We start from the raw sequence: 572115 nt of genomic DNA on the forward strand, positions 1-572115 counted from the left end.
CGCTCTCTCAAATCAATAAATAAAATATTTAAGTGCAATAGATAGATACCAACACCAAGATGACAGAAATGTTAGAATTATATGACAAAGATCATAAAGTAGGCTTCATTAAAAATGCATCAATGAGTAATTAAGAACACATTTAAAATAAATGAAAAAATAGAAGTTTAAGCAAAGAAATAGAAAGTCTCACCCTGGCTTGTGTGACTTGGTTAGGTGTTGTCCTGCAAAGTGAAAGTTCACTGGTTCAAGTCCTGGTCAGGGCGCATGCCTAGGTTGTGGGTTCAGGTCCTTGTTGGGCACATGTGAGAGTCAATTGACCAATATTTCTCTCCCTTTCTTCCTTTCTCCCTCCTTTCCCCTCTCTCTCTCTCTCAAAAAAAAAATCAAATAAATAAATAAAAATGGTTAAAAAAATAGAAAGTCTCAGAAAAGAAATAGAAAATATAAAGAAGAACTAAATAGAACTTTATAACCAAAAAAATACAATAACCAAAATAAACTCAGTGAGTGGGCTAGACAGCAGACTGGAGGGGACAGAGGAAAGAACCAGTGAACTTAAATAAGAATAATAAAGATCACCCAAGCTGAAAAACAGAGAGAAAATAGACTGGAAAAAAAAAGAAGAAGAAGAAGAACAAAGCCTGAGAGACCTGTGGGACTAGGAGAAAAGATCTAACGTTCACACCACTTACTTCCTGGGAGAACGCAGACAGACTGGCGGTGGCAGGGCTCGAAAAGCTCAAAGCATGAGATGGGCTGAGTAGCGGCTTCCGAAGATACTAGATCCTAATCCCTGGACCCATAAATATTTGGCAAAAAGGGTCTTTGCAGATGTGATTACGTGAGGATTTTGGGATGAGGAGACCATCCTGGCAGGCCCTAAGGATAATCACGAGTGACTTTTTATATCCTAAGCGAGAGGCAGAGGGAGATCAGATGCACACAGAGGGGGAGGACGCAGATGACAATGGAAGGGGAGGCTGAAGTGACAGGGCCGCGAGCCAAGGGATACAGGTGGCTGCCAGGAAGTGGCAAAATCCAGCCCCCATTTAATAACTAAGAAAAAACCTTTCAGAAAAATAGAAATAGAAGGGAATGTCCTCAACTTGATAGTGAGTGTCTATAAAAACCAAGCTAGCATTCGACTTCATGGAAAAATACTGAGTGCTTGCCCCCTAAGATTCGAAACAAGCTACCATGGTGAGGGGCCTCGTGGGGGCATGTGTGGACATCTCTGACCCCCGACCTCTGTCCATACCTGCGGCATCGGGCTGCCCTTTCATCGTGTCTTGGACTTAAGAGTGAATGTGCCAGTGGTTTTCTCTTCGACCCAGAAGGGAGAGGCCAGCACAGTCCCAGTCTCGGGAAGAAGGCCTGTGCAGGCTTTGGGCCACTTGGGCAGCAAGTTCCAGCGGACATGAGACGTGGTCTAGAAGAGAGGGCGTGCCCAGGCTCCAGGTGAGACTACCCTTTGTCTCACAGTTCCTCACGTAGTGGGGAAGGGCCTGAAGGAGTGGCGTCCCCTTGCCTGGGTCTGAGGTCAATACTGTGGGTAACCTTTGAAATTCAGAGTTGTTCCATTTCAGAAAGATGATATGCTACATACACTGGAGATTGTCAATCCCCCCAGTGTACTATAGTGACACTTCTGCAACAAAACTCATTCATATTCATTCTAGGTGGGTTAGAAAAGACTATAACTAATCTCTGTAGATGCCTCTATAAATTCCTTATGTCATCACAAGTCAGATGTTTCCACTGTATGAATTTGGGCCAAACTTCAGGAGAGGCGTTTGATTTCCATGGCTGCTCACCTGAGGACACATTCCCAGACTGCCTTTCCACAAGGTGTGGCGATGCGTGACTTAGTTCTCCCCAGGGGGCAGAAGTGAGAAGGGCTACTTTGGGTCTGAATTTGAAGGCATTGGCTGTGCCTTTCCAGTCTCTTGTCCTTTCCTGCAGGTAGGGATGGGCTGCTATCTGCTTCTATCAAGATGAGGGAAAAGTTCTTACATTGGAGAAGCAACAGTATGGAAGGCACCAGAGTTCTCAGACGGCGGTGTGGGGCAGCATCCTCACTAACCTGGACTGCTCAACTCAGGACCGCCATGCCGGAGAGAAATAAACTTCTATTCTCCTTTAAGTCCCTGTATTTTTGAGTCTCCAGCCCACTCAGCTTTGAACTAATTTATGTAAGAGATAAGAACTAATTTATGTAAAAGATAAGTGTTAAGCATATTAAAGAGGAAAGATACAGCCCCCACCTTCCTGTAGTCTAAGGAAGGGACACTGTTTCTATACAGATAATTCCTAGAGAATGTGCTATGCTAATGTAGCTGCTATGGAAGGACACAGGCCCAGCTAGAGGCTTCAGGGAAAACTCCCTTGCAAATACGATGCCTCAGCTGAAGTATGAAGGTTGAAGAGAGTCAGTCACGTAAGAAAATGGAAAAGGGTATGTTATGGGTTGAATTCTGTCACCCTAAAAAAAGATACGTCGAAATCCTAGTCTCCAGTGCCTCCAAGGGTCATTGTAGACGTGATTAGTTGGAAACAGGGTCACTGCAGATGTGAGTAGTTAAGATGAGGCCATACCGGAGTAAGGTGGGGACTTTCAGCCAATACAGCCAACTGGTAACCTTACAAGAGGGAAATCTTGGACATCGTGACAGATACACAGGGAGAACACCATGTGAAGACACAGGGACAAGACACACAAGGGGAAGACGGCCATGTGAAGACAGAGACACCGGTTAGCACTATGCTGCACAAGCCGAAGAGTGCCTGGGGCCCCTAGAAGCTCTACAAGGCAGGGAAGGACCCTCTCTTAGAGGTTTTGGAAGGATCACGGTCCTTCCAACACCTTGATGTCCTACTTCTAGCTTCCAGGACTGCACGAGAATAAATTCCGGTTGTGTGGCAGTAGTAGGAAACACACACAGGGTGTTTCGAGCGTAGGCAAAGGCAGAGAGATGAGAAACACATCACGCGGTACCTGCAAGGGAACGATAAGCAACTCCTCATCATAGAGCCTGGTGTTCGAGGCAGGACATGGCCTGTGACATATGCATCTCACAAATGATATACACATGTCTCATAAATCAAAGAGATGTAATGTGTTTACATGGGAATGAAGAAGTGCACGAAAGAATGCTTACTAAAGTGATAGCATAGTTATTTCATGGTAGCAAAATGTCAGGCAGTGCTTATGTTCTTCCGTGTTCTTTTTCTGTACTGACCGATACTTCAAATGATCGTTTTTTAAAAAAAATCCTCACCCAAGGACATGTTCATTGATTCTTAAAGAGAGAGGAATGGAGATGGGGAGAAACAATGATGTGAGAGAGAAATATCAATTGGTTGCCTCTTGAATATGCCCAGGTAAGGGCTGAACCCACGACCTTTTGGTGTACGGGACCATGCTCCAACCAAATGAGCCCCCAACTAGGGCAAATGATCATGTATTTTTAATATGACCAGAAAATAATCTGTATCATTCAGGAACACAAAGGCCATCAGTGAGGAGAGTGGCTTAGGGGGAGCAAGACAAGGCACGGAGAGACCAGCTAAGAACCTATTGTCATGTTCCAGGTCATCTATGAGGACGGCCTGAACTCAGAAAGCGACAGTAGAAATGGAGATGGTAAGTATTTACCAGGAGGAAAAACTCCCTGGTAAGGAAAACCAGGAACCAAGAACACTTCCCCCACTTAGAGTTTAAAAAAGGAGCCAAGCGGTTAAGGCGAGAAGTTGGCTGGTTCAGGACTCAAATCCAGGTCTTTGTTCTTTCCACTGCACACCACACACAGAGAGTCCCAAGTATTTTGATTTTTCTGTGTTTTTAAAAAAGATTTTTTTTTTTATTTTTAGAGAGAGGGGAAGGGAGGGAGAGAGAGAGGGAGAGAAACACCGAAGCGAGAGAAAAACATCAGTCAGTTGCTTCTTAAACGTGCCCTGACTGGGACCAAACTCACAACCCAGGCATGCGCCCTGACCGGGAATCAAACCGGCGACTTTCACTTTGCAGGACCGTGCCAACCAGCCCAGCCACACGAGTCAGGGCTGTGTTGTTGTTTTTTTAAAAGACGGACCTTTTGAGGGAGAGTGAGTATAGACAATCTGTTTTATCTTCCAATTTCCCTGTCGAGCCTGTGCCTGTATTTGAACTGAAAGCTGCCTTTCCTCAGCTCTCCTATTGTTGCCATCCTATCGGTCAATATTCACATGTCTGTCTAGGATTTGGCATTTTAGGTGTAGGGCCTGGTTAGCCCCGCAAGAATCAAGGTCCTCAAAACGCCCTGGACAAGGACAAGTGGACTATTGAAGCAGGGTGAGGATAAAGAGGAGGCCAAGGCCTGCAGAACCCTGGGGCCCCCGTGGGAGAGCATTCTGGGAGATTTGGGGCCACTTGTCCACAGCATTTTCTCAGGGACTTCAGTTCCATCACATTTGTCATTTCCCCACTCCTCATTCTCATGTCATTGGTTATAGAAATGAGTCATTAAGCTGGTTTACTTAATTTATCTTGTGAATATGCTAATAAAAATACTGTTATCAAATTCCTGACTTAGGAAATGGAAGGGTGGCAGGAGTTTCAGGAGATCCAATAACCCCTTTAATTAAATTAGACAATGGCCATTAGAGCTAGTAATTAGTGTCACTTGCCTGGTAATTGAATGGTTGATATGAAAAATGGCTCCGTGTTAGTGTCTGCCTTGGAATGAATCGAAGAGGTGTATAAATTTATATACTCTTCTGTATTTATTGTGCATCTATTATGCACCAGGAACTAGGGTGAGCAACAGGCTCAGAGCAGAGAGCAAGACAGATGAGGTCCTTATCCTTCTGGAGCTTGCATTTCAGTGGGCTGGTTTCACAAGCCCACTGACAGGGGACATTTCTAACAATTGAAAAATGCCTTCCGTTAAGTTTCTTCTTAGTAGCAAACAGCACCCACCAGGATCAAGGCCAAAGTGTCAGACAAGAATAATAATAAAATGTTCACATTTTAATTTTCACTACAGCCCTGCAGGGCAGGGTAACAGGTGGAAAGAGCCAGTCCTGGGTTCAGATTCCAGCTGTGCTTCTTCCTGCCGCTAATTCTCTCTCTGAGCCACAGTTTCCTCATCTTAATCTCTGAGATGATAATATGCAAAGCACATGGTTTATAAATCTGGCACGTGGCATAACAGCAATTCTTATTGCCATTAGCTCATTTTTGAGGATGAGAAACTTGACAGAGAGAGGCAAACTGACTTGCCAAAGTCACGTACCTGGTAATTGACAGAACAGGAACCTGGACCCAAACCTGACTCCAAGCTACAGCTTCTCTCTAATTTGGCACCTCAGTGTGGCAGGAAGCCAAGAAGTAATTGTCCATAGGTGGAGTGATGTATGTTTATGGAGGGGCGCAGGCATCCTTACTTGGGAGGCAGCCTGGGGGAACCAGGGAAGATGTGGGGGCATGGATAGGTGAAAACACAGATAATGGCGTGTAAACAAGTCCAGCCGGATTGGTAGGGACAGAACCCAACTGTGGGGAACAGATTAAGCAGCTGGTGGCTGCCTGCTCACCTGCGGACAAACACTGACCCCTGCCGGCCGCCGGAGCCACGAAGGCACCCGCCCAGCTCCCGCAGCCTGCGGGGTCCCCCTGGCTGGGAACTCCGTGGCGGGTGCTCACCGCACAAGCAGAAGCCCTGGGGCCGCGCCCCCTTTCCTGGAACAAGGCAGAGAAGGCCAAAGAAGCTGTGGCACCTGGAGACCTCTGTGCTGACCTGGGCCACTTAGGGTGACGTCACATCGCCCCTCTCACCCAGCTTTTGATAAGAAGGGGTCAGAGCTCAGAATTTTGCCTGCCGTGTGCCCCCATCCTGGATATCTCCTGGGCCTCCCCTTGTTGCGCAGCCTCTCACCCTGTTTGGGGACCTGAGGACTTCCAGCCACCTGGATGCTGGCCCGAGAGCAGCTGCTCTTAGAGCTGAACCTGAGCATCGCGTGGGGCATCTTAACCAATTCTGGACCAAACGCCATGTGATCTCCAGCCAGCCTAGGGGGCACTCTGTGGCAGGCACCAAATGCAGCTGCTTCTCTTCCTCCTCCAGGCATCCACAGGTCTAGAGGGGTTAATCCTGCCAGGCGCTCACTGCTCTTCAGGCCCCTAGGCGCCAGGTGTGGGGGTTGGGCTTCTACCTGCTTCATCTCCTCCCCTTCCTCCCTGCTGTTCAATTTCCTTGGCCAGAACTGCTAAAGAAATGAGTTAAAAGTCAGTATTTCAGCTGCTAGTTCCCATGTGGCCCTGCACCTCCATTTGCTCTCTGCAAAATGAAGTGAGTCGAGTGCTCTGAGAACTGAAGTAAACATTATCTTAAAAAACCACGTTTTTCCTTTTTAAAAAATATTTTATTTATTTATTTTTAGAGAGAGGAGAAGGGAGGGAGAAAGAGAGGAAGAGAAACATCAGTGTGTGGCTGCCTCTCACGTGTTCTCTACTGGGGTCCTGGCCCACAACCCAGGCATGTGCCCTGACTGGGAATTGAACTGGCAACCCTTTGGTTCCCAGGCAGACACTCAATCCACTGAGCCAGGGCAAATGTGCATTTCCTCATATAAGAGAACCCCTCAAGGGAGCAATCTGCAGGAGGCCTTTTTTGCAATTCAGCCAAACGTTGCAAAAAACATTGCCAGGGAGCAAGCTGGAGATAGGACGCATGGCCCACACACTGATTCGAAGTTGGTGAGACAACAGGGGCAATCTGGAGGCAGGTGTGCCGTGAGTCGGGGTGGGGAAGGGTCTCTAGTTTCCTGGGCAGGGCTTGGCATTTTGTTCTATGACTTGGATAAAAACAAAGGACAGGCTGTTAGCAATTCAAATATATTGATTTAGGAGGCAAGAGTTTAAAAAAATTCAGTGAGCTAGGATTACCTCTAGAAAGTAATGAGATGTTTTCACAAATAAGGATTGATGTCAGGTCCTTTTTCTTATTCTCAAATCACGAGTGCTCAGTTGGAAGGGAAGAGCTCTGACCCAGCTAAGTTTCCTGGGAGAAATGAGGGAGGGTTACGGGGGAACTTGGCTGAGCTGACCTTGCACTGCGGGTTAAGAGCCTGCGGCCCGTTGTCTGCCGGGGAAGGTGGCTGAGCCTGACTGTGCGGGCAACACTCACGTTTACAACGTACGAAGAAGTTTTGAGTGCCCCCTTAGGTCATCTGAACTCCTGAACTCCACTCTGACTGAGGTGGGCCAGGCAGCTCTTGCCACCCTCATTTTCGATGAGGAAATTGGAACTCGAAGCTCAGAGAAGTAAAGAGATTAGCGTGATAGAAAGAGGGATGTTTTTGATTCTTTCCAAAGCAGGGCATGGATGCCTTCTTAATCAAGGGTGACCTGCAGCCCCGGAGGGATGGGCACCACACCCCCTCCCACACTCAGGAGCACTGCACATCAGCGAGGACACGAGGACACCGTCAGACTATCTCCTTTCCATTATCAATCAGATCTCCACTCAAATGTCACCGCACAGAGGTCTTCCCTGCCCTCTCTAGAAGTGTCTCCACCCCAGTGATATTCTCTCACTTTTGTGGCACCATCATCTGAAAATGTCTTGTTTGTTTGTGTGTACATGTTTATTGTCTGTCTGCTCTCGAGAATGCAAGGCATTGTCTTGGTTCCCTCCGTGTCCTGAGGGCCTAGAGTAAGACCTAGCATGCCCAGGTGCTCTGTTAAAATGTTGGACTGAATGAATGAACCAGAACAGTGGTTCTCAAAGTCTGGTCCACAGACTCCTTGGGGGCCTGTGGAATCAAACACTCAGTCATAATTTGTCTTTTTCGCTGCATTGACCTTGACACCGTTCACCAGGATGGAGCAAGGGCAATGGGGGTAGAGCTGCTGTGGCACCACATGGAGACAGTAGTCATTGCGTTCTTCGCCACCAGGCGCTGACAGTAGACACAGGACAAGACAAAAGGCCTTTTCCCTTACGAATGTCCTTGATAATGCAATACAGATTGTTAGTTTTATTCAATCTCAACTCAACGTGAAATAAGAAGCAGACATAAAGTATTTCTACTGCACACCAAAAGACAATGGTCATCTTTAGGAAAAACACTTGCTCGAGTTGTGAGCTGAGCGAGCCGCCTTTTTCACGGAATGCCATACAAAAGGAGGACAGCTGGATGTGTGTGACCAGTAAGTGACTTAAATGAGTTAACAAACGTAAATCACTTAGAAGAGTATCTGATACCCTCTATACTGCCCGTTGTTATTTTTTTTTAAGTGAAATTTTATAGAAGCACCTTTTGAAGCTAAATTATTAGAATTCAAACACTGGGCCTGCCACTCCCTAAAGGTGTGACCTCGGGCCACTCATGAAACTTTACCATGTCCGAATCTGTAGAATGTGAACAATAACCTTAGCCTCACAGGATTTTTTGAGAATTAAATGAGGTAAAGACCTAATTACATGCCTCGGCCCGGTGGTTCAGTTGGTTGGAGCATCATCCCATACCCCTCAAAGTTTGCAGGTACGATCCCCGGTCAGGGCACACACCTAGGTTGTAGGCTCAGTCCATGGTCAGGGTGGGTACTGGAGGCAACTAATTGACAAATCTCTCTCTCTCCTTCCTCTCTTTCTAAAAAGCAATGAAAAAATGTCCTCCTGTATGGATAAAAACAACAACAAAAGACATATCCTCAGATGAGGATTTCTTGAAAACGTCACCAACATTAAAAAAAAAGACATAATTAAAGGATGTGTTAGAGATGATAAGAGATGCGTGCGCCCAGCAGGTGCCTCCCCACCGTTCTGCAGGGAGTGGACAACTTGGTGGAACACCCGAAAATCGTTCCGCATGAAGGACGTGACGAAAATGGAGCAGGAAGCTGTTTTTAAATATCCAAAAGCCTGATGTGAAAGAAGAGATCTTTTCTTTGTATCCTAGGGAGGACCATGAGCCCTGAATTCAAGAAAACCATTCTCACCAACCCATCCCCTCCCCACCAAACCTCTGGGAGCTCCCCTAATGCCCCCAGACATAAGAGCACCTACTAAATTGTAGTTACAATTATTTAGGTCTCAGGTGCTCCCATTGGACTGTCCCTTTCCATAAACACTTACAAAGTGCTAGCCCTGGCTGGTGTGGCTCAGTGGATTGAGTGCAGGCCTGCAGACCACAGGGTCATGGGTTCGATTCTGGGTCAGGACACATGCCTGGGTTGCAGGCCTGGTCCCTGGTTGGGGGTGTGTGAGAGCAACCACACACTGATGTTTCTCTGCCTCTCTTTCTCCCTCCCTTCCCCTCTCTCTAAAAATAAATAAATAAAGTGCTTACAGTGTACCAGACAGTATGTGATACTGTGTGTGAGAACCCCAGCTCATGGGTGAGTAAGACACTGCCTCAGTCCTCCAGAAGTTTCACAGCCAGTTGAAAGTCAATTGGTGAAAGTTTGAGGGAGCCAGATTTCTGCTCAATACAGACACTTGCTGTCCCCTCCTTTCTCCCAAAGTCCTTAGTTTCAGAACCAGCGCAGCGGCTACTTCGCTTTAAATCACCAGACTCAAGGGTGTCGGGAGGAGCAGTCCAGGCGCTCCCCGACACAGTTCTCTGGGCCTGGAAGCAAGAGGCTTTCTGAGCGTGCAGCACCCTCTAGTGTCTGTCCTCGGTCAGGCAGGTCCGAACTGTGATTCGAGGATACCTATTTTCTGCCAAGAGTTTCTTCCCTTAGTTTCGCGCTGCTTATGTAGTTGCCAATATTTTGGAGTACGTACTGTGCCCCAGGCCCTGTGTTAATTGCCTTACCTTGCTTACCAAGAGGCAAGTATTATTATTATTGTTTCTGGAATACAGATGAAGGAACTCAGGCAGGTCAGAAAGCCAACTAAAGGCAGAGCCAGAATTCAATCCAAGTGGTCAGACTCCATAATCAAGCCATTGTTATTGTTATTATTATTATTATTAATCATTATTATTATTACTTACTGTCAGGGAGAAGCAAATAGCCACAGGAAATACCAAGACAATTCTAGTCAAATTTCTCCTGGTCACTTGGGGGAATCACAATTTATGTAACTGGAAGATATACGTTGCAATATTAAGAGTGGGATGAGAAGGAGCCTTTCTTGGGCTCACACTGAGAGGGACAGAAAGAAATAATCTAGACTGGGTTTTCAAACTGAGCTGTGTAAACCAAAGTTTAGTGAATTGCGACCAGCACTTTAAAACTTGATATACCACAGTTCAGAAAACGCTAGAATGTAGTATGACCCGGTGCAAATTCCCCCCGTATGTGACTTTGAATACCTGTGGGACTGATCGAGAGCATCTGAAAGCCACTGCCCCGGGTATCTTCCTGACTTCCCAGAACAACAGTCGAGCCGTTTGGTTCAGAGGAAGCTGCCTTGTGTGTTTTGAGGCCCCAGAGGTTATGGCTTCACAACCTCTTCCCCCTCCTCTTAGTCATTCGTTTTCTTTGAGGGACCCACAAGGCCAAAGGTGGCATCTTGGGTCTAAGTTAAATTCTCCATGCTGTAGCCCTCCCTTCCTTTTTGGAGATGAAGAATTAAGATCTCTTTTTCTTTTTGTGATGGGACCTGTGGTTAAAAATAGTACGTTTATTTTTAAAATCTAATTTGGCTATTCAATAACTATTTTTCCTCTAAGCTTCAAGGGTTGGAGTTAGCCTTCCTTGTGAAGATACACTGAAGAATGATAGGCATTAATTAGTCCCAGTTCGTGCATTTTAGAGAGGATAAGTAATTTGTCCCAGTTCACATAGCTAATAAGAGGAAGACCTGGGATTAGAACATAGGACAGTCTGACTCCAGGACAGGGAGTTTTCAACCATCATTTTATGCGAAAGAGGCAGAGCGGAGAGAACACAGACGCTCGCTCGCTGTGTCTGGGATGCCAATGAGCTGGGGAGACCAAGGGTGCGTGTTGAGTTGCATTGCAGGAGCTGCTACATCTTAGGGATGTGTGAATTCCGGAGTGTTGGAGGCCCTCTCACAACGCGCCAGGTGGTCCTTGGTGTTGTGCCCTGATCTGTTACCCTGAAGTGTGTTGCTGTGTAAAACACTGGGATAAGCTTCAACACAACTCTGAGATGCTTATTATCATTGTTCTCACATAACAGATGAAGAAACTGAGGTTCAGCTTGGTCCACAGAGAATAAAATAGTTGAGATGCAAATCAGGTAATAAAAAGTATAACAGTTATTGAAGGCTTACTACGTGACAAGCACTATGTTAAGTTAGTTTCATATATTATCTTATGTAATTGTCTCAGGGAATAATTATCTGAGTTTGAAAGACACGGAAACTGGGGCTCAGAGCAGTTGATTAAGATGCCTGAGGTTACGTGGTGAGTGCAGAGCCACGAGTCCAACTATGGTCTGCCTAAGACCTTGCTCTTCACCACTGTAAGACATAACTGGAGAATGTCTGACTTTTGCCTGGGTCACAGAAACAAAGTAAATTTAAAAATAGAAAAGAACTCATAGCCATAAAGAGTCAAAATGATATGGTGGTTAGTACTCAGTAAATATCGGCTATTATTTATTCCAGTTTTGTGTTGCTGCATAACAACTCACCCACAAGCTGGGCATGGCCACAGATGCCTCCTTGCTAAGGTGGAAGGGATTTCCACAGGGCAGAGCAAGACCTGGTCCCACAGCACATCCCTCCCAAAGGAGGGGGTCACCCCCTGCCCCCGTCCTCAGTTCCTGGGCACATACCACAGTACTGGAGGAGGTCACTTCTCTCCCAGACCCCGTGGCTACTTGGAAAGACCCTTGGAATCAACTGAGTGAACAGCAAAGGGAATCTATGAACTTTAAGGATGACAGTGCAACCGTCACACCTGACGAGCCTTGCTTTCTGTTTGTGCTTTTCAACCTTTAACAGATATCTCTGATAAAGGGCAGGTTTCAGGGCTCCACACAGTCTATGAAATGTCAGCAGTCATCTCAGCAATAAAGGATGCCTTGGCCAACAGCTAGCATCATCTGCACATTTTTCCCCCCCAGACCTCCAGGCCATTGCCAATGATCTTGCCGTCTGATCCAACCAATGGCAACACAACACCATTCAAAGTCGTCCCCTTCGGAGAAAAGAACTCTTGTAATGTTCTTGTTTCACAGATACCCAAAAATATAAATCAAGGTCAGACATATCGCTGCACATACTAAAGCCACCAATCCAGGCCTCACTAAGACACTCTTTATCCTCTTCAGAGTTCCAGACATTATTGAGAGTGACCAAGGCATTCATTTCTCAAAATACATAACACTGGGCTTTTGAACAAGACATGTAATAAAACTTGCGCCTCCATTACTGGCTTCAGGCTGGAGGCCTTCTAAAGCATCACAATGGCTTACTTAAATAAGGTCAAATTTAATTAAACAAAATGACATATTTTAGTTGCCAGTCAAACATCAGGGGTGAATTGTAGTAGAGTCCAGGTTTGTTAATGGGCTTGATCATCTTTTCATATAATTATTGGCTCATCATTTAGGCAATAAAATAATTCTCAAAAAAAATTTACAGGATTGATATTATACAAAGTATGTTTTCTGACCCAAGCAGAGTTGAAGCAAGTATCAGTAACAACAGATCAGACAAATCATCAAAACTTGTGGAAATTAAAAAACACACTTCTAAATAACCCACAGATGATATGAGAATCACAAAGGGAATTAGAAGATATTTTGAGCTGAATGAAATTGGCTAATACAATATATCACAGTGTGTTATAGATATAACACAATGTAGCTAAGATAGTGTGTTACGGGGGAATTGTAGCATTAAATACTCATATAAGAAAAGAAGGCCCTGACCAATGTGGCTCAGTTGGTTGGGCATCGTCTTGCGAAGCAAAAAGTTGCCAGTTCAATTCCCATTCCCTGTCAGGGCACATGCGGGGGCTGAGGGTCGGTCCCCAGGCAGGGCACATATGAGAGGCACCCCACTGTCATATGTGAGATGTTTCTCGCCCTCACCTTCTCTCTCCCTTCTCCTCTCTCTAAAAATAAAGAAATAAAATCTTTAAAAATACAAATAAGAAAAGATCAATAAAACCTTACTAGGCAAAAGGGCTTTGCAGATATAATTAAGGACATTGAGATGGGGAGAGTATCTCGAATTATTCAGGTGGGACCAATCTAATCACGTGGGTCTTTTAAAATTAGAGAAACATTCCTGGCTGAATCAGAGGGAAGAGACCAAAGAAGAAGGGAAGGAAATCTGAAGAGGGACTTAAATGGCCATTGATGGCTTTGAAGATTAAGGAAGTGAGGCAAGATAATAAGAATCCAGGAAAATTCCTTGGCAGATGGAATGGGGAAACTGAGACAGATAGACAATTCAAACTGGCCTCAGCCAGCACCCTGACTCACCTGCTTCCTTCTCCCTTGCACGGCCCCTCCCTCAAGCATTTAAGCCCTCAGGCCAATGCTGTACTGATCAGCATCAAATACCCTTAGGAACAAAGCCTTGGGCCTGCTGACCACAGAGACAGAGTTTTGATCAAACTAGAGATAACACCTAGGCCTCCGTTGTGTTTCAGCTTCGGGCCCAGAAAAGCAGCAAAACCAGCTGAAGTAACGCCATGGCTGACATCAGGCACAGGTTCAATGACCAGTGAGCCCCTGCCCTAGTGCTGACCAATCAGTAGAGGCCATGACCCTGAACCAATATGCTCGTTTTGATAAATCAGCATATTAAGGACACACCTGGAAAGCTGAAGCGTATCTATCAAGACCCCTCCCCTGCGACCTCCCCTACAATTCCTGCCTTTAGAAAACAGATAAAACCCTTAAGTCAAAGGACCCAGTGAGTGTTTTCTAGACCATGGCCACACCTTCTTTTTTCAGGCATGTATATTTGCTTTCTTTCTCTTAGGCTTGAAGTCAAACATCAAGACTTGCAACTAGGGGAGCAGCGGCCAGCAGCAGCTAACCCCCTGAACTTCTCTCCAAGGGCCCTTCTTTTGCTTCTGTAACTTGTTTCCTAAGTTCATGCAACCCAGCTGGCTCACTGCTTCTGCCTCTGGGACTTTCTTTCTAAAAGGCCCAGGACGCTCTCTGAGCAGCCCACTCAAACCCCTTCAAGTGTACTCTTGATTGCACGCTAAATAAACTCCCTCTTGCACTAGAGTTCTTGGTTCTGAATTCTTTCTTTGCTGAACTCCAGAACCGAGAGCCAACAACGCTAGTAACAGAAGAAATGAGGTAGGGAATGTGGGTGACCTCTAAAAGTTTCTGTCCCCCACTAAGGCAAACACTCCCCTAGAATCCCTAGACCTATTCCCTGACACTTTCCAAAGTGGCTTCTGGCTTCCTCTCTGTCTTTCCTTCCAGAAGGTGAACTCTCTGGGTGGCAGAAACTGCCTAAGTCTTCCTCACCACTATACTTCCTAATGCCTGGTAGTTAATGGTTTCTGAATGAATGAATTCTTTTTATTTTATTTATTTATTTTTAGAGAGAGGGGGAGGGAGAGAGACAGACAGGGAAAGAAACATCAATGTGCGAGAGATATATCAGTTGCCCTTAGTTGCCTCTCACATACCCCCAACTGGGGACCCGGACCACAACCCAGGCATGTGCCTTGGCTGGGAATCAAACTGGTGACCTTTCAGTTCACAGGCCAGAACTCAGTCCACTGAGCTTCACCAGCCAGGGCTGAATGAATTATTTAATGAAAGAAAGACTTGCATAGAGGAGGATATCCATAAGGCCAATGAACATATGAAAAGGTACTCGACTTCACTAATCTTCAAAGAAATGCATATTAAAGCCACAATGAGAGGGAGCCAATTATATGGTGAAGGAAGATGATCTGACTTTGGTGGTAGGCACACAATACAATATACAGATCACGTATCATAACAATGTACACCTAAAACCCATATGACCCTATGAACCAATGTCACACCAACAAATTTAATAAAATAACCCCCCCCACAATGATATGTCATCTTACACCATACAATCTAGCGATCCCTTTTCTGGGTGTATATGCAAAAGAACTGAAAGTAGGATCTCAAAGAAATATTTGCACACCCACATTCATTGCAGCATTATTCGTAATTCTCAGAGGCAGAAGCAACCCAAATGTCCATCAATAAATGAATAAAGAAAATATAGTATATACATACAATGGAATATGATCAGTCTGAAAAAAATAAGGAAATTCAGGAGCTCTCCCTGGAGCATGCCCACGCCTTTCTTCCCTCTCCGGTGTGCATCTTTACTTATCTCTCTTAAACTCTAAGGGTTCCCCTGAGACTTGCAACCAGGAGAGCAACAGGCAGCGGTGGCCTGCCCCAGGCAGCGGTGGCCTGCCCCCGGCTCACCCCCTGAACCTGTCTCCAAGGCCCGTTTTTCTCTGACTTTTCAGTGAGCCAGAGCAGCCCTGCCCGGGCTTCTTTCCTATAACTTTCTAGGGAGCCAAAGCAGAGCACCGCCTCGGCGCTCCTGTTGCTCCTTCTACCCTAGGCACTTCTTTTGTTTTACTGTCCCCAGCTTTAATAAACATACTCTCAAAAAAAAAAAAAAATCCCGTCACATGCTTCGATACAGATCAGATTTGAGGACACTACACTAAGTAAAATAAGGCAGTCACAAAAAGACAAATACTGTATGATTCCACTCATATGAGACACCTAAAGCAGTCAGATTCATTGAAACAGAAAGTAAAGTGCTGACTGTCAAGGGCCGGGGGAAAGAAGGGATGCGGGGTTGTTATTCAATGGCTGTTATTCAATGGCCTTTGCAGGCTGAATAACCTCCAGAAATCTGTCGCATAAATGTGTAGCAGTTACTGAACGATACACTTACAATGGTTAAGATGGTAAGTTTTATAGTCTGTGTTTTCACCACTTTAAAAAATACACACACACATTGCAGTAGCATTATAAACCCATCAGAATGACTAAGAGGAACAAGATAGACACCACCAGGTATTGGAAGAGACATGGAGCAGCTGGATCTCACACGTTGCTGGTAGGAGTGTAAACTGGGCGACCGCCTTGGCAACCTGTCGGTGTCCGGCAGAAGAGATGCATGCCTGCCGTATAATAACCCCGCGTTTTCACCCCAGAGTCTCTCTGTGCAGGTGTCCATCAAAAGGCATGAACAGAAATGCTCATCGGAGCTTTTTCATAGTAGCCACAAACTGGAAACCACCCAACTCTCCACCCACAGCAGAAAGGATAAAAATATTGGGGGAGACTCCCCCAGCGGAATATGACACTCAATGGAAATGGCTATAAAACTGAACTACTTACTGTTATCGACAGCAACATGGATGAGTCCCACACACATAATACTGAGCAGACGAAGCCAAACACAAAAGCATACAGACCGGGACTTCATTTATATGAAGTTGAAGGACAGACAAAACTAGTCTATGGTCATAGGGTTACTTTTGGGGGTGTATTGACTAGTTGGGGTTATTGATTAGAAGGGGTTATAAGGGAGTCTTCTGGTAGGCTGGAAAGATCCTGTTCTAGGCAGTGATTACATACATGTGTACCTATGCAAAAATACATTGAGACATACAATTAATATCAGTGCCCTTTGCCGTGTTTATATCATACATCAATAAAATGTACAGAAAAGGAAAATAGAGAAATAGACTTATTAATGGAAGCAAAGTTTAATTTTACCCTATTTCTATATTCAGTGGCTATAAAATAGAATCATCATTTGGAAGTCTTTTTTTTTCCCCCTGTCAGGAAAAGCTCATCAGAACCCGAGAACCAGAGCAGGATGCAAAGACAAACATAGATAACCTAGCCTGCTGCTCCATTGTACAGAGGAAATAAATTGAGACCCAAAGAGGTGGAAGCGGTGCAGGCTGAAGTTCCACAGTGAGTTAGTGGCGGAGACTGGCCTAGAGCTCAGATCTCAGACACACCCCATCGCACTCCTGGACAACTATTTGCAGGAAACGGCTGGACAGTGAGTGGGCCGCCTGTCCCATACTGGAGGAAGAAGGTGTCAGGTCTCTGCCTCCCCCCCCTACAACCCCGCCATCCCCGGCCCCAGGAAGGCAGGGTCACTCCAGGAGACCAGCTTGGAGTCAGGAAGGCTGCGACGCCAACTGTCTGCGGCAGTTTCATTGCTTTTAAGTAAGTTGGAACCTCTCTTTGGGTCTCAGAAATAAAGAGAAGAGCCCGAGGTTTCAAGGTGACCCTCAAGGAACCCCAAGGGCCAAAAAACACAAAGGGGACCTCAGGGCTGGGATGGAAAGTGAAACTTCTGAGCTCTTCTTTGACCTTGGCCAAGGTCGTTCCCTCCGGACTGACTCCTCTGTTTATTCAGTGGGGGGTAGTCCCACTTACGGCCCAGAAGAAAGGAACTGGCTGAAGGGCAGTCCTCAGCCTCGTGCTGTCCCCCAGGCAAGACTGAGCCCCAGACAGGAGGCGCAGCGAGCAGCAGCAGGAAGGGGGGAAGCCTCCCGGCTGCCGCATCAAACAGGAGGTGGGCTGCAACAGGGCGAGGAACTTGGCGGGGAGGGTGGGCACGAAGACGGCTGAGGGTCCCGTGCTCTCCTCGTCCCGGTGCTGAGGGATCGGTCGCCTCCAGCGGAGGGTCTGTGCGCCCCCTCCCTTCTCAGATGCTCTGGCCTCGCCCCTCCCTCTCACATTTCCAACTCCCAAGGACAACTTGTCGCTGGCTTCAGAAGCTAGGGCTTCTTTCTGTCTCCCAGACGCCGCGTTCTCTCCTACTTTTGTCTGTTTATGCATTAGACGGTTGTCTGGGAAGCTTTTCTGAGATCAGCTTCTGTCTTGTTCTCTCTCTCTCTCCCTCTCTCTCTCTCTCTCTCTCTAACACACACGCGCGCGCGCACACACACTCTGCCGGCCATCTCGGCGCCTTTCCTCCATGGCCTTTCAGAAGCGCCGAAGGCTTGCACCGTGATCCGACGACACCCTGAGGAGGGGCAGGTGAGATTCGCGGAAGCCCCGCCCGAGACGTGGAGGAAGGTGGCGCTGGCGCCAATCCGCCGCTGGGGCCCTGCCCTCGACCCCCGCCCCCCCACACCTCCCCTTCACTGGCGCCAGGGGGACCGAGGACACAGGCGCCCTTTCGCGCCCCCAGTGCCGTCTGCGCTGCGGCCCCAGACTCACATACGGCGCCCAGAGGCCTCACAGGGCTTGGGGCTGGGAGCGGCGTCCTGGAGCCACCTAGCCCCTAGACCCCAGCGCCATCTCCTCGGTCCCTAGGCCCTGTCGCCCCTAAAGCCCCGAGTTCCCGCAGCCTTTGAAGACGCAGAGGACCGCGCGGTTTGGAGAGGTAGGTGAGACACTCCCCTCCCTTTCTCTCGCCGCTGGGGACCGCGATCTCGTAGATCAGAACGCCGCGTGAAAGACCCCTCTGGGACTGGGCAACCCCTGGCCGCCCATCGAGGACTTACGGCGGCGGCGGGCGTGAGATATCCGGGGCCACCAGTTAACCTTGAGCTCCAGACAGGCCCATCCAGCCTCCGCGGTGCGGCCTGCGGCGCCCCCACAACGCCACCGCCTCTCTTCTCCGCTCGCTCCTACCGGACTCTTTCTCCCCAAGAAAGGGTATGTGAGGGGGCAGAGGGTCGCCTCCCATTTCTCCCCCACACCTAGGGCTCCCCAGAGCCGGGTGCTGAATGCTGGTGCAGCCTCAGGCCCGCTCGGCCCAGTCTCCGCTCACTACCCCGAATTCCAAGCAAATGTAGCCGGAGAGACAGAGGTCGGCTGCCCCCGAGCAGCCTCGTGGGTGGGGGGGTCGCTTAGAAAGGGTAAACAGTTACTCTTTCTCCATGGAAATTAGAAATTGGTCTGGAACTCTGGATCCAGATGGGGAGCCCCCAGACCCCCAAATTGCAGAATCAGCCCTCTCTCTAGCAACGCCCCTGGAAGGGATGGGGGAGAATGCTTGGGGGAGTCTCTTGCTTTCAACCACCTTTCACCGAGGCGAGGTGAAAAGCTCGTTTCCTTGCCTTCTGGGCTGTGCTGGGGTTCCGGCAGCCTTGTGCCTGGGAAAGCCGCATCTGAATCTGAAGGATGCCGGCACCGCCATCTTGCTTGAAACTTCCACTCACAAAAATTGTGGGTGTGCTTTTTTTTGGTAGGGGGTCCTGTTGTTCCTGGGAGGGGCAAAAGTAGGGAAAGGATCTCAATCTGTGTGGGCTGGGTCAATATAAAAATGAATCACCTCTGAAAAGGCCTATGTAGAGAAACAGGCATAATGGGACTGCGTGGTGGGTATTGTGGGGTCTCTTAGAAACTAGTAACCCCCCAAGAGTCAGTGAGGAATCCTGTACCAGGGCAGCTGCACCTCTCAGAATATTAAGCACTGTGTAAATATTGAGGGTTTGCACAAACATGGAAAGGATTCATGAAATTGTGTGCTCCCAATTGTGCTCAGGTGGGAATCGCGTGTTTTCACCTCTACACCCCTCCTTCCAAAGTAGAACAGTGCACAATGTATTTCCCGTATTCCACACACGTTAAATATGGAAACATACAGGCTTGGAGGGCAGGGCAAAGCTGAGAGGTCATTAGATTCCACAATCCTCCCTCACCCCAAGATCCAGTGGTATCATCTTCTCCAAAAGGAACTAAGAATGGGGGGCCTTGGCACTTTTCAAAATAGGAGGAAGAAAAAATTCCTGTGCTTACTCAGGCAGCCAGATGTGAAGGGAGTGTGTGGTCTGGCCAGCAGGCCTGGACTCATAAACAAATAAATCCCCACGCTGAAGGCTTTGGGGCAAGTCCTGCCTACTGAGCCTTGGGTGAGGGCAAGCTTGGCCCTGACCCCAGCTCCACAGGGGATCAGGCAACTGGAGGTCTAGGTCCCTCTGCTGTCTGGATGCCCTATGGGCCCCAGAGACTATCTGTTCTGGGCCAAAAAGCAGGAAGAGCTGGAAGAAAAGTCAATCCTGAAAACATCCAGATTTGCAATGTGCTTAGACACCAAAACCACGCAGAAAGCAGTCTCCTTGACTGCGACTTTCCACTCTCCTATTTGGCCATCTGTGGACGGGGTCGGTTTGAGGTTCAGATCTGGCGTCCAGAGCTCAGAGTCTGGGGAGCTAGACTGTAGGGTTTGGGGGTCTCTCTCCTCCTTTCCCCATGGCTCCCCTTGCTTCCTTCCCCTTCCAGAGCTTCTCAGAAAGGTGACCAGGGCTTTTTATAGAACCATGAAATCCCACACGTTCAGAGGATCCCAGGCCCCTTGAACATCATTAAGACCTTCTCTTTGGATTGGTCGGAGGAGTTTGTGTCTGGAAAAGGCTGAGACCAAGTAGGAGTGTTCATGTAGATCTCCCCTTTTTGCCCTGTAGCTGATGCCGAGGTGCTTACCAGGTCCAGCTCCGTCTGCGAAAACCCCCAGTGGAAATGTTCCTACCCACCCTCCAACTGTCTGGAAAGCAAAGGGCAAAGCCACTGGGGCCTGAAAGTTGGTCACAACTCTCAAGCCTTTTCCTCAGGAAGATTCCCGAGTGTGCACCTCTCTCACCCACTTTCCACCCGCACCCTCTCCCCTTCCTCTCTCTCCTCAGCTCCAGTTACAGGAATAACAAACAGCCTTTGCCTCGCAGGGATCATTAAGACCAAAGCACACCCCCATCCCATCCCATCCCCCATCATGGGGTGGCTGTGTCGCTTCTGTCTGAACCCTCCCTTTTGAAGTACTCCAGGGCTAGTTTTCAAGGCTGAATCTCGGCTGGTGTGGAGGTGAGAGCTTGGTCCGGAATAAACTGCATACTAATTAATAACAATGAGAAAAATAACCATGAACTCCTGAGCCTCCACCATCCAGAGAAGTTCCTCCTTAAACCACGGTAGAGGCCAGTGCCATGGCCCAGACTACGCGTACCGATCGGAATGCCCCAACTCTTTCATAGAGAGAGAAGTCAGTCTCTGTAGACCGCATCCTTTAACACAATAAAAGAGAGAGGATCCAAATTTTCGTAGGCTTCTTACCTCTTCCTCAGTCCGTTCCTCCTTGGCCCCGGGGACCCGTCTCCCGAACTGGGTGGGCCACAGGGAATGAGGCTACTTCTGGGGACTGAGATGTCTCTGCTTTGCGGCTCCCATCACGGCTCCAGGGAAAGACCGCGTCACTGCCGTGGGTCCAGGTCGCGTGGGGGTTGGGGTGGCGAGGGATTTGAGACCTCTGCGTCCTTCGGTCAGGTCCCCAACTCTGGCCGTGCTTTACAGAGTGCAGACCATCCCCGAGTCCCGTCTAAGGGTTCCCTTGCGCTGGGCCAGAGCGGCAGTCCCCGACGGCACGCACCTCGAAATGCTCCGCTGGAGATCAGCACCTCTGCCTCCCGGCTGTTTGCAGAGTGGAGATCTTTGTGGTTGCCGCCGGCCTGCCCCGAAACTGCCTCCTCCCTGCGCCAGGAGGGCAAGAAGGTCGCTTAGCAGGGAGGCGGTTGAGCCGCGGGAGCCTCAGAGTTGGCTTCCCCAGGAGGGTCTGGGCAACTCGGGACTCTGCATGCCTCCAGTCCCATCCGCCCCCAGCCCAGCCGCAGGCTGGACCCTGGAAGCCTGGGAGTGCCTAGCTGCAAGCCCGCGCCCTTCGGGCGCAGGAGCCTGGCAGAGGGATTAGAAAGGAGGTTTCCAAATTCTGCGGGAGCGTCGGGAAGCGGCAATTAAGAGGCGAAGGGAGATCGCAGTTAATACGGGTGTTCCCTCCCACCCCACAATGCCAAGGGCCTGCACCCGAAAGCTCTGTTGTGTAATGAAGGAGATGGGATGGGATGGGGGGCTCTGTCCAGCCTCCAGCGGAGGGAGCCGCTGACCCAGCGCCTGGCCCCGAGCGCGCCCTCCGCGGCGCGCAGGGACCGAACAGGCTGGGCGGGGCGCCCTTGCCGAGGACGCAGCCTCTTCCCGACGTCTGGCTCGGAGGGGGAGTGGGTCCTAGTCTCCCGGCCTCAGCCGCCGCCGGCGCCAGCAGCTACTGCTCCCATTTCCCGGCTCTGGATTCTCCTCCCGAAGCGCCCTTCCTTACCACAATTAACGACCTCGCGAAATCCAGACAGGCCCCGGAGGAAGGGCACATCTATCCGCTCATCCCGGCTAATTAATCAGAGAGCCTCAAGGAGACCGAGGAGCTGTAAATGGGAGGTTTAGTAGGACGAGGGGGGCGCTGACGAGGCCATTAACCTCCCCGTAAAGATGAGAAGCGGAGACGCGCCTGGCCGCGTCGGCGGCCCCGGTGGGCCCTTCCTTCTCAGCACGCGGGTTTTGGCCGCTCCAACTCCCGCCTCCCGTCGGGCTGTTTTACTTCGCTCTTTGTCATTCTCCTTCTCCTCTCTGGCCGCATTCACGGAGCTCTTTCTTTGTGTCTGCTTCTGTCTACCTGCTCTCTGTCTCTTGCGCCCTTTTCCGTGCCCAACCCAGACCAAGAGAACTTTAACTAAGGTCACGGCGAGAAGTCTCGGTTGGCCGTCCGGCTCCGGGTCTCAGAAGCGGCGCTACAGGGTTGGCTGAAGCTGAGGGAGCTAGAGACCCGGGGAAATGCACCCCTGCTCCAAACCCCAAGAGCAGGGAAGAATGGACCCTAAAACTTGGGGTTCTAAACTTTCGGTGTGGACCTGCTCAGTACAAACTGGCCAGCGGCAGGGGTGAGCCAGGTCCCCCGTGGAGAAGACTCCCCATCATGTTGATTAGAGACCCAGAGACCCTGTTCTCTCTCCTTCTCTGTGTGGACCAGGGCGCACAAGGTAGGGCGTTTTGGGCCGCATGTCTCAGTCCTGGAGTCCTCAGCGCCGGTGAGCAGGTGGCCGTTGTTCTGGGAAGGCTGGGTGACAGTTTCCATGCGACTATGTGACATACACAATTGTTGGTTCTCTTTGAATTTCTCTCGCGGGATACCCGAGTCTATTTCATTGCCTCCCTCTGCGTCACATTTGTGGTATCTGTGTGTGAAAGGTGGGTGAAAGCTTCTCAACATTTTTTGGGTCACTCATAGATACTTTAAATCTGAAGAAAGATATTGATTTCTGCCTCCCCAAGGGAAAAATGCACTTATGTAGCACTCACCAAATCCCACAATTTCGGAGGGTTTCCAACCCCCTGAACCCCAGGTTAAGGATTCCTGTTTGATCAAAAAAGCTCACATCTGGAAAATGCAGAGACCAGATATGGTCCGTGAACATGGGTCTTCACTCCTCCCCTGTCCCGTGGCTGATATCTCAGTGTTCGCCAGGTCAACCTTGACCTTTAAAAACAGCTATGCTGCAGTACTCCTCCCCACACCACTACTAGTGAGATCTGACTTCCCAGTGAGGGTCAGTCTTTCCTCCCTCCCCAGGACCAGGGGGCTCAAGCAAGTGGGAAGAACTCTGTTGGGGAAAGCTGATTTTGGACTGGCCAGGGACGGGGCCAGCTGCTGGAGGGAAGCTGGGCTTGGGCAGCCTCCCAGGGAGTAAAAACCGCCTGGAATGCCTGGGAAGGAAAGGCTCTCCAGCGACATCCCCGTAGTTAATTCTGTCTGTGAGCCAGACAAGTGGAGATCAGGCAGCAGAATGGTTTTTTTGTGTGTGTTCCTTGCTAATCTACCTATTCAACTTCCTCAGAGACTTCAAATCTTCGTGCACTAACGGCTTAGCCAAGGTTAGAGGCTGGGGAGCTATCAAACTCTGGGCTGAAAAGGGAAGGATTTGTTCCTAAACATTTTGGTAACTTGTTCCTAGGAGCCAAATGACAGGTAGCCCCTAACAAGCTAGGGTGAAGGGGTGGAGTGAGGGTGGGGGGGGGTTAGCTCCTACTTTCACCCAGCCTCCTGTCTTGCAGCTTGTTTAGATGTAGCTCTTCCTTCCCAGCCAGTAAAAGCTTCCTGGCCTTCTCCCCACGGCCCTGTGAACTGACCAAGCTAGATCTTCCAGAAGAAAATTGGGGTTTCTTTGGGGTCTGTGACATGAGCAGACTTCCTCCTTTTAGAACTATATTCAGACAAATTAAGGGAACTGGAAATTATCTGGCTTATTGTACCCTCCCCCTACACATAGACACCACACACACTCCAAACCGAACCCCTCTCGGCTGGTCCTCGACTGCCTGCACATTTCAAGCAAATGTGGCTTGGGGTAGGAAAGACCCCAACCCAATTCTAGCTGCCCTCTCTGAGCTGGCAGGACCACCACCTACCAGCCCGGCAGTTCTAGGTTGTAACAAGAAGCCAGCAGTTGGCTAATAGTATTCAGAACCCTGACTGAAAAATAAAAAGAAAAAAATAAACAATTTTCTGCTTGGGACAACTTAAACTGAATAATTCTGGCTGTGAACACCTGACCTAAATGCTTTTAATCAGAGCAGAAGAAATATATGCCCATTTGTTCCTTACTTTACTAATTAAAGAAAGCTAATTGGTATTCTCAGGAACTTCCTACTGAGGGTCAGAAGCCTCTAGTCAGTTGCTTGCCCCTCCCCCCACGAGGCCATCCCCACCGTGGAGTTGGCCTCTTTCTGACAGGCAATGGAAGGGAGGGGTGCTCTCAGACCCTCTGCACCAGGACTTTGGCCCTGAAAAGGCCATGCTGCCATTGGCTAGAAGTTCTTGCCCAGCAGGGTCCTCCCCCTCCCAGGGTCCCTGGACTCCTTTCTGGGAGCAGGGACCTCTAACTGGCTGCAAGTCAGTACTCTAACTGGTGGGGTACAGCTCCCCCTGGAGCCCTGGGGCTTAGCCCAGTGCTGGGCACACAGTAGGCACTCAGGAAAAGTGTGTTGACTGTGGAATGAAAGTTTCCCCTAGGCAAAGGTCGGAAACTTGTTTGTGGAGTCTCTGAGACTGATGCACAGAGAGCTCCAAGGCCTCCTGGCTACCCAGGAAATGAGCGAGACCTCAGATGTTGTTTTAATTCCAGCTTCCTGGGCCCCCTGTTTCTTTCCTATTCATTCTCTAAGGCAGAATCTTGCTACTCTGGCAAAGGGAAAGGCTCATTGAGAATTGTGAAGAGAATATGTCACTACTCCCCAGACCTTTTCCCTACAAGATCCACATATTTCAGGCTAAAGGGAGTTTGAGAAATGAGCCAGATAATTGCTCCAATTCTGTGTTCCTCATGGAAGAGGGAGTTACAGGCCAAGGGGTTCAAGTGGCCTTACTTTTATGGACACTGCTCTGTAAGTCAAAAGAATTCATTATATATATACAGGCTCAGAGGCACACCCTCCAACATAGTCTGAGTCTCTGAGAACAAAGCAAGCTTCTTCCTCCTCCTCCTCTGCCTCCTCCTCCACCTCTTTCCCCCTCCTTTTCCTTGTTATTAATAGTTACTATTTACTAAATGCTCCCAGTTCACCTGGCATTGTGTTAAACCCTAGACACATTGTACATTAATTAATCTTTACAAGGATCCTAAGAGTTGCGATATCCAGATTTTGCAGATGCAGAAGCCTGTGTGTGTGTGTGTGTGTGTGTGTGTAAGAATGTTGATATGATACTGGCAGATCTGAATGCTCGAGAGGTAAAACAGGGATGGAAACAAAATTGACAATGAAAAGCTCAAAGTTTTTGAAATATGGAATGTTTTAATAGAACACAGATCATTTCTCCTGCCCTAAAGTAAAAAAAGAAGTGATGCAATTAACTGGCTAATTCCAAGCCCCAAATGCTTTCCCTTGAAATGGGCAGATAATGAGGCTGACAGTATGTTTGCAGTTGAATTCGCCTGATGTTGCTCCGTTCCAGCCCCCCCCCCTGCAACTTTTGTGAATCTATTGGGTAATCACACATACTCAGGCACACATTCTCATACACAGGAATGCTGACACTCACAGACCTGATTTCTTCCTGCCTCCAGAGTCTTTTATGACTCGGCCCGGGAGTAACGTGCCCGAGGCTGTGTAGGGTGCAGGTGCTTCGGATGTGCACTCTCCGTAACTAGGCACCTGGCAGAGCCCCTGCCTGGCTAGGAAAGGCATGCCTCCTGAGCCCCAGGCCTGGGCAGGCCCTGCATCCTAGTCTACCATGGTGGGCAAGTGCCTTTGTTGCCCCAGGCCCCAGTGGTCTTCTAGTCCTTTTCTTCCCTTGCTTCCCTGTGGGGTGTTGTCGGGGACCACTGTCCTGAGAATAACTTTGGAGAAACTTCTTGAAGAGGGCTGTGAAGTATAGAAGGACTCTCTGCCACAGGGGAAGGGAAAGAGGGAACCCAGTTTCTCCTACACCATGCTTCTCAGATCCTGGATGTCTCTGAGCTCACTCAGGGAGGCCTTGGTACAGAATAAGGTTTCTTTCTCCTTACCCTACTCTGTAACTCATAGGCTCCATTGGAGCCAAGGGAGTTGCCTGCACTAAATTACCTTCTCTGCCTGTTCTTTGTGACCTTCCCTTTCTGGTTTACGGGACAGGCACATAGTCAACTCCTTCTCTTAGTCATCAGAGCCTCTTTTATAAAGTACTCAAACCTCACAACATCCAATCTTACAGGTCTTTTCTCATTGGGCCTTTGAGGGCCTAAGGCACTTGCCCACAGTCGCACACAGCTAGGAAGTTTATCAACGTTGAGCCGGCCTTGTCCTGGAAGGGAGTGGGCCAGACTTGTCTTGGCTCCCAATCCTAGCTGAGCTGCTCCTATATGGGCCTTCAATTCCCTTATGTGCTCTCCAAATTTTAGGCCCAGAGACCCCTAAACTTCCAACATAGACAATCCACAAAGGTTGCCTTTCTGGAAGTGAATTTTAATGACAAGAAAGACATTGTTGCTAAGATCGTCATAATTTGGGGGTAAGAACGTTCCGTTCCAGTAGAGAGGATACACCCTCCAGTCCCGCTTCACCGTTTTTTAATAGCTGCTCTAATTCTGGCTAATCACTTCACTTCTTCGGGCCTCAGTGTCTTCTTTTGCATTTGAGGAGTGGGGGTTGAGCATTCTGGCGCTGCCCTTGAGCTGGCTACCGTGGAGATCAAAGGAGATTTGGGCTGTGGAAGGCTCCCTGGAGTCGGAATGGGGGGCAGGGGATGCGGAGCGGATGGAGCATGAGTAGCTGTCGATTCCTTTCCCTGCCCTCACTCATTTAATCGTGTTTCTTTCGCTTGGCAGAGGGAGCCAAAGGCGACGCGCCGGCGCCCAGACCCAGGCCAAGCCCAATGCGTCTGCTGGAACTGGCCCCTTCACCCCTGCGTGGGACACGGAGCTGCGCGAAGATCTTTCTTGTTCAGCGCAGACTCAACGCCAGGGCGCCGCCTAGAGGTCAGCCGCGGCCACAGCCTCACTCGCCAGCGACCACAGAGCTGGAGCCCCAAGCTGTGGCCAGAAATTGGGGGGGCGGGGAATCCAGCCCGGGTCTCAGTGACGTGGCTGCCGTCACCCCTGACTTCTCTGAGACCACCCCCCTCCACCCGCCACCGCTCCCGCCAACGAACCCTAAGAGGGGACCAGGAAGGCCTAGAAATATTTATTCTTGTGACTCTTCCTAAATGGAGAGGAGTGATAATTTCCGTTTCTCTGAGGATCCCGTGTTCTGCAGCCTATGTCTATACTGCCTTCTCTCGCTATCCAAATTGTCCAGCCCCCTCCAATTATGCTAAAACTCTGCTTTATCTCCACCGAGGAAAGGGAGTAGGGAAAAGTTGCCCCTGAATCTGACATCATAGTTATCCACATTTTCAATTCTCTGAATAATGTGGAGATCGATATGCTTTTGGAAAAGTATTCAGAAAACCTTCGAGGGTGAAAAGAAACATTGCCTAAGTGGTCTTTTCTCACCGAGTGGCCATCAGCTGCCCCGGTGTGTGAGTGACATGCGGGACGGTGCTGGTTGGCACTAGCGCCCCTGTTGGTGGGTGTCTGTGCTGACCATTTGAAAGTTGACTCCTTTGGGGCCGCGCGACCTGGGAGTGAGGAAGCTGACCGAGGTCTGTGGGGATGGGTTAGAGGTGTTGTTCGGTCCAGTGCAGAAAGTTTTCTTTTTAAAACTGGGATCCATGGCCTGGGTTCTGGGAATAGGGGCTAGGAGAAAGCAGCAAAGTGCCTGAAAGGTGTATGCAAAACTTGTGTGTGCACAGGTACGTTATTCTAAGGCTGTGGCCTATTCAGATTTTCTAGAGTCTAAGACTAAAATAGTTCAATCCCCTTTCCCGGGCGCAGGGAGCCAGAATCCTAGTTCAAGGAGCCCGTTGCTGACCTGCCCCCACTGCAGCCCTGGGGGTGGGGCAGGGGCTGGGTAATAACAGTCTTGAATGGTGTGGAGACTGCTGGCCCCTCAGTTCTGTCCCCCACACATCACTCACAGCTCACAGAGGCAAATCATGATCGGAGGGTGACTGCCAGTGGCTGCCATCACAGTATCTTTAGTAAAAATATAGCACGATACAGTGCGAAATGAGGGCGTTGGGGCAAGTAATGAGGAGGGGAGCTGGAGGGGCCTCACCATGCATATCCTGGCATATGAATGTCAGGATGGAAACAAGCTGCTTCTTGTTCTCCAGCTGTTAAAGAGTCCCCCCTCTTCCTCCTCCTTCGTGGAAGGAAGGGGGCCAGGGGGCACCCCCACCACCTGCAGCAGAGTGAGACTGCCTGCATCAGAGTCAGCCTTTCAGAAAATTCAGGAACTGTAGACCACAGCCTAGTGTTTTCCCTGCCTATTCCACTTTTTACCCATTTAAAAAGAAATCCCCAGCCGTGCTTTGGCACCATTTCTTGGAAGGAGGGGGCGTGGAGGGCTGCACCTGTGTGTCTGTGGAAGGAAGGTGCCCTCTGGGCACCAAACTTCCCCCACCCCAGTCTGCAGCTGGGCCCCAGTGTTATACCCAAGCCCGGCCTAAGCCTGAGTTCATCTTGGCCTCCAGTGCCTGTAAGACCTGACCCTGTGGTATTTTGTTGGTGAGTAACTGTGAAGTGTGATCCAATTCCTCTGCTCTCCCACCCAGAAGCGCACCTAACCAGGCCCCTCCAGCAGACAAAGTGAGCAGAAAATCAGTAGCTTCGCTCCCAGTTAGCTGGAACGCAAGGCGCAAAGGGGTTTTTCCTAGTTTTGGTTCACGATGGCCTAATAGCGATTCCAAATGCAGAGTCCACCAAGTTTTATAAAAACTCAACGGTCCAGAGCGGGAAGGAAGTACGTACGGAGAGGGTCATGAAGGTCCAGGTAGTGGTTGTTTTTGTTTGATCTTGAGGCTTTTTAGGAGCCAGAGGGGAGCCGGCGGCGGAGCTCGGAGCTCGGAGCTCGGCAGAGGCTAATTTGGATACTACTCAGAGCCAGCCGTCACTTCCACTTCCCGAAGTCAGTCCCTCGGTGTCTCCTCTGGAAGCCCCAGCCCGCCCAGGCCTTCTGACCCCTCTCCCCTTCTCTCGAGTACCTGGCAGTAAACGGGCGGGGCCGGGCAAAGGTCTGGTTGCCGAAGATGAATAGAGAAAAAGCAGAAAAAACAAAACCCGCTTTCTGCGGATAGATGCAAAGAATGGAGGTCCAGGGCGTGGCTGGCAGAGCCAGGGTTGTAGCCTAGCAAGGCCGGGGGGCCTAACTGCTTTGGCGAAGATGGGGAGTCTCGTCTGCGCTGGTGAGCCGAGCCAGCGGTGCGCGCGGGGCTCGGGGACTGTTGTTCAGGCGGTGGCGTCCAGTCCGGGCCGCATGGCCGCCCGGGTCACCGTGCCGGCCGGGGCTGCGCGGCGGCTCCTCGGAGAGCAGGGCCCGCCTGGCAGCCAGGATGCCCGGAGCAAAGCCCGGGGGCCCGGGGCCAGGGCTGCTGCTCTCCACGCAGACGAAGTGTGCTTCGGCAAAAAAAAAAAAAAAAAAAAAGGAAAAAGGAAAAAAAGGGGGGGGCCGAGGCGGGGGCTTTTGCGGCTCGTAAATTTGTTTCCCCTGCCTTTTAACCCGCCCCCCGGCCGTCTTTCTTTTCAGGACTTGAGGGGATGTAAACCGTTTGAAGTTCATCAACACGGTGAAGTTTTATTGTATTTCCGGTCCCCAAGATTTATACCCGGGAGGGGGAGCAGGCGGCCAGGCAGACTTCTTCGCTCCCTAGGACTTCCCCGCTGGACACGTGGCCGCTCGGACACTCGCCTCCGGGGCGAGGGCGGGAGGGAGCTGGGCCCGACAGGACGCGAAAGCTAGCGCCGTCTGCGCCTTCCGACGGCCGCCTGCAGCCAACGCCACGGCGGCCTCCAGGTAAGTGCGCCGCCCCGGCCCGCGCGGCCGCTGACCGCGTGCGGGGGTGTCTGTGCGTGCGCACCTGTGTGGCTGCGGGCGCCTGGGGGCGTAAAGGTGGCAGCAGAGGGCTTCGGTGCGGCCTGGAAGAGAAGGGCCCAGGCGGAAGGTCAGCAAGACGGAAGCAAATTTGTTCTCTGCGTTTTCATGGGAGTCCTCAGACTCCCGGTTTCTTTTGTGAATTCGGAATAGATTGTCTTACCTGGGACAGCTCTGCCTGTGTGGAGCCAGGTCCCTCCGACATTGCCGGCTGGGTGACTTCCCAGCGGCTGCTCATTGCATCCCGCTTTCTCTTCTAGGCATGGCCTTCTGTTTGCTCCCTAGTCTTCCTGGTACTTTCTCACACTCTGTTCTTCCCTCTGCCTCTCCCACCGTCATTTTTTCAGGACTCCTCTTCACTCTCCTGTCTACATCCCCCCTTAAAGCTGGGGTTTGAGGTAGGGCTTGAAGATGTGGCCTCTCGGAGCTACCCTGGGGGACCCTGGAACATAAGCACTAGCCAGATGGTGGACACAGTCCTACCTTGATAAATTTGAAGTTGAGAAATCTTTTTAGCTGAGAAGACCTCCAGCTGCATAAACAGAGGCTGAGAGGCAATAATGACCAAGCAGGTGTGTCCACCCATGAGGCCCTGTCCAGCTCTGGGGCTGGGCCTACGGCCCCTCTGGCCAGGCCTCCTGAAAGGGAGCTGAAGTTCCTGGAATCTGAGCTGCCAGGATCAGCTCCAAAACAGTTTTGCCTAAAGTCCTGCGTCCAGTTCTTTGGATGTGTTTACTGACAACTGGGTTCTGTTAGGGAAGAGGTAGAGGGAAATGAACAAAGTTAGCCATCCAGCCGTTTTGGCCCAGAATATGGCTGCAGGGGCCTGCCCCCAGTGAGCCTGTGACCCAGAGCATGAACCGGAACTGCTGAGTGAATTAGGTAGTTTCATGTTGTTGGGCCTGGATTTCTGAACACAACGACATTAAACCACCCGACTCACGGCAGTTACTGCTCCTCGCTTAGCTGGAGGAGTGGGGTGTGGGGAGCGAAGCAGAGTCCGGACTAGTGCAAAGCGGTGGGGAGGGCTGAGGCTCCCCGACCAGGAGCTGCCAGTATGTTCGCCAGAGAAGAGCCCTGGGAAGTTCTAGGGTGTCTCCCCACCTGTGTATTTTTTTCCCCGTGCGTTGGGGGAGCGGGGCACACGGAAAGGTGCCTTGCTGGGCTGCTCTGCAGAGCCCAAGGATGACAGTTGGGGCTTCAAGCGCCCTTCCTTGGGGTCTGGGGCCCCTTTCTGCATTCAGACTTTCCAAAGAGTCCCCCCAACTTGGCAAATGCTTGATTTCAAGAGACACGGGGAGTCCTTGAGGTCTTTGTAACCCTTTGGGGCAGAGGGCTCCACCTTAACAGGAAGCTTTAGGTCCTTGAAGAGGGCTCAGTATGGCCCATTCCGAAAGGGAAACATCAGGATCTCTTGCAGTTTCAGCCTCTAGGCCTCCAGGGTCCTTCGTAGGGCCCCCTAGTGGGACAGAGGTAAGGTTTTTTTTAAGTACTTTTCCCAATTCCACAGTTGGCTCCTTCCCCACCTAGAGGCCAAGGCATCCTCACAGACCCGAGGTCTGGGCTGCAGGTTTATGTAGGTGTTGAGAGCCAACCCCTGGGAGAGAGGCCTGACTTGTAGGCCACTGGGGAGCCTAGGCTGTTGGGCAGTTCATTCAGACTGATAGAGTGACAGGAGATGGAGAAGGGGGTGGGGTAGGGGCAAAGCTGTGATACCCTCTTTGACCCCAGCCCTCTCCAGGCTCCTGGCACTCTGCCCAGGAGAGGAATAACTACAAGTGCTGGCGGAAGGCGTGGGATGGTCCAAAGCATAAGCTAACTTTTGTTCCCAACCTCCCCCCCCAACCCTCCACCCCTGCTTGAGGCAGAGGAAACGTGGAAAGGGGCCCAACCGGATGGGGCTCCGGCGCCAGGCTGACTTGGAGGGTAAAGGAGGGGGTCTTTGAACAAGGGGCCTCTGCTAGGGTGGAGGGAGACCCTTGGGAGACCCACTCCCAACCCAGGGGAAACACATTTAACCCACTGTCCTGGTGAGCCAAGGCCCACAGCACTGTCTCTTGATATTTTCTCGCCCTCCCGTCTGGGTGAAGAGAGTCTGGAGTGCCCTACTGCCTTACCTTGCTTCTCCCCGGGCCTCTCGCAAACCTGCCCAGCCGCTCGGAGCCTCACTGTCTTCCATCCCTTGCGTGCCTTGGCCACCCCCTCCCAGGAACAGTGCTGTAAAAAGAAAAAAAGGGAGATGTTAGAGAGAAAGGAGGAAATAAAGTCTTTGGAAAGCAGAGAGTTTTACAACAGCCACAGGTTTTATGGAAGCAATTCCGTAATAACCTTCTACCTGCTCAACTCCTTTCCGTCCGGCCTGCCGCCCACCCCGTTTGGCCTCCTGGATGCTCCCTCCCAAGGAGTCCGCCACCCCCACCACCTTCCGAATCCCTGATGGCTGAGAGTTGGTAAGAAGAGATTCCAGAGATCTGCTTGGGCCGCTGACCTCGCAGTCCTTCCTTTCATCTCGGACATTTTGGAAGGGATGTTGAGCAGCAGATTTCGTTACTTTACAATTAAAATCCCCATGTGCAGGGTGTGGAAACACTGAGGTTTGAATTCATGTGTGCAGATTCGATGTGATTCGTTTTAGAGGTGGTTTTGTATAAGGGGTGAAGGTTCTGGGGACCTCAGTTTCTTCCCCCATGGAGCAACTGTCCCATCTCCTTTCCCAGAGTGGGTCTGGGCTCTGATCCTGGGTCAGAAGACCTATCTTGGGGTGCTCGGGGACATAGACTGGGGGGCTTTTCTAATTTCGTTGTCCACAGCAGTGCTTTTGTGTGACCTCCACAGTTACCTGAGGGCTTCCACATCACACTCACCTTTGCTTACCGGTCAGTTCCACACTATGTGGAACACACTCACGCACAAGTAACGGCGCCTCCGTCTGGTGCCCATCACTACCCTGAAGTGAGGATCACACCACGCACGCTGCCCCTGCAGCTGTAGGTAAGATACGCAGCAAAGGGTTTTTGGTGGGACAAAACATGTCACCAAATTTCAGACCTCCCTTGAAACAACTCGAGGTATTTCCTTCACCTTCCACGTAAATATTTTAGAAGGAAGTTGTGAAGGAATTCAAATTTAAGTCACATGCATTTGTTTGAGAATGCGGTATGCATTCTACTTCAATATTAAGTCAACAGGCGGGTTTTCAAGTGACGCTTCCGAATCAGCTAATGTTTTATAGCCACAATTCAAGTACACAAACACTCAAGGTGTTGCCCTTTTCACAGGGAGTGTGATGGTTATAAAAATACACACACAAGCTTTTGGATCATAGATCTTACGTGAGTAAAATTGTAAACCTACATAACTCACAGGGGTTATTCACGCATCCACTTATAAACCACTAGATTCTATATGTGAAAGTTTAAGCACGTCCAGTGTTATGGTTGGGCAGATTTACTTACTACATATTCTATACATAGCATAGAGCACAGCACATTTGCACACTGGGTTCAGTATTGATTTGAAATGTATGTACAGGATATCAGGATATACACATCTAGTCAAACACAGCATGCATGAATTTCAGCTTAGTTTATCCATGCAAAACAAACTCTCCTTTTTCCCATTTATTGTTTTTGGTTTTTTCTTTTTCTTTTTTCCATTTTTCCCTCTGTCTAAATTTTCTCTCTCTTCTTACTGACAAGAACCCTTCTAAAATCCACCCCTAAATCTAGGCACTCACCGGCTGGTCCTGGCCAAGGTTGGCCTCTGTGTTCCCCACCTCGGCCTCACTCATCAGTGCTGTGGGCCCCAGTGTGGCCAGGGGCTGCAGCTCTACCCTCCCCGCTCTTCCCGGAGCTACTAGAGACTGGCCCCAGCTGTGTTCAGGCACGGCTTCTGTGCGGGGAATGGCAAGAGGCTTGGAGAGAAGGCAGGCTTTTCCTTGTTTCTCTTTAGGATTGGGGGTGGGGTGGGGAGCAGTTTGCTCCCTCAGGACAAAGTGACCCCCACTCAAGCAACCCCTATTAAGCATCTGTAGAAACTGGGCTCCAGGGGTTGCAATCCTGTTTGCCTCTCTCGGGCATGGTAGGTACCATTGTCTGGGAGGAAAAAAACCAAGGTTTTTTGGGGTAGGGGGCTGGTCATGGGCCCTCACCATCCAAACAAGAGACTCCTTCTCAGCCGACCATTTAATCATTTGCCTGAACTGGAGTTGAGCTCCGATTTGGAGCAACAGTGCTTCCTAGAAAAGCCTATCTGCGTGGAACTCATTGCGTGGTGCGAGTCCCCACCTGGAGGGAGGTGAGCTGTGCTGCAGGACGCCAGGGCCTGGGGCTGGTTCGTGCTTTTCCTTTCAGTCACCTCTCCTGAGGAGACTGAGGCCCTCGGAGCCTGTCACTTTGAAATTGTTCCCATCCTCCAGCTTCTTTGTGAGCTAAGGCTAAGCTCTGGTCTCAGAAAAGAGGTCTGGGTCCCCTCCTTATTCAACATCCAGGAGCCACCAGGGGTTAGGGGCAACGCTCCAGACAGACAGGAACCCCCAACCTGCACCCTGCCTGCTGGGACACTCCACCCTGGTAGGGCAGGGGCCATGGCCCAAATGCTCTTCTTGCTCTGACTTCCTCACTGAGCTAAATGGCCCTCTTGACTGCTCTCCTGGGTGCCAAATCCAGGGTGGGGAGTGGCAACCAGAGGGCTGCCCTCAGAGTGCAGTGCCTGCGCAGCCTGCGTCTTTAGAGCAACCTAGCGCCGTGACTTTTCCATAAATTAAAAAAAGTCCCTGCCCCCAGCCCGCATGTCCTCTTGGATCCTAATTTATATATTGCACAAAGCCATATACTCAGCCCGCCATGCTTCATAACACCATTATTTATGGCAGGAGAGATCTTTTTCTTGAAGAATATATTTATTACAGGTAAAGCCAACAGCAGACTCCATACAGCTGGCAAATTGAGAACAGGTGCTTTGCCTTAAAACTGTGATTCATTCACACTGTGCCCAGCTTTCTCACTGGCGAGTCCGGTAGCTCCCTCCACTTTCCCAAGCGTCCTGCCGCTACTTAGAAGAATTTGCATGGTTTTTTTTGTTTTTTTTTTTTTGTCTCCACACTTGGGTCCCATGGAAAAAGCAGATCTTCCAGCTGCTCAGTTCTGGATATGCTGGGCTGTCGCCCTCGGAGAGCTGGGGTGGGAAAGGAGGGGGGCGCTGGGCGCCTGCATTGATCTTTAAAAAATCATTTTGAAATCGCCATAATGTGAAGAAATATGGCGCTTCGCCCTCGTATTTCACACGTAATGACACGAGATGGCTTCATTTGGAAAGAAAAGCGGGTGGGAGGGTGCGCGTGTGCAGAGGTGATCCGCAGCCTTCTGCACGGGCAGAGGGGTAAATGGCCAAAAAGATAAAACATCAAATTAGAATGGCCCTGCTTTTGTTAAAATAATGGGGCTGGGGACAGCCTATTTTTTAAGGCCCCAGGGTTGGAGAATGCTGAGAAAACCTGCCCCTGCCTGCCCCTAAATACAACCCGAGGAGAATCAGGTCTGTCCAAGGGCCACCCTCCCTGGGCGCCCACACCACAAGAAGTGACTGCACCCAGGGCAGAAGCTGGAAGAGCAAAGATGAGCCAGGGAGCCAGCCAGTGGGGTTTGGGGTGGGGGGTGGGGGTCCCAGCTCAGGGCCGGAAGAATTGATAACAACAAAACAGGAGATTTGGAAGCTCCAGTGAGAGATCCGGGAGAGTCACAGGAGGGAAGGCGGCCATGGGTGGAGCAGGAGACTAACCCCATAGGCTCGCTGTCTATGCTGGCACCCAACACCGGTACCTGGAAATCTTCCGGAGCGACAATGTCAGGTGAAAGGAGCCAGACAACAGAGGTGAAACGCTCCATCCTCACTGGGTGGAAGGGGAGATGACTCTGGACCCCTTCCGACACCTCTGCTCCACTGACACCTTAGGGGAAGTTCCCTTAATCCTTTGTCAGTTCAGCTCCCCCATCTGGGCAATTCTAAGGGCCTGGCCTGTTATTCAGTGGAGGAAAGGAGAAACGGCTGTCCCCCTCACCCCCATACTTCCCTTTGGCCAGGGCCAGAGAGAAGCCCAAGAAATTTAAAGGAGCTTTGGCTAGTTGTGTTAAACTCAGAGGCTCAACTTTCCAGGGCCTGATGGATCCCTTTAAACTCATGCAGGTTCTAATTTTAGGACAGGATTGTTGGACATTCACCCCCTTACATCCCCCTCTCCTCTCTCAGCTACGGAGGGATCAGGAGAAGATCCCAGACCCTTCACACTCCTCAAACAGTCACAGGGAGCCCCCTCCAAAGGAGGATAACGTCTCAAAAATTCCCAACTTCTCTCCCCCATCATTTCCAGTGGATCGCTGCTGAGCAGTTGTTTAATAAACATTTTGTGTCAAGGGGACAGAAAAGAGGAAACGAGGGCCTGCGGGGTGGAGTGGAGGTGTGCGTGCGGGGGTGGGGGGACAGGACCACTTCCTCTTTAATTATGCTGTGGGCCTCTCTGGCTGCTCCCAGGCTGGGGCTCTCTCCCTCTCAAGCCCGCCTGGGGAGAGGGCTCCACAGCCCGCGTCCCTCCAGAGGCAGCCCGCTGCTTTCCCTCCGCCTCTCCTCCGCCCCCGCCGCCCCACGTCGAGAACTAGCCCCCCTTCCTGCAAAAGGCGGGGGGACCGGGAGGCCGGCTGCTCGGGCTGAGGTTACGTGGCCGCCCGAGCCCTGACGTGATAGCACATTGCATCAGCATAAAACAATCCATCCTCGATATGGAATGCGGTGCGGACGGATGACAGAGAGAGCGCAGCCCCCTAGCCGGATTGATTTATGTCGGAGCTGACGCTTTATCAGGCAGTCGGAAAAACTTTGACCAATCATTTTGCAAGGAGCGCTGAGCCGGGCTGCTCCACTGTACTTTGTTGGCTGAGAAGTTGAGCAGGGGGTGGGGGTGGGAGGGTGGGGGGCTGGGGGGGTCGCGTCCGAAAGCCCTCACACCGGTCTGGGTGCCACCTCTCCCTGCTTGGGCGCCGCCGCGCGAGCGCTTCCCTTCCCCCTGCGAGCGCCCGGATAATGTCTGAGAATGTCCATTTCTGGGACGCTTAGCAGCTATTATGTCGACTCGATCATAAGTCACGAGAGTGAGGACGCGCCTCCAGCCAAGTTTCCTTCCGGCCAGTACGCGAGCCCCCGGCAGCCGGGCCACGCGGAGCACCTGGAGTTCCCCTCGTGCAGCTTCCAGCCCAAAGCGCCGGTGTTCGGCGCGTCCTGGGCGCCGCTGAGCCCGCACGCGTCCGGGAGCCTGCCGTCCGTCTACCACCCCTACATCCAGCCCCAGGGCGTCCCGCCGGCTGAGAGCAGGTACCTCCGCACCTGGCTGGAGCCGGCGCCGCGCGGCGAAGCGGCTCCGGGGCAGGGCCCGGCGGCGGTGAAGGCGGAGCCGCTGCTGGGCGCGCCGGGGGAGCTGCTCAAACAGGGCACGCCCGAGTACAGTTTGGAAACTTCGGCGGGCAGGGAGGCCGTCCTGTCTAATCAAAGACCCAGCTACGGGGACAATAAAATTTGCGAAGGAAGCGAGGACAAAGAGAGGCCGGATCAAAGTAAGTTATAAAAAGTGAGGAATACCCAGGCCGAAGGCCAGGCGAGGGGGAGGGGAAGGGAGAGGCAATAAACTGCGGACAATGTGAAGGGAAACCGCGGTGGTGGCCGGAGAGCCAGCCGGGAGGAGGGAAGAGGGCGGAAGGAAGGAAGCAAGCTGGGTGCCCCGAAGGGAGCCCGAGGCCGCGGGAGGAGCGACGCCCCCACTACGCCAAGCCCGGGAGGGACCTGGGGCGCTGGGACCGTCTCGCTGCTCTCTCGGCCTCCCTTCCCCCACACTCCCGGAGACCTGGCTGGAAGCTCGGGAAGAGGCTGGGCGGAGAGGAGCTGGCGGGGCCCGGGGAGGCAGCCAGCGAGGCGGAGTGCCCGCGCGGGCAAGGGCGGGAGCGCACGGGGCTGCCCGGACCCGCGCGGCTGGCAGAGCTCCCCGCGCCACGCTCAGACCGTAAAAGCCGGCCAAGGGGAAGTGGGAGGGGGCTCATTAGGATTTTATTTGCGATGCAACAGCTTGGCGGAGGATTGAGCCTAGCGGATCTCGCGCAGTAGCGGCTGAGGGTCGGCAGCCGGCGCCCGGAGGGGCGGGGAAGCCCAGGAACCGGTGACTGAGCCCCCTCCCCGGATGCGCCGGCCCCTCCCCGGAGCCTTCCCCCGGCCGCCTCCTCCCCTCCTTGGCATCCACTCCAGGGTTGCGGCTTCCTTTTCTGCAGCGCCCCGCTGCTCTCCACAGGGCTCCCCAGCCCCAGCCGGTGCTGCCCGCCTCGCAGGGAGTCGGGAATCGCTTCCGAACTTTGGGGCCGACAGCCAGAGGGGAGAAGGAGAGATCCCAAAGGGACCTTGGGCAGTGGAAGGATGGGGGAAAGAGGCTTGCGGAGAGGTGCAGAACTGTACCCTCCGACAGCAGTTCCTCATCATCTCCCAACTCCTCCATAAGTACCTCCGCCAGGAACCCAGGTCTGGATGATTTCCTGGAGGTGCTGCTGGCTGAGGGTGGTGGTGGTGAGTCTCATGTACTTTGTTTTCAAGGTTGAAAAGAGAGCATTGGTTGGGGGCTCTTAACCGCAACCATAACCCTCCTACTCTTTTCGGAGAGTGGGAATCAGATTTTTTTACTCTCTCCTTGCCTGGCCAGATTCCCCACCAACAGAGTGGTGCACAGGCCCTTTGGGGCGCCCCTACTGCCCCACTCCCCTGAGGTCCCTGTGGGGTCACACTAGCCAGGTTGAAAAATAAGAGCTGGCATTTGAGTAACACTGATTCTTCCCAAACCCTCCCTGCTCACAGCCAAACAGACCCCCACCCCACCCCCCAAACCCCAAACTGCCTGGAAAACCCATTATTGCAAGGCAGCAGTTTGGTTAGAATCAATTATTAACAGTTTTTTTCCTCTTTCATATTTAATGCGAATGTGGGTCCCATCACAGGCGATCACATTAAGGAAATAGCGCTGCAAATTGGTAAGACATGGTACTTAGTGTAGGATGAACCAGACTATTTTAAAAATAATATATTCAGTGCTTTTTTATTTGGAGAGAAGGAATAGAGCAGAGGGTGGCTATTATTTTTAATAGCTCTGCTTTATTTGGCAACTTTTCTTGAGTTCCAGGGTAGGAAGAGAGACAGTGAGGAGAAGAGAAGCCTGTACATATTTTTATTTTCTCTCCCCCCCCCCAACCTTCCACTCAATTACCCTTTTCTCGGTTCCCCTTCCCCACATGGAGCCGGTTGGAGTTAGGTGTGCCGTGAACGACTTTCTGTTACCCCCATATTATCCATGGTTCCCCACAATGGGACTGGAACATTCTTGCTTCCCCATTTCCCTGAACTTGCTTTAACCAAAACGTGAGCTGAGCAGGAGCAGAAAGGAGAGACTATTGCAACCATAAGTTATCTGTGAGTCCCTGGCGCTCCCTTGTCCGCAGACTGGAGTTGATGAATGGTTGCAATTGGGGTTGCTCGTGAATTGGAGTGTGCTGGGTGTTTGCATCTCTAAGTGCAGACCCATGTTTGTGGTGTGTGGTGGTAGTGGGGGGGGTGAGATGTCTACACAGACACACATGCCTGCTGCCATGTGGCCAAGGGACTCGAGCTTGTGACCAGGGCACAGTGTCCTGGGACTGAACTGAAGAGCCGAGCCGTCTCGTGCCTGTGGCTGAACAGAAGCTGCTCTCCCCCAGCCCAGTCCTTCTCTCACCTCACAGACCTAGAGCCAGGACCCTTTGGGTCAGCCACCCCTAGTTAGACCGACCCATGATGCTGGAAGGGGTTGACCACGCTGAGCTCGGACCTGAGTCCTAACCATTTTGGACACGGGTGTAGGAAGAGACTGAAAGAGGACCTGAGGCAGGCAAAGCTTTGGAAGTGCTGAGCAGCCTGGCACATGGTTGGCTCCCTCCTGTCCAACTAACCTCTCACCTGGAGCTGTCCATAGCAACTCGTGGCCCATTCCTGGGACCCCTCCTGGGAACTTGGACACCCAGGTGCCCCTTTCTCCAATATAAGATGGGAAGTGGAAACCAGGGGTGTGCCCTCTTGGAAGGAGAACTGGAGGGCCCTTCACCCCCACCCCCTTCCTTTCTTTGATTCTATCGCTGCTTCTCTTTCAGCCAACCCTTCTGCCAACTGGCTGCACGCTCGCTCTTCCCGGAAAAAGCGCTGTCCCTACACCAAATACCAGACGCTGGAGCTAGAGAAGGAGTTTCTGTTCAATATGTACCTCACCAGGGACCGTAGGCACGAAGTGGCCAGACTCCTCAATCTGAGTGAGAGACAAGTCAAAATCTGGTTTCAGAACCGTCGGATGAAAATGAAGAAAATGAATAAGGAACAGGGCAAAGAGTAAACATTCCCCCCCCCACTTCCCACCCCTTTCCCACCTCACGCTTATTTATGAGTGATGGCTGCAAGGCCAGTGCTGTCTGGGGTATGTTCACGTGAGTGGGGAAGGGAGTCTTTCCCTTCAAAGTCCTTTCCTGCAATCTAGAGCCTCTCTCCTTTGCTCTTACCAGCCCTCTTCTCCCTGGACCTCAGGAGAAAGTTTGTTAATTTAGAAGATAGATGTAGTTGGTTGCTGAGAAGGGGATGGGCCCACAAGGAAAGAAGGGCCCTACTCCAGCCCCTAGCAATCCCCTCTAATTTTTCTGGGAAGCCCCAGCCCCTGGCTTCCAGCCTGCCTGTTTCCCCCTACACCTATCTCAAAGTCACCAAGGGACACTCCAACTGCAAACAGCCCAACAGATGCCCGCACGCATACAGCCTGGAGCCCACAGCATTCACAGAGGAAAGCTCACAGCCAACACTCCAATGAGGTGACCTCCCAAGCGCACCTCCAATCTGTTAGAACAGCCAGCAGACCATCAGGCGAGATTCTATCCCTGATGCAAATACACAGCAAGATGTCTAGAGACACACCTCTGAATGAGGCAGTGCAGCCCAAAGGGCTGAATGTCACAACACCAACCCCACAGAACCCTCAACTCTACCCCGCCCTACCCAAGGGCAAAGGGTATGATAAACGCGGCCCCCAAGCGGGTAGGCTAGAAAGGGCAAGGAAAGGCAGCGGCGGGCTTAGGAAGGTATCTTGGGTTTTATGACGGTACTCCACACACCCATGTCATTGCAGGATACGTCTAGTTCTGCATGTTGTTTTCCTCTCCTCCCAACAAAAGGAGGTCAGATCGTGGGTCGTAAGCCTTGACAATGTTGTCCATCTGTTCATCTGTGCCCCGTTTGACTGAGACTGTAGCTTCTCTCGCTCTCCACCGGCCCCTGCATTCTTCCGCATCCTCCCAGCTCTGAAATCATCTCTGTTTGGTCAAATCCACCTTGCACCAGCGAGTCAAGCCGCCCCTTGTAGAAAACCCCTCCACCCTCCATCCCCGGCTAGGTCAACCCCGCCATAGGCAACAAAGCCAGGGCAGCAGAGTCCCATGGAGAATTTATTGAGAATCGATTCCCGAGCGCCCTTCCTGGGTAAGTTGTAGGGGAGAGGGAGAGCGAAGCCTCCAGCGAGTGGCGTTAGGCGTGTTCCTCCCCAGCCTGCCCACGTCCGGAGGAACCCCTGGCTTGGCGGCTGCCCGCCCCAGCGCAGAACGAGAAGGGCCCCAGCGCCCATCTTCGCTTCCGGCGACACGGGCCTGGATGGCGATCTGCGTGGCTGCTGAGCGCACGCTTCTGGGGAACAGTCCCGCGTGCAAAGGAAAGAGGCGGAATGGCACCTAATCATCAGGCCGAAGCTCACCCTCTGCTTCCCTTCCGCCCCCTGCTCCCCCACATCCCCCGTCCCTTTCAATTCCATGGACTCTTGCTTCTGCGTCTCCCGCCCCTGCAAGGGGACATTCCAGTAGAACTTTTTGGCTTTGTCGGTGGCTGTTGTGAAATTGTGCTGTGTTTTGTGATTTCTTTGGGGATGATTGTCTCGCCTGTCTTCAGTTGTCGCTTATGTAGGAGGGTGGTGGGTGGGAGTGGGGAGGGTAAGGGGCCTAGAGCTCTGATCGTTTTTGGAAGAAAAAAAACAAGAAAAACAACAAAAATATATATCACTCTAGAAAACAAATCTCTCCTGTGTCTTATTCCGTGTTGGCTCTCCTCCCCTAGCCAGTGGTAGAGATCCTAGTTCCAAGAGGGTAGTGCGGAAAGAAAGAGACCCCTGTGCCCAAGAAGTTTCTCCTTAGACCTTGCAGAGCAGGCTTCCTGGTGGAGCTGGCGGAGCAAGAGCTTTCCAGCAGGAGAGCTGGGAGACTGGAGGGAGAGGAGTCTGTTTTTGCTTCCTCCAAAGTTGCACTGGGGATCTCCCCACCACTCCAGAGGCAGAGGGAAGGCAAGACTGGCCATGCAGCTCCGGAAAGCAGCTACTCTCTTGGGGGGTACAGAGGGGAGGCCGAGAATGTCACCTTGGTTTGGCCACTTTAAAATATCACACAAGTAACGAAGGCAGTAACTTCTTTCTGCTATTCCCCGCAGCAGGGCAACTGGGTAGGCAGCGGCCTCCAGAAGGCTGCGCCCTCCTTTCTTCCACTCAAAAGGAGCCCCACCTGGAATCTGAGGCGCCAAGTATTTGAGCCTAAGGAAGCTGCCTTGGTTTAAAGCGGGTGGAGGTTGGTAGGGGTGGAGGCTTGGGAAGGCCGCTCCCAAAGGCAGGAAGAGGATTGAATGTGGAACAGAACTGTTCCAGGAGAAAATTTCCTTTCCAGCTGGACCCCAGGGCTAAACTCTGTTGGGAGAGGCACCTTTCTGTCCCTCTCAGACTGTGGTGTCCCCACCAGAGTTCCTTTGAAGACCGCTGTTCTCAGGCAGCTCTGCCCTTTTCATCCAGGCTTTGGGATTTGGCTTCTGCTGGGCTGGTGCTTGGGAACCTGCTCCCCCCCCCCCCCCGGAGCCTCCCAGCCTGCAAGGATCCTGGGGTCCGGGTGGAGATAGGGACAAAGCATACTCTATAACCTGAATGAAAGGATCCTGGAAGTGAAAGGCCAGGTCTACCCCTCTCCAGCGAACTAAAGGATGTGCTAATCAGGAGGCAGGAGGAAGTGCAGCTCCAGGATATGGTGGGGCCTGGCACCCGCATCCTCCAAGGGTTCCATTCAGGATAGAAAATGAATCTGGCTTTAGAGCTTGTGTAGACTAGGCTTCCTCCACGGCCTGGGCTCCCTGGAGCCAGCTGGGGCTGCGAGTGGCGGAGAAGGCCGGGTTCAGCCCAGAGGAAAGGCAAAGAACGAGGCTGGGACCAGACGGAGTGCTGCAGGGTAGGGGGTGAGGGCGCCGGGGGAAGCCTCCAGCGGCGTTTGGGTCCTTAGCCGTGGTGGCTTCTTTAAAGACAGACAAAGGCGAAGATGCGGAGGCTGGGAAGCCGGAGATGGGGAAATCTGTTGTCATAAAAGAGAGCGAGATATTCAGGGAGGAAGACCGAGAGAGTACGAGACAGAGAAGCCGCGAGAGGAATTCAATGCCGTGTGCGCAGCAATAAAAGAATATGACCGCTATAAAAGTTTATAGCGTATAAATTTCTGAAGGTTAAGAAACTAAACAGCAGCAAAGCAAACAGTGAGGGGAAACTTTCCGGAGCTGAGAGAGCCGCAGCTGGGTCTGGGCTCGGGCCTGGGGGTGGGGGCTGTGGACAGCCCCCACCTTCAGCGTCCAGTAGCTGGGCTTGGGGTTTCCGGGGCCCCAGGGCGCAAAGAGGGGAGAAGAGGGAAGGGGGACAGAAAAACACTTTGTTGTCGCAAATGCTTTGGAGAACGCAATTGGGACTCTTTGTTCTTCACACCCCCTCCAGAATCGGACGTCATAAAGAAGCCCCCTGCACACACACGCGCGCACACACACACACACACACACACACACACACACACACACGCACACAGCTCCGGCGGGGCCAGACGTCTGGGCGCGGGCAACGCCTGGTCCTTTTACACTCCCACTGCATCCTCTCAGGCCTCCTCTCCACCCCCCCACCCCCACCAGAAAGCCCAATTGTTTCTCCTTAGAATTTCAAACAATCGTATTCGTTTTGAAAAGTGCTAGGCTCCCCCTTTTACTGGCCTTATACGGCGCACTGCTTGGCGGCCTCCGCCAGAACTTCGGGTCTTGAAATGGGGAGCAGGAGAGCAAAAAGCTTTGGCTTTTTTTTTTTTTTTCTCTCCCCACGCCCTCAACCTTTTTTTTTTTTTTTAGCTTATCTTCACAATTGCATGAACCATCTCCTGACTTCCGATGCATTTTCTCTGGCCTGCTCTTGTTTCCCTCCCCCTTTTCTGCCAGTAGAGAAAGTTTCTCCCTGCTTGTCGCCTGGGTGGCTGGCTCTCCGCGAAACTGGCAGAGTCGGGGGCGGCGGCGCCTTTTCTCAGGACGGCCGCTAGATGGCAGCCTTGCTCCACGCGAAAATCCCCGGTGCGGCGGCTGCGGGCGCTGGCGGCTGCACAGCGCACCTTGGTCGGCCCCGAATCTACGAACTGAGCGCTACCAGAAGTCATGAATAATTTGCGCGTAATAAAAATAGAAGGTTCATTATGGCTGTTTCCCCCGTTTTATAGATTTCAGATGTGCTCGTATTGCCCCCCTCTCCTCAAATGGTCAATTTTCTGAATTTCCCCCAGGAGGAGGGCTCAGCGCTTCTCACCCACCCAGTTTCTGTGTTCGGTGGGGCAACGAATGCATAAGAACGGGGAATAATAGTAGTAGTAGTAGTACTAGCAGTAGTAGTAGTGGTAGTAGTAATAACAACAATAATAATAGGAACAATGGGTCTAAATAAAAGAGGAGAATTGGTTCGGGGGAAGTGAGAGTTTTCCGGGGAGGGGAGCAACAGGAATGTCTGCGGACGCGGGCGAGCCAGTCAGGTGAGCGGGGAGAACCGGCAGGAAAGGGTCAGATGGAAAGGAAGCTGCGGGGAACCTACTGCCCGAATCGGCGGCAGGAGAGGGAGCCGGGTGAGCCAGCCTGGGGGTGGGGTGGGGGTGGGGACAGTTTTAGGGGAAATGGATCCGTGGCTCTGGTGGGGGTTGGAGGTGCCCAGAGTCGGCGGCGAGGCGCGCTTCGCAGGAGCCCTTGTAAGTGTCGGGGTCGGGGCTGGGCGCGCGTCGGGGGGACCCGGGCGCGGGGCAGGGACTCCCCTGAACGGCGAGGTGCAGGAAAGCTCCGGTGTTTCTTCGGATGGTCCTGCGCGCCCCGAATTGGGCCGCAAAAACTTGCGCGGTTTGCGGCATCATGGAGGGGCAGGAACGGCGGCGGCAGGGAGCCGGAGCTCGGTTTTCCCCGCGGTCCGTGATTTCCAGGTGTGCGCTCGGGCTCCGTGCACAACCATAGGCCGCACGGTTCCTTTCACAATTTAGCAGCTGGAGGCCTGGACTGCGGGAGTTTTTCGTTCTGAGACCCGTGCGCTGTCTGCCCAGAGCTCCTCTGACTCCTGTCTCCTATTTCCTCCTGGCCCAGTCCCCTCCGTGCCCCTCATCGGGACAAACCTGAGCGAAAATAGATTCCCCCCCACACCCTTAAAACTAGCCCGGCCGCAGCCTCTCCTCTTTTCCCCTAGGAGCAGGTGCGAAGAGGCCCGTGGAGTTTCTCAAGTTGAGTTTCTCTAATAAATCTGCGCTCCGTTGGGTGTTTATAAATTATCTCCTCGCTCTTTCTTGTTTTTCCTTATAATAGAAACATTTTCCTCCATCAGGAATTTCTGGCACGGTGTAGGGATGATTTAGAACAAGCCATTGAATTTCTACCTCACCGGTGAGTCCTCAAATCATGGCCATAAAATCCGCCGCACTTGATAAAAATGTTCGCTTCGCCAACAACTTAACTCACCCTTCCACTGCCTCACCGCCCTCTGTAAGTCCCGGGTTGAAGATTCAAGACCTCTCCCTTCCTTTTCTCCTTCCCCTCTCCCTGTCTGCCCTCTCCCATCCTTCACGTTCACTTTCGAAGGACCAAGTGGCCACAATGATAACTTCCCCTTAGAAGGGCGATGGTTTCATTTTTACAAAGGTTGGGGTGAATCCGATCCCTGAAAGGCACTCCTCTGCATACAGAGCAAACCTCTCTCCTAACTGAACAATTAATTGAATGTATTTGTAAAGCCTCCACTTTTGTTGCTAGAAATTTTCTCTTCTTTTTCTCCCTTCCTTCTTTCTTTTCTTTCCACCCTTTGGACAGTGAGCTCCTTCCGGAGACTATTGATTCAGACCCTCAGACCGGGGCCTTCTAATGCCTAGTCCCCATTGTCACTAGGCCTGGTAGGCCAGGAAAGGCCACGGGCGTGAGAGCATGGCACCAAGTCAGCTCGAAACTGCAGTCTGTTCCAGCCCCAGGTACTCAGGTCTGGAGGGAGAGCTCAACTACAGACTGTCTCAGAGGCAGGAGAGAGAAATGGGGCACTCAGTGGCCTTGCTGCACCTCTACCCCTCTACCCCAAGCTCAATTTAGGCAGTGACAGTGGCTCAAAGGACTCTGTAAGCTAAAAGGTGTCCCCTTCTTGCACACTATGCAGCCACTGCCTAGGGCAGAGGAGGGAACAGGACAGTGGACAGCAAGGCCAGGTGCCAGGGACCTTGGTGCCCAGCAGTGGCCCCTATTTCCCTTTGATGTGCTGATGGTTTTAGCGGTGCCCTCTCACCCTAGGGTGCTGAAGACTGGCCTGGGAGGGTTGGGAGCCAATTGGGCTTGGTTACTGGGTCCTGAGGCCTGGGTGCGGAGGGTGGGCAGCCCAACTGGCTGCCATCCTGCTGGTGGCATCAGACCCCTCTCCCATCACACAAAGTTGGTCCCCCAAAGCTCTGACTGGGCCCAAGTACCTTCTAGAGACCTCCTCCCCATTCCTGCACTCCCCAAAACTAGGCTGTGCAAAATTGCAAAATCCTCAGTTGCAGGGGGAACTTGGCTCAGGGCTTCACCACTGCCCATTAACCAGAAAGTTTCTTCTCCCTGTCCTGGTCCCTCCTCAAGCCCTCCCAGACCCCTTCTCCAAAGAAACCCCGTGCTTGTTTGTTTAATAGGGGAAAGCTGGTGAGTGGTCTGGGTGGGGCAGAGAGGGGTGGTTTGGGGGCTCCAGAGAGGGGGTGGGACAGGTGCTGTCACAGCTGAGGAGGCAAAAAATCTCGGAAAAGTCACCGTTTGCGCCGAAAAAACCCATAATCGTTTTCATTTTGGCTTCGTCACCCCCACCGTGCTGCAGCCGGGCGGCGGGGGCGATCGAAGCTGCAGTTTTATAGCTGTAGAGGAAAGAACTCGTAAAATGCTAACAGCTTTTATGCGCTGCGGCATAAACAACAACAGACTCCGGCTTTATTGCGTTTTATAGTTTGTTAAAGAGTTTACAGCCGTTTTTTGGGGGGGGTCGGTTACCCAGCCAATTCCCTCTACAAGATAGTTAAACCTTTATCAATAATAAGGAAATTGATCATTAAAGCTTTAAATATGACTACCTCGTTTGTTTGAAAATATGTTTAGGACAGGAAGCTGTATGATTTGATAACTTGTATTAAAATACCAATTACATTTATAGGACCTTTTAAAACTCGGCGCAATTAAACCCTGTTCTTTTACATTTTTCCGAAGCGACCCTGACATTTAAAAAGACTCCAACTGCCTCGTTAAAATCACGAAATTAACAGCGTGCCTACGCCTGGCGCGTTGTGTCTGTGTGTGTGCGTGGTTTTTTCCGTGACTCCCCCACATCAGTCTTTGGGGGTGGTCTGCGAAGGTATTTGATTTGTTGTGAGGCGAGAGATATCTCATTAATGTAGGTAGTTAAACAGATTTAATCCGTATTCATTCTCTCTCACCCCCTCTCCTCTCCCCCTCTCTCTCCCCCTCTCTCTCCCTGGGTGTTTTTTTTTTTCTTCCCCTCCTTTTTTTCCCCCCTCGCTCTCTCCTCACTCCCTGGCGCTCTCTCGCTCTAGCTCTCTCGCTCGCTCGCTCTCTCTCGCTCTCACCCTCGCTCTGCGTTCTGTCCGGGAGGAGTACGGAGAAGCCAATAGGATGCGGGGTCTCTAATGGATGCAAATGATCATGAAAAGACAGTGCAAAATATGAAACAACTCATTTGCAGGGAAGTAAATCACCGAAAACTGTTTATGAACTGGCATCCTTTCTTCGAAATGTAAAGCGAGGACCTCTTTAAGTGGCGGTATATTTTTGTTTGGGGGGTGGGGGGTGGGGGGAGGGCGAGCGAGCCGCGGCTGCCATGCAAGCGTAGACTTTTGGAGGCTTCGCTGTCCTTTTTCTATTCCTGGAAATCACAAAAAGTGTGGTGGCTTGGAGATCTTCTTCGCCTTTTCTTTCTTTTCTTTTTTTTCCTCCTCCCTTTCCCTCTCCTTTCCTGGCGAGGGTGACTAGGAGCCGGCGAATCCGCGTTTTTTTTCTCTCTCTCCCTCCCTTTCCCCCTCCCCACCCCCTCCCCAACAGCCCCCAACTACAGCCGCCGCCGCCGCCGCCGCCGCTTCAAAATTCAATAAAATGAGCTCTTATTTCGTCAACTCACTGTTCTCCAAATACAAAACCGGGGAGTCCCTGCGCCCCAATTATTATGACTGCGGCTTCGCCCAGGACCTGGGCGGCCGACCCACCGTGGTGTACGGTCCCAGCAGCGGCGGCAGCTTCCAGCACCCGTCGCAAATCCAGGAGTTCTACCACGGGCCGTCGTCGCTGTCCACGGCTCCCTACCAGCAAAACCCGTGCGCCGTGGCGTGCCACGGGGACCCAGGCAACTTCTACGGCTACGACCCGCTGCAGCGGCAGAGCCTGTTTGGCGCACAGGATCCAGACCTGGTGCAGTACGCCGACTGCAAGCTCGCCGCCGCCAGCGGCCTGGGCGAGGAGGCCGAGGGTTCAGAGCAGAGCCCGTCGCCCACCCAGCTCTTCCCCTGGATGCGCCCGCAAGGTGAGCTCGCCGCGGGGCGGGAGGGAGACCCGAGGGCCCAAGGCCGGGCATGGGGCCGGACAGGCCGGGGCGCATTTCCTCCAGCTCCTGCTGGACCTGCCTGCTCTGTTCAGATGGCCTCCCTCTTCTTTGCTTCCTTCCTTCCTTCCTTCCTTTTTTTCTTCCTTTCTTTCTCTCTCTCTCTTTTTTTGTTTGTTTCCCTTGAAGGAGGGTCTCTAAGAGACATTTCCTGAATCCATAAACCCCTCACCCCGCCTTACTTTTCTTCTTCTCCCCCTCCTTTTCCCCCCTTTTACTGTTTTATGGGGGGTAGTGGAGAAAGGGTGGTGGGAGTGGGGGCGCTCAACTTTTGCACTTCTCAATTGCTTTATAGTTTAATTACCCTGAAGAAACTTTTCTTCTGGGGCAGAGGCTCTGGGGGCTTTTCAAGGTGGGTCCATTCGTTCCCATCCCGGCTTTTTTTATTCTTATTTTCCCCCTCCTTCACATCCTTCCTTCTAAAGTTTATGGCACTTTTAATAGATTTGAACCACCCCTACCCCACTCCCTGGTGCTTGTTACCGGGGGAGAGGGCTTCCCCTTCTGGTTCCCTTAAATTCAGTGGTGTATGATCCCCCTCCCCCCTCCCCCCGCCCCTGCTGACCGCGGCCTCCTAGCGCCCCCTCCCCCGCGCGGGGTAGAAGGTCTCCTCTGCCCTTATTATACTGGTCTCCAAGGCTGGTTCACGAATCTTCCAACCTTCTCCGTCTCTGTCCCCTCCCCCACCCTCCCCTCCCTCTGTCGCGCCCTTTCCCCCATTCCCAGCAGCCGCCGGACGCAGGCGAGGCCGCCAGACCTACAGCCGCTACCAGACCCTGGAGCTGGAGAAGGAGTTCCTATTTAATCCCTATCTGACTCGCAAGCGGCGGATCGAGGTATCACATGCGCTGGGACTGACTGAGAGACAGGTCAAAATCTGGTTCCAGAACCGGAGGATGAAGTGGAAAAAGGAGAACAACAAAGACAAGTTCCCCAGCAGCAAATGTGAGCAGGAAGAGCTGGAGAAACAGAAGCTGGAGAGGGCCCCGGAGGCGGCGGAGGAGGGCGACGCGCAGAAGGGCGACAAGAAGTAGGCTCCAACCGGGACTGCCAGGGCCGCGGCGGTCCTCCGTCCGCTGGCCTCCCGACCGCTCGCCGCCGCCGCCCGCCCCCGCCCGAGAGAGCTCTGGTCCCGCGAGCGGGGCCCGGAGCCTGGCCTCCCACCGCAGCGTCCCCACCGCGCCAGTCCCCGCTAGTGGTAGTATCTCGTAATAGCTTCTGTGTGTGAGCTACCGTGGATCTCCTTCCCTTCTCTTGGGGGTCGTGGGGAAAGACAAGGATTGTGAGCAAGGACTCCCTCGCCCAGCGAGGGTGAGCGGCTGCGGCTTGGCTGAGCCCCCGCCCCCGCCCCCGCCCCCTGTAAAAAGCCTCCTTGTGCGATGGTCTCTTTTCCTTTGAACGTGCTTCTTTGTAATGACCGAGGTACCGATTTCTGCTAAGTTCTCCCAACAACATGAAACTGCCTATTCACGCCGTAATTCTTTCTGTCTCCCTCTCTCTCTTTCTCTCTCTCTTCCCCCCTCCTCATTTTCTCCTCCCTCCCCTCTCTCCCTGTTGCCCTGCCTAGCTCGCTGGCTTTCTCTCTTGCTTCTCTCTTTGCCTCCCCACCTTTTTGGTTTGACAATTTTGTCTTAAGTGTTTCTCAAAAGAGGTTACTTTAGTTAGCATGCGCGCTGTGGGCAATTGTTAAAAGTGTTCTTAGGTTTACTGTGAAGAGAATGTATCCTGTATCCGTGAATTGCTTTATTGGGGGGAGGGAGGGCTAATTATATATTTTGTTGTTCCTCTATACTTTGTTCTGTTGTCTGCGCCTGAAAAGGGCGGAAGAGTTACAATAAAGTTTACAAGCGAGAACCCGAGACTGGCCAGGCCCGCTCTCCTCATTTGCTCCCAGCGCCTTGCAGAGCTGGGGGAAGCCGGTCACCGGCCCCCTGCGCCCGCCAGGCCAGGCCAGGCCGTGCAGAGAAGGGGGCGGGGGCTGGAGGCAGGTGGTGCGAGTCCCTTGGCTCAGGGGCGCAAGGGGTGAGGGAGGCGGCTGCGTGTGATTGGAGGAGAGAGGAACCAGGGAGGGGAGCCAAGAGAAACCCCCACCCTTCGCGTTCCGAGGCTGCGTGGCCCCGGAGACCCCCGAGACCTGGCCAAGCTGGAGAGACGCTTGGACTGGTGGCTGTATCCTCACCACCTTCCTCTTTTGTTTCTGTGTGGCCTCTCCTGTGTGTGTGTGTGTGGGGGGGAGTGCAGGGCTGCTGAGCCAAGCATATATATTTTTTTATATTTCCTAGACTCTGGTGGGGGGAGCAGGAGGAGAGGTGAGTTGCTCTTCCCTGCCTCCTCCTCTTTGGGACTGGCCGCCTAGGCCCCGCTCCCCGGTCGTGTGGCCCGCAGCCTTCCTTCCTTCGCTCCCTTTGCCTCTCCACCGAGGCATCCGCCTCCCGGAACCAGAAGAGCAGCCTACTGAGTCGCCCTCCTCCCTTCCTTTCTCTTCCCACCCACCCCACCCCCTTCGTTTTTGTTTTGTTTTGTTTAATTTTTAAGCCTTCTTTTAAGCTACCAGAAACCGCAGCATCCAACGCCCGTGGGCTGGATCCCGCGCTTCTAGGACGCCCACGAAGCCCGGCTCCTTCCCTGCCCGTGTGTCTGGGGCACCGAGAGAGAGCCTGACGCCAGGCTCACCTCGTTCCTCACCTGAGAGCCCCGGGCTGAGTTCTCCCAAAGGCCCAGCCAAGCCGAACTGGTCCCGATTAATAAAGATCTGACCTGCACGCACCCACCCGCCCCGTTGCGTGCAACCCCTGAGTTTGTTTCTCGCTGGGTAAGGGGCTGAGAAGGCGAGGTGGGGGCGACAACATGGGTCGCTCAGAGGCTATTTATTTTCTTTTCCATTCAAACCCTTCCTCTCCAAATCTCGCCTGCAAGCTGCCTCCAGCCCACGGGGGTGGACAGCGGCCCTTGAGCCCCCGGTCCCAATCCACAGGGCTTGGCTTCCCCATTCATTATTGATCATATTTTATAAATCCAACGCCACACAATTTTTTCCACATTACCGGGAGCCGTGGGGAGGCTGCCCAACTATTGGTGGAGGGGAAGTCACGTGGGAGGGGGTCACGTGGTCCAAAGAGGAAAAAGGGGGTCCTTTTTGGTGTAAATCTGGACTCTAATTCTGTAATATATCAAGGAATCTCGTAAAACCGACACTAAAACGTCCCTGCCTACAAATCATCCGGCCAAATTATGAGTTCATTGTATTATGCGAATGCTTTATTTTCTAAATATCCAGCCGCAAGTTCGGTTTTCGCCACCGGAGCCTTCCCCGAACAAACTTCTTGTGCGTTTGCTTCCAACCCCCCGCGCCCGGGCTATGGAGCGGGGTCGGGCGCTTCCTTCGCAGCCTCCATGCAGGGCTTGTACCCCGGCGGGGGGGGCATGGCGGGCCAGAGCGCCGCCGGCGTCTACGCGGCCGGCTACGGGCTCGAGCCGAGTTCCTTCAACATGCACTGCGCACCCTTTGAGCAGAACCTCTCCGGGGTGTGTCCCGGCGACCCCGCCAAGGCGGCGGGCGCCAAGGAGCAGAGGGACTCGGACTTGGCGGCCGAGAGTAACTTCCGGATCTACCCCTGGATGCGAAGCTCAGGTAACGCCGCGCACCGAGCCGTCCCGAGCCGCAGTGGCCCGGGCACACTCCCCGGAAGGCGCCCCCTTTGCGGTCAACTGCCCCGTCCCACGTCCACAGTGCTCCCGGCAGGAGGTGGGCCCTGGGGACGCGGCACCCCCTTGACCGCGACCCGGCGCTCGGCCTCCACCCCCCCTTTTGCTTGGTGCTCTTAGGCTCGCCCTGCTTCCCGGTGGATCCCTCTCTGCCGACGCCGCGGCGCTCCGAGCCCCCAGCTCACCCCCCACTCTTCCTCCCGGCCTTTTAGCTTTAAATATTTATCAGCCAGGCCGGCACGGGCTGGAGACGAGGCCGTTTGTCTTGCGGAGGAAGGCTGGGGTTTGCAGAGAATAGCCATTAAGGTCCTCCCCCTCCCCTCTCCCTTACCCCGCTGGGGATCTCGGCTCTGGGTGTGTCCCCCAGTCCCAGCTTTGATAAGGTCTAGGGGAGGGGGCTGCAGCACTGAGCAATTCTTCCCTCCCCCTTCCTTCCCAGCCAACCCTGCTCCCCCATTATTCCCTTCTGGACAATTAGAGGTGGGCTCTAGAGGCCTGGCAGGAGGAGGGGGCATGAGAGATTAAGATCCAGCCTGGGACACAGAGGCAGCGAGGCAGGTGGCAAGATGGGGGCGCTGAAGCCAAGAGAGATGAGGCTCCTGACCCCCCAGTGAACTTGGGAAGAGGGTGGCAGGAGAACTAGAGAAAAGGTCAGAGGCCGCATGGAGATACAACTGGCTTCCTCCGGTGCCCTTCCCGGGGCTCCTAAGTACCCTGGAGAACTGGCCAGCAAGTTTGCAGGTATTACTCCAGAAGAGTGAATGTCCTCTTGGGGGAGGCACTAGACTTTATGCAGCCAAATCAAGAGTTCGAAAGTATAGACCACTGAGCCAGTTGCTGCAGGAACCCCAAGAGATCAGGTGCCCCACGGGGTTTCCTGACAAACCTTTCCCAGACAGCCTTCTTAATGCTGCCCTGGACTCAGGAGCCAGCCCCCAGGTTCAGAAGGTCCAAGACTTGTGGTCAGAGGCTCCCAACACAGCCAGGGTTGAGGGCCAGGAGAAGCCCAGCTCTTACACCATCAGAATTGGTGGTCACGGTCTCCATTACCTGCTCCGTAATTCAGCTGCCTTTCCAGTTGATTTATCAAAGCCCAAATTTTTCTGCTCATAAACATTTCAACTTGGCTTTTATCTGACTTGAAATTAGGGCCCCCAGTCCCACCTCCCACAGGCTACTTCCCTGGAGGGCTGGCACCAGCACCTCCTCCACTAAACCATCCCTCCCCCGCCAAGCCTCCTCAGGGTTTGGGGCCTAACCTGGGAAGCTTTCATCCTCCCCTCAGCCCCCGCCACCTGGATACTTTATGTTCCACCCCACCCCACCCCACCCCAGGCTGCTGTCTGTACTCCTGCGCCTTCCTGGAGGCCCAAAGGTTGCTTTGCAGAGCTGGGTCGTCTGGGCAGGTGGGCAGGTGGGCAGGTGGGCAGGCGGGAGACCCTGGTCCTGTCAAAGCCTCAGACACTCACTGGAAAATAGGCATCAGAGGGCAGCTGCTCTTACACACACTCCATGCTCCAAGGAAATCTGCAAATTCTCACCAACTCCTCACTCCACGACAGGCTTGGGGGAGGGAAGGAAGGGAAGGATTGGACCTGTGAGGGTCCTTTGTCTCCTTTCTTGGTGGTGGTGGTGGGGGGGGGGAGGATAAACAACTCAGGCCAGACCTAGAGCCTACTTCAGGGTCACTTGCATGGTTCCTATTGTCCCCACCTCAAAGACCATCAAAGCCAGCATCCGAGAGGGGAGGCTTGGGGTCCCTGGTCCTGAGGGTGACCGAAGGATTAAGGTTCCTGCATTCCACATACACCCCTTGGGTGCTGGCCCTTTAACAGCCAGCAGTGTAGATGTTGGGTTCAGAAGCTCTAGGCTGGAAGACTTCTTGGCTGGAAAATGGCAATATTTGCCTCTGGAAGCCTGTAAAAGTGCGCACTGAGGAAGAGGGCAAGCATAGGCTGGGGGATGGAAAGTGAAAATTTGGTTTAGTAGGAACATGGACCCTTCCAACCTCTGACTTCCAATCACACACAGGGCCTAAGAGGGAGATGGGGACTCTCGTGGCTTTGCACCTTCCTCACGCACTGATTTTCTTCTCTCAACGCTGGGCGCAGGGACCGACCGCAAGCGAGGCCGCCAGACCTACACGCGCTACCAGACGCTGGAGCTGGAGAAGGAGTTCCACTACAACCGCTACCTGACGCGGCGGCGGCGCATCGAGATCGCGCACGCGCTCTGCCTGTCCGAGCGCCAGATCAAGATCTGGTTCCAGAACCGCCGCATGAAGTGGAAAAAGGAGAACAAGAGCGCAGGCCCCGGCGCGGCGGAGCAGGACAAGGCAGAGGCGGAGGAGGACGAGGAAGAGTGAGGGACGGAGAAAGGGTAGAAGAAGAGAGGGATGAGAAAGGGAGAGAGGAAGAAGCCCAGCTCTGGGAACGGAACCAGGAAACTCAAATCAAACAGGGGGAAAACCCTATTTAAGTGAAAAGCAGTTAAATTTTTTTGTAAGGAGAGAAAGTGAAATTTTGTTTTCTTAACACTGAAAAAAATAACTACCTATAGAAAAGTCTTGCCGGGGGTTTTGTTTTGTACAATATGGGAAGGACATCGTCTACCTGTTCTATAGCTTTCCGGAATTCGCCTCCCCTTTTCTATGTTGCTATTGTAAGGTCTTTGTAAAATGTTGCTGTTTTGTAAGCCCCCTTCTTTGACGCTGTCTCTTGTGGTCTGCACTGACGTGTGTTGTTCTCTTGCCCTCCTGAGTCCCCCCCCCCCTTCCCAGTAGCGGCACTGAAGGGGCCTTAGGGAGCCCGGAGTACCCACTAACTCCATTGTCCTCTCTACGCACCTGCCCTGCCTGATGCTCCTTGCTCCTCCTACCCCTGTTATCCTCTTTACGTTCTATGTGTATCTGAAGAATGCGGAAATAAAACACAATTAAAAACCAAACAGACAGATGCTCTATTTTCTGGGGAAGGGTGAGGGTCAGCCATGCATCCCAGTAACCCCCGTGGTAGCCTCTGCTGCTGGTCCCCTTCTCTCCTGGGGTCTGCTCTTATTCATGGCGCCCCTGCTCTGGGGGGTGCCAACTAGTGAACCCTGACACCACGCACACATTCCCTTTCCTTTTTCTACACATCGTGACATACATAAATGCACACACTCACACGTATTTACCGGCTGATGTCACACGTAAACACGCACATTGTCCCCTGCATTTACAAAGAAACACTCATATTCATATATTCACACAAATCCACACACAGGCATTCACGCATCCCAACTCCACGCCCAGACACATGCAGTCACGTTCGCACGCACTCACACGTTAACACACATTCACACTCACTCGCAGACACGTTTATACACAGCCATGTGCATTCGCACATTGGTTTATAAACACACAGATCCACATTGGCCGTCCCCAAGTAAACACACCGATGGGCCCACATGTTCAACCACACGCATTCGCAGAACCAAACCAAACCAAACCCTTACAGTTCCCCAAACTTCCTCCCCGAGGCCTTCAAGCCAGACAGACTGGGGCTGAGGCCGTGCCACCAGGGCGCAAGCAGCTGGAACGCAAAGCGCTGGGCCTCGGGCACAGGAGGAGCAGAAGGACAGGGAAGATGACCACCCAAATCCACTTTGATTCTTGGGCGCGTCGGGCCGAGGCCAGGCGGGCCGCAGAGACCCGGAGAGGCCTCCAACGCCTGGGCGCTCCCGGCGCCCCGCTCACTCGGCAAACATTTCCCGCAAGAGCTATTCGGTTATTTTATTTCCATTTATTTGCAGTTTCATTTATTTTAATATATATTCTAATTTAACACAGTGACCCAAACAAAACTTTAAAATGGTGGGAGGGGACAACCGAGTCGCGGGAACGCGAACCTGAGCGCTGCGAGTTTACCGAGTTTACCGGCTGATGTGGCCGCATCCCGGCGCTGGGCGCCTGCCGCGCCGCCCGCCCGGCTCCGCCGGCTTCCTCCGCGCCTTTCGCCCGGTTCTCGGCGCTGCCAGCCGCCTGGAACCTTCTCCGCAGCACAGAGAAAGAGAGAGAAAAAAGGAAAACATTTTGGGAGAAGTTATTTCGTTTCTAAATTTGGGCGCTAGTAGCTCAATTCAAAATACCGGAATATTTCAGGGGGGCTGGGAAACACGAGGTGAATTTTGTTGTTCTTGTGGTTGCTTTTGCCCCCAAAACATCCCCTAAGTGAGGGACAAAACCCCGGAGGTTGGCGCCTATGCAGCTAGATCTGCGGAACTGATTTTTAGTATTTATTCAATTATAAGCCCTAAATGACTTAAATTTAAAGAACAGTATTCGGACAGACTGGAGAAAGAGCATCGGAAGGGAAGCCCGTTTTCGAATCGGTTTGACTTGAATTTGTAAGTAAAAGGCCCCTAAACCCGCGGTTTTCCCCTATTAATGACCGCAGGACCCCCTGAGGGCACAGGGAGCTGTCTCGGGGAACCGAGCAGGCGGGCATCTGGGCGGCGGAGGCTGGGATCCCGCCTTAGCCTCCTCCAATTTCTGGGGTGCAGAGGCGAGAATCCCATTGCTACACTGTCTGTCTTGGCCTCCGTCAGGGCCTCCTTACCTCCCTGGGGGGAACTAAGCCCTAGGGAACCTAGAGCCCCCACACCCGCAAAGCCCTACACTTCACAGGTGGGGGTCCGGCCGTCAACAGGGCTAAGAATGAGAGGGGCATTCAGAGGAGGTGAGGGGGCACGGAAGCTTTCCTTTTGCCTTGATGCAAGTGGCAACTCTGAACACCAGCTGCTGCCCCGGACTCACCCCAAAATTGCCTTGGAACAGACCCTGTATGGGGCATTGGGGGTACTTTTTACTAGAAGAGAGAGCAGAGCTCCTGTGAGAATAGGGAGGTTCCCAAAAGAACCCCCTTTCCAATCTGGACCCTGGTGGCTCCTCAACCTGATGGCCTGCACCCCAAATCTCACTCCTTCTCAGACAGGGGTTTTCCCAAAAAAAGCGAGAAGGAGAAGAAAAGAAGATGGCGACTGAGAAAAGGGTTGCTGGTGGAGCAGCCATGAAGAAATGCAATAAATTCCTTGTTGTTTTATGAAAATTTACAACTTTGTGATAGAAGTTTATGAGTGGTTGAATCCAGCGATTGGCCGGCGCCGGTCATGTGGCCGGGCGATCGTGAACATGAACTTTTTATCATTTCCCTGGTGGTTATAATGCAGCATTCTTTTGGACACCACACCTAGGTCGGAGCACTGTCGTCCTTCAGGGCTCCAGCCTCTTGATATTTTTCTACTTCAGTATCAGTTTGATAAAGCAAAAGAGAGAGAGAGGGAGAGGAAGAGAGAGGGGGAGAAGAAAGAAGAGAGAGAGAGAGGGGGCAGGAGGGGTGGGAATTACACAAAAGAGAGAACCAAAAATAATCTAAATTCCTAAATTAATTTCTTTGCTGATCTGGGATTTTAGTCATCATGGAGGGCAAATGGACAACCTGCCCAGGACTGAAGCCTGATATCATTTTTCAAAGCCAGAACTTGCTTCATTTTCTATGCAAATATCAGAAAAGCGAAACACCCTCTCTCCCAAGTCAGAGAAGGGGAAGCGACGGCTCTCAGGTTGGGACAATATTATCTGGAAGATGAAGCAGAAACCGAACGCTCTCCCCCCCCCTCCTTCCTCCCCACCCCTTTCAATCGGAGGAAAGAAACCTCAAGGTCTGCAAAGGTAAGGGAGATTCTACAATTCTCTTATTATTATTTTGTCTCGATTTTTGTAGGTGGGGCTTCGGTTTGTCTCCCCCCTCCCCTGTCCAAGACAGGGCTGAACCCCACCTCTGGGTGCTACAGGGAGAGGCTTCCCAGGAAATTCGGTGGCAGAGAGAGGGGTGGCTGCTTCCTGGAGGGGGAGCCAAGGCAGGGAAGATGGGAGGAGGAACCGAAAGAGGCCACGGACAGAAAGAGGCCACAGTCGCCTGTAAGCTGGGAGGAGAGGCTCAAGCGAGGGGGTCGCCAAAGAGAGGATGGAGGTGTCTGAGCTTCAGGGCACCCGCAGAAGCCACGGCCTCTGTGGATTTGTGCCCCACCCCCTCCCACCATCCCTCCCTTCCTCGTTTCAGCCTCCCCCAATTTCCCCCCGTGTTGTCCCCTTGCCCGGTTCAGGTATCGGCAGTTTCCCGGCAGCATTGGCACGAGGGGCGGTGGCCTGAGGGACGTCCTGGTCTCTGGAGGGCCTGGAATCTCCAAAGAGGCCGGCGAGGGCTAGGAGGCGGCTAGAGAGAGACAGAAAGAACAATTTACAGAGAAATGCTCATTACCTCCCTTCGGAGACATTCCTGAAATTAAAGGGCTGTATAAGTGGAGGCACCCAAATCGAGGGACACCCCCAGGAAGCCTGCCCGACAGTGCCCAGGGCTCTCGCCACTCCCACAGGAGGGAGCCTCGCTCTGCAGGGAGACAATGTTGTGGTTTTTAATGCGGTAGGTCACAGGGTGTTGGTTTCTGTGCAATATTGATTCTATTACAGTACTTGTGTTTTATTGGTATGGGGGTGTGTGGATTTCGGTGGAGGAGAAAATGGCCATGTGTGTGTCTGATGTTGAAACATTTCGAACTTTCCTGGATCCAAACCTGGTGATTGTGAAGAAGCTGTTTAGTCTGTTGTTGTTTTAGGCTTGTAAACAAATACGAAAAAGAGAAGAAAATCAAAAGAAAACCCAATTAGGGGACCTAATGGTGTCCGGACTAGAAAGCTGCCTGGCGCTAAGCTGAGAAAACTAGTCCTGTGCCTCCGGCGCCTGATTTCACCCCCAGGCAGGCCTCCTAGGGGGGCGGGGGGTGGGGGTGGGGAACCTTTGGGCTAAAGAGCCAGATTCCTAAAGTAGCTGGTTGGGTGGAAGAAGGCGCAGCCTCTAGGTGAGGACTTCAAAATAAAGCGAGAGGGCTTCTGCGGAAGCTGCAAACGAAGAGATAAGCGACTTTGTGCGCGGAGTGTAGCAGAGACTGATTTTGTTTGGCTTGCACGATTAGGTGATTGCTTTTCTCTTCTTAAAGACCAGACGCAGAGCGTTTAACCTCAGGCCTCTGGTTGCCAAGGGATTGCAGGGTCTGGGGGCTGTGTAAGGGGACATTGGCCCTCTCAATTCTGAGCTGGGAAGAGGACTCAGCCACTTGTGGCGCGGGAGGGGGCCCGTAGAGGCCCAGGTAGATGCCCTCCCAGCAGGCCGGGACTGGGTGCCTGGAGGGACCCCTTGCTGCGCGTAGCCAGAGAAGTTCTTGGTCAGCACCCAGGGCACTTGGAGCCCAATCTCAAAGGGAAAATTCCCCAAACCCACCCAGACTAAAGGTCTTTTTCTCCTGTAGCCTCGGCAGGGTATAAATCATCCCTTAGACAGTTTGCTGTGACCCAAATTATGCGGTTTGCTGCCATCTACCGTCCGTTTGGAGACATGCGGTTTCGTCGCCGCAAGCCGGGCGACGCTGCCTCGATCGTGCCCGACGCCTGGAGCCTGGACGCTCAGGTTTGGCGGGATTCGTGGGACTTCGGGCCCAGATTGTCGCTTTCCGCCGAATCTCGGTCCCCGCGCGCCTGGGTGCGGATTAGAGAACCAGTGTCCCCTCCTGCGCGCCCGCTCCATCCCGGCTCCAAACCTGGTGGCTGGCCGGGAAAGCGGCCTTTTCTAGCGCATATTTAAAGAGGACTAACACTGCATCCCGCGGGCAGAGGGCCCTGAACGCGCGAGTCTCCGCCCCCCACCGCGAGCGCGAGAGGGGCTCCTCCGGGCCGCTCGGGAGACCCGCGGCCAAGGCTGTTCGAGGTTTATTTGGTTTTCTTTTCGGCCAAGGGAGGGGCTCGTAGAGGAGGCGCCGGCCGGCCCGGCAGTTCCACTCGGTTGTCAAAAGACAACCGGGTCAGTGTTCTCCGCGTTTGCTGGTGGGTCCTGCCAGTTCCTGGGCTGCAGAGTCCGTGGTGAAGGAATTGGGCCTGGTTTTCTGGAAACTGTTGGTGGCTGAAAGTGAGTGTGGGCTCCCCCTTCCTCTCGATCGTTTCCAGCGAAATGGACAGATATGCTTTGGGGGGAAACCGGAGTGGGAGTAAAGAGCGCTCATTAAGGAATCAAACCGTTGCAATTCCGTGCCTGCCGTACTCCTCACACCCGCTTAACCGAACCGCCTTCCCAGAAGGGGTGGCGAGGGCGGGCGTCCGCGCCTCTGCTGCCGCGTTTGAATATTGGCCCCGGTCTCACGGGTTACTGATTAGCTCGGGCTTTCAAGCCGCTGGAGGAAGCTCTGGCCATTCCTTTCAAGGTGCTGTGGCCCTGGTTCCTGGGCGGGGGCTCCAGGAAATTGCCTATGGTGCCAGGCAGGCCGAGGTGTTACTAGGGTCTGGCCTGGAGCTGGAAGAGCCGCGGAGGTCGTGCGGCCCCGCGGTGCTGAGGGCAAACACCAGGGCTACCGCCCCCCCAACCCCCCGCCCTGCGCGCCTTTGGCGCCTCAGGAGTCTGAGCCTGGGCCGCAGGGGCAGCCCTTTGAGCTATTCCGCAGCGAGAGTGACTTTCCTGCGGTTAGAAGGCCCGGCCCCATGCGGAAGGCCCCGAGGGAGCGGCGCCCCGAAAGTATAAGGCCCCTCGGGGATTTTTCTGGTGGGCAATCCAAAGGACAGGTAAGGAGGAGAAGGCGTTTAGTACAGAGGGTTAAAACACTTCAGGGCTCTTAGGGTGTCGGTGGACCTGGGGGGAGGGAACTGGGACAGCCAGCTGAGTGTCTAAGCCTTCCCCACCTCCAGACCCCAGACAAGGTCGTTCATTTGCATGATGGAAATGAGGTCCTTGTACAGAGCTCTGGACCGGCCCATTTTAAGACCCTGTCCCATATAAAACAACTCCCAAAGATTGGGGGGCACCACATTACTCCCTCTGGGAACATTTATGGTTCCCAAACCCAGAGAATCGGAATTGGGTAGAGACATCTTCATTTGCCACACCCCAGCCAGAGTTGGAAGTGGGGTGGGGGAAGGTGCCCACAATCCAAAGAGCTGGGGGTGGGGGGAGCTGAGCTTTGTAGCTGAGAGGAAAGAGGAAGCCTGGACAATGTCTCAACCTCTCCTCCCCTCTACACACATACAAGCAAATAGCCCTCCCTGAGGTGGGTGGTAGAGGAAAATTTTCCTCCTGAGCTGAGCACAACTGAGACATCTCCCTGGGAGCCAGCATGTGGGTCCGTCCACAGGGCTGCAGATTCACAGCACAGAGAACTACAATTACAAAGCCCGCCTGTGGGGTTTCTGCACAATCCTTGTGTGGTGCACTCAAGAATTGGTGCATATTTATATCCACCTCTCCACACACGTGCTTCCTCGTTGAAGCAGGGAGAGGCACCCCAGAGAGGCGACGGCTGTGCCTGCTGTGTATTTACATATTCTCCCTTGGAGACAGACAGACAGATGCGGCAGTGGACGGAACCACAGACAGATTCGTAGAGATCTGGCTCCAGAAACCAGGCGGCCTCTGGCCCAGCTCTGCCTGCCTGCTCTTTCTCCCAAACAAACGGATCAGAGGAATAAACGCTCATAAATACCTCTGGGCTTAGATAAGAGCGATGAGGCGCTATTTCCTTTCATGCTGGACTACAGGCGCCCAGGCCCTGCCTTTGCGGCTCCATCTAGAGACCACAGGCAACCTGCAGAGGTGAGGTTAATTTGGGGCTGTGACTCTAAGGATAAGGTGATTATTTTCCTGCTTCTATCACAGGGGAATCTTACTTTGTGCAGACACCACAGGCAAGCCCACACAGTCCCCGGATGGAGACATGTGGCCGGGGAGGGGCAGGGAGGTCTGAAGCCCAAGGCCCAGCCTCAGTGGCAGGGAGGGGGGAGGTGCACCCAGGCACTGCCCCACCCTGCTCACCTTGCCCAAACGCTCCTCATGCTCCTGTGGGAATGGGCCCAGTCACAGCTAGATTGGAGCATTTATGATTCCCCATCATTAGGAGGCTTGAGTTTACTTTTCTTAAATCTTGATTAAACGACTGTAGAGTCTGGCTAGGAAGGGATTGCCACTTGGCCACGAAGGTGCAGCCCAGAAGTTACCCTGAGTTCAGGAAGCCTTGTAGGCCACTGTGCAACCAACCAAGTTCCCACCCTTAGTCACCAGCTCCAGCTCCCTACCACTTTCCTGTGTGTCTTTTACCGTCATTAGTGGGCAGAGCTGGCCCACAAAAAGAAGCCCAAAGGGCAAGGTAGAGAGGAGGCTCAGCCTGTCCCCTTTGTCAGATTTTGTCCCACACCCAGGCCCACTCCCAGCTCAGGCCCCAGGATTGTCACTCTTTGCTACCTGGCCTCCACATGCACATCAGTGTTGAACACGCACTGTGACTGTCTTCCAACCTGGCCTCAATGTTCACTTTCTGTAGATGGGAGAGCCGGAGACATACACTCTCTCTCACACTCAAGCTTGAGAGGCAGCAAAGCTGGTGATACAAAAAAAGGGACAGGGGTGGGAGGGGACTGTACAGATGCTGAGAGAGACAGAGAGTAGTGAGCATCTGGAGAGGGGATTCGGGCTGATAGTTGTGACTGCCTGCTGAGTCCCCAGGAGAACCCCAACACCCCTCTCTCATAAAACTAAACCAAAATCGAGTCTCAGCAAATCATTAATTAAAAAAAAAAAAACCCACCAGCTTCTGGAGAGACTTAGAAAAGGTGCGAGGTCCCCTTTCTTCCTTCCTGGTGTTTCTGATCACCTCGAGTGTCAGCAGGGTTTGAGGCCCCCAAGTTGGAGGAGGACCAATTTCTTTCCTAAACCCGCTTTCTGAGACAACCTTAATTCCTAAGAATCTGTAGCCCAGGATATTCTTCTGTCTTTGTGGGTAGGAGGTGGGGTGGGGGGTGAAGGTTGCAGGCAGGCTAGGGATCAGACAAACCTAGGCTGGGAGAATGCCCCTCACACCTCCTCTCCTTCTCCCCAGGTGAGGAGAGGGCTGGTCCCTTTCCCCAGTGCCCTCCCCATGCTGAGGGCAAGCAGTGCATGCAGAACCAGGTGAGATGTGCTGGGCAGCAGCAGTCGTGGTCACCTGAGAAGCTCCTAGCCTAGCTGCAGAGCCAGAGGGAGACGCGTGGGCTCAGACACTCCTCCCATTTCCCAGCCTTCCATGTCGTTTGGGCAGCAGGCTGTGACCTTACTCTCAGACCACAGGAGTTGTGGAGAAGCAGAGTAATAACCCAGGATTTGGAGGAGACAGGGTAGACCTAAGAAATGGGGGGAAATGGTTTTCCAAACCTGGGAAGGAGGCAGTTTCTTGTCTGCCTCTCTCTTCCCCAAAACGATGCTAGTTAGCAGAGAACTCTTCTCCGCTTGGACTAACACAAAACCCTAGAAATAATCCTTCTCCTTTGGTTTTCCCCTAGCCTGATTAAGATCCGAGAGATTCAGGGATGGTTACCCACCCTTCCTTCCAGGGAATGGGGTGCAAGCAACGCAGGGGTTAACTTTTCTGAAAACACAATTAACTTTTTCCTATCCTGCGTGGAAAAAAGAGGGATATATTTATTTAATCACTGGGGGGTGGGGTGGTCTCAATTCAAAGCTCCCTCCTCCCTCAAAGGCACAGACGCCTTTTTCGCAGATCCTACGTAGGTGGAACAGGACGGGTGGTGGTGTTGGTTGGGGGGTGGGGGGGGGAGAACGGAGAAGGAGAAGAAGGAGGGGAAAAAAAAGGTTGATAGGTTTGTGCGCGGGTCCCTCGTGCGGGCTGCGCTCCTCCTGGGTGCTATTTGACAATTCCTGCCTCTGCCATTGGTCAGTGTTGGATCAGATGGTTGTATTTCCTTCTGGCCCTCACTGGCACCTCGCCATCCCCCCTCAGCTAAAACCCAATCTCAGATATACTACTAATAGGCGCGGCGCTCGGACTATAAAACACAACAAATCATAAACCCGGCGGAGCAGCAGCGGCCGTGCGCGCCTCCCTCCCAATGAGTTCCTATTTCGTGAACTCCACCTTCCCCGTCACTCTGGCCAGCGGGCAGGAGTCCTTCCTGGGCCAGCTACCGCTCTACTCCTCCGGCTATGCGGACCCGCTGAGACACTACCCCGCGCCCTATGGGCCCGGGCCCGGCCAGGACAAGGGTTTTGCCGCCTCCTCCTATTACCCGCCAGCGGGCGGCGGCTACGGCCGAGCGGCGCCCTGCGACTACGGCCCGGCACCGGCCTTCTACCGCGAGAAGGAGTCGGCCTGCGCGCTCTCAGGCGCCGACGAGCCGCCCCCCTTCCACCCGGAGCCGCGGAAGTCCGACTGTGCGCAGGACAAGAGCGTGTTTGGCGAGCCAGAGGAGCAGAAGTGCTCCACGCCCGTCTACCCGTGGATGCAGCGGATGAATTCATGCAACAGTGAGTGAGACTCCGCCGTTGCCGTGAACCTCGCGCGCACCCACCCCGGGAGACAGAACTAGTGAGCCCCCAATTCTCTCACTGGGTACGGGCTGGGCATCTTAGTTAGGACCCAAGGGAAGATGGGGCGCCTGTGCAGGGTCTGCTGCTCTGTCCTTTTGCCCTCAGGAGTTACAAAGTTTGCAAAGTCCCAGCCACACTCTGAGCCAGGGAAGCGAGTGGGCTCTCTGGAGCGCCAGGCCAGACCCGGGATTTCGGGTCAGGGGTCGCAGCCCAGGGCTTGGCTTTCCCTTGAGCCCCTATCCTGGTCGGGTCCCCTACCCCAAGACTGTTCCACTAAAAACCGAGTGCGTCACGGGAAGGGGGGCGGCGTGACGCTGGCCAGGGAGAGTGGAGTCTGTCCCCGGACTGGGTTTCCCTGGGGGTCGGGGGCTGGGGAAAGATGTGGCACCAGGAAAGGGGCCGTAGTCACAAGAGGGAGGGAGAATAAGAAGGAAGGCGGGGGGGGGGGGGCGGGGGGACGGGCGGAGGGGAGACCCAGGGAACCAGGCGCCTGGGTCTGAGGTTGGATTATTTGTCGGCCTTAAGTCCCAAACTGATGTCCATTAGCGGGACACGAGAGTGAGAGCTGTTAATGCCGACTATGGATCGATCCACGTCATTACGGATTAAGGGCTGGAATCTATCACACGGTGGAGGGGGGAGCCACACGTTTGGGGGGAAAAATTGCAGCTAGGATGAGACTCACCTGGTCGGTACTTCCCCAGCCCCTCCCCCTAGGCTCAGGTGGGATTTTAAAGTGCTCCTCCCATCCCCCCACCGAGAGTCTAGACTGGAGGCGCTAGCCGAGGAGGCCCGGAGGGAATCTGGAGGGGGCGCTGCAGGGAACGAGAAAGTAGAGGCTGGAGTCCATGTTTGAGGGTCGAGTGAGGAAGGGGGCTCTGACCCTGGTGACCCCAGGCCTCAGCATCTCCTCTCTGCGTAACAGGTTCCTCCTTTGGGCCCAGCGGCCGCCGCGGCCGCCAGACCTACACGCGCTACCAGACGCTGGAGCTGGAGAAGGAGTTCCACTACAACCGCTACCTGACGCGGCGGCGGCGCATCGAGATCGCGCACGCCCTGTGCCTGACCGAGCGCCAGATCAAGATCTGGTTCCAGAACCGGCGCATGAAGTGGAAAAAGGAGAGCAAACTGCTCAGCGCATCTCAGCTCAGTGCGGAGGAGGAGGAAGAAAAACCAGCGGAGTGAAGGCGCTGGAAAGGGAGGGGGGACGCGAAGGGAGAGGCCCGTGGGGAGCTGAGGGCATCGAGGAGCTGGAGAAGGCTCTGCGGGCGGGCGGGGGAGCCCGGGGACCTGCTCTTCAGCACAAGACAGGCGGGGCCCAGCGCTCTCCTGAACGCCCCCATCCGCAGAGCTCTCGCTGGGCGTTGGAAGGCCGCGCCGCCTGAGGCCACCCAGCACCCCTCGCGTCCCCTCCATCCCTGTGGAACCCGCCTCAGCCACATCAGGCTCCCCCGCGTGAGAACTAAGGACTGGACTCACTCGATGTTTCCTGGAAGCAGAGCAAAACACTCTTGTCCGTGTCGCGTCTCATTTCGTCCATGTCCCCCGTGCACGGTTCAATGGTAGCTTCGTAGTCCCCTCAGCGGGGTCCTCGAAGACTCCCTGACCCCAGACCTCTCTCCCACCCCCTCCTGAAAGCCACTGGAAGGAGCACATACTACCTAGAAGTAAGAAGAGGAGCCTGAGAAGAAAACAAAGTTCTATTTTATTAATTTTCTATGTGTTGTGTTTGTAGTCTTCTTGTCTTAGCTCTGGACGTGAAATACTTCGGTATTAATATTAATATTATTATTAATGATGATGATGATGATAATAAAGATGTAAAACCTCGCCGCTCAGTCACCTCTGCTCCTCCCTGCCACTCCCCACCCCCCATCACCACCCCGTGGTCTCTGTGCCGGAAACTCCGCAGCAAGGCCTGGAGCCTGGTGGGTCCCAGCCGGCACGACTTGACCTCGGAAGTTACAGTCGAGATAAAGGCTGGCGCGGTCCCTCTCAGTCTCAGGAGCTGCGCCTCGGCTGCGCCCAGGCTCTGAATGGCCTCTCTAGGCTCAGACTTGGGAGACAGAGAAGGGCCGTTCCCCTCCTTTTCTCTATGTTTTGCTCGTTTGTCTATGGCACGAGGGACACCACCGAGGCCCCCTAGCCCGAGCCCTTGCAGAGACTGAGCCAAGAGGGTCTGGCACCTGAGCAGCGCTTTTCGGTCCTCCTGCTGGCTGAGGCCGTGGCTTTGGCCTGCCCACACGGCCTGATCTCTGCTGGCCTTGGCCCTCTGCTCCTGGCCTGTGGCTCCGGAGACCAAATCAGGGTCGCGGGATATCTCTCCGCCCTCAGCTGAAAGCTCCAGGCGCCTTTTCCTGCCTCAAGTAGCAGTTCAGCGACAAGTAGGGGAATGCGAAGCCATCAGCAGTCGCCGGCTGAAGGGCACGACTTTCTCCTCCTTGGAGACCTGAGGGCAGGAGGCCAGGTTATAGGAGTGTGGTCTCATCCCCTCTTCCAAAAACGACCCATTCTCTCCTACCCCCACCCTCACCCAGGCGACAAGTTGCACGCTGCTTCCCTTTCTTCCTCCTTCTCTCTCTCCCTTTTTTATTTTTAAAGAAAATAGCTGTTCAGCAGAAGGGGCCCAGCTGCGGCGGTTTCTGGCCGCCCAGCGCGCTCAGCATGGCACCGCCGGTGCTCGGAATCCCTTCCCAGGGAAGGTGTGGGCCGCCGGGCACATTCAGAAACTACCCAGACGCCAGCGAGGGGCTTTGAGCGGGGCCTCCCGATGCAACAGCGGGCATCTGGTGAGATGGTTAAAGACTCCTGCCTTGATCCCGTATTCTCAAAATCACGTTTTCACCCAGACCCCAGACGCGATGCAGTCGCCGCCACCGTTTTTCTTACAACTAGGCCGCTTAGCACCAGCCAAGCTCCTCCTCTGGGGTCCCTGCCCTTCTCTGCTATTCCCCAGGCTGGGCTAAGGATGAGAAGGAGGTCGAGAAACAGATTCCAAACTTCTAAAAGACACAGGAGAAGCGAAAGTTTTTCCTTTCAGGCCAGCCCTGTCTGCTGGGCCTGAGCGCTGTGGAAGGGCCACTGCAGCCCCTTTAGGAATCAGGAGAGGCTGGGGGGGGGCGGGGGGGGGGGTTGGAAACCTCCGTGTCAATCATTGTTTTTCATACATATCTTCCAACCCTCTCCCCTATTTCCGCCCCCAACTCGGACGTTTGCAAAACGCGAGTAAGGGAAAAGCAACTCAATGATCCTCTCATCTAGAGTTCAAAATGATAAGGACAGGGAGAAGAACCCAAGTAGAGAGAAGTAACTGCACTCCCAAGAAAGTGAGTAAAGGCTCAACCGGGTCCCTCGTCTGAACACGCAACCTTGCGGGTGACTCTAGGCCAGGTTTCTTTCTCCACCGGCGTTTGCGGGGAGCCAGCAGGGAGGCCGCCTTCGCCGCCATGGCGGCCTGCGGCCCGCGCTCCCCACGATTGCCGGGAGGTGGCGCGCTCTGCTCAGAGGCCGCCGCCAACCTTCTCCCCGTTTCTCCCCCTTCTTTCCCCCCTCTCTCGGAGGCTCGCATTGAATCGGCCCTAACGATTCTCGGATCGTCATTATTTGTAACCATAGAGCATGAATTACCTCTTGAGGTCATCAGCGAGAATTTACGACTGGTCAACAAAAGCACGTGATTCCCTAACGCCCCCCCATCCCCCTTTCAACCCCCCCCCCCATATTTGGCCGCATACATAGCAAAACGAAGTACAGTGCATCGCTATAATTCATTAATACATCATAAATCGTGAAGCACAGGGTTATAACGACCACGATCCACAAATCAAGCCCTCCAAAATCACCCAAATGAGCTCGTACTTTGTAAACTCCTTCTCGGGGCGTTATCCAAATGGCCCGGACTATCAGTTGCTAAATTATGGCAGTGGCAGCTCTCTGAGCGGCTCTTACAGGGATCCCGCTGCCATGCACACCGGCTCTTACGGCTACAATTACAATGGGATGGACCTCAGCGTCAACCGCTCCTCGGCCTCCTCCAGCCACTTTGGGGCGGTGGGCGAGAGCTCGCGCGCCTTCCCCGCGCCCGCCCAGGAGCCCCGCTTCAGGCCAGCGGCGTCGAGCTGCTCCCTGTCCTCGCCTGAGTCCCTGCCCTGCACCAACGGCGACAGCCACGGCGCCAAGCCCTCTGCCTCGTCCCCCTCCGACCAGGCGACCCCGGCCAGCTCCAGCGCCAATTTCACCGAAATAGACGAGGCCAGCGCGTCCTCGGAGCCCGAGGAAGCGGCGAGCCAGCTAAACAGCCCGAGCCTAGCTCGGGCGCAGCCAGAGCCCATGGCCACCTCCACAGCCGCGCCCGAGGGGCAGACTCCGCAGATATTCCCCTGGATGAGGAAGCTTCACATCAGCCATGGTAATTCTCGCTCTCTCCCTTTTTTGTCTTCTCGGTGTTCCTTCTCTGCGTTTGGGGGGGGGGGCGAGGACAGCTTGGCTTTTCCTCGAATATAGATTTTTTTTTTTTCTAGAGGGACTCTAAGAGAGTCCTTACAGCTCAGAGGACAGAGCCAAAGAAGGTCTTTCGCTGCGGGGGAGGGGGGTGTTGGGGAGTAGTATTTTAAATAATTTGTTCCCAGACTCGGCTTAGGTTTTATTCGCCCAGCTGTACTGGCTTTGGGATGAAGGATAAGGTTTATGTAAGGTGGGGAAGGGTCCTGCTTACCCCCGAAATTTTGAGACTGCCGCTAGCAAAGGAGGGCAAGCCAAGGAAATTTCCAGGGCAAAAGTGCAGCCGCTCTCCTCCCTCCCGGGGGCCAGCGGCCGCCTGAGCCCAGCCAAGGGTGAGGCACAGGAGGGAGCCAGAGACAAAGCCGGGAGCTTCGCTGCCGGCAGAAGTGGGGGCTGCAGGAGAAGGGGGTGCAGAAAGGGAGCTTGGATGCGGGGCGTCTGGAGTGGGGAGGATTGGAGCTGCCGTGAGCTGGGGGCCGGGGACGCCTGGGTCCTGCTCCACGCCCCCCTCCCACCCAGTGCCCCCTCCCTTAACCGGAATAACGTTGCTTCGCGGCTCTACTCTGCTCCAGATATGACCGGGCCGGACGGAAAAAGGGCCCGGACCGCCTATACCCGCTACCAGACCCTGGAGCTGGAGAAGGAGTTCCACTTCAACCGCTACCTGACGCGGCGGCGGCGCATCGAGATCGCCCACGCGCTCTGCCTGTCCGAGCGCCAGATCAAGATCTGGTTCCAGAACCGGCGCATGAAGTGGAAGAAAGATAACAAACTGAAAAGTATGAGCCTGGCTACAGCCGGCAGCGCCTTCCAGCCCTGAGCCCTCCGGGAGGAGCCCTGGGCGGCCCAACAGCCCTTGCCGCCCCCAGCCCCAGCCCCTCAGAGCCTCCCCGTGCTGCCGCCGCCCGCTGGGGACTGGTTCCCGCGAGCCTGCCTCGCCCCGGCCTTGTGTTACGATTTTTCGTTTGGTCTTAGATCTTCCTGTGGCACTCTCTCTCCTGGACTGGTTAATCTTGTTATTATTGTTAATAATAATGATAATTATTATTTTCCCTCCACGCTCCTTGCTCCCCTCCGCTCACCCCAAATCCACCAGTGTTTCTGAATGTTTGTGTCTGTGGTTGCACTCCTTCCTCCAGGAAGAAAAGAAACTCGCATGTTTAATGTGAACTTTCCCTTCCCCATCTTGTTCTCCTAACTTATTTATAAAAGGTTGATTGCTGTATTTTGAGTTTCAGCTGGAAACTTCTCTAAGGGGCAGCAGTTAAGGTGGGGCGGTGCCGCAGTGCCGGGGCCCAGCTGAGCTGGCCTCGAGATGGAGTCCATGACTGTGTCTCTTTTTGCCCTCCTCTGCCTCCTCCCTCTCCACTCGCCAGGCCCAAGTCTCTCAGTGGCTTGGGCCTGGGGTCGGAAGGGGCCAGGGAGGACCAAGGGGGTGGTGTTGAGAAGAGGGAAGGTATATAGTGATATTTGAGTTCCTGCCGCCTGGGTAGGCCCCACAAGGCCTATCTGGGAGTGTACGGAAACAAAAATAATCTTCAATGTAAAATGTTTTGTGTATTTCTCTGTGAATCCATGGGCCCAAAGCCTGTAAATATGGGGATGGTCTGGGTCAGACCCATCTCCTTCCCCCTACCCACTTTTCGCTTCCGAAACCATTTGTAGTGAGCGAGTGGATACTGTGCTAAGTGTGAAATCTGTCTCTGCCGGACCTGTCTCAGTGATTCGCTTTTGATATTTGTTTGTAGCTTTCCTGGAAGTCCAATAAATGTTTCCCCTACTCCATTGCCCTTCCATTTGTCTTTTCTCTGGGGGGTGCCTGTCCCACCACTGGGCACACCCTAGACCATTCTTGGTAGATCTGGGGTGTAGGGAAGGGAAAACAGGATGCCCACCAGCAGTCCCTCTCAGACACCTAAGTCCCTGGCTTGGTCAGTGGTGCTTGGGCCAGAGGACAGGCCTGTGTGCCTGGGGGGACTGAGAGGCCCAGAAACCCCAACATGGAGCTGGGGCAAGGAAAGGCCAAGCTGGACTTCACTCTGGCCCTCCACCAGCTGGTCAGCAAAGCCTTTGGAAACCTCTTCAAGGAAAGTAATTTGGGCCTAAGTCTTGAGCAGGAGGCTCCTGGCCAGCTGGGAGTGGTGCAGGCCTACCCAGCCCCCCTGTCCCCTGCTCCAAATCCCAATTCAGCTCTGCCACCCACTAAGGGAAAAAAAAAGAAAAGAAAAAGATAAAAAAGGAAAAAGAAATTAGCTGGATTTCAAAGGTTTCCTCTCACCCTTAGTCTTCTCTGCACTTATCAAGAGCTCTCTCTCTCCAGAGGCCTAACTAACCTTCCCTCTTGATTAGGAATTGAGCTCCCTCCTGGAAGACCCCTGGTTCCCCCTCCAGTCAGAGAGGCCCAGGGCCAGGGCCCAGTGCTACTCCATCCAAGTCAGCCTCCACCCTAAGCACAAGAGTCAAGTCTGGACACTTACCCGGTCATCCCTTCCAGCTTGGCCCAACTTCTTGGGGAGGGGGAGGGGGAGGCTGGTGAGGAGGCAGCCCAGGGTCGTGGAGGCTCTACTGGGCCCTCCTTCCCCCTCACCCCTTGACTTTGTCCCCCTTTGTCCATAGCAAACTATCCCAAAAGTCGCTATGACATTTAGATGTCAAATGGATAGGGGTTTTATCTCGAAGTTAGATCGTAAAAATCACCGAGAAGTCAGACAGATACCCCTCACTGGCTCGAGAAAGTCACGTGAGGTCCATAAAGTTAGTTTTATGGTTTTGGGGAGTTGACACCGCGCGGTATATTTCACATTCTCCAGAATGTTAAGTGACACTTTAACTGCTCGCTGTGGTGGGGAAGGGGGCAGAGGTAGGTGAGGGCTCTCCCAGCCCAGAAGGCGGTGGCAGCAGCGGAGGCCCAGCATTCCCGCAGTAAGTGGCTTCCAGCTTTCGCTTTTCCCCCTTGTAATTTGGGGCTTGGAACTGGGGAAGGAAATCATGCCTCCGGCAGGGCTGTAGGATTAGTGGGTGAAATTCAGTCTGCTTTTTGCACCAAAATCTGACAAGCTGGGTGTCTGCAGTGGGGGGCGGTTACTCAGTCCGATAAGGCCTCAGTGGTTGGGGCGCCTGGTTTTTATTTGCAATAGGGTCTGACTCTTTGTGGAGAAAAGGGCTTGTGTGTGGGTTCCTTCAGTGCCCTTGGATATTTAGGGGGTAAGAAGGAGGGGTGTTGTACTGCTATAAGAAGGCCCCCCCCTTATGGGGGCCACTTCACTGCTGGATATCTTCAGAAAGACATCTCCCACCCCCGGGAAAGAAACTTTATGACATTCAGCTGTCAGGGGTGTGTGGGGGCGCGCCGCTGGGCACTTTTATCTGGATACATCTGGACTGAGCAAAAGCATGGGGAAGGGTAACGTAGATGCTGTGGGCTGCCTTGCACTGAAACACTCTCCGGCTTTGAGATCTTTGAACCCCATGAAAGGAGTACTTCTGATCCTCCGTAGCCACATCAGGGTTGCCCAGGATAGGGAGCAGGGATTTTTGCACCCCACTTCAGCCTGTTGGTCCCAAGCCAACCCTTCTGCTTGGTTCTAAGTAGGGTACTGAGATCAGAGTGGGGAGTGGATGGGGGGTAGTCCCCTCAAATCCAAAACCTAACTCCCGGCCAGCAGTGGGCAGAAGAAGGGAGCTTCTCCCCTTGACTAGAGGAGTAAAATGCTTAAGTAGGTCCCTGGAAATCCTTCCATGGACAAAACTTGCTCAAGAAAATAGACCCCAACTGTCGGGAGGGGAAAAAAAGGGGGACTCAGGAGCTGGTAGAGAAAATTGGGAAGGTGCTCTCTTTCCTGTCCTCTGCTTTCTTCTCCTCCCTCCACCAGACCCTTAAAAGCCCCTTTGTTTTGGGACACCACAGATCAGAGGGGTTTCATTATCTGACCTTCAGGGGCTTATTTTTTCCCTAAGGATTAGTCACCCTTCTAAAAACCTGAGGCCTCTCCTCCACCAAATTGACCCCCAATTTTGAAACCTATGGGGTCAACCACCCTGTCACTCCTGCTTTTGACAGCCCACCACCTCTTGCTTCAGCTTACTAACTCCTGTGGACAGTGCCTGAATTGGACATGGGACACCTTAAGGGGCTTCTGATCTTTGGACAAGGAGAGGGTCACACGATTCCCACCATTTCTCATTAACGGACATTCCCACTCTGTCCCTCTGTCTTCTCTCTTCTGCAGCTGCTCTCTGTTCCCTGAGCTCTTCAATCCCTGCCCAGGCCTGACTTAAGGAGAGACCATTCACAGGCTTTGAGAGCAAAAAAGGACAGAGAGCTTGGGGTCCTCACCCTGATTTGAAGACACATCTCCCCAAGAATGACGGGGCATTTGAATACCTTGGGAAGGATGCTCTTCTCCCAAAAGATTCACAGCACTATATAAAATACTAATAAATATTACAAATATAGCTTCCACCGGCTTCCACGCTGGATAAGCCAAATGAGTTGAGAGAGGTGCAGAGGAAGCTGGCGCAGGGGCAGAATCCGACCTGGGGCCTCCTGGGAAGCCCCATCCTATTGTGTCCCTGGCTTCCCTCTCTCAGGAACCCCAGACCATCATGTGCATCCCTGAAGGGTTGTTGTTGTGTGTGGTTTTTTTTCTTGCCCTTCCCATGTCAGTTTTGCACATTCTAATAAAGAGTGTGCGGGGCAGGCAGCCCAGGGATATCTGTTAGGCATATCTAGACAGACCTTCCGGAATGGCAAAGAGCAGCCCCGGACTGGCAGGCGGAGTGTCCATTTCTGCTGCGGAGGCCAAAACCCTTGGAGGGTCTTCTGCTTTAAGCGGGTCCTGGAGAAGGCACCCTAGCTTGGCTTTCCTCTTCCCCACTTCAGGCTCTCTGGCCAACAGTCTCCCTTGAACCCCAACAAGGACCTGTTGGGGGAGGGGATGAGAGGTGAGAAGGGGTTTCTGGTGCAAAGGAGCTCTCTCCTCTGCCCCAGACCCACACCCTTTTCTCCTGCCTTCTTCAAGACATTCTCAGGGAAAGGGAAAGCTTCTCTCTCTCTCTCTCTCTCTCTCTCTCTCTCTCTCTCTCTCACCTTTCTCTCCTTCCTCTCCCACCCGCTTCCCCTTGGTTCAGGCCTCTACCTTCTGAGCTTCAGGCTGGTACCATCTGCTCAGATCTTCGCCCCCAGCCTCCTCACCAAGGCGCACCCTCAACCTGGGGCAGGGCTGAGGAGGCAGCAACTGGACTTTGAGCGTGCAGTTTCCCTTTCCCCTCAGAAGCCAGCCCAACGACCACTCAGTAGACAATTTGATTGTTTTGTTATATTTGGTTATTTTGTTTTGTTTTGTTTTATGTTGTTTCTTCACGGCCACTGGGTGGGAGGAAGTATAAAGAAGTGTAAACAGGAAAGCCAGGCGGGCCTGGAGTTCTGAGGGCCCATATTTCATCGGCTTCCTCTCCATAAGTGCAGCAGGGACACTTAACCCTTCCCTGTCTGTGAGAGTGTGTTCACTGAGGTCTGGCAGGGCCAGGGTGTACGGACAAGATCCAAGATGGAAGCTCCTTTCTTGGCCTGGTTCCTTTATCCCTGAGGTCTGGATGCTGGTGAGACGACCAAGGATTCTGAGCAAGGGAGAAGACAGCCGGCTCCGCACAGTCCCCCAAGCTCAATCCCTTCAGGGACAGAGAGGAGAAGGCTCAAGCCATGTGCTTCCCTGCCTGGGGACCACCCAGGGCCAACCTAGGAGGACCGAGCGGGAAAGAACCACTCCCTTCTGTTAGCGGAGTGCGCACTGGTCAATCTCTCCATTTTGGGAGAGTCTAGGAGTAATCAGATTTCAGGCTGGGATCTGCCTACAGCCGGGATTTATCGATTGCTGCGGTGCTGTTACACATCCATATTAATTAACCCAGACACCGCCTGGAAACCGAGGAGGGGGAGGGGAGAAATAGGGGCCCCTTAAGGAGTAGGGACAAACCTCTCTAAGCGTCCTTAGGTCCCAGATTGGAGAGCCATTCCCCACAGGAATCATCGGCCTTCCCCAAGCTCAGTCCCTGCTCTTCTCAGCAGGGGTGAGACTCTACACTCAGAGCCCATACCAAGTCTCTTGGGGGAGGGTATGGAATTAAACACCTCGAGGCCTGACGGACTTTTCCTAGTTAGAGCTAGGATGCCCCAGTCCTCAATGGATGTATGTCCTGGGAAATGGTCCCAGCTCAACCTCTTTAGAGGGGTTAACACCCATCGCCACCTTCCTTTCAACTTCTCCAAGGTAGAAGCTTTTTCTAGTTTGGGAGATTGTTTTGTTTAGTGTTTGGTAGTGGTGGTAGTGATGGCCTACCCCCTCCACCTACCCCTCCCTCCAAAAAGTGATTAAAATCTGTTAAAGGATTTAATTAAGATAGTTAAATGAAAAGGAAGGAGGCGCAAATGAGTTGGGGGAAAAAAACCCACACCAAAGCTATTCTCAACGATTAAATCGCCATTTTAACAATATAATGGAGTTTGCATCCTGAAAGGGGAAATCAACGCTCATATCTCATCAATAATTCATAGAGTCCGGGATCACGCAGAGGTCAGCAGACGGGGCCGGAGCGCCGGCCTACTTGGGGCTGCCAGCCGCTGCCGCATACATTACTCGCCGCGGGTCGCACCTCCACAGCCACCTCCGCCGCTCTGCTGGGGCAGGGGCATGCCGACAGGTTTAAGCGGATTTTGCGTTCTTTTATTTTGGCAAATTTATTAAGTCCCAGATTTCGGGCTTCAAGAAGAAATGGGGGATTCAGGAGACTGGAGAGGATTGGACTTCAGGCAATTGGGCCTGGCCGACCTCGAATATCACCACCTACCCAAGTTTTCATCTCTCTTCCTCTTATTTCTCCTCCTTTTTCTCTGTTTTAGGTGTCTTCTGTCCTGTCTCTTCTCTCCCTAACTTTCCTCTAGGAGAGGGAAGTGCACTTTCTGCAGCATCCTGTAGCTTCTCCGCCCTGGAACTGCTCCCAGGCTGCCCAGCTGTGCCGTGGGCGGCTGTGCTCTGGCCTTGCTCTCCGCGTGGATTCGGGCTGAACTCCCGAGGCTGTGGCTTTGGCTGCCGCTTCAAGGCGTCAAGCACGGGGCCCCTCAGTTCGGGTGGCAGGGGTCCTTGAATCTCAGAGTCCTGTGGGCTAGAGATGAATGTATCTAAGGAGGGGAAGGTGAGGTGCCCAGTTTGGCTTGCCTAGCCCAGAGATGACCCAGGTCAAGTGGAAAGGAGGGGATGGATTCAGCCTGGAAAGCAGCATTTAGGGGAGAAGCGGAAGGAGAGTCCCAGCAAGTGGGAACATCTCATCTCGGGGACTTGGAGTCAGGAGGAAGGATAATCTCTATCTCCCAGAGTTTCTGCAGGCTTGTTCCATTTTTCTCTTTTTCTCTGGGTATGTCTCTCGAACTTGCTCTTCCTTTTCTGCTTCCTGACTCCCGAGGGCCCCTAGGGAAAGAGGAATGAAACCCTCCCTTGTGAGAGGTGGGGAGCCTGGAATGAGATATTTGGGCACAAGGGAAACCAGAAAAGCGCAGGTCATCCACGCGGCCGCTGCGCTGGCCGAGAGGCAGAGGCTGTAACGTCCCGGAGCTGCCAGTAGAGTCCGCCTTAGACCAAGTTCACAGCCAGGCTGGGGCCTCCGAGAAGCCAGCGAGCGGCCGCGCAAGGTGGTCCCGAGCCCACTGGGCCTCGCACGGCCTGGATACTGAGCTGTCTCTCTAGGCCTATGGGGACAGTCGCCCCCTCGCTCCCAAGGAACCCTTGCTCCAAGCTCTCCCCACTCTTCACCTGAGAAATCCTTTCCTCCAGGTCAGACCATTCTACCGCTCTCTATACATCTTGCCAGCGTCCGGCCCTTTCTGGGAGGCAGGAATGGAGAGAAGTGGGTCATCAATAGCTCTTTTGGGCATCCTAACAGAAGAGACCCGTGAAAAAGCGGGAAGTGGGGTCAATGCGGGAAGTGGGATTGGAGCCTTTTCCCAAAGGGTCATTTAATAATCAAAAGACTCCTTTTCCCCAGGTCTAAGGCCCCTAGTGTGTGTGAATGGGGGTGGGGGACAGGGAAGGCGTTTGGCGCTGGGGTTTCTGCAGCCAGCGCAGCAGAATGATACCCTGGGCGGTGAGGCCACTGTTATTGCCGGAGGGGTCGCGAAGTTGGAGGGTCAAAAGTTTACCGCGTGCGTGAGCGGGCGGCGGCGGCGTCTAGTGGCGGGGGCGGGGTGGGAGAGGGGAGGAGGCTGTGTGTGAAGAGAGAAGAGAGCGAGCAAGGGATGCTGGAGGTAAGGAAGGCTTGCGGGCTGGGGGGTGGGGGGCGTGGAGGAGTGGAGCTGGGGAGGGAGGCGAGGCAAATGTCCCGGAAAGGAGAAACTGAGGGGGGAAGAAATGCTTCTGCAAAAAACACGCTAGTGGAGTGGGGAGCTGTACCAAAGAGAGCGCTGAGGATGTGGTGAATTCTCTGCGCAATTTTCTCTCCTAAAGATAACCTTTGAGTCTCGGTATAAAATTTAATTAAAACCCACCCAGAAGCACACATTTTAAAAATCCAATTACCCACAGGTCCTTGCAGGAGGTTTGGGGGCGGGGGGAGGCAAGGAAGGCTTCCAAGGTGAAAGCTTGAGTCCCAGCAAAGTCAGCCCCGCCCCGCTTAACCTAAAGGGGCCAAACAGCTGGCATCCCAAACCGCACCCCCCTCTGGGCAGGCCTGTTTTTCAGGCAGGGTTTGCCCCCCAGGTTGGGTCCAAGCAGCCGGAATCCATGACCATGGGCCAAGACTGGAGGATTTCTAAACTTTCATGCCTCTTTTCAAGTTGCTTGGGCATAAGAACTTGGAAACTGAAAGAGGTTTAGTTTATTAATTCTCTCACTCTCCCAAACCTCCTCTTGTACGTTTATCCAGGATCCCTCTCTTCCTATTTGGAGGAGGGAGGGGAAATGAGAAGGAAAAATACTGAATGGTCTCACAGAGAGCTTTTTAACTGCAGTTGAAATAGGCGACCTGAAATGAACCTTGAATCCATGCATTAAGCTTAGCTCATAAGTAAAATGTTTAGAGACTGTAATTATAACACCAGGGCACATGCCTATTTTTGGTCTTTAAATGGCTATTTGTTGCTTTATGAGATGTCATCATATTCTCTTCTGAACATTTAATCCAGGAGGTGTACTGTGGGTGTTTGTTCTGCCAGGATAGAGATAACCTGAGAGTTTTCAAAAAGACATCTTTTGAAATATGGTCAAAAGAGACAATGGTTTCATGTCAAATTTCAAATCGATTTGACCCCAGTTTTTTTGACTAAACCAACTGGATGTGGGTCCCCATTTCTACTCAGCTTTCAGGCAAGTTTCTCTGGGGAGTCAGGCCAGGAAGGAATTCCTGGGGTCCAGAGGAGGTGGAGATAAAAGCCTGAACTGGAAAATTTGTGTCCTCTGTCCATCCCAGGACATAATGTCAGCACATTTATGGTCTTGTGGGATAGACTGGAGCCGCTCCAGATCCTGGGCTGGTCCTGTGGGGACTCAGGCTAGGGAAGGAAAGTCCTCTGCCACCCCAGGCCAAGCTGGGGACCTGGGGACTCTCTCCCCTAGCCTCCTTGTACTAGGGGGGGTACCACACTGCAAAACTCCCTCTGAACTTGAACTGGATAGAAGGGGAATCACCTGGCTTGCCTCTGTGGGTCCCTTGGAGGTTGCAGAAAGGGGAAGTGTGTTGTTGGCAGTCAACGGGAAAGATTCTAATCCTGGAGGGACAAACCAAAGAAAAATCTCTGAATATTTTTGATACCTGTTTAATTTGCCCCTGAACCGCATTGTGGTGGTGATGGGGATGGGCAAGGGAGTCACTGTATAGGTGAGAAGTGGTTTTAAACAAAATTTGCGGGCGGGGAGGACATCGTTTTTGTTTTTAAGGGAGAATTAGAGCATCTGAAAGCCAAGCCCCCCGCTTGGACCAGTGCATTTCTTTCTGTTTTTCCCAAACTTACTGGCCTATGAACCAAATCTCACGCGCCCATCCCCCAGGTGGAGGGGTCATTCCTGGGGCTCTGGAGCCTCCAAAGTTTTGGCAGAAATGGGGGGTATTTCTGACATTGGAGGATAGAATAAAGCAGATGGAGTATGCTGTGGGGTTGGGATGTGGGCCCTGCCAAATGCAGCCATTTATAGGGGAGGCAGGAGGGAAGGGGGCTCTGTTTACGATCACGGAATCCTACCCTCTTCCTCTTTGCCAGAGTTGAAGAGCCAGAGCTGAAAAAAAATATAGGAATAGTGTGCTATTAAAGCAAAGGTCCCCCACTCCCCGCCTCGCAGGCTGAGCCCTAACCGAATGGAACTTTTTTGAGGGTGGAAGTTGGGTGGAAGGGAAATGAAGGTTCTGGCAAAAAGTGAGCTGGAGAGGATAAGCTGAACCCAAATCCTGCTCTGTCATTTTTTGCCCAACTAATGACCTGCACAAAATTCCTTATGACCCAGCGCACTGAGCGACCGTATTATAGTAACTGCCTGCTCGTGGGGAGGCCTGGAGAGGGGTGAACCTCAGGTCACGGCGTCTAAAAATTATTAAAATGTTTGAGAGTCTCGTGACGCGCCAAGCTGTTTAACAAAGACTGCCAAAGTATGAGATTAATACGAAAACTTGCGCTTCGAAAACAAAAACACACCAAAAAAAAAAAGTCTTGTTTCGGCCTCCAAGGGGGCCCAGAGCTCCTCTGCCCGGTAGCCGCGGTTCGGTTTTCCGGACACACAATAGTGGACAAGAGCGAGCTCAGCTGTGCCGAGCGGGTCTCGGGCCGGGGGGCGGCGGGAGGCGCGGGGAGTCGCTCTGTGAGTACTCTGCGGGCTCCCGCTCCGGGCCTTCCACTCTTCCGCACCGCTGCCGGTGCGGTGCGCAGGCCGGCGGGGGGCTCGCCTCCGTGGCCCTTCCGTCTCCCTCTCTCTCTCTCTCGATGTCTCTTCTACCCCGCCAACAAAAGGTAGATGATTGCGCGCTGGCTGGGTGGCTGCGGGGCGCTGAGCGGCGAGAGGTCACTCTAGCAACCTGTGGCTGCCGGGAGAAGGCGAGCGGCGAGCCACCCGGGAGTGCAGGGGAGGTGGCTCGACCGCGCGCGGAGCGCTGGCCCTTTCTTATTTTTATTATTATGCATATTGATTCTGGGGATGGAGCAGAGAGGCAGCCTCCTGCTTTGGTGAAACCCATTTTAGAAATCCCTGATAAACCTTGTCCTCTAGCCAACGCGGCTGGATTCGGCTGGCGTGGGGAGTGCGGCGCTTCGGTGGGATAGGTGGCATGGGCAGGTGGCGGCTTCCAGCGCGCAGAGGAGAGAATCTCCGCACTCTGTCCCTAAGAGCAGCCATGCCCAGCCCCTCAGTGGCTCTGCTCTTTCCTGGGGTGTTCTGGACACTCGGGCCACATCCCTTGTGAAGTGTAGAGCAGCAGAGAGGCCGGGTGGTCAGCTCAGCGGCCCTCCCAAAATTTCGAAAAGCCTCCTTTCGGGTTGGACGGGTTTCAGAAAGCCAGAGTGTTGAGAAGGAGGTATGGGGTGGGGGAGGGGCCCGAACAGTTGGAATGGGTCGTAGAGCTCCTAAGTGGCCTTTGACAAGACTTAGAAAGGTCCTTGCTTAGTGTTGAGGGTCTGGTGGGGGTCCAACTTAAGCATTTTGTAAGTGAGCTCAAGGCCAGACCTCAGTCTCCCTGGGTGCCCAGATGGGGGTCTGAGATTAAGGTAACTACAGTATAATTGTGTGTGTGTGTGTGTGTGTGTGTGTGTGTGTGTGTGTGTGTGTGACTTTTCAAATATATAGGAGTCCAGCCTGGCTGGAAAAGTGTTGGTGTTTGCAGTTAGGCCTGGAGGCCAACATGGGCCATCTAGATTTGGGATAGAAAAGAGGGTCTCTGGACCTAGTTGCTGGCAGGTGAGAGCTCTCCTCCTGCCCACCTGCAAGGCTCCCGGGATTGAGGATGAGCAGAGACCTCTAGAATGTCGTGGTTAGAAGGTTGTTTTTGTTATTGCCCTATTTGTTAATGAAACTGATATTTTTATGACTTGTTCACTAGGGATACAGGTATTTTTCAGACCTAGGGAGATGGGTAAGGAGTCTGAGTGGGGAAGAGGTCGCTTCTATTAGACTTTCTCTTACCCTGGGAAGGCCATCAGCTTTCACAGTCTGGGGCTCAGTTCCCTCCACCTCACCCCCCCTCTCCCAGTTTAGTAAATTTAGTGGTTATTGGAAGCCTCAGGAAATTCATCTGGAAACCCCAGATCCCCCAGGTTTCCCAGATCCCCATTTGGGTCCCACTGCCAGCAGCCCTAGCAGGTGGCCCAATAAGCAAGTTGAGAGAGAAATAGAGAGGGAGAGAGAGCCTGCCTGGGGCTAGGGAGGTGGGGAGCCTGAGTTCCTCCTCACACTTCAGGGATTAACCTCCGTTTCTGGCCCCAGGAGGTTTGGGAGGTTGGGAAGGACCGGAATATCATCTGGCTGCATCTTTTATGGTTCCTCATTGCCCTTCATTCGGAAATGAAACGCCTTTGATCTTTTTCTCAGGTTGTAAACAGAATTGCCCGTCATTAAATGTCCGGGGCCCCATCTGCTTGGTCTCCCAGCATTTTTCTTTACAGCTGTTTCTCCCTCATTTTACCATTGAATTTTTCCAAAAGGACTTTTATGACACCCCCTTCACACCCAGCCGCCTTTTCCCCCCTCCCTTTGCTAAGAGGCGCCTTGAAAAATATCTAGATATTCGTTTGATCGAAAACTAAAGGCTGCAAGGGTCACTGGAGGAGCCCATTGGGGTTTTGTTTTTCTTTAAAAAAAAAAAAAAAGTCCTGGGGGATGGGAGGGGCGCGAGGGCACCCAGAAGGGCCTGATTCTGACTCGCCGCAGCCTCGGGATGACCCTTCCTCCTTTTGTGTTTAGCTAATGTTTACATCTCATAATTCATGCACCACCGCCGAGAGAGTTGCGCAGCGGCTGCGAGGTTCGCGTCTCTTTGCCTGACGGCTGCTTCTAGTTCTAATAGAAAAGAAAGAGAACTGAAAAGCTTGTAATCCCAAGGATGGACCCGTAGTGCCTTTTCCTGTTTCCAGAACTCAAAATCAGAACAAACGAAATAAAATCAAAGTACTCAAACCACATCCCAAACGAAGAACACGCGGAAAGTAGGAGGACTGGAAAATTTCTGGGCCAAGAAGATCTGTCTGTCTTCTGTATATACCCTGTAGATCCGAATTTGTGTAAGAAATTTTGTGGTCACAAATTCGTATCTAGGGGAATATGTAGTTGACATAAACACTCCGCTCATTTTCCCCCCACCCGAAGAAATTTTTTTTTTCCTAAATGAGGACCATGCGGTGACTGACCACACGAAGATGCCTTCCTTCTTTCTTCCTCTTTCTTTTCCTTCCGCAACTGGTTAGAAACGGAGGAATCGTCTACCTGAAATGTCCCCATGTTTGCCCCCCGGGAGCCTGGGTTTCTTTTCACTTCTCTTAATAGGTTAATGTTGGTGGCGTTTTTCACTTTACCCTCTTCCTCAAGCCCACCTATTCGCCACTCTGGGTTCAGGGAGGCTTTACTGAAAATCCGGGGAAAAAAATTACTGTTGTCTTCAGTATGTGAAGGCAAAGGAAACTCACTTCACAAACGGATGCTGAGGTCGCCTTTTCGTTTGGGTTCGGAACAAGACGCCCTGGAAATGCACGATTATCAAGGGGTGTTATTGGGGGGGTGTCACCCCAGCGCTCCCATCCCCAGCATCACAAGGATGTGAGATTTCGGTTCACTGAGGAGGCGGTGGCATTCGTGGCAATTAGAACGTCTCCACCCCGTGGTTAGTGTTGCTCCGATGATTCTGAAATTAGCAAATTGCTATTCAGTGTGCTCTCAAAAGTTGCTGGTTTTTTAACTCCTGTGCTCACGTTCATTGTGGGAAACCACGTCCTTTCTCCTGGTTGGGACGTGTGGGGTAAGGGGAGGAGTGGATAGGAGAGGGGAACAGACGGAGGGACTGACAAAGCCAAACTAATAGCGCAGCTAAATGCGATTTGGAAGGCGAGGTCTCCCCGAATTAGTGCATGAATTTCCTATCGATCCGCCCGCGGTTCCATTCATCTCTGACAAGTCCCTCCGCGCACCCGCCTGCTTGCTCCTGACGCCTCTCTCTCTCTAGCCCTCCCCAAGCCGCTGCAGAGAAAAGCCCCACGCTCAGTGCCTCTCGCCCCCAAGTGGGTTCCCCTCTCTAGGCGAAGACCCCAGGCTGCCTGTCACTCCCCTCCCCACGCAGATGCAGGGTGCATGGGCTCCCTCCCTGGGGAGGAAGGTGTGGGGGCCCGTGGAAGGCAGAGAATGTGGGGTGGAGGTGAGGCAGGACAGGAGGGGCTACACTGGGGCCCCCCAGCTTCCGAGGGGATCCAGGGATTGCGTTCTGCCTAGGGCCCCAACAAGCCCTCTGTTGGCAACCTGCTCTCTCCCCCTCTGATCTTGGAGAGAGCAAGGCGAGGAGGCGGTCGCCCCGCGGGAGCCCTATGCAAATCCTGTTGTTGGGTGGGTGGGTGGGTGGGTGGGTTGGGAGGGGGGAGAGAAGAAGGGGAAATAAACCTCTTTGGCTGGAGTAGGGTCCGGGTGAGCAGATTTCCTTATCCGGGAATCGCAGGCGGGGCCGCCATTGGCTCCCAGGATCACGTGGGGTCCTAACTTTGTTCACTTGACAGTAAGTAGGAGGGCTTTCGGAAACAGGAAAACGAGTCAGGGGTCGGAATAAATTTTAGTATATTTTGTGGGCAATTCCCAGAAATTAATGGCTATGAGTTCTTTTTTGATCAACTCAAACTATGTCGACCCCAAGTTCCCTCCGTGCGAGGAATATTCACAGAGCGATTACCTACCCAGCGACCACTCGCCAGGGTACTACGCCGGCGGCCAGAGGCGAGAGAGCAGCTTCCAGCCGGAGGCGGGCTTCGGGCGGCGCGCGGCGTGCACCGTGCAGCGCTACGCGGCCTGCCGGGACCCGGGGCCCCCGCCGCCTCCGCCACCACCCCCGCCGCCCCCGCCACCGCCCGGGCTGTCCCCTCGGGCTCCCGCGCCGCCACCCTCCGGGGCCCTCCTCCCGGAGCCCGGCCAGCGCTGCGAGGTGGTCAGCAGCAGCCCCCCGCCGCCTCCCTGCGCCCAGAACCCCCTGCACCCCAGTCCGTCCCACTCCGCGTGCAAAGAGCCCGTCGTCTACCCCTGGATGCGCAAAGTTCACGTGAGCACGGGTGAGTGCGTGGGCACCCCTTCCCCCTCCCACCCCCAGCGCTTTGCACCAAAGGGACCTCGGAGGCATGAGGGGGGGGACGGGGGGAAGCTGGAGGAAGCCAATTGTCCCGGCTATAAACTCGCCATTGCCGAGATTTACGGTCGCCTGTTTTCAGAGCCACATAATTACATCCCCCATAAATTTTTATGGCCTGGTGGGCCCCGCGCCTTTGAAGTCGGTTCCCCATCCTCTCTGCCATTCTCACCAGCGACTTTTTCGCCAGGGACACGTAGTCTCAGTGATGTTGGAAGTTGGGGAGGGGGTGGGAGGTTGGGGAGAAGGAGGAGGCGGCAATCTGTATTTAAGCAGAGAGTTGAGTCAACTCCTACTATTTATTTTCCCCCCTTTCTTTCCTCTAGTCTGCTCCTTGGCTCAAGAAGTGGGCAAAAGTTTTTACTGGGGGCAGGCACTGCTTGGAATCTGAGCGGAGAGGGTGGGAACTAACAGAAGAAAGGTTTAGGGAAGCCCCCTCCCCTTTCACCCCTTATTCTCCCACCCCGGGCCTCAGGCCAAGGCAGGAGAGGACCGATTAAAACCTTGTGAAGATCTCTCACTCCGCCCCCCCTCCCCGCCTCCCCCCGCCAGACACCCAAACATCATCAAGATAACCGTCTAAAATTTTGAGGTCTCTCTTTCTTCCTGGGGTCCCGCTTTCTTCCCTTTTCGTCCCCCCCACCCCACAGGAAGAAGAGGTGGCGGGAGAGGGAGGGAGGAAGGGAGGGAAATACTGTGTTAGCTGGAAGAAAGGGCTCTCCCTCCTCCTCCCTTTCTGGGCAATAAAACTTTCTCTTTCTCCTTCTCTCTGTGTGTGTCCAGTAAACCCCAATTACGCCGGCGGGGAGCCCAAGCGCTCTCGGACCGCCTACACTCGCCAGCAGGTCTTGGAGCTGGAGAAGGAGTTCCACTACAACCGCTACCTGACCAGGCGCAGGAGGGTGGAGATCGCGCACGCTCTCTGCCTGTCCGAGCGCCAGATCAAGATCTGGTTCCAGAACCGGCGTATGAAGTGGAAAAAAGACCATAAGTTGCCCAACACCAAGATTCGCTCTGGTGGCACCGCGGGCGCAGCCGGCGGGCCCCCGGGCCGGCCCAGCGGAGGTCCTCCCGCGCTCTAGTGGACCCCGCGCGAGAGCCGTGAACCTGGGGCGGGGGAGGGTGGCGAGCGCCGGGGAGAACAGGGGGAGAGAGGCGGGAGGGGACTGGGCCCGGAAAAGCCTTCCTGTCCCCCCCCCCATTTTATCTATTTACACGAATAAACACAGAGAAGGGGGAGGGGAAGCTTTATTTATAAAAAACGACAATAGGGAGTCCAGCGAGGCCCCCCAGAAGCAAAGCTCAAGTCTCTTGCTTTCTTCCTTAAAAAAAAAAAGAAAAGAAAAGAAAAGAAAAAGAAGAAGGAAGAAAGAAAAAGACAGAAAGAGAAATAGGAGGAGGCTGCGCTCCTCCTCTTCAGCTTTGGCGAAGATGGATCCACGTTTCATCTTTAATCACGCCAGGCCCAGGCCCATCTGTCTTGTTTACTCTGCCGAGGAGAGGACGGAGAGGACGGGCCTCCGTGGCGACCATTACCTCGACACCCAGCTAACAAATGAGGCCCGGCCCGGCTGCCGCCGCCTCTGCTGCTGCCGCTGCTGGAAGACAACCTGCATTTTCTTTCTTTGTCCCCCATTCCTGACACCCAGCGAAAGCACCCTCTGAGTGCCAGATAGCGCAGTGTTTTAACCACGGTAACACACACATACAACCTCCTCCCCCTCCGTGACCCTTCTCGGGGACACTGACTGCTCACTCCCTTCCACTGCGGGGCTGGGATGGGGGCAGCAGGAAGGGGACCAGTGGAGGCGCAGGGAAGTTGAGTCCAAGAAAGAAAAGAGAGACCTGGAGACCCGGGAGTGCCTTCCTCTGGAAGGTCAAGCCATTCCTGGCAGGGTGAGGGGCCAGTTGAGTTCTGAGAGCTGGGCACAACCCTCTCGCCAAGCTAGAGCTGTACAGAGACCTCCTCTCCTAGACTGAAATTGAATGTGAAACTAGGAAATAAATTGTTGTGCCCCTCCGGGTCTGGGAGATGATGTTGCAGAGACCTCTCCCATAGTTTATCATTGTTGCATTGATTATTATTAATTATTATTATTATTATTTTATGTCATGTGTGTCCTCTCTCCTATTCTTGTCCTGACATTCCAAACCAGGCCTCCTTCCTAGTTCTGGGGGTGCCTGAGTCTAGAACTCTTCGTTGGAGTGAAATTTTGTGTCCTGTACAGAGTGACAATAGAAATAAATGTTTGGTTTCTTGTGACCAGCACGGCGTGTTTTTGTTGAAGCCTTGATATAAAGACACAGACAAATGCCACCTAGTCTGTATTTTAAGCGCCCCAGTTCATTCGGACTCACATTGTATGTGGTTGATGACTTTTTTGGTCAGAGTCCGGGGAATTTATCTCCGAGGACTCCAAACTGTAGGAGCTGGTTGGTTTTCCTTTTGGGGTGGGTGTGTTCTATTTGGGGATTTAAATTTTTCCCCTCCAGTCCAAAAAATGTATGGAAAGGACTGGGAGGGCTGATTCCAATCCCTAATGGGGGGGAAATGTTTCATTGTAGGACACAAGAGGCTTAAGTACAGCAAAGCCTTTCATATCATGATTTATTTGTCATAAGCAAATAAAATGCGGTTAAGCTGTCTCCTTCTAGACAGACGGCTCTTTGCTTATTAAAGTTCCGAGAGAGGATTCCGTGAGGCCGGCCTCTTTCCTCCCGCGTAAGAAGGTATCGTTTTCCTCTGAGGTGTTTAAGGCTTTAATGAGTCTAATTTTTTGCACAGATGTTTCTGGGTGTTTGCAGGTTTTCAGAGTATTTTTATATTACAAAGGAGCTAGCCAGTGCCATAGCTCAAACTCTGACAAGCAAATAGATAATCAAGAAGACAAATGGCCTCTTTTGTGAAGCCCTGCTCCTGTATTAATTTTCATTTTCTTTCTCATAGAAAGTATCGAAAGTATGACTGGGGACCAAATAGCTTTCTGTCTCGGAGGTCCCAGTCACCCCTAGAATGGAGTGGGGGAAGGGGTTGGGGGTACCGGAGACCCTCAGAAACTCTGTTAAGCTTGGGCTGCTTTTGTGCATCACCCAGGAGAAGTTCTAAGGTCTGGGGGCTCCAGCCCAGGGTCTCTGGTCCTCTGGTGGCCCAGAGTACAGCCACCTGCCTCCAGAAAGCTCAGGGCTCGGGAGAGCATATGCAGTTAAAAGTCTTTTTTTTTTTTTTTTTTTCTTTTGGTCCTTTCTCCCGTCAGAAAATAAAAAGAGCCAAATCCCCCCGCACATTTTATTGTTATTTCTTTATTGCATTTCCCCGGTTTGCAGCACCCAGGAGTTTGAGGCTGGGTAGGGCCAAGGGACAGACGGGGCCGGTGTCCCCAGCGCCTGAGAAAGGGTTGAACTGCTTGTTTAAACGCTGCTGGGAGACTCATAAAAAATCACCCAGACCTGGAGGATGAGAGCGGCCAGCTTTGTTTCGGTCAATCTCGGTGTGATGTTTAGCTGCCGGGGGATGCGACCGCCCTTAACAGAGGGGGAAAATAGTTCTTAAAAAGGATATGCCCCCTCCCAATGCCTCTATAGAACCAAATCAAAGCTGCTCCTTGGAAGGTATGAATAGAATAAAAAAAGATTTCTATGGAGCTTAAAGTTCACAGCCATTCTGTGTAGACAAGAGCTAAGAAAAATGTGAGAATTATACAGAAAACCATTAATCACTTCTTTTCTTTAAATACGTATCCTCTCTCCTTTGTTATTATTCAACAGCAAATCTCCGCAGACCGGCTGTTGGGGGAAAAAAGTGTTAGCCGTCTCTCCCAGATCTGCGAGGGGGAAAAATTTTGGAAGCGTAAAGTTGAAAACTTTTTTCTCTTCAGTTTGGAAGAAGCCCTTCACCATGAGTGGGATTCGAGGAGTTCAGGCGAAAGGAGGCGAGAGGCGCAAAGGTAACAGAGCCCCCCGCCTGGGCTGGCATTTAAAAAAATCGTTTTATGAGCTTTTTGTTTTTTACAAGGGAAAGAGGAAACCCCTATGTTGGTGGAGTTTTTATGGTGGATGCTTGGTCAGGTTTGGGGCCTTTCGTGATGACTGATGCTGGGGTCAGAGGGAGAGAGAGGCCTGACACCTGGAGAGTGTTTGAACTGCTGAGAACTGAGGTGTCAGGGCCCCTGAAGGACCCCAGAGAAGGTTGTTTGTGAGTGCTTTCCTGGTTCTGGAAAATGCAGGTGGGCCTGTGGAGCCCTAGCTGTGTGCCTGTGCGTAGCAAGGTGCCCATGTGGCCGGTATGTTACGTGACTCTGCTTGTCTACACTGGGGGCTTGTGTCCCATATGTCTGTTTACTGGTGAGCATAGTCCCTGCCACCTCCGGGAAAAACGGAATGCACTTCTTGGATGAAATGCCCCAGCCTTGGAGCATAAGTGGATGTCTTCCTTTTTATTTATTTGTTTGTGTGTGTAGCTGGGGATTCTAGACAAATATTCTTAACTCTCTGGAGCAAGAGACTGCTCCATTCACATGCAAAGTTCCTTGACACTGGAATCTTCCTCTTGGATTAGATTCTCCTTTCTTTCTGGAGGCTCAGTGTTCAGTTTGGTTTCCTTTTGCTCTCTTGATTTGGGGGCTCTGTCCCCCCACCGTCCACCCCAACCTAGGGCCCTGCTTCTGAGGGTGAGCCAGCCAGCGGTCTCTGCCTCAGACCTGAATGTGCTGATCCTTTTTCCCTGGGGCTCACTGAGTGTTTGGAGGCAAGAGGCTGGCAGGAGAGAGAGTTCATGGAAAGGCCACGTTTTCTAGGCGATTAGCTCAGTATTAGAACCGCAAAATGACCTCGGAAGCCCCTTGACCTCTCTGAGACTGGACACTGTGCTGGCCCTGCGTTGTGCCCAGGAGGGAAATTCACACCTCCACTGGGAGTGGTCCTCGGGCTGTTGTGTGCCCATCTCCAACCCCCTCTAGCCCTCAACCCCTTCTTTGCTGTTTTGGAATTTCTGGACTGTTTTTCTATTACTGTTCACTGGGGGCGGGGGGGTGGAATAAAATTGTTAGCTTGGGTATAGCTGCGGGAGGGAAGAGGGTGCTGGCTTGTCTCTCTGTGCAGAGAACCTCTCCTCAGCCATTCTCCCCCCACCCCCTGTCCAGTTTATCCCTCTTTTTTTCCTGTTTCCTTTGGAGGAAGCTGAGGGAAGACAGACAAAGGGAATCGGTAGGAGAGGTCCACAAGGCTTCAGAGGGCTAGAGGAACATGCCCCTGGGTCCTAAGGAGAGAGAGCCCCCCCCCCGCCCTTGTTGGGAGTGGTTGTGTCTCAAAGTCTGATATCCAAATCCACAACCTCCCAACCCAGTTTTCTGAAGTTCCTTTGTTTGGGAGGCTATTCCTATCACCACTTTCACTCCCTTCCCCTGATCCCCAATTCCACCCCAGCCAACTCACAGAGCCCCTGGAGTACCTCCCCACCAAAGGAGCAAGAGCGACAGGGAGAAGGGTCAGTGCAGACTCCTCCGACCATTTCCAGGGACAGCTCTGCCATGTTCATCAAAGTTTCCAGAAACTTTTAATTTTCAGAGATGGGTGCAGGTTTTCTGAGGTGTGAACTCTGAACATGTTTTCCAAATCTGTACTCTACTTGCTGTATCATTTTTTCCTCTCTAATTTTATCGTTGTTCAAGTACAGTTCTCTGCCTTTTCCTCCCACCCCAGCCTAACCCCCATACTTGCTGTATCTTAACAAGCCACACTGGCAGCCATCCTCTCAGGAGGAGAGAGACAGAGAGAAACAGAGACTCCAGCTGGGAATAGGAAGTGCTCCCTTCGGGTTAAGGCTAGGAGAGACAGAACCTTGCTGGGATATGTTTGCTGTCGGTCTGCATTTTGTAAATTGTCTATTGTAACTCAGGGACTCAGTCTCAGGCAAGAAATAACTGGAATTGGTTGGTATCTTTTTCTTTGTCCCTGGGTGGCATAATAAATGCAGGCGGTTGAGGCCTTTCGGGAAAGAAAGGGAGGGAACAGAAAGGTGAGCTGGGCTGCTCTTGGACTGGAAACATTTGGGGCTCGAGGGAGATGTGCACCCATTACTCATCAGGGCAGAATAACCGATTGTGGGAGTTCCATAGGCCCAGGTAATAAAGAGGTAGTCACCTGGGACTTTACAAGCTTCTCTCTGGCAATGTGAGGTTTAGGGGTTCACTAATGGGAAGGAGAAGGAAAACAATAGAAAGGGAAGGTTGGGGTTCATGCAAGGATTTCAGTCCCACAGGTGGGAACTTGGAGGTCTCCCTTTCCCTCACCCCCAGATCCCAACTTTTGCAGAGCTGAGCGCTGCCTAGGGCTCCCCAGCCCACTGGGTTCACCTTCTCCAATTCTAGTGGCTGCCCCTAGTCTTCCTAATCTTTGACCTCTCTTCCCTCCCTGGTCCTCCCTGGCTTTCTCCTACTTTCACCCACCTGGGTAGACTGGGGCAGCCCCAGCACCCTGTGGTGGGTCTCCCTGGGCAGCGACCAGGGAGGGGGTCTGGTTGGAAAACCTAGTGGGGAAGTTTCCCAGCGTGAGTTGAGCGCTGACGGATTTGTGATCAGCCATAAAACCGGCGCGTTCGGATTCGTAAATCAATCTCGCCTTTCTCACAGTATAAACGTTCGCTTTATCGGCAGCAAGAAAGCGCTCAGCTCGCGCTTGGTGCTTGTTTATTTGAACACGGACATTCCCAGGATCAGAAGAGTGTGGGCATTTTAACAGAACCTGCCCGGAATGCCTTCGTGTCAGTTTGCTGTTCTTTTTCTTGTCCTTAAAAAGAATTTCTCCATTTCAGGGATTGCCGCCTTCCCATGCTTCAGCATATTATATCTTCTCTCTTGTTGGCTCATAGTTTTCTTTTAGACTTCAGTGAACAGTTTTCTTTAGAGAACCATTTTTAATGGATTTGTGGTCAGGACCTTGCAGGGCGTTGCAGGGAGTTGCTGGAGCCGGGCTTGGGGCCCACTACGGGAGGCAGCAGGCTGAATTCAATACCAGTCTGCGTTTTGTATCTGAACAATCAAAGCCGACCACCCCCCTACAGAGTCGGAGCCCTGCCGGCACTCCACCCCTGCATCAGGATCTGGATTCCAAGAAGGCCAGGCCGACCGACCAGGTGTCTTCTGCCAGGGCCTGGATGCCGCCACAGCTGGACCCTATGGAGACCCACACAGGGGCAGCTATCTCTTTGAGGGTTGCTAAACCATCTGGGTCCTCAGCCTTCTCCCCATTGAATTGCTCTCGGTTCAGACCCCTCCAAATAAGTCAAAAGGGGAATCCCCAAGCTTCTCTACCGTAAACCTCGTTCGTCCTTTCCCTGTCCCGCCTGCCCAGGGCTGCTGTGGCCAGGCTGCCCCAGAGCTGCAGAAGATAAGGCTGGGAGCATGCAGCAAGGCGCTTCTTCAGGAATGTATTTTCTGCTCCCCTTTCCATCCCTACCCCACATTATAGCCAGGAACCCGATTCTGGTTGTAACTGCTCTGCTCGTTCTGGGTTGAGCTGTATGTGAAGGCCTGGGGTTGCTTTGTTTATTCTGAGATAAAGCTATCTGTGCACTGTTCCTCTCTCTAGGCCTAGGGAATGGATTTCTTCTATCATCCCGGCTGTTCCATCCTTTAATATGCAACACCCCTCATCTTTTCCCATTGATCTGTCTCCATTGTCTGCGGATTGGAAGCTCAGGGTACTAACACCTGGGAAATACGGACCTGGGGCTGCCAGGCTGACTTCAAAGCCTCTTTCTTCCTTTTCTCTACCCGCCTCCAGTTCAAATCTCCAGCTGTCTTCACTGGAGTTGGGGGTGAGGGGACTGAGACAGGGTGTGACATAGGTAGAGAGAGGCTGAGAGTCCACGTCTTTTGTGTGGAAACCTTAGGCCGGGTCTTTGTCTCTAGATGCAGTCTCAGCCAGTCAGTAGAACTTGCTTCCCTGTAACAGTAACACCACAAATGAAAAAAGTCCCCGTTGCGGTTATTCTCGACTCCGTGAGTCCCAGAGTCGCCTGCTCACCCTGCCCCTTTTCTGCCCCTTTATAAAGGTACCACAAAAGATCAAAAAGAGAATGAAAGCCAGAAGTCCCATTCTTTATACATATATAATGTGGACTTATGAAGTGTTTCTTTTGAAGCTGGTCCCTTTAGACATTCTGTGGATTATTTAGGAAGAGGGGGAGTGGGTCCCACTAAAATCAGTATCCTAGGAGTGAGGGAGAGAATGGAGTTGGGGGGAATCTTAATCTTAAAGGATGCAGAGAGAAGAATTGGAAGCTGAGAAATCCAGGGGCTTGGAGAAGGGCTCGCGCCCACCCCACCCCCACCCCAGACGCCCCAGCAGACTATTTCTGCACCTCCACGAACTAAGCAGAAGCAGGAGAAGAGGGAGAGGCGAGGTGGGCTGTAGGTAAGTGTGTGTCGGGTGGGGGTGGTTAGGGAGCTGTGGATATAGTAGGTATAGATGTGAATCTGGCGTAGAGAAGGAGAACTCGCTACTGTTCCATTGGTGGGGTTGGGGGGAATCTATTTTGCAGGAAAATTTCTCCTCCTGAAGGGGAAGGTCAGAGTGGTCCTTTGAGCCTGAAATCGAAAGACCCCCTTCCCCCTCCTGGTCACGTGATTCATTAAATAATTAATGCCGAGGTTGCAGAATAGATATGTATTCGTCAGGAAAATCGCAGGCTCGGTCTCCCTGTTTCTGACGTGCAATTCAACTGTCCTTTGAAAAACAAGCCTGTACCCTGAGAAAAAAAAGAGAGAGGGGGAGAGAGAGGGAGAGAGAGAGAAAAAGAGAGGGAGGCAGCAATAAAACAGCCCCGCAGCCGGAGCCACACCGCGGGCTGGGGTATTGTAAGTAGAAGGGATTTCTCACTACCTACCGCGTCTTATATGTCCATGTAAATTTATTGTTTGTTATTAATGTTATTGTCGTAAACTGTGACAAATAGCCATCTTCATTTCCTGCCATTTCTCTTCACACGGTGCTCTGTGTGTTTATACCCATTGAGGCATTGCATAGAGATTTTAGGAATATTCCTCTCCCCTCTCTCTCTCCCTCTCCCTCTCCTCCAACCTTTTTCTTGATTTATAGCAATAAGGGTGTCAGCTTCTCAGCCGGCATGCCAGCCATTGTGTGTGCGTGTGCGTGTGTGAGCGTCTGCGTGTGTTTGTGAGCGAGTTGTGTTGTTTATGGCCATGTCTTCGATAAATCATTTCTCACGGAAAATGATGTGGAAGCTGGGCTATTTCTGCGGCCGGGAGAGAGTCGCTCTCAGAGGCACTTCCTCCCTCTCTGCTCTGCTCTCGGGAGTTGGTTATTTCAGACGATTTACAGTAATATATCAGCAGTTAATATGAAAGCTCTGTAGCTGGAGGTCTTAAATTACAGCATCTGTGATTATCAATTAAGGCGAGATTTGTATAAATTTGGTAAAGCAGAAATGCCTCATTGGAATATAAACCCAGTCAAAGACCATGACCTAATATAAAAATTATATTTGTGAGCCTGATATAGCCAACATTCCTGCAGCAGCAGATAGAGCTTCATTTTTCAGTGGTTCCCCTCCAGAGTTTGGCTGCTCCGAGTCCAGCCGGCGGAAAGAACCCAACTCTGAAGGCAGGAGCAGCGTGGGGGCAAGAGAGGTGGAGGTGGAGGAAGAAATTACTAGAGTTGAAGGCAAAGATTTTTGTAATTGCTAGGGACCAAATCCAAGTCCCTTTGCAATTCAGCTCTATTATTGAAGCTTAACCTATAGGACTGATATGTATGGCAGGGTATTTAGGGTGGAGAAGGAGCTGCCCAAATTGAGGGAGACAATGGAGGCAGAGGGTGAAGGGCAGGGAGACAAGCTGGAAGCCTGGGCTCCCCACCCTCCTGGCTAACAAAACAAGGAAATGAATTCACACCCCAGTAGCCTTCCTTCGACCTCCTGAAACAAAGAAAGTTTCCTCAGCAGTGAGGGACTGCGTGTGTTTGGGGCTAAAGCAGGGAGAAGTTCTCCAAGTTTTTCTAGAAAAGAAATGTTCCAGGATCAGGTGGTACCAGAAAGTTGAAGTGTGTTCTGGGACCCCTCCCTAAGCCCCCATTCAGAGAGGAAGCAAATGGGCTACAGATTGGGAGGGGGAGAGCTCTAGGGTTTCATATGGGGGTCTCAGTCCCTCCCCATGAGGGAAGAGTCTGCTGGTCAAGAGAAAAGCTAGAGGTGGCTTCTGGGACATGCTAGCTATGCTGTGCCTCAAAGTTGTGATAGATGAGGGGCAGAGGGCCAGAGCCTTTGCCAAGTCGGTCTGGGCTGCTGGCTTTTTCTTCCCTGACTGGAGCTGGGCCAACTGACTTTATAGCTACTATTATCTGTGATATTTAACTCTGCCTGCTAGGGTAAACCTTTGAGTAGGAAAATTAGAGCGACTCTGTGTCCAGGTGTTAATTATTTATGGCATCAGCCTCCTGGAGTCGTGGCTTAGGCCCCAGGTGGAGCATCCAGGAGCTTGCCTCCACACTCTGCTCCAAGTGGGCGTGAAGCCCTGTCCTTGTTAACAGGCAGATTTGTGGGTGGGTGAAGCGTCCCAATTTGGGAGTCTGGGTTGAAAAGGGTTTAGAAGAAAGACAAGGAGAGGAACAAGACCCTGGGCTGGGATGGATGGGGCCATTACTTGGCCTGGATCAGAGGAAGGTGGAGTCCAGATTCATCCAGGGCGGCTTTGACAGGGCTGGAGATCATGGGGGTGGGGTGAAAGGCCAGGGGCAGCAGCAAAGACACCTGAGAAATAGGAGGCTCCAAGACCTTCGGGCCCTCCATCCTTAAATGTTGGAGGATTCCCCCCCACCCCCCACACACATACTGTGTGGGAGGTGAGTTTTTCCTTCTCTCTCACCTGACAAGGAGGGTGTAAATGTGGAGGCAGTGAGCTTACCCCCAAAATAGTGCTCCGGAATTTAGGCCAAAGTCTTGGAACCCTTGAGAGAGCGGGGAGGAGGGGAGGGTTACCTCTTCCTTGGAGAGGAAGAGGGACACAGAGGAGGAGGAAGAAGGTAGAATTGTGTTTATTAGCTTCTGAATTCAGCCTGTCTTGGAGGATGGGGAACAAAAGGGTAGAGGCTGAAGGCTTTACTCTTTGGGAAAGGGCATAGCTAGTGGGGAGAGGTGGGAGCCAGTCCCATAGGCTCCTACCCTTGTGTTGCCAACTCCTCCCCCCTAGCTAGCCTCCCCCTGCTGCCTTTGCTTGTGCCTGTGACAGCAGCGTCTGATCCCCCCTCTTTTTCTCTCCATTCTCTCAGCCCCCTTCAGGTCTTTGTCTCTTTTGGCCCTGGGGATACCCCCTCCCTTTCCCTTTTCCCAACTTATACACACTCTTCCCCAGGAGACAAAAGCAGGGAGACCATCCCTTTCCACCATTATCTTTTAGTAGCTGGCTCTTGGTTAAATCTCCCTATGGGAGGCCTCATGCTCTCCATCCCGGCACATAGTCCTACCGCCCAAATCCTCAAGTTTGAAAAGACTTTGTTGGTTTTCTTTTTTTTTTAAATAGATACATTTGGTTCATTTAACCTCTGCCTCTTACCAGTTCTGTGTGCCCGCACACACACTCCATTTCCTTTGGTGCTTGCTGTTCAGGGGATGGGGTAGAACACTTTCGATGAAAGGGGTTTGAGGAAAGCTGCTGACTCTGTTTTCTCCCCCGACTCTGCTGGTGCCCACTGTGTCTGTGGGATTATCATGCTTTCCCTGTGCCTTTGAGAAGCTGGGCTGCTGCTGCTTTCATGGCCAGAGGAGTTGGGTAAAAAGATGAAAAGAGAGGGAATGAAGGGAAAAGAGAGGGCCCGAGAGAGAGCACAAGCGGCAGAACCCCTTTTCTGAGGTGGAAGTCAAGGAAGAATGCACAGAGAGGATGACAGGAGAAGCGGAGACAAAGGCCAGTCAGGGAGGCAGGAGGCTGTCCTGGAAGAAGCAGCCCCGCCACTCGGAAGAAGCCACAGACACTGTCCTTGGAGCTAAGCGAGAAGAAGGGAAGTGGGAAGGAGACCCCTCTGGCTGCCCCCTTCTCTGAAGAAGAGGATGTCTCCATGACAATAGGGTGGGTTTGCCCTATTGGAGCAAGCGCCTGCCTGGAGGCCAAGGGCTCCACACTGCCCCAAGTAGAGGGGCAGCCTAATAAGAAGCCCAGAAGTGATTTCTGGAGACACTCCTACGTCCTTCACAAGGTTCAATTCAAATTCACTTAAGACAGGGAGAGAGGCAGGGTGTGAGAAGACAAAGGGGCTCTGAGAAAGGGACAGAGACAACAGAGATGGTAAGAAATGGAGGTGAGGGGGGAGAGAGAGAGAGAGAAGGAGAAAGAGCCCAAATCCTTTAGGGGGCAGACACAGAGGCGAGAGGGCTGCAGGGTCTGGAAGCTCCTCTGCACTTGGTGCTTTCTTTACAGGCAGTTGCCCGCAGCTGAGACTGTCCCAGAAACAACTGCCTCTAGAGTAGGCCTTGTGTGTGTGTGGGGGGGTGCTAAGTCAGGTGTGAGGCAGATGGGGTGGGAACTGAAGTGTCAGGCAGTGGCCAAGAGGTCTCCATGAGTAACTCCGTGGTTGGACTGACCCCAAACAGAAGTACACCATAGATGGGGGTGTTGGGGCCAGTTTCTCCCACCTGGACCCTGGGATCTTTCTGTGGCGTCTCTTTCCCCTGTGGGTTTGGTCTCTTCCTTTCCTCTTTAGGGACCAGGAGAAGTTGATCTTCCTGCCACCTAAGAACTTTCCCTTTCACTTCCAATCCACATCCCTTCTCAGGAATCTCCAGCCTGAACAAACGAACGCTCCCTTTGCTGATCTCCTCCCTTCCCCGTCTTTCAGGAAAGAGAAGGAAAAAGGGGGAAGAAAGTTCCTACCACCCTAAGTAGCTTTTAAAAACCGGGAAAATTGGAAAATGTAAACCTTTTTCGCCTCTCCAGTCATTCTCTTAACCCCTCGCCACGGCTCTGCTCCCTCCGTTGAGCACCCCCCCACCCCCATCCTCCCGTCCTGTCCTGCCTAGAACTCTCTCCCTTCCCCTCCCTTCTCTGCTGGGCCGGACATATGGAACCCATTTCGCTGGTGACATTGAAGAGCCGCCCGTGCGCCCGCCTTCCCTTCCGCCATGGCGCCCCCGGCGCTCCCGCGCCTCGCCGTGCCCCCCATCAGTCGCGGCTCCCCTCCCTGGCAACTTGGCCGGCTCTCAGAGCCCAGACCCCAGCACGGTGCCCGGCCGGCCGCGCCGAGGGGGAGCCCCGGCCTCTCCGGAGTGGTGCGCCCTGAGTGCAGACCCCGTGTGCCCCGCGCCGCCCCGCGTCCTCGAAGGCCAAACAAAGCCCGGGGCGGAGGCGGGGGCCGGGTGCGGGCAGCGCTTCCCGGCCTTTCCCCGCGGCTGGCCTGCCGCCCCGGGGCTGCCAGGGTCTGAATGACCGGGATTCAGCCGGCAGAGCCCCAGCCGGGGCCGAGGGACACGGGCCTGGCTGTTGGCTCCCGGGCGCGCGCCCTGTTCTCAGCTGCCTGCCGCGGCCTGCGCCCTAGCGGGAGACCGAGGCACAGGTAAGTGTGGATGCTGAGCCAGGGCTCCTGGGGTGGGCTTGGGGTGGAGAGCAGGGTGACTGAGATCTCTCTCCCCTCTCTCCTGGGCCAGCCAAGAGGCTGGATCCGAATCGTGGAAAACAAAGGTGAAGGTAACTTAAGAGGAGGGTGGGGGCTAAAGGGGTAGACGGATCGCATGGGCAGGGCGGTGTGGAGGAATGTGGGTGTGCATGTGGTGTGTGGACAGGAACGGAGTTCGGAGTGTGGGGGAGCTCTCCCTCTCAGGAAGGGTGTCGGAGGCTGCGGGGGGCTTTCCAGGGTTGTGAGGGGCATCTGCTGGGGAGGAGGCAAGTGTAGCTGGGCCCCCTGCTCCCACAGTCCAGCTGCCACCATGGCCAAGCCTGTTAGCACCTTGCGGGTTATTTGAAGCTGAAACTACAAGGGGTTGCACTGAGGCTGGGTGTTAAACTGAGAAGGTAGGAGAGGGGGTGATTTATGGCTTCAGAGAAGCTGTGTTTACTCCCTGCCTGCTTTGGAAACTAAAAACCAAACAGAATAGAGGCGGGAGAAGCCCCTCTCTTTGGAGTAGGAGGCAATGCCAGGTTGATTTTCTGGGATTTATTTTCTCAGATGTGGGGAGGTGGTGGGAACTGTCCCTCTGCAGGCACAGAATGTGGTGGGTCTGTGTGAGGTGTAAGGAGAGTGTGCAAGCATGCACACATGTAGGTGTGTTTGTGTACATGTCAGTACTTGGGTTGGGATTTGTCAGGCTCAGCGTGGCTTTGTGAGTGGGCACACAGGGAGCTGGGGAGCAGACTGGGTGTTCTCTGGCCCTGGTGCTCTGTGATGGGGTAGCTCTGGACACACTCTGCTGCTCTGTGCCCTCACCCTAGGGTGCTGCTTGGTTCCGCCTGTGTTTTCTTTCCTCCCACGGCCACAAGCAGCAGAGTCTACTTGGCCGGGCCCCTGGCCCTTCCATGCCATCTGCCCACGCGCCACCTGATGTTCACTTTGAACCTTTAGCTTTGCCAGGGGAGACTAAGGAATTAGTGAGAATAGCTGTGTGAAAAGGGGAGGGAGAGAGGAGGAAAGGGCCAGGGATAGCAGGAGAGACCATGGTTGGAGGCTGGGCCTTGGGTTCCACCATTACTGCTCAAATTCCCCCAAGTCCCTGCTTGGGAGAGGGGGGAAAGGGAGCACAAGGGGGAACAGAGCAGGATGGTGGGGGTGGGGAGAAAAAGATTTTGACCCCCAGATAGTTATTTCTGCAGGCCAACTGGTGGCTCTTACATTTCTGTCCAGACGCCTGGCTTTGCCTGGAAATTGTTTTGCATTAAATTTTCTCAGCCGCAGAATTATCTTTCCTCGCCTCCAGCTAAACTTGCATTTTTCCACCAGACACTTGGGCCCCGCACCAATGAAATCTGAGAGGAAGCGGCTGGGCCCTAAGTGGCCGTAATTTAATTGATTTTATCATAAATCATCAACTTGATGAAGAACCCGAGGTTTCAGTGAAGTAAATTGATATTAATGGGAGTTTCTTGAAATGCAAACTCGCTGTATTGTTGGGCCATCTTGAGCTGGGGAGGTGGATTACGTGTGTCCCAAGAGCAGGGAGCCTGAACCTGGAGCCCTGCACAGCTTCAGTGGGAGGGAGAGTAAGCTAGCAGGGGCAGCTGCATGCAGGCTGATTTGGGGTGGGGGGTGAGCAGGCAGGGAATAGAACTTTGTGGGGAGGGAGCAGAGTCTGACTCTGTGAACCCTGCTGGCCATCTTGGGAATGCCGGTCTCCAACTGGGGGTAGGCAGGCTGGTAGGTATGTGGGCAGAGCTGGGGGTTGGGTGAGAAGGCCAGGCTGGTACAATGGGTGCATTGACTCCTGGTTAAAAATTGCCAGGTTGAAGCCTTCCTCCTCTAATTATACAAATTAATTATTTACTGCTCAGGTTTCTGTGTCCATAAACAGCACTTTTGACTTGATGATGAAGGTAGAGAACACTCCCCCCCCACCACCTCACACACACACTGAAGACCAGTAAAAGCGGGTACACAAGCCTCTGTGTGGGCAAGAAGGACCAGGATGGGTTGATGTTCAGTAGTGAAGGTGTAAGCATTTAAATCCCAAAAGGAAATGTCCTGCCTTTGGCTTTGTTGGTGCCCGTTACTATTTGAACTCTGTCTATCATTACTGCTTACTGTTGTTCCCTTTTTTACATCAGCACACAGTCAACCACAAGCACTCAGTCCAACAAGGGACCTCGGAAGATCATTTAGCCCAACCCCTCCCCTTCACACATGCTCTGGCTTCCCAGAAGGGTACCCTGCAGCCCAAGGAGTTTCTGCTTCATCTCACACAGCCAACCTATAAACACCTAGAATTTAAGGCTCCTGACTGCCAAGCCTATCTCAAGGATGACTTAAGACAAGTCACTTCCCTGCTCTGGACCTCAGTTTCTCTATCTGTAACAATGGCTGGCTTGGACAGGATAATCCCTGAGTTCTGCCAGTTCTGACCTTGAGTAACTCTCTAGGGCTTGGGAGCAGCTGCTTTGCATACCAAAGTCACTGCATGCTGATTTGCATTATACAGGGTGTTTGTACCTGCCCAGAGTCTCTGCCCAGAGCAGTGCATGGTGACTCAGACTGGCTCTAGGAAATCCACTGGAGTCCGCACCATTCCTCCTCCTGAAGGTTGGAGGAGAAGCCCAGGCCCTTGAGAGCAATGGAAATAGAAGACAGTGGAGTGGGGTTTGCTAGGTGGGTTGGGCTGGAATTGGCATTTGGATGGAGGGTGGTTACAGAAGGAAGGCTCGATCTCACAGAACGAGGCGCTCTTCCCGCCAGGCTCTGGCTGAGGCTGGAGGTGTTCAGAATGCGGTTCTTGATCTTCTACCCCAGCCAGGGACTGAACTGTGGTTTCAGAATTTAGCTTCCATGATGGCAGGCCACCCACCCCCAACTTCACCCTGATCCCTGGGTCTTTGGACCCTCTCTTCCTGAGAGAGGGCAAATACGGGGTGCCACAGCACTATACCAGATCTCCTCTAAGGGCAGCCAGGATAGGAGACCTGCAAAGTGGGTGACCCCCCCATCCAGTCTTGCTCTTATTGTCCATTTTTTCTCCCCAACTAGGAGAAAATAAAATTCAAAAGGGGTGCAAGTTTCTCAGAAGTTGAATGGTTATGAGAAGGGAGATTTCTTATAGGATCAGGGATATGAGGAGTCCAGGCAGAGGAGGAGGTTACCAGACTGCCTTGGGAAGTATGGTCAGGGTAGGAATTGTGCTGGAGGACTGGAGGACATGGGAAGAGATGGGAAACAACTTCATTTTGGTTCTGGAAATCAGAGTCTCTGGCCAGATAATCTTCTTCATAAAGCCTCACCCCAAACCTTATTTTGAGAGACAGAAAGAGGGGGGATATAGGGAACTAGCAGGTTCAGACTCTGGCCCTATCCCATTTGACTTTGGAGTTTTATATTTGGAGGCAGTTTGGAAGGCCTTCCGCTGATTGGTCATTAATCCGGTGAGTTATTGTCTGCTAAACAGAGGTCACTGGGAGAGAGACATCCAATCTGTCAGGAGAGACCTGCGCAGTCACTCGCAGTGGCTGGGCCCCTGTTCCTCTCTTCCCTACTTCTCCCTCCCTTCCCCAGCACCCTCCACCCAGCTAGGTTCCCCCCTCTCCCTCTTGCTTTCCCCACTCCTCCCACCTTTGTCTCAACCTCAGGACAACAGCCCCAGGGGTGGGGTTTGCTAGGCCGGGACTGAGCTTCTAGATGAGGTGGGACCCCTGATTCCAAAGGGCTTCTTAGGCCAGCAAGGAGCCCGCCTGCCGGTAACTCCCAACTTGGCCGGAGGCAACCCCATCAGCGTGTTCAGGCGGCCTCCGTGGTCGCTGAGGAACCTTTGCAAATCCCCATGGCCGCCCCGTTTTTGTTTTTCCTGCCTCCCTTTCATCCTGCCACTTGGGATGGGGGGAGACTACAGCTTAGATTGGGGAAGAACACAGTTTGGATTATTCTTCTTCAACCCTAGTGGCCTTTTTGTTCTTTCGATCCCGGCTTCTGCTGAGCCGGGTCTACACTGGCCTCTGCCGAGGCGCCAAATCTCCGCGCCGCTGCCCCTTTGTTCCCTTTTGCTCCCTCATCCTGAAGGTGGGGGAAAGGCAGGTTTGGGGATCCGTATACCAAGAGCGGTCTTCAGTAGCAATTCCCATTTTACAACCCCCAGCTTTAAAATCTTTATTAATATTTAGGAAGAGATGGAAATTCACTCGTGTGCATGTGTGAACTTTACACGACTCTGCCGCTGCCAAAAGATTGGGCAACGAAGCTAGGAGAGTGTGGGCCTGGGAACCCAGACCAGACCAGAAAGATACGTGGTTAAGAGGCTGACTTCGTCTCCAGGTCCCAGCTTCTCCAGGACCCGCGGGTGGGCTGGATTTGGGACAGGCTGAGCTGGGGTCAGCATCCTTGGACACCCCGAGGCTGATAATCAGAAATCAATTTTAAAGGAGCCAGCCAATTTATGCTTCTTGAGAGGAGAATTTTCATTTGTTCTTAGATAGATTTTGAGGGGGGGGGAGGGAAAACAACCCCCAAAGGCCTGGAAGCCTGGGTAGCCAGTGATCTCTAAGAGAGTTTAAAGCACTTCTTGTCCCCTGGTACTGGGTACAGAGTAGGAATGGAGGAGGGGAGTGCCAGTGCCAAAGAGAGCACTCTGGCTTTTTGCAAACTGAATCACAGAGAAAAGAATGCCTTGGAAGGGGGACATTTTCTCTAATTTTTACCTTTATTATTATCTTTCGCCTTTAATTATTAGATTACACTGAGGTCTCTGTGTCTTAATGTTTCTCCCCATTTTTTCAATATCTCTCTCTCTCTCTCTCTCTCTCTCTCTCTCTCTCTCACACACACACACACACACACACACACACACACACACACACACACAGAAAATTGCTAAGTTTCCCACCTTAAATGCAGGATGAAATTTTTCCTTCTCCTCTCTCTAGCCTGCCCCTGAATCACAACTTCATTGGCAGGGGTGACACCCTCTCCTCTCCTCTTTCTGCAGGCTCCAAAGTCTTCCTTCTGATGTCTCCCACCCCAAGCTCCCTGCCCAAGCTCCTCGCTGCCCTGCCTTTGTCCCCTAAGTTTGAAAGGTCCCTATCCTGCATCAACACCTCCAACGAAAGGGGAGCCCTCAGGGCTGCTGGTTCTACCATCCACAACCCCCACCCTCCCAGCCCCAATCAGGGCCAACCAGCCAGCCAGAAATCTCTGAGAAGGGAAGAAAAAAGACAAGAAAGAAACCAAAAAGGGTTCTAATCATCTCCCAAACATTTCAAATGGGCTCTGCACTCCAGAATTGATTAAGAAGTCCCACTCCATTTCCTACCGCATTTGGGGGTGCATATCCTCTGAAATGTTTCGCCAGGTTAGTTTTCTTGCTCCCCATTTCTTCTTTGTGCTTCCACCCCACTGGGCCCCACTTCCTTGTACAGCCAGAAGGGACCACAGTGAGTTGAGGAGGCTGCAGGAGAGGAGGGGCCCACTGCTGTCCCAGGAAAGCCCCTCCACCCTCAGCTCAGCTCCAGGCCAGACCCGCCTGCAGCCCGGGCGTGCAGGCCTGCAGCTGGCTGCGTGCCCTCCAGGCTGTCTTTCTATTCCTTGATGCAGCTGGGTTCTTCTCTTCTGTCCATTTCCTGACGACCTTCTCTAGCAGCAGCGAGGAGAGCTGGAGGGTCGGAGGTACATTCTTGACTGTTTAAGTTTGGAGAGTGAGAGAAAAGACCCAAGATGCTGGTTCCCTTAAGCCTCTAGAAGCCCTCCCGCTCCCTGGAGCAAGTCCCTGACCCACCAACCCCAAAGCTACATAGAGTCCAACTCTGTCGGTCTCTCACCAGGGACTAGAGGTCTCAGGACGGACTCCTTGCAGCCACATACTTAGGCAGCCCTAATCACTCTCTTTGGGGGTCCTGGCTTGAGCTCCAACACTGGGTCTGATTTGGGTTTCTTTTCTTAATACTACTAATAAACACAGAAAAAAATGGCTCACACCTTCCACCTTCATATACTCCCACCCCATTCTCTAAGCCACCAACTCTCTAGGCAGGCAGTAGGATCCTTGGGGACATCACAGTGGGAAGCTCTCCTTGTGGTTCCTATTGCTGGAGGGTGCGGAGGTCATGGGCACCCTCTCCCCTAATTCAGCAGGACCCTAGAAGAAATGGGAGCCAGAAGAGTCCAGGGACCACTTCCTATGAGAATAGAACCTTTTCTCAGCCCAAAGCAGAGCCTGTGAGTGAGGAACATAGGGTATAAGGGAAGTTTTGCCAGACACAACCACCCTCTCCTGGAAGGGAGACAATAGCTGGAAACCATCTCTCACCTTTGTTCACCCAGTCCAATCTCTCCTCGTGCATCCAGATGGGAGAAGGCAAAAGCCAAATATTCTAACCAGGAGGTCACAGAGTAGTGGCTGGTTCTATCTACAAAAAGTTAAGAGAGCAAGTTTTCCAAGCTGGCTCTGTAGGAAAAAAAAAAAAAGAGACTGTTTGCTTTTTATTTTGTCTCCTAAACCCCGAGTCAGCAGTTAGGCAGAGTTCAAACACTCCTGCTCTTGGAAATGTCCTGGTGCTCTTTTTGTCTTTTTCTCCCGCCGGGAGTGACTTTTCCCCACCCCCAGACCCAAATCTGCAGACACCTACATTCTTGGCCCCTGCCCTCCTCCCACGGGCCTCCCCCACTTTTCCTGCCCTTCTCAAACACACCCTAAGAAAAGTTTGGCTTCTGCCGTCTTCCGCACTTCTGCCAAGAATCATAATCTTGCGGAGCTAAGAAAACAGCCAGGTTTGTTGGGAGTCGTGGTGATGATGATGATGATGATGGTGACCATCACAACAACAACACGTACCCACCCCCTGCTCTTCTGCCCAGCACGTTTAAAATTAAGCCATTTTGCTAGTTCTTGTCATCTTCTTAGAAGTACAAATATCCTTATCACCTCTCAGCCCCTTCTGCCCATCCAGAGGTGAGAATTGTAACAGAAACTTCTCCGGGAAGTTCTTACAGACTCTATCGCTAGCTGGTCTTGAGCTCAAGCTAAATGCAGGGCCCTCCTTTTGTCACCCACTCCTCAGCCCCCCTCCCCCTGCAAGGCGGTCTGGGTTTTTAAAATCATCACTCACCGCTTGTTGTCTGTTCTCAAAAAGGAGGGGCTGTTTAAAAAAAAAAAATCTGGCCTTTCCCCCTACCAGTTGGAAACTGGGCCTGGAAATTTGTGGGGAGAGGGGGAGAATAGAGTGGGTGTGGGGGGAGAAGAAACAGATTGGGAGACTCAGATGGAGGGAGTCGGAGTGAGAGGACAGGAGACCCAGCCACCAGTTCCCGGAGGAGTGAAACTACTTAAAAAAAAAAAAAAAAAGAAGTCCTAGCGTCCCACTGTAAGTGAACGCACAGGGGCACCCAGCACCCCGACCCCGGGGAAGACAGCGCCTTTGACTAGGCCTCCCAACAGCTACTTCTCCATTAGCATAATGGTTTACTGCTGGGGTGGGGGGAGCTGTGACTCCAACTGGCTTTGCCTTGCCTTTGCTCCCCCTGCCTCCCCTGCTAAAATTTCCATTTAACAATTTACCTGTTCTTAAAAAAAGAAAAAGAAAAAAAAAAAAACCCCAAACCTCTCAACCTTCTTTCCTTATACACTCTTTTTTGGGGAGGGGTTAAAAATCCCCCCTCCCCCAATACCACGATCACCTTCCCTCCTTATCAGGCATCTAAGCTTGCTAAAGGGGGAGAGGTGGGGGGGGTGTGTGAGCTTGTGTGTGTGTGTGTGTGTGTGTGTCTGTGTGGTTTTTTTTTTTTCTCCCTGTGCAAAAGCAGAGGCCATTGTTACGGAGAGTAGGGCGTACCAGTCTTATAGGGCAACCACACTGTGGCGACTTGGCCGTGGCGGAGCCCGGAGCTGGATTCTCGGCGAGCCCAGCAGCCCGAGCACCTTTCGGTCTTCTGTTTTTCCCCCGCTCCCCGCCCCCTCCCTCCTGCGCACCCCCGCTCCTAAGCCGAGTGAATTGAAGCGGACGCCGCGCGGCACCTCCGGCCGGTCTGCCCCTCGGGCTCCCCAGCCGGGGTGGCTATTGGGGAGGGGGGGCGACGCAGCTTTAAACAGTGGTCTTTTTTTCCTTTGCCTTCAAGGAGGGGAGATTTCTCGCCTGCCGCTCGCGCTGGGGCTCGATGTGAATATATATTATGTCTGCCTGTTCTCCCCTCGTCGGTGGCTAAGGTAAGCTGGACTAAAATAGGCTATCAGTTTGTGAATGGCGGAGAGTATGTCTCAATGATTTATGGCCCATATGACTCCAATCTCGGTTCAAGAAGAGTTCACAAGCTTTAAGCTTCCTTCCACGCAGCGACTGACTCTCTCTCTCTCTCCCTCCCCTCCCTCCCTCTCTCTCTCTCTCTCTCTCTCCCTCTCTCCCTCCCTCTCTCTTCCTGCCTCTCTCTTTTCTCTTCTTTTCTTTCAGCAGCCAGATCCAGGGCTGAATTTTTCTCCGGCTGCTAAGAAGAGCCTAACCTTTCTCTTCCTTTCTTGTTTTATTTTTCTTCCTTCCATTAAAAAGAATTTTTTTTTTTAAGTCCTGGAAGGTGGCCTATCCCCTCTCCCGGGACTTCCTTGGCTCTTCCGAGAGTGTGCCTGGCAAGGTGGGGTTCTTGGGTGGCTCACTCCAGCGAGACCCTGGGGGAAGCCAGGAGCCACCGTCCAGCTCCGGAGAAGCCATATGGAGCCTGGATTTTTCCAACATGGAGGCAAGGGAAATAGTCATGTTTGGCTTGGTAGAGCTGCTCCCCACCCCCACTTCTCCTGGATCCCAAGATACTGGATCCCCTCGGGCACCTTTCCCTCTTCTCCCTGTCCCGCCAGACAGGCCTCGGCGCCCTCCAGCTCGGCCTGGCAAAGTCCCGGAGCGGAGTTGCTAAAGCGCCTTTTAATTCGGTTACCTCCAGCGCCCAAACTTGCTGCCGCCCGTAGGGCTGGGCCCTCAACGCGGTGCGCTTGGAACCTGCCATCGCTAACCGTTTCGGCATCCTGAACGCTTTCTCTTCGCCACCTTGGGGCAGCATAGCTGGTCGCCAGCTACCGCGGCAGCAGCGGCCGAGACAGCCCGGCGGCAGCGGCGGCAGCAGCCAGGGGCTAAGCGCGTCCGCAAACCTTCGGGGCCCTTTCTCCCCGGCGGCGGCGGCTGAGTCTCCATTCTTTCCTATCTCGCCTCTGGCTCCTTCGCTTCCCACACTCTCCTGGCCTTGGTCCTGCGATGGTTTGCGGGTTTATTGCAGGGGGAGCGACAGAAATTTCAGCCTCGGGCATCTATTCAAATTATTATTTTACCATCATCATCATCATCATCATCATCATCATCATCACTGTATCACTGCTGTAACAATCATTTAGACTGAATAAAGCCAGGGCCCAGCCAGCCAACCCCCGCCAACGTTTTTATTTTATTCTTCTGTCTATTAATAACAAACTCAACTGATGCCTATTAATTAATCCCCCCTTCAGCCAGGCTGCTCCAAAGCTAATTTTGGTTAAGTCATCAGAGGCTAATGGTAATAATAATAATAAAGGGATTGGGTCAGCCTGGTCAATTGAACTCCAGTTCTCCCTGAAAGGACCTGCTGCTTTGAAGACCCATGTGTATTTTCCAGAAACAAATTCTTCCCGGAAACCAATTGGAACTGAGGGCCACCTAAGCTCTCTTTTGAGTATAAATCTGTGCCCTTAAGAAAGGGATTTAAGTATGGGAGGGATTTCCTTCACCTCCACTCCTTTTCTTTTATTTTCCTATTTTTAGTTTTCTTTGGAGTTTGCCAGCTGGGCTGAATGAGATTTAAATATTCCAAACTCACATGTCAGAAGAGTCAGTCTGGAGGTTTTACGAAAAAGTGATGCTGTGACATTGGTGAAGACAGAGGGGGGAGAGGTAAATGAAGTCAGAAGTTTCAGAAGAAATATACAAAATCCTATGACAGCTTCAACCTTTATTCCTGCCCCCCACCCTGCACACTTTTGAAAAGCCTGCACAAAAAGAATGATTGTATTTATTTATTTATTTATTTATTTATTTGCCTTAGAGAACTTCAGTAAACAGAGGTACCCTGTTTCCAACCCCCAAAATAATATTGTTCAGATTGCTTTGTTGACATTCTTTTTTTCCTAGGGAATTTTTTTTTCTCTTTCAGAAAGCCTTTTCCCATCTTTTGGTAGAAAAGTCCAGCAGTTATCTAGTTTCTTTCTTCTTCTTTTGAAGAAATCAAAGGAAACAAACTGTCAAGAAAAGGGTAGAAAAAAAATGGAGGAGGGGGAAAGCTGGGCCAAATGGCCACAGCACCAATAAGCCCAGGCAGGGAAATCGAAACAATCCTGCTCCACTTGGGGGCTCCATGGGGGCCGCTGGCTGACTGGTCCCAGACTTGGCTGAGCAAAGACTCAGACTGGAGGTGGTGGTACCTGCAGCAGGGACTCGGGAAAGGCTCAGTTCCTCTGGCTCTGGAGGTTAAAAGTCTTCAGGAAGTTTCTAGGGCAGGCCGTTGTTGTCTTCGTGAGGTGGGAGGGGAAGGAGACGATCCCTTATACAAGAAGGTTCTCTGCTCAACTTGCGCTTCTTTCTGTCTCTTTCGGAGATGTGTTTTTTCCTTCAGGCAAGACTCTGCTCCGATGAGAGAGACCTAGATGGACACGGAGGGAGACAGAGACAGGAGGCCTCTCAGCTCAGAGAAGAGTGTTGATGCTTTTAGTAGAGTCTCCCAGTTTCCCCCCTCTTGAGCTGCCCTATCTCAAGAGTTGGGGTAGGGGAGATAGGGAGAGGGAGGAGGAGAGGTCAGGGGCTAGTGTGCCCGCAGGAGAGAAAGCAAGGACTCTCGAAGGAAGAAATCATACCTAGCCAGTCCCCAAAGGAGTACAGTCCTTATTTTTTAAGTGGAAATGAAAACTGGTGGGTTTTTTACTTTAAAATTAAAGCACTGAAATAAGAAAAATCCATTTCAGGTCAGGAAGTGGCCTCAGCATCTGCTGTGAAGATGTTGGGGTGGGGGAGAAGAAAAATCCCTATTGATGTCAGTTCCCTTTTCAGTTCTTAAGATGGATTCGAGCCCCAGTCCTCTTCTCCCCCTTGTGTCTCTTCTCTCGCCCCGCAGGTCAGCGGCTCGGAACAGACCCCGGGAGGAGGGGGGCAGAAAGGGTAGGGGGGGTCCGGTGCCTCACGTGACCCCCAGGGGTGCCAATGTCTGGTCCTGAGGGTATCAGGCCCTTGCAAGTTGCCACCCACTGCCCGGGTTTCGCCCAGCGATGCAGAAAGCCACCTACTACGACAACACTGCGGCTGCACTCTTCGGAGGCTACTCCTCATACCCTGGCAGTAATGGCTTCGGCTACGACGGTGCCCCCCAACCCCCCTTCCAGGCCGCCACGCACCTGGAGGGCGACTACCAGCGCTCAGCGTGCTCGCTTCAGTCCCTGGGCAACGCCGCCCCGCATGCTAAGGGCAAGGAGCTCAACGGCAGCTGCATGAGGCCTGGCCTGGCCCCTGAGCCCCTGTCTGCCCCGCCCGGCTCACCCCCGCCCAGCGCCGCACCTACCAGTACCACTAGCAACAGCAGCAATGGGGGCGGGTCCGGCAAAAGCGGCCCCCCCAAATGTGGTCCTGGCTCCAACTCCACCCTCACCAAACAGATATTCCCCTGGATGAAAGAGTCGAGGCAGACGTCCAAGCTGAAAAACAGCTCCCCCGGCACAGGTACCAGCTTTCTGCCTTCCTCACCGTCCGCTTTTGTCCGGGCGAGGAATGTCACTGTTATTGTAGCACCCAGCTCCTAGGCGCCCAGGCGGCGGCCTGGGAACAATATCAGGTGCCGGGCAGCAGCGGCGCAGTTCCCTTACCTCCCAGCACCTGATGACCCCTGACCCCGCCAACACCCTCTCCCTCCAGCCACCCTCCACTGGACCTCCTGAGAGCTCCCGAAGGCCCGGCGCTGGGCCTCAGGTCTTCCAAGGCTGCTGGGCCACGAGCCGCTGCGGGTAGAGGCAGAGTCGTCAACAATTGATTATTATTAAGTATGATTACTGTGGGTATTAATCACAATCGCTCGGGCTGCCCGGGGTCCCGGCCTCCAGGCACGGCAGCCTCTTCGCGCCATACTCCCGTGTTCTGCCCACGGATGTCCAGATTCCCTCAAGGGTCTTCCTTGGCCACCCACCGTGGTCCACAGGACGGGGCAGGAAGTGGGGGAGTGTCTTCCCAGACCTGGACTTGGGGATGGGGAGAGAGAGTGCTCGAGAACATCCAGCCCTAAATAAATGGCCATGTGGCTCTGTCTGCGTGACATGATCAAATTTTCATAAGCTGGGGCAGCGAGAGGAGAACAGGTCTCTTAATAAATGCCACTATTATAGAGTGTCCGCTAATGCGACGGGTGTGTGTGGGGGGAGGTGGTTAGCTAGGAGGAGGCGGGGATGGGAAGGGGAGGCGGCGGGGGCTCCGAGTCCAGGCCTGGATTTATTAAGAAACGATGCATTCAATTTCGGCGTGTTCAGTAATTATCTTTTATTTCATTTTCTCCTCTTCCCACCCCTCCCCCTCGGATCCAGCGGAGGGCTGCGGTGGCGGCGGAGGAGGAGGCAGTGGTGGCGGGGGCGGTAGCAGCGGGGGAGGGGACAAGAGCCCCCCGGGGTCCGCGGCGTCCAAGCGGGCGCGGACGGCATACACGAGCGCGCAGCTGGTGGAGCTGGAAAAGGAGTTTCACTTCAACCGCTACCTGTGCCGGCCGCGCCGCGTGGAGATGGCCAACCTGCTGAACCTCAGCGAGCGGCAGATCAAGATATGGTTCCAGAACCGGCGCATGAAGTACAAGAAGGACCAGAAAGCCAAGGGCCTGGCCTCGTCGTCGGGGGGCCCCTCCCCCGCCGGCAGCCCCCCGCAGCCCATGCAGTCCACGGCCGGCTTCATGAACGCCTTACACTCCATGACCCCGAGCTATGAGAGCCCGTCCCCTCCCACCTTCGGCAAAGCCCACCAGAATGCCTACGCGTTGTCCTCCAACTACCAGCCCCCTCTCAAAGGCTGCGGCGCCCCACAGAAGTATCCCCAGACGCCGGCGCCCGATTACGAGCCCCACGTCCTCCAAGCCAACGGGGGCGCCTACGGGACGCCCACGATGCAGGGCAGCCCGGTGTACGTGGGCGGGGGCGGATACGCGGATCCGCTGCCGCCCCCTGCCGGCCCCTCCCTCTATGGCCTCAACCATCTTTCCCACCACCCCTCGGGGAACCTGGACTACAACGGGGCGCCCCCTATGGCCCCCAGCCAGCACCACGGACCCTGCGACCCCCACCCCACCTACACAGACCTCTCCTCTCACCATGCGCCTCCTCCTCAGGGTAGAATCCAAGAAGCGCCCAAGTTAACACACCTGTAATGGGAGAGGGAGGGCGGAGGGGTGAGATCAAGGGGACAGCCTAGAGGGGCAGCCTGGAGGTCTGAAGGAGGAGGCAGGGAAGTGATAGCCAGGCTTCCTGGGAAGAACAGGCCTGGAGCTCCTTCCTCTCCTGGCCTGACAGGTTGCTTTTTAAAATCCTCCAGTCCTTGTTGCATTGGCCTGTTAACCCACTGGAAAGCAGTCCCCAGCAGATTGGAGATGCCCCCATCAACCTTAGGCCTCCAGCAATACCCAGTTGGAATTCCACACTTGGGAGTGGGGTAGAGGAAGGAGGAGATAGGAAAACAAGGCAGAGAAGCACATTTTTAAAAAACAAGATGGCTAGGCCATCACCAACCAACCAACTTACCTTCTGTCTCTGTGGGTAATTCCCCCAAATCTTGTTTGTTTGTTTTTTTCTCCTTGCAATTCTCCTTTAAAAAAGAATTAGGAAACATTTCAAAACCAGGGGCACTAAGCGTGCTCCCCTCCCACTTCCCTGAAGCCTCAAATTTCCTCCCATCTATTGGAGATTAATTGGGCACTCCTTTCTAGCCCCATATTTTTCTGCTCTAGGACATTAGTATCTATACCCCGCCCCCATCAATTACAGTTTTCAGAGGGCTCAGGGATGGTGAGAGATCTTGAAAGTCAGAGCTGTCTATATTATAAATATATATATTTTTTTCTTTTATGGAAAAGCTGGGAGGTGAGGGCAAGCAAATTGTCAGGACTGAAGGTTTGCCCATTCTGCTGCCTCCCACTCAGCTCCAGGTCCATCCCGCTCTTTCCACAGAAAGCAATCGGAGACACGAGGTTCTTCTACACTTTTCTTTTCTTCTGTTGCTTTCTTGACTTAACGTGAAAACAGGGTATATTTTAACAAACTGTCTGTCCCAGGCAGGGGCTGCAGCTGGGCCTGTATGCCTTGCTCAGCCCTCTGACAGGACACTTTTGTTGCACTTAGAGTTTACATTTTAATGGATATAAAAACAACTGTGAGAGATGCCTGGGCCTGCAGGAGTCCAGCATCGCTCAAAAAGTGTGTGTTCTAGTGAACATTTTCATATATATTTATTGGTCATAGCCTGTTAAAATATTTTTCTTTTTTTTTGTATTATTTATCCCCTTACATTATGTATTTATATGAGGGAAAAAAGAAAAAAACTGTACTTTTTTTTTTCAGTATTTACTTGTTATAAAGGACGTGTTTCCTGCCATGTAAAGCCAGCTATTTTAGTTATTATTGTACTCTAGAAAAGAGCTGTAGATTTATGTTACACTCGTACTTATGAGCAATTGTAATTAGTTCTAAAAGGCATGAACTCAGCTCCTAATTGTCACTGTATAGTCCTGAATTTGTAGAATTAGAGTTAATTCCCTCTCGGAACTTTCTTTGTTCTTCCGTAGTTACTTTTTTCCTTACTTAAAAGGGTTGTCTGTCGAACAATTCTTAAATAAACTTTCTGTTATCAATTTTATCTTGTCCTGGTGGTCCAATTTAGATAGCAGAGCCCGGCTGCTGACTGCCAAATTTCCCCCAAGGGACTAAGGACACTGAAGACCCTGGCCTGGCCTTTTTGTCCACTGCTCAGGCGCCCACCTCCCCTTGCCCTGTCTCTTGTTTACATAGCTTTTCTCACAGGGGCCTGGAACATACTGCCAAGTTCTTTAGCTAAAATTTAAGTGAGAAGTTAGGGGGAAGGAGGACTCTTGGGTGTTCTGTCTAGGACTTTCTGTTTGGCTTCTTTGACTCTCCGTTTTTCTCATTTATTGACCTTTTGCCTTCTCGCTCCTTTGGCCACAACTTCCTGCAACCCCCCCCCCCCCGCCCCCACAAACAACAACAACAACAACAACCAAAAATGGGCCCGATTACTGCTCCTTCCAGGCAACCTAAACTTCACGGTTCTCTTCCGGAGCTACAAAACACTCGTCACGTGACCTGAAACCCAACCACCATTGGGTCTAAAATGAAAACAAAGAAAAATGATTAATCTAAGGGAAAAAAAAAATCCGAGGCCTGGACTTCTCAGGTCAAACCTTAAAACCAAAGTGAAATTAAATCACTAAATAAAACTGGGGGTGGAGACGCCTTTGATTTCCCCGCCAGGGAAAGGGGAGAGGAGGGTGAGGGAAGCTGTTGGATTCAAGCGTCAATAAAATGGTCCCCAGGCTAATGTGTGGCTCTGTTTCCACGATCCTTGGGAAAACTTCATTTCTTAGTCGTGGTCCTATAAAAGTTTTATCACATTGGAGCGAGGATAGAGAGGGTCTGTCAAAGATGAAATGTCACCGCTGCGTCGCTGGAGTCGATAAGAGCGAGGAGACAGGGCAGCTGAAATATGGAGCTAATTCGTTGAAAGGGAAGCGATGGCTGCTTGCTGAAGAGTTGCATAATTCTAATTGTAAGCGATGCGCCCGCATTGCTTAATTAGGAGCATATATTTGGTGGAAGTTATGGGGGGGGGTGTCGTTGAGAATTGTTGCAGGCCCTCAGCCTTAAAGCGAGGGCTGATTTTCATTTTTATGTTGCATCCTGGCAGTCCAAGGTTAGTAATTACAGTCTTTATGCAACAATAAATAACAATAAAAAAAGCAACCTGAGTTCTACACCCCACCCTGTAGGATTTTAACTGGACTCGGCTCATCCAAGCAGCACGCAATTTAGCATTGGGTCAGACTATAATTTAAAGGCATAAGAGCGTGCAAAGTTTGATTGGGATCAAATAACGCTCAAGGGTTATTTTTTTTTTCTCTCTCTCTCTCTCCCTCTTCCCTGAATAACATTTTCTGAATGGTGTGACTGGATGAAGCGCCATGTTTGGTTCTAGGGGTGCAGTGGATTATTTAGCAGGAGAGAGGTAGGCCAAGAGAGAGAATTCAGCTCGAGTTTGAAACACAGAGCTTTGGCTTAAAGCTGGAGTGGCAAACAAGAAAAATAAGGGCCGACTTGGCTGGGTGTCCCCCACCCTTTTTTCTGCGAGATTCCAGCGCTAGCTCAGCAGCCAAAGTCATGGGGAAAATATCTGTGCTGTAAGATTCACAGCCCGACAGGGGGGCGGGGAAGCGGCGTCTCTGGGAAGGAGGACTCTGTTGGCCCCTTTTAACACCCAAGTTTTCTGCTGTTCTCTAATCTGGCAGTAAAATCTGTCAGCAGGGTTAGGGAGAGCCGTATTTCCTGAAGGGACAGCTTCAGCCGGCTGTTGCGGAGAGAAGCCCTGGACCCTGCAGTCGGCTCGAGAGCTCGTGAAAAGAACTTCCAGGGCTTCTCAAGCGGGTGGCAGAGGGAGAACCCGCTCTCAGGGCTCACTGAACAACTTCCAGAAAACCACCACTCGGATTCTTCTGCCCCTCCCCCACCCCCACCTGCAAATGGTAAAATTTGATTTCTGTGGAGGTGAGTTGGAGAGAACCGATCCTGGCCACTCTGCTCAGTTCATAGCAGTTCTCTCTGAGCCCTCCAGAGTCTGCCACTGCCCTGTCCCTACAGCCCTCACCCTTCCATTCAGACATCTCTGTCCTTTTTAAATACTCACCACCACCCACGCGGATGCATACTCACCGCCACCCACGCGGCTGTTACATTGATAAGAAAGTTTCTAGTTCCAGCTCCCGGCTGAGTTGCCATTTCTCTGCTAACCAGCCTTCTCCTTCTTTCTGGGCAGCTGAGAGCCCGAGGGGGAGGGGAGGCCAGAGCCGTGGGAGTTCTGCAGACAAACTTTCCACCCAACTCAGCGCCCTTCCCTCAGTCCCCATTTCCCATCTGTTTCCCCGATCTCCCAGAATCACCTTTCTCTTGTGCTAACACCCCCCACCCCCAGGCCTTTTAAAGGGATGTGGAATTTCGGCTGTTCCTTCTGCTTTCCCAAAGAGCCAAATTCTTTGATGCCATCGAAGGGAGCTGTCAGGGGGCTAAGATTGATAGCCTCATCTCTTCCCTGTCCCTCTGACCCACTTATTTAAAAATCTTCCCCCAGATCGACTTTTCATTTTCTGCATTGAGACCTGGTTTCCCACCAATTGCTTGGGGCTCTAAGTCTTGTGCCCCTCCCCCCCCCCCCCCAGTAAATTACAGCACTCCCTAAAGTTCACACTATCTCAATTCTTTTAAAATAAAAAACAAACAAAAAGCTCCCTCAGGGGCCAGGAAAGGAATATCATCTCAACAGTCATTATTTCCACCCCCTCCATGTTCAGGGAAATCTTTTATGAGAGTGATTTATTTATTTATTTACTTATTTATTTACTTTACTAGCACAACGACAAAAATGGGAGGGGGCATCTCTTTGTTCTAGGGGAGGACTTCCCCCCACCCCCACATGTGGACCTGAGCTTTGAGAGTGAACTAAGTTAAATAAATCCTTGGCTACCTTGGCTCGTGTTCGGGCTCCTGGATATAGACACAGATACAAGCTTGAGGCTTGAGTGAGTGCAATGCATTTTCGACCCTGACTGTTGGAGGGTGCGTGTCATAGAGGAATGCAGATGCCGTCAGGTGAGGAAGGCAGGTGGACACAGGGGCAGACACGGTGCTGCAAACACTGGGCAGAGAAGGGAACTGAGACCACACAGCTATGGAGGCCAGAGGCCCAAAAGGGCCCCTCACCATCACCATCGATCTCACTCCTCTGTGTCAGCCTGGGAGTGTCTGTCGATTTTCCAAGATTTATCTGTTGCTTTTGGAGGGTGGGATGGGGATAGTGGTGCTGATGATTGTAAATCTCTTCTCTTCCTTATTGCACCTTAATGCTGACTTTTCCGAAAGGGGGGGAAGCCTCTTTCTACTACCTTTTCCTGCTACATTAAGAACCTTCTTTTTTTTGGGGGGGGGGGGTGCTGCTTGCCAGGTACAGAAAGCATTAAGTTACTCTATTAAAATGTTTAGAAAAGAGGAAGATCTCTCCCTATACTCCCTTGTTTTCCAGGCTCCCAGAACCTCTCATCCTCTGAAGGACATGAGGGAAAGTTTCTCTAGTTTTTCTGGAGAAAGGGAGGCATTGGGAGAGGGAGTGAAGGACTGGGGGGCTCCTGGTATCCAGGTTGGGGTCCTCTAGAGTTTTTGAATCAATTAAAGCAAATAATGCTCTCTGTTTTCCACCAGGCCCAGACAAGCGATTGGCCAAGGCCGGTCGCGTGACCACGAATTCCCTGCAATTTCGCCGGAGTCTTGGGTTTAACAGAGAGAGTCCCCATACGCTTGTATTTATCAGCAATATACAATTATAAAGGCCCAAAATTTAAAAAAGAGATAGAAAGCGAAATCTCCCCCTCCCAAAATCGCTCCATCACATAAACCTGGGGGGGGCAGGAGGGGGGGTCCCTTCCGATCCTCCCTCCTGACGCCCCCCCCAACAGGCCCCCTCCCCCACCATTGAAAGCCATGAATTTTGAATTTGAGAGGGAGATTGGGTTTATAAACAGCCAGCCATCGCTCGCCGAGTGTCTGACTTCCTTCCCCGCTGTCTTGGAGACATTTCAAACTTCATCAATCAAGGAGTCGACATTAATTCCTCCTCCTCCTCCTTTCGAGCAAACCTTCCCCAGCCTCCAGCCCGGCGCCTCCACCCTTCAGAGACCCAGGAGCCAAAGGCGAGCCGAAGATGGCCCCGCTCCGCCGCCGCTGCCGCCGCCGCTCCCCGCCGCCCCCCTGGCCCCCGAGTTTCCCTGGATGAAAGAGAAGAAATCCGCCAAGAAACCCAGCCAATCTGCTACATCTCCTCCGGCCGCCTCCTCCATCCCGGCCTCCGGGGTCAGCTCGCCCACAGGTCGGTAAACGGGTTACGGGTTGGGTGGGTGAGGGGCAGCTAGAAGAGAGGGGGAGAAAGAGCGATGGGGGAGGAAGGAAAGGTAGCGAGCTTATTGGGGTTCCTTGGCCCGTTGATTCCAGGGACGAGGAAGCAGAATAGACCGCTGGGGTGCAGGCCTTGGCCGCTGCCAGATTTTTTTTTTTTTAAATTCTACAGCAGATTTTGTAAGCCTCTTGGGAAAGAGCTTTTTCTCTGCTAGGAGAAAAGAATTCGATTGACCTTTATCTGTGTGGAGGAATGAACGTGTGTTGTTGTTAGGGTTGAATCTGGGCGCAGGAAAAGATTTGGTCCCATTTCCCCCAGCTCTTAACACAAGAGGGGGGAATCTGAGAGCTAGGGAGGAAAGGAGGTGAGGAACAATCTTTATACACCTTCCCGGGTGGAGTCCTAATTAAGGGGACCACTCGGAAGACTTGGGGCGGGGGACTCAGGTTCTGGGAGCAAAGGGGAGCCGCTTCCTAACCCCTGCGTCGCCCGTGGGCGGCTCTCTGAATGCTTTGCCCTGACCCGGGCCGGCAGTGAGAGGGAGAGGGACGGGGAGAAAAGGGAAAAGCAGTGAGAGCGCGCCGATTTGGTGGGCGGAAAGGAAGGGGTGCTGCTGATACTGTTTTGGGTGGATGGAGTAGTCTTTATTTCAGCTGAACTGAGGTTGGGAGGAGAGGGCGGCCCGCTCTGACGCCCAGTCCGCTTTCCCAGCAGATGGCCAGGGGCTGGCGGAGGCGGCCGGCGGCGGGGCGCGCAGGCTGCGCACGGCTTACACCAACACGCAGCTGCTGGAGCTGGAGAAGGAATTCCACTTTAACAAGTACCTGTGCCGGCCGCGCCGCGTCGAGATCGCGGCCTTGCTGGACCTCACCGAGAGACAGGTCAAAGTCTGGTTCCAGAACCGGCGCATGAAGCACAAGCGGCAGACGCAGCACCGAGAACCGCCCGATGGGGAGCCAGCCTGCCCGGGTGCCCTAGAGGACACCGGCGAGGCTGCCCCGGAACCCGAGGCCAGTCCCTCCGCCTCGCTGTCGGCGCGGGGAGCCTGCTCTCACCCGCCCGAGGTCGCGCCATGCCCCCAGGGCGCCCCGGCTTTGGCCTCTCGCGGGGAGGGCGCAGGAGCGCCGAGCCCCAGCTGCGCCCTGCGCAGGGCCGGCGGGCTGGGGCCAGAGCAGTCGCCCGAAGACGCCTTCCCAGAGCGACAGGATTCGCCTTTTCTGCCCGACCTCAACTTCTTCGCGGCCGACTCCTGCCTCCAGCTCTCGGGAGGCCTCTCCCCCAGCCTGCAGGGCTCGCTCGACAGCCCTGTTCCCTTTTCCGAGGAAGAGCTGGACTTGTTCGCCAGCACCCTCTGCGCCATCGACCTGCAGTTCCCCTAACCTTCCCCTCCTCCCGGCCTTCCTGTCCCCCAGAACCCTCCCCCCAGGGCCCCTCACCCCCCAAGTGGTTTAGAGTTCTTTATGAGTTTTTGCTAAAATTCAGGTGTTATTGAATTAGCGTTTAATCCACTTCCTCTCTTCTCTAAAATTTTGGGCACTCGTGCGTCTTTTTGAAATCACACAGAAAAATTCCGTTTGGTAGACTCTTTCCAACGAAATCTCAGGAATAATTAAACTCTAGGGGGGCTTTCTTTAAAAAGAACTAGAGGAACCTGTTTTCCTCTTTTTTAAGTTTTAGACCGTAGATTATTTATTAAAACTCTTTAATAATAGGAAAAGGGGAAAGTATTTATTGTACATTATTTTCATAGATTAAATAAATGTCTTTATCATACTAATATGACTGTTTCTATTGGGACGCAGCCCCTTTCCCCGACGCCGCTAGGCCGGCCTGACTCCCTCTCTTCCCGCCCAGGGTTTGTCTGGCCCTGGGCCGGGTAAGTCCGGGTGGTACAAAAATGGCCCCACTTGGCCGCCGCTCCTCTCCCCGCAGCTCCGAAAAGACTGGAGGTTTGCTGGACGCTGGGTCACATCGCCACGGCCTGAGAGGTGGCCTTCGGCCCTGCGTGGGTGTTCCGGGCCTCCGTGCGGGGAGAGTGTGTGCTCTCCGCAGAACGGGGTGCAAGGAGCGGAGGCATCCGAGGCAGGCGGCGGCGTCGCGGCGGGGCTGGGCGGCGCAGAGGTTCGGCCGAATTGGGAGGGATTCTGGGCTTTCCCTGGCTTCCTGCTCCAGCGCCCCAAACGGGGCTGCGGGGACCTTTGCCAGAGCGCAGGAAGCCTGGGGACTCCAGGCCTGGCGGCACGGCTGGCAAAGCAGTGCAGTGGGGTCGGGACTTTCTCGGGAAGCAGGGCGCGGCGCCCGGGAGGGCGACGGGCTGCCGAGCGGGCGGCGGTGGGGGCCGGTGGGACGCGCGGCGGGGCCGCGCACCCGCGCTCTCGCGTCCCCGCAGGCAGCCCAGGGGCTCTGGGTCGGGAGCGTGTCCGAGGGGCTGCAGGTCGACCGGCCCGGGGAGCACAGGCAGCACGGGCAGGCGCGGGGTTTGCAGGGAAGGAAGGGGAGTGAAGAGTGCGGGAGGGAGACGGGGAAGCAGGGAGGATGCTCAAAATGGCGCTGGGGCCGGGCGGCGGGGCGGGCGCGGGGAGCGCTGGCGGCCGCCATGACAGCCGCTTCGGGCGCGCGGGGCGCCTCGCGGGGGGCGCGTCCGTGCACCCTCTTTCTCCTTTCTGGGTCGTCCAGACGACAGTGAAGGGAGGGAGCCAGGGAGCCTCCTTTTCCTTTTTGTTTTATTTTAAGCAATGAGCCCAACGGGTGCAGAGGGCGAGTGATGGACGGAGAGTCCGCGAGGGAGTGGGAAGGGGAGGGGACGCGGCGGCTCTGCAGGCCCCGGTCCGCCCCGGCGGCCCAGACTTTTGATCCTTCGCTCTGGGTTTGAAGCCTGGCCAGAGCGTTCTCCAAATGCAGACCTACCTGTCTTTGCCAACAACTTCATTTGCCATCTCAACACTATCTCCTATCCCCCAACGCATCGGCCGGCGACTTGCAAAAACCCTGTAAGCGAGAAGCAAGAATCGATCTTTCCCATCTGCCTTCTGGTTCCTTCCGGGGAACGTGGAGATTTAAGAGGCCCTGGAAAGCAATCCATCCTCCTTAGGTTTATTTAATATTTCTCGGGCTCAGAAATAGACACCGCAGGGCAACCTCCCTAGCAGATGCTGCCGGTCTGTGAAATCGGTTTCTTTCCCGGGCCTCCCAGGCTTTCCCCTGGACCAGCAGGACCGGGACTTGGAGTACCAGGTACCGACCGGCAACAACTGAAAGGAAAAGCCAGGAGACAACATAGGTCGTGCCAGACAGGACCAGACAGGCCCTCGCATATATTTTTTAAAAATCAGTCCCTCAGTGTAGGAAGTACTCAGCTGAAACTTAATCCCTTAAACTGTCTTAATATAAAATTCATCTCCTGCATTAAATAATCTTATGTCATGTTAAATTGCACTTATTTCTTTTATAAATAAATTAATATAGAACAATTAGATGTGTTATTATAATAATATCGTGTATCTTATTAGTTTATTTTTCCTCAGAAAATATATAGGTATGAAATAAATTCAATATATTAAAGTAATAATACACAGCATATTGGCTTGTGTGTTTATTTTCCTCATAAATAAGTGAATATACAATATATTAAAACCACAGTATACATATCACTGGGCTGTGTTTATTTCTCCATAAAATAGGCCCATAGGCAGTGTTAAACATTTTAAAAGTCACAGCACATAGCCATTTCCACACTAACAAAATGAAACAGACATTTCAGCTGGGGCTTTGAGTTCTATGGACAGCCAAACTGGATAATTTGGTCTAATTAAAAATGCTTTTTCAGCTATAACAGGTTGTTACAAAGATCAAGAATACCAGAAGGATCTTGCTAATTGCCCACTTTCCAGTTTTCTTTGGTTAAAAGGAGAGCACCCTTCATCAACGCCAAAAGTGCAGGATCTGCTCTGCTGGAGAGAATTCACATCTTGGGATCACAGCTTGGTCTGCAATACTCAGGGGCCTCTGAGGCTCTGGTTCTTTAAGAGCCTTACTGCTCTATGGCCCAGCAGTATCAGCACTACCTGTGCGCTAGGTAGAAATGCAGCATCTTAGGCCCTACTCCAAACTGTCTTGATTTAGCAGATCCCCAAGTAATTTCTTTGCATATTTAGGTTTGAGAAGTACTGCTAGATCATAGTGCCACTTTGCTCCCTGCCTTCCTCCCATGCTAAAGAATTTTTTACCCCCTTTACCTGGCTATTGCCTTCTAAGCCTTCCCAACCCAAATCAGTGTCCCAAAGGGCAGGGAATCTCAGCTCCTGTCTGAGGCAGCATCAGTCCTGATTCCTACCTCCCAGAGTGAATGGGGAGCCAGGAGGGTCCAGCCAAATGCTTGATCTACCTGTCTAGTTATAGGTAGGTTGTGAATCCTGGGGGTGAGAAACAACCAATCCAAGGCAATCGGGAGTTTCAGCATTTCCCTTGGTTGATTACTAGAGAGGCGCTGGAACTCTTTTTACAGACAACACACAAGCCTTTCTCTCACCTTTCTTATACTCACAAAACTCACTGTTTCTGACGCCACCACAGTGGAACAAAGAGGCAATGCACTTCCAGAAGGAAATGACTCCAGCTTTCAATCTTCCTACCCAATTTCAAATTCAAAGGAATCCTTTATGAATTTCAGATTCATAAAGGATTGGGATTCAGGATGCCTGTGTTCCCAATTAGCTCTTTTTGTTTCTCATCTCTGGAGTCAGCCTCTTTAGCCTGCGTTTTTCTGGCTGGTTTGGAGATGGAAGGAGGAGAGGAGGGGTCCCCAGATATGGCAGCAGACCCCCTGCAGCCATGGCAGGTTAGAGGGCGGTGCCAAGTGGCTGCATTAACTTACCTCATCCTGATTAGGTCAGGACCAAATGTGAGTGGTCTGTAGCACAGACTGGATATAAATGGACTGTGGTTGGAGTGAGAAGGTTTCAGTGCCATCCTGAAAGCTGCTGGTCAGTCTGCCCTGCTTTTGCTGAGTCACTCTTTTAAAAAGAATGGCTCATTAATATTATAGTGAAAGCAAAGGACCATTAGATTGAGGAATTATTTGCAATCATGATAACCCTGAGTCATTGAAATAATGCAACTTATGCCTGGGCAAGTCCCTTTTCCTTTTCAGACCTCAGTTTCTCCATCTGTAAAATAAATGAAAGAACTAAATGCCTCTAATGTCCTGCACAGCGATATGTGCCAACAGTATATTCATTAGTCTTCACAAACAATGTATTAAATATTTATTGTGGCTGGTGCTGTGTGCTTTTAAATGGAGGTGGTGACAATTGCCTCCCTCCCAAGTACCTGGTAGAGCCATTTTAACAAATTATAATTTGTATCTTTACACCAACATTGTACCCATAGTCATTATTTAAATGAGAAGGGGGAGAGATCTTTTCAACAAGCATGTAATTGGATGTGGTATTGTATGCCAGATGCCAGGTATTCAATAAATATGAATATTAAGAAGTGTCTTAGCCATGTTTTCCTCTGGCTTTCACCCTCTGCCATCTTCCCCGACCTTTGGTTATGTTTACCTTTGTTTGAAAAAGAGTTGGATATATACAAAAAGAGGCAGACACCAAGCATCTTCTTTGACATGCTGTACCAGAGTTTAAAAGTCCCCTTTAGTCAGGTTTTATCGGGTTGCTGGACCATCAGAGCAAATTCTGGGTCTCCCTAAATAACCCTGCTGAATTGTCCTGTCTACCTTTTCCCCGAGCCTCTAATAAGCACTCAATGCCCCCTAAGTACATCTTCCTGAAGTGTGCTCTAGTCAAATACTTCTCCTCAGTTTGCAGAAAATGGGGCCCCACGTCTTCCCCTTTACCTGCTGTGGTTGGTATGACCCCAATCTTCCACTGACCTCTCTAGCCCAGCCCTGCTCTTTGAACCGGTCTCACCTCCCACCCCCCATGCTCTCTCCACACTCAATGGTGAGACAGATATTTAGTGCCCGAAGGGCATCTAACAAACTGCTTCCTCTTCTAAAGAAAGAATCAACACCGAAAGCACCCTCCTAAAAACCTTCTCTAACCACCGCAGAAAAATCACAGTCCGGACAGTCATTCAGATACAAATTCAGCTTGATCAATACTTGATAAGGTTTTCAAAGTGGATATTTCGGCCACAACTATCACACTTGGATAAACCCACTTCAGTAGGAAATTATTTCAATTCTTCATGTCACTCTAATCTTTCCTTTTAGAAAGATCCCAGTTCTCTGACTTACTCTTCTCTCTTCGGATGGAGGTTTACATCCTGCTGGTCTAGATTATAGAAGTGAGGTCCAACCCCCAGGAAAGATAGTTTCTAAGCTAAATGCCTTAAGGGAGGAGAGAGGATGTCCTCCCTAGAAAACTTTTCCCAAATATTTGGAAAATCAAGACGTTCTTGCTAATATTCACCCTCAAACCTCTCTGCTGCAATTTTAATCATTTGGATTCTTTACAGATTAGGTTTCAGTTTTCAAAAAACTCTTCAGCTTAGAAGAAAATCCCTTCCTAAATGGAGCCATCCTTCTCAATTCTCAGTGAAATTTGCATATGACAAAGTACATATTGTATAATATATAATGATATGTTACATGAAAATATAGCACACATGCTATTTTCCTATTACATGTTTCCATATTTTAATATGCTGGTTATATTAAAAACAGAAGACTGACTCATACTATTTCAGAATGTGCGTATAATGTTAATGTCATAGTTTTACAGAGTTCTCTGTGGTTTATATTTTCTTGTTTACTTTAATCTTACTAACAATATGGTGAAATAAGGAGAATTAAACCCATTCCTCTTCTCTGAGGCTAAGACTCAGAAGCCAGGAAACTTGTCCAGGGTCATAATGCTAAGAACTGGTCAAGTAAGGATTTGAACCCAAGTATTCTGGCTTCCAAACTAATAGTATTCTCATTACAATATGCACCACTCACAGTCTGTGGTTCTCAACCAGATTTGTGACAATTTAATTAGCTTGCATTAAAAAAAAAAAAACACCACTGAATTCAAATTCCATCCTGCCCACAAACAGCAACAAGAAACCTCTCTTATAGAGAAAAATTATAACCCTGAATGTCCTTTTAATTCTTAAGTTCCAACTTTTGATTTTGGGCTTAGCCTCCAAGACCAGGGCTGGGGAGAACAGGCAGAGAGACCCCTAAAGACCTAAGGAAAGAACTGTTCAGATTACTCCTGCCAACCCCCAGCTAAAGCAGCTTCCTCCACAGAAAAGGCCAGAATCAGGTGTAAATGTCTAACACACCCCTGTTCTGATTAGAACGGGTCCCCTGCCGGCACTCTCAGTGTGATAAGGACTAGCACCTCTCAAACATAATTCCAGTTCTAAACATTCTTATGTTCTTCTTGCTCTTCCATATGTCATGTCTAAGTGGATTACATAAATGAGGAAATCAACTTTATGTCACTTTGGTGTGGGGACCATCCATCCAGTCCTTCTCTGGTGAAGTTCATTTGGCCAACCAGAAAATCCTGTAGCCCATAGGTTACTCCAGATGTAGATTACTTGTCTTTGTTTGTTTTGTTTTGCATTCAGCTGTGGGCTTAGCAAGGCATCCAGGCTCCATAGACTTTCTCTTCAGGCCAGAGGCTGCTGAAGCTTCTTTCAAGGAGGTAGAGGCTTGGGAACCTAAGGGAGTCAAGTTACTTTTTTTTCCCAGTCCTTTCTGCTGGGGCTGGGAGAGCCAGCAGGAATTTTGGGAAAAGTTTTAATCTTGCCACTACACGAGGGAAGGAAGCAAGACTCAGGAATGAACAGGAGATTATGGTGACTTTGGAAAGCTGAGGCTAAGACAATCACTGACTGGATAACTTGAGGCACTTTGCCCCACCCCCTTTTATTCTTGTCATTAATAATGGACTACTGGTGACTTCTGCTGTTACTCAGGAAGCTGCATTTCCCTAACTCCCACAGAGATTTCTGCTGTTTTATTAAACGGATTGGGAATGTACTTCCTCCTTGAGACCTCAAATTGTTCCCATAATTAAGAGGGCAAGGAAAAAGGTGAGTAGGTTCTCTCTGGGTTGAGGGAAAGTGAAAAAGCCTCAGTCTCTCGGAAGCAGGGCAGCCAGGCCTAGCTCGGCTACAGGCCCAGCTCAGATTTGAGGTTAGAAGGGAAACCCTAGTTCCCTATACCCTTCTTCTCCAGAGGCTGCTGTGGAGAACATCTTAAAGTGAGAGGAAAAAGCTGGGAGCATCTACAAACCCCAAAAGGGGAAATAGAAATGTGTTTGTTCTTACCTCAACACCTTTTTTTCATCAATCCCTCTGCAGTCCACCCCTGCCTCCCATCTCAGTTCTCCTCTCCTTTGTCTGCCCTCATCCCTTTGGCAGTGAACATTCTCTTGTCCCCCCTATTGTATCTCTCTTAAAGAAGTTACCAGCTGGTCCCCCTTCCCCCATCTTGTCTTGGTCCTAAGCAGGGTCTGAAGTAACATGTGAGGAGGGAAAGGGGCAGGGGTCCTGTGAAATGCTTTGAGCTCTTTCTTGGTTGGAGGCTAGCGAGGCTCACAGTTGTTAAGAGAAGAGAAAGGCAGCATGATTCTGGGGATAAAGATAGAAAGCAGGGGAGGCAACTGTAGAGGGCAGGCAAAAGGAGGGGATATGGGAATCAGAAAGATGAAGAGACACAGAGACTTAGAGACACAACTTTGGGGTTCCTTGCAGAAGGATGAGTACTCACCCTGCCCTTTTTGAGGGTGGGAAAGCCTGAAAAATGTTGAGGTTTTTCTCTGGACCTGTCCCACCTGCTTCTCTTCCTCTCCTGAGCTCAATTGTTTACAAAGATCCTTCCCTGAACTCTTGCCCTCCTGGACTTGCCCTAGCCCCGGCCCCAGGCCTCCAGGCCAGGCAGACACCCTGACAGGTTACAAATGAGCGTGGGTGTTGGATTGCACCAAGCTCTTGTCCTCCGAGTCTGGAGGAGGAGAATCAATGGGCTCTACCTAAGAGTTTCTCTGCCAGTCCCAGCCCAGTGCGAAGAGAGTGTAGGAGGCACTTCCTGTTCTCCTCTCCTCCCCCATCCTTGACTCAACAGACACACAAGAGCAGAAAGGAGTGAGTCCACTCCTGGGCCTCAGGACATCCACACTGAATCTCCCATTCCCTGGCCAAACTCCCTTGATCTATTCTAGAAAAGGCGTTGAAAATTTGAGTGATCTTTAAGGCGTAATTGGTATTGAGCTTATGGATTGGAGGCTTGGTATTCTTTTGGAGGACTAGGGGAAGACATGGAGAGTGGTGAAGGAGACAGAGGTAGGAGGGAACTAAAAAAATGCAGGATCCACTCTAGTTTTAAACACTTCAAAAAAAAAAAAGAATAAAAATGCCCTCCTCTTCACCTGTAAATATCACCTACCTCGGTGCTCATTATGACTCTCTGGAGAGATACGGGGAGTTATTTGAGTCTGAGTGAGCGAGCCAGCTACAGCTATGGATGGCTAGAGAGAGGATAAATACATCTAGAGAGATGAGTTGATGGATAGGTAGGGAATGAATATAAATATGGAGAGAGATGGACGAACGGAGAGATGGATTGAGACAGAGGGGATATAAAGAGAGGCTGAGGGAGAGAAATGGATGTGTGAATGAGGAGAGAGCATTTATGCAGAGAGATGGAGAGAGAAATGGGGCATTTCTCATCCTCCCTCTATATTTCTGTCCTGTCTTTCTCCCTGAAATGCCAGTTTCCCACTCCTTAATGAATTCATCCTCTAGATTCTAGACTCCACCTCACACCCTTAGGTGTTTTTGCACCCTCTTCCTTCACAGTCATCCATTTGGCCCAAGATAACATACCTCAGCCGGCTGTCCTAGCCCATCACCCCAAGACAAATTGGGAGAAAGAGTTCTGGGCAAAGTAAGGAGGCTGGATTCCCTACCTCCCCATCTACAGCCTTAGGGGGAAGGCTCCTTTGGGGGGTGGGGAGAGTGAGGGGCAGCTGGGTTGAATTTATCCAAATCTAATAACCCAGGAGCCCATTGAAGGTCTTGGGGGTTGGGAGGGGAGGAAAGTCTTGAATATTTCTCTAACCTCCCCCCCTTCCCTTCTTTCCAAAAGTCTTTGAAGAAAGATGTTTTTGACGCTTCCACGTCTCTCTCAGATGGATGGGCTGCGGGTGATTGAAGTGTCTTTGTCATGCTAATGATTGGGGGGTGATGGATGGGCGCTGGGGCTGCCAAACTCTGGCCCACTGCGCCCATTGGCCTGGGTGAGATCACATGCGCCCCTCCACCCCCACTCCCTACCCCCTTCTTGGGGGAGCGCTAGCCCAGGCGAGCTGGCCCAGGCCATGGATGCAAGCTCCAGCGCTGTGACATACTGCCTAAAGGTTGTAGGGCAAGAGGGTGTCTCCCCCAAACGGGCCGACCCTCCTGCGGCCTCTACGCATGGACTATAATAGGATGAACTCCTTCTTAGAATATCCACTCTGTAACCGGGGACCCAGCGCCTACAGCGCCCACAGCACCCCTACCTCCTTCCCCCCCAGCTCGGCTCCTGCTGTTGACAGCTACGCAAGCGAGACCCGCTATGGTGAGGGGCTGCCCAGCCCTGCGGTTCAGCAGAACTCAGGCTATCCCGTCCATCAGCCACCTTCGGCACTGGGGGTGTCCTTCCCCAGCTCCGCGACCTCGGGGTATGCCCCAGCAACTTGCAGCCCCAGCTATGGGCCTTCTCAGTACTACCCTCTGGGCCAACCAGAAGGAGATGGAGGATATTTTCATCCTTCGAGCTATGGGGCCCAGCTAGCAGGCTTATCCGACGGCTATGGAACCGGTGGAGCGGGCTCCGGGCCGTACCCTCCGCCGCAGCCCCCGTATGGGACAGAGCAGACGGCGAGCTTTGCCCCGGCCTATGCTGATCTCCTCTCTGAGGACAAGGAATCGCCCTGCTCCTCAGAACCCAGCACCCCCACAACGCGAACCTTTGACTGGATGAAGGTTAAGAGGAATCCACCCAAGACAGGTAGGGCTCAGGCGTGGCCACCCTCTCTCTGGGGTCCCAAAGCGGCTCTGCTGCTCCTGCATGGAGGTGTCCAGGGTCCAGGCTGGTTTCCTTTCTCTGAGACGCTCTGGTAGAGGCAGGTAAGAGCACTCCGCCCTGTCTCAGGCCAGGTGGGGTCTCCCCACCCAGTGAGTGCCGGTTTATCCCGAAGAGTAAGTCTCTACCCCACCCTCCACTTCCCGGATCTGTGTGCCCAGCACTGGCCCAGGACTTGGTGTGCCTAATGGGGGTGGGGGATGTGGGGATGTGGGGAATGGAAACGTGGAAGCGGTTGCTCTAGATTTGGAGAACACCTTGAGGGTGGGGTGTGTCTGGTGATCCAAGAGATCTTTTTTGAGAACAGAAGTTGGACAGAATGGCAAATGGGGTGCAGGGCTGGCCGCGGAGGAGGGAGGGGAGGGAGAAAGGCGAGAGAACTGACGTGCCCTTCTCCGCCCCGCCCCTAGCAAAGGTGTCGGAGGTGGGCTTGGGCGCACCCGGAGGCCTCCGCACCAACTTCACCACGCGGCAGCTGACGGAGCTGGAGAAGGAGTTCCATTTCAACAAGTACCTGAGCCGGGCCCGGCGCGTGGAGATCGCCGCCACCCTGGAGCTCAACGAGACACAGGTCAAGATTTGGTTCCAGAACCGGCGCATGAAGCAGAAGAAGCGCGAGCGGGAGGGAGGCCGGGTGCCCCCAGCCCCTCCAGGCTGTCCCAAGGAAGCGGCTGGAGACGCCTCCGACCAGTCGACGTGCACCTCCCCAGAGGCCTCTCCCAGCTCCGTCACCTCCTGAACTTCTGCCTCCTTAACCGAAGGGGCCCCCCAGCGCCGCGGTCCAGCTCTCTCCACCGCTCTCCCTAACCCTGGCCCGGGCTTAACTGATGGGAGATCATCACCATGGCCGGGAGCCCGAGTTTGGAGCTGCTTTGGGGGCAATGGGGAAACACTTTTCTCCGGTCTGGGTGGGGTGCTGATGGCTGGGGACCCAATCGGACCAGAGGCTTGGGAGACACATAACCTGTCAGATGTGAAGGGAAGGGCTTCCTTTTGCCTTTGACCTGGGAATCAGCACCGGGGTGGGGTGGGGGCAAATGGCATCTTGCTGAATTCTGCTTGCCCTTACAACTTCGGTCTGTGCTGTTCAGTGCCTTTGAGTTGCAAGGACCGTCCTCACGCACTCACTCCTACCTTAACTCCCCTTTCTAGGCCTGGGACAGAGAGAGAAGGCCTTGAAGTTTCTTGTGTGGGAGGTGTTTGGGTGCAGGCATATCACAAATGCTTCAACTCACCAGTCACCGTAGACCTTACAATAGCACCCGTTGCCTTGTGATAGACCAAAAAGCTCCCCCATCTAACTTTATTAACCCCCTCCAGCACATTTGTATTGCACTAACGCAGCCTCCAGAGGTTGTTTTCTGAGACCTGACTCCTTCCACCAGCAACCTCATTTCTAAGCCACCCATGTGTTTTGGAACTTGGTACTGAGGAAACTTCTGGAATGATGTGCGAGGCCTGCCCCCAGTGAGCCTCTACCAGGAAGGCGCAGGCATGCCCCCACTAGTTCCTCCCCTATTTATTGCCTCCTGGAAACCCCAAAAACCTCCTCCCCATCTCCACTTCTGCCCCCCCCCTCCAGCCCCCCAGAACAGGGAGGCTCAGGTGCAGTGAGAGCTCCTGGCAGCAGCAAGCATTTCTCTGAACCTTAGAGACAGTGGAGGCACCACCTGAATTTCTGGAAACCTGAGCCCTGAGCAAGCTGGATTCTCTCTGTACCTTCAACTACCTCATTTCAATAAAGTCTGTGTGTTCCCTTCTTTCCGCCTGCTTCTGCTCCTCCACCTCAGGGTGGAGGAGGCTTTATGCTCCAAGAACCCTGGGGAGAGGTGAGGACGGAGTTGGCTAAGGCTGGCTGGGCTGGAAAGAACTGGGTGGATCTGAAGCCGAACCTGGCCTGAGGCCTCCAGGTCTGACAGATGTCATTTCCGCAGTCACTGGAGGAAGCAAGACAGAGATGGAGGAAAAATGTGGTGGGAGGAAATGGGAGAAGTCCTGAGAGGAAGGCAGTAGAGAAACAGATCTGTTTGGAGAAAGCAGAAAAAGGTGTAAAAAGAGTAGGAAGTGTGGGGTAAGGCAAGGGGCAACTCCCTCCTCCCCACACCTACACAGTGCAAGGCCAGCAGGGAGTATTTGCTGGAGTGAAGGAGGGTGGGGAGGCTGTGTAATGTCCTCCTTCCCACCGATTCTTGCAGAGAAAAAGTCAGAGGATGGGTCGCCCCCAACCCAGTTCCGCCCCAGGGTCCCACCTCCAAAGTGCCGTCCACCCAGCTCGGTACCATCTTCCTAGGGTGAATGTCCCAGGTCTCTGGTGGTGGACCACAGGAGGGAGGTGGCTGCAAAAGGGGCATGTGGGGGGTGGAGGTGGGTGTGGGAGAAGGGGAAGGTGGTCGCAAGAAGGGCAAGTTAGAGGTCGGGGACTGGGGGTGGGTTGAAGAGGCTTAGGTAGATCCGGATCTTGAGCTGACCTTTTTACCTCGAGGAGCCTCTGGGTTTTCCAAACAAGCCAACAGAGCACATGTGGAGGTAGCTATTGTCCCCTGGCGGGTCCCACTGACAAACCTTTGGTTGTCGGAGGCGGGGTGGGTTGGGGGCGGGGCTCAGGAAGCTCCCCGACAGCCAACAAACCTCCATCACTCACTGGCCCCTCACTGCCACCGAGATGACACAGGCCTCAGGGCTCCAGGCTCCAGGCTAGGAGCCCCGCTTTATTGATTTCGGTTACCTGGGGAGCCCAAATGCCCCAGAGCCAGGATAGCTGGTTGGGGGGCTGTGAGGCCAAGGGGGATGCTTATTCACTTCATCTATTTAATTTTTGACCTTTAAAAGGAAGAGACGTGGTGAAGAGGACTAAGAATGTGTGTAAGAAATACTGAGTGATTCCTAATGAATTTGATGCCATTATAGGAGAGGCAATGTTATCAATAATTGCACAGCCCAGCTGGAGAGGAAAAGAAGTGTGTTGCAAGAAGAAGTCTAGCTTTCCCAGAGGCTGCTGTCTTACCTTTTGTCTTAAAAAAAAAAAAAATCTATTAACTGCTTTTCTGTATTTAATTGAAATTGCCATTGAGGTTGGCTTCCCCAAAGGGGTCATCTTAACAGAGGGGACAGAGCAATTAAGTGTCTGTGGAAACAAGACTCCCCTTGCTTGGAGCCATTCAATGTAAGCCAGTAGGGCCTACTGGTTGAGGTAATTGTGGATACTATAACTTTGGATCAGTGGGCAGGAAAGCAGTGATGATCTTTGATCAGAGGACCACAGGGAGGCGGGAGCTGGGCCTCGGACTGGGGTTGACAGGTCCTGGGGGAGGGTAGTATGATGGAAGGGACAGGAGGAAAGGGGAAAGCTGCCCATTTGATTTTTGGTCATAGCAGAAAGAACCATCAGATTCCCCCAGGGAAGGATGAGGGGCAAATCAATTCTCTGGTAACAGAGGGGCAGGCTCAAAATAATCCACAATAAATATGAACCTCCTTAGAAGCAAAGCTCTTGACCCCTTTCCCTTTGCTTTCTCCTAAGATCCCACTTTGCATCTGAGGCCCCAGATTACTCTACACAGATTAGCCTACATTTGTTTGGAGAAAGAAAAGATCACCATGTATTTTCCTATCATAAACGATAAAAGAGGAGATGGTCAAACAAATAAAACAAAAAAGCCAAAACACATTTTGTTGCAATTGAATTCAGTTGATGGTCTTTGTTAAACTTTCCAGTCATAGATTTCTGGATGCCTTTCAGGTTGGTGGATTTTTCACGGCCCTTGAGGGAGTGAAGAGAATTATATTTACCAGGGGATCTGAAAGTGCACTTTAGGCAAAATCCGAAAGCCCTCCTTCCACTCTTACACCTTCATTTACCAGATTTCAAAAAAATTTCCTGTTTTGAAAGTAAAAGTTTTAAGAGATATTTTTTTTTCTTGATTCTTTAAGAAAGCCCTGGGAGACTCCCTAGGGCTGGTTGAAAGTTGGTCATGATTTCTGAGGAGGATCTTCTTGCCCCTCCCCCACAGTTTTGGGGGGGGGCAGTCAAGCCTCCACTCCACCCAACCCTCTGCACCATCTGTTTCTCAGCCCCAAGTGTGAACTTTTCCTCTTTCATTTGCCTTTTTCTTCAGCATTTGTTCTCCCAATGTGAGGCCCTTTGATCTTCTGGACATAAGGGACAAGAAAAAGAGAATTAAAAACCCCTGAAGTTCTCCTTACTTAAAAAAAAATACATTTTATTGATTACGCTATTACAGTTCCCATTTCCCCCCCTTTATTCCCCTCCACCCTGCACACCCCCTCCCACCCGAATTCACCCCCCTTTAGTTCATGTCCATGGGTTGTACATTTAAGTTCTTTGGTTTCTACTTTTCCTATACTATTCTTAACCTTCCCCTGTCTATTTTCTACCTACTATTTATGATACTTATTCTCTGTACCTTTCCCCTTCTCCCCTCCTCCCACTTCCCCGCTGATAACCCTCCATGTGATCTCCATTTCTGTGATTCTGTTCCTGTTTTAGTTGTTTGCTTTTTTTTTTAAATTTTTTAGATTTAGTTGTTAATAGCTGTGAGTTTGTTGTCATTTTACCATTCATATTTTTGATCTTTTTTTTAGGTAAGTTCCTTTAACATTTCATATAATAACGGCTGGGTGATGATGAACTCCTTTAACTTGACCTTATCTGGGAAGCACTTTATCTTCCCTTCCATTCTAAATGATATCTTTGCTAGATAGAGTAATCTTGGATGCAGGTCCTTGCCTTTCATGACTTGGAATACTTCTTTCCAGTCCCTATTTGCCTGCAAGGTTTCTTTTGAGAAATCAGCTGACAGTCTAATGGGAACTCCTTTGTGAGTAACTCTCTCCTTTTCTCTTGCTGCTTTTAAGATTTTCTCCTTCTCTTTAATCTTGGGTAATGTAAGTATGATGTGCCTTGGTGTGTGCTTCCTTGGATCCAACTTCTTTGCGATTCTCTGAGCTTCCTGGACTTCCTGGAAGTCTATTTCCTTTGCTAGATTGGGGAAGTTCTCCTTCATTATTTTTTCAAATAAGTTTTCAATTTCTTGCTCTTCCTCTTTTCCTTCTGGCACCCCTATGATTCAGATGTGGGAATGTTTAACGATGTCCCGGAAGTTCCTAAGCCTCTCCTCATTTTTTTGAATTCTTGTTTCTTCATTCTATTCTGGTTGAATGTTTCCTTCTTCCTTCTGCTCCAAACTGTTGATATGAGTACCAGTTTCCTTTCTGTCACTGTTGGTTCCCTGTACATTTTCCTTTATTTCACTTTTCATAGCCTTCATTTTTTCCTTTAATTTGCAATTACATTCAACCAATTCTGTGAGCATCCTGATTACCAGTGTTTCGAACTGTGCATCTGGTAGGTTGGCTATCTCTTTGTCACTTAGTTGTATTTGTTCTGGAGCTTGATCTGTTCTTTCATTTAGGCCTTTTTTTTTTTTTTGTCTCCATGGGCCTGTTACATAGTAAGGGGCGGAGCCTTAGGTGTTCACCGGGGTGGGGCAACACACCTGGCTGCGTTGGGATGCTATGTGTGGGGGAGGGTCTGAGCAGGAACAGTGCGGCTCGCTCTGCTCTCTGCTGGCTTTCAATCACTTCCCCCACTACCCACAAGCAAATTGGGCTCTCCTGGTGCTGTTTCCCAGCTTGTGTATGTTCTAGGCCCCTGTGGGTCTCTCCAGTGAACTCTCCTGTGAGGCTGGGAGTTTCTCTTGCTGCTGCCTCAACCCCCACAGGTGTTTTCAGTCACAGGTTTGGAGGCTTTATTTCCCCCCCCCGCTGGAGCCCTGGGTTGCTCGGTCTATCACACTCCCCAGTTGTTCCTCCCGGTTTATCTGCACAAGAATGTGGGACCGTCAGGTCTGCAACCCGCCAGCCACCTCCTCGACTGCCCCGGTCCTCCAGCCCCCGCTGCCTTGCCGTGAGTACTCTCTGCCCCTCCTACAAGTCTGGGTGAATGTTTCTTCTTTAACTCCTTAGTTGTAGGACTTCTATACAGTTCCATTTTCTGTCAGTTCTGGTTGTTTTTTATTTTTAAATTTGTTGTTGTCCCTCTTTTGGTTGTGCGAGGAGGCACAGTGTGTCTACCTACACCTCCATCTTGGCCGGAAGTCAAGTTCTCCTTTTAATATGTATTTCTTTATGAGCATTCTTCGCACCAATACCACCGGGCTGCTGGGAGTTGGTGAGATGGGGAGTAGAAGAGGGTGCAGATGGGAAGGCTGGGGGTACCTCCGAATGATTGAGATGAGGGACATCCAGATGAGCCTGAGAGGAAGGCAGAGGAGTTTGAGGGATGTCTAGGATACCTGGGTTCAAATCCTTCCACCCTGGCCTCTCACAGCCTTGTGCCCTTGGCTAGGTTGCCTAATTTCCTGTGCCCAGTTTCACTTTCTACAAAATGGAGATCTTCATAACAGTAACTATTTCATAAGGTTGATGTTAGGACTAAATAATTTAATATGTGTAAAATGCTTGGAGCAGTCCCTAATAAATAATGTGAGCTATAATAGTAATAATTATCATCACTGAAAGGGATATGTCCTCCCCCTTTTCTATGGTCCCTAATCTATTCCAGAGCACATCTTGACCTTGGGATGTGCACACATACTCACTTCTTACACTTATATGTTGTTTGGCCCCAACAGGTGTATGGGACTAGAGACAGGCTATGGGGCTAACTAAGTTCAGGTAGAAAGGGATTCCTTCTTAACAGCTGAAAATACCTTGAGGGGCTTGGATGAGAACCTTCCTTTCTTTCAGGTCTCAGCCTACTCACTTGTAGAAGAGGAGAGTTATCCTGAGCCTCCCACACTCTTTCCCTCCCCTCTCCATTGGGAAGATGGATAGGAAGTCTTGAAGGCAGACACTTCGAGGTCCTGATTTAGAGTGGTGGAGGGCAAGGGTTCTGAAGTATGACTTAGTTATCTATGTGGTCCCCTCATTGGCTGGGTGAGCTTATGCCAGTTATTCAATTTCCCTGTGCTTTTGTTTCTTCAGATATAAAATGGGGGATGGTGGACAATAAATGAAATATATGAGCAATATTTAGAATACTCTGTTAGTGTTCAGTAGAGATCCACACAAGACATTTTTTTTCCTACTACTTTTTCACACTGAGTTGTTCTCAGCACGATGGAAGCAGACACCCTTTAGCCTTGGTCGTCCTGCACTGCACCCACAGACCCACCTGGTACCATAATCATGCAACTTGCTGCTAGGGAATAAAATAATTATGAACGAAAGGGTTCATTCAGGGTAGTCCCACAGAATACTTGTTTATTGTGAGTAGAATATCATAATGAGACATGCTTTTGGCAGGACAGCCTCATTACATAACTCTGGGAGCACATTCTCATGTAGTCCATGACACTGGCAACCCCTGCCGTTGTGCCAGGTTTTTCCCTGAAGGTTTAGCCTTGGTTCTAAGGACTTTTTCGCATGACCTCCTCTTCATGACTCAACCACATGCTTCGGCTTTTGCTTTATATAATCAGAGTGAGTCTTGGGTAGGACAGGAATTGGTGATAAACATATTTAATATCCATTTCTGGGAGAACAGAGACGCTCAAGCAGCTGTAGACTTCAGCTCAAAGATGGACCTCCTCACTCTTCTTCACTCTCATTCTCTTCATCAAAAAATCAATGGATCAGATACTTCAGCGTAGAAAACTTTATCGGAGGTTGGGGTACCAGAGTTTCCTCTCCCAAGGGCTTCTTGCCTGTTCTCTCTGGGCCTGCTTTCCCAGTTCTTAATGCAAGTTGAATTGTACCACTGCAGCTTGACTCATCCTTTCCTCTGAGAATAGAAGAAGACGTGGGTAAGAAGGAATGTTAAACTTGTTCTGGGATAGGATAGTGTTGTGTGTGGAGGGGAAGCATCTTGTTGGATATAGTCTTCTGGCCTAGCTAGAGCTAATTAAAATCACTCTCACCCTTATTCCACACCCCCCACACCCCCCACTCCCTGTCAGTTTCCTTCAAGCTCTCAAGATCACTGGCTTGGGTCCAGACAGTTCTGAGCCCTGCAGTTCTTTCTGCCCAGAGGGCAACCTAAGAAGGAAGGTGTCCCACAAAGCATGTGCCCTCTGCTCCTGTGAGGCCTGAAGCTCCCTTCAGTTTACTCTGGCCTGACAGCTCCATTTCAAACCCCCACCTTGGAGATGAGGGGCCTCAATATTTGCTCAGCCAGAGAGGTTTGCCCAGAAGCCTTGCCTCCTCCCTAGCTTGTTCCTGCTGGCGCTGCTCTGTTACCCCAACCCCCTACCCTTCCTGGTTCATGGAGAGTTCAACCCTGCAATGGTTTGCAAATCCCCCACCCCCCAGCCCTGGCTAGCAGCCTGTCCAGAGGATTGCTAAGGCAAGAGGGGCGGGGGAAAGGGTCCTGGTCATGGGGTCATGCCCTGGTCTCTTCACTCTTGCCATGCCAGACCAGCAACCTAGGCCTCCCAGAGGAGAGAAGCCTCAGAAAATAATTGTCTTTTTAGGGAAGGGGTGCATGGAGATTGGCTAAAATGATACTGTTGGGTTGGGGAGATGATCCAGGGCTTCAAAGGGCTGTTTATGTATCTGCATGTTATTAGTTTAATGGTAGACAGTTGGTAAACTTGTAATAGTTTAGACTCTTTCCAAAGACATCAAAAAAAGTTCATACAATAAAGAAGTGACACGCATGTTTCCAGCAACCGGCAACCATGTATGAAAATAATCTCTCACCTCCTAACATTCTAGAATGTAAGTGTTCATCAAGACTGAGATTATTGTCTGTTTTGTTTATCGCTCCGTTTCTAATGCCTTGAACAATGCTTGGCACATAGTAAATGCTTAGTAACTGTTTCCTGGATGAGATATATGTTCCTGTCTAGAAGGCAGGGCACCCAAAAACTAGTGTTCTGAAATGACGATTGTCTCAGATGTTTGATTAGTCCAAGAGTATTATCATAGTCAATGTATTAAGAGGACCATATTAGAAGTAGGGTTAGAGATGGGAGGGGGGTTGGGAGGCATTTTCTTTTTCTCCTACCTTCCCTTTGTTAAAGGCAGAGAGTTCACTTTATAGTTTCAGGGTGAGTGTTCTCCCAAGGTTGCCTATAATTTTTGTTTCTTTGTTTTGTCTGGACTTCCTTTAGCAAGTGTAAACTCAAGAAAAGACTCAACTTTGGAAATGTAAAGGATCTGAAGGCCCAGCTGGATGTTTAGCTGGGTAGAATGTTGCTTGCAAAGGGACAGAGAAGCCATCCTTCTGCCCAGAGATGCAGGCCAGGTGCTCCAGTCACAGACAAGCCTTCCCTTCTCTTCTCCATTCCCCAGCTCACCCTGCACGCCCCCACCCCCCGCAGAGTCAAGTGCCCTTTATACACAAATGGACCAAGGTTTCTTTTGATCTTTAAAAAAAAACGTTTGGGACGGCTTCCCCTTCTGGGGCCAATAAAGTGAATTCACACAGGGCAGTGCATGGGTTCATTTGGTTCTAAAAGTGAACAGTGAGAAGCATTACTTTCAATGTTAATGGAACTCAAGGGCAAGAAAAGCCACCTGTTAGAAGTTTCAGATCCCTGAGGAAGATCACCCAGTCTGGCCTGGCCAGTTACCAGCAGTGGAAATTGTTGGGAATTGATGACATCCTATTGCTTACTCCCACTACCATAGATCTACACACATGAATCTTGATCACAGAAACAGGAACCTACCAAGGCAGGAAAAGGAAAAGGAAACTGTCAAGGAAAAGGGAAAGTCACCTGTCCGGTGTCCCCTACACTTTATCTTGAGTTTAGAGCTCTAGATTAGGGCCCTCAACCCAGCAGAACAAAGTTGGGGGAGGGAATTCCTCGGTAGCAACCTGAAGGAAAGCAAAGGTTCAAGGGTCCCAGACAGGGCTCTAACAATTTTGGCCAGAGTTCTTTGGTTCCCCATTTCCATCCAGCTTGCCGCCTCTGCTAGGCGATGTTGTTTTTTTGAGATGGGAAGTCTGAAGAGGTGAAATCTGGACACCCAGCTATTCAGGGGAGAAGCCTTTGAGCTGCATGTAAGGAAACACAGGCAGCTTGTGGGAAGAGTTATTCCACATTCTCCTCCAGCCCTGAAATTCCTTTCCTTTCATCTCCCGCCTCCGGTTCCTCCAATGTCTGGCCAATTGAGACTTAGTCATTTTCCAGAACTCAATGTTTAATTGCCACCTTCGGGGCTCAGCAGGAGAGACGTTCCTTAGGGAGCTAGAGCTAGAAAGAGTCGGGGTAAGGCAGGAAGCAAACGTCTTCCCTGGAGCATGGGTGGAGTAGGGTGGGACAAGTCCCGAATCCAGCATGGGGTCTCTATTCAGCAATTCAAATTCAGTAATTTGGGTGCATTGGAAGTGGGGAATTGCAAAGATGCCTTTGAAAGGGTCTGCTGTGTCTGCAGGCTCCCCCCACAGTGCAAACATTTCAAAACCCCTTGAAATCCACACCTTGACACATTCCCTCCAACATGCTGGCCTCCCTCACACAATTACAGACTTATCTAAAAACAAGCATTGTTACTTGTGCCCCCCACCAGAAATACAGCTTTGCAGATGTATCTGCAACAGCCAGAGAAAACAAGCTGGGGATGTATTGGTAATTGCGTGGAAAGTTTCTCTTTCTCTTCAACTCTTTGGAGTTTATATTTTGGCTGTAAGTGGTGCAAAATGAAACTTCTGAGAAGTGTGAGTGGAAAACAGAAGAATTCTCTGCATAGACATAAACAGTAAGAGGGTCTTTTGCTAAAAATCTCTCAGTCTATCTCTACAGAATTCTCAGAACAGAAATAAAAATGAAAGGAATTGGGAAATTAGCCAGCTTTTCCACGTTCAGTGGTATGTGGCTAAGCACTCACACAGAAAGCAAAAATTAAGACAAAGCAAAACAAACACACAAAAAACTCCGAACATAACTAATCTATATTTTTGTTACAGAATACCAAAGGCCTGGCAAGCCAATTTTCCTGGTTTTCATTTGGGTGTTTGGATTCAGAGTTTAATAGGCTTTACCCGAATCTTCCTGCCTTGAGTATGAAAAAGAAAAAGAACTTGTAGTTATCCTTACAATTTAATAATGAAGAACAATGGGACAGATACAAAAATTAAAGAAAAATAGCATTCAGTTTATGTCTAAAACCAGTCCTACCTTTGGGTTCTTCATCATCCTAATGTATTTTGAAAAAAAATTAAACTTTCAAATATGCATTAACTAAATCTACCAAAAATAATCTGAGTGTCTTCTCAAGTCATCTCTTTCTGAAAAACTCTCTATTTCACTAGAGAAATATTTGTTTTTTTAAACATTTCTCTTTTTGAATAAGAAGAGTGTTTATCCTCAATAGACAGAAGTCTTTCTTTTGCCTCTTTCTTCTTTCTAGGTGAAAAGGATATAGAAGATGGGGGAAAAAATCAAAGCAAATTTTGCTTTGCTCTCTCTCTTCTTCCAGCTCTCTCGTACACAAATCTCTGGCGGGGGGAAAAGCAGGATCCTAGGACTGAATTTAATTTAATCAGTACATAAACCTCTTGCTCTTATGTTTTCTACACTGACCAGGTGCTGAGATACTCCCAATGTCAGATTCCTCCCTTGGAAAACATGAAAAGACCTGATTTCCTCTCTTTTCCCCTTCCCAGATATTTTAAGTTTAGTTTTCAATTTTATTTTTGCTGACAAGAGTAAATGTTTGCTCACTTGCTGAGACATAGCTCAGATTCTTCTCTCCGGTCAAGCAAAGCCTGGAGGAGCACTCTTCCATCCTCTCCTTTCAACTGAATTAGGGATCAAGATGCAGACACTTTTCCTGCACCACAGAGGGTCTCACTCAGCACCCGTACAGCCCCATCCTGCTTTAGCCTGGAACTGAGAGCCATTTCCTGGGTCACGGTGTCCACTCTGCCGTAGGGTCTGAAGACCTTGATTGGGAGAGGAGAGAGAGGAGCGCACATATCTTTGACAGGTCTGAATAGTAGGTCTCTCTATACTAGGTGTGCCCGGAGAGAAAGGACTCTGACCTCCTCCCAACAGTACACACACACACACACACACACACACCCCTCTCACAACCCTGTAAGCTTAAAGGAATTTTGTTAAGGGAATGGAAACAGGAGGAGTTACCTGTATTTTGTCATGTATAATGCACACCCACATTTTTGTGCTTATTATACACAGGATTATTATATTCATTATTATATCCATGGTATGTAATCATTATACCCATGTATAATGTGCATCCTTATTTCCCCCCCCAAATTTGGGCAAAAAAGTGTGCATTATACACAGCAAAATATAGTAAGTTACTTTGCTTCCAGCAACAGGCCTTTGGCAGATGTGGAGAGAAATTGCTGCGCAATAATGAGATACTAATCTGGCTTTCAGATCAATATTGCCTTTGAATATTTTGTTGACCATCTAGCTGCTTCCTTAGGACATAATGCTGAGGAGTCTGCATTGCTGAACTCTCTTCTGTCCCTTCTTTCCTTTTCCCATGCACCCCCTGAACATACCCCCACAGCCTTTCATTTCTCCTTCAAGTAAGTAAATTTCCCAAGACATATCAGTGCTGAAGCTGACTATTGCTGGGAATTTCTTGCTTTTCTCAACCTCATTAAGTGCCAACCTGGGATGGACTTAGAGGAAGAGGGTGGGACAAACCAAACCAAACCAAAACAAAAAAGATTAAAAGCTTGGAGGTGGAAAGAAAGTAAAGACCTTGTCCTTCATACCCTCACCCAATCTTTACTACAACATTCTGGGCTTAGACACCTCTAGCAACAGGAGATTACTATTAGGAAGATTTCTTCAATCTTGGACTTCTCTAAATGATAGAAAATATCCCTCCAAATATTTGGAGCGAGTTGTCCTATATGTCCCTATGTTCTCCCTTCTCTAGATTCTGTTACACATTCCAATTCCCTAATTTGTTTCTCTTAAGACTTGGTTTCCAGATTTTTCTGCATTCTGTCTTCCTTCCTTGGTTAATGTGTTCCATAATATGTAGTGTCTAGAATGAAACAGGAAATACAAAGTATGACTAGATCAGTTCAAAGTAAAGTGGGAGTGACCTTGATCTGGGCACTGTATTTCTGTTGATATAGGCAGGATAGCTTGGGCATGGAAGCACAGGTGGCTGGCTGGCGTCTGGTGAGAAAGGGGAGGAATCCTTTCTCTCTTGCAGATTGTGTCCATCTACTTGAGCCCTGGGGTTGCATCAGTTACTGATACCATAATCCATACATATCTCTAAGCTCAGGGAGAGAACTACCAGATTGGCAGCTGTTTGTGGGCAGCAAACATTTGCTGAGCAGTTTGTGTAAATTGTGAGAAGGGAAAGGAACATTAGAGTAGAGAAACAAGGTGGACAGGTGAGAAAGAGAAGCCTGTTATCTCAAGGGGAGGAAGTACAGATGACCTTGGCTGAGGCAGCTACTCCAGTTCTACTTCTCCTTATCATTACTGTCCAGGTAACTATTTCTTTCACAATACTTTACCCTGACCTCCCTTCTTAGTGGCAGCTGTTATTATTTTTGTTACCACTGGTGTTGTTATTGACATTTCTATAGCACTTTGCTATTAGCCCTTACTTTTCATCACATCTCTGGAAGGTTAGTATGATCATTATTCATTATATGAGGAGCCTGAGGCTCAGAGAAAATAAGTAATGCATCCAAGATCACATATCTGAAAAGCAACATATCATTTTCTTTTTCTGCCTCTGGCCCTCAAGAATTTATATATAGGTCCACATATCTGAAATATGCAATGCATTTTGGATGATGGCCTCTCTTTCACCTCATCCTACTGCGTACCCCACCCTAGCCATCAGACCACCAGGCATTACTCAGGGTCTTAGGTCACTGTCTTTTTCCTTTTGGAGGAGAAGAACCAAGCAGACTACTTAAATATTTAAGATCACCAGGTTCAATAGGGACTATCTCTCTCTGTGTAACCCTTAAAGATTGAGATTTCCTGCAAATAGAGTCCAAGTCAAGTATTGGTTGACATGCAGAATCTGTGAAAAACTGTATAGGTTCATAGTTTGGCCAAGATGGGAGGTTTTGCTTTGGGGTTCTCCCACTTTCAGTGGCCTTCTCCAAGTTTGGAAAGATGTAGACACTTTGAACATGACCGATCTTGACGTTGAAAGGTTCAGGCTTGGAATATTACAGCAAGCCTGGGGAAATGGGAAGGGGGCTATTAAAATGAATTTGGGAAGGGTTCTCTTTGAGGACACATATTTCCAAATTCTTCTGATGGATGCTATGACTTCCCAGGTACTGGAAGTCATGAAACAGGGATGGACTTTCTGCATGGTCTTGGTTTCTGCTCTGTTATGAATTGGCCCCCATCATATTCTCCCCACCACCTTGTTGGAGATCCTGGTAGATATATAGGTCAGAACTTTAAAGACTTTGAGGAATAAGCTGGTCAAAAGTCCAAATCTCCAATCTCTTCTACCTGTGACCATCCCAGCATTGGTCTGCACAGCCAAGCACAAGCAGATGTAAGGCAGAAACCTGGAGGCCACGAACAGCTTCCCAACCTATAACCCAGCTGGTTCCTGGAGACCTATGGAGTGGTCCTGACTATAATTAACAAGATGGGAGACAAGAAAAGGAAAGGAGAGGGACGCAGAGCCAGATTAGGGGCAGTAGATCACTTGGGTCTGGCATCTACTCTCATGCTTTATGAAAATGTTGCTTTAGCCACAAAAAAAAAAAGCCACATTCTGGGATTGGCTTGTTGTTTATTTAAAAAATACGCAGACTTTGCAACCCATCGGGAGAGCTCTGAAGGGGCTCCTGATAAGGCATCTCATCATATTCCAGCAACAAGGCAGTAAATTGAGAACATGCAGAAACATCAAAAAAAGCCCTTCCTTGGTCAGATGTTGTGAAGAATTTGCCAAGTCTGCAGATAAGGAGATCACTAGAGAGAGTGCATGTGTGAGTCCCTCAGAGAAAGCCCATTTATTTTCTCCTTTCCTCTACCTTCTGCTTTCTAGATGAACAAAGCATGGCATGCACAGTGAGGGGGGGGGAGGGGGAGAACTGGTTGTGAGGCCATGCAGCCCAAGTCACCAGGTGCTCTCAGTAAGCAATGTGGGGAGAATCTAGCCTTTCCTTATCTGTTGTGGAATACAAGGCCCAGAGACTCAGTGGCTTCCAAGGTAAAAGGCTATCACAGAGCAAATACCTGAATGAGAGAAACATATTTGAGAAAGAACAGATAACATTTTTAACATATTTAGAGATCCTAGCCCTCATCTGACTTCGGTATCACTTTACCTGAGCTTTTACTAGTAAGAAGCATCAAAGAAATTAAGTAGTTTATGGGAAGGCAGGAGGCAGGCATCTTACCAGTCCTTTTTTCATGTGTTAGAGCTGGCATGCTGAAATAATGGGTCTTGGTAATTTTATAAGCTAAGGGTCTGCAAGCATGCCATATTTCACTTATTCTGCAGATAGTCACTCAATTCCCTTGACCAAAGGGAATATAATTTTTTTCTGAGAATCAGTAAAAATCATTAGATAGTAATGACAGCAAGTGTGTGTGAAGGGGCGGGTATTAAAGTTTCTTTGTATAAGGTCAGGTTAGGCTTTGTGAATCTCTTCACTCTCATTTTCCTCCTCCCATCATCAGCCTTGCTTGTTAGCTAAAGAAATGGGTGGAGAACAAAGGATTTTCAATTAATTGGAAGCAATATTGCAGACACCAAGAGTGCTCCACACATGATACACTTGCAGAGTGTCCCGATGGGAGATCCAAGACAAGCCCATCAAAAGATAGAATTAGCGGGGGTGGTGGTGGTGGTGGTGTATTTTTAGGAAACAAATATCTGAAATATACAACCAGAAAGAGACAAATTCCAGGTTGCTATATCTGCAAATCCTCTTAAAATGTAAGCATAGGGATCCAGTATGGCAGAGGAGTAAGTGGAAGCTACATTAACTTCCTCCCAGGACCAATCTGGAATTACAACTAAATTATAGAGAAGTCTAACTGAATGATAGCTGGAGAGAAGACTTATAACCAAGGACAGACATAAGAAACCACTTCACCACAATGAGACTGGTAGGGAGTGTGAAGGAGGCGTTAGAGGGCTGGCTGGGCTCCCACAGGTGGCAGATGAAGTTCTGGAGGGATATTTCAGTGGCTGGGGAGGTTCCCCCTGAGAAGTGTGGGGCCTAAACCCCAAGCTGGGCTTCTCAGCCTATAACACTAGAGCTGGAAAGGAACTCAAATAACATCCAGCTGTGAAAAGCAGCAAAGGAGAGATGCCAGAGATGCAGAGAGCCTCTTAAAGAGCCAATGCACAAAATTTCATTTGCAGCTACTTACTCTGGGGGCTGGCAGAAGGAGGGCAGAGTGCACTAGAGATGCTTGAGGAGAGTCTGGGGTTGGTGGCTTTGGGGAGAGAACTGAAGGAACAGTCACCAGGATTCCTGTGCTGAGTCATTTCCCATACCACAGAAGCCGTATTTCTCAGGCAGAGCTCCCCTTTCCAAGATGCATCAGTCTGAGGGGAAGCAACAGCCCTGTCTGCAGGAATTACTCTGCCTCACTTTGTGAGGCTTAAGCTGCTGATCACAGCTTGAGGCTATATCACTGATCAGTTTAACAACTAAGGCAGAAAATACAAGGAAGCAACCAAAGTGAGAAGAACTAGATGAAATGGAGGCAAGCAATTTATCCGGTAGAGAGTTTAGAATAATGGTTGTAAGGATACTCAACAGCATGAAAAAAAGACATAGAAACCATAAAAAAGGACCAGTCAGAAATAAAGAGTGCAATATCTGAAATAAATAATACACTGGAAGGAATAAACAGTCGATTAGGTGAAGCAGAGGACTGAATCTGTGATTTGGAAGACAAGTAAAAAAAACATGTAGGCAGAGCAGCAAAAAGAAAAAAGAATTAAAAAAAAATGAGGATAGCTTAAGAAAGATTTTGGACAATATGAAGAGTAACAATCTGCATTACAGGAATACCAGAAGGAGAAGAGAGCAAGCAAGGGATTAAGAACCTATTTGAAGAAATAATAATCAAAAACTTCCCTAATCTGGTGAAAGAAAAAGAAGTGGAAATAAGTGGAAGCACATACCATATTCATGGATAGGAAGAATGAACATTATTAAGATGTCCATCCTATCGAAAGCAATCTATAGATCAGTGCAATTCCTACCAAGACTCCAATGATGTATTTCATAGAACTAGAACAAATATTTCAAAAATTTATATGGAACCACAAGAGGCCCCACATAGCAACAGTGATCCTGAAAAAGAAGAACGTGGTTGGAGGAATCACACTACCTAATATGAAACTGTAAGTCAATAGTACTCAAAACAGCATTGTACTGGCATAAAAACAAACACATAGATCAATGGAACAGAATGGAGAGCCCAGAAATAAACCCACACTTTTATAGTCAATTAATATTTGACAGAGGAAGCAAGCACATATGAAGGGCTAAAGATAGTCTATTGGTGATAGGAAAATTGGGCAGATACATGCAGAAAAATGAAACTAGACCACCTTCTTACACCACATCTAAGAATAAATTGAAAATGGATCAAAGACTTAAATGTTAGACCCCAAACCATAAAAATTGTAGAAGAAAACATAGCAAAATCTCAGACATTGCTCATAACAATATTTTATCAGATATATCTCCCCAGGCAAGGGAAACAAGAAAAAAATAAACAAATGTGACTACATCAAACTAAAAGTCTTTGATACAGCAAAGGAAATAATCAACAAAATAAACATCTCTTGCACATTGATGTTTCTCTCCCTCTCTTTTGCCCTCCCTTCCCCTCTCTCTGAAAATAAATAAATAAAATCTTAAAAAAAATGCGAAAGGTTAAAGACAAAGAGGAATCTTAAAAGCAGCAAGAGAAAAGCAGTTAGTTACCCTCAAGGGAGCTCCCATGAGACTGTCAGCTGATTTCTCAACTGAAACTTTGCAAGCCAGAAGGGATTGGCAAGAAACTTTCAAAGTGACAAAAAGCAATCAAGATTACTCTACTCAGCAAAGCTATCATTTAGAATCAAAGGACATTTAAAGACCTTCCCACACACAAAAAAAGCTAAAAGAGTTTATCACCACCAAACCAATATTACATGAAATGTTAAAGGGTCTTCTGCCTTGGTTGGTGTGGCTCAGAGGATTGAGCACCAGCCTGCAAACCGAAAGGTATCTGGTTCAATTCCTGGTCAGGGCACATGTCTGGGTTGTGGGCCAGGTCCCCATTTGGGGGCATGTGAGAGGCAACCAATCAATCTTTCTCTCACACATCCGTGTTCTGCTCCTCTTTCTCCCTCCCTTCTCTCTCTGAATATAAATAAATAAAATCTTAAAAAAAATAAAGGGTCTCCTTTAAGAAGAAATAAATATAAAAATATGACATAAATGGCAATAAATACATGTATATTAACAATGGAATCTAAAAAACAAAATAAACAAACAAGCAGAACAGAAACAGCCTCATAGATACAGAAAACATTTTGATGACTGCCAGATGGGAGAGGTGTTGAGGGTGCTGGGGGGATGGGTAAAAAGTTGAAGGGATTAAGAAGTATAAGCTGGTTGTCACAGAATAGTCATCAGGATGTAAAATACAGCATAGGGAATATAGTCAATAATACCCTAATAACTATGTATGGTGTCAGATGGGTATGAGATTAATTGGGATGGTCACTTAGTAAGTTAAATAAGTCTGATCACTGGGGTGTATACCTGAAACTAATATAATATTGTATGTCAACTGTAATTGAAAAATAAAAAAATGATTTAAGTAAAGAAAAAATAAAGAAAGATGCATTTTCATTGAAGATAAAAAAAAGATGCATATCATCATCACCCTCTTCTTACTGAAGATTAAGAAGGTATTTCCCAGTTCTGTCTTTTATAATAAAGCTACTAAATGTAAGCCAAAAAGAAACAAAATCCAGTCTCCAGGGTGTCCAACACTTTGCCTATTTAACTCATGAATATTCAACAGTTCCTGAGTCTGTTCTGTGACACTAATTTGTGCTATGAACTCTATATAAAAATGTCTTGGAACTCTCTCTCCTACTGATAGTTGCAAATCATTATCAATAGGTAAAAATCCTTAGGTTTGGTTACAGAGATAGAAAGCATCACACAGTTAGTTTCTGGATATTTGCAGAACACCCAGTTGTGGGGAACTGGGGAATATCTCCCTCCAAGTCACCAAATATCCACTATAAGAACATGCTAAGATTATTGGGGCAGCATGCTCAAGCAACTGGCCACTTTGGAAGTATGCTCCACAGTGTATATATTTTTATTTTAATTCTAGCTACATATTACTGAAAGCATAGATTTTATATCCATTGAGTATATCCATTTTAATCATGAAATGATGTTTAATTTTGTCAGATGTTTTTTCTGCATCTATTGAGATCATCATATGATTCCTAACCTTTATATTATTAATTTAGCATATATTACATTTATCAATTTGCATATATTAGATTATCTTTGCATCCCAGGGATAAATTCTACTTGATCATGGTGTATGATCCTTTTACTGTGCTGTTGAATTTGGTTTGCTACTATTTTGTTGAGGATTTTTACGTTCATGTTCTTCAGGGATATTGGCCTGTAATTTTTTTCCTTGTAGTGTCCTTGTGTGACTTTGATATTAGGGTAATGCTGGCCTTGTGAAATGAATTTGAAAGTGTTCCTTCCTCTTTAAGTTATTGGAAGAGTTTGAGAAGCATTGGCATTAGTTCTTTAAATATTCACCAGTGATGCCCTGGCTGTGTAGCTCAGCTGGTTGGAGCATCATCCCATTATGCCAGGGTTGGGCATTCGGTCCTTGGTCAGGACACAGGCAGGAGTAGACCAATGAATGTATGTGTGGGTGGAATAGTGAATCAATGTTTCACTCATTCTCTCACAAAATCAACCAATAAATAATTTTTTTAAATGTTCGTCAGTGAAGCCATTTGGCCCTGGGTTTTTCTTTTTGGGGAGATTTTTAATTACAGATTCAGTCCCTTTACTTGTTATTGGTCTGTTTAGGTTTTCTATTTCTTCATGATTAGTCTTGGTAGGTTGTATGTTTCTAGGAATTTGTGCATTTCTTCTAGGTTACTCAATTTATTGGCATATAATTGTTAATAATAGTTTCATGATTCTTTATATTTCTGTGGTAGTATGTTATCTTAGTCTCCTCAACAGTAGGTAAGATATATATATATATATATATTTAATCTCCATTTTACAGACAAAAAAGTGAATCTCAGAGAGGTTAAATGACTTTCTTAAGGTTACACAGCTGGTAGCTGGTGGAGCCAGAACTCGAACCCAAGTCTTTCCACTCCCAGTTCATTGTTCTTTCCCTGTATAGGGCAATGAGAAAGTAACTGGAAATGCTGAGCTTGGAGAAGAAAAGACATAGGGTGGAATTATAGATATTTTCAAAGATCTCAAGGAATATCACATGAGGTTCTTGAAAGGGCTTCCATTCGTTCTATTTTCCTTCTATTAGGAAATTAGTGAAAGGAACAGGAAGAGTTTGATAACAATAAAGGCTGTCCAGAACTGAACTGGCCTTCCTAAGCAGCTCCCTCTCACTCAAGGTGTTAAAGCATCAAAGTAGGACCATCTGTCAATACACTGCATGGCTGGCTGAACCACAACCACCACCAAAAATGGGCACCTCCACTTTGCAGAGAAGTGGATCATGTCTTGCTCCTAGAAGTAAGTATAGAAAATAACTCTGAAGTAAAAAAATAAACAAACAAACAAATAAATAAATACTGGTTCCCATTAGCAAATATGTTCCTTCCAGTGATACTTAGGGTTACAATGCTAAAAAGGTCCTCATTTGCATTGGAGCCAGGAAATCAAAATCTCCAAAACTCAAAGGTGTGACCAAAGGAGAATAAGGGGAATATTTGCATTAGGGACAAGGAAGAGGGAACTATTGAGCAAGATTTTCCATCAGTAGGCCACATCCTTCTCCTGAAGCACTTTGAAAACTTGGCCTTGTATTGTTTATGGGAAAAAAGAGAAGCCAGAAACCTCAAGAGTCAGGGTGGGAAATTGGGGTATAACCCAATTGCCAAATGTCCTTCATACTCCTCTGTCAAAGGCTTCCAGGAGATCAGGAGTCCTCACCGCTCCTAGGAGGAATGGGTATTGGAAGAACATTGATGGTCTGCACATTCAGGATTTAATAATCCAGAAGCATATTGTGCTCACCCTTCTATGAACCTTGACCTTCCTTTCAAGTCCCTGGCCTCCATGTTCATTAAAAAAATCTGATCACCAGTGACCTGGGCCCCAGTGTAGCTGACACTGCCTCTATCCTTTCATTTCTGCTCTGGCCCTGACATGCTCCAGGGATGCAAAACAGCCAGGGCTCAGATTAGTGGAGAAATCTATCTATAACAAGGATTTCAGTGTGGAGCTAGGAGATAGGAAAAGAACAGCTGGAAATGAGAGGTTTTGCCCTGCTGAGCAGAAAAAATATTGTTTTCATGGGCCACAGGGAAGCAGAGGTTGGGGCAAGGACGAAACTCTGACATTCTCTTTTAAGGAGAGTAAAACAAGAGAAATAGCCTCTCCAGCTACAGCCAAAGTAGCTTTAGGGCCAGCCTTTGAGTTAGGCATGGCCTCTGGTTTCCCCTCACAGCTTTAAATTCTGGATCTAAGACCTATCTCCAAATACTTTTTGAAAGGGTGACTTGGGTTTTATTCTTGACAGCTTCTTTTTTGAAGTGTAATTTTGAGGTCTTGCCCACTGTCTCTGTAATTTTCACTCTGAACCCTACGAGAGATATAGCACTGGAGACTTTTGACATGATCTGACATTTTCTAGGCTTTGACAATGAACAAGGACGTGAGTTATGGTGAGTGAGTCTCTTGGTCCAACAGGATGTGCGCACTGAGGGGCTTCTCTGAAAGTGGGGCTGAGACGTACTGAGTTATCCATTCTCTCTGGCTTAGGTGCCTTAGTGACAGTATTTGCAATGTGACCGGCTAGGCTCAGGGGTGCAACCTAAGGCTGAAGAGCAGGTTTTTCTCAAGCATGACCTAGCAGTTAACAATAACCCGAATAAATGTTTGTTGAGCGTATACTTGGTGCCACACACAGTGAGAGGCAGGGCAATGACAACTGACGTTCGCATAGCACTTCCTTTTATAAGGCCGTTCCACAGATATCTCCTTTCCCCTAAACAAGAGCTCTGTGAAATAAGCGTGGCAAGTTATTATTATTTTCAAGTTCATTTTACAGAGAAGAAACTGAGAATCAAATGATTTAAGTAACCTGCCTAAGGTCATACAACTAATCAAGGGTGGAACACGTTTTTAACTCCCATGTTCCCTCTCCTATAAGAAAATAACCTACAATTGTGGCCAAAATACATAGCTTAAAACAGACTATCCCTTGTAGGTGGGGACGGACAATGTAAGATAGGCCTTTATTGATATTTGCTGCAGCTGGGTGTATGGGAGTCCATTATATTCTTCTATTTATGTATATATTTGACATTTTCTGTGATAAAAGGTTTTCTAAAAAAGAATAAACCTGTGTTCTGTGCTCAAATTTTGCCCCTTTGAAACTCTTCTTAGGTAAATCTCATTTTCCTGTCTCCTCTCAAAGTCTAAGATCTCATTACTGATAACAGCTGCCATTTATGGAGTGTTTATTGTATGGGGTGGGTACTCTGGTAAGTGCTTTCTTTACACACTCACTATTTAATTCTCACATCCACCCTACGGGGAGGTACTACTTTGTTTTTCAGATGAGAAAACTGAAGCTTAGAGAGGTCACGTAACTTGCCTAAGATCAGATCTTTGGTAAATATCAGAGCTGAGACTTGAACTCAGGTCTGTTCAGCCTGAGAGCCCTGGCTTTAATTCTATTTCCTACCTTACAACTGGTGGTAGGGAGGGGGGCATCCTTCTCTTGGAGGAAATACTATTTGAAATATGCTTTCATTCTCACCAGCTTGTAAGAAACTCTGAACATGGAATTGGAGACATTCTCATCCCCACTGCTGGAAAAATCAGACTTGTAAACAGAAAAGCTCTTTCATTTGGCCAGGCCTGTCTGTCCTCACCTCCCTGAGGGGATTCGAGCACTTAACTTTGTTTTGTAATCCCAGGTGCATGAAGGGGCATCCATTACCATCTAAGCACAGGGGTCATGGGCTTTTGTGGGGGTTTTTCAGTTCCTTCTAGTGAATCTTCTATCAAAGAAGTAAGGAAGCAGGGAGAGTGGAGTGGGGAGGTACAGTTGCCTTCAAAAGAGATTTGGGTTCCATGTCTCTTTATGGATTCACAGAGGACCAACCTTTGGTAGGCAAGGTCTTTCCCCTAATTGGAGTGGCCAAGGTTAAAAGACACCAAAACCAGCTTATCGGGGATAGCTCCACCTCAAGCCCTGCCTGATGTCAGCCAAATCTAGCTCCTGCTGGTCCTCTCTCCTCTCTAGTGGCAGCCTTCTCACATTAGTGAGAAGAGCCTTAGGCCGTTATCTAAGTGTGGTATCAAATATTTAGCTGGAGAACTTTCAGAGTGCTTCAGGGATGTAGGGAACTGTTTAGATATCAGATTCTCTCCTGCCAGGTCAAGCGAACCCTGTGTTGACGAATGGCTGTGCTTCCTCAAGCATCTTTCCCAGCAGCGAGTTATCTTGTGTGCCCTTTACCTCGCCGTCCAGCTGAGAGGCCCCAGGCCTGCAGAAGCTGTTCTTCTAATCCCCATCTCAGGCTCAAGCCGCTGCAGTGGGCGATGGAAGATTGTTTACAAAAGATGAAGGCTCACTGCCTTGCACCTGGTTTCTGTCTGGCCCACGCTGACGGGGATGAAGGATCCTTCATTTATCTCAGCTTCTCTTCTCAGGCAGCTCCTGCTGTCATGGCAAGCTTGGGCTGGTGTTTCATTCCCTGATAAGCAGCTTTCTGAGGAGCTGGGGAGAGCCACTTACAGGCCTACATACCTCTCTGAAGTCCCCCACCCTGGTTGGGTGGGGTTGGGGGGGGCGGGGAAGCAGGGCCGAACAGGGTAGGGGCTGCTGAGGATGTACACAGAAGGTCAAGTGGGCCTTGATTGCAGCAATCTGGCGGGCAGGTCATTTTGCTCTTTCTCTATTTACAGATTTTTGAAATACGTGGCCAAATAACCCATTTGACCTTTTTGCCTCCTGGAGAGTAAGAGAGAAAGGACACCTGCTGGGCAAACAGCATCAGGAACAACCTTGTTTTATGAAGAATGAAAACTGTAGAGAAAGGCCCCCTGAGACAGACATAGCATTCTAGAAGGATGGAGTGTGTGTGGAGCGTGTGGAAACCCCCTCCCTAAAAGCCCCTAAAGATAAAGAGACATTCACGATAATAATTAACATTTATGGGGTACTTACTATGTGCCCAAGCCCCGTGCTAAGCACTTGATCTCATTTAATCCCAAGATGTAAATACTCTTATTACATCTATTTAATATATGAGGAAATAGAAGCTTAAAGAGATTAGGTATATGGCCAGTACAAAGAAGAGCTGAGATTTAAACACAGGACAGCTCTGCTCAGGGCCCCAAGCCCAGAGACACACAGTGGGCGGCCGAGTCTGAAGGAACAGAGTCACATGGCCACCCATGTGTGTTTAGGAACATTTGTCTGGTTTTACTTGGTGACAAGCCTGGTACTTGAACCTGGAATGAGGAAGCAAGTGTAGGTGGTGAGTTAGGGAAAACAGATAGCAAAGGGTAAGTGTGAATTGGCCTCTCCGCAAAGCTGAATTTGGGAAAGGGCAGGAGACCACAGGCCCCTGGCAAATTTTGCGTTTTGAAGAGGCAGGTTTCCATGAAAATGAATGCTTGTCTTTGACTTGGATAATCCACTTGCTGCCTTCCACCTTCCTGGGAAAAGTCAGTAACACTTCGGAAATAGTTTGTAATAGTACATATGGCAGTGGTATTTTGGGGTAAAGCAGGAAGTAAATAATCTCATTTTGAGGGGGGCGGGGAATCTACTCCAAATAGTTGAATAATGCACTGACCCTCTAGGAAGTTGTCTCCGCACTCCTGGGACAGGTGTTTTGAGTGGTTTGGACAAGTCACCACCCTCCTCTGTATTGGAGGAACACTGGACTTGTTCACAGACAGGAAGCCCCGGCACCTGTTATGCTGATGGTCCTGGAGAACCAGGCCAGACAGCATGGATGGTGCAATTATGATGAGTCCCTGGCTCTCAGACAGTCCTGTTGAGGGGTCTGGAGCATTTTTACTTTCAGAGCTGGTTGTAATATTGGCAACTGAGTAGAGAAGAAGGACTGAGGCTCTTAACTCAGGCTTCAGTCCCAGGAGGGCTGGTCCAGGACCCAGGAGCTCTGCATTCTGATTTTTTAAAAAGACTTTTAATTTACTTTAGAGAGAGGGGAAGGGAGGGATAAAGAGGGAGGGAAACATTGATGTGCAAAGAGATACATCGATTGGTTGCCTCTCATACCTGGCCCGAAACCCAGGCATGTTCCCTGGCTGGGAATCAAACCAGAGATCTTTTGGTTCACAGGCCAGCATTCAATCCACTGAGCCACACCAGCCAAGGCTGTGTTCTGATTTTGATTCCACCACTGAGTTGCTATGAACATTAAGAAAGAGGCTTAACGATCCCTGGACCTCCTTTTCTGGAACAAGAGAGTTTATCCCATTCCCCAACATTAGAATATGACAAGGACAAAGACAAATAGGACTGCTTAAAATAAGTGTCACCAACATTCAAGGCAAGGTGCCTTTAATAAAGTTAAGTCCATGTTTCTGTTCTCCTTCTACCTCCTGCTCCTAAGGTCTGGGATGCTTCTTTAATGTAACAGCCAAATCAACCCCCAGGACCCGACTGTCTTGGGGCAGAAAGCATTGACAGAAGACCTTCAAGCTTCATTCCTACAACTGCAGCTCCTATCTGACCCCTTGAGGACAGACAGTTGGAGACAAGGGGAGATCAGGGTGGAGGAGGGAGGGGATGCTCTGTTTCACACTCTTCCAACCTGACGCCGCCAGGACTGGAATGGTGACAGGTCCTGGACTCAGTGTTCAGAGCAGCTGAGTCTTGTGGACAAGAAGCAGATAAACTGCACCAGGCCTCTTAATGAACCCAGCGCCAGCTTCAGATAAACTGTCGCCACTTACTCCTCCTGACCCTCCCTTCTCCAGGAACGACTCTCTGCTTTGCAGCAGCTTGGAGCAGGCACTGGGCCACAGTGACTGTTGATCTCCAGGGAAGTTCTGGAGGGAGCAGAGACTCTCAGGAACTCTGATTAGAACCTTGTTTGATTCCTCTTCACTCCAGCAGAACCCATCTCTCCAGGCCTAAATGGAAGCGGGAAACTAGCAACTATCAGGGAAATACAGATAAAAAACATTGCGTTCTCTGGTACCTCAGAGTGTGACTTTTTTTTTTTTTGATTAGTTTCCTTAGAGTCCATTAAGGTAAAATGAGGCCATTAGGGTGGGCCCCAATCCAACATGACCAGTGTTCTTATGTGAAGAGGAGATCAGACACAAACATGCACCTAGGGAAGACCATGTGAAGTCACAAGGAAACAATAGCCATCTATAAGTTAGGAGAAAGGCCTTGGTAGGAACCAATCCTGCCAATACCTTGATCTTGGACTTCTAGTCTCCAGAATTGTTAGGGGGAAAAAAAAATCCTGATGTTTAAGCAAACAAGAAAAAAAAAACCTCACAATGTGTTTGCTTTATTGCTTTTTACCACCCTGCTTCCCACAGAAGAAGTATGCACATTACAAGCGGTGAATTCTGTTTAGAGATGTTGAAAGCCCCGTCCCAGATCAGCAGGGCAAAGATAAGACTAAAATCTTGGAATAACGCTCCCACCAGGAATACTTCATTATAATATTTTCCCTCCTATTTATCTCAATAATTGCCTCAATTTTACACTTTGTTTTGGCCCTTGGAGACTGACCGTGTGGGTTCTAAGAAATGGATCATCTCTTTATGGGTAATTGGGAGCAGCAGATTCGAGCTCATTTCTTCTAGTTGCACACTGCTAGGATAACCCTATGAGCTTGTAACAGTTATACAAATGTTAACTAAATATTAATAATTCTGAGGGTGTGAGCAAGTATTCATTCTAATTAGGAAAATGAAGAAGGCTTTTCTGAAGGCATTTGAAAGAGAGGTACACGTTTCTGACTGGGGCAATGTCAGTGCCCAGAAGCAGGTTGAGATGATGTCAGATGGGTCTTCGACCACTAGGATAAGGGCCAAGCCCAGGACAGGGGAGGATATGAGGTCCCTAACCTCAAGCATGTGTATTCCAACCATTTTCAGAATCCATGGGAATTTGGCAGAAGATAGTTATAATGTGCAGGATATGAGCTAGCTAAATCAAGGACCTTCTGATTTTTATATCAATGTTTTACATCCAGGGTCAATGTTTTTGAGTGAAGGAGATAGGAAAATTCCAATTTTTTCTTTCTAACCTGACTGCTGAGTTTGGATGGATTGGTATTATTCTCTAATGGTTTCATTTAAGTAAGCAAAGACATGCCATAAATGTCTTCTGTTGCCCACACAGTGGCTGCCTAACACAGCTCTGGTCACTTAGTAGGGCTCTGTTGAATTCTGAATGAGTTTTGGGTGTTTACTTAGCTGGCGATGCTCATCAGCATCATCGTCCTTTCCATTTGACTAGTAAATAGTCCATAGCCTTCGACTCAAAGTGTGATCCATGGACCAGCCTTAGCAACATCACTTGGGAGCTTGTTCGAAGTGCAGAATCTCAGGCCCACCCACATCTGTTAACTCAGAGTCTGCAACTTAACAAGATCTCCAGGTGATTTATATGCACATTAAAGTGTGAGAAACACCGGTCCATACTGCATCATCTCATGTCATTTTTCTCTTCTACATGAGGTAGGCAGAGCAAGTATTTTTACTTCCTTTTCATATCAATGGAAACTGAGACTTAGAGGTCAAGTAACTTGCTCATGCTCACACAGCTAAATGGAGGAGCTGAAATTTGAATCCAGGTCTTTTGACTCCAGATCCCAAGCTCTGTCTCCTATGCCACGATTCAGAAGGAGAGGCAAACAATGAGTTATTCAGATACTTGATCCCTTTGTGCTTCTGAATGTTTTTCTTATGTGTAAGATGCTCTCTGAAAGAGGGAGTGTGATGATGATGACTTCGGTTCTCCCTTCAGTCTTTTTCTCCCTAACCACCTACCAGCATCACTAACCCTGGCCAACTGCTTCACCAGCACAGGCTGTTAGCAATAACTGCCAGCACCTGTCACAGTGCATGGCATTTAGTAGGTACTCAACAAATGTTTGCTGAGCCAAATAGGATTACCTAGCGTCAGTGTGAGCTCTCAGCTGTTGATTACCAAGGTGCTCTGGTGAAGGAGTGTTCTGGGTCATTGTGACTCCTCTCTCAAGGCATAGAGAAACATTCAAATTACAGGTCCCCCGGACAAGAATTAGAGGCACCACCTTCTTAACCTGAAGGGCAGATTTTAAAAACAAATTCCATTGTCTGTGTCTGTCTCCAGAGTAGGGCCTGAGCCAGTAGCTGCCTGGAGTTGATGAGTGTGGAATTTACATGCTTACACTGGAAAACAGGCTCTGCTGCATTTTCTGTGACTGGACGCACAGAGTGTGGGAAAAGTCAAGCGCAATGACTAAGCCAAGTTTGAAGCCGGGGGTCAGCAGAAGGAGATTACTGGGTGACAGTACTGGGATCTGCCTGCAAAAGTTGGCTAAAACTTGAGGCTTTCTCTGAGACTGTTTACATTGGGAAAAACTTAAACTTGATCAGGCAGGGAGTTTCAGTGCGTCTGAACAGATGCAGAGCTGAGCAGGAAATGTCTAAGTTTCTTTGCTGGCTTCCGCAAGAGAGCAGGAGTGGAGCAGTGCTCTGAGAAGGGCTGAATTATTGTTCTATGAGAAGTTTTCTGAAGGTCTGGGCCATGAAGATGAATCCCAGTAGTAGATTTGACATTTTAGCATCTCGTACCAAAATATAAACAAAAGGAATACACTGTCTTTTACAAGGACGTCGTCAAGACTCACCATCCCTGAGTAAGGCCCACATTTGGGGTTCTTCTACCCGAGTAGGGCTGTTTGCTCTGCTTCACTCATATGTCCTCATCCAGCCTTCTTGGGATCTGATGAAATCTTTGAGCCATAAAATAGACATACCTATAACTCTGTCTTCCTTTTTGTGCATCAGAGCTAGATCCTAAGCTAGAGTGAGTGAGCCCCAGAAGCAAAAGATGTAGTGTGGCCTTTGAACATCTGAAGATTAGCGAGGCTTGGTTCATCCCCATCCAACTCCTTTCGTAGCCAGCACCATTATTATTTTGCTTCCACATAACAATCTGGGGAGGTAGGGGTTGGAAGAAGCCCTCCCTTTGCCCTCTTTACCCTGCTCAATTTGTGTTGGCCAAGAAATCTGTAATCTTGTGATTTTCTAAGAGCTAGATCGGAAAGAATGACTACCAGCTTCAGGGTAGATCTATTCCTATTCTTACTTCCTTTAATTTAATTGGTTTGCTTGACTCATAGCATTGTTGGGGTAAGTAGATTTCTTTCCTTTCCTATCACTCCCCTCACTGAAATCTACTATTCCAGCCTATTTGCTGGTTGATTCCTTCATCCAGCAAACATGGATGTGTACAGCACCGTGTAGGCATAGAATACCAACTGCTTCCTTTTTGTCACACACCTCCACTGTCCCCTACTCAGACTTCTGTCATAGCGCTTATAGCATTTTACTGCATTTACTTGTTATGTTTTCATCTAGCTCTGCTTAACAGACAATGAACATCTTGAGGGAAGGAGCATTTGTTTTTATCCTAAGTATTTAGCCAGAGTGTCTAGCACCTGGGAAATATTCAGTATAGTTGATTAAACTCAATGAATAAGATGAATCAACCAGAGGGATCCAGGTCTCAGAAAGAAAAACAGCAGATCTCAGTTCTTCAGCATAGCCTGGGCCTGTGGAGACCTTCCAAAATGATTCTGGACTTGGAGATTTGACCTCTTCAACCTTGACATTGCTACAGCCTCAGTGTGGTTGCTGTGCTGTTGATAGTGTCACAAAGATATTTGTCAGGACAGTGGACAGCTGCCAATATATCATCATTTTTAATGCCACGAAGAACTCTGATCAGTAATAGAGCATTGCTTGGAAACTGTTGCAACAATACATTTTGTTAACTGATTTGTAAAATTATTGATATACATATTAGTGTTCATTTTTTGTGTGCATTTTAAAAAAGATTTTATTTATATATTTTTAGAGAGAGGGGAAGGGAGGGAGAAAGAGAGAAATACTGCTGTGAGAGAGAAACATTGACTGGCTGCCTCTTATACACCCCTAACTGGGGGACCTGGCCCACAACCCAAGCATGTGCCCTGACCAGAATTGAACCAGGGATCTTTCAGTTTGCGGGACAATGCCCCACCCACTGAGCCACTCAAGTCAGGGCTTGTATATATTTTTAACAGAACCATAAAATGTCGAAGGTAAAAAGGTTGTAGGAGGAAGTTCACCCCCTTCTTTTTACAATGGAGGAAAAGAAGCTCAGAGACTAAGCAAGAACATATCACCAGCTAACAGAAGATGTGGGATTAGAACCTAAGCCTTCCAACCCACAATAAAACGCTTGGAAACTATAGAGAAAAGGGCAGTGGCTGTGCAAGAGTTGCTTCTCTCTTACTCAAGAAACCTGAGCATTTTCTTCTATTTCCTTCCTGCTGAAACATACACAACAGCCTGCTTCCCCCCCACCCCCCTCAACCTTTCTTTGCCTCTCCCTTCCTCCTTTCCTATTGCCAATATTTATTGAGCATTTACTATGTTCCGGGTACTTTGGTATGCATTCTGTCACTTAATTTTCCCTATAGCCCTACAAGATAAGCCTAACAACAATAATAATTATTCTTCCCATTTTATAGAAGAGGCACAGGGAAGTTAAACAACCTGCCTAGTTGGAATTCAAACTCAATATGTCTGACTGTAGAATCTATGTTCTCAATCATTGTTCTGTAGTTTTTTCATAACTTTACTCGGATTTAAGCAATACCACACTATGGAGAACTGAGTGATTTTGCTGAAAAAAAATCATTCTTTGTCAACTGAGTACCAGGCTCCACCCTATTTTGTACACATCTCCACTACAGCTGCTTGCAATGATTTGTTTTTATGCCCATCTCTTCCACTAGAGTAGAAATCCAAGGGGTTGTGTCTTTCACGTAAAAAAAAAAAAATTTCAACACCTAGCACTGTGCCTGGCACCAACAAGGTGCCTAATAAATGAGTAGATGAATGCAACTCTAACAGAGCTCACAGGATTATATAACACTGGCATAATACTCAGAGCCCCCGAGATGGGGACTTGATCCACTACATCTGTTCTTTCTGCTTGGTTTCCTTCTGGGAGAAAGAACGTGCCCTTCTAACAGAAATGTCAGTAGATAATCTTCCAATCTCTGAAGCCTAGCATCTGGCCCATTTACTCCTTCACTGGGCACATTCCGGCGGTCCACGTAGGACACCGGCAGGGGAGATGGTATCTACAGAACCCCGGGGGCTGTAGCGCCTGACATATCAGCAGGCAGTGTTCCTCATGGGAAGATGGCTTTGGTCTCCGGTGTGGTACAGACCCCTTGGGGAGGGCTATGCAAGGGGAACAGGGCAGTTGGTGGTGGGTTCCTATCCTCACTTCAGCAGAATCCTTTCCTCTCCTTGCTGGCTTGGCTGGACCTCCCCAAGCCACGAATGACTTAGGTTTGCCAACCCGGGCTTCATGAGATTATTGAGGCTTATTGCCGGAAGGACAACCTGCTATTTTTACACAAGGCCAATTTTCCCAAATTCATGTTTCCAAACAGGGAGAAGGGTCCATGTTGGCTGGTCCTGACGGCTGACCTGAGACCCTGCAGAGCCTGCTTTGACTTGAAGTCTCTGCAGAGGTGCCTGGTCCAGACCACGTTCACTTCACTGTTGAGTTTGTCAACTCTGTGTGCTGTTTGCATGCTTCTGGTCAAAGCTGGATAGGCTCAGTGTTTGATTCCCCACATCCTGCTCTGCCTTCCCACTCAGGGAGCTAGTCTGACCCAGGCTAGGCACCATCCGGTCTTTGCACTTCCTAATGTCCAGGGAGTTCCAAGCTCCCACTGAGGGATGACCTGTGTCCACAACCCCTCTCCAAAAATGTTCTCTCCAATAGGAAAAGATTATGGAACCTTCCAACAGGAGCCCTCAGGAGAGGCGCAGTCATAGGAGGAAGAAAGAAAAGCCCCCTGTACTATAAATCGTTCTCAAACGTCTTCTGTAAATCTCCAGATGTGTCATTAAGGCACCAAGAAGAGATCTTGACTTAGAGCCTATTGGAGACCATAGTCTCCCAGAGGAGAACAAGCCTGCGGGTCACCGGAGCCCCGCCACGGCCGGCCGCTGGGACCATCTCAGGCGGAAGCATAGCTCCCGACAGTTTCCCAGCAGCTGCCCCGTGCCCGATTCTGGGGCCCTGGAGCTTTGGGAAGGACAGATAGCACCGGGTCCCCTTTGCTCTTCTGCCCTTTGTGAGGAGAGCGCCCGGATCGTCCCGAGTGTGCCCCTGTCCCTGGGAGTGGGGATGGGGGAGGGCGCAGGAAGAACCGAGATGTGGCGGCAGCAAACTGCCCGGTCAGTGGGTGATTTATGAAGTGCTGAAAAGCATCTTCGAAGCTGTCATTTATCTTACAGCTTTCAGCCTAAATAAACACAGAATCCGCCTAATTATAGTTACAGTGGAAACACAACACCCAAACCTCCTCGCCATCGCTGCCAGCCAGCCCTTCTCCTGCTTGGCTCTGCCCCGGGCTCCCGCGCCGCGTCGGCCCACAGCTGCACCCTAGCGGCTGCCTCTGCACCCCAGCTCATGACTGCAGCGCGGCCGGCCCGCTTCTCTCCCGAAGCCCCTCATCTCCCCGCCCCTCTGTCGTGGACTCACGACTTCACATCCTTGAAACTAATTTGCCAGGAGCAAAGGCACCGTCCCCATCCTACCAGGAAACTGCCCCTGCTGCACCTGTCCCGCTGCTGCAAGGGGCTGGGGGGATCCCTGGCCTGGACGTTCCCACTCTTTCCGGGTCCTGGGAACTTCCTTAGGTTGTGGTCACTTGGTTCAGACTGGCGCAGAGAACTCCTGCAAGGCCAAAGGAACTCTTTTTGGTAGACCAGATCAAGAAAGACATCTGGGCGTGGGAAGGTCTTGGGTAGAGAAAGGAGGAGATTCTTTTTGTTCTTTGGTGATTTTGTGTCCTCCCAAGGAGGAGGGAGAGCCGCCTCCTGCTTGATGATCTTTTGTCTCTCAGTCCATATTCCCAGACTTGAACTTGGAACTCTCTTCCTCTTGGGCATGTGGGAGACCTCCTACCTTTGGAGACTCTTCCGTCCAGGATGTCACAGCAGAGAGACAAATGCTTCAACAGCAACCAGGACAGTAATATTACAGGGTGGTTCTGGATGAACCACCCTCATCAACTTAATCTTTGCCCTGGGGAGGTGGGGCTTAAGGTCAGGGGTGCGTTGGACATAGCATAAGAATAACAACCAAGGGAAACAGCCCCGTGACTGATGGAATCATAGTCCCTTCAACCCTGTTGAAACCCGTTTCCTAAAAATGGGAATTTCAGAGCCCAAGGGGCAGTTCTGGATGTCCTCCACGTGGTGTTAACTTACACACTAGCATTACGCTAGAAATATAACTCACCCCTAATTTATGGCTGTCTTTCTGTGTATGAAGGGTCTTGTTCTTATACACAAATCTGGGGATCTGATAACAGAGTAAAGGAAGGAATCCTCGAGGACACGTGTAATCTGAGAAGCCCCCCTCGCCCCCTAGAGGACCATGAGCTCCCTGGAGGATGTGGGCTTTGGAAAAGGGTATAAATAAAGGGCTGCCTCTTACCAATTGCCTGGGAATGGAGAGGAGACCTTGAGGAAAGAGGAACTGGGAGTGAGCACATCAGACAGAACAAGAAGAGGAACTTTCTTGCTCAAAGACCATAGACCTAGGAATTTTTAACCTTGAATTTGCTTCCTATCTCAATCCTGGCTTGTTCTGTCAGATGGTTATGGAATGTAGTCTCTCCTGCTTTTTAGTTCCAGCGTTGAAACCAAGCCACAGCAGCCAATACCATGGACCCACATAACTTTCAGGGGATTCGGCAGCTGGATTCAGGAGAGAGGCGCTTGATTCGAGCTTTCTGATGACACCAGAAGCCTCTCTGCCAATTTATGGGTCCCTCCCCTTCTCAAAGAGCAGGAGACCCTCCTTCCCCCCACCCCCAATTTAATCTGTTCAGCCAGTCTCAGAATACTGCTCAAAGGAAAAAGCCAGAGCCTTTTCCATAGTGCACAGAGGAGTGTAACAAAAGAGAGATCCATTTCCATTTTTTTTTTTTTTTTTACTAGTTATACCACTGCTTATCCATTAAAGTAAGACAAAAATACCTGTTCCCTGCCTGGCTCCCAGAGCACCAATTCAAATGAATGAGGATGTAAAAGCTCATGGTAAGAAAATCTCTCCCTAGGTAGTTCCAGATGAAAGAACAGCTCTTTAGCACTTCCAGTGAGTTAGACAATGAGACCTCTCCTTATAGCTTGATGGAGCAATCTCTGCTTTTTTAAAAATAAAATAAAAAGGGGGCACAAAGTCTCAGAACAGTTGAATGATATTTCTGAAGTCACACAGTAAATCACTCCTGAAGGCTTGATTCTTTATGGGGTTACAATAGGTTTGAAGAATATTTAGTAAGCGTTAACTCTCCGAAAGCCAAGACAGAAGAAAAGTACATTTTAAAACGGCATACCTACAGGATGAAAAACTACATTTTTACTAGGAAGAGGAGGAGAAAAACTCTCCTGATGTTTCCTTTTGCTGAGCCCTTTGTTTTGGGGGGGTCTCTTGCCTTTCTCCGTGTTTCCCTCTCCCATTTTCTCCCCTTGCCTCAATTCTTCCTTTTCTCTCCCCTCCTTAACAGTCTAGTCAGCAGTTTTGTCTCCAGGATGCTTTGCCTTTTTTTTTTTTTTTTTTTTTTTGCTGCCAGCCCTTTCCTGCCAGCCGCCAAGGCCTCCCCTCCCTCCCCACTTCCTTGGTTGATCCTGTGCAGAAGCCGATAGCTTATCTCCACGCAGCAAGGAGAAAGTGAGATAGTGGGCTCAGATGCCAGCAACCCAGAGCATCTTGGGAAGCGGCCTGCTGTTGTGAACAGTCCTTTCCCCCGACTTCACCCCTACACCCAAGCAGAGATCAGCCACAGATACTGCTCTCTTCTCCGTCTGATCTAGTCTGTGCTTCTATAGTCAGATTAGGGCAAACAGGGAAAAAAAGGCCCTGGGCAGCTGAGGGTGCATCATATTCCCATGCTTTTCGTATGTTTAACTTCAAAGAGAGTTCAAGTCCTGGTTTGGTTTGTTTGTTTTTGTTTTGGTCTGTTGTGCTGTGCAACATCAGAAAAGTCACTCAGTCTCTCTCGTGTCCAGTTTCTGCAGGCAGGTAGGATGGAACTAGAGTGGGCCTCTATGTATTTGATCTCAGGTTGAGAGCCCTGGCAGGTCCTTTTGGAGGAATGTAGAGTAAACGCCATTTCCAATCACTTCTGACGGGGCGCGCCCTCACAATTTTCCACTTCTTTCTTCTGTCACTTATTCCGTACCCCGGTGACCTGCCAGGGAAATTTTGTCCCAGGCAGGGATTATCTCACCTGGAGTGCTCTGTTTTAATTCTGAGAAACCCCTGGGATTACAAGTACATTACTCATCAGTTCTTAATCTAATAAATATGCAACTTTCCCTGTACTAGAAAAATATTTTCCATTCCTGGAAGGCAATAAAAAAAAATAGAGAAATTGCTTCTCCTTTTGCCTTAGTCTAAGTCAGTAGTTCTGAAATGGAAGTGATTTCTTCCATCCTCCACCCACCCCTGCTCAACACAGGAGAACTTTGGAATCGTTTAGAGACATTTTCAGTTGTCACAACTGGGAGGATGGTTGCTACTGGCATCTAGAGGCCAGGGATGCTGCTAAATATCCTACAATGCACTAGACAGGCCACACATCAAATAACTATCTGTCTCAGGATGTAAACATTTGGAAACCCTGGTCTGGTCTAAGCCATCATTAAGCAAGGCCTTTGGTGACGTTTAGAGCTCATGGAATGTGGAGGTGGCAAGGATTTGCCCTTAGAAGGCTCCTGTATCATTGGGGAATAGTGCCTCTGGCTTAGGAGTCATCCTGTCTGAGAGGAGAAACAGGTTTTTAACTCCACGCTTGGGGAGTTTAAAGAAAAATCATATAGAGATGTGATATATTAAACCAATGTTTGTCCATTCAGCATGTGTTCATTGAGCTCCTACGGTATGCTAGGTCCTATGTAAGGTGCTAAGGAGGATCTAAATGAGTTCCCAATCCATGTACCTGGGAGGGAGTTTCCCTTTCTTTTGGTCCCGTTTGCAGGCGTCACACTGGGCAAGTTTTGGCTAATATCCTTGTGAATGGGAAGGAAATTTCAGACAAAGAAAAAGCAGTTAAAGAGGTTCTAGGGAGCTGAGTGGTTATGTTGGGTATATTGTGAGTAGTGCTTAGAAAAGGAGAAGCCAAACTTGTGGGAAGAAAAGAAGGGCTGGGTTCCACTGTAAGAGCAGGTAAGCCGCGCTGGTCACTAAGGCAGCCACAGAATGGACATGCTGCTGAGAGGTGAGACCTGGCCACTGCTGTCACACTTAGGCCAGGTGACTAAAATTCTCTGAGTTGTGGGGACTAACAGGATTCAACATGGACAGCTCCGCTTTGCAATGTGCCTTGGAGCTCAATGTAAAGTGTCCTGTGAGCACCGTAGGAAGAAAGAAGCCCTAGCAGGCCCAGTGCAGCCTGGAAGTCGGCTGGTTACTTTCACCTGGAGCTCTTCCTCCTTTACACCCCTTGCCCAAGGAAAGTCACTTGCCGTGGGTGAAGGAAAGGGAGGGGCCCAGAAAGTGGGAGGTTTTGTCAGCATGGGCATGGGTGGCAGGACCAAACACCTGATTCTGAATCGTCTTGCCAGGAACTTTAGAGCCGTGGGCAGATTTCTTTTCTCATGTAGTGGGATGAGGAAGAGATCAGCCGTATAGACGAAATATTACATGCCTTCATTCAACTAGCATTTATCGGGTACTTACAAGATGCAGGAAGTATTCTAAGTACTCCGGGAGCTATAAGGATACATTTAGTCATTATTCATATTTTCACTAACAGTCATATCGAATCCCTACTATCTGCCTGACAGCAGGCTGAATGCTTGGGATATAGAAATGAAACACAGGCCCTCTCTTCAAGGGTCCATGGGAACAACCATTTTTAAAAATTCCTACCATGTATCAAGCTGAAGCCAAGAGCTTTATGTACACGATCTTTAAAATACTCATAACAGCGCTGAGCCTAATATATAGATGAGGAAAGTAAAAGCCCCCAAATGTTGAAGCCAATCATATGGCACTTTCTCAAACAATTAAAAATAGAATTACCATATGACCCAGTAAATTCTCTTCTGAGTATGTACCCAAAAGAATTGGAAGCAGGGTCTCAAGGAGATATTTGTACACCTCGTTCAGAACAGCATTGTTCACAGTAGCCAGAGGGGAAAGCTACCTGACTGTCCAGTGATGGATAAATGAACAAACCCAATGTGATATACACACACAGCGGAGCATTATTCGGCCTTAAAGAGGAAAGAAACTCTACCTTACCCATACCGCAACAAGGATGAACCTAGCGAACATTGTGCTAAGTGAAATAAACCAGTCACAAAAAGGCAAATACTGCATGATTCCCCAGCCAAATTCACAGACGGGAAGTAGGATGGTTGGTTGCCAAAGGCTGGGGGGAGGAGGGGCTGGGGGCTGGTTGTTTAATGGGTATAGAGTTTCAGTTTTTCAAGACGGAAAAGAGTTCTGAGGATCGGGTGCACAACAATGTGAATATACTTAAACACTAGTAAATTGTATACACTTAAAAATGGTTAAGATTGTAAATTTTGTTATGTATATTTTCCCACAATTAAAAAATTTTTGTTTGAAGTTTAAGCTGCATAGCCCAGGTCTGATTCTAAGGTCCTTGTTTTTTCAATCCACTACAAAAATGGTTGTAGGGTAAGGCAGAAGAGAATGTGTCATTAGATGAGTTCAGACGAGGAATAATCGACTAGCGCATCAACCTTTGCATCTAAGCACGAAGCATTACTATTTTTCTTTGGGCAGCTGAGGCCAGAAAAGGGAGGTGATAACCAGTAGCTTCACTCCAAGTCAAACTTTAACATAGTTTACAGAGTCAGATGCAATGGAAAACTCTCTGCAAATCTTGGTTCAGGATGATCCTCACCCCATTCCCCCACCTCACCCACCACCCCCTTTCTGCCCACTAATTCTGCTTTGCAGCTCCTCAAGCCAAGAACAGAGATCAGTCCAGGTGGAGTCAAGTATTACAAAGGCACAGATGTGGAAAGGGCCAGGCTCCGGCAAACCCGTGAAGCAGGCAAAGTTTACTTTATAGGTCTGAGTTTTCTTTTTCTGCAGCTGGCATAGGGCTGAGTCAGGAGACCTGAGTCCTGGCTTCTGCTACCACCTTGCTGTGTGATACTGGGAAAGATGCCTTCCTTGGCTGGGCCTTGGTTTCCTCATCTGAAACTTGAGGGTTCTGTTCTAAATGATATCTAAGGCTCCCTCTCCCGTAGGAGCTTGGAAACTTTTGCCCCTTCACTCCACTGCCTCACCAGGGTCCTCCTGCTTTCTCATGCCTTGTTTCAACAAAACTGCTCCGGACAGGTTCTGATAAATTCACTCCCACAGGAGCGCACCTTTTCTCCCAAGGATATTCGCATTTATATTGGAATCCAGATGAGAGGGAATGAGGCTTCAATTTAGGGTTTCCTTTGGATGAGTATGAGGCTTTTTGAAGGTGGAAGATGGAGGTGGGGTCGGCAGAGTGGGACTTCGCCCACGCTGCCGACTGGTAAGGGACTCAGCCCTCGAGTGGAGATCTTAGCACGCCTGTCCGACTATGGCGCAGCCATGAACTCACCATGTGGCCTTTTATTTTCCCAGGGACTCTGCAGGGATGCTGGCAGCCCCTCTGTTTCTAGAGGAGTGCGTTCCAGCTCAGATACTGATGAGGTCATCAAGACCCCTGTCTGAGCTGGAATTTGGCAACAGAGCTCACAGGGCAGCTGTCTGTGGTTTCTCTTTTCCTCTGAAGGAAAGTCGGAGCAGATGATATCCTAGGTGCTGCCTGTTTCCATGTGAGGGAGAAGCAGGATGTGGCTTCAGATCAGTGGAATGGGAGGGGGCTGGCAGGCAGAGTCTGGGGGGACACATAAGTGACATATTTTGTGAGATGAAAGATCCCAACTTTTTTCAATAACTTCCTCAAGTCTGCTTTTGTTCTTGAGAACATTTCTTCCCTAATATTTATTCATGAGGAGTTTTGTTTTTGGAGACTTTGAGGAGCAGCTGCTTTGGGTCTGAGGGAATTCACTCCACTGCGAAGGCAGCTTTTTATCTACTCAGTGCAGCCAGGCGCTTCATCAAGAAACATCAGCTCCTTGGGGCGGAGGCGCCTCCAGTTCCGGCAGGATTAATGTGCAGTTGTGGAGGGCTTGCAGCATGTTCTGCTCCTGGCCAGGCAGCCCGGGGACCTGGGGACAGGGCAGGGGCAGCTTCGGGAACACAGGGGAAGCCACATGGCAGGAAACAGGCATCCCCGCCTGGGGACCTGATGGAGCCTCTTTGGCCAGCAAAGCACTATACTGGAGGCTCTGAGAGCTAGGAGTTCCAGGCAACTTTCATCTCTTACGGGCTCATGCCTGATAGAAGAAACCAGGGACTTCTACCCACCTGAAAACAAAGCCAATATAACCTAAGAATTAATGCCCAGTGGGGAAGACCAGGATGGTACAGCAGTGCAGGGGAAAGAGAATTAGAAAAAGATGTGCACAGAGTGGTTTTGATTGTGGAAGTCAGGAATTCTAGAATATCAAAGTTGGGAGAGACTTTCAGTTCTGGTCCAACCCTCCTATTTTCCAGATGGAGAAATTGTGAGAAGTGACTTGTCTAAAGTCTGCATTAAAGATGAGATTCAAATATAGGTCTTCTGGCCCCAGCCCAGTGTTTTTTCCTCTCTATTTGATCCCTATATGTTCGGTTTGCCCCGCATTCTAGGACTCTATGACTCATTAACTCTATGACTTCCCACCAGTTTCTCCTCACACACATTTTTTTTTCTGCTGGGTTCCTCCTGCTCATCCCACGCTTGTTCACTGCTTTCTTTTTTAACAACCATCTGAGCAAGCTCTGCTCTGTCATAAGCCTCCACGATGCTTGTGGAGTTGTGGATGTAAGACTCCAGGTACTACATGAATAAAGAGAGGACAGGGAATGTTTTTGCCTAAAAAGTGGGTATTCACCTTCTACAAGGAAAGATGTAGGGAAATCAGAGCTCTGTTTCGTTCTTCCTGAGGCTCTGGACCAGTTCTTCTCGTCGTCCACTGTCAGCTCTTCAACCTGACACCAGGTCCCATCCTCCTGGGCTTTCTACTTCGACTACCTAGTTACCTTCCCTCCGGGACCCACACCATCCCATTCAAGGACTAGAGCTTTCAAAAGTGTTTGTCACTGACCACTTGGGCACTTGGATTAATTCTCCTCATTCCACATGTGTAACTGGCTCTGCTTCCCCTGCTTAAACCCTGACCACACTCCTGATGTCATTCCAAATTCTAAAATAATGTTGGGGATTCTTGGATATCTGCACTAAATCAGGGGAAATGGGAGATACTAGTAATTGAGAGCACAGGCAGGGTGAAGGAATAGAAAATAGATTATGAACTGAGCCATTTGGCTCGGCTTTTCTGCTGCCTTGCTGTGGGGTTTTGGGTCAAGCCTTTAACAACATCTATGTACTTTACTGCCTTATTTATCAAGTGAAAAAAAATACTGTCTGACTTATTGACTTTTATGATATGTTAAAAATCAAGTGGGAGAACAGATTTAAACTTTTACTTAATTTAAAGAAATATTGAAAAAGAATATTGCAATGAAATAGTATGACTTTTAGAATCCCCCAATCTCATTATACATACATATATAAAATATACATTTTATAAATCATCCTCCTTCACCAGTTTCCTCTTCAGATTACATTGGTAAACTGCAAACTGAGAAACGGAGTCTGAATTTCATCTCCTTTAATACCTGCTGTTCCTGGGAGAGGGGGCTGCTGAGTGGTGCCAGAACAGAGGTCAGGAGCTGAAATGGATGACCTGCGTAATCCGGGAGGGTCTGAACAATCTTACATTGACTGTAAGAAGAAACCAGAGAAATAACAGTAGGACAAGATTCTGGATTCAGTCCTGACTGGTGTAACTCAGCGGATTGAGTGCGGGTTGCTAACCAAAGGGTCACCAGTTTGATTCCCAGTCGGGGCACAGGAACCTGGGTTGAGGGCCAGGTCCTCAGGATGGGGCACGTGAGAGGCAACCACACAGTGATGTTTCTCTCCCTCTCTTCCTCCTTCTCTTTCCCTCTGTCTAAAAATAAATAAATAAAATCTCTTAAAAAATACTTAAAAAAAAGATTCTGGGTTCACTCGGCTCATTTTAACCACCTCACCCATCTGGATGTTGCTAGGGATGGGTTCAGAATGGGTTCGATTTATAATTAGGGTCTAGGTTAGGATCAGAGTTAAGGTTGGAGTTTCAATTAGGTTTACATTTTGAGTTTAGGTTCAGGTTTAAGTTACAGTTAATTTAGAATTAGGGTAGGGAATTTAGGTTTAAGTTTATATTTAAAGTTAGGGATAGTATTAATTTAATTTAGAATTAGGGTTAGGTTATGGTGAGGGCAGTGTTTCTGAGTCCTGGCACTAAAGACATTTGAGTCTGGGTAATTCTGTTGTGGGGCTATCCTGTGCTTTTTAGGGTATTTAGCAGCAACCCTGGCCTCTACTCACTAGGTTCCAATACTATCCGCTCTCATCCCTGTTGTAGGAACCAAAAATTTCTCCAGATACTGTTAAATGATCCCTGGAATGAAAGTGGGGGGGGGTGGATCTCTCCTGGTTGATAACCACTGAGTTAAAATAAAGATTAGGGTTAGTGTTAGGAGTGTGTTAGTGTTAGGATTTGGGCCTGGGATCAGGTTATGTTTAGATTTTGAGTTGGGACTGAGTTTAGATTAGGGTTAGAGTTAGGGTTGGGAAGTTATTTAGATTTAGGGTTAGGAGAAAGGTTAAGGCTCAGGTTCAGCTTCAGGTTAGGTTTAAGGTTGTATGTTAGTTATGTTTAGGTTAGCAACTTGCGAGACCAAGGTATTACAGAAATATTATGTAATGAGTTTTGTGTCTCTCCATTAGCACTATTGGGAAGTGGTTGTAGTACTTAGGGCACAGAATGCAAGGAAATAGCTTCATGTTGGGGGAGCTTCTCTTAGAACCCTGCTGAGTCTGTGGAGAGTGTATTATTGCTTTCAGGTCTAATGAGGTGATTATTTGGGGTTGCTCCTTATCTCTCTGTGACATAGGGACTGCAGGAAACTGGCCTGTGTGTACACATGCACTGGCATACGTACTGTTTGTGCCAAGTGCCTATTTATATCGTGTTGCATATCTTATTTGCATACCACAGTCACAAAGATCCTCATGCCTGAGGTTAGGAAACCAATGCATACTGAGGGCTTCCCTTCTGCCAAATCGTTGCAGGTACAAGGCCAATCTAGAGGCAGGAGTTCCTAGGGACAGTATAGGAAGATTACTCAAGGGCCCCAGATCTTGAGATTGGGAAGATCTTGGAGCTGGAAGTCAGGACACCAATCCATTTCTCACGTTTGTTGTTTTCCTGTGTGAGGAACTGCAGGCAAGTTTACCCCTTGCCTTAGTTTTCTCATCTATAAAATAACCAGAATAAAACTTACCTGAAACCTCCATCCAACCCCTAGTGAATTGGGGATGTAGTTTATTTCAACAAGCTCTTGGTGTGTTTGGAAAGGAAGATGCCGCATCAACCCAAAAGATTTTTATTATTCTGTTTCTAGAATAAGAGGGTGTACAGAGCTTCTAGCTCAGCACCAGAGTGGCGGCTGGAGCCTGCCAGGGCCTCCATCTGCCCATGTCGGAGAATACAGGGGAATGGTGGTGCCAGAGGCAGATGCAACGAAGAGGGAACTATGCTTCACCAGCTTGTCAACATGTCATTAGGGTGTTCCTGTGGGAGCCAAGAGCAGAGTCAGGAGGCAGGAGATGTGGGAGGGAGGAGGAGGGAGGAGAGAGGAAGAGAGAGAAATGGAAGAGACGAAGGGGTCCATGCCAGTACTGCATTCATCCCTGTCATGAGGAGAGCTCTATCAAACCAAGGCCAGGCCTATAAATCAGGCCATAATTAGTTGCAAAGAGAAAGCTTTAACATCCTCATCAAATTGATTAATACATCTTGCAGCTCAGGACAGGCTGGCCCTGCTTTGGAAGACCTGCAAGCTCGCCCAGCTGGGTAGGAATGGAGTGAGGAGAAGGGACAGCTCTAGCTGCGGCAGCACGGAGTCGGGTGAGTTCTTCCCCTCTTGAAAAAGGCTTGACAGGTGGTGAGCTAGGCCAGTTCTTAGTCCAGGAGAGCATCATGGGCTGGGAGCCTGGATATTCAAATAAGTGTGCTGGTTTTGCCAGGAATTAGCCCTCACACCCCTAGCAAGTTATTTTTTTCTTCTAGGTCTCAGTTTTGCTATCTGTAAAAGGAACGTGTTGGACCAGAGGAAGTTTGATTACTTCCAGTTCAGACAGCAAAAATATCTTATGAGCCCAATGGACAAGGACATTGGGAGATCATGGCCAGTGAAGATCCAGCTACAGTTTCAATTTCTAGGATATCCAAAGAGAGGTCAGGACATGGGGACAAGCTGAAATAATTTGGTCTGCCTTGGGCTTGAGACTACCAGGCATTGCCTGTGTATCCTCTCCTGAGGTCTAAGAAGCAAGCAAATACCCTTCTTTCAAGGCAGCATAGAGAGAAAAGATATAGATTAACTTGAGTTCCCTTAGTGTCTCAACCAGTTATTAGCCATATATTTGGGCAAAGTTACCTGACCTCTTCAGCTTCCTCCTCTGTAAGAGAAGGATAATAATGTCCACCTTGCTGGCGCATTTATGAGGACTGGATAAGGGAAGATATATGTATATATAACAACCTCAACTCGGCATATGACACAAAGTAGGTGGTCATCAGGCAATAATTAGTATTATTATTATTCAGATGACTTTAAAAAATTTTAATTGATTTTTTAGAGAGAGAGGTAGGGAGAAAGAAAGAGAGAGAGAGAACATTGATTTGTTGTTTCCCTTATTTATACATTCATTGGTTGGTTTTTGTATGTGCCCTGACTAGAGACTGAATCTTCAACCTTGGCGTATCAGGACAATGCTGTAACCAACTGAGCTACCTGGCCAGGGCGTGTTCAAATGATTCTTGATGTCTCGATAGTGGCATCTAAATCACACAGAGACTGCAAAAGTAAAGTCCAATAGAAAAGCAAAGCTCTGATTCCCCACAGGATGTAAAATGAAGAGACAGCATTGCATGTGTATCTGTGTAAAAAGCATTGGACTTGAATCTGGGTTCTGATCCCACTGTTGCAACTTACGAATTATGTGACTTTGCGCAAGATCCTTTATCTTTCTGAGCCTTACTTTCCTGAATCAGGAGTGTTTTCAGCATCCAATCAGATAATCTTATATAAATGATCCTTATTAAACATAAATCATGACTCAAAGGTAAAGCATTTTACAAGCAATGTTCTCAGTGTCTGTCATTCTTGCCTGCCGCTGACCACTCTGGAGTTCTCTGGAAGACCAAATGAAAGAGAGTCCTTTCAAGCCCGTGGGACATGCTCCATTGTTTGAAGGGATGCTTTGTCCTTATGTTTTCTATGAATCACACTTTTTTGTTGTTGTTGTTTCCAGCTTTAATAAAAACCCAATTGCTTATAAAATTAAGGTCCTCTATTTGGTGGTATTGTTATAGTAACACTATCCCAAAAATCCATTCTTTCTTTCTTTTATAATAATTGAACTGTTGGGCATATGGCCGCTCACATACATATTTCCCAGCCTCCCCGCCTCCCCTTTGCAGTTAGGACGGCCATATGACTACACTCTTGGTAATGGAATGTAAGCAGAAGTGATATGAGCCACCTATGGGGTGGGACCTTAAGAAATGGGTGTGACTCTGCTACCCTTTTTCTTCTTCCTGGGATCCAGAACCTGAGTGCACTCTGAATCCAGCCTGGATTGGGCAGACAAAGGCCACCATAGGGAATGGCGGAAAAGCAAGACAGAAGGAACCTGGGTCCCTGCATGGCAGCATGGAGGAGAGCCTCCTGCCAACCTGGAACTCAGGCTGCTCTGTCAGAGAAAAATAAACTTCTATCTTGTTAGACCATTGCATTTGGGGATAGTTGTATAAGACTTTTATCTTTTATCACAACTAATTATGTATGTGCCCTGCATGTCCCCCAGGAGTCCAGAAGTTTTCTTACCCAACCCACTATCTCTAGGCATCTCAACAGCAAATGTGTAAACAATTCTCCATTTTTAAAGACACATTAGGAGATTCCACTGCTCCTGTTGTATTTGACGTCTGGATCTGCTTTTAATTCAGAGTCATCTCCTGGTAATAATTTTATTAAGAAGTTCTCTATCTATATATACACAAAAGCCCCCTCCTAAAAATAATGTTACATCCTTATGATAATAATGTTTTCTTGTACTATCCTTTCATAAAAAAAAAAAAACCCTGCTCTATTCCTGGAAAGCAGCTGCAACTAGAAGGTCAAAGGGAGGGAAGATGGAGCAGAAAATAGGACAACTGTAGGTGGAGGATGCCTGGAGGTATCCACAGGAATCCGAACTCAGACCATGAGCCAGGTGAAGGAGCAGGGGGGCTCAGTGACCACAGACCTGAAGAAACAGACCAGAGGTGCCCAAATGACTCATCATGAACCTCTGGTCGAGGAATTGGAGTTCTCAAAGTCTGCACACTGCTCTCTTATGCTTTTAATTCCCAAGAAGACTTGACCTTCAACAGTCAATCCACTGGCTTCTTCATCAGTTTGTCATCACTAGTCAAGATTTTTACAAAGCCTGTGACATTTAGAAAGCCTCCCTCCTGGCACCCGCACCTCCCCTTTTGGAATGTGGTCCTGGGCAGACTCAGAATTGCTCTTTAAAATGTTTAACTAAATTGATGGTTTGGAATGTGAGGACTGAATACCCCCTTTCAATGGCCAAGAGTATGCAAGTCTAAAGGACATGGTATCACAGGGAAGAGGAGAAAATGAAGGAAGAACATCATGCCAAATAGCCACAGGTGGGAGCCACCGTGGGGAGGAGGGCTGGCCTCACTTTGTCACACCACTGGCCTGAATCACAGAGCAGGGCCAGGAGGGAAGTACGAGTTCCAAATGCTCCCACCTCATCTCACAGCTCACCAAATATTACGGCCTTGCACATAAAAACCAGAGTGCTAAGCTTCCAGGAGTGTTAAACTCAAGGAGCTGTGACCAGAAGCAGGTGGGCACTGGGGACAGGAGTAGGGAGGCAGTTGAGGCAGGCCAGCAGCTCCCTTTAGGCCTTGTGGCTCTCGGGTGGCCACTGAAACCCAGCAGGAAACTTAATTCTTGCCTTGAAACCCGCCTCTGCCTCCTGTCTCTCCTCAGTGAGAGCATTTAGAGGAGTCCCGAGCCTCCTTAGCAGGAGCAGGGCCACCTCTAAGCAGAAAATAAATGCTTTCAAGCCACATAAATCAATGGAAATTAGCAGGAGTCAAGGTAAAAATCCATCCTGCACCACTTGGATGTTTGAGCCAAGGTTCTTCTCAGTGATTTAGAGCTGTGTAATTAGAGCGATCCAATCGCTCTTTTTCTCCCTAACCTCCCTTCCCTTTTCAGATAAAGCCCTCTGCTGTGAGGCAAATTCCCACTAGCTGCTAGCTCCTCTGGCTAGAAGCAGGTGTGTGCACCTGTCAGCGCAGCACCTTGATGGATCTCTATGCTATCTTGGTTCACCTCCTCCCTGCCTGCCCTTTAATGAACAGTCCGCCCCAGGCTAGGTACGAGTTGTGGGTGGGGAGCCCACATTCTGAAGAATGTTGCAGAAGTAGGAAGGTGTGACTGTTGGCCCCAAAGGACATGTGGCATCATCCTAGAGGCAGTGGGGGGGGGGAATGGGGGGGCAGTGTGGTGCTGGAGTAATCAGAACCTCTTTCCTCTGACCTCTGAACTGGGGAGAAGATTGATAATGGCATGAAGTTTTCCTGGCCTGAAGGCCCCTTCAGATGAAGAACATAATACAGACGTTGATGGAAGTGTGATCTGGGATCCAGAGAGGTTAGGTGTCTGGATTCACCTCCAAAAACTGGGACTCAGAGGAACAGCAAGGTGTGGGAAATGAAGGTGGAATTTAGAGTCGAGACTCTAAATCCCATCTCCATCAGTTTGCACCTAGATGAACTTGAACAAGTTTCTTAAGCTCTTTGAGCCTGTTTCCACACCTTTAAAATTAATATAATGATAGTATCTCACAGAGCTGTTGTGAAGACCACATGAAATAACCAACGTAAAATTTCTTAGTGCCTGGAATGGAGCACTTTGGGATCAGTGGATGTTTTATAAACAGTGATGCTGCCCTGGTTTCAAGTTCAGTTGGGGCGCGTACAGGAGGCAATTGATCAATGTTTCTCTCTCACATCCATGTTTCTCTCTCTCTCTCTCTCTCTCTCATCAATAAATGTATCCTTGAGTAAGAATTAAAACCAAAGCAAAACAATGATGTTTATTGTGCTCATTAGGGTTGTTTGTGTTGCGTAATATAAGCTCTTCCTCCTGCACCCCTACAAAATCTTTGGGTTTATCTATTAAACTCACTATTTTTGGAGCACCACACACATACACCTAGGGACTTACACATATTCTTTCATTTATTTTTCTATAACCTTCCACAGATGAAGAAACCAGACCTCAGAAAACTTGCTCAAGATCACACAAGTGGTCGCTGGTAGAGAAGGGATTTGTATCAGTGTCCAGCTCTGGGTACTGTACCATGTTGCCCCTCTGGACCTCACTTTTCTGAGGTAAAACGGTCACGTAGTCTCAGCTTTTCCATCTTTGGGAAGGAGAATCTCTATTGTTTCTTTCTTTGGTCACACAAATACTTGATAGATGAAAGAGGAAATAGAGGTACTTACAATACAGTATTTACAAACTTATTGTAAAAGCAAGCTATTTTTAATCCCACACCTCACATACTGAAAGGCCTGCTTAATTCATCCTTCCCTTCTCACTTCTTATCTTCCCTTTCTTTCTTTGTCCCAAAATGCCCTTCCGGTACAACCCAACTATCCAGCAACATCCCAGAACTTTGTTCTCTCTCCTCCCCTTCTCCCAAGACCATGCAGAAAGAGGTAGGTTTGCAGACCCCCAGCACTTGAAGGCAGACCTCTCTCCCCTGGAAGGGGAACCATTAGGAAATATTCCTAATTCTCCACAACCTCCCCTGTCTACTTCTTTCTCTCCTGGACCTCACCCCTACAGCAGGAAGAAGCAGCTGCAGCCTTAGCCCCTGGACACTTGGTCCAATTTCCTGTATAAGAAAGGTTGGCTCTAGGAATATCTCCATTAATTCTAGGCATAATGCAGATGTGTGTGTTAGTTAGGGTATAAATATATGATGTGAGTATATCGGGGTGAGCAAGGAATGTAAAGCTAGAGAGTGGATTATGATGGCTTAACAATTCCTTCTCCTCAGAACTTGGATGATCTTCTGAAAGAGGGACAATGCAACAATAAAGGTAATTGGACCTACTGCCATTCAAGATGTTCTTCATTCCCTGTATTCCCTCACTACAATTCTCACATAGGATGATTTCCATGCACGGGTCTAGGCAAAAAAGCATAGTCAAGTGAGGATTTCTCAGGGATGGTCTGTTAGTAAGCGCAGCAACAGATATCCAGACCCAACTAGTAAAAGACTCTCCAAGGAACATGTGCCCAGCAGCCTGGGGATGATCCTGCTTGCTCTTTTTTCCAAGAGAAAGCAGAAGAGGAGGCATCCCCAGATCCCTGGCCAGGAAGCGTGCTGTCCCATAACACTGACCGTTCCATTTATTTGGTATTGTCAGGAAAACATCGGACACCATGGAGCAATTTACAATGTATAAAAAATCCTTCAAAAACATTACCTCATTTACTTTTTACAACAAACCTATGAGATAATGTGAGGCAGGTTTATTATCATTTTACAAACATGAGCTGAGTTTTGAAGAAGTTAAATAATTTACCTAGGGCCTCACGACTTTTAAGTAGTGGAGCTGACTGGAATTCACGTTTCCCAACTCCTAACACGGCATCCTTTCCTTAGGATGCCTTTCTTTCCACAGACTTCTTTGTTTAGTAGCTAATTTTTTAGTGTTTTCTGATTTTGTTCCATTACTGATATATGTAAGTACTCTGACACGTGGAGTTTGTCTCTCTTCCTTAGTAATATTTCTTCAATACCTACAACAATAAAATTGTGTTGAATATGTGAATAAATAAAACAGATTACAAGCTTGTGGAGCCCCAGAGGTGGAGGCGGGGGGTGGGGTGGGGGCTCTACCTTTGATTTCTTGGAATGCCTCATGATAGTTACACAGTGGAAGAATAAATATTATTGATAAGAAAAATGACCTAATATCCAGTGGGTGTGACTGACTCCCCAGGAAGTCATCTGCCCTGCAAGGTAAGATATTTTGAGGAAAATGTTCCTTGCCATGGCTTCTGAAATTCTAAGCACTGACTCTTTATTCTTAGCATTTCTCATTCCCTGCAAATGCCCCTGTCTCACCCTCCCTATTAAGACATTTGCCCTTTAAACACACTGCCCAGAAGTCCACGCCTGCGCCTCTTTGATTTAGGAAAGAGGCGCTATGGAGTCTCGTAACAACGCTTTGCATCTCCCTGTGTTCCCACTGCCACCAGAAGTAATAAAATGGTTTGTTTCTCTTGGCAGCTTCTACCCAAGAGTTCCCCATGTGTGTGTTGCTTTCTTCAATTTTCCCCTCTACAAAATCTGGTCATGTTTAATAACAATAAATCAGGGGAGAGATTGCAGCCCGGAAGAGAAGTCTGGGGCAGCTGGGGTTTCCACATCTGGGGCCCATTCGGGTTGAAGCGATGACAATTCCTAATAAATGTTAATGGAGAACCTCCTCAGATTCATACACTCCAGCCATAATTTAGCCTGTCTTCATGCCAGATGACCTTTTGAACATCAGAATACACCCATCATAGCACCAGCTACAGCGCTGGATTGCTTCCTGCATATGAAGTGGAAAAAAACAAGGCTTGTTGTTATTGATTACATTTCTCCATTTTCCCTTCCCGGGATTTTTCTTCAAAGGCTCACAAAGCCTTGGGGCCCCAGCCACCCAGGTGGTTAGAGACAAGGGCGTCAGGTTAAAGGACATTCCCTTCTGCTCCTAAAGGAGGCTTCCCAAAGCCTGACAGCCGACGCTGTTCTGACAGGAGACAGAGCTGGACATCAAAATCCTCCCCCCCAGTCCTCTCTCCCCCTTTTTTTTGACTTCTGAGAACTTTTGCTGATTCTGCCGGCTCTGTCCCTTTCACCAGTCACTCTTTCCCCTTCAGCCCCTTCTAACCCAGCCGGGTGCAAGGCTGGCTTCAGTCTTTGGCTTTTCTCTTCCCATACCCACCACCATCATGCGTCTAATATCCACGTGTGGTTTTCCAGCTTTGACCTCTCTCTCAAGATGCAGTCCTGAATTTCTAACTGGAGCCTCGGTGTTTTCACTCGATGGCCAGTCGTTGTCTAAAATTCTATCGGTCTAAGTGAACATATCATCTCACTCAAACACAGTTGACCGCACCTCCGAGTTTCTACGTCTCTGCTCAGAACGCTAGTATTCCTTCAGCTATCCAGGTATAAAATCAGGGCACTATCTTAGACTCTCCTCCTGTGCTGCCCCTTTTTCCCATCAGGTGATAGGTTTATTGAATCTTCCATCCCAATCTCATTCCTTTTAACTTCTGCTGCCACCCCACACTTCAGGCTCTTATCACCTCCCTTTGACATTGCCTTCTAACTGGTTTCTCCTGCTAAACCACCCCTGAACGTGGCAATTAGATATATCATTCCAACATGCTGTTGTTTTTTTTCCTTCAATGGAGGATATATTCACTGATTTTAGAGAGAAAGAGAGAGAAACATCGATGTGAGAGAGAAACATGGATCGGCTACTTCCTGTACATGCCCTGACTGGGGATTGAATCTGGAACCCAGGTGTGTACCCTGACCGGGACTCGAACCAGCAATCTTCTGGTATTCAAGACAATGCTCCAACCAACTGAGCCACCTAGACAGGGCAAGATGCTGTCTTGATCATGTCTTTCCCCAGACCAAAGATTCTTTAGTGGCTCCCCACTGATGTATTATGGTTGTTGTTATTCGAAGTTTTCCCTAATTAGGTATCCATTGAACTGTCTAAGAGGACATAACGTGGAGCCAGATTTTCAGATTGTAAATCCCATGAGTTTTTTCACTGTTTCCCCCTTATGTGATCTAGTGACATGCCTTATTAGAATGTATTTATTCAACAAATATTTTTTAAGCTACTGCTACATGCCAGAGTCTGCTAAGTATTAAAGGACAGCATTGAACATGGTAAACACGGACTTTGACCATATGGAGACACTTTCTAGTGGGGGAGACAAACAATTTAAAAAAGAAGACAGGAAAATGTCTTTTACCGCCCGGCTTACTTCACTTAGCATAATGTTCTCCAGTTCCATCCACGCTGTTGGGAAGGGTAGGAGCTCCTTCTTTCTTTCTGCTACGTACTATTCCATTGTGTAAATGTACCATAGTTTTTTGATCCACTCATGTAACCAACAAAACGAACAAGCAAGCAAAATGTAACCAGAGACATTGAAATAAAGAACAAATTGATGGTAACCAGAGGGGAGGGGAGACGGGGATAATAGAGGAAAGAAGGGGAAGTGTCATCAAGGAACAAGGACAAAGCCAAGGCAGGTAGGATTGAGGGTGGGAGGTGGGGGTGGGTGGGGAGGGGGAAAGTGGTGGCGGGAAAATGGAGACAGCTGAACAACAATAAAAAATGAATACATAAATAAAAGGGGAAAAACAAAACAAGAAAATGAACAGAATAATTGCAAACTGCAATAAATGCTAAGAAGCAGCTGAGAGAGAATAAGTGAATTCAAGAATATTTTAATCAAGTCTCCAAACTCTCATTTCTCCTCTCTGGTTCCTGAAAGGAATGGCTACTGTTTGAGGACCACCCTTTAATAGCTCCAATAAGGACAAGCATACATAATACTTTGTAAAACAAATAATTCCCTGTGTACATCTCTATTTCATCAGCCAATCTGATATTAAACAAATTGAGTTACATTTTTTGGACAGTTAGAATCAAGAATGTAATCTAGTGGACTTGGTCCACTAGATTGCTTGGACTCCAGAGGGAATGGATCTTTACCTTCACGTACGAGGGATTCAGATTAGACACAGTGAGGAACTTCCTGCCAAAACTAGAGTGGAACAGGCACCTGAGGGAGTGTATCAGTCAACTTTACTACAGTAGTGCTGAGTAACAAATAACCTACAGTGTCAAGGTCACAACATTTATTTCTTGCTCACAGATTTGCAGGTTGGCTGCAGTGCCTCTGTTCTAGGTTGTAGATCTTGTTCAGGTTTACTCCATCTACCTTCTCACTCCGGGACCCAGGCCAAAGTATGGTGGCATGCTCTTCCCAGGGCCAAGTATAGAAATGAAAGAAGCCAAGCCAAACAAAGCAAGTAGAATTAAAACCCTGCTTACCTTCCAAAGCAAGTCACATGGCTAAACTCATTATCAGAGGAATGCAGAAGTTTTCTCCCTCCATGGAGGGGCATAGAGGAGACTGGATATTTGCTGAACAATACACTCCACCATGGGGAGGCTATGGGGTTTCCTTCACAGTGGCCTTTACAAATAGAGGAGATTGCTATCTGTCTGGATTCCTCTGCATACCATATTACCTGAACTAAAGCAAAAGAGGACCAGGAGACATGATTTCTTAAAGATGCCTATTTTGGTACAAGGGCAATGTAATTCGTGTTTGATATCTGGTTGCCACTGAAGTCCCTTTTCCTTTTCTACCAAAGCTGCACCATGGGGGTGATTTGCAGCCCAAGTCTTAATATCAGAATTTCTATGTGATTGTATACAAGTGACAGTCACACAGCAAACACATACAGAAGAGCTTCTGATACCATCAGGGGACAGTATTCCTGCCGTTGGGCCAGCTTTGTCTGCCACCACAGTGCACTTAACTCCGGAATGAAATTGGAGAGCTAACTGATGGTCAGAGGGGACGGGGAAGATTTGTAACCGAGACAGGCAGGGCTCAGCAAAATATGAGGCAAGAATGGATTTTACCACAGCTAAATAAATTCAGCTTACAAACATTTGTACTTTGTATTACATCATTAATGGTTTTAATATTTGAACTTATTCAAACATAAAGACACAAGCACAATTATGAACTCACACCCTCAGCAGTTCTGACTCCAGGATTCTATATTCTGTACCCCTTTCACCCTTGATAATAACTATTATTTCTCTTTTTTTATCCCAGGGTGATTCTTCTCTTTCTTTTCCCCATTTCAATATCTGCTGTCAGGAACTTTGTAGGTGCTACTCAAAGTATAATCACCATAGCATCAGAAACGGCATCACCTGAGAACTTGTTAGAAATGCAACTTATTGTGTCCCTTGCCTAGACTTGCTGAATCAGAATCTCCGGTGATGGGGTGGGAAGAGACTGTCCCATGAAATTGTATCTGACAAGCTCTTCAGGTGACAGCTTGAGTACACATACTGAAGTTGGAGAACCAAGGTAGTTCTGACTCAGTAGGTCTGGGGAACCCGCAACTTGCAATTCTAACAATATGCAAATGACACTGACACTGCTGTCTGTGGACCCCACTTTGAGTAGCATTGCTATAGAACTCAATCACATACACATGAAATGATGGTCGACAGTAAAAGCCTTACCAGTCATGAGTGGATAAGCTCAAAGTCTTAGTGAAAGGAAAGAGTCACTAATGGTGGAATTTCAGATAAGAGCTATCAGGTTAAAACAAACAAAACTAGGTTTTGGTTAGAGTGTGGACCTGGAGCCTCTAAAGTCATATAGTATGTAAAGTCATATAGTACGTATAGTGTGTATCTAAAGTCATACAGAGGCGTGTAAGGCCTCTAAAGTCATTAACTTTCTTCTATGTATAGAGTTGGTCTTGGCTATGGCTGATTAAAGAGGGAGTATTGTAGGGGGGGAAAGCACAGGGCTGGGAGTCAAAAAACCTGGGTTCTAGTTCATGTCCTGCCGATGAATGAAACCATGGTTGGGATGCTTATCTCTCTGATTCTCATCTAAAAATTGAAGAAGATAAGAGCTACACAATCTCTACTATCCCTACCCCTTCCCACTTTTTGTTGAACAAGATTATGATTACCTTAGCAACAATTTCCTCTCTAAATCAGTAAGGGAGTCTAAAAACAGGGGGACTCCAAGATGCAGAATTGATGGCTCATTGAGTTAAATACCTGGCCCTGTGAATCATGGGTGGAGATGGGACTAACTCTAACTGTTCCACCACACCCTTCTAAGTGTAATGCTGTTGAGCGACCAGGCTCTGAACCAGACTCTCAGGGTTGGTTGGATTCCTGGCCTCCCACTCCTTATCTGTGTGACTTTGGGCAAGTTACTCCCCTGGAGCTGTAGTTTTGTGTTCTATAGAATGGGGGTGACAGAAACACCTAACTCATGGGTGTTTTAAAGTTTAAAAGAGTTAATACATGTCAGGCACTTAGGACAGTGTCTAGCACAAGAAAAGCATTTGAGAAAAGTCGGGGACCGTGAAGACAAGGAAGAGCAGTGACTAGTCAGTCCCTGCCACCGAGCCTTTGAATTGAGACCAGGTTGCAGGTCTTCCTCTCTCCTGTAGGTGGCGCCTCCCGTGGTTGAGCACGCCCTCTGCGTTCTCGAGAGCTTGCGGAAATTTAAGTTTCTTTACATCTCTTCCCGTTTAGGATCGCTAGACCAGGCTCTCCTACAACAGTCTCCTGAAATCTGTGCCCAGGACAGCCTGGTTTGGAGATCCTGACTGCTTTCCTGGAATGGTCCCGCCCCATCCCCATCAGAAGCCACACACCATCGCTGCTAGCCGCGCCTCCCTGGAGGATGCTCGCAATTCACAGGCCTTGTCGTGGGAGGATTTAACTCCCGGCACCTGAACTAGGGAGTTCAATGGGAGTTTCTTTCCTGCTCGGTTAAAATGACAAATTGGTACATGAGAGCTTAATGAAAAATGCTGGAAACGTCCGTGGAGATCAGAAAAATAGCCTCTGCGAGCTGACAGCCAGGCCATCTGCATTCCCACATTCCTATTAATTCCTTAACAATAAACGACAGGAGCGCCTAGAGGGTTAACAGCTTAATTTAATCTCTGAGATTCCTTCCTGGAGCATTGAGAATTAGATAGGCACTTACAAAATGTCATCTGCACACCTGATTTTTCTCCTACTTGATGTGTCTTCTACAGGGTCACACCCATTTCTGACACATCTTGTGTGGAAGTTCTGCCCCTCTGACCGTGATGGAACGCTCTTGGGTCCGATTGGGTTCTAAGTGTCCTAAGATTTGGCTTCTTAGCAGTTGCCCCAAATGCTGGTTTACATTATTTCCCCAGGACCTTTTAGGGACAGGAAAATCCCCCAATAGAACTAGAAAGGTGGTGCCCCTGTTGGGAGTGAATTTCCTTCCCCCATGGGAAGCAATGCAAAAACGGGAAGAGGTAGGTGGTAGCAACAACAGCTTGGAGAGTTTTCCAGTCAGGCTTTGAGTCTCTGGCTGATCATGAACTATTCATTAGAGATGTCCAATTCTAATGTCTAGTCTCTTATTTTATGGGTAAGAAAACTGAGACCCAGAAATGTTTAATTTTTTGTTTTGGGCCAAATATCTAGATAATGTCAAACCTCCGAAGTAGGAGCCAAGTATCCTTACTCCTGGACAAATATTTGTTCCGTGAGAAGCTTGGCAAATAGACTTCATCTTAGATGGTTGGTAACTCCCATCACTGGTTGGTAGGGGTTGCCCAGAGGCCTGGGGACTTTTTAGGCTGTGTCCAAGATTAACAGGGAAAGCCTTGGTAACAATTTGGAGATGTCTTCCAGGGACAGAGAGAAGGCAAATGTGCCAGGTATTTGCTGTCCCTGCACTTTTTAGGCTGTTTCCTTTGGATTAAGGCATTTAAAGGCTTCTATTAAAATGGAAATGCTATCTGGAAGGAGTTTGCATTAAGCCATTATCTGTCATTAATACCTTGGCTAGAATTCATTTAAGATTAGTTTGCTAGTTGGCCTTGGATGATGTGGCTCAGTGGATTGAGTGCCAGCCTGCAAAAGGAAAGGTGGCTAGTTCGATTCCCGGTCTGGGCACATGACTGGGTTGTGGGCCAGGGCCAGGTCCCTGGCTGGGGGAATGAGAGAGGCAACTGATAGATGTATCTCTCATGCACTGATATTTCTCTCCCTTTCTCCCTCCCTTCCCCTCTCTCTAAAAGTAAACAATAAAATCTTTAAAAAGAAAAAAAGATTAGTTTGCTAGTTGTCCAGCAATTCCCTGAGGGTGAAATATTTGGGGGCTCAGTGTAGACAGGGGTTAGAAAGAGGACACTGGATATCTAGTGGGAGGAACACTGAGAGGCCAAGATAAGGAAAAGAAGTGACCCTAAAGAGAGTTTTGCATAACATGATCTCCACCAGTCACACTGCTTAATCCTCAGTTTCCCCAACTCTGAAGAGTTGGACTAGATCAGAGATTCTCAAACTTGTTCATATTAGAGCTACCTGGGGGAGGAGGGCTTTTTTTTTTTTTAATACCAATGTTTGGGTTGTACGCAGGTTAATTAAACCAGAATGTCTATAGTATATCCTGGTATCAGTTATTATACCACGTGTCCTTATCCACACACTAACATATTTTATATACTTATGGTTCCGGTATTATTTTATATTTTGAAAGATCAAAAATGCTTTCAGAGGCAGGTAACAAGAATACCTAACAAAAAGTTCCAACGGCAGTTTTTACTGTCTCACAAAATAAGAAGGGTAGAGGTCCTATTCTGATTCATCAGCTGAAAAATACAACTAACCAGGCTTTTTTCATCCTTTTGTTTCTTCACTGTGTTGGCTCTTGGCCTTTCAGGTTGTTGTTGCATGGTTGCCATAGTTGAAGAAATCATGTCCTCACACAACTATGTTCACAGACATGGAGGAAAGAGCAGGAGTCTCACGCATACTCATCCTTTTAACTAGGAGGAAAATGTCCCCAGACATCCTTCACAATAATCTTCCTCTTGCTTCTCGGTGGCCAGAAGTGGGTCACGTGGCCATCTTTCACTGCAAGGGAACCTGTGAAACCAAGAATCTGGTATTTTCAGTCTCTATCATGAGAGACAGCTCTGCCAAAAAGAATGAAGTGTCAGTGTTGGGTAAGCTATTTATGGAATCTGCCAAATTACAAGTATATTTGTTAAGACATAGAACACAATAAAACATTCACAACAACAGTTAAGGACTTACATGCAGCTATCACTCTACGTACTACTCTCTTAACCAGCTAAAGCCATTTTATTCATCTCTGTGGCGCTAGCTCCTGAAACCACATCCTCCTACCTAGGCAGGAAGTATAAAGGAAGATCAAGGCCATTTAGAGGTGTTTAAACTTGTGATGTGACATTGTCTTCCTGAACTGCAGTGTCTTATCATCCAGGATCTGATTCCTCTATGCTATCTTGCTAACTGACCTCACAGCATTTAGGCCTTCTTCATACTCTGGAACAAGGGAGACCACCCACTTTCTGGCTTCAGTGTCTTTGTCTCCAAACCCCACACCATTGGTGTTTGTCTGTCTTGACATTTGCAGAGCTCTGCGTGGTCCTATTTCCCTGATAAACAAACTCGATTCTGCTGCTGAGAGTGTGGGGGGTGGGAGGAAGGTGTGTGCACACACTGAATAAAGCTGATATCTACAGGACAAACTCAATATGTAAGTATTGAGAGGATGGCCAACCAAGGGACGATCAGCTGGGTTAGTCAGATCAGGGCCAGCTCCTAGCCTTCCGTTAATGGTTTAATATTCTTAGTATATAAAGAGTTGTCACAAATCTCAAAGGAAAAACAAAAAGGACAAATACTTCCGAAGAAAAACAGGTAAGGACAACTAGTAATTTACAAAAGAAGTAAAACAAAAGGCCAGTAGATACATTTTAAAAGTTCATCTTTACTGATAATTAAATAAATATAAATTAAAACAAGATACCAGTTCTGTCAACTTGATAAAGGTTTAAGAAGGTTTTAAAAAATATAATACCTAATGTATTGGATAAAATAAACTAGTGCTTGGTAACTGTTCTCACAGGTTTTGATGACTTGTTTGTTTGTTTTGTACTGCAGAGGCTAGAAAGCTAAATATTTTTCAGTTAGGATTCTGTATATGAATTAGATTCCACTAATTAAGTGCATTTTTCTGAGATTTGGATGCTGATGTCCAGAAGCTTAGCCATGATTCCTTTGGGTTAGATTCTTTAGTCTACTGAAAAGCCTGAGTCAAATAGGATTAACAATAACTAACATGTGCCCTGGTCAGATGGTTTACTTGGTTGGAGCATTGTCCAGTGAGCCACAAGATTGCAGGTTCGATTCCTGGTTGGGGCACATAACTGGGTTGTAGGTTTGTTTCTCTCTCATGTCAATCTCTCTCTCTGTCTCTCTGTCTCTCTCTCCCCCTCCCCCTTCCTCTCTCTTTAAAATCAATAAACATATCCTTGGGTGAGGATTTAAAAACATTTTTTGGAAAAAGAATAATGTGTATGGTGCTTTAAATAAATTAAAAAGCAAAGAAATATATATTAACACAAGGAAGTAAAGTATTTAGTTCCATTCCTGGCTCTGGCTTCATGGTCTTAAACAGGGACCTGTCTCTCGGTTTCCTGGTCTGCACACCGAAAGGGACTTATCCGATGACTCCTGCGGTCGCTGACAGCCTCCAGTCAAACACGGCGCTGGCTCCTTTCTCCTTGGGAGGGTCTGTCCTGCAGGTGACCCTAATCTGGCTGGAAGGCCAATGGGAAAACCTCAAACTTTTGAAGCAGATCTAAGTTTATTTCTTCGGTCAACTCATTTGGCCAGGGTACAGACCACACACACTCTCAGTATTAGTATGTATGTGCTCTGCTCTCTTCGTTCTGATTCTTCTACACAAGGAGGGTGGGTGATGTGGTTGTAGGAGTTCTTAAATATGCATTCTTAAAACCCTCCTGCCAATTATTTCCCAATTCTCCAGCTTCCCTGAATGCAGGCATAGTGCAATCACCATTAGAAACGGTTCCTAATCTTAGGCCAAGGAATTGTTCCTAAAGTGAAAATACATTATTAAAAGGAGTCATACATTAATATTTTAACCCCAGCTAACCTCATTAGCACTTACTACACATGAGGCTAACTAACTGGTTATCGGTTTGGAAGGCAGAGAGCGCGTCTGGAACGGAATACTTTTCTTCCCGGTGTGAAGAAGCAGCTGCTGATAGAGAAGGAGGGAGGTGAACAAACAGCAGCTACCTCGATTTTTATCTAGGGCCAGCCTTGATAAGGGAAGTGAAAAACCTTCTCTGTGATTGCATAATGAGACAAAATAAGTTTATAGAAGAATTGGAGCCAGAGTTCCATTTGATTTCTTTGGTGGTCGGAGGGCAAGCGGCCTGCCCAGCATCTGCGAGTCGTTAATGGCAACATGGAAGAGAGCTTGTGGCGGCCGAGAACACGGGCTTTGCCGTCACACTCCCTGGGTTGAACCCTGGCTCTGTGACCTTCATCAAAATACTTACCATCCCTGGTTCCAGCTTTCTTGTTTGTAAAATATGGGGATAAAATAATACCCATCTCACAGAATTGGGAGGATTGAATGAAATAGTACGCGGAAAGCAGTTAGCAATTGCGGCAATTTCTATGTATTGTTTGAGAAGTGTTCTGTGAAACAGCAAACCCAGCTCTAGTTCAGTGTCTTTTGTCTCACTGATGAAACCAACAGCTTTCCCACGTGTCTCAGAGATCTTGCAAATCTTTTTTTATAACCCTTTGCTTGCCTCATGTTCCCATCCAATTCTTTTGTAATTATGTGCCTCACATTCAGAAAATTCAGGACAGAAAAATCTGAGTCTGTTAAATAGACACATCCAGAGTTCATTATTCATATTACAAAATAATTATTTGTTTCACAGAAGCATTAACCTCGATGAAGTTAATTTCCCATGAACGTGCAAAACTGAATGCAGAACATAAAAACTTATTTTCCATACATCTTAGATCACAGAATTGTGAAACCTTAAAGATGGAATGGGCATTAGAAATCTTCTAAGCCAGTAGATTTTACAACGTTATTGTTGCAGCCCTATTTCTTTAGAAGTCTTAGATTTTTTAGATGCATGATACAGCAGAGTACAGCTACGCTGATGAAGCCAGGAATGGAGAGGCGGCAGCAATCGCTCCCTCAGCCTCTTGCCCTGTCCCTGAAGCAGCTTCGGAACCCCTCCAAAGAAACGTAGGGCTTCTAGGAACAGAAATTTAAGTCCCACTGATCTATCTAGACAAACTCACTTTGTTCTTTTTGCAAAACTTGGTACTCCTGTATTTCTATTAATTCAACTGTCTTATTTTCTTTTTAAAATTACAGGTTCCTTGAGGGCAAGAAACTTTTTATTTAAATAAAAAAAAAAATTCTCAGTGTGCTCCTCTGCATTGTAAGTTGAGTATTTGAGTCCTGTTTAAAGTCTTCCTATTAGTGCCAGAAATGATCAGACTGTGAGGTTACATATAAACATTCTTTATTGAATCTTTGAAAAGTGACTTCATAGAACCATCAAATTTTCAGCTCGAAGGGGCCTCAGAGAACATGTACTTGAACGCTTTCATTTTCTGGATGTGGAAGCTGGGGCCCGGATAAGTAATTTGGTTGATGTCATGCTGTAAGTTAATAGCAGAGCTGGGACAGAGTACTGGATGTGTTATTTTTTAGTTAAGGCTGTTTCATCTCATAACAAGAGGCTGCTCTTACTCTACTAGAATGCTATAGATTTGTATTCTTGAAAACATACCTAAACTACCTATAAATCTTTCTTTTCATACTAGTTAACCCGGGGAATTATCTATCCAATCCATCGCCTGTTTCATCATGCACATTTTTTAAATGATCGAAGTAAAAAAGTACTGACCTAAAGAGATGTCCAAGATACAGTAAATGAAAATACAGCTTTTATATATGGGATGATCCCATTTTGTTTAAAGCTTAGGTTATTTCCCCAAGGTTTAGCTGGATGTGTTTTTCTATGATCCCTCTTGACTGGAGTATCCAATAAACACTAAAGTATCTAATGAGAGCCACAATTGTTAATTTATGTAAGTGACACTGATACATAACTATAACAACCATAAAAGTTCTCACTTGCTTTGTCTTATTATTTTTACCACTGTGCAGTGTTGAATATTATATATGCACGATAATATACTTACCCAATCCTCTATTGACAACATGTAATTTATATTCAATTTTTCAACACGCTTCAGTGAAATTCCTCACACATACACCCTTTTGGACATATGTGAGCATTTCTGTGGGATAGATTCCTAGAAGTGGAGTTGCTGGATCAAGTTTGAGATGCTGTATGGCATTCATTCTCATATAAGTTTATTGTCATATACATATTCTCAAATATATATATTTGTTGCTAAGACTAACATGAATAAATCCCAACATTCATATATAACTTTGTAGTTTAATAAGGGTTTCACATACATGAAGTTATTGGAAATTTTTAACAACTGAGTAGGTTTGTAGATGGGGAAATGAGGTTTAGAGAAGTTGAGTAAATCGCTCAAGTCCTATAGCTAGGGAATATAAAGCTAGATTTGAAAAAATGTCTTTTTGCTTCAGGTGTAGTGCCAAAAGTTCCCAGTGAAAACACATAAATAAACCATTAGGACAAAAATGTCAACTCATTTTCTTCAGGCAGCAGAGACCGCTAACTTGGCCAGCTGGTGGATAGTGGCTGGCATGCAGACACCATTTGGCCTTCACCCCGATGCCTTGCCAAAGAGCACTAGCTTTTCTGCACGAAGTCTTCAGTCTTTTCTTCCCTGCATAGTCTCCTAAGGGAGCCCTGTCCCTCTAAGATGGGATGCCTTTGGTGAGAAGTAGATGCTTCCAGGTAGAGGTAGAGAGTATCTGGGAGGGCAGACCTTGGAAACCATCCTGAGAATGTTCAGTTGTAGCTCCAGAAACAAAGTGTCTTGTGGGGAGAACAGGTTCAAAAAAGTGTTGAGGGAACCACCTGTGCCCCAGATGCGGAAGAGGAGGGAAGCCCTACCATTTGCTAATTAGACTTGATGGGTAAGCCTTCGTAAGCAGAAAAGCTGTGTACCTCTGTGTTGGGGGGGAAGGGGTGGGGGTGGGGACAAAAGGCATTTTTTCTTCTAGAGACAGAAGACTCTGCTCTGCTCCAAAGAGCTTCAGTTCAACTTGCCCCAGCATTTCTAGCATGGACCGGGGCCCAATGAATGGCTGTGACATTAAAAATATCCCTGTACAAACATCTGTTTTTCATAACCTTCCACCAAGGCCATGTTCACGCTTCCTTGTTCAAACTTTTCAAACTAATCATTGATGCTCAAGCAAATATCAAGTCTTACTTGGTTTAATAGACATTCATTGGGCATCTTCCGTGCATAAGGCCCGGATGTTGTCTTAACAGAATGCTATAGACTGGGTGCCTTAAACAAACAGTTATTATCTCACAGTTCTGGAGCCTGGAAGTTCAAGATCAGGGTGCCAGCAAGGTCTGTTTCTTGGTAAGAACCCCCTTCCTGGTTTACAGAGGGCTGCCTGCTCCTTCTTGCTGTATCCACCTCACATGGCCAAGAAAGAAAGGCTCATGTCTTTTCCTCTTTTATAAGGGCATTAATCTCGTGGTGAAGGGGCCCCCCCCCATGACTTAATCTGACGCTAATTACCTCCCAAATATCCTGCTCCAAATATAATCACTTTGGGGATTAAAGTTTCAACATAAGCATTTGAAGGCGGTGGGCAGAAAACATTCAGTGAAGCTAAACAAGGCACAGAGGTCTCTGATGAAAGACTAGGGGGTCTTCTGTAGCACCTCCAACCTCAGCTACCCAATCCTACTCAACCGTAGTTTTTCTTGGGAGAGAAGCTGATGTGGGCAGGCGCAGAGCTAGCAAAGGTCTGGCTTATCCCACTGCAGCCACGGGCCACTTGGCTGTGAGGCGGCCTGCGTAAACTTTCAGTCCTGGGCCACGTTTGCTCAGTCCCCTCTTCTGAGACCCCGACTCCAAGCTGCGAGTGTTGCTAGCAGGACCCAAAGAGATTTATTTGGTGACCTTTCTGGATGCAGAATCCAAGCAGGGGGAGGGGACAAATCAGCTCCGAAGCGGTTAATTTTACTGGCGCCTAAATTGATAAGCGGTGGGACGTCAGCCTGAAATGAACTCGCCTTGTTCGAAGGGGTTCTAAGACAGCGGAACTCAATCAGCAGCGGGCCGCACGGTTCAAGGCTGCAATTCATCCCGCCGCGCCTCTGAAAAATGGGAGGTGACAGTTCATTTTGCCAGTGACAGTCTGTCGGTCTCGCTCGCTGCTTCTCCTGTCGATTGCCTGGCTGAGGTGAAGTGCAGCTCGGAGACGCTCTTGTTTGGTATTCCACTCAGCCGAGCAGGATGGTCCTAGGACCCAAGGTGTGCGAATCGCACCCTCCCCCCACAGCTTGTCTTCTTCCCTTCTCTGAAATGCCCATGTATGATTACCAGTTCTGAGTGCCATCTTCCCACTTCCGGTGCCTTATCTTCCCCTCCAACCCCACTTCTGGTGCACTGGGCGTCGTCCTCCTCTTTCTGGGACCATGTGGAGCCAAGCCGTCCAGCTCAGGAGGCTCCCAGCCTCGTGTTACAGGATTACCAGTGACCGAGCTATGGACATGGGTGCAGAGAAGTAACTGAAGCCAATGAGGGACACAACGAGAACAACAGACAGAACCAACAAGGCATTGCCTTCCAGACCCCAGTTTCAGCCTTTGGAGAATCCCTTGTACGAGGGGAGAGAGAGAGAGAGAGAAGGAGAAAGGGAGGTGACTCTGTGAATGCAGGCACTTAATCCTGACCTGCCGCCCTTCCCCAGTGCTTTCTACTTCTCTTAAAAAAATGGAACTCATGTACTTTGTTAACTTTCTTCACTTTGATAACTGTACTGGACGTTATGTAAGGGAATGTCCTCGTTCTTAAGAAACACTACTGAAATATTTAGGGAAAAAGGATCATGATGTCTGCAACTTACTCTCAAATGATTCAGAAAAAAAAGTAAATTTACATAAATAGAAAATAACCAAGCAAATGTGGCAAAAATTAACAATAGATGAATCTAGGTAAATGGTATACAAGAGTGTTAGGTATTCTGCTAACTTTTCTGTAAGTGTGCAACGATTTCAAAATAAAAAATATTAAAAAAATACCCAATAGTCTTACCTTGTAGCACTTCCTCGATAGGCATCGTTGAGGACCTACTATGCACCAGGCATAGTAGGTGCTGGGCGTACAGTGGTGAACAAGATAGGAAATCTCCGAACCCTCAGGGAGCTTGCACCTGGGAAGGAGGACAGGTGGTAGATAAGTAATTACAGATGGGACGTGAGCTTTGAATGGCAGGTCATAAATGCTGCAGGACTGTATGAGAGGAAAACAACCTGACCTAGGGAACCCACAATGGTTACCAAAGGAAATGATGTTTAAACTGAGGCTTGAAGCATGATTGGGGGTTGGCTGAAGGGTAGAGGGAAGAGTGCTGCAGACAGAGGGAACAGCACAAGTGAAAAAATGAAAGTGGAAGAGTGTGTGGCTCATTGAGAAACTAAAAGAAGTCCGAGACTGAAGATGACAGAGAATATAGCAGCCCCCCTCATCTGTGGGAGATATGTTTCAAGACCCCCCAGTGGATGCCTTAAACAGTGGCTAGTACCAAGCCCTATATATACTATGTTTTTTCCTATACAAACCTATGAAGAAGTTTAAATTGTACATCCAGCAAAGTAAAAAATTAACAACTGTTAAAATAGAAAATTATAACTATACTGTAATAAAAGTTTTGTAAATGTGGTCTCTCTCTCTCTCTCTCAGCAAACTCGCATGAATTACTTTTTCCTTCTTCACAATTTCACGGACAGAAGATTTCATTCTTACTGTGAATCTTAACGACCTCACCATATAATTTCTTTTCCTCATTAAGTAGAGAACTTTCACCTTTTCACTTAAGGGAGGCACTTTTCAGCTTCTCTTTGGTATATCCAAATTGCCAGTGTCATTACTCTTGCATTTTGGGGTCATTATTAAGTAAAAGTAGGGCTCCTTGAACACGAGCGCTGTGATGGCTACTAAGTGACCAAGGACCAGTAGCATGTGCAGCGTGGACGCACCTGACAGAGGGCCGGTCCACGTGCCGTGGGGATGGGGGGGTGCGAGATTTCATTCATCACGCTACTCAGACTGATGCGCAATTTAAAACTTATAAATTGTTTATTTCTGGAGTTTTCCCTTAATATTTTTGGACGATGCTTGGCAGCAGGGAACTGAAACCATTGAAATCGAGACCTCAGGTAAGGGGAGACACTCTAAGGGGACAATGTGAAAGTTGGGGCAGAGGAGATAAGCAGGAGGTCAAGCACGGTGGTGATGGTAGGGCTTAGGGTTCGAAACATAATATTAGGAACCTACTAAGGTTTTAACTAGGGGAGGGACGTGAACAGATTTTTTTTTTTTTTTAAAAGAGATCACTGGCTCTAAGATGGAAAAATGGGTTGGTGGGGTATATGACGAAAGGGCTGCAGGTGGGAGGTGATGGCGGCTTGGACGAGGATGGTGGCAAGAGGGCTGGAGAGAAGTGGATAGTTTTAAAGACATTTAACAGGCAGAATTAGTAGAGGGAGAAAGAAATGAAGGATAACCTCCGGGTTTCCAGACTGAGCAATAGGCTTATCCACAGTGCCATTTACTGATGAAAAGACTGAAGGAAGGAGAATTGGCCAAGAAGGGGGCAAGCTGTTATTTCTGAAATCTGGGTCCACCCGGCACATGGAGCAACCAAAAACATAACACCAAGCATAGAAGAATCCCAGTCAGGCCAGAAGTAAATCTCCAGTGAGTGGTAAGGATCAAAACTCCCTATCTGACCACATCCCTGATTTTCAAGGGCCTAGAAGTCCTGTGAGAATTTGAACCTCTTCTATAGTGATTCGGGCATATACAGGCAGATCTGAAGAATAAGAGGTGAATGGATAGATTTCTTTTTCTGTTCAGCAACCCTCTCTACTTCTAGAAATAGCAATTTGTAGTGTCTAGGGATGTCTTCTCTCCCCCCATTTCCAGCCACTTGGTTTCTGTCGGACCTGCTGTGTTCCTATGTGACGCTGCCCCCATGGCCACAACTGACTTATGGCCTCAGAAGCAATGGAATCCAGGACTCAAAGATCAATTGTACTTAAGGCTTAGTTATATTCCTGCCCTCCTATCTTCAGTGATCCAATCCTCCCTTGGAATCTTGGTGGCAGTTTCTGTTTTTGCCTAAGGCTACTTGATTTGGCTTTCTGTATTTTATAGTCAAAAGAATCTTGATTAATACAAGGGGCCCTTAAAAAACCCAGTCTGTTGAAAAGGTGAAACTGTAGATGGAAAGAAATGTACAAAAGTAAGGATGAAGTCTGTCCATGGGCCAGACACAGGGTCGCAGTCTGAGTGGAAGGCAGATGTGGCTGTTCTGAGGCCCTCCCAGCCCAGCCCACGGGGGCATTGATGCCACACCTTATATGCAGCATGGCAAATGCAGGCGCTTTCAAAATGAGCGGAGAGAACAAACAAACAAACAAGAATCAAATGGGTTGGCAGAGGGAGAAGTGATGCAAATCTGTAAAATAACCCTGGAAATATCAGAAAAACACAAGAAAAGAGAAAGAAGACTGAGATAATTGCATTTGAGAGATGGAAGCTGTTGATTCAATGAACTTTGAGACAAATTGCTAAATTAATCTCACCTAGTAGTACCTGGGAGACCACACTAAAATTTTTATTAGCACAAAGAGAAGCCACTGAGGAAGCCCAAATCTGAGACAGGAATTTAGTAAGGTTGACCAAAGATGGGAAGATTCCAGAGGGAAGATCAGAGATCCTAGGGAAGTTATTGTGAAATAAAAGTTTCTTGTCTTCAGATCTCGTTTGTTCTCCGTATTTCTTTGGTACCCAGTCATTCAAGTTGGTGTTATTATTCGCCCAGGCCTGAATTCTCCTGTGTAATGCTCTATGTCTTAGACATTTCCTGCTTTCACATCCTATCAAATTTTACCTACCCCTGTCCTACATCAGCCTCTCAGGACAGCTATTAATCTGATAAAATGATGCGTATTAATGGGATAAAGAATGCGAATGTAGCAACAGGTTAGCCCTGCTAGGTAATTTGTGTCCTGTGTATTTATGCATTTTTACTACCTGACACAGTTCCTGCCACATACCAGGTATTCAGTTCATGTCTGCCGAGATGAAATTGATTGAGAATGCTCCTTTTCACTCACACTCGCTGGAGGCAATACCTTAATCAAAGTTAAGACTGTTAGGGCAAAAAATTTTAAGCATTGTAGCACATCAGAATGAGAAAGATATTTGGAAGCGGATGGCCTTATAACATCCCTTCAACCACGTCATGAGGTCAATTGCCCATCCTGTCTCCGTATAGGATGGACCTTAGCCTGCATCTCACGGTCTACATGAAACATTAATGGAGCATTTATTTGGAAGCCCCTGTTTTGGCACAAAACATCTTTGGGCACTCAGTTAATACTGAAGCATTAAACAGGCAACTATTTTGGTCACTAAAGAGCATCACATTGTCATTTGGCATGAAGATGATATTAACATAGCATTGTTGGTCACATGTTGGGGTCCAGTTATGAGGATGGGAATAGTCAACAAATATCAGGCCATTTGTGTTTTGAGGGCAGAGCTATTGTCTCTACATGTTTGTGTCTTAGTGCCTTGAACATAGTAGGGGCTTAATTGGTGTTGAATGAATAAATGAAAGAAGGAGCCCACAATGGCATTCCTGGTTCCCTCTGTAACTAAAGGAATACCCAAGAGCACTTTGCAGTTACGGTTAACAGGAGTTCCAAGGAACAGAATGGTTTGTTGTGTTTTGTTTCCTTTCTCTTTGTCTTGTGAAGCTGATGGGTCCACTGAGGACTGAACCTGTAACCTTGACTCCAAACAACATGCCTGCCTTGCCTCGAGTTATACTTTTAGCTGGAATATTAACAACTTAGACAAACGTGAGTAAAACATAACAGGTTTCCTCCTCTTCCGTTTTGAAACACTAGAAGGAGTTTTGTAGCACGTGCCAATTCTGATCTGAAATCCACAGTAACCTCTGGGAGATGAACATACCCTTGGTTTTTGCCACACTGATGATCAAGCTTGGTGCAAGGGAACATGAGGTGCTTACAAGATGTGTATTACCACTTGTGTAATCAAACACTGTAAAAAGATATTGGGAAAAGGCTGGGAAGTCTTCACTTTTAGAGATCGTGGAATTCTGGATGCTAGAGCTGGAACAAGCTCTATTTTCTCATTTCCTTTAATAAGAAGGAAAGATGATCAAATTATCGATACCTGTCCTAGATGGCTTAGTTACCAAAAGACATGATACCAAACTAGATATCCTCTTGGAGTTCCTAAAAATTCCATTATTCTTTCATTTCGTGATTCTGCGTTGGGCACCAACCAATAAACCCCCTGAACAATCATATTTGTGCTCCCCTCAGTGACCTGAGAGAAACAACATGGATTGGGTGGGAACAATTGTGTGGAAGTCCACAGTCTTGTCACTTAACTATCATATTGTCTTCTGCAGAATCTGCCACCATCTTCCCTCCTTTAGCATCAGCTAACACAGGAAGTGGTAACTCTATTATCTGTAGATACAGCCAAATCACCATTTCCTGAATCTAATGTTCAACAGCCACTTTTGAATCCTCCCCCACTTCCTTTCTGATTCAGCTTGAGGTTCAAAAGCATTCAGGATGCTGAGCAGAGTGGGGCCCTGGTATCTTTGTTGTTCTGCTGTTCACTTTCTGAAACTCAGGCACATTACTTCTCCCATTTAGGCCTCAGTTTTTTTCCTCTGTAAGTTATGGGGTTTCTAAAGTCCCTTCCAGTTCTGAAAATTTGAAATTCTTTGTTAGGATTCTGAAAGGCGGATCTCACGGGCCAGCTCCATTTGGGAAGAAAAATGGGTCATACAGCCTTATGAATCTCTTCTTAGCCTAAACCTTGTTATTTCTTTCAGAGCACTATATTGGAGCAATGAAAGAAATCAGAGAAGCAGAGTGTCTGGTAACTGAAGTCTGTGAGCATCACATGTGAATTAGCAGGTGGAATCAGAGGATGCCAGCTTTGAAATGGCCAGAGCTGCTTTTGGCTGAGGCTGAGTGGAGTTCAAGGAAAAAGGCTGTGGGCTCCCCCTTTGACATTACTACATTTCTTTTTCTTTTTAAATAAACTTTAAATGTTTTAATTACAGTTATATAATACACACAATATTATGTTAGTTTTAGGTGTATGACATAGTGATTAGATATTTATATAACTTACACAGTGATCACCCAGATAAGCCTAGTACCCATTTGACATCATACATAGTTATTACAATATTATTGACTATACAGATATAGTACATTTAAACAATGGAATATTACTCAGCCATAAAAAAGGAAAGCGTGGCATTTATGAAAACATGGGCGGACCTGGCGGGTATTATGCTAAGTAAAACAAATCAGAGAAAGACAAATACTTTATGATTTCGTTTATATGTGGAGACTAAAAAACAAAGTAAGTGAACAAACAAAAACAGAAACAAACTTATAGATACAAAGAACAAACTAATGGTTGACAGATGGGAGGGGTTTTGCGGGATCAATGGAAAAGGTAAAGGGATTAGGAAGTATAATACAAATTGGCAGTTATAAAAATAGTCACAGGGACATTGCTACATTTCTCTCTGAACCTTTGTGTCCCATCAGTTTAATGCAAAACTCTGGCCTCCTACTCTGCACCAGCTCAGGGAAAAAACTCGCATCCTGGTTTTGTTTCTACATCAGGAGCGAGGAGAGGAAGTCCTGCTGAGGCCCTCAGTGGCAATCCCTACACACTCTGTTGACGACCACGGAAGTAGGGTTAGATGCCCTAGCAACTAGAACTGGTGAGGTTGAAAACTCACTTCCTGGGACAGGATTCCACTGGGCATTGCAGAATCTACCCTCATTAAGTATAATTTTGTAACATCTTCTCCTGGGGATGTTGGAAATCCTCAACCTTCTCTTCCCCAGTCATTTTTTCCCCTTTGGTGGAGATGTTGAAACTTGGAGGTTGAATGACTTGCTCAAGGTCACACTGTTGGTGGCAGGGCAGCGATGAAAACCTCAGTCCATCTTCTGAGTGCCTAGTCTGGCTTTTATTGGACCATTCTACAGCTGTTCCTCATATGAGGGCCAATTGTACCTCCTGAGGACTCTGGGCAGGAATGCCAGGTATTGATATGACTGCTGTTCCAGTCCCCAGTGACCTTTTACGTCCCGCAGCTTGCTCAGATGTTGGGGGAAGCAGCTCTGAGGCAGAGCTGCCCTGCTGAAGATAACAGGTTGTCTGTCAACATATGAAGCCTATGTATGGCCTGGACCACAGAGCTTCCACTGAAGGAGAAATTAAACCTGTCTCACATACCAATCCCAGTGCTCTGATTACATTTACAGAGGTCATGGCCTGCATTCTGTCACCATGGAAACCTCTCATGCTGCCAGGGTGTTGTCTGTGTGTGTGGTTGAATTTAAAGGCAAAGTCGCAGGCCCTGTTGCCTCGCACTATCAGCTGCCAGGGGCAATCTCTCTCCTTCACTGGCCTGCATCCTGGTGCTTCATCCCACAGATAAGAGGAAGGCAAGAGATGAAGAAAGGGGCTACCTGTCTCTAACAGGCAGGCCTTTTTAGTGGTGCCAGGTTTGCAGGGAGATGCGCTCTGGGATGGAGGTGCTGGAACAGTAGATGAAGGGAACCAAAAAGCGCCCCCATTTTGTCAGAATACAAACATCTTCTTACAAGAACATAAGCCTGGCGTTGATGGAGCCCTTCTTTCTCTAATGCCTTCTCCAACTTGTGAGCACATTTCAGAGCGGCCAGATAAGGCTGGAGAGGCCCCCTCTGCTTGAGTGCCTTTGGTGGTTTCGATTTTGCACATCTGGTAGCTGTGTGAATTGTACTGATAACAATAGGGTATATGAAGGACCCCCGCTTCTCCCAAAGACCCCACAGCACTGTCCTGGAAAAAGCTACCAGGGGAGTGACTTATCAGGAGTCCCAGGTGTTGGAAGAGGTAAATAACACCTGATTCAACAGAGTAAGAAAAGAACACAAGTGCTGACTCGGCTTGTGACCATCAATTTTTTCTTTAGTCTCAAGACAATTATTTCCACACCATTGAATGGAGTGTAGATAACACAGACACCTTAATAGGCTGGGAGCAGAGGCTGTTTAGAGGAGATTTTAAGCACTGCGAGCATAAAATGAACATGAATATTCTGCAATATGCATCTCACAACTTGTCATTAAGTGGATGGCCTCAGTGATGTGAAGCAACAGGCTTGGATTGGGATATTGAGCTCTGAAAAGGAAAATTCTGCGTCAATAGGCCTACGATGCGGAATATCACATATTACTCAATAAGACGTGTCATTGTGTTGATTGCGCATATGCTAAAAAGTACAGCAGCAGATAGTAATGGCTTGAATCTCTACCAGACACTTTTCCTTAAGGATTTACAGCCACTCCCTGAAGCTTCTCAATGTCCTTGGGGGTGGAACATGGCATATCCTGAAATTACAATTGGGAAATGGAGTGGATCTATTTGATTTAGTTTCTAATCCTCAAAACTATGAAAACCTCTTTAATTTCTCCTTATGTTTTATTTCTATTTCTTCATTTTTTCACTTTTTCATCCTCAATTCATTTTCTGCTTTTCCTTTTTTCTTTCTTGCTTGCCTTATTCCTAGGCCGTCACTCCTTCCCATCACCCCCCTCCCCCCACCACTGCTTTCTGTGGAGTTTAGCCCTGCTGGCAGCCTTCCAGATGAAAGAGGCTACTGACTCCTGGGATATAATCTGCCTTCTGATTGGTTCTTTCTGGAGTCTGTGTTTATAGTGGGAACTTGGTTTCTGCCACAAGCAGTGAAAAGAGGAGTTAATATCTCATGCTTTCCAAATGAGTGTTTTCCCCATGTGGTTTGGAGAACACTACAAATATTCCAGAATAGATAGGGAAGGGAGGAAGTCTTTGGAGGTACACAGGGAGAACCGTCAGGCTGATTCTCCCAATTTGCTGGAGTCTCATACTGAGGAAGGCTAGGCTACTCTTTCTATCTCTTTGAAGGCAAGTTACCTTCGTAAAGAGGAAAAATTCTCATCCTTGGAGACCAATGTCACCCATATCTTGGCCAGCCCCTTCTCAGATATATCTTCAGTGAGCAAGGAGGATGAAGGGAGAGATAAGGGATGATTCAGAACATGCAGTTATGGAGCACCTCCTAGCTGCTAGTCGTCTCAGGGAATGAGGAGATAATAATAATAGCTAACAGTTATGAAGCGCCTACCGTGCTGCATGCAGTTATAAACATGATATATATTCACTTTTTGAATTTTCACAACAACCTTGAAAACTGTGTTAGTATTGCTGTTTTATAGATGAGGAAATTGAGGCATGGAAACAATAAGTAGCTCACTCAAGGTCATGGCAGACACGCAACAGATGTGAGCACAAGACTGTCTAATTTTAGGGCCACTATACTCTATCACCTCTTTGCGTGGTCAGGACCATGATTTAGGATGTGAATTCGGGAACCTGGGTGAGGAGTGGCATGGATGCCAGAGACTGGGTTGGAAGCCATTTCAATACCGCTTCTCTACAGAGCTCATGAGAACCCAACCCAAAGTGGTGATGCTCGGGTACAAAGGAGGGTAGGAATTCAACAGCCATTGTGAAGGGGTGAGATTGGCAGGCCTGGCGGATATTTGCAATGAGGATGAGGAAGGATCCAAGATGAGTTCCACATTTTGAGTTTGGATTTCTGAAGAATGGCAATTCCTTCGTAACTCTTACAATTTTATTGAGCACATTCCCTATATTATGTTTATAGTATAGGATGTGTGCTCAATACATTTACCCTATAAGGTAGGAATTATGATCTTCCATTTACAGATGAGGAAACAGGCTTGTTGAGGTCTTTTCAGAATCTTAGAGCTGGTAGGTGGCTGAGGCAGAATTGAGATCTACATTTTTTTTTAATGCATAAACTTATGCCCTTTTCACTGAGCTTTGTTGCCATTACAAGGATTAGGGGGAGAGGAAACAACAAGCTGGTGAAATTGTTCAGATATCCAGGTGGAAACGGGAGACAGAGGTGTAAATTAGAAAAGTAAACTGCATCAGGGAGAAAGTTGGAATGGTGAGAGAATGAAACCACTGAGGACCCAGAGAGCAAAGAGAGAAATGAGAGGGGGAAGGAGAAAAGCAAATGTAAAACTCTTGTGAGTACCTGAGCTAGAAGATCAAATGAGGAAAACCAAAGAAGGAGGCAGAAAAATCATAGTTCAAAGGACAGAAAGAACACCAGGGCAGGGTAGTGCCAAGGAAGATGGGTACTTACAGCAAGAGCAAGTGGTCAAGGGCACTTAATGCTGCAGAGAGAGGTTGGGAAATACTGAAGAGTTGAGAAGGAAGGAGGGTGTTGAGTGACTTGGGAGAGAGTCGTTTCAATGGTGCAAAGAGAGGCAGGCAAGGAGAAGGAGCTGAGAAAAAGACATGAGACCTGATGGGGGAAAGGAAGGAGAAGAAAACATGAAATGTGGAGAAGGTAGCGGGGTTGAAGGAAGCTTTTTGTTTCTATGTTTTGTTTTGTTTATAGGATAGAAGAGACCAAGAATGTTAGCGAACAGAGGGAAAGACTGAAGATGAAAGAGAACGTGAAATCGAAGATCTAAAGGATTGAGGGGAGAAGCTGGGATCATGAATTCTGGTGGGAGAATGAGAGGAGGGACAATGCACCCTTTAGAAATGAAGGAAAAGTGAAACCTGAAGCAACACACAAGGACTAAGTGCTGTCTTGTATACAAAACAGAGAGCGGTTTACATTGATAGAAAATGCTGCTGGAAGCGAAGCGCGAGGATATTTGGGAACAGACATTTAGAAAGGGAAAAACCCAAATGGACACTAACACAATTCTGAAGACAAGGAAAGAGCTTATTTTGGAGAGCTAAAGCTCATTCCACGTAGATGTACATGTGGGGAAAGGTACTTTTACAAACTTGCATACATTGCTGGTGTTATCTCTGAATCCAGGTAGTGCTTCTGTTGGTATTTGTGAACATTGATTGGTGACTCTGGTCAGATTACATCAGCTCCTCTTAATGTGAGTATTCCTCCAAAGCATGTGTGTGCGTGTGCCATGTAGGCCAGAGCTTTCTATCAGATTCTGAATAACTTCCCCTTCTCTCCCCTTGAATTCTCTTGCCCTAACCCTGAATTCTAAGACCTGTAGTAAAGTGAGGGGAAAGAAAGGGCAGAAATAAAGGAAGGGGTTTAGAGAACTTACATTTTTATCTTTTGAAATAATAGGTGAAAAGAAACCAATGAAAGCCAGTTCAGCCTTAGAAATGGATTCACTATTATTTACTTTAATTTCCTTAATCACCCCAAAAGAAAGGGTTACTTCTTCTCTACAGTTTTCCAAAGTTGTCATGTCTGCAGATAATCTAGCCTATGAAATTTACCTTGGCCCCACCTGCCTCCAATGCAGATTAACCCCCTAGACTGCCCACACATCTCACTCAGAGTGGCTCCATCTGCTAGGCTGACACATTCTGCCTGCCACTCTCCCCCCTCCACTTCAGATTACCCAAGAGAACCAATCAAAGATAGAGAATGTCAGAGTCAGCAACCTCTATGGTCTTTAGGGCTTCTGCTGGGCCCATGAGGGATGACTAATGTGGTCTAAGGAATAGGCAAAGAAGATACCAAAAAAATGTGATTGGAGAATATACGGAAAATAATAAAGGTATTGATAGAACAATAAGATAAAGAACAAAGAAAGAAATGTTACTATTTAGATGGAGGGGGCCCAGCAACGATTGCTTCACAGAGTTGCTCGGTGACCCCCAGGCTGTACTTGTCCATCTCCAATGTTTAGTTCTGTAAGAGCTCTGGACCAGTGGTAGAAAACCAAGATTCTAGTGCTAGTGCAGCCCCTGATGAGCTGAGTGGCCCTGGACAGAGCACTGGGTCTATTCCTTAACTTGAATTTGACCATCTTGTCGACTCCTCTGAGATTTAATAGTTCCTAGTTGTTTTGAGCCTGTGTCTCATTGACAACCTGCTTTGGGAATGTTCCCTGATATGGTAGGAGAACCTGCTTGTTTTGTTGAATTAGTGCAGAGGATCTAGGAGTGTGAGCTGGAAGGGGAGACCAAAGAAGTGCATTTGTGTGAGTGTATGTCTAATAGGAACTTCCTAAGTTGGAAGGTTAGTTAATTAGTAAGAGCAAAGCTTCTGGCAAGCTGTGGAAAACCTGCATTTTAAGGCCCCCCAAGCGACACACCTGTGAGCATCCGGTGTCTGTCTCCTCTGCCTAGAGGTGGCATGTGGATTGGGTTCTGAGGGCTCAGCAAAGCATGCAGTGAGCCTGATTCTTGGCACTGGTAGGGTGCATCATCTCTCCTTCCATAGCCCTTAATGAAGTGTGCAGCTCTTGTCCTCATTAGGCCCCAGCATCGTCAATAAAAGAGTCAATAAACCCGGTTGATGGGGTTGGGACCGAGGGGCTGAGATTCAGTGGCCGCACATCCACAGGGCAGACGTCAGTTCTGCTGCATGTCACGACCCAGCATCCAGGGATCAATAGCCAGCTCAGAATGAAGCCCAAGAGCCTGCCCTCCGAGTCTTTTCTCCAGACACATTTCGCCCAGGGCGGAGCCATGCCAGCCGGCCCCTGCTTTGCTTGCAGTTGTTTCCACCCCATGCCATTCTGGGTGCCAGATGCTCTTGTTTCTTCCTGATTAAGCCCTCCGGACACCCCATGGATGCATACTTAGTGAGTGCCCACCTGGCATGAGAAAATGTAGATGGCATCTCCAAGCAGCCCAGAGGCTGGCGTGGGCCATGTTTCTTGTGTCTTCTGTCTGCTGACAGTGTGTAACGGGCTCTGATGGACCAGGCAGTATATTTTCTGCAAGTGTGCTGCCGGACTCCATTCTTGCCTGCTCTGCATCTCTTTAGATACCCTTATCTTATCTAATTACAAGGAATTTCAGATTAATTTTGTGACCTCTGCTCCAAAGGACCTCTTATCTGTGAGGGCCTTGTATTTTAACCTTGTCATTCTTTTGTTGTTTGTCTTTAAAGGCCAGGCAGCTAAGGGGGTGGGGGGAAGCTAAGATCTCACTGGAACTGGGGCTAGGGGGAGGGGAGGGAAAGAAAGGCAGACAGACCTGGGATTTGTGTATTCTGCTCCATCCCCCTGCCTGTGTGCGCGGAGACAGCTGGCTGCTTACTTTCATGACAGCCACATGGTACCTAGCCACACAGAACAGGACCCGGGCAGGGACTCGTCTGCTGCCAACCTCTCCAGATCCCTTTGATATTTCCGACAGAGTAGTAAAGGACTCTTGACTATCACATTTTGCCCTGCCTCTCTCCACCTCTTCTAAGACTCCTTGGTGTGGTTTCCATGGCTACCCCCAATCAGATTTGGCTTCCTGCGAAATTGGATTTCAAAGAAGGACAAGGCTTCAAAGGAATTTGTCCATTTAACAGAATGTCATTAGGAGTGAGGCTGACTGCCGAACCAGGTTCCTCAGATGATTAAGGAGGGGCTGCGCTCCTGTGTGGAGGCAGGTTTCTGTCTGCAATGAGAAACCTTGATGCAGCATGACAATGCCGTATTGGAATCTGCCAGTCACCCCACTGCACACTACCCAGCTCTGCACCTCCGTCTACCCCCGTCTCTCTAACACCTAGAGTGAATGTGGAATACCTGCTCCCTGAGTCTCTGCTGCATCCCTCAGTATAAGTAAGCTATGACAGGTAATGAGGCCCGAGAAGATGTGCAGTTACCTGGGTTTATTGCTCCTTATTCGACAACTCATTAGCGTGTAGCCTATGTTAGCCTCTGACAAATATCCTTAAAGAAGAGGGGGCGACTGTCAGATTTCCTTCAATTGTTGAGAGGGGAAGCAAGGCCAAGGGCTGGGGTTGCATATAGGAGGGACTTTCTTTCCTTTGCAATTTTTTTAGAACAGTTCTAGATTTAGAGAAGAATTGCAACCATAGTAAAGTTACAGTACTCGTATATCCTCCTTGTGGGTGGGTTGTGTGACCCCGAAGAGCATAGACCTGAAAAGATGCTCGAAGCTACTGCATCCCTTAAAGGATCAAGCCCCCAAACTTGGAGACTGTATCTCTGAAGGGGAAACTAGGCCAGGGGGCAGGCATGCCACCGTGCGGCCTTCTAGACAAATTCTCCTTGCTGCTCCTGTTCTCGTGTCCATTGTTACATCCATCAGTCCTTCCCCGGAGGCTGCTGTAAAAACTGATTCACTCGTCTTTTCCCTGTGTCCTCTCTTACCACCCTCAATCATTCCCACATATTCTGGAGGCGGAGTCTGATAACAGAAACTCCATTTTTCTCAAAATCGGAAAAGGGTAGAGGTGGAGGGAGGTGTGCAAGATCGCATCCTCTACAGGGGCTGAGGTTAGGTCACTCCCCACTTCGCAATTTGTCACGGGCTCCCCTGTGCCCATTCAAGCGAGTTCGAAACCTCCTCTGACTTTCACGTTCCTGTGCCATCGTGCTTCCATTTCCTTGACGACCACAATTTCCCTACACCACCCAGTAAAAGAGGGTTATTACGTGTTCCCCAAGCAGGAGGCTTTTCGGTCTTTGCCTACTCTGGGTTCTCCACCTGGAAAGCCCTCCTGCCTCTTCAGCGTCTGGGGTGTTCAAAGCCCATCTCAAATGCCACACGAAGCATTAAACACGTACACTCAGCACTTCCCCGCTTCTCCCTTCTAACACCCATGGCACTTTATACTTTCCTCGTGGCACTTGGTCTACTGTACTTCATCTCGCCATGTCACGGCGCGCGCCACACCAGGACGTTGACACCTGCTGCGCGTGAATGAGGGAGAAAACACGCATCTGTGATCTTGTCCTTCACGTTCCTCCCGTTGTCACCTCTGGCAGGGAAAAGCCTGGGTTCCTCTCTCCCGCAGTTTTCTCCCTGGGTTATCCCTTCCCTTCCTCCCATCCTTTCAGCCTTAAGGAGGAAAGGACACTTTAGCTCCCTGTGTCCATCGCTTTGACTGTCCCACATGTTGGTGGCTTTGTGTTATCGATGGGGACTTTCATTCATTCCCTTTAAACGTCCTGGTTTGCCTGCAAGAGCGAGCGTTCTTCGCCGGTTCCTGGGTGTGGCCGTGGGGGCCGGACTGGGGGCTGAGAGCCGCTAGACTCGCGGGGACCAGTTCTTCCCCAGATTCCGCTCTCCCATCCCGCTGCCCTGCCCCGCACCGGCGCCCCATCCCGGGCAGCAGTGTGGCTTTACACCTGCCCCTTGAGGTCCACTGTCCGGCGCTCAGGCTGCGAGGTCTCCCGGAGGCGAGGCTCCTTGAAGTCGCGGTTGGTCCTTTTGTTTCAGCGGAGGGTCTGGAGGGGCACAGCTCGGGCGCGGCCCGGCAGAGCGCCCCCCAGGCTTCCTCCCCCGGGGCGCAGGCCGGGGCGGCGCCAGCGTGGCGCACAGGTGTCCCCTCTCGCCCCGGGGCGCCCCCCGCCCGCTGCGCGCGCCGCTTCCTGCCGCCGCCCCGCCCAGCTGCCCGGCCCCGCGGCGCCCGCAGCGGGGGTACAGGTGCCTCCGCCGCCCGCCGTCGCCTTCCTGCGCGCGGGCCTCTGCACCAGGCCTTCACGGCCCCTCCCGCCTCACCCGCGGCCTCCGCAGCGCCCGGCCAAATGCAGGCCGCCGCCGTCCTCCCCGAGGAGATACGTTGGCTCCTGGCAGGTAACGCCGCGGCCCCCCCGGGCAGCCCCCCGGGGCCGAGCGCGGGGCAGCAAACCGGGTGCCGGCGCCTCGCGAGCCCGGACCTTCTTTTCAGCTCCGCCACCCACCACCTTCTGGAACCTCGAGGCTTCCAGAATCCTGGATGCCGCGAAGCCAGATTTTCACGCTGCCACCCCAGCGGTCCCTTCAGTCCCCTCAGTTCCACGTTCCGTCTTCTCAGGGCGTCGCTACCCCTCCACTTAGCCTGCCAGGCTGCGGAACAACTTCAGGCCAGGTCCTGCCCGCCCCCCTTCCCGTGCCACCTGGTGTGGTCGCCAGCCTGTCGCTTTCCCCTGGGGCTTCGCGCCCGCCCCCCACCCCGCGCAGGTGACCGGCGTCTCTCCCGCCCACAGCTGCTCCCCGAGGCTCTCTGAGGGGCTCCCCGGGGCCTGTGGTCAAGGCCTGGGGGCTCCTGTGAGTTTTCGTCAGCGCGGACAGCCCGGCCTCCCTTCACCAGCCCCCAGACTTGTGGGGTCTCGTCACTCTCCGGGCGGGCAGGCCGGCCCTCGGCGTCCCACCACTTCCTGTTCTAGAAGGGCCCGCGGGGGCGTGTTCGCCCGCAAGTTCTAGTGCCTCAGCTGCCCTGGAAGAGCTCGGGCGGCGCTCGCGAACACTCCGCGCAGCCTCCTGACACCCCGAAGGGCTTTTTGCGGACGGGCGGCGGCGTGCGCCGCGTGCGCGCTTCCGGCGGTGAAAGTTACAGGCCGTCCTGTAACTGACCTGGCGGGGAGCGCAGGCCCGGGCTCTGCTGGCGCAGGGTCCCGGGAGGCAGCCGCTCAGAGTTAAGCATGTTGGCATCTCAGTGACGTTTTTGACACATATTTAACAGATGGCCTGCCTTGGGCAGGTCATACTTTTGGCAAGTTGGGTTTTGGTTTTTGTGTGTTTTTTTTGGCAGTTTCTCTTGATTTAATTGGTTTTATATCTCCATTACCTTGTTATCTTGGTACAAATGCCTCCTAATCAAATATTTGGCAAGTCCTCTTGGTCTCTGTTTGTAGCCCTGTTTCCATTCTGGATTGTTTCTATGTAAAAGCTGTCAACTAGGTATTTCTTTTGAGGTGAAGTTTCCAGAAATCTGTGACCGGAATAAACGTGAAATTTCGGAGTGGGAAAGTGTTTGCAGGGTAGAAGAGCATCGTGTGGGTGTCCAAGAAGAGGCCATCCAGCTCTGCCTTTGGTTTACTATTTGGTGTGCAGAGAAAGGCTGTAAAGGTTTGATTTCCAGGAGGGAAGGAGCTATGGCGAAAGTTTAATTGTGCCGTTGCATTTAAACTTAAAGATGCAAAGTGATTCTTTTTACTGGTATCTGTCATTTTATGAGAGGAAACCTATTTTACAAGCTTGTTAAGCTATATTTCCATTTTGTGTGCAGCCCTGGTAGAAAATTCCTTTTTTATTTTCAGAGACTTTCAATGAAATCCACTCCTCCAACATTTTTGATGTGCAGTTCTTCGTTGTTCAGAACTGACACTTCGGTAAACAACTCATTTCTGCACCTGCCACCTTCCTTTTAGCTTAGATTATTTTCTTGTTAGCTGACTGCTTTTAATTGAAGTCTTCAGATCTCCTTCTAGAGCAGAACCTTTGTTTGCTGACAAGTAGAGCAGGGGACGAATGGAGATTAATTGCAATTAGAGTCTGAATCTGCAGTGGAGGAAAAAATGTAAAGGTGGGATTCCACCGATAATTCTGTTGAAAAATGCGGGAAGAATATGTTTTTGAAAGGTTCATGTAATCACAGCAACATATTGGTTATAGGTTTTGCTTTTTATGGAACACTGTCTCTGGTGTAGACCAGCAGAATTATTCATGGTACTACAAGCAATTTGTGGATATTAGAAGCACATAATGGCTATCAGTTTAGCATATGTTGCTGTTTACTTGTCCCCCCCACCCCCCCACACCCCCACACCTCTTAAGGTTGACTGTGGACAATTAGGTCCTGATCTCTACATCGTCACTCAGTGGAGGGAGTCCCAGGGTGAGAAGGCTGCCACTTGAGTGCTGCCACATGCTGTGGGGGTGGAGCTTCCACAATGAATTACTACTTTCATAAACCAAGGCACGAGCATTTGCACAGTGATTTAATGCTAGCCATCACAGCCATAACTTAAGCATTTATTTATTTATAACCATACAAGCATAAACGACAAGGGTGTTTTTGACATAATGTGTATGCTTTAAAAACTAAAATATGCAAAGCATTGGGAAAGGTTAATGCCAAAATTTTGCATAATGAAGAAGGGAGCAGAAATTCTGAAGGTCTAATATTAATTTCTTTAAGGATAACATTTTAAACTTTTGAAAATGTTTCGTTCAACCCAGAAACTTCACTTCTAGGAATCTGTGTTACTGAAGTTAAAGGTCATCCTGATGTCCATGAGTTGAAAGAGGTGGGGCAATGTATGAATGAATTATGCATGTTATGGAACATTTTGCATCCATTAAAAAGAATGTGGTGAATATGTAGATAGATAGATAGATATGCTTGAAATGTATCCATAACAGATTTTTAAGACTAAAAAAGCAAGGTGCACCATAATATATGTACTATCCCATTTTGTCTGAAAACAAAGAAACTACCTGCATCCCCCCTCACCCCCCAAAAAACTCTTTATGTTACGTATGTTTGTGGAAGCCTAGGAAGAAATAAGAAAGAATATATGCCAAGCTGTTAACATTGGTTTCCTGGGCAGGGGAGTGAAAGGGTGGGAGAGAGAGAGTATTAGTTCTATTTCATATATTTTCGAGTTGTGAACTGTGACAGTGACCATGCATTACATTTGTAAGCAGGAGAAAACAACTACTAAGGTTATTGAAAAGAAAAAGGAACAAACAAATAGAAGCTTGGAGAGATCAGAGTGCTAAGGGGCCATTAACTAGGATTGTGATTATATTTTTCTCCCTGTGGGCATGTGGATTTTTTTTTTAATTTAATGCTTTCTTGGATTTTTTGCAAATGTTAAAGCAGGGGGAAGCTTCCAGAGTAACTCAGGAAACAGCTTCCTCAGCTTGACTCTGTCAAGCTCTCATATAGAAATAGTAACTAGTCACTATCAGCAAGTAAGTACCTTATAGATAAGTGAAAAGAAGGCTGCTTACTGCATTTTTGAGAGAGGAGGAAATACTCAGGTCTGTTTTCAAATAATCAGGCTGCAGACATGGAGGTTATCTTTTTGTTTTTGTTTTGTGATAACCATGCTGAAAACAAAAACAATGGCGTGCTGGCAGTTTGCATAATCTTTGTTCCACAGATATAAACATAATCAGTTTCTCTCTTGCCTTTCCAGCCTGGCTTTTGAAATCAGAAGTATGAGAGAAGGAGAAAAAACAGTGTATCTTGCGTGATGATGGAACGGGGCCTACTTACTTTACCCTAATAGCTAACAGAGCCCAACTACCTACAAAGTACCTAAATCTTGCTTGGAATATGGATGAAAGCCAAAATAACATCTACAACCTGGCTGCATTTAGTAGCAATTGCTGTGCTAATACTGATTCTGATATGCCTATGGTTACTTATTTTTAAACTTCCTTGGAAAGGAGCAGTCATTAATCATTTCCTTCCAGATTGTTCTCCAGATTTGTATTGGTTGATGCAGCCAACCATAAAATCCTATTAACATAGTAGAACTCCAGTTCTGAGGAAGTCACAGGCATGACTTGCTCTGGATAACTGAGGATATTTTCTTTAGACTCTCTAACACTTTTATTGCAAACATTTGTGATCATTTTCTTCCTAAAATACATTAGGAACTTTTCTCACTTCCTTGATCGACCAGTTGTTATAGTGAATAACTGTTATCATTCTTTCGGAAATACATTGAGTTTTTGTAAATACATTGAGTTACATTGAGTACTTACGTTTCCGCCATAATTACACCTGGATTGCTTTGTGAATGTCTGTCTGTTTTATCTGTTTATTTTTGTCACTTTTTTCCTACTCTAAGGCCAGGTTTGTCACTTTATACTGCTCTCAGTATATCTGTATGCCCAGGGCTACTGGAACATCAGATAATCAAGTTTGTTGGAATTAAGATATGTGTAAAAGAAGGCATGAAAGATGTGGCCTTCGTGACTTGTATTTTGGCTGCTTTTAGAGTATTTTTGCTTAATTTTTGATACCGGGTTGTCTTCTAGATAGGTGAGGTTACTGGTGAGTTGATTTCTGAAAGGCAAGCTGTGACCATACTTCTTGTTTTAAAAACAATCATTTTTTATTATTACTCTATTACAGTTGTCCCAGTTTCCCCCCCTTTGCCCTCCTCTGCCCATCCCACCCCGTTTTCTTTTTTATGTTAGATTTTTCCGATTATAAAAATAGTCATGTTCATTGTGGAATATTTAGAAAACACATAACGATGTACAGTCATCCATAGTTAACAACTGTTAAATTCTCCTGTATTTCTTGCAGGTTTCACTATAGCTTCATACTTTAAAAGTTGGGACATATTGTGTATATAATTTTGTATAGTGAATTTTCCACTTACAGTTTTTCACTTGCTATGATCTCCTGAGCGTTTTCTTAGATCATGAATTTTTTTCTTTTGAATGGTTTAGAAATTACACGTTCTGGCCTTATTCCACTGGTAGTTTTACCTTGATGGCTTAAAAAACAAAACAAACAAAAAACTCCATGTCTTTCTGACTAGCAACATTAAGAATGAAATAGTACCTTTGACTCTTTTCTCCAGTATGAAATTGCTAATATAATCTGAGATTTTAGACTCAGAGCTATTAATGTCTTTATTATGTATCTTATATTACAAGAATTATTTTTTGACATTTTTGTAATCTTTTTAAACCATTGTTATCCTACGATTTTTGTCCTGTTTAACTTGTTTATCGCTTGTTTTTTTGTACCAGGCCTTTTCACACTTGAACCCTTGTTTGAATTTCTTAGATATTCAGACTATGCAAATACAGTAGCCACCAGCACATGTTCGTATTTCCATTTAAATTCGTTAAAATTAAATAAAACAAAAAATTCAGTTCCTCAGTTGCACTAGCTACATACATTTCAGCTGTTCAGTAGCCACCGAGGCTGTTGTTTTGACTTTTCTTCTTTCTTTTTATTAAATTTATCAGGGTGACGTTAGTTAATAATATTATATAGGTTTCACGTATACATTTCTTTTCTTTTTTTAAAAAGATTTTATTTATTTATTTTAGATAGAGGGGAAGGGAGGGAGAAAGAGAGGGAGAGAAACATCAGTGTGTCCTTGCCTCTTGAATGCCCCCCACTGGGGACCTGGCCTGCAACCTAGGCATGTGCCCTGAGTGGGAATAGAACCTGCGGCTCTTTGGTTCACAGGCTGGCGCTCAATCCACTGAGCCACACCAGCCAGGGCTACATTTCTATGATATATGATCTTCATATTGCATTGTGTACCCACCACCCAAAGTCAAATTGTTTCTACCACCATATATTTGAGTCACTTTACCCTTTTCTATTCCCCTACCCCCCTTCCCTTTGGTAACCACCATACTGTTGTCTGTGTCTATGAGTTCTTGTTTTTTTGTTTGTTCATTTGTTGCTTTCAGTTTTATATCCCACATATGAGCAAAATTATATGGTTCTTAACTTTTTCTGTCTGACTTATTTCACTTAGCATGATATTCTCAAAGTCCATCCATGTTGTTGCAAATGGCAATATCTCATCTTTTGTATCAATATATATGCACTACTGTTTTGGAAGGTGCATAAAATCCTAGTAGATGACGATCTAGAATATAATACTGAGAGAATTTCTCAGGAAGAGTTCTTTGATACTACACTTACTGAGACCCTGAAGGTTTGATATCTGTCTATCTAGTTTCATATAAACTTTGCTGTGGGCATGAAGTTCTAGGGTCATACTCTCCCACTTCCTCCCCCTTCCTTGCAACTCAGCCCCCAGAATTTCTCCCATTATCTTCTGTCTTCAATTTTGTGGAGGAAAAGTCTGATGCCAGCCTGATATGTTTCTTGTATAACACTTCCTCCCACTTCCTGCCTGGATGTTTATATGATATTTTTCTTTGACCTCAAAAATGTCACTAGATAGTTTCAAGGTCTTAGACTTTTTAACGATTTTGCCTGGTAGGTAGTGAACACTTTTAATCTGTAGACTCAGGTCTTTTTTTGTTTGTTTTTAACCTTCACCCAAGGATATATTGAGAGAGAGTGGGTGGGGGGAAAGCGGAGAGAAAGAGAAAGATCAATTGGTTGCCTCCTGCATGCGCCCTGACCAGGGACTGAACCCGCATCCCAGGCATGTGCCCTGACCGGGAATGGAACCCGCGGCCTTTGGGTGCACTGGATGACGCTCCAGCCAACTGAGCCGCACCAGCCAGGGCTCAGGTCTTTCTTTAACTTGGGAAAGTTTTCTTCTGTTATCATTGCTTTTACCCCACCTGCTTTATTCTGTCATACTGGGGTTTATATAATACATAAATTGGACCCTTAATCTACTCTTTCATATCCTATATTGTTTCATCTATCCCGGACTTCATTATTTTTTAACATGTCCTTGTAGTGTTCCCTCATCAGTCATTGTTTCATTTTCATTTTCATGTTAGAAATTTTCTAAACATTTCTGTTCTTTAATGATAAATTTATTTCAGAGGGAGGCATTTTGTCTAGTTCTTCAAGGTGGTCTTTTCTTTTTGAACTTCAGTGTTTCCTCATAGGTCCTGCCTATTTTCTGTGTGGTCAGTTTGTATAAATTCCAACCTTCATTCTGTCACTTTCTTACTAGCTGTCTGACTTTGAATCTCAGTTTCCTCATCTGCAAAGTGGAGATAATAATAGCAACCTATCTCATAAAATTTATATGAAGAATAAAGGAATAAATATTTGAAATGAACTTAGAATAGTATCTGGAATATATTAAACACCATGAAGTGTTTGGTAAATAAAATGAGAAAAACTTTTTTTTTCTTTGAGGAAAACTTCCAGACATGGCCTTTTGTGTTATTGGTACTTCTCTAAATTAAGGGAAGTTTGTAAAGTTCTTTCAGGGTCTCCTCTATTTCCTTTCTTCCTGGGGATTTTGGATCAGAGTCCAATTCTTTCCAGGAGAAACTTCATGGAGGAAGGAGAGAAGTTAGTTCATGGCTGACTTATAAAGATACGTGTTTCCTACCTTGTTACAGAATGCTTTTATGCATGTGTGTGTGTAAAAATAGTATTTTTGTAAAACTGTCAATTAAAAAAACTACAAGGTTTACTCTCCCCCTCTCCCCTTTTCATTTGCTAATTTTAAAAAAGGGTAAAGTTGCTCTGGCCGGTGTGGCTCAGTTGGTCGAACATTGTCCCTTAAAGCAAAACATTACCAGTTTGATTCCCAGTCAGGGCACATGCCTGGGTTGCGGGCCTTGTCCTGGCTTGGGGCTCATGTGAGAGGCAACCATCTGATGTTTCTCTTGCATCAATGTTTCTCTCCTTCTCTTTCTCCCTATCTTCCCTTCTCTCTAAATAAATAAACAAAATCATTTAAAAAATGGTAGAAGTATTTGAGCTTCATTGTGGGTATAGCCTACATGTTAGGTGGACCACCCAGCTTTTTGATCTCTAGGTAAGATCGACTCTCTGTGGAAGCCCCAACATCTCCTCAAGATCTGGGTAATTCTCAAGGAGCGTTCTCAAGGTCACCTTTCCTTCTAGGCTCCCTTGCTTCCATACATGCTCTGTGTCCTGGGTGGGCTGTGTAGTCCTAACTTAGTGCTTGCCAACTGGGATGGTTTTGTTTCTCCAGGGACTTTGGGCAGCACACGGAGACATTTTTCATTGTCACAACTGTGGAAGGTACTACTGGCATCTAGTGGATGGAGGCCAGGGATGCTGATGCACTTCCTACAATGCACAGGACAGTCCCCACAGCAAAGCATTATCCAGCCCCAAATGTCAATTGTGCCACAGTCGAAAAACTGTGGCCTAGACATATGGTTGTCCTCGAAATCCACAAAAGTCTACCCACATGAAGCCCCTGTGAGTGTAGAAGACATCTGTAGAGATTCAGGGGGTGCAGGGTGAGGCAGGAGGGGTTTCACATTGCAGTAATGCAAACGATTTCAATTTGAACATCGGACCTTCTATTCCTAAATGCCCTTTTGCCACCGCAGTCATCAGAGAGCACCCTCTGGCCCTTCTTCACCTGGTGTGGTTCCCATCCTGATGCCTTCTCACTGGCATTTTCTCTCTTTATCCTACCTGGAGCAAAGTTTTTAAAAAGATATGTTTTCTCTGGCCATAGGAAAAGACAGTTTATTTATCTGTCTAGTCGTTTAGGTTCCCAGCAACACCCACACACAGAGAAGCAAGTTACCTTTCCAAACAATGACAGTTCTTGCTCTGCGAGGAATTTTAGCGCCAGCTATTAAGATAATAACATTTTTACCTCATGACATACGTGTAATACTTAACCATTTTTAATCATTTTAAATATGGGAAAAATAGGTAAGTTTCAAGTTTTACCATCATCCGAGAATCTTAACATATTGACATAACTATCATGGATCTAATTTTTTCATGTTATAAACCATTACACCCTACAGAAATCCTATAATTTCTGCTACATTGATTCATATTTATTTCCCCTGTGTTTCCAAGTTCATTGCTTGCTTTTCTGGTTTGTCAGTGCTGCATTATAGGTTAGGCGATTATAACAGATGGCTGTGCAGGTTTGGAGTCTTTGAGTTCCACTGTTTAATTTTACTGTTCAGCTTTTCATGGGAAACAGGACAGCTGTGGGCTCAGGAACAGAGGTCTTAGCATCGGAGAGCGAGTTTTCCTGAAGGCTGAGGACCTCGATAAAACCATTTATGAATTACTTAAATTCTTACCTAGGGTCTCCTCCTAACGTTGTTGACATTCTAATGCTAGTTTGTTATAAGGAAATAAAATTTTCATTCACATAATAGGAGCTTTACTAAAATGTGTTCAGTGCCACATATTTATAATTACTTGAATCAATACTGTAGTTGAATTAGAATTATTCTAATAATTGAATTAAGGTATTACTTATAATCCCGTATGAGAAGTATGCTGGGGTATTTAGCTACAGAAAGTATCTGTTAACTACATTGTAATAAACCTCCTTAAAATTACACTTCCTTTAAAATAGTTTTCCTTTCTGATAACATTGTTTGCGAGCCTCTTTATTCCTTCCTTCCTTCCTTCCTTCCTTCCTTCCTTCCTACCTTCCTACCTTCCTTCCTTCCTTCCTTCCTTCCTTCCTTCCTCCCTTCCTTCCCTCCTTCCTAGCGTTTTTATTAAAATATGATTTATGTACATAAAATGCACGAATCTTAAATGTTACAACAGGGTGATTTTAATATATGTATATACCTTTGTGATTACCACTGGGATGGAGACATAAATGTTACCAGTGTCCTAGGAACTGTCCTTTCCAGTTCTGGAACTTCACACAATCAGTATGATCTCTTTTTTGTCTGTTCTCAATGTAATGTTTTCTAGATTTATCTATGTTGTTTCCTGTATCGGTTTTATCTTATCCTTTTTGCATAGTAGTATCCCATTGTGTGAATATCCCACAGTTCGTTTATCCACTCGTCTGCTGATGGACACTGAGTTTTTCAGTTTGGGGTTATCATGAATACAGCTGCTATGAGCATTCTCGAGTAACATGTTTTGTGAGCATGAACACTCATTTCTCTTGGATAAATATCTAGGAAGAGAATTACTGGGTCATAGGATAGGCATGTATTTAATTTTATTAGAAACTCCAAACAGTTTTCCAGAGCGATTGCGCCTATTTCACACTCCCACCAGCAGGTGTGAGAGCTCCCTTTGCTCCACGCCCTCACCAGCACTTGGTACTGCAGTCTTTTTATTGTTCGGTGTTCTGGTGGACATTATGGTCCATGTATTTTACTTTTGATTACAGAAATAATTCATGAACATATTTTTGTTGTAGAATAATTGCATAACAGAAATATATGGACAACTTGGTTATTAAACACAGCAGTGTTGAATATTTTTCCATGTGAATTTGTCTATTTGTCTATATTTAGACTGCTGCACAGTATTTAAAATTTTATTTAACTGTTCTCCTATTGGTGGATGTTCTATTGTTTCCAAATTTTTTATATTTATGCAGTGCTGTAGAGAACATAGCTGTATGTGCATTTTTGTGTACCTATGCAAATATTTCCATAGGATAGATTCTTTTTTTCCATTTTAAAAATTTTATTGTTGTTCAAGTACAGTTGTCTGCTTCCCCCGCTACCTATTCCCCCCACCCCAGCCATCCCCACCTCCCTCCCTTGATTCCACCTGCCTTGGTTTTGTCCATGCGTCCTTTATAGTTGTAGGATAGACTCTTAGACTACCAAATGTAGACTGCAGAAGTATTAATCCTAGATTTTTAGTCTGGCCACTAGTGACAACTTAATCTAAAGTACTTTCTGTGTTTTAGTTTCTGTTTGTTTCTCTGTGCTGTGAGTATGTAGGTATTGTAATTTGTTTTCTCTTCAGGAGGTAGGAGAATTAAAAACATAAATACCATGTATCTCTTGGTCATGGGGAAGAAACAATCAGCAGATTGAAGCAAACCATATCCAGAATATGCAAGGTTTAAAGCAACTTCTAAACAAATGGGAAGTTATTTCCCTCCATTGTGATACTTTTATTTAATTGGTATGAAAAAAGACAAGGGTTCCAGGAAGCCTTCCGTTACTAGGGTAGGAAAATGAAACACTGAAGTTTTAGATGTTCGATTTTAGTGAGATATTTTTGAGTGACTGCAGAAGTCCTAATGGTGTGATACCTTCAGTGTTAGAGTGACAAGGAGTCAGAAACGGTTGTTTGTGTCTACTGGAAGCCATCAATGAGACTTCGTAGAAGTTGGATTGGCCACCATGCTGGCTTCTTCTGCAAAACAGCAAACTAACTTAAAGAGATAGTTGTGATGTTTAATTTAATGTCCAGAATACCCAGATGTCTAGAATGAAATGTGGTTTTCTGTTAGTTTTTCCAGGGTGGAGATTGTGTGGTTTGGCAAGTGTGGTTTGCTGGGCATGGCAAGGTGAGTAGGCACAGTCTATTACTAGAAAGGATGTCTTACTCTTACTCTTTTTTTTTTTTTAAAGATTTTATTTACTTATTTTTAGACAGAGTGGAAGGGAGGGGGAAAGAGAGGGAGAGAAACGTCAATGTGTGGTTGCCTGTAGTATGCCCCCAACTGGGGACCTGGCCCGCAACCGAGGCATGTGCCCTGACTAGGAATCGAACCTGTGACACTTTGGTTCACAGGCTGGTGCTCAATCCACTGAGCCACACCAGCCAGGGCTCTTACTCTTACATCTTTACTCCCTACAGTCATCAGTCCAAACAGAGGGCTCCTGGGAGTCTCTCCCCACCTTTGTCTCCCCTCTTATCTTCCCTGTAATCCCAACAAACCTTTTCACCCCCCACCCGCAGGCCCCACACAGGGTTCCATCTCCATCCTGGAGGGGAGAGGTCTAGTCTTTAAGGCTTTAACTCCTTCGAAGTGTTCAGAATGAAGCATCTACAAGATAAACATTTCATTTTATCAGAAAAAAACATTAGGTGTCATTGAAAATGTAAGCAAAGATGAGGATGAAGTAGCATCCTGCTCCTAGAATTTTTTTTTAATATCCATGAATAGTTTTCCAATGTTTACATAGGTTTTTTTCTTATAGAACAATGTTTTTATGGGGGAAAGACCCAAGTTTTTAAAGGTGTATTCCAGGCCAGTCCATTAAAAAAAATGAAACAAAACAAAACAAAAGCCACCTTGTGAGTATTATACCTGAAGAAGAGGACTATAAACATGATATTTGGATGGGGGACAATCATCTATCTTGGGACTCCAGAGAAAGCCTCTCCGTCCTGAAGCCTGGGTCACTCTGTGGGAACCCACCGTTTCTCTACCTGTTCCCTAATGCCAAGCTCTGCTAGTATTTGAGACTGGGGAGTGCCTCCAATGGGCAGGGCTGGGAAAGGAGTGAGTTGCTGGGTGAGAGCCAGGTTTGGGTTTAAGGATTTGGGAAGAGACCATTTAAAGCGCCAGAATGAGAGCAAGAATGGGGCCTCACCTAGATGGGAGGAGAGGACCAGTGGAAGGACCCTCAGGGAAAGAAGAGAATCACTTCTCATCTCTTTCTCTTCTCGTGCCTCCTCATCTCCAACTCCATCTCCCATTGAAAGTAGGGCTGCCAGCAGGCTTGCAGGTGCTGTCATAAGAGGAGGAGGGTTGGGAGATGGGGTGCGGAATGATGGCAGAAGCCAGCAGAAGGTTTTGAAGTAAAATGACAACAAAAGCAGCAGCGGCAGCAGTGAGAGAATGGATATTTCTCTGCTCATGCTCAGCCAGGACAACCATTTGCATTTAGAGAATATTTGCAAATACTCAGAGACTTCTTTTCACTAAAGAGAGGACCTGAAATATTGCCCAGATTTGAACTTCATAGAATTAATTTGATGAGTCATTTAGCCTGTGCCAACAGCCCTTTCTCATATAAACAAAAATATCAAATGTGTAATGCCAGGATAGGCAGAAACTTATGCTCTCCTTTTAGAAACGTGAGTTCTGCTTTAGTAGTTCAAATACTTTCACAGAGTATCCGCTCTAGGAATACTTTGATTGGTGTTTGGTTAATGGAATTGTTTTCAGCAGCTTTGGCCATTCATCCTGCCTCCATATAGAAGGTTGACTGAAGCAAACTTTTGAGTTGTAGAAACATATATCAACAAAAGAGCATTTGCAGCTGTTAGGGAACACGGACTTAAAATTTTTTTATTTTGGTGTATTAGGAGCATTACTTAGAAAACAGATGGAGGCAACCGTTATCTTTTAGTGGTTTGAAAAATGTGATCCAGAAGAGATCATTCTCCTCCAAATAAAAGAGTAGCCTAATAAATGGACGGGGTTAGGGATTTGGGAGAATGTCAGAAACTTTCACTGGTTTACAGAACCTGGTGATCTTGGGTGCATGCGGCTGAGTCAGAATCTTTTCAGATAGCCTCATGTGCTGCAGTGGTATTTCCCTGGGATGTGATGATCATGTCATGCCTCCAGTGTTCCCCACGCCCTCTGTTCTGCTGTTCTTCTGTCTTTTCCGTGTTCTTACTCTACTGTTCCTAGAATGAATAACCTACTTAGAAGCTGAGAAATCTGTGTTCTAGGGCAGCTGAGAATTATAATAGGAAGATGCATGTTTGCCAGAGCTGTGCCTACCTTTTAAACATGGAACTTAAAATAATTGTATATTACTTTTATTTTTTAAATTGTTTATTGTTGTTCAATTACAGTTGTCCCCATTTCCCTCCATTATTCTCCCCACCCTACCCACTCCCATCTTCCACCTTCAATCCTCCCCCATCCCATTGTCTTTGTCCGTGGGTCCTTTATACATGTGCCCTTCCCCTTCAAATATTGTATATTGCCACAAGCCTGCGTTACAAAATAATCTTTCACCCCTGTCCCTCTTGCCCCTAACCTTTATGTTCTGCTCTCCAAGGTGAAATTCTTTCAGTCTCTTTCACTGAGATCTGTCACTTCAGGACCTTTGCACATGATGTTTCCATGCTTGTGCCATTGTTTTCCTCATTCCACCAACTCCCCATCTCCTTTCCACCTGCAAGAGGCATACTTGGCCTACTAATTTGGGCCTTTCAAATGAAAGATCAGTTCCGAGAGAGGTCTTCCCTGACTTACCTTCTTCTATAGACGAGGTGCTTCTACTCTGGGCCTGTGCCCCTGTCACTTTTCTTGTTATAACATATCACAATTTATTCTAATTGCCTACTTAAGTCTGTATTCTTTGCTAGACTCTAAACTCTTATGATAAAGTTAAGATGTATTTTGTTCACTTTTTTAGTAACTAGAATGCAGTAAGTACTCAATATATATTTGTTGAAGAATAAAGACATTTAGAAAAAAATGTGGCATATTTATGGTGTGCTTCTGATTTTGCCCTTTCTCATTGGTGGAGGACATTTACATCACAGGTTTTGCTCACTCACCCGTTGAAGGCCATCGAGTGTTACAGACAGTGAGTGCTGTGATGTTAGAGGTGCCTCAAGAGTGTTCTTACGCAGTTAGTGATGGTTTTCACAGTGGGTTTTGCAGTTGCAGGAGCCTAAGACATCTTGATGCAACAGGACATGTTTATAGAACCCTTAGAAGAGATCTTCTAAGAACTCTTAAAGAAATCTTATAAAACTCTTCAAAGGTTGATCATTTATTGGAAAGCCCACCAGACAGAATGGTGAGCTTGGTTAAATACAGGAAGTGATATACTGAGGAACCTTTGAAAATCTCTCATGTGGTCAGTGGTGAGGAGTGTGTTTCTGAGCAGGGCACTTATTCAGGCACCTTCAGTTCACAGTCACCCTAAGTGCCATCGTCTCCTAAATTGAAAGGCCAATGTGTTATATATGGGTCTGCAATTTTCTTTCCTTAATGTATTTATGAAGTTTTGATATCAAGTTTATGCTGGCTTTATAAAATGAGTTGGAGAGTATGTATAATACTAGATATATAATTCCTTACGTAGCCGTTTCTTTTGATTATCGATGTCTTCTTGGTTCATCTAGTAAGTTGTGGGTGTATTTTTAGATCAGATTAAAAAAGAAAACCAATGAGACAGATGGAAGAGGTTGACTTTGTGTCATTTTATTCCCCTGAGTAGCTGACACTTGCAGCGGAAGGAACAAGTGCTTAAATTAACATTAGATTAGTCCTAAAGTGTTCTGCAAGGAAGCCTTTCAAAAGAGTAATTTGAAGTGAAACTTAAAAAGTAAAGTCATAATAAAAATATCAAATTGTCCTTAGTGACATCTCTGGGGGATAATTATATCCTATTGATTCCCTTTTAACAACTTTAGTATACAAATACAATTACATAGGATACTTTACCTATAAAAATTTGTTAAGGGGAGTAGAACTTCACAATAATACATACACTCATCATCCAGAGGAATAAAGTGTACTGTTGATCCCCCACGGAGTTCCCTTCATTCCCCACTTCCTCTCTGCCTGGGTGGTCTCCTTTCCTGTTCATGACCAAGAGCCAGCTCAGCCCACTACCTCCGAGTGGAGTCGGGATGAGGAATAAAAATTAAAGTCTATCTATCAAAATTATGAGTAATTCTACCTTATGGTTGCATAGTATTTGTATTTTACATATTTTTTCTTACTCTAAAATATTTATTTAGAAAAATATGGAAAAGTATGAAGATCTTAAAAATGTTTGTAATGCCACTACCTAGAGACAACCGTGGTTAATATTTTGGTTTTTATTGCAGTACCTGAGTGGCCTGTAGGGAGAATGCAATAAAGGTTGGGTTAATGTGTGAATTTAACCCAGTCCCTCCTTTTTTTCCTCCCTCAAAATGTTAAGATTATACCATATACCAATTTTTAAAAATTAATAGACTTTATTTTTTTTTAAGTTTTAGATTTACAAAAAATTGAACAGATAATAAAGAATTCCTCTATTTCCCCTTCCTCTCAGTTTCCCCTATTATTACATTTTATATTAATATGATATATTCATTATGATTAATGAACCAATACATTATTAACTAGAATCCATAGTTTATTCAGTTTTCCTTAGTTTTTACCTAATGTCCTTTTTCTGTCCTAGAATCCTATCCTGCATACCTCATTTAATTTAGTTTCCTTAGACTCCTCTTGGCTATGACTGTTTCTCAAACTTTCCTTGTTTTTGATGACCTTCACAGTTTTGAGGAGTGCTGGTCACATACATTGTAGAATACCCCTGTATTAGCATGTGTTTGATGTTTTTCTTATGATTAGACTAGGGCTATGAGTTTTGGGGGAGGAGGATCACAAGAGGCAAAGTGCCATTCTCGACACATGTCAAGGGTATATACTATCAACATAATTTATAACTGTTGGTGTTGACCTTGACCCCCTGGCTGATTATTGTTTGTCAGGTTTCTGCCCTGCAAAGTTACTCTCTGTCCCCCCTTTCAGTACTGTAGTCTTTGGAAGGAAGTCTCTATGTGCAGCCCACATTTATGGGGTGGGAGGTATGTTCTCCCTTCTTCAAGGTGAAGTATTTGCATAAGTTATTGGGACTACTTCTGCACTGGAGATTTGTCTCTACTCCCTTGTTTATTAATTTATTTAGTTACTTATTTATAGCAGTATGGATTCATGAATACTTATTTTATACTTTGAGTTATAGCCCAATATTGCCTTATTTTTTACCTTACTCCAGCTTTGACTGTGGGGAGCTCCTTTATTTGGCTCCTGTGTCCCATCAGTCAGTCAGTCTGTGTGTGTGTGTGTGTGTGTGTGTGTGTGTGTGTGTGTGTGTGTGAGAGAGAGAGAGAGAGAGAGAGAGAGAGAGAGAGAGAGAGAGAGAAAGAGAGAGGCTTCCTCACTTTCTGGCACACTACAAGATGCTCCAGGCTCATCCTGTATGTCTCTTGCCCCAGGCCTAAAATCAGCCATCTGGCCCAGGAGCCTTGGTTCCTTTTATTAAAGATTGGCATTAGAAACCAAAATTTGGACACTAGGTGTGCTCATTTTACTGGGATTCTATTTAGGCTCTGTCAGCTGACAAAGCAAAGAAATATATGTGTGTAATAACCCCACAGGTACATATAACTACTAAAATTGTATATATAAGCATCTGTAGCTATATAAAGTTAAATGAGTTCTTACTGATGTCTCCAACTCTAACTCATTCTATACTCCTCTCCTTTTTTTGTTCTTGCTGCTTGCTCCTCTTCGTTTTACTCTAACAGTGAGCAACCTGGCTCCAACCAATCACCATCCATTTGTTGTTTGATTAAAGTATATGCATATACAATTTAAGAATTGTTTACCCATACACCTATGAGAAACAACTTTATTGACTAGAGTCCAGTATTTATGTAACAGTTCCTTTTGCCTTTACTCTTACAGATGCTACTCATTTCCAAAGTCACTTAGGGCAGCACCCTTTCCACATCCTCTTTAGTGAGTTTATTTCACATTCTTTCTTGAGTTCCTCCAACCTCCTAAATGAGTTTTTGAAATTCGAAGACATTAAGGTTCAATCTGGGTTGTAGATTTCTAGGTTTTGACAGATACATAATGTTATGTACCCACTATTGAAGTGTCATTCAGTATTGTTTCACTGCCCTAGAAATCCCCTGTGCTTCACTATTTTATCCCTCCCCTATTCCTCTCAAACCCTTTGCCAACCACTGATCTTTTCATTGTCTCTATAGTGTTGCCTTTTCCAGAATGTCATATAATTGGAATTATACAATGTGTAGCCTTTTCAGATTGGCTTTTTTTTTACTTAGTAATACGAATTTAAGATTCCCTCATGTCTTTTCACATGAGCTTGAGCTTTCAAGTGAGCTTGATAGATCATTTCTTGTTAGTGCAGAAAAGCATTCCCCTCTCTGGATGTACCACAGTCTGTCTATCCATTCACCTACTGACGGATGTCTTGGTTGCTTCTAAGTTTTGGCAATTATGAATAAAGCTACTATAAACATTTATGTGCAGGTTTTCGTGTGGACATAAAATTTCAATTCAACTGGGTAAATTCTTAGGAGTGTAATTACTGGATCATATGGCAAGATTCTTTAGCTTTGTAAGAAACTGCCAAACTGTCTTCCAAAGTGGTTATACCATTGGTATCTTGAAAGGAATTGTGTTGAATCTGTAGATTGCTTTGGGTAGTATGGACATTTTAATGATGCTAATTCTTCCTATTAATGAATGTGGTATATGCTTCTACTTATTTGTATCTTCTTCAGTTTCTTTCTTTCATGTCTTAAATTTTCTGAGTATGTTTTTTACATCCTTAGGTAAATTTATTCCTAGGTAGTTTATTTTTCTTTGGTGTAATTGTAAATGGGATTGTTTTCTTAGTTTTCCTTTCTGATAGTTCATTTTTGGTGTATAAAAATGCAACTGATTTCTAGGTATTTATTTTGTATTCTCCTACTTTACTGAATTCATTTATCAGTTCTAGTAGTTGTTTGGTGAAATCTTTAGGGTTCTCTGTGTATAATATCATGTCATCTGCAAACAATAACAGTTTTACTTCTTTCATTCCAATTTAGATGCTTTTTATTTCTTCTTCTTGTCTGACTGCTGTGGCTAGGATTTCTAGTGCTATGTTGAGTAAGAGTGGTGGAAGTGGACATTCCTGTCTTGTTCCTGATCTTAAGGAAAATGCTTTTAGTTTTTGCCCATTGAGTATGATGTTGGCTGTGGGTTTATCTATATGGCTTTATTATGTTTAGGTATGTTCCCTCTATTCCCACTTTGCTGAGAGTTTTTATCATAAATGGTGCTGGATTTTATCAAATGCTTTTTCTGCATCTATTAATATAATCATGTGATTTTTATTCTTCATTTTTTTGGTGGTGTATCCCATTTATTAGTTGATGAATGTTGTGCCAACCTTGTTCTGGAATAGATCCTGCTTGTTTACGGTGTATGATCTTTTTAATGTATTGCTTGATCTGATTTGCTAATATTTTGTTGAGGATTTTAGCATCTATGTTCATCAGGGATATTTACCTATAATTTTCTTTCTTTGTAGGGTTTTTTTCTGGTTTTGGAATTAGGATAATGCTGGCTTCATAAAGTGAGCTTGGGAGTCTTCCCTCCTCCTGAATTTTTTTTGGAATAGTTTGAGAAGGAGAGGTGTTAGTTCTTCTTTGAATGTTTGGTAAAATTCATCTGTGAAGCCATCTGGTCCAGGACTTTTTTGTTGAGAGTTTTTTGATTACTGCTTCAATTTCATTAGTTATCATCAGTCTGTTCAGATTTTCTGATTCTTCCTAATTCAGTTTTGGAAGATTGCTCATTTCTAGGAATTTATATATTTCATCCAGGTTGTCCAATTTGTTGGCATGTAGATGTTCATAATATCTTCTTACAATCCTTTGTGTTTCTTTGGTGTTAATTGTTACTTCTCTTCCATTTCCGATTTTATTTATTTGGGTCCTCTCTCCTTTTTTCTTGAAGAGTCTGGTTAAATATTTGTCAATATTGTTTATCTTTTCAAAGAACCAGCTCTTGTTTCATTTATCTTTTGTATTGTATTTTTAGACTCCATTTTGTTTATTTCTATTCTGATCTTTATTATTTCCTTCCTTCTACTCACTTGGACTTTCTTTGTTGTTCTCTTTCTAGTTCCTTTAGGTGTAAAGTTAGCTTGTTTATGTGAGATTTTGTTTCTTGAGATATGCCTGCAATGCTATGAATTTCCCTCTTAGGACTGCTTTTGCTGTGTCCCTTAGATTTTGGGTTGTTCTCACTTTCATTTGTTACAAGGTATCTTTTAACTTCTTCCTTGATCTCATTGTTAACTCATTAATTGTTTGGAAACATGTTATTTAGCCTCCATGTTTCTGTGTGTTTTTCAGTTTTTTTTGGTGATTGATATCTAGTTTCATATCGTTGTGGTCAGAGAAGATGCTTGGTATGATTTTAATCTTCTTAAATTTATTGAGATTTTCTGGCCTAACATGTGGTCTATTCTAGAAAATGTTTCATGTGCACTTGAAAAGAATGTATATCCTGCTGCTTTGGGGTGAAATGCTCTGAAGACATCAATAAATCCATCTGATCCAGGGTGTCATTTTAAGGCTGTTTCCTTGTTGATTTTCTCTCTGGAAGATCTATCCATTGATATCAATAGGTTGTTAAAATCCCCAACTGTAACTGTATTACTGTTGATCTCTCCCTTTATGTCCATCAGGAATTGCTTTGTATTTTTAGGTGCTCCTATGTTGGGTGCATAAAAATTTACAAAGGTTATATCCTCTACTTGGATTGCTTTTTTTTTTTTTATCATTATTTAGTGTTTTTCTTTGTCTCTTACTGTAGCCTTTGTTTTAAAGTCTATTGTGTCAGATATAAGCATTACAATCCCAGGTTATTTTATTTTAATTTGCATGAAATACCTTTTTCTATCCCTTTAGTTTTAATTATTTTTAGTCTAAAAATAATTTTAGACTAAAATTATTTAGTCTAAAACAATTTATTTGCATGACATTTTATTTTGTTTACATAATACTTTATTTTTGAAAATAACCTTTTAAAGGGGAAAAATGATACCCACTGTTGTAAAACTCAAAGTGCACATAGAAGCATAGATAAGAAAATTTAAATAACTTGCGATCTCACCACTATGAAATATTTCATATCTTTTATATTTTTGTGTATTTGTCATTACTCCCCTTTATTCTGCCTTATTTCTGTGCTTTCTCTTTTTCCTTGATTGTATTTGCTAAGGGTTTATTAGTTTATTGGAATTCCCCCTCACCTCTGAAAAATCCCAGCTCTTACATTTACTTAACATTTATACTGTTTTTTCACTATTTTTAAGTTCAGTGGTTTTTTAACCACTAAGTTTTGCAATGGGACCCTTTTCAAAATTAAATTCTTATGTGAAATTCCAGTCTATAAATAGACAAAAGTGCTTTTGATTAAAACAAATGGGAGTGAGGGGAAAGGAGGGAGTTTCTTAGAGTCCCACTCACTTGACCTACCCCCCCCACTCCTTTTCTTCCTTATCAGAAGCTTATGACTCCAGAGAGCACTGTTAGACAGCCGCTGTTGTGATTTATTAATTCTGCTTTTATCTTTATTGTTTCCTTCCTCCTATATTCCATAGGCTTGTTTTATTGCTCTTTTCTGATTTTTTGAGTTCGGTGCTTATTAATTTATTTTCACTTTTTCTTATTTAATACTGGGAAAATTTAAGTCTATGAATTTGTCACTCTGTACAATGTTGGTCATAGGATATTTTATAAAGGCTATTTTCTCAATAGGTGGTTATTATAGTTTTGAGTTTCCTCTTTGACCCACAGTGTAGGTGAGAGTGTGTTTTCAACATCTGCACGTAGGGGGATTTGTTCACTCTTTTTAATAGTAAGTTCTGGTTTTATTTCATCGTGATCGTAAAATAAGATCTTTTCTAATTTTGAGTTTTTAAGAAATTATTGATGTCTCTTTGTAATCCAGTGCTTAATAAATTTTTATAAATTTTCCATGCTGGTTGTAAAAGGTATATTCTATTTTTAGGTTACAGAGTTTAGTTCACTTCTATTATCTTTTTATTTATATTATTTAAATTCTCTATATCTGCCCTATTCAATGTAGTGGCCACTCTCCACATGTGGCTCTTAAGCATTTGGAATGTGACTGATATGAACTGATGTGTGAAGTTACATATAAAATGTATGCTGAGTTTTGAAGATTTAATGCAAAAAAGGTAAAATATCTCAGTAATAATTTTATATTGATTACATATTGAAATGAAACTGTTTTGAATCTATCGGGTTAAATAAATGTCACTAAAATTAATGTCATCTCTTTCTGGGGTGCTTTTTGAAATGAGGCTACTAAAAAGTTTAAAATTACATGTGTAATTATTTTATTTCTATGGGACATACCTGATCTATATAATTATAGATTTTTCTCCATTTGACCTGTCAAATACTAGTAGTAACATTACATTTTTTTCAGTGATTTCTACTTATATTTCTCACAGTTTTCACTTATACAGGGTCCAGCACAAATAACACCCCTTTTTTATTACAAAATCTTTTGTTACAAAATCATAAACATGTAATTCTGTAACATAACAATGTCACACTCAAGCACACCATATGACATTTTAGGTGAAATGTTCAAGTTAAAACTTATAAATTATTACACTCATATTATTACCCTGCCAACCACACTCAGGCATTACTTCTGCCGGACCCTGTATTTTCGTACTGTGCTATTTAGCACATAATAGTTGGTCATTTCTGCTGTGGATTGTACCTAATGAAATGACCGTGTTGGCCTGTTTGAGTTCTATTTTGATATTAATTATTGTTATTCTTGCTTTTAAAGCAAATTGGCCTAGGAATGTTTTGTACACCTCTCTTGTTTTAACTTCAGTTTCATTTTGTTTCAGGTATCTTTAAAGAGTAATTAAATTAATTTGATGTTTGGACATAATCTGAAATTTTTTGCTTTTAATAGAGGAGTCAATTTTTTACATTGTCATCAGTGATGTGTTATTTTATAAGTTCTATTTTTATGCTATTTATTTCTTTTTTCTGTTTTATTGTATTGACTATTTAAAAAACCTTTTTACTTTACTTTTATTACATTGTTATTTTGAAAAATCATAGTTTAACTAATTTTCTTTAATTATCACTATCAAAGATGAAATAGTTCTCATTGGCCCTATGTAAATGAGTAATTTAACATGTTTTTCTTCCTTTCTATTCCTTTTATTTCATAAAATAAGATTTTTCTAATTTTTAGTTTTTAAGAAATTATTGATGTAATCTAGTGCTTAATAATTTTTATAAATTTCCCATGCTGGTTGTAAAAGGTGTGTTCTATTTTTAGGTTACAGAGTTACTTTTGATATTTTTATAAATTTTAAACCATACCTACCACAATTACCTAGATTATTTTTGTGGTTTTGATATTTGTCACCACTTCTTTCTGTTGATCAGGGTATATTCTTTAGAGGCTTTCCTTCAGTAAAGAATGAAGGTGGTAGACATTGAGAGCCAGAACTGTTGGAAAAAAAATTTTTTTTGGTCTCCTTGTATATAACCAATATCTTGGCTTTTTAAATTCTTGAGCACAGTAATTTTCCTTTAAAACCCTGTGAATATTCCATCTTCTGGTGCTTATTTTGTAGAGAGGCCATTTTTATTCTGTTACTTTGTAGGCAACTTATTTTTTCTGTCTGGGTGTTTGAGGGATGTTTTTATTTTCTTTAAATTTTGGAAGTGCAGAAAGGTATGTTGTTATTTATATTTTGTTATATAAAGGTATTTTTTTATATTTCTGTCAACTTTATTGAGCTGTAGTTCACATACCATAAAACCCACCCATTTGCAGTGTATAATTCGATAGCTTTTAGTATATTCACAGAGTAGTGCAATCATCAGCACATTAAATTTTGGAACCTTTTCATCATTCCAAAAGAAAACCTAATTCCCTCAACCTCTCTCTTTCCTCCCCTCCCACAGTTCTAGGCATCCATTAACCTAGTTTCTTTCTCTATAGATTTGCCTATTCTGTATATTGCATCTGAATGTGGTCCTTATGACTGGCTTATTATGCTTAGCATATGATTTCAGAGATTCATTCATGTTGTAGCATATATCAATATTTCATTTCTTTTTATTGCTGAATAATATCCCCTTATATAGATATACCACATTGTATTTATTCATTCATCAGTTGATGCACGTTTGGGTTCTTTCCACATATTGGCTATTAAGAATAATGTTGCTACCCTGGCTGGTGTGGCTCAGTTGGTTGGGCATCTTCCAGCAAAGTTGAAAGGTCGCTGGTTCATTCCTGGTTGGGACACATGCCTGGGTTGTGGGTTTGGCCCCTGGTTGGGGCAAGTGAGGGAGATGTTTCTGTCTCACATTGATGTTGCTCTCCCTCTCTTTCTCTCATCCTTCCCCTCTCTCTAAATATAAATACATATTTTTTTAAAAGAATAATGATACCATGAACATTTGTATATAAGTTTTTGTTTAAACACCCATTTTCATTTCTCTTGGATATATCTAGTAGTAGAATTGCTGGGTCATATTGAAACTTTCTCTTTAGCCTTTTGAAGAACTGCCAGACTATTTTGCCAAGTGCCAGCACCGTTTTACATTCCCATCAGTAGTGTATGAGGGTCTCAATTTTTCTGTATGTTCAACAACAATCATTATTGTCTGCTTTTTGACAGTAGCCATCCTAGTGAGTGTGAAGTGGTATCTCACTGTGCTTTTTAAATTTTAATAAATTTATTGGAGTAGCATTTGTTAATAAGCTTATATAAGTTTCAAACAAAACAAACAAAAACTCATAAGCACAGACCACAGTATGGTGTTTACCAGAGGAGAAGGCGGGTGGAGAGAGGTAGAAGAAAGTAAAGGGGTCAAATACATGGTGACAGAAGGAGATTGGCTCTGGGTGGTGAGAATCCAGTATACAAGTGATGTCTCGTTGTGGTTTTGATTTGCATTTCCCTGATGGCTATTGGTGCTGAGCATCTTTTCATGTTTTTATTGGCCATTTACATCATTTCTTTTGATAAATATCTATTCAGATCCTTTGTTCACTTTTAAATTGGGTCATTTGTATTTTTATTGTTGAGTTCTAAGACATTCTACATATAAGTCTTCTATCAGCTATGTGATTTGCAAAAGTTTTCTCCCATTCTGTGGGTTGTCTTTCCACTTTTGTGTTAGCATCCTTTGAAGCACAAGTTTTTACTTTTGATGATGTGCGATGTTGCTTGTTCTTTTGGTGGCATATCTATGAAACTATTGCCTAATCCAAAGTCATGAGGATTTATGTCTGTTTTATTTTGAGAGTTTTACAGTTTCAGCTTTTACATTTAGGTATTTGGTGCACTTTGAGCTAATTTTTGTATATTGCATGAGGTAGGAGCCACACTTTATTCTTTTGCATGTGGATGGATATTTAGTTGGTTCAGCACCATTTGTTTTTAAAAAACCCAACCCTGTTTGTTCCCATTGGATTGTCTTGGTATACTTGTCAAAAGTTAATAAATGACTTTAAATGTGAGTGTTTATTTCTGAATTCTCAATTCTGTTCTTTTTATCTATATGTCTATCTCTATGCCAGGACCATATTGTCTTGATTACTTAGCTCTTAAGTAAGTTTTGAAAGCAGAAAATATGAGTCCTCCTAATTTGTTCTTCTTTTTCAAAATTGTTTTTGTTATTCTGGGTTCCTTGACTTTCCAAATGAATTTTAGGATCAACTTGTCAATTTCTGCAAAAAAAAAGAGATATTTTGGTAGGGATTGCATTAAATTATTAGATAAAATTTGGTGAATATTGTCATCTTAATAATAGTAAGTCTTCTCATCTATAAATATGGGATGTCCTTCCATTTAGGTGTTTAATGTCTTTCAGTAATATTTTGTAGTTTTCAGAGTTTTAAGTTTTGTGCTTCTTTTGTTAAATTCCTATATATTTAATTATTTTTATGCTGTCTTAAATGGAACTTTTCCAATTTCATTTTTAGTTTGCTCATTGTTACTATGAGCAATACTATGAGAAATTCAGTTGATTTTTGTATTTTAATCTTGTATCCTTCAAACTTACTAAACTCATTTATTAGTTCTGATAGTTTTTTAGTGGATTCTATAGGGTTTCGACATACAAGACCAATCAATATGCAAGTAGAGATAGTTTTACTTATTCATTTATAATCTAGACTCCTTTAATTTTATTTTTCTTGCATAATTGCTTTGGCTAGCACTAGTACAATGTTGAGTATAAATGGTGAAAGCAGGCATTCTCATCTTCTTCTTGACCTTAGGAACAGGGAGAAAGCATTCAGTCTTCTACTGTTAAGTATGATATTAGCTATTGGGTTTTTGTAGATGCTTTTATCAGGCTGAGAAAATATTCTTCAATTCCTAGTTTATTGAATGATTTTTATCATGAAGAGCTATTTATTGAATTTTGTCAAATGTTTTTTTCTGTATCTTTTGAGATGATCATCATGTGGTCTTTGTTTTTTTAACTTTTTTTTTGTTGTTCAAGTGTAGTTGTCTCCATTTCCCCCCCAATACTCCCCTCTACCCCAGCCATCCCCACTTCCCACCCTTGATCCTATCCCCCTTTGGTTTTGTTCACTGTCCTTTATAGATATTCCTGAAAACTCCATTATCCCCTCCCACCTCCCCTCTGGTTACTGTCAGTTCTTAATTTCAATGTCTCTGGTTATATTTTGCTTGCTTGTCTGTTTTGTTGATTAGGTTCTACTTATAGGTGAGGTCATATGGTATTTATTCTATTAATATGGTGGATTACAAAATTGAATTTGGGATACCTTTTTTAATTTTAATTTTTTTATTGTTGTTCAAGTACAGTTGTCTCCATTTTCCCCCTACCAATCCCCCCTGCCCCACCCCTCCCCATGGATATCATTTATTTTTATCTTTTAATTTAACTTCCCATTTCCTCACTCTTTAGCCTTGTAGGACCTTAGAGGAACCTACTAAATGACATATACGATAGATGTGATGCAGGGCTCAGACATTTATGGTGGTCCTCTGTGAAAATTTTAATTTTCTGAATCTTATACCTCATCAAAAATGTTGGTGATGGCTACCTAGGATTTTTTTGTTTGGTGATGTTGAATGGTATGAATGTAAAACAGATTTTTAAGTGTGCTTGTGTAACTCAACTGTATACATCCTAACATTATTTTGATAGTTTTTATCATATAGTTTCGTATTTCAGGCACTGTTTTTGGAAGTGGAAAATTTTAACTATTATTATATGCTTTTTCAGGGGTGATAACCCATTTATGCCTAATAAAGTGGGTATCTAGTATGTCTGACCATTGTAATCATTATCAATGTATTTTGTCTTTGAAAATTTAACAGGTGCCACCCCTAATTCCTTTCAATATAACATGATTTGTTTCATATTATATGTTTCTACCATGCCCCTATTTTATAATGCATACTCACATTAATGGAAGTTTCCTTCTCTTGGATGTGTTTTTCTTTTCCATGTGGGTTCCTTCATTTGGTTACATTGTCATTTTCATCGATGATGCATCTGCTAATTAATTTTTCTTCTTCAAATTCCTGCCCTTTTTCTTCTTGATTTGCAGTGAAGCTCTGCTTTTCATTGCAGCTCTATTTATTGGTATTTTTCTAGCTTCTATTGGCCTGTGACTTTTCATGAATCGTTTGTAGTATTTATGTTTATGAAAATGGTAGCCCATCCTCTGCCATCAATGATACTACTAAAATATTCCTTTAAAATCATTTAGAAAATAGTTTTTATCTTGTTAGTATATGCATTAACTTTCTAAATTCATAGCAATGTATTAGATTATCAAAAGGTGTCACTTACAGGCACATATAAAGTTTTATTTATTTTTTATTTTGATAAAATTTACCACTTTAACCATTATTAAGTGTTCAGGTCTATGGAATTAAGTACATTCACATTGTTCTGCAACTTTAGTTTTTAAAGAGAAAATAATATCCGTTTCTTAATTCTTCAGATTTTCCTCTTTCTCCCTTAGCACTTCTTTTCTGTTGATCAACTTCCTTTTTCTTTTAGATGCTGAGGAGTTTCTAGCAGAAGATTTGAGGAATGAGAACCTCAGTGCTGTTGCAAGGGACCACAGAGACCATATTCTTAGGGGCTTTCAGCAAATCAAAACTAGGTTTGTATAGACGGTTTTGTTCTTCTTCTTCATAAGCTTTAAAACAGTTTATAATCAGTAGAATCTACTTTAGTAGTATATAAATTAACAAGGTAAGACATACCTATCATAGTTCTTTATACTTGATAGAGGCTTAATGAATATTTTTATGTGTTTATTTATTTATTTAAATGCAAGGTAAGTTAGCCATTCCCATGAGGCTTAATAAATATTTACTGAATTGAATTGGAAGTAGGCAGGTATAGGTAGTGTAGTTGAACGAAATACAAATATTTTGATAATTGTGTATCTTAAGATAATTATTCTGCTTTTAGCTTTGGATTATGTTAGTCTTCATTGAACACTTTTGCAAAATGTGTGAAAAACTAAACATTTGTGCTTGTCCAAGTTACAAAGGGAAGATATTAGGCCAGTGTGAGATTACCCATTTTCTTTGTGATTTTTGGTCCTGATTTTACGTCCATATCTCCTTTCCTAATAAAAAACGTAAACCAGACTTAGGCAGTTAATTCTTTGACAATATTGGAATGTTTTAGTCTCAGACTGGGTTGGGATATCGTGTTAAGTTTTTTTAAATAAGAGGCCCTAACCTAATTTGCGCCTTGTATAACATTAGCATCTTATAGATGCATACGCCTGAATGGGCGAGGAAGAAATAAAAACTACCCTTTACAATATACTTCTCAACGACCTCTTACTTGAAATGTGGTGCCTGCGAGAGAGTTGAGGATAAGTGAGCATTACTTTAAGCCTTTTCCAACCTGGTGGCAATGGGATTCAGACTGTTTGATCTCAGTACTCTTGGAAAAAGGAGAGCATCTGCAGGGTTATAACTGGGAGTTAATTTGTGTGGCTGACCGATCTTAGCATCTACTTTAGAAACCTCATTGAAACACCTTGGAAGCAGGGAGTTTTATCCTTTCAAAGGGCACAGCCAGAATCTATTCCCTCCAGGAATGTGAGAGAACCTCACAAGATGCCCTGCTGGATCTTAATCGATCTTTCCTGCTGGCTAATTAAGCATCACTTTTACTCAGCAACTGGGGACTGTGTAATTATCAGCCTGGGTTGCTCTGAATAATTGAAACAAACAGAATGCAGAAGATAGGAGTTTTTTGCAAAAGTTAAAATACCTATAATATTTGGTAGTCTGGAAGAGTGTTTAAAACAAACTTCTTTGTAATGTGCTTTATTAGTAGATAAGTTCAGGCTTAGTTGTGAACCTGAAAGCTTAGTTAATAACCCATAGAATTTTTTATTTTTTAATAATACTAAGTCAAGCTTTGTATAATAAAGATCATAGGAGGAATAAAGATGGAATTATTTTTCTCTTTTTTTAAATTTTCTGTTTCTATTGGGGTGGAATTTTTTAAATTATAGAGAGAGGAAATGCACAAAATATAATTTTGTATATAAGGGTGCTATTGTATAAATCTGTGTTAAGGAATGCAAAAACAATTTTATTGCATTTGTAGGGACAAGTAGGAATTTTTGTGTTTCATATTTGTACCACATAGCATTTGGAAATTGGGAACAAAAGGTGATTTTGTGGTGGCTTGTTATCAGTTCCATATTACTTCTTAGTCCTCTTTTTAAATACATACACATACACGTACACACATAGAAGCTGTACTTGTTATAGGGTAGAGAGGGTTCCTTGTTCTCCAAGGACTTGCTATGTGGTTTGTAGGATAGACATTCAGGAAATAATCAGCAGGAGCTTTAGGAAACATCTGCATTGTGATGGGAGCTTTCTGTTCATTGATTTGTTGTAAGAAAGATGACACTTTATTTAGAATTTCATAATTATCAGATCACAGAGGAAATGAGGAGCCAGAAATTAGATACTGCACAAGAAAATGGAAAAAGGAGACTCTTTCCTTTGGCAAGCTGTTTAAAGTTGCCTTATATCCACCCATTCAATCATTATCCTGTTAGTATAACCCTTGTTTTACTGAATCCTCTTCTTCAGCCACGTTGCCTCCATAGTCCCATTTATAGCTGGTCAGTGTTTTGCATTTGTATGTACAGATACCAGTTGGTTTGCAAGCACTGAAAGCTTGTACAATGCCAGGCACATTTACTCTTCTGTGGCTGTTGTATCTCCCCTAAAAGCTGGGTGTGAAAAGAAATTTGGAAGTCATCAAACTTGAGAGTTAGATGCTGAGTAACAGGAAAAGAATTATTGAAAGTCATTTAAAAAGTTTTATCTTTAGTCATGTTAAAGCAATAATTTTTTAGGGGTTTGGGTATCCTCCAAGTGCTCATCTGCTCTTAAGTACAAGTAGCTTAGCTATTCTCTCCCTTCCCAGATTTAAAAACAAAAGATAAAATTGTATCTGCATCTCTACCTACATAGGAGTTTTTTGGCTTAAAGGTGTTACCAATGAAAGATAATGTTTTCCATGTAAGACAAAATAAAAAACGGGTGGCAATCTGTGGTTCCAAGGAAATGAGGCCCTGTTGTGGTATTTGATGTCCTGAGCTGTGGTGTTTATGGCTCTCCTTCAAACTGCCTTCTCATTTAAACCTTCTCCCTAAAAACTAACGGTTTTCACATTCCTAGTCCAAGTTTTCATTGAGCTCTTTAGAGAATGATTAGGATGAAAGCCAGGCAGAGGCTCCTCTTGTTTTATTACAGTGGTCACTGCAGGATCAGCACCAGATGTGAGACACCTGGAATGAGGCAGACATGATCTACACGCAGATGCTTGATGGCGTTCTTATGTATTTGGAGAAACAGTCAAGCATTTCTTAAGTCTGATTCAGGGGAAGCCATCTGACAGCAAGAATACATTCCGAGTGGGGGAAGGGATGAAGAAAATAGAGTGTTTTTACTGCTGAGGTAGGGATAAATTCTGTCTCGATGGCCCATTTTGGAACAACTAGTCCTTTATGTTCACTGTTGGAAGTGAAGGCCAGAGCCAACAGAAACAAACTTGGAGTATTGTTTCCTCTTGTGAAACTTAGAGGAGTTCCAAAGAGAGACAGGTAGATTGATGGTAGCATATTGGAATGGAAAGAAATAAAAAAATAATTTTATGTAACAAGGTTATAGCACAAAACCCACAAAGCCCAAGACATTTAAAGTACAGGCTGAATGAGTATCTTGAACATGTCTCATTGTGGGTGGTTGGTATATAGCTCTGTATGAAACATGATACGTTAGTACAAATATTATAAAAGTAATTCCAGTTTTCTTTGGGAACTCCAGGCTTTTTTTTTTTCAGCTTAACATGGATTTAGCTTTAAAACAGGATTTCGCTTGAGAATACATCATTCAGATGTCTTTGTACTATAGGAAGAAAGACAAGTTAGTCTGATACAACTCTTGGGAACAAGAGTTTCTGAGTATTATAAGTTCTGTAAAATATCATTATCATTAATTACATAGAAAGTTTTACTTTTCCTAAGTGCTGGTTATTGAGCTAAAAAATCCAACACAAAATACATTAAAATGGAGTGTGCTTATCAAGAGAACTAATGCATAATGTGCTGTTCATACATACGTGTTACTCGCAAGTTTAGATATTTGGTCATAACATCTCTGTCTGTTGTTCATTTTGCTCCTTATACTGTAGTTTCAGTGCCAGCACAGAGGAAAAAAAAAAAAAGAGCAGGAGGTACTTGTACAAATCCATCTAAGTTTAAAGAGCTCTGAAAAGGCTCAAAAGTCATTATAATAATTTGACCACATCTTAAAGGTTAAAAATTTGTTTCTTCCTTTTTTAGTCCTATCTCTTCCTCCCATCCTTAAAGCAAGAAAGAAAACAAAAACCCTCAACCCCTTCAGCTCTCTCAACTGATGAACTTTGTGTCAAATTCCTGTACTAGTTTTCTGTTGTTCAGTGAAGGTCTGAGTATGTTGAGATTCCCAATTGATTGTGTTAAAGACTTGGAGATACACGTGTCTGGGAGTAGGGGGTTATATTTATTTCTTTTTTAGTCTGAAATGCTCTACAGGTAGGACTATAATAATATTAGCTGCTGTTGGTCCCTTGGATTACCCAGGAAAGGTAGGCCACTTACTGTGTTCTTTCATAGCAAGTCTTCTGTCCTTTCAAAGCAGCTTTGAAATGTACAGTCCTCCTTTTAATCTTATGATGATAATTATTTTGTTTATTCTTTCACTTGTATGGGTGTCTTGGATTTGACACCAGCTCCAAGATCAAATTGATCCATTTATTTTACACTGTGCTATTTTATGGTGGTATTAGTGGGCAGAAGCTTCTCCCTTCAGCTAGCCCATAAAATAAATAAATATTTTATGGGATATAAGTAACTGACTCTAATAGTATTTCAGTATTTTTTATGCTAAGTGATAGGTGGGTTTAAAAAATTTTTTGGATGAATATATTTGTTCCTTTCAAAAGTTTCTGTTAAAAATTTCCAGCATTGAGCCCTTTCAACACAATATGTTCTATCAAGAGTGAAAGGAAATTTTGAAAAGTGACATAGGAGACAGGTCATTGAGCTTGCACCCTTCAGGTTGGCCTACCTGGTTAGAATAATACGCTGAGCACTACTCTTCAGCCATGTATTTAGGTTGCTGAAATTTGCTTTACTCCTGAAAGAATTATAGCTGTTATCATTTGGGTGCATTCCTGTTATCTACTCAGCGTGAATTTGTCTTGGGAGGTCTCAGAAAATCCTCAATTTTTCCTACATGAAGCTTTTCTATTTGTCTATTAATGGAGGCTTTTAATTCCTACATTGTGTGAAAATACCATTTATATGAAGTGACTGGCTTCATTTTACCACTGTTGGCTTTGGCCTTGATTTTCAGTCTCATTTAATCTGGAGCTAGTCTTTTGTCCCAGTGCTGTACTATTTTCTCTGCTTACAGAAAGCCAGTGAAAAAATGCCTCACTGTATTCATCTATTTGGGGGTCTCCAGCAACCTTGTCACGTGGGACCTTCTGATGGTGGTTTTCTCTAATTTTCTTGTTTTCTCTTATTTCCGATACAGACCCACCCTGTCTCCACTCCTGTTACAGTGAAACTGGAGCAAAGGAGAGAGAAATGCAAGAGCTGGGTCAGCTGTCAGGAGCCCAACTCATTGTTCTGACGCTATTTCTGTAACACTGGCCAATTCAGTTGAAGATTTCCCCGATGATGATCTTACATTTTCTTTTTAAGTTGTCTCCCCCAAAATGTTGTTTGCAATTATTTTTTGCCCAAATGTTACAAAAATGCAAATATGACCAACCAAACCTTGAAATCTCTATTTGATTTCTTATACTGTAAACTATGATTTTTTTTTAATTTGGAAAATGATGCAGGAAATTTCATTTCCTTAGGATTCTATTTTATTTCATGATTCTATTGAAAATGAGTTGGGTGTAAAATGGGTTTTTATAATCACACCATGTGAATCATTTCTTCTTTGGAAGCCGGATCTTCTCTCCCACTGTGTAGCCTCATCTAGTCTCCCTGAAGTGCAGTGCTAGCAGGGTTGATAATGAAATGCAGTCCTACTCATCACACTCAGCAAAGAGCTCAGAGAAGACGGGCTGGGGTGGGGGGTGTGTGGAATCCATCCCACAGGAACTTACCCAGTGCTAGATATCCATATTTAACCCCCATGCATTTAAAATGGAAATGAGATATCTTAGGGTTTTAGTTTTTGATTTACACAAGATGTCACCGCCTCCTTGGCAATTGGAATATTTTATGGACCAACTGCTGACCCGTTTGGGAAGATCTCAGCCTATTGCCCCAGGTCCAGTGTTGTTTCTTCATATTTCTTTCAAAATTCTCAGCAGTGCTTTGCTGTAGTTTTTGATTCTTTAGGCTTCAAAGGATGCCCCTTCCAGGGCCAATCTTCCGGAAGAAAAAAAATGTTGTGTTGGGGAGCAGATAGCTCATAAAGGAAAGGGCAGCTATTCCTGTGGCAAGTCTTAACTATAGCCAATTAATAAGGAGTTTACAAACCAGGAATACCTTGACTTTGTAAAGCCAAGAAGACTCCAATATGGTGCTAGTACTTTGTTATGAAATTCCCACTTAGAATAACTCAGTTTTCAATAGTCCAACTTCAAATTGTTTTCTCATAGACGCATTGTGGTTTATGTATGATGTATTATCATTAAATGTTGAAACTCAAGCTCTCTGGAGTTTGTGAGCCATTTTTGAGGTTCTCATTATAATTGATGGAAAATTTTATACCCACATAATCTCCAATTCACTATTCCCCTAAGTTATTTTAGTGAGTGTTTCACATTTGTGAATTCTGCCATAACCAGAGTCCACTTTACAATTTAGTAATTGAGACCTTCTACCATGTCTCCCAAGTGCCTTTGTTCCTTTGTTGATGAGAGAACTGATATATAAGAAATTACTCTAAGTATCAGAATTAATGAAAGATTAGGACTTAGAATGTAGAACTTCCAACTGGTTGTTTAGTTCGCTTAGCCAAGCCATTGCAAAGAAAAATAAATTGGCGTCTTTCAAAAGATTATTGATTTAAAAGAACTGTGGATAAATATTGAAGTGTAGTTAATTATGTATGTGTGCTGGAATGTTTAGGGTTGGAAAGTACTGAGGCCAGCAGTTTATTTGGGAATGCATCAGAAAATAAGATGGATGGAAAAGTATGTAACAAAGCAAATATGACAAAATGTGAATGAATCACAGAGCCTAGATTGTAGACATATATGGGTGTTCTTTCACCTTTACTGCATATTTGAAATTTTTCATAATACTATTAGGTTGCAAAAAAACATCATATGTTTCACTTTGCAGTTCAGAAACCATAGACTCCATTCACTGTGGTTTCAGAAAACCATAGACTTCCTTAATTTGGAACTGTAATAGACATCTTTGTGATTTTTTTAGGATGGTAATTTTCTAGGAATAACATTATTTTTGGATGAGTGTAGACTAAAGGATAATCCTCCAATTTGTTCTTTCTGACATAACTAACTTTAAGTAGCTAACTTTTTTACTTCTTTAAAACTTCCAGGATAGCAATTATTGAGAGCTGAAATTCAATTCAAACATTCTGCCCAGGAGATCCTGAAATTTTGATTTTTTTTTTCCAAAGGAAAGGCAATTTCTGACTTTTCTCATAAATTTGATAAAAGGAAAGCTAATATGAGATTGGTAGTCCAGGAGGAAATAGAACTCAATTTTACATTTTTTAAATCATTTTATGGTATTAAAAATGACAGAGGTTAGAAACAAAGCTCTTATTCTTTTATTGAACTAGAATTGAAAGTGGCAGAAAATCATTTTGGCCCTAGTGCAGTAAATGTTATCACTAAAACATGTTCAGGGGATATTAGGATAGTCTCTCAAGCACCGGAGACAAAAGTTCACAGAACAAGAACTGATTTTTCTGTCCTTATCTTGAAGTTATTAGATGTCCAGGAGATGAAAGTATCTCAGCTCTAAGAAGACAGGGATGGAGTATGTGTTGAAAATGATAATGTCTCCATTCTGAAGAGAGGTGAAATGGAGAGAATGTGGTGGGATGGAGGTACAAGGACAGGAGGGCCAGCAACTGAACCAGCCCCAGGGCTGAGGAATCCAGAACCAGGGAAAATTAGACTTGTGCAAAATTGTGAGCTGACAATGAAATGGTAAGAAGGCAAGCGATACTGTTCATTAAAGAACTGTTTGAAGATTTTATTTAACAGGGAAATTAAACTGGAGCTGTCAGCATCCACTTTATTTTGAAAATCTGGTAGGAGAGACATTTTAAGTCCACCTGGGAAAAACCAATCATTTTTTGAGTGTGCAATGTGATTATTCTTTAGAATTCTGTGTAAATGGACCAGGTTGGTAGGCATATGTTTGCTGATCCTATAATGATTAAAATTCAGAATAAGTAAGACTCTTGTGAAATTGAGTTTTCAGGTTCCAGCCAGTGTTCTGTACTGCCATATGGCATAAGTAGAATTAATTGCTGTTCCCAGCCTCTTATTCTTTTACTGAATAGCTAGGTGCTCTCTTTGAAATATTAGAGGTTCCACAGAGGTATTTAATCACACAAGATAGATATTTGACATGTTCATGAAAGCAGTGTGTGTAGCTAATAGTTGCTTAGAAGAAAAAGCCCCCACCCTTTTTGAGGTTTTCTACCCCCTCCTCCCTATTTTTATTTATTAGAAAAAATGGATGCATAGAGTTAGCAAGGAAATGAGGAAAGATTCTCAGGACTTTACAGGCTAGTGTAATAGAAAAGGTAAAGCAAGGAATCTTTTTTGCTAGAGTCTTTAGCTCCTTGATACTCTTAAGTGTAGCCCATGAGCCAGCAACACCAACACCACCTAGAAACTTATTAGAAATGCAGACTCTCAGGCACCATTGAGTCAGACCTACTGATTCAGAATCTGCACTTTAGTAAGATCCCAGTGTTATTTATATGCATGTTAACATTTGAGAAGACTGCTGTAACTCATACTTTTAAGTTCTTATTTTTTTGTATTTTATTTAATCTTTATTGTATTTTGTTCCATTACCTTTTAGTCCCCTTATACACACCTCTCCCCAGCAATCACTGTACTGTTGTCCATGAGTCCTTTTTCCTTTTTGCTCAATCCCTTCACTCCCTAACCTCCTCTCCCCACTAGCTGTCATCCTGCTCTCCACCTCAGTCTGTCCCCATTTTCTTTGTTAGCTCAATTTTGTTCATTAGATTCCACATGAGTGAAATCATATGGTATTTGTCTCTCTCTTAGTGGCTTATTTCACTTAGCATTGTGTTCTCCAGGTCCATCTATACTGTCACAAAGGGTAAAATTTTCTTCTTTTTTATGACCAAGTAGTATTCCACTGTGTAAATGTTCCATGGTTGTTTTATCCACTCATCTATTAATGAACACTTGGGCTGCTTCCATATCTTGGCAATTGTAAATAATGCTGCAATGAACATGGGGGTGCTTAAGTTCTTTCAAATTAGTGTTTTGGGTGCCTTTGGATATATTTCCAGAAGTGGGATCACTGGGTTAAAAGACAGATCCATTTTTAATTTTTTGAGGTATCTCCATACTGCTTTCCACAGTGTCTGCACCAATCTGCATTCCCACCAACAGTGTGAAAGCTTTCCTCTTTCTCCACATCCTCACCAGCACTTGTTGTTTGTTGGTTGTTGATTTAGCCATTCTGACAGGTGTAAGATGGTATCTCATTGTGGTTTTAATTTGCATTTCTCTGATGATTAGTGATGTTGAGCATCTTTTCATATCTCTATTGGCCATCTGTATGTCCTCTTCGGAGAAGTGTCTATTCAGGCCTTTTTCTCACTTTTTAATTTGGTTGTATATATATATTTTTGGTGTTGAGTTTTGTAAGTACTTTGTAAATTTTGGATATTAACCACTGCCAACATCATACTCAATGGGCAAAAACTACAAGTGTTCCCCTTAATATTGGGAATAAGACAGGTATGTCTGCTTTTATGTCTCTTATTCAACATAGCACTGGAAGTCCTAGCCACAGCAATAAGACAAGAAGAAGAAATAAAAGGCATAAAAATTGGAAAGGGAGTAGTAAAACTCTTTATTCACAGATGCCATGATTCTGTACATAGAGAACCCCAAAGATTCCACTAAGAAACTACTAGAACTGATAATGATTTCAGCAAAGTAGCAGGATACAAAATTAATACCCAGAAATCAGTTGCATTTTTATATGCCAATAACGAACTAACAGAAAGGCAAGTTAAGAAAATACCATTCACAATTGCTTCAAAAAGAATAAAATACCTAGGAATAAACCTAACCAAGGATGTAAAAGAACTGTGTTGGGAAAATTATAAGACACTGAAGAAAGAAACTGAAGGAGATATAAACAGTGGAAGCACATACTGTGTTCATGAATAGGAAGAATTAACATCATTAAAATGTCCATACTACCCAAAGTAATCTATAGATTCAGAGCAATTACTATCAAGATTCCAATGACATATTTCATAGAACTAGAACAAATATTTCAAAAATTTATATGGAACCACAAGAGGCCCCACATAGCAGCAGCAATCCTGAGAAAGAAGAACAAGGTTGGAGGAATCATGCTACCTAATAGCAAACTATACTACAGGGCCATAGTGCTCAAAACAGCTTGGTAGTGGCATAAAAACAGACACATAGATCAATGGAACAGAATAGAGAGCCCACACCTTTATAGTCAGTTAATATTTGAAATAAACCCACACCTTTATAGTCAATTAAAATTTGACAGAAGAAGCAAGCACATACAGTTGGCTAAAGATAGTCTATTCAATAAATGGTGTTGGGAAAATTGGACACATATGTGCAGAAAAATGAAACTAGACCACCTTCTTGTACCACACACAAGAATAAATTCAAAATGGATCAAAGGCTTAAATGTTAGACCGGAAACCATAAAAATCCTAGAAGAAAATGTAGCAAAATCTTGGACATCGCTTGTAGCAATTTTTTATCAGATATATCTCTCTAGGCAAGGGAAACAAAAGAAAAAATAAACAAATGGGACTATATCAAACCAAAACATTTTCAGCAAAGGAAACAGCAAAGGAAATCATCAGCAAAATTAAAAGACAACCCAGAAATCCTCTTTCTTAAATTTAGCTTTTCCCTCTTTGTTACATCTCTCCATTCATCATATAAATGTGCTCAAATCTCTTCTAATGTTATTAAAAACACTACACCCTACACAGTGATTCCCTTAGCTACTGTCCTGTATGTATTTTTCTCTCTCTCTAATGATTTTTTACTATTTTACTTTTAATTTTGCAAAGAATCGAGGACAAAAAGGATTAGATCTAGAAATGGCCATTCTCTATTGGAATTTGGTGCTTAATGGAAGATTTAAATTCTTAGACTTATGTAATAAATTTTTATTGGAACATTATAAACAATCGATACCAAAAGATACTTGGAATCTTCTTTTAGACTTCAGTAAATTGATTGCAGATGACATGTCTAATTATGATGAAGGAGCATGGCCTGTTCCCTTTCCTTTCTCCTCCCTCCCTCCCTGCCTCCCTCCCTCCCTCCCTCCCTTCTTTCCTCCCTCCCTCCCTCCCTCCCTCCCTCCCTCCCTCCTTGAAATGGGAGCCTAGACTAGCCATTCCTGGTTTCCTCTTGTGTGGTTACTCCTCAGTCCCCTATAATCTAGGCTTTGTTTCTATCAAGTAAGTCTCTCATTGCCACATTCAGATGACACTGTTTAGTCTTTGTCTTTGTTCTCTCCGTAACATGTGACACTGTTAATAGGTTCCTTTTCCTCAAAAATTTGAAAAAAAAAAAACCCCAAAACACTCTCTCTCTGTTCATTCCCATGATGATTATCTCTCCTGATTTACCTTCTTCCTTGTTGAAAAAAAAAGCTTTTGTTTGGAGCTCATTTTTCTACCCTGCCCTCTTCACTGTTGTCCCTCAGGCTTGCCTCTTCCCCCAACACATCCTTAGGCAAAGGTGTGCACATCCATAACTTCACAGTTTCCTCTGTACCTGTTTCTTCCCTATTCTACTGCTTGGCTGTAGTTCTCTCTCCAAGTCACCAGACATTATATTGGATACCTCCTTTTGGGTGTCTGACAGAGATGCCTCAGACTTCACAGACTTGACTTTAGCTGGGACAGACTCTGCTGGATGCCAACCCTGCAGCCACCCTCCTTTCTTCCTTGTGGGTGGAACCCTGCCCACCTAGGGATGGATCATGATCTGAAAGCCATTGTGTTGTGTCAGTGGTTGGGCTAGGGTTTACATCAGATACAGTTTTGGCCAAAGAAATGTAAGAAGACGACTTCTGATAGCCTCTCACAGTCTTATGCTTTGGAGACAGCAATATGTTGAAATGCACTAGCCACCTAAGACGGTACTCTGCTCTAAGGCGTTGGAGCAGAAATTTGGGAAGAGCCCAGGTCCTTCGTGCCATTGGTGGGCCAGCATCAACCTTGGAATCATCTTTTGAAGAAAAAATAAACTTCTACTTGTTTAAGCTTCTCTCAGTCAGGTTTTCTGTTCCTTAGAGCTAGAAGAGTCCTAACTTACTGAGTACCCAGAACTGAACTCTTTATTTTATATTCTGCTCACCCCTAAGGTCTAATAATGCTTTTCCTAGGCCCAGTCTCTCAAGGCAGAATCCTGAGAGTCATTCCTGACTCCTCTCTTTCCTCCCCAAACCATCAACAAGCCTACTGATTCTTCATCCTAAATCTGTCTTCTCCTTTCTATCCCTTCTGTCACTTTACCCTTTGTAAAGTCTTTCTTAGAGCATTGTAAATTTCCCTTTTCTGGTTTTCTGCTTCAAGTTTCTCCCTGTTTTAGTTTATTCTGCTCTCCATTCTCTTGAAAGGGTAAACTTAAAAAGACAGTGTACTTATTCATGCTATGGAAGATTTATTGATGTAGAACAATAAGATATACTACAAATAAAACAATGGTTAAATATGTATATAAAATCTCACAGAGAAAAATGCCTAGGGGGGGAAAAGCACCAAAGTGTTAATGATAGTAATCTGTAGCTGGTAGAGTTTGAGTGATTTTTAATTTCTTTTGTTTGTTTATTTGTATTTTCCAACTCTCTACGGTAAATATGTATTTAATCATAAGCCACTGATATCAGAGCCTTTCCTGTTTTAAAAAGGGACAGGGATTTAAGAGCTGAAGAAGATTTAGTTTCTAGGTGGGAAAGGAGTTGGTACTGAGGGGGAAAAAGATATGGAAAGAAGATTTAGGTTTTAGTTGTATAGTTAACCTTGGGTCACTGCTGCAGGGGAATAAAATCCCAGCTGTATTAGGAGATGTTTTACTAAACATACACACATGAAAATAAAATTATTTTTTGAGCCATATGAAATACAGAAACCCTCTGAATAATTTATGATTTTTCTAAAATGCTTTTTTAAATAAAGGAAGTTTATTCTCAAGGTCTTCTTTGGATGAGGTATCACTGACTGGAAACAACTTCCATTTCTTAGACATTACCCTCTTGAGCTGTGCTGCACTGATACAGAATGAACCCTTCATTAGAAAAGGGTTATCTACACTCTGTGTGTAGATAATGTTAGTAAAACATTGGTATTAGTGAGACTAGTTTTTTAAAGTGATGATATTTGAGAAAATCATTCACTTCCTCCTTCTCAAAACATCAGTCACCATGATTGATTTTTATGTTGGCCATAAAGAGAAATAGAATTAACTAAAGGCAGGGTGAGGATTACAAACCGGAAGCAGTTAATTTACTTAACAAATGTACCAGCTATTTGTTTACTCCATTGTTGGGCACTATGCCAGATGATCAAGACATAAGACAGAGAAGATACATCCCTGTTTTCCAAGTGAGTGGCCAGACTCATGGACAGAGCCATCATGGAGACCACTGCCCACAGATTTCTTCTTTAGAAGGTCTGAAATGTTTCGTTTTAATTTGTTACTTATGTGGAGTTTCACTATTTAGAGATTTATTTGGGCTCATCATCCTCTTACATGGATGCTTAAGAGACCTGATTGTGTAGTGCCCTATTCAATGGTTTCCTTTATTTTTGGTTCAGATGGCGTGTGCTGAGGAAATTCAATGCCCAGTAAGTTTGTTAAATCTCGATTATAGGCAATACATAGTGGTACTACACTGAGGGTTATAAAAGTAATAGAGGGCCCTTTTCCTAAGGAAGAATGAGGGCCTTCTGTCTGCAATTTAAGAATAATAATCACAATGAACATTCATCACACGTGTACCATGTGCCAGGCCCAGTGCCAAGGGCTGTGCACACATTATCTCATTTAATTCTTATAGCAGGTTTGTGAGGAAGGTAGTGTTATAATCCCCAGTTAGGATGAGCAAACTGAGGTTCTGAGAGGTGATCAGCTTGCTCAAGATGACATCGTTATCAGGTTCCGCAGTGGGATTTGAATCCCAATGATTGCTGGGCCAGCACTTACTGAGCTTCAGTTTCTTCATAAAAAGTGAATAATGCTATCTCATTTATTCATTCATTCAACAAATGTTTATTGAGCACATACTATGTGCAAAGCACGTTTGTGGTGAATGTTGTATCCCGTACGCGAGCAGAAAATCAAATGGAGACGTGTGGAGTGCACTTAGATGGTACTTTATTTTTACCTGCGCAGGGGCGAACTCCCAGGGTGCCCGTTAAGGCTGCAAAGGGGAGTCGCGCCGAACGCTCACAGGCTAGCTCTTTTATACGGTGAGAAGCAAGCAAGCAAGTTACAAAAGTGGGAGTTGCGGTTATCTCTGCATAGCTCTGGGGTCAGGAGGAACTATCTGTCTGTCTCCTGTTGATAAGAACCATCTGTCTGTCCCACTTAATTTGTACCCTCAGTTTAAAGATAAGGGTCCAGACCCGAGATGAGTCTGGCACCCAAAGTTTTATGGCCCTCTAATTGGCTGTAACTCAGAATAAGCCCTCTGCAAATCACGTATTGTTTACCTTTACCCTTACTTTGGCCAACAATGTTGTTTCTCTCCCCTATCTCTTCTGGTGACCTTCAAGAGGTTTTCTGCTTAGCAATGCTTAAAATTGGCTAGCCCTCTTTCCTAGCTCTCAACATTCCCCCATTTCCTTGTTGGCACTTATGAGTCAAATCCTTGAATCATACTAATGATGGGGCCACAGGTTAAACAGAGGAGTATAATTAATAAAGGCCCACTAATAGAGGAAATCAGGGTAGTCAACTATGGGGACATCTTAATAGATTCCTGCGTTGGTTCTTCTAGATTTTCTCATTCTTTTAGTCTCTGGGTTAAGACCTTGATACTATCTCTAATTATCCCTGAATGATTAGCATAAAAGCAACAAGTTTCTCCTAATGCTGCACATAATCCTTCTTTCCTTAAGAACAATACATCTAATCCTCTCCGATTTTGGACAGCTACCTCTGCTAAGGAGTCTACCAGTCTTTCTAAATCAGCTACCTGATCTTGCAGCAGAGATATGTCCTTAGAGAAAGTCTGCAAAAGCTGCCTTAACTCTAAATCTCCCGAATGAGGGCTGCAGCACTGAGTGCGGGGGACCCTAAGATCCTAACAGTGGCTACTATGGGTATAAGAAGGGGAGTTTTTTTTTTCCTAGTCCTAGAGGGGAGAACAAAATCTGGGTTTCCTGCATAGAGATACACTTGGGGAATTATGTACCCAGTTACACGAAATTCTTGATAAGAAATTGGTGGCAAACAAAGATATATTCCTTGGAGGCATATAAACCAAATGCCCTCAGGGGCTTTCAGTAATCCTGGATTCTTTTCGGAGGAGTGGGTCATGTTCCTTGTTGTTAAACAACGATTTCTATAATCGGCTTACCTAAAATGGTGGTGTACCTACATGGCTTAGTATCCAATTCCTAATATTCATGCAGGCTCAGCTTATAGAGCCTAGGGGTTCACTTCCTCCCCAAACCTGAGCACAGGTTCCCTTAGTGCCACCTGGGCTCACTGAACCTGTAAGTGAGCAGCCAGGGGCAACCTGGAAGCAGCATAGTAACTGGGAGCAGCATACTAACTAAACCATTATCTACTATATTCCCCCCTTTTGATGCAAAAAGTTGTTCTCGGCTCCTTTAGCATCACTATAGAGCTGGCCATAGTTCTGGGTATCAGTAAACTGCCTTAGTTTCTGGTACTGATGCTGATAATTCTGAAGGGCCAGCACCTTAGCTACTGCAGTACGAGTGACTGTGGCTTCTAGATTCTGAACTAGGGTCTGTAGGATGCAAGGCCCTAGGCTTAATCCCCAGAAGAATTATGAGTAAGGGGCCTAGGAATGGTACACCTTGAGTTCTGGACCCTATTACAAATCCCTTCCTGGGACCTCCTCTTGGCTGCACCCTGCTTCAATCCTTCCTTTCAGATATATAACCCCTTTATAATTATATAAAGGACAATGGGCGAAGGTCTCATCTTCTTGTAACTGCTTCCGGCTGGACATGGACGTTGTCCTACCTAACCTTGGGTCAGGGGTGCCCCGAAAGGGGGTGCAGCACGGAGGTAGTCCTTTCCTGTAAGGGGAAGGACCTTATTTAATCCAAGTCAGTTGGCTGTCACTGCGAAGTTGCAAGCTCGGTGTCCAAAGGCTGGCATTACTGGACAGTTGGCATCCTCGTCGTATTCTGGAGGTGACAGATTTGGCAAGAGAGTTGGAAGGCACAATTAAATCATAATTACCGAATCAGAAAGGCAGGCACCTAGGTAAAGAATGGCTTATCTGGAGGAAGGGAAGGTGTATGAGACATGCTACACCTATCCAAAACCCTGTGGCTCACTACACTTCACTCAGGCTGAGGGGAATATATCAGGATTTCTCTCCTTTCAGATCTCTGGGCCCTTTCTGTCTTGGCTATTAGGACAGAAAAGGGAAGATAAGCTCTGAAGTGAAGCCCACAGATCTCTCAAACCCTTTACCAACCCAACTACCTAGTTTAACCAAACTAGCTGAGTCTCAGGGGTAGATGATGAAGATGGGCTCCTTAAGTGAGGCCTATATTGCAACCATTCTCTCAGGTAATGAGGCCATAGTCCCACGCCCTATGAAAACAGAAGGAGGAACACGCAGGTTAATTTACACAACCACTCCCAAGCCAGTCTCTATGCTGGTGAGACTGTCTTTTGGGAAGACATTCAGTTGCAAGGCCCTTGCTGCGATGACATACAGCAATGGCAATTTGACAGGCCCTTCGTGCCTGTAAATTGAACATCTTCAGTAATATTACAAACCCAGTTTCAACTTTCAAATGAAAGCAAACTTTCAAGACAGCTGCATGATTTCTATATCCAATACTGAGCATTGTGATTTTCCTTAGACCATGATTTTTCTCCTTAAGAGCACCCTCATCGTTATTAAAGAGACTACTTTGAGTCCAACTTTTAATTCTGCCTGTTCGTTTGCATAAACACACCAAGAGCAGCCTGGATCGCCTATGATCTTTAAGTTCGCTTCACTGGAACTCACTCAGGGAACCTTTAGACTGACTTCAGTCTGCCCCTCAGGGCACAGAAGCAGAGCCACACATCTGCCACCTGGCTTCACCTGTACCAGTTGTTTCACTTAAATCCTTGAGGCTTTCGTTGTGCCTACAGGTTCCTTTTTATCCATCTTTCAGGAAAGCAACCTTCGTTCCTTCCCTGGAAAGACTGCCACGAACCACACAATCAACCAAGGTGCCAGGCTTCTTCCTGTGGGCTTTTGCTAGCTTCTCAAGTCAATCCCAGTTCCTCGGGGCTTCCTGGTGACAACCAGAACCCAGACATGCCTCCTTCAGGCGTGACATTCCAGTCAAAGCATCGGTTAACAAACTATTAATGACTGGTCTTAATGGATTTATGCAGAGAAACCTTATGTCATTACTCACTCCTTCAGAATGCCAAATTCTGGAGGGATCAGGTAGGGAGAAAAATACCAAGTGCGAAGGAAAATCCTTTTCCTTCTGATATCTACTAAGATTGCATCTCTATGCCTTATACCTTCTATTACTGGCCCCACACACTTTCTTTCCAAAACTTTCACAAACTTTTATAACCTTTTACACACCTTTTTACAAACCCTCTTCTATCTTTACAGCTTCCCATAGACCTTCTGCAACATCCACCAACCTTCTGTATCCTTTCATACATCTTCATTTACATATCTTGCACTTTCCCTTGTTCACTTTCCTACAGAGTGTGAAGTTTTAACTATCCCTGGAATCCTCAATTTTCTTTTCAGAGAAGATACAGAACAAAATCTAGAACACAGACGGAGTTCTATAAGAACAGCACACAGGTAGAGGCATCCTCTTGCACCGGCGCGTCTACTGGAGCCTCCGCAGAGACATGCCATTCAGGTCCGGTCTCTTGGCAGAGACATGCTCCCTTGCCTCAGGCTGAAACACACATCAGGCCCAAATGACCCTTCCTGGGTCCTGAGTGGCAAAGGCACTCTCTCCAACCGGTCACAGGCGACCTTCACTAGGTCTTCAGGTGACCCTAACCAGGTCTTCAGATACAGGGGGTTTCTGATTAGAAACGGAAGCAAAATGAAACTACATTACCATAAAACCAGAAAACAAGTAGTTAAGGTTTCCTTTCCTCCAGGTTTAAAACTTTCACAGCCTTTCTACACATTTTTGCCCATCCAGACTCAACCACAGTCTACCTTTAATCCCTGCTCCTTTCCCACCCTGGGAAGGACTGTACTTAAACTCAGCACTTAAACTCAGTATGTGGCAGCCAAAAGTCCCTACCAGTACAGGCATCTTCTACTCAAAGTCCCTAGATATGCAGAGATATCCTGCAGCTTTCTTAAGATTAGACCTTGCAAACGCCCCATCAACTCCGCCCTCTGGGCTGAAGTTCCTTTTGGCAGGGCTTGCTGCCAAAGGACTTCAGTTTCCGTGGTTACCGCAGCCCCCGTGTACCGCTGCCCTTCCCTAAGGAAACTACTGCTATCCGAGAACAGAGTGAGCTCTGGTTTTTCGTATGCCTCATCCCACAAGTCTGGGCGCACGCCTGTGACCTGCTCTAATATTTCATGGCAGCTATGCATGATGGTTGGATCAGGGGCTGGAAGCAGGGTGGCTGGATTCAAGGCGGCACTTTTCAGGAACTGGACTGATGGGGAATTCAGCAACTGCACCTGGTACTGAGTTAGCCGTGCATTAGACAACCAGCGATCAGGAGAGGATTTCAAAATTCTCTCTATATGATGCTCCCCAATTATCTGCAAATTCTGTCCAAGGGTGAGCTTGCTGGCCTCCTTCACTAGCATGGCTGTGGCAACTAGAGCAAGTAAGCAGGCTGGCCACCCTGAGGCTACTGGGTCCAATCTCTTGGACAAATAGGCCACGGGCCTTCTCCAGGGTCCTAAAGCCTGGCTCAGCACTCTCTTTGCAATGCCTCCGTTTTCTGCCACAAACGGCTGGAATGGCTTTCCTAAATTTGGCAGGTGCAGATACCAAAGCTGCCTTAAGCGCCTCAAAGGCTTGGTTCTCTTTTTCAGTTCAAGTTATATTTCCCTCTTTTCCCCTCGTAAGTTCATGGAGAGGCTTGGCCAATTCTGCAAACCCAAGAATCCAGAGGCGGCAATATCCTATTGCTCCTAAGAACTACCGCACCTGCCTGTAGTAATCTTTCTAGGAAAGCAGCGGGAGATTCCTCCCTCCCCTTCTCCCAACACAATCTTTGCAACCTCCCTATAAATTCTTTCCCTTTCTTCTGAGGTAAATAGAGTCTGACAATCATCCCAGGTTGGCTGGTGAGTCCTAAATATAGTTTCTAGTAGGGAAATTAATCCCTGCGGTTTCTCAGAAAATGGGGGATTCTGGTGTTTCTAATTATACAGATCACTAGTGGAGAAAGGAACATATATCAACCGAGGGGGTGCTCCAGCAGGGGCACCCGGTCTGGGCGGTGCCTCACGGAGTGGCAGAAGTGCCGGAGGTGCTGGGAATACTAGAGCCTCCTCCCCTTCTCTAGTTCCCCCTCGGGTGTGAGGAGGGCTCGAGAGTGTCCCTCCCTCCTCCGGCTGGGTAGAATGCGGCACTTCCCTCCTAGGGTAGGGAGGGAGCACATTCAAGGGGTCTAACATGTCCTCCCCAGGTCCTGGTAGTGGTGGGGGTAGAGTTTAGGCACCCTCCGCCCTCTCAGCGCGGAGGGCTCCGGGAATTTCTTTTTGTTTTCCTCTTCCCGCGGCTAACAGAACTGTTCTTCCGCGGGAAGTACCCCTTCTTAGACATTTCTGAATATAGCCTGGCTTGTCTGGGGCTATATCTACCCACACATTGATGTAAACTATCTGATCGGGGTGTGGGGCTCTATAAACTGTGGCCCGAACTGCAAACAATACCGGGAGGTCGAAAGTCCCCTCTGCAGGCCATCCGACACCAAAAGTCGGCCATTCTAGCTGGCAAAGAGTCCGCAGGAACTCCGGATCGAGCTGCACGCTCACGTAGCCGCGTGCACGACGCTGGAAATCAGAAAAGTTATTCAAGATGCAATCAAGCGGGGAGTTCGGGGGTGGACTCCCGCTGGCCCATTTTCACAAGGGTTAGTTTCACGTAACTGAGACAAGCACAATATCGAGACAAACAGCTAACGAGGTCGGAGGATATTCGCCTCGCCCGCCTGGCCTCTCCTCTCGCGAGGACTTAGGTCTGTCTTAGCTAAGGCTGCCCGCGTAGAATTCGGGTTAAACTCCCAGCCGTTATGCCGTATGACAGACTAAGGAACCGCAGGTTGGGGCCCACGCACGCTCCGTAGGCTGATGCCGGTGGAGCCACAGACACAATCACACTCTCATTCTCACTACATTAATAACATACCTCCGACAACATAACACAGACAAACACGACAAGGCCGCACGGCACAGAGACAAAACCTATATTCGGAAGTGGCGTCCCACTATTCTCCGAACCCCTGGGTAGGGTTCCGGCAGCGTCCTGCCTACTACCTCAGGGCAAAGCCTCCGGAGGACTGAAACCAAAACCAAAACAGGATCCTGACAAATTACTTACTGAGTTCGAACTGTCCACCCAGTCTCCGAAAGCAAAACTCCCAAAAGGGAGATCCCGCTGGGGCCTCCAAATGTTGTATCCCGTACGCGAGCAGAAAATCAAATGGAGACGTGTGGAGTGCACTTAGATGGTACTTTATTTTTACCTGCGCAGGGGCGAACTCCCAGGGTGCCCGTTAAGGCTGCAAAGGGGAGTCGCGCCGAACGCTCACAGGCTAGCTCTTTTATACGGTGAGAAGCAAGCAAGCAAGTTACAAAAGTGGGAGTTGCGGTTATCTCTGCATAGCTCTGGGGTCAGGAGGAACTATCTGTCTGTCTCCTGTTGATAAGAACCATCTGTCTGTCCCACTTAATTTGTACCCTCAGTTTAAAGATAAGGGTCCAGACCCGAGATGAGTCTGGCACCCAAAGTTTTATGGCCCTCTAATTGGCTGTAACTCAGAATAAGCCCTCTGCAAATCACGTATTGTTTACCTTTACCCTTACTTTGGCCAACAATGTTGTTTCTCTCCCCTATCTCTTCTGGTGACCTTCAAGAGGTTTTCTGCTTAGCAATGCTTAAAATTGGCTAGCCCTCTTTCCTAGCTCTCAACAGTGAACATGACACAGATTCCAGTCCTCTGTAACTTATTTTTGAGCAGAGTAAAACAAGTAATTATATAACACACCTAATCCTACACTGATAGGATTGTTGATGTACATATAAAAGTGCTTAACACGATGCACACCACATACTAGATACCCAAAAAATATTCCCAAGAAATTTGTCAGCTGATGGAAAGAATAAGCATGCACAAAAACTATAATTTAAGATATATTGTGTCTGAAGTTTTAGGAGAATTACACATAGATTGTACTGTAAAATCCCAGAGAAAGAAATCACTCCTGGTTGGTGGGCTGTGAGAGGCCTTCATGGAGGAGATGGCGTCATGGCTTGTCCATGGGTTGAAAGGGATGGGTTTTTGGTGAGATGCATTGCATACAAAAATAGCAGGTACAGAGATGCAGACAGAGGAGTTAAAGTTTAACCATGTTTGAGAACCAAAAAGCAGTTCTGTTTCTAGGTGTAGAAAGATATATATAGTTGAGAAGATAGGATGGAACTAAATTGTGGAAAGGAGTTCTGACTGGATTTGGGGAGGCAAGGTAGATAATTTTGGGAGAGTAAAGCCTGGGGCAGGGATGCATTAGGGTAAGCTGATGCATTAGGGAGCTGCAGGTAACGTGAGTCCTTGACACTCAGGCTGAGGCCATTGGGAGGCAGGGGATGGTTGCAAAGGGAGAGAGGATAAGGGTGTCAAAAGATTCCTGTCTTCCATATGCCCACAGAAGGAATACAAATCACTTCTCCTTCCCATTATCTTTTGCTTCGAGGACGCCAAACTCATGCTTCTAACCATGCTTCTATAGCTGGCTTTGGTTTATTGTGGGTTTAATAAACCTTTATGGACAGCCAGGTAACCTAACCACTTCTTAGAGCTTACTCTATGGGGAGGTACATTCTAACTCAGCTGACTTTATGCTTCAACTTTTGAAATGCAGTTGGTTTGTAAATTAAAAATAGTGTGTACTATAACTTAGATCGGTTAACAAGATCTAGTAGATTTTTGAAGCAGGTCCAGAAAATTACCAATATCCATTACTTCGTTTAATTAGAAAAAATGCATTCCAGGGTCCAAACAACTGGAAATGGAACACAGTCTATCCTTGAAGTGGGAGCTGCCTGTCTAGCGTTCTCTTATAACAGGTGACTGTTGGTAAAATACCTGCTTCCAAACTTACCCCAGCATGTGAATTACCTGGGGATCTTGTTAAAGGTACAGATTTCTAGGTTCCTATCCTGGAGATGCTAATTTATTAGGTTTAGGTGGACCCTGAGAATCCATGTTTTAATAAGGGGTCTAGGGGATTCTTAAAATCAGACAAGTATATGCAAAAATTTTTATCAGAAGACACCTTTTCTTTTAGGTAAGAGGCTACTTTGATTTCCAACTGAATTTCTTAAAAATATTTATTTATTCTTAGAGGGAGAGGAAGGAAAAGAGAAAGGGAGGGAGAGAAACATCCATGTGTGAGAGGCACAGCAATATGTTGTCTCTTGCATGTCCCCAACTGGGGTTCTGGCCAGCCCCAGGTTATGTGCCCTGACTGGGGATTGAACTAGTGACCTTTTGGTTCTCAGGCTGGCGCTCAGTCCACTGAGCCACACCAGCCAGGGCTCCAGTGGAATTTTTAACAGTGAAGAGGGAGGAAGGAAGAACAACTTGATTGGGAAGTATGGGTAGAGGCTATTGGTTTGGGTGGTGAGGAGGGTCCCCCAATAGGATTGGGAATAATTTATAGAAACATTTTACTAGCAAGTAGCTGACAACATTTCAACCTACCTAATTAGCTTCTCTAGAGTGAAGGATAGGGATGGGGTCAGTAGCAAATTGTTTTGTCCTCCCCTTGGCCTGGTGTTTGCCTACTGTCTTGTGCACTTCCCTGTGGCCTAGCAACATGTGGAGATATTTCTGATGCTGAAAAATCCCTTGAAGTGGGACAGAACTCAAAGCCCTGGCCCCACAAAGGGTCAGGTAAGTCCTAGAATTGACCTACTGATTGTAGTTGAACTGTTGGTGACCTCTGACCTGTACTGATATAGCCATGGAACTGATCGCATAGTTCTCTGCCTTTAGATGAAAGTCAGTTTCATTCTTTATGATTTGAGCAATTGGGTACCTCCATGTGAGGGTTTAACTATGACTACAGTAGGTATTGTACGACAAAATAAATGGGAAAGGACAATATTTTAGTATAGAATCTTGTACCAATAGGAAAAAAAGTCAAGGTGAGGGCTAAACTGTGAAATAATTTTATTTATTTTTATTTTTTAAATTTTTATTGTGAAATAATTTTAAAATGATTTCTGAACTTGTGTACATCTCGGTTCATAACTGGAAGAAGGTGTGCACATGAAGGTAGGAGTTTTATTTTTTTAATTTCAATAATTCATTGTACCTCTTAGAGTGGTTACCAGTAGAAGCCTGCTTTCTGGATTCTGTTTTTATATATCTATTCAGATTTTGGTGTAGTATGAATGATGAAATAATATTATGTCTTTAATTAGGATTCTGTTGTTATTTTTCAATTAATCTATGTCAGTAGCTTTAGCATTTGTATTAAATCATTTTCTTCATGAAAGCTTTTAATGAGGAAACAAATTGATTGTATTTATATATTGGATTCTTGCCACTGCGATGTGTATTCAGTCGTGTCTTTTGAAGTATATTTTTGCTGGTCATCGTGGCTAGCCTTTGAAGTCATATTTTGGGGGTGGGGGGGTTCTTCATTTGGAGAAAGGCTTTAATTTAACAAAGCTTTCTTATTTTTATCTTTCTCTTCTTGCTTTTCTTCCCTTTCTTTGATTTTTTCCCCTTTTGCCTTTTTGTAAGTAATTTAGAAGAAAGTAAAGGTATTTCTCCCCATCTTATTTGTGATAAAACCCATACCCACTGCATTGTTGGGAGAGCCTTGCCTCAGCCCGCCCATCCAGCCCTGTCCCCTCTCCTCCCTGAAATGCACCCTATGTTCCACTCATGCTGAGTTCAGACAGCCCTTCCATTTCTCACCTTCATTTGCTTATTTAGAAAGCATTTATGGAGCATAAGCTGTGTGCCACTGTCCCTTGAGGGCTCAGTGACACAGAGAGACAAGAACATTGTAGTGCCATATTACAGGTGTTGCTGAGAGGTGTGTACAGACGTGCTGTGGGAGCACCTAACACCAGAGGCTGAGCTGAGCCTCAAAGGACCATCAAAAGTTCCCTAGGAGAAGACAGGGCACAAAGGGAAAAGCATGCCGGCAGACAAAGCAGGGGTATGTAACAGGAGGAGCGTGAGCAGAGCCGAGGAGGACCTAAGGGCTGGGGTTCAAGCAGAGGGCTAGTAAGACTGGGTTTGCGTCTTAGATCATTAGAATAGTGATGGTGCTAATGACGTAACAGCTGACTTACACTGAAGGCCTGCCAGGTGTCAGACCCAGTGCTCAGTTCTTGTGCACATTATCTCAGTTAACCCTCCAAGAACCATATGAGGCAGGTATGATTGATATTTCTATTTTAAAGATGAGGACACTGGACTGCAGCTAAGGTCTCACAGCTAGAAGAGGATCTGGGAGTCCAACCCAGACCTGTCTGCAAAGGCTTTGCTCTTCATAGTCACTGCTCTTCCTTCTCCATTATCACTAAGGAGAATGGGTCAGAAAGGAGCGAAATGGCAGGCATACCGATTAGGATGTGTTGTAGGGATCTAGGTGAGGCCTTCTGAGGGCTTGAATGAATTCAGTGCCTATAGAGATGAGAGGAGATACTAAGGGAGTAGAATCTACAGATCTTGGTGATCGAATATACATAGAAATAGAGAAAGAAGTAAAAGAATGATTCCTAGGTTTCAGTTGGGTGTATGGAGATGTCAGTCATTGAAACAAGGGTAGGAGAAGTTTGCTACTTGTGGGACAAAGGACAGTCTTGAGAGAGAATTGTAGAATAGTATCTCCCATTTTTGAATATTTTAATTGATTGTTAAAAGTATTTAATATGTGCAGACACTCTAGTCAAGCCTTAAGCCATTTATTTCTTCCCTGGCCAGCCTGAACTCCATGATGTAACCTCCCAGTCTTCCTTACTCTCTCGTCCTTATATTGCACAAGCCTAGAAAGATCCTAACCTTGGATCAATTCACCTGTCCACTGTTGGTGCTCTTATACCTGGGTAGCTAATCAGTCCTGGAACAAAATATACAATTGGATTGCCACCACAGTAAATTTCAGTCTCCAGCCTCAACTGAACCCTTAATGATGCCTGGAGGTCATACGCCTCATATCAGCAGGCTTTCCAATTTTCCTCAATGTTTCTTTTCCCCAAAATCCATAACAGTATTTATCATGTCATCTTTCATTCTTGCACGGGAGCATAGCCTTCTTCACAAGGTAAAACAGAATCTTTCAGATTGGAACCCACTTAGAATCTAGCCCTGACCCCTCCCTAAACATATCTGCTTTGGACCTCTGCCACCTGCTCTGACAGGCCTGGCCCCCGCTCTGTGTCCTGGGCCTGGCCTCCCTGTGACCCCGCCCCCTCCCACCCCTGCCAGGCATCTTCCCGCTGATCCCAGATCCTCCCTCAGCAACCCTCATCTGCAGGCAGTAAGACAGATTCTGGCATTAGCCAGACCTGGGTCCTTCTGGCCCCAATTTTTACCTCGTGTGTGTCTTGGGCCAATCACATCACTCTGCACAATTTGAACATTCTAGCCTAACTGGCACGTAGTTCAGGCTTTCTGTGCTTTCAGTCCCTCACAGAGGATCTGGCGAAGAATGAAGATTTATTAATGTTTGGGAGAATGCAGTCTTCACAACTTGAGATATAGAGGGTATGTTGGCATGTTAATATTGAATAATTTAACCTGCCCAGATGAGTTCTGAGAACTAGTCCAGCTTAAATTTTGTCTGTCTGTAACATTTAAACATGAATAATGTGACCATGTTTATAACAAGGAAAATGTCAAAAGAATTTTCAAATGAATATCCCATTTTCAAACCCGCCCCTGATTCTGCACAACAGAAACTGCGGTAGCTCCACAATGTGGACTTCTAAGCTTCTGTGGTGCAGATGTCCTCACCATGCTTCATTTTTCTCATCTGCGAAGCGAGGGGCTGGATTAAATGACCTTCAGTGTCCTTCTAGCTGTAAAAGTCAATGAGTATATGGCCCATACTCACAGAGTCATGTGGTTATCTGTGATTCAATAATCAGATCGTTAGGAGTCTCTATGGTGCAAGAGTAGCTATTTCTTGAAGCAAACAAAATTAGGTTCCAAGCATCAACAGTGACAAAAAATAGCAGAGCAAGAGCCAAAGCTGGTACAGCTTAAAACATGGTAATCAGCTAGAGTTCTTTGTGTGTGAGTGCTGCCTTGTTTTCTCCAATACACAAGTTTGGAACCAAAAGATCTCTTTACTTTTCGTCTTGATGCTCTATTCCCAGCCTGCCTCCAAGTCTATGATCAAATCTCTTGTTCCTTCTCCTGCTCTTCAGTAGCTTCCAAAACTGCCTCCCAGCTTCTCTCCCTCCCAGCCAGGCTGCACATTTCTGCTGGATTTTATCATAGTAGACATCATTCCCTATCCTTAAAAACAAGCAAATAAAGCAACCAACCCTTCGGTTGCTCCCTTTTATCTATAGAAGGGAACAAATAATAATCTAAACCCTGACCTGACATTTAGGGTCTTTTATTTTGCCACAATAGACCTGGCTAGCATTTTAAAAAATACTTCCTTGAGTTACATTTGGTTGCCTATTACATGCAGGGAGTATGGGGGTTGTGTAGACATACGGCCACAGTCAGCAGTCCTGATGCTAGAACCAGGGGAAGGAATATTGGAATGTAGGCTTCCAGTGTTCAGTGAAAGAGCGTAATTGCCGACGAATGAAGAAGAGCTCCCAGATTTCTTACTGTCAGTACCAGAGTGGGTGTCCGATTGACCATAGCAGGGATTTTATGTATGGAAAGTGTTATAGAAGATTCTACTGGGAAATAGGATTTTATTTATTTTTGAATTTTATCTCTTTTTTTAGTGTCTGGGAATGGACTTTAAAAAATTTTTTAAGTCATGGGTAATATTGTCAACATCAGATAATACTGCTTGTTTATCATTTAATAAAAGTTTAATTGTGACTTCTGTTTTGAAAGTAGGAGAACACTGAGTTGTCTTCAGGAGTGGGTTTCTAAAATGTGCGAATATAGACTCATGACCATAGAAATCTTACATTTCGAAAGGAACACAGTACTTTTTATGGCAGGTTCTTCTATTACTTGAGTTAAGTGCTTGTTGTTTATTATTACCATAGTATTTGTTATTTATTATCTTAGATTGGCATCTCTTCATGTGTAAATATGTCATAATTTTGACTAGATCATAAGCTTCTTGTAGGCAGGCACTAGATCTTGTACTTTCATGGACTGAAGGAACTGGGACTAGAGAGGCACCAGCTCCCCTCCAGGGACCTTTCCATTCCTGCCCAACAGTTTCTAAGGCTGGTACCCCAATCTCTGGGTCCCAGGCCTCTGATGCTTCCACCAGATGGTGCTCTTTTCCCATTTCTGTTCTTGGGTATCATGGGCCATATTAGCCTTTGCCACTTGCCCATTCCTTCTTCAAGGTAGTGGATGCAACACTGGCAGAAAGAGGATTTGAAATCAAGTGAATCTTCTCAAGTGAGAAAAGAGGTTATAGGAAATATCTATAATGTGCAGGTTATTAGCATTGTTCAGAAAGCCCATTTCCTTGGGTATAAATCAGTCTCTACCATGGTTCATTGCTTAAGGTCAATTGCAAGGATTTTCCTCGTCTTATCAACTTGCCATCAAAACGCCATTCAACCAGGTGTCCATTGAGTTCTAAGATCCCTTTTTTAATGCCAGATTAATACTCCAGTGTTTGTCTTTGCAGTCTGTTTGGAAACAGCCATGACCAGAGGACAGAGACGGTCAAGAAGGAAATAGAAGATGTCTTTGGACATTGAGTATTGCAGACAGCCTATCCATTTAGAAGGTACCACTTTTTGGTACAAAAACCGAACCTTAAATTTAGATATCCTTCAGTCAGCAAGAAGAGATTTGGTGTTGTTTGCCAGGTAGCAGGGAATACATGATGAGCTTTACATTTCCGTAAGTCACAGGTGAAATAACCCTTCTGATGACTTAGTTGCAAAAAATTCCATTGAGGTGTTCTAGATTTGTGACATTACAGATGTTGACATTTCTGGGTAGCTAGTTTTATAATGCCATTACAGCCTTACTCATCTGACCCAGAGGGTCTTCTCATTTTGGAGGGAGAGTTACTGGTTGATATTTTTTGGAAATCTAATGAAGTTTTTGGACTCTTTCTCTAGGGAAAAGAAAACACATATTACTTTTCACTTACAATTTTAGGGAGTTCATTTATCTCCTAAAGCTCAGCCATGGACCGACTGCAAGTTAAAACCTCTGATCTGTCTACTCTGCGATAGTAGGCTGTCTGACAAAACAATGATACTTCCTCTTAGTACTGTTTGTTTCCTATATTACAGCCAATTGAAAAGCAGTTAGTGTGGAATGTAAGAGCTTGTGCTCTGGAAGCAAGCAAAGCTGGGCACGAATCTTGGTTCTGCCACTTAACAACTACAGGATTTTGGTCAAGTTGCTTGCCCTTCCTGAGTCTCTTTTCTGATCTATAAAATGAGGACAAGTACAGTACTGACCTCACAGGATTGTGATGAAAATTAGATCAAATAAATACATGTAAAACTCATACATAGCACAATGCCTATAGCAAGTACCGAATATGTTAAACGTTTTATTATAGTTAGGAAATGGAATTATTTTTTCTTTCTAGATATTTGCAGTAACATAAGGATAGTTACAGTTCTTTGCCTTACCTCCTTAACTCATTATCACAGTGCCTGCTCTGGAACTCGTTGCTGGGATTGGAAACTTGTCTGCCTCATTTACTAGCTATGGGCAAGTCATCTCATCTCTTGATGCCGCGGTTTTCTCATTTACAAAATGGGTGTAATAATAGGGTTAGAGTTGGAGGAGAAGCGAGTTAATATAAGAGAAGTACTTAGAACAGTTTCCAACAATATGTTCAAAATGTCTTAACATTGTTATTATTTTTACTGTTACTACTATTACTATAGCTGCTGCTCATCAAGATTCCCTCAGTGCCATGGGTTCAATTTATTTGTTGTGCCTTTCCTTAAACTAAAGTTCAAGAGGATGGCTGAAAGGGATTGAAAAGTACAAACTTCCCACTGCCAAATAGATAAGTCATGGGAATGTAATATACAGCATAGGGAATATATTCAATAATATTGTAATAACTTTGTAAGGTGACAGATGGTTACTTATTATGGTAATCACTTCATAAGATACATATATAAATGTCAAATCACTATGTTGTACATCTGAAACTAATATAATGTATGCCAGTTATACTTTATTAATAACAATAAATTAATTAAATAAAGTTCAGTTAAAACCTCTTTAATTTAAAAACATGGATTGCAAACTTCGCCTTTGCCTTACATGTAATGTAACCCTAAATTTCAAGATCATTCTGTAGAGCAGGCTTAATGTTGTGAGCTTTCCTTCTTCCATTTTCACTTCTGGGAGCTTAAGAAAAGATTTATTTATTTTGATTGAATGTGAAAACAATAATCATCAATATGACTTCAGCATTTTCTCTCTGCTCATTCTGTACTCATCTTTTTCCAGTTTATAATCTCATTTGCATGGACCTGATGATGTTGAGTATGGCTATTGCTGAGGAGTGATAGCTTCCCTTTCATATTGAAGCCGAAGCTTCAAAGAGAAGATTAAAGAAGTGTTTGTTATCTGTCTGCACAGGCCTGATACGAAATCCTCAGAGGCTTTCAGGATAAACACAACTCTGTGTGTTTGTATGTTTTTTTTCTTTCATATACTTCTATTGTGGCCTTTGTGTTTTGGTTCAGAATTTCTAGTTTCAGACTTGTTGGTGTCTCTGGCTAAGGGATGATTGTTTTTAAAGTGAAGGATACAAATTAGTAGATGTTGGCAGGGTTTGACTAAATGCCTCCTAAAGAGTGTAGAATTCTTCAGTGTGGGATCATCTTTCCAGAGAATGTGATGAAGGCCACCCATAGGAAATGTTTCACAAGACAAGATGAAGACCTTAAGTGTGTCCTGCAGAGAATAGTCCACGGCGCCCTCCAGTGAAGGATGAGGTTGCTCACCTTTCGGCTTTGGCTGTTAGAAGTATCTTCTGTGAGCTGTGGGATAAGGGTGTGTGTGTGTGTGTGTGTGTGTGTGTGTGTGTGTGTGTGTGTGTGTGAGAATAGGCTTTTTTTAGCGTTTGCTAATTAATACTTAGAGTAAGAGGAGAGGGAAGAAAGGTGGCAGGACAGTTTTATACCTTCTGAAAAAGAAAGGAACCAACATTCCTCTTTATGTCATCCCATGTCCGTTTTACATATGATTTTTATTTACGGAAATATTTAATCGCAGTATCATCAAGAATAAAGCAGATTCTGCTATTTAACATCAAGATAGACCAGCCACTTTATTTGATACTGTTAAATCTAACCTTTCTTCATAACCTCCTTAAGACACAGCTACCATTGGCAGAAGTTCACTCTTAGGATAAGTGAGCTTATCTTCTTAACTAGCAAGAGGAGCCAGAAGACCAGGGGCCCATTACAGTAGGTAGAGAAGGGAACTGAAAATCTGTGTGTGAGTCAGAGTGGGGCTTATGGGGGAGAGAGGATGAAAGAAGAGACTGAAATCATTAATAACATATTTTACCTACTTAACAATTTGCCAAGAGTTGGCCATTTAGCTGCTGCTGCCTGGCTAGGTGTTTTCCTGGGTAATGCGTGACAACGACACTGGTTATCAAAGTTCCTGCTGTTGCCATCATTCACACTTTGGGAAGAGGGGCACATGCACACGCTTGCATATGCTTACACCCTAATTCCTAATTATATTGACTTAGAGGTTGGGCAATGATTGGAATCAGGGGCTAGGGCAGTGCCTCAAAAGAAGATGGAAGTTAGTAAGAGAAGATGTCAAATTGCTCAGCCCTTTGACGATTAGCTGCATTTTACAGAAAGGAGTTTTATGGAAAACTCTTCACGGTGGCCAGGTACAGAGTGGAGCTGCACTGTTTGCTGAGCGGAGATTGACCCGTCACGCCATCATGCTACTGTATCCAACTTATTTAAGTTACGGCCAGTTCCTGTTTGCATGTCCCTACCTCCACCTGGGTGCCCTCCCAGCTGTTGCAACTTCACACTTCTCTACCCTTTCCTCCTCTTAGTCCCTCTCCCCTTTTCCGCTGCAGATGTCAGCTGTCCTGAATTCTCCCTGCTGTCTAACCCAAGTATCTTACATTTCACTTCGCCTGGTTGCCAGCCCAGAACTCGTCTAGGAAAGGAAAAAGGAAAGCCAATTGTGAGGTTGCTTCTCCACCTTCTCTTCCTCTGATAGTTTCCCACAGATTTATCTCTGGATTATGGCAGCATCCTCCCCACTAATCTTCCTTTCCATTTTCTTACCTTTTTACCTTATTAAGAAATAACTCTTAGATACTCACTGGGCTGATGTTTCTCCCTAAAGTAGTCACACATTATTTCAGTCACACATGTACTGGAAGGCACACCATTATCATCTGTGTATTGCCCTTTGGTTAATCTTTTTTGGGGTTATGGATTTGTTTACGAATTTGATCAAAACTGTGACTCCGTCAGGGGGTGGGGAGGGGATGACCACATGCGCACATTCACTCCTGAGAGGTCAAGAGGATAGAAAAATGCTCATCCTGTTTAGTGGCATGGGGGTCTCCATGTCCACAGCAAGAATTAAGAGTGGTGATTGTAGGCAAAATTGGAGCACGTCGAGATGCGAATGGAAGGTGAGGAGATAAAGAGAGAAACCATAGACAACACTTTTCAAAATTTCAGTGTGGTGTGAAGGGAAAGAGGTCAGTAGATAGAGGTGTATGAAGAGGGCGAGAGAGGGTTTGCTTTATTTTTATGTTAGCATAAATGCTGGTGAAAAGGGCTAAATTGAGAGGAAGAGGTTGAATATACACAAGAGAAAATCAATGAGAAATAATATAAGGTTCCTGTGAAGACAGGAGGAAATGGAGTCCAAAGTACCACAGACTTTAGTGGGTAGCCACCACATCAAACATTGTTTCTGTGGGGGAAGTGCAGTTTAGATTCCAAATGACCCTTCCCACCACTTCCATTTCATTAGTTTTAAGACGTTAATGGTTATCAGTTTTGCCAATCACTTCCCAAAATAAAAAAGGAGATGGCAGACTTCGAGAGCCCCAAATCTGGCTCAGACACTAAAATGTTCAATGACCTTGAGTCAGTTGTTCATGCTTCATGTATAAAATTAAGAATTTAGGGCTAGAAGTATTGGAGGATGTGTTGGGGCGATGTTTGGGTTATTGTGACAACCAGAGGGACCACTGGCATTTGATGCCCAGGACCAGTGATGCTGGTTGTCCTGTAATACACAATGCAGGTTGTCGCAACAAAGAACTGTCCTGCCCAAAGCCTGTAGAGCACCTGATGAGACACTCGGGACCATGGCTAGAAACCTCATAGGGCATTTCCAGCAATATGTCAGAATTATCCAGTGGCTACAGTGAGATGAATGCTGCTTTCAGGCCTTTGAGAATCTTCGAATCTCAGGGACAACTCAGGTTGTTCTTAAAGTGGCTAGTAGCTTTATCTAGTTACTATTTAGCAAGCTTTTCGGACCGGGTGCCATAGCTACTATATGCCAACCCAGACTGAAGAATACCGGTTTGACTTATCTCCGTTCTTTTCCTCTTATTTCAGATACTATTGGGATTTTCAGCCCCAAGGTGAGTACTCTGGCCTTTTATGGTTTACACTAAGAATGTGGAGATGATATTGTTTACTTCTGTCCCTTCCAAATAAGCTTCTCCACAGAGTCGCATTAGCCATTTCTGAGGAAAGTTAGTGGAGTGTTTAATTAACCTTCATCCTGCTGGGCCCCCCTGCCCAGCTTTTTAGCAACAAGAGGCTCTGATGCTTCATCTTTCTGAGTGGATTAGTGCTAGATTATTTTATAGAACTAAAACAAGAATATGCTTTTATTCCTTGAGCTTTGTTAGATGCCAGCAGGACCTACCAGCCTTCAAATAAAATGGTGGCCGAGTCCATAATAAAAACCTTGGGAGGGCTCCAACTCAACTAACCCTTCATGTACTCCGGAAATAAATTCCGGAGTGTCACCTCCTTGATCACAGTGCTCCTCCACGCAGCCTGCCTGTCTGGCAGGAGAGAAATGTCAGAAATGGAGCAGTGTTGAAATTCCCACTAGAACAGTGTTATCACGTTTTAATATGAGCCTCGCTGCAGCCTCGGTGCTTCTAATTACTTTCAACCCATTGTTTCCCTGCTTTTGCTTGATGAACCCAGCATCTGGCATGATTTTAAAAAGTACAACAGACAGCTGTGTGCAAGATTTTTTAAAAAGGATGGGATTAGAACACAGTTTTAGAAGGTTCAAATTAGAATATTTCTTTTTCTGAATTCAAACCGTTTGAGGGGGTGTCTTTAAACTGTATGCATTCCTTCTTTTCAGGGCTCTGGTTCAGAATGTCAGGAACATCATTCTGAATGTTAATTATCTTATTAGAAATGAAAATTTTTATTTTCTCAGATAATCACAGAGAGTAGTAAATCAAATTTATAACTGAATTATTTTGCTCCATAACTTTTTAAACCAATTATAAACTTTTTTCATCCTTTTTACTCAATATTGTCACTGTATCCCATTTCAGTGAACAGCTGTGCCTTAAAGAAATGTAAGTTATAAATGATGATACTGTTTTTATTAAAATTTTAATTTTCCTAGCTCATACTTTGTTCTTGTGTATTTCAAATTTTCTGAAAGTCAACTTTAACAAATACAAATATATTTTTTTAAGTTTCTTGTAAAGTCACACTATTTATAGTATTTTAAATAATATAATGTGTTTTTACAATATATATCACTGTCCTAAAGCATTTATGGCTAAAAACATAGATTGAGAATGGAGAATTATATGTAATAATGTAGCAGTTTGCTTTGTAAAATGTGAAATATGCTATTCAGGGAATGGCCCTACAGTTCAGGGTTTAACAGATGTTAACCAAAATCCACAGGGGCCAAAACATGAATGTGAACTGGCAGAAATGAATGGAACTGTGAGGGTAGAATTAATTACCTAAAGGAGAAATAAAGAATTAGTGTCAGAGACGTGGTATAATAATATGTGGAGAAGAGAAAATAATTTTGGAGCTTAACACAGCAGACTATCTGGGGCTAGAAAGACAAAGGGCTCATATTACCAGATTCTTACAACAGTGACATCGCAGCCACCTCCCAGCACCGGGCAACTCCTGCACAGCCTTCCTCTTAGAGAGAGGGCAGAGGTAGAGCAGCCAAGGAGACAACTGAACAGAGTTTGTTTAGAACAGAAGACTCTTTGCTTCTTGACAATGGTTGAATATGTGTAGCAAAGTCTTTGCTCATTTGAAAACAAAATGTAAGGAAAGATCAAATAGCCGTGTGTCTTTCCTCCAGTCTTGCTCCTCCTCTTAAGACATTCTTTTCTGGGGGGAGGAGGGAGAATCTTTCACCCTGCCCCTTTGATCAGCTCTTAGTTCACTGTGTGCTTCAGAAACGGGTAGAACGGGTGGAAGTAGGAACAGGTCTATATAAGGTTCTCCAGCACAGTTTTGGATTATGAAAAGAATAGGAATATATATGAAAGAGATCAGCTGGCAGAAGAATTTTAAAAGCCCTGGAAAAACTAGGGAGTATTGGGAAGGGAGTGAGAAAGGACAGAATGATGGTCCCAAACTTTCCTAACATTTTTATCAATGGCAGGGTCCTCTGTGTAGGAATATGATGGAATGAATTTTATTAACTCTGCACACTAAATACGCACTTGCGTCCTTCAGGATATTTGGACTAAACCAGAATCTGGTGCTTGGGAGGAAAATGGTCCTTAATTATAAAAGATCCCGTATCTATAAAGCCCTTTGGTAGCAAACATGTAAACATCTGTTTATGGTGATAATTCAGTACAATGTGCTGAAGGAATAACCTTTAAAGAAAGATGCTTGCCCAGATGCAGAGGATTGAAAGCAAAGTTTTTCTTACCAACCCCAGGTTTTCCATTCAGTCCGAGGTTTAATGTGCTGGAGGAGTAACCGTTTAATAGTATCAGGGAGGGTCTTACCCCTGTTCCTGAGAAGAAACATGCATGGTAGAAAGAACATAAATGTTGAGGCTTGACAGACCCAGGTTCAAAGCCCAACTACACTATTTAGCTAAAGGTCATTTGACCTTAGCAAGTTGCTTAGTCTCTGTGATCCTCAGCTTTCTTATCTATTAAACAGGGATGTGCCAGACACAGTGATAAGTCCCTTACATGCATTATCTTATTTAACCCTCAGAACATCCCCATGAAATAGGTGCTGTTAATATACCCATTGACAGATTTGTATACTGAGGTACAGGGAGGTTAGGAGGCTTGCTCAAGGTCGTGTCTCTCAGGGATTCTAACTTGGTCAGTCTAATTCTATAGGATACATTAAAAAAAAATATATATATATAAACATTTATTGAGATATAATTCACATACCATTAAATTCACCCTTTTAAAGTATATGTCAGTGGTTTTTAGTATAGTCACTGCGTTGTGTAACTATTACCACTATTAATTTCAGAACATTTTCATTACCCTAATAAGAAACCCTGTACTCGTTAGTAGTTCCAGAGTCCATACTCTTCATGACTATATCTTATTGTCTCATTGCAGGGTTGTTATGCGAACTAATAGTGATAGTCCGCATAAGCCCTAGCACAAAACCTAGACATGGTAAACAGTACGAAAATGTAGTTTAAATCTATGGTAGTGTTAGTGGTAATTCTTTTCCCCTCAACATTTCCACCCAAATTGTCTTATTGGTCCACTGTCAACTTCCTGAATTATGTTCATTGAAAAAGAAGGGAACATAGAAAAAATAAAACACAATCAAAATATTTATTGCTTACTGTAGAAGGGACATGAAAGGAAAGAGCTCTTTTAATGAGCTCAAATATGATTGGAGAACATGGGAAAGCCTTATTTTTATTTTTAATAAGACATAGATTCTTTTGATATTTCAAGTTGTGCTTACTTTAAAGCTTTTTGTCTACTTAATTTTTCATTTAAAGTTGCAAAGAAAACTCACTGGATTCTTTGCCATGGAACTGGAACCATTTCAGCGATCAGACGTGTCAAAGATGACTGACCGGTCAGACATCTGAACAGTAATACTGGTTTGCCCTTTAGATATGATGGCATTATCATTCTATGGCATCGAGGACACTGATATACTTCATTTGCTTTAGCTTCCCCTTTGGTGAAATAAGTTAATTAGCGACAATTATTGTTTAATCAAAAATTTAAATCATAACTTTAAATTTAAATTTCATTGCAAGGGAAACATCTTCGTGAATATTCGAGAAATTGCCATCATGGACCCAGAGTCTTAAACAAATGATACAATATTTAAATAAAAATTTTAAAAGACTATGAAAATGTTTTACAAAATCCAGTTTTGGGTTTTTTTTGGCCCAATGGTCACTCATATTACATTTGTGATAGTGGTAAATACGGGCCAGTCAAATTTCTTGCCAACTTGAAGATTCTGCGTGGATAGCATAGAGGGTTTCTGAGAAAATTATTCAGTATATTTCAACATGAGAATTTTTCACTGTGTGAATATTAAAAAGCTTATTTTGAAATGGCAAGCCTATATCCCTTGTCAAAGTAAATTTATCCCTAAAAATATAGCTTGCCAAAAGCAAATAGTGCAAAGTGAGTGAGGAAAATGTTATTATAAAGCCACATTAACTATAGGTTAAAAGAAATTTAAAAGAAATACCAACTAATATGTGGACCTTATTTGCATCCTGAGCCAAACAGACTATAAAAAGTGATACCTATGAGAGAATTAGAAATTTGAACACTGGCTGGATATTTTATGTTATTAAGGGACTGTTAACTTTTTAGGTGTGACAATGGTATTATGCTTATTTTTTTTTAAGAGTCCTTATCTTAGAAGAGGTTTGCTGTGGTATTTAAAGATAAAGAGGCAGATGGCTGATATATTATTCAAAATAACGTGGAAGGGGAGAGAAAAAGTGGGGTGGGGTCATAGATGAAACAAGACGGAACTTAGATTGGCTCTCATTGAAACTGGATCATGTGTACGTGGGAGCTTCTTATACAGTTTTGTCTACTTTTGTACATGTTTAAAATGATCCGTCATGCAAAGATAAAAGCAAAAGAAATCCAGGTTGAGATTAATAAAAAATGTAACATTATTCTTTTATTTCTATTGTGGGACCTCACGTGTAAATGCATGATACTTTATGCATTGGACACAAAAGTACATAACATAGTGAGCTTTTTTTAAAAAGTGTTGTTTTGAGTTTAATGTTTTGTGATGAAGGAGCACAGATGGACTTTGAAGTCAGGCCTGAATTCAAATCCCGCTCCTCCACTTAACACGCTGTGTGAGCTACGGCAAGTGACATGACCTGCTCATCTACAAAATCTTACTAATAACATCCACTCAGCAGTTATCATGAGTTGTAGTGAGTTTCAGCGAGATGAACTCATGAGGAGTGCTTGCCACTAGGTTAGCACTTCCTGCAGTGGTAGCAAGTATTATTTTTATGTTTTTTTATATTTTTATATTTTTATGTCAAAGTAGAGCTGGGCAAGTAAATCCATGTATGGGACTTAGACGATATATACTCGTATTTCACATATCTTTTTTTTAGAAAATTCATTCATTCCAGCTGAACCCTGATGTAAGGCCACGTAATTCACCATGTATGTACTTGTGAGGTTTGCATTTAAAGGATTTGTGTGCAGAATTTTTATTGGTAGGCCCTCCAGAGTTTAGATTTATGAGCTCGTTGCTCTGTAATGTCTGAGACATGTTGAATTGAAGCATGGATGTCACTTACCTTCTTGTCTCTTACTATCACATACTTGGAGCATGTAGTTATGACAACTACAAGAAGCAAACCATTAAAGCAGCAAAGAAACACCATCTTTGCACTAAAAAAGAGAGAGAACGGTTTCCCTTTGAAGTTCAAGAGAAGTGTTTTTGAATTAATGGAGTGTACAGTGATTTTACTAAGTTTATTTATGAAAATACTCTTTGCATTCATGCCAAAAGGCTTTAGCACAGTTGTAAGTAGGATTTATACAAAGAAACACAGCTCAAATTTATGACGTGTTTGCAAATGTAAGAAAAAGTCTGAATTTACAATATTTGTAATTTATTGTTAAGTATCTTTCTATCACTATTCCTGGAATGCTAATATTTTATAAACACAAGTGTTGGTTAGGAACCTAGAATAGCCTAACCTATACTACTTTTAAAAAAGAAATCTCCCAGAATGCTTTCCATGGCTTTTGGGGGTCTTATGGTGGGAAATGTGCACGGGGCAAACACTCCTGCCTTTGGCTTTAGCCCAGCCTTTTAGCGTCAACAATCTTGACAGCTGCTTTCGTGACTTGACTTCCTTTAGGCCTTTCCCTCTTTCCTTATTTGCTTCATTTTATACAAATTAATCTGTGGAAAGTAAATATACACACAAATTGTTTTTGAAGTTAATTACTGACTTTGATACCTTTTCAAATATTTTACTTCCTATACATCTACTGTTTTTTTTTTAAAGAGGGGAATAGGCATATTTAAATTAATACACTGTTTTGCAACTACTGTCAAAGACAGATTTTTAAAAAATCAATAGACTCACTCTGGCTGGTGTGGTTCAGTGGATTGAGTGCCAGCCTGCGAACCAAAGGGTTGCTGGTTCGATTCCCAGTCAGAGCACATGCCTGGGTTGCCAGGCCAGGTCTCCAGTAGGGGGTGCATGAGAGGCAACCACACACTGATGTTTCTCTCCCTCTTTTTCTCCCTCCCTTCCCCTTTCTCTAAGAATAAATAAAAAAATCTTTAAAAAAATCAATAGATTCACTTTTTTAACATTAAAATTTTCTACGATTTTTATGTCATTTGTAAATATCCTATCTTGGAGTAGATGAAATTGAGAAATCAGAGAAAGAACTGACTTTCACAGGGATGAAAAAAGAAATCATTGGAATCAGATGCTGCTTCCTTCTGTATTCCCTACACAATACATTATGTACAAGGATGTTTATTATACATTGTTTGGAATAGCAGAGACTCCAAACTGCCTGAATGTCTAGCAGTAGAGGACTAGTTAAATAAATTATGTCACATCCATTAATGGGATGCTAAATAGAGTTTAAAAGAACATAATACATATATATTTGTGACATGGAGAGCTCTTTCCAAGACTAAGTGAAAAGAGCAATTTGCACAAACATTGTACAGTTTGTCCACACACACACACACACACACGTGTGCTTTTATTTGTGTGTAGAATATTTTCGGAAGGGTATGCATGATTCTGTGAACAGTGGTAACCTCTGTTGAGGGGGATATCAGTATGAGTGGAAGAGAGATTCTTCATTATTTATGTCCTTTGGTACTATTTGAATTTCACAGTAGTGAGCTCTTTTTCAGTAGAATCATGATTTGATATTGTCATATCAATTCCATTTTTTCCTCTTTATTAATTTTTACATATGAATTTATGGGCAATAACCTGATGATGGTAAAAATTAGCAGCAATCTCTGTTGCTTAGTCTTTGAGAACCAGCAGTATGTAGATGTGTTGTGTTGATGTATCACTTAAACATGAATTTAAAAATAAATAATAAAATAGTATCATATAATATGCTAACTGATAAATAATACCTTTTGTACCCTCAGTATTTTTCCATATATGGTAACTAAAAGTTTATAGAACCTCCGATTCTTGTCTTGATGTAGATGGCAAGGAAAATCAAGTTAGTTGATAAATTAATTACCATTTTAAGTTTATTTGACAAGTCTAGGACATTTTGTTGAGACAAAAATAGCAGGAACTGTCTCTTATACAGTGTTATCCCTAGAGCAATGCAGAAGATCAGGTAAGGAGTACAGTTTCTGAACAGAGAATTTTGGCATAAGACTTAATCTACCTCAGGAATTCTGCCACTAATGAATTTCCATGTTCTGGACACAAAATGTTGAGAGAAAATACATGGCTAATTTGAATACAATTTTTTTGTTCTTTGCTTAAAAGTTTTGTTTTTGTTTTCTGTAAATACTATAGGTTAAGCCCTTGGACTTGAAACACAGAGAATTTGTTTGATATTTGGAGGCTAAATAATGTGATGGTTGAGCCCAATTCTATTTTAATGCATTAATTTTACACTATGCTGCCCATCACCACAATTCTCTCAGAAACTTGTTTAATAGTTACTGTTTACCAGGATGGCTGAAGGGTCACTAAAACAGGAAAGGAACTACTTAGTTATGGATAAGGGGATTTATATGGTGTGTAAAATAAAGCTTCCAATTGCTGCTGACTCGCATGAGGCTAACAGTGGAAACTTTGAACCTCACTATCCTTGGCAGCTGGTGTGTATTTAACACTGGCCAGCCTGAAAAGTTCTTGGTCACAATTCGTCTCTAAAAGGTATTTTCCCAAACTTCAAAAGTGATACCACTTACTCGCAAGATTTGTGCAGTTTACTTGTGTTAGTTATATCCCAATAAAAAAGGAAAAATAAATTAAAAATTTAAGGAGATACTCTTCTGTTCCAAAAGGGACCAAACATTGAACAGAATTGTAGGTACTTGTTGCCTATATGTTGTTACACAGATGTTATTTCCATACATGAACAGGAGTCCCTGTCTGGGGTGGTTTGGGGGTGTGGAGGTGCTAAATCTTGTCACCCTTGGCCATTACGGCTTCAGTGATCTTGGAGGTCTATATTACTTACAATGAAAACTCACCTTTTATTCGGTAGTTAAAACATGTTTTACATTTTCAGGCCTACTAATCTTACCCATAAATCACGCTTTATTATATATTGTTTTATTTTTACTGTTTGGGTGATGGTAAAACTTTTCTTATATTTACTCATAGTCTGGAGATCATGTAGTCTCACTCTTACTTAGCAGCAGATATTGACATGCAACTGGCCTTCCAATTCCTCTCAAAAAGAAGTAATGCTGGTAAACTAACTGGGGCACAGAAGATCCTAGAATTCATCAGGACAAGAAGTGGGTGCTCAGGTCTTACTACAGCTTGTTGTTTGGGAGAAAGGAAAAGATGGGAGGAGAGCAAGATGAAGCAATAGTAATAAAATCACTGCATTATGTGGCATTATATTTTTCGAAGCATTTCCCTACCGTGAGACTTAAAACATGAGAGTGCCGGGAAGGAAATACATTGTTTAGCTCTGCCAGGTCAAAGCTATATTTGGATGCGGAGCATGTTGGTTCATTTTCTGTAAAGCAGTGTCAAAATGCCGAGGATCTAATAAAGTCAAACAGGACGGGCTAGAAAATATTTGATATATTGATCTGACTAAACCCAAAGTAGTTGTTACTAAATTTTGTAAGCATGAAATTCACCCCAAAGAGTGGCATTTTAAAACATCACTGCGACAGTACTACTGCCGTAAATTTGAGCCTTCCAATAGGACCAGCTTCCTGTTAAACAAATCTTTGACCACATTTGGCTTTGTCTATTGGCTTCACACCTAATGTGACTACTAGTATTACTACTACTTATAATAATTTATACTTTTTATTATAGATTTACTTTATTGAAGTAAAAAGAATAATTTATAGCGCACACCATAAATCCAAGTCCTTCAGTATGCCTCGCCTTTGAGTAATGATTGTAATTTATAAAGCATGCAGATTTAGAGACTGTACAGCTCAGTGGGTTAGAACAAGAATTTAGTAATCAGACAAGGTGGGGTCAAAGCCTGGCTCTGCCACTGATGAGTCACTTATGTGACTGTGGGTAAGTTATTTAATCTCTGTATCTCAATTCCTTTATCTGCAGCTTTGGGTTAATAATATATCACAGGATTATTTTGAGGATTAAATGAGATAGTACACAAAGAGTCTTCACCCAGAGCCTGTACCCAGGAGGAGTTCAGTAAGCTATTGTATTTTTATTGTTACTATAACTGACTTTCTCCTATAAGTCAAAACATGTTGAAAATTTAGCTGAGCAGCTTCATGGCAAAAAAGAAACACTGAGAATACAGTGGTCCAAGGAGAACAGAACTATGAACAAATAATTCCAAGTTGTGATTGCCTGGTTGTCATTTGGTAGATGCATTTATTTTACAGTATATTCATCCACATGTTACCAAATACCTGGGTTTACATGTTTTGAATTCTGTTGGATGCCATTATTATTGAAAATACACTAACTCAGCAGGCTCCCTTTTAATAGCAGTTGAACAGTAACAGTGGTAGACGGAATGCATTAGTGTAACGCCAGAATGATTGCTGACAGGCTGTAATTTGCTTTATGAAGTGTGTGTTGTCACATACACAATTATCCGGTTTATATTTGTTGCTGCCAGCCTTCCAGGTTGTTAATGTCCAGGAGTTATGCCTTTACGTGGGACCTAGAAGGGTTAAAAATCTCAGCATTTTTTTTTTTCCTGGGGTGGGGGAGGATGGAGCAGGAGGGTTTGTATGGTGGCTACCTTTTTTTCTTCTTTTTTTCCTTTTTTAGAACTAGGATGATGCTGCACGCTGCAGCCCACCCTACTGGTCAAAATGAAAAACTGCATCATAAAGGACCATTTTCTTGAAGGAGAGGGGAAAAAAGAACTTTTCAATTGGTTCCCACAGGCATCTTCCTGTTCAACCCACCACTGACAGATGTAGCTCGTTTTGGAAATATTACTCAGCTATGCTGCCCTTTTGGTTATTGGATTCACAGGTGTTGTGGTGATTGTGCTCTAAGTGTCTACTCAGTTGGTTCCATTTTTGATCATTTAGGCTGTGCTTCTCTCTGCAAATGGCATCCCTAAAGGTTCCTCAGCAGTTTGTTATTCTTAGCATGATTATATGATTAGTAAGCAGTGTTCTAAGTTCGAAAAAACTTACTTTTAGGCTCAATATATCTCTTGTACATTCAAGATCTGGTTGGAGCAACTTTTTAAAAGAATGATAAATGGAAACTTTCTTTACCTGGCCCATCATTTGTTCTGTAGATTTAATGACATTCAGCAAGTACTATTACACTCGCTGCCAGGGCCTTGGGGGAAAAAAGAATATTTATACATTGAGTAATGGCTAGATGTAGGAGAAAAAAGGAGAGATGGGCAGGAAGTCAGACTGTATAGAACAGAGAAGAATTTGAGACCTTCACTACATACGGATTAATCACAAGAACTAGCCACGCAAATCCAAATGGGTATTTAGAAACCAGTGAAGCCTCTAAGATGTTCTGTGGGGAACACCATATATTTTCTAATGCATGAGTGTGTGCAAAAGAATGTGTAATTTATAATGGAAGTGCTGGCAGAACTTTAGTTTGGGTGGTGCACATACGCTCCATAATGTATCTACATGTGAGTAACACTTCACATATAGGGACACATACATAGCAAACGTATTTCCTCAGTCGGTGTTACATCCAATAATGTAGGTGGGTGGTTGCAGTCAGGAATAATAAGCTGCCGTTTTGCTAATCTTACCGCAGTTCAGCTTTGGGAACTGCATTGCTGTTAAATTGGGCCGTGAAAATTTGGCAATATTAATGCTATCAAGCATGACAACTAACTGGATTTGGATCAGGGACTTTATTTATAGCGTTTCATTTAGGACTTATTGCTTTAAATGGGGAGCTGTATGTCTCATGGGTTCTTAAATGTTCAATAGAGCCAGAAGTCAGGTGTTCCCTTACAACAGCAATGTAAACAAAAACAAAACAATTAAAGACAATTCTGCATTAATTTTAATTTCCTTATATTATCCAAAGATGCTCGATGAAGTAATAGCAAAGCCTATAAAGTTTTGAACCGTACCATATAAACGGTTGCAGATGTGAACAAGCCTTAGTCGTAGCTCACAGTGAACTAAAAGAGAAGCGAAAGGTAATGACTCTGTACTAACATGGAAAAAGTCATCGAGCCTTTCTATATTGAATAAGCAAGCATGTTTATGTTTTATCTGTTATTTGTTATTCTCATGGTATTTTTGTTATGCTTAAACTACATTCTGTCTTGTTTTCATTTCTTTCTCATTTCTTTGGTGAAATTGTCATTATGGCCTGTTTTTGTCGCTAAATAGTACCTACAAGTTTAGGGTCAGATGGATTCGCTGTGAGCCACATATTGGGTTGGCCAGAAAGTTCACTTGGTTTTTTCTGTAAGATGGCTCTTAGTAGCACTTGGTTGTCTTTAACTTCACTCGAAATGATTTTGTTAGATTGTATTGAGACAGCTGTCATATCAGCGCGCCTTTAAAAACTTATCAAAATTGGTGAATTTTTGTGTAGCCATTTTAATATTGAAGATGGGAGAAAGTATGCAACATTTTTAGCATATTATGCTTTATCATTTCAAGAAAGATAAAAATGCAACTGAAACACACAAAAAAGATTTGTGCAGTGTATGGAGAAGGTGCTGTGACTGATCGAACATGTCAAATTGGTTTGTGAAGTTTCGTGCTGGGGATTTCTCACTGGATGATTCTCCGTGGTCAGGTAGACCGGTTGAAGTTGATAGCAATCCAATCAAGACATTAACAATCAACATTATACCATGCGGGAGATAACTGACATACTCAAAATATCCAAATCAATAAAGTTATTGATGAGAATGAAAAATGTGTCTTTTGTTTTACAGGGAAAAACTGTAAGGACTTTTTGGCCACCCCAACAGTTACAAGAGGAATATCATCATGGTTCACTTTTTCCCCCAGTTTTATTTGGAATCGAATTAGGAAATGAAAGTTTTTAGCAGTTTAATTCACTTCTCCATAAAGTTTATGGAGCAGCAACAGCTGGATGAATCCATGGCAGAAAAATCCAACTTCTAGTGGCCAAGCTATTGTTTTAGAATTAAGGGCGGGGGGGGGGGGGGGGGGACTCATTAACTGTTAATGAAAACACAGGGAATAAAAACAAATAGCACAGAAACCCTAGCAAATAAGTACCTTACACCTAACACAAAGCTGTTTTATCTTTCTGCTCCAACCCTAAGAAATTCCCAACTTATCACTCTGTGGAGCATGAATGAAATTGAGTTTGACTCTCAGGAAAGAACAGGAGAGAAATATCCCCCTTATAGGCCCCTCAGCACAATACTCAGTGGAGAACCTGACACTGAATATACTAAGGAGTGTATCTAGCGCCCAATTCTTATGACACTTAGGATAGAAGAGCAAATTACCAGTTAATAGCAGGTGAACCCTTGATATAGTTCCCCCAGATCTTGTTTAGAAATACAAAGAGAAGAGACTGCAGGTAGTGGATGTGATGAATGGAGATATTGTATGTTGGAATATATATGTCTGTATAGAAATGTATTGATTCTGAGTGAGTTGCAAAGGGAAAGTGTGTCTCTAGTGGCAAGGGTTCTTGCTTGTGAGAAAACCACTCTAAGCAAATGGAGTTCTGAGCCCTAATTGGAGAGCTGCTGCGTGGAAATGTCTGTCACTATAGTTTGTGATCATTTATGTCTGATCCCACTGGATTATAGTAGTGGCCACTTGGAACTGCGACTATCAGAGCTGTAGATGAATCACTTGCGGTTATGTTTCAACAAAAAATGTTGTCATAAACTTAAACCCAAAATGACCACAGTAATTGCTGTTTCTTCTATGAAACTTTTCACCCATGCATCTTGGGTGGTTGTAATCATTTAAATTAATCAGCAGTGTCTATTTATATGGTGTTAAAGGCTTTTTTCGGCGTGTGCCCAAGGGAGTTGGGCCACTTGCTGTAACACTGAAAACACTTACAGCAACATTTCCATCGTCGAGAACTAATTATGCTTGGGTGTAAAACATATTTTCAAATGTTTCCCCCACCGTGATCATTTTTAGTGCTGACCTTAGCTCTGCTTTTCCTGCGTTGAGTTGTGTACCTTTACTGTTATGTGCTTTACGTTACATGCTTTATGGGGGTATGGTCTTGTACTTGGCTGTTAAAAGCCCGCCTTGGGTCGCTATGTTCAGAAACCACAGGAATCACGTGGAAGTGACTTTCCCATCTGAAGTTAGTAAATCAAATGCCAAATCCAGGCAGGTATTTGGGGTGAGACTTTAAAAATGGAAGCTCTAAATATAATTGGAATAGATCCTGGAACAAAAAAAAAGGACATTAATGGAAAAACTGGGGAAATCCAAATAAAGTCTGTAGTTTAGTTAACAGTGATATACTAATATTAATTTCTTGGATTTGACAGATATACCCTAGTTACTTATGAAGTTAACATTTGGTGAAACTGGATGAAGGGCACACAGGAATTCTCTGTACTATCTTTGAAATACTTACAATAAATCTATAATTATTCCAAAATAAAAAGTTCATTAGAAAAACAACAAAGCAAAGTCCAACCTGATCTGCTTATTAAAAACAAAAAATAAACAAAAAAACTAGTATGCTAGAATGTGTGAGAGTAGATTTGTCAGATTTCTAAAGCAAGCAGAAAACTGTGAGTCTAAAAAGCGAAAAAGGACTCCTGGACATGGACAACAGTGTGGTGATCGCTGGGGGTAATGGAAAAAAATACAATAAAGATTAAATTAAATAAAAAGAAAACTGTGAGTCTAGAATGGTAGTTGATAAATAATGTTCAGTGTGCCCTATAAATGTTATATGTTGCATGGCAACCCAAACTATTACTTTTTAAAAAAATGCTATTAGATATGGCTCAAAATTTTGAAATTGCTTTAACTTCACAGCTTACTTTCAGGTTGCCTGCCGGGGAGTCTCTCTAGATCGTGTTGCTAATATGATTTCCGTGGCTTTGCAGCAGTGATGCAAAGTTTAAGTAGTTTAACCCTCAGCCCAGTAGCTGAGTTTTTTTCTGGTTATAATGTACATTTCATAGTGATTCTTTAAGCATAATCATAAGCTTTATATCCTGATCAGTAACCTAGTAAAGGAGAGCATTTCTTGTGGCTCTGGCTAGCAACTCTTGTATGAAGTGTTTTTCTTTTTAATTTTACTTTTCTTCTCCACAAAACTCCACAGTTTATTTCTAAAATCCTGTATCAGCAGGTGTTCCACTCAGTAATGGACATCTACCTGCCATAGATCATAGAAGAGTCTAGATATGACCATCTAATTTACGGAAGGAGAAGGCTACAGACATTCTCTTTTTATCATTTTATATCCTCCCTACCCTTCTAGTTTAATTGTAGGACATAAACCTTTAAAGTGAGGCAATACAGATTCTGTGTAGGTTGTTTGGTTTCACTGCTCCCTTGTTGAAATCCAGGGCCAAAACTCTACCGTGTTTACTGAGATTAGCATTGGTGATTTCCTTTGGAAATTAGTATTTGAGATAATATTAAATTCAGTTGAAAATCCTCTTTTCATGTTTGCAAAATGAACTGAGCAGCTGCTGGTACCCTTTTGTCAGCAGAATGTACCTCTGTTTAGGGGATTTTAAGGAAAGCCATTTGCAGTGCAGAGCCTTTTCTTCCGGTTCCTGAATGAGCTAACATCCTCCATCTGAACCTTTTAAAGTATCATAATAGCATGGGCCACTTCTACAAAATATAATTCAATGTATGTTGAAAACACCCAAAAGAGATTAGCATTGTTTTAATTGCATAATTCAGTATTGTATATACATTACCTTTCATCAAAGCCATTTTACAGAACAAATATTACCTTCTTAGGGCTTTTAGAATTCCTAAGAGGTTGGTTGCACAGGCTGTAAACTAGAATGATAGAGAACTTTCTTAAGATTGCAAACCAAGTCGTGATTGAAATTGGAATCGAATCCAGCAAATTCCAGGTTCTCTGTATTTTTACTTTTCTTATTTTGCAGACCAGGAAAGCATACTAACCTTGCTACATTATATTATGCATGGAATGTTAAACCTTGGTTTAATTTATTCTATTACATTTGGAAAAATAAAGAGAAAGAGGCATTCAGAGTAAAGGCCGAAGTGAATAGAGACATAATATATATGGATACATATTTATATAGTTATATTTTCATTTTAAGTGTGATGGAGAAGTTTCTCTCTGGTGGCAAGAGGTCTCCCCACTCTAAGCCAACAGTTTCCAAGTTGTAGTTACAGAGTAGTTGAATGGAAAACTTCCCATCCAGGTAAGTTGGCTTTGAACTTACTTATCTGTTTCTCATGTGTTAATGGAGAGTAGCCATGTCCATCAAGTAAAAGCTTTATCTTTTTGTGTGAATACTAGAAGAAACATACAAAGACTTTTATAAAGGTGCCCAAAGTATGACCTTACTTTTTCTTTTTTGTCCCTCAGGGGGAGACCAAGCTGAAAACTACCTTGGACAGGACAGCTCCGATGACAATCACAGTGGAACTCAGGGCCCGTCTCTCACACCAGATGCGCTGTTTTTGTCAGATTACCAGGATGAGGGTGAGTGTCATTCTTCTGGATTTGGGGCCATCATACTTTGTTACTTTTTGTCCTGCTGTCTTTGCCCACTGTCATTTGACTCGAGCAGCCTTCGGTGGGTTCTCTGTGTTGGTAATCACTAGTTTGCAAAGAACAACTATTTGTTTCATTTCGTTGCTGATCCTCCTGGGTAATTCAATACCTCTTCTGCAGTTAATGTATTTAGGAAAACACTAATTCCATATTAGAGCAGGAAGACATCATTACTGATCTTTTTATAAGAACCGTGACTCAAAAGCTAAGAGGGCATTTTAAGCTTGCAGGGCCCAATTTACCATTCTTACAGATTTTTTACCTTCACTGAGTTGCATGAGAATTAGAGCTTTCATTTAATGATTATTGGATTATGGGTTTATTGTGGATTATTTGAAATTTTTAAGATCATCATATTATAATAAGGCCATCTTTACCCATGCTTCTCACATACCCGTAGCCATGTTGGTGGTGTTCAAGGGGCAGCCACAAGAACACAATGCAGATCTTTCTGGAACATCAATTTTACTTGAAGATTTAGGAATGGAAGGATTCAAATAATTCAGCTGCCATAAATATTATTTTTATATTAAAACACATTGGTATGTAATAGGATGGGATGCTAAATATACAAGAATTTTTAAGATGCATGAATTTAAAATTTTGGCTTGGTGACTGCCAGTTTTTGGCTCAGACGCAGATATCCCAAGGGCGGGGGTTCACTGTGCCTTTTCTGGCATCTGGCCACTGGAACAGAAGGTTTGATCATCGCTGACGCACACGTTATCTTATCAAAGTCTCTCTTGTGCCTTTCCATGGGGGGAGAAAGGTAGAGATGCTACTAAAATGAGTATTAAATTGGAAGCTTATTATTCATTTAGGAATTGGGAGTAAAGTTGGTAAATTATTTCTTATTTCTCTTTATTAGTCTACGATCTTTCAATTTATTTTTCTTCCAAATTTCCCTATGACTTCCGCATTTTCCAAGAGTTCTTAATCTCTATAGTCCCTCCTCTTTTTAATTTATCCATAAATTCTTATTTCATTTAGCTCTTTCAGCGATTCATTTTTCTCCCTTTCATTGAATTGATAACCTTCACATCAGAACTATGGATTCAGTTGCACAGAAACATTTTATTTTGCTTAAGCTTTGTAAATTAGCACAACTAGTAATACACTAGTTTTAGAAATTAGGCCTTGGAATGTGAGATCTGTGTATTGGTTCAGGTATTACACTAAAAACATTGTTTGGATTGAGAGCTTAATCATTACATTGGTAGCTGATTAATAATTGTAGAAAATTAACAGTGCAAAACATTAAAAAACAATCTTTCATTTGTTTTGATTAATCTAATGCTTGACAGAATTAGAACAATAGTACCTCATTAATCCATAAGTCACTTATTTGGTATTTCCAGCTTTCCCAAGCACAGCTGAGAACACAAGTAAGCCAGAAATACCCCCGAGTAGAAATAGATGTTCCTGTGTCCTGTGTTAACACTTATTTACCTTATTCTCGGGAGAGCCCCCGAGGCCTTCACTGGGGATTCCCCATCTTAGAAATTTCTAACCATTACCGTCTTCTGACTTCTTAGCCCACAATAGAGTGAAGCATCAAATTAGAAGGAGGGGAACTATAAAGGCATCAGTTGAGGTATAATCAAATAACACTGAGGTAAGAGACAGGAAGACAACTGAAAATTTATATAGAAAATAACATTATTAATTAAAACAAAATTTATATAGAAATTCAAAAAACAGCTCAAACTGTCCCCTAAGAGCTCAGTACCCTAATGAAGTAAAACTTTTGAGCTAGCATTTATTGAGCACTTACTACATGCCTTGTTATCTGTATTCTAAGTACTTTGCGTGTATCATCATTTAATTCTCAGAAAAGCCTTAAGAGGTGATAGAACCATCTTCATTTTACAGGTGAGGAAACGGATACCAAGGGAAGTTAACTTATCTAAGATCACACGACTAGTTGGTAGTGGTGCCAGGATTTATACTTACACAGTCTGGTTCTAGAACCTCTGCTCTTAATCACTCTACTATCCTTCCCATTATCCTTACCTGAGTTAGCCAGCAAGATGGATTCATGTTCCAGCTATTTAGGTTAAAACTGTACAGATACACATGGCATGTTTAGAAATATTTGCATTAAAAATAGCTGAAATTTTTTTAAAAATTCAGTGTTTTCCTATTTTTCCTATTATCTGAAAAACTCCAAAGTGGAGAACTTTGTTCTATAATGGTTTCCCATAACAGAGGTTTTAACTATATTAGTAATATTAAATTCTTACTTAATAACTTTTTTTTAGTTCTGTGTATAAAAATTAGAAGGATTCCCAATGAGATGCAGTCAATGACAGAGGCAAGAACAGATTTGCTTATGTGTTAAAAATTCAATTGTAGGAAGACGCGGCGGCGTTTCTGCAGAGCATCCCAGCACGCGCCTGAGTGCTCACTGCACAGCGAGCACAGTCATGTTTGGTTTCCTGCCCCTGCAAATAAAGATACATTTCCCTGAGATTAAAGAAAAGGTTAGAAAGATGTTAAAAATCTGCTTAACTAGATTTCACCATTATAGAGAACAGGAGCGCTTGATACTCATGTATTATTTTTACAAACACTATTTAGAGATTGTAAGGTAATAGCAAGGCACGGTGCTGTAACCTATGAGTGAAATATGCAGTAAAAAGTCAGACACAGTCCCTCCCCTCATGGAGCTTACCATCTCACTGGGAAAACACACTATTAACAAACAGACCAATAAACATTAAGTCAGTGTCTTCAGTTCCTGGTGACACAGCTAAGGCCATCCTTTAGGCGGGAAAAAAATATATTCTTTAACTTTCTTTGAAGTGCCATTATTTTAGGCTTTTGGAAATTTATCTTTATTAGACAATGAAAGGTCACTGTTAAAATATTTCAGCTTTGTTGCCTTCCACCTCCAGCCAGAGCAGCGTCCTGAAGGTACAGTTATAAAAGGACACGCGATCTGACCCATCCACCCGTAAATGAAGTGATGAGAAGCAATAACCATGGTGCGTGTCGTGTTTGGGGCGTGCTTCTGTTAGAGTTACAAAGAGGTCCAGAAGAATATAAAACCCTGGCCAGGTGCACAGCAACAAATTAAAAAAAGAAAAGACAAAAGAAAACCAAGGTTACAGGATAAACCATGCATAAAAATGAAAGTGTGATGCGACCTAGTCACAATTCTTTCTCCCTTTCCTTTGTAAATGCCCTTAGTCTGAGAAGGCAGGAGAGATGACCGCAAACGAGCACACAGCCCCACCACTGGGAATGAAAACTCGCTAACAAGTAATAACATTTAAATTTCTAAACCTGGGGAGGCACACTTTCTACCATATTGAAGGAAAAAATTTAGTTTGAAATACTGAATATAATAATTTTACAAGAGTCAGCCAACTACAAAGCCCAAGATCTGATTGCTTTCATGGCCCAAAATATACAATGGAATTCAGTATTTCTATAAACTTATTCTATTAGTATAATGAATAACACCTATATACATTCCTTTTTTAAAAGATGGGATGGGGAAAGTGATCATTCTATAAATAGGGTATAGTTACTCCTCCTGGAAGAAAAAGAAAAAAATATTTTATAAGAGATGAAACTTAAAGTCTATAATGATGTATTATGTATTATGTCCTATGTATTATTACATTCTAATTAATGAAAATGGAATGAATGGATTTTGGACAGATATATTTGGGAAGAAGTGGGAAAGAATGTTTTTAGAGCTCATTTTTACATCAGGAAGTTGAAGGTTTAGAGAAGGTCTTATTCTCCAGCAAAATGAAAAATAGAATTGGAAATGTGAACACCTGTAACCATCTTTGGAGAAGAGTAGTAATGAATACCTGAAGAGCCTGGTATGCTATGTGACTTAAAAGAAATTGCAAACCTGTTGAAGTACCAATAGTGGCCATTTTACTAGTGACCAAAAGTGCCATTTTTGACTCTATGCCTTTTCCAAAAGGTACATTAAAAAGCATATAGAAAATTTTGAAAATAAATAGAATAAGTTTTTTTTTACAGCTTTATTTGTAGCCCCCCCCTTTTGTGTTTAACATTTCTCTGCTTTCATTTGGTTCTGAAACAGAAGTTGGTTTGGGATTTAATATTATTAATAATAAAATAGCTTTTGTTGATCATTGTGTACTTTATTTCTATAATAATAGGAAGAAGATATTATTTTAATATCTTTTTAATGGGAAGAATATATTTTAAGCAAGACTATTTTAATATTATGAAATAAAAGTTAAGGTTTAACTTATTGATTAGATTTTGTGGCTGGAATTGATGTTTGTCTTACATTTCATTGTACCAAAGTCAGAATATCGGAATGTGGGACCTGGAAGGAATGACAGTCATCCAGTGACAGGAACTTTTTACTGAGCACTTACTATGCTGTACAAAGTGCTTTTTATTTAGAAGCATTTGTGCGTGTGTGTGTGTTTCTGATTTGGGGGGTTTTCTTAGTTTCTAGGGATTTTAAACTGGCTTTTTTACTTTGACTTCTAACTTTATTACATTATAGTCTAAGAACATAGTCTATATTATTTTGATTCTTTGGACTTTATGGAGACTTCTTTTGTGGCCTAGGAATGATCAGTTTATGCTTATGGGCTATGTGCATTCCCAGAGTGATTATACACTCTATTGTTTTTAGACTTGTAAATAGTATTCTTCAGATCTCTTATGTCCTAGCTTTTCTTTTATCTGCTGAAAGAATTGTATTAAAATCTCCAGTTACAATTGTAGATTTATCCATTTTTCCATGTTTTGTTTTATATTTTCAAGGTCATGTTATTAGATACTCAGAAAGAGCTAGTTGTTTTCAGAAGGTTTCCTCTTACTGAGCTGCAATCCTATACCTAGAGTTTCCACTTATTACGCTAGTTTTGCCATCTAAGTCTAGTCCTAGCACCCCCTGGTAGACTTTGTACTGGATGAGAATACAAGGTGTTTGTTTACGAGTTGGTTTGAGACGCCCGTTGCTATGAGTTTTGTATAAGGCCTGATTTTAGTGTGTAAATTATATTGTTTCTCAGAATAAGTTAACTGCATTTCTTACAGTGCTTACTGAGGTATGTGAATTAATGATGCTGTGATTAGCAGTAAGTAACCTCACTGATCAGGTAAATTTCAGGCCAGATCCCACTGACAACTTGGGAGGATCCTGTGTGTATTTTAGAGCTGCTTTATTTGGAATGTTAAACGTACCTATTGCAGGCTCAGTCGTTGCTACCCTAGTAGGTGAAAAGAGTAAATAGCCTAAAAGCAGCAAGCCATTCGCTTCCTTCTCACTGACGGAATCAAGCCCATTACTTTCTTCGTGTGTATTTTTTTAAATGACATAAACTATGTGTACATATTCAGAGTTTTCGTTTCTCTTCGTTCTATGATATGAAGATAATGAAAGTGAGTCATGATAGTCTCTCTCCATATATAAACGTGTAAATAAACATATGAGCACACATACATACATTCAATAAGCATTTATCTCATTTTCTTTTTATTCTTTAGACAGTTGCTTTTATCTTTGTGCTCACAGGTATATTTTTCTTTAGTAAAAGCCCACGACTCCTAATGGAAGTTGTGTGTATGTGTGCGTGTGTGTGTGTGTTCGGAGTGCACATTGTACAAAAACACAAAACTTGTTTCCATGTCTGTGGTTTTGGGGCCAAAGAATGAATCCCGCTGTAAAACACATACTTTTATGCGCAGGGTGGATTTCTGAGCAAGTTTCTGTTGGCTTCAGGTGAGTCCATCAGATTTTAGATCATTGTGAGAAATTGAGGACTCGATGTTGAGTTAACTGTGATAAGGGTAAGTAAGCTGTCACTCAGGATTGCAGTGGCCTCCTTCATGAAGATAAATGTCTTATTAGAGCGAAGACATCATGTCGTTTATATAGTCTGGTATAAATCACAGATGAAGATGACAAACTGGGTTTCAAAGTTAACAGTAATTTATATAACTTAAACAAATGATTACCAAGGATTATACATGTTTTATGAAGAGTAAAAAAACAATAACAATTATCTGTCTGTGAACTACCCATTTTTCATTCTTCAGCCCAGCACGTTGGGCTGTTGGTTCCTGTTTAAACTCTAACCTTCTATCTAGTGCCCAGTAAAGCACTCTCACACGTGTTGATGGCTGGATATCGTCCATAATGCTTCTTTCACTGGGGCAAATTCTTTGCAAATTTAACCCAAGTTTATACACAGACTCATGGCATTTTAGAGCTGGAAGAGACGTGGTAATCACCTAATCTCATCTGTTTTACCAAAGAGGAAATTAAATTTTAGACGCTAAATGCCTAGTTCCTTTGATTAACAAGACACAGCTAGTAGGGAAACCAAGACCACCTCCCTAGGAGTGGCCTCCCCAGCACACCCTGTGTACCTTCCCTTACCTGCATGATCTCAGCTTTTCAGTGCAGCCCCAAACAGCTTTGCAGGAGGCCTGATCGGGGCTCTTTACCTATTTCTTGAAAGTTTTAGTTGTTTTTCAAACATGTGTGTCTCTCTGGCCTATGTATGTTCTTACCCTCTTCCCAGAATAATTTGGGAGCAGTCCATCTTATTAAAAATTTCAAAAGGCTCCATAAATGCTAACAATTATAATTATGAACAACATAAAATAAGTCCCTGAATCAACTTGACACTGAACTAATTAGTTATCTGTTCTTAACCTTTTTGTCTGTTGTAGATTTTAATATCCTGCCAGTGAGGTGTTAGTTACTGACTGCCTATATTGAATGCCCTTGATCAAGCCTGAGTTTAGAGGCTGTTTCAAGGATACAAGGAAAAATAAGGTGTGATTTCTTTCCTTAGTGAGTAGAATACTCTGGGGAGCAAACAGTCTTAGTGTGAAGATTAGCTCCGTAGCAAAGTACACGGTACATAATCCAGCGCTGCATATTAGGGGCAGAGTTTTCAGGAAAAAACAATAGGTTGCACTTCTAGTAGTTCGGAAGAAAGTCAAGATAATATTTGGCCTCCGCTATGGTCCAAGTGTTTTTAGAAGTCTTTTCCAGACTGGGAGTAGAAGCCAAAAGTCCATTCTTTCTTTGAAAGGTCAACCATTTATTGAGCTTCCACTACAATTAGCAGTAAAATAACAGTGGCTGTTTTAAAGTACAAATAGTTGGTTTTTAAGTGGGCGACTTGGCAGATGAGATTAAGCTTTTTCTTGCTGCCTGCAGTATTCTCTGTTTCTTTCCAAATTCTAAATCCGTCGACCAGTTTAATGGTAATGTGAGAGATCTAGGCTAGTACGTGATTATCGGAGGTGTTAGTGTGGTCCCAATAGTAGCGGTAAAGTGACTTGCAGTGTTTTGGGTGCTAATGTAACATGTTTATCTGGTTGATATATAAATAAATCAGAGGTGGGTTTACATATCTTTGTTTATTAGAAAGTCTTATATACTGTGCTTAATTACCTTGTTCTTCGAATCTATAAATGCATTGCAATTGAACATAGCGCCTGCCTAATAGATGGACACGGAATTAACTGAGGGTTCGCTACCTTACCTGGGGCAAAAGCGTGTCTAAAGTTCTGGAGCCCTGGGTTTCTAGTTGCGATGTTAACCGCCAGACCATCTTCCTTCATGCTCCAGAGCTGACCATTGTTGACCATTTTTACCTCAAAGTTTACTATTCACTTAAATGAAGAATTTTGTTTAAGAATTTTCAGGCCTACTGTATAGATACATATACATGTATTTAATTTAGATACACGTAAATATATATTTATACTTAATATATGCTTTTGTACTCTTCATGCTTTGGTGACCTTACTTTTTACTAGCCATAAATTCTTTTTGACCTATCGTAGAACTGTGACTTTCAAATAGAGGGTAAATATTAATAATACTATTCAAAACAATGCTGAAGCATCTGCTAATCTAGAATATCATTGTCTGCTAGGGAAACATTTGTGAATTCACAAACCGTATCATGGTTATGTCTAGACTGTCTTTCTGACTTCGAAGGACAGCCTTTTTCCTGCTGGGCCCTCAGGAGCTTAAGCCCAGATGCACAATCCAGGGGGAAAGAAAGATTATGCAGAGCGGTTCCCCTGGCTTGTAAAGTTAGGGTTTGTGGGGGAGTTGTTCGCTCATGGGAAGTTTTCACTTGTAGGAGCCTTATCCAATTTACAGACACATTTCTGCAAACTGTTAAGATATATAGCTTATGTGGCTTAGCATATTTTATTGGAATGCCCTAAAAGATACACTTCATTGTTGTCATGGTTAATTTTATACTCATATAATTTCATAATATCACTCCACAAAACAAAATCAATAAAGCATAGGGTTAACTGGGATTGTAAGCTCTCCTCTCCATAAATGGTTATCATCATCAGTGAAAGACATTTATGAATGCCCCAGAACATAGTTGGGTCTAGAGATTGTCACAGCTTAGGGAAAAAAATCACTTGAGTTATCTAATCTAGCCCTTCTAATGAATCCCCATCATTCTTACTAATATCTCATTTAATTAATTATCAAATATAGCGATTGTGCTTTGCAGCCTTCCTTTGCAGGACATCTTTCCCGCCCAACGATTATTTCTAATTTATTCTTCATGTCTAACCTAAACTTTTCCTTCCTTAGTTTCAGGCCATTGCTCTTTTCTATACCATCTTCTGAGACTGAATAATTCCCTTCATTCATTTATATTGTTACCTTTAGAAGATATTTAAAGACTGTGAACATTTATCCCCAGAGTCTTTACTTTTCCAAAGTACATAAATTTTAGTTCTCTTAATCCTACCTCATTCTGCCCCTGTCATACTGTCCAATCCTTGGGTATTTTATAACGCTCCTTGATATTCTCCATTCCAAGGCACTGCCTTCTGGGGAGGGAAGTGCGAAAGCATAAAATCTCACATAAACCACTAGAAGAAGCCTAAGTGTTTATTTGATGTTGGTGTTGGTGATCATCTGGTGCGCATGCCAGTGTAGTGCTTGCTTTGGCATATGTTGGGATATATGTGTATTTTAAAGCCTTAATGTATTATGGCCTGTTGTAATTGAATGTCTATAAAGTAGCAGTTAAGAGGGTTTTATAGACCTTAAAAGAGATCAGAATTCTCTAGCCCCCTCTTGTGGCAAAAGAAAATACTACTCTTGGGTTTTTCTGGATTTGATTTCGTTGAAGAGGAGGAAGGTTAAAATATAGAAGTTCTCAACATGTGAGCATAGGAAATTAATCTAAGGATTTAAAAATTATATGTATATATTTCAAAGTACACACACCCTCAGATATGAGAAGTTCCTGTTCTTCTGTATTATTAATGCTCTAAAACTGAAAAGGTACTACTTTCTTACAGCCATCATTTAAGTATATTCTTATCACAGAAATCAGGAGGAGGACAAGTAAAATAAAACCATAATCTTGAGGGTTTTGCATTCCTAAATAGATAAGTAAGGGAGGCTTGAGTATGAATTTTAAGCAAAATTTACAGTTACTTTTTTCTTTGCCAATATAAATGGATAGATAAGCAAGCATTTCTAATGGATTTGAACAGATATTCTACATCTCCTATAACATATCAGTTTCACCAGTTTTATAATTTATTGTAGTATAATTTATTCCTTCTATGGTGGACGCATTTCAGATATTCACAGAGGTCTATTGAGCAGCAAACAGCTGAAAGGAAGACTGAAGTGGCATGCAAATGAGTTCATGTGCATTGCCTATGGGAAAATTTCTACAGGTAGCACGAAATTATGTTTGTTTTTCTAGAAGACCACTGAAAGTAACACTTCTTTATTAGAATAGTTGATCTATAGAAAAGAATCAATGAGCAGTTGCTATTATGCCTTATATGACAATCCAGGAAGAGATTAAAATTAGATACTGTGCTTAAGTATTTTTTAAAGTTACTAAAACATATAATGGTTAAGATAGATTGACTTTATGCTCAAGGCATATTCTAATGAAAATATGGGGTCCTATTTAGCAATTCTGAGAACTCTAGAAATAAACTTGAGACCATGCATTTTAATTTTTTATTTTAATTTTTATTTTTTACAGTTTACATTTAGTAGTATTTTGCATTTGTTCCAGTTGTACAGCGTAGTGGTTAGACCATCATATACTTTACAAAAGTGTTCCCCCCAATATTTCCAGTACCCACCTGGTATCATACATAGTTATTATTTTTTTCTAAAAGGGAATATTGAAAATTACACTAATTGAAAATGGCAAGAGGAGCATGTCATAGACATAGCAGAACAAAATGAAAAGGGGTTGAACACAGGTGAAATGAGTGAGAATATTGTAATGATTTAAATATTAAATACAAAACTGGTAATTTTGACTGATGCTCTTTTTCTCTCCCACTTGAGATAAATTGTTATTCTTTAATAGGGAAATTAATTTACTTTATGTGTTTCCCCCTTAAAGTGTGTGAATAAAATTTTAATCTCAGCTATTTATTAATTTTTAGTGTTGACATTCCTCTGGACATATGGCAAAAATTAACAATTTAAAAGTGAAACCTCTTAATACAAAGTGTTTGTGGATCTTTATTTTTAAAAAGCCTAATTTTTACACTTTAAAAAAACAATAATTTGATGTGTTTTTGAGATTTGTCATCAATTTGGGGGGATTATACACCCCAGTTTCCTTACCTATGTCAGGTTTCTCGGGAAAATGCTGGGTCTGATTTTTTTCATGTAAATGCTGTACTTTTCATGAGAGAATAGATTGTGGACTTTCATAAAAACTTTGGAACATTCTTATAAAGTAAAGAGCAGAAAATGGCCCTTAGTTATTATGCCTGCACTTTTTACTGCGATGTATATTTCAGTCGGTTTGGTCAGCAAAAAATTGCGACTACTCTTGGATACACGTTCTTTAACTATTGATTTTAAATTGGGTACATGTATTTGCACAGAGCTCTCTGAAATACAGCATTCTTACTTAGAGATATGTCTTTATGTGGCTACCAGGGAAAAGATTTCGTTTTAGAGCAATTATTTATTAACCCGAATGTATTAATCAGTTTAGAGTTTGTAGTTTTTAACTTGAGCATTAAAATTAGATAAATCACAATAGCCAATTTCTTGGATGGTTACAGTTAATAGCTGTATAACATAGAAATTGTTTGCAAGGCTTGACTTTTGTGGCTGCAAGGAGGCGTCAGAGGGTCTGTTGGAGTGCCATGGCTTGTCAGAGTACATAGGATGGAAGAAGTATTCCTAGGAAACTACATCTGAGTTTTTGTTAAGTGTCTTATTATAAGTGTTACTTTCTTTATCATATCTCTGAAACTGCAAGGAAGGCGGATTACTTCTTTCTTCCTTGCTTTCACACTCCATGCGAGCCAATGCCTTCAGCTGTAGACACGCATCCTTCTGAACTTTCCAAAGGAACACCGGGGCAGTTCAGGCAGCTCTTCACGTGGAATCTTTGGCATATTTGCTCCTTCAAAAATAACACATTCATTTAAGTTTGATAGTGTTATTTTTAAGTGTTTCCCCCTTAATTTGGAATTCATTAAAATTCCCTTTTCGTTGAAGATGGGACACATTAGAAAAGAGCCAAACCGGAAAAACTTTTTATTAGTTTGTTGACTTGTTCAAAGCCTGTTTTTCAAAAAAGCGGCTACTTACTGCTTTTATATTTGTTCCATGGACAAATTATCAAATTGTAATATAATTTGACTCTAAATAAATTAACTTTTTAAAAAGATATGTTTTATTTAGTGTTAAGAGACAACACATACAACTTGTCTTATATGTGGAAAGACATTTTTCAGCTACATAAGAAGCCCCAGCTTTATCTAATTGAGAGAGGAAAGTACACAAATGAATGACTTTGCATATTTGGTACAAAAAAATTTAAAACAAAAGTTGGAAACGTTGATATTAATTCCAGTTCGGTTAGGAAAGCTGGGCGACTCCATTAAATAGATCTAGCAAAAATAAATGAGAACTAACTTGTGAAGGTACGTTAATTTGTAAGCCTTTAGGATGTTTATTTTTATATATGATTATGGCCTTCCTTCAGCATTTTTGTTGTTTCTTACATTCCGGAATTGCGCGAGGGTGATTTGATAAATCCTGGAAGTTGAGTTAGCAATTAGGGCACCTTGTACAGTTCTCCCCTGACTGTTACAGGCTGACACACTGTGCACAGCAGCTGTGACTGTTGTAGTATGAACCACGGTACAGAACTTGCTGAGATCCTGGTCTAGCCCTGCAGAAGCAAGACCTAGGTTAAAGTTTCACAACCCTAACTTTACTTTTTCTGTATAGAGTCGGCAAAAACTGAGTTCTGTCAGGTTTAGTTATAATGTTCTTTAAACTCCTACCCAAGTTATCATTGAAAATAATTCATACACACTCTGTTTTTCAGTCCAAGTGATATAAGAGCATGCCGGGTATGATATTCAATACATAGCAAAGATGTAAAATTAAGAAAAGATTTCTGTGAAATTTTTTGCACACTCTGCTAAATGAATTATTGAAATTCCAATAAAGAAAAATTTTAAAACCCTAAAAAGCAGTATAGGTTTTATTTTCCCCTCAATCCTTTCAACTCTCATAAATGTCTCCATGAGAGCTATATCCGCAGGGTTAGGAAAGAATATACCCTGTAATGTTTACGCGATCAGGAAGATTTTTAGAATGTGGCATCTCGGTGGGGGGATTGACTGAAGTGGGCTGGCAGGTTTGCTGGCCTGGCAGACACAGCAGGCTTGCAGTGGGTCCATGCGGTAAAACACCCCTGAGGAGTTTTCGATTAAGAAACTTTTACTATCCTTTTCAAATGAAATATGCTGGCCATTTTTTAAATGATAAAAGCAGGTATTTTATGTTGTTGTCTGAGTCAGATTCTGAAATATATTTTAATGAGCTTGTCATAGAAAAGTTCCTGGATTTCTAACATGCTAACTTAAATGATCAATCCATGGTCCAGCATATTCAGAGAACGTATGAAGAGAAATGATAGAAATAAGCCTATTCAGCAAAAATAAGAGAAAACGTTTACATCAGAAACCAGAAAACCTGCATTCAGAGTTAACATTGTTATTCTTTTATAAATGTTATCAATATTTAAAGCTGTCACGCTATAACAAACACCTGAGTAGTGTAACTAAAGAAAAAACATTAAAAAAATAACAAATGGAATTTAAAATATGTGTAGTTTTTTAAAAAGAAACTAAATAGATTACATTTCTACTTAGAGTTAGTAAATGATTAATTCAAAACAATGTAAAGAGACTCTAAGTGCTAAAAATTTTATTGGGAAGATGAATTTAGAAATAATATTTTATATAGAAGTTCATACATAACGTTTGTAACTTACTGAGAATTAAATTTTGAGGATAGTGCCTGCCCTTCAAAAAAGCCACATGCTCAATGAATTTATTGTCCCCTTCATTAGATATTTTATTAACTAATCCTTCTTGAATTTTGCATAAAAGCTAGCTAGCATTTTACCCAAGTAGACTTTTTAAAGGTCTTATGTGATTGAATATTTTAAAACTTTTTTAAAATTTCATGAGGTAAGAGCAAAGGTAGAAAAGAGATCTATGTCTCAAATTGATTTCCGGTTGCTGTTGAAGAAAAGCTACGTGTCTATATATCCTCCCAAATTAAACTTAATTTTTAAAAAAATCGTCAACACTGCAGTAACAGAAACTTCTTAACTCACTGGGACCCTGTGTTCTACTCCACAATTTCAGGAGAAGCAGCTAAAACAATCGGCATCATTCTTCACCTAGATAATGCTTTCTCTGCAACTAATAGCTCCTTGTTCATCAAGGAAACGAATGTGCACTGAGGTGACATGCTCTTCACCCACTGCTCTTTGTTCTAGAGTCCCTCAGACTGATTATATCAGCTCCAGCACTGACAAATATCCCCCCAAACTTTAACACTATGTTAAATTGAGTTATGAGGTTTTAAGGTTACACTCCTCTGGCTAAAGGTTGATTGTCTCTGAAAGATAAAGGAATCGTGCTCCATGATAGCAGAATCCTTGCTATGGGATAATCCTGGTTATTGAACTCATAGCTCTCTTTATTTGGTTCCTTGGCCTCTCTCTCTCTCTCTTTCTCTCTCTCTCTCTCTCTCTCTCTCTCTCTCTCTCTCTCTCTCTCTCTCTCTCTCTGTCCTGGGGAATGTGTGGAATGCCTGGATACTAAATTGGTGACTCACCAGTTTCCACTTCTTCCCTCAAGGATATTTTAGAAAGACCCACACGCACTCAAGCAGATGGGAACAAGACAACTCAAGCAAAAAGAACAGTTCCTTGAAGTGTGTTGTCACTTAGGGTGGACCACCTACTAGAAGCAAGAGTGTCTGTTCTTGTTTGCCCTTCTGGCTACATGATGTGTAAGAGGGTCTGAGGATGCAAAAATACTTCCCTTCACCTTCTCCCAACCATCCGATTTCTCATGCATGCATTCTGTCTCTGTTTGAAAATAGGAAAAAAATGTTTTTGGATTATGCTCTCAAGGCAAAAATTTCAGACTTGCTGTCCTCGCAAAATTTTAAGCTGCAGCCTTGGTTGGTGACAGTGATGGTGACAGTTCTGTGTGCCAATCTCTGCAGTTCCAATCCAGCATGCCACCCTGCGAATGCTTTTAAAACAGTAAAAACTACTGACTAATGGTAAATTAAAGCCTGTCTGATGAATTGTGAATACTCGATTTTCCCCCTACATCATATAAATTTCAGAGAACTATTATGAATGGAATTGATAATACCATAGAGAAAAACTTTAGTTTAGCTGCATTCTAGAAATAACCAGAGGAAGCCCTGTTTAGGGAGAAGTGTTTAAACAATGCATAACAGCATCCTACAAAAGATTTACTAGCCTGTCCTTCATCACCAAGAGCAGCAATCACTTAGCATCTAGCTATGCTGAATACATGGCACTCTGTAAGGTTAATTAATAGTACCTGTTCTCTACAATAAATTTATGGAATGCCTACCATATGCCAGCCATGGTGTTTTACATACATTATCCATAATTATCATTACCACTGGGCAGTGTAGAAATTATTATTCCCATATTACAGAGGAAGAAACTGAGCATCAGAGAGGTTAATTTGCTCAAGGTCCTCGGCTAATAAAAAGGCACAAGAGGATTTGAACAAGTTTCTATACGTCAAAAGCCCATGATCTTTCCAAAATGCCACACTGCCTCACAGAAAAGGAAGTAACATTTGCCACTCTTCCTCCAGATATTTGTGCACAGTGTTAAAAGGAGAAATTAGAGACTCTTGGTACTTGGGAAAGCAGTAGTGTATTCATAGCAACTACCATTAATTGAGCACCTACTTGCTGGCAACCGTTGTGCCTGGCACTTCCACAATTTCACGTAGTCATCCTCTAAGTCCAATATTCAAAAGCTTAAGGCATCTAATTTCAAAGCTTATATCTCTTCTACCACGCTCCATTGTCTTCCAAGAAGGTAGAGACGAAGAAGCGGCAAGGGGCTCTAACAGAGGGCTGTCCATAGAACCTTCTACAGTGGCGAAAATGTTCTGTAATAATTACGCTGTCCAGTAGAATAGCCTCTACCATTTGGAGCTACCAAGCACTTGAAAATGTGGCTAGCAAGACTGGGAAACTAAATTTCTAATGAAATTTTTTTAATTTAAATATATGTTTACCTAGCCACATGTAGCTAATGGTTACCACATTAAAGAGTGCGGCTCTAGAAAAATGGCAACTTCTTAACTAGATAGTCAAGACAACCTAGAAATAGCATTTCAAAAGCTTCTTGAAAGATGGACAGGATGGAAATTGGGTGGGCAAGGGAGAGAAGAAGGGCTCAGGAATAGACTGTGGCTGCAGAAAAGGTCAGAGGTGTGAGGCAGGTGAACAGGCAGAGGGCCCTCAAGTAAATTTATGTGAAAGAGCCGGGAGAATATAGGATGTGGCGTGGAAGAAGGGAAGTGTTTTGAAGAAGAATCCATAGTTAATGGATTTGCACAGATTGAAAGGTAAATAAAAATCAGCATTTTTTCCCCAGTATTCACCTGCTATAAATCATTTCTCGGCATTTTGATGAGTGGCTTTAGTGTGAGTTGTTTAAATGGTGCTGAGATGTTGTGTATGGTAGAAGCTTACAAGGCTCCCATCCCACTGAACTCACAGAGCCCCTGAGTCATAAGCTTGTAAGTGTCCGTGTGGGTTTGGGAGACTGTCGTTTATCCCTTTACAAGTATTCTCGGAGTCATATAGATTATCTCCTTGCTTTGAGTTAGTGCCATAGCTACCCTTTCTAGAGAAATTAATGCTACGAAACATTAAAATATTTTTCAATGTAAAAGTATTTAAGCCTTTACTAACATGTAATGCTGTCACTAATTTGTACACTTTCACAGAACTTTACAGTTTAAAAATCTTGTTTGAATACATCACCGCGTTCGGCCCTCGTGGCAATCTTGTGAAGTGAGTGGGAGGTGTTCTTTGTCTGACTGGTGAGGAAACTGAGCCTGGGATTCGTCTGGGGTCACGCATCTCACATGCGGCAGAGCTGGGACCCAGGGAGAAGCTGGGGGGTTGCTGGCTCTGAGATCTCTGACTACGCTCTCTCCACAGTCGTTTTTCAGCCTTCAGCACCCTCTGCGGTATAATGTGCCGATATCCCAGTGAGCTGTAACACTTTTGTGTGTGGGTTTCCATTTTCCAAATTAAGAAGCTGAGGCACAGAAAGCATCAAACATGAGTCGTAGAGTCTTTAGGTCCAACTGCCCATCTGCAGGAAAAACAAGACAGAAAAACAGTCCAGCTGTCCGTGAGTGTGCAATTACCAAAACGCGGATGGGGAGAAACTACCAGTTAAGCATCCAAGGTTTTTCAACAGATAAATTATAAGGAAAAGGAAAGGATGAAGGGCAACATGCAGATTAAAAGAGATTTACAAGATGTAACAAGTTTTTACATGGGCAAAATTTTTAAAAAGAAAATAAAAAGGTGCAGATGTGTTAGAATCCAAATCTGAAAACCATGATTTATTTTCTGGTACATCACTAGTTTCTTGACTTACCCTGAAAGAGTATTCCATTAGCTTAATACTTAGCAATCCCTTTGGAAGATACTTATTTAAACAGTTTTAAAAATAAATAAACCATAGTTGCTCTTTCGTGCGTTGACCCTAATGGCCCTTTCTGAATGGCCATAAACCCTTTGCCCATTCAGTTTTCTTATCGCACATCTCATGGTCATCACTTAAACTGGTTCTTCGGAAAGAAAACATTTTGGGTTAAAGAGCTTTTAATAAGTTCCTAGTATTCTGTAAATCTTGATAATGTTTGAGTTTATGGTTATCCGTGCAAGGGTAAATCTAGACAAAAAAACAGGGAGGAGAAATTATTGAATACGTCATTAATGGCCTGCTCTGAATTCTTCTCTACAATCAATATAAGAATGAAAACACACGTTAAAAGAAGAAAAGATTTTAAACATAAAATGAATGCACATGCACTGTGAACTAAGACTGTCCAAGTGTTTGAATTTGGTCTAAATAAACCATTTAACACAAAATCAGTTCTTCACTTACGAGGGTGCTGAGTTTGCAGGAAAAAAATATTTCAGTGAGAGATGACAACCTTGCAGAGGCTACTTCCAGTCAATTCCAAAGCTCCAGAAGATTGAAGAGCCTGAACCATTTGACCTGTTGAGTTTCCCATAGCCTGTGATAGTTCCTTTTGTTTTTATCCTGTTTTCCTAGTTTTGAAACAAATGAACTTACCCAAGTTTCAAGAATAATATGGGACAGGAAGATTTTGACAGGCATCCTAATTAGTCTGGCTCATGCTAATATAAACAAATGTGTTTCCCTCCATTATGGGGAGAGTTCTAGCAAGAGCAAGATGTATGTACCAAGATGGCCATCTTTGGGGTTGTTTATAATGAAGGTGGAATTACTGATGCCTTACATCCTTGGAAGGATTATAAAGTGTTGTAACATTAGTAGAAGGTAACTTTTTAAGTTTCCCCCATTCTACTTGGTTGGAACTTATAGGTTGTTTGCGTAAAAGGGTGCGTTTGTGTATTTTTGACCATGCAAAATGTGTTCGTGTGCATCAGTGAGCAATTTCCTTTTTAAAATGAAAGCTGTTTAGAATATTAAGACTTTTTTGCTTATAAATATTTGGTAGAGCTTTTTTTGGTCAATAAAAAGGTCTAAGTTTGGAAATATGTGCCTTGTTTTCCCTTCCATAAAGATTTCTCATGAACACTTCCCACTAGATTAAACTATTAAAACCCTGGACACTTCCTGTTCTTGTTTAACCCCTACGGATTCTTCTACACCACATTACATCAAGAATTGAAATCTGAAAACAAGCTTGTAGCATTTTCTGCAGGAAAACATGGAAGGTTCTGACCGCAATTGTACGTGGACCCAGCAAGGATTTGTTGGTGCCTAGAGCGTGTCAGACGCAGGCAGGCACTGGGGCTCGAACCGTGAATAATATGACCCTTGTCTCTAAGAAGCATATAGACTAGTTTGAAAGACAATATTTAAATGAGCAATTTGACTATTACATAGTAAACACTAAAAAGGAGGAATGTAAATTACGTTATCAGAGCGCACCTGGAGAGGAAACTGGAGATCAAGGAAGGCCTCTCAGAGGAAGTGATATTTTAATGAGGTCTTTTTTTTTTTTATTGTTAAGGTACAGTTGTCTCCATTTTCTTCCCACTACTCCTCTGCCCACCCATGCCCTCCGCCCACACTTAATCAGTAAGAATTTATCTGGCCGACAAGTGCTGGGCAGCAATGAGTGAAAATACCCAGTGTTGGGCGTAGAGTGGGAAGTGGCCACAACTGCAGGTGGGTATTTTGCTCGGTACAACTTTGCCAGAGAGAAACTGGAAAAAAATGTACCAAAAACCTTAACTAGAAATGCCCTTTGACTTAGCAATTCAACTTTAAGTATACTTTAAGAAAATAAATTTACATAGTGATGTTTAAGGAAGTCTATTGCAGGCTTGTTTATAAAAGCACAAAGTTGAAAACAAGCTAAATATCTAAGATTCTACCATACGATGGATATATGCAACCATTGAAAGTGATGTTTGTAGAATATTTCATGATTATGGAAAGATGTTCATACTTTAATACATGAAAATGTAAGCAAATACAATAAACTCCTATTTTTTGAAATACATGTGTATGTGTACATAGAAAGAAAGACTATAATGTTCTTCACCAAAATATTTTGACGTGCTTTTTTTCCTCAGTTTTATGTAGCAAACTTGTATTGTTTTTACAATAAAAATAAACAATGAAAGTTATTTTTCAAAAATCTTGAAAATGGGCAGAGCCATAGGCCTGGAAGTTTCACTGCTAGGAATTTATTCTGAGGAAATAAGCCGATATAGCTCCTAGAATGTGAAGTCATTGGAAACAACCTACATGTCTAGTTACGTGGAACCGGTTTAATAAATGATGGCACACCATACGATGAACTGCAGTACAACTCATGTTGTCAGTGGCGAAGCCATCGTTGTCATAAGAAAACGTTCATGATGTCTTACAGGGAAGGGGCCGGGTACAAGGCAGTGTGGAAAGGGCGTGTACCAAAATGGTGATAGTGGGTTTTTCTGAGTTATGGGGTGATGGATTTTTTTTGCCTTTTTGTGCTTCTCTGTATTTCCTGTTTGCTGGTGTAAGCATGTTACTTTTTAAAATGAAAAGTCATTTTTTCCATGACTGTGCTGTTAGTTGTGATATCAAATAAGTGTCAACTAACAGCTGTGGATAGAGACATAAGAGTCTACAGTGACATGAGCACACCTAAGGGGCAAAGAACACACCCGGTGTGCGTTTGTTAAGCGCTGGATGTCCCATAAAATAGGCAAGCCCCCCCTGGGAACTCCCCTCCATCCTGTCCCCGGGGAAGAGTTAGCACCGCAAATATCCCAACACCCATGGCCCCCCTTGGAATCTGCCCGCCCTCAGCATCACCCATGTCAACCCTGTGTTCGGTCTGGGACTTCACATGTCTCTCCTTCTTCATCACCATCTTTTGTGAAGGAAGTGGTAATGCCTAATTCAACTTTGTGGTGTTCTTCCGTTTCCAGCCTCCAGCATCTGGCGTGGTGCTTTTCAGATAGGAATGCTCAATAAATGTGTATTAAACGAGTTTAAAAATAACGGTCACAATGCTTTCTATCCTAACGCCTCCAACTTTGTGTCCTGTTTGCCCAGAGCAGCCCGTTAGACGAATGTCTCCAAGGATCACTTTCTAATGATCTAAGTGAGAAACTTCTCTTTGGATTTAATTATTGAATGGCCATAATCCATTAAGTTTAATTTGGATTCTGTGAATAACATTTCTTGTATATTTTCCTTGTACTAAACAAAACATTAGCTACCACTTAGCTACACTTGGAGCTCATCTGCCATTGCTCCACCCAGTGATTGATGCAGTCTTGTGAGGCTTTCCTGCAAATTGTTCACATTAACTCGACTTTTTTGTTCTTTAGTTTTGTTTTACTGGTATCTAAAAACACAGCAATTTTACTATCCTCCCTCTCCTAAGTTGTTACAGGCTCTACTAATTGTGTATCAGCATCCCTTTCACTTTATTTCTTATTTACAGAACCCTGATTTTGTTCTGAGTGGCCATGTGCCCAGCTGAAAACACTTGCCTCCTTAGACAAACCGCGGCCATGACACAGAGTTCCGGCCATCAAAGTGGAAGATGAAGTCACTAGAGAAAGTGTCCCTTCCAAAACAAAAAAGCTGAGAAGTCCCCTTACCCCTGTCGTCTTCGCCTTTCCCTTCTTCCTGCCTGGAATAGACTTGTTGCCGAGGGGTACAGCAGCCCTTTACTCAGACCTGTTGTGATATACTTGGCTAGTCACAGTAAGTAGCAAAGCTAAAAGAATACAAATGTCCAGGCCACTCTTTCTGTTATGTCTTCAGTGTAGCGATTAGTGGAACTTCCCTTTATTATAAACTGTATTAATTTGCCGCCCCCTCAGTGAACCACATTTCAAGTGAAAGGAGGCTAAATAAATATGCATAAGTCAGCAAATGAATAAGTGCCTTCTTGTGCAAACTGTATGCCAAGAAGTAGAGAATAAGACCATCCCTGCCCTTGAGAGGCTTACAAATAGATTTATGTGCAAATGTAATGAAGATAGAATATGGTAATTATATAATGTGCTAAGAGAGCAAAGGAATGTAAGATTCTTCCTGAGTAGGAAATTCTACTAAAATTTCAAGAAAGTAGTGAGCCTTAAAGCACAGTCAACAGTTACAAATGAAGAAAAGGTAATTCCAGGCAGATGATGCAACATGAGTGAGGGTGTGAAAAGAGACGCTCTTGGGGAGAGTTCCGTAGCTGGGTCTGGCTGGAGCATGTGCTGCTCAGATAGGAACAGAAGGAGACGAAGCAGGACGAGAGTTTGGGTATGGATAGTGAAGACTGTTTCAGCTTTGTTTAGTAGGAGGAGGGCAGCTTTGAAAAAAATTTTAGTCGTGAATCAACATGGTCAGATCTGTGTTTTGGGAGGAAGGAAATATTAGAGACCAGATAAGGAGGCTGTTCCCATGGTGTGGGTGAGCAGTGGTGAGGATATTCCCATGCCATTGGTGAGGGGCAAAGGAGAGCGATGGATTGGAGAGGACATTTTACCTTTAAAAACAACAGAATGGAAGGATGAACTGGATACCAAAGGTCATTGTGGAATACTGTTCCTTGAAAATTTTTTAAATTTGGGTTACAAACCATCTCTCTTGAATGAGTTATATATTTATATTTAAGAATATAAGGGATTGGCCCAAATGATTTCTTGAAGGACCATTCTCTGCCTTGGGGTAAATGGAAAACGTGTTTAAATTGGGAGCTTCTTCTACAATCTGGTTGGCTTATTGATTATCTAAATCCCTTGCTTTTTTTTTCTCTCCATTCAGTTTGGACTGCCAACTATTTTAGTGATCGCTATGACATTCTCCAAAACAATACTGGAGAAATTCTAAGACCTCACATGCCAAGGTTTGCACTGTCTGGATGCCTGCTGTTGGCTTGGGTGGCCTAAGCTTAAATATACAGATTTCCGTGAGAAACAGAAAACATTAGATGTGTAATGAGTTCAGTAATCACTGCCTTCTACTCCTCCCTGGCCAGCATGATAACAGTTGAATGAGTTTTTAAGTGTCTATGAATTATATTTATTATTGCTCTTTCCCCCAACTTTATTGAGGAATAATTGACAAATATAATTGCATATATTTTAAAGTGTACAATGTGATGATTTCATATACATATACATTGTGGAACATTTACCAAGATCAAGATAATTAACACATTCATCATCTTACTTAACTCTCTCTCTCGCTCTCTCTCTTTCATGTGTGTATATATGTGGTGAGAATGTCTAAGACTCACTCTCAGCAACTTTCAAGTATATGATATCATGTTTTATTATTGCTCTTTTAACTCTCGTTATTATTGATAAGAAGAAAAGCTTTTTCTTTTGATAAAGTTTGCATTACTTTTGTTTCTAACCGTGTTTCTTTTGCCTTAGTAAGATTTTAGAAGCTTACTTTCTTCTTGATACTCAATAATTATTAATATTTTCAGGGATTATAAAGTTCAGTCCCAGTAATTTATTTTTATTTACCATGTATAAGTGTGCTAGGGACTCTGAGTTTCTATCATGTTCTAGGTTTTTAGAGCAACCTTATTTCCAGAGTAGTAAAAGAAAATTGTACTTTTGAAGGACCTCCTTGTCTAGAAATATCAGTTCAAGTTTAAAGGAGTATTATTGATTTATTTAGCTCTTAAAATTGATTTAGAGGCTTTCTAGGGTATACAGAGAGCCTGTAAGATCATTTAATTCATACTTAAGGCAAAATTTTTCCTGATGACATGTTCTTAAATTATTACTTGGTTATTTGTGGTTCTTGAGAGTCTATTTCCTGTTATAATTGACATCATTGATAGGAAACTCATTCTTCTTTCCTTTTACTCGATCTTTGGTTCCTGGGTTATCTCATCAAACTTCCAATAATTCTGCTCCTCAGTTTTTTCTCCTGTTGATTAGTAGAAGACCTTGGATTATTTGCCTGCTTGGTGGATGTTTTTTATATAAGGGACATTTTAAACATTTAGTCATAAGCTTTGTCATCAAGGTTTCAAATCCTCAAATTTTTATTAAAAGAGAAGAGCCGTTTAAAAAGCAACATTCAGAATTTTAATATAACTGTTCTGATCAAGTTGTGGGGTGTCATCATTGACCACCATACCTGCTGAAGTTTCTACATCCAGAATACACTGGTGGAGAAAATGATGGGCTTCTCCGAGTTTGTCATTATTTGTCCAGTTGGGAAAAAGTGTCACCTATTCTTTCCTATTAGCTTAGATGTCATTCTAGCTCTCATTCTCAAATTGTCTGCCCCAGGGCTATGGAAAGGGTGTGGCAAGTGAGGATCTTTCCCAAAGCAGATTCCTCTGCAGCTGCGAGGACCTTGGGATTTATGGCTAAAGCGCTTCAGTAATGGACACTTGAACCTACAGGGGCCTGGAAACTCCTGAGACACAGCTCTGATGTCACAGTCCTGATCGCCTGCCTGCCTTTTGCCATTCCAGTCTATTTCTTTTTTTTTTTTTTTCACTCTGTCAGAGAACCATCAACAACAAAGCTCCACAACGCATTTGTCCAAGAGAACTTACAGCAAAAGGTTGTATACTTTTTATTTTTTCGCTTTTTTTATTGTTGTTCAAGTACAGTTGTCACCATTTTCTCTTCCCCGCTCCCCCCAACTCCAGCCATCCTCACCTCCCACCCTCGATCATACCCCCCTTTGGCTTTGTCCATGTGTCCCTTATACATGTTGTTTGATGACCCCTCCCCTTCCTCCCTCATTATCCCCTCCCGCTTCTCCTCTGGCTACTGTCAGTGTGTTCTTTATTTCCATGTCTCTGGTTTTATTTTGCTTGCTTGTTTTGTTGATTAGGTTCCACTTATAGGTGAGATCATATGGTATTTGTCTTTCACCACCTGGCTTACTTCACTCAGCATAATGCTCACCAGAGCCATGCATGCTGTCATGAAGGGTAGGAATTCCTTCTTTCTTTCTGCTGCATAGTATTCCGTATACTTTTTAAAGAAAGTTCTTACCTGAGGATAGTTTATTAGAGAGAGAAAAGGAGAGAGACAGAGACAGAGAAAATCATCAGTTGGTTGCCTCCCACATGCTCCCCCACTGGGGATCTAACCTGCAACTTAGGTATGTGCCCTGACCAGGAACCCACAACCTTTTGGTGTGTGGGATGATGCTTCAAGTAACTGAGCCATATCAGCCAGGGCTTATTCTTACCACTCTGTTATTTATTGTCTCCTGTAAACATTAAAAGTTTGTATCTTCTTTTTGTTTCTACCTCAAGATGAGCATTTGTATTACACTGCTAATACTCAAATCTTTGAAAACATTGAAGCTAATAATGGAAAACTTTCATTTTTAAGAAAGCAAAGATTTTTAAATCATCAGTTACTAGTACCAATACAACCATTTGTATTATATCTACATAATTCCAGACCCCTGAGAGCCTAATACCGATAGTGGTGGCAGCAAATGATGAAAGTAGTTTAGTGTGTCAGAAAAGCTAGGTGAGTGAAGATGGCAGCCTTGATATAATTTTAAGTGGAACCTCTTAAGTGGGCCACCCAGCATGAAATCAAAGTGAGCCAGCCTCCTGCTTGGGGTGGAAGATAATTGCCATCTGAGGTCAAAAAGAAATGATGGTCTTGATATAGAATTGCACCATTAGGTGTATTATTGGATTGGGGCTGGTGAGAGTAGAGCTCTCCTCTGAAACATCTGTTCACTGTCAGGGCAGCATGGCAGAGGGATGGCCCAGTGGTCTGTTTCAACATGGCAGTTCCTACATAAGAATATGGAAATACCAATGCCTTCATAGGCCATTATGAATCATGGTGCTGTATATGAAATCTAAAAATCATTGTTTTTGCTAATGTGTCACATTGCAAGCTCATTTGCTCCTCTCTGTTACCATAATACCTTTACACTACTACACTTTTTAAACATTTCTTTTTTATTGATACTTGTAGTTTGGATTATTTCCCTCCAAATCTGTTGATTGTGATTTTTTCTTCTTCTGTTTTTTTAAAGGTTTTATTTATTTATTTTTAGAAAGAGGGGAAGGGAAGTAGAAAGAGAGGGAGAGAAACATCAGTGTGTGGTTGCCTCTCATGTGGCCCCTACTGGGGACCTGGCCCACAACACAGGCATGTGCCCTGACTGGGAATTGAACCGACGACCCTTTGGTTCACAGGTCCATGCTCAATCCACTGCACTACACCAGCCAGGGCTGACTGCGATTTTTTCTTGATTAAATTCCATTTTGTTTTATTCTTGAAGTACTTCAGATCCTATTTCCCCTCTACCATTTGATTTCTTCTCTGTTTTTGCAGACTTCTATGATACCTTCTAAGTTAGTGTCTCATGAGAGCTTAATATTTGTTCTGGTTTTGGTCATTAATAAACATAAGACATACAGGCATCCTGAGAACCCCAATTAGAGTCATATTTGAATTGTTATAATATAATTATTATATTATATAGCTTAAAAGGAGAGTCTTTTAAGCCATAGGAAGGCATATGTTCTGTAATTATATAGTACATATAATTATGGCAATTATAACAATTCAAATAAAAATAGACCTGAAGAAGTTACTTATTTCAGTTCCCTTAATTTATAGATAATACTAATATGCAGAAGTGTTAAATCACTTGTTTATTACCATTTGTTTTCAAGTTTTATCTAGTTTTTGGTATATGAAAATTATTTATGTTCAAATATATTTGAGTTTCTTTCAAAAGGACATTTTTATATATATTTGATATGTTCAGACTGTTGGTCTAAGTACAGAATTATAGTTTACTTAGTCCAAACCTTTGAGCACTTTCATTTTATCATCCTTAAAATTATTCCTGTTATATCATTGAATCCTCAACTCTTTCAAGGCAACATATATATTAGGCATTATTATTTCGTAGCATATTTGTGGTATTTCTACTTCTGTCTGGGAATGGACCTCTGAACAAAGAAATGAAGTTCATCTAGTAACTTAAGTTTAGTAAGCAGAAGACATTGAAATAAAGAACAAACCGACTGTAACCAGAGGGGAGGGGGAGGGAGGTAACAGGGGAAAGAAGGGAAAGGGGTTGTCAAGGAACATGTATAAAGGACCCAAGGACAAAGCCAAAGAGGGGAAGGATGGAGGGTGGGAAGTGGGGGTGGGTGGGGCGGAGGGAAGTGGTGGCAGGAAAATGGAGACAACTGTATCGAACAACAACAACAAAAAAAAGGAAAAAGGAAATTTAAAAAATAATTTAAAATAAAATTTAGTCTCTATTTGTGTTCATCATTATTTTATCCACCTTGAGATAGTGTTTTCCTCCATTATCATACAAGGAATAGGTGATTTTTCTTAGATTCATTTCCAGTGTGAGTCTTTGTTCTTCATTCAGCCTTGTCAACAGAGGAATGCCCATGAACATCCATCTGAGTATAGAGTCAAGGATCATCCTTCAGGGTGGCTCCAAGGGGCTGGCACCCTTCACTCCTGCATGAACAACTGAACCTCAGTTTGTCCTGGCAAGATGTGACTGTCAGCTCCACCCACAGCCCAGAGGTAGGCACCTGCTACCTGTTGGATGTGGTAAAGGATTAGATAGATGATTAGATTTGGACTTTTTCCACAAAGGCTACTAGCGAGAGACCATCTATATGCAAATGAGCGTGGTATTGTACAAAAGTAGTAGGTATGATAAGAAAGATATGTTTTAGTGTTAGGGAAGTTGAAAACAGAGAGAGCTGATTTTTAGCTGATAGTTCATCCAAGCGTGGTAGCTTCTGTTATGTGAACATTCTTCTGAGGTTCATTTTCAAATGAACAGCAGTGGAATGTCTGTTTGCCTTGACTCTTTTTCATTCACTTATCATTGAGTACCTACTGTGTGCTAGACCTTTGACTAGATTGTTGAGGACACAGAGATGAAACTGACAAAATCCCTAGCTAAATGGAACTTACATTTTATTGGAGGAGGTATATGGTGCAGTGCCGGGCCATGGCAAATACTCTGAAACAAGCCAAAACAAAAGAGGCCCGGAGGACACAGAGATAGAAAACGATTTAAAAAGGGTGGCAGTGGGACTCTTTGAGACAGAGTTCTCAGAGGAGGCCTCTGAGCAGAGGCCTGAATGAAGTGAGAGCTCAAGCCCTGCAGCCATCTGAAGTAGGAGCATGCCGGGCAGCGGGAGCAGCACATGCAAAGTCCTTGAGGTAGAAACCAGAGAGTTCAAGGGATCGTTGAAAAAACCTGTGTGGCTAGAGCTAAATGAGTGAAACAGAATGAGGAAATGAGGTCGAAGAGGCAGAAAGGACTAAATCCTGGAGGGCTTGGTGACCATAGGAAGGTATTTGGATTTTATTTAGCATATCATGGCAACTAGTAAATTTTAACAAGAGATTGGCATGGTATAATTTATATTTCTAAATGATTTCTCTAATTAGTCTTTGTAGAGTTGATTATAAGAGGTATAGGAGTGGAGGAGGGGAAAGACCAGAGTGAGGCACGCTTAGATGAGACACAACAGACGGGAAGAAAATATTAGAATGTGTGTGTATAGAAAGCTAAGCATTTCTAATATTAATGGATTAGTGGTAGTATATGTGCATACTTTATTTTTTAATTTAATATTTACTGTTTTTTTTTCCATTACCAGTTAGTCCCCTTATGCCCTCCTCCCCAAAGCAATCACCACACTGTGGTCCATGTCCATGAGTCCTTTTTCCTTTTCGCTCAATCCCTCCACCCCCTAACCTGCCTGCCCCCCACTAGCTGTCATCTGCTCTCCATCTATGAGTCTGTCTCTGTTTTGCTTGTTAGATCAGTTTGTTCATTAGATTTTACATGTGGGTGAAATCATATGGTATTTGTCTTTCTCCAACTGGCTTATTTCACTTAGCATAACATTTGCCTGGTCCATCCATACTGTCGCAAAGGGTAAAATTTTCTTCTTTTTTAGAGCTGAGTAGTATTCCATTATGTAAATGTCCCATAGTTGTTTTATCCACTCAACTATTGATGGATACTTGGGCTGCTTCCATATCTTGGCAATTGTAAATAATGCTGCAGTGAACATAGGGGTGCTTATGTTCTTTCAAATTAGTGTTTTAGGTTCCTTTGGATATATTCCCAGAAGTGGGATTGATGGGTCACAAGGCAGATCCAATTTTAATTTTCTGAGGTATCTCCATACTGCTTTCCACAGTGGTCATACCAGTCTGCATTCCCACCAACAGTGCTGTATATAGTTTATAAATTAACATACATACACTTCTGTCTAATAAAAATTTACAACTGGGGCAATCAGTTTTTCGAAGTTTGAAAACCACTGTTCAAGTGAGAGATGATGGTGGCTGTGAGTTGGCTTCTAGCATCTTTCCTTTGGAAATTGTAATAATCATTTTTTGTGTGCTTTTATTCATTTTCTTATCACTACGTAGCAGTGGTTCTTCTTGCCATAAAAATGAGCATGCACAGGCGAGCACACACGCACATTTGCATATAATTTCAGGGTGCTCACAGACACCACATTAAGAATCTCGACTGTAGAGGATCATTTGACAATGCCCCCGCCCTATTTGTCCTTTTTTTCCGGAACACTCTACTCTAGTGTTCCTACCCCTGTTTGTGTCAACCCTAAAATTATTATATGAGTGCAGGTTTTTAATTTACTTTTCAAGCCTAGAATTCTGACCTTCAGATGAGCACAGTTTTAGTTATATTTTGCTATCCATCTGTTTTGACATTGAACTATCTTGAGGTTCAGAATAATGCCAAATCCATGATTTCTGTCACAGAATAGGTACCCTGTTTTTCTCTGTTTCCTGGAGTGTTGCCTCGGATACCAATATTAATGTATATTGGTAAAGGTCCTTATGATAGCCAAACAAAAATTAGAAGCAATGTTTTTATAAATGATGTCATTTTAACATGGATCCCAGCCATCTGGCTACAATGTTGCTTTCATCAGGGAAGTTTTGTGATACTCTTCTGTTTTTCCTTGGCTATGCCTGGGGCCCTTGGACAGAAATGGGAGTGGAAATCAGGCATTTTTTTCAAGAATTCTTCAGAGTTCTTTATAATTTGTACTCTTATAAGTGAAGGAAGGTAGCAGACTTGACCTCCCCCCTTTAGAAAATACCTAATGGCCCAGCATCGTGGGAACCTTCCAGCCTATTTTGTAAAGTCTGTTCAACCCTGGCTACACTTGACATCATAAAATGTTAATCTTTTAAAGATTTGCCTCGGTGCACACTGTAATAATTTCCTACTTAGAAAGTTTGCCCACATACCTTTTTTTTTCTTTTCCTGTTTGCTTAGGCCTTTGGTTTCAAAGTATAATTAAAACACTGCTGAGAATAAAACTCAGGATGTTGGTCCACCATGGTGATCAGATGAAGGATTACTTTTGTATTATTTAATTTTTGGAAGAGAGGGCACACGTAGCTCTGCAAGAAAAGAACAAGTGATCTGACTTCATAGGTGTGCTTTTTCCAAGCCTCTTGTCCCCTCCCACCTGTAATGCCTGTTGACATTTGGAGTGACATGGTGCAAACATGACATAAAGGAAAAGTGTCATTTCATTTTTAAGAGAACACGATGCCTCTGAATATAAACTCTGACATAAGGAAGTGAAAACAACCTCTTTTTGTTTATTCTTTGCTCTTTAACTTTTTGCAATTCATCTTTATTTTTCAATTGTCTAAGACAAGATACTAAAAACTCTGTGGTTGTAGTTTATTCCTTTTAAAAATGTAATTTGTAGTAGAGAAAAATACAAATTCATTTTTAGAGTAAATGTATATAGTTTCTATCAACTCTAGTTTTGCTTAGCACATGTTTAATTTTTAAGAATGTATTTCCTAATTTAAGCTTTTCAATTAAAGCCTGGGATTTGTTGCAGTAAACCTAGCAGACGCCTCCCCCTCCCACACACATGCACACATTCCCTTTAAAAAAGACAATTCCCCCATAGTTTAAATTGATTATACTAACTCTATTGACTTTGCCTGTGTCTGCCCTATAACCTGAAGTTTGTAAATTATTGGGAGAGAGTCTGAATCATAATAGACTGATGCTAAGAAGTCATATAATTTCAGAACCTTGTGGGAACTTTCTAGTTTCCACTCTTTTATCTCCTCAGAAGACTTTTTCATGAAAGACAGGGATTAGTGACGACTTTCTAATGCAGAGTTAGTCTTTAGGTTTTTTGTTTAAAAATGACACTTTGAACACGTAGTGCATAATGCATTTGAAGGTCTGTTGCCAAGCAGCTTGAAACCTAGGGGGCATTGTTGAATTTGAAGGAATAGAGGGTTCAGGGAAGGGGCCAAAAGAAAACTTGAGAAAAATAGAGTAAGACTGAAAGTGTTTTATGATAATTAGAATAAAAATTGGATATCAGGACTTCACGGGTCAGCTTCTGTTCACACATTTAGCTTTCACCTTGCAAAGAAAGGGATGTATCAGGTAATTAGGTCAAATCAATGATTATATATCTTTAACTCAAGTGGAAGGGACTGTAATTGTGATGAAATTTGTCTGAAGGGGAACGCATGGGGAATCTTGTCAAAGGTCACAAGTTCAAAGGGGAAATTAAGTTCAAGGTTCGGTTCCTGTTCACACCCCACCACCACCACCACCACCACCTCCACCAATATTGCATACCAAGAAACCAAGCTACTGCTATTTCTATAAACAAGTTATTTTATTATTTTTGAAATAAGCAGAACCTTTCTCATTCATATCCCTTCAAGGATCTAGAATTAAAGCAAACACTCCTTAATGGAGTATTTTCTCCCGACATGGACAAAAAGAATACCTCTAGTATTAGATGTCCTGCTTGTTGGTTTCTTCTGCTTTGTTGCTGATCACATACAAGACACTCAGCTGCAGGGAATGCAAATAAACAGCCCATCTCCAAGAAATCACATGGACACCTGTCCCCTCATGCAAATTTTTGACTTGTTTACAAGATAACAAAATATTTTAAGATTAGAGGCAATGGGGAGACAGCTAAGAAAGTTGTTTAGGGCTCTCTCTCTCTCTCTCTTATCCTGAATTTAGTTTCCTCTTAAACGTGACAAAGTGGAACCAGAATTCACCCCTTTCTTGGTCATTCTTCTGAAACAAAGGGTCTATTCTCCCTTTTAATGCATGTAGAACTTCCATTAAGGTTGACCGTAAACTCTTGCATGGGATGAAAAAAGAAAAAGCCCTCAAATCTTTTCTTTACACTGGTATTATTTTTGAAGGACAAACAATGAGAACATAGTTTCACATAGTGGTAAAGAAACCCTGGCTGAAGAGACCCAGCCTTTAAAGCCCAATGGCCTTTAAACCTTCTGGATTCCATGTGTAACCTCAATGCATTAAATTCTGTAAGATTGTTTTAGTGAGTGTTTTAAGAAAGAGAAATATATGCAAGAAAAAAGTACATAATTGCTTAGAGCAAATCAAGAAAGTGCTTTCAGACATTAAAAAATTTTTTTTTACCCAATCATGTATTGCATTTGCAATTCACAAAGTGACACTATTACTGACTGGAAACCAGGAAGCATAACTGGCCAAGGAAAAACCAGCCGATGTGTTTTCTCTGCAGTGGAGCTGTGTGTGTGGACCTGCAGCCACACGTGCACTGGGGCTCAGACAAACTGGGCCGCTGACGGAAATAGAATTGTAATATTAAACGTGATTCATGTAACAGCAGACAGACATATTTCAAATATAAGTGCAAGTAACCAAACCCCAGATGTTTGTGTCTTCCTTAGAAAAATTTTCATAGAAGGAGATTCTTGCCATTAAACAGGACAAGAAGGCATTTGATGAAAGCCTAGCCATATTTTTGCTAATCAAATCCCTGTATTTGTCATGTTCAATGCTTAGATGGGCTTATTATCATGGGGTTACTTCTTGAACAACTCTATCTTTTTGTGTCAGAATGTATGGGATTTCTGTCTGTAAACTCTAAGATGCTTGCCAGATTTTAACACACACACACAAAAATCCCTGACACAGATCATGATTGATAAACTATTTTGGAATAAACAAGCCTGTGAGTGAAGAAGAAGATGGGTGCCTCGCTTGCCTGAGTGGGTTTGGGAGGGAGGGATAAAGGGCTGGGGCAATTCACACTTTGGTTAAACTCTAGCAACTAAAATTTCCACCCTAGTAAAATGTAGAAGTTCAAGGAACAACATTGCCATGATATTAATGACCTTTGAGGGCATATAGAGTTCAGAGTTCATTTTCTATTTACAACCTCTCTTGCTGTTCCACCCCTTACCCTTCCCCCTTCCAAAAAAGCAATTATTTAGGACATTGTGACATTCAGCCTGGCTAATTTTTGTACAAAAATAGAAACAGTGGGAAATATAGCAGTTAAGTATTAGTAATGGATAGAACTAGGGGTGCCCAATGTACGGAGAGGGTAACTCCTGAGCAGTTCAAAGTTCATTCTTTGTTCACATATAATGAAAAGTCTTCAGTTATCAGGTATTTAAACCCAAATCAGCAGTTCCATATCCGTAACCTGAGCTGAGTGTTCCTCCATCTAATGGCCATGCTGCTGTCGTTTGCAGTGAGTTGGGTGACATTCGATTTGTACTCCGAGACGGGAACAGATGGGCTTTCATTGTGAGGCTCCGCCTGTATGCAAATGTGAACCGAGTTTCACCCGATCCCGGGGCCTGACCTGACCGTGCACATGCATTTACTCAACGTGGCTCAGCCTTGGGGGGGTTGGGGGGGCACGAAGGGGGAATAAAAAATGGCAATCGGATAGTACCAGCGGCAGGTCAAGTTTACCATCCGTCTTTCAGCGGGACTGAGATGGCAACACAGTTATTTAGTTTCAGTGTTGATGTGCGTTGCAATAAACTCCATCATTTCACCTGTTTATGAACCCAGCCTCGTATGAGATCTCTGTGAAATCAAACAAAGCTGGCAATCAACTCTCTTGTTTCCAGCAGAATGGGAGATTATGGACTTCTTTTTTTTTAAGCATCTTTATTTTTTCGCCAGCCTCACAATTATAAATCAACATTTTTTTCCCCAGCCCTTTTTATTTCTTACACTGAATTTATTAATTTCATATTTGAAGGGGAACTAAATACATTTTCCCCAAATGCTTTTTGTTTCAAATTAAGAAATATGATCATTAATGTCAGAATAAACAACCAGCATTTTAGATGTCGATTAACTGTTTTGCATGTACACAGCAATGTACAGTACCTAATAAATCTTACAATTAAATGTGCAGCCCTTCATTAGAGTGAAAATATGAACAGCTGCAATCATACACGTTCTATTGACAGAGAAAAATTTGGTTCTATTTGTAATTTTTCACACTGGGAAAGAATGAGAGATGGATTGAAACGTGACTGTTTCTGTAACTGTGGGCTTTTTCTTTATGCGTACAGAAGGGCAGCAAACCAGTGTCTCTGACTTGAGGGTCTAACAGCAGTGATTTGCCTCAATTTTCTTCTCTCATGAAGTAAATTTCTCTTGGGAAGCATACAAGCCTTTGGCTAGAAAACCCACGGGACAGACACCCCCAAACTGTAACAAATAACAAATTGATGCATTTCTTCAGTACATCTGTTCTTTAAGGGGTTCTGTTAACTGATGTCTGAAACTGGCATAAAAGAAATAGTGACTAAGAATGTAGTGAAAGTTGATGCATGCAGCAGAAACTGCTTCTGGTAACAAAAGACACCACTTCTGGTAACGCATATACATTGCTCAGAATGGAAAAGGGGTCTTTGGAAGTTGCGTTTGTGCAAGTTTGGGAAAAACCAAGGCAGGCATCCCTCAGAAAAGGTGCCAGATTGTCTGCATAAGGATTCTTTTCCAGCTCCCCTTATTCTAACCCTCACTCTAGGGTGCCAGGCCAACAAGGCAGGGCAGCATTTTCAAGCAGTTCTAGAGAGTTAGTTTCGAAATAATTCCACATAGAACTAAATGGCCAGGACTAGGACTAGCATTTGTCTGCTGGCACCTAGTAGTAGCTGACAGACATAATAAAGAATAAAAGGGTTGCGTGACAGTATAGTGGGTATTAAAAAATGTCACACTCCTTTCCTTGGCTATTGAAATTGATTTTCTTATCTCACCTTGTCTCTAAATGTGTATTTGCATCTGTTTGGAATACATGTGGAAGGTAAATGTGGACAAATGTGTGTATATACATACTGACATGTGCCTGCGTATTTACATCTGTGTGTACAAATCCTTCCTTATACAAATAAAGGTCTACGCGAACGCAGGATCTTATGTCCACATAAACTTTTGCTCATGGCTGAGTTATTGGAGGTCACCTTAAGTTAAGGATATCATTTATATCCTTAGAAAATTTATTTGAGAATTGTCAAGGGGGTGCTTACCAAGGAATTTAAAAATGTTTATTTACTTTAGAAGCAAGCAACTCATGTGTCCTAAGTTTAACAAGAGGCTTAACAAAGTTATGTTATGGAATGAGTTAGGTCCCAGAGACTTTTTTAATATAGTGAAAAATGACAAATAAAACATTTACAATAATATTGTAGCCAAGTTGTTAGAACCACTACTTATGGCTGTTTTAGTAAAATGATACATTTACTAAAGTATTATCTAAAACAAGGCTGAGATTTGGAAATCAGTAATTTCTTTTTTAAGTAATAGCATGAATTGGGAAGAAATGCTTATACATATTTTTTAAGTTCTTGAGAAGGGAAAAGCCCAGACACTGTCGTTACCTCCATCAGAGCATTTAGGTATCTAGACAGTGATACTCTTCGTGTCTTTACAAAACCCATAAAAGTTCTTTTTTTTTTTTTTTTACAAACATTTGTGTCATAAAGTACTTGCAAACAAGGAAGTACTGAGCTCAGGTAAATGATAATAGTAGCAAGCATTTACATAGCTCTTACATGTATTAACCCACTTAATCCTGACAAAAATTCCGCAGGGAATAGGTCCTATTTTTATCTCCATTTTACAGATGAGGAAAATGAAACTTGTCCAAAAAGCTTCTCCCTGGAACAGAAAATGGAAAATGTGAGAAATTAAGACTCAGAGTTTTGGAAAGAACTGCCATGTAATCAGACAAATGATTTGTCTCTCTATGCCTCTTTCATCAGTAGAAAATTGTGATGTTTTCTGTAAAAGTCACAGTTATGAAATATGGATCCCGTTTCCTAAGCAGCAAGAAGTAAATAAGTCACATTTCTAACCCTTTTAAAGCTTCGCAGTGTTTCAGATCACTGTTCTTCATCTGTGGCTTGCTGTGGGACTGCTAAGAAAGTGGGGCAGAGTCCTCCTGGAAACTTCCTTGTGGGGAAGTTACCAGAATCAGCAAATCCAAACCCCTTCTTACTCCAGTGTGGCTCCAGCTTGAGTGAGAACACTTTTCAGTTTGAGAGTTGCATACTTTTCTTAAACTTTGGCCTCGGCTACTCTGTGCCTCTGCTCTTTGACAACAAAAGCAGGTTCCTGTAAAGTGTCATCATTGTTTTCCTCATTTTGCTATAAGGTTAGTCAGCTGAACCTTTAGAAGGATGGGGGAAGAGAAATTAGGCAGGCTGCGAAGGTCTTTTTCTTTCTCCTCTTTCTAAAGACCAATTTGCATTTTATCTTATTGTACCAGGGTCCGGGTTGTGATCCACTCAATTCACAATGAAAATACAGTATTTATGGGTTATAATTAGCCTCTGAATCTTAGTCTGCCCGCAGCACTCAGCTAAGCTGTACACCCTGTTGGCTGTGAGAAGGGGTGGGGGGAGCCACCTGGTGGCTGGGAGACGACCCAGCAGCCTCCAGGACCCTCGCTCTGTTTTGAGGAGCAAGGAAAGGAGATGAGGGTAAAAGCCAGAGATAAATCAGACATATCAATCACTAAATATTTGTGGAAAGTGGTAAAGGATATAAATAGAATGTATAACTACAATAACACTGAAGCTGTAGTTGTAAATATACATTATCCTCTTTAATATGACATAGAGTAGATTGAGAACTGAGAAATTATTAAGATCCCCACAAAAAAAATTGGAAGAAAGAATGAAAACATTTAAGTTAAAATTATGTTCATTTTGTAATTCAATAAAGAAATCCCAGAGACATATTTTTAAATTTAATGTTGTTTTCTAAAGCACAGAAAAAGCCCCACAGACATCTGTTTGCATACATTGTGTGTCAGGCAACATCAGATTTGAATGGAATTTATCTAAATTTTATATGCATGGCTTGATGTAAATTGAAATAAATTGTACAGCATACTCTGCGTGGACATATTGGTTTTTCCATCGCTGCTTGAACTTTTAACCCCAGGGCCTGAGCCGGTCACACGTTGACCTGTCTGAACTCTGCTGGTAGATCCAAGTGTGGAAGGCTGACCTTGCCTCCATGGCAACCATAAAGTAGGGTCCATGACTCTTCTCTCCCTTTCTCTCTCTTTTCTCCACACTCCAAACAAAACAAAACAAAACAAAACAAATTAGTATATTCTCGCACAGCCAGTCAGTGTAATCTTGGAATAGTTTTGCCAAAATGCATTTTGCCCCTAACCCAAGCTCTAAGCGAAGCTTTTTCAGCTTGCTTGTCAGATGTTAATGAAAGTTTGAAATGAAAGCCTTTATAAAATTAATGGAAAAGACCCCTTCCTGAGACACATTCAGTTTGCTTGTCTACTATTATAATAAAACATATTTCACATACTCATGTATTAAGTAATGTTGCTGTAGGTATGTTATACATGTAGATAAAAAATATACTTCTGTGGGATTACAACATAATCCTTTGTAGGTGGATTTTTAAAAAAACACTTAGATTAGGTTTTGCCAATACCCACAGTATCTACATCAGATCTAACACTTTCCAAAGTCATAGAGCTAATGTATCCGAAAGGAGTAAACGCTGAGGATCCAGAGTTAACCTTTCTGTTATGGCTGTAGTCCTCATTTTAATTAAGGTACTTTAATGTTTTTAATTTGTTTTAATTTGGATGATTGATGTTTAAACCCATGTACAATCAAATTGTTATGTCACTATCTTTGTGGCAGTTTAAAGGTGTTATTTATTCATCTCTCAAGTTAGAATTCTGTTCATAGGATGCATTTGTAGCCATTCCCTTATTGATGCAAGAAGCATTTGCTGAAGGACTGCCGTGTAGGTAACTTCAACTAAGTACTGCGGGGTGATAAAAAAAAAAGTGCACGCCTGGTCTTAAGGAATTCTAGTTTTGTCGCAAGAGAGGAGATATTACATCTAAAGAGAAAAACGAGAATAATTAGACAGCGGTGACCAATGTATAATTGCTTAAAATTGCTTACCACCTGACAAGCAAACACGACATAATGGAGTGACCATTTGGGACTGGATTTAATGAAGAAAGTCCTCTTATGAAGAAAGTTTCAAAAACAAAAGGCAGTTGTCCCAGGCTAGCAAACAAACATTCTGTGAGATTTAAGAGGTTTCACAGAATAAGCAAAACTTGGGATGGTGTTGGTATTGTGCGACGGTTGACAGGGGAGAAAAGTAACCAGTGAAAATGGGCCATATTATACCAGGAATAAGAAATACCCTTGCGTGCCCGTGGCCTGACCCGCTGTCCTCCGGATCCTGGGCCCATGTGCGTGCCTCAGTTGTTCGTTTCTGAAGTTGGGCCATAAGTGTATGTTTTTAAAAGCAGGCTTGTCGGGTTTGATCTGTAAGGGACTTCTGTTGTCCTTTTTAGAAAGTATAAAGAAAATCTTAATTTCTAGAAGTTTGAGGTAGAGACCGGAAAATAGCAAATGTTTCACAAGTTGCGTTCGGGCCACTGCAGAAACCAGGATTGATAGGAGACCAGTCTGATGAAACCGAGGTTCTGACTCAGGGTGGCCCTGAGGTAGTTTAAAAACGGCAACCAAGATACCGCAAGAATGTTTTTCTTTGTCAGGCAATATAAAAACTATTTAAAAAGACAATAGAGTGTAGGCAGGGAGGATCAGGAAGTTCTCCCAGTCTGCCTCAAGCAAATTCTGTGACCGTGTGAAGTCACATTCTCTCGGTGGGCCACGGTGTTCCCATGTATAGTCATAAAAATATCTAACAGATCCCGAACTCTTGCTCTATATCAGGCTCTAGTATTCTAAGCACTTTCACTTAATTCTCACGACAATCCCGTCAGGTAAGTACCCTAATTGTCTTCAGTTTACAGATCAGGAAACAGAGGCACACTGTCTTTTTCAGGATCACACCCAAGTACTCTGGCTTTAGGTTTCGTATGCTTCATCCACTACACCAGAGGTCAGCAAACTTTTTCTGAAGAGAACCAGATAGTAAGTATCTGAGAAGTTTCCGACCAGTCTGTAGGTGATGACTGTGCCTACGTAGTGCAAAAGCGGCATAGGTAATGTTGTCAAATGAGTGTGACTGTATTCCACTAAAACTTTTTAAATAGTCACTGAAATTTGAACTCCATATAATTTTCATGTGTCGTGAAATATTATTTTGATCGTTCTCTTCAGTCAAAATGTAAAAAATGTGAAAAAAAACCTTCTAGGCTTGCAGGCCCTACAAAAACATGGTGGGTTGGATGTGGCCAATGGGTAATATGCCGCCTGTCAGCGTACAGAATAAGGAGTTGAACTAGATGATCTGTAAAATTACCACTATTCAAGAAGCTATTCAATGACTTTCTAGCTAGTAGGATAACCACTTTGAATTCAATACTATGTAATTAAAGAATTGAAAGCTGCCTTGGAAAATGAATCCTGCCCATTTGTTTTCTCTGGAAAAGACTGTATCTAAACTATCTCAAAAGAATGAAGAATTAGCCCTGGCTGGTGTGGCTCAGTGGATTGGGCGCTGGTCTGTGAACTGGGCGGTCACAGGTTTGATTCCCGGTCAAGGCACATGGCTGGGGTGCAGGCCAGGTCCCCAGCTGGGAGTTTATGAGAGACAACCAGTTGTTGTTTCTCTTGCACATGTTTCTCTCCCGCTCTTTCTCCTTCCCATCCCCTCTTTCTAAAAACAAATAAAAGCTTTTTAAAAAAGAATGAAGAATTAACCTTTGTTTAATTGATATGTTGAGGGGAGAATTTTGTCCATGGCTGTTCCTATCAGGTGTGTAGTCCTGATCTCTAGCTTGAGTCTTTTCTACTGCCGTGGAAGCACACTTGCTCTGCTTTTCAGATATAATGAGTGTTTCTGTCTTGTCCACAATTCCACACTACTTCCTACAACTTCCACATCATCTGCTTCAGTAAGAACTTCAGGCATTTTCCCAAGCATTTATTCTTTACTCATGTCGGTTCTTCTTTACTGTACTAGCTATTATTGTAATAGTCAACGGAATCCTTTCCAAACTGTCTTACATGATAGAATCGGGAACTGTACAGGTTAGGGACCTCTTTTCCTTGTCTGTTTTTAAAAGTTTGATTTTTCTAAATTTTCATATACAAAAATTCCTGTGTCATTATTACCTAAAGTAAGTGTTTTGCAAGGGTCCATGTGTTTAACTCCTAACTGCTTGAGTTAGAGGACACTTTAGTATTATGGTAGATGTAGCAAATCATCCTTTCCTTTAAAACCAAATGACATAGCTGATTATAAATTAAAAACTTTTCTTTTAGCTTTAAAACTCACAGCCATTCCAGAGGTTACTTCTGTTTCCTTAGTGTCTGTTGAGGTGATGTGATAAAAGCAAAATATAAAATCTCTCAGATATCGTGATGTTTGTACATATTATCTTCAGTTACAATCTTAGCATTCAAACTCCTGAATACTCTACTGAGCTCTATGCCTTATAGCTTCCCAAACATTCACATCATACACAGCAAGAAAATATTCTTTATTATCAAATAACCTTCTATGTGTCCTAGATATGATAAATTTAGAGGGCTGTATTTCATTCTCACAAATGGCCATCGGAGTCAAATTTTCAAAGGTTTTCCCCAAGCCTGTGTCTTTTTTTCCCCCCAGAAAATGAATATTAGAACATATAGTTTTTTGATATAGGGTGGTTCTAAAGCCACAAAATTAGAATAAGTAAAGGAAAGCAGCCTGCTTCCCTGATGTGTGTTCCATGTGACGTTGGAGTACTCGCTCAGCAGCTCTGCTGAAAGGGCTGTAGTGAGCCCAGATGAATAAAGAGCTCTTTAGAGCAAAATACTCATCTATTTATATTTCTATGACTCTAGAGTATTATTTGACAGACTACACAGGCATTAACGTAGAGGCTATTAACAGGTTATTTGAAGAGGTTGAGGTAAAATATGATTTTATCTAAGAAAATATCTAGGGGAAAGAGCCTTAAAAAGGGAAAACAGTAACATAACAAGGAGGTCCCCTCCCCTAAACAGTCACAGGACAATGCCACTGGATCGCCCACCACCTGGTGACTTCTGAGCATGACCGAAAGACAAACATAAAGCTACTGGCTGTAATGATGTTCCCTCCTGTTTCTTTGCCTTTACTATATTTTGCCTGTATAAAAAAAAGTTTACCAAAAAAGAAAATGTTTACTACCTTTAAAGAACTTTATTTTGAGAAGAATGTGTTCAATTAGACTAGTCAATATGTTTTTACATTTAGTCTGTACCTTTGGTTAGCATATAAATGATCTTTAAAAACTTCCAACAAATTTTAAGTTTTAAAACTATCTTAAAATATAGAATTGCCCAGGACATAGCTCATTCTTTTTTTTTTTTTTTTTAATCCCTGTGATTTGAGTTCTTTAAATCACTAGTAACATTATATTGGAATTCTGTGTTACAAACCTCTGTCCCCCGCTGGACTCTGGCTCCTCGCAGGCCTAGCACAGTGTCTGTCGCAGGGTAGGTGCTTCCAGAGTGTTTGTTGATCTGAGCTGTTGAACCGAATAGTGACAGAGAAGGTGGATTTTGACTGAGCATTAGAAGGCCACAGAGAAACTCATGGTTTCGGTGGGTGGGACCATTCTAAAGGAGCGCTGCCAGTAAGCAACCGTAACGAGCCAAAGTTGCCGGCTTTCCGGGCTATGTCACATTGCTTGCAATAGGCTGGACAGCAATGTAGGGCAGGGAAGTGGCAGGGTGACCTCCGTGTACACATGTGTGAAAGAAGTTGTATGACACTTGAGCTTTGTTCCCATCGGTCCGAAAGTTGCTCAGTGAAATGGAGTTTGTGAGAGAGGGGAGAAGGAACCTGCATTTCCTGTCGATGAAATTCCACATACATATGGAATTATATGTATCTCACCCAAAGGAAATACAGGAGTAAAAAAAGTATCCCTACCTCCCATTGACTATCCTTATGCATCTGGGTCTGAAGTGAGGGTATGTGTTCTTGTACCCTCTGCAGAAAAGCATATGTACTAAATATACTATATCAATATTTTAGTAGTGACTGGCCTAATTCTTGGTGAGAATTTAGTGTATGTTTTGTCTCAGACACCTGAAGAACTTTCTGGGAAAATGCTCATGAAAATATAGCTTATTGAATAATACAGGATATTATTACATTGTTAGTGGCTTATGTTTGTTTGGGTCAACAGGGGCCACTTAATAAGTTTGACAAGTCAGTGTGGCTCGAATTCTTCATTTTGGAGTTGTTGACCCCTACTGTGATCATCCTAATGTGCATTTTATGTGGGGTATCTGTTGTTGGTTTAGTATATTTTAGCAGCAAAATACAATAATAATTATTATTTTATTATTACTTTAGTAGTAAAATAATAATAATTTTCAACATGCTTTGTGGTAAATGAGAATTTAAAAATAATTTTGTTTTCCAATACTGCGTTATTTCCTAATTCTCTAAACCCATTAGAGAAATCCCTGATACCAGCTGTGGCATCTGAGAGCATTGCTAGCTCCTAACATGGTTCCTAACATGGTGAAGGAGAACCAGGACTCAGGGCAGCCATGAGGAAGGTTGAAGAAATTCAGATTCAATTCAGATACTCACGGCGCCTCTACCATATGCAAGGCATAATGCTAGGTGTTGAAGGGTTATAAAGGTAAATAACTGACAATCCCCCCGTTGTGTTTATAAGTTTTTAGAACGGAGCTTGGGGGAAAGGATGGTGGGAATAGAGGGAAGCAAAACATGAAGTGCTTTGCTAATCTTTCAAGGAGCGGTTCAGTAGACCAGTGAAAGTAGAAGCCTGATTTTAGGGGTTCAGAGGTGTGTGAGGAGTGCGAAACTAGAGGGTGGGGGTACATGCTACTTTCAAAAGGTAGTTGGGTGGAAAGAAGGGAAGGGATAAGTGGTAGTAGGGAAGAGGAACTTTTTGCTTGTTTTGTTTCTGTTTTAGGAGAAAGCAAATCTGAGCTGATTTTCCAGCTGATGAGAAAGAATCAGTTTAAAAAGAGAAGCAAAGGGATAGAATCAAGTCCTGGAAAAGGTCAAAGTGGTTCAAATAATAGTGTTCAAGAATCAGTCTTACCTAAAAGGGGAGGCACTCACTCCTTAGAGAATTAAAGGATAGAAGGGGCTAAAGATGCAGAGATACTTTTACTTGAAGGGAGGAGAGCGCAAAACCATTAGTTGAGAGTAAAGAGCATGGGTAGGGATTGGACCAGGGCTTAAGGAAAATGGAGAGTGGAGGTTTAGGGAAGCACTAAAGAAATATGATAGCGTCAAGAATCACTGTGAAACAGTAATTAATATACAGTGTGAGCCATCTCAATCCATCCAACAAGCATTAAAGGTTAAATGGAGAATTCATTGAGGAATAAAATGGTAAAAGTGGTAAAAGCTCCTAATCCAACTTACCCCTTTAGCCTTAAGAAATCACATATGATTTCCTAATGAGCTGTCCCGAACTTGGTTTACCTGTGGTCCCTGTTGACACCAGGATCCACTCCTAAAGAAGTGTCATTAAGAGTAAGCACACTCAGAGTAAGCATTCCACAGAAGCACATTAAGAGTAAGCATTTTAGTCCCCCAAAATACCTGAAGTATAATGTGCAAGGCAACTTTCCCCTCCTCAAAACCCCCACAACTCCCTGGAGCCTCTTGCTCTCTGAGGCCGGAACTCTCTCAAACATGCCGTTCTGCCCTGTCTCTCCTGATACTCAGCAGTACGAGGTGGGGAGTGCTCTTCTGCGCTCTGCCCTCTGCAGTGGATCCAGGTGCCCTCCCATCTCATTCTCCTTCCTCATTCTCACTTGAACTCCCATCTCATTCTCCTTATTCTCCCCAAACTTGTTATCAAAGGCCAAGACACTTGTCCGAGGACGGCAGGGCCCTCCTTGAGTGAGGGCAGGCCTAGGAAAGAACTGAACCAGTGAAGTCAGAACCTATTGAGGATAATAGGCTAGGAACACTCATCTTTGACCACTGTTGTCTGGTTACACTGCAGCTGACCAATCTCACCTTATCTTGAGGATGTGATCTCAAATACGAGTCATAGTTCTGACCTACCTTTCCTCTTACCTCCTGCTTTAGAAACTCTGCCCTAAACCTCAGTTTATGGGATTATTGGTTGTTCCCCACAGCCAGCTCAGTCTGTGCCTTCCACCCAGAATGACTTTCCCACCCTCTCCAGCCATCCACATTCCGTTAATCCTTCAAGGCCTGTTCAAACTCTTCTCAACATGGCTTCCTAGTGGCCACAAGTTAGACCCAACATCTCCCTGTCTTGCATTTTACTTGATCAGTAACTCTATTATAGCTGTTACCATCTCTTGCCTTGCATTATATTACTTATGCGTCCTGGCTTCTCCAACAGACTGTGAGCTCCCAGAGGACAGGGGTTGTGTCTTAATTATTTTTATATTTCTTACAGGTCTCAGCACATGTTAGACATTCGATAAGTGTTTGTGAACTTAAACCCCTCAAAATGTGTTTATGTGATCCAGGCTTTCAAATTATATATATTTGTCATATCCTAAAACCTTCAAAGAACCTTGAGATAATAGCAGTCTCTTGCTCCACAACGTTTCTTAATGTGTCGCAGAGTGACAGCCTCCCGCTCTCGCCCCTTCCCTGATATCTGGAGGTTTTCCTCCCTTAAACACCAGAAATGCTAAGAGTGGAAAACACTACACCAGATAGATTCGAGATAAATGTTTACTTCCTTCAACAGAGCTTATGGATACAAAGGCAAATGCTGGACAGTACAGTGGCACTACAGAGATAAATGACAGGGACAGGAACTGCAGAAAAGGGAAACGAGGCGGTCAACAAGGACGGGCTCCAGTGTGTACGTTACACTCAGGGAAGAGAAAATGGCAGAAAGGCCAGATCCACATAAGAGTTTATTTCCCTTCGACGACTGAAATATGTTTTTGCTCAGATGTCAACAGTCTGTGATCACCCACATGAAATGAACATCCTCATATTTGGATGGTACTTTTCATCCAGAGAATCCCAAGGTACTTTATAAATTATAAATATGAATGTTCCTCATGCAATGTCCCTGATGTTCTCCATACACAAGATCCAGTTCCCGACAGCCAAAATCTCCCCCACTTCCAGCACACCACTAAATATTTAAACATTTTTATCAGATCACAATTTTTGTCTTAAAAAATCCTCTGTCTTGAAAAGTCTCCAATTTACACTGTCTTCTAACATATGCTGCATCTCTCCTACCCACATCCCTTCCCCCACTAACATGGAAAGTGAATTCAATTAGACTTAAGACAAAGAGTAATTGCATTGGAAAATAGAAAAAATATCTCATCCGAGAGTGATTAAGCTCTTTACCTTATAGAGGGAGTTTAACTCTTTCTGGAAAGCAGGATCCCATGTAAAAAATGAATACAGAGATTTGCTAAATCAAAGTATCATGTCTTGACTCTAATTCCCTAGGCATCAGTGAGTTCTTTGCTCCAAGAGAATAATGTACTCATTTTAAGGTGAATACAAAATATAAAATAAAGATTAAGTCAATTAAGAGTTTTAATTTTCTTAAACTATTCTTACTTATATAGTAAGTATCTTAAAATCTGAAACGTATCCTAAATTCTTGGATTACGGAAAGTGAATCTAACCATCTACTTTGCCAGAATTATTTTGTGCTTTTGGTATCTGCATTTTTTTAACCCCTTCCGTATACCCAAAGGGAATTGGTCCAAGCAGAGCCTGAGTCTTTAAGGCTACCAAGACTGCTTTGTTAGCAGCTTGTCAGTGCTCATTCTGGAACTTTTGCAGAAAGACGATAGAGTAGCCCAATGTGACAGGTTCTTTACAGAGGACATCCCAGAACTTTAGGTGACCAATAGCTAGGGATGGCTGACATACAGGACTTTCACTTACAGTACTCCATGTATGAGGTGAGGAGGACTGTGTCAATTGCAGGGGAAACTTAAAAGATGAATGTGGGAACATCTGAGAGAATCTGGAGTAAAAAGACAGGTAAATGTATATAAAGACAGTCAGCCCCATGGGGTGGGTGGCTGCTCAAGGCTGCAGAGCAGCCAACAGTAAAAGAGATCTTTCTGGGACAAGGAGATTAATTCAGGTGCCTGGAACTTCTCCTACCTGTGTTATTCAGGCGTTTCACACCTATCAATGTGGTTTGGCTTAAATAAGACTGCCAAAATTTCTATTTTAATACCTTAGTTAAACTGTCTTTTGTAATGGTCAAGTTCTATATGTCCAATCCATATATTCCTATTTGTTCTCTTTAAGAACCAATAAAATAGGTACTAAACATTTTTATGTCACATTTAGAAAAACTCCAGCAGCACAAGGCGTGGGCTCAGTTTTGACCTGAGCTTCTCACGGTGGCGTGTATTCTTTTCTTTTGAGTAGTGCCCAGACTAAAGCAGGTATGTTTTTGATTGTTGATGAGACCCTACTTTTAATTGGTTGATGTTCTAATAGGGTGGTGGGTTTGATTTTAAAAGTCAGCGCAAGGCAATAAAAGTTGAACACTTGTCTTAGAAGTTTTGCCCTACCTGTCTCACTGTATGACCTTGTTTTGCCCCAATCCTAACTAGGGACAATAATATCTGTAATTATGTATGAGGTCACTTACATTGTTCTTTGAGAGCTGTTGGTGAAGGGCACTATATATAACTTAATCCTGATGTTAATACATCTATGTTTTACCCATATCTTACTAACTCTGTTGTACACAGGAAAAGTTCATTTGTGATACGTCCTTAGTTTGTTACTCTTAGTAAAGTCTGTGTCATGATAAATACTTGAAAATAGTTATACACATTAATCAGGCTCTAGAGAGACTGATTTATAGATTTGGAGTGGGAGGTAGAATAAAATAAAACCTCCCTGTCTTTGGGTCATGGAATCAAATATGTTCAGAAGTTCTTACGTGAAATGTTTCTATTCAGCAACAGGGTGCGTCACATCAAAAGGTGCATCTGTAATGAAGTAACACAAGCATTATTTCTGAATCTGAAAATGAGTGAGTTAAGGAAATGAATGGTTCATTTAACTCCTTAGAAAGAGAGTGGCCCTTTTAAGTTTGATGAAGGTCATTTTCAGGACAATCTAAGAGAGAGGTTACAGTTCAACTTCCACGAGCAGGGCTTCAGAAAAGCCAAAAAAAAAAAAAAAAAGAGCTTGAGTTTCTGAAGCTTCTGTGCCTTTTTAAAAAAATAAAGCTGATAAAATGCAAATGATTACCTAGCCTCTGAATATTTTCATGCCCCCCCAAATTTAAGAATTTACCACTTTTTCCGAAGACTGGCGTGGAGAGGACACTAGCTCACCAGGACAGGGTGACTCCGTGGCGTGCACACTCCTGACTGCTCATGTAAATCTTTCTTCGCAGGCAGGGTCTGAACAAAAACTCGCCACTTAATTGAATAGTTCAGACACCATGGAGTAGGACATTTCAGTTAGACCAGCATATAAGTAGCCTTAAACTATATAAACTTATATGTATTTTGGCAACATACACAGTATTTTGAAGTATCAAAAACATTTAAAGGAATCATTTGTGCTCTTCTGCCATTTGTGGGTATTACTTGTTTTAGGACTTTGAAGTATTCTTTTTATACTGTAGCTGTTTTTTTTTAAACAACAACAACAACAATCTTGCTTTATTTTCCTTTTTATTTTTGAGCTGTTTGCAACCCCCTTTTGAATAGTGAGAAACAACGCAATTAATTTTCTCCAGCGCAATCATGCATAGATTTAATAAGCATCCGAAGGTAGGATCCATCTGTAAAGTATGCGTTGCATGCTAAATTACTTCTCTTCTGTGGATTTTTTTCTTTCCAAACCTTAATTAATTGAAGAAAAAAAATGTTTATTAAAGTGGGAACAGGCTGGGCTCTGGCTCTCCGCCTCTGGTTCAAAAGTTCATACAATTCCCTGAAGGCTCATCTGAATGTGTGTGTCTCCCTCTCACAATTTTTCTTTCTCTGTCTCTATAGTAGGAATGAATGCCTAGAAAAGGTGTATTATTTTGTTCCCAGGACCAATTTTAATAATCTGAACTTGAGTAAACTAACTTCTGAGTGTCTACAGATTTGCATATATTATGTAAGTTTCTATAAACAGTATATACACACAGACACATAATGTGTTATTTACCCATTTTCCTGTTGTTTAAAATTTAAAAAAACTAATAGGCTTTCAGTGGCATCTTTAAACAGGATGTAGAGGGAGAGCAGAAGTATAATTCTACAGGTGGATCTCAGGAAACTGAAGAAATTCTATATGAACATAAGCTACATCTTTATGGATTAATTTAGACCAGAAGAAAAAATATTCAGTCTGTCCCAAGTAGGAGGAAAGTGTCTATCCATAAACAGAGGAATGGAAAAAAATAAGTAATAGGAAGTGACTCGCTCCTGTGAGGTACTTTGGAGACAGAAGACATCTCCTGACCTGAAGAAAGCTTTATATGAGCAAGGTGGAAACAGCGCTTTTATTATAAAATGCAAAGATTATCTTAAAGATGAACTCCAAATTTTTTCAACAATCTCAATCACTTAGCTAGGATGTCATGAATTTCCTTTTGTCTTTTCAAAGTATTTCTTTTTTCTCTTATTATATGCTACCATTTTTAGATCCTTGTTTTTTTTTATTGAATACACAAGTTGTCATTTTTATCAAAATCACTAGTTTGTTTTTTGACTTTAAAGTAAGATTTGTTTTTTCCCTTAACATGAATAAGGTTTGCACAATCACTTCTAGATTTAGGAGTATGTGAAATCAGAAAGCACTGCTGAACTTGACTGTGATCTCATGTGATTGAAGTCTACTTCCCTATTCCCAGTATTTACACAGGAGCCTAGCAGAGGGCTTTCTACAGGTTGTTTCACTTTCTCTTTGGACTCTGGTACAAGGTACCTCAAGCCACTGGTCTGTTAGTCATTTTAAATTTTAGAAAACAGATATCTAAACAGGGGAAAACGAGCAGCATGGGAAGCTATTTAATCTGGTATTAACGCAGCCTAGTCACGTTGGCCTTTTTATTACGCACTTGTCTACCACCCTGTACTCTTGCTATGTGGCAGATGAGCCATGGGGACATTTATAGGAGTTTTGAGGAATCGACACTCCATATTTTCCTCTTAGAGATCCTGTTGCTACTGCACATTGACATAAGCACATTTGGGCCACATTTGCAAACTTGTAAAATAAATTACATGGAGGCGATACGGAAATAGGATCACTAAGTAACAGTTACAATTGTTGTCTTGGAAACTTGAAGACTGTCATCTACTATGTAGGATAGCTACTTATGTGCATACCACATCACAGTCTCCCCACACCCCAAAATCTTTGACTTTTGGAAGAATCTCAGTATTGCTTTCTAAACATATTTTGGTGTAGACTTCTGTGAAACCCCAGAATTGAATAGCTGTGCATTTCACAAATTACATGCATGTAAATAACATACCTTTGAAAGGAGGATGTGTGGGCCCTTTCTCCTATATGCTTATGTCTCTGTTGTTGTAGATTGGCGTCCTTTGTGAGCTATTCAGTGACATTTCAAAACCATTTCGCTCTGCAGAAAACCCGCAGTTGTGTTTCTTTAGCTGACACTGTGGCACTTGCACTCGAAATTGCTAGTTAGAAAAAAAAATTGTTGAGGCCGGTGGCTGTAATCAGCGTTGTTGCTGTCTGTTTCCTCAGACTAATAGCAGAGCGATCTGAGTCTGAGAGTTCAAACAGAGGTTATCTTTCCCAGGTAGCATCTCGTCCAACGAGAATTTGATTTTTTTCTATAGGACTTTACTCCATTAGATTAATGAAATTTCAATGAGAGCCTGGCGCCCCCTGAAGCTTTGTTAAGAAAACAAATGGTGATTCTGTAGGTGTGACAGCTTGCTTGGAGAGTTACGAGAAGGTGAATACATCCCCACAATCCAGGCAGCCTGGAACACATTGATCTCTATTTAAAGCACCAATCGGATTTTTGTTAATTATAAATGATTGATCTGCAGTTTTTTCCTCTCTGTCCTCTTATATGTGAGGTTGCCCCTCCTTTCCCCACTTCTAACTTCTTTGCATGCTGAGTGCGGAGCTTTTTGTTTAAAGGGACAATCATAGAGAGCAAATTATAGCCCTACCCAGCAGCAATGCTATTGTGAATGTCATTGTCACAGCATTCACGGCTCACCCAATTGAGGTGAGCCCTGAAGTAGACTTCAGATCGACTCCATGTTCCCTCTTTACTTGGCTCCTTCCTAAAATAGAGTTATTTTCATGAAAATAAAGTATTAGGATCATTAGAATAGTGTATAGACACTACCATTATTACATTTGAAAATCTGAAATGTGAGCCCTGTGAACCAAATCCCCGGTACAAACTCTGAACCACAGTGCATCCCTTATATGCCCCAGGACATAATATGTGACCAACCAACCCCATGTGTGACAGCGAGGTGAGTGAAGGCAGTATCTCTGGCCTTAAATCTTAATTTACAGGCATTTAGGTGATTAATCCACCTTTTATCATCTTTGTGGAGCAGTTGTTTTTAATAATGTTTAGAAGCAATACTGTACTCAAAAACTGACACGTATGTTATTCCTGATAATTGCTCACCACACATAGTTCTGAAGAACACAAAACATGTCTCCAGCTGCCTTGTGAACCTATCTCTAGTGGAAATATCTCAGCATTAAATGCTTATTTATTGAATACAAAAGCACATAGTGGCTTCTTTGTTATTTATAACATTATAATACATAAAGAATATAATTTACATAGCTCTTAGGAAGTATATTTGTAAAAATTACAGCTTAATGAGTACAAGTATTAGTGGATTACCCTGAAAGCCACATTGATTTCACACTTCTAGCTCAAATGTAGTTTTTATGAATGTGTATTTCTTAACTTTGAGCCCTTAATTAAGTTTTAGGACATACCTTTTCAAGTTAAAATAACGAATTTTCCCCAGCATTCTTTTTTTTAATTGTATAAATAGTCCATGCAAAGCACAAGAGACTTTTCTAGGCCAAGAATCTTAAAGTAGTTTACGGTTTACAGTGACATTCTTCTGCAAAATCTTTTTAGATTTAAAGAAGTATTACCTCATTTCTTCAAAAATCCTGAAACTTGTTCAGCTTCCTGATGAGTTGCTGTATTGCTAGTTATATATTATAAATGCTCACTAGCATAAGAGCGATTCTACCTTTAAAAAAAACAACAGTATAAAGTGGTCAAGAACCTCATGTATAACAGACCTTAATCTCCCTATACCCCAAATTCTGTAATTTTTGGAAGGGGCTCACTATTGTTTTTCCAGATTCGAAGTCTATAACATCCATCCACATATGGCAGGTGTTCTGGCAGAACCTCCCCACGAGGTAATTATTTAATGGCCCTGTAAGTACGCTCAGGAAAACCGGATTCAAAGTGTGATTTTTGCGGTGTACTGTTTGTTCTCAGTATATTAAAATATTTATTTTCTTTATTACTGCTATTTTATTATAATATTTTTAAATTAGCAAAAGTCATTGAGACACATTTATAAATAACTATAACTGACTTTTGAAATCAGGTTCTGTATTAGCGCCCCCCCCCAAAAAAAGCAATGTGACTTTTTTACAAATATTAGCGCAGCTGAACAGTTGTTGATGTCAATGTCTAAGTAAGTGACCAATGACAACATTAAGAAATGGCTGATCATGGTAAATACGCCAAATTATTTCCATAACATGTTTCCAAAGGGCTGATTTTTAAATATTTTTATTTTATTTCTGTTGGTGGTTGTGGTTTTTTAAAAAATAGGCTAACTAATCATTTTCGTTAGTGTATTTATAATTTATGTCATCTTAGTAGGTCCTACCAAGGTTAAATAATTTAAAGAAATAAACCCTTATCTGATATAAAATAGCTAATGAAGTACATTAGATAGTTGCCCCAGTGCTGTACGAAATGGATCTCCAAAGCTAACAACAGCTTTCTGCGGGAACACAAATCTCTATATAAATATCCAAATATAGCAAGATGTTGCAAATTTTTAAAGATATGCCATAAAAATAGATTAACGCTAGCATGCAGGCCTGTCCAACTGAATTACAAAGGGATATCATGGGATTGCCAGTGACATTCACATAAATAAAAAATCAATTCTTAATGATGAGGCAGACTTGTTTTAGCACATTACCCAGGTTAAATGGGAGCACACAAAGACATCAACTCCTATAAGGCTAGTGGAATCATTGTATATTAATATGATTTAGGGAGCTACACACCTCGATGGAGTAATTGTTATTATATCTATAGAGCCAGATGGCACTAGGTGTAAACAGCCAGGGAGCACCTCGAACACAAGTGCGGCAGGTGATCTTTAAGGTGTTCTTGCATCCTGCTCACTCATCTTATCACTGGAATCTGTCTTGCTGTTTGCAGACTGCAAAATAGTTTGATTGCTAGCATGCAAATTTTTCAAAATGGTCCTATTGTTCAATAGAAATATACAATATAGAGGGTCCTTAGCAGGAGAATAGATGAGGTAGAATAAATGAGAATAGATGAGGTAGCTACCTGCATTTGTGTGGTTAGTACTGTATTTTTTACATGAAACAGACAGGGGAGTCATTTTTTTCCTAGCACCAGTGACAGAAAGAATCGTGTTTTCAGAAATTTTTAAAAATGAAGTCACAAGTTTTCAGTGAAGTAGGCTCTAGTAATGACTGTTGTTAAAATAACCCTATAGAGGGGAGTATATGGGGATTAAACAGTAATGGCAAAAAATACAATAAAGATTAAATAAATAAATAAATAAATAAAGCCCTACAAAGGAAACCAAAAGTTATAAAAAGTTATAAAAAGGTGTGTTTCTAAAGTAAGAGAAACCCAAGTTCTGAGTAGTATATTTAATTTCTTATAAAATGTCTTTCTTTTTATTTTTAAGATTTAAATTGACTTCTGCTAACTCTAATGAGCTAATTAAAGAAAACTCATCTATTCAACAGATACTTATTGGGCACCTACCACCAATAAGCAGGGCACCTACCAATAAGGGCCAAGGACTGTTCTAGGCACTGGGGATACATCAGTGTAAACACCCTACCCTCATGGAGCTTACATTCCTGGGGAGGGGCAGGCTGTGACGTGAATACAATATGATACGATATGATACAAGAAGATATGGAGACAGTGTGCTTTGCTAGAGTGTATGAGTTTAAGATTTGCTTAAAACATAAAAGAGATCATGCAGAATAATAAAAGAGGCTGGGGAAGTTCTTATCAACGTCATCAATCATGGGAAAATTCTAGTGTGTTATCTGATAATGTACTTGCTGTTATAGCTTCAACTCAGTGGCCAGCATTAAAGAGTTGGAATGAGTTCAATGTAAGCTTAGATTTTCTTGGCCAAAATTAAATTTAACAGTATTACATAATTTTTTTTTATGGTTTGGTTTCTTTCCTTTGTTAATGGCATTGGTCGGGTAGCTCAGCCTGGTTAGTGTCATCCCTGTACGCCAAGGTTGTGGGTTTGATCTCCAGTCTGGGCACATACAAGAGACAACCAACGAATGCATAAACAAGCGGACAACAAACCAATGTCTTTCTCCCTTTCTCTTTCCCTCCCTCTCTCTGTCTCCCCCTTCCTCTCTTTCTCTAAAATCAATTTAAAAAATTGTTCCTGTTAAAAAATTAAAGTATATTATCTTTAATTATAACATTCTTAAACTGTCCCGTGCTCTACCTTACATAATCCATGTTTTCTTGTTTATAAATATCAAGGCATAAAACTGGCCTCCTCTGGGGATCTTTATCACAGTATATGTAGTAGATTTAGATTTCCAAACATATAGAACAGATTTTCCAAACGTCTAAAATATAGGAAGCTCCTCAAAATTTCGAGATCACGTAAAATAACCCTTCTGTCCCCTAATGACAAAATTTATCTCAATCCAAAGAATACATTCCCCACCCCACTCCATGCTGCTACTGACTAAGTAACTCCTGGATTTTAAACTAATGCTCAGTTCTTCACCAGAAGTAGTTTACTATACAACTGCAGCTACTCTTTGGGCAAAACGCTGTGAGATATTCCTTTGTTTAGGCGAAAAGGTAAAATTCATTTTGTGATATGGCATAGTCTTCATTCAGGCTTATTTTTTAATTAAATATTAAGGATAAAAAAACATACATGCTTATTTCTTCATTTAAAAAAATACTGAAAGGTTGTGTCCCAAAGTGTTAATGGCTACAGGTTATAACATAACATTAGGGAGAGTACTTATTCTTTCTTTGCACTTTTATTTTAATTTTTTCAACAATGAACTTGTATTCTTTTGTAATGAAGAATCTCAGTATTATATTTGGAAAGCTAAAGGAGATGAGAAATTGATATTTTTACTTCACACAAAGCCTCACAACTGGCAAGTGTAGGCAGATCCGTTCTGCAAATGGAAAGTTGTAGAAATCAGCAAGCTTCAAGATTTAGATAATACCATGGAAGGACTGATCTAACCTGTCTCTATTCATTGTACTTGAAAAGGGCCGTGCAAACTTTGATCAATTTATCTTCTATTTCCAAGACATCAAGATATTTTTAAAAATACTTGGCTGGGATGTTTCTATAGCAACATGGTAGATATACCAAATTTCATAAGGAAACATGTTTTTAATTTCAGGCCTTTGAATGTGGTGTTGCTCATAAGGATGAGTATTTATGAATGCAGCAGAAAAGGCTTGGAAACTTTATTTCTTTTAACAGTCAACAGTATTTAGCCTATCCGAATGCTTGAATGGATAAACATTCCCACTGTTTTAATTTTGAATATAGATTGTCTCGTGCTGATGGGAAGTATTGTTAATTCTAATAAAATTAACTTTATATTGTTATTTCACCACTTTATAATAATTTTACACGGCACCCTGGGGATACCTCTGTTTCGCATTATCAGGTGTCACATTCGCCATTTGGTTGGTATAGCTGCGTTCAGCTTCACTTCTCCATTCAATTGCCTGAAGCCACACTATTCACGTTATATTACAAGTAGCTATATTGCCATACACTGCACAAGTTTATATACTTTTATTTTATATGTATATATCATTTTTGCATTTTCTTAAAATCATTGTTTTGTGCTATTTCCCAGCATTCCTGTTGCTTGCCTGTAGGTAGACAGTTATAACAAGTTAGCTAAGACACCTTAGCAATCTGCCTCAAGTACTAACATATTTATTTTCAATCTAGTAGTCAGCCACAATTTCGATGCAATCTAAGCAAGTGCTTCATTGTTTTTGATAAGAGTTATAGTTTGATAAACCCATTAAAATAACTTTTTAAATAGAGTTATTGCCATTTTAAAATAAGGGGAAATTATTGACTTTCATAAGTCACTGTATGTCAGACTGATCACTGAGAGATAATCAATCAAAACATGTCTTCGTTAAATGTCACCACTTGGCTTAAACTCTCCCAGGAATTCGTAGAAATCAGACTAGCAAGTAATCTGTAAGAGAATTGAATATTTGTCCTATTAAATACCACTGCTACTAAGCACACAGTAATTAAAGGTATACCAAGTTCCCCTTGAGTCAGTTCATGTTTTTACTTTTTACATTTTTTAAATACAAGTTTATGGTTCAGCTTTAAGTTTAAGTTTTCTCTACTTTGAGTTGTTTTATTGTAAGATTTTATCTTGTTGCTAGTAAGGTGTAGAGTATGTTAAACCTTTTGGTTGTGTTAAATATTTATTCTGGACAATTAAGAATATGCATTTTAAAATAGACTTTCTTTTCCACTTGAGTTTGTATAGATATGTTGATACGTAAGCTGACGTCTTGTCTGAGACCTTATATGCAGCTGGCTGCTTTTGATTGATAAGTTAACGATCCCTATAATCTAATGCACATTTAACCAGCTGATAACTGATAACAAATAAGCTAATCAATTTAGTTCTGCTTTAGTAGTTTATAGACAGAACTACATAAAAATGAGTACTAAGACATTTCTATACAAGTGTGCTGTATATTAGTATTTTTGTTTTTCAGAAAATGCTCCCTTTTTTCTTCTCGTACCCAAAATTTCTGTGGTTTGCAGGAACTGTTTCTGCTTTGAATTATACTGTTATTCTATGTTATTATTAGTAATCATATCTCACATTCTCTCACACCTTTAAGTGTAATATTTCACGTATACTCTTTTAGTTAGAATCTTGGAACAAATTATTATAGCTGTACTTTTGTTTCTACACAATAAATGTCATCACCCTGTCATTCTCCTGAAATGTGAGTTGCTTATTGAATATGTGTTTTCCATCTTCTGTTATTCCTGTGAAATTTGTAGGTTTGGGGGGTGTTGCTGACTACAGGTGATAGAAATGTGCAACCGGGAGGTAAGAGCCACCCCCTGCGTTGTAGCCGTGGCCCTGGTACGACTTGCCAAGTGACTTGGATGAAATAATGAAAGTGATCTAGTGAAGTAAGATGAACAATATGAAGAGAAATAATGAGAAAGGGGAAAAGCAATTATCAAAGTGATTTCAAGCCAGAAAGAACTCTTGCTCTTAAGGAAGAACTGTGCGTGTGTCTGCTGTGGGGATGTCGTCGCTGTTGGCTGTAGGTATTGTGTCCTGTTGCGTGTTTACGTAGCTCAGATCCATTCAGTAATTCCAAGTTGGCTGTTTGCCTCTGGTCTGAATTCATAGACTTTCTCTTTGCTTTTCGAGTTCAAATATTTAGAGACCTTACATGTGCCATTTGAAAAGTCATACTCATGCCATCGCAATGGCAATATTGTAGAAAACTCTCTTGTAAAAATTTAGCAGTGCGTGGAGAAAATTTGGGAATAAAAATTGTTTGCATAATCCCCATCCTGAGCCAGACGTGGAGGCAGATGGCCCACAGTGTGCGCAGCAATTCAATGGCTATTAGTATATTTCTGAATTTTTAGAGGGAAATTTATTTGAAAAAGATTTTATGAAGTCTCTGAATGTATGTAATTTGACTCATGTTTATAAATATTTTACCTGTCTTGAATACATGATTAATTTTGTCCAATAACAATTTCAGAGTAGCTAATGTGAGAATATAAATATGAATATTTAGGGGGCATTTTCTCTTTATATAGTAAATACGTGATTAGTAATGATTTCTTATACAGAAGGTTTTTTTTATGGCACATTGCTTTATAAAGGAAACAAAATTAAGTCTGAGGAATTACATAATGAAATCTTCTGGGAGTAGGTGGTTTAGGTGTAATTACAAAAGTGAAAGTATATAATTTATACTTGCATAACACCTTTCATTGAAGGTTATGAAAATAAGTCTTGTGATTTACTCCAGGCTTCACATTTCTTTTATTCCTCCCTATATAATTGAAACAACTTCTCTCCTGTGGTCTAACAATAGCCCTACACTGAAAAATACCTGAAATTTAGCATCATGCATCAAATTTTCTCCATAAGATGAATGATGCCTTACTTGTCTTTCTTGTTAATTGTTTATATATTCCCTACTTCCACCAAGCATTTGAGGTAGGCTCCCCAACCTTCTAAAAGACTTTTATCCAAGCTAAGTAACTACTATCAAAAATTAAAATTGTAACCATTTGTTAAGAGTGCTATGTTAGGCATTGCACTCGCTGCTTTCCATATAATATCTCATTTTAATTCTCATAGTGATTCTGTAAGCTAGATAGTATCCCCATCTCACAGATGAGGAAACTAAGAATCGGAAAGGTTAAGTAACTTTCCCAAGACTGCAATACTCACCTGTGGCAAAGAGGAATGTTAACTTACATCTGACTCCGACAGTGCAGGTATGAGAAAATGAGGAACAGAGTAAGGAAAAATATTCAGAATTCCCGTGTCCTATTCTCACCATACAATTGCACTTGATGGCTTTTATGATTTCTGGTGGAGAAAAAGAGGAATAATAAAATTACAGCACTCGTTTAGGGCCACAGGATCAAAAAGGGCTCACGGGCAATACCAACCTAGGGGCTTCCTTTTTCTCTCCAGGCCCAGCATGACCAGCAAAAGGAGGTGGTGCTCTGTAAACAAGTAGCGGTGTTTTATGTAGTCCCACCTACTGATTATTACTTTTGTTGCTTTTAGTGTCATATCCAAAAAAAACAATTTTTTGCCAAGACCAATGTCAAAGAGATTTTCCCTATGTTTTCTTCTAGGAGTTTTACAGTTTCAAGTCTTATGTTTAAATCTTTCGTTCATTTAGAGTTAATCTGAAAATGATATATCTGATAAGGGGTTAGTATCCAAAACGTGTAAAGAACTCATGCTACTCAATAACAATAACAACAGTAAGCAATCCAGTTAAAAATGAGCAAGGGAGCTGCAGAGACATTTTTCCAAAGAGGACATGCAAATGACCGATGGGTACCTGAGAAAATACACAACATCACCGGTCATCAGGGAAATGCAAGTCAAAACCACAATGAGGTTATCACCTCCCACTTGTTAGAATGGCTGTCACCAGAAAGACAAGAGGTAACACGTGTTGACAAGGATGTGGAGCAAAGGAAACCCTGGTGCGCTGTTACTGGGAATATGAATTGGTGTAGGCACCATGGAAACCAGTATAAAGGTTCCTCAAAAATTAAGAGTAGAACTGCCATATGATTTAGCAATCCCATTTCTCTGTGTGTGTGTGTGTGTGTGTGTGTATCTCTAAAGGAAATGAAAACAGCATATTGAAGCTGTATCTGCACTCCCAATGTTATTACAGCATTTATTCACAATAGCCAAGATACGGAAACAACCTGAGTATCCATAACAGATAAATGGAGAAGAGATTTTATGTACACACACGGAGGACTGTCCCTGCCATGTGGGACAGCGCGGGGCTGGGTTGGGGGCACTAGGGAGGCGTTGGTCAAAGGGTACAAACTTCCAGCTGCAAGATGACTCAGTCCTTGGGGTCTAACGCATAGCATTGTGATTACGGTTAACAATACTGTACTTTGTGCTTGAAAGTTGCTAAGAAAGTAGATCTTCTGTTCTCACAGCAAAAAAGAAATGGTAATTATGTGACATGATGGAGGTATTAGCAAGAGTTACAGTGCTGATCATTTTGCATGATCTGTGTATCAAATCAGCACACTGTATACCTTAACTTTACACAATGTTATATGTCAATTATATCTCAATAAATCTGGAAGAAAAGAAAGGACAGTTGTAGAAATAAGCATTCTGATCCTCTCCTAAAATCACATCTCCCATCTCATTCACTGCTGATACAGAAATAGCTGAAATATTTTGCTAAATGTTTCTTTCCACATCCCTAATAACGCCCTGACCACTGAGAACATACCCTAAAAGAATATTTAGAGGCAGCTGTCAAGGTTTGGAGAGCGCAGAGGGTGAGCCTACCAAAAGCATAAAAAAGTGGCCTTTTCTCCGTGTCAGAAGAGACCAGGCCTACTGTGAGAGAGACCTTCATGTAATTGCTCCGTGGACCACCCATACCTCCCTGTCTCTCGGTGGGCCTTCCACAAATCTCAAGCAACGAGGGGTTTTCGTGTGCCCTGCCAGGCATCTAAGGCTGAAGGCTTCAGATCTGGTAACCTGATCAGAATTTAATGACTACTGTGGGAGAATTCTGTTCAATTGTGAACAAAACCCAAATGTTACCACGTACGTCTATGCCAGATTCTTTGGCAGCTCATGAAAGCCAGGTTCTCCCAGACTTGGCTAAAGTCCAATTTTCTGTAGGATTTCTAAGCTTCTAGGATTGCTAAAATATATACTGATTGGCATAGATATCATGTCCTCTAGGATAAGGTGAGAGTGAAATTGTCACAGAATATATGAATCCCTCATTGGTTATAGGAAAGGGACAGATAGCATCTAAGTTTATTTTTCCCCACAATATGCCAATTGTGCTTTTCAGAAGCCATTCCTGAACATGGCGGGAGAGCACATCTGAACACTGAGGTCACCTCTGTACTCACATCTACCCTCCTTCACAGCTCATCATCTTCAGAATTGGCAGAGCCCGCCATAGGCCCACCTGCCTCTGAGTACACCGAAAGGAACGCCGTTTCGTACATCACCTGTGCTAAGGTGGCAGACAGCTTTTCTGCATGTTTGGACAACTACGCTGACTGGCCCGTTTCAGTGTTTCAAATTCACCACGTAGTTTCTATTGATATAGAATGTCTTTAAAAAAAAACTGACCTCTACAAATTATTACTTATCTTTATTAGTAGTTCTGTGTATAACCCATTTTTTAAAAATATTATAAAGGATCTCCTCATTAAAATGGTAACAGGTACAAATGCTTGCCATAAATGCTGTTGGGTTGGCCAGTCAACATGGTAGTAGCTCCCACTAGGAGAAGGGACCGTGTGGGATGTAGCTAAGGAGAAGCAGGCACCAGGGGGAACCGTAAAGGAAGACTGAGGGATGTGAAATGGAGGGAGCAGCTGGCTTTCCTGGGAACTGAGTTCAAGCTAGGCAGACAATTTCAAAGTTACATCCAAGGCATTCAACCTAAGAGGACTAGGCAGGGAATGGCATCAAAAGAGACTGAGTAAGTATGATGTTCGAAGAATGACAGGTGAGAATCTGGACATTCATCGAGGAGTTTCATGGGGGACAGGAGGGAAGTGGAGTGTAGTCTCAGAGGAGGAGGCTGACTGGACTTCCCCTCTGCCCTGGCTGGAATCCAGCCCCTGGGGAGCTAACTAGGTACCAGGAACCCAGATGGAAGGGCCAGTTAGGCACGTTGTTCTCCTGACACCTAAATTAGGTCCCCACCCTGAGGGAAATGATAGGGAGCAGCAGCTTCTAACCAGCCCTCACTCGCAACTGTGGATGAGTGTTCAAGACCCAATGAGACTCCGCCCCCTGCCTGCCCCCACATTTCATCATCAGTCAGCCAGGTCAACAAACATTTGATCTCCTCCGTGTGGTTCTTACTGGCCCAAGCTGGTTGCATCTGGAGATGGCAGAGGTTATTACAAACATCTTTACAAGCTGAGGTTGAAAGGGTTAAATAACTTACCCCAGCTCCCAGAGCAATAGGAAGTTGAACTGTGATTCGAACCCAAGCAGTCTGACTCCAGAGCTGATCTGGCTTTAACCACTATGTTATGCGTACTTAGTCACCGGCACGTAAATTTAAGAGAGTTTTAAACAGATCTTCCCTTAGGAACCTTTCTCCTGTTCTCTGTCGTACTCCACCCTAATCACAACTTCTCTCTGTATTCTCTCATCAGTTATGTATTTTGTCTAAAGACTCTACATTCTTTATTTTTCACTGTTGTTAATGCTGCTTTGGAGTTCTTCTCAAGTTGCTTAAGATGAGTAATTGTTCTGATGACCTTGATGAAACTGTGGGCTCCAGAATGGCTTCCCTGCGTTTCTTGATTTAGTTCACTTATTTCCTGGAGCTACAAATAGGAGGGGCATCCCAACCCTGCTGGCTCCGAGGGGTCTACTAACTGGTGTTTTAGGGGAACCAGGAAAGCTCAACCCTGCAAGGTCTTCCGACCAAGGATCCCAAACATTTGATGGTTTGGAGAACTTATTCTGTTTCCTGGTTCACAGTGGAATTCTGGGCGGCGAGGGAAACTCATTTGCTCTTGAACGTCCTACAGGGGACTCAGATCAGGAGTCTCTTCACATTGTAATTGTTACAGTTTAGAGACAGCCAGTGTGTCTGGGCCAGAGTTTTATTGGTATTTCTGTTTGGATAGTTATTAGATCATATTCTGTCCCTAAAATAGGAGCTTGACTCTCCCAAACATCTTGTTAACTAACAATTTCATTAGTTTAGGGCTATTTCGGAGATCTTAAAGTACTTGCTCTTTTTTAGCCAAATTAAGAAAATAATTACAAGGAATTACTAAAGTGCTAAGGGTGGATGATGTTTTATAGTTATTGTCCCCTCAAACGACTGGATTTGCATTCAGCAGAGGAGCACAAAAATTGAGCAGTTTTTCTTAGAGAAAAATAAAAGCGGTTTATTGGTGTGGGTGGTTACACTGTGATTTTATAATATGTTAGCATTGAGGGGAGCTGGTGAAGGAATTATAGGAACACTGTAATATTTTAGCAACTTTTCCAAAAATTGAAAATTATTTCAAAGTTAAAAAGCTTTTTTAAAAGAAGACATAATTTGGGTGGAGGAGAGGAATGAGTGGGGGAGAGAAGAAATAGGATCGTCCATGAGTTGATAATTATTGAAGCAGGATGGTGGGTACAGGAGATTAATTGTACTATTTTCTCTATACTTGTACCTGTTAGAAATTTTTAACAATAATTTTTAATCTAATAAAATAAAAAGAAAAACATAAGAATTGTGCACAGTTTGACTTTGGGCAAACATAAGCATTTTCTAAATGATATTCTTAGCTGAAACAAACTTGTATTACCTTTGGGTTTCAGGACGTTTTTGCCATTCTTATCCTTTGGTGTACAAAGAGTGAAGTATACACTTCTGTAATTTTTTAATTTCTAGAACAAAATTATTGGTTATATTTGGCTATTATTCTTAAGGGTTTTTATTATTACAGTGCTAAAAATATATACCTAAGATAAACTAGAAATTTTTTAAAAGTTGTTTTACCTATCCATGGACTGGTAGATGGTAATATTTATAAGTTTAGTTTTTGTTTTCTAAGCAATATGAATGTAACATCACACCATTGGCAGTTATTTTCCCATTGGTTTTATAATACATTTACACTGTTCCAAAGATAGTAAATTATACTGGATCAACACTTATGGGTAAGAGAAGTTTTAAGTACCATGTTAGAACTTATGCCATGGACCACTAGATGGTGGCCAGAATATTGATTTCTTATTTTCTAAGTCTTCCCTTTAAAGATATCTGAATTAGAGGATTTCCTTATAAATAAATTTCCTTAATTAGTTTGGGGATACAAAGGTTTTCTTTTTTGTTTGTTTTGCTCATTAGATTCTGCATATGAGTGAAATCATATGGTACTTGTCTTTCTCTGACTGGCTTATTTCACTTAGCATTATGCTCTCCAGGTTCATCCATGCTGTTGCAAAAGGTACAATTTCCTTTTCTTTTTTTTTTTATAGATAAGTAGTATCCCATTGTGTAAATGTAGCACAGCTTTTTTTATCCACTCATCTACTCCTGGCCCTTGAGCTGCTTCCAAAGGGCTTTCTTTCGAGCACAATTTGAAGGCATGCTGCTCTGTCCACCAGCCTGAATGTGTGGTGCCTGATGTGGGACCAGGCGGCCTCCACTGGGAGAGCATTGCAGGCACCAGGAGAAGTCAGAAGAACACGCAAAAGGGGTGCCATGACGATGCTGAAGAGCTCTGTGGCTCATGGGGCCAGGTGGAGTGGAATGCTTCAAAAACGTGGACTGTAGACCCAGACGGCCTACGTCCGAACACAGATTGTCCTGAGGGCTTGCAGCAGCTTTATTCAAAATGGTCCCAAACTGAAACAACGCAAATATCCATCAATTGGTAAGTGGATTAAAAAAATGTTGGGATATCCCCACAATGAAATACTATTCAGTAATGAAAAGTGATAAGCTAATGATACAATATAACAGCATGGATGAATCTCAAATGTTTTATACTAATTGAAGGAAGACAGACATAAAAGATTAGCTACCATGTAACTTCATCTATAGAATATCGTTAAAAAGTTAAAACTATACACAGGAAAGTAGATCAATGGTTGTCAGGGCCAGGGGTGGGAGGGAGTAGATTGTCTGTAAAGGGGCACATGGGAACTTTTTGGAGTGGTAAAAATATTCGGTGTTGATTTGGTAATGATTATACAGGGTGGGGCAAAAGTAGATTTACAGTTGTTCATATGAGCTATGTTAATAATACGATAATTAACATGATAATATAAGAATAAACTGTTTCACGTACTCACAACTGTAAACCTAGTTTTGTCCTATGCTGCGTATTCTCTTACCTATCTATTCTCTTCTGGTAAAACCACATAACAACAGGGTCACCAGCAGAAAAAGATAGTACGAGAGATCCTGGGTGAAATACTGGTGCTTAGAAGATAAGCTTCTGGAAGGAACTGTATGCACAGGGGAGAATTCAGGGAAAGTGGAGCTGGCTGAGGCTACAGAGAGAGCAAAACCCCAGAACAGAGTGTTGCCTGGCCCTAGCAAAGGGGGAGGGAGTGAGGTGACCCTGGTGGGGAAAGGGAAGCTGAGAGAGCGAAATGAAATATACCTTTGTAGGTGTCACAGCTCTCAAATTAACATGTTTACACATTCATGACACCCAAGTGGCTTCAATTTCTCGGCAGTGGAATTTCTCACGTAATTAAGCTTTTAGAAAAAAAATTCATTTTTTTGCCATTAAAAAACCTGACAAATGGGCCACATGTATCATTTGGACACAGGTCACATTACCCAGATAATGAACTCTTTCATGTAAAATTTCCAGTAGATTTTTAACATGCAAAAGTCCTTCTCATATGTTATTCTGCATTGATCCGATCGGAGCTGTTAGTGTCTAGTGGATCAATGATCAGCAAACTAAAAAGTCACTTAGTGACTATGACACCCATGGCCGTGTTAGAATCTATTGTGTCAGGAATTCTTGTTTTATTAACTCTGTAATTACCTGTTCAGCCGAACCGGTGAATTTTATTACACATTTTCTTTCACCTGAACAAGACCTTTGCACTCCTGCCAGTGCCCTGAGGATCCTCCATTTTTTTTCTGCCACGTGTCTTTCTCCACCGCCCTGTGGCTTCGCTGCCATCTGTTTAGGCAGACAGGTGTGTGGGAAGGAAGGCTTTCAGAAGACCATTGATTGCCTTGCTTTGGAATCTAAGTGGCTTTTCCCTCCAGCATGGTTGCCTCAGTTGAGATACACTCAGGGCTTGGGAGGAGGACAGTGAGGAATGCAACTCTGCTTGCTATGTATTTCTGTGCTTCCTTTAAACAAAGGATCGCAATGCTGTATGGCATGGCAGTTAACAGTGAAGATTTTGGAGGCAGGTATGGGACCGACCCCTGGCTAGTTGGCAAGCTGCGTAAACAATCTCAAACTCAGTTGCCTTGTGTGTGACACGTGGCTGTCTCACCAGAACCTCAGATTTAGCTTTCTGCCCTGCCCCAAATCTGTACTTCTTCCACTTTAGCTTGGCACATGGTGCAGTCTTCCTCAACCAGCTCTCTCACTCACCTCACCCCAGCATCCAGCAGTCACCAAACCCTAACAGCGCTGCCTACTAAATGTGTTCCTTGAATACATCCATTACTCTCCATCCCCGCCAGCTCGGCCCAAGCCCAAGCCACTACCATTTCTCATCTGAACTCCTGATCATCTAAGTGCATCCCCAAATTCACCCTTAGCTTCGTTTAATGCAGTCACCGTGCTGCCATTATTCGATGACGTCTGTTATTGCTAGGGTCAGAGTCAGTGTCTCTAACACATCCAAAAGACTGTGTGTGATTTCATCCTTTTCTCCAGCCTCATGTCACTCCTCTTGGCTATTGTCGTGCTAGGATTTATACGTAAAATTGGTTTTCATTTACTCACTCATACAACTAACATTTATTGAGCAGCTACTGTGTGCCAGGAACAGTGCACATGCTGAGAAATAAAATGAATGGGTCTGGTCCCTGCCTAGGATGAGCTTGATGCCTAATGAAGGACAGAGATACAAGAAAATGACTTAAAATGGTAAAATATATTGTAATAGAACAGAGATGAGAAAGTGATTAGCATTGTGTTTGGCATGTCAGAGAAAGCTTTGTCATAACAGTTGACGATATTATATCTGGAAGGATAAATAGAAGTGTGTGTGTGTGTGTGTGTGTGTGTGTAATTTTAAGTTAAATTCTTCATGCTAGAAAATTTTTAGATGAGCGTGGGCTTCGAACCAAAAGGTCGCCAGTTTGATTCCCAGTCAGGGTACATTCCTGGGTTGCAGGTCTGGTTCCCATTGGGGGGTGCGTGAGAGGCAACCCACACATTGATGTTTCTCTCCTTCTCTTTCTCCTTCCCTTCCTCTCTCTCTAAAAATAAATAAATAAAATATTTTTTAAAAAAGAAAATTTTTAGAAATGTAATACAAACCCAAAACAAAATTCTCCTTTACAGTATGTAGATGGTGCTTAATAGTTTCCCACATCATTGAGGTTACATATGTAAGTACCACTAGCTGTTGATAATTTCTCTTAGAACAAATAAAGCTGGTGAAACATCCCTTTTTTATGAAGAGTACTTTTCTGTCACCTGTATTAAAATCTGTCTACTTGTTTTGAGTGGCCACTCCAAATCCCCAAATTTCCATTTTCTTGAAATGTATCCCAGGAACTGGAAAATTGAAAAAGCTGTTGATTGTAGAATAAGGTCAAAATCAAGCGAAAGGAAATCAATTCAGCGTCTTCAGACTTTGAGTCTTTTTAACTGGCTTCTTAACAAAATGCTCTAGATACTCATCATGTAAATCAGGCCCTCTTTAATATTCAATTTCAGTGCAGAGGAATTAGACCACTCACAGATGACAGGAGGTCTGCCACTTTAAGGTTTTGTGGCCTGCCTAAGCACACATTAGGTATGAAGTATCTAGTTTTCTAGAAATGCTACTTTAATACTCAGCTGCTACTGAATGTCCATTTGATAAATTTAACTCAATAACAGTCGCCTTTAAAATTCAGCCTTCTGATTGTGTTTTATTTCCCAAACTTTTGGGTAATCAAAATCATTTTCTTAATTAAATTTTGAAAAATTTATTATGCAATTGATATAATTTCCATAATGTGAAACAAATATTCTTGAAAGAGAAACTTAAATTCTCTTGTATGCCTATGATGTTTATTGACCATATTATTTTGCAGACATTTTATAGAAGCATTTTTACCCCAAGGAAACTGATTCATAACCACAGACACTCTTTCCATTGTTAGAGATAATATGCTCCGTCGAAAGTCTGTCACAGAAAAATCTCAATGTACTTATTGCACAAGATATTTTAGCGTTCCTAGTTTTAAGCCCAGTGTCTAAGATACAGAGAAATGTGTGCAACTAGCTCAATCTGTGCTTCTGAAAGAAACATTTATCAATTAAGCAAAATTGAATTGGTTGTAAGACCTCTGAAAGTACGGATGACACCTTAGTTGTGAAGAGCAATGGGAACATTACTCTCCCCTTCCTTCAGCTAAAGAATGAGAGATAAGAAAAGTTACCTGACCCAGGGTGAAGTTGACCTAGAACTCTATAGACTCTTTTATTTGAAATGATTGGGAAAGTACAGTGTAGGGGACAAAAGAAATTAAGCTGAAAAATGTAAACCATAAGTTAAGAGACCTCATCATTATAGCAACATCACCTCTTCTGCTTCCTACTTCTCCCTTAAAATGTGCTTACTGATGTAGACTCTAAAGATATAAAGATGAATAAGACCCAGTCCCTGCCTTCAAGGAACTAATAATCCAATGGAAAACATATGTGTACCGCTAACTCTAATCATTGAGATTTATTGTGTTTTCAGAAGAGGCCTAACTGGAGGGAGAACAAAATAAATCCATTCTGCCCAAAGGAATCAGGGAAGACTTCATAGAGGAGGTGACACTTACTTGACTCATGAAGGATAAGTAAGCTTTAACCCAATAAAGAAGGGAAGTAGGGATACCTTAGAAAGAGAAAACACCAGGAAAACAAAGGCAAGTTGTATGAAAGTACTTAGTATGTTGGAGAATACATAGGGAGAATGGCTGGGGAGGTAGGTGAGGGTTAGTTGTAAAGAATATGGATATTTCTCCTCTGTCGATCCACTCCCTTCACCTCATGTTGATAGTTTAGACTTTATTTTGTATTAATAAGACATTGGGGACCATTCAAGTTTAGTACGTCGTGGTAGGTGTTTTTCATTATTTGGCCATCTGTAATCAACTCCTCCCCTTCCTATGAACTCTCTGATCCCTTTTTATATTATTTTCTATTGTGTGTGGTATTAATAAGAGGTGGTGGTCCCTTTCTACTACCAGATCCTTCAACCAAATCTGGTGCTGCCAGGGTCCAACCACAGGATTTGGACACTCCCTCTCTGAAGAGTTTGAATCTTGATCAAGTGACACAAAGATGTGAGGACGCCTGGCAGTTGTACTTATGGCAGCAGCATCTACAGCAGGTGCATCACAGGATTCTTGTGCTTCCTGTCCCAGGGCCCTCGGGAGTTCCCCCAACTCCAACCTGGAGACAATTTCTACCTTGCAGCTATGAACCCTGACCGAATAATGTCCAAAAACAAAGTGATCATTCAGTTCAAGGAGTTACCCACTTGAAATTTATAGCTATATAAATGTTCAGAACTTTAAATGAAAGAATTTTCAGAGGTGGAGAAGACCCCTTGTGTTGAAACTCAGAACTAAAGCCCAGGAGATAGATCACCCAGGGAGAGACTACAGAGGAAGAAACAAATATAATCCCCTGGGAGGTGCCAGCATATGAAAAGCAGACAGAGGAGCTAGCAAGGATGCCCTAAAACAATACCGGAGAGGTAGAAGGAGAAAAATATCTCACATACTGCAGAGAGAGAAAACAGAGGAAGTCCTGAGAAGTCGTTGGGGTTTGGCAATCAGGGGGTCACTGGGTACTTTGAAAGAACAGATGCAGAGTAGCCTCGCAGGTGGGAGCTCACAGCCTGTGGTGAAGGAAATCATGGGACATGACAAGTGGAAACAGCAGTGTAGCAAAGTGATAAGGGATGAAGCAGCAGCAAGGGGACTTAGGGTTAAAAGAAGGCTTTTTCACTAGAGGAAAGTGGAGTGTTTTCAAGCAGAAGAGCTAGTAGAGGAGGAGAGATTGAAAATGTTACATAGTGGAGGGGTAGATGATGGAGTAGAAAGGAGACTGGAAATTGTAGCAAGGTGGAACAGTTGGCCTTAGAAGGGGGTAGAGTCTCTTCCTCTTTGAAGACTAGACTAGAATTGGTAAGATTAAAATCATCTTGGTTCTTATTCAACATGGAGATTCCAAAGGCCTGACTTAGACTCAGTGAATCAGAATCTTAGAGGGCAGGGCCCCTAATGTGCACTATTGACAAGTTGCAGGCGACAGGCACACTAACATGTAAGAATCGCTAATAGAGATAATACAGAAGCGGAGATGGAGGTAGAGCTAAAGAATTACAAGTATTTGGCAAAGCCACTGTGGGAAACCAGAAATAGAACCCAGCAAAAATAAAGGATTCCTGAAGAACACTAAGAACTTAACTGAGGTTGAATTTGAAGATGTCAGTTACCGCCCTGGCTGGTGTGGCTCAGTGGACTGAGTGCCAGCCTGTGAACCAAGATGTCAGTTACCTAAGTGTTCTGACACTGTGCGCTGTGCTCAGTGGCCCAGGAGTGGGAAAGCAAATCTTCAGATTAAGCCAGGAGGTTGGGAATGGCAGAGTGAGTGTGACAGATCCCAAGGAGGCAGAGGATTGAGGGTGACTGCCCCTGAGCCCAGGCTGAGTAACCAGGACGGTGAAATGGCTCTAAAGTGAGGCAGGAACAAAGAGATGCTCCATTCCAAGTAGGGTGGCTGGACTGAGAAAGTGGGATGGGTACCACCAAAATCTGAGCTGCTCTTTAATAGTGAGTAACAATCAAATCTGAACAAACCTGCCGTACTGTATCCTTGCTGCACTGATTATTACAGTGAAAAACTGGAAACACCCAAAGTGTCTGCCAGTGAGAGACTTGTTAAATAAAATATGATGTATCCAAATCATGAATAGAGTGTGCTCATTAAACACAATGACAACAACCTACTCTGGAAAAGTCGTCATGGCGTTTTAGGAGGTGGGAAAGAATGTTATAAAACATTGTGTACCGAACAATACAGTGTTACGACAGTACCGTGTATATGTGTAAGCACATGCGTGTAGGCAGAGGAGCTGTCTGAATAAAGTTACAAGTGTTAATACTTTTAAATTTCAATTTTATATATTGTTTAACTTTTTACTACATCTTTCTACTGTTTTAGGTCTCCGAAAGTACAATAAAATTAAATATTTTTAGTAATACAAAGTGTTTAAAACTCCCAACTCACTTAACTTCCCTCCCCGCTCTATCTCAGCCTTGCTTTTCTCAGCTAGAGGTAGGCACTGAGCTGCTTGAATTAATTTGTGCCAATTTGTGAGTGATTAGTATCTCCATTATCCTTCAAAACTTACTTATTTTCTGAAAACATAAATGAATCTCCAGATAATGGCATTCAAGGTGGAGGAGCAATGAAATACAGTGATTTGGACAGTGGGGGTTGAGGTGATTTGGGACAAGAATTTGACGCCGTGGCAGACTAACTCTGCCTGGGAATGTATGTCCCTCAGGGTTGCCTTCCCGAAGCTCTGCCCATTTATGCAGCCCTCTCTCGTCCTGTTATTGATTGATACTTGTTATGCCCTGAAGTTAGTTTTTGTTTTTTAACCTGGCCACATTTCTTTACTTAGCTCATCACTTCTAACTTAGAGTGTCCTTTTTGTCTCCAGAGGTTGGTCAAACATTCCATCCTCTTCCAGTTTTCCGCACTTGGACTTGTATATATTTATATTTAAAGCAGGTGGAATGTATTTGGATTTCTAGTGTAACATGAGAATTTAAATCGATTTCATTCCAAATTGTGACTTTTCTCAAAAGCATTTATTGAATCACCTTCTTTTACTTGTGTGCCTTGTTTATCATATACTAATTTGTTATACCTAAAAGAAGCTCTTTATTCTGTTACATTGATCTAAGTATTTTTGCACCAGTACGGGGCTTACTGTAGCTCTGTAATGTTTTTAAATTGTTAGTGTCAATCATTACTTCCCTTTTTCAAAATTTCAAAGTGCTCTTTTCCCCTTTTCATTTTTTCTGTAAATTTTAGGATTGTTTGTCATCAAGTGCCTTCAGAATATTACTGTGGTTTTTAGTCGGCATAGCATGAAACTTAAAACTTGACTTGAATCTTTCCTCTCTGTACCGGCAAGTTATGTTCAGTCTCCCAAGTATTTTCCACAGAAGCTGCTTATCGGCAGTGGCAGCAAAAGATACACTTTATATATGGTAAACCAGGGTTTTGTAAGTCAGGGATTGTGTACTCACGTAAAGTTCATAAATTAGAAAACTGTGCCATTTAGGGCCTTGCACTATTAAGCTCAATGTGTGAAAAGGCTTTGTTGGTTTCTTAAGTAGTCCTGTGTCATTTTATTATTTCAGCCTGCCCTTCTGAGCATTAGCTACTAATTGTTAGGTAATGCAGCTCTCATATACTTTGCATCCTCTTCCCATTTTTATAATTGGCTTACTATTTTAGGTGTGAGGCTTATTTTTTGAAACTCTAGGGAGTAATGTTTGTCTTTCAAGCATTTTATGAGATTCATTTTGTAAAGCATTCCAAATCCTGGAATGATTATTACATTAACTACCTGTATGATCTCAGGGAATTCACTTAAATTCTCTGATCTTAAGCTTTCTCATCTGTCAAATGGGCATAATAATACATACATGAGGTATGAATGTAAAGATACTTATAAACAGCCTCTATGTAATCACTCAAGAAATGGTGCGCCCTTCCACCTCCCCCTCCCCTCCATTTTTCTGTTGGTATCTATTTGGTCAGTCCTCCCTGCCTTTGGTTTCGTAATCACCCTTCCTAGGGGAGTTCTAAACTTTTCCCATGGCTCCGTACTTGGGGAAAGAATAGAAATAGAGCGATCATTTTGCAAGCAATCTAGTATTAAATTAATTGATCTTAAATTAATCACAAATCATTCTAATAATAGCAAATGAAACTAAGTCAGTGTTTATACCCCTCCATTAGAAAAAATAAGTGAGGGTTGGAAAATTATAATCTTCTAAGTTATTAATGATTAACTTAGGGCAATAATTTGGTGTTGGCCTTAAGGACTTGTATACAAAGTGTCTATTAGTACCAAGTGGTAACTCTAAGTATAAATGCTGATCATGTCACCTTTGAGCCAAAATCATTGATTAAAGGGGAATGTTCAACATTAAAGTGTATGTGTTTAATTAAAATTGATTTTGGAAGAATTCTCCAGCTACTGTTTCTATACTCAACATTATTTTCTGCTTGTGAAGACAAAGTAAAATTAAGGTATGGTTTAGGTTAAATTGTGAATGTTGAGAAGTATCTAATTTTGTTGTTTCTCTCTAAGGCCTAATAACTTATATATCTACTTCATGTCTTACTTTCACTTTATCCTAGGAAAGGCTCACTAGTGTTCATAATTCAGAAGTTGGAATTTCATCTAAAGAAGACTCTGGGTATTTATTTGCAGGGGCACCCAGGGCCCTGAGCATAGGGGGCAATGTAGAAAACAAATTTGAAAAAAATTATTTTTCGATTGCTCTCCATCACACTGTTTTCATGGTAAAATAACATTCAACGTGCCAATTGTGTCATTCGCTATGTTCTATGAGGGCTTTCCTTACAGCAATGAAAGATTATGTGTTTAGTCTTAGTCGTGTTCACAGAAAGAAAAAATTCTCATCTATATACTTGAACACTTCCATTTCTTCCACCTAAGAATTCTCAATAGTAATTATAAGGTAGAAATTTTTAAAAGAAGAGAGAAAAGGAATAAGAAAAAAACAGGATTTTAAAAATTTAGTCGATTTTCCAGTTGCAGACCTGATTCTGGCAGAAACATTTTCAAAACTGTATTTATTGATGTACATAGAATAATTAGTATCTTACGGACAACAATCACCCATCTGTTCTGACAGGTGGAAACTACCTTCAATGATAAAGAAACTCCTTCTGACACAAATGCTCTCTGCCTTTGAAAGCTGAATAGAAGGATGCAGCACGGGGTTGGCATCAGGCTATCGTTTACGTTAAGACCCGTGTGATTACATCTTGTAAATGTATTATTTTGGTAAATACTTCCTTTGAAAAGACTGAGTTGGTTTTTGGTTTTGGTTTTGGTTGATATTGGCCCTAAAATGTTTCCAGCTCACTCACAGGTTAATAATCACGCGATGATGTCAGGCAAATCAAGTGCTGACAAGGAAATGGGAGCCTTGTTCAAGAGAGAGATGAGTAAATATCCCAAGAGAGGAATCAAACAGCAAGCAGTCATTTTTCATAAAGAGAAAAATCACTAAACTAAAGAAAAGAGGTTTTAAAAAAATAAGCTTAACTGAGAACTTGGACAATCTAAAAAGAGGTGCAGATGGTAAGATTCTAATGGAAGAGGCATTGGGGAGTGTGGCCAGCAGTATGTCCCACCTGCCGTAGGAGTTTGCCTTTGGGCAGATGCAACTCCCTCCTTTGAGAAAGAAAAAAAGTGAGAAGGTTACAGTCCAGGTGAGTTAGACATGCCTCTAGCCAGACTGATGTTCCTAAGTTATTCTCACTGTTGCTGATGGGAACAACACTATAATAAAATAAAATGTGAAAACCGTGTGCTGACTTTTTTAACACCATGTCAATATGCTTAAAAAATAATTAGATTTTGTGTGCCTTTTCTAAACATAGAGTTACCACACGTCACAGTTTCATAGGTTTATTGCTAATAAAAGACTCCCAATTTGTTAGAAGCAAACTTCATTTTAAAGTCTTTGGGGCTTGAATATGAGCTTAACTTTCCAAATTAAAACTGGATCCAGGTACTTTTCCTCCTTAACAGACTGGGATCCATTAAATCCCACTACACACAAATCCTTTTTTTAAAAGTGTGTATTGTTTCAAATAGCTGGAGAGGAGAGCAGCTTTACCATCACTCACCGGAGCCGTGAGTCACCCCAACAGAGTCATGTTTTAAGCAAGGTTCCTGTGGGAGACCTGTTTGTGAAAGTGGCATTTGTGATTCAGACTTCAGCTCCCATGCCAGCTTCGGAAAGTCAAACAGATGTTTCCTCGTTTACTGCAGCATAGCTCATCACTTATCCCAAGAGGAAAATCAGAAGAGGCTGGGGACAAGCGGAATCCTGTCAGCCAAGCCACAGGAAAATGGAGACAGAGAGGGGGTGTGTGTGTATGTGTGTGTGTGCTTGTGCGTGTTCTAAATCTGATTAAATATGAGTTTAAACTTTCTTTATTTAAAGATAGAAGAATTCATCTACAGAAAAATTTACCCTCTAACTAAATTTCCTTTTTTTACTCGCTTATCTCTCCCCTCTTTCTGGCAAAGTTCAGTATTTTCGATGAATCTTCTTGGAGTACAATCTTTATGCTTTTCAGTTTTGCTTTGGATTAATAGGTTGTTTGAGAACAAAGCTTAGCTCCTGATTTGTTTTGCAAAAATAGTAAGACCAAAAGTTATTTCTTATTCACACACATCAAAACACATGCATACCAAAAAAAAAAGCATCTAAAATGTATTTTAAATCTCAACACCACAGCAAAGTGCCCTGGGAATTATACTCATTAAGTGGATTACAAAAAAACTGGGTAATATATAGTAGAAAACAATATTGCATTAAGCCTGAACTAACATTAGGAGGGACATAGTAAGACTTTTTCATTTCTGATATGTATATTAAAAAAACAGTATTGCTGATTTTCAAGCTAGAAATCAAATTGGTTTAGGAAAGACAAAAAAAATCAGTTTTAAGCATTCCCATGTTTTTGTTCTGGATATATGTTAAATGTAATCTTCCCTAATTATAGTCGAGAGTCACATTTTTAAGTTGGATTTTTGGAATAATTTGATATCTCTTTGCTTGGGATGAATTCTTCTAGCCCCAGGCCTTACACCAATAGAAGGGTAGCAGCTGGTTTAGAAGGTTCTCTATGGATGTACATTTCTGTCTCTCCCTTTCAGACGCGTTCGTTTGCTCTCCTCTCTTGCTCTGTGCGAACGCAGAGTGGTGTCTGTGTTTCAGGAAAAGAATGTGTGTTAAAAGAACTAATGGTCCGACTGTCCATCAGACTGGACAGCAACAGAGGTCATCTGGCGGTCAAAACCAAATAATTTCAGCCTGTTCCTAAAGCCCCTGAAGCTGTTGACTTGATGACTGGAGTTCACCGCCCCTTGTTGCTTCTGTATCCTCTGAAACCTGGGAGTTTTATTTTTGGAGACAAGAACGGACATATTTTCTCCCTAGCAACTGTGTGTACACAGTGCCTGCCATTCAGCACTGGCGCAGGTTAGCTTGGTGGAAGTACACAGCCAGTGCTCCTTCTAGATACACGCCTGCCCTGAATGGACAGTAGGCCAGAATCTCAACCTAGATGCTCCCAAAATATTGGAAGAGTCTGAATATTTGTGCTTATTTGAATTTCATTGTTATATAGAATTTTTCAATATTTAAAATTTAAAATTTTTTATTTTGTCTTTTATAAAGAGACCTGGTGTTCTGAAACTTTCTTCAGGCATATTTTAGAGTAACTTCCAAGTTTCCACATTCATATGGAACAGATGGGAGTGGAAGTGGCTTCGGAGTCCTGACAACTCCATTAAAAATGTTTTAAAATCCATAATCCAAAAATCTGAACCAGGCATTGGTTAATTCACAGCCCTTTCCATATTCTTATACCCTATTTGTGAATCCCACCACCTGCTGGCAGTTAATGACAAGATCTGACTTTGCTGAAAAATCAATCTAAAAGTCAATATTATAGAAAACTGAAATGTTTTTAAGTAGGTAAGTTCTTGAAATGAAAATCTATTTACTGTGTTAGTTTGAAATATCCTAGCCACCACTGATTTACCAAAACTTTCTAAAAGGCATTAGAAAAAAAATTGCACATGAAATATTGTTTTGGAATGAAAGCTATTCTTTAATTATTTTTACTTAATACCAATTCTTAGTTATCTTTTCAACTTCTTTTTCCTTGCCCACTACTTTTCAAAGTGATGTTAGAAGTCAGATCATCGAGTATGGATTTCATTTCTTCTACTTCTTTTGTCTACCCACTTTCTAAAAGAAGTGTTTGTGTGCAAAGAAATATCTAAATATGGAAGAGGAGGAGGGGCAGGAAACACGGAAAATCCACAGGCTGAATAACTAAGTACCACTTTCTAAAGATTATGTCTGTAATTGAGGGATTTACCACTCTTATTTTGGCATTGACTCGTAAAACATATGTCCACAAAATCTGTTTTGGGGGTTTTTTAAAACAGGCTAAAAAATTTTAAGTGTACAATGGAATAGGTCAATCAAATCTTCATGAAATAGTATTACAATATACTTTTTTCTTTTAATTGTTCAAACCTATACTCATCAAACAAATATACTATAATACTTTATAATAAAATAAAGCATAGTGTCACTATTACCCAATACAGTGAATACAAAATTTTATGGATTGAGGTGATCCAAAAGTAGAGTATTCCAACGACGACGACAAAAAAGCGTGTGCTGTTCTTATTCTGAAGCTGCACTCCTAGAGTTCTCTGTCATTCTTAAATATGTGCCCTGGGCCAAGTTTAATACATGCCTTAGACAAGGTCACTATATCTCTTGGCATCTGGTAAGACTACTTGAAATGTTCTGACACCTCTGCCAGGCCCTCCACCTTCCGCATACATAGCCACACTGCTAATATTGTCAGTTGTTTGGAACATTAATGTCTCAATATGTTCAGTATTTCAGTCAATTATAAGTTGCAGGTCTTTGGCAGCGAGAAATGAAGCCTTACAGAAACTCGGTTGTACTTACACAGCCTGGCACTGAGTTTTATGCGCTATCCGGAGAAGAATGAAATTGATCCAGCGCCTTTCTGAGAGAGCGGGAGAATGCCTTCCAGAGATTTTACTCTCCCGGGGGAGCTTTTACAGAACTTTTTCAATATCATTTCATCGTGTATGAGATTTTTTTCCCCACCATAAAACAAAAGTAACCCCTAATGTCACATGGAGGGGAGAAACAGAAGGGGTGAAGAAGGACCACACCAAATCTCTTTTGATAATGGAAAATGTAACAAACTCTACCAATTCAGTTAAAGAACTTCTCCCTTAATCTGAAAATTCTGGGTTCAGGCTGGCCCCCTGCTTTTAAACTTGTTACATTTCCCCCCCACCCCAGGTTTTTGAGGACTGCAGGACCTGACTTTTGACCCCTGCTGCCTACATTTAAAAGGTCACCAAAATAATGACACAGGGTTTTCTGCAGGCTCCTCCTATCACTGTCTGTGTGTACAGCTTCCACCAGCATCCTCAGCTGTAAAGTGCCCCCTACTGGTCCTATGAGGCTAGTGCACTACTGGTTCTCAGGCCTGCACTTCCTGTATACTTAAATAGGTCTGAGCATTTAGTTTGGTGCCTCATCTCTTCCTGCAGCTTTATCAGGGTCTGTTCAGAGACAGCTGCCCTTCTCTTGATTAGCACAACACAGAATTCTCAAAACCCACAGCTTTGAAACACGTCAGGAGAGATGGTTTTTGTAATCTTTTCACCTAATTTAGATAAACACACTTGAAGCATTCTTTCCTTGGAGAGCATGGCACCAAAAATTTCCCCCAACTTATCAAGGAGTGACCCCTGAGACTTGCAAATTTGGGGTCATCCCAACCCAACACAGATATAATAATACTAATACTAGAATGTGACAATTACTATTATAGGTTTTAAAAAATACTGTAGAAGAGGGCGAGATTAATTCCACAGCGGGGATTTTGGAGTAGGTGGATTTTGAATTGAATCCTAAAAGTTGAATAGAAGAAGAATGTTCCAGGCGAGGGGAACAGTAGTATTGAGACTGTGACATTTGTTGCCACCAGGTTTTGGAGTTTCTCTTGACTTCTTGGTTGCCTTTGTTGCTAACTGCTTGGTTAACCAATTAAAGCTAGGAGAAAAGCTGATTTGAAATAACTGTGTGTGACAAAGCTTTGATCTGGTTGCTTGATTTCCTTTCTTTTCACATGGTGATTCTGATATGGATAACATCATTAACTTTCTTTTTTCCTCTCACAACCCATTTACCACGTGTTTCTTCCCATTTATATTCATACACACACACACACACACACACACACACACCCCTCCAGAGTTTATTCTTAGGCACTTTCCAGTTTCTAATGTGATCTCCACAAGTCAAATCAATTAGGTCGAATTGATAATACAACTTAATTTCCCTGCTTGTCTTTGCAGGTAAACTTGAGAACAGAATGAATCTAACTAACAACTCATTAACCTTGAAAGACAATTTAGGTGGTTTTATTCTAATGTTTCTAGTGTTTGTTTAGAACTGAGCACACTTTAAATATTCCTACATTGTTAATAGCCTCTTGTTGCACACAGTTTTTTGATGGGCTCAATTGACATTCTTCATTAAAGACCAGATCTTAATGAACTCATTTGCCTTCCTCTTGAGTTTACATTCAAACAGGAGATTTCTTAATAGCTTCTTAAAATGCTAACTTACTGGTTTTAAATTTATGTGCTTCATGCTGGCAAACTCAGAGTTTGTTGTCTACATCAAATCCCTAGTTCGTACTCTGAGCTTTGTGGGAAACAATTGTCCAACCCTTCCGTCTTTCCACGTCTCTCTGTTACCTGTGCTGCTTACTGCCCACGCTATGGATGTCTTCATTAAGGCATTGGTAGGGTTTGGGTCCCTAAAGACAAATGTTTTATTAGCTCTTAATGGTGATCTGCTATTGAAGGTTACATTTCAGGACATTATTTATTTTAGATGTTTGTAACTTGTTTTTAAGGAGGTTTTTTCCTCCTTTTACATTTCCAACTGAGAGAAATCACCCAGAAATGTCTCCACTGCCACCTACTTGCAGTTTGGAAATTTACATGCACCTGGCTTTTCAACTAAAGCTGGTATCTTTTTTTTTCCCCCTGCAAGGCAAGATTACTGTTGAGAATACTGTAGGTGGCATTGTGGGTTCTTCTCATGTTTTTAAAGGCATGGGTTCTGTGAAATTGCTAGAAAAAATACCTACGTTATAGGATTTTTGCTAACATTCGTGAAAACGGCTTTCTCTGTAAACGTGGTATGTCTTCCCCTATGATAATTGTATTGCTACAAATTATATAGGTAACAGTCTAAGTGAAAGTACTATTCCTAAATGCTTTATTCATATTTATATTAGGGTTACGTTGCTGTAGTCATAACCCTTAATAACTTCTTATAAGGCACATTACATAATGCATTCATGACGGTGCTGTGGGAGCTGTTACCTAGCACATTGTAAAAGACATTTTAAGAAACAATGTATGTTACTATTTAATATAGAGAGATGAGTTATCAGACACTGTGTGTACCTGTAATTTCATAAATAATAATAAGGTATGTGTAAATGGCTCTTTGATGTCCAATGTTATTATGTAGAGAAGAAAGTGAACTAATGTAATGTAATAATAGGTATAAGAATTTTGAGTTATTTTTTTCTTCTCATCATAACAGTGACCAACCACTCTTTGCCTAATGATTTCATTTTATTGCAGATCCTCTGGATGGAAGCTGAAAGATTTGACGCTATTATGTGCTTTTTAAATACAGGTTATTCCACATTTTATTCAGCCTACTAAAAGTGTATTGCCCTGTCTTAGCGTACTTAACTGGAAGCCCTAGCTGAGTCATTTTGCAGCATGCTCTGTAGCGTCTCCCATTTAAGAAATTATGGCCATCTAAGCGTCTGCCTAAAATTTTAATTATATCCCAAACTTCTCTACCTCATTTTTCTCAATTTTCATATTAAATAACTCAACTCAATCTTTAAGAATATTTTGGAAAGAGTTAGTTAACCATTCTTAATCTGAAAAATCATTTGGATCATATTGCGTATGTATTCATCCACATATGAGAACATATATGATTTATGATGAGAAATATTTCACTGTTTCTCATGAATGCAGAGCTGGCCGTTCAGAGCACGGGGCTGGTCCTTTTCCGAAACCGTTCAGTACTATCTAATTTCCCATCTATACAGTTTGTCCCTAAGTGACATTTTAAAAGCAGCTGTAACTTTATGGTTGTTTATGTTCAGTGACTATAGAATGGTTGTTGAAGGGAAGTAAAACAAATCTTCACTGTGTGTTCCCTGGCTGGTACACGAGCAGTATTATGCTTGTTCTTTTAAACAACTTCCAACATCACGTGACTTCATTTGTATGCTGCACACCCTTCTTAAGATTTTTTTTTTAATATTATCTAGAGAAACTGCAAGTCATTCAAGCTTCCTTAACGGCACCAGTAATGTATATAAATTTTGCTAGTATGCAGTGCATTACAGAATAGAGTAGCATTAAAACTCCTTTGTTGCAAAGTCATGCTTTAAGGAAGGCTTCCAGATCTGAAGATAAATGGTGTACTTGGCGAATCCACTTCATTTGAAAGTGTCTGGAATATAATTTGTCTTATAAGAGCAATCCTTTAACATAATATAGACACCAGGTAAGTTCTTGTTAAACACATGGAAATCTGTGCACTAGGATGGAATAAAGCTTTATATATATTTTCCATCCCCTCTCTGATAAATGCACCAGAGCAACATATTGGGCTTTATGGGAGATTTTGTTTATGGCTGTTCTTCGGGTGAACAGAGAGCTTGGAAATTTCAGCGTCAGAAACATGGTCAGAGGACGTCCTGGGAGTACTGGCAATTGATTTCTTAGAGCATCGCTGTGACTGGCCAGGGTCCGTGGCTCTCTGGGTGGAGGGTGAAGAAGTACCACTAGCGCGGCATACTGACGGAGCTTTTTGCTGGCACTTGGTACAAAGAGACAGGCAGGCCAGAAGGTGACTGTCCTCAGCAAATTTCTAGAGTTGGGTCCCTTTTCTCATCCATGTGGCCCACACCCAAAGCAGCTCCCTCTGTGAGCAGATCAGCCTCTCGCATGCCTTCAGGAGATATATAGACAGCCTCCGAGGCTCCAACCGTCAGCTGCTTTTTTTCAAGAAATGAAGAAGCTCCATATACTACATTTATTTTTAAAAGGCAGTAATAAGTTACAGTTATGGGTCATGGTAGTTTTTTTCTACAGTGTTATTACCATTATTATCTTCTACAGCAGTAAAAATTGATTGTTCAGATGAGCAGTGTGAGAGACCCTCAAATTCAGGCAGCAGGACTAAATCCCCCATCTAGATAGCAAAAAAAATGGGAGAGCAAAGAGAATTGTATATTAACCTACTACTCCTCTCCCTCCCTCATGACTTCGTAGCGAATTTTATCACTGTGCGTGGATGTCCCACATATATCCCTCTAAGTGAAACTACATGTTAAAGCTGTAAATCTTGTTTGTGACCATCTGTCACCTGTGTTGTTACTCTTTAGCCATAACCTGCATTACTACTATCGTTATAACTTCTTACGTAGCTTCGCATGTAGGATTTGTGTTTGTAACAAAATGACTAAATATTCTTTGACTACATATATGTGAGTGCAGATGAATATGAAAAGGCAAAGACTTTTGAGCCCCAGAATGCATGAACAGACAATATGATACAGCCAGTGGTTAAAACAAGGAACATTGTCAGGAATCCTTGAGTTCCATGACAGCAAGCTACGGTACTTTCCAGACTCCATAGGAAATGAGACTTGTCCTAAAACGTTTTAAGATAGAGATTTTATACCTGGCCAGGTGGCTCAATTGGTTGGAGCATTGTCCTGTACACCAAAAGTTTGCAGGTTCAATTCCCAGTCAGGGCGCAAACAGGAGGCAATGGATCAATTTCTCTCTCACACTCTCTCTCTCCTTTCGTCTCTCTCTAAAAATCAATAAACATGTCATTGGGTGAGGATTTAAAAAAGAGAGATTTTAAAGTACAACAACATGTTTTTAAAACTACAATATGCTAGGTTTTCCCTTTTTTAAAAGATTTTATTTATTTAATTTTTAGAGAGGAGAAGAGGGGGAGAAGGAGAGGGAGAGAAACATCAATGTGTGTTTGCCTTTTGAGTGTCCCCTACTGGGGACCTGGTCTGCAACCCATGCACGTGCCCCGACCAGGAATCAAACCAGCGACCCCTTGGCTCAAAGGCCAACACTCAATCCACTGAGCCACTCCAGCCAGGGTGGTTTTCCTTTTTTTTAAACTTTTTAAAAATTGTTGCTCAAGTACAGTTGACTCCATCCCCCCACCCACCCAATTCCCCCCACCCCAGCCATCCCCACTTCCCACCCTCGGTCCTACCCCTCTTTGGTTTTGTCCATGTGTCCTTTATAGATGTTCCTGAAAACCCTTCCCTCTTTTCCCCCAGTTCTCCCCTTCCCCTCTGGTTACTGTCAGTTTGTTCTTAATTTCAATGTCTCTGGTTTTCACAGTTATTATTAGTAGCTTTAAAAATTGAGATTGTCAAAATAACATTCTGTTTTTTCATCCCTTTATTGCATATCGATTCTTCAGTATCATCCCTGTGCTTAGTCAAGTAGACTTATAAACACTTAATAAAACCGTTTTGACTTGAGAGGATATTTTGAATCCTTCTAAAATCACAAGAGTGCCAGCAATGTTGGACCAAGTGTCTTGTGATATTGGCGCTGTTCCATCTTGAGATGTGGCTACTCTCCCCTCCATATTGAGATATATTTCACAATCATTAATAATGCATCAACCACATACCATTTCTAGAAGTATTTTTTATTTATAGCTTGGCTCCTTCCTTCCCCACCTCCAGTTGCCAAAGGAGCCCTCAGAGCCTCCTGCCCCATTTTTACCCTCCCTCCCTCATATCGTAGGCATTGTCCTTTGGAAGACTTTCTGAGCACTGATGAGCAGCTCAGTCCCGCTGTGCCACGAATCATAGTGCCTCCAAAGAGTACAGGGGAACTTCTCTCCGTGAGGCTTTGCGAGCACTGCCTCCCCATAGCTGCCCTGACAAGTAGAGGACTGGGCTGCTGGTGGAGGTCTGGTTTCCTTCATCGCCATTGCAGAAAGTACAATTGTGTAATGCCACCGACTGAAAGAAACAGACCCTATGTGGAACCTGGAAATGCTTTTTTTCCTTTTATGTGCACACTTGATGTTAAAAACTTTATTTTTTTTTTGCTAAGTATTTTCATCTTTATTCAATTCTCATTGATAGTATTTTCCACTGTGAGTGTTGTTTTTGCTTTTTTTTTTCATTTTCATCATGTAATGTCAGACTATTAATATAGTGTTTATCTGGGATTAATTTCTTTGAAATTTTCTCTCATCTTCTACTCTCTGGACCTTCCGGCCTCATTCCATGTGTGAACTCCTAACACACATACACACTCACACACAAATTTTGGTGAGCTGAAGAATACACATGGGTATGAAGCAAGTGACAAATGCATGGACGTAACAAGTAAGGAGAAAACCATGCTAAGCCTGGCCATTTTATAACCTTATTTATATTGATTTAAAAATGCATTCTTTGCAGAAGGCTTTTTCCTCTGCTCTTTTGCCTGCTAAACTGAAAAGAAGGAGAAACCAATGATAGTCATAGTGTTAAGCAGAGAGCAGACGGTAGCAATTTAGTAAATATTGCGGTGTCAGTTTTATTTCATTTATACAATTTATTTCATTGAGAAATATTGGATAAAATAGATTTCCAAAACAAACGTTATGACTTATATTCTCCTGAGGTGAGCCGACTGCATTTCTCATAAGCTGAGGCTGCAGATCTCTTCGAAGGAAAATTATGAGGGCTGATGTTCCAAACCTCCTAGGTAGCTCTTAGGGTGTAGATGTTAGGGTGGGGGGGGGACTAGAATGTTTGAATAACTGGACTAGTTGTATAGCAAAAACTATAAACTCTGGCCAGCCACATTTTGCTTAAGTTAGGGAAAATTTTAAACATTCAACTTGTTGACTGGAAGGTTAATCGTTTTGCCAGATTACATAATTACCAATTTTAGGGGAATTGTTTTGAATTTAATAATTACATAATGCTTCAGAAGGTCATGTTTTTTATCTATTACTGTATTCTTCATTCTGATGTGCAGTACATCTGTCTTTATATACATATTTAATGAGTATTGGTAAAAAAAAGAAGAAGAAGAAGAGTCTTTGTTTATGTGACTAAGAAATTAAAGAGCTCGCCTCTAAGTAGTGGAGCAAAATGGGAGACCCAGAAAGTAGCGCAGGTCATCTCTAATGAGTGCCGGCGGATGACTGCAGTCTCCACTGTTAGCCGTGATTCTGATTTAAGATCCAGTCATTTTGCCTGGCTTTAACTTTAATTATATTCTGTTAATTAAAGACAAGATAAGCCCAAGAAGAGGTTTCAGACTCTTTTCCTCTTCATTCCTTCACCAAGGATGAAGCTTATCCCCACCCGCCTCGCAGCAGGTGCCCCTGCTGTGATGACGCTCAGCTTTTGGAGGGGGCGCACCAGCCCGTCCCGGGGAGGGGCTTCTGTTTCCCATCAGTGTGCAGAGAAATTCCATGAAAAGAAACCTCCGTAGCTTACCCAAAGGAAAAAGAAAAAGAAAACAAACCCTCAAAACTTTTAAGAAACTCCAGGTCTTTGGGGGTCATACCGTAGACTTGCCGACTTGCCGATCGTGTTAGAACTGTATTTGTTTGCGTGATTGACGTTCACATTCTCATTGCCTTCGATTTCTAGAATGTAATGGTATTTTTAGATGTATAGGGGAATCCTTGGCACCAAGTTTAAGTAAATCAACTGTTCCTCCAAGAAAACATGTGGAGGAAACTTCATGTCTTGCATTTAGTAGGAACTCAGTGAATATGAAGGAATGAATTAATGTTCCATGAGCACCATCAAAAAGCTAGTGTGTCGTCAAAATTCCCTCAAATGGCATGGTGGTAATGTAAGGAAGTGTGGATACAAGCAATTCTTACTTTTACCTTTAATCAGACATATGCACATGTGCACTTGGGGCTTATACTCTATTCTCACACACACAGTCGCTTAGACTGTGTATCGAGAAACTAGTGCACATTTCTCAGAATGTTTCTATCTTTTGTGGAAGGCATGAATTAGAGGGTTAAATCAATATGTTCAGTAGCAGCAAATGACGATTAGTAAGGTACAAATTTCATATGTTCCATTCTAGCCTTATGATTAGGAGTGAAGGTTACTTTACACATTGTGACTCATGAACCAAAGGGGGGGAAAAAGAAAAGAAAACATTCCCTGAAAGAAGTTTCTCTTACCAAAAGTTTTCCTAGTGTTATTTTTATAGCTGAGTGAGAGAGAATTTACAGGGAGCTGAAATCATTGAAGCTAATTAGTTGAATGGCCCTATTATTTATCCAGGGACACGTAGTACAATAATTGCTATTGCAGGTTTGAAGCATCTCAGGGATATTAATTCCAGAGCTTTCATGTCATCTCGGTACAGTAAAACTTCCTAATGGCACCCTGAAGGTGCATAATCTCATTTTAAAACTACTTTTTCTTATTTTTTTCTGAAGGAACTGGCAGAATCTCCTTCCATAAAAACTGAAAAGGGGGAAGAACTCATAATATTTTCCTCATAAGAAAGCACTTCTATTTTCTTCTTCTTTTTTTTCTTTTCTTTTCTTTCTTTCTTTCCTTTTTTTTTTTTACTGTGTAACCTTTCCTACCTACTGATGAGGGGTTTGCTATGGCACTTTATCAAAAGTTTATCCAAACTCTGCTTCTTTGCCTCCCCTTGGTGGCAGCCAATGCATCTCTTCATCTCTCAGGAGAGATAGGGAAGGTGTGAGGCAGCATTGGTCCTGGTCCCTTTCACACAGTCCTTTAGAAAAAGAGGGCCTATTCAAGGACACAGCAGGGTCTCAGGGAGGAAAAGATGAGGCCAACACTTGTGCCTAAGAGAAGTCTCCAGTAGCCATCCTAACCCATTCCTAGTTTGGGCCCCCTTGGAGAAAACAACCATCGTAATATGATCTCTATAAAACAACACCAAGAATGCCGCTTGTGTGATTTTAGAGGGAAATGAAGCCATTGCTCATAAAAGCGCTAGCACTGTCTTGAGTCAAGCAGAGTGTTGGTTGTTTGGCAAACATCCCACACGCATCTCTGCAAAACCATCTCAGTTCTTACCTTTATCTTTCCTTCCTCCTTCTCCCTCCACCTGCTGTTGCGTTCTTGGCCTTGACACAGCTTGAAGGCCCAAGTTGTGACCCAGAAAAAATAGTTGAGTGTTGAAATTTTCAGACTTAGATTCATAAGAGTCTCATTGGACTCTGCAGCTCAGTGGGACTTGCAGGAACCATTTCATTCATGTCTCAGCCTCAGGCTTTTCTCTTTCTACCCTGACCTTGCAAACCTCCAGAGAGGTAAAGATTCAGAGCCTTTCATTTAGTTCAAATGGCTTACAACCTGAAACTTAACCACACTTACTTCATGTTGCAGTTCTTTAAGTGAGGAGTGACCAGGAGACCACAGTGATATGTTCCCACTGGGGACCGGAATGATGCCATTCAATCCATGGTCTTAAAACCTAAGCAACGATTTGTATCCAGTTTTTAAGATCTGAAAAGCAAATACAACTCTTACTATGCCATTAAACTGGAGAGAAGGTCTATAGCATCTACTCCAGCAATAAAGCAGCAGAGACCTCCAGGGAAGCTGATGCAATTAGGAAAACTTGACTTAAGTACAGCATATAGATCAAAGTTCCTCTTGTATTGGCTGTGGTTGTAAGCAGCATGGATGCGCACTCACACACACACACATACTATCTTAGAGCTTTGGCCATTTTTATCATGATATCCCAATTTTATTAAGGTTTCCTTGAATTCATTTAAAGCCAATGTAAACTTACTTGACTAGCAGCTCTATTCATTAAGGTCTTAAATAGAACACGACACTAAAATGGTAATGTTCCATTCTTTTAGTCCTTCTCTTAGAGTTCATTATAGGGATTGGTAGATTTTCCCAGAAGTCAGGGGCTGTCTTTTCAGATACACATATAAATACAGACAAAGTAACAACTAGTTCATGGCTTACATAAAATCTGGGACAAAACATCGTATACCAGAAAATCCTATAGGGAGGGCTGCCAGGGGACCCCTGCTCTTGCTAAAAGCAGGAGTGTCTCCTCATCTGACTTTTGGTCTCAGGAAGTGCTGCTGAGTGAGAAAACCAGGATTAAAATCAAAGATCCTCTCTCCCTGCCATATATCACCTAAACGGACTGACTACGTCACTCCTGTGTGCGTTCCCATCTTTCTTTCTCTCTTTCTGTTTCTCTTTCTCTCTCTTCCATCCTTCCTTACATATATTATTTACTCACGAGTCTGTACCAACCCTTTGGGGGCTGTTAGAATCTATTTTATAGTTTGTTGGTCACTGACCTGATAAGTCATAATGGTTCAGGAAGAACCATCACAATTTTATCAGGTAAGGGCAGCTGCTGCACAGGCACAGTAAATTCTTGGGCTTAAAAATCTGTGCAGTTTTTTTTTTTCTGGAAGAAATGTTAAGTAAATGCTTTATGCATGCAGTGAATGACTCTTCAATATTATTTAGAATTTAGCAGTGGTGTTTTGGGAAAAAAATACCACATGTTCAGGGAAGGAATCAAAAAGAGAATATTGAAATTTGACACAGTCCTATCTATATTTGACCTTGAAACCCTCCTCACTTTCCCTTACATGAGTTTCCACTTGCAAAAAAAGGTGGGGGTCGGGGGAACTATTTGTTGCATGTTTTATGTATGTGACGGGAGGTAATACAATGGAATATCTAAGATTTAATATCCTTTAGAAAATCCAAGCACATACAGAATTTTACGTTTTAATTAATTTTATAGCTAGAATGCTTTTGAATGCTGTTTTTTGTTTTGTTTTGTTGGAAAAACAAAAAAATCTGAACTAAATAAATGTCTTAAATCACTAGGATGTCCACACCTTTTGCCCCAAAATGAACTTTTAAAAGTCATTAAAGATAAATAAAAATTAATTTCCAGGCCAAGCTGCTGTGTAATAAGGTTCCTTTTTAAAAAAAAATCTTCTTCTTGTCCCTTCCAAGTTATAAACTTGTGACAACAAGGCTTTGCATAAAAATGCTGACAGACCCCTAACTATAACAGTGTGAATGGTGCTACTTTCACTTTAATTTAACTTGATTTAAATGAGAAGAATGTGGAATAAAAGAGGGTGTGCATTTGGAGGTGCTTCTATGTACTCAGTTTTAACCAACAGGCTTTGTAAGTGTTCATTAAGAAACTCCACTAGGCCTGTTTCCTGCTGCAGAATAGACTTTAACGGAAGAAATAAAGCTGTGAAGACTCCGTTTTCACGTTGTTTCTCGTAAAGACAGCCAGGATCCAACATAAACAACAATTTACACCCAGCATTTATTCTGGAAATTACAGTATCGTGCCGTTAACGCACACAGATAAATAATGTTTTATGGGATTCTGTGGAGCCCTTTCAGGAGAGCGGATGTTTAACCGAATTAAAGGATTTTGAGAACTCAAAGCTCTCGTTTTAAGCAGGCTTAAACAGTTAATATTACAAAACACCAGCACAGAGGAGCTGGTCCAAATATATTTTTAATACACAGTTATTTTGTTTTCATGATTTCCCATTTTGGTTTTATTACCATTTGGCACCTTCCGCTTATACTAAGTTACTTGTCTCCCAAGCCATTTCCCTCAGGACTTTGCTTGCTTTATGGTGACATTTCTTAATCCACTTTTTAATCCCCTATATGTCTGCAGGTGTGGAAATATCAGAAATGGAACTATAATTCCTGCTAGATGGAGTTATATAAAAGAGATGATTATAAAAATAGAGAATGGTAATTTTAAATAATAATACCAAGAAACTATTTTTTAAAAAAGGAAAGAATTGCATATTTAGGCTAATTCCTGACTTTTCTGTTAGTGATAAGGGACAGTTTTAAAAACCCATCTCTCTTTCTAACGCAGAAAGAAAAAAAGACATCACCCTTAAAATAATAATAGATTATAACAGTTTGAAGTCATCTTAATATACATTACATTATAAAATTGTAGTCAAGGAACGCTTATGTGAGAAAAGGTAGGAGATGTTTAAATAGCAGCATCAGTAAAGCTGAGAGGCTGTGGGTAGGATGCTTCCGGTAAAAAGCTACAGCTCCAACCAGCAAGCTTTAGAAAATGCTCCTAAGGTCCTCTCTTATCCTTCAGAGCTGTAACAAATCTATGTCATTTTCAAAAGATTGCTCCCTTTCCAGGTTGTTAGGTCTACCTTGTCTCCTTTCTCACTCGCTTATGGGGCCTCTGTGCCCTCCCAGATAAGCAATATGTGTCAACAGTTATCAGTGAGCCATAATTTTTAGTAAAATTCAAATTGTAATTTTAAATTTTACTGAAATCCTGGCTTTTGAAATATAACCTCAGGAAAGAATTATAAAGTTTTAATATTCTTGTTTTGCTCACATTTTATAGGAGGTATGATTTTCAACACTATTACAGCATTAGTTTAGCTGTAAGGTTAAGGTTAAGTTGGCATTTCTGTTCTAAATCACCTTTTTAGGCTTTTGAAACTTGACCTTTTAAATTCTAATGGGACCGAAGCTGAGAGAGCTAGACCCAGTGAGTGTGATTAAACATGATAAAGCCATTAAAAACCTGCTAAGGGAGCCTGCCCAGTAATCTAACAGAACTGTTTTGCATTGACAGCCACAGTCTATTCAAGGGTCTGAGTATTTCTCTTCTGTAATTAAACTTACCTAATTATGGGGTATGTTGAGGCATAATGAAGTTACAGGATTTTTTTTAAAGGCTCTCCAGTAAGCCCTTTTTATTGATACAAGTTCAACTTCTCTTCAACTTAAAACCTCCCCACCCCCAGGCAGCCCTTCCTGATCACACCAGTTGAAGGCAGGTTCTCCCCTCTCTGAGAACACAGGTTGACTGCATCACTTACTCCAAATTTGTCTTTACTGCCATACATTACTATCACGAGCACCTTGGAAGACAAGGATTATGTCTTAAACTACTTATCGCCTGGAGTTCTTGATGCAGTACCCTACACAGAGAACACACTCACTAATTTTTTGGTGAAGGATTGGCCAAACTAAAAATTTAGGGGACTATTTGTTCCTTGTAGACCATCCTTCTTAAGAGAATAAATGAGTAAAAGTACAGCTAATCAGTTTACACTAGGAGGTTTGTTCATTGGCTCTTATCATTATGACCTGTTTACCTTAATAGAAATAGTATTGTTGATCATTCATTCATTTATTTATTCAGCAATTTCTTACTGAGAGCCTACAGTGAAAGAACAAAGTAGATGAGGTTCCTGTCCTCATGGGGTTTTACATCCTATTGGGAAATAGCAATAAAGAAGAAACTAATAAATAAAATGACTACAGATTGTGATTGGTGTGATAAAGAAAATAAGCAGGCTATGGTAACACAGATATGCCTTTCCTCCTTTGGAAGTTCATGAAGAGAGATTCCAAAAATAAAGTAGAACAATGTTGCAAACTTGATGGATGGCTGTGGCCCATCACATATACAAGGTCTGTCCGGAAAATGTCCAGCCATTATTAATATAATGAAAACGGTTTGTGCGACATCAATGTAACCTGGCAGCCAAGGAGAGTGGACTCGAATGTACATGCATGAACAGTGACGACCTCACTGTACTAGCCAGTGGGGGCAGTAGACGCCATTGAGTGAGCATGTGCACTATGCGGCTGTCGCATTCAAAATGACTGAGCAAGTACAGCAACAAATCTGCAATCAAGTTTTGCATTAAGCTTGAACATTCCTCTGCGGAAACTATTCAGATGATTCAGAAGGCTGCAGCAATGGGCAAATGGTGACTGGCTGCTTTATCACAATAACATGCCTGCTCATGCATCATGTCTCATGCAGAGTTTTTTGGTGAAACATCAAATCACCCAGGTAACTCAGTCCCCGCTACAGCCCGGATTTGGCACCCTGCAACTTCTGGCTTTTCCCAAAACTGAAATCACCCTTGAAAGGGAAGAGATTTCAGACTGTTGATGAGACTCAGGAAAATACAACAGGGAAGCTAATAGTGATTGGGAGAACTGTGTGAGGTCCCAAGGTGCCTAGTTTGAAGCGGGCTGAGGTATCATTGTCCTATGTACAATGTTTCTTGTATCTTTTATCTTCTTCATCACATGTCTCTAGTTTTCATATTACATGGCTGGATACCTTCTGGACAGACCTTGTACTACTGTGGTATCTGGTTTGCACTTGACACTTCCCTCCTGAGGTTATTGGGGGGAAAAGATGGAAAGAGATCTATAAAAACACTTTGAAAAATTAAAAATGGTTCATATACTGTGGTTAGTACTGCCCCTAGCTGAAAAAGTACACATGTTATAGTTTTTTGTCAAACTTACATCGGCAATAAAAACTTTAATAAGGAAGGCAAAGGTTACTCTTAAATCATTCGGTAAAAAAAAAAAAAATGAGTGACAGAGGTAAACAGAGTGGCAGTATTGGGATTAGTTTGCAAATTGGAGGTGCCTAAAAAGACAGCATCAGACATGCTGCATGGTATCAGCAGCTTCCTCTAGTAACTACTGTGCCCTTAGCCTCCCTGTACCTCTTTTTTTGTGCCATTTGCCTTCATTGTCACATACGTGCTTTTGTGGTGCTTAGTTCATAGCTCTCTAGTTGTACCGTGCATGGTTCTTCCCAATAAATCGTGACCGGTTGGAAGGCAGGGTTTGGGCTCCTACTCCTTTGGTAAAGTATTGGTCCAAAATCCCCTGTGTACACCTTATTGTGAAATGCACACCAGTGTGCAGAAACTTTTGGGAAGCGGGTAAATTAGTGCATTGGTATAAAGTATCATGATACTTAATTTCCACTAACTTTTCTGCAAATGTGGAAGTGTTTATTTATTGTGCCCTGGAATAGATAGTTTAGTTCAGATAGTTGGTTTAGAAAGAGGATGAAAGATAGGAGGTAATGGTATGGGAAGGCTGGTAACTTCTTCCTTCCTTTTTAACATTCATTTGTATGTTCATTCAAATATGTACTAAGTACCTCCGGGCTATAGGCTCTGTTCTGAGCCCTCTGGGGATAGAGATGGAGGTGTCACAGGTGAATGAGGCGTGGCTTGGGGGTAAGACCTGTATCCAAATAACTACAATTCAAGACACCATATGATAAGTGCTGTAGGTACTGTAGCAAGTCCAAGAAGACCAGTCAGGTTCAGATTAGAGAGATGAGGAGGACCGAGAGTTTTGGCGATTTGCTCTCAGAGATCTCTACACAATTAGGAGGCCCGAGCTGTAGTCTGAGCGACAGCTTGCTGTCTTTGGGAAATCACTTAATGGCTCCCAGCCTTAGTAAAAGAAAGGAGAACTTTTGGTCTCTAAAGCTCTTCCAGCTCCAAAATTGCATGATTCATGAAGTAGCAACCTTTGAATCAGGCCTTAAAGGATGGATAGAAAAATAAAACCTTATTGTTGAATGAGAGAATCTCTGCGACACTATAATTTCAATAGGTAGAGGTTGGGGGCTTGGGAGATAAAAGCGGGAATGAGGGGCTACATCTACAAAGGTGTGGATGTGGGAAAATGCAGGATGCGCAGGAAACACCAAGCAGTCCAGCCTAACAGGGGTCACTTAATTGTAGACAGATGTTAAGAGAAGAACTGTAAAGGTAAATCAGCCTATCCTATGAGAAACTTTGGATGCCGGTCTGAGGCCTTACGTTCAGCTTAGAGTACAGTATCAATATACTTTGCTTTAGATGCCATCCAGATGACTACATTACCCTAAGCCTTTCATTTTGTAAGCAAGTTAACACTTACATAGTCCCGACTCTGTTCTAAGTGATTGACTTAGGTTAATTTAGTTCATCTTCATAATACCCAATGAGAAAGGGAAGATGCAGAAAAATAATTTGGACACAGTGAAGGAAAAAGAGAAAAGATATACTGAAATGGGATAGAATAAGAGAGTTATGAGATCCTATGGGTAAGAAATGAGATGCTCATAAATTATGACTTTAAAATAGATTCTAGTGAAAATAAAGCAGCAAGGAAAAGGGACTGTTATTGCATCCATGTTGTAGATGAGAAAAATTGAGGCACAGAGAAGTTAAGTAACTTTCCCAAGGTCATACAGCTGGCGAAGTGCCAGGGCTGGGAGTCAAACTCGATTGTTGTCACTACTGTAGAAAACTTATTAGTACTCTCTTCGTTTTTCTCCCTTTAAGTTACACAGTATCTAAAAGCACATGTAAAATTCAAAAGATGGAGTCATGTAAGCCAGTACGGAGCATCTATGCTCAAAGCATAGTGAATGTACTTTGCCCAGCTCCGGTGTGAGTAAGAAGCAACCTCTCCTTGACAGCAGCCTGTCACTGTCATTATTAAGACTTCCCTGTTTTACCACAATGGCTTCAGCAAAATGCTAGTTTTAAAAAATTGGAGTGTGGGTTGTGTCTTATCAGGACTACAGTCATTTTTGAAAAGCACAACTATCCCAGAAATTCAAGAGGGGCAGTTGCTCCAGCCGAGTGGAGGAGGAAGATACCCACTACTTTCCAGTTTATTACCATTTTAGATTCCGCAGTTTCGGAGCTGCTAAGAGTCCCTCAGGCAGATGGTTTCCCAAGCATCATACTGCTCCCCAGGAAGAAAGGAGATTCAGAAAGTCACTCCTTCATGCACCCAAATTCCGTAAGTGGAAGGGTGCATTCTTTCTCCAGCCTCTGGCTAAGCAAGGACTTTGTGTTGAGTTACCTATTCCTGGAAATTTCTTCCCATCATTGGTGTAATTATGGTCCATTTTCAAGACCCATGAACAAATGGAAAGAACCCATGCAGCATTTTGGAGGTTCTAGAAGAAAACACAAAAGCCGCCGACACTATTCAGCTCCTTTGTCTGTCTGTAACCAGTATAATCTTTAACTAATTACTAGAGCCATTTTCCCTGTGAAAGCATCTCCTTCTAAGTGGATCTTCATGCTTTTCGCTAGGCAGTTTGGTCATTTCTTAGTCCGACCAAACCCCTTCTTTGAGATTCCCAGGCTTCCTTTTCTGCACTATAACTATGTATCATCAGCAAAGTTTTCAGTTTTCTATCCTCACTTATTTCTAAATGTTTGCTGAAATGAACCCTTAACGGGAAGTAAACTTGCCTGGCATGGCCCAGCTGTGTGTGAGGCTTGAGTGAGAGGTATTTATGACCTGACAGGAAGATAAAGATAAAGATAAAGATGAAGCTGACTCGGTGGCTGTTAGCAAGGGGAGAAGGAAATGTTTATGACCCCATCTGCTGGCGTTTCAATAGGATAGAACTGCCTTTATGGCGTCAATCTCCCCTGTGACTTCCTTCCATTTGGGGAGCGATATCTTATTTCAAGATGTTCCCACCGAACACACTGTTGTCCCCTTTGTTTAGGGGCACAGGAGGAAGGAAGGACTTTGTTACTGGAATGTGGGGATGGGTAGTATTTATGGTTATGACTCAAGCTAGAGAAAAGGCTTCATTGGAGTTGATTGTGTAGGTCCAGAAAGCTGCCTCGCATTCTGCTACTTCCTTAAACGTTATGCACACTTAAAGCAAAACCATGTTAGCTCTGGTCATTATCAGGCATTAAGGCTAACCATTTGCTAACACTATTATACCAAGAATTACTGTAGCTTGATTTCCTTGCCCACTAGTGGAATCAATGACTTTTATTTTGTTAGTTCTTTGTTTCTTGTCTTTTGTTTAACTTCTCCTATTTTCCTCTCCTCAATGTTTTTTTCTCCACCCCCCGCTTTGGAGGAGGAGACACTTAACCAACAGGTGCAATGTCTGCTCAGTTCAAAAGTCTATGTACATGTAACAAAAGCGGCATGAAATAATCCCTTTCTTAAAACCAGCCCATGTTAGAGAACCTGCAGGTTGGTTGATACTCCTTTGTGAGGCAATGCATTTTTACAGCACCGAAAATGTGGGAATATGCTTATAATACACTATCTCGTGTATCACTGAAACTGGTGTTCATATATATATATACATATATATTGATGGTATTCATTTTACTGCAAAATAAGTATTTCTTCCTCAGTTTTATTTGCACTTCCCTCAGGCTCATTAGAACAGATTAAATTTTATATTAAATTGCTCAAATAATTAGCACAATGTATGTAAATCAGGAGCTTTAACTTCATTGGCACTATCTGTGTAGATATACGTGACCATATTCGACACAGCAAAAACAAGGTTTCTTTTCTTTTTAGTGCTAAGATCCTATTTCTAAAAGATGAATTGTTTACCAAATTACATATACATAAAGCACAGAATTACAAAAGGAACAACATTGTTATTGCCATTGGGTTTGTCTGATGTAAAGAACAGAGGGAAAAATTTTTGTTTGGGGGTAATCACCCAGTGATGGGATTATATATCTCCTTAAGGTCCTCTCTTTATTTTCACTGGTGGTGCAGGGTGGGGGAGAAGATGGCTACTCAAGCATTTTCCCCCAGAGAATTCCATAGTAATATTTTTTTTAAGTGGGAGACTCTTGTACTTAAGTTGGGAAAATTAGTTATAATCTTTGTAACTGGTTACCTAAGGACTGGAAGGTAATACTGTGTGACAAGTTACATTTGACATGACAGCCCAGGTTAGCCAGTTCACAAACTGAAAATATTCTTGTGGCAATGTCCCTTCAAGGGATTAGAGCTATCACTGAGATAAAAACTCATATAAACACTGAATATCATAATGCCAAGATTTAATCCTTGATTTTTATGTAACTTCCTCCAAAAAATATTCTCCCATCCCTTCTACAATACGGATCCAAGTCTTGGCCTGTTCAGTAGACCAGCAAGGCCAATCCCAACCACATTTATCCCATGTGATTGCGGGGAGTAATTTGATAGGCCTACTAGGGGAGATCCTATCACAGTTGCAATTTTCTGAGACCTTCTTTTGAGTTACAGGTTACCAAGTGGCATTCTTATTAACAAAGGTTCACACCACACCATCAGGTGGTTCAAACCACATAACCTCCTGTCTTAGGAGTTAAACTAGCTCCCTAACCCTCCCTTGCAGTGGTTAATTCCACTGAGAAGCTTTCTATCAGCAATAATAGCTTCAAGGTAGGAAATAAAAAATGGAGAGTGTTTAAATTGTTAATGGGTTTCATGTTCTTGTCACTGTTGTGGGTTTGTTCCCTTTTATAAACTCATAGTTTTTGGTTGACATTGCTTTTATGCGAGCCATCAGCCAGTTGGTGATGGTGTTGCTGTGTTAGACCATTACTGCCGGATTGTATTTGCAGTAAAGAAGGAGAATGGAGGCTGTAAATCTGCAACTGGAGATTTAGGGCTCTGTTACTCTGCAGTTTAGGCCCATGTGCTGGGGAGTCCATTCTCCTCGGGCAGAATTATACCCTCCAAACATGCCTTCCCAGGCACTGATCGACGACGTTCATTCCCTGGGCTACCAAGGCACTTAATACGGCTAATTCAGTTAAAGAAGCCCGAGGGGTGAGGTGGATGAGCCTCTCTCCCTGCTGGAAGCCAGATGCCAGGCAGGTTAGCGATACGGCTTTATCCTTGCCCCCACGTGAAGCTGCAAGGAGAGGCCGTTACTGCAAACACAGAGAAAAATAAGAAAATGATTCTAATATTGTTGGACTTGGTTCTCCTTCAAAAGGGAAATGCTGCCTTGCCCAACCTCATTAACCCCTTTAGTACTAAGCCCATTATCAGGAAATTCAGGAAACACATTCCTCCAGAATTCAGGATATGTCAGGGACCTGGATGTCTTGACATCATTGTACAAAGCTAACACCAGAGAATGGAAAGCAGGAGAGTCGGTGCTTTGGGGACATGTAACTAGAAAGTAAAAAAAAAATTCTCACCCTGACCCAGCCAGTTGGTTTTTGAATATAGGCAATTTGGAAGCTAATATATGTTACTGCTGAATTCGGAAATATTTCAAGAAGACATCAATATTAAATATATTTAGAATGGCTTTATTAATCATGTATCATTTGTACTAGTAGGTGTTTTGTAATGAAAAGAATGTTGGAATATTTCTTTGGCTGGCAGAAGTCATAACCATGATTTTAGGTGTTTTGTTTTGCTTTGTTCAGCCTTCCCCAGAGAGGAAGAATGTTAAATATAGACTCATCCTCACGATCCCTCTGAAGCACATGGGTCTGCTTTCTGTGTCAGCTGCGGCACAAATGTGCATGATTTAACCACACGACTATTGAACCAGCATTGGCCTATTAAGACTTCAGATGATCTGTTCATGAGCTGTCAGCCCAAATTGAGCTTGAAGGCTGCTGTAAAAGATCTAATTTTCATAATTATCCAGAACCTTCACACCCTCCTTCCCTTCAGTACCACCCACCTCCATGCAGGCACACAGAGGAGTACATACAGACACAGAGGCACAGAGCAGCCCTGTCCCTGGAGATTCATCAGGCCCCTTGGCCGAAAATGCACCGGGTTCATCCAGGGGTCAGGCCTGCCTGGCTTTGACTTCCTGTTTGAGGAGCCCCATGTGTGGTGTTCCAGCATGGCTAGAGGCTAGTGATAACTAAGTAACCTTTCACACTGTAGCCTCCCACCAAGAAACAAGGTCCCTGATGATCCTGGACCTGGAGTGATTAGGGCACAACAAATACCTTTTTAATATATAAGGTGGAACTAATGTCTATAGAAATAGCACTTCACTGTCTCATGGCTTTACATGTATATAAAGAGGATAGAGCTGTTGTCTTTGAGGATGAAGAATTTTAAAGGCAACCTGATTCAGTCTCAGAGTCCACTGGGGACTTTGATCATTTAGTATTTGCTTAAGGCTACCTTTGAGCTCTACCTGACCCTAGTCTCCAAAGGGAAGTATCATGCTATATATGGAGTTCAGCTGGTAATATCCCTCTAGGTAACCTGGCCTGAGATGTGGATCAGTGGGGACAGGCAGCGCTTTCACGCTTAACCCTTTGCAGCACTGGGGATAAAGAGCGCACGCTTCAAGGATTTGGGCATTCTGTTATCACTCCAGTAATGCCCCTGGAACTACACTGCACAATAAACCATTTGGTTTCTGGATGTATATTGCCCATGTGTTAAGGGTGGATTGGCAGCACTTTACTATGTTCTTCTCATACAACCTCCGGTTTTTGAGGCAGCTGTGGCTTAAATTCCTTTTCTTAACACGGGACAACTGTATTTCTACACTGGTTGTCAATTGTCTTTGCCCTCAGAGGGCATTTGCTGCACTTCAGGGTTCTACAGTTAGAATAAAGGGAGGGGGGTTATTTCCTGTCTTCGAAGCTTTTCACCTTTTTTTTTTTTTTTATCATGAGTGGAGACTGAGTACATTACTCAAACCTTGGCTTTTCCCTGAAGTCCGTTGTTTACAGAGAGACATTTGGGTCCCTCGGGCTCACTCCCATAAAACCTTATTATCATATATTTCAAGGCATAAACTTCAGTTGTCAGCTTGGGAGCACAGTTTTTAAAGCCCTAGCTGCTCTTGTTTTTCTTCTGCTTCACTCTGGTTTATTTTTCTTTCAGCTTTGGCTTTTTTTCCCCTCTTCCTCATCTCCAGCAATGCTCAGTTCCAAGCTGGCTCGCTCCTTATTCTACTAATTAGACAAGAAGTCCAAAGAGGCCATTATTAGATTCTGTGAATCTTTATCAGAGCCCATTATGGCCTTAAATACTGCACAAACATTTTACTAACTGAACCCATGGAAATTTCAGCTGATCCATCCTTGGTCTTTACCATCTACCTTCTTTGTACCTACACAGCTATGTTACTGATAACAGAGATTCTTAACAGCTTATTGTTCTTTGTGTTAATTTTCCTAGAGGCAACAATTCTCTCTCTCTCCTACTAATTACTGGTGGTGGAGGAGGAGGAGGTCTAAGAAGCCTGCTTTTTCTGGGTGGGGTATGTGTGAGTGTGTGTAAATGTCACATGTATTAATGTCACCAGTGAGCAGGATTCATGGTTGCCTGTTTTTCTCTCATTTAGTTTATAGGGCCAAGGATTTTTTGTATGGACCAATGGTCTTTCTTTTCTTTCAATGGAAGAATAATCTTGCATTATAATATAGTAACTGCAAAAGAAAGCTCTTTTTCTATTTCATTCTTCTCTTTCTTAATTCACTGTCTAGTGAGCTTCTGATTGACTCACAGACCAATTAAAGTAAAATTTAATGGAAGAATAGATTAACTCCCTGAGGTTTCCCTTCCATCCATCACATTTTTATAGCAGGAGCTGTGAGGAAGCTCATAACTTCATGCTGTGAATGTGATAATAAAGAGGGCACGCGGAGGGTTCCGATTTACTGCCGGGCTCATGTTCGCCAGGACGGAATTTACTGCCCAGTCCCCTTTTCCTTTTTATTCAGGAGGAGGTCACTAGATCTGCCCTCAGCCCCGGTCTGAGATACTGAAGGGCAGATTGTCAGGTTGAGATTCTTTCCCTTTAATTGGGGTGATGTGAGGAGGGAATGTGAATTTCATTGTCCAGAGATGGATATTGTGTTCAATCCATTTCTGTCTTTAGGATGCTGCGTCACCTCAAGAGTTCATATTTTTAAAGGGTGTATTTGATTTGTTACTGCTTATAGAAATTCAGAAATAACGTCAGGTATTTCTATTTCTGAGTCACTAAGTCATTACCTTTTATCTACAGGCCTTTCTGGGTAACTAAGGATACCCCTCTCTACATTTTTAGAGTGGACATTAATACTGTCTTCTTCTGGGCATGTTCCATTTGAAGACCTCAAAGCACTTCATCATCATTATTTTAGTCTTTCCGATAGATCCAAAATAACCTACTAGCCCTCCAAACGTTTTGCCAGTTCACCAACATTTCTCTGGTTCATCTTAACAATGACGTGTGATAGTGTTCACAATGCAATAGTAGTCATGTGATGGAGCCCCACACCCAGGCCTAAGGTTAATTTTACACATGTACTAAAATTTTTACCTCGTGTAGCAAAATCTATTTTTTGGGCTTTGAGTATTAAACTTATGTCAAGGTTCATAGTTATACATATTACATAAGCTTTTTTTTCTTTCAGAAGCTTGGCAAGATAAAATCAATATTTTAAAATCGTAAATTGTGTTCAGTCTAATTGTTCTTAAAATCCAAACGTGTCTGACCTGAAGTCATTATCTGTCTCTTCCCTCGTTATCAACCCCATCTTCTTCCTGTGTACAAAGTCTTATACAAGAGGATCCGCCCTTCAAATTGTTGTGGTTTGAAAAGTGGGGTATATCTTATAGTCTCTCCCTCTCCCGAAAACCAGTAGCTCGCTGGTCACAAAGGCCCACTGACTCTGCCTCACCAGTGTCTCTTGAAACCACCCCCTTTTCTTTGTTCACCTGCCTTTGTCTTAGTTCAAGGCTTGCATCATCTCTTTGTCGGACTGTTATGGTCACCCTCCAGCTGATATCCCTGTCTTCACTCGCATCACCCCCCTCCAGTGCATCCCCTTATAAAATGCGGACTTTATAATTTTACTGCTAAAACTACTGACATGACTCTGCATTGACTACAGGTGAATCTAAGGGTTGTAGCATGGCTTACACTGCCTGTAGTAAGGCAATAGCTTCGTAGCTCAGAGCAGCGATTCCTAGAGCTCTGATTTGGAGTAGCATCACGGGACTGCCAATGTTTAATTTTGACAGGAATATTTCTAAGACAACCATCACCTTCTATCAACAATTTTATGAAAGAAATATTTTTGATGTCAGAAACTAGGAAGAACACAAGTTCAAAATAAAGCCTCGTATGTGTTTATGAGAAAAACACTTGGTAGTTATTTTTCTCGTCTTACTGTAGTCCTGAAAACTTTATGATGTCCTGTAGTTGTATTTGGGAACCTGGAGTGGTTAGGGCACAGTAAGTACCTTTTTAATATAGAAAGTAGACTAACGCTGGTTAAGTAGCTGGTCTCTGGAATCAGAAAGAGCTGGATTTGAAACCCAGCTTCACGATTTAATACATGTACGGCCATGGGCGAGTTGCTTACCCTAACTAAATTCAAGTTCCTTTACCTTTAAAGTAGAGATAGTAACAGTTCTTACCTCTTACCTCTTACCGTTGTTTTGAATGTCATATGATATGTGCATATAAAGTATCTGGCACGTAGTAAGCACTTGGCAGTATTATTACTATTTGACCCCCTGGCCTCATCTCCTATCACTCCCCTGTAAGTGCCCTATCTCTACAGATACTCTAAAAGTGTATTCGGGTGGTTCCCTGGACCAAACACCCTCTCGCACGTGTTGGTACTTGCTTTTTGCTTTGCCCAGAATCCTGTTCTGTCTACTTGTATGTCTGATGAAGTCCTACTCTTCCTTTAAGACTCAATCAACTCAAATTTCATTCTCAGTTAGCATACCTAGTTGCCCCTCCATTGGCAAACATCTTCCATGGTCCCAAACATTTTGTAGATTGCCAAAATTACACTAAATATTTGTTATATTTCTTTAATCTCAATAAGTGATTAAGTAAAAACATTATAGAGAAATTGATATCAGGGCTTATTGCTTTTTACTCATTAATTCAATGCATGGTTATTGAGAACCACCGTGGTACATAAACCTCTGCATATGGTTTAGTTCAGTAACAGTAATGCAACATCCGAGATTTGGGAAGAGTTAGTTATTCTCTCTGTGATTATGTGGAATCTTGTAGAGTATTAATACAAATGATAATTCGTATTATAATTATTTGGCTACATTCTGTCTCCTTCCTTTCTAGACTGAGTTTCTTGAGGGCAATTATCTTACTCCTTTTTGTCTCTCCTACACATGAAACTTTGAAGGTGTTCAGTGTACACTTATTGAATATCAGCATTCTCACCTTTAAAGAGTTAGGTTGAACATTGCTAACTCTATGGTTGATTGTATTGTCCTTGACTTTGAAAGAATACCATCATTCCATGCATTTGTAACTATTTAAAAGGGGCTGAACATCTTTTCTCGTGGGTCCACATGAATTTTGTCATTCAAATTATGTCTGAAGCTCCATCCAAAAGCCTGGGGTGGTTTCTCTCTTAAGTCAATGAATCATCCTAAGCCATTTCAAAAAAATAAAAAATAAGAAGATGTGTGGTCCCTTGAGCTATACACCAGACTGTTGTAATAAACTCAGTGTTTTGACTATAGGATTATAATGAGTAAAGCAAGGGCAAGAGTTATGATCTCTGGTCCGAGGACACATGCGACTTGCCTCTGGGTGATGTTATTTTGGGAGTAGAATATCTTCTAACATTTGCAAATATGTTCTCAGGTTTGGGAGGTGAACAACAACATTCCCAGCCACCCTCAGTTTTGCTGCACTACTGAAAGCTGTGATTTACAGGCAATTAAGTATCTCTTTGATCATGCTTATCCCAATTTAACCAATTATCAGTAGCATCTTAGATATTTGGCTCTTGTTACCTAAGCATCCTGCATTCCAGAGGGGTTTTTTAATCTTTTTTTATTGTTATTCTGTTACAGTTGTCCCAAATTTTCCCCCTTTGCCCTCCTCCACCCATCCCACCCCCCACTCCCACAATCAGTTCCCACACTGTTGTCCATGTCCATGGGTCATTCATACATTTTCTTTGTCTAATCCTTTCCACTTCTTTCTTTCAGAGTTTTGTCATAGTTCATTTTTTGCTCTGGAGTTTTGCTACTAAATGGAGCCCACGAGCAACATTGATGAATAGAAGAATGAAAGCTATTGAGACTCTGTTCAAACTCCATAGTCACATGCCAAGTTAGGACAACCTTCTACTTTATAGACCTGCAGCCATCGTGGTGCTTAATGCCCCGTGGTAGCACATTCTGTGACGCCCCTCAGGTATATTTTTGTTAATTTTTCAGTCTCTTTGTAGATTAGTGCCACCTCCTTAGCTTCATCTCCCTTTGCTGCTCACGATACCAGGCATTCCTCACTTTTTACATCTCTTCTCTTTATTAATTTTATTTTTCAGAGGGGAAGGGAGAGAGAAAGAGAGGAATAGAAACATCAATATGTGGTTGCCTCCTTCGTGCCCCCTACTGGGGACCTGGCCCCCAACCCAGGCATGTGCCCTAGACTAGGAATCGAACCAGTGACCCTTTGATTCGCAGGCAGGCACTCAACCACTGAGCCACACCAGCCAGAGCTTTACTTTATTCTTAGAGAACTCCTATTTATCCTTCTAAACCCAACTGTGTCTTTGTCTCCTCTGTGATGCCTTCACACACACACAGAAACACAGACAGAGAGAGACACACACACAAAGAGGGAGAAGGAGGGAAGAAAAGGGGGAGAGGGAGAGAGAGAGCGAAAGAGAGAGGGAGAGAGAAAGAGAGAGAAAACGAACATTTCTTGAGCTCATGTTAGGAAACTCTTGCCAGGAGCTCTTGGATGCTTTTACAAGTCCTACCTAGCTTAAGCCTCACAAAGCATGTCAAAGTAGGCATTATCCCTATTCTCAGAAACAAAACCAAGGCTAAAAATGGTTACAATATTTCCCCCAAAGCTTTATGGCAAGCAATTGAAAGATCCAGGATTAAAACCAAGGCCTGCATGACTTCATATCACACCACTAGTCATCTTCTTTATCTGTTTTGTATTAATGCATATGTCTATAATTTTGCTTTTTATTCATCACGTCTATTGTGTTACTCATTTGACTATCTTTCCTACCAGAAAAAAATAACTTCTTGAAAGTTAAATTTATTTCTTATTTATCTTGGTACCCCCAGGGCTCTCAGAACATTACTTGACACATAACAGATGCTGAATAAAGGTTTACAGCATTGAATTGTATGGCATTATAACCGAGTTGAATTGAACAACGTATTTGACTTAAATCTCAAAATGTTACATTTCTGATGATGCCTCGGATGCTATTTCCCTCACACCAGGTGACATGTAGCCTTAGTTATCTTAGCAGTTGCCTATGTGTAGCCCTGTACCGACTTCATCCTGAACGTCTTCCCATAAATGTGACTAAAGAACATAGTCATTAACATATATAATTTCCTAGAGAACTCTCTTCTGTCTCATATATTTACTGTAGCCAGTGGAATATACTCAGTCTTCTAGGAATAATTAAAATAGTCTGTAGCTCTAATTAAAGTAGTCTGGATATTTTTTAGAAACCTATATATAAGAACAAGCTGAGTGCTGACATCAAGTTAATTGTGTTATTTTTAGTGGAGCTATCATTGGAGACAGCAGTATGGCACCCAATGCCTTTTTAATTCTCATATCTGGATGTATAATGTTAAATAACTAGTATCTCGAGCTCTTAAGAGGAAAGGCATTAAAGCATAAATAAATAAAGCTGTTATGAACACTCAGAAAATTATCTAAATGCACTTGAATTAGAAGTCATGTAGTTATTAAGTTGCTAGCTATGGAGATAAATGCCCTTAACACCTTTTACTGCCAAAAACAACCAACCCAACACCTTGGATCTCTTGTCAAATAAGGATAATGGGGGGAGCCAGAGGAAAAGTTGTTGGGCTTACATTTTACAGGATTACATTTGATCTGTTTAAATTACAAACTGTTTTTTTTTTAATGGAAGTTCCCTTCTTTCTAGTCCCTTTCTCCACACCTTGGCTGAACAAGGAAGACACAGACAACTCAAACCACACACCCTAGCTTTGCAGTTCTTTCACTTTTCCTTTACAGGGAGTCATCGCTGTTTCCTCTAAATATCCTCCTTCTTCATTCCAGTTGAACATTGAACTCCGTTGCGCAGTAGCACGATTTAATTTTCTGCCATTGAAATGGGGTTTCTTTTAAATGGACTGGCCAAAACTGGTGGCCTCCCCAGACTGTGATACCTACTAGCCACACCTGCTGTAGCGTTCCCAGTGGAGATGCAACATTTCCTGTGTAAAATTTACTCAGGAAGCACTCACCAAACTAAGCTTCTCTAGTTCTAGTATTTTACTATTTCCCATGACTGGGAATGGCTAAAAAGTATCTCTTGAGAATAAGACACAATGACATACACAAGGACACAGTCACAGTCATGGATATCCACTAGGAAATCTGGCTCTGGATCACCCGTGAACCTATGAAGAGGAAAATCAGGAAGTGGATTTATTTAGAAATAACAAAAACTGTTGGTTGGGTTTCATACGCTGAAGTTCTGGAGTTAATCATTATTCTGTGGGATCCTGAATGATGTTGCTTGTAGCTTTCCTATGCAGGCAGTGTCCCCAGGGAGTCCTACTAACGGTCTTTTGTCAGGCACTATCAGCAGTATTGAGCCAACCTGAGCACCCTATTATTAATCCTTTTCTCCCGGTGACATGACAGCGATCGATGTCTGAACAAGCTATTGAAACTGTAGCAATCAAGTGGACTCCAGTTAATCCAATGGGATACTTACTCAGAGTCTTTGGGAAGGGCAGGGAATTTTTTTCTAACTCTGAGCTATTCCCATATCCATACACTCTATGCTGCTTTAATCTGAGTGAAAGTTGACATTTACTCAGGCCTGGAAAATACACAGGGAACCCTTACCGGTGACTCAAATACATTCACATCACCTTTGCAGCCAGCCATCTGCTGCTTCTGTAAATACATAAATGTATGATCGTTATATAAATATTTGCACCTATGTAAATATTAAGTAAGGATGATGAAACATTTGTATGGAAAGGTCCCCATCTGGTGATGTTTGTGGACTCATAGAAATCTATCAGCAGCTACGAAGAATAGTATGTACAACACACAATCGTCAGATTTCCTGTGCCCTCCTTCAGACAGAAGGAAGTCTAAAATGTGGCACCCCAACCGGGTTGCACATACGGATTCCTGGACCCCATTCGCACAGGTTTTGATTCAGTTCATCTGGGGGGATACCCAGGAATCTACATTTTCAGTTCCAAGGTGACTGACCTAAAATAGCAGCTTTCAGGCCACATTGCATCATGCCTTAGGGTTTCCTAAGAGCACCTAAGTGGTGTATAGAGCAGGGCAAGGAGGGACAAGAAGGAGGGCCCGGGAGGACAGATCTGTTCTCAGCTTTGCTAGCAAGAGCGCCACTTTTGACAACTCACCTTGGCTTCTTGATTCAATTCCTCTGGCTACAGAATTCATATCAGTAATGTATAGCTTTATTTATTTTACATGAATTTTGAGAAGAATGAATAGGAGAGTATGGAGAAACAAGGAATTATAAAGAATAACGCCAACATCCCAATCAGTATAGGATTCTATTAATGTGAGGTTGTACAGTTACTGCTTAACCTTATGTGAGGTGGAGCTTCCTGCTTCACGACCGCCATTGTCCTAGGGCTGGAGATAGGGACAGCTGTCCGGGGCCTGAAGGATCTTCCTCATGCTGAGCCTAACCCTTCCTTTCATTCACTTCCGCTCCCAGGCTCCCAGGTCCTAGTACTCCTGCTACTCCCCATTTCTATGGGACAGCCCTTCAAGTATTTGTGGACAGTTACTGTGTCTCAGGCTAAAATTTCTTGCTTTCTCAAACTGTTCCTCAATTAATTCATTTCCTGAAATCCTCTCATCTAAGTAAAGGATTTGTGCAGTACCCTTCCTCAAATGATGCTGGTGATTAATTTGCTTTTTTTTTCTGAACCTGAGTTTTCATGTTATTGTTGTTTATTTTTTACTCAGCCATCTTTCTTCAGAATGCTAGGGCTTGAGAGGACTTTTGGGGGTGGGTTTTTTCCTGTGGAGTGCATGCTTTTATAACAGTTATTACAATAAGCCCCACTGCGTTATTAGATGTTTCTGAAACAGTGGTCAAGTATTGGTCTGAAAGAACACTTAATGTGCACAGTGCCTCTCAAACATGGCTTCGTGATAGAATCATTTAGGGGAGTTTGTTTTCGAATGTAGATTTCTAATTACGTCAGCCAGAAATGCATTCTGAGGTCCAATGGGACAGGGGTGAGGCTCTGGAAAGTTTACCTTTAAGGTGACTAACTTGAGAACCCTAAATGGTTTAAAGAATCTGGGACAGAGAAACCTAAACCCTACCTGCATCCATCCTGTAGCTAGTATGAGGCCTGTGTATGTCACTTAAATGCCGGTGTCTTCCCTCCTCAACACCTACATCACATCTATATCCCATATCATGTGGACTACATAAGGTAATATTTGTAAGACCCTTGGTTATCATCGAGAACTACACAATATCCTTTTCATACAAATATTTTTACAGGAGAATCAGTCCCGTGAATATTTTACTATGCCTCTACTCTATTCCATTTTGATATATGCTTTTCTAATAAAGATTTAGGATCTTAAATGTTTATTCATTCAAAGAACAAAGAGATGATTATTTATCCTGTTTGTGTACATGTGTGCTTGTTTAGAGTAGTCAATCAGCAAATCATTCTTTTGCTGAGCACGATCTTGCCTGTCCCCATCTAGCAGTTCTGGAAGAATCTGTAGAAGGAGATCTCCCAATTTAACACAAAAAAGCTTGGCTGATGCTGTAACCTGGCATGGGCATGAGGAGACATCCTGGAAGGCTCCCATTAGGACAGCAAGTTCTAAGAAACATGTTTCAACAAGAAAATTGCCTGGTTTATTATTTTTAATTTAATGAAGCTTATTCCTGTAAAAATTGCAAGGCAGATATTCCAGGAAATCAGCATCTATTTTTAGCGCTAGAGCAGACAGCCCAGTAGTGGCCGTGGCTGGACAAGTGTGTCTGACCTGTATTCTAACCCAAAGGGGCGTCGTTGAAAAGTGAGAAGGGTTGTTGAGTTCAGGGTCTGAGCCTGGAGGTTTGCCCTTCCCACGTAAACTGACAGCATGGAGGTGAATTCTGAAACAAAGTTTTGTGATGTGTTCATTTTCCGCTGCAAACTGGACGAAGCCCAAGACGCTTTTCTCAGAGTTCCCCATCCAAGTGCAAGATGAGGAATGGTCTTTGGTCATTAGCGCTTGGTTTGGAATAGCCCAGAGGTGAAGGAGTTGCTATTGGATTTCATTAATCTGAAAAATAGTGTTTAGATTAAAATGTCTTCCTGGTCTTTTAATTTAGGAGGTTAATGTTGGTGTTCAGCAACAGGCAAAATACATACTCAGGATTGGGGGCGGGGGGTGAGCTGTAGTGGTATGTTGAACCTGTCACTAAAAAAATATAAATGTTTTATGACAACAAAAAAAAAAGGTTGTTTTTGCCTGGAAGGATCAACTGATGCTCATCATTCTCTTCGTTTCCAAACTTACATAATAAAAACCAAAATAAAATAAATGTTTCATATTAAAACTTCAGAACTACCTAAGCCGAAGAGAGTGGTCATACCATCCACATGCTTATCGGGAGCCTACAGCATGCCTGGCAAAAATAAACTTTTTGTTGTTGTTGCCATTAGGAATCCCAGCACACCAGCCTCCCCTTCAGTCCAGATCTGCGGTGTCCAGTTCTCCCTTCAACTTCCTAAAATGCCTGAAACCTGGCCTTAAACCCCAGCTACTAAGCTAAAAGTTTTAACTGTGACCTCTGACATCCACTAGCTATGTAACCCAGACAAGTTACTTAATCTCTCTATGCCTCAGTTTCTTAATCTGTCAAATGGGAAAGTATCTACTCACATGGTTGTTGTAAGAACTGCAAGAGCTGATGTATGTAAATCACTGGCAGCAACAGCTGGCACGTAAATGGAGTCTAATAAATGTTAGCAGGACAATTGCCCCAGTTCTAGCGCAGTACCTAGTTCAAGGCCTAAATGACGCCTACTTTTGTCTACGTGCTGGATACAATTTGAGAATCTAACCCAGTCCTGCAGCAGTATCTGAATGATGCTCCCAAAGCAGAAACCGACCTACAGAGGCATCTGTTACTAGCTCTAGCCAGATGTCAGAAAACATTTAGGACTATTGAAGTGTCAGTGCTCTCTATGGGAGGTTTATTAACAACACAAATGTTCTATATTCTATTCTTGAGCTAGGTACAACACACCAGTGAAAAAGTTTTAAAGGAATTTATAGACAGATTTGTCCTTCACGAGTTAGAAAGGTTTCTCCTTTCTCTTCCCTTCACTTCCCTTCTCTTCTCCTTCCCTCCCCTCCCCTCCCTTCCCTTCCCTTCCCTTGTCTTCTCTCTCTTTGTCTCTCACATACACATACACAGCTTATATGGTAACGGTTCCAGCAATCTTAATGATATTGAATCGTATCAATGTTTCTGTACACATAATCCTACAACTTCATTCTGAATGTTAAATATAGGTCATAATATTTCTGTAACTCACTAATGCTAGGGTATACATAGAAACATACTTTGAAACGATTGAGAGAATTTAGCTCCTGTATTTGTCTTCATTTAACTGACATTTGTATAGTGCTTACTGTGTGTCAGGCACAGTTCTAAACAACTCGTCTTATCCTCATCAGAACCTTATAAGGTAGACATTACTATTATCCCCTCCTACAGATGAGAAAACTGAGGCACAGAGAGCAATTCGCTCAAGTCTCACAGTTACCGAGGGGTGGAACCATTTGGTCCTAGTCCATGCTCTTTACCACCACTCTATTGACCAATAAATGTCCCTTTCAGCCCTCAAAACAAAAAAAAAATAAAAATACATTTCTTTTTGACACTATGTTATTAAGTCTCCTCTCACTTGATATGAATGTCCAAAGTGCCAATACTCCCCGGATTGTAAAAAATTCTAAAGTTCTTAACATAGAGTGTTAATGCTTGGTCAGCATTCATTAGTGATTATAATATATAAAATTTAGATTTTAAAATGCTTTCCAGGCCCTTTCTTTATATAGCTAAAGCCCAGGTGTCAGAGGTCCCAGGTAGGAACAAAGGAGGATTTGAGAATCTTAGAACTGGGAAGGAGCTGTGTACCCATGAGGCCCAGCCCCCATCCTACAGATCAAAATGCAGGTAGTTCAAATAACTTGCCCAGCACTACAGGACCACATGCTGGTACTAGAGCACAGGACAAGGACAGCTGAGGAAACAGTTCTGCTGGTAACTGTCTAATTTCTCCCAAGCAAGGGTTCTTTCCTTATGCCATGTTTCCTCTTCATGTACAGAAACTGAAGTAAGACTTGAAGGGTCACACCAACCTTAGAAGTCAGAGTAGAAGAAAACCTGGAACCTAAGTTGTTAAGTAGCATTTGAAGAAGTACTGGGTGGAAGGGAGCAAAGGGGGAAAAATTGGGACAACTGGAATAGCATAATCAATAAAACGTATATTTTTTTTAAAAAAAAAAAGAAGAATTAGCCTGTGCCAGAATTCAAAGCAAGGTCAATGGCCAAAACTAGACAGGCAAACCAGGGCCAGGTCAAGAAAAGGATGCGTTGAAGGGTAAGGCCAGACAGGTAGCTCAAATCCAGGCAAATAAAAGGTGAAGAGTTAGGAAGGAGTAATTGGAATTGCAATAACCTGCCCATTTTAAAACCCAGATACTTAAGAAGATCTCGAACTTGCGGGGAGGATATACTCTCACCCTAAATGGTACATCCTTTTTGAACAATAAGTGTCAGATTTACCATGCATATTATACAGAATTTTTCAACACGGTCAGAAACACCAGAACCAAGGTTAATGTCCATTTTTAAACAATAGGTGAGATTATGGGTTACTACAACTCATCTAAGAGATCTGTGCACAGTAAGCTCCTCAGTGTCTTAATTTATCTGCCTGTGAAGACTGGAGGACTGAGCCGATTCAGCTGGGAATTGAACCTGTGGTTCCAGGAAGTCTAGATATTTCAAACCTCATGCTTAGTCCATTAAGATATCCTCTCCAACAATATAATGTAGTTAAAGTAGACTCAGGTATCTTTAGTGCAGAGAGTGGATTTTATTTCCACTTTGGGAATTTCTGATCCATCGAAGGGAGAGGTACAGATGAAACTTACCTGCAGTAGTGCCCATGGAATAATGCGTGTATGTCAACGTACACTGTCACTCTTCTGATTTACGGTTAAGAAGAGGAAAACCATCTTGAAGGAAGAATAGATTATGAATGCATTTGCTAAATGGGGGCTTCATACATATCCCCCTTCTCTTATTCCTCCTAAAGACTCACTCTTGCCTCTATCGATAAAATAGAATAAATTTTACTTACCCAGACCATCTGAAGAGGGACCACAGATTTCACACATCTGTCAGGTGGGTCAGTTTATTTGGGGGACAGTAGGGGAACATCCTGTACCATTACAGGCTGTCAGCCTCAGAGAATGTTTACTAATAAGCCCGGCCATTAGGTTGGGTCGATGATGGATGGTCTGTGTTCCCCTGCCCTGGCCTGGCATGTGCTGTGATACTCACTGACCAGCAGCAGCTGTTGTACTAGCTGCCTTGTTAAGGGTCTCGCCAAGTGACATCAGCTATACATCACGCTGGCTGATACCTTTGATTATTTGGACAGCTCCTGGCATGATGAATCGTTGGGATTGATCTGTCTTTTCTCGCACGTCCTAGTCAGTGTTCTTTAACCATCTCTCTCAACTCTTCATTCTCAAGCTAAGGGCCCTTATTACTGTTCTTTCAGATGTATGCACTTTCTACCCTCTCCAATTTAAAGGACCTGCTCGTGTTAGTATTCCTAATGAGGAACTGGGATGAGGCTGAAGAAAATAACTGCCTCGCAGTTAGAACAGGCAGGCAGGAGAAATAGCAGTCACTCTCTTGCAGCCAGAAAAACAAGGAGAAAAACCTTCCTACCGTGGGCATCAAGGGCTCAGCAGCTTTCATTGCTGAGGTCATGGACCTTCCACATATTCCATGTGGTACAAATTAAATTTGAATGGTGGGGGTAACCTGAACAATGCCTTCTATTTATAAGATCCCTTTCTTCCCAGGAATACAAATCATTTTGCACACAGTAGCTCAAGTATCACCATATTTCTGTAAAAGAAGTTTTATCATCTTGATTTCTCAGAGGAAAAAAATGAGCACAGAAGGGCTATGTACCCAAATCTAGTTGATACATAAATGTACGGCAAAATCAATAACAGGACCTAAAATCCCTGACTCCCTGCTATATTAAATCCTTTAATTTGTTGATTTATAAAATGTTTATTAAGCACCTACTGTGTATGCCAAGAGCTGAGGCTACAAAAAGCCCCTGTGTAGCAGCCCTTAACTCGTTCGATCCCGTTTAACCCTGCGAGTGGAGGGGAGGTATGTGGAAATACGCTCTCTTACTTTAGAGGGTTTGCATGCAAGTACTATTCCAGTTTACCGTGATTCAGCCAGGGGCCACAGCACACTGCCTTTCTCATTTAAATTATAAATTCCTGAGTGGTAAAGACAATGTTCTTCATAGTTCTTTTCAAATCTATTGAAATTGAATAGACTCAAATATGGATATATAAAAGCAGTAATTCTCAAATGTATTGTAGTAGGCTTGGCAAAACCTCATTAAATGTATTTTTAACTCCTTTATATAAACAATTCTACTAACAGAAAATACGGCCATATTATATGTTGCAACATAAACTTTCAACAGAATATACCTACCTTCTCTCTCTCGCAAAAAGACCACTGAACTACGCATAATCAGTGTGGTCTCCAAAAATTTCCATTAATATATGAGCTTGCTAGTTTTGTTTTGTTTTGTTTTGCTTCCTATAGGAAAGTGGTAACAATAACCCAAGCTATAAGAGAAAATTATGGAAGAAAAATTTAATTTGATAACATTAGCTAGGTATATCCATTAACTATACCTAGGTATCCATTAACTAGGTGTAGATATGCCATATTGTTCCAGAAAGAATCAAAGGCAAGAACTAATTTATTTGTCAAGAATTATTATTCTGCAGGAGAAACACATTGTAAAGTACCTTATTGTCTAACCAATATGTTGTATACCTGAAACTAATACAAAATAATACTGAATTTAAACTGTAATTGAAAAAAAAAGTTTTAGATTTTATTTATTTACTTTTAGAGAGAGAAGGGAGGGAGAAAGAGAGGGAGAGAAACATCAATGTGTGGTTGCCTCTCACACACCCCCCAATGGGGACCCAGCCCACAACTCAGGTATGTGCCCTGACTGGGAATCAACCCCATGACCCTTTGGTTCATAGGCTGGTGCCCAATCCACTGAGCCACACCAGCCAGGGCAAAATTTTTTAATTAAAAAAAAAAAAGAATTCTTATTCTGTTTGAAAAATGGAATCACTCAGTCAATAGGAGAATAGTTGTAGAACAACTATACATAAGTCATCTCCACTGCTAGAAAAACACTGATTTTATCGTGTCTTTTCTTGACTGAAAACTTCCAATGACTCTGTATAACTGAAAGGAAAACTAAATTATTATTAGAACTTCTTAGCTTGACCTTTGAAGTCTTTCATAGCTCATCCTAAACTAATAAAATAAATGCCAAGTTTATTTTCTAGAATGCACAACACCTGCACATCCAACAACAACTCTAGGCTTCAGTCAAGTTCCTGATGGTCAAAGACGCGCCCTACTCAGCATGGGTCTCCAAGCCCTTGCTGTGCTGTTTCTCTGTCTGAAAGCTCCTCCTCCTTCCTTCCTTGTGCTACCTCCCACCGTCCAGCTCAAGACACCCCTCTCCACAGTGTGCGAGTACCGCCTCTCTGAACTTTAAATGTTTATTAGGTACCTAATCATATACTTTCTTGTGCTATTCTTAACAGTTTCAGATATTCAGCTTATCACATGATGGCCAGCTCCTACCGACCATCTGCCCTTCTTCTCCATCTCTAGCCCAGTACTTGTACTCATAGAACAAATGTATGTGATAGTTGTTCTAGACTTAATTTGTGGAAATTTCTTTCTTAGACTGATTCAGCAGTTCTGTGGCCTGGCTTAGACAGGTATAAAAGCACACAGGACATTTGGCTTACACTTCAGTCTTCAGCAGCTCATAGGTACGTGCCAAAAGGACATTGCTGTATACTGTGCAGTGTGCAATGTATAAATGTAGTAGTGACTGGCAAAGTGTGCAGAAGATAAGGGATTGGTCATATAATTCAGAGACCTGCAGTGTCGCATATAATAGCACCTGTACCCTGGTTGTGCCAGAAAGCCACTCCGGAGACGTTAGAAACCTGAAATTGGAAGGGCCTTAGATTTCCACATGCTGTCATTATTTCTGTTGCATAGGTCTTTATGAGACATAAATCTGTTTCTGATTTTTTAGATCTTAACTGCTGTATCTCAGTTTCCATTTATTAAGCAAGATTCAGCAATTTTTAGAATGCCAATATCTCCAAAACCATGTGTGAATTAAACTAAACATCTAGTAGCATTTTAACACTAAAGAGCTTGATTTCAAACCATGTGCCTTCCAAGAGGAAGCATTAAAAATATTCTTCTATATGCATTTCTTATTTTAGCTAACTATATTTTTCAACCCCACCCCAAACCAAGGCAGTTCAATTACTTCTCTGGAATATGGATTTTCTTAATGGCAGAATGAGTGTGGGAATATGAAGGAAGATAATCAATGCGAAAAAAATTTCTAGAAAACTCTAAATGATTGTTAAAACTATTATTGACTTGCATTTGCCTGAGAAAACCTTTTTATCACATTTGCTAAGGGTTTCCTCTACACTCACCTCCTTTTAGCTCAGCTTCACTCCCTCTTCTGCTCGAAGCTCGTGGGTGCCTGTCGCAACTTAATACCTGAGTCAGTGTTAAGAGCTCCAAGTCACCATTTAAGTCAACATTTCTGGCACCATCAATGTTGCAGTTGGTTGGGTTTATTATAATAATTCTTTATATTTACTTGCCATATTTTATCATAAAATCACTTTGATTTACAGATGTTAACCAGTTGGGCTTTCAGGAGGAGAAGGCAACAGAGACTGACAGATAGAGAAACTGTTACGGATGTTCCACTGTCGATAAGTGAGCTGAGAGCTAGAACCCTAAAACTTTTAGTGCTCTCTGTAAGTATTATTAACAATTATACAGTGGAGCCAGTATTTTTGATCACCTACTCTTATCAAGCATTGTACTAAGTTCTGTGAAGAGTAGTTTTTTAAAACTATTCTACCATTCCACTGTTGAACTAAGCAATATTACTGAAAAGACATCTCAAGGAATCTTGTGATCAGCCCCCTTGCCAGATGGTTTTCTTTGCTTTGCTTAAAAATATCCAGCAATTTGGATTCCAAAATTACTTAACTTCCTGGTCCAGAAATTCTTCTAATGTCCAGCTGATACTGTTTCTGTTTTCATTTAAGCCTGTTTCCTCTTGCAGCGCAAACAGAATAACTGGTTAGCACCCTCTTTATATAGCCTGCACTATACAACACTTTAAGGTATAAACCTAATCACCACTTAACCTTAAGAGCTCCGAGCTAAAAAACACAATTTTTTAAAACCATGCCTATGCAATTTCTCTGAAATTTTTTATGACTGTGTAGTTAATTTTACTGAAAGAGAAACTGCCTTAGTCATTCTTCCTTTGTCTCTTAATATTTCAAAAGTTGACAAAGACATTAAATAAATGACACTGATGTCTTTTTGTTAACTTTCTAATTGTAGTATATCATATATACAGAAAAATGCCCAAATCATAAGCATAGAGCTTAGTGATTATTTAGACAAAGTGAACACACTCATGTAATCACTGAAATGAAGATATGGGACATCACCAGCGCCCCAGAAGCTTTTCTCTGTGCCCTTTCCCAATTATTATCTCCCCAAAAGTAACTACTACTCTGACTTCTATCGCGAGATTAATTTTGCCTATAATTGTCCTTCATGTGAACAGAGTCATACAATATATACTCTTGTGTGTCTGGATTCTTTCATTCAGCATTGTGTTTGTAAGAACCGTCAACATTTTTGCATGTAGCAGTAGTTCCTTCATTACTGTATAGTATTTCATTTGTTCATTTCCTCTCATTCTATTGTAGGCAGACATTTGGGTTGATTCTACTTTGGAGATAGTATGAATAATGCTGCCGTAAACGTTCCCGCACTTGTCCGTGGGTGCACATTATGTTGACATTTCTGTTGGGTATGCGAGGTCTCTCTGGGAAAAGTCCAGCCGTTGTTAATATAACGAGAACAGTTTGCATGACATCGATGTAACCTGGCAGCCAAGGAGAGTGGACTGGGATGCACATGCATGAACAGTGACGACCTCACTGTACTAGCCAGTGGGGGCGGTAGACGCCATTGAGTCATGTGTACTGTGTGGCTGACACATTCAAAATGACTGAGCAAGTACAGCAACAAATCTGCAATCAAGTTTTGCATTAAACTTGAACATTCCTCTGCGGAAACTATTCAGATGATTCAGAAGGCCGCAGCAATGGGCAACTGGTGACTGGCTGCTTTATCACAATAACGCACCTGCGCATGCATCACATCTTGTGCAGGGTTCTTTGGCAAAACATCAAATGACCAGGAGACTCAGCCCCCGCTACAGCCCAAATTTGGCACCCTGCGACTTCTGGCTTTTCCCAAAACTGAAATCACCCTTGAAAGGGAAGAGATTTCAGACTGTTGATGAGACTCAGGAAAATACAACAGGGCAGCTGATGGTGATTGAGAGAACTGTGTAAGGTCCCAAGGTGCCTGCTTTGAAGGGGACTGAGGCGTCATTGTCCTATGTACAATGTTTCTTGTATCTTGTATCTTCTTCAATACATGTCCCTATTTTTCATATTATATGGCTAGATACCTTCTGGACAGACCTCATATACCTTGGAAAGGAATTGCTGAATCAGAGGGTTCAGCTTTAGTAGATTCCGCCAAATAGTTTTTCAAAGAGTTTGTACCAATTTATGCTCCCACCAACAGTATGTGAAAATCTCAGTCACTCCCCACCTCATCGGGTGTCAGTTTTTCTTAATTTTAGCGACTCTTGTGGGTAGCTGTAGTAGTTTGTTCACTTGAAATAAACCAGCTGCCTAGATGGATTAGGTCTCTGGGAACATCCTTTTTTCCTCCTGCTGTTGTGCCTTTGCCAGTGAATCCCAAGAACATCCAAAGCCCTTGAGGAGCAAAGCCGTAGCCTAGCCCTCATTTGCATGACTTTGAACTGTTATCTGTGGCTGCTGGAGATTCTAGCCAGAGCAAACCAGGAGACACCACGTGCAGCAGCTAGGAGAATCTTTTCTTGTTTATTAAGGCCCCACTTAGCTCTTCATGGGGTTGCCTTGGACAGCCTAGGAAAGCAGGCCATGACTGTATGACTACATAATGTTAATCTCATCAATAACAGTTCAAACAGAAAAAAACAGAATTTAAATAACTGGATGATGATACCAACCCACGAAAGTATGAAAGTCAGGTTAAGAACAGCTATACTTGCTTTTGCAACCTACATATGCCTAACATGATGCCATTGTCCATAATATACATTCAGAGTTTTAAATTGGATGCTGAAATCTGGAGAGGGGAGGGTCGTCTTGAAGTGTTTTGAAGATACTAACCAATAAACAGTTATATCAGGAGCAGTTAGACAGAACTGGTACAGTACTTAAACCTGGACACATAAGAGTTTTTAAAAGGTTTGTGAATGATAATTCCTCTCCTTTTTTCAGCAAGAAATTCCAGTTGAGTGATCAGTTTTTTGCCAGTGAGAAGCAAATAGCACAGCTAACTTTAAAATCAAATGTCGAATTCCACATACTTCCCACCTTGATTTCATTTAGTTTCTTAACAATGGAACAAAATTTTCAATAAATACAGAGGTACAAAGGCTATCCACATAACTTCATTAATATTGAGGGAATTCTTACCTGCTGGAAATCTGTATGTTGTGGCCCAAATTTGGAAACAAACAACCCTTTACTGGCAACTCTGGAAACTCAGAAATTAAACATACGCTGTTAGATAAGTACGAAATCAGAAATTGGATTGTTATATGTTTGCAAAAGGTTAACTTTTTCTCAATCTGCTTTTCTCCAAGTTCCCACAGCAAGATGTATGTATGTACATTCCTTTCTGCTTTATGTTCTGATTTTACCCTGTGAGAGGTTTTTTAATCTGTAACACCCCTCCCCAAATATTGGATTGTTATGGAAACAAGGTGCAGTATTTCAAGCATCATGCCACAATAAAAGTAACAGGATAATGATTTTCTTTCTCAGTTCAGATACCAGAGGCCCAAATATTGATTGCCTTTTCTTTTGCCTCCCGTCCTCTGATGAAAACTACACTTTTGACAAAGAGTCACAAGAAAATGTGCCCTTTCCAGTACGAGATCTCTATAAATGTCATTTACACAGTCATTGTTTTATAATTCTGTGTTACAACAGAGTAGCACAGAGGCCCTTCACTGAGTGGAGGTAGAGAGCGAGCAGTGTTTCAATTTAGAATCCACTGGAACAAACAAGTTCCATTATTTTGATAAGGGCAAGTAGCATTCTAAAAATAAGACTCCTTTTCATAGTGACTGTGAAATTATTATTATTAGAATTGACTGAGTGATGAGGACTTAGGTAACAGGAGGTTTCATGAAATGTTGTTGAGAATATTGATGTCGGGTTTGGCAGGCGAAGAGAGGTCGTAAAATCACTGTGGATGTTAGTGTTTGCAGATGAGAAGGATTGGTTGGTGGCATGAGCTGAAGCCAGGCTGGAGACCCAGCAGTAACGGTCAGTTTCCTGCCCGACTCTTCCTCCCGACCTGTAACACTCTTGCTGCCTCAGCTCCGGGTCTCTGATTCCGGCTGCCAGCAAATGATTTGTGATTTTGTTTAAGGATAACTATTGGTGTTAGCCTTGCTCGAGGCCACCAAACTCATTTCACTTGTGCCCTGAACCAAATTTGATCCCAAAGGTAGACACCTTGTGTATTAACACTATGTGACACTTATTACCTTCCCCTCTTCTGTGAAATCAGTTTATCTAAAACCATCTTATACAAAAGACCTGCAAACACAAGCAATACCCAAAGCATTCACTAATGCCATGATAAATGTAATCCGTGCACCTATGGCTTTCAGATGCTCCCATGCTGTGACCCTCCGTTTCACATAATGTAGCCTTTTTATTTATTTCTAATAGCTTTCCAATCAGTCAGTGCCGGAGTCCTTTTTCTAACCTCGGATCACGTTCTAATAATCAGTTTTGGTGCTTTTATTGGCCTCCAAGGTAGTTTGAGCTGTTAAACTCTTTCTTTAACAAGTTTCCCTTTGATAAGAGATGTTTCAGTGGGCTCCATATTGCTTTTACCTTTACCTAACCTTTTCTAGACAGACACAAAATCATGGGTGACACAGACCCTAGCAGCAGCATCTAACCTTGACATTAAAACTCACTTGGACATAGTATCATCTAAACCTAGAAACTCCTGGTCGTATCAGGTCAGAAGAGAGAGAGCATGGTGTCTATACTGATAACTGTCCATTATTACATTTTATTAAAATTAACACCCTGGCCAGGTGGCTCAGTTAGTTGGAACATTGTCCCATACACCAGAATGTTGCAGTTTCGATCCCAGGTAGTCGTGCTTACGGTTCATCAATGGTTCTCTCAGATCTCTCTCTCTCTCTCTCTCTCTCTCTCTCTCTCTCTCTTGCTCTCCTCCCTTCCTCCTTCCCTCCCTCCCTCCCCCTTTCTCTCTCTCTAATGTCAATAATGTCAATCCATCCTCAGGTATGGATTAATTTTTTTTAAAGGAGAAAAATTAAAATGGCCTGATATTATGAGGATAGCATTCTTCCTATTGCGAGTTGGCTTACTTATCTTTTGGAAATTAAATGCAGGAAAGAGAATATTTTATTTGTGTACTCGATTTTGTTTATACATGTCTTAGTCTCTACCTCTCTGGCCCAATTCATGTCCCAGACGGATGGAGCCGGCCAGCGGCAGCTTTCATCCCGCACTGATGTAGCCGACCCCGTCTGAGGGCAGTCGGACCAGGGTCCCGAGCCGAAACCCCGCTCTGGTTCAGGCTCGCATCAGCCTGTCTGCGAGGCAGAGTCACTGGGAGACCACTGAGAGGACAGGTCTTGTCTTTTTGTTTCTTACTTGTTTTCTATCGATTGCCCCTCAAGGAAAGGTAACTGATTTAGGGGTCTGAAAATGTTTCGGATAGACTACAAAGGGGACAAAATGAGATTAGTGTGAAGAGCTCAATGCCACCCACCCTTCTCAAACCTGGCAGAAACATTTGAGTTCTGAAGTGTTCCAGGGAAAGAAATACAATCTGCGATAAGAGATAAGCTACCTGAGGTCTGTTTTAGGAAGCCCAGACCACAGCTCTTTTCCTTTTCACTCCCTGCCCCCCGTTCACACCAACCACATAAAATGCTGAAAATGGAATTTCTGCTCACTGCGTTGGAAAATTTTTCAAGGTCTCAATTTCTTAGAACGTTTTAAATTTGGTACACGTAGTATTTGCCACTTTGTCAACTGAAATAAATATATATAAAAAAGAAAGGTCAAAAATGTCTCTCTTAAGAATATTCATAGTATTGAGTACTTTGTGCAAAGTCCACATAGAATATATAGTTCTTCAGGCTTCACAAATATTAGATGTTATTTCTATTTTATATGCAAGGATGATAAGGTGTGGCTTTGCTGTTGTCACGCAGTATATCAGTGGAACACTGTCAAGGTAGAACCTAACTGATGAACTCTCTATTTAGGAGGTTTTTCCGTAATGTTATATTCCTTCCTATAACTCGAACAAAATCCAGTTGTTGTTGGCACCATTTTCTTCAGAGTGCCAAAGGCGGAGCCAATTCCTTTTTGAGAAATGTTAAGAGTTATCCAGCGTTGAGAGGCTGCCAGAATTCGGACTGTCATGGAAAACTCATGCCTGGTGTGTCACTAAGGTCCCCTCAGCAGGTTTCTGCTCTGCGGCAATGATGTGAACCCAGCACCTTAAAATATGGGCATTTCGCCCTGGCTGGTGTGGCTCAGTGGATTGGGTGCCAGCCTATGAACCAAAGGGTTATGGGTCAGGGCACTTGCCTGGGTTGTGGGCCAGGTCCGCAGTTTGGGGTGTACAAGAGGCAACCACATATTGCTGTTTCTCTCTCTCTCTCTCTCTCTCTCTCTCTCTCTCTTTCTCTCTTTCTCCCTCCCTTCCCCTCTCTCTAGAAATACATAAATAAATAATCTTTATAAAATAAAATAAGACCATTTCAGGTAAGAGGGTATCCTGTGTCCTTTGGCATCCCTCAGATAAGGCATAGGCCAGAGATGGAATGGACAAAGCAATATTCTAGGAGCCCATTGTTTAAGTTGGGAGAAACAGACCTGGGAGTAAAGGACTATGTGGAAGACTATAGTGAGGCTCTGGGGGCTCCCCTGAAAGGTAAGCTGGCCTTGTTGGTGCTCATTTTGTCCACAGTGGAAGTAAAGAAGAACAACTGTCTCAAATCAGAATCCGGGAAAGCTGGTGGGGCTGGGTCCACCTTTATCTAAACCCTGATCTCATACTGCTTCCCTGTGGAGAAGCCTCAGAACTGCAGCTTCCCACCGTGGGCCCCTGCCTCTCACACCCACCCAGTGTGGTCTCTGGCCTGGGCTTGCTGTCATCTGAGAACAATAAAAAAAGAAAACAGGGGAAAAAAGCTGCTGCTGTTAAGAACCTCAGCAAAAAGAACAGAAGGGCCGTGAGGGAGTGACCATGTCCCGCATGCAGAGGTGTGTCTGGCTGCAGGCCTGCCTCCTCACCCTTCCCTCTTCACAGGCTCTTAAAGACGCCCAGGTCTTCCGTTGGCCCATGGTGTTCTTCATCTCTGCTTTCAAGGACCTAGGTTCTGACTTGCACCCTTGGAAATACCAAATACGTTGGTAAAAGTGCCTAAATTTTCTCTGAATTTTTTTTTCACAAGAACTGAATCACAGTGCTCTGGCCAACATAGAGATTCCCACGTTCATCTTTTTATGATTGTCCACGCAACTCCCCGCTCATCCTCGGGTCCCACCAAAGGGTATTTTGGTGGGAGACACAGGTATTAACAAGGACGCTCTTACCCTCCAGCCATCCTTCTTTGTAGGGCATCAGGGCATTCACACACATTTTTGGTGTAGATGGGTAGCTACTTCATTATGATGTAAAAACAGCATTGTAGGGGCATTATAGTTAGCATGGTCATTGCATTTCCCCACTTCTTTACATTTTAGGAAAGGCGGAAAAGCTCAGACCTTCTTAATTAGTGTAACAGTCAGAAGCTAATGGAAAGCTATAATGATTAAATTTTGATACATTTTAGGGGGCGTGAAGAAAAGGGCAGTAAATCCTTTGGGCTAGTCAGTGGTATTTTCCAGGGAATATTTGAGTCAGAAAGTAGAAAGGAAGTTGACGATATAATTCACATTCCACAGAGAACCTGTGACCCTTTCTCTTCCTCTCCTCACCACCCCTGTCGAAGGCTCCAGGGTGAAAGCTGTAAGTTGAAGAGGACAAGCCATCAGCAGAGAGTAACTTATGATGAGAAATAAAAATATTTGGATTAGCTATAATACCGAGCCAGTGATATTTACAAATTATTAAACCGCCACCCTCACATCAAACGCTTTTCCTTTATGAAATGCTGCGCTGTAGTTTCGGTTTGTTTCAAACTGTCAAGCCCATTATTTGATGTTCCTCTGTGTTTGTTTATCTTAATTAAGATGTTGAATCCATCATTTTTACTTTCTCTCCTCAAGAGCAGCAGCCGGCACAGAGTCAGGATGAGGGCCAGCCACCCCTGAGCACTGTGCAGGTGCTGAGCGTGTTTGCTCACGGAGGGATGAAAAAACACATTTGTTCTCCAGGTGGTGTGGACAGACCGACAGGTTTCTGATAAGAGCGGGGCGGGGGTGGGGTCTTCCTGCGGTGAGAAACAACATTTCTATCTAGAGCAAGCAATAGCAGTAGCAAATTTTGTTCCTGTGTTGGAGATGATTTTCTTCTGCAACATCATGACACCTCACCATGGGGTGCGGAACACGGAGCGGGGGTTAGAAATGGGAGACGGAATGTGGTGCCTGGAGCAAGCGCGAAGCAAGAATTGAAAAGCTCTGACCCCCAGCTGACGAGATGAATGACAGTTGTCCTTGCCACTCTAGCTTTCTTTTTCCATTCCTGATGTCACAGTGCAATTTCCATTCATATCCGCATCACTTTGTGTTCCTCTTCGTATAGAGATACCTCTGAACCACCAATTCTGCACGAGGGCCTTTACAGCATTTCCCAACAGTACAGACGCCTACTCTTCCCTACCCGGGCCCCCGTCTGAGAAGCATGCATCCTATCAGATCAGCAAGCCAAGGGCAGAGGAGAGATCACCTGGACATGGAACAGAATTTTACTCTGCATTCCAATCGGTCTGTCTAGGGGTGAAACCCGTGACCTTGGTCTCATTAGTACTGACACATCTGAACCCTGGAGTTATGCAGTTGGCTCTTGGAGTCACGAGAAAGTACGCCTTTTCATTGATCTGAATCCTTTTTTAACCACATCTAAGCAGAATTTGTGTGAAATAAGTATCAGCTTTTCTCCTAGTTAGCACTGCGAGAACCTGCTAGTACGGGAACCCACGGTCCAGTACGCTGCTCTGCTCCTGACAGATGCAGAAGCTGACAAGAGGGGCTCAGGCCAGAAGGCCCACGTTCTAGTCCTTCATTAAGGCAAGAGGTGGACTTCTGAATCACATGATTCTGAGAAGAAACAAGCTTCCAAAGGGCAAAGCAAGCACGTCATTTATTTGTGGCCTCTCTTCTGGCTCCTGGGCCACAGATAAGTACTTTCAACCAATTCTCACTCTTCATGAGTGGAAAACATGTTCTGCTAATCACCGCGTGTTACCCAACACCTGGGATTAAAGCAGTCTTCTCTTACCACACTCATTTGCTTTCTTTCCAGTGGGATTCTAGGTTCACAAGGTGGCCGCCAGTACTTGTTTAGCTGTGTGCACTGTTGCTGGTGTGGCGGAGACAGCTAACTAGCCCCCAGGATGCAGTCTCCCCTTCTGCACTTCTAGATGGGCTCATGGTTGCCCAGCACAACTCCCTGCCTCCTTATCTCCCTGTCGACTAGATTTAACCATGTGACTTAAGTTCTGGCCAATGGAATGTAAGACGGAAGTGTCAACTTCTAGGATCACACATAAGTGTCCACACTTAAGTGGCAGGGGGACAGTGATGGTCTCTTCCATGCCCCTTCCCTCTTTCCTGCTGGCTAGAGCTGGAACCAGCTTGAACCATGAGGAAGAAACCACATGTTAAGGGTGGTGGAGACAAGCTAGAAGGAGCCTGAGCACATGGAGTGTCCCGTCTCCAGGCTGCCTCCCCCAAGTCTTATTATACAAGAAAGAGAAATTATTTTCTCTTCCATTTTGTTAAGTCCTCTGTTATTAAGGGTTTCCTCTCATGCTGGCTGAATTCATCCTGATTTACCTGATAAGGATTCCCTTAGAAGGAAAACCAGGGACAAGCTGAGCAGGGTTAAGTCTTAGGGAGGTGACTATAAAGAATGGGATGGGAAAAGATACTATAGTAATGCAAAGACTACAATATTTGAAATGATGAAGTAAACCTAAGTTATGTGAGCATAGACAATAATTCCCCTGGCGTTGTTATGCAGAAGCCCTACTTTCATAGATTAATGTCGTTTCTCCAAATGTTGGTAATAATACTCCTGGGTAGTTTGTCAAAAGTACGATGTAGAGAAGTTGTCTTGGTTCTTTTCCAGGTCACCTTAGGTTACTTTGTCCTATGGCACCTCTCTTGCCTCTCACCATCTATTCTGGTACTCAGTGTCCAGGTCCACCCCCCACCACCTGGGGCCCATGTCGCCAAAGCCTACCAGCAAGCCATCAGCTTGACAAGGACCTAATGTACAAACTCACTCTGAGGTGTTATGATTCTCAGCCCTGGCTGAGCATCAGAACATCCATACAGCTTTGTAAAAATAAACATCTCAGCTCTACTCCCAGATGATCCTGATTCAGCCTACCTAGGGTGCAGTCCAAGCATCTACATTTTTTGAGAGGTTGGCAGGTGATTCTGATGTGCAGCCAGGGTCCTGAACCACTGCTCTAAGGTGCTAGTGACTGGTGATGGCTCAGTGCAGTATCCTCAGCCACACACACCTCATGGATGAGAGTCACCTCTGGACATGCTTCTATCAGTCATCTCTACTCGGTGGTCTACTGCACAGTCACTTACAGATGGCTGTGCCTTGTCCCTGGGAGAGCTCGAACTTTGGGCCGCCCTCCCCCGACAACCTGTGACGCACCAGTTTGGCACCACACCGTGGATGAGAGTGCCTTGCCTTAACGTACTACCTCTCCAAAGGCGTTGGTACTTCAACAGGAAATAATGCTTTGCTCTCAGGGAATGGGCTCCTCTTAATGGTGGAATTTCAGGAGTTAAGGAAGTCAGTTGAAAAGATATTTTGGAAGAGGGACCTTTTCCAGTTCCCTTGAACACACACAATTTAAGTAGCACCAGTTCTACTTGGTTTTAGAAGATTGGGCTTCTGGGAAAAAAACACTTAGGCCTGCCTTCACTGTCCAACCCCCACCACCTCGCACTGCGCCCCCCCCCCCCATGCAGTTTGGAATCTCCCTCAGTTCACACTTTCCCTTGCCCCCTAGAGAGGCAATGTCATTCAGCCATAGTTAGATGACAAGAGCGCCCTATTAAAAGAGCACATTACACTGTTGGAAATACCCTTTCATGCCTGGACAATGATCTTAGAACACAGAGCAGAGGGTTGTTTAGAGACCAGTCTTCTATTATGGAACAGAAACAGGCGGGCTAATCAATATTTTCATATGCCTGGCCCGTTTTTACAGACCTGGCATCTAATTAAGATTCTCCAGTGTCTTAGGTAATCCTTAATATGTCACTTTCCTTAAGTGTTTCAGCTATTTTTTCTTCTTTTTATCTTCTCATTCCAGATTCTGTAAAACCTACCTCATGGGGCTATTGTAAAAATCAAACTAATCAAGAGGTTTGAAAGTGCTCTAAAATTTTTAAAGCTCTATACAAATATATAGTAATACTTCTGTGACAGGAAATATATTCTTTGTGTAGCTGTACTTCAAATGTTTGATGGAGAGAAGAGGGAGGAAGATTGAGAGATATCAAGAGATAAATGCTAAGGATTGGCACAAGGATTCCTTAGTTCGGTTCCAGCCTTGTCCACTTACTAACTGGGAAACTTGAGCAAGTCACTTTAATTCTCCATCAAGAGAGAAATGATCATTTTCTTACTCTAGATAATTATTATTATTACAGGGGTAGTGGTCAGGATTAATGAACCAAAGTGTACTAGAAGATTTCGGAGTCCATAGATTTAAAAACTGCAGAGGGAATCTGGAAGGAAGGTTCAGATACAGCCCAAAATCACAGTAATGAGCTAGCAATGGAACCCTGGCACCTGGGCACTTGATTCCCAAGTGATTGGGAATCACTTGATTCCCAATTATCAGTATACTCCCTCTGTGATATAGGATAAAAGAAAGAGTTTTTGGTTTTCCCCATTATAAAAACATCTTGAATTGCCTATAAAGATCTTTTTAACCACTGCAGATTTATTGCCCTGGAAACGGGATTTGTAATGTATGTGTTCTCACACCTTCGTTTGCCTTCACTGTTCTCAGGGAACTGGCAGAGAAATCATTGAAATATTTACAGGACAGTGGGCTGAGTGCCACCTCCTCTAATTGTTTATTTTCTTTCCAAAGTGGCAAGAAGTTGTTGGAGTTTCATACTTCATTTTATATACAAATTGAAGTCCTGGGGGACAGTATCCTTCATGTGAACAGCCCTCCCAGTTATAGGAGAAAACTGAGTAACAGTAAAACCTTCAGGGGCATCATTTAATATCTCCAGCATTTCACGAGTTTCCGACACACTGGTCTTCAAGGGGGAAAGCTGATTTATACCTTCAGTCGTTAGACAATGTAAAGGTGAGGTCAGGCATGGGCATCCTTCATCCCTTATCCCGGTGCTCACAGGTCCCTTGGGCAAGGTGGAATCAAAGCATTTCAAATGATAGAGGTCACAGGAGTGACACCATAAGAGGTAAGAGAGCACAGCCTCCTTCCTCTACCAGTGGGTCTGACACCCATATATCTTCATATTGCTGTTGTTTCCACTTGAAAAATTACATGCAGTTGGTTTTACTTTTCCTTCCCTTCCTATTCTTAAAACATGATTTCCACCCCCAATCTAAAGTGTAATTTATGTCAAGAATAATGATTATGTGTTTCTGATTATTTTTTAAAAAGGCAAAACCTTTAACATAAATGAAGGACAACAGGTGTCTTGTTTTATGGCCTTGTACCTTCCCAACCCTATAAATTAAAATCACGTCTGTGCTCTCTGTGTCTTTGCGCCGACCTGAAGTTGTCTCTCTCGGACATCCTAGGAGTTCTGTGCTCTCTCTCCCACACAATGCCTCCTACGTGGTAGGTTCCAAATAAGCTTTTCCTGATATGATTTAATCTATAGGTACTTTATCCAATTTTGGTCACACTCAATGATACAGTACTATTTTGCAAATTGCAGCCCAAGTTTACGCCCTGGGCTTCCAACCCCAAATTTCACAATGAGATTATTGCATACCCCTTGGTACTTGTGAAATAAAATAGGTCTCCAGTGGAAAGAGTCCTCCTGTTTTTGTAGGTCCCCTTGCAATGTAGAAAGATCTTAAGCAGCACTGGCTGGCGTGGCTCAGTGGATTGAGTGCCAGCCTATGAACTGAAAAGTCTCTGGTTTGATTCCCGGTCAGGGCACATTCTTGGGTTGTGGGCCAGTCCCCAGTTGGGGGGGTGTGAGAGGCAACTGATCTGTTTGTCTTCCTTTCTTTCCCCCTCCTTTCTAAAAATAAATAAATAAAATATTTTTTAAAAAGAAAGAAAAAGCTTAAGCAGAATTAAACCAATGGTAAAACAAAGTACAACATTGCGAATGAGTCTTAAAATTACACAAAGACGACAGATTATTAAAATAGTCTTAAAACAACACCTAATTCAAATACGGCTTTGTGTGTTTTAACAAAATTGTTTCTCTTTATTCTACATTTATTTTTTCTTTCTTTTCTGGATTCCTTTGCTTTATATACCCTTCATGTCAAGCTTAGGAATTTTGTATATTAAGCCACTCAGAACGGACATCATTATGTAAATATGGAGACATGTGGCTTCATTGTAAAATAGTTGTGAAGCTATATTTTTCCGCTCTCTAATTATATTTTTATTTTTGTCAAGATAATATAGATATATCGTTTTTAAAAATTAAGCAGTGCTACGAGCAGTCATCACTTCCCAGAACCAGAGGGATGCTCTCCAGGGGCAGTCCCTTTCCATTCTGGTGTGTAATTCCACATTCCTGAATAATATTATTATACAGAGATTTTTTATTTATCAATTTCAGACATTATCTATTGATTTCATTTAATGGCAGAGGAGGATTTAATACTTTGATCTCATCCCAACCCTCACTTCTCCTCCCTTCATCTTCCCAACATGATTATATCATAATTTTTAGTTAGTTTCATTTTAGGGTCTACATGATTTTAACTATGTAAATTGTATTTACTGCCAACCCTTATACACTTCTATAATTAAATTTTATTTCCTGTTTTTTCTAGAGTTGGCAAATGCCGTGGGTTTCCATTTGATTAGTTTTCTAAGGCACCACCTCTAATTCTTCCCCAACTTTGCAGCAGGACCGTGACATTCCTCTCTTTGACCACTAGTTTCCACGTGGTCAAACACAGCAGATGACCCAGCAGTTCCATTTTTTCTCGGAGCAGCTCACCGGGAGACCTCTGTCCTCCTGCCCACTCTAGAGGCCAGCTGACACCCTGGACTGCCCTTTATCCCTTTCCTTTGTCAGAGCTGCACCTGGGCCCAGCCTCACCTTTCTGGGTGAACTCCCTCAGGTTGGTGGAGCACATCCTCTGGCGGCCTCCTGGGAAAGGCTGCCTAGGAGGTAAATTTCTTGAGACTGTGCACGTCAGAAAACCTCTTTATTCTACCTTCACCCTTGATTGATAGTTTGGGTGTAAAAATGCTCATGGAAATAATTTTCCCTTAGAATTTGGGAAGTTTGGCTTCATTGGCTTCCTTCTGGCTTCTAGATTCTTTGTGTATGTCCCACTTTTCCCCTTGCTTCAGCTTTTATGAGCTTCTCATTGTCCGCTGTGTTCTGAGATTTCCCAGTGATTACAAAGGTGTGTGTCGCTTTTCATTCACGTGCTAGGTGTAGAGAGCGCCTTTCCAATCAGAAGGCTCGCATCCCTCCTTTTGAGAAACTGTATTGTTTCTTTCATCATTGCACTCCTTTTATTTCCTACGTTCCGATACTTTTATCTCTTCTGTCTGATGTTTTGTTTCTCTTGATCTTTTTCCTCCATTTCTTTAAGATTGCCTCAATTGGATCTTCCAACTCTTCTATTGATTTTGTTTTTAATTCTGTCATATATTTAATTTCCAACTGTCCTCTCTCATTCTTTGTTTCTTTATAAGCATCCCATTCCATAGATACAGTGTCTTCGCATCCCTCTGGGAATATTAAATAATGGCTTGTTTGTTTGGTTACTTTGGTTTTTAATTTTCTCTATGCTTCCTAAGTTAACTCTGTTTCCCCTGAGTTCCCTTTCGTCTGTTGTGTGTTTTGGTCTTTGTCTTTCATGTCGGAAGCTTTTCTGCAAATGTCCGTTGATCCCTAGGCCCTGATTAAACGTAAAAGTAAGGCACTGAGATTGAAACTTCTGCGTGCCAGGGTGGAGCATGTCAATTCATGGGCTCCACTTCAGAAATCCTAAATTTAGAAGCGATGCGGGGACCCAGCCATTTTGCTTGGGTTCTCCCAAACATTAGTACCTGTAAGTCTTTCCTTTGCGGCCATTCACTTTTTCCAGAGAAGGATCCATCACTGTCCTGGTGGTCGGTTATACACGACTGTACCAGGGTCCTTACAATCGAGCAGTAAAAGGAGGCTGTGAGCCTCACTAGTCAGGACATAGACTATTATTTAATTCCTGTTTCAGAATGCTTCTCTTTCTACGCTGGACTCCCCGCGACTTGGGACCTCCCTGGTTTAGTTTCCCCACACAAATTAAACCCCCTGTGCCAGGGCTAGAAAAAGATCGTTACCTAACTATAGGGGAAAAAAGAGTAATATTATGCTGAACTGAAGTCAGAAAACTCTATTGCTCTTCTCCACTCTGCAACAAATTAGTCACATTACCTTGGGTGATGTTACATAATGACATCACTGAGTGAGTCACATAATGACATCATTGGGTGAGTCACATATTCTAGCTGGTTGGGCTTTAGTTTTCCCCACTGCAAAGTGAGCAGCAGGGTCTTGCTTCATCACCGCTGGAGAGTCCAGTAACCTCTCCACCTAAGAGTACTTCATTAAGGTACCTCATGGAGAGGCTAAAATAAGGGATGAGATATATTTAGAATGTCCTTGACAAGTATTACCACATTCTTACATTATGCCACATTTTAGTACTTGCTCCTACGAATGGTAACCTTGGCTTTGGTAAGGTAGGACATGCAGCTCAGAGTCTGCGTCAGAGCCTTTCTCTCTCTGTCCCCCTTTCGTATGTTCTGATAGTGTGGCCCGTGAGAGGCCCCGCAGTTCTTCCCAGCACATGGGGCTAAACATTCCTGTGAACCTCAGACAGGAGGGTCTCCCAGGTACCCGCCTCTTCTCTGGCAGTGCCAAAGATCAGATGCCACTTCAGGGCTGACACCCTGGACAACTCCCGGGTTCCATCTGGCAGTCCTGGTGCTAGGATCCATGAAATTTGGGCTGAGAAATCTAGAATTAAAACATTCTTCGTCTTGACTTTACATTATGATCATAACATCATTCATTATGGAAAATGTTTGTATAGCATGGTTTAGAAAAAAAAGTACTGGATTTGGAGCTTTAAAAAAAAAAAACCTGAGCTTATGTCCAATTCTTTTTTCCAGCTGTGTGAGAATGTCCCTTATCCTCGCTAAGCCTCAGTTCCAACTTCTGAAGGCCAGGCTGAGAGCATTTTACAAACACTAAATAAAGGGCTACCCAACTGTAAAGTATTACCGTTACCATTGTTACTATTCTGTCTATTTGGTCAGGGAAGCCTGCATTTCATGCCGCCTCTCCTGCCTGCTTTGTAACACCCACGCAGTTCCACAATTAGAGTTGGCTTTCCAAAAAAGACTTTCATCCTTTTTCTCCCCCTCTAAAACAAATGATTCCGGAACCAATCTACCTTAACCATCCAATATGCGCAGCCTCTTTTGTTCATGAACAACCTTAAGGTAATAAACTGGCATGCCCCTGTGACCGAGAGAAATGTTGGAAGGAAATGGGTTTCCATCTCAGGCTTCTAAGGTGCCGTACCAAACAATAACAAGGGAAAAATTATTCAGCTAAATGTACCTGACGTGCGTTGGCATCCAATATGCCACCCTCCTCGCCAGGTATTATTACTTATACACCTGCCTCGGAGAAGGGTTGCTTGGAAGAGCTACCCCGCTTTTATCAGACATACATTTTAGGGACTTTTAAATAAACTTACATAGGAATACAGAGCTGCACGTCTTCTAAACTTTGCTATTTCATCCGTCTGTACCAAGCACCGTGAAGCAAAATGGATGTGCCTTCAGCTTTCTACAGCCCTGGAAAATGAACCAGTCCACTTAACAATAAATGGTGGTTGGTTCAAACACACATGACTGGTCTAGTGAAGAAGAAAAGAAAGTTGAGCTTAATGAAGTCCAGTGTCTGTGTCCCTGTGCATGGACAGGAAAGGACGAGTGTTTTATAACTGTTTATTGGAGTTAATGGTAATAAATTCCTCACTTGTGATGCATTAACTTTAATGTTTTCATTACTTGGTGATTTAGGTTTTCCCTTTTCACACTGTAAATCATGTTGTCCCAGTAGCAGAGCAGGTCGAGTGCCTGCCGTAATGTGCACAGTGCTCAGTGGGGGGAAGAATGTTCTCTCTCTCTCTCTCTCTCTCTCTCTCTCTCTCTCCAGAACTGTCTGACAAATGATACTTGGCTTCATCTGATTTGCTACTTTCTAAATAAGCAATAAAGATGACACACAGATTCATCTGATAGTGGCCTAGCAGAATATGACAGGGCCTAGTTCAGATCCTAGGGAAGGACAGTCTCCACAGTAACTTTCCAAGTGTATTTGGTACTGAAGGGTTTTTTTTTTTCTTTTTCTTCTCTCTCTCTCTCTCTCTCTCTCTCTCTTTTCCCCCTCTGTTTGCTGAGTGTGAGCCCTTGGTTAATGAGCTGTGCAAATAGATATTGAGATTTAGTGTTTTTATTTTGCAATTACTGACTCAATTTGGTTGGAAACTTTTGGGTCTAGAAACATCACCCTCATTTTCCCCTCTCTGATTTTTTTCCTTGCAAAGTTTTGAGTTTTGTCAGATGGATCAAAAGAACCAAGTAAGATTTTAATCTCAAATGTGTGACTTCAAAGGAGGTGATTTTTGTCCTAAGATTCCTTATCATAGCCTTCATTTTTCTGTCTCCAATTCCACACTGCTGCACAGAGACACCCGGGGAGCTGCCTGGGAGGGGGGCCTGATTTGGGAGTGGCACTTTGTCCACTGGGTGATACACACCAGGTCAAAGCCACATTGCTAAGATCGTTGCATTCCCATCAAGTGACTCCGGTTGGGGTATTGGAGTTCTCATTAGATCCCACCCTGAAATACCCCAGAGAGTCACAGTAATTAGTTTCTGAGTCATCATCTTTATTTTCTGCTTTGTTTGCTTTAAAGTTTTCTCAATGCGATGCTCTGATGTTATCTGAATGTCTTTAACTAGAGAGACAGGGAGAAGACAAAATTATTGTCATTCCCGTGCTCGAAATCTTTTGGTTTGGAGAGTAACTAAAACAGAGACGCCAGGTTGTAGTGTACTAATGCCTCACATAGGCCCGCCGTCAACACTACTAAGTGCTCACACGCACACAGGATGTTTGCGTAGAGGATGCAGCAAATGTACCTGTGGATGTTCAAAGAGAAAAATGCTGTTTTTCAGGGAAATAAAAGAACATGACTGGGGAAACATTACAAGAAGGGGCCAAATTCTCCGCCATTCAGGGTCGGTAGCTCAGAAATTGCTATCGACAGCTATTTTCTGAAGAGTATTCAATTCTTCATTTAAGTTGTCAGCGTTTGGCTCAGTCCTTTGTCTACTTATGGCTTCCTCCGAAGCCCATCCCTTGATGCTTCCCTGAAGATAGGTAAGGTCTGAGGTGAATCAGTGTCTCCTTGAGGCTATGAAATAGGCTTAGACATTTAATTCTCTCCAGTTGGGATTCATACTATTTTTTCCTAGAGTTTTCCCCCAAGTCCTCTTTGCCCTCTTCCTATCATTCCCAGTACTGCGATTCATCCCGACGTCTGCACTCCCCAGCTCCTCCTTGCTCTCTGGGCCAAATCTTCCCTTCTTTCCCTTTTTTAATTTCTTATTGTGCATTACCAACCTTAAGATTAAAATAGTGAATATACAGCAGAACAAAAATTACCGTTTGTGTCTTGGCTAAAAATGATTTATCTAACAAATATTCACTCCCATATTGCCTCTTAGATCACAAGTCCCACTAGGCTAGAAGTGGTTTCAGTTCCGTTTAGCAGACATCTATCTATCAGGCACCTACTGTGTGTTCTGTGCCTTTGGGGATACGGAGAGAAACAGGTATATGAATAGTGACTTGCTCTGCCGTCTATGAAGGGACCGGATTTCCTAGTGGCAGCTTTTCTTTAGGCTTCAAGAAATTAAATAATTAGCCCCAAACTCCTCATAGTTTACTATGTATATTGTAGGCAAGGATTCTTTATTATCTCACATCGACTCAACAATTATTTAAAGTCCAGCCCTACTGTGATGAGTCTCAGCTGTTCACATGTTCCAGTTCCTCCTCAGTCTTACTCTTACTCTTCCGACCTAGACAGTTGTGTTGCAAGTGCTGCCCCATCCCCCCCAGATGCACAGCTGTATTGGATTCTTCACTGTGATGTCTCCTCCACTTATTTGCTTCCATAACGCCATGTCTCTTCCTATCAATGCAGGAGCTAGTATTACCCTCCTTCCCATTTCTAGGCTGTCCTCCCTGTTGCCTTCCACCAAGACCCGCAGCTATATTCCTTTTCCCAAGAATAACAATTTTCTACTTCCCTGTTCCAGTCTTCTAGCATCCTTACAGAGTATCTAATAGCTTATGTAAACCTAAGCCAAGAGGCAAGAATGGAAGTATTGGGGAAAGGGTGTAGGTTCCCTGGGAGCCAAGACTGTGCTATCACATTGTCCTGTAGAAAATAATATTGTAGCACAAAACAGGGCGTATGTAATTCTACCTGGGGAAAGCGGAGAAAGATTCAGAGACAATGTGACGTTTCAATTGAGTCTTGAAGGAGCACCCCCTACTCAGGAAATGGAGACAGAGAGAGGAATTGTCAGACAGGAAAAACAAGAGCAAAGGCGTGCAGTGTGAAGAGCCCGATGTCCAGAAGGCAAGTCTGTTAACTATTATTGCTGGAGTGTTGGGAGGTATGGAGTTTGGGAGGAAATGAAACTGGAAGGTAGGGTGAAACCAAACATTAAACATGTCTGTGTGATGGAGAGTTTGAATTTCACCCTATAAGTAAGGGAGAGGCTTAAGCAGGAATGTGGCATGACCACATCTGTTTCAGAAAGATGATTTCTGGCCACAGTGTGGTGAACAGGTACAAGGTAAACCAGTCAAAAAGTGATTTCAAACCCTTCTTTTTCTTTCCTTTCCCTGTGTTCTTACCACAGTCCAGCAGAGTAATAAATAGATTTGAAAATGACATTTTGTCATTCATTTTTAAAGATAGGCTCTCAAGTGACACATGTATAATGGTGGTCTGCCTCAAGATGAGGGAGGAATACAGTGATCCTTCAAGGTGTGTAAAAAGACAATTTAGCATTTTAAATCCTCTCCTCCTCCTCTTTAGAATCACGAGGCCATCTGAAGCATTGCTGCCTGGATTGTATCAGGGTTCTCCCTCTTACTGTTGTGACTCGCAGTGGTTTGGCTGCTGAAGAGACTTTATTAGTTAGATCTTTGTGTTTCTATAGTAAGGATGAATTTCTAGGATAAAAATAAAGCTGAGGGTGCTGGGCTACACATAGGGGAATTAATGAAATCAGAAGACACGGAGGCTTCCTGGGTTTAAGCAGCTGTGTGGACATTGCATGAATTCTCAGCCTCTTTCCCACCATAACGCATGTCCAGTGACTCGCTTCCACGGAACACCCACCAGTTTGAAGACACACGGTTTTTTCCAGGAAATAAAGCACTGTGGGAATTCTCCCTCCCTCTCTCTGAATTTAATGAGTTTATATCAAAAAATCAGTCATTTTACGTTTAAGGAATAAAAATCTTTTTAAAAAATGCAAGGAGTGAAAGAATTTTAACAAAGTTTACATTTGTTTTTGCAATAGCTTTTAATAATTTATCTCATCATATTTTTTGCAATGTCCAAATACATTTTCAGCACCCATTACAACCATGAAATTAAGAAGTATATTGTTAATAATGAACTTCAGAGGAAACTGATTTACTTCCTATTAAAAACTCTATGGTATTATAAGCATTACACAGTAATGCTACTTAACCACCTTTTGTCACAAGAATCATCACCAAAGTTTTCTGGAAATGAGTCAACATAAGAATTAAATATTTAATTCTTGATAAAAATGTTCCTTGTTTTTAACTTCAGCAAGCTCTTCCTTCTTCATTGTTAAGATATACTTTAACAGTTTTAAAGCAGAAGCCGTTAGAGTGGGAAGGTGGGGACTGGTTGGAAGAAGGGGAAGGGATTTTCCAAGGAACACAGATGCATGATCCATGGGCATGGACAACAGTGTAGGAATTGCCGGAGGGAGTGGGGGCATGCACGGAGGGGGGCAAAAGGGGGGAAATTGGGACAGCTATAATAACATAAAAAATAAAATATTTTTAAATAAAGCAGAAGCTGCTAGAATAGAGTCTAGATAGCTAAAACTGTACTCCTGAATTCAAACTTACAGATAAGTTTTTTGTAAATAGTTCTCAATAAATTATCCTCCCTCCCCATCCCCCTGCCCCAGTTCTTAGAAAACTTGGGTCAAGAGTAGAACTACATCCGGGCAGATGTAGATCCCATGCAATAGCAAGAAGAGTAAAGCCCAGCTACTACTTTGTGTTTTAGAAATAGAAGGCAATTTAAAGGTACTCAAAGTTACATTAAGAAAAGCTTTCACAGGGTAATATTTAAACAGTCTCGAAGGTTAAGAAAATACTAATATCAAAATACATATGACTACAATGTTAAAATACACAAGAACTACACACGAGTCAGGATTATTTTCCTGTTCTACGCATGAATTTTACTCTTCATTTTCATAGGGTTGGGCACATGACACCTAGTAGTTTCTTAGGACTTCAGATGAAGTCTGGTGATTCCTAAGGAACCTCTCGCTTCTGGTCATATCTTAGTCATTGTACTATTTCAAAATAGTGCTATATCGCCGTGTTCTGAGCTATGAAGACGAATCCTGTGTACAGTGCCATTCCCACTGTAATTTCCTTGCTGGAACCAGCAAGGAAATGAATGCACTCTGCTCCCAGGGCTCCAGCACGTAGAGCTCCCCGGCCAGCAGCTACTGGGAGTGAACAGGGCATTTGCTGCCAGGCCAGCGCCAGCGCCAGTGCCATACCCACAGTGTGCCTCCTGCATAGCAGTCCAGCATCAGTCTGTCCGCCAGCCCCCAGTTAGAGTCCTAAAGCCTCGGGCCTGGAGGCCTCCCTGCCTGCCACCCCTCGCCAATTGGCCCACATGACCTCGGTGCATCACCCATTGGCACAACCAGCCGTGCGCAAAGCCCAAGCAGCCAGCTGTGAGCCCAACCTTGCTCCCAATCATTGGCCAGGCCACGACCTTCAAGAATTCTTGATGGTCACAATAATAATAGTACATCGGATGTAGTTAGTCACCATAGATTGTAGCATAAATATCATAAGCTGTAAGTCATTTTTAATTGACTTTTTCCCTTAAGAAAGTACATTAGAACACAAATGAATGCTACTATTAAGAAAAACTTTGAATCCATTCTTATTCTAAAAGTGAATTATCCAAAGCCTCCACCCTTTAAATCAACACCTTCAACTGATCAAAAGACACCAATGAGTCATGATACCATGATTGAGAGTCGATGATTATTATACCGAGTTAGTCATTCTTTAAGATCAACCGTTTACACCTACCAGATGCTACTGCTATTACCATTTATTAAGATACCAGAAGTAGTGTGTAGAAGTTATCACACCTGGAATTGGAAGGGCTTTTTTCTGCTCCTTTCACTTCTTATGGTAAATTCCCACTGAAAGCGAAAATATTGAACAAGAGCTTCCCTAAGACCATAAATAAGCCTGTGAGACACTTACTGTAGGAAAAAGAACCTTCCTCCTCCCCGAATATTAATGATTTCTGGATGTTACCTTGAGCTCGGCATTACTGATCAAATGTTTTATGAAAAGAAGCCAATTTGGATATTTGGCTTAACTTTCTCCTTTCTCTTTTTAAGCCAATGTTTCTTCCTTAAAGAGTGACTGTCACGTCCAAGGCACCTGTGCGCCCTCCGCCGGAACAGGGCTACACTTCTCTAGATAGCGCTCTTGTATCCCAAGAGGTTTTATAAACTTCGGTGGCCAAGCAGCATTTTTTGCGTGCTTCAGGTATTTTCTCTATCCTGTGTATCCTTTGATTACATTCTCGTACTTTCCTTCGTTTTGCTCTGTGTATCTGTTGACCTCTGGGATTTCACATGGCCTTGCTCTAGAAAGCAATCCCACAGGTAAATCAGCCTGGACATTAAAAAGTAAATAAGAAATACAAGTTCTTAAGATCATTTTTGCCATCAGGTATTAGAATAGCCATACATCATGTCTGTCTCTTTTTCCATGTTTAAGTGGGGTCTGTTTTGTGGGGGAGTGAGGTGGGAAGACCCCGTCTTTCCTCAGCCACTTCTGAGTGCGTCTCCTCACATGAAGCTCAGGGTGGTGGAAGGAGCATGGGCTTCTCCAGCGGAGCAGCCTTCAGGAGGTCCCTTAATTCCGTGAGCTTCAGTTTCCCGTTCTACAAAGTACAGCTGAGAGTAGTACATACCTCATAGGGTTATTGTGAAGATTCAATGAGGTATAAAAATGCTTGATAAAATGTGGATTAAAATCCTGTTCTTTTTTTTTTTTTACCAATTGTAGTAAGATGTACGAGTTATAACTATTTTGTTCTGAGTTATCTACTTTTTCTCTTAGTACTACTGGCCTAGGATCTATAGGAATTTTCTTTATCTTCAGTGCAGCAAGATCTCGCCCACAGATTTTTACACTGTTTGGTTTGTTACCTGGATTAACAGATTACTTTAAAGACCTTAGGAAACTGAAGGGGCAACAAGAGTCCATCAAGGTCCGCCGAATGCCGCCTCCTGTGTTGGTTTGCTAACTACAAACGCGCCGTTTCTGCCATTTTCGGATGTCCTTCAGCCTAGCTCCGATCACCTTGCTTTGTTCCTTAGCTTATGTCACAGCTTGTTAAAGAACTTAAGTACCTTCCATTCACTTCCTTCCTCTCACCTGATATTCAGTATATTTCTGCAGGAAATTAAAGCTGCTTCAGTGGTTTCTGCATCTTTGAAACTTTTAGATCCTAAGTCTATTATTAATGACTTAGAATTTTTTACCTTACATGTGTTGGTCTAAATTCCTTACTACGTGAAGCAAAATGACAGAAAAGTGTAAGGAATCCATGTAAACTCAAGTGAATATCAAAATGGAGCCACGGAACTTAAAGAACTGTATTTATAAGCCTGTCCCAAGGGAGAGTCGTTGAAACCAACTACCCTGTCAGCACGGTGCTCAGGCCAACACTGCTCACCAGACACCTCGAACTGTCATTTATTGGCTGGTTCCTGCAAATGGAGGGAAAAATCAAGAAGTAACCCAGAAATGTGAGAAACGGAGGAAAAACAGTGATGAACTTATTAAAGAATGCCGCAGAAACCAAATATCATACAAAGGAAAGGGTTTAATGAACAGATTTGAGATCAACAACCCAAAGGACAGGAGAGGACTGCCCACCCCGCACTGCGATAGCTCTTCCCCTTCTGGTACCTTTGAAACACCGTGAAATGTGGGTTTGTCACTTGTCTGCAGTACTCACATGCCAGCAATCTGCGAGGGAATTAGAACTCGACCATTTGCAGCCTTCAAGCATTAGCTTTTCTCCAGCCTCATCCACCCAACTCCCCAGGTCCTTATGACGAATGCTTTCATGAAGGCACCCGGTAAACTTCACCCTGCCTGAAATTCACCACTAGTAGCTATCAGTCTCTAGGCGGGGTGTAGTTGATTTGGTTCCCTTTCTCAAACAATGGAGAAGAACTTGAATTAAAAGAAAAGGGGGAACAGGAGAAGTCCACAATGTCAGGTGGGGACCTGAACAAAAGATTTTTTAAAAAATATGAACCGATTTTTCACTTCAGCTTGTGTTAGCGAGAGACCACACCAACCACCTCCAGTGAAAGTTCGCAGGTGCCTGGTTTGTCCTGCCAGCGCTGCAGCCTTTTCGCAATGGAAGCTGTGTGGCCTCTTGTGCTATTAGCCTTGTGCTGTGGTTTTGCCAACTGATTTCTCCAATTCTCTTTTCTCAGTGGGCTAGAACGCAGCTGATTAAATAGGCCGTGACTCGCATAAGCTCCCGTGTCTTTTTTATTGACTGCTTTATGGAAATGTATCACACTCCAAAGGTCCCCATTGTTGTTGCTGTGTGTAGCTGACTGAAGAGTCACGTTTCGCACGGGGAGATGGAATCCTACTCTGCCGTTTTTATTGCTGAGTTGGGGATGGGTGGGATTCAGGGTTTAAAGGAATCTGGATGAGGAGAGAAAGATGTCTGAGAATTTCTTTTATCTTTATCTGCCATGAAAGTTGGGTGGCCATCACTTCTGGGTAGCACACTTCCCTGTTGATCTTATCTTTATGGCCCCACATCCTTCCACTAAGTGAATCTTTTCTTTATATAGGCTCTTCTGACAGTTTTAGTTAAGTGTAGTGGTAGAGAGAGATTATGACACCAACGTAATTCTGCTTTGTGCTGATATAATGTGATATACCCTTAGGTTTATCCAAGCGGGCCATTTATTCCCAATAAACCTAAATCATTTCTATTTTTTCATTAAGGTGGTGATATCTTTTTTCAGGTAATGGACAAAAAGCCTTGATTTTTTTTAAGTATACTTAAATATAAGTGGCTCTGCCTTAAAATAGTAATTGTTTGTGTCTTTTTCCTATTTTTATTATCTCCTTGCAAAGTATTTACATACGTTTATTATGCATTAAGTAGCTCTGAAAATCTGTTCATTTGCCAGTAGGTGTCAATTCAGGCACACTGGAGTCCTCCTAGCTCAGCGCCCCGGGACCGAGGCTAACGTGTGCATCCTCAGGGTCGCCAGTCCTGACCAGCAGAACCGTGAACTGACACCAGAAAGGAGATGGCTTGATTGCCACAGTGGCTTCCCATCTCGGTTGTCCAGATCCCTCTGATGGGCCATGGAGCTGACGAGACTGCGCTCAGAGTCAGCTTGACATCGAGAACAGTTCCGTTACTGCACAGTGTCTTGCACACAGAAGACAATCAGGAGAGTAGAGATTGATTTGAATTGACTTCCTAAAGCTTTTCCACAGCCAGTCCAAACTTCACCTGTCATCCCATTTCTTCCACTTCCCACAAGAGAAACCAGGCAGCAGAGTTCATCGATACAGATTTCCTCGAATAAGAAAGCTACACAACACATCTTACAAAGACACAGCATATAAAATACCACATTTTCCAGCTCCATTACAGTTCAGAATCTTGTTGGTAAATGACCAAGAAAGGAAATTCAGCAACTCGTTCAGTGCCCAATTTTAGAACACCAAGTGTGACGCCGCGGAGAGAAGGTGGTGATGGTGTCCCCAGTCTCCTAGAATTAGCGATTTGAAGTTCAAGCATGTCTGCTGCATTATGTCTTTGTTTTCTTGGTGCTGGCATTCTTGGGTTTCGGTTGGTAGGGAAAGAAAAGCCTCATGCTGATAATGTACTGAAAGTAAATGAAATTAAATAAGCGAAGCAGTGCTCATCACTACTTCCTTCCCCCCTGGGTAATTCAATTCAAGCTCTCTCTCTGATGGCAACTCACAGGGACTGTCTCTGTCACCCCGCTGGGGCCTGGAGTCTTAACATCTAAATAAAAGTTTCACTCAAGCATTTTTTATGCTCCTGCCAGCAGGATCAGTGAGCTGGTGTGGGCGCATTAATGTAATATTCATACTCACGGACTCTCCCCGCACACGAGGCAATGTCTTCCCATTTTCATAATTATAGATGTTCCATAAAATGGCATTTAGATTTGCATTAAAAAAGGAGGTTTGAATTCTAATAGAACGTTTAACATGTCTCTTATGATTCAGACTCTCAGCATCTTTAACAGGTAGCTGTGTCCCTAAGTATAACAAGACCTTAAAAAAAGAGAAAAGGAAAAAAACCCATGGGAAGAAGAGGTGGAAACTTCAAGCTTAGGGGATCCTGTTTTTCTTATCTCCCATGTTTCTCATTTAATTTTTCGGCCTCTAGGAGCAATTTTTTGACAGTGCTGCAGAGGATGGGCTCTGCTTCAAAGGGCCCCTCACCCCGCCCGCAGTGGGATTTGTTTCTGTCTTCTTAGAGAGCATTTTCAAAGAGAGACCAGAATTTTCAGAGGGGCAGGGGAGTGAAAGGATTCTAGACAGACTCTCCTTCACTGCTGTTGCTCTCACACGTGCATCCTGAGACCCGTCTGGGAGGATTTACAGCAGCCACGGAGTCTGCTCACTGTAACACACAGAAATGGGCTCAGTCCATGAACAAGGAAGGTGACAATAAGGACCAATAGGATGAAGAATCAGGCACCTAGACACAGTGAAAAAGAAAAAGAAAAGCTCTTCTAACTCACATATCTATAACTAAGCTTGGAACAGCTTAGAAGCAAGAGGTAATGTTAGTTGCATTTTACATTGTCTTAAAATGTTATTTTTAAATAAAAAGTATGCAAAGCACTGAACAAAGTGGCCACCCCTGAGTAAAAGTTAGTTATTGTAGGAGATATTCAAAAAAAATAATTGTGTAATTGAAAAAAAATTATTCCATCCAGAAGTCCCAAGATATTGTAGAGGTCAGGGATTTTGCAATCGGTGTGCTGCAAGAATTTTTAAAACATGCAATAATACCTGACTGTTTAGTCAGGAGCCCTGACCTCTCTTCCCTTAGATTGTCAAATAAAAAAAACTACGACAGCCAACACAATAGCCATTTGGTGTAAGTGAATCAACATTATACCTATTTTTTGTCAGATCAGCAAAAATAAATTTTTTTTGGTGTGCCGCAGAATTTTAACAATTAGTTAATGTGGGCCATGAGATGAAAAAGGTTGAAAATTGCTGGTATAGGTTGTGCCTTAATTTGGTTTGTATTTTGTTTGCTTTCCAAATCCTTTAAGGCAATCAAGAGATTTGGGTTTGGGGACTAAAAAAAATAAATATTAAGATAATACTAGCTCACCCCCTTCATTTCTCCTGATTAAGAAGTATAAAATTATATTTGAAGAGTTTTGGGTTTTTTTGTTTTTGTTTTTCATTTTACTTTTTGAGAAGTAAATTCCCTCCTCTTCGTCTGTGTCCTTTGCCCCTCCCTTCTGTAACATAAATATAAACTCCAGTGGTGGAAAAGGGACTAGGATCTTGACTTCTCAATAAATTTGTACCTAATGAGGCTAATTGAAAGCCAAGAATGTTAGCAGCATGCAATTAAAGACTGGTGTCAGTTCCAGTATCTTCTCTTTGTAAAGGCTTCTACCATTCTTGCTCTCTTTCCCACACTTTGACAAAACCAGGATTTGGCAGTTACCACCAAGTTCAGCTTGCATAGCCCTTCTCTGTGTGAACATAATAAAATTTATGCTCACTGAGGTGGCTGTTTGTTTAAAAAAAGGTGTATGCGTGTTCATTGCTCCTGTGGTAACTGTGTTCGTGGTGAACACTGTCACTCATTAAAGCTTGTCTGTGCTGGTAGCTGTTCATTTGACTTTTGATTATCTCAGTGTGGATTATCCAATTTGGAGCTTATATCCACAGCAAACTCTTAACGTTCTTTCCAGTCAATACATATTTAGGCTACCTCCCCTTGCACAAACAAATGTGCGTTTAGATGATTTTCAGCAATTTTAGCATTAGATATAATTAGGAAGAAAGAAAATTTACTTTTTCCCCCAATCATCTAGAAGTTGTTTTATTTTGTGCTGTGTTTAAGCAATTGTCCTTCTGTACCCCTTCATTAATGTAGATTATGAAAAAGTAGCCTAAATAAATGAAAATTCTGTCAGGTTTCAACAAAGCATTTTGCTGTTGTTCCTTTTAGGAATGGAAGACATCATAAGAGGAGCTCAAGAGCTTGATAACGTCATCAAGCAAGGATACTTGGAGAAGAAAAGCAAAGGTACTGATCAGACCCATCATCAATCTCAGAACATTCCAGAAAGGGAAGGGAAATGAGGAAAAAGAGGGCTAATATAGCAGATGCCTTCTCTATGCCCAGTACTGGGCCAGGTAGGTGGAAGGCAAAAGGAAGGGAGGAAAAGAAGTCTGGTGTGCAGGCGGAAAAGAGATGGCTCCAACTCTTCAGCAGATTGTGAGCTTCAGCAAGACAGGGAACTGGTTCTACCCTGCTCACCTGCTACAGAACAAAAGCTTCATACATACTTGTTGAATGAATGAACGAACGAGTGATATTCTTGCTCTCATTTCTCGATGTGCTCCCGTGAAGAGTGAAAGTATATAAAATTTTTATATTGTATGTGAAGTGGCCACTTTCACGTTTCAGAGGGGCTCAAATCTTAACCCATCTCTCATCTGATTAGATGAGGTACCACGAGGGCCAGAGCCCCAGGTTTAACACTCGACAGGCACATTGGCCTCCTACAAAGAAAGCCTTTCTTGTGCCCGTGGCCTACAGTATCATTTTGATTTGCTAAAAGGCAACATACAACATCGTGACAAATTTGAAAAGTACAAGATGAGATTTGAAGCTGAAATAAAAGAAGATAGACAGCTGTGAGGGTCAGAGCAGGCAAACCCCGTTTAGAACTTGGACCTTTAACTGAGAGAGTCCTCTGGGCCCTGAGTCAATATGGGATGACCTGTGGGAGTGAAAGGGAGGGTTTTACAGCCCATTAACCTGGGAAATAAAACAATAACACACTGGACGGTGCTGTTGGATTTTACGGACTCTTCGGTGGCTGTGGTTACCTGAATTTATGTCCCTTACTGCTGTTCCGTTTAGATCATAGTTTCTTTGGATCAGAATGGCAGAAGAGATGGTGTGTTGTCAGCAGAGGCCTCTTCTACTACTATGCTAATGAGAAAAGTAAGTGTTCCTTGTTTGCACAGCAGCATCTCACTCCTGGATACAAACACTTCGTAAATTCTCAAGCACTTAGATCTCAGGACAGCAGTCCTTAACTAACACCCATAAAGGGGCTGCTTGGGAAAGAAACGGGCTTGAGTACATTATACCTTGCCTATCACCAAACACTCAGATGCCAGTTTAGAACTTATCTCCCCTGGGCAGAGGGGAACCAAGGGGAGAAAAAAATGGGACAACCGTAATAGCATAATCAATAAAAAATATTTTTTAAAAATAAATACATAAATAAAAATAGGATTTATCTCCCCTTAAACACTAGGATATTGTGGTCAGCATATCTAAGGCTTATCTTTTATTATGATTAATAACAGCATTATCAAGGTTGAACATTTTGGCATTCTTTTTTTCAAAAGAACCTTGAACTCTTAATAACATAGTTAAAAATTGAAACTAAATTAACTCTGAGAAAGATTTAAACAGCTTACCAATGGCCCAGAAAGAAAACCTCTCAGGTCCAGACTCTCTAAGAGCATGCTCCAAACTTTATTCTACTGACTCCTGGGAAGCGGTCCAGTGGGTCTCCCTAGAGCCGTGGAGTGTTGAGGCCCAAAGAGTCGCTGTGCTTAAGAGACAGCCTTGGGCCAGATGGCAGCCCCTGCAAAGTGTCGACTCAGGCCAGAAGCAGTTTCTTAATCAGCCACCGCTGACTCAATCAAGCATGATACCACTCATGAGTTATCACTAGAAGGTCCCCCACCCATGCTTCACACAGTCGCTTCATTCGTGAGAAGGAATAGAGGATATAAGCACAAGTTGAAGCACGAGCTAAAAATGATCACTGGAGGTCAGGGGTATCAAACTCATTTTCACCAGGGGCCACAGCAGCCTCGAGGTTGCCTTCAAAGGGCCGAATGTAATTTTAGGACTGTGTAAGTGTCACTACTCCTGAGCTAGGGGTAGAAACAAGGTGCTGGCCAGATAAAACAAGGTGAAGGGCCAGATTCGGTCCGCCAGCCTTGTGTTTGCCACCTGTGCTGTAGGTGAATGCAAACTTTCAAATAGGATATCCTCTTACAGGGTCAGACTGCCCCAGGAGGAATTCTACGAAACGAAGGGGGGATAAAGTAAAGTAAAACATCAATTCTTGTTTGGGGGCAGGGGTGGATTTCGTTGCGTTCTCCTGTCTTGGTACAGAGGCCAGTGATCCGGAGTGAATTCTTTCTTTCCTTCCGATCATTTCCTGTTTCTCCTGTCTTCCTTCTTGCCCATACTTTTTCCACTCCCAATGCCTGGATATCCAGTCTAAGAGATTTGGACTTTCTGCATCTTTGGCACTAAGGTAGCAGAAAAGACTGCTACCTTAAAGGACTTGGAATCCCTAAGATTTGCCCTAGGGCTCTGAGGCAATTGCCCCACCGTGCCTCTCTGCCCACAGCAAGCATCACTGACCTTCGCCTTATGTTCACCATCTTGGATTCCTCAGTCTTTCCCACCCAGGGGGAAAGTGTGGAGCCCTACTTGGAAATGATAGCGGCATAGCTGAAAAACTGAGTAACAATTTTCCTACCCAATCCCAGCCCACTTGCAAATCCAATAACCACAATTTCTCCCCTGAATTTTAGGCATACCAGCCAGCCGGGTGTGATTTTCTTATTTTAAACCTTCAAACTAATATAACATTTATGTCTTTGTAAAAATGTTCATCATTTCCCTTGCATTTAAGTAAGCGGTTGGCATACCTGGATAGAAAACAATATATCATGTTCGTTTATTCAGAATCCTTTACACTCAAGGTGAGAGAGAACAAGAGCAAGAGACTAGGAGACTTTTATTGACCATTTTGCTGTCAGGGTAAAATAAAATCTGGTGACCAAAGAAACAACAAAACATTTTAGTGGCCACTTAGAACATGGCGAGATACTTTAACAAAAAAGATTCTGGTGTCAAAAAGCACTGTTGCATGGCTCCCTTCTCGCCAGTTACTTCTTATTGTACCCAAGACATTTTCTTAGTAAGTATAGAATGTTTGTGTATTTCTTTTAGCTCAACCAGATAAGGACAGAATCTTTTTTCCTTTTCTTTTAATTATTGTCAGACCACCTCCATCCTCATCACCATCATTATCAAAATTTACTTAGGAAGCAATTGATCCTGCGATACAGGACACAAAGCATCGCCCAAATGCTGTGGTGCCTGTCCTCTATGCATTCTGCCTGAACCACACCACGAGGACACAAAATCCTTGGCAACCGCCTCTTCTTTGCCTATTTCTCATATTTTTTAAAAGGGAGTGACAGACAGAGTACTGTCTCCTTTCTCTCACTTAGGGCCCTCTGCCTTTTATCTCCTTCCTCATCATCTGATGATGCTCAACAGTACTCTGCTACTTCCCAATTTGACCTCTTCGAAAGCGGATGAAGTACTGAGTTTTAATTATTCCCCCTCTAACATAAATTCCCGCCTGACCAGCAGGAGGGGGGAGAATGGTCTAGCCCAAATGCTGCAGAGGGCATAGGAGGTGACCCTGGGAACTTGCAATGCCCCTATGCTGCTACCCTCCCCTCAAATGTGAGCTCTGCTGGGCCTGATAATCATGTTTCATTCCTGTAACAGCCTTCAAGGGCCTCACGTTTACAGCCACACTCTCCCTGCTGTAATAACTCCTTCTTTCTGTTATTGTAGATATCTTAACATTCTAATAAATTCTCTGTCTCTGTTGTACTCTTTTGGCAAAATAACCTTCCATGTAGCATTTCCCTAGCTTGGCAGTGATATCTGCCTTGCTGTCGCAGTAGCCTCTTCTTAAGCTTCCCTAATAACCTTTCCTTGACTGTTGTGGGTCCTCAGGGATGTGACAGCTGTTCCTGTGCTTTTATTTTACACACCAGAGAAGATGCCTTCCCTTGACAGTTGTGTCTCTCAAGGGATACAGGGAGCTTTCCTGTCTTGTAGGCAAGCAGCCCAAAGGGACCTTTCCCATTAAGGGCTACAGTATCCGGATGGCCCCCTACCTTCGAAAAGATTCCAAGAAAGAATCCTGCTTCGAACTGACCTCCCAGGACAGGCGCAGCTATGAGGTAGGATGAACCAAGGAGATGGCGGTCCTCATTAGCACTGCCGTTTCCTTCCACATCGCACGTGAGTGTGGTTGCTATGCTGGGCTCCATCCTTTCTCTGATACCCGCTCATTTTCTACCAAGACCTTCTTTCTCGATGTGTCCTCTCCATTGCTATGTTATGCCCTCCCTTCTCCTGTGTGTTGCCAATAGCATCCTAGATGCTGCCTCTGCTTGGCTTCCGTCTCCTCATCCCTCCTCTTCTTGGTCTTGCTTACTCCAAAGGTGAGAGGCCGGTCTAGTGCAGTATGCGATCCAATTCTTCATTCACAGCCTCTCCTTTCACGGCTTTAAATCCCCTTCTATTTTTCAGCTGACTATCTTCACTTCTTTCCCTGAAATCCAGAAAAAGAAAAATCTGACTGTCAAGTGAAAACTCATTTATTTTCCCATATTCATTTTGCTATCCAAAATAATCTTCCTGTGTGTGGATTCGCTGCGTATCTCTGGAAAGATTTCTAAGATACTGGTGACATTGATTACTGAATAGTAATAGCAATAACTGAGGGAATAGACCTGGGGGGTGGAGTGAGAAAGATTTATTCCTCACTGTATTCATTTGTAATATATTTTGATATAATATAAAATATAACACATCATGTATGTATTACCTATTACAAAATTAAAGCAATAAAAAAATCCAACTATGAGAATAGAGTGATTTTCACCAAAAATATATTTGTGCGTGTGTATATACATATTATTTCCTGCTTGTTGGTAATTCTTATCTCATCAAAATTTTACCAAGACAATTTAGAAAACCTTTAGCTAACTTGTGAAAAAGAGAAAAACTACGCTAAGGTTACTATTAACCACTTATGTAACCCTTTGGCTTTTTCTCCAAATTCGTCCTTGTATGTTTCTAAAGTATTTTAACCCTTATTTTGTTAAATGACCTAGGTCTTCATTATATAATTTTAAATTTTTTTTAATTTAAATTATTCTATAGAACTGTGTATAGATATATATAAAACAGATGTATGCACTGAGTATGTGTCTAAGTTATTTTCATTATACAGTTCTGACAGTACATCATCCAGATAAAAATGTATGTGACAAGTCTAAATCCATTTCCCTAGATATTTTTTATAGAAATGCATTTTTAAGAAATCAAGAGTGACAATGTCTATTAATAAGTATTAAGTAGGAATATAGGTTTCTAATACAGCGCATACCTTTATCTTACCCTAATGGCCAGATAATAAAAATGTTTTTCATGCACAGTCATTTCTAGTTGATTCATTTAAAATAAAAAATTACTAAGGGTTGATGCCCGACTGGCCTGTTTTTGCATCAGAATGTAGAGTTTGTTTACTTCTTCTTTTCTTTGGCCCATTGAATCCGAGTCATTTTCATGGTCTGTGCATTCTTCCTCTGCAATGTCCTTTGGATCTTTCCCTTCTCATTGTTTCCACAGGCATCACAATAGCTAAGTCCTTATCACTTCACCCAGAGGATTAGTTAAATAGCCTTCTGGTTGGTCTTCTGTCTCCAATTCCTCCTGTTCCAATCTCTCCTGTCCACAACTACTGAGTCCCCCGCTCCTTTTGCTACAATGTACAGTGGCCTCCTATAGCCTGCACTGTGCGTCTGCACTCCTAGTTTCATCAGTTCTCCTCTGACCCTCGACCCTCCAGCTTCATCGGTGGTTGTTCTCCAGTCAAGCTTATCTGCCCACCTTCCCCGTACAGGACGGTCTCATTCCTAATACTTTGCACGTGGTTCTCCCTCCCTAAGCTGTCCAGTTTCCTTCACCAGCTCCCAACAACTCTTTTTAAAATCCAACCAGAACAGCCTTAGCCAGGTAGTTCAGTTGGTTGGAACATCATCCCAATACTCCAAGGTTGTGGGTTCGATCCCCAGCCACGGTGCATACAAGAAGCAACCAATGAATCAACGAATGCATAAATAAGTGGAATAGTGGGTCAGTGTTTCTCTCTCTCTCCGCCCCTCTCTCAAAAGCAGTACATACATAAAAAATCCAGCCAGAGCAGTATTACTTCCACAAGCTTCCCTGCTTACTCCAGGCAGCAAGTGCTCCCCATCTTCTCTCAACATTCAGCTGCCATCAAATGTGCCTGCTTTACAGTGTCCCCATTTCCAGTGTGCGTGTTGTGTCCATAACGGATGCATTATTCTTTGAGGTGAGGCATTTTGGTTTGCTTTCTGTTCTATAACCTCTTACCAAATACATGTCTGACAATTGAATGGATGGTCAAATGAATGCACATGGACATGAATTCTGGACTCAAATAGCTGCCAACACTGGGCATATAGAATTGCTGAAGGGAAAGATCACTTTGAATATTTTGGTCTTTTTTCAAAATGTTAAGCAGGAAGAGAATCCTGAGCTTTCAGCATGACTCTGAAACTTAACTCACAAGTTCCCTTCCTTGAATCTCCCAGGAGGATTCATGGAAATTTTAGTGAAGAGAATAAATTAATTCACTAATTTTTCTCTAGTTTACAGCTACTAATCCTGCTGAAGCCAGAGACTGGGTGGATCAAATAAGTTTCTTATTAAAGGGTAAGTATCATTATTATAGAAACAATACTTGAGTGGATTTGCAGTTGAAGTTACATGACATAAATATAATCCACATGTTCCAATATGTGTCTTTTTCCTGCTCCCTTCTACCCTCCCTGCCACACCCCTTATGTTATAACCACAAGTAGTGCCATGTATAAATCAGAAGGGAAAGAAACCGTCAACCTGGAGATGACCGCTGATATTATTCTAGTGCATCCACCTACCTACAGGCAAGTCTGTAATATTCATAATCACTAGAAAAGGAGATTCTAAAAACCAGCTCAGGTCACTTTAGTGTCTACTAAGCCCTTATATTCTGGAAAGGAAATTTGTGACATCAAACTTAAGTCATCTAGATGCCGTTTTGGTCTTGGTAGGAAGTAGAAATCTAAACTCATCCAGGTGGCCTTCAACAACATTGGACATTAAAAACAAACTGCTATTCCCAACCCACAATAAAATGTTCTTTGCCTTAGGATGGGAAGAGTCCTGCCTGAAGATGTTAAATGACTGCTCTTAGAGTACCCTCTGCTGGCCAGCCTGCAGGCACAGCAGTGGCCGTGGCCTAGGAAGCCTTGTCTGGGTGTGGCCTGGCAGGTAGAAGTAGCCAACCTTGAGTCTGTCCCTTGGCATCAGATGACCCTTGTGACAGTACAGACCATGGCAGGACCCTGCCTCTACAGAAAGACAGAAATGCCGACTTTGTACATGGCCCACAGCCTGGGGAGAAGCACATCCACCTAAAACCACCAAGCCTTTGCATCTCTGGTTTTCATTCTGCTCTAAGATTTTACTGTGGATAAAAAGGAAGAAGCACCAGAGCTTTAATTACAAGAATTGCCTATTTTACTCAGTTTATGCCTTTGCTATCACAAAAACAAACTATTGCTTCTACCAAGAGCGTCACGTATAATAGACTGGAACTAGGCAAACATGAACATTGATGGCGAGACTACAGGGTACACTCTCATCTAGGTGCCTTAGATTTATGCGTGTAATATACCCCTAAGTGTGTAAACCTCAATAAAACTCAAAGCAGCTTTATTGAGCTGTACCCTGTGGTACTTTCAGAATTCCACATTGAAGAAATTATTCATTCCATTTTATTTTAAAACAAACAAAATAATAACATATGGTTTAAGCCACAAATGTGTCTTTGATCCTTTCCTCATAAGAGGTGGCACCAGAATTCAGATGAAAATTGTTGCAAAATCTTTATTAAAAGCCTAATCAAGCCCAACAGTTTGATTGTGTTTTGAAATGAACGCCGGATGTCTCTCCGTCCCACCCTTCCCTAGAGTACCCTGCCTGCGCTCGCCCATCCTGCAGAGGTCCCTCAGCAGGGTTTCAGAGAGCACTCTGTACTGCACATCAGAGAACGAACCTTCCCAGTTCCCCATTAAAATAAAAAACCAATCTCCCTCCCCTGCCCTGGGCTCCCCAGCGCTGTAATGTCGCCACATCCTCTATGCGGTGACCCACTTTAAGGTCAGCCAGACTGTACAGTTGAAAAAGGACTTGGTAACCACCTCGCTAAGCCATTCCATTTGGTCTTGTATTGCTGTTATTTTTTTTCCATATCTCGCTTTCTCTTCCTCTTCCACTATTGCCCTTTTTTCTGTTTACAAGAAAACTTGTCTAAAATTCTGCAGTGAGATCATGGGAGAGATGAGCTTCTGACAGCTCAGACACCCTGCAGAAGCCACCATCGTTCCCACAGCTCTGTGTACCCTGGAGAAGCACAGGCCATCACTCACCCTTCCAGTTTTCTACTTGACGAGCGGTGCGTGGCACGCTGGCATTTCCTCCTCTGGCCTATTTTCTTCCCTTCACCTTGTGCGCTCATTCGCACACCCATACCTTTCAGAGCTGCTTCATCCTGATCAAGTTTTATTGCAAGGAAGGATTTATGTTGATGGTTTAAACCTGATGCAGTGCTAGTCTGGCCTTTTCTGTAGATTTCCTGCCACCAAGGCCCACATTAGAAATAATAGCACTTAACCTAGTGTTTCATTTTTTCCTGACATGTTTTATTCTCATCCCCCCTCCTCCTTCTCCCTGTGTTCTTCCCTGCCTTATTCTTTTCTTGTTCTCCCCATCTTGATTCATTCTCTTCTCTACCTGGGCAGATCTGAGTTCCTTAACCATTCCATATGAAGAGGAGGAAGAGGAGGAAGAAGAGGAAGAGATGTATGATGATATCGATGGTCTTGACTCCCAAAATTCTGGTTCCCAACGCAGACGCATTACCTTGCCTGGGAGCATGGGGCTAAAGCAGCCCTCAGAGGAGAAAGAAGAAGAAGATATTTATGAAGTCTTACCAGGTGAGAAACTTCATCTTCTAATTATCTTCCTCCTGTCTCAGAAACTCTTAACCTGCTAGAAGAATGTAACTCTGAAAACTCCAGAGAAAGCCAGACCTCTAAAGGAGAGCATGTAGGGAAGTTTCAATGGAACCTCCACGATCAGAAGTTCTCCCTTGCTCTGGGAGCAAGGTGAATTAATCCAGGAGGGTCTTTCATCTGTACGAGTGTGAAGGAGTGCATTAAATGTGTCAACAAGGTGAAAAAGTTAAGAATACTTACGTTGGTTTTCATGGGTTTACTGTGAGTTTGGATGTGAACCCTCAACACTCTAGTTTCAACTTCTTTTCTGTGTAATTGTGAGAATAATAGAAAGTTGCCCCAGAATGATGGCTATGCAAAGTCTGAAGGAATAGAGATAAATGCTGGCAAGCCTTTTCTGTAACCCAGTAAAACCCTGATGGAGCACAGCTCATTATTTCCCGGTTCAGGCAGACCATGAATCAAACTGCGTCTCTTACGAACACCCCTAACCTGTTTCCTCCGCCCACCACCACAGCAGGTCTGCTGTCCGCATTTCTTCTGTTCCAGAGGCACGAGAACCAGCATCTCAGAAAATGTGTAGTCATCACTGCTTCCGCAGAGCCCCTTCTTGTGCGGAGAGCAGCAGCTGTTGAACAGTGCAGAGCACAGTGGGGGTCGGACTGTAGAAAACCGAAGCCTGCGCCTTTTAATTGTGAGGTAGTTAGACCGCAGGAACGCTGAATCTTCAAGTCCATTCAGAAAGATGGCTCCTGTGGAAATTTGCCAGGAGTTCAGTGCTCTGCTGAGAAATTCAAGTTAAGCCTAAATTTATAGCAATTTAAACCTCAATCCCAGATAAACTTGGGAACTAAGGTGAACCTAACACTGGAGCTCCTAAACACAGGGCTGGTTGCTAAACAGCGTCCAGAGTAAACAACTTGCATTTCGTGGCTTCCTAAGAAGAGGGGCCCACCCTGTCAATGCTGCACGTGTCTCTTCCCTGGGGGAGGAGAGACACAGCATTGCTTCCGGAGTCAAGGGTCAGGGCTGTGGCCACACATTTTCTCCTTGCTGGGACCTCACCCACCCCCCCATCTCCCACCACCCACCAAGCAGTCTGCTTCTCCTCCCAGCACTTCCAGCCTCTGCCAGTCCCCACTTCCCCAGCCTTTTTGTTGTGTTTTATTATGCAAATGATATCTTGGTTGAGGTCGAGCCATTTCTTGTGTCTGAAGTTAAAAAAAAAATGATAATTTCCTCAGCAAGTCATCGTCGTTAATGAAGTTTTACAAAAACAGATACAACCAAAGGAAAATAAAATTTCACAGGTGATAAATTTTTCCAATTTCCCTGGCAGAATTCGATAGGATTGTTAAATTAAGAGTGAAGGTGTCTGTTAGAAAGCAACGAGCAGTGATGGGTAATTTTATAGAGTGGAAAATTGAATCAAATTGCTACATTAAAACACAGCTCCTCTGAGAATCTTCCCTTTCACAGTCTGCTCCATTGCAACAGCAGGGTGCAGAAATGGATCTAATTCACTACTCTCCCTAAAAGGAGATGTACGCCCCAACTTGGCCAGAACCTTCCCCGTGAGCTCGCAGTCCCACTCACTCCTGCTCAGGCTTGGGGAAATACCCAGGTGACACTCTGCTTTGGGCTACAGCTGGGGAAGAGTGCTCTGGGAACCCTCCCTGAGTCACTCAGCCTCCCTGGAGCAAAGATGGACCTTTTCATACACCACATTTAGTTCTCAAAGGACCCAGCGGGGAGGGATCTGATGCTCAGAGAAGTGGAGCAAAGGAGAGGAAAGGGACAGAAGTTTCAAAAAATAAGATGAGTTTTGTCCTGGCTGGTGTGGCTCAGTGGGTTGAGCGCCAGCCTGCGAACCAAAAGATCACCTGTTCCCTGTCAGGGCACACGCCTGGGTTGCGGGCCAGGTTCCCAGTTGGGGGCCTGTGAGAGGCAACCCATCACACATCAATGTTTCTCTCACTCTCTTTCTCTTCCCTACCCCTCTCTCTAATAAGTAAGTAAGTAAGTAAGCAAATAAATAAATAAATAAATAAATAATCTTTAAAAAATAAGATGAGTTTTGGAGCATCACCTTTACCCAGGTGAATCAGTTAGTGTATGATTGACTTCTTAACCGCGATTCCTTCCCCTGCTCTTGAAACTCTTACCCTTGGCCATTGTGGCACTGCCCAGACTACCAGGGCCTTCCCCCCAAAATCATTGGAGTGGCCTCCAAGGGCATGGAGACTGGTGTGCTTTCTCAGGGAAAACCACTTCCCCTATGCTCACAATTGTCCCTCAGAAGTGAGGAAGGCCTCACTGTGAGAGAGCCGGGGTCTTTTTCTCCAGGCAGCTAACTTGTTTATAAATTTCCAAAAGACAGTGCTGTACCCAACTAACAGGTTTTTTCCCAAAAGCCCCTTTCTATCCATATCCATCACAGGTTTTAGAGTTAGCATTGGAGGTGAGAATATATTGGCATTTAATTATGGTAGGAATATTTCAGCCATAAGTCCCCATCACCCAGCTTCCCGTACACTCCACTCAGATTGGTGCTTCTGAGATTGCTGTTAATTTGGCATGTGCCACACCACCAGTCCAGGAGGGACTGAGAGGGAATGTGAGGCGCTGAACGTTGTCCCCTCTCTGCGCCCATCTTGCAAGACCACCTGCCGAGCAGTGGCCCTTGAGAGACAGCGGGGCGTCACAGGCACAGGTACTGGCCCTGAGTCAGGATGGGCCTGCTGTGCTGTCTGCCAGCTGTGAAGCCTTACATGTGCTGTCTGCCCTCTCTCCGTGTGACTTTCCCATCCATGAACTGGGGGTAGCAATAGTAGCTAGGAGAGAGTGGTGCCGTAAGAAATCTAGAACCAGTGAGGGTAAAGCTCTGAGAGCAGAGTCCTGGCATGCTGGGAGCACTCAATAAATGCTGGCTGTTATTAATTCAGCAGTGATTAAATAGGAAGTGTTACTTCCTTGAAGAGTTGGGGGATGGCTAGTTTCCTGCCTCCACCAACCAGACCTGAGACAATCCAGCTGGAAATTCAGTTGGACATTTTCAGCTCTAGGTATGAAGCAGGTGAAATTGAAAATTCTGAGCAGATGGAATGTGGAGCACACCTTCTGCTCAGGCCCATTTTTATTGTGAGGACAGGTGCCAGGTAGAGGGTCAGCCGACAGTAACGTTGGATTGTGCTAATGTTGCATACCCACCAATAGTCGAGTGACTTGGGCCCCTAACATTTGTTTCGTTGTACTAGGTCGCTGTGCGTTGTAGGGATGCTTTAGTGTTGATGACTCTGCCTCCTTCCTCTTTGGCATGGGGCTTATGCAAGCCTCATTGTCTCTGTGCTGAAGGCCTTGTAGGTGACATCTCCCTCAGTGGGCTTCCTGGTAGAAAGAGAAGTGCCTATAACGCATAACAAGTCAAAACAAAAATATTTTTTCCTAATCAAAATAATGTATGGGTCATCAAATTAAATGTACTACATCGCATTAATCATAGGATAATTAGCATTTGCTACATGGTGAGCATTCTTCTTCCCATGAGAGAAAACCAGAGCACTCGAGGTTTTCAGCCAAGACCACAAAAATGTTCATCCTGGATCATGTGGTTTCAAGGTTGGCATCCAGTGGGATTTCTGAACATCCGCGTTGAGCATATGGGGGCCCTTGATTTTTAAGATCTCATTTGCAGTAGATTAAACTGCAGGGAACTACCACAAAGAAATGCTAAAGCAATATGTGGAAAATGGCAGGCTTTTTCTCAGCCCTCTCTCACCCCCCGCCAAAATTATTTTACAGGCTAGCACAGGCCCAGTTTCACGATTCGAGATTCCATAAAAGGACAACTTTTATCAGGTTTCTCTTTGGGGCCTCGAGGCCGGAATCCAGCAAGGCGCCTGAGACCATTGAAGAGCTGTAACTAGGGCCTTGCCGCAGCTGCAGCGGCAACAGAATCCGGCTCTGTCCTCCAGAGAGATTTCAGGAGAGCGAACAGAGAGAGAGACAAAGAGCCCTCCCTGGGAATTTCTGTGCACATTCCAATGCTGCCCGCGCTGCCACAGAGGGTTATTACAGACCCAGAAACCAGATTGCTTTAGAATAAAGCTTATAACTGGGTTCGGGTTTTTTTTTTAATTTGACTCTAATGGAAACAAGCATTCTGTGGAATTATTTTCCCTTGTAGAATTGTCCAGACTCACGGGGAGGGGAAACTGCGATCATAGGAGGTCTAAGGGAAGAAAAAGCAGACACCAAAAATACAAAGATTGTGAAGAAAGCAAATTTCCATTTCATAGAAAAGCAACACTGCACGGGGGGAACATCAAAGAGGAGTCAGCGCCTCTGTCAAGCTCCCTCTGAGCTCCCTGGCCTTTTCTCTGTCGCTCCCAAGCACACTGGGTCCTAGCCACACCGTGTTTGGTCAGCACCAAAACCAGAATCATGCTGTTTTGTTCTAGCTGGAATATCCCCCGCTGATATCAGCTGATGAAATCCTATACATTGTGCTCAAATGTGTCTCCTCGGTGACTCAACTGGAATTGAGTTCTGTGTTAGCCTTTACCACAGGGATTTGTATTCAGGTCTTTCTCCCCCCAATTAGTAGGCACTCAACTATTATTTGTGAAATTAAGTTCAGTGCATTCCAAGTATTACAGTTAGCAGCAATTGGGTTTAATATCTTATACATCAAGACCATACCACAGAGATAGGATGCAAATATTTTAAGGTAGCAGTTGAGATTACCAAATACACACCAGAGAATTAAGTGTGTTATTAGCCTCTTGCTCATATTTTCCACGTTGTCTAAAGACGTGCGGTAGCATCCACAGATTTATAACGTGGACGTGCATGCTGTGGAGTGCTCTCTAGTTCTGCCTTTCTGCACGTTCCCTTCGCACTTCGAGCCTGTATTTCTGTTGCATCTGTCACCAGAGCACCTTGACATCTGGTTGCACATTGATACCGTTGGCATTTCTTAAGCTTCTGTCACTTTGCTCTGTATTGGGAAAGTGATCTCCCTCTTTCTGATCTAGTCATTTTTTAATGTTATTCTCCCTGCATTGGTTCAGCCCATGTCAGAGCAGCACTTCAGAAAGGAGCCAGGTGTCATGGGAAGCTGGCTCCTCTCTGTGCCTCCGAAGTGGAGTCAGTGTCCTGTTCCTTTCAGCCTCTCATTAGCATCCCTGACACTGTGCCAAGAGTGTTGATTGAAATCAACTCTCTGGATGCTACTGCTCATTTGTGATGCCTCATGGTTCTCTTACATGTTCGCACAGTTAACAGAATCTTCCTCAACTGTTTTCCCAATTGAGATGAGATATTTGGGAGTCAAGCAGAGCATTTAATGTAATAAGTGGACAATAATCTTTGGAGGTTAATTTGTTTAAAACCTATGTAAGGTGGGGGTCCCTTATGCCCTGTTACGAGCAAGGACCATTATAATCTATTACTGTTTAAAGTTGAGCTAGCACATAAATTTTAATTCTCTCTTAAATGAAGATGTATTTCAGTAGATGTAATGCTAAGATGCCTAATAATATTCTTCTAAAGAAGTACAATAATCTTTTAGCCTAAAAAAAATATTTTTCAAAATAATCTCTTTAAAACTTAAGCCTCACATTACAGATGAATAAAATTAGAAATTTGGCTGATTAACACGCCCTCTTCTGTGAGCAATGAGACTTTTTTTTTCTGTTGCCATGTAATCGGTTTTCTTGGCTTTGGAGTTTGAAACGTGCCAGTTTTATTTCACTGAAGGATGCGAGACGAACTGTACGCCGCTGTGTTTACATCGTGCCCTCTGAAGCTGGGAAGGCGCTGAGAGGTGTGCGGTTCACCCTCAGCTGTGGAGGGCACTTTCCTTCACTGCGGGATGGGACCCCCATCCTCACTCTTCCAAACACAGCAGAGGCACAGCACCCAGCCTCTCACATCAACAGCAGGCTTCTTGACTTGAGCCCACTCTCAGCCACCTGGGAAGGACAACGTCAGATGGAACAGATGTAGGGATGGGAGCTTCCCCATTCACTTCCATCATGGTAGAGCTTAGCAATGGCGGTGAATGATACATAAGATCCATGGCTGGCATTTTGCTTTCTTTCTAGGTGTCTCCATAGGCGCAATGGAAATCAGAGTGTTCGGTCTGGAATTGAACCCCATAGAACAAATTTTTTTTTCCCCACTTTTGTTTCATGACTGGATTAAGTGCTGTTGCCTGAAAGGATAAAGGAATCAAGTTTTAGTTTTCATTTTTATCATTGCAAATACATTTACATTCTCTTATTTTACAAATGCAAAGAGCAGGCAAGCCACTTTCAATAATTTATTTTAAAATCAATGCTAATGAGGTTATGTCTCGTCAGTGGCCGAGTTTTACAATAAAGTCTGATTTATTTAGAAAAGATCTTCGGTGCAGCTTCCCATCTAATGGTGGTGGGAAGGAGGTGGAGTAGCAGGCATGGTGACCCTCCAACTTCGGATCCAATTTGTAATTCACAGCGGAGATCTGACCCAATTTACATTGATTAGAATTGGGAGGAAGAGACATCTGCACACAGACAGCAGAGGTAGAATAAACGCTCTCTGCAAAAGTGCCTAAGCACAGCAGATTATTGGGCTTTGTGACTGAGTTGCTTGATATCAGCAAAAGAGCTGCGCTCTGCCCAGATTACTGGGTATCTCTAAAACGGAAGACGTACCAACTCTTAAGAGCTGTTTTCAGTCCTCTGAAATTAGTCGCATGTCAAAAAGGAAAAGCATCGTAGCAAAGGAAGGAAGGAAGTGGGCAAGGAGCCAGAAGACAATGTGCAAAAACTGATGTTTAACATGATTTCTTTTATCACGATCCATTTCTGACATTTGGTTTTACTCCTCCAATATCTCACACATTCAGTGCTGATGGAGGGGCACAGGGAGCACTACAGGTCTACAGGTGGCGGGAGGAAGTTCTCTGGCGCTCGGTCACACGTGGAGATAAGAAGCATTGAGTCGAAGTGTCATGTGGGGTAAACATATACACATATATTTGTTACCTTGATAACAGGCGCCTTACTCCTCCAGAATATTAATCCCTTGGTTTTTATTTTTGCAGGGGAATTGTATCATTTTGTATACAAAGTCAATTATCTCATTAATAGCCTAAACTATTTTATGTTGTTTCTTCTTATTTATGAGCTCAGAGTTTATTTCCCCCAGTCTGACATATCAGAATTTATATTGCCCTATAAAGCTTATATTTTCAAATAAGTGGGGGGACTGTCCCCAAGCCATCTCCTCAAAAAGTTCCATTCACTGGCATAACTATGGGGAAGCAAGACCGGCAAGTGTCCGAAGACCCCGAAAGACAAAGGAAAGGCAATGTAGCCAGAAGAAAGGAAGTATTCAGGGCTCGGGATGATACTAATTATGTCCCATTCACTCTGTGAGTGTGTAAGAACTCCTGCTTCCTTTACAAAGGCCCAGTGTTATCAGGTAGTGTGACGTCTGAGCTGAAACAGGTTAATGAGATTAACAAAAACAAGCCAATCCTGTTGTGGCTTTGACCGTAGAAACACTTGCCTGGAGTTAGACAATAGCACTGACTTAGAACCCATTGTGCACCTGTAGCAATTAATTAGAAGACCATTCCAACTGCCTTCAGGAGCTTACACTCTAATGAACAAGGCAGGCTAAATAACACCAGTAAAAAGATAACTACAAGTCCCAAGTACGAGGAACATAAAATCATGTACACGGCCAGCTTCTGTTACAGCTGAACAAAGCTTGATGCATTAAGGACTAATTAATCACGGAGGGTTTAAACACGTGCTCGACTGCATACACACATACACTCACACACCCTCTAAGTCTGGACATTCACGTGAAGTTAGTACATTTGGAAGAGAATTCCAGAAGAGGAAAAGAAGTCGGGTTTGAGGAAAAGGACTAGGATTTAGTGATAGGCTCCCGAATAATCCAATGGATTGGAAGCTCCGCAAGGGCAGGGGCTGTGCCAGGCTTGCCGAGTTCCAGTGCAGTACCTTGCACAGAGTAAGCCCCTTAAAATGTTTGTGAGTGAATGTACAGGGAGGGAAGAAGGAGAGGGCCAGTTTGAAGGTGAGAGATGATTTTTTTTAAAGGAAAATGGTAATTATTTCCTTAAAGAAGAGAGCGTGATGAGGTGAGAGATACAAACAACACGGAACTGTTGACGGTGAGCCACTAGTGCTGATACTGTTTATCCCCCCAGATGATGAGCACGATCTACAGGAGGAGGAGAGCGGCGCCGGACCCTGCGGAGGTATGAGCTGCGTGCTGGGCGGGCACTGGGTGGGGCGTGGGGCCCCCGGCTGCAGAAAGCGCCTTCCTCATCACACAGGGCTCACTAATTAAGAAGATACTTGTCTGCAGGCCTCAAAAGCCCCAACTAAGATGACTGGATAGGGAAATATCTTAACTTTAAAAGCAGCCACCTATTCACTTTACTTAATGTTCCCAGAACAGCTAAGATTGATCCTAGAGAGGGTGGAAGCCAAACCAGATATTTATTTTTTCCTATCAGTATTTCTGAAATCAGTACAGGGGAAATAGAATTGCCTCATCACTAAGAGATCGGAGGATTGAGAATGGAAAGAATGGAAATGTCTCCTCTCTGAGAGGCCCGGAGATTGTAAGTTCAGAGGGGAATGGAAATGTGTCAGATCTGAAAAGTGAACGTGGGGTGAAGGATAGAATTGCTTGGTGACGCTGACTTCTGATGGCCCGGTTTGATTCCAGGCACACTTGGAAATGAATATGTAACAGGTTTGTTGAATACAAAATTGCATCTTATTCACCCCAGACTGTTAACCATGCTTCAGGCTGTTAGTGAGTCCATCCTTTCTAAGGTCAGGTGCCCCTCTAAAGCCTCTTTAAGTGGACCACGGACCTATTCTGTCGTCGTCAGGAAAGGAATGTGTTGCAAGGGCCAACTGAAGGACATTCATTCCATTAGCAAAGCCTTACTTGTGGTCGGTTTAGACACTGGCTGATTTTTTCTTAGAGATTCTATTAAGGTCTTAAGCCTAGGAGTTCTTTTCCTCTTCCCCTCCCTGCTCCCTCTCCATTTCTCTGTTCCTATTTTTTTCCCTTCCTTTCCTTGTGCCTTTTTTCCTCTTCTTTATCCACTCAGAAAAGTCCCTTTCCTTGATTCATTCTCTATGGGGAGCGAATATCTACCAGGTTTAGTGAAGGACCCAACTTCATAAAGCCCAGCTTCTCCCGAGGGAGAGAGAAGCCTGCAAGAGTCATGACCTAAAGCAGGAGAGAGAGAGAGGCGAGTGTTAGAGTAGCTTTAAGTAGGTACCTCATGACGATTAACACATGGGATTTAGTCCATTCCGAAACCTATTTTCTTCTGTTTTCTACGTGCTAAACAGACTTCTAACAGAAAATCTGTTTCCTGACCAACCCACGTCCCACGTATGTCTTTTCTCCACCGACTTCCATCGCCAGTGCAGGAAGGAAACACTTCCCGTGGACAGCTTGTGTGGAATAACTGCAAGCTTCCTGTGGCCAGCTTTATAGTAAACTTCATTCAACAAGCTGTGGCATTCTGGCAAAAGTCTAAAATTCAGTTTCAGACTCTTCCTTCATCTTACTTCCTCCTTCTGCCTCTCTTTCTAAGGTTCTAGGTGGGGGAGGGGAGGGAGGGAGACTTATTTCTTAACTGTTCCGAGCAGCTATAATTCAAGTAGGGTTTTTTTACATTAAAAAACCCCTTTTGTTTCTCATGCTTCCTGCCTCCAAAATAGGTGTTGTTAAAGTGTGGTGAGCTCTAAATACGTTTCTATGGTTTATACGTCCCACCAGTTACAATGATTGGTGACTTCATGGTTAAAAAATGGACGGGGACTTTTCGCTCTCTGCTGAATCTGAGGCAGGAATTTTTATTATTTGTGTTTGCTTATGTATTTATTAAATTTATATAGTGCCTTTTCTCCAAAGGAGTTATAGAAACAACCACAAATATGTAGCATCCAAATGCCATCACTTAGCGTTATAACAATAAAATACAGAGGTCCAGGGGAAGGGTAGGCAGCCCCAGTGACGGCATGAAACTGGCAGGAGCTCTAAAACAGCGTGAAAAGTCCAGGAAATGGAGAAGGCAAAGAACTTATACTACAACCCATGGACATAAACTAAGGGGGAGGGGGATACTGATGGGGGAGGTGCAGGGCAGAGGGGAATAAAGGGGAGAAAAAATGGGACAACTGTAATAGCATAATCAATAAAATATATTTAAAGAAATAAAACAACGTGAATTCTTATGTAATAGACAAGCTACACAAGTTTGGCTCACTTAGTTTTTCTCAGGTGACACATGTCTTTTGAGGGGGGAAAATCTTTTCTCCTAAAAGATACTGTAGTTAGCAAGGCTACCTTTAAAGTTCATCTTCCCTACCCTTCCAGGGATTTTGCTCCCGGAATGCTGCGCTTTCTGCTAATGGAATTGCTAACATTTTTAAAGCCCAACTAGATCGTATCAGAAGGAGGGGAAAAAAAGGAATTCAGTTTATCCTTATTGGGTGTTAATGACCCTGTAAGATGTAATTTCTTTTATTTTATTCTGTTACCTAGAAAATCTATCACAGCCTTGTAGTATTGATTGCTCAATCTATAAAGAGCTTGGTTTACAGCATGACTGTTAGTAACAGGGTTATTTTAATGAGTGACTCTTCAACACCTCAGATGTTCGCTAAATTCCAACCCATCAGCCTAACAGTCCAACACTCAGGGTCTTCGGTGATGCGCGTTTATCTCCCTTGCCTATCGTGAGAAGGCAATGTCCAGGTAACCGAAAATAAAGCTCATTCTCTGATGTTTGTATGAAAACTACTAGCCATTTGCTTGGGTCTGCCATGTCAAATAAAAAGCAGAGCTCAAGACACATATCATCCTTAGATACATAAAATCTCTGACCAAGGGAGATCTTAAAACAGTTAGTTTTCACTCTGAAAATTGTGGGCGAGCTCAGCCAAAGAGGAGCCTACGCTCAGTAGTTTCTGCAGGGTAGAAAAATGGTCGCTGATGAGCATTCCATCCCCAAGGCATTCTCTCCACTGTGGTGCCCGCCAGCGGAGTGAACTGTTGCATGTAGAAACGGAAGCCACAGAGGTGTTTGCAGCTCTTATTTTTTGAAACTTATTTCTCAAGACCAAACATGAGTTGATTTTCACCCAGCTACAATTTTGGCCCAATATAAACAGAGCACAGGAGATAAGAATCTGGATCTGTGAGTGTTCCCACTTCAAGATCATACTTATAACAAGAAAGAACATAATAACTTCAAAACTCAAGATTAAAGATCTATGACAACAAGCAAATGGTATTGGTCAGTTGCTCTTCCTGTTCTGCTGTCACAGTCAATAAGCTTGGCGAATCTTTTCATGCATTTCCTTCTATTTTTTTTTTAACAATGCCCTACGTCTTGCTTCGTTTTTCTTTCTCTTTTTTAATGGATTGTGTTTTAGAGAGGGAGAGAGAAACATTGATTTGTTGTTACCCTTATTTATGCATTCATTGGTTGATTCTTGTATGTGCCCTGACCAGGGATCAAACCTGCAACCTTGGGATATTGGGACAATGCTCTAACCAACTGAGCTACCTGGCCGGGGCCATTTCCTTCTGAAAGAGTTATATGGTATGACACTGAGACTGCTTTAATGGACTGAACATGGTGACCTTTTCAAGTCCCTTCCCGCCAGCCCCTGCTCTGGTCTGCTTTGTCCAAGTCTCACCGACGCAGGCTCTAGGAAGGACTGGCCTTACCTGTCTTCTCACTCTGTCTCTCTTTTCTGTAGTTTGTAAGTGGTTGGGCCTGATGCCAGGCCTTGCCGGCACAGCCCTTTTGCTCATCACATGCTGACCTGCCTTTAGCCTCTTTTTCTTGGTCACAGCTTGAATTCTGGAACTTCCCAGTGACCCCCAAACAAAAGCCCAAGGTGACACTTGAACTCTGGAAGGAACACAGTCAGGTTCTATTGTCCCTAAGGAAGGCTTGAGGCAGAAAGGCGTCCTATCTCTTTCACCCTAGGACTCTGCACGTCCTAGAGGACCATTTGCATATATTAACTCTGTCAACAGCAGCACCAGCTTGGCCTCAGTCACAGGAGAACTTACTGGCACTGGTTACAAAGAACTTGGTGTGCAGTGACAAATGCTTTGAAGTAAATACCTAGAAAAGAGAGAAAAACAATATTTTTTTAACTTGGTCTGTTGCTATTTTTTCCATGACATTTTGTTTGCTTGGAGCCTAGGTTCTCTTACATGAGATAAACAGAGGAAGATGCTGCCCCCCCTTTTTTCTCTAGTAAAAGTCCTTCTCAGCTCTGCTAGCAATTTAAACACTGTGATCATATCCATTAGCTTTCTCTATCATTGTAATTGTTGTTAATTATTATAACTGTTTTAGTTATTAGTGGTGTCATTATTGCTCTAGGTCCTCTGTCTGTTTTATGCTGAATATATTAGTGCTTTGCTTTTGAATTACCAGGCTTTATTTAGTGCAGAGTTCGTTTTTTGGAGAGACATTGAGAAATACTGGCATTAAGCTTTATTCTTTTGTTTTCCATTCCAAATGGACAGACTGGAAAAAAAATAATTAGATGGAATAATGTCCTCAAAATGAGAATGAGGATGTTTCAAATTAATTAAATGGTCAGAATGCTGCACGGTTTCCGATCTCAGACGGCTGCCAGAGTAGTGCGAACCTAAAGGAACCCCAATCCGGCCCCCGAGGCAACTCCCTCTCTCAGGCTCCCCATTCCTCACTAACCTAACGACATCAAAGTCTCCTCATGCGTTCCCTTGTTGTAGGTTATGCTGAGCAAGTTTAGGAAGAAGCTGGACTGACCTGGCAGACTTCCGACCTTCAAGCTCTTCCTGGGGCCAAGCTTCAGGAATAAAGCCTTTACCTCTTCCCCTCTTCAAGATCTGTAGATAACACCCCCTCTCAGTCAGGTTTTGATTACATAATGAAAGCCTTGGGACTAGGTTAGATTCCCTGTCATAAGCAGGACCCTCAACTTCTCCTTCTCAGACTCACTGCAATCATAAATAAGTAGGTGTTTGTGTGACTGTCTCACGGTGCCTCCCCCACTGGATGGTAGCCCTAACCACGTGTGGCCAGCGCAGAGTGCCCAGCCTATAGCATAGTCCCTAGCACTGAGTAAATGCTGTGTGTGTGTTTGAGCAGTGAATGCAGTGAAGTTGTGTTCACACTTACACATGAATGCAAACCACACATACGTTGAACTGAGAGTTTAAAATATGGAATCTAGCTTTGTCCAGTTAAGGAGTTCCTCCTCCCTTATTTTCTTAATATCAGAATACCTCTATATAAATAGCAAGTCCAACCTTTTGCCCATTTCAGCCCTTCATTCTGTTTATTTTTTAGACCTTTTTTTGTTATACTTCTGACAATTCCAGTTCTTGGGCTAGGCTCACCTGTCTCCTAGATTCCTGAGTTCTGTCTTAGTTTGGCCTTCAGATGATAAAGAACAAAGAACTGAAGGCATTTCCTTTCTTTTTTTTAATCACACCAAAAAATATCTTTTTTTTAAATTATATATATGTGATTTTTTAAGGTTTAATTTTTTTTTCCATTACCATTTAGTCCCCTTATATCTCCCTCCCCCTGCCATAATCACCATACTATTGTCCATGTCCATGAGTCCTTTTTCCTTTTTGCTCAATCCCTCTGCCCCCTAACCTCCCCACCCCCTATTAGGTGTCATCTACTCTCCATCTCTGAGTCTTGTTAGCAAAATAGAGACAGTTTGTTCATTAGATTCCACATATGAGTGAGATCATATGGTATTTGTCTTTCTCTGGCTGGCTTATTTCACTTAGCATAGTGTGCTCCAGGTCCATCCATGCTATTGTAAATGGTAAAAAAAATTTCTTTTTTACAGCCAAGTAATATTCCATTTTCTATCTTTATTTTTTCTTGGAAGTTCTTCCTTTTCCTCCTATCTTCTTGCTTTCTCTGTGATCCATTGTGCTTTTTTACAATAGATGTTTGTCCAAGTGTTCTTCCCACTTGCCTTATATCCTCAAATCAAATCATTTTTTTACATGGACAGCCAAAAGGTACTCACAGTCTGAGGCGCTATTCCACATGCAGGCGTGTGGGAAGCAGTACTCCGCAGTAACCATCTGCTAGGCCAGAAAAAGCCAAGATAATGTAAATATATCAAGTTATGTTTTAAATATCTATTTTTATAAAATTATTTTCTCTACCATGTTATATTGATGCTAATATACTTTCCTAAGTTTAGTCAAACTCTTGGGTGATTAATCAACTCTATTACAACTGACATGCATTAATGTATCTTCTGGGAAAACAACTTTTACTTTTCAGGGACTATTATTTCCCTATTATTTCATGCACTGATATATGCCTTGCCCTTTCAACAGTTAGCATTTTTATCCCAAAGTGTTTCTTCCAAAAACACTCTTAACTTTTGTGGCAGAATGTTTCCAGAGTAGTTGTCTCATGTCCTGCCCTGTGTTGTCCGGTGCACATACAAACCACTTTCTGTGCAAAGAAAACACACCTGAGTTTCTACATGGTCAACGTTTACACTTCTGTTTGCAATAGCTGAGTCTTAGCTAAACAGCTCCGTCCTTCCTCTGTTTTTGTGCACTTTAAGGTTCCTACTAAAGTTCTTTTCCAGAGACGTATATAAGGATTTTGTTCCCCTGTGCCTTTATTATTTGAATTGCTCGTAAGTTAGTAACAAGCAGAAAAAAGGAAGGATAGCCAGGGCCTCTGTCCCCCAAATGCCCACTTGCCCCAGATCTATTCCCATCCTCAGTGACCAGCACCATCACTCCTCACGGGAGGGGCAAGACAAAGGAAGGGAAGGGTGGAAACTGCTAAAAATCGGGTCCCCAAAATCACTTAGATTTTCATTAGAACTCAGGACTCTTGACTCCCAACAACAGGTGCTTTGCTTGTAACTCTCACGCACAGCATCCTCGGGCAGGAGGAGCACTGCTACATTACCCCTGGTCTGGTGGGCATTAGCTCTCCTGCCATTCAAATCCCCAGATCCTCTCCCACTTTGTACTCTAGTGTTTAACCTTTCCGGGTAGGAGAAGATCAATACAAATTCTTCATTGTTAAGAATCGATGGCTGTCCTGTGGCATCACTGCCATCTAGTCTTGCTGAGAAGCTCAGTAAATCTCTCCAGCTGCTTCTAAAGCTTGGGTTGTCGTCTTGAGTTGCTTTCATTTTTAATGCAGATCACTTTGGTTTCTGTTCCCCTGGGGGCTTGCAGATAAATCTTGGCAGACATGTTCAGGGTCTACAAATGAGATGCTGGAAAAGGGCCAGCCCACCGAGAATTTAGTTTTAATGGATGAGACACCCCCTTGGTTCCACTTACAGACTGGGCTATTTGTTTCCATATTTATTGGTGATTACCGCACATAGTACCTGGGTGGGAAGTGCCCAGGAAGAAGCTCCTCTGTAACAGAGGAGGCTGACTTGTGAGACTATGATAGAAACACACACTGGCTCACTCGGCCTCCCTTGTAAATAGGAAGTCAGACTCTTACCCCACTCCTTCAAACGCGTAATGAAGGAAAGCACCGATGGTTTCAACAGCCTGGATCAAGAAGGTCTCGCAGGAGATTTCTTTGTGCTGCTTACTTACCAGCCAAGTGAAAAATCACCTGCCTGGTTTTCTTTTGTTAATAAATGAATATATTTATCATATTATTGAGTAGCATCCGACCAAGGGTGATCTGTAAATATTTAATGTTAGTTAATGATCTCCTCCCACAGTCCTTTGCTCATGCTGAGGGTTTAGCTGTATCTCATCCCAGCCTCCCTGAATCTTGGGTTTCCTAGGGGCAATGTCAGAACACTGGCTTCCATTGGCAGCACAACTGTGGGCTCTATAGAAAAAGACAGCCTTTTTAACTTTGATTTCTCCTGTCTTTGATCAGCGGACTATGCCAGTTATTACCAGGGCCTATGGGATTGCTATGGTGAACAGCCAGATGAACTGTCCTTCCAACGGGGCGACCTCATCCGCATCCTGAGCAAGGTAAGGACTCAGAGGGTGGGGCTTGGGTCAAAAGTCTGTTTCTTCACTTTGGATGATGTAGCGCCGTAACCAGAATTGTCCCGTGTCATACTCTTCTCTCGTGGGTAGTATTTGGCTCCTTCACATATAAATTCCCGTTGACTTATAATTCTTAGGGAAAAATTTTAATCAAAAATCCAGACCCCGGAACCAATTTTCAAATTTAAAAAATACAGTTAGGTACACATAATACTAAAACTATGCCAATCAAAATTTGATTTTGTTAGGGTCTTGTGATGCTTAAAAGATCATCACTATAAGCATAATTTATTACCATATGTTACTCTTAAAAACATTCTGGCTAGGTCAGCGGCCTTCTTACTTCATCTGTAGATAAACAAAACTGAAGGTAACTGTATCTCGGGGAGGAGTCAGAGCTAGCTAGCTCAATTGGTTTGGTCAGTGCTGATAAGGCCAAAAGAGTGAATTGAGCCCCAAAAGGGCCAGCTAACTTTACTTTCTCCTCTGTCACAAAGTGACCCCCTAGCCCCAGGGAATCACCTCACAAACAGCATTTCTGATCATAAAAGAATTGGGGTGGGGAGGACAGATTATTACAGATCCATCACCAGTGTGAAGAAGACTCAGAACTTATTGGCTACTAAGGAATCAGTAACATCATCTTTGTAATGAAAGACTGCCCGTATTCTGCATTAGGTGGACTAGCAAAGTAGGTCCCTGAAAAAAACGTTTTAAAAAGTTCCCTCTCTATGAGGTCAATCAAGATCTACAAACACAATTTTTTTCTCATGACATTAAATATTATTTTTAAATATTTTTATTGTATTTTTTCCATTATCATTTAGTTCCCTTATACCCCCCCGCAATCACCACACTGTTGTCCATGTCCATGAGTCCTTTTTCCTTTTTTGCTCAATCCCTCCACCCCCTACTCTCCCCGCCCCTTAGCTGTCACCCTGCTCTCTATCTATGAGTCTGTCTCTATTTTGCTTGTTAGTTTAGTTCATTAGATTCCACATATGAGTGAAATCATGTGGTATTTGTTTGACCGGCTTATTTCACCTAGCATAATGTTCTCCAGGTCCATCCAAACTGTCACAAAGGGTAAAATTTTCTTTTTTACAACTGAGTAGTATTCCATTGTGTAAATGTCCCATAGTTGTTTTATCCACTCATCTACTGACGGACACTTGGGCTGCTTCCACATCTTGGTGATTGTAAATAATGCTGCAATAAACACAGGGGTGCTTATGTTCTTTCGAATTAGTGTTTCGTGTTCCTTTGGATATATTCCCACAAGCGAGACTACTGGGTCAAAAAGAAGATTCATTTTTAATTTTTTGAGGTATCTCCATACTGCTTTCCACAGTGGCTGCATTCTCACCAACAGTGCAAAAGGGTTCATTCCCCTTTCTCCACATCCTCCCCAGCACTTGTTTGTTGATTTATTGACAATAGTCATTCTGACAGGTGTGAGATGGTATTTAATTGTGGTTCTTATTTGCATCTCTCTGATGATTGGTTATGTTGAGCATGTTTCATATGTCTATTGGCCATCTGTATGTCCTCTTTGGAGGCGTGTCTATTCAGCTTCTTTGCCCATTTCTTAACTGGGTTTCTTTTGGCGGGGGGGGGTTGGTGTTGAGTTTTGTAAGTTCTTTATAAATTTCTGATATTAATCCCTTATCAGATGTATTGACGAATATGTCCTCCCATTCTGTGGGTTGTCTTTTTATTTTGTTGTTTTCCTTTGCTGTGAAAAAAACTTTTTAGTTTGATGCAGTACATTTGTACAAACACGTTTTTGAAATAGGCACAATTTGCTCTTTAAATGAGTATGTGGGTGCCATAAAGGAATATTGAAAACCCACTATCCTTAACCCATCATTTGCTATTTATGTGTTTTCTGTGAATGCTACCACCTGGTCTAAGGATTTGTCTCAGTTTGAAATATACGGTAAGCTCCTTAGGAAATAGACTAGGGTCAACCCAAGGTTCAGTGGTTCCAACAAGTTCCCTCCGAACCAGGACCAAAGTCAGACCTCACCCTTTTCAAGAGACTAGGAGGCCTGCAAGAGCCCTGCTGAGGGATATCACAGCCTTCTAGTAATTTCTTCCCAAGTCCTAACTCGGCATCCCCCTCGTGCCATTCCCGTGCAGCCCTAACACCAAGAATAAATTGGAAGCAAAGAAGGGAGTGGACATTGCCTGATTGGTATTTCAAATGCCCGAAAGCAAGGTTTGCAGTGTAATAGAATTTGTGTACATTACCACGCTGGCATTATAGGGGTAATCGAGGTATCCACTCAGGTGTGACCAGGCCTCTGTTTGCCCAGAGCCTGCAGGTGAACAAATTAACTGTTTACATTGTCTGAGGGGCCTGCAGCAGGAGGTGGGGAGAACCGAGCCAGACTGTCTGCTGGCCTTCTCTCTGGGTCACAATTATTTTGTTTGTTTTGCGTGTCTTTTGCCTTTGTTAATGGCTTCTCACTGGGGGTCCCTTTCCTCCATTTAGAAAGGGCCGTGTGGTGACTTGCCTGGCAGCAAGGAGCTGTCTGTGGTTACCATGGCTGTTGTATTTTTAAGAGATAACAAAGAACATGGGGAGCCTCCCAGACCTGTTTATTTTTTAACCAATCCCCCTTCCCTTACTCCATGACTAAAAACTAGTATATCAGAATTTAATTCATTGAGAATACCTTGCTTCCCTAGTTCTATTAGGCTTCTTTCTCCATCTCTGGAAGGTCATGAGTCCATTTCATCCCTTCCCACTGTAATAGCACATTGCTTCCCCCCAAAGCCACTCCAGCTGCCTCCCTTCTCCATGCTAACTCCTGCACTGCAGAAGAGGAAATGAGAAACTAGAAGCTCAACTGAAGTTCCCCTCATAAAGCTTCATTCCTGTTAACATCAGCTTGGGGAGCCTTTCTGATTGGATTTACCTTTATTATATTACCTAACTCAATAAAGGTCCTTGGACAGGAAGGAACCTTAAAAGGCCACCCAATCCATTCCCTTGCCTCTAAGAAACCCAAATTAACCAATTCAGACAGATAGAAAAAGAGATTCCACTACCACTCTCAGCTGTCTTTCTATTCATATGTTCAGTAACACCTAATCTCTGGAATTTTCTCCCATATGGCTCCTAAACTCACCTCCGCTTTAGCCCCAGCTGGCTTCCCCTGTCGGAGTCGGTTACATTTTGCAGCCTGCCCCTCACACCTGGAGGGACAAAACTGACCCAAGTTCAGGTTAGTTCCGAAAAAGAATTCTAGAATTCTCCATTTTACTTTTCTCTCTGGCCAGTAGAACCTGTGTCAGGCAAGAAAGGCCCGCTGTGTAGGAACCTGAAGAAGTCTCTTTCCCTGAGAAACGCAAGACGAGACTCACCAGGGCGCAGCTCAGCTTACCTGGACCAGTTCGTTTCCTTGCCGATAAAATGAGGGAGCTGCACTGGACGATTTCTAAGGTTCCTTCCACCCCAGACATTACCTGACACTGCGAAACTGCCAAAGAAATGCCACGCAAAAGTGTGTCTTAGCTTTTAGTATTTAGTCAGATTAAACAAACAAAAAATTTCCAATTGTGAGCTTTTTAAATTTGGGGGCCCTCATTAATGTGTCTGCCCCCCTCCCCACCGCCTCTCATTGTATGATAAAAGAAATATTTCAAAGGTGGTGGGTGGATAATGGCCCCAGGATTGGGAATTGGAGTGGGAGTGTGAAGTGGGGGGGGGTGGAGGAGGGGGGGTCAGGTAATAGCTTTATTCTTGGGGTCATGCTGCCCCCTGCTGTTTTCTCATAGTTGCCCAAGTACGACCCAATCTTGAATCTGTTAGGGCCCAGGCAGGCTCTCGGAGAGTTATTTACCCTTTAAAAAACATTCCAGAGAGGGTGATTGGCAGGGCAAGAAAGATGCACCCCACAGATAACCAAATGCCCGTCACTCGTCCTATTCTTAGGGAAGGAGGTCTGTAACACGTGGGTTACCTATGTGATGCTGAGCAAGTGCACTTAATCTTGCTAATCCTCGGTCTCCTCATCTGTAAAAATTGGGCTAACTTCTATTCACAGGGTGTTGTGGTGCTTACATTAGAGCATCTGTGTATAGTGCCTGTCACCTAGGAGATGGTAACCATCAACCCCCCTTTTCACTAACGGTAAACTTTTTGGGTCACTGTTGGGTGCATACTAGCAATTCAATAAATTATTGGTGGATTGAGAGAGGAAAAAAAGGTCGCCTGGCCTGCCAAGACCTCCTCGTGGAGATGCTCAAAAGCACAGAAGTTTCTCACTTAGAAGGAGAAGTGAAGAGGCCTGCATGGAAGCCCGCCGTGCCTTTTCTGGTCTGGGATTCCATCACTGGCAGAACTGACCGGTCGCTCAAACTTCTCTGTGGAGAGAACAGGGCCCCGTGTCCGAGCCCTGAGACAGCGACCAACAACACGGTCAGCAGGGTGCCCGCTGACCCCCCCACCACGTCCATACCTTCCACAGCCCCGTGCCATTTCATGCCCACTTAATTCACTGAGCTCCAGTTTGGGTCTTCAGATATATTAAAGGGAGATTTTAATAACGAACAAGTTCCGTGCGCCCAATGGACGGTGATGTCCCCACGTTCCTTGCAGGCCCAGAGAGTTCTGAACAGCTCTTTCTGAGGCAGGGACTGAGCTCGGCTTCTACCCTGTTCAGGGACACAGCTCAGGCCACAGCGGGGTGTCTAGCGCTGTTCAGTGCCTCCAGATTGTGGCGCTTATGCAAGTCCCCTCATACGTAACCGATGGCTCCTGAGAGCCTGCCTCTCATAAATTACTTCCCACGATGCCTGCGACCATGGCAGAATTCGAGTTTGAATAGAGCAGGAAAAAGGTGTTTGAAAGGCCTGTTCACTCAGCTGCATTTTAATTTCCTTTTCAATCTTGTCCCAATTAATTTCACAGAATTAATCTCACAGAAGCAACTCGGCAGCATTGAGGCTGCGGTTTTAGTGTGGCGGTCGCTCTGCCTGAACATGAAATAGGAGCTGATATAAAAATCCATCTGCTGTGTTTGAAATACATGCCGGCTGCTGCTCAGTCCTGTCTGACATTCCAAACATCAACAGCGGGGGAAAGTGATTTGGGGGTTAGTGGCCATCAGTACTTGGCAGGGGTTCAACAACAGGTGTACTCCAAAAATCCATTCAGCCTGGGCACCAGGCATGACAGGGCAGGTGCTGAATCACCCTCCGTGCAGTAACGCTGTGCCCGGGCTTAGTTGCTTTTATGTGGGGACTACAAGGCCCTTCTGTGGACCAGCGCTGCTACGGGCCTTTATTACAAGTGGGAGGAAGGGAGGTAAGAAACCTCTGTGTGGATAGGACAAGTCAGAGGTCCCAGCTTTCAGAGAAGTGACTCTGTCTTCCTGGCTCCCAGGTCCTTCAGTAGGGAACCTCTTTTCTAAATAATAAACATGCTTGTTCTACTATGCCAGATAACTTAAATGCCCACTTAGAAATTAAGCCTCCTTTCCAGAATTCGTTTATATCGATCACATGAGATGTCCAGCAGATAAGGGCGAATTAGAGAGAAAAAGCGAGAGAAGTTCTTTCCCCGTTGACTGGAAAGGACAGGAGGTCCCTGGAGGAGGTCTCGAATTTAAGGTAGACCGAATCAGCAGGCTGCCTCTCCGGGGCTACGGTATGTGACTCATGAGGTGGCCTTAGGCTCTTCCAAGGTTTGTCCAGCTACTTTATTCCCCCAGAAGCCAGGCATGGAATGACAAGTTGGGCACCCCATACAGTTTATATTTAACATGGCGGCTTAGCTGGGGTGGGAAGCTATTCTTGTGGCCCAAACATACCAGGCTTTGAATGTCTTCTCTCCTAGTGCAGTTGATATGGAAACAGGGAGCCTTAGAGGTAAGTCCACGTTTAACAAATAATACATGGTGCTATGAGGTGGCCGTGGGCTTTATGTGGACAAGGATGGACTGATTTTGTCACCTTGAGTGATATTTGGCTTCCAGCACAGGGCTGGAGCTGCTTAAACTCAGGCTGGATCCTCGCTCCAGACCCAGCTCCTGGTCATCTGAACACAGCAGGCCTGCTCCCCGCACACCTGGCCCACGTTAACACAGCCCCGTGTCGTTGTAATGGGCTTCTGAGAGCCCAGTGTGCTCCACCCACCCCCTCGAAGGGTCACTTAAAGAACGTAGACCTTGCCCCTGCCTTGACTCCCGTCCCCTCCAAGAGAGATTTGTATGTTGTAAAAATTAACTGAATGCAGCAATCCTTCCTCTTTTAAGTGCGCTTAGTTGAACGTGACAAGAACCCTCATAAACACAGATAGGTTAATTCCTTCAATTGCTTTAAATGAAGGGGTCTTTTTTGTTTTGTTTTGTTTTGTTTTTAATTTCGAGGCTCTGAGGGAAAGGAGGTGTTTGGTGACATCTAGCGTCCGTTTAGGACTTCCTCGGGCACCGTCACCCTCTGCTCGGCCGACTGGGGGATGGGCGGGGTTGTTTGGGAGGCAGTTGGGGGTAGTAAGTGGGGAGAGTGTAGGCCTGGGGCACTGGCTGCCCAAACCGTGTGATGAAACTGATCAATGCCTGTCAAAGAGCTATTATTCACCTCTGACCTAACCAAAGGGGGCGGGTGAGGGGGATACCGTCGGAAAATATCTTTTCTTATTTATGATGATATGAAAGAGAAGCAGAGGCTGTCCCCACCACCCCATTTCATGTTAACAAGCAGGTCAACACTGTGCTGTGATGACGAAGATGATGATGATGATGGTGTTTTCTCTCATTAATAACCCCCATGGGAAGCTATAGAGTTGGGAGGATGGGAATGAGATCTGGGGTCAGCTGGAAGGCAACGGTCATACACCGGTCAAATTCAGTCAAGGCCATCCCTTTCCCCCAGACAGGAACCAATCGTCTAGAACAAACCCTGGCAGCCTCATTCCTTCCAGGTAATTTTTATAAATGAGGGGACACCCATTCCAAGAGAGGACAAAAGGGAGAGCGTGCTTGTGTGTGTGCATATGCCTGCGCACAGACCTGCGAACAAGAGGCCACTCTCCGTAACGACTGTGTCCTCCACATCCTGGCCGTCTATTACAGAACCCACTTTTTTAAAAAAGAGAATACAACTGGCATTTTCCACTTTAATCTCCTTACTGCTCCTCAACTGTCATCCTGGACGGGACCTTTCGCTTTCTACACACACACACACACACACACACACACACACACACCCCTCAGGCAGGTGGAGAGTCCCGGATCAGATAATTAACTATGAGGCCCAGACAGAAATGTTCACCTAGAACCACATAGGCCCTGGCAGGTTTAGGTTAATGCTCAGAATCGCCCAGTGCTGTACAAACTCCAGTGTAAAAAATTCCAGCCATTTATTTTGCAGTGAATTTATAACAAGTGCTGTTAAAGTGTTCGTCTTTTGACAGAGGTAATAATAAATTCACTGTTAAAGACGGTAGTTTAATTCCTTATACCTCCAATACTGCACAGAATAAACCATATTCATCACTGAGTAATTTTTTACCACATAAATCTTTAAAACTAACCGGTGAAGGCTGTTGAGACTGAAATATTGTGAATTTATTAGATATGCCCATGTAGTATTGGATTCAGAGGTTTCCATTCGAATATATTATGGGGAAAATTTGTGTCTTTAACTGTGACATTCCCTCCATTTCCCACTGCCAGTATTGTAACAAGCAGCTCCTCCAGAGTCAACTGCACGTTTATTAGACAGAGATTTAGTAATAAACTCCTCACTAATCTGCCAAAGAGGCTGCGTGACATTTCAGTGAGCTGCTCTATTTAAAAGGAGTCACAAAAGCTTTGTTTCTGTGTAATTATTTTCTCAAAAGGAACTCAGCTTCCCTAAACCTCTATCCGCCAGTGTTTCTTGGGAGCGTACGCACCCAGCTCTCCAACCAAACTAGCAAAATATTGAAGCAAATTATAACCTCATTGCAAATGAGGTTATAGGATTAGTGATGAGGGGCCTGGGGTAATTGGTAGGAACACAGAAAAGCTCGAATTAGCAGACGTTGCCAGACATACGGTATGTAGGACTAATAAAAAATTATATTGATGATCAAACTAGAAATGAGACAAGGTTTCAGAAAACTTGCTCTCTAAAAACTTTCATCTTGACATATGACACATTAAGGATACAATTAAATGGTCAGATTTGAACAAAAATTCTTTTACTCTACCATATTAATTTTGAGTGAAAATCTGTCGTTAAATGAGAATATTTGGAACCTTTCTTACGATTTGCTACCGAAGTGACATTTAAACTAACCAGCTGTTCTATAAAATTGTTATGCCCTCTCCAGTTTCATTAAGGGAATATTAATATTGCTAGAATGAAAAATATATTTTCTTTTAGATGCAGAAACGTGCATCTTTTGTTAGCAAAGAGCTTCCGCGGCTTCTCTATTCTCACTAATATTCTGTATTTGGGAAGAGTTCCAGATACTAAAAACTTCCAAGGAGCATTGTGAACTTAAAGATTTTTTCTTTAATAAAATACAATAGGTTTCTAACTGTTAAACAAAGGAGAAAAATCTCCTGGCAGTGCAAGACTGCAGCTCATCAGAATAATTGTGAAAAGACAGACCCGGCTAGAAAGATAAGCATAATACCAGCAATTAATATTCAGCGTTTCGCATTATAGTCAAGAGGATGTGTTTTTCTCTGTGATGTGGCTCATAAGCTAAGAGTGTTGAGAGCCAGACTCAGCTCTGTCTTCTTTTTTGTGCGTGAGGATTAAGGAGAAAAAAACAGCAACAACAACCCTGCTCCATCTGTAAATGAACAAACATCTTGATTTTATAGCTATTTGCTTTGTAAAACTGAGGAACGAAACAAAAATTACTGGATGCCTAAGTAACACTTTAATTCCAAATTCATTTACGCTGTAGCTATGTAGTTGTCACAAACCATAATGCAGTATTTAATTAAAATAACAGAAGTGCATCTAGATATGTCCTGGGGTAGCTATCACCAAATTATAGTCTATGCCACCGTATTTTATTTATGAAATGGCAGCTTCTAAGGTGCAAAGAGGCTGATTCAAAAGCATAAACATTTTAAAACTGCATTTTTTTTTAGGACAGCTTGTTCCTCCCTACCCCACCCCCAATGTGTCTTTAAATTTTTTCCTCCTTCTATGGGGGTTTTTTTAGTGGGATTGTTTTGATGTCAATAAATATCTCTTTCTAACTCTTGCTTTTCAACTATTGACCTCCTGAGTCTTCTGGCTGAGAAAACCCCCGTCTGTTGTCATGGAAAGGCTCGTGAGGTATCACAGGAGCCACAGCAAGCGCAGGACATCTTAGCGGAACTTGGACGTGGATTCCAAGAGGATGGGAAAAAAGCAAACCCTTTTCAGGCTCGGCGCGCTTGTTCCCATACAATCGTCCTTACACTTTTTTTTTCCACCTATAAATACCAGCTACAGTTTACACGCTTGCTTGCTCTACTTTGTGGACGTTCACATGCAGACATACTGCTCCTTTTCATAAACGCATAGCATCTGTCTTACACGCGCCCACCATCTATCTCCTCGTTCACGTTGGCTGTCCCATCCACCTCCTTGTCTGCAGAATTATGTTCAGTGAGGTCCCGATTTATAGGAAATAAATAATGAAAATGGAATGGACTGGGAAAGATAATCGAAACATTCAAATTGTTATTTTTCACTGTACTTTTCGCAAACGCAGCATCTGTAAACACCTAGCAAAGGTGTTGGCAGATTCCTAAAAGGAAATGCCTTATGGAACAGTCTGAGCCACTGGGTCTCTACATTGTATCTCTCCTGGTCTGTCTCTCTTGCTTTTTGATACTGTAAGATCGCGCCATTTTTAATGGCAAATGATGGGGTGTTATTTTCATTCTTTCTGCTTAATATTTATCCTGCCGATAATGATGTTTTTGCCATCATTGATCCTCTGTAAGATAACTCTAAGAATTATAAAACAGAAACAATAACTGCAATCACCTTTTTAAAGAAAATAGCCCCTGCAATTACTGTATAAAGATATTCCAATAATAGTATCATTGGATCACAGCCCGATCCTACAGCGAGGGTCTTCTGGAGAAAGGGTTTCTTATACACACTGGTAATTATTTTAGCCCCTTTCACAGGTCACAAAGAAAGTTAATTTCAATTGCCGCTAATTTCCGTCCAACAAGAATAAGGTACTTTAAACCACCCAAAATAATTGGATTCAAAACAAATTTAGGAAATTGAGTGTGTTAGAAAGCAAATAAAAATATCCTTTTGGTAAAGAGGAGGGTGAAAGTAGTAAAAACGGCCTTTTTTTCCTCCCTTCTTTCCCCTTCACAACTTTGCCATTAAAGTTGCACCTACAGCTAGAAGTTTGTCCGTGAAAAATGGTCATTTTGTTTCTCTGCTCAAAGAATGTTATTAAAATGCTAATTTAAAAGAAAAAGGAGTTAAATATCTAGCGATGGTGCATTCTAATTGCAACCATAATGAGCTCTCTAAATGTGTGTGCCCCTGACACACACAGAGCATAAACAGCAGTAAACAGATCATTAGTGCCCGCATTCATTTATTCTGGCGACCTTACCATGACCCCACCGAGGGTAGGGTGAAAAGCAGGTGGATCTGGCTGTGACACCCCCTAGAGGGATCCAGGAAATGAAGCTATAAGCGGTTGTCATGGAAACGCCTATGTGTGCAGATGATGTAACACACCGACAGGCTGTAGGGCTCCGCAACTGGGACGTTGCCTTTGCCTCGCCGGAACAATCTTGAGGATTAAATTATTCATTTCTTTAATTCACAAAGCAAAAGGAATCCTAATTTTCATGGTGATGTGCAACTCGCTTCCATTTGTCTACGGTCTGGAACATGGTGACATGTCATCCTCTTGTTCTCTGAAACCGACCCCAGCCTCCCACAGTCTAGCCCCCAATCACAGAATCTGGCAAAATCGAGTGGGGAAAAGGCAGCGGAAATCTGACACTCAACCTCTACTTAAAGAGAAACACCTAAGATTTTAAACTAAAATAAATAAGACAGACAGTGTCCCTTTCTGATGAAGGCATGTTGGCCAGGGACTAAATGTGTACCTGTCCTGAACAAGATGGCTTTGTTTGGGGCAGGGCAGAGCCAAGCCCATACCTAATGTAGCAGCATAAAGCAGAGAGGCAGAGAGGCACCAGCCTCAAAGGAACACCTCACCCTAGCAAGGTGCAAGAAAAAGAGATAAGAGAAAACGAGCATCTGCTCACCCCCTCCCATGTCCAATTGAGGGAATCGAGATTAATAAAAATAATTCTTTGGAGAATGATTCCACTCTGTCCTACCCTGTTTTGCACCAAACAACCTCAATAACCTTACGGCAACAGTAGAATAACTTTTCTTCTTTTTTTTTTAAAGGAAGCAGAAAAGACCATCTCTGGAAATTATTTTAAAATAAAAAATATCCCAGCCTGTGCCTCCTCCCCACCCCCTCCCCATTGCACTTTAGATGAACCTGTGATATTGTAGCAATGGCCCTTGAAGTGCAGTGGGGAGGTGATTTAGGAGAATATTAAAGGCAATGTGGAGATTCAAGGCGCCTCTCTCAGGGAGATCTGGAGAAATACGCAGCACAGATGGGCCGAGCAGATTAAACATTTCCGTCACATTGTTTCCAAATTGTGTTGTGGTGCCTGAGGCTGGTACTGCGGTCAGAGCAAAACAGAGCGGTGCAGAGCTGCGAGCTGCACAGTTTATGGAATACATATTAATACGCCGGTCTCACATGGTATCACAATTCTATCAGCTCCAAAATGGTGCTGTCTCTATTGTTCCTGAATTCCGCACTTGGCACCTTGTCTCTCCCAACTGCCAAGTGTTTACCTTCCCTTTATCCTTTCTCTGTTCTTTAGGCAAAGTTCAAGTTGTGTGTTTTTCTTCTTCCTCTTTACTTACAGCCCTGTTCCACCGTCCCTCTTCCCTCCACAGCTCGTGATTTTTCTGCCATGCACACTGAGTTTTGCACACTTCCACCACCAATTATGTTCAGTTTGTACCCAGGTCCTGCACACCTCCCCAGCCTTGACTTGATCGTTATCCAGTCGCACCTAGTACAGGGCATAAGCTCCAGACTTGAGGCTGAATGCTACCTTGCACTGGAGCCCTCTCAGACCCTCCACCCAGCTGACACCGTTCCTCTTCTTGGAACACTCAGCTCTCAGCTGGGGAGTGACCTTCGCACAACTGCTGCCCTGTGCCTCCCCCGCAACTGCTTGCACTGACCAGCCAGGCTTTCCGTGTCCCCTTTTTTACACGCACCTTCCCCCTGGTACCCCAAATTCTGACACCTTCAACCTCCAGGTTAGCAAGTTCCCTGAAATGTAACAATAAACTGGTTCAACTGAGGCAAATTTCATGATTCATTTTCAAGATTCATAGACCAAAACTCTGAATAATGGAAAAAAGAGAAAATGATTGCCAACAACATAAAATACGCTAAGAAACAGCCTGAAGAGGCCACCAGGCTACCCAGGGCTTAGCCACGCACGAGTTCTGACCCTTTCGCAGGTTCCAACACCACTAACCCACCGTCCACCCAGCTGACCACTTCCTTCCTCCTTCGGCAAAATCTGTCCACAAAACCAACTGTGCTGAAACAGGCACCCGTTTGTCTTTCACGAACAATTCCTGTCCCCAGTCTTGGTTTTCTCAGCAGTTGGAAGGGTGCTGAGTTAGAGCCCTCAATTTATTTAATAATTTCTGGTATCTTCAGAAAACATGAAATTTCCAAAGCTGGATTTTAAGAATACAGAAATTATGGGCCAACCCAGAGTAAAAATATGATGCTTTTGGCTGACCCTTGGATATTACAACCTACACCACCTAGGCATTCAAATTCCTCATCTTTACTAATGATAATGTATGTCGCACAACAAGCACTAATAAGAGAAATAAGCAATCATAAATGAATAATTCTGAGATTGATTGGCCTTTCCCATACATATATCAAGCATTTATTGATCTTTCATGTTAGGGGCTGATTGATTGTTCTCTTGAAGAGGAGTTCTCTTGTTTACAAGCACTGATATAGTGAACTTTGATGGTTATAAGAACAAAAGTATGAGACATTTTTCTGGGACCTTTGTTCCACAGAGGCTTATCGAAGCCCAATTCAGTGGGAAAAGAGAACATTGCTATTAAGAATATTCTCAGGGGACTGACAGTGTCAAGCAGCTTGTTCCAAAGCTATCGTGCGAATTTGAATGGAAGCTGCGGGAAGACACCACGACTTTTAAGTCACAATGACAGGGTGGATGCCTTAGAAGAGAAAAGCAAGCGTGGTCAGCATTTGAAGAAGAAACAGATTCTGCAGCTGGAGGGCTGAAGCCAACGAAACCCAGGGTGGCAGGAACAAAGATTCTTGATTTCATTGTATTTTTTTAAAGGGGGGAAGGAGGTGACGAGGGCCACACTGGGCCCAAGTGCCAATCCAGGCCATAAAGATCATTGCATTTCCCCCTAGAGCGCTGGTCTGCAAACTCTAGGGGGTTCGTAAGTCCTCTGGGAATCTGACGACCGCTCTGGGCCTCACCCCAGGGGCAGGGCGTGTGTACGCACACACGCACGCAAAATTTCACACCAGTTTCAAAGAGTTCAGAGATCCCTCACGTCCATCCACAGACAGGCGAGGGGTTCACAGACTCCAGTTTAAGAATCTGTCCTAAAGGATAGTGATTTCCTGTTGTTGGAACAGCCTAGGAGTCACTGAGCCTGGAAATTGAATTCTCATCCCAAGACGGGATGGTCATTCCAGGTCATGTCTGTGCTACTCCAGGGGAGCCATGGAAGAGCTTGTACAAATAGGAACCAGCAGGGAGGAGAGAAATTAAAATGTAGCAATCACAGAGTCAGGGTATGTAATCTCTTTTAAGGCTTATGATGGGCGCCTGCTGGTTTTCCCCCCCGATACCCCCTGACACCTACTGACAGGGTATTTGCAGCCCCACACGGGGACTCAGGGCCCTGTAACAGGAGGAGCACTGAGGAGGTCCGTGACAGCCTTGAAGCCATAAACAGCGATGGGAAACCACTGGAGGCAGAGTCAAGCTGTGCGACATGCCCGTGGTTGGTGGCCATACTGCTTTTTGTTTATAGAATTTGCTGTTCTTTTTATGGCGGGTTTGGTAGGGTGTTTTTTTTTTTCCTTGTTGATGGAGATTAGCAGCATAAATCCTTTTATGGCGGTGTGCAGTCCCCCATAAACACTTTTCATTGTTGCTAATGGTGAGTGCTGTGTCTGGTTCAGGTTCTCTCAGTGCTCTGCTCATCCAGGCCCATAGCTTCTCCGACCAGATAATGGAATCCAACCAGCCAACCCTCATTTTTAAGACTCCTTCGTTTGGGGGGTTCAGTGAGGTGGGGCAGGTTTGATGTTGAGGGAAACAGATGTTTAATAGAGCCTAGAAATATTATGATGAGAACAAACCACACGTTGTACAATTTTCAAGTGAAAGGCTTCTTAAAAGACTTTGGGGCAAGAAGCAAGCACTGAGGCGAAGGGTTTTTTAAGTAGCTTTTTATATTCTTATCTAAAGTATCTTCAATTAACAATGTTGTATAATTAACATCTTAGCTCTACCATACATAGTGTATAGAGTGTTCCAGTGTGGGGAGCCTTTACAATTCTGATTCCTTAACATTGTCACTTGTAGGGATGTATCCCCACATTGAGGATTTCAGGTCTCCTGGGAGTGTCTCGGCATTTTTCCGATCTTTCCAAACATCTGGGCAAAAAGAAGTCAAACTTTATTGAAAATGTTGATCCCAGGAATTCAGTTCTCCCTGCCATCCCAAAACTGAAATCCAAGAATCAGCAACTTAATAAAAATGCAGTAAATTAGCACCTCTAGACACGAGCAGAGTTCATTCAGAGCTGGGGTCTGCCTGGCTGAGCCAGTACTCTCTCCATTTTAATAGTTTAATAAAAATTAGCATAATTAACGAACATCTGTATGATCCAGAGTGGTGCAATTTGGCACTTGGAAACGAGGGCTTAAACATGATTGCTGTGAGTTTAATGTTGTTTTAATTCTTTTTGGCACTGTGCAGTGAAATAAACGTTTGGTGGTGATAGTTCTCGGCCGGATCTCATTTGCATTTTTCTCTCTTTGATTATGAGCAATTGTGGACTCCCCAGCAATTCATCAAAGTAAAAATTATTTTAAAATACCTCGTGGTGTTCAGACTGGGCTGGAGCAGTGCATGGGGGGTGGCAGTGAAAGAGTAGGCTAGAAATTTTCCATTCATGCTCTAAGCATCTCAGCCCTGCAGCCCTTTTCGGGTATCCAGCCAAGGATGAAATCTGGAAAAGACAGTCAGATCCCAAGACCTGTGGGTGCTTTGATTAAGCTCCTAGGCTCCCACAGCAAGATTCATATGGTCTCTGAGACTGGGCCATTCTCCTTTCACTCCTGCCTGCCCTTTTGTTTTGAAGGGCAGAGAGCTGATTTCACTCATTTCGGTTCTCACCACTGCGAGAACTGCCACATCTGCAGTCGGCAGGGTCAGTGTTCCCCTCGAGCAAGAGCACACTGACCGGGAGCCTGGCCCTTGCAGGTGTCCTGCTGGTCCTCATCTGCTTCCTGTCTGCACCCTCTCCAAGTTGGCAGGGAGCACCTTCCAGAGGCTCGGTCCCTACTCCTGGCATTATGGCTAAAGGGGGATGCTGCCAAGCGTGAGTCAGAGTCAGGGGGCTTGAACGGTCCCTTGGGAGACCATATCCCCTCGGAGCCCCTGGCGTGATGACGATGACAGCATCTGGCAGGTAGGAGGCCACTCCTCACATGTTTAAGCAAGCTGACCGTGATCAAAAGATTGTCAGACAACATTGTGTCCCTGTACCCTGCCTGTGAGGTAACAGAAGAGCTAGAGCTGAAGTTTTATGAGTTACGATGAAACAGGAGGATGTGTTTCCCCTTCACAGCAAGGCTCTGTACAGACACGGCCATTGCAGTGACCTGCTAGCCAAGGCAATACTACAAGAAAACTGACGGCAGGAACTGCCCTCACTTCAGTGTTGGGAGATGGACAGGAACATAACGTGTACCGACCGAGCTTTAACGTGTTCTAATAGCGCAGGCTAAGGAATTCTGGGTAGTTTCCTGTAAGGCAGTGCAGACAGTAGGGGAGTTGGCCTGGGGGAGGGAGGGAGTGATGTGTGGTGGGGACAGTGGGGGAGTGGCAGTGGACACAGTCATTTATTTCAGACTGACTTTTAAAGGTAATTCTCTGTTCTTTTTTAGGATCAACTCAATAGTCTCACTTCTTGTGCCTTTTGAGGCTGCCTTCGTGGTATTTAGGGAGCCATTTGGGAAAACTGTCCCCAAAGGCTGTTGCTCTCTTCCTGCCACAACCAGTTCAATCACCAGGGGGATATTTGGGAGTTAGTTGTAACTAAATCTGCTCAACTGAGAGTACACATCCCCACTGCTCCCTTCATTTCTTCATAACTTCATTTAAGTATTGTGGGGGCCCTATCCTGTGCTGGGAACACAACAGCAAACAAAACCAACAAGGCCCCAGCTCTCACAGAACCTTCCCTCTGATGACTGGCGCTGAGACAAAAGCATGATGAACTGGTTTCCGGGGAAGCATAGGGCACAGCACTGTGGACCACGCAGCTGAGCCCCACCATGCAGAGACTGGCAAGGAGAGGCTTCTAGAGAATCTAGAAAGACTCAGGAATTGAGATCTGAAGGTTGCTTAGGAGTGAGTTCATGAAAGGGAGGAGGAAAGTAGAGGCTAATAGGCAGAGAGAGGGCTCCAAGGCCAGAGAGCCTGGGAACAGCTGGGACAAGTTCTGCTTTACCGTGGGTCCACTAGATCAAGGGGGTGAGCGAAAGTGCCGGGTAGTGAGTGAGTGGGACTAGGTCTCGCGGGGCCTTGTCTGCCTGGTTAAGAAGCTGAAAATAGGCAGTGGGAACCCACTTTAAGGTTTTAAGCACAGCAGTGATATTTTCAATGTACACCTTAGAAAGATACTAGCTGCAGAATGAAGAGTAATTGGAGGAGAATAAGAATGAATATATGGAACAATCTGGAGGTTGTTCCCATAGTCCTCATGAGAAATGACAGTGACGTGACTGGAGTATTGTCAGTGAGAATGGAGAGAAGTGGGTGGATTCCCGTAATATTTTAGAAAAGAACTGACAGAATTCAAGGACTGATTGGAAAAGGAGGGTGCAACTGGGAACGACACTCAGGCTTCTGGCTGGAGTAACCGAATTCGTTGTGGTACCATTCACTGAGAGAACACCGGAGGTAAAGAAAGTTTGGGGGCGGGACTGGCAGTAGAAGCAGAGTGATGGGTTAAATTTAGGATACATGGAGTTTGAGCGGCTTGACAGACACACACTTGGGTACCGGGAATCCATCACTTAGAGCTGGGCTGGAGTTCCGGTTGAAAGTCATTTACACAGACACGATGACTAAACCGCAGAGGTGTGTGCGCAAGGAAAGTGCATCGAGTCAGAAGGCGAGGACAGAGCCCTGGGAAACCACTGCAATGAAAGGAGGGCGGAGAGAGGAAGATAAGCTGGCAGAGAAGAATGAGAAGAAGTAACTGGAAAGGAGGAGGGAAACTAGGAGTATAATTATTACAGAAAGTAAGACAGGAAAGTGCCTCAATAAGGGTTTATAGTGCCGGCACTGCTGAGAGATCAAGTCAGTTAAGGACTGAGAAGCACCCACAGGACCTGAGCAACCAGGAGGTTATAGGAGACCGTGGAGAGAGAGAGTGAGTGCAGTGTGGAAGCAGAGGCCTGATTTAACTGGCTTGAAGAGTGGATGGAAAGCAAGAAGGTGGGACAGTAAGCGAAGGAAACTCAGTAAGTCTGACTGGAATTGGCAGTCGGCATAGAGAAATGGAGAAACGATGTGTCGGGGGTACTATTTAGTAATTGTTTCCCAAGGTAAAAGAAACTTGAACACATTTCAAGGCTGATGAAAAGAGCCATTTACACTAGAGGCAGAGGTCCGACTCCACAGAACCTCATTTGTAAGAAAGTGGAAGGGTTACAAGCACACGCCACGAGGGATGATGTTAAACCAGGGGAGGACACCCCCCTCCACGGTAATGGGAAAGAAGGGTGGTTGTCAGCACAGGGACATTCCTGTCTTGGTGGCTGACAGTTAACAAATCTAACGGCTCCTCTTTTCTCCTTGAAGGTGGAAAAGTGGTCATCTGCCGAGAGGAAGGGGAGAGGCAGAGTTGGAGGAGGGGAGAGACATTATCGAAAAGAAACAAAAAGATAACCACTTGACCCAGAAGTTTTGTCACCAACCTGGCTTTCTTTTTCTCTTTCTTCTTAGTAGAACTCAGCAGCTAGATGTGGAAACGCAGACAGTTAACTCCGTGGCACCCCAAACCCAGTTGAACTGGAATACACTCTATTGCCCATGTATTCCTAAATTTTACTTCCTTCAAAAGAAAGGAAACATTTTCTGGTGTTTTCAGGAATACTCCCATCCTGTTCAACATCCGCTGTGCTTTTGAGCAGCTCTTCTGGATTCAGGGAGCCCCATTCTCAACCCTGGGGCTGCCCCGCCTTTTAAACCCTCTCATTCCCTTGTTTGTTTGTCCCTCCCTGTGGCTTTTAATTCCTGCCTGTCATCATCGACGCACCCGTCGATCTCCCACCTCTAATGTTTAGAGCACCTACTACGTACCAGACACTTTGAACTGTTTTCACTTCTCTGGCGTCACTTACATCCCCGTGACACAGGGGAGGGGTTGATGGTCTCCCCACTCTTACAGAAGAGGAAGTTAAAGCTAGGGGAACTGAAGTCACATGGCTACTAATGACCAAGTGGGGATTAGATCCCAGTCTGTCTGACTCCAGAACCCATTACTCTCTGCTGTAAGCTCCCAGGGAGCAAGCAGTGTTCTGATTCATCATTATATGTCTCATGGGAACTCAAACAGCACTTTGCACGTAGAAGATGGTTGGTAAATATTGATTTGAACTCTGACCTGACTCCCTGAATATTTTTAGTGTTTTGACATTTTAGAGTGTGCCCAATGTTCTCTGAAAAAGCCATTCAACTCTGTTTAGTTTAAAAGAACAAAGCAAAATAAAACACCTCTCGGTGCAGCAATGGCCTCAAATGTGGTAAGCTTACAGTGTAGACAGGAAGATGGCAAAATGAAAATGTTTGCTTTCCTCCTCTGGATGACTTTTTAAAACTTAATAATCTCGTCAAGGGCATCAACAAGTCATATGATAGTGTCAACAAAGAAGCCACCCAACAGAATCTCCCATGCAGTCCCCGTAAGAGAGTAGCAGCAGCGCGACCGAACTCCACTGAAACCACCCTCTTTTCGTTTCTCAGGAGTACCACGTGTATGGCTGGTGGGTAGGAGAACTCAACAGCCTTGTTGGGATTGTTCCAAAGGAGTATCTCACAACTGCCTTTGAAGCGGAAGAAAGATGAAGCCCAGGTATGGGAAGTATTGGCAGTGCATGTGTCGGCCAAGCCTTTGTTTCACTGTGAAGGATGAGAGTTGCCAGTGAAGCAGCCCTTCTTCATTTCCCAAAGTGATGCTAATAATTCACCATTGAAAGAAGGTGATTCTGGAATTACTTTTCCTAAATTAGGGGACTGTGTCAGTTATGATTAGGTTCAACGACATGTGACAGAAAACTCAAAATAACTGATTTAATTAACATAGAAATTTATTTTTCTCTTCTGTAAAAATCTGGTGGTAAGTGATACAAGGTATCTGAGTCCCAGGCACCTTCTCTTTTGTTCCACGGTGCGTGGCCAACATCCCTCAGGTTACCTCGTGGCCTGCGATGGACGCTCCAGCTCTCGCGATCATGCCTGTTTCCTACTCAGCAGGCAAGATAAAATGAAAGGAGAAGGGCACACCCTGTCCTTTCAAGGACACTTTACAGGTGTCATGCACACCACTTCTGCTTACATTCCTTTGGCCAGAACTTGAACACACAGACCCACAAAGCTGCAAAAAAGGCTTCATTCTCAGTAGAACCTGTGTCTAGCTTAAAAGTGGAGGAGGGGTTCACTAATAAAGCGAAGAGGGGAGAATGGGTATTGCAGACAACTAGGAATGGCTGCCACCAGCCTCCAGCATGGGTCTGGGTTTCTATGTCCCCAGCTCCAGACCCAGGCAGGCACCGCTTCCTCCAAGTGCATGTGCATTAATGATGACTGACCAGGACTAGGGACCCAGTCTGAGGATTCCTAGGGAACAGAAATGAACTTCCAGGTCATAAAGAATGTGGCTTGCATTTATGAGCAAGAACCATATCATATTTTAAAACAGTGGAGTGCGTGCTTGGAGTAGGGTAACTTTGCACTTGCTTTGGCGCAGAATGGGTTTTGTTTAGAATTAGGATGGTGATGGAAGGCACCCCAAGCCAGCATGACGTCGCTAGCTCCATCTTCCAACCTATGGGAGCCAACCTCATTGCTAGGGGTGAGGGGTGACATGTGTGACAGTGATACAAACTGTCCTTGGAACCTCGCGGACCAAGGCCCATTCTAGTGTGCAGCCAGCAGCCGAGGGGATTCACTTAGGAAAACACGGAAGGACAGATCTGACTTTCCAATGCCCCTGCACAACCGTAAAGCACCAGCTCGGGCCTGTCGCACAAGGTCGGACTTCGTGGCTTTCCCAGTGAGGGCCCCGTTCCCGGCCGTAAGTGTAGAAGGGTTGGGTTTCTTCTGTCAAACCTAAGCAGCCTCACCCTCCTTCACTCGATTTACTTAATGACAGAGTTGTTTATCTCCTCACTTTCTCTGACCCAACCATCCCAGGCCTAGGAGTCTGTCCCACAGCTGCACGTGCACACGTGCACAACTACGTGCACACGAGGTTCACTGTTTGTAACAGCAAACCACTGGACGTAACCTAAGTGTTCAACAGAGACCTAGCTGAGTAACTGTAGCACATTCACAGAATTGAATTCTATGCAACAGGAAAAAAGAAGCTCTCTGCACTGATATGGAATACATTCTGAGATATGCCGGTAAGTTTAAAAAAAAAAAAAAGCAACAGAGAAGGTCGGCCTAATTTAATCCATATGTATAAAAAGGGAGTTTCCGGTGGTTTCCGTACGTGTGAGATGCCTCCGGAAGGAGAAAGAAAATGCTAACACCGGTTGCCTCCACGGACAGCGAAGCTGCATGACTATCAGGCAGGGAGACACCTGTTACCCTGTGCCCTTCTATACCTTCTATATTTTGAATCATAAAAGCAAATTTATGTATTTTTCCTCTTCTAGGACATACACCCTTCTCTCTACCCCGCCTTTCTGAAGAAACTGATCATCAAGAGCTCCCACTCCCTACGCCTGCCCCCCCCCACCACACTCCTTACTGAAGAGACACACGTATCTGCCACGTTTCTGTAGCAACTGTAAACTGCCAATAAGACCAATGGGAAGAGGCAGAGTCATCCCTGGTACTAAACCTGCCTTGTCATAGCTCGTTGCTTTTCTAAACATGTCCACACAGCTACTTCTGCGCTTTCCACAGGCTTATCACAGAGAAGGCAGAGAGAAGGAGACCTTTGGAGGAGGAGGCTTCTGGTTGTTTTGACTGATTTTAAAAGCATAAATAAATTCAGATTTGGTTCCTTGCCATGTGTAATGGTGTTGAGTTTCTTTTGCAGTGGTGTCAAAGTGCTGGTTCTGGGCATTCTTGCTGGCTCCAAACCAAGTAGGAAGAGATGGCCAGATAGAAAACAAGAGCCCAGGTAGAGAAGGGGACTTGCAATTGTCTCTCAGGGAAGGATCATCTCTGGGACCTAGACCTGCCTGGTTTCTGCTCAGCCTCTCAGACTTCCTTTGGCTGCCTCCTTGGTTATTTTTTCTTATGTGCCGAATCTGTCTGAAACGAGACGGTGCTAGAAGAACGTCCTTGGAGTCAGCACATTGGAGAGTTCCTTTTGGGCCTTAGTTAACTACCCCACTGGGTCCTGTAGGCAGCAAATCCTAAACAGGGTCCAAGCAAGAGCTTTGAGGAAGGCTTGCGTACACCCAGCTCTGCTCCTGTCCTGTTGCCTGTACCTAGCACTCAGGTTACCTGAACCTTGAAGAGGAAGCAAAACATAGTGGTTAAGAACACAAACTCTGGAACCAGACAGCCTGGGAATAAACCCCAACTCCCCATTTACTACATATGTTCTCTAGAGCAAGTTCCTTGACCTTTTATGCTTCAAGTTCTTCACCTTAGAAAAGGCATTCTCCATCTCACTGGGTCATTAGGAAAATTAAAGGAAAAAAACACACGTAATGTACTTAGAACTAATGTTGGGCGTATACTAACTGCTCAATAAGGCTTAGCTATTATTACTGCCTGACTGTCTACACAAGTTTTGAAAAATGGGCAACTGAGCAGCTATAGAAATTTTCTCTCGTGTAAATTAAAGCATAGGAAATAGCATCAATAATATCTTAATAACTATACATGGAGCCAGGTAGGTACTTGAAATATCGGGGTGGGGAGGACCACTCTGTAAAGTACATGAGTGTTTAACTACTATGCTGTACATCTGAAACTAACATAGAATAATATTGAAAAATAAAATGAAGAAAATAAGTAAAAAGAAGAAAAAAGATATTTTCTCTCTGAAGCTGCCCAGTCAGAGCAGTCTTGGGTCGGCGGCAGCCCTTCTCACCTGTGTAACACCACGTCATAGCCCTGCGGTGAGACGGTGAGACGTGCATTTCACGTCGCCAAGGAGAGAACCCGGGCAGCACGCGCGGATGCCGTCAGTGATGCCCAAGGTTCTCAAAGATCCTACGCCAGCTCCTCACTGCCAGGTTTCCTGACCCAGGACTAAAAACAATGGCGCTTTTGGTGTATGCTCTGGATAAAGAGGTAAGAAAAGAGGAAGCCTCCGGTCTGGGAGAGAAAAAGAAAAGAGATAAAAGACAACACAGAACTATCCCTAATGCCCCCTTCATTTTACACAGGGTGCTAAAGGAGAAGGAACCACTAGGTGGCAGCATATGAGCAGGTGAACCAAAGAGAACCAATGGCCTCCAGCTTTAGGAACCTTTGCACCAATCCCAACCTACAGGTAAGGACAATGGGTATTGTTCTCCAGTGTTTGACAGAGGGAGCAAACAGAAACCCCTCTATGCCCCAGACTGTCCCCTCCCTGGAGAACCCCCAGGGACCCAAGTCTAGAAGGTGGGGGGGCTAAGAGGAAAGACACCATTGCGCCACCCTCTGACTGAGAAGCCAGAAGAGCGGGTATCTGTGGCCAGGTGAGAAAGGGGATGAAAGGCGCAAGGTCAAGGGATCAAGGTAATGTCACTCTCTGCACAGTCCAAGGCCTCTCAGTAGCAGCGCCATTGGCTTCCAGTGTCTCAAACAAAATCCCCTTAGGCCAAAGTCCCTTCTATACCTGTTGACCTGAGGAACCAACCATCTGCCAAATTGCAAAGGTCTTTCGGCACCTCTGTCAACTTGCTGGGCAGGCGCCACACCTAGACCTCTCACCATTTTAGCTGTCAGACTCAGAGGAAACAGCGAGTAGAAGGGCCCTAAAAGATATCAGCAAAAGAACTGACTGGAAATGTGGTCCATAGCCACCGAGCTATCCCTGCCATTGTTACATGCAGGAAAAGAGAGGACAAGTTCGAAGTGCTGATGAGACTATCTCCGGGGCTGAAGGCCATTCTCAGTTAGGGTGAAGTTTGAAAGGAGACCTTTTGGAAACCGCAGGTTCCCACCGTCTTTCTGGATGGAGATCAGCCTCACCTAGCAGAACTGCTCCCCACTCATTCACCAGCCACCATCTGAGCCAGCAGCCTCGGAAGGCAACTGGCTAATCAGATTACCACTTCTCTGTTTGACTCTGCTCCCCATCTTACTGCCTGTGACTAACTGGGTAACTGGGGGTATTAGACCACTTAACTAACCACATTAAATGTAGAACGGGTTCTTAATAGCCGCTAATTGCTCTGGCACGTGAAATAGGAGAGGTAGGAGACTGGTTTTCCTACTTGATTTTATGTAAAGAAGAAAAAATAAGAAAGCTCAGATCCTGAATTTAAGAAGCAAGCGTGGATCCGCCTTTTACAGATAAATTATTTACACAAAGCTCACCGACATCCACTGGATCATCTGACCGGGGGCTGGAAGAGTTTGGCCTGTGTTGTCCAAACTAGTACCTGGGAATACTAAATGCTCTGGCAGCAATCTTTTGGCTACATTTCATTAAAACCACACTTTTTCTGGTGTGTTTTCTCTGTCATCCATATAGCAAAATACTATAGACACTGTTGCAGTTAACCTCGGTATTAAATTTTCCCATACAATGGCCTGTTATATCTCTTAGCAATCTGAATTTAATTCAAAACCAACTACATCCTTCCCTCTGGTGACTAAAAATGGGAAGGAGAGTTCCTGTGAAGTCTCATTTCCTAAACCCAGACAGTGTGATTCCATGTAAAGTGAGAACAATGCCAAAAGGCGGGGCGGACTAGATTCGGTCTCCCCTGTTTCGGGCAGATGTTTTATCTGAGCAGAACGTGTAAGGAAGGGCGTAGATTTCAAGTTCTCATTAACTTCTTTTTTCGTGGCACTTCAGCTTCCTCAGTCAAACCACCTTATTGGTGATCGGTTAATCTTGCCAAGTGGCAAGATGGAGGGTCTGAGAGGCGGTGACTAGACCACATCACACCAGATCTGCTGCGGAAGGGGAAAGGAAATGAGAGACTCTTCAAATGCTCAGCCTGCTGCTTTGCTTCTCAAATTACTCAATTCTGTTGCAGTCAGACACCTCCAAGTGACACATTTTCAAAATCCACATTCCACGCTTGCGACACAGTAAAGCAGAGGTGTCCAAGCAAAGAGCAAGACGGAAGGGGGTGGTGGGAGTGGGGCACGCTCCTGCCTTTTAAAAAACCAGTCTGAAGACAATAGAGCAAAGCAAGCAAGAAAAAAAAGACACCAAAGTATGTTCTCTCTCTCTCTTTTTCTTGCATCTTAAGAACAAAATTCTCAGATGCTGGGACAAAGGTGCTTTCATCTTTGGCCAAAAGGAAGCCCTCCCTCCAAGCAGGTCTCCCACCAGGCGTGGCTCTGAAAGGATAAATTTGAGTGGCGCTGAGTTGCTAATTCCCAGAGCACCAGCAAAACAGGCGGAGCTGACTTGAGAAAAAGCAACAGTCTACACAGAGGATTATCCCTGCTACACAGCCCAGTGACTCAAACTAATTTTCTAGTTTGTGGATTACCATAGTCCCTTGCTCCTCCCCTCCCCTCCTGCCCAGCCATTTCATTTTCCATTAGAATTTAAATAACAATAAAAAAAAAAAAAGAATTTACAGAGATTGGGTAGGGAGTTTGAAACTTACAACTAAAAAGATTTTTTTTTCTTCAAGGGATTAGAATTTTTCTCCCTACTTCCCTATCAAAAACTAACTTCAGAAAACATGCTGGGTTTTTTTTTGTTTTGTTTTTTTTTTTGTCTGTTAGTAAAAATCAATGACTATTCTTTTTCAACCTTTTGGGATTTAATTAATAATACATTTTAAGATGTAGCCCATTTTGTTAAAAAATCTTATATAATGCCCCCCCAAAATCCATTGTATTAGAGCAAACTGAGGTACAATTAATAGGATGACCATACAACTTATTTTCCAGACACTTTGAGACTGAAAGGGACAGTTATCGATAATGACTCCCAAGACCTCAGGTATAAACCAGGACGAGTGGTCAGCAAGGCAAAATGAGTTGCCCCGCCGCCAGGGGGCAGGCCTGGCTCTCCTGGCGCTATGTCCCTCTAATGAAGTCCTCTCCTCTGCAGGCCTGGCTCCCAGGCAAACCCTGCCAACTAGGCCTTCTTTTCCTGATGCCCAGGCAGTTCTGAGGGGCCTGGTGTCTCTGGCGTCCTGCTGCTTGTGGGGCTGGCTGGCTGTCAGCAGCCGTGTGTGTTCATGTCCCCATGGGGACCCATCACAGCCTGCCACTCCTCCACCTGGCAGAGTGCCACCGAGGCGAGCATTTTTGTGGCACTGGGCAATAGTGGGCCACTTCCTTGCCTCCTGTGATGGGAATAAATTCCAAGAGTCTTCTAGTGCTGGTCCTCAAAGAGGGCATCTGGTTCCACTGCAGACACTCTTAACCTGATGGGGAGCAGCTGGCCACCTTTTACCCGCCCCCCCCCGCCCCCGTCTGATCATGGGACAGAAAACACACTACAGACACTCCCCTCTTCCCCGCAGTCAGACACTCCGTCCAGCATGTCCTGCCTTGAATCGCCAGGGGAGCACATGCATGCCACCCACATTTCCTGGACGCTTCCCACGGTAGGCACCCTGCTTGGCCTGTCACTGATATATTCTGCCTCTGGAAAAGCACCTGGCATCTGGGAACTGGCCATCATTTCTTCAACATCTCCAGGGCAGTGCAGTGGGCGTTTGGGGCAAGGGGCAGAACCTGGAGCTTAGTACTTTACTAAGTACTAAGTAATACCCAGCCCCTCCCCCCCAGTTCTGACGACGAAAAATGTCTTCAGATGTCCCCTGGGTGTCCACAAAAATGTCTTCAGATGTCCACAAAATTACCCCTGGCTGAGAACCGCTGTCTCAGGGCATTTGCGTGTGCTTAGAAGCGAGCACTGAGAGGCTGCCCCGTCTTTTAGAAGTTTGTGCTTTAACAATAAGGATCAGCTCAGGGCGAGGCTGGGAAACATACAGAGCACAAATGCCATGAATTCCTCAGGGTTTAGGAACCAGCCAGCAAGCCCTCGTGCTCCACAGCACCTCTGAGATTTGCTGGCCGCACTGCCGCAGAGCTGCACTACAAAAATGATGTTTTCACATGAATAGGCCTGTGCTTGCCAATTTAGAGAGCTGAATCACAGCGAATCTCCCTCTACAGCTTTGTTCACTATGCCTGGCTCCCTTTTCAGTGGCAGCAATCCCTGAAATTCTTGGTCAGGACCAAGTGAAGTGCTGTGTGCTACCTCAGAGCAAGAAACACAGGTTTGTAGACACAAGCGCAGAAGGCAGTGCAGCTGAAGGCAGCTGCTCTGCTCCCCTCGGCTCTGCACTGGGTCGGGCTGGCGCAGTGCTCCCGCAGTCCCCAGGCAGAAGCGAGGACAGTCGGGACAGACTGGCATCTCGAGGCTGTGATTTTCCTGGTCCTTCATGTTAGTTTAGGGGAAAGTTTTCTCCCACAAAATGTCTCCCAGGAGCTGTCAAGAACCAAAAACAAAAACCACAAAAAAGCCCATGACACAACCAAAACCTACTGCGTTCTCAGGAGGCCGAGACAGGGTGAGGGTCCGGTGCATTTGTTGTGTCTGCCTGCACAGGCCAGACAGAAGGGCTGTCGCCGGCCCTGGTGCCAGCGAGAGCCCTGCCGACGCTGCCTCCCATGGGCCTGCATCTGAGGCACCTGGAAGGGTTATTAGCAGGATTGGAACTCATCCCTCTGCTGGGACTAGATCATAATTACAGTAATTTTCTAACAGAGCTCAGCAGTAGGACTGTTTAATCAGCATCTGACTCCCTTGTGTTCCCAGCCCTCATCACTCAAGGAGAGGAGTGGGATGGCTCTTAAAGAGACAGTGCCCGCCTTTCAGCATTTGGAACAGATGTGCCCTAATTGGTAGAATATATCTAAGTCTCATACGGGCAGGTTGCACTGCTTCCAACAAACCGCCTCAGGCTCTCACTATTCTGGGCCTTATGCTGGAGGAATTCAGGTCAGGCTGCTGGTGGGCCTGGCTTCCCATACCATGGCCACCAGGGAAGGGACACACACCCGGGCAAGAACACTGAAGGATGTGAACTAACTGCCCCTTCCAAATGGATGGTATAAAAAAAAAGTGTTTGGCTGAAAGGGCAGGAAGGAGGGCCTTGATGGCCACAGACAGTAATTGGGGCTGGTGGCTTCCCATAACCCAAAGATTACAGAAGCATATGATGTTCATGCCCTTCCAGGGGGAAGAAAGCCTTCAAGACATTCAGATGATCTCTTAATTCTCACACTCCAGCTTTGCCATCTCTCCCTATTTATTGTTCAGGCCCCTTTCCCTGCTATGTAAGCACGGCTTGTTTTTCTCCTCTGCTTGCAGAAGTGGACCAGGTCTCCCCTTAACGAAAAGGAAGTAAAATTATTCACTCTGCTTATTGAGTCAGGAGCGCTGTCTCCCAAGAAGTGTGGCTCTTGTTATCTATCCTTCTGAGTATAAATTGTCTGTATTTATTGTATCTTGAGAGTTGAGGTTGCAGCTTTCCAGCTCCATCAGTAAGGTAGAACTGATTTTACCCAAGTTATTTCTCTAATAAGACACGAGAACCAGCTCCTGCTGCCCTGTTGGAAGCCAGATACACACTTGGTCTTTGTGGCGGTTCCTGAAATAGCCCCTTAGAGAGAAGAGCTGAGGCAGGCCATCAGTGAGGGATAAGAGGGGGGACTTCCAAATCGATTAACAAAACCTTCAGGAAAGAAGGTGCAGTGGTAAGAATAGGAACGGGGACACTCATCTACAGTTCAAAGAAAGGTTACCTTGTACTGGGCAACATGCCCTCTACAGAGCGGAGTCCCTGCTGGCAGAGGGCCGCCTCAGAGGGGTGGCTGAGGATCAGCGCCCAGGCTTGACTGAGGAAGTCACTATCTCGCACTGCAGTGGTTATCTGCTTGGCTTTAGCCGAGTCTCAGCTGGCTGCTCACACATAAATCCGCAGGTGCCACTCCAGCCCAACTGAATGCTCCTGCGGCCCCCAGGAGGCAAGCCAGGAGCTGGTCTGTTTCCATTTCCACCCCAATCCCACCTTGCATCCTCCTGGCCCGCTGTCCTCATCCCTAGATGTTATAAAAATATTCAGCAAGAACTAAGGCACACAAACATATTCACAAACATGGAGCTAACTGAATGTTCGATCAGATTGTTAAATCTGATCACCTCCCAAGCACAGGTACCAGAGAGGGTACAAGGTGCTTAGGACTTGGTGGTGTGGATTGAAGGCCTCAGCAGTCAGAAAACTGGGAACTGTGGAGGAGGTCTGATTTCTGAGAACTGAAAAGCAGAGGGATTTTTTCCCTTGAGTAGTTGTGGTTTTAGCTTTTTAAAAAGTTTTTTCCCCCCAGCGGGGGTGGTATGGGTGGGGGTTAGGGAACAACCTTGTCTTACAGAGCTTATAAAGGACCTCTCACCTGAATATATTCTAACACCATCTAAAAGCATATTTTTAAAAACCATGCTTAGCTCAACTCAGAAGTTTCTTCGGATAGAAAATGCGTGTAATATTTGCTCTGCCCACCTCATTGGGCACCCAGGTCAAAAATGATACATGTGCAACTGATTTTCATACAAGAAATTTCACCTCCCTCCACCCACATACACACATACACACACGTTTCCTCCCACCGAACAAAATGAACCCCATGAGCTTGGGATCACTTATCCTGAGTAACAGGAGAGGACTGGCCTTGAGCCATGGAAGTAGCTGTTGGAAGAAAGGTGGCTACATCAGGCACAGAACCTACCTCAATTCCAAGTTCTAACCAAAAAATACTTTCATTCTACAGGACAGCTCAGTAGGCCGCTCACAGAGCCATGGTGGCTAGCCCTTAGAATACAAAGGGACAGAGCAAAACACGAGACAAATGGGACTGCGTGGGTGGAGAAGGAAGTCAACTTTTGCTGTTTCTCTGCAGACTCCAGGCCTGCATTATTAGAAACATCTTCCCTTCTTAGGACAGCTCCTTCCGTGGCCTACACTCAGCTCTGCAGAAGACAATGAGGGGATGGTTCCTGGCCTTCGATTAACTGAAGTGCTGTCATATGCACTGCTGTTAATGGATCATTTAAAAAGCTGGGAGTCAGAAAAATTGCATTCGTGTCTTTGAATGGTTCCTGCTGTCCCAGCAGCTTACCCTGCTGGCAGAACTAGCTGCTGAGCACCAACTCCAGGAAGAAAAGGAACGAACAGAAGAAGGCCAACCCAGCTTGCTGTTTTTTGGCTGAGTAGGGAATTGACACAGACCACCTCCGGCTCCTGTCTGGAAGTTTCGAGATCAGAGAGCTTCAGGCACAGCTGGGTTCACAGCTGCACCATTTGGAGCATTGGACTTATTAATATTCATGAGCCATCCCCACCAATCGGCAGAGCGGATGCCATTAGCTTAGCATCTGTCGGGTTTTTGTGAGGGTTGTGTATGGAGTTTTTTTCCCCTTTTAAATGAACTTCTTTTGACATTTTGGATTTGCCTCTGTAGGTTTTCTATCCTCGCCTTGCTCTGCTGCATCATATAAAGGAGAGACTCAGGGGAGGCAGGCAGGAAAGAGGGATGAGTCCCAGCCAGGGCTTTGCATCTGCCTGTTGACAAACTTTATTTCTCTTTCAGCACCTGGCACCTCAGACAGGCTGCGAGGATGGAAGCAGCATCAGGTAAATTATACCTAACAAGGTTCATGCCCGTAAGTGTGAGTAGAGCTGGATCCTGGCTCTTTGGAAAACAGTCCTTCCTCCAGCGGTGAACTTGAGCTGCACACACAATGCAGGAGAACTGCGGCGCACAGCTCTCAACCATTATTTCCACACTGATAAATTCATGATTTATGAAAGTAACTACTGCCAGCCTCCATTCCCTCCTTCTCTGCTACAGCTTGTTAGACACAAATTGCAACAACAGTCTTCAATAGTTGAATTTTATTTCAGGCCAAAGCCCCTCAACTCTGAACTAAATGCCATGACAGTCCCACAGCATAGGCTGGTAGTTAAAGAGCCCACAGACGGGTGGGGCGGCCAGCAGGTGGAGGAGTGGGCAGGAACCACACACAAACCTAAGTGCAGAGCAATGCGGAATGCCAGCGGCGCTCTTCTCCTACCAGCTCTGGCTGTCAGTGCAGAGGAACTATGGCAGCAAGAGGGCAGAATGCCTCGCTGTCTGAAGGCAGGCATGTTGTTCCTCACCCCCACCCCCAGGTCCTCTCCCCAGAAAGCAATAGAGCCCTTGTGCCCTACTGGACTGAACAGACGGCCTCCCTGCCACACAGCAGAGGTGCCCTGCAGCAGCTGAAGCCCTGGAGGCAGGGAGCTGTCGCTGAGGGAGAAGAAAAGGTTTCAACAAAGACAGGAGCCCGTTCTACCTCTGCAGAAAAGATGGTTGCATCTCCACTTTATAACCAGAAGAGACAGTGACAGGCCAGGACAGCCTTTTCCAAAACAAAGCTCCCCGGGCTGTTTGCCTTTCCTCTGACCTACTTTGTGGGTCTCGGGACCCACACAGCCAGGCTGAGGTCTTGGGATATGCAGGAAACCCCAACAACAGGAGTCACAGCACCATTCCGTTCAGTGGTATCAGTGGAGGAAAAGCAAGGAGGTGGGAGAATAAATTTTCACCACCCTGGCCAAGCAAGGAGGTAGGTAGGCAAGGGGCCAGCCTGCCAGAAACAAAGTGCTCCAGGGCCTGCAGCAAAACAGAGCCAGTGAGAATACACAGACACAGCAATTCTGTCGGGACAATATTCAACATGGCAACTTAACATCTGCCACTTACAGATCCCCCAAATCAGTCACCTGAGGCCGTGCTCCTGGGCCCGTTAACAAACATCGTAAGAAACTCAGCTCCCGAGAGAGTAAACATGAGATTCTGTTCAAAACCAACAGCCCCTGGACCTTACGCTTAACTTACAAACATCTGCACAGTGTTTATTTCTATGGAGGAAGCTTGAGAAGCGTCGAGACCAACCTCTGTGCGACCAACCTGAGCAGAGGCAACTGTACAGCAGCCCAACCTCGCCAACACCTGCCCTGTGCCCAATCCCACCCAGGTGCTTGCATCTCCTTGTCTGCATCTTCTCTGTCCACCTCAGAGCAGGACCCAGAGCTCAGAGCGGAGTTCACTTTTCCAAAACTGTTCCTGACTGACTCGGATCCAAAGGCACAGCATGGTCCCCTCCCAAGGACCTCCTCACAGGCTGAGGACCAGAGGGTCCCTCATCAGGTCTCGCAAAATCACAGCATGATGGTGAGGTGGGGGGTGGCAGAGGGGGGCTTTCCAAGGAAGGAGCCTCAGAGTCAACCACAGGAGCCCACACCTCAAAATGATCCTTTTCTTCCTCAGGAGGCGGTGAGGGAGAACTCCTCCTGCCCGATCTTGGAAAAAAGCAGCAACTAGAAGAATGGGAAAGGGAAAAGAAGGCACAGATAAGCCAAATGAACGGATAAACACCCGTGAGGACAAACAGAAGGTGGTATGTCCACACAAATGGACTGTCACTCAGCCGTGAAAAGGAATCAGGCACTGAGACACACTACAACGTGGATGAACCTTGAAAACATCCCAGTAAAAGCAGCCCGTCACAGAAGACCTCACGCCGTACAACTGTTTGCATGAAAGGTCCAGCCTAGGTAAAGCCAGGGACACAGAAAGCAGATTGGTGGCCGCCGGGGACTAGGGCTGGGAAAAGGAGGGAGTCCTGGTAATGGGTACAAGGTTTCTTTAGGAGTAAGGAAAATGTTCTAAAATTGGCCGTGGTGATTAATGGCTGCACAGCGCTGTGAATCAACTAAAAACCACTGAACTGCACACTGAAAGGGCGAATTTTATGGAATGTGAATTGTATCTCAATGAAGTTATTTTAAAGGGGGGGAACATAAAGGACAGGACACATAGGAAAGCCTTCTCTTCTTTCTCCCCCAGTTTCTATAGGAGAGCCTGCTACCCAGGGATGGGTTAACCCTGACTCCTGTGCATGGAATGCACGACACACAGGAGGAGAATGAGGCTCCTTCTGAAAGACTACCGACACTGCGACTTTACTCTCTCTATCAAGCGGGCACCTCTCTAGCCCAGGGCCCAGTAATCCTAGCTCCTAGGGTCTCCAGAAAGAGAGCTTCAGTTACCTCTTAGGCTGGTCTCCTTTAGCCAAGTGACAAGAACCCTGCCTCTCTTCCTGGACCCAGCCACAGTTTGACATAGCATAGCGAAGAATGGCATCGGACACGGTCACGGGGCTTTGGCCTTGGACACAGGCTTCTATCTCGGGCACCGAGAGCTGGCTTTGCAGGAAGAGGTGTAACTGGCTGTCTGACAGGAGGACAACGCTCTGCAGGACCCTGGGGCAAACACAGGTAGGACGACACACAGCATCACCCGAGGATTTGCTCGCCCCAGCCCCAGCCTCTGAAGGACTCTGGCTTGAGTGAGCATGGGGGTACAAAAAAGGGGTCTATCCCCAATCACCTGCATGTCCAGTGGGCTATCTATCCTGCTGGTCACCTTCCCCCGCTCCGCCCCCACCTCAGAGGCAGGTGCTAGCCTGCATGTCCACTTACTTTTCGAGGAAGTGCTGCAGACCTTGCCGTCGCTTCTCAATGAACTCATCTGAGCTGCCGAAGAAGGTTGACTTCCCAGGAAGTTCAGGTACAGGCCTGTGGAGTCACATAATATAACACCCAAAATAAGAGTAACATCCAAGATAGTCACTTCAGCCCCTGATCAAGGAAATCCTCCCAAAAGAGACCATCAATACAAATAGCTTTTAATAAGATTGCAGGGGTGGGACGCTAACAATGACTAACTGCATGCCTTGTGTCAGGGACTACACTTAATGTTTTACGAACCTTATTTCATTAACCCTCCCAAAACCCCATGAGAAAGATACTAGTGTTCCCATTTTACAAGTAGGGAAGTACAATCAGAGAAGTTGAGAAAATGTCCCAGTGCACACAGCTAGTAAGCAGCAGAACTGGTATGTGAAACAAGCCTGTGACTTCCAACTCCTGGCTCTATACTACACTGTTCACAAAGCCCACTCCCACCGTCAACTATTATTCTTAAAAGGGAGGAACATAGACATAGAGACACGGAGAATGCTGGGTCCTTATGTGTCAATTAAGACTACCTACGCCAATCCCAGAAAGTCACAGGCTTGGAATTTTCCAAAAGTAGCTGAGTTGTCATCCACAAACTCTAAACCTCCTTAGCCTCTTGTGTGAAGCTCAGCACCTAACTTTTAAAAGACAACAGCAAGGCCAGACATACACAATTTGTTGGGGGAAGTTCCAACTGGCTTATGAGGGCCAGACCCATGACAATGTCCTCATCTGTCCCACATGGTAACTAACTAGCTAGGTCATCAACAGCTCATCTATCACAAGAGCATTCAGTGACCATTCCGTGGTGGAATCACTGTTCCAAATTGTCTCCAGTTTTAGGACTTATTTAGGTCTTTCCTAAGATTCTCAGCCTATTGTGTTCTGAGAAAAGGTCTTTGAACAGCCCCCCCCCCCAAAAAAAAACCCCAAAATGTTTACATGTCAAATGGACCAGATCACCTGTAATAAGTCCAGGTGCTAAAAAGTTTCTGCTAAGCAGTGCTGAGCACATTTATAATGCTAGCAGTATATTTGTTTAGCCCTATACTAATATGCACACAAAAATATTTCTGCTATTCCTATGCTACAGTTAGGTCAAAATACTAGAAATAAGAACTCTGTCTTTACTTTTTCACTGATTTAAAAATATAATTTAAGAACAGATTCCTTCACTTCTTTAGTGTCTACCATGTTGCCAAGTTTTCCTCATTGTCAACTCTTAATTCCCAAGTACCTAAAAAGCCAGTCTCAGACCCCCCAGAAGAAAGAAGAAAGCGGAAGCAGACTCACACTAAACCAGCGTTTCTCTGTAGCTGCTTTCTCAGCCACACGAACTCACGGTAACGGCGACGTACACAGGACGTCTTGGCAGTAAAGGCTTTGCTGTTGGTCTGCAGGGAAAAGTACATGGAAGGGGTTAGTGGACAAAGACAAAGAACTCAACTCCCCATCATCACTCTCACCGGGGATCTAAGCCACAGGCCACAGTCCTGCTCAGAGGCCGCACCTAGAGCAAGGTGCTACCAGACAGCCTGCAAGCAACTCTCAGGCACGCCCAAGCTCTTGCTCCTCTCCGCCCTCCTTTTCTTCTGTTCTGGGCCTGTCAAAAACATCCACAGACAGGTTCTGCCTCAGCACTGTCCCTCCGCCCTGGAGAGTGTTTATCCCAATATAGAAGTGTGATGCACCTACATGGAGGAAGATCTTATAATCCACGTAAGAATTCCAGGAGCCCTCATTCTGCACACGGGGGTCCTGAACACGCACAGTGATCACCTCCTGAAGGTAAGAAATGCTCCGTCAGCTTCAGCTCAGCCACACAGTAAGGCAGCTTTGACAACACAGGTTGGCAGATTTTTCCAGAGAGCACCAACTTTTATTCATGTGTTTACTTAGTCACTAAATTCAGCGAATACTTATTGACCCAGCATGTGTCAGGCACTCTTCTAAGACACTGGAGGAAGAACATGAATAAGAGACGAAAATCCTTGCCCTCACGAAGCTAACATTCCAGTATATTCTAAGGAATGGACAAGTTAGTCAAAACAGAACCTCAACTCCCAGAAATGCCTTTACTACTGATTTCCTTCTCCTGGCTCTACTTCGAGTTCATCAGAATCACAAAGGTATTACTGTCAGAAGAACAACACGGAGCAAGGACTTGCATCTTCTCCTAAATCCCCTCAAACTTACCCACTGCTCTGTGGAGACCACATGCTTACCTCCGGCTCTTGGTTCTCCAACATCCTACACCAAAAACCCATTGGAAGAAAACGTCTGTAGAGGGACAAATGACAGGGGAACAACTGTGGTTAGTGTGCATCTATTCTTATCAGTCTTTACCAGGGCAAAACCCTAAAAATTTTTCATCAACCCTCCCGGGGAAACCCAGGCATCTTTTTTAGTTCTTGTGTAAAACTTAAGAGGAAGCAAAAAATAACTCCCCCACATCACGACAGCTACAAGCCCTGGGGGTTCACCTCCCTATTCAGACCACAGCCAAGACCCTTAACCATGGCACTTCTAACCAAAGCACGTTTCAGTCTGTGCAGTGTTGGCCTCAAGCCCCATGAACAGGAAGGTTCAGCTGCAAACCCTTTCTGCCTGAGGACTGCACGCAGAGCAGCCTTGTAGGCACAGCTTTGCAAATGAACCTAACATCGCCCCCTCCTGGCTGTCTGGAGACAGCCAACCCCCCAAAAAACGGATGCTCCTAAGTCTCTCTCTGCCTTGTTAACCAGTCCTCTCCCCAAAGGTAAATCAGAGTCTGACAGCACCGGGAGCACCTGAATGGGTTGCCCAGTTTCAACCTTCCCTTATCTAATCATTTATTCTCCAGAACCCAAGCCCAAGGTTCTAATTCCTTCCTTGCTGGACATGCCATCCGGTTTGTACCTCTGCCCAAACACGCCACAGCTACACAGGTCGATTCAGGATGTTTCCCACTCCTTTGTAAAGATTCATTAAAGCCTAAGCTGCTGATTTCCCCCAACGTGGTAGTTTACATGTGCAGCGACATCGCCCACTCCAACAAGGGGACCGTGAAGGCTGCAGCACAGGGTTACTCAAGTCCAAAGGGGCCCATGATGTCACCTTCTGTTAAAATACAGCACTAATCTTATTACTCCTAGAATCACTCCAACAGCATCCACCCTGGCTGCCACCTGCACCCCCTTCTCCTCTCTTAAGAGCAGAACAATAAGGTTTAATTTCCCTTTTCAATTTACCTTGAAATGAAAACTGACTTCAGCCAATATGTACTGCCAACAAATGATCTGCGTTGGCTCCTGGGAAAACAAGACTCTCTAAGATCTCCCTCTCCTCCCCCCATGCCCATTCACATCCCCTCATTTTTACAGGCCCACAATTAATTTTAAACACATTCCCTTATTAGTTCTGCCTTACCATTAGAAGGGTGTGTAATGAGTTTCTTTCTATCTTATGTTTTGCTAACACAAGGCAAATGTTTCAAAAGAAGGGGAACTCATTTACACCACCAAATTAGCAGAGCAAACAGCTTTTCCAGTTCTTTCCAATGTACCAGAAGGTCTCTCCACACACAGAAGCTGCACTCAGATGAAAAAACCGGCTACACCGTCAAGCAAACCGAAGGCCTTATGATTGCAATACTACCTTAAACTTGGCTGTCAGTATCCTTGCTGACAATCTGAATTTTCATCTGACGCAGTCACCACTGCACAGTGTTCCTGAACTGAAAAAGAGGCAATCCCAGTGCTGTTACAACCAACACGTAAAAGCCCAATGTGAGCACGCAAATGGCTGTGATCAAAAAGAGCAAGCCAACTTACTGTGAACAATGAACCTACTCGGATTTTAAAATATTTTTCCCTCTTTCTTTTTTCCAGGCATTTGGTAAACTGCCAGCACAGGAGCAGAGTTAAAAGATTCTGTAGTGTCTTTTCACAGAAGTAACAACAGGAAAGTCCATGCCAAGGAAATCATAGTCGCCAAAAGCGCAATGGAGCTCACACACCTCCTATGCCTTGAAAGGTTTACCACAGGCAGGACTATAACTTAGTAACTAAATGCTCATCCTCTGTTGGACTCAAGAAGAGTTTGCCTAGGGCTCTGTACCACCTCCACCTGATGTTCCTCTCCTTTCCTTTGGGGCTAATACCACTTAGAAACAAATAGCTATAAACAGATTTTTTTTTTAATTCTAGGACCCCTGCCCCCCCAAGATATTGTGTACTTTAGTCTATATTCGAAAGTCACTAAGAAAGTTTCAGCTGTAACTTTCCTTAAAAACACTGAACAAATGCAAAACGCTAGACTTCAAGTAATAGTTTCTAGCAATCACCATTCTCCATTAGCTTCCTCTCCTCCCCATTGATGCCATTCCTCAGAAGGAAATGAAGCTCGGTTCTCTGAAGAGGAAGAAGTTCTAGGGTTTAGCTCCATGACCTGGGAGATGGAGCCACAGGTCATCCAAATAAGGATAGAGTCAGTGATTCTCTCCACTACTTAGCAACTCAGCGCTAACTCCATTTCCTGGGCCCTTTCAATCACTTCTGAAGTTTCCTTTACTTTCTCCATCTGCCAGCACCAATAACTCCAAGAAGAATCTAGTTGTTTGCCATTTACCAAGGAGATTCCTCGTAAAACTTTCCAAAGTCACAACAATTAAAGGCTTCAGCTCCACCCTTTTCATTCCCATTTAAACTACTTCAAGAAACAGGTTAAAAAGTCAATCAGGTGATAAAAGTATATTGAGCCACCGAGACTTCCATCCCTTCTTACCTATTCTTGAGCCAGATGGCAACTCAAAAAGCTCTTCTTCCTAAGTCCCCACAGGCGGCAAAGGAAGCTTCCTTTCTGACCAACCTCCCTCCAAGTGTTCTCAACCAGCTCTGCTCCGTTCTTTTTGTCCCTCTATAATATACCACTCCTTCCACTTGGAGTCACAAAGGCTTCTACTTGGAAGGTTAGCGCAAGGGCCTCCCCTGTCCCCCTAAAATACTTGTCCATTGTCCCTAGTCCTAGCCGTTTGGGTAAAGACACCCAAGCTCTTTGACTCCGGCTACACCCCCTCCGTTCTTAACGAACTAGGAGCAAAGAGCTACATGGTGCTGCTTCTTCTTTCCTATTAATCTTGGAGAGCAGGAAGGAAAGATGCTTTATATTCCTTTAAAAATAAATGCAAAAGTCAGGTTTCCTTCTCTGGATCCCGAGCAAGTAACGGCCTTTATTACGGGAGGAAAGACAGCCCCTAGGATGTCAAGCGAAATCCCCACCTCAAGAGTACTACTGACGCTTAAGCCCGCGACCCTCACCTCAAAGCAGCACCCGCTCCCCGCGGCCGCGCCCACGCCCCCTCACCTGAGAGCAGCACCCACTCGCCACAGCGACACCGCCAGCGCCCCACCATATAGCCGGTCCCGGCTTCTCCTTCCGGGTGAGTGGCCAGTGCCCCAGTGCACGACGGGAGACGGCTCCCGACACTCCAATCTCGGGTGCCCAGGACGCCCCACCCCTGCAGGCCCATGCTCTAAGTGGCGATCCTGCTTCCCCCGTGGAGCGCTTGGCCCCACCCAGGCCCTGGCGGCAGTCGGGACTTCGCACCAATCATTTCGGGTGCTGGAGGATGAACGCCGGTGATGGGTGACCAAGGGGATCTGACGTCCAATCCAGGGCAGCGTCCCGCCCAGCGTTGTCAGGCCAGCCAATCAGCGGTCTGAAAGAGGGTCCCAGGAGCGGAGGAGCGGAGGGGCTGAGGGGAGGTGGTCTTCAGGCTTTTGGTCCCGCGAGGCACGGTCTTGACTGTGGGAGGGTCGTTGAAGAAAACGCCCCGGTTCTTGGAGTTTCGCAAATTCCAGAGAGTCCCCAATTCAACCAGGGTGGTTGCAGTTCCCTAGCGGAGTTAGAAGACTCCGACTCAGGTTCGTAAAACCCCAGATTGTCAGAGCGAAAACCGGGACTGAGATTGTTCAGCGACACGTTTCACCCGCCGATAGGTAGGACCCCAAAGAAGGATGGTGCAGCTTAGTTCTGTTGAATATGACGAAGACTTTTTTATGTTGTTGAAATGTCTTTTAACTACCAGTTTATAGATAATGTTAGAAAAGATAATATCAAGGAAAAAGTTAGGGTCGCAAATACAAGCTCTGGAGCTAACAACTACTACACCCAGCACTACACTGACCCTGTGGCCTTAAACTGGTCCTAAATCTTTCCAAGTCTTAGTTTCCTCATCTGTAAAGTGGAGATTATTATTGCACATACTTCAAAGCAGCTTTTCTTCAATTTTGTTGACCTCAGGATCCCCTTACAGTCTTTTTTTTTTTTTTTAATTGATTTTTAGAGAGAGAGACACAGAAACACCCATGCGTTCCACTTACTTGTGCGGTCATTTGCTGTTTCCTGTGCGTGTCCTGACGGGAGATGGACCCTCTCAACCTTGGCGTCTGAGGTCGCTCTAACCAGCTGAGCTACCCTGCCAGGGCTCACTTATATTCTTAAAAATGATTAAGAACCCCAGGGAACTTTCTTTTTATGTGGGATATTCACCAAATTAGAAATTAAAATTGAGAAATTAAAAACATTTATTTAGGGTAGTGAAATACACAAGACAATATGCAGGGGATGAATTATAGAATTATATACCTGAAACATGTAATTTTATTAGTCGATGTCACCCTGATAAATTCAATTAAATTTTTAAAAAATATTTATTAATTCACCCAAAACAATAATAAACCATTACATGTTAAGATAGTATATTTTATGAACTAGAGCTACACTTTTAGAAACAAATTATTGAGTTGAGTGGCATTGTATTATAATTTTGCAAATTCCTTTAATGTCTGGCTTAATAGAAAAAAGCTGAATTATCATATTTGCTTCCCCATTCTCTATTGTACTATATTATTTGGGTCTAGGAAATGAAGAAATCCTATCTCACACAGATTTTTTTAGCCGCCTTCAATTATTGTGGATACCCTTTGATACTAGCAAAATTCAACAAACAGTAGTTCTTTCAGGTTAATTACAATGGGGTCTCTGAAAACATTTGGAAAATACTGGTATACGAAGTAATGCAGATCTTCCAAATATTGGTGCATTTCATTGTTCAATATTTTTTAAAAATCACATTTATTAAAATCTTCACTGACGTCCAGTGAAGGTGTTCATCTCACTTTGGTGAATACCATATTTTCCAAAGTTACTATTTTGGATTAAAATCTCAAATATCGAAATAGAATACTTTCTGTCATTTTCCTGAGAGTGGCAGGCTCATTGCATTCAAATATCCTACTCTGAATAACCACCGCTTTTCTGTCAGTCATTGTTTCAAATAAAAATGGTGTTCTGTGAGAAAGAGCAACTAGTTCAGCTCACACATCTCAAACAATTGCACAGCCATATACTTCAGGAAACAGAAGTGCTTTATGTACACCTTCCACTTCATCACAGAGAACGTTGAAAAGACATATACTCCAGGAAAGAGATTTCATAAAGCTCATAATTTGTGCCATCAAGGTTAGTCTTAAGTGAAAGTGGCACCTGTTAATTTTTTGCATAGGGGTGGCAGTGAAGAATATAATGACACTACTATAAGTTGATGCCATGCTGACTTGATTCGCGCTAAGATGCCAGCCGATTCACCCACTGTTACCTTTGTACCTTCAGTGAAAATGTCAACCCTGGAAAAGATCAAGTAACGTCTTAATTTTACTAGGAAAATAGTTTTGACCGTGCAGACTTGCGGGAAACCTTCTCAGGCACCCCAGACTATGGACTACACTTGGAAACCACAGATTATATCTGCAGAACGTATCCATTCATTCAACAAATATTTAATGAGCCCTTTCTATGAGCCCAGCACTGTTTTAGACATTAACAAGAAAGCAGTGAGCCAAACAGAAAAATATCCTGACTTCCTGGAGTTTATATTTTAAAGAGTATAATGGCTTAGCTTAGTATCATCCACCCAGAATATTACTCAATCAATGTTTAAAAATAAATTTATTAAATAATTTGAATGTAATATAAGTTCTACAAACAGGTGGAGCCCTATCTGGAGCTTGTTTTTTAAGAACAATTTCCAACACTTGATAATGGGGCCAATCCTTATACCAGAAATGCTAGCAAATGCTATAAATACTTCTCCAAGCAGTAATCCCTTCACTTGAAAAAAACTAGTCAATGTCAGGGCTAAGGGTGCATGATTTGAGAAGGGCAGGGTTTTTTGTTTTGTTTTGTTGTAATCCTCACCTGAGGGTATGTTTATTGCTTTTCCTCCTGTACGGACCCCACCCCACTGGGGACCGAACGTGCAACCCAGGTGTGTATACTCTGACTGAGGACCAAACCTGCACCTGTTTGGTGCACAGGACAAGGCTCCAACCAACTGAGCCACCCCACCCGGGCAGAAGTGGAGGTTTTAATTATCATCTATTACTTCCTGGAAGTCACAGGAGAATCAGTTTGACAAGGGGAAGTAAGAGAAACAGATAGCTCTTAAGTATATTTGCCTCTTAAAAGGGCGCTTGTTAACGCCAAGTGAATAAATCTTTGACAATAGAATTTCAAGTAGTAATCAGTGAAACAAAGACTCTCACACACAGTAGGATGGTTGCTATTAAAAAGAAGAAAAAGGCCGAAAGCCCCTCTCCGGGAGAAACTGAAGTCCTTGTGCACATCGGTGGAAGTGTAACACCATCATGCAGCCACTGTGAAAAATGAGACAGGGCGGTAAGAAGCTAGGAGAATTCCTGGGCAAGAGCAATGGGGAAACTGGGACAAGAAAACTAAGTAAGTCCAAACAGCTTGAGCAACTTACAGCCAGCTGGTGAGTTCTAAGACCTTATCTCCCCTAACCAAGGACATTGGAGAGCAAATACTTTATACCTGTCCTCTCTAACCAAAGAATACATAGCTTAAATCTCTCTGGTCTGGGAAAATGGAGAACAGAGTCCCAATTAATGCCATTTGTGCCAGCTAAACCCAAGGACAGATAAAGTCACGGGAACAAGTAACAAAAATCCCATTAAGAACTAAACAAACCCAAGATAAAAGTAAAACAGTAGAGCAGACCAAAGAATATTCCCAACCCCACCCCCCATACTTCATTTTTGACTCATCAACATATTAAAAATGCACCCGAAAAGCTGATGAATATTCTACTGAAACCCTCCCCTAAGACTCACCTGCAGAAAAAAGATAAAAAGCCCTCAGGACGAAGACTCAGGAAGGGCTCACTCTAGAGCTCCCCCAGGCCCCTTGCAGGGCATGGACGTTTTACTTCCCCTGAACTCAGGGTCCTCATGAGATTTGCAGCCAGGGGACCAGTGGACAGTGGTGACTCGGGTAACCTCATGATCCTGCCTAGACTCTCCCCTGTTATTCTCCTGTTACTTCTTCTACCCTAAGTCCCTCCTTTGTCTCCCTGTCCCCAGTTTTAATAAACGTACTGTCAAAATCACCTGGACTCGTGTTGTGAAATCTCTCTTACATGAAGTCGAGAACCCAAACACTACAGGCCGGCCTGAGGCAGCCCCACTCCAGGCCAGTCCCTGTCCAGTAATAGAAAAAGAGTATGGCAGTTTCTCAAAACAATGATAAATAAAACTACCATATGATCCAGCAATTCCACTTCTGGGTATATAACCAAAAGAATTGAAAAGAGAGTCTCTGGAAGAGATATTTGTATACCTACATTCATAGCAGCATTACTCAAATAGCTAAAATGTGGAAGCAACTGAAGTGTATAACGATGGATGAATGGATAAGCAAATGTGATATATACATACAATGAGATGTTCTTCCGCCTTAAAAAGGGAGAAGTTTTGACATAAACTGCAACATATGTCCGTATGAACCTCAACAACGTTGTACTAAGTGAAATAAGCAAGTCATAAAAAGACAAATACTATATAATTCCACTTCTGTGTGATACTTAGAGTGGTCAAAATCACAGAAACAGAAATTAGGGTGCTGGTTACAAGGAACTGGGGGGAAGGTAGAGTGGGGAGTTAGTGGTGAATGGGTATAGAGTTTCAGTTCTACAAAATGAAAAGCGTTACAGAGCTGAGTGGTGGTGATGGTGCGCAGCATTATGAATGTGTTTGATACCACTGAACAGTACACATGAATATGGCTAAGCTGGTAAATTATATTTACAGATGTATGTTTACCACAATACTTAAAACTGGGGAAGAAAATGCAACAAAGAATTTCAGATAATGCAGAGGAAAAATTTTTTAAATTTTTCTAATTCCTCCACTTTTTAGGTCATACCTCAGAAGCAGCTATGTACTATACCTGAAATAGCTAGCGTTCATATGCCATTCCTTTGCATGGAACTGTTAACCCTACAGAAATGCTGCAGCGTAGACCTTAAATAATATTTTCACGTTTTAGACTTTCACTGAGGCTGAGGCTTAGAGAAGTTAAGCAGCTTGTCCAAAGTTACACAGCAGGCAAATTAATAGACAGCATTGAATCCAGTCCAGCCTGATTCCAAGTCCTTGTTCTTTTTTGCAACATCGCACTTCTTGTGAATTTAGAAACTTCACGTGACAGACACATTTCCTGTGGGCATGAACAATGTCACTTCACGTGTCTTGAGCAAGGTTATTATGACCGAGTTGCCATTACCCTTAGGAAGAAAAGAAACGCTGAGGGTCTGAATAACTTAAAATGCCGCCATTCTCCTGGGGAGAGAAAAGAACTAAACCCATTTAATCCCAAGAGACTTAAAAAGAACAGAAAAGAAAGGAAATCTTGTTAATGCAGAGATTCTAGACTTGAGAGTTTGACATCCTTCCCTGGCAGAATTTTAGATCATTAATAAGAGAGCTCTAAATTAATTGCAGATTAGCATAAACCAGTGGTGCTCTGCTACCTAAAAAAAGAAGGTGACCTTTGACTCCCTTAATTCAAGAGTAGTGTAGAGTACCAGGACAGTGTGCTTCCTCTAATGTGAATAAGCACATATGAGCCGAAGTTACTAACAAAGTAGATGCACTAGATCTGCGACTGTTGTCCTGTGATGTACAGTTCAAGAAAATGTCACATTGAGCCTAGAAATGTGAGCCCTTAGTGAACATAAAGGCTGAATTTGAATACTAGAAGGACAATAGGAAAGAGGAATTAGGTTTACAGAATAGAATTGTATGCAGCTAAAGAAGCCACAAGTAGAGGAAATGAAACCAGAAAAGTCAGCGTTTGTTACTGCCTGTCCCTACCACAACAAATAAGTAGAGACAAGGATTGCATCTTTATGGGCGCTTTATTCAGATGCTGGTGATTGAAGACCAGTGGGTTATGTACCCTAAAATACATCTTAACATCTCATCTCAAGCCAACCTTTTTTATGAAGAGAAGAAAAGGGTTTGGAATTCAGGGGATAAGGTTAATCATATAAAAACTGCAGTCTGGGGAGATTCTCCTAGCATTTCCCCATCTGCTGACCGGTGATTCTTTAGCTGCGTCCTGGTCAGTGGGCGGTTCTCTGGAGCACAATAGCTCAGATACTATATTGGTGGCTTGCAGCCCTCCTAGTGCACAAAGCTTGAATCATTTGCAAGCCTCCTGGAAGAGGGTAGGTCCTGTCATGTATTCCCTTTCCTGGAACAATAGCTTTGTACTTGCCTTAATCACTAAACTATAGTTATTAACTATAACTAAAGCTAAAAAAATTTTTAACTTTTGGGTTCTCCCATCAGAAATAGATGCCATTAACATGGGCAAGCAGAATTCAGCTACAATATGAGGAATCGGGGTGGCAGCATTTTATGCAGGCAGAAATATGGTTTGGGAGTGAGACAGAAATAACATCAAATCTTGATTCCACCACTTTCTTGCTGGGTGCAAAATGGAAATCATAATCCCAACCTCCCAGGTGTGCTGTGAGGATTAAAACACATTCATCAAAGTCTTAAAAGTCCTAACACTGGGGTAAGCACTCAATAATATTAGCTAATACTATTACAATAAATTTTCTTATAACTAAAGTTATTAAAAACAAAATAGGACATTTCACAGGGGGGTGAGTAGCAAATTTTTGACTCTTCATGGACACCCAGCCCAAATGTCTCAGGAAGAATTGCCCTCTTCTCTGTGCTCTAGCAGCTCTTTTAGCAAAACTCCTCAGACAGTATAGGGACTTCAGCCCGGGACAGAAAAATACCAAGTGTCCAGGAAGCCAAGTTAAGACCAGGTGGCCGGAAGATGTTGAAACCACCTTTCTGCATGTGCAGTGGAGGGCGGCAGTAATAAGCAATATCACCATCGTGTCCCCACAGCACAGGCAGTAGATAGCCGCCAAGCAACCCACAGGACAAAGTCACCCCACCCTGACATGAGAAATGCCACCCCCTGACCTTCATAAGCCCACCTTTTCAAAAAACCTGCCTTTTGGAGCAAGCACCCTCGCTTCCCCCTGCTTTGTCCCCAGCTTATAAAAGCATCCAAACAGAGCCAGCTTTGGAGCCAGTTCAGGGGACCTTTCCTCTGCTCTGCCTCCCTTGTGCTGGGACATAAGCTTAATACAATCTGTCTGGAAATATCTTGGGTTTCCTCTCCATTTCTACCTTGGGGAGCCCAAGAACCCCAATGCAGGTAACACTGTTATGATATTGCTGAGCTGGGTTTCTCATGTGGTCATTTTTCAGAGCCCTACACAGGGCTCAGTAAAACTGTTATGGAAATGCAGACTTCTGCATTCTGGGGTACAATGACCCCTGTAGACTAGCTGCCTTTCTCCTTCCCTCCAATTAGCAGGATATTTGAATATGCAGAATGAGAGAAAAAAAAAAGTCATCTTCTGGTAGTTCTGTTTAGTTCCTGATTGGATAGGGCAGCAATTTTCAACCTTTTGCATCTAGTGGCACACTAAACTAATTGCTAAAATTATGCCCCACCCAGCATGGCTCAGTTAGTTGGACGTCATCCCACGAAGTAAAAGGTCGCCTCTTGGATTTGTGGTCAGAGCACATGCCTCGGTTGCGGGTTCAGACCCCAGATGGGGCAACCAACTGATGTTTCTCATATAGATATTTCTCTTCCTCCCTTTCCCTATCTCTAAAAAAATTAAAAATAAGAATAAATAAAACATAAAATTCTGCAGCACAACAAAAAATGTATTTTTGCTGGTCTGACAAAAATAAGTATAATTTTGATTGATTTACAAAAAAAATAGTAGTAGTAATTACCTACCCTTTTTTACTCCAAAGTGACTTTTTTAAAAATCAGGTGCTTATACTTTGTATATAAAGATTTCTCGAGGGGTGAGTAGGGCAGGTGAGAGTAATTGGGGGAAAATGGGGACAACTGTAATTGAACAACAATTTAAAAAAATAAAAATTAAATAAAATAAAAAAGGTTTTTGGTACCAAGAATTAACCAAACAGACATAAACTTATTATGCAAAATGGCCAATAAAATGCAACTCTATTATATGACCTATACGGGTATATTTATGGTCCCAAACAGGGCATTCACACCGGACAGCTATTGATGTGTTGGTTGTTGTCATTTTTTTATTTGACAATCTAAGGGAACAGAGACGTGCCCCTGACTAAACAGTCAGGTATTGCATGTGTTAAACACTCTTGCAGTACACTGGTTGAAAAGTGACTAGGACAGGGAAAAGGAGGATACGGAAGGGAGTTTATATATACGAGTACACCCCATCTTTATCCGGTCATCTGTGGAAGGACACTTCGGGTGTTTCTATGTCTTGGCTACTGTGAGTAATGCTTGAGATGTTTGATGCATGGATCTCGTAGCTGTGTCCATGAGCCAAGCAGGGAACCCTTTATTGAATTACAGCTGTTCAACATGTTGCAACTTCAAGGAGAGGACCAGGGGGACCCCTCATGCCGCCATTCTTCTGATATCCCTCAAATTAGTCTTAACATGGTCATCTTTGATAGAAATAAGGATGATTATGAAGAGAATAATTATATTTCAGTAATACACCTTTGTGGATATCAAATTCTAGATCTGTTAAGTATCTTTGAGGTTTTGTTTTCTAGATAGATATTGGACTGTGTCCTGAATTCTTCCAATTCCCTCCAGTATTTGGATAGAACTCTCCAAACTAACACTTCCAATTTCCTACCACTCTTTTGATTTGGAATCACTATGAAACTGATCTGCCCCTTTCCCAAAGCCATGCCTGGTGAAGACGGACTGCTTGATGTAAACTTCAGAGAAATCACTACAGCTCGTGGGTAAACAGTCTTTGTGCTTGTTGTTATGCGACCACTCAGCAAGGTCACTGGAGACAAGCAAACTACAAACCAGGAAAATCTGTCAAATTGCCACTGCTTGCCCTACTCCATCTGAAGACGCTTAGAACCTGGTATGGAGAAATCTCTCAATGGGCCACTCTTCAGACTCAGAAACTACATTCATAACTTGCTTGAAGTAACCTTTGTTTTTTTGTTTCTATAGAAAATCCTTTCATTAAATTGCCTATTACGTACATCACATAGAGACCTAATTTAGGTGAAAACTCACCTGCAACACCATCTCCTGACATGAAACATCTTCACATTCCTCCTGTTCTAAGTCATCATAGAGATATGTGGTTGCTCATACATTATGTGTGTCTGTATAAATAGCATAAAAATTGAAACCCATTTGTTTATTTAACTGGTTAAACCTTGGCTCCTGGGAATTTCTGCTCTGGGGAATCTTTCAGTTCTTGGCTATAGTTCTCCTTACAGCCATATTAACCTCTCTAGTGCATGTATACACTTGAGGTTTTGAATTTTTATAGATTTTTTTAAAAAATTAATTGCATTTTCACTTATTTTTTATCCTCACCAAGGACATTTTTTTTCATTGCTTTGAGAAAGAGAGAGGAAGGGAGAGAGGGTTTAGAGAGAGGAAAGGGAAGAAGAGAGGGAGAGAAACATCAATGTGAGAGAGAAACATCGATTGGTTGCCTTTCATACACACCCGACCAGGGACCGAACCTGTAACCCAGGCATGTGCCCTGACCAGGAATTGAACCTGTGGCCCTTCAGTTTGCAGGATAATGACCAACCAACTAAGCCATGTTGGCCAGGGCATTTTTATTGATTTTTGAGAGACAGACAGACAGACAGACATTGATTCATTGCTCCACCCATTTATGCTTTCATTGATTGCTTCTTGTATGTGTCCTGACTGGAGATGGAACCTGCAACCTTGGCATGTTGGGACGATGTTCTAACCATCTGAGCTCCCAGCCAGGGTACACTTACGGTTTTTAAATGCCTGTTGGCAGCCACTCACATGCCAGTGGTATCCATCAGGATCAGACAACTGGATTAAATGAACAGTAACCACATAAATGATGAAAACAGTGACTACACGGTCCTCTGACCTGAAGACTCACTAATGGAGGTTGCAAATGTGTGGTTCCTTGGCCTGACTAAACCAAAGGTGGTAACAGAATACTGCTATGTAATGGTTGGTCATACTCTCAGATTTCTGAGAGAATGACCTAAAGGGGAAAATTGTTAAAATAAAAAGCAAATGGAGACCAGCCTTAAAAATTCCCTGAGCAGACGAAACCAGTTTAGTAATACATGCAAAGCTTAATTTAGCTTATTTTGAAAGACTAACTTGATCTGGGTCTTTCTTATTTATGCCTCTGGAAATCTTAGGCAAAACTTTAATTTTCCCAAGGTTGATGTGAGGTAACCACTGACCAATTCCCTATCATTTAAGAAAATTCTAATATTATAACTAATAACTTGATAGGGGAATTCAAAAGTTAAAGATTTTATCTTTAGTTATAGTTGATAGGCTTAAGTGATTATGCATATGTAAAACTATTGTTCCAGGAACTGGAATGTATGACCTCTGGGACTCTAGGAGGGTCCACAAGCAATTCAACCTTTGTGCTCCAGGGGGTCTCCAAGGGATCTTGGAGCAGCACATGGGATCTTTGTGCTCCAAGGGTTGGTGACGGTATCTGAGCCACTGTGTTCCAGGGAGGGAAGGGCAGTGACTCTCATACAAAATTGTGGATCAGCAGGTAAAGAAATACTAGGAAAATTGCTGTAGGACTGCAACTCTTCTCCAATTAACCTTTTCCCAAACCCCTTACCTACCCTTTTCTTCTCATAAAAAGGTTGGCTTGAGATGAGATGTTAAGATGGTTTTTAGGGTACACAACCCACCGCCTTCTCAGATTGCTGGCATCTGAATGAAGTTCCCATAAAGATTCCATCCTTGTTTCTACTTATTGGTTCTGGTAGGGACAGGCAGAATGAATGCTGACTTTTCCAGTTTTCTCATCATATAATGCTTTACAATAATATAACTCTAAATCTCATTCCATATTTTGGCTTGTGTGTTCCCAATTCGCAAACTGTCTTTTTTATGCAGGCACAGTAAGTTTTTACTAATTACTACTTGTGATTCATTTGTTTTACTTTGGCTATTCTGAACCCTTTGACACAAGCATGGTTTTTGGCCTATTTCTGTTTCTTTGGGGTGACTGGGTGAGGAGTGCTCAAGGCGACAACGGAGGAATTCTGCACTAAAGGAATACATTGGCACAGCCAATGAAAAAGGGTTAGTTCAAGAGACCGTGATGACACCTGCCAGGGGAACCTAACCTAGTCTAAGGGGTCAGGGAAGGCCGCGAAGGGTAAGTAATCCAAACGCTGAGAAGTAGGAGCCTGACAGAGATCTGAGGAAGAAGAAATTAAGGATTTCAGAGATACTGGAGATTTTGTGAAGTTCTGGTGGGAAACCTGGTAAGATTCAAAAACGCCAAGAATGTGAATTTCTGTCCAGAAGTAGTTGATTTTTAGGACCAAGCATCAATGGACTCGCTTGTAAAAGCACACGTTCTAATTTCCTCGGGAACGACGTTCTAAACTACACTCCCCAACCACTTCGCAGTTTAAAAACTTGAAACTCCATGAAATTCTCTGGAACAGTGCGTGGCGTCCGACGCGCGCAGCACATCGGATCTTGTAGTCCCTAATGGACTCCGAGTCCCATAAAGCAGTGCGACAGGTCGTCGCACCTGCGCAGAGCGGGCGGCGGGCCGCGCAGAGTGCGAAGCTCTTTTGTTCGGCAGAGGGGAGGGCCGTTGGCCGGGGCCTGCGGGACGCCGCTTCAGTGAGGGGCTTGGTTGCCGCAGCCGGCCTGTTGCTCTTAGGCGCGCCAGTCCTCCGGCCCGCCCGACGCGACCTGCCTGGAGCGCGGCACCGATTCCTCTCCTGCTCTCGGGCGCTGCTCTGAGGTGAAGAGTCTGCCAGAGGCGGGGGAACGGCGGGAGGGGGTTCTGAGGGAGGCGGGCGGGCGGCGGCGGGAGCCCGGGCGGGGGGCCGCCCGCCCGCCCGCCGCGGAGGCTGCGAGCGGGTCCCGCGCCCTCCCCGCGCCCCGCTTCCCGCCGCGCGCCAGAAGGATGGAGAGGGCGGGGCGGTGTATCCAGAGGAGGACGTTGTAGCGATTCGGGGTGGGCCTAGCCCTGGCGGGGCGCTCATTCGCGGCCGGGGCTGACTCGGATACTGCTGTTTGCGTCGGGTGGGCGGCTGCGCGAGTGGGCTGGAGTGGAAAGTCCTGACTGTGGGTCGGGCAGGGGACTGGCTGGGCAGGCTTGGTGCCGGGACAGGGGTGGGGAGGGCTCGCAACTTCGAGACGGAGGTGCAGACGTGTAACCTGAGAATTTGGTGTCTGGTCGGGACTCTCAGGAATTTTGCTTGCAAGGCTAGGGAGAAGTAACTTCGAGTAAGTTGTAGTAAGAGGGTGCTGGGCAGCCCAAGGTGCGCTTCTGGGGGAGACCTGTTTCATACATTGCGGAGGGGGTAGAAGGAGAAGCAGTTACTTGCCTGGCTTGGCTCTAGAGGAGGAGAGAGCTGTTCGTGTAGACGGAGCGGGACGTTCCGAGAGTCCTTAAACATTTGTGTAAGGTGAAGATAAAAGGGGGAACCTGGCTGCCCTTCATTCCCGAGGGTCCTTAAACAGTGGGGAGGCTGCAAAAATAATGTGTAAAGCAAGGATGGTCCACGCTCTCTTCCCCTTTGCAGGTTTGCTACTCCCTTCACTCCGTGCCTCCTTCAGGAAGTTGAAAAGTCCAAGTTCAGCTCCTGCTTTGATTCAGAGTTAGTTTCGTATATTTTTATCTGGGATTGTTAAGTTGTAGAAATGTGTAGATGAGTTAATATTTAAGGAATTAAGTTAGATTTTGAGAGATGTGGGAAATTGGGAGACAAAGAGGAAAAAGTTCATTAAATGGTGACATTTTTTCTTTTCCCTCTTGGGCTCTTCAGTTTTTTGTCCCACCTTTCTCTGGTAGAAAAATTTGAATACGAAGTGACCACTACTTACTCCTTTTTCAAAACTTCATATGGAGGTTTTTCACGAATTTGTGTTATATTCAGATATATGTTGGTTTAAATCGATTAAACTGGAGTTGACTAAAAGACCAAATACACTACAACCTCTGGCCCAGAGTAAATAGCTTCCTCGGTTATGTTAAGAATCATGTCAGCAGTTTGAAATAGTTCTAAAAGGCCCGTGGTTTTGGAAAAGATGCATGAATACACCTGAGAAAGCAGTGCTTGTGTTCTCTCGTGGCGCTTGCAGACGACTACACAGAAAGTGGTATGATTGCAGGGCGCCTTGTTGGGATCAGTTGCCCCTTAATAAAACTTTAGGGCAGTTAAGGGTCTTCAGTCATTTCTGATTTTCCCATTTCTAACCCTCTGAAGGTCTTAACAGATTTTGCATTAGACTTGATATATTTTTCACTTCATAGGTTATTTTTCTGAAGAGTTTTTGGAATAAAGTGCTAACAGCTAGTTTATGGGCTTACATACGATGGGGCCATGCCTCTTGTTCATCCAAGTGTCTGGCATATGGTAAGCAGTTTAAATTGTTGAGTGAATGGCTAGGGTGTTGGGATCCTTTCTGAGAATTCCACGTGTTAGTCAGCAGGATGAATTAGCATGCAATTAATTATGTAATCAGTTTGCGTGCCTTCAATGTACGACCTATGGCAGAGGAAAACTGTTGCTTGTCATAACCTCGGTTTTTCATGTACACCTTGGCATTAAATGCAGAAGCGGTATGCAGATTGTGCAGATAACAACTTCAAGTACGTTAGGCAAGGACTAGGAAAAGCCCCAGGTTCTAGGTTTCAAAAGCAAGGTATGTAGTTTGAATATTTTCTGTTTCAAAAGTATTTGAAAAATCTTCTGTGTCCTTTGTGTAGCTAAATAAGTATTTCCCAGTAGCAAAGTCTATTGGAAAATTGAATAGCTTTTCTAAGGTTACCTAGAGAAGATTTTCAAATATGGACAAAATTCAGATTCTCTCTGTATTTGAATTTAATAACTTGTGTTAAATCTTTCCTACCTTTGGTCTTCGTGATTTGCTGACCAAAAGGGGTAACGTAATTTGTCTGTGAAATTGTGCCTTTCCCTTTGATAGTAGCTAACACATTGAAGGCCTGATAGAACTGTGGTATTTGAGAGACTAATGTCAGTAATCCGGTTTTGTTGTGTGATCTGTGAATGCTTTGGTCTCTGCTTTTAACCTCAACTTAGTCGTAATTCTGGTCATTTTTATTTCACCTTAAACTAAAAGATTTGCTTCATATATAACCATGGTCTCTCATCCCAAATCTATAGTTTCATCCATGTCAACATACTGGGACGAGGTTGGCAAAGTTTTTGGACACATCTCAGATAGTATTCTAGTTTTATTCACACACCAGTACTTTAGTCCTAGATCCTGGAATTTGAAGGCAGGGATTCCTTTAAAGTGAAACACCTGGTCACTGGCTATGTGGCACAAGTTCTTGCTTTCTGCTCAGTAAAGTTTTCCATTTGGAAAGCATTTGCCTCACAAACACCCACACCTAACACACTGAAAGCATTTAGCAACATGAACCAGGAGGACTACAAAAATATACTACACGTGCCTTCACCTGCCTTTTGATGACGGGTACGGAGTTGCCAGTGCTCAGCAAAGGTGCTTCTTCCTTGTTTTCCATTTAGGGTTTGTAGGTCAGATTTATCTTGTTGCTCATTCCCTAAAAAGCTGACAGCTTTGGACTTTTACTCCCTGGTGATCCGAGTCCGAGGCATTCATCCTTATTGCCCATGTAGGGTTCAACACCTTTCACAGGGCCAGACCTACCTTTGAGTGAAAATAGAAACAGAATGCTTTGCGAACTGCAAGGAAAACTGAAACGATATTTGGCTCGATTGCGTGGGCTTTATGGAAGAAGTAGCATGTCAGCTGGGTCTGGAAGGGTGGGTAGGGTTTTGAGTGCTAGTCTTGGACAGGAGCACACTTCTAAATGACGAGCACGGCCATCGCAGAGGAACGTGCAACCTACGTTCAGGCGATAGCTTTCTGTTTTGACTGCAGTGTAGGATTTGTGAGGGGAGTAGGAGTATAGAATGGTAGGAACCAAAGGGTGTTAGGTGTTAAAACATTGTGGAGTTTGGACTTTGGACTTTAAGGAGGAAGAGGCCTTGGAGAAAATTTTGTAGCAGTTACCTACCACCTTCCTATTCAGTCTCATCCCGCCCAAACTCGTTCACACACCATCTACCTCAGACAAGCCTCATTGCGTTTGTTCACAGCAGTTCCTTGAGCCAAATTGCCTTCCTCCAGTCCACCTTTTCAAATAAATGCTCTTGGAGTTTGGCTGCGGTCCCAACTTTCAAAACCTTCCCTAATTACCCTAGCCATTTATTCCTCCAAGTCCTGTAGTGCTTTTGTGGTTACTTATTATTGAGGATACTTCTTTTGTTAATTATTACATACACTTGTCCTTTCTCCTGCTGAAAGGAACTTCAACTTTTTTACCTTTTTATGTGTTACCTTTCAGTCCTGGCTCTGTCTTACTGTTGGGGGACTTTGGGAAATTTTCTTTACTTTAGTAAGCCTCCATTTCCATATTTGTGAAATGGACTTAGAGGAGTTGTTACAAGGTTGAATTAAGTGCCTTTATGTGCGTTAAGTGGTAAGTATTCAATCAGTGATAGTTATTGTTATGTTATTATCACTTACCCCTGAGGGATTCTCCAAAGTTTGTACCTGTGTGTCCTCATATCCCACTAGCCTAACCAGACAGCTCCGTTTGCCTGGGTCTGAGGGTTCCTTGTGTTGTGGACTTGGCATGCACTAGCCAGGGTGACTTAGTCACCCTATATTCCACCCAGGTTCTTAGTAAATGTTTATTGACTTGATGTATTTTTTTTAATTAAAATCCTCACTCGAGGACATGCTTATTGATTTTAGAGGGAGAGGAAGGACAGGAAGAGAAACATTGATGCGAGAGAGAAACATCAATCGGTTGCCTGGTTGCCTCCTTCACGCCTAGACCAGGGACCAAACCCGCAACCTGGGCACATGCCCTACCAGGAATTGAACCTGAGAGCATTTTTGGTTTATGGGAGGATGCGCCAACCAACTGAGCCATCCCCGCCAGAGCTTGATTTGGGGTTTTTTTGTTGCTGGTTTTTTTTTTTTTTTAAGAATTATTTAACTCACTTTTTAAAAAGATTTTACCTATTGCCTGGCTAGCATGGCTGAGTGGATTGAGCGCCAGCCTGCAAACCAAAGGGTCGCCAGTTTGATTCCCAGTCTGGGCGTGAGCCTGCTTTGCAGGCCAGGTCCCTAGTAGGGGGTGCATGAGAGGCAACCACACATTGATGTTTCTCTCCCTCCCTTTCTCCCTCCTTTTCCCTCTCTAAAAATTAAATAAATGAAATCTTTATATATATATAAATTCTAAGAGACCAGGGATTTTGCCTGTCATATTCACCCTATATTTTAGCCCCAGTCACATACTAGGTGCCTGATAGGTAACTGTTAAATGAGTGAATACTATAGGAACAGGTTCATAGGAAGAGTTAACCCAAACCTAGGCTGGGGCTTCAGGGAAGCTTCTGGCAGTGGCATTTCAGCTAAGGAAAAATTGGTCAAGTAAAGACTGGTGCAAAAGGCAAGGTGATTGTGATTAATAGGTTAGGTGCAGTAGTCTTCAGCTCAAATGTTCACAGATATTAGTAAGAGATCTGCATTTTCATTTTTAATTTTTTTGTTTGTTTCAGTGTGTGGTTGCCTCTTGCACACCCTCCACTGGGGGCCTGGTCCACAACCCAGGCATGTGCCCTGACTGGGAATTGAACCAGCAACCCTTTGGTTCACAGGCTGGCACTCAGTCCACTGAGCCACACCAGCCAGGGTGAGATCTGCATTTTTAAATCAGTGTCTAGTGTTGAGAATGAATTGAATTAGGAGTCATCCAGGCAAGAGGTGATGGTAACTTGGAACAGGATGATAGTAGTGGGACTAGAAAAATGTCTGAACTGAAAGATATTTAAGATACAAAATCAATAGGATTTAGTAAGAGACTAGATCCATGGAAGGATGGGTGAGAAATCAAGGGTGATTGTCATGATTTTGTCTTGAACTCAGTAAAGCTATATGAACTCTTAAAAAGACCATTGTTCATTTAATTGTTACTAGCTTTTTTAAAAGTATATATGTAAAATCTGAGCCTGAAGTCCTAACCTCTGAAGTTTATTAAAGAGCTTCTTTACCATATGGATCATCAAAACTGTTTGACTTTTGACAGAGGTCTTCAGAGATCTTAAAATTCGTTTTGCAAATTTATTTTATTGAAATTTTCCATTGTATCCAAAATTTATTTTTCTCATTTGTCTTATCTGTCTTCATAGGAAGCTATATTCCTTTTGCCATTTACTATAAGAGTTTTGTTACTTTATTTTCCTGCCTGGGCCAGATAAAAGGAAGAGCACAAGAAAATCCTGCCCTTTAGGTATATCAAATGTGATTTCTTAGTTTCTGGCAGCTCTTCTGTCTCAGTCTTCCAGAAATGATATCTTGGTTTCTCTGCTTTGTAATTATTGGCTTATACCAACCACACCTGAGTCCTTCTTGAGTTTGTTCTGGAGCTGCTCTGCTCTTAGAAAAAGCTAGCTCTGAATTTCTGCCAGATACATAGAACAGAAAAGGTGTTTTCTCACTGAGTTTTGTGCATGTGTGTTTTTAATTTGAGAGAGAGAGAGACATCGATTTATTCCATTTATTTATGCACTCATTGGTTGACTTTTGTATGTGCCCTGACCAGGGGTCAAACCTGCACACTTGGCATATCAGGATGACGCTCTAACTAACCCAAGCTGCCCTTTGAGCTCCTAATGCACTGGGTTTCAGAGAGCTATCCCTAAGCTTAAAACAGTAAATAATCTAATGAAGTAGGCTGCAGGTGCAAGTGTATAAATAGACAATTAATGCCAGAAGGTCATAAAAGCTCATCTCAAAGGAATCCCGTGAAGGTTGTTAACACCTATTTTATAGATGAGGAAACTGAGTTATGTGGTACATATATTTAATTATCTATTGACTTAAAGTTGTTGTGAGGAGTCAGGGAAGGGAGAGATATGCTTCTGGTGCTCATACTAGCTTTCTTCTGGCAAAAGAAACTATGAGGATACTTGAAGCAGTACTCTTTCAGTTTCATTGTAAATGCGAAAATATCTAAGATTAAATGATGTTGAATGTGATAGGAGAAGATTTTTGTTTTCAAGAACATCAATTGTTTGGTTTTTTTTTTTTGCTCTAGCCTTATTCTAAATTTTATGGAGAAAGTAAAATGTTCACTTGCCTTTTAGCTAACTATGAGAATTGATTTATATCTGCAATAATTGTGTAAATTCACCTGAAGAAGGTAGTTCCTGCCAGTCCTGTTACAGCAGTGGCTTTTATCCAAGAATGTGCATCAGGCCACCTAAGGAGACTTTAAAGATTCAGATGGCATGGTCAAAGCAACATTGTTTGCAATAATGAAAAATTGGAAAAAACCCCAATTTCTATCACCAGGTCAATGGTTAGAGTATAGCATGTCCATACAGTATGGACTTCTGTGCAGGTGTTAGGAATATATATCTTTTATGGAACAATGGAAAAGTATATTACATAAAAAGGCAAGTTGTAGGACTGTAATATCTATTTTCACAAATGTATATCTGTGTTAGTTTATATATAAAAGAACAAAAACAAGCTTTGACAGATTTTGAGCCAGGGAACTTTGATTTCCTTCATTCAGTATTTTTGTAATTGAATGTGAATACATGTATTATATCATAATTAGAAAAACAATTTAAAGCCCTGGCTGCTGTAGCTCAGTGGATTGAGCATGGGCCTGTAAACCAAAGGGTCGTAGGTTCGATTCCCAGTCAGGGCACATGCCTTGGTTGCAGGTCAGGGGGGGGGGGGGGGGCACTTGAGAGGCAACCACACATTGATGTTTCTCTCTGTCTCTTTCTCCCTCCCTTCCCCTCTCCCTAAAAATAAATAAATAAATAAAATCTTTTAAAAGAAAAAGGAAAACAATTTAAAAATAATACACTCTACTTTCTTATTCATTGGATCTTAGCATTTGTATTTTTAAACTCCATAGGTGATTCTGATGCTGTTATAGGTGAAAGTTATTTACTCAAGGTCTGCTTTACTGTGAATCTTTTCTTAGTAAAGATAAGTCGCCTCACCTGACTAACATTCTGAATATGTCACCTTAGTGCTTAGCTAAAAGCCCTACTACTGGTTTGGTTTCAGAGGTCTGTAGCTGGCAAGGAATCAGTATGGATATTCCTGGGGTGGCCCTTTATAATTCATGTATCTGATGGATCAGGGGCCTATGTCCACATTATCTTCCCAGGTCTTTTCTCATACCCTTTCACAGTAACAACCACCCAAAATAAAATGCCTAATCTTGTGTCTGATACTTTACTGCCTTCTGCCTTCAAGTAGCATTGCCCCTCCTTCCCATTTCCTATCTCCTAACTTCAGGAGTGAAGGGTATGTGAAGAGGATTGCAACAGTCCTTTCTCCCCTTCTCTTAGAAGAGCTCTGAGGCCCTGGACAGCTAGCTCAGTTTGGACAGAGTATCATCCTGACACACCAAGGTTGTAGGACCCACCCTCCGGGAGGGCATGGAGAAGAAACTACCCTCTTCGCTCCCTGTCTTCCTCTCTCTCTAAAATCAATTTTATTTTATTTTATTATTTTTTTTTTTTGCACCTCTCCATCCAGGGCCTGAACTTGTAACCTAGGCATGTGCCCCGAACAGGAACTGAACTGGTAACAAAGATGCCCAATCAACTGAGCCACACTCATCAGGCCTAAAGTAAATTTTTAAAAAAGAGCTATAAGTTCATGACTCTTGCTCCAGATTTATACCATTCCTGGATTCACTGGGACACTATAGATGTATTTTGGTTTCTTTAAGTTGGCATTTTTCTCAGTAGTTGTCTCTCCAGACTACTTGCAAGTTTAACTTCAAAAATTCTGCCCCTTGTAGCATTTGTCAATTTAAAAGACTCCAAAGCCTTCTGGGCTCTAAAAACAAAAGCTTTTTTACTGCTTGCTGATTTAATTAACAATGAATACTTCATATTCCAGTAACCAATTAAAAATCACTGTTTTTGTTTTTTTAAACAGGGATATCTCCCAAGGTCTTTCCTGAAAGAAAATCATTGTCAGTTATTTCCTTATTTACTGACCACATTGCACCGAATATGCATCTCAAGAGCCCTCTCTGTCCTTTCCTTGTACAGCCTGAGGGAATGCTCCCTGTGTAGCCAGCTACTAATTCTGTGTGTGCAGTAGGGCCACTTAGCCCAGCTTTGCTAGGAGATGTCCTTACTGAAATGTATGCTCTTGGTTAATTGTGTGACCTTAGATGACGATTTTATTTTATGTAAGTCTCTTCTGTTATCTATGAGGTATCAATAACATTTGAATGGCTTGTTTCTCAGGGTGGTTTCTGTTTTAGGATCAAATAAGATGTGTAGTCGCACTTTATAAACTGTAAAGTGCAATACAAATGTAAAGTATTGTTTTTCTAGGCATCTTAAAATATGGCAGACCCAGTAAATATTTAGGTCAAAGTTATAGCATCTTATTTAACTAGATTTTTTTGTTTTTAATTTTTATTTATTGATTTTAGAGAAAGGGAGTAATGGAGAAACTCAATTTGTTGTTCCACTTATTATGCTTTCATAAATACGCAACCTTGGGGTGGAATGATGCTACAACCAACTAATCTACCTACCCAGGCAGGGCTTAACTAGATTTTTTGTCTGCAACTTCCTAAGCTTTGAGAAGACTTGTCCAAGGATTAAAATTTCTAAGTTAATCTAAATTATTTACCCTTGTGAACACCTCTTGTGACATTCTTTCATATATTTTGACCCTTTAAAAATTATGGCACTTTTGCCCTGGGTGGTATGGTTCAGTAGGTTGAGCGCTGGCCTGTGAACTGATTGCAGGATTCAAATCCCTGTCAGGGCACAAGCCTGGGTTACAGGCTCGGTGCCCCCGCCCCACCCTCTCCCCCTCTGCACCCACTCCACCGTTGGGCGTTGGGGGTGGGAGAGGCAACCAATTGACATTTCTCTCACACATTGATGTTTATCTCCCTCTCTTCCTCCCTTCTCTCTCTAAAAATAAATAAATAAAACCTTAAAAAACAAAGAAAATGGCACTTTCGATACCATAATTTGGTTGCCGGGATGCTTGGGGAGAGTGGCAAATAGTGTTGGCCAAAGGCAGTTTTCCATTATGCTGCTACACTGATCTGCGTTACTTTGAAGTTTCCTTGCCAAGCAATTCCAACTGAGAGCTCTCCTTCTGGATCTCTCTGCTGGTGTTTAGAGACTGCCATCTTCAGGTAGAGGCAGTTTCTCTTGAAATAACCCATTTGGAGACTGTAGGAGAATAATTGGCCCATCATAATATTTAAAGGGGGCTCCTGGCTCTTCTGAAGATACTAGATTCTACAGGAAGAATGGGTTGCATATTTAGTCTACTTCTCTATTGGTTTTGAAAACAGCTTATTCAGGACCCTGGAGAAGTACCTATAAATAAGGGGGAAAAAACTCACATTGGGTAGCCTGGCCGAGAATCTCCAATATAAAGAAGAATCCGGTCTCTGGAGGCAGATGCTGGGATGAGCCAGTTAAGAAAGTTCAGAGAGAAGTCAAGAGTCTGATTTCTGCATTTCTTTACTTCTTATTTCAGTTGTTCTTAGGACACTGATTTAAGCTAAACCAAGAGGTCTTTTTCCCTATTGGGGTGATTTACTTTACTTAACCTAAAAGATTTTTTTTTTATTCTTTTCTATGACTGCTCCTCCTTGGGGCATGCAATGATAAGCGGAGCAGAGGCCTGCAGGAGCTGGAGATGAGTCAGAAGCTGTCCTGACCGTTTTGGGTCATACATCAGATGGGCAGTGTTCAATGCTATTTCTTTTTCTTTTTCGGGATAGATCTTATTATTTTTTAAATTAAGTGTATTGGGGTAACATTGGTTAATAACATTACATAAATTTTAGGTGTGCAAGATTGTAAATCCACATCTCTATACTGTATTGTGTGCTCCGCACCCGAAATCTAGTTTCCTTCCTTTACCATATAAATGAAGTGCTGTTTCTTTTTGTAAGACAATTAAAGCTATCAGTGTAGATAACACTAAGCCTTAAATAGCTCTGAATTTTGAAGCCATAATAAGGGTTATTAGGGGACAGTTACTATTTTTGGATCATCTGTAACCCATTGTTTTCCTTCCGTCTATTGAGAAGGGGAATGTCTTACAATTTTTAAGTACAAATTAATGTAGGAGGTTGTATAGCCCTTTGTTATCTAAAAATGATCGACAGTTTATTTTTTTCTGCATTTTTTTAAACCAAAGCCTGACCATGAATCTTGCCACCCCTTCAACCCCCAGGGAAAAGAAGCAACCAAGGAATAATAGCACTTGTCCTTGGGGGAAATACACTACTGCAGGAAAGTGAGATTTTTCTTTACTCATAAAATAACACATCATACGGCGATCAGAATTTGGAAACCTGAAAGCATCTCCCTTTGGAAGCACAGCCTCTGAATCAGAGGCATGATGAAGTTAGTCAGAGATTGCATTCGATCTAGTGGTTAGTCTGTTCAGGAACTGAAGGAAAGGAAGACTCCTGGCACTTTCTCTAGAAGGTAGAGGATTTGGGGAGGGGCAGGAATGTCTTCAGTATGCAAATGGAGAGGAAGAGTGTTGAAAAGATACTCATTGATTTGTGTTCTGGAGGGGTGGGGGTAGCTTGGGTATTGCCGTAGGCCACGTTAAAAGCATCTCAGAACATTGTTTTGTCACTCTGCAGAGTAGTTTAGTGGGAGAAATGTCTGCATTTTTTCTAAACAGACATTAAACTCCAGGAAAGCAGGGACCATTTCTTACTCTACTGAATCTCTAGTATCCAGCAATGTCTAGAATTTTCTAATAGCCAAACATGTTTGTTCTTTCATTAAGTCGGCATTTCTCCTTTTTGCAGACATGGAGATATAGCTGAGTGTAAGCCTAAGCGTCTGTAATACTATAACTGATTCATAGTGACAGTCCTGACTTTTGTGAAGTTTGTTACATTTCATTTTTTGCTATATTCATATAGTCTGTAGGTAGACTATTTCTAAAATACATTCTATCTATACAGTCCAGTTTAAAGTATTTTGAAGAGTTTCTACTAAGTTAGACTCCTTTTCGCAAGGATGCGAGAACAATCACTTTAATCCCAAATTGGCAGTCTTTTAAAAAAAAATTTTATTGTATATTTTTTGTTACCTTTTAGTTCCCTTATACACCCTCCCTGCCCCAGCAATCACCACTGTTGTCCATGTCCATGAGTCCTTTTTCCTCAATCCCTCTACCCACTAACTTCCCCACCCCCTCACTGCTGTCGTCCCACTCTCCATCTATGAGTCTGACCCCATTAATTGGCTTTGACCTAAATTCAGACATGGTAGTAACTCCTTTCTTGTTTGGATCATCTGCCATCCTCTTAATACTTTCTGTCACATTCTGGGCAACTGATTATCAATTTGTACATTTTGGCCAATTTTGTAGATAACTTCAGTTGTGTTGGTATCTTATGGTGCCACCTACTGACACAAATTGGTAAACATAAGGCATTAAGCCTACCAGCAGTCAGAGTTGTATGTTAACAAGAACCTTGGTGAATTGTAAATTAATGGTGACATTCAGAAAAGACTGCATAAAGAACCTTAAGGGGACTCAAAAGAAGAGGGTTTTGCCCTGGCCAGGTAGCTTGGTGGTTTAGTGGGTTGTCCCATTTGCGAAGGTTGTGGGTTTGATCCCTAATCAGGTCACATAGAAGAATCAAGCAGTGAATACATAAATAAGTGGAATGAGTCATTGTTTTTTTTCTCCCTCCAGACCCCCAATTCCTCTCTATTTGTTTTTAGAGAGGGGAAAGGAGGGAGAGAAACATAAATGTGTGGTTGCCTGTCGTGCACACCTCCCCCGCCCCCACACACACCTGGCCTGCAACCCAGGCATATATCCCCATTGGGGATCAAATCGACAACCCCTTGGTTTTCAGGCCAGCACTAAATCCACTGAGCCACACCAGCCAGGGCACCTAATTCTAAGTCAGTAAATTTAAAAAATTATTTTCTAAAGGAGAATATCTTTTAACATTATGGAAGAATGGGTTATAGGCATTCCAAGAGAAAATTAAACTAGATGTTCAATAAATAGAACACGGTACTTCCCACAGTAAAAAGTCAAGTCTGGTACTGTAATGAAATGGAAAACAGAATAGGAGGAAGTATGGATCAGCAGGTTTTTAAATGTGTGTGTGTGTGTGTGTGTATTTGAAATATATACCGTATTTTTTGGACTATAAGACACTTCCTCCCCAAATTTGGGAGGAAAATGGGGGTGCTGCTTATAGTCTGAATGTAGCTTACATTTATATCGGTGAAATATTATGTTATTTAGGTTATTAAATATTTTATCACATATTTTGCTTCAGAATTTTTTTTTCCTATTTTCCTTCTCTACAACCTAGGTGTATCTTATGGTCCAAAAAATATGGTACATTATTTTTAGGAGGATTTTCTTTCAATCCAACATAATATTTTAGATATCATGCTTTAGAGTAAAAGGGCTATTGGCAGCTTTTTAACTTAGAATACATGTAAAAGTTTTAAGTGGCTATGCAAGAATAAAGAAGTTTTGCTGTGAGATTAGTTAGGGCTGTTTTATGAACTGGCTTTCTAAGTGAGTATATCAGAGAATTTCTGTGTGTATTGAAGATGGATAGGCATAGCATTTAAACAAACAATGCACAGTATTAGAGTCATCTGTGATGTCCCTACTTTTCTTACCATCCATATATTCACCTAACCAACAAGAGTATGCCCTTATTTTTATGCCCTTTTTATTTTTATTTATTTTATATTTTAGCAGCGTCACCCTTTATACTAGAAAGCTGGCGGGCACTATGGGGAAAAAACAAAACAAGAAGAAAGTGGAGGAGGTGCTAGAAGAGGAGGAAGAGGAATATGTGGTGGAAAAAGTTCTCGACCGTCGAGTGGTAAAGGGCAAAGTGGAGTACCTCCTCAAGTGGAAGGGGTTCTCAGAGTAAGTTCACTGACCTGGGGAAATCCATTCATTTAGTCACCAGCTGTTTCTTAGGAATCTAGTAATGTGTCAGGCCTAGGGTGCTCCAGTGGCTACAGTGTGATTCAGGCCTGGCCTTCATGGCTTATCGTCTAACTGAAAATGATCTATATGTACAAAGTGTTGTAATACAGGACAGTGATTTCGGAGAAGCAGTTTTGCATGTGACTTTAGACTGATCCAAATTTGCAAAGAGAAAGTAATTTTCCTTTGAAAGAGGCAACTTTTTAGACTTTAAATTTGTATTGAAAAGCTCCCCCATCCCACCAAGAGGTTTGAACTTTGCCCAGTGTTTGGTCTTGGGCAAAGCCTAGTCATTCATTGTCAGCTTCTCTTTTCCAAGGACACCAGCTTTTGTCCTTTTGTGCATCTCCTTTGTATGAGTATGCTAACTTTGAGTGGAAAGTGACTCACTGTGCCCTCTCATTTCAGTGAGGACAATACGTGGGAGCCAGAAGAGAACCTGGATTGCCCCGACCTCATTGCTGAGTTTCTCCAGTCACAGAAAACAGCACATGAGACAGATAAATCAGAAGGAGGCAAACGCAAAGCCGACTCTGATTCTGAAGATAAAGGAGAGGAGAGCAAACCAAAGAAGAAGAAAGAAGAGGTAAGGGTGGGAGGAAGAATTGTTACTAGCCAGAATTTTTACTGCTGTCAAAGAGGCTGAAGGCAGATAATTTTAGCACTTTTGTTCTACTGCTTTAAAAGAAAAACAGATTGTAGGTTTTTTAAATTTGTTTTTAGAGAGAGAAGAGAGGGAGAAAGAGAGGGAAACATCGATCAGTTGTGCCCCCAACTAGGGACCTGGCCTGAAACCCAGGGCATGTGCCCTGACTGGGAATCAGCTGGTGACCTTTTGATTTGTGGGCTGACGCAAATCAAAAGGTGGTATGACGCCACTGAGCCACACCAGTCCGGGCTCTACCACTTTTTAAATATCAGCAATCATCTCTCAGTCCTTCTGGAATCTTAGGCTAATATTTACAAAGGATTTGGGGGCTCAGTATTCTCAAAAGGCCATGTAATCTACGTTTATTTTGTCTGAAGTTTCAAGAACAATTCATTTCTGTTAGTAGATTGTTTTTGATGTTTCAGTCATTACAGGTTTGAAGTAGCCATTTTAATTCATTCCCAGTACCTTAAAGTAAGTTGTCTTTTTTTAAAAATTTTTTAAATATATTTATTGATTATGCTATTACAGTTGTCCCATTGCCCAAAGTAAGTTGTCTTTTGAGGGTGAAGAAATATTTGGGAACATTTAGTTTGCCTGAGGTTTCCCTTTTTACATGTGGGGACACCTCAAGCACTTCAGACCTTGATGGGATAATCGTTCAACGATTCTAAAAGGCCTGTGACCATGGTATTGATGAGATACTGGCAAAAAGAGTTTGAATGCATGGATCAGAGAAACAGGAGTAATTTCAATCTGCATAGCAGTCCCACATCGTTAAATTTGTTCAATCCCTCTGGTTTTTGCAGTCAGAAAAGCCACGGGGCTTTGCCCGGGGTTTGGAGCCGGAGAGGATTATTGGAGCTACGGACTCTAGTGGAGAGCTCATGTTCCTGATGAAATGGTGAGTCTGCCAGTGGCTGTGTGTGGTTGTTGTTTTCTTCTCCCGTTTGTTCCATGCCAGAGAAAAGAGCTGGACCTTCGAAATTCCAGTCACCCAAGTGTGAAATCTTTAAGATGGCATAGTCCTTCGATAGTGACCCTCGGCCTGACTGCCAACCTGGACTCATGACTTACAGGTAGGGGCCCTTAGGATTTTCAGATCTTTGGCCATTTTTTTAGGAGGTGGGCGAAAATCCAGAATGGAGAGGGTATGGGGAGGAATCATATTTCACTTTTCTAAGTGAAAGGAAAAAATGTGAAATGTGATTGAACTACCCTCCCCTTCTACCACCTCCTTAATAAAGATTGGGCTGGCCCCAGGCTCAGAAATTCTGTTAGCTTCTCTGGGTTAGGAAAGAATTTCTGTAGCTCTTGCTTTGTTCTTTAATCGTTAGATTCTTTATAATTTGTGCAGATTCAACAATTCCAGGATCAGCCAGCAGAGGGCAGCAAGACCTCTTTCCTATATACTGAGCATAGAGCAAGCCTACTTTTTTCTCCCTTAAGTACAGACACCTGATAGTAATACTCCATGAAACAGCTTAATGGAAACAGTTGTCTTGAGAATCTTAAGAACTGTAATTAAGCCAAAACTTTATATAATCTCCCTACTCTGTCCAAAAGGAAGGCTTTTTTTGCTTATTGAAAATTCGTGTACTTTTTCCTCCTCAAGTGGATCTCAGTCATTGTTGTTAAAATATAAATTAGGAGCAAATAGTTCTAAGCCTTTGCGTATGAAGGCAGCATTGTAGGTACTCTGTCTTTTTGTGAGTCTAGAACCTTCTCTGAAATTCATGTCTGTACTAGTTCCTCTTTTTTTTGTAAGGTGGCCACGGGGAGCCTAACTTAAACACCACAGAAAGCCTGTGTCACCACAAGCTAAACCTCTCTCTTCTTCCTATGCATTCCCTAGATGTTTACTGCATCTGGCCTTTTAGCTGATTTGTTGCTGCCTTATAGAAGAAGAGGTTTTGTTTTAAGGTGCTGCGTTGGAGGGGAAAGAATTGATTCCAAGAGTTGTGTGGTCCAACTAGAATATACTTTCTCTGTCTGCATTTGACCAGTTTAAGTTATAGTAGTATCTCTGTATTGCTTAAGATTATACCTTTTTGGTTGACATACTGCTATATGTAAGGATTATAGCTGAATATAACTGTACAGATTAAGATTGTTGTTGATTATAAAACCAAGTTCCTTTTGAAGTTATTTCCCTGGGGAGTAGAGATACTTGTCCATTTCCAAAAATAGCAAATATTCCTATTCAGTAAAATGACTGAACTTAACTTCTGAGTGTGTCATTGTCAACAAGGGGCAGCCTGCTTCAGGTTCCCATATTGTTATACTCCTTTCCCTTCCATTCTCTTGAGTCGGTTGTCCAGAAATACACCGTAGCAGCTCACTCTTTGGTTTTATGCAGCTGTGCAGCTTTGGTTTTCCTGTTGTGGGTTTTCTGGAACCTTTGAGGGATGCCTTGTCAGAGACCCTATCATATATCTGCTGCCTGCCCTATACTACTGCTTCTACCTGGGACATTCCCAGGGACCTGGAGATGGACCTTAGTCCTTTGTCCCTTGTAATATGGATGTGATTTTCAAATTTCGAGAACATTTTACAATTTAGAAGAGTATAGAGAATTGAATAATAGTTCATTTTCTGCCAACCATGTTGAAGAACCATTTCAAAGCACCTGGGCGTTGTGGCATATCTTTGTGAGCATGGCATTTGGTAATGTTAAATAGTGTGATTATGAGTCAGCAAGAAAGTGTCCACCTGCACTGGCTCTGGCCAGTGTCATATCGGTATTCGGTGTTATCCAACATACCCAACGTGGTAGGAAAAGCTATTACAAAGCCAAGATCTCTCCACAGGCTCTTAGCCCCTGGCATTTGGCTTTTGAAAGAGTGTGGTAGTCTCTCTCCTTCCCTCAGAATACAAGAGTCTTTTTTTCTTTCTTTCTTTTTTTGCCTTTCCCAGAGTTGGTAAAAACTCTGTGATAGCGGTAGCGTTAGATAACCTACCTTTTGACAAAGATAACCCAGAGGGGGATTTTAACAGGAGATCTACAAGGATGTCACTTAACTAAAAGCTGACAGTAAATGCTGCTTGGGCCATGTTAATACCCTTCCTTAGCTTATGCTTCTGGAATTAATATTTTTAAAGCTCTATCTCTTGGATGATCCAAGTTGGGAGACCAGTAGCACCTGGTCTCAAAGTCTCTCTGTGCTTTGTTCTGCAGGAAAAACTCTGATGAGGCTGACCTGGTCCCAGCCAAGGAAGCCAATGTCAAGTGCCCCCAGGTTGTCATATCCTTCTATGAGGAAAGGCTGACGTGGCATTCCTACCCCTCGGAGGATGATGACAAAAAAGATGACAAGAATTAACTCTCCTGAGTATCAGCCCCTGTCACATCTGACTGTGGGTTCAAGTGGGGAGGGGAAGGAGTTCTACTTGTCTTGACACCATAGAGGTGGCTTGAGAAGATGTCCTTTGAAGAGCCAGTATAGTTTCTGTGCCCTACAGCAGCCCAAGTGCTTTAAAGCCGTTCCATGCTGTATAGTTTGCACACCCATCCGAGTGGAAGGGAAGGAGGATAAGTGTTTCAAGGCAACCCATTCTGCACTGTGCCGAGAAAAGCAAAGGGCCTTCTATGAAGGACAAAACTTGCAGAATGGGTGTGTGGGAGAGCAGAAAGATACTGTAGATCTTCAAAGAGCATCTCCGCAACCCACAGCCTTCTTCCCAATAGTGTTAACTACATTTTTACAGCGTAGCATGTGTGTAGTTTTTGACTATTACTGGTGTATTATTTGGGGGTGGGAGGGAGGGGTGGGAAGGAAGGGAAATGGGTAGGATTGTTTTTGTTAAAATTTGGGGCCATGTTGGGGAAATGGTGAAACAATGAATAGAACAATGATTTGGTTCTGTGTCCAGAATATTTTATCTTTTCAAAAAATGTCATTGCCAATCTAATTGAGGACTGTAAGAGACTGTTTAAAAGCTGTGAATGCCTGAAACTTACAAGCCAAGGTGTTCCCTGCCTGAACTTAATGCTCTTCCCAACAAAGGACTAAGCCAGTTGATGTTACCAAAGCTGCCATTTTAGGGATGGAAACTGGTTGAGAAGGGAACGTCTTTTATTGGAGCATATACATAGGCAGATCATTCTGTCTTAGAGGTGCTAATTCTTGAAATTGACAAGAAGACCCTTTCTTTTCCAATTATGATGCTATAAATAATAGCTTGTCCATCCAAGTTACTGGCTGAGGTATTTGGGGAGGGGAAGAGGGTGACATAGGAGGCGTGAGCATTAAGAGAAGGGCCCATGCTCTTAGGGTAGAAAACTCTCGGAGCCTCTCTGTTTTTCGAACTTTGGACTCTGAAGCCATTGATGGCAGGGTTTAGTCACTGACAGCACAAGTTCACTGAATCACTTGAAGAGTTGGATTATTTCAACAGCCCTGGTCTCAGGAGAAGATTAAGCTTTCATACTGGGGCAGTGGTTCACTTTAAAAACACACACACAAAAAAACCTTTTTTCATCCTAAGACTTAACTAATACCCAAAATGCTGTCTTGGCTCATGAGATCCATCAATTCTTGACATCATCCAGACCTGCATCTAGAACTTCACTGTAAAATTTTTAGGCATGTGTTAGGTTTCTGTGAAAACTTTGTTTAAATGTAAACTTCATACCACACTGTCAGTTTTTGTCTTAATAAAACTATATAGATTTATAATCCTTGATTTGTGTGAAGTCTTGCCAGAAACCCTCCTTGCCTTTTATTGCCTTTCAGGTTCACTGTTGGAAACAACTTCCACACTTGGATGGTTTTATTTCTTAAACACTGGAGGCTTGAGAATCTGGCACCGGGCCTGAATCTTTGAGTGGTCTCACGTCGAGTAAATATTTATTGAGCATTTATATTGATGCAGAGACTGTAAATATTGCCACATCATTCCGTCTTCACATTACTCAAAAGGTTTTTTGTTTCCCATTCTGTGACCTGATAGCACTTCCAAACTATGTGTTTGGAAACATGGGGTTTTGAGTTAGGTTTAGATCTTAGCTTATGTATTTCATAGATTTGTGTGACCTTAGCTAAAGTCAGCTTCCCGGAATTTTCAGGATTTGGCCTTGGATTTGATACTGAATTAAAATGTCATCTATTTCCTTAACGTCGCTTTCTGCCTATAATGGGACTGGACTCTGGTCATTTGTAAAAATGGAAGGTGGGATTTCCACTGAGATCAAATCAGTGTAGCAATTCAGATCTACTCTTTAGTACAAAGCATTTGTTTTAAGTAAACTGATATGTTGGTACTTTATTCCAAAAGCCTCCTAGGAGTTTAGGGAGACAGAAATAACGATGGAGCTGGAAGTCTTTTTCTGTGCAGAGGTCTGAGTGTGTCCTTGTAATTGGCAGCAGCCGAGCAGTCAGTAGCTAGATAAAAGAGCGGGGTGAGGTGGGCATTGGTGCTCTAGTTCTTTTCCGCATCATAAGATGCACTGAAATTAGCCTTCAGCCTTGGTATGTGTCCAGAAAGTGCTGCTATTCAGCTATAGCCTTAACCTTTGGAACATATTTCATTGTCTTTTCTGGATTCCTGAACTCTTGTAAGACCAGACCATTCTCTCCAGGAAAGACACTGAAATTGATAATATGTACAATGGAAATTGAAGTAGAAATATTCACAATTTTATCTTTAAAAGCCAATTTTTCACATTTCTAGATTCAAGTTTTTGTTTTTAATTTATTGGTTTGAGAGAGAGAGAGATCAACTTGCCATACCACCCCTTCATGCACTCATTGGTTGATTCTTGTGTGTGCCCTGGCTGGGAACCAGACCCGCAGCCTTGGTGTATCAGGACAATGCTGTAACGAGTTGAGCTACCCTGCCTGGTCAGGGCTTGATTCAAGGTTTAAGAATAAATTTTTCTCAAGTGATTATTAAAGCCACAAATGTGTGCAGAAATGTTAGAAATGAAAAATGCACATAGGCATAAGAAATCTCAAGTCCCTTTCATAAAGCATGCGGAGAGCATTTCTTTAGGTAGTGTAAAATGTGTTTGTTGGATGACAAGTGAAATTGCATCATCATAGACCTCTTGCCCAGGAGTTTAAGAGGAGATAGGTTATAGCCTTAGTTACTATTACAAAAGAGCGAGCTTACTAATATGGTGCATCATCATTATTGGTGGTGTCTTACACTGGCAGAGCCAGTCAGAAAACAAAGAAAAACACACTGTGCTCCTCCACTGTCTTCAGTTGAGTTTCAAGTTAGTACAGTAAATGACCAATATAATGCCCACAGGAGTGCTCTGGAAAAATTATTTCTGCTTTTCAGTGTCATTTGAAAGTTTTGACTACCAATTTCAACTAATTTTTAATAGTTGAGTGTTTAAGTATTTACTTTCAAATATAATCGTATATGCCAGAACTCATTCACACTCAGCTCAATTTGATTTTAACCCATGGCCATTTGGTGTTTGGCCATGTGTGCTCAGCACATTTTTATAGTCTGTGTTATAAAGTAATCACTTCCCTTATACAGAAAGGGAAAATGATAGAGGAAATTGCTACTCCAAAATGATTTGGTAGTGTGCTTGCTTTGGCAGCCCATTTGCAAAATAATTTGGTGGAACTGGAACTCTGAAATGCAAGTTTTCTTCGATGGCTCCAGATCCTGAATTATGTGTGGAGCTGGGTTCTGTTTGAGATCAAATTAACTTGATCAGGTTATCTGATTGATTGGTATTAGTATTAGTTTGATCTTCAAGTTGGATCTTTTTATGAGGATGTTCTCATTTAAAAATTTAGACCTCATAGGACTGAATTAAGTCCAGACTCAGTGTTTTCCCTCCTCTAGAATTTGAAATACTAGTATCACTACCAGGCCAGCATTTAGCTTAGTAAAGGAAGGAGTTTTGGCTTCACCAAGGTGTCCTGGTATTCTGGTGTGTGGATAAGGAAGTTTGGTAGAGGAGCTTAAAAGATCCCCAGACAACCATCATTCTCTGATCTGTATGTACATCACCATCTAGCATTGAGGTTTTCTCCAAAAGTTACTGCTTTCCTAACCAGTGTGTTCCAAGTTGCTCATCTCTTTTGTGAATGATTTGTAACTGACCTTGGCCTTGAGAGCTTCCTGCTAAATATTGAAAGCAAATGAAATCTGAAATGAAACCATCTGCAGGGACACAAAGCATAGTTGGCCCTGCTCTGTGGAAGCAAGTGAAGTAGGAGTTAGTTGACTCTTGAACAACACAGGGGTTGGGGCACTGATACCCCTCCCCCACGCAGTTGAAATCCACATGTAACCTGGCTACTGAAAAACAGTAGGTCAGTAGCCCACTGTTGACCGGAAGCCTTACCAATAACACTTAACAGTCAATTAACACGTATTTTTATGTACTATGTGTTGCATACTATATTCTTAAAGCAAAAAAAAAAAGTTACTTTTAAAATCATAAAAGAATACAATTACAGTATTTATTTTTAAAAATCCACATATGTGGACCTGTATGATTCAAACACATTGTTCAAGGGTCAACTGTAACCTGTTTCTAAGGCTTTTTTCCCCCTTAGGCCATTGAGGTGGCAGAGCTTCAAGGTAAAGTTGAAACATTAAGTTACAATATGTGCTGACAATTCAGTTCTGTAGTTTTTCTTTATTTTAAATAGCTTGTGTTAAAATATTCTGTAGCAGGTCTGGGTCTGCAGTGTGACCTTCCTGGTTTGCACTGTGGTTGACAGTACCAAAGCCACTCTGTACCCTACGTGGTCCTAGTTGACTTTGACCAGTCCCACCCTGTTTACAGTTCGCATAGCCTGGGGTCAAGCTGGGCAGCTTTGGGACCTGGCTCTGGGACAGAGCAGAGCACCAACTCTGGTCTTCTTCCACGTCTCCCCATGTGAACTGAACCAGGTTTTGTTTCCTTGGTTGAAATAGCTTCTGGAATGAAGTAACATACTATGCAACCTGTCTCTTCCAGTCTGCAGTTAGATGGGAAAAGAACCAACTTTAAGGCTGTCACTGGTATTTTTGTGTACTCAAAAAGGGAGACGAGTTTCTATCCAACTGGTTTTGAAAACACACCTCTTTAACAAGGTCCCATACTCTCCTCAGGAGACAACCTGTGTGCTAGATTCTGTTTCTCAACTAATTCAGGCAGATGTGAACTTTCAAAGAATCCCTGGACAGAACAAGGACTAGAACTCAAATCAGGTGTTAAGGTCCCATGTATTCCCCAGAGTCCCTGCATGTTCCACAATGAAGTCAGAACTAGAGGCAAGGAGGATCATGGACCTCTGTGTGAGAAGAGATGAGAGAAGGTTACTGTTCTTGGTATACCGACAAAATGTCAAGTCAGGGGGTTTTGGGTCCTTATTCACTTCCTAGATGCATCCGTGATAGGAAAACAAGGCTTAACCACTTAGAATCATCAAGCACATGGGTTTTGCTAGAGAATTTCTACACTTGGCTGGGAAAACGACTTCCAGAGAGACGCCAGTCTGGTACCTGTATTTGTATATAGGTAGCATTAATGAAGGAAATTAGGTTAAGGAATTTAACTTCTGGTTGAATGTGCCTTGAAACTACTTACTCAGTCTGAGCTTCTAAGCTGTTGTTCTAGGTCAGTGCCTACTGGATGTGGTATAGGAGACTGGAGGGTGGTGGGGCTGTTGTTTTGCCTGCAAGACACTTGTTTTTCCAGATATTTGCAGAAGAAACCTGTAGAGCAGCAAGGCCTGATATAACCTAGGGTTGTAAAAGTGGGGACTAGGGCACCCTGAAGACGACAGGTTCTTTGGAAAGTACCTGCCAGATCACCAGCTGTTCGACTAGTTTCTGTTTAGCTTTCCATAGTAAGGGCAGGGAGTCACCCATGGAGGCCAGGTCTTGCAGACACTGGCTCTAGATCACTATAGCACTCCCCCCACTCCCTCTATTGGTGAGATCTGTGCAGGGCAGATGTTGAAACAATGGGTCTCTTTCCATCTTCTTGCATGAATTAAGATGTATGGAAAATTGATTTGAATGACGCCCAGGACTGCTGAGGTCAAGACAAAAGTAAACCTTCTACCCCCACCCGAGCAGGTCACAGTAAAGTTTGGTCCTTAGTTAAGGATCGAAGCCTGTTCATCTCCTTGCCAACCCTATAATCTCTTCTCACTTCCTGTCTTAGGTATAACAGTTCTTCCACAGACCTTACTTGAGTCCTCATATCTCCTTGCCAGAAAAAACCTTGAAGCTGAATACCCACTCCACCTGCCAGCAGCAAAAGAGGTCAGCCCCACAGCAGTGCTGACCAACTTGGCTCAGAGCCCCAGCTAATCATCAGTGTGATCTTAGACTCAACTGTACATCTCTCAAAAAGTTGCAAAACAAGATTAAAATTTATAGCCTGATACTATACCTAACAGACCAAAGTACATACATAGTTCTAGAAGGGATACAAAAACATTACTCTGAATTTTGTCAGTTTACTCTCTGTCCCTCTCTCTATATATATATGAATTTTTTTATCAGCATGAATTAGTTTTTCTAACTTAGTTTTATAGTATTTTTTTTCCTTTTAAGAGTCTTAGTTTTATCTGGCTGACAAATACTACTTAATTCCTAATTAGGGAAGAGTTTGCTTATATGACCACATTTTTCCAACTAGAGATGAGGGGCAAGCCATTATAAACTGAAACAAATTTAAGAAATCAATGTTATTCCCGGAACTTTATTCCATTCCTTAGGACAAACTCGCAGCATCATTGAAGGCCGAGGCCAAGCCAGGGTGCACAGTGGTACAGGGGAACCCAACATCACAGCTGCTGGTCGTAAACCTCGTCCATGCATCTTGGACTGCCAGTGAGCCATCATTACTCAGGCATTTGCTACCTACCTCAAGATGGGCATGTGGCAGTTCCGGAAACTACCCAGTACCTTGCCACATTCAGCATGTCAAAGGCTTGGTACTGCCAGGTGTTTTGGAGGGAGGACAGATTCCGGTCACCTCAGCTGGCGTTTTCTGATGCCTCAAAACCTGGAGTCTAGCTTCCTGTTCAACAGAGGCACCTGGCATGTGTTGGTCCTGTTGATTCTCAGGTTTTCACTATCAACAGTTGACAGTGTAACTACATCCCAGTGCTCTTAACACTTTGGCAGGTGGGGCCACCAGAGAAGTAACAGCACGGTCAAGATAATGCAGTCTGTTACAGGTGGACAGGGAAGACGGAGTTGGGCCAGGTGACAGCAGCTCCACCTATCCTACCCTATGAGAAAGGCCAAAAGGAGTACGAATCCTTCCTCTGAGAGGACAGAGCTGACAAAGCCTACGAAGAGGTACATAACACCTGCTTGGGAGGCTCACTAATACAGTACTTAAGACTTTTGTTTTAGTTACTCATCAACCTCCCTTTCCCATGTGAGCTCTGTCTTAGTCGCACAATGGCCAGTCCTCCTGGTGAGGCCTATTCACTGTTTTAAGTTCAAGATAGGGAAGAACTGCACTTGAGAATGAATCATCCACTTTATTTTATTTTGTCATGTGTTCACAACCTCTTCTCTCTCTCCTTTCCCCTCCCTGGCAGGTCACAGATAAATTAAAAATAAAATCTACAAGGAAAATAATTTATAAAAGCACTTCCCAGGCTCCTACTGCTGTTAATGTGTTGCCCACCCCACTCCAAATGGGGAGAATCAGTACTTCCCCCACTCACGGCACTCGTGTTATTCCAAACGGGTGGGGGGCAGCAGTAGCAAACATTTAAAAAAAATAAAGACACTGGTCCTGGAACCACATGGCCACCTGGGCACTTCCCTCTCTGCCTCCCCCAGGCAGTCCTCCAGGAGCCCTTGCTGAGCTGGGGGTGCTGAGAAGCTGCCTATAGCCAAGAGCCTGGGGTGGGGGAAGGTGCTCTCAACCACCATTACATGCACTTCTCATTCTCCTAGGAAGACACCCAAAAAAGAAAGCAGACAGAGACCTCGGGACGGAGAAAAATCCCAAATGTTCACACAGTTACACAGAGTCTTTATGGCAAAGAGAACATTTAGCAGCTTTGAATATTGGGGTATCTCCTTTTTACTCAACACAAGCATTCTAGACCCTATTAAGTGAAACAGGGCTCAAGCCCTTAAAAAAAAAAAAAAAAGCGCAGGAAACTCTAAGAGGACTAGTTTGTTGTTGCTGGGTTTTGTAGTTTGTCTTTTCCAGTGACAAGCCCAGTAGTTGGTGGGAGGCCTGAGGGGGTCACTCCCCAGTATTGTGCTGAATACTGCCTGGCTTCTCCACATCATCCCCCTGCCTCAAAACAGCCACCAGGAGGCTGCAGGCCCATCACTGGGGGCACTGCCAGCACCCCAGCTGCAGAAGAGCTCTGGGCAGCCGGTGAGGGGCCAAGGAGAGAACAGCATTTGCATGCAGGTTCTGATGGAGTTGTGGGAGCCTCAGCTCGGGGTGACTCGGCACCAAGGGAGATGAAGTGGCAGGGCAGTGAGTGGCATGCTTGGTGTTGGGGCTCCTGCAACATAGGGCCTTGTGATCCTCTCCTGTTTGCTCCACCCTTTAACCCTAACCCTCCAAGCTAGCTAGTATTCAGTCCCAGTGGCTCCCTGGCATTGAAACATTCAAGGAGGTATCAAAGAGCCTCCCCTTCAAGGACGCCAAAGTGTGGGAACAGAAAGAGTTCACAAAGCCCCTCCCAGAACCCACCCTGTCTGTTTCACCCCGCCCCTGGGGTAAAGTGGGGTTTACTCACACCAATGACGTAGTCCCACCTAAATCCTGCCGCCTGGAATCCTGGTCAGATTCAATCTTAACCTGCACTTTTTTCTTCAAGCTTCGATTTTTTTTGGTTTCTTTCCTTCCTTTCTTCCTGGAATGAGACTTTCTACTACTTTCATCTCCTTTCACAAGTCCCTTCCTTCCCCTTTGTCAGCCTCCATCAATGCCATCACCACCCTGCCCCTTCCCTCAAATGAAAGGGGGATGAGTGAGGACCCTGTCCACCCAAACAGTCTGGCTACTTCCACTCTCCCCAGTGGGGGAAGCCGAGCCAGACAGCACCTGCGCCCGCCTCTTCCACTGACCGACAGTCATCCCATCTGAGATCTATTGGATAAGAAGGCATTCAAGTCCCCCTTCTGTAGGTCTAGGTCCAGGTCCAGGTCCAGGCCCAGGCCCAGCCCTTCTCCAGTTTCAATCTTGGTGAGCGTTAACCCCCCCTTCCGCCCCAGGCTCACTTTCTCCGGTCCTTTGGCTTCCTCTCCTGTCGCCGGGCCTGCTGGTCAGCCAGGGTACGGGGAATGAGGAGGACACTGCCATCCCCGGCGTACTGGAGAGCATACTGACTGGGTGAGTAAGGTCGCCCATTCTCATCTCGCAGCCGCCCAAACACCTCCTGGTACAGGCTCTGGACCTTCTGCTTCATCTGCCGCAGGGACCGGAGGAACTCCACCTTTTCCCGTAGCAGTCGGGCTTTATCACGCTGCAGGTCCTCCACATCCCGCTCCAGGTTCAGGATGGTGTCCAGCTTGCGCTTGCGGCAGTTCTGTGCTGCCATCTTGTTCTTGCCCCGGCGCCGGATGTCCCGGATGAGGCTCAGCTGGGCTTCGCTGAGCTGGTATTTGGACAGCAGCTCGTTGAATTCCTCCACAGGCAGGTTGATGATCTTGTCATTGGTGAAGGGGATCTTCATGGCTCGGGCTCGATGCTCATCCCGGCTCATCTGCTTGTCTAGGAAGTCGGCCTGCTTCTCCTTGCTGCCCTTCTTGAGGGTGCTAGGTGGTGGCAGGTCAGCAGAGTCGAGGGCACTGGGTGCCATGTTGTACGTGTGGTTGTGGCCCACATGCTCCAAGTAGGGCAGGCAGGAGAGCTGAGACGGATCCTGAAAGCTCATGCGGCAGAACTTGGAATACTCAGGCTGATAGCCCACAGCGCCCTCCGCCTCTTCTAGATCCAGAGTTTCAGAGTCAGAGCTGTAGCCAACAGCACCTTCCTCGGAAAAGGAGGAAGAAGCTGAGGAAGATGCAGAGGAGGAGGAGGAAGAGGAAGAGGAGGAAGAAGAACTGCCTTCAGAGCTGCTCAGAGAGGAAGGGCTATGGCTGGAGTCCAAGGAAAGGCCTGAGTCAGAGTCAAATTCCTCTTCAAGCTGAGAGGCCTGCACAGAGTTAAAGCCTTCCTCAATGGCCAGGTCCATCAGGCTGATCTCATCCAGCATGGCTTCATCTAACAGACCCCCAAGTGGGTCAGGCAGGTCGGGGCCTACGGTGTCATTGGCTGTGCCATTGAGCTGGGGTGGAAAGAAGAGACCCGCCAGGTTGGTAGAGCCAAAGGTAGAGTTGAGGCTGGTGGAATTACTGGGGACCAGCGGGAGCAAAGTGGAGCTGCTGGCCACAGGCAGGTTCTCCACCTCGGGGCTGAAGATCGAGAAGTCCTGGCTGCAGCCTCCCAGAGACGCCTGATGCAGGCTGACATTCTGATTGATGGGAGTGTTGGGGGCAAGGCTGTAGTTGGTGCTCAGTGGGTCTCCAGGAGGGGCATTGTACAGGATCTCACTGGTTGATGTGTTCACTTCCATGGCCTGGAGGGAAGAAGAGTGTCACCTTTCACTCAGTGCAGACTCCCTCCCCAGGTGAGGCTGGGGGCTAACACTACCAGGCACCCAGCACAGATATAATCGCATTGGTATGAAGATCACAGCATCAGCTCCTGGTCCTGGTTGATCCACTAGGCCTGGCAGAGGGGTTCCTCCCCGCATACTCCACCCCAGTGAGGGACTGACCAGCTCAAATTTGGCCATGCTCTTCCTCATCTTGGAAGGAGACTTAAGGAAACACCTAACAATGACTATGGTTTCACCGCAAAATCAGCACAGTAAAAAGAAGACCAAGCCTTGGAGTATGAACACTTCACTACCCGGCTTGCTCTATGACCATGGGCGTCTCTCTCAACCTCTCTGAGCTTCCATTTCCGCACCTTTAAGATGATAAAGGGCTGACTAGATGACTGCGAGGGCTAAGTGAGATGACCGTGGCTGTAAAGCACTGCACAGACGCCAGCTTTATCCAACCTGACCCTTGGGAGCACCCAGCCAAGTGATTATCTGCTTGAAGGAAAAGAAGGCATGCCTCGGGGGCAGGCCCACTCCAAAGGGCTCAAGCCCTGGGGTTTTCACCCAAACCCCACTCCTGACTATCCCCTACTGCCCCAGGGAGACTCCTAGACATAGTTACCTCTCAGTGTCCCCACTTTCCTATGGAGTAGATAGAAATGGTAGGCTTTCTCTTCCCACAGGGGGAAAGCAGCCGAGTGCTAAGACACTACGGAAAGTCCAATAGGTTTGTGCCCTGTTCTGATAGTCCTACCTGCATTTCCATGATGGACATGAGGTCTTGCCACTGCTGTTCCAAATCAAATGGTGACTCTGTCCCCGTCAGGAGAGGAGACAAGAGGTTGTTTTGAAGACCTGGGGGCTCACTCTCACTAGGCACTGCTTCTGTTAAGCTGGAAATGTCTGCTGGAAACTAGGGCAAAACACAGACACTTTAACAGAGAAAGAAGGAAAGACCAGCCTTCTGCTTTCCTCCCAAAAACTGCCACCTGAGGTTCTGTTCCTTCCTTCCTCTGATTTCACCCCCAGCAGCCAGGACGAGGCCAGCACCAAGAGTCGGCCCCCAGGCACCCATGGAGGAACACCATGTGCAGGCTGCCCTGCTGGCTTGGGGGCTCTTCCTGGAGTCCTGCTCACCTCAGCATTCTCCCCAAAGGGGCAGGTGGCCTCCAGCAGCCTAAGGCACTCTTCCAGGGACAGGGCTGTCTGGTCCTCCCCACCAGGCACCTGTGGCAACAGCAACTGTAAGTCTGACTCATCTGGGCTTTGGCTGCCTGCAGGCTTGAAGCCTCTTCCTCAGCTTTCCCAAGGGGATGCTGACGGAGGACCTGCATAGTTGCAGGTCTACACTCTCCCTCCACTCCCGGGCTAATGATTAACCCTAAGTCCCCAACTCCAGGGGAGAACAGAGGGAGCGTAGAAGAACCTTAACATAGTAGGATCTGCTAGGTGCTTTGCCTCCTCTGGACTGTTACCAAGGCCTGGCCCCTCTGCTTCTGTTCTGCTTATCCACTCGTCCTTTCTCAGTCCACTCACTGTGACTGACCTGGAGATCCCAACCCAAAATATACACCCAGGTCCCTCCCACGGACACAACTGCCTTCTCTAAGAAGTTTCTGGGACTGAGCACAGGTGAGAGTACCTGGGCAGGGAAGCTCTCCCCAGTTTCTCCATCCACTAGCAGGTTTCGTGCCAGAACTTCTGTGCCCTCGCCTGGCCAGGTGTCCTCCTGCTCCGTTCCATCTTGCAGTTCCTTATCCACATCCTGCTCTTTCTGGCGATGACTATAGTCAAAAACCTCACGCCCAGCCCCCAGGTCAATATCCTGTCGCCAAAGGATGTCAATCAGATCTATGTCCTGAAAGACAGATCACCATGACTTTAGCTCAAGGGTCCAGCGTCCCCTCCCTCCCTCCCTGCTCCTCAGAGGTCCTTCCTAGCATCACTCCCATTGTTCCCTTCCAGACTCTACTGCCTGCCACTCTGTACCAGCAAGGGTTCATCTATCCACTTCCAGACACCAGCTTCCAAAAAAACCCCAGGAGGTCTGCGGGCTCAGGATCTGAACCAGAAACAGCCTGGTCAAAAGACAGAGCCACCTCCTCTAAGGAGTAAAGGGCAAGTTCACACATTAATCATTTGGGGAATGGGAATCCCTTAAAACACGGTTTGTAGGAAGCTGGCCACAGCAAGCAAGGGCGAATTGTCATGCAGAATTGCATTGTGGTGGCCAGGCTTGCATCAGCCTGTGGTGCCATTTCATTTGCATAAAGGGGTGGGGTGGGCTAGAGAGGAAAATCCCTGCATTTGCAACCACCTGATGCAACCAATGACAACGACAGGCTGTCTCCAGCCCTTGCTAAAGTCATTCCCCATCCCCAGCTGAGGCAGGAGTAAGGCTGAACACCCACAACTCTTAAAGCCCAGGCTCACCTCAAGATCCATCCCTGCCAGAACCCCCACTCTCAGCTGATCCTAGCAAGCTGCTGATCCCAGGAGAGCTTCAAGCAGTCAGCTGATTCTCACTGGGCACCCCACCCCTGCCAAGGCCTGCTCTGCGGTGCCCCCTTCCACCAGAGCTCTCACTCCCTTACCACACCCCAGGGCTCACTGACTCCCCATCTCAGTCAATCCACTCAAGGGCACAGCCCCCATCACCACTTGGCCACAACTGCTGCATCAGGTACCAAAACGCCTCCCTTCTGCCCTACCCTGGTGGCTCTTAAAGTTCCTGCACCAACTGCCACCGCCATTGCCACCAGCATAGAACCCCAATAAATAAGAGCTATTCCCGCTTTTCTGCACATGCTACCCCCTGTGGCTAAAGAAACACTACACTGTTGCCTTCCATTCAGAGGTTAAAAAGCCGGCACTTTTCAGAAAGCAGTATCCTTAGATGAGACCCACCTCCCCTAGCCCTGACCAGGTACCCGTTTCCTACATAACCCTCCCTGATCCTGAGAACCTCCCACCACGTGTACCTCTCCCTTTGGTCTCCCCACATACACCAACCTGAACAGAAGCCCTGGACCCAGGAGCAGAGGGGGGCTGGGCCACCCGGTGACCAGCCAGCAAAGAGTTAAGGGGCCTGCTCCCTTTGGCAGGGCCCCCACCACTGTGAGAGCTGCGGTCCAGGCGGGTCATGGTCTCCGAGATGAGCCCCGGGGCAGCCGGTGCGGGGAAGCCGGACAGGGGGCTGCAAGGAGCTCTTGGCTTGCAGGGAGCACACCAGGCTGGAAGGGTGGCCCCGAGCTAGCTCCGAGGGGCCTGAGGAGGTGCCCCGCCCGTACTGCTGCCTGGGCGGCCCAGCCCAGCCCTCTTCCTCCATCCTTGAGTAGCCCCCTCCCACCTCACAACCCCAGTTCCACTCAGGCACCCGGCAGCCCCCACCCTGAGCTCACCGCAGAGGCTGCAGTGAGATGGGACTCCCACCCCATGCTCCGTGCTCAGGCTGCAGAGGAAAGCAAGCTCCCTCCTGGGCCTATCCTCCCACTCCTCCCTCTCTCCCCCTCCCCACGCCCCCCAAACTTGTTACCTAGGCTGCAGCAAGGAGCCAATCCCCTCCCCCTCCCACCCCGCAGGTCACTGCTGAGGCTGCAGAGAACCAATCCCCTCCCCCAGGTCAGCAGCTGGGCTGCGGAAAGAGCCAATCCCCTCCCACTGTCGTTACCTAGGATGCGACGAGAGCCAATCTCCTCCCCCAAGTCTCCGCTGGAGATGCGGAAAGAGCCAATCCCCTCCCACCGCCTGTTACCTAGCTGCAGCCCGTAGCCAATCTCTGCACCAGGGCAGCTGGAGAAGCTGCCGCAAAGAACCAGCCCATTTCTGAGCCGCCTCCGTCTCCTCAAGGAGACGCACCCAGGGGCGGGCAGCCCCACCCAGCCCAGTCAGCCAGCGGGGGTGGCGCAGTGAGAGAGCCCTGGGGGGAAGGGGTGCCACTCTCCCTCCAGTCGCATCCAGCTTCCCAGCCCACTCAGGACTGGGCAGACACTCCTCCTGAAGCTTCTGCGGGAATTTAAGTTGTGTTCTAGAAGTGGAAGGAGTTTCTTTTCCCGTTCCTCACAAGGGCTGTGGCCAGTTGTCCTCCAGCCCGAGGATCAAACGCCAGGCTGGGCAGGAGCCCAGTGCCCCTAGACCCACTCAGCCAGGGGCTTTGCCGCCCTGCAACAGGCCAGAGCAGAGGAACGGAAAACGCCACTGGCACACGTGCAGCAGTATCACAGTGCTGACCAGGCCCAGCCCCAGACAAGAGGAGGAAGATGTGAGCCTGAAGGCCGGCTCTGAGGTAGGCAGGTGTTCTGAAACACCAGGGACCGGGCCACAAACACCCCCCACTCTCTTTACCCTTGCTTTGTTCTACAGCATCACTGCCTGACCCCTGGCCCACATCTCTAAGAGCAGGAAAGAAGCCCCTAACAAAAATTAGATCACAGTTCTGACTCCCCTCCTCACTGCTGCTCCCCTAGGGCCTAAGGTCAGGCCAGGGTCAGTCCATTCCCCCTGGTCACAGACCACTCCTTGCCTGGGAAGAGCTGTGCACGGGCCACCTGGCTCTGGGCAGAGTGCCAGCCTCGAGGGGAATCCTATCCTTGACAAGGGCCTGGGCGATGGCTGTCCATCGAACAGGCCTGGCAGCAGGGGAGCGCTGCCACCCAGGGAAATACCAGCTCCAGTGACGCCTGTCACATGCTCTAGACCTGGGTATTTTTATCCATGAGTTGCTGAGGAAATGTTTTGGACACATAAGAGTCCTCCCTTCCCCCATGCCCAGCCTGGGCCCCTAATGCTGACCCTCCACCAGCCCCCAAAGGGAGCAGGGAAAGCCTGGTGTCAGGGAAAACGTAACGTTCATGAAGGCCAAAAAATGGAGGAAAGCGGGGTCAAAGTCCCACCCCATGCACATTATAACCCAAACGTGTCATCCCAGGAGGGCTCCTAGCTGGAATACGAATGGAGCTACCCTACCCTTGCTCTGGGTTCCCAAGAGCAAGCCCAGTTACACCTGCCCCCGGGGGAGCTACAATGCAGCAGGAGGAGCACACAGGAGGCTGGGAGGCCTACTTCTTCAGACCACTGTGCCAAGACTGGAGTCCATCTGAAGGGAAAGGACAGAGGAAGCAGAAGGGAGCTCCGAGTTCCCAGCGGCACTGTAAGAATCTAAGGAAAGACGCACTTCCATGCTCAGACCATTCTAGTCTCTCTCAAAGTAGATCAGTGTGAGCCAGCTGAGCAGCGGAGCCCTGGCAGTACCGACATTTGGGGACTGTCTTGCGCTTTTTAGGAAGTTTAGCAGCATCACTGGCCTCTCCCCACTAGATGCCAATAGCACTTCCTCTAGTTGTAACAACCAAAACTGTCTCTAGACATTGCCACATGTCCCCTGGGGAGCAGAATCCCCCCAGCTTAGGACCTCTGGCCCAGAGGAAGCCAGTTAGTGACTGTCAAAGTTAGTGCTTTGACAGTCACTAACATTCAGAGAACTGAATGCAAGACACATGAAGGCAAAACCTGGTCTGACCGGTGGGCAGAAAAAGGCAAGTTCAACATCTGGGACCCTTTTTACATCCCCTCTCCCCACCCCCAACCCTCAAGACTCAGTTACGAGAAGCCCAACCCAGTGCAACCCCATCTTCTCTTTCCCGAATGGCCGGGAGACTGCAGTGGGCATTCTTTAAAGCTCCTTGGGGCTGAGAGGCAATCCAGGACCAAATACAAGAGTTCAAAGCCATCTTATCATCACGTTGGTAGGGCAGGGGCAGGGGCAGCAGTAGCCATTAATATCATTACAGGCAACTTTCGGCCCAGAACAGTGTGTCAGCCCCATGTCAGGAGCGACGGATCTGACAGCTCAAAGCAAGCTGACTCAGGCCGCAGAACAGTTCCTCTGCTAGCTCCCAGGCCTCACCTTCCACTCCCTGCAGCGGGCCTTAGCAAAGAGCAGCCTTGATCCTCACTGGACCCAGAATAACTATCTAAATCTACCCCTTGGCTCAGGCCCAGGACAGTACTTATCAGGACCTTAAAACGAGACTAACCACAAAGGAGAACTTCGGGATATGCGTGCGTTTGGATGTGGGGGGAGGCAGAAGGCAAGAGTCCACAAAGTGTTTGTGTCTTAGCAACAGATACACACCGCGCCAGAGCCCATCACAACGTGACTCCCTCCCCCGCCCCAGGCCCCCAGAAGTCATGTTGAAATCTAAGCAGTAAACACACTGGCATGTTCTAAGAACCTCCCACTGCCCTGACAGTACATTCAGAGGTGGGTCAATGGTTCAGCACAGGAAATGCTTCCAGCCCCCAATCCCAGTCAGACAATTCAGCCCATTTCTACCCAAGAACAATGTCTGAGACACTCCCCCCCCAACCCCAGAACCTCTCTGGTTCTTTACAGGGGTCACTACTGTGACCACCACAGTTCTCCAAGACCAGCTCACCCGCATGCCCAACCGGACCCCTCCCCCCGACCCCTCCATGTGGCCACTAACCTCTTTGGTTAAGTCTCCACTGACTGGAGGGGCTACAGCCCCCAAATCCTCCAAATCTTCACTGAAGCCCTGCTCCGTTTCGCTTTCTCGCACCCCGTTGTCTGGACCTGTCACATCTTGGAGGCCACTGGAACTCTCGAGGGCAAGGCCTGAGCTGGGCTGGCTGCCAGAGACAGACCCCTCCGGGTCCCGGTGGACCAGCCAGGCGTTCACCTCAGTGGTCGGCACCTGGAACCTGTCCAAGGCCCTCACCTGACTGAGGAGCCGCCGGGCGGTGAAGTAATTGTCCAGGTCTATGCTCTTGGGGTGGATCCCATAGCCATCCAAGGTGTTCCTCAGGTTGTGGAACTGGGTCTGAGTATAGGCGGAACTGGGCCCCAGGATGATCTCCCGGAGCGGGGGGAGCTGTGAGGTCAGGTAAGTATCCACGTCCACCCGCACCCCAATCAAACTCAGCAGAATGGTGAACTGGAGGAGTCCTTCCGTTAAGTATTTCTTCAGAGAAAGCATTGCTGAAGAACCACAATGTTTATGCTTTTTGGTTTTTAAATCTTCCAAAAGACAAATCAAGGCCACTGTTCTGCTGCTCCAGCCAGCAAGTTACCCCCCTCGGTGCCAAACCCTGTACCCCGCCCCGGCGGAACACGGGGGCCGAGCTCCCTGACGGCCTCGGAGGAACGCACACCCCGTGGAGCCAAGGCCACACTCCAGACCACATTCACTTTTCCCTTCTTGACACCTCACCTCTGAAAGTACAACTGTTCCTAACCCAGTCCAGGCCCTCAGGGCCCACGTGACTTACTTTCTCCACAGTCCACACACAGTCACTTCCTCACTCACATTAGTCGTCCTCTCTGTAGATTCCACTGCAGGCTGTTCTCAGGAACAGCTGACGGGTTTTTGTTTTGTTTTGTTTTCCTTCTCTCTCCTAAGGTTTATTTTCTTTGGCTGGAGGTACAGGCCTTTTGTCTTGGGTCAGAGTGTCCCGCCTCCTCCACACTTACCAGGGGGGTTTCCAGAGAAACCTGAAATGAGAATCACAAGAGCAACAGGATAAGGTTCCAGAATTTTCACACCATGATCAAGGCAGAAGGTAGGAAATACATTGTAATGCCACTTTTACAAGAGTGAAAAAACAAGTCAATTATTATACTCCCTGAAAAGCAAAACCTTTTATAGCCAAAACAACTATGAAAGGAAGTATTGCTCACGAAGGATCAAAGGATCTGTTTCTGTAGATTACATTTGCAATCCCCTAACGCGGAGCTTGTTGGGGACAAGCAGACGCTGCCCTGGGCATCCAGAATATTTTTACATGTTGTAGGATTTACCAACCCTCCCCCTACCCAGCTTCTATTTTTAGCATGAGAAGTCCATTTCCTATCTTAAAGGAAAGTTGGGTGTCTGTCTCCCAGGAGAAAATTACCTACAAGTTCTATAGGGGAGGAAGAGGTTATTAATGGATGAAAGTGTAAAAGGCCATATTCCGTTCAGGCCACCACTTCACAGAGAAGGATAATGCCTTTTGTTTTCTCGGCTTTGCAATCTGATTTCCCTTTCCCATCATTCTCACATGTTTAAAAAAAAAAAAAAAAGGCAAGAGGGGGTATTCGAAGAGGAATATGGGAGGGGGAGTTGAGCCAGCATTATTTGGTCCAGCATTTGAATAGACAGGTTTTATTTTCATTCACATGACCTTCTGAGCTAAAACAGAAGGATATGGCAAAGTTCTCAACCCAGATAGCCAAGTGGGGAGAGAATAAATCTGCCTTTCAGTTTCTGGTCTCTACTTTTGAGTTTCAATTAACCTGTTAAAACAAGACAGAGCTCTCTTCACTGTTGCAACCCACCTACCAAATCATCCTGAAGGGTAATAGGGATCTACACCTACCTACCTACCTACCTACCTACACACACACACACACACACACACACACACACGCTTACTCGGTTAGAGTAAACACAATTGTGACCCAGAGTTTCAGCTTACACTGCCCTCCCGTTCTCACGCAATTTATTACTATCGAGAGCCAATTAAATTCGAGAAACCAGACAAGGTCCCTTAAAGATCAAGTTAAGGCCAGAGGCCTGTGGTCTAAGCCCGGTCCCACCCCGTCCCGGATACCGGAGTCCGGCTGAGACCAAGTCGCCATGCCCGCTCTCGGGTCCTCGGCTTCCAGCCTTCTGGGACAGCAACGAACAAGTGCTACTTTGCTGGCCTTGACCCACCCTTACGGCCAAACCCCATCCCGCCCTGCGCTGTGGCCCCACCCCGCGCCCAAGCCCGGGCCTACCACCACGCCTTCTCGAGCTCTCAGCCCTCCCCAGTCCAACCCACCCGGGAGCCCGCAGTCTCCTCGAACTCGCGGCCCCTCCCCGACAGGCCCAGGGCCCGGCCCCGACGCGAACCCCGCTCGGCCGCCCGCTCCCGCCTCCTGCCCCTCAGCTCCACCCCACCGCCCTTCAGCCCCTAACCCTCGGCCCCGCGACGCTGCGCGCCTCCTGTTAGGGAAAGGACTGTGTCGGATACCCGCTGCTGAGCTCGGCGTCCGCCGCTGCAGCCACAGCAGGTCCTCAAACCGAGTCCCGGCCTTGCCGCCGCCGGCCGGCCTAGAGCTCCGGAGCCTCCGCTTCCCTCCCCGCCCCCTCCTCCCACCTCACTCGGAAGCCCACCCTCTGCGGCCAACACGTTTCTCCAATCAACGATCTGAGACCGTGGCCGTCGCCGGATGTCACCTGATTGACAGCAGAAAGAGCCCAATGGCTGAGTGTGCCTCCTCCTCCTTTTCCCGATTTCCCAAGACGGGCATGGTCCACGGCCCAATGGGCGTGTAGGCCCGCCCCACGGCGTGGGCCCTCCAATAAGTGGGGTGAAGGCCCTATCGCCCCCGGCCTCCAGGCCCCCTCCGCCATGCGCCGGCCGCCGGTGGTATTACAAGCTGGGCGCGGAGCAAAGCGTGCAGGCTGAGCGCTTCTAGTGCTTTCTTCGGCTGGAGAATAAAGGCTCAGGGCCGGGGATGGGAGGCGGTATGGGCGCCGGAATGCGGGACTACCCCTTTGAGGGTTCCCACAGTGACTTGCAAAAGTCCAGTGAGACCGGGGTGGGGGGGCGGGTCTAGGCAGAATACAGAGCATGTGTTTCGCGTGGTGGCGACGGTGGTGTCGCCATCTTGAGTGCTGGCAGCGGAAACAGCTGTGCTAGCTTCCGGGCCTGGAGGAACGCCCCTCTCCAGTCTCGGATGAGTGTGTCTCCGTCCAAAGCGGGAGTTAACGCGGTAACAGCCCTGGGAACGGGTTGTCACGGACATGGTGGGACGCTGCTGGTGTGATGGATGTGGCGTAATTAGCTATTTTTGTTAATGATAAAAACACCCCGAAGAGCTCCGCCTCCCCTCCCTGGTCTTACCCCACAACCTCCCGCGAGTTTAGCCTTTCAGGAACTTTTCTCAGTTTCTGGTGTTTTCCAATCTGGTCTAGCCATCATTCTTGTGATTTTCAAACATTTGTTTATCCCCAGCATTACCTGGGTAAATTGTTAAGCCTGCAAATTGTGAGGCCCCAGTCTAGAAATTCTAATTCACTTACCCTGGGGTGGCGGCCTAATAACCTGCCTGCTTGTTAAAAATGACTTGGGTAAATTTTATGAAGCTTGGTCCCAAGACCACATGTAGGCAATCCCTGAGTTGGGGTTTGTAGTGCATTGTTCCCAGCTGTGGGACAAAAAGGCGTCAACTCAAATTCTTGACTCAGGAAGATCCTAGTAATCTATAGGTGCTTGTACAACTAAGGAGAAGGCCAACTGATAACTTGTCAAACGAGAGCACGGAGTCCATCACGTATTCGGAGAGTTAGGAGGCTTAATTTGGGCTGTTTTGCAAATTACAAACCACTTTCACTACATAGAAATATACACCAGCATCTGTTCATTGAGTCCTCAGAAAACTACCCAGCTCATTACCCATTTAAAACACTGATTCAAAGAGTACGTGTTTTTATGAAAAGATGCTCAGCATCACTAGCCATCAGAGAGATGCAAATTAAAACCACAATGAGGTACCATCTCACACCAGTCAGAGTGGCCAACATAAACAAATCCACAAACAAATGTTGGAGAGGATGTGGAGAAAAGGGAACCCTAGTGCACTGTTGGTGGGAATGCAGACTGGTGAGGCCACTGTGGAAAACAGTATGGAATTTCCTCAGAAAACTAAAAATGGAACTGCCCTTTGACCCAGCAATTCCGCTGCTGGGATTATACCCTAAGAACCCTGAAACACCAATCCAAAAGAACCTGTGCACCCCAATGTTCATAGCAGCACAATTTACAATAGCCAAGTACTGGAAGCAACCTAAGTGCCCATCAGCAAAGGAGTGGATCCAAAAACTATGGTATATTTACACAATGGAATTCTACGCAGCAGAGAGAAAGAAGGAGCTTATACCCTTTGCAACAGCATGGATGGAACTGGAGAGCATTATGCTAAGTGAAATAAGCCAGGCGGTGAGGGACAAATACCATATGATCTCACCTTTAACTGGAACATAAGCAATAGGAGAAAAAAGCAAACAAAATATAACCAGAGACATTGAAGTTAAGAACAAACTAACAATAGCCAGAGGGGAGTGGGGTGGGGACAGTGGGAAGAGGGGATTTCAGGAACTACTATAAAGGACACATGGACAAAATCAAGGGGGAGGGTGGAGGTGGGGGAGGGATGGGGAGAAAAGGCATACAACTGTAATTGAATAACAATAAAAATTTTTTTAAAAAAGAGTACATGTTTTAGTTATTGCTTTTCCTACTCGTTTCCTATAAATGCTAGAATATAAATAAACTCTATGAGGACTAGAATTTTGTCCATTAACTGTCGAGTCTTCAAAACCTAGAACAGTGCCTGGAACTTGGTAGACGATAAATAATGAATAATTGAAGGAGAGCTCAAGCAGGCAGGCCTGTGATTTCTGTTAAAAGCAGAAGTTAATACTTGAAGGAGGTTGGTTTTGAAGGATATGGCATGTTATCAAGGAAATGAGAGACCGACCAGTCCCTGAACTAATAAAACTATAAAGGTAAAAACTATTGGGTACGAAAGGAGGAGAAGTGAGGTGTGATCAATAACTCTTAAGAACATACTAAGTAGGATTGAAAAGGAAATATTTTAAAACCATAGAACTGAGCCTTGGCTTGTGTGGTTGAGTGGATTGAGTGCTGGCCTGTGAACCTGAAGGTTTCTGGTTAGATTCCCAGTCAGGGCACATGTCTGGGTTGTGGGCCAGGTCCCCAGTAGGGGGCGTGCGATGGGCAGCCAATGGATGTTTCTCTCCCTTCTTTCCTTCCACTCTTTCTGAAAATAAGTAAATAAATAATTAAAAAAAAAACCCCATAGAACTGAAAGATGTCAAGGCTAAAGTTACCGGGCTTAAATACATGACTGTTTTGAGGAGGTAGGTGTGGCTATTTGTTTGACACAGCAAATACAGAACAATTTCAAATCCGGACACCGTTAAAAAAAAGTAAACTGGGGAGTTCTTTATGGGGAGTCAGAAAACCTTAGCGCCAACAAAATTGAGTTTTGGAAAAGTCTTTTTGTGTTTTCCAAGTTTCTTTTCAGCTGTATAGCAGGGCAGCAGGTGCCTAGGACAAGAAATGAAACCATACAGTGCGTATATGACTAACGTGGAGTCAAGTAAGATAGGTATTCACTGAAGGGCAATGGCCACTGCAGGTGGGAAGGCTGCGTGGGGGAGGGGACATGTGGTCTTCCACATAACTTTGAAAGCCCAAATTCATTTGGTCACTTTTTAATGACAGTTTCTTTTTTTTTTAATATTTTCTTTTTATTGTATTTTTTCCCATGACCAATTATACCCCCTTCTACCTCTACCCACCCCCCTCTCCCCATGCCTCAGTTTCTTGAGGTGGTACTCTTACCCATCCTCTCCTTTCTCGTTTTTTTCTGGCGTCCTGTGTGTGGAGGGAGTGGCAGGCACTGAGAGAATGGGGGAGCTTTATATTAATTCTTAGAGGGGTGGAGAGGTCTTTTGTTTTTGTCCACTATCCGGTTCAAGTTCTTCTGCCTCCCCACTTCAAATGCTGCGTTTAAAGTTGTATAATAATTATTTCAGTGAACAGAGAGACAGACCTAGCAGGAACTGTATTATTGGGTTAAAGGAACCCAATAACTGATGGTTAGAAAAGTTTACTGCTTCGCAGTTACACAAAAGGGAAAGACAAAGAATCGCTGGCCCATTGCAAGGGCTGAGGAGGATGCTATCCAGATATAGAGAAAATGTCAGTGAGCAGCAGGCTATTGGGCCTGGCAGGGTGTGGGCTCCCAGGACATTTAATACTCCATGGTAGGGAGTAGAGATAGAAAGGCCGCCTTCCACTCTGTCTGGAATTCCAGATCAAGCCGGAGCAGGTGCACACCTTCTTCCCAGAACCCACGGAATAACCTTGCAAAATCCATGGTGTGTCCTTCTCCCAGGAAGCTCCCCTCCTCCCTTCCCACCCCCCTCACACCACATCCCATTTGCAGGGACAGCTGTTAATAGGACATTCACCTAAGAAGCAAAAGAAAGATCCCATGCTGATGCGTCATCAATCCTGGTGTATCCATTAAATCAGACCGAAAAGACCATTGGAAAAAGTGAGCACATGCACTTTCTCCCTTAAGGGAGAGGCAGAGAGCCTTCCATAGAACCAGGCCTGGCCCCTGCAGCTCCAGGTTGCTCAAGAGAGAAGAGAAGGCTGTGGGAAGCCAGGACGAGGGTTCATTCTAATGCACAGGCATTTGGGGCCAAAAAAGGAGACAGCTAACTATGAAATCCCCACTCTTCCTGGTTGTATCTGTTGACCCAGCTTCCTCTTTGGAAAAGCTGTCGTGCTGCCAGCAGGCACATCCATCTTCCAGTCACCCTGCAAAGGTAACACCTGCCAGGAAACCCTCAGAGAAGGGGGTGTGGGAAGGTGGACTGGCTGGGGCTTGGATTTGTTCTGGAATAGCAGGAATTGCTTTTTCCCCTAAGGGGAAATGCAATCTTTCTGCTATTTTGGTTGCCCTTCTTTTTCCTTTCCAACTTCCATCTAGTCCAGAGGAATGGATTAGATGCCTGCCTGAGATCGCCTTACACCCTTCTGAGAGATTCTAGGATTACACCCTGTCAATGCTAAATGTTAGCATGTCTTGCAAGGAAATCAGTTTGCCAGCTAATCCGGACATCTGGCACCTTTCTGACATGGTAAACATCATTAGCAAGCTTGTTACCATTAAACCAGCAAAATAGGTAAAGCTCTTCTGCAAGCCAGCCTGTCTTTCTCTGCACCCCTACCAGACCTGCCTTAGGAGATTGCTTCTCCACCCTGGCTACACATTAGAATAACCTGGTGGGGGGGTTGTAAAAAAATATTAATGTCCGGGTCCCATCCCTGGCCAGTTAAGTCAGTCTCCCAGAGCAGCCCTGGGCATCGGGATTTTGTAAAAGCTCCCCTGGTGATGCTGCTGTACAGTCAGAGAATCACTAGCTTGGAGCAGGAATCCATGCGGAGTGAAAAAGGACACCAGTAGTAATGCCTGAGCACACACTAGAATCACCGCCTGGAAAAGAATGCACCATTTCTCAATCCCCAAAAGCTCTCTTCCTAGACCTGGCCAATGAAAGCACCCCATTGTTCACTCGTGTCTCGGCGTACCATTTTATGAAGCTGTTCTGTATGTGCTCACCACGTTGTCCCAAACTGTGTCGAGGGCTTGCTTTGTACGGCTCTGTCTCAGTGTGGTGCGTCTCAATCAGGGAGGCACTACTGTGAGTTGGTAAGAGTGGGTGGTTTGGACTCAGAGCTGGGTTCAAAAATCTGGCTCTGCCACTTGCAAGTTGGGACCTCCTGAGTTAAGCGAAAATAACAATGTACATATTAAAAGTTTAAAAATCAGACCCTCTGGCCCTGACCAGGGTGGCTCAGTTGGAGTGAGCATCGTTCCGTAAACCAAAAGGTTTTGGTCCCCTGTGCCGGCACATTCAGGGAGCAGCCAACCGATGTTTCTCTAACATCAATGTTTCTCTTTCACTCTCTCTATCACCCTTCCTCTCTCTCTGGAATCAAAGGATATATCTGCAGGTGAGGATTAAAAAATAAATGTTAAACAAATAAAATAAAAATGAGATCCTATGTGTAAAGCCACTCGTGCACAGAGCTGAGCATGAGGTCCCTTTCGTGCCCGACTCTCTGCCCACACCAGGACCTCATCCTCCCAGAGGAAGCCGGCTTAGGTAGAAGATAGCAGAGCCGTCCTTAGGGCGGCCCTGGAAACCCACCCTGCAGACAGAGCAGAGAAGCTTTCGGTTTCTCTCTCGAGGCTACCGCCAGCACACACCCACGCCTCACACTCCACACACACCTCCCCCTCTTGACATTATAGCAGGAAGGAGAGAGAGAGACTGTTACCCAAGGGAGCTGTTTCTTCTTGTCACACAAGAACAGATGCCGAAATCCCAGGACAGACCGCGCAGAAATGTGGTGGCAGGAGGGTGAGTCAGAGGAAACAGAATGGTCTCACCTCCAAGATAAACCAAGGTCCAGAGGAGAACCTATTTGCATCCCTTGCCTCCTGGAGATTCTGAAGGGCGGTGTGTGTGTGCACCAGCACACGTGTGTGTTTTCAGGACCGACTCTGAGCCCAGCTACTCCACAGACACCGGTTAGAGGTGTGCACGCCCCTGCCCCAGTGCACACCCCCTGCAGGGAGCAGGGAGCAGAGAAACTTGAAGGCTGCACTCTTTTGGAACCCGGGTCTGACTTCCCCGTTGTGGGGAGGCTCTCCAGCTGCTCCTCTCCTGCTGCACCCGAATGGTTACACTGTAAAGTCCTGAGGTGCTGCTCTGTGCACGACACTGCTCCAGCGCTAGGCACACTGAGCTTATATTTTTGCACAAAATCTCATTAAAGGGGCACACTAGGCTGGGGGTCCTGAGAAAGGAAAGGAGCCCTGGGGTCTTTAAGGGCGCAGCCATCAATGAGGAGAATCTCTTCCTTGCAAAGTTCAACTCAAGGGCTCTGAATCGACGTTCACCACAGCACTTAAATGTAAAGAGGTCCTGGTGATTAAAACCAGAGCAGCTGAGTGATGGAGGTGGTGGTGATAAGGATTTTGTGGTCCTTAAGCTTCCTTCCCCGACCTTCTCTTTATGTCAGCCCCTGTGCCCCTGTCCAGTACCTTCTCGTCCACTCCTCCTGTAATTGACTCCTCCCCCTCCTCGCCCACAGAGCCACACCGGCTCCCTAAGGCCCCTGTCTTCCTAGGTCTTCCTCCCTCCCTTCCTTCTTCTGCAAACTGACCCTCCCCCTGTGGGTACCATATACCGCACAGAAGCTAGGACGCTTTTCTGTACGTATGAACAAACACTGGGCCAGCTCACAGAAGTGTTAAGGGATCAAAATAATCAAGTCAGTATTTTTAATAACACAGCAAGCTGGCATGACCATTGACATAATTTTTGATGATTTGGAAGCCAAATTAAAGATGACCTCTTCCTCCCCAACCCCCACTGCGCCAAACAGTGTCGGTTAGAGGTCACCGTTGTAACTCCGACAGCCTGCAAGGAAGACTCAGGTGTGTCTTCTAAATCATAGGGAGAGGTTCAGACGTTTTCACCAGATGTTTGCATGGCTTCCTCTTTCACCTCCTTCAGCTCTTTCTTCAAATGTCACCTTCTTGAAGGCTTTCCCCAGTGACACTAAGGAAGATGGCATTCTGCCCTGCTCCCCGCAGCCCCTCATATTCCTAATCCCCGTTCCTGCTCCGTTATTCTTCATAGTATTCATGGACAACTTATATACTATCTACTTTGTTTATTTTCTGTAGTCTGAGCATTTACATATGATCTCCTTCATCCTAAATTCATTTACTCATTCACTTCCTCCTCAAACAGTAACATTTAAATATAAACTCCATGAGAGCAAAGGCTCTGTTGATTTTTCCTACTCTTGAAGCCCAGGGACTCAAAAAGCACTCAATAAATACTTGTACAGAACATAAAATATGGTTTAATTGATAAGTACATTTCAATTATTTGTTTAAAATAGGTAGTCTGAGCATTTACACATGATCTCCTTCATCCTAAATTCATTTACTCATTCACTTCCTCCTCAAATGCTTATTAAGTACCCCGGGCACCTTAGGCCCTTGGTGGGGGGTGGGGGCAGGGTAGGAATTCCACAATGAGTGAGATAGACCCGACATTTCTGTTCTCAGAGGACTCAAAGTCTGGTGAGGAGAAGGAGCCTATACATTTGCAAACAAATTTGTAAAAATAATATTTAGAGCTTGAGAAAAGGGCGATGTAAGAAATACGTAGGGTGCTGAGTTGGAGAATGTGGCAGGAGAGACCATTTGGTGGATCTTAGAGAGGACTTTTGGTGATGACACCGAAGTGGCGGCCTGAAGAATGAGAAGACTGGACCCCATGCTGCAGAGGAAAGTCCCATTTGGCAGCCCTCTGGGGCGAGCGCAGCTGGTGCCCCACACAGCAGGCCTTGAAAGGAAGCATGGGGGAAATGTTGAGGCCGAACCTTGGATTCTATCTCCCTCAACTATTTATTAGCTACACAATCCGGAAAAGGTCTGAGTCTCCCTTTCCTTAAAATGGGAGTGGTGATACCTACCTCATAGGTGTGGGGTATATTAGGTAATGCGTGTGAAGGTGTTTGAGTGTAAAACACATGCCTGGTGGTTTTAAGGGGAAGTACTGTTAACTCTATAGCGTTGGAGTGTGAGTTTCCTGCTGGCCTTGAGTATCCTGAAAGGAAAGCATGTCTTCTGGTATCACTTCGACCCAAGAATCCAAAGCGTGACAAAGCCTGGTGCCGTGGGTGCGGAGCACTAGTGCTGCTGGGCGTCCGTCTGTCTTACTTTAGACTGTGTCCTGTGTCTTGGGAGACTTCAGAGGGTCCCCAGGGCCCATGGGCTTCTGGGAGGAAGTGGAAGGAGTGGGAGAACCTGCTCAGAACAGAGGGTCTCTCCAGAGCTGTCCTCCTCTGCTCTCACTGCTATCACTTGCCCCTGGGACCCGATTATATTTGTCCGCACAGCACCTACCAGCAGTTAAGAGACAAAACTGGACTTTGCCGTGTTTTCTGCTGTCCCCAGGATAGCCTGCGGACACCGGGGCAAACCAAACCCACAGGCCAGAAAGGAGGCAGGAGGGGCCGGAGAGGGGGCTGGTCCTGGGACACACGGAGAATGGACTTTGAGGGAGGGAAAGGAGCCGAGAAGGAGAGAAAATTGAGGTGGGGGAAGCAGAGCCGGGATGTGGGGCGCAGGGGCAGCGAGCGGCAAGGGAAAGTAGGGAGGGCGAGAAGGAGGAAAGGGCCTCAGGGAAAAGGAAAGACAGGCTCCGAGCGCGGAAAGGGAGGGCGGTGGCCTCCGGGGGGTGGGGGGCGGCCCGGTGGGCCGGGCGGGCGCGGGGGCGGGGCGGCGGGAGGCGCTGTCAGCGCAGGGCGGCGAGCGGAATGCTGCGGCCGGAGGCCTGGCCACGTCCGCACCCGGGGGAGGGGGCCGCGGCCGCCCAGGCCGGGGGCGCAGCACCGCCCGCCCGAGCCGGGGAGCCCGCGGGGTCGCGGGTACGGAGCAGACGGGCGGGTGCCGGGGTCCGGGGCGGCAGGAATCGGGGCCCGGGTGGGGTTGAGCGGGCGCAGCCAACTCGTAACTCGCACTCCTGGCGCCGGGAACTTGGTGCCACCACTGAGCAGCGCGGGGAGGGGCCGGGGCCGGGGCCGGGCCGGCGAGAAAAAGTTCCAGCGGGCGTGGACTCTCCAGGGGGCCTGTCCTGAGAGTCCGCGTGGGGCTGAAGTTCTGGGTCAGTTTAGAGCAGCGATGGAGACAGCTTGGGGGTGGGGTGGGTTGAGATTCTGCAGGGAGGGGGAAGGTGCTCCGAGGGGCGCTGGGCGGATGTGCGTGCTCGGGAGCCCCCCCGCGTCAGGGGGCTGGGGGCGCGCTCAGAGAGCGAGGCCAGCCTCGCCCCGAGCTCAGCTGGAAGGAGGAGGCACAGCGCCGTCCCCCCGGCCCAGGTTCTGTGATACACTCCGACTCGGGCTCTGCAGCAGTCAGTGCATGACAGAACTTGGGCCCGGGCGGACCTTCCGCGCCCAGCGTGCAGCGCGCCCGCCAGGGGCCTGCAGTGGAACATCTGCGGGCTGGGGGGAGCGGGACAGCAGGCGGCCCGTGGGGCACAGGGTTGGGCGAGCACCAGCTATGAGCCTTTGGGGCCAGGGTCACTGGAGCTTGAGCGTGGACTCCTGGGGCCCGCAGATCCCGAAAAGTCAATGACAGGGTATTTGCCTTGAGTCAGGGGCCAATGGACTCCCCATCCCACCCCGTGTCAGTTGCAGGAACCTTCTCTCTACACCATCAAGGCTGTTTTCATCCTAGATAATGACGGACACCGCCTGCTGGCCAAGGTAACCGCCCCCCCTCACCCGAGGGCCCCTGAAAACTGTGTTACTGCCCCGAGAACAGAAGTCCCCACCCCATCTCAGGAGAGACCCCACTGTGGGCTCTGCGACTCAGAGCAGCTCAGCTTGGACCCTCCAAAGGCCATTCTGTCCACCCTCCTGCGTTGTCAGATGGCTGGACCCTGGATGCAGGAGGGCGTCCCCCTGTTTCTAATCCTGCCCCCTGAAATGTCTTCTCGTCATCCTTTCAAGTAGCCAGCTGGGCCCTGAGCATGGACGGGAACTCTCCGGGGGCCAGTGGCGTGTTGGGCCTGGGACCCAGGAATCCTAGTGCCCACATTTTAAACAAGCAATCTGCACTCTTCTCCCACAGCTTCGTAAACACTCGGGATTTAGTCTGAGAAGTCTCAGAACTTAGCGCCAGTCAGGGTTTTAGAGACCACACACGCAGTTTAACTCTTTCCCAAATGAGGAAAATGCAGTCTAGAGGAGCTAAATGAGGTGCCTGGGGTGGCAAGTGTCGACATCAGAGCAGAGAGCTGAGCTCAGGTATTTAGACTTGGAGCTCAGGAGGATGGCTTTCACCGCACAAACTGTCAGTCACCTGGCATCTGTCCCAGTGACCAGGGCCTGGGGAAACCAAAGCAGGATAATCCAAAAGTAACTGTCCACCATCCATACAATGAACTATAGTAGGGATATAGCTTCCCTATAGTTATAGGGAATTAACTATAGTAGGGATATAGGGATATAACTATAAACTAGCTGTGAAATACATTATAGTGTGTGTTTGTTTGTTTAGGGCTGAAACTTTTTGTCTTCGTGCCTGTAGTGGTCAGCAGGGAGACAATTTGCCGACAGTTGGGTACTAAGTGGCATAATCCACATCCAGAACATTGAAAACTGAGCTCATCATGCCTTGCCCCAGCAGGTGGTCAGAGGTGGATTGGCAATGCCAGAGGTTTTAGGACCTCCTCCCAGGAGGGCACATCCATGGGCAGGTTAAGGAATGGAGTCAGAGAGAGAGGCTCACGAAACCCACACAAAACAGCATTGATTTCATTGTGCAATGTATGCCGGGAACTTTTCCTTAGACATTCAATCTTCACATCACCCTGCCTGGAGTCAGACCATCCTTGATGTTGAATCCCAGTTCCGCCCCTCCAACTGTGAGATGTCAGGGCAGGTGCCTGACTCCTCCACACTTCAGTTCCCCATCTGTACAATGGGCTTGATAAAGTCGCTGTCAGGATTGTTGCCATTTTGCTGCAGGACCCCAGGCTCTGCCCTCTTTCCTGCAGACTCGGGTTCACGGGGACTCAGGGTGACGACTTAGTGGCCACCCCAGTCCTCAGCACACCGCCTATGCGCTCAATGTCCAAAAGCCTCCGAGACTCAGGAGACGGCTCCAAAAACAGGCCTCAAAATTTCTCCACTTTTTACTACTTTCTTTGCTTAGAATTGGTGTTTATGGGGAAACAGTGAGCTGTCAGGCCTAGAGGGCAATGAGATGGGACAGTTGGCCGGCACCCACCATTCCCTGCCCCCTGTGCCTGGAGGACCCAGGCTCTGTGGAATGGCTCTCACCCCTTCTTCTTCCCTTTCTCATAGTATTATGATGACACATTTCCCTCCATGAAGGAGCAGGTGGCCTTCGAGAAAAATGTCTTCAATAAGACCAGTCGGACTGACAGTGAGTGTCCTCCTCTTCCTCACCCAGCACTCACACTCTCACTGTCCTCTTCTCCGTCTGGACACATCTGTCCCCATCGGCTCTGGACACCCACAGGCCATTTCCTTTTCTTCAGAGGTTCTTTTTCCTCTCCTGCCCACCTGTTCATCTCTACCTCCAGGGAGCGCCCCGTAACCCTCCCAAACCCCCCATCCCCCAGCACACCTAGACCTCCCTGTCAGGGGAAGAGGCCAGCGGAGTTGTGGGACTGGTCCAAGGTGTTGCACGTGGTGGGAGAGGGGTGGAAGGCTGACCTTGAAGTGGGTTTGTTGATTCCTCAGAATGAGATAGCTTCTAGAAAAAGAGGGTGGAGGGAAGGACAGAGAGCAGCCCAGGTAGCGTCCCTGGTGCTAGTCTCACCAAGGGTTCCTTGGAAAGGGAAGAAGGTGCAGAGCTGGAGACGGGGAGGAAGGGCCAGGCAGGGGTGGCCAGTGCTGAACGTCTCCCTGACTTCTAGGTGAGATCGCATTTTTCGGGGGCGTGACCATCGTGTACAAGAGCAGCATTGACCTCTTCCTGTACGTGGTGGGCTCATCGTACGAGAATGAGGTGAATTCAGGAGTTGGGGTGACAGAGAGAGTCTGTCCGTGGGGGGTGTGGCTTGGAGTCTGGGGTCGAAGCTGGGTTCTGGTGCTAATTACTGGGACCCAAAAGGGAGTGGAGTAAGTCCAGGTTTTGTGGAACCAGAAGGAAGGACATTCCAGTTGGTGGAACCTCTTTATGGAGAGGGGCAGGGCCTAGGAAGGGCCAGACAAGGGAGGACAGCAGTAGCTCACATTAGCACCCCTCCTTCTAGACTCTGGGGGTCAGTCAGCAGGGTCAGTCAGCAGCCACAGTGGTTCTTTCTGGGACAAGGCAAGGCATGTCGTCATGCCTCTTAGGTTCCTTAGGAACAAGCAATGACACTGTCTGCAGGAACCTCTATTTCTTTTTTAAATTTTATTTATTTAGTTTTAGAGAGAGGGGAAGGGAGGGAGAAAGAGAGGGAGAGAAACATCAATGTGTGGTTGCCTCTCACATGCCCCCCACTGGGGACCTGCTATGCAACTCAGGCCTGTGCCCTGACTGGGAATTGAACCGGCGACCCTTTGGTTCATAGGCCCACGCTCAATCCACTGAGCTACACCAGCCAGGGCTATTTCTTTCTTTTTAAATCATCTCTACAGAAGGGTACACTCAGTGTCCCACAGTGGGGCGCTCTAGTGCTTCCCAACCCACGCACAGGAGGCATTCTCCGAGGGCGAGCTGCATGCAGTCAGGCTCCAGGCTGGTTCCCATGCAGGTAGACTCCTAGGTCTCCTTCCGGCCTTCCCGACCTCATGCTCTCTCATTTTCCTCCCACATCTGCCCACCACCAGCTGATGCTCATGTCTGTTCTCACCTGCCTGTTTGAGTCCCTGAATCACATGTTAAGGTGAGTGAGGTTCTCTGCCCTTCAAGGTCCCCATCCCCCGTGCCTTCATAGGTCACAGAAGCAGGGTCTTTCCTCCCTGCTTTTGTCTCCAAGTCCCTACAAAACTAAGACTGGAGCCAGAGCATCCTCCCCCCCCCCCCCCGCCACCGGGCCTCTGCCATTACTTAACCACCATGGCACCGCCCAGAGCAGAGCCACGTGAGGGTACAGCCTGAAAATGGGTCCTGGAGAAGCTAAATGATTTGCCTGAGGTTGCAAATGGTTTAAATGAGAGCAGAGACTCACACTCGGGCTTTCTGACTTGAAGCTCAGGGTGGTTTTTACTGGACCCCCGTTCAGTTATCTGGTGTCTATTCCAGTGAGCGTGACCTGGGGAAACCAAGCTAGGATAATACAAGAATGAATAAGTTCCCCAGTCAACACAATGAACTGTAGTAGAGCTATAGCATCGGAATCAGCTATGAGATGCATTAGGGGTGCCATGGTGGGCACCGTGTCTATGCCCCAAGGGTGGGAGCTTGGGCAAGGAGGGCTTCAGGAAGCAGGCCTGTCCTCTGCTCAGGAGTCCCTAGCCCAGGCGCTGCCCTCACTGCCCTTGACATTGTCCTTCCCATTGCTTGTTGGGGGTGTGGTAAGGTATAGGTGGAAGGGGGCCCTGTCTCACCTAGGCAGGGACCTGGCTCCTCCCGGCCAGGGGAGGCTCAGGAGCTGTGTCCCCTTCAGGAAGAATGTGGAGAAGCGCTGGCTGCTGGAGAACATGGACGGAGCCTTCTTGGTGCTGGACGAGATTGTGGATGGCGGGTGAGGAGCAGGTGGTCAGGGAGACTCACAGTAGGTGGTGCCTTTGAAGGTCACTAGCTCCAGATTGCACCCAGCACACTGTTGGCTCTCTCGGGCCGACTTCTCCCTCCCTTTCCCCAGCATGTTCCTGGTGATCTCATCCCCCCACCCCACTCGTGAGGATGGAGGTTATGTCGGTGTCAGCCAAAGTCAAGCAAACGAGAAAGGAATCCCATGTCCAACTGTGGCTGACTGTTGAATAGGCAGGGTTCGGGGGAAGTGGTTTGCTCTCCATGGCCCAGGAGAAGCAGGCAGCAGACACTGGCCCTTCCCTAGAAGGGCTTCATCCTGGCAGAGCCCTGCTGCGTCCACACCTCCCACTCACAGAGCTCCATTCCCACGTCGGCTAGATGCGTGACCTGGGCCAGTTACTCATTGCCCCTGAGCTTCACTTTTCCCATCTTTCGAATGGGGATGATAAAGGAACTACCTCGTAGGGGGTGGGGAGTAAATAAGGTGATGCTAGTGAAGCTCCTGGTTCTCCTTCAACAAACGTCACCTGCTATTGGTGTGCTATTATATCCTCGGAAGCTGGGCGCCCTTATGACAAGGGCTGGTTAGTAAATTTGCATGGGGGGCAGTAATGGGGGAGAAAAAGACCTTCTGGCTCTGGGGCAAAAAATAATACAAACTGATCATCTTAAAAACACCCACGTGCCTTTATCATTACATCCATTTTAGAGATGAGGGAATGGAGGCTCAGAGATCGAGTAACTTGTCCAAGGTCACACGGAGGGCCAACATCCAAAGCCATGGGCCTGGTTCCACAGCACTGTGCCACGTGCCCAGGGGCCAGGGTGCTCTGGGACGTGGGGTGGTGGAATTCCTCCACCTTCCCTCCCCGTTGACTGTGCGCTACTGCAAGGCCTGGGGCTAATTCCTGCGCCCCAAAAGGGAGTGGAGTAAGTCCAGGTTTTGTGGAACCAGAAGGACATCCCATTTGGTGGAACCTCTTTACGGAAAGCACACACACAACCACACAGTGAGGGGCAGGGCCCAGGAAGGGCCGGTACAAGGGAGGGCATAAGCTTTGTTCCGTTCTGGGTCTGTGCCCCCAGCAGGCCCAGTTTCTGCCCCTTGAGTAGCTCTCAGTTTTCCTCCCAGCAAAATCAGGGAGTTGTCAGCCGAGTCAATGCCTAAGCCAGAGCATCAGTCGGGTGCTTCTGTCTTTGTGGAGGAAGGACCTCTGTTGAGGAAACCTGGGGATAGGGGTGCCCCAGGGATGGGGCCTGGAAAAAATGCCCAGGAAATATTTCCTCACTCCCCGAGACTGGTACAGAAATAAAGCTAGGCTTCTGCCCTGGAGGTGCCTCACCAGGGGAGGAGGAGCACTCACCCAGTCCCTGCGGTCTCTGTGCCGCCCACAGGGAGGCCCTCCCACCTGCACCCACGCATGCCCCCACAAATGGCCACAGAGCACCCCAAGATGTCATGCAAGAGTGCGCTAGCTGAGAAAATTCTTGATATTTGGGTCCATCCAAAGGAAAGATAGATTCTGATTTGTAGAGTTCCATTTCTTTTATCTATGGCATAGAACAATAGTGAAACCAGCTAGAGACCCCAAGGCGCCTCCCTTCCCTCACTGCGTCTGAATCCATCCCTGACCCAGAAGGGACCACGAACTTTTGAGGGCACCGAGTTTTTGAGCCCCTGCTTTTGACACCCCAGTCGTCCTGGACTGGACTCACTCGATTTCACAGCTTTTGACCAAAGACGACCAAGTGCGAGACCACCAGGTTCGACGTGTAGAAACACCAGAGCTGAGGGAGTGTAGGGAGAGTTCTGACTTGAGGAGCTCCAGTGGGAAGGTACCCCGGAGGGGGAATGTTGCAGGATATGGTGACTGAGGGAAGAGGCTTTAGCATGGAGCGGTGGCAGAGGGGAGAATCACGTCACCGACTTTCCTCCTGGTTTCTCTCTCATCTTGTAGCGTGATTCTGGAGAGTGACCCCCAACAAGTGATCCAGAAAGTGAATTTTAGGGTAAGAGTCTTCCTGCATGCCCCCCACCCCCAGGCTGCTCTCCGCCATCCTCTCCGCCTCCTGTCTTCCCTGTGCAAGGGGCTGCGAGGGCCCAGGTGGTGGGAGCCCCGGCGCCTCCAGCAGAAGCAACTCCTGGGACGATGCACTTGTGGAGAAAGTGGCAGTTTGGGGCATGGCAGTTAGTAAAAGATACCTCGTGTCCTCTCCCCCTGTAGAAGGCCCAAGCACCTCACCACCCTCCGTGGTGGGAAGTACAGACTGGGGAAATAAACTCTCAAAGAGACACCAGGTGGCTGCCTTGGCCTTGAGGCTGGGGAGTGGGGCTCTAGAGAGAACTGCCCTGCCTAGTTTGGCTTTCCTGTCGGAATTAAACCTTGTCTATCAACTTTATTCCCTTTATTCCCTTACTCTCCACGCATCACAGACAGGGCCCCGGGGATCCTGGCTTCCAACTGATACGGCGCAGGGCTTCCACTAACTGGTGATGCAGGTGCGGTCCTGGGTCCTCCTCACCACCGCATCACTCACCACCCCCCATGCCCCTTCATCTCCCTATCCAAACCCAGGACTCTCACCCTGGTCTGACCACCCTGTGACACTGCTTCCCCACAGGCAGACGACAGCAGCTTGACTGAACAGAGTGTGGCCCAGGTAGGTCCCCAACATCTGCCTTGGACTGGAGGGAGGAGAGCAGAGCCTCCCAGGGGGACCCAGTGGGAGCTATCAAGGCGGAGAGGTCAGGATGTGGGAGGGATGAGGCGGTGGCAGACCATCTGTTGGGGAGAGTCACGGGAGACCTCTAGCATCTCTGGGGTGGTGCTGAGCTGGGCATTAATAATTGATGCCCAGTCCTCACTGGTAACCACCTCCTCTCCTGGCTCGGTATCATTAGATTGAACCCCTGGGGTAAGCTGCCTCCCCCCACAGATGGCTGAGTCACTTGTCCCCCAGAGCAATATGGGGACACAGGTCCCTGATTCTCCCCCTAGCCCCGAAATGACAACAAACAGGAGTTCTCTTCCAAACCCTCGCCCCTCCATGTTAAGGTTCAAGCTGGAATTGTTAAGGGACCCCGAAGCTTGCGATAGCATCTAACTTTCTCCCTGCCTCACTTGCCACCTAACCCCTAAGTGACCTGGCTGCAGAAAAGTCCCCTGCATGGTCCTTTCTAGGGGTGCATGTGGGGCAAGAGGGAGGTCCCTGGATCTGTGGTTTGACTGGTTTCCCAGCTGTGCAAACTTCCTGCTTGTCAGGCTGACTGCTTGCCCTCTGTTCTGTCTGCCCGCAGGTCTCCCTGCACAGACTAACCCTGAGTGTATGGAGCTTCCTGCCCTGGCACTAACCACCTCCTGCTGTGGTGGCCCAGGCCAAGATGGGTGCATAATGTCCCACACCTGGGTGTGGAGCCCCAGGTGTGGCGCCCACTTTCCCGTCACTGCCTTTGGTGCCCACCCTGCCTCTCCTTCCTCCTGGTTCCCCAGGCCACCTCATGCCTGCTGGGAGGAGTGCAGCCCCGTGGCAGTTTTCTGATCCAAAGAGATTAGGGAGCATGGGCAGAGCAGATAAGAACACGGGTGCTGCCGTGAGTCACCCCAGCGTGTCTGTTCCACTTCACCCCCTAGAATCTGGGTGACCTAGGCAAGTTACTCAACCTCTCTGGGCCTCACATAATCACGGCACACTCCTCAGAGTTATTAGGAGAATTAGATGAGCTAACACATGGAAAATTCTTTGCACGGCTCCTATTTTTCCAGAGGGGGGAAGAATGAAGACGCAGCACTTTCAATGGAATTACTGAGTGAAAACCAGGGCAGGTGCAGGGAGTGAGTGGGAGATGAAACAAGGAGAAGGCCAGGATCTGGCTAGAAGCAGGAGAACCCCCAGGGCCAGGCTGTCCCTGAGAGAGGAAGGGAGGCTGTGCAGAAAGAAGGGACAGACAGCTTGGGATGAGCCTTCCGAAGGGAGTGAGGCTCGGTGGCTGGAGGGACAATCTGAGACATGGGTGGAGCTGGCATTGTGCGTGCACATTTCTATGGATTTGCATAAGCACTGGACTGAGCTTGTTGCCTCGGCTGCAAGGAGGGCAGACCATCGGAGTGCAGGTGTCCCGCGGCGGTTTCTGGCCAGCCACCCTTCGCCAGCTGCGCCACATCAGCAGTGGGTTAGGGTTGGGTGTGGAGGACAAACACGCTGCCAGCCTGGGCCTGACCTAGAGTTTTACTGAGGTGTCTGGGCTCAGGAAGTGTCAGGCCTGGCCCCAGTTTCTGCGTGGACGTGGCATAATGGGCGGCAGCTAGCAGGACAAGGTATGGAAAGCCGGCCTGGGGCCACACCCACCACTGCAAACGCAGAAACCAGCAGAAGGCTGGGCAGGTCTGGGCCTGGGCTGGGAGCTGGCTGCAGCCAGTTTGGACTGCTCTTTCTCTGAATGGCCTGGCCCATCTGAAGTCTGGCAGAGATGAGCTGCTGCCACCTAGTGACTGGGAGTTGCAGGGACACATTAGGAAGGTGGGCTGTAGACCTCCCTCTCACTACAGTATCGAGGTACTTGACACGCCCCCAAATTCTCTCAACCTTCCTCCCACCTCCAGGTTCTCCAGTCTGCCAAGGAACAAATTAAATGGTCGTTACTGAAATGAAGGCTGTGCATTCAAGGCTCCCTGCCCCCAGATAATTTCCCTGATCCTGGCAAAAAACTCAAAAGACCCCAGGGGACAGGAGAGACCCCTCTGTATCCCCAGGCCCTCCCAGAACCGACTCCTGAAACTTCTGGCCAGGGACTCCGAAATGAAAAGATTTGGCGTTAGCACTGAGTCACCCCTTCTCATTGCCCTGGCCTGCCCCTTGGGCTGTGAGAACCAGCTGAGCTGCCTTAACTCAGACCTCAGGCATCCCTGATCCCAGAGCCCAAATAAACATGTTGTCTCCTGCTCATGGTCTCCTTCTCTGTTGGCCTGGGAAGTGTGTGTGTGTTCTGCTAAGGGCTCCTGCACTTTCTGTGCCTCGCCCTTAGGATGGCCCTCACCCGGGCGTATTCCAGTGGTTGTGGGAATGGAGAGAGGTGGGTCAAGGGAAAGGGGACAAGTTAACATAGTGAGGGGGTGTGACATGAATACCACGAGGCCCCATATGTGACAGTATGATTGTGTGACAGTAAAAAAGTAATAACAGGAGGAATGGTGCATATTCAGGAAAAGGAGACAAAAGAGGGTACACACAGGGTGGACCGGCTGGGGATTCTTTGAGTCATTTTCCTATTTCCAGCCTTCAGAAAGGAAGGGCGTAAGGCTTCCTCTAGACAAACTGAGGAACAGCACGCTTATTTTTCTTGGCATGGCTGGGACAGCGGAATTCCTATAATGGCACATACCCTGGGCATTAGAGCCCTGCAAGCTTGCCAAGGCTGGGACCGGATGCTGGGGGCGAGGAAGCATCAGCCAGCACCATCCCCAGCCCCCGTGCATTTGTGTCCAGAGCCCTAGGGCACTCCAGAGGGTGTGAAGAATTACAGGTCCGGTGGTAGAGAAGGGAGGGGAGAGACCCCGGGGGCAAACGAGATGGAGCGACTTTCTGGGAGACGCGACTCCTCTTTTCTGTCTCCGTCCCAGAATCCCCCGTTTCTCCAGTTCTTACTCTGACGCGTACACTTCCTGCGTCTACGTACTTAAATTCCCGGAATGTCTAGCGTTCATTTCCCGGAGAACTTGTTTCCCTTGGATACCTTGTTAACTAAAGCCGCCAGTCCACGCCCCGTCCCGGCACCGCCCCTCGCTGGCGCCAGGCGGGTGAGCTCCGCCCCAGGAGCGCATCCGCAATCCTGGAGCGCCACCTGGAGGGAAAGGAGGGAAACGCGTACTCCAGACTAACTCCGCCCTCAGGGCGGGACCGACCCCTGCTCCCGCCAGACAGTTGTGGGCTCCAACGCGGAGGACTGAGAGCGCAGCGCTAGCAATCAGCCCGCTAGACCTGCCTTGTGAGTTTCGCGCCAGCCGCTACAATAAGAAAGCGGAGAGGCCTGTGTTAACTGAAACCTTGCGGGTTTCACGTCCTCCCTTATAAAACTCGATTGGATATTTACAATGGGCACGAGTACTTCTGTAATTAGAGAAAAAGATGAAGATATAGTATGTAAACATATACATTGTAAACACCGTTTACATAACCGTTTCCGGTAAATAATGCAAAAAGGCAACTCTAAAAGGGAACAAAGAGTATGCAATTAAATGCTGTAGAGTTCAGGGGCCAGTGTGGCGACGGGAAATGAGAAATTCTCCAGAAATACTTTGGCAAATATGCGACCTCATCCGGTGCCTGGCTCCATCCACCGCCTCTAAAAGACCGCAAGGACTGGAAGGGCAAATTCGCTTCGTAGCAACCGAGTCGCACCCTACCCAGCCCTGCAATTCCAATTGTGCAGGAACAGGAATTTGAAGGCCCGAGGTTTCCACAAACTGGCTCATTGAATCCCGTGAACTATACGATCCTATCCCCATTTCACGGAGGGGCACACCAAGGCTCTGAAAGGTTAAAGTCTTTGCAGCAGTTTCCGTAGAGCGGGGCTCGGAGGGGAACTGCTAGAGAGAAATGGCTTTCTCGCACCCCCTGCTCTGGGGCCGTCCCGAACCCCTCGCCCACAAACGGACTGTTCTGGGTTAAGAGGAATGAGCCGAGCGGGCATGGGAATGCACAGAAGTGACCAGAAAGGTGTCCTCGCTCGCTGCAGCTAAAGAACTGTGGGGAGGAGGTTGCTGCAAAGCAGCCGACCCAAGCCCGCAGCGGGCAAGAGGACAGCGCAAAAAGGGCTGAGCAGAACTGCGGGAGAAACCAGGAGGGCGGGCACGGAGGGACGCTGCTGCTTCTGGAGAGCCCCAGTTTGCAAGACAGGCCCTTTGGGGGCAGAGGGAGAGACTCCGTAGTGTCCCCGGCCTCCTCTCGGCGCCAGTAGCCCCGCGGAGCCACCAGGACGGCGGGCCTGGCTGTCTGCCTAGAGCTCTGACCGCTGGCACCGGCTCTGCCCAGACGGCCTCATTCACGCTGCCACAAGCGCTAGCGGAGGGGCGCGGAGGGGAGCCCGGAGCACCGGGTGGATCCGGCGCCTTCTTCCCAGGACAGGGTTTCGGGAAGGGCAGCCGGCGGTTCCCGGCGAGAGCGGCCATCGGGGCCGGCCTTCCGCCCCAGGGCCCCCTCTCTGTCAGTCTGCATCCCTCTCCCCCTTCGATGCCCTCGTGAGCGACCGAGAGGGTCCTGAGTATACGTAGCGAAAGGAGGTTTCGGGAACTCCCTTTCCTCCTGTTGACGAGGACCCAGGGCCGTCAGAAACAGAGACCTCGTGGGCCTGGCTGGGTCCAGCCAGAGGGCGTACATGGAAGCACTGGCTCCGGGGACCTGGTAAAGGGGGGACGCTACCCACACCTGCACCGGGCAAGGGACACGGAACTAGCACCGCCAGGCTCTCGGACCCCCTTTATACCACCCTGGGCCGCTCCCCCCCCTTTCTGTGACACCGCGCGCCCCCTGCTTTCCGGTCATTGGCTGGCAGGAAGGCAGAGCTGGTCCGATTGGCTTGCATCCAGACAGTGATAGATGGCCCCCCGCGGACGGAACTGCGGCGGAGAGGGCGTCTCTAACCCGTTTCACGGGTCGGCGAAGGCGGAGCCAGCCGGGCCGGGGAGTGGCGTGGGCGGTCAGCGCGAGACCCGCCTACGCTTCAAACTTTCCGTGCCTTCAATCTCCGTTTGAAACTCTTTGCAGAGGGGGGAAAAAAAGAAAATCTTACCTGTGAATTCCCAGTGGCTACCCTTTAACTCCGGAACCTGAACTGATGTAGGCAAAGTAGAAAAATGTACTCCAGCCGTTTGGGCACAACCCCACAGACCCCCCTTTCGCTCCAAACTGGGTCTCCTCCATTTAACAATATTCGTGTATTCTGTCCCTCCGTCCGTCCGTTCGTTCACTCACTCACTCACTCACTCATTTATTCAACTATTCGAGTGTTTGCCAGGAGCCAGCAACTGAGGGGGTCGAGGAGCAGGGAAGGAGACCGATTAGCAAGTGATTGGGCCCAGTCATGGCAGCGGGGCGGGAGTTAGAAGGAGAGAAGGGATTTTAGGGATATTTCAAGATAGAAATACTTTAAAAAATCAAATGGTGTTCTATATCTTGGTCTGAGTGCTGGTGAAAATTCACAGAGCTTACATCTAAGACGTGTGTTCCTTCCTGTAGGTAAGTCATACTCATTAAAAAACCAATCAAACGGCTGCCGAATTTTACTTTGTCATCAACATTTGTATGGTCCGCATCTGTTTCCTACTCTCTTCCTCATCTCTACCAGCTAAAACTTGAAAATATCTTAGATGAGGATCCAGCGTAATGAGAGTGCTTGTGGAACACACGTGGACTTGACATTGTACGTGTAGATGAGTGTGATCCCTCAAAGTGGACTCTCTAGTAAGAAGCAGCATCGATTAAAAAAAAAAAAGTAGTACTAGTAAAATCAAGTTTCTCTCGGAATGAATTCCTTTAGCAGATATTACTAGCTGGCTGTTCTGAACCAGGCACCTTGCTAGGGCTTGGTGGGAGCTTCTGAGCTGAACTGGAAGACAGTTCCTGACCCAAGAAACTCACAACTTGACTACAACAAAGTCCTGTATGCAGAAATTATAGACATTAACCGAGACGATGGTGTATTACATAGCATTTGGCAGAGAGGAGGCAGGGAAAGAGTCACTAAAAAGGGAGTGATAATATTAGCACAGCAAAGACGCAGAGAAGCTGTCTAAGGAATTGCAGGTAGGCAAATATGGCTGGATGTGAGTCTCCGTGGGAAACCTGGGGTGTGTTGAGACCTGAAGCTTCTCCCCAGACAGGTTGCCACTGGATCAAAGCAAGTGTTGAATGACAGGAGGAAGAATAACTGCCATTTACTGAGTTTACTACTTTGTACCTCTTAGAAATTCTATTGTCCTCAAAACAACCTAACAAAGTACTTGTTGTTAGGCCTGTTTTTACGACTGAGGGCAAGATAATTTGGATAATTTGCCTGAAGACACAGAGGTGAGATTTAAACCCATGCTGGTCTGACTCCACTGCCCACAACTTTCCACCCCAACTACAGAGCACAGGAGCTTGGCTTGCATTTTGAAGGTAATGAGAAGCCATTGAATTTTCAAGCAGTTAAGTGACATCAGCTCTGTGTTTTGAGCAAGGAACTCTGCCAGCAACACAGAAGGTGGCCTGAAGAAGGGGAATAAGAATGGAGGGTCAGTGTAAGATCCATAAAAGGCAATTGTTTTCATTACAGTCACTTCTCATTCTTTATACTAAACAGTGCCCCACTGATTGCTGATCTTGTCACCAAACACGTGCAAAAATCAAGTCCACTCAGAATTTGAATGAATTTAGATAATTTCAAGCAATAAATTCCAAAAGAGAGCTCACAAAGGGCCCACTTTGTTAGGGATGATAATTTGGACATTTAGCTCATGAAAAGTATGTTAAAAAGTAGTGAATCCATTTCATAGCTTCCATATTTGGTGCCCGTTTGTCACTCTCACCTGCTCCCACTCTGAAAATTGACACACACACATACACACACACTCACAGGACCAGAACCACAATTTCTCTTTATCCAGACACCTGATTTCTAAGACACTGAACACATGTGTCTTATTCTCATAGCTGTCAATGAGCCTTCATCCAGGAAAACCTGAGGATAAAAGAAAACTCTGCAAGTCATGAGGCTCGGCCCTGCCTCCGGGCCACAGCTTCCTGGTGACTGACAGGGAGTCCTGAGATGGATATGTTGGGGACATGTTGGGTAGATATGTGGAGATAGGGCTTCACTACCGGAATGCCTGGAAAAGACTGGCCTCGGCTGCTTCTGGATTTCAGCGGGTTAGGGATCATTCCCGCCACTCCAGAGGGTTTGGCCCTGTGGAGTTGGAGGGCTCTTGGAACATTCTTTTCTAAGAGATGGCTAGGAAAGTCCAGAACTCAGAGCTTGGTTATGGGGAAGCAGATGAGATTTCAAAACAAAACAAAACAAGAACCTGAGGCCAAAAAGTATCTCGGCCTTCTCTGCAGAGCACCAAGAATCAGCTCTTACAGGTCTGTCCAGAAGATGGCGCTGTAAGACAAGCACCACTTCCTCGCCCAGCTGTTACCAGGATGGGGCAGTGAAAAGACCTGCAAGAACTAGATCTACAGCGCATCTCTATCTACTACCTACCTGGTGCGGTTATCCCATGGTGCTGCGCGTTGGAGTCCATTCCTACAGATGCCCTAGACCACAGAGCAGGATCTTGGGTGGGGGTCCCATATGAGAGGTATGAGCACCTTGGTGGGAAGGAGAGGTGGAGAGACTCTAGGAACCAGGGACAGCTGTGCTGAGAAAACAGGACCCCTGCTGAATACTTCTCAGAAAGCCAGACACCCCTGTGAACACTCAAGATCCGACCCCCGCTCCCTGTGGGGAGGAGGGGGCTGGAGGTTGGAGAAAGGGTCGGAGGGGCCTGGGCAATGAACAAGGCTTATACTCTGAGGTAAGAAAAGGAAGTTCTTTGGTTGGTTCTGGGACAACAAGCCAGAGACTTCAGATGAGGAAAGTAAAGCTCAAAGGACAACGTATCCAATGTCAAACAGCTAACACGTGACAACGGAGACAGGAATGAGGGTTTCCTAAAGCCCTTCTCACCTCCCTGTGTCCCACTACCCCGCGCTTCCTGCAGAGCATCGGAATCGAGCATCTATAAACAGAACCCCCAGGACAAGGAATGCATTTCTGGGCAATAAAAAAAAATAGCAGGGTTCTTGACTTGAACCCCCAATCACATTTTGTCTTTGCAATCAGATTTATTGAGGTATACTTTACATACATTAAAATGCACCCATTTTAAGCTTACATTTCGTGAGTATTAACAACTGCATATGAATAAGTGGTATAGTTTCTAGGTCCACCAGCTCCAATAGCGTTCTCAAAATAATGAAATTAATAAATGAGTGCCATCAGTTGCATTTATTTTCAAACAAATGAAGGAGGGAGAATTTATCTACAAAATAAAGAATTATTGCACGGGTATTTAAAAAATGGGATTTATGCAATAACTCACATTCGTCAAGTTCTGTAAAAGAAGTCTCTTTCCTCCACACAGGAAATTGTATTTGCACTCGCTATTGCTGTGAGGTGGGCAGGTATCATCACCTCCATGTGACAGGTGGGGAAACTAAAACAGTGAGCAGAAGCGTGACGTCTGAACAGAGGAGGGGGCTTCGCTTGGAAGAAGGTCTCTCCTTTGTCAGGGCACCATCCTGGAGCCGGTGGGCCTGCCCTTCCTATTTGTCCGCTGTGAGTCCAGAATGTCTGCTGGAGCCAGCAGCATGGTGCCTCCTGACCAGCAAAATGGCTGCGATGAGGCTAATGGGCGGGTGGGTGTGTGAGTGGAGGAAGGCGATGGGGAATCAGACATACTTGCCCAGGCTCCACTAGAAACTTTGAGGACAACATTGAAATGAACCAGAGAAGATAACCTGGGGTGTCCAATCTTTTGGCGCCTCTGGGCTACGCTGGAAGAAGAGTTGTCTTGGGCCACACATTAAATACACAAACACTAACAACTGGTGAGCAAAAATAAAGGTTCTAAGCAAATTTATCATTTTGTGTTGGGCCGCATTCATAGCCATCCTGGGCTGCATGTGGCCCACGGGCCCCGGGTTGGACACCCCTGCAGTGTGAAATGTTGCAGAGCACTGCATCCCCTCTCCTGCCCCCCCCCCCGGGGGATTAGGATGCAGGGAGGCTGCTTTTATGCGAAAAGGATGAAAGGAGTGTTGTCGAAGGCTGGAGAAGCATGCCAGGATGGAAGTTCAGGCACAATTAATTTCCAGGACCTGAGATTAATACTTCATCCTGAAAAATTGAAAAAAAAAGTGTAGGGCCTCTAGTTCTGTACCCCCTTTGTTCTTGCAGGGGTGTGAGTGGAGTCTCACTTAAGTTCTACCTGGATACATTGAGAGGGGCTAAGGTGCAGCAGGTGGGAAAGAGACAAAGAGGGGCTGGGAAGGTAAGGAGAGAACGGCAGGGAGAGACAAGGAGGCTGGGCTGAGAAAGAGCCTAGGGCTTGGGAAAGCTCTCGCCTGCCCCCCAAGTGTCCATGCCTAAGCACGTGGAAGGTGGGGCTTTCCAGAGGGTTCTCAACTTAAAGCTCAGAACCTGGGCGGCAGCAAGGAGTAGGGAATTGGAGTGTCCCAGGGCAGGTGGGCTCAAGGGACCTATTGGCAGAGTCAGAGGCTGCCGTGTGCAAGCTGCTGAGAGCTCAGGGTTGCAAGGGAAGTAAGAAGCTCCCCTGCTGACATGCTTTCTCCTCCTCCTCTTTCTGACTCACTTCTTCCTTCCACTCTCCCTAAAACCACCGAATCCCTTAGGCAGCTGGGATCAACATAAGCTAGAGGCTGATCCGTGTACAAGGGAAATAGAGGAGCCTGGAAACAGCAGAACCTGGGAGAGGTATCCGTGTACAGGGCAAATGAGGGGAGCCTGAAAACAGCTGAATCTGGGGAGATGGAACTGCCTAGTGAGAGAACAAGGGGGTTCTGGAAACTGTCGAACCCAGGGGGGCCAATCTGTGTACCAGGGAAACATAGGGGAACCTGGAAACAGCAGGAACTGGGGAGACAGTTCGTGTACAGGGGGGCAGAGAGAGCGAGAAGCCTGAAAACAGTTGAAGCTGGAAAGGAAGAATCGTGTGCAGGGGGAGCAAGGGGAGACTGGAAACCGCACAATCTGGGGAGATGCGGCAGTGTACAGCTGAAGCTGGGCAGCCTGCAAACAGGGGCTCTCAGGGGAGGGATCTGTGTGGGGGCACGCGGTGGGGGTGGGGGGAGCCTGGGGAATCTGATGAGGCAGGCTGGGGCAGGAAGACATGCAAGCACAGGAGTGAAGTCAAGAGGCAGTTGTGTGGAATGGGGGACAATGGAGCCCGCTTCCACGGAGGTTTGAGTCAGGCTACTTTGAAGGCCGTTCTTCCAGACAGGGCAGGATAGGGAGTAGATCTCCAGCGGGGACCCAACATTTCACTGGGCAAGAAGAGAAGGGTCTTTGTGGGCAGTTGCTGCCCTGGTCTTAAAGTTAGCAAAGCCCAGAATTCCAGAGGGGAGCTTAGGAGCTGAGGGTGGGGGGATGAGGAGCGAGGTCTGCCCCTCACCCCTTCACCCCACCCCCTGCCTTCCCCCCTGCCTTCCTCCCTGCCTTCTTCCCCACCCCTCACTGACAGGAACAGGCCTTTCTTCCTTTCCACCAACCAGCCTGACCTCTCCCCGAAGCGGTTCACTTCTGAGTGACAGACAGACAAAGACGGAGCTGCAGACAATCGACTGAAGGAGGCCCCACAAAAGCTCTCTCCCCACCCACCGCCCCAGAGAGGCCCCGGGCTGGCCAACGGGAGCTGTCACGTCAGCGGAGCCGCCTTCAGGGGACAGGCCTTCAGGAGACGGGGTGATGACAGTCTTGGAAAGGCCTGAGATTTTTGGGATTCTGCCTGTGCCTCTTGGAAACCGGAGTTGCCCAGCCACTCAGGGCCTCTGGCAGAGGGTAGGGAAGGGCACCAGCAGTCACCACAGTAGAAAGCAAAACCTGGGTCCACTATTCTATGGTTCTTGGGCCAGTTCTGGTCCCTCTCTGGGTCTGTTTCCCCATCTGTGAAATGATTGGTTTAGATCCCAAAAGGCCCTGGCAGCTCTGACAGGAAGATTCTTAGTGGACTTGGGAGAGCGATCACTGAGCAGCATTTCTTCTCATTCGCTGATACTGCTCAGGGCTTTGCAGGCAAACGTGGGGAGGAAGCTGGCGCTCTGGGTGTTGTGGGCGTGTTGAAGCAAACTTTCCCACTTCTCGTCATTCCGAAGGCACCCCTTCCTGTAAACGAAGTTACTTTTTGCTCCAACCTCCTTGAACGTCCTGGCTTCTGACTTCTGCCTGGAATGTGGAGTCGCCAAGAGTCTCGTCCGCCTGCCCCATATGCTCTGCACCGCTTCCATGCCAGCCTCACCCCGGTCCCTTGTCCTCTTTTGCCTGTGGCCTCTGTTATTACCCTGTTTCTCCAGGGGGCCAGGGATGGTTGGAAAGGGGGCCCTGTCTGGGATCTTGCAATGCAGGCTCAAAGTCTCAGGGAAAGGACCCTCCTTCCCCTCACTGCCCCACCCCCAAATATCTCACTACCACCCTTGCCTACTACCAAGGCTGAAGAAGGGACACAGCGCATCATCTCTTGCCAGGCTGCCCGCTGTGGTCACCTAAGACCACCTATAAACAAGTCACCCTCGGCTTGAGAGCGTTGAAAACCTACTGAGTCTGTGAAAGTGGCCACGGGCCTGACTCGGGGCAGTCCTGCATCATTTGCGACCAGACCTGTGCCTCTCCCTTCATCCCTTAATCTGAGAACCACCGGGGTTAGCACCAGGGACATAGCTTGGACTGATGCTCTGTTCATTCCAGAAACGCTCCGTGCCTCCATCTGTGCAGGAGAAATCATTCCCAGCACTTTCTCAGTCTGAATGGAAGAGTCCTGCCCAGGTGGAGGAGGAGCTAGGATTGCCTTATCTCTCAGGGACCTCAGGTGACCTGCCTCAACACAACCAAGAAGGGGGAGGAGGGATAGTCCTCAGTGGGCAGTACTGGGAGCTGGACCCCTGGGGTCCAGTACCACCAAAGGTGGCCTCGGGTGCACAGCGGGGGCCGGTCATTCCTAAACACGAGAATACAGGGCATGTCTCCCACTCCTCTTGCCTCTGCACCATCAGGGATGCACCGGCAGTTCTTAATGAGTCCCAAGGATGTGGGAGCCGGAGGGTAGTCGGCTGGGCAGAGGAGAGTGGGCTCCACGGGCCTCAGAGAGGGGGGAGGGGAGGGCATCTGATTAGAATCCGGGCCGTATGGCGAACGCTGCAGAGATGGAGGTAATCACTGAGCGGGCGAGACAGCGTGCTCCGCGACAGCAGGCGGCCCGGCCGTCGCCATGGCAACCGCGGCCTCCGGGGCGCGCGGCTCAGCGCAGCATCGCGTCCGCGACGGAACATCTGCCTTGCACCCGGCTGCTGGGAGCCGGGGGGCGCGGGCGCTGCTGCTCCCCCACCCCGCAAAAAAGAAACAAATTAGGCCAACTGTCCAATGAGGGGCCGCAAATGTATTTATTAATGCGAGGGAAAGGTTGTTCCGGAGCGCAGTTTGATTAATGTTTGAGTCTTCAGCTTGTCAGTCTGGTTTTGTCTCCCGCAAAAGGGGGAAGGGAGGGGTGGGGGAGGGGCTGGACTGGGAGTGGGGAGGAGAGAGACAACAAAGCGGGAGGGGATGTTAATAGCCAAATAGGCTCTTTTTCATGTTTCCCTCAGCCTGCCACCCTTGATGGATGGCTCAGACAGAGACCGGAGCGCATCAGGGAGACGCAAGCCCCTCCGGAGGGCTGGGCAGAATGGAGGAGGGAGCGGGGGCCGCTGGAGCCGGGCTGGGGTCTGTGGGGAGGGTACTCCCGAGGGCTGCAAGGAAAGGAATGACCCCAGGAAACTGGCAACTCCTGGGGAAACCGAAGGAAAATTGCACACACTGTTTACATGTCTCCCCTGTTTGCAACCTATGGGCCCCGAGACAGCACCAGAGGGTGGAGAATAGGGGTGCATGTCCCCTCTGGGTTACAAGGAGCGCAAAGAAGCTTTCGCCTGTGGGGTTAGGGATGCTAGAGGGGAGGTGAGCAGGAGACTATGGCCTCAAATTCTCCCTCCTTCTTCCTTTCCTCCACGGTTCTCTTTATTTTGTTCTCACCCCCTCCCTGTGCCATCTTCCCATCTTCACTTTTGGCTCCATCTTGCCCCCTTTCTCTTTGTCTCTTCTCCCATTGTTTCTTTCCTGCCTCTTCCCCTCCTCTCCCGGTGACATCAGCTGCCGTGATAGAGTCTGCCTTGCTGTGCGACGTCTGCTGTGGACACATTCTAAACACATCTAATGCTTCCCATTTTCTATCCCTTCTTTTCCGGGGTCATGGGAGAACTGGGAGCCCCACTGGAACCCCAAACTTAACTTGAATTATGGAAGCCCTCCTCACCAAAGCCTCCTCAGCCCAACCCACTAGGAATGTGGGGCGGAAGCTGCAAAGTACAGATTTCTGGCAGACCTGAGATTCAGAAACCCAGGAAAGGGCCTGTAAACTTGGACTGATGTGAGGTTAGAGGCTTGCTCTTTTCTATCCTTTGACAAAACACAAAATAAAAAGAAGAGTGGAGCCCTTTAAAGTCCAGGCCAAATTCTAATGTGACTTTGCAGCTAATTTTATCTTCCCGTACAAGGATTGAAGGTATACTTCTAAAGAGCTTCGCAAGAGTGAAGTTATTAAACAGTAAAGGAGCTGCTCGAGCAGATCAAAGCCTCACTTTCTTTGGAAGATTTTTATTATCATCAGCATCACGACTTATTATTTGAAGTCTTGGGGGTGGGATTATCTTTTTTGTGTGTGTGTGGTGGTGGTTAAGAGCAGGGACTCTGAATCGGACCATCTGGGTTGAATCCTGGTTTTCTACTTACCAGCTGGATTACCATGGGAAAATTAGTTAGCTGCTCGGAGCCTCGGTTTGCTCCTCAGTAAAGTACAGGTTGTACTTGTCCCTAGGTCACTGGGCTGTGGAAGGGATACATGAGAGACTCCACATAAAGTGTATAGCACTGTGTCTGGTAGTGACTATGGGTACAATACATGTTGGCCGTTTTTATTTTTAAAGATTTTATTTATTTATTTTTTAGAGAAAGGGGAAGAGAAAAAGAAAGAGAGGGAGAGAAACATCAATGTGTGGCTGCCTCTCACACACCCCCATCGGGGGACCTGGCCCACAACCCAGGCATATGCCCTGGCTGGGAATCGAACTGGCAACCCTTTAGTTTGCAGGCTTGCGCTCAATCCACTGAGCTACACCAGCTAGGGCATTGGCTGTACTTATTGTTTGGTTATAGACCCTTTACAAACAAGTTCTATGATCACCAGCACTGAACATTCATTGTGCTCCAACTATATAAACAGCGTTACATTAAAAATAAGATAGGAAGAGATAGTGTGGCTCAGTTGGTTGGAGCATCATCCTGTAGCCAAAAGGTTTCAGGTTCAATTCCTAGTTGGGGCATGTGTCTAGGTTGCTGGTTTGATCTCCGGTCCAGGAGCGTACTGGAGGCAACCAATCAGTGCTTCTCTCTCTGATCAATGTTTCTCTCTCTCCTTTCCTCTCTCCCTTCCCCTCTCTCTAAAAGCAATGAAGGAATGTTTTTGGGTGAAGATTAAAAAAAAAAGATGGGAACATATTCATAGGAGAAAGAGTAGATACACTAAAATTATGAATCATCTAAAGAGTCATATGCCAAGTGCCGTATAAGTGGTATAGATGCCAAGTACAAACACACAGCTCAGAGGGAAGGGCTGCAGGACGCAGAGCTATGGAGGCCAGGCGACAAGGTCTCTGAGGAAGCAAGGGATGGAGCGGAATGGAAAGGGGGAATGGGTGTCAAGAGCAAAGACTAAGAAGATGGCTCGCTCATGGATGAAGGAGTTCAGCCGGAAACTAGAGGGGAGTATTGAACCATGGATACAGATGTGTATGGATTAACCTAGTGGTAGTACGTAGAATGACGTGATAGGAGAAAGCCTGGAGACCAGGGAACCAGTAAAGCAGGACCTGGACCAGAATGAAGAGAAAAGAATAAATGTGAGAAGTGTGAAAGAGTTTGACTGGATGGTAGGAAGAGAGGGAGAGAAACAAGGATTAAGCATTAAGTTCTAAGGCTTTGCACCTGGGTGCTGGGAAGGAAACCAGCTGGGAAGAAATGCTGGTCATCATTAACTTGAGTTCTCGCTGGAGCCCAAGTTGACTTAGTGTAGCAGTTGACTGTCCGGCCTGCTGCCACGTGCTTGTTGATGTGCTTTCACTTTCATTGGGCGTCCACTGTGGAGCGAGTACGGTGGGAAGTCAAGGTCATCCATCCTCCATCAATCTGATGCATGTTCTGAGTAGTTGGGAATCAATTACCCAGTTGGTCTGTGTTTGTCCACCTATATCCCCCATGACTGATCATAGAGGTTAAGGGTTCACCCTACAGCAGATATAAATAGCCCTTTCAGGGGGCTAAACCTGGGGCCCAGCTCCAGCATCCCAATACTCCAATAATCGAGTCAAGGACGCGCCTATTACACAGGCCTCGTTCTCCGGAGCTGAAAAACTCTAAGACGGCATGCAGTTTGACTATCAAGTGATGAGGCAAATTTATAAGCAAATGTCCTAGGAGTTATTCCTCTCTTTGAGGACCTTCCCTCCAAAATCATTTCGTCAGTAGGCTGGCTGCGCTTCTTCCAGATGCTTCCATTGCTGGAAATGTTTGTGAAGTCTTCCTGGGAAGTACCTTCACAGTCCACGGCACATATGTTCTGCTGTCCTCAGAGGTACCAGTTCTTCGTCCTTGGAAGGTGTGATGGTTGACTGGCTTCTTAGGCTGGCGTTTTTCAAAAAAGTTTCCAAATTGCTTTTAGCAACATGTTGAGCTGAAACCACGGCCTCCCACTGAAGAGTATGACAACTGAACGAGGCGTGACCCGGGCGGGCTCCCGGCTGGGTGGCAGGAGGCGGAGGCGGGGAGAGCTATACAGGACATTACCGGGGAAGCTGATGGAATTTGACTATGGACTGTGAATTACATGGTAGTCTTACAGCAATGTTAAATTTCTGGATTTTGATAATTATACTGAGGTTGTTTGTGTCAGAGAATGCCTTTGTTCTTAGGAAGTACATACTAACGTACTTAGGGGTAAAGGGACATAATGTCTCTAACTTAATCTCAAAACGTTCAGAAAACAGATGCCTATGTAAACACGTGAATAGAGCAGAATAAATCAAGTGGAGGTCAATGTAAACAGTGGATGAATCTGGGTAAAGAGAACATGGAAGTTCTTGGTACTATTTTTGATATTTTTCTGTAAATTTGAAATCCAAATTAAAAGTTACCAAAGAGCCCCGGCGGGGTAGCTCAGTTGGTTACAGCGTAGTCCTGCTATGCCAAGGTTGTGGGGTCGATCTTGGGTCAAGGCAACCTATGAACACGTGAACAAGTGGGCCAACAAACCTCTCTCTCTCTTTCGAGTAAAACAAAAAGTAT

The 572115-nt window shown here is 44.8% G+C and overlaps 14 protein-coding genes, 3 long non-coding RNA genes and 1 pseudogene across 48 annotated transcripts; 12 read left to right on the forward strand and 6 right to left on the reverse strand.

The window, feature by feature from the left end:
• Window positions 1–17216: 17216 nt before the first annotated feature.
• On the forward strand, window positions 17217–42311 carry HOXB9 (homeobox B9). 2 transcript variants are annotated; one of them, XR_008425214.2, is made up of 4 exons: window positions 17217–17953; window positions 27040–27189; window positions 29840–30106; window positions 40387–40506. XR_008425214.2 is itself a non-coding variant. In XM_024573284.3 (2 exons), exons 1-2 carry the CDS (start codon window positions 37269–37271, stop codon window positions 40620–40622), a joined length of 753 nt encoding a protein of 250 aa, XP_024429052.2. In that variant the 5' UTR covers window positions 37183–37268; the 3' UTR covers window positions 40623–42311. The 2 variants fall into 2 exon arrangements, 1 of the variants encoding a protein (XP_024429052.2); XM_024573284.3 differs by lacking the exons at window positions 17217–17953; window positions 27040–27189; window positions 29840–30106 and adding an exon at window positions 37183–37785 and having other exon boundaries at window positions 40387–42311.
• A 2785-nt stretch (window positions 42312–45096) lies between these two features.
• HOXB8 (homeobox B8) lies at window positions 45097–51085 on the forward strand. Of its 7 annotated transcripts, none has more exons than XM_053911318.2 (4): window positions 45097–45114; window positions 45942–46000; window positions 48169–49148; window positions 49953–51085. In XM_053911318.2, the coding sequence occupies exons 3-4, from the start codon at window positions 48725–48727 to the stop codon at window positions 50258–50260; spliced, it is 732 nt and encodes a 243-aa protein (XP_053767293.1). In that variant the 5' UTR covers window positions 45097–45114; window positions 45942–46000; window positions 48169–48724; the 3' UTR covers window positions 50261–51085. The 7 variants fall into 7 exon arrangements, with proteins under 7 accessions (XP_053767293.1, XP_053767296.1, XP_071075471.1 ...); XM_071219370.1 differs by lacking the exons at window positions 45097–45114; window positions 45942–46000 and adding an exon at window positions 45200–45324 and having other exon boundaries at window positions 48169–48395; window positions 48674–49148; window positions 49953–51080; XM_071219368.1 differs by lacking the exon at window positions 45097–45114 and adding an exon at window positions 45264–45324.
• Window positions 51086–52324: 1239 nt separating this feature from the next.
• On the forward strand, window positions 52325–55399 carry HOXB7 (homeobox B7). The gene is made up of 2 exons (XM_024573150.4): window positions 52325–52857; window positions 55043–55399. The coding sequence occupies exons 1-2, from the start codon at window positions 52458–52460 to the stop codon at window positions 55294–55296; spliced, it is 654 nt and encodes a 217-aa protein (XP_024428918.2). The 5' UTR covers window positions 52325–52457; the 3' UTR covers window positions 55297–55399.
• Window positions 55400–58131: 2732 nt separating this feature from the next.
• On the forward strand, window positions 58132–67221 carry HOXB6 (homeobox B6). 12 transcript variants are annotated; one of them, XM_045182285.2, is made up of 4 exons: window positions 58155–58641; window positions 63879–63949; window positions 64776–65299; window positions 66288–66547. In XM_045182285.2, the coding sequence occupies exons 3-4, from the start codon at window positions 64885–64887 to the stop codon at window positions 66545–66547; spliced, it is 675 nt and encodes a 224-aa protein (XP_045038220.1). In that variant the 5' UTR covers window positions 58155–58641; window positions 63879–63949; window positions 64776–64884. The 12 variants fall into 12 exon arrangements, with proteins under 12 accessions (XP_024428917.1, XP_045038220.1, XP_045038221.1 ...); XM_045182279.3 differs by lacking the exon at window positions 58155–58641 and adding an exon at window positions 58699–60433 and having other exon boundaries at window positions 64808–65299; XM_045182283.3 differs by lacking the exon at window positions 58155–58641 and adding an exon at window positions 58699–59392 and having other exon boundaries at window positions 64808–65299.
• Window positions 67222–68500: 1279 nt separating this feature from the next.
• On the forward strand, window positions 68501–71647 carry HOXB5 (homeobox B5). The gene is made up of 2 exons (XM_024573072.4): window positions 68501–69770; window positions 70435–71647. Exons 1-2 carry the CDS (start codon window positions 69209–69211, stop codon window positions 70680–70682), a joined length of 810 nt encoding a protein of 269 aa, XP_024428840.1. The 5' UTR covers window positions 68501–69208; the 3' UTR covers window positions 70683–71647.
• Window positions 71648–84463: 12816 nt separating this feature from the next.
• Window positions 84464–87467, forward strand: HOXB4 (homeobox B4). Its single transcript, XM_045182518.2, has 2 exons — window positions 84464–85124; window positions 85982–87467. Exons 1-2 carry the CDS (start codon window positions 84668–84670, stop codon window positions 86278–86280), a joined length of 756 nt encoding a protein of 251 aa, XP_045038453.2. The 5' UTR covers window positions 84464–84667; the 3' UTR covers window positions 86281–87467.
• A 1559-nt stretch (window positions 87468–89026) lies between these two features.
• HOXB3 (homeobox B3) lies at window positions 89027–113699 on the forward strand. Its single transcript, XM_053911519.2, has 4 exons — window positions 89027–89142; window positions 106937–107024; window positions 109937–110535; window positions 111387–113699. Exons 3-4 carry the CDS (start codon window positions 110088–110090, stop codon window positions 112211–112213), a joined length of 1275 nt encoding a protein of 424 aa, XP_053767494.1. The 5' UTR covers window positions 89027–89142; window positions 106937–107024; window positions 109937–110087; the 3' UTR covers window positions 112214–113699.
• On the reverse strand, window positions 111387–115971 carry LOC123477948 (uncharacterized). Its single transcript, XR_011650407.1, has 4 exons — window positions 115779–115971; window positions 112584–112647; window positions 112145–112207; window positions 111387–111523 (listed from the first exon to the last, which is right to left on the reverse strand). It is a non-coding gene; the product is annotated as an uncharacterized lncRNA (long non-coding RNA).
• Window positions 115972–116670: 699 nt separating this feature from the next.
• On the forward strand, window positions 116671–120318 carry HOXB2 (homeobox B2). Of its 2 annotated transcripts, none has more exons than XM_045182378.3 (3): window positions 116671–116711; window positions 117318–117981; window positions 118720–120318. In XM_045182378.3, exons 2-3 carry the CDS (start codon window positions 117597–117599, stop codon window positions 119385–119387), a joined length of 1053 nt encoding a protein of 350 aa, XP_045038313.2. In that variant the 5' UTR covers window positions 116671–116711; window positions 117318–117596; the 3' UTR covers window positions 119388–120318. The 2 variants fall into 2 exon arrangements, with proteins under 2 accessions (XP_045038313.2, XP_024428988.2); XM_024573220.4 differs by having other exon boundaries at window positions 116680–116711; window positions 118723–120316.
• Window positions 120319–128438: 8120 nt separating this feature from the next.
• Window positions 128439–129927, forward strand: HOXB1 (homeobox B1). Its single transcript, XM_024573229.2, has 2 exons — window positions 128439–129019; window positions 129505–129927. Exons 1-2 carry the CDS (start codon window positions 128443–128445, stop codon window positions 129831–129833), a joined length of 906 nt encoding a protein of 301 aa, XP_024428997.1. The 5' UTR covers window positions 128439–128442; the 3' UTR covers window positions 129834–129927.
• Window positions 129928–207806: 77879 nt separating this feature from the next.
• Window positions 207807–473605, forward strand: SKAP1 (src kinase associated phosphoprotein 1). 2 transcript variants are annotated; one of them, XM_053910585.1, is made up of 13 exons: window positions 207807–208529; window positions 235672–235777; window positions 268626–268651; window positions 284227–284343; window positions 426862–426939; window positions 427783–427866; window positions 430819–430943; window positions 433446–433509; window positions 435642–435836; window positions 444088–444138; window positions 451837–451937; window positions 471333–471441; window positions 473249–473605. In XM_053910585.1, the coding sequence occupies exons 1-12, from the start codon at window positions 208481–208483 to the stop codon at window positions 471432–471434; spliced, it is 1098 nt and encodes a 365-aa protein (XP_053766560.1). In that variant the 5' UTR covers window positions 207807–208480; the 3' UTR covers window positions 471435–471441; window positions 473249–473605. The 2 variants fall into 2 exon arrangements, with proteins under 2 accessions (XP_053766560.1, XP_053766561.1); XM_053910586.1 differs by lacking the exon at window positions 268626–268651 and having other exon boundaries at window positions 208344–208529.
• LOC128779190 (uncharacterized) lies at window positions 249806–256798 on the reverse strand. The gene is made up of 2 exons (XR_008425088.1): window positions 256212–256798; window positions 249806–255664 (listed from the first exon to the last, which is right to left on the reverse strand). It is a non-coding gene; the product is annotated as an uncharacterized lncRNA (long non-coding RNA).
• Window positions 318095–325441, reverse strand: LOC112316272 (uncharacterized). Its single transcript, XR_006653009.2, has 3 exons — window positions 325226–325441; window positions 320742–320927; window positions 318095–319502 (listed from the first exon to the last, which is right to left on the reverse strand). It is a non-coding gene; the product is annotated as an uncharacterized lncRNA (long non-coding RNA).
• Window positions 419871–420089, reverse strand: LOC128779189 (serine palmitoyltransferase small subunit A pseudogene; annotated as a pseudogene).
• Window positions 473606–482632: 9027 nt separating the features above from the next.
• SNX11 (sorting nexin 11) lies at window positions 482633–490828 on the reverse strand. 3 transcript variants are annotated; one of them, XM_045182464.3, is made up of 9 exons: window positions 490661–490828; window positions 488954–489032; window positions 488548–488607; window positions 487543–487597; window positions 487013–487099; window positions 486611–486711; window positions 485279–485374; window positions 484847–485059; window positions 482633–484114 (listed from the first exon to the last, which is right to left on the reverse strand). In XM_045182464.3, the coding sequence occupies exons 4-9, from the start codon at window positions 487582–487584 to the stop codon at window positions 483841–483843; spliced, it is 813 nt and encodes a 270-aa protein (XP_045038399.2). In that variant the 5' UTR covers window positions 487585–487597; window positions 488548–488607; window positions 488954–489032; window positions 490661–490828; the 3' UTR covers window positions 482633–483840. The 3 variants fall into 3 exon arrangements, with proteins under 3 accessions (XP_045038399.2, XP_024429083.2, XP_024429084.2); XM_024573315.4 differs by lacking the exon at window positions 488954–489032; XM_024573316.4 differs by lacking the exons at window positions 488548–488607; window positions 488954–489032 and having other exon boundaries at window positions 490661–490826.
• An 11510-nt stretch (window positions 490829–502338) lies between these two features.
• CBX1 (chromobox 1) lies at window positions 502339–521172 on the forward strand. Of its 4 annotated transcripts, XM_053911590.1 has the most exons (6): window positions 502339–502541; window positions 515600–515776; window positions 516248–516425; window positions 517298–517392; window positions 517482–517567; window positions 519667–519799. In XM_053911590.1, the coding sequence occupies exons 2-5, from the start codon at window positions 515637–515639 to the stop codon at window positions 517558–517560; spliced, it is 492 nt and encodes a 163-aa protein (XP_053767565.1). In that variant the 5' UTR covers window positions 502339–502541; window positions 515600–515636; the 3' UTR covers window positions 517561–517567; window positions 519667–519799. The 4 variants fall into 4 exon arrangements, with proteins under 4 accessions (XP_053767565.1, XP_053767563.1, XP_053767564.1 ...); XM_053911588.1 differs by lacking the exon at window positions 517482–517567 and having other exon boundaries at window positions 519667–521172; XM_053911589.1 differs by lacking the exon at window positions 517482–517567 and having other exon boundaries at window positions 515603–515776; window positions 519667–521172.
• Window positions 521173–526132: 4960 nt separating this feature from the next.
• NFE2L1 (NFE2 like bZIP transcription factor 1) lies at window positions 526133–539193 on the reverse strand. Of its 4 annotated transcripts, none has more exons than XM_053910663.2 (6): window positions 539057–539193; window positions 536527–537551; window positions 531681–531896; window positions 531176–531265; window positions 530793–530951; window positions 526133–530008 (listed from the first exon to the last, which is right to left on the reverse strand). In XM_053910663.2, the coding sequence occupies exons 2-6, from the start codon at window positions 537034–537036 to the stop codon at window positions 528665–528667; spliced, it is 2319 nt and encodes a 772-aa protein (XP_053766638.1). In that variant the 5' UTR covers window positions 537037–537551; window positions 539057–539193; the 3' UTR covers window positions 526133–528664. The 4 variants fall into 4 exon arrangements, with proteins under 4 accessions (XP_053766638.1, XP_053766639.1, XP_053766637.1 ...); XM_053910664.2 differs by lacking the exon at window positions 539057–539193 and adding an exon at window positions 538652–538784 and having other exon boundaries at window positions 531681–531863; XM_053910662.2 differs by lacking the exon at window positions 539057–539193 and adding an exon at window positions 538652–538784.
• An 8813-nt stretch (window positions 539194–548006) lies between these two features.
• Window positions 548007–557875, forward strand: COPZ2 (COPI coat complex subunit zeta 2). Of its 4 annotated transcripts, none has more exons than XR_008425207.2 (9): window positions 548007–548146; window positions 548909–548983; window positions 550589–550670; window positions 551167–551258; window positions 552068–552123; window positions 552847–552924; window positions 554894–554945; window positions 555512–555596; window positions 557537–557626. XR_008425207.2 is itself a non-coding variant. In XM_053911959.2 (9 exons), the coding sequence occupies exons 1-9, from the start codon at window positions 548036–548038 to the stop codon at window positions 557582–557584; spliced, it is 633 nt and encodes a 210-aa protein (XP_053767934.1). In that variant the 5' UTR covers window positions 548007–548035; the 3' UTR covers window positions 557585–557875. The 4 variants fall into 4 exon arrangements, 3 of the variants coding, with proteins under 3 accessions (XP_053767934.1, XP_053767933.1, XP_053767935.1); XM_053911959.2 differs by having other exon boundaries at window positions 555558–555596; window positions 557537–557875; XM_053911958.2 differs by having other exon boundaries at window positions 555558–555596; window positions 556234–557626.
• The last annotated feature ends 14240 nt before the right edge of the window (window positions 557876–572115 follow it).

This window comes from Desmodus rotundus, chromosome 9 (assembly GCF_022682495.2).
Source record: "Desmodus rotundus isolate HL8 chromosome 9, HLdesRot8A.1, whole genome shotgun sequence".
NCBI lineage: Eukaryota > Metazoa > Chordata > Mammalia > Chiroptera > Phyllostomidae > Desmodus > Desmodus rotundus.

Excerpts from the sequence above, each read along its gene's own strand:
- HOXB1 (XM_024573229.2), top strand. The coding sequence starts at position 128,443 with ATGGACTATAATAGGATGAACTCCTTCTTAGAATATCCACTCTGTAAC. Across the intron at positions 129,020-129,504 it reads GAGGAATCCACCCAAGACAG|CAAAGGTGTCGGAGGTGGGC; the intron begins GTAGGGCTCAGG and ends CCCCGCCCCTAG.
- HOXB5 (XM_024573072.4), top strand. The coding sequence starts at position 69,209 with ATGAGCTCGTACTTTGTAAACTCCTTCTCGGGGCGTTATCCAAATGGC. Across the intron at positions 69,771-70,434 it reads GAAGCTTCACATCAGCCATG|ATATGACCGGGCCGGACGGA; the intron begins GTAATTCTCGCT and ends ACTCTGCTCCAG.
- HOXB4 (XM_045182518.2), top strand. The coding sequence starts at position 84,668 with ATGGCTATGAGTTCTTTTTTGATCAACTCAAACTATGTCGACCCCAAG. Across the intron at positions 85,125-85,981 it reads CAAAGTTCACGTGAGCACGG|TAAACCCCAATTACGCCGGC; the intron begins GTGAGTGCGTGG and ends GTGTGTGTCCAG.
- CBX1 (XM_053911588.1), top strand. The coding sequence starts at position 515,637 with ATGGGGAAAAAACAAAACAAGAAGAAAGTGGAGGAGGTGCTAGAAGAG. Across the intron at positions 516,426-517,297 it reads CAAAGAAGAAGAAAGAAGAG|TCAGAAAAGCCACGGGGCTT; the intron begins GTAAGGGTGGGA and ends TGGTTTTTGCAG. Across the intron at positions 517,393-519,666 it reads CTCATGTTCCTGATGAAATG|GAAAAACTCTGATGAGGCTG; the intron begins GTGAGTCTGCCA and ends TTTGTTCTGCAG.
- HOXB2 (XM_045182378.3), top strand. The coding sequence starts at position 117,597 with ATGAATTTTGAATTTGAGAGGGAGATTGGGTTTATAAACAGCCAGCCA. Across the intron at positions 117,982-118,719 it reads CGGGGTCAGCTCGCCCACAG|CAGATGGCCAGGGGCTGGCG; the intron begins GTCGGTAAACGG and ends CCGCTTTCCCAG.
- HOXB3 (XM_053911519.2), top strand. The coding sequence starts at position 110,088 with ATGCAGAAAGCCACCTACTACGACAACACTGCGGCTGCACTCTTCGGA. Across the intron at positions 110,536-111,386 it reads AAACAGCTCCCCCGGCACAG|CGGAGGGCTGCGGTGGCGGC; the intron begins GTACCAGCTTTC and ends CCTCGGATCCAG.
- SNX11 (XM_024573315.4), bottom strand. The coding sequence starts at position 487,584 with ATGGGTTTTTGGTGTAGGATGTTGGAGAACCAAGAGCCGGAG. Across the intron at positions 486,712-487,012 it reads ATTATAAGATCTTCCTCCAT|ACCAACAGCAAAGCCTTTAC; the intron begins GTAGGTGCATCA and ends TTTTCCCTGCAG. Across the intron at positions 484,115-484,846 it reads AAAGGAGACCAGCCTAAGAG|TTGCTGCTTTTTTCCAAGAT; the intron begins GTAACTGAAGCT and ends CCATTCTTCTAG.
- HOXB6 (XM_024573149.4), top strand. The coding sequence starts at position 64,885 with ATGAGTTCCTATTTCGTGAACTCCACCTTCCCCGTCACTCTGGCCAGC. Across the intron at positions 65,300-66,287 it reads GCGGATGAATTCATGCAACA|GTTCCTCCTTTGGGCCCAGC; the intron begins GTGAGTGAGACT and ends TCTGCGTAACAG.
- SKAP1 (XM_053910585.1), top strand. The coding sequence starts at position 208,481 with ATGCAGGCCGCCGCCGTCCTCCCCGAGGAGATACGTTGGCTCCTGGCA. Across the intron at positions 268,652-284,226 it reads TTGGGATTTTCAGCCCCAAG|GGGGAGACCAAGCTGAAAAC; the intron begins GTGAGTACTCTG and ends TTTGTCCCTCAG. Across the intron at positions 430,944-433,445 it reads AGGACAGGCGCAGCTATGAG|TTTACAGCTACTAATCCTGC; the intron begins GTAGGATGAACC and ends ATTTTTCTCTAG.
- HOXB8 (XM_053911318.2), top strand. The coding sequence starts at position 48,725 with ATGAGCTCTTATTTCGTCAACTCACTGTTCTCCAAATACAAAACCGGG. Across the intron at positions 49,149-49,952 it reads CCCCTGGATGCGCCCGCAAG|CAGCCGCCGGACGCAGGCGA; the intron begins GTGAGCTCGCCG and ends CCCCATTCCCAG.
- HOXB9 (XM_024573284.3), top strand. The coding sequence starts at position 37,269 with ATGTCCATTTCTGGGACGCTTAGCAGCTATTATGTCGACTCGATCATA. Across the intron at positions 37,786-40,386 it reads CAAAGAGAGGCCGGATCAAA|CCAACCCTTCTGCCAACTGG; the intron begins GTAAGTTATAAA and ends CTTCTCTTTCAG.
- NFE2L1 (XM_053910663.2), bottom strand. The coding sequence starts at position 537,036 with ATGCTTTCTCTGAAGAAATACTTAACGGAAGGACTCCTCCAGTTCACC. Across the intron at positions 530,952-531,175 it reads CCTTTGGGGAGAATGCTGAG|TTTCCAGCAGACATTTCCAG; the intron begins GTGAGCAGGACT and ends GTTTTGCCCTAG. Across the intron at positions 530,009-530,792 it reads TGTCCATCATGGAAATGCAG|GCCATGGAAGTGAACACATC; the intron begins GTAGGACTATCA and ends TCTTCCCTCCAG.
- HOXB7 (XM_024573150.4), top strand. The coding sequence starts at position 52,458 with ATGAGTTCATTGTATTATGCGAATGCTTTATTTTCTAAATATCCAGCC. Across the intron at positions 52,858-55,042 it reads CCCCTGGATGCGAAGCTCAG|GGACCGACCGCAAGCGAGGC; the intron begins GTAACGCCGCGC and ends CGCTGGGCGCAG.
- COPZ2 (XM_053911958.2), top strand. The coding sequence starts at position 548,036 with ATGCTGCGGCCGGAGGCCTGGCCACGTCCGCACCCGGGGGAGGGGGCC. Across the intron at positions 552,124-552,846 it reads TCCCTGAATCACATGTTAAG|GAAGAATGTGGAGAAGCGCT; the intron begins GTGAGTGAGGTT and ends TGTCCCCTTCAG. Across the intron at positions 552,925-554,893 it reads GACGAGATTGTGGATGGCGG|CGTGATTCTGGAGAGTGACC; the intron begins GTGAGGAGCAGG and ends CTCATCTTGTAG.